The following is a 576,716-nucleotide window of genomic DNA, read 5'->3' as shown; positions in this document are numbered from 1 at the left end:
TTTCATTTAAGGTTTAGGAAAGGATGTTTTCTACCAAAAAACAATACAATTTATCATCTGCCAAGGCAGAATTTTTAATGCTATCATGGTTCTTTTACAAAAGCACTAGTATTTGGAACATGTGCAACTATGAGTTTATTCTCTACTTATTTTTGTTTTACTTTATTTTTTTATTAGTTTCTTTATTTTCACTTCAAATTTTGTCCCCTTTCCTCATTTCTCCTCCAAATCCCCCCATCGTATCCCCCCTCACCCTGCTCACTAACCCACCGACTCTCATTTCCCTGTCCTGGCATTTCTCTACACTGGGTCATCTAGCCTTCACAAGACCAAGGGTCTTTTGTCTCATTGATGTCTCACAAGGTCATCCTCTGCTGCATATGCAACTGGAGCTTTGAGTTCCTCTATGTGTACTCTTTGGTTGGTCATTTAGTCCCTGGGAGTTCTGAGGGTATCGGTTGGTTCGTAGTGTTGTTCCTCCTATGAGGCTGCAAACCCCTTCAGCTCCTTGGGTCTTCTTTCTAAATCCTCCACTGGGGACCCTGTGTTCAATACAATGGATGTATGTGAACATCAACTTCTGTAACTGTCAGGCACTGGCAGAGACTCTCAGGAAAGAGCTATTTTCAGGCTCTTTGGCAAATGGATGGAACTAGAAAACATCATCCTGAGTGAGGCAACCCAATCACAAAAGAACACACATGGTATGCACTCACTGATAAGTGGACATTAGCCCAGAGTTTCAGAATACCCACGATATAGTTCACAGACCACATGAAACTCAAGAAGACGGAAGACCACAGTGTTGTTGGTCCTTCTTCGAAAGGGGATCAAAATACCCATGGGAGGATATACAGAAACAAAATGTGGAACAGAAACTGAAGGAAAGACCATCCAGTGACTGTCACACCTGGGGATTCATCCCATATGCAGTTCCCAAACCCAGACACTATTCTATACTTATAGAAACGTTTTTGTTCTTTTAAATTCCATATCCTCTTAAATTTTTCTTTTTATGATTAATTTCTATCCCTTGAAGACAAAGTTTATCTGTCTTGATAAGTTTCTCAATGCCCCACATAAAATAAAATCTTAAGTAACTGTATGTCTATCTTTTATTTGATGGAAAGGTTTAAAGGGTGCATAAATATAGCTAGACTGACTTGGAAAAGGATTTTGTTTGGCAGTGGTTGTGCACACCTCTAATCCCAGTACTTAGGTGGCAGAGGTAGGTCATCATTTGTGAGTCTGAGCCCAGCCTGTTCTTCTGAGCAAGTTCCAGGACAGCCAGAGATACACAGAGAAACATGTTGCATAATAATAATAATAATAATAATAATAATAATAGTAATAATAATAATAATTAATCAAAGAAACAATAATTTTTTTAAAAAGGATTTTTGTAAGGAGTCCTTTCTACACAATGGAAAGCAACTGCAAAAGCAAATTTTGGATTACTTAATTGTCCATAGTTTATCTTCCTATCTCAACAAGAGCTGAGGATGGGAGTCAGTATGTTAAGACTATGTCAAGTGCTAAAGATGAAAGAAATGGAAAACCAGAAATAAATCACATTGAGTTGTGAAGGACTTGATTATTTCAAATATGTACATATGAGTTGATAACATTGGGTAGGAGGCCTCATACTTTGGCAGACCAATGTCTGGGGATAGACAGTGACTTTTTTCTCTAATATTTATTTTCTATTGTTTTTCTTTTTATTTATTTTTCTTTTTGAGATTATAATATAACGATATTTCTTCCTTGGCTTTCTTCTCTCCAAATCCTCCCATATTCTTTGCTCCACTCTCTGTAAATTTGGAACCTCTTCATTCATTAATTGTTATTGTACATGTGTATACATATATATTTCTAAATATAACCTGCTCAGTCTGTAAAACGTTACTTCTATGCATGTTTTCAGAATTGATCATTTTGCACTGGACAGTCAATTGCCAATTTTTTGCCTAGGGAAAATCATCTCTCCCACTCCCAAAATTCCTTAGTTGCCTATTGGGTTGTGGTCTCATGAATATTTTCCATACACTTTGGCATGTCCATTGATGCCATTCACATTCAGAACTTGTTTGGTTATTCATGTTGATGATCTTTTATGTGTATGGCTTCTGACATTACTAGGAGATACAATCTGACAACTAATTCCCTGATCATCTGGCTGTTATACATTTTGCCCCTTTAAAAAGCTTTCTGAAATGTTCTGAAATAATCTATAATTTTTCTGAAATGTTCCTTGAGCTTTAGATAAAAGAGTGTTTTGAGGATATATTCATTGGGACTGGCCTCTACAACTCTGCAATAATATTGGGTGTGGTTTTTTGTAGTGTTTTCTGGTTGTTAGGAAGAATGTTCCTTACACTTATCTTCAATGTTCACAACCGTGACTTCTTTTTCTTGTACTAAAGAAAATACTTTGAAAATATTTTTTGAATACAGTGTATACACTGATTACACTTCCCATTCTCCCAACTGCTCCCAGATCCTCCCTGCCTCACTCTTTCATTAGAAAGCACATATTTAAAATAATAATAAACAACAACAATAATAAAAATAACATAAAATAAAACAAAACCAGAGTGGGACAAAACAGTAAACAGAAAAAAGAAATGACAAAAAAAAACACAAGAAATACATATTGAAATAGAGATAAACATATTTGCGTATACAAAATTTTGTAACAACCATAATCCATAATATGTAAGCAGAAAAACCTGTAAGAAAAAAAAAGCCCAGTGTGAGCCAAATAAGCTCTAAAATTGCCATTGAGTTTGTTTTGTATTGTCATCTAATGATTGGCATGGGTTTGCCCTTCAGTGTGGTTATTATACCTGGTGAGATTTCATTGGAGAAAACTAATTTTTCTTTTGTGGGTGGTTATTAGTTGGAGACAACTTCTGAGTTAGGGATGAACACTTTTGTTTACTTCCCCTGTCATAGCTAAGACCTCATATGATTTACTCCTGTGCAGGCTATGTGGATGGTGCCACAACTGTGACATCGTGAACATCATTGCAGCAGATTACTCAGATAAAGATGGAAAAACAAGCTGAAAACAGACGTGATCCTTTTCGAACAGGCAGTTTTATAATCTTCTATTTCATGCAAAGCAAATACAGGGTCATCCTAGTGTTTTGACTGAAAAGCTCCCATCTGAGTTGGACATTGAAGAAGAAATTGGATTGGATATGTATAACAAGCATAATAAGTATAACATACTAAGAAAAATTGCCAATATTTCTTCCCATATTCTTTTTTTTTCTGATTTTTAGTTTTTTCCAGCAATTAAACATCCAGTACACAGAGAGGTCAGTGTTCCTCTACCAGAAGTGAAAGTATAACGTAAAAACAAAATTCTAGGCCTTTAGGCCCAGGCTTGGGAATGTGACCTCTGTGATTTAATGCTCCAAGGTATGCTAATCATAAAACAGATAGCGGCATTCCTCCACCCACCTGCTTCCTGGGTTCAAAGAGTGTTCATTCAAAGAATCTGCTATTGTTAGGGGCTCTTAGAAACTGTCTTGAGAGAGAACCTGAACAATTACCAGGTATTCCTTGTGACTTTTGTGACTTTGCACTTCCTTGGGACTCTTAACTGGTATCTTTGGCATTTTCCAACAACACCCTTTCCACTTCCTTGAGTTGTGGTTTCTTCCTTTAAATACCCCCTTACCCAGCTACTTAGGGCGCCATGGTCCTCTACCCCTGCATGGTATATGACCATAGGCCCGAGAGCACTCTTGAATAAAAGTCCTCTTGCAGTTTGCAGCAAGACCGTTTCTTGTAAGTGATTTGGAGTGTCGCCTCTCCTGAGTCAGAACGTGGGGGAGTCCTCACGTTGTGAGTCTTTCAGAAGGTAAAGGTAAAATTCTTAAGTAGGGGAGAATAAATAGGCTAATTTGCCCCGGTGGGGTCTTCTTTCCTGTCAGTTCTTCTTGAGGCAGAGGAGGGAAAGAGTGTCAGTGAATGGTAAGAATTTGTCTTAACGATATATTTCAGATTGCTGTATAATAATAAAATATTTACTTAACAAAGGCTAAGTTATTTTTGCTACTGTAGCCGACTTGCCTGCTGTGATCCTCTGAGGCCAGAAACTGCAGTTTTTGGCACTTAGTACCTCTTCCTAAAACAGCAAAGGATTAAATAAGTAGCCTTTGTACTATCTCAGCAGGAACTCTCTATGGATCCTACACCCCTAAATGGATAGCCTTGACTAGTCTCCATGGGAAAGGATGTGCCTAGTACTGCAGCAACTGGATGTGTGGGGTGACAGGGATGGATTTAGGGGGTGGAGAGGTAGGACTAGAAGTGTGTGTGTGTGTGTGTGTGTGTGTGAGAGAGAGAGAGAGAGAGAGAGAGAGACGGGGGGGGGGTGACACCCAGACAAGGGCTTCCCCTTGTAAGGGAAAAAGGGTGAGGATGGTCCTGGAAGAAGTGGAAGGACTCACATTGGGTTGTAAAACAGGTAAATAGATAAAACAGCAAAAACAAGACTATAGTTGTAAGCATTTAACCACAATTTTTCTTTCAGCTTTTTTTCGAGGCCTGATTACTTATTTGATAGCCCTATCTATCTATCTATCTATCTATCTATCTATCTATCTATCTATCTATTTACTAGACCTTCTGGACCTGTCAGTGAGTACAGACATCATTTCTTGGCAACCTGTTCCTGCCATATTTCTTTGGTTTATTTAATTCTCATGGCCAAAGTTTATATTTTCTCAGTGCATTGATACTTCAGTGTAATAATACATCAGCATTTGTGTTGTTGGACATGTCCAATAACAAGAACCCAAATCTTGGATGCTTTGGTCCTGAACTTTTTTCTTTGTTTAGGAGTTTCCTGAAAATTTTTATGACATCATTTTCTTTAGAGAAATTGAAAATTTTTAGATACTGAAGACTCTTTTGGGCCCCAAATGTAGGAATATCCTTTTTTTTTAAACTCATCTATCTATCTAACTATCATCTATCTATCTATCTATCTATCTATCTATCTATCTATCTATCTATCTATCTATCTATCTATCTACCTACCTACCTAATCTATCAATCCATAAACCAAGTTAAGAACACTCAAGTTGTCATCCACAGTACATCCATAATTAGAATTGCATATCCTTTCTCCTGTTCTTGATCTGTATCAAGAACACCCTGTACTCAAAAATAGGTGTACTCTGCCACAGGTCAATCACCATACCTTGATTCTTGAAAAAAAACGTGTATTTTTCATTCCCACCACAAATCTGTAACATATAAAACTTCCATGCCCCACCCAGAGAATCAACAGCTACTTCTGTGACCATGGGCTTCTCAAAGAAAGTATGAAGCTTGTGTTTGTTTTCTATTTCAATAGGTTTCTGATAGGAGGTACCTAAAAAGATATTCAGCTTCAACCTACCACACAACCCATTCACTATCTAGAAAGCACTACAAAAATTTGTTCTTTAGGATTTAAAAAAATATATTTCTTTTTGAGATAATAAGATAATTATTTATTTTATTGAGATAATAACATCATATACCCTCCTTGCTTTTATTCAAATTAATGTCCTCTTTATTTATTAGCTGTTGTTATATGTGTATGTGCAAAATTTTTATGACATCATTTTCTTTAGAGAAATTGAAAATTTTTAGATACTGAAGACTCTTTTGGGCCCCAAATGTAGGAATATTATACATACACATATAACATTATATAAATATATGGATATTATTTATACTTATACATAACCTGTTCAGTCTATAAAATAATACTTGTCCCAGGAATAAGAGTCTGATGTGACCTGTCACTTCTTCCTCTATAGCACTCAGCTATTCGCTTTTTTCATTGTCATGTATTTGCCTTACACATAGTATGTAGCAAGCAGTGCTCCCACTTTATTCTAATAGAATAAGTAGATGATCATTTCTTCTTAACTTCCCCTAATTTTTCAGCTTTTAAACTGAGAACTCCTATGACATGGGCAAATGAGAGCAATTAATTATTCCAGAGATAATTTTATAAAAATATTTTCAAGCCAGGATGTTAAAATACCAGTATGGTTAAGGACTAAATGCATATGACCTTTAATCATGGCTTTGTGACTCTTCTGGATATTTTCAGGGGATCTTACTAACAACATAAAACCTCCATTTATAATTTAAAAATGTGTTATTTTTTGTGGGGAGCGGTTGTGGTGGCAGTCCCAAAGGCGCCAGGGACTGCAGCTAAGTCGTATGACATGCACCTGACTTCCTCATACATCTGAATATAAGCCACAAACATCGTGAGAGCTGCGCAGGTGTACCAGGTTACTGGCGAAGCCATTTTGGTGGAGATATGCCCCTGCTGCCCTGATTAGCTGAAGCTGCGTGCCTGGTGAGGTGATGTGGCATGCTGTGCGTGGATGAGAACTGATAGTATATAAGAGTGAGAGGCCCAGGGCTCAGAGTCTTTCGCCTACACAGTCAATGCGCAGCCCAATAAACATGTTGCAGAAGGATCCTGCTGTGGCGTCTTACTTGCTGGCGAGTCAGGCGTCCCACAATTTTTACTTTCTAGTTTTGTTTTATGTGTTCGGGTATTTTTTTTTATTAGGTAATTTCCTCAATTACATTTCCAATGCTATCCAAAAAGTCCCCAATACACTCCCCCGCCCCAGTCCCCCACCCACCCACCCCCACCCCTTGGCCCTGGCATTCCCTTGTACTGGGGCATATAAAGTTGGCAAGTCCAATGGGCCTCTCTTTCCAGTGATGGCCTACTAGGCCATCTTTTGATACAAATGCAGCTAGAGACAAGAGCTCTGGGGTACTGGTTAGTTCATAATAATGATCCACCTATGGGGTTGCAGTTCCCTTTAGCTCCTTGGGTACTTTCTCTAACTCCTCCATTGGGGGCCCTGTGATCCATCCAATAGCTGACTGTGAGCATCCACTTCTGTATTTGCTAGGCCCCGGGATTGTCTCACCACAGACAGATATATCTGGGTCCTTTCAGCAAAATCTTGCTAGTGTATGCAATGGTATCAGCGTTTGGAAGCTGATTATGGGATGGATCCCTGGATATGGCAGTCTTTAGATGGTTCATCCTTTCTTCACAGCTCCAAACTTTATCTCTGTAATTCTTTCCATGGGTGTTTTGTTCCCAATTCCAAGAAGGGGCACAGTGTCCACAATTTGGTCTTCGTTCTTCTTGAGTTTCATGTGTTTAACAAATTGTATCTTATATCTTGGGTATCCTAAGTTTTTGGGCTAATATCCACTTATCAGTGAGTACATATTGTGTGAGTTCCTTTGTGAATATGTTACCTCACTCAGAATGATGCCCTCCAGATCCATCCATTTGCCTAGGAATTTCATAAATTCATTCCTTTTAATAGCTGAGTAGTACTCCATTGTGTAATTGTACCACATTTTCTGTATCCATTCCTCTGTTGAGGGGCATCTGGGTTCTTTCCAGCTTCTGGCTATTATAAATAAGGCTGCTATGAACATAGTGGAGCATGTGTCCTTCCTACCGGTTGGAACATCTTCTGGATATATGCCCAGGAGAGGTATTGCTGGATCCTCTGGTAGTATTATGTCCAATTTTCTGAGGAACCGCCAAACTGATTTCCAGAGTGGTTGTACCAGCTTGCAATCCCACCAACAATGAAGGAGTGTTCCTCTTTCTCCACATCTTCGCCAGCATCTGCTGTCACCTGAATTTTTGATCTTAGCCATTCTGACTAGTGTGAGGTGGAATTTCAGGGTTGTTTTGAGTTGCATTTCCCTGATGATTAAGGATGTTGAACATTTTTTCAGGTGCTTCTCTGCCATTCGGTATTCCTCAGGTGAGTATTCTTTGTTCATTTCTGAGCCCCATTTTTTAATGGGGTTATTTGATTTTCTGGAGTCCACCTTCTTGAGTTCTTTATATATATTGGATATTAGTCCCCTATCTGATTCGGGATAGGTAAAGATCCTTTCCCAATCTGTTGGTGGTCTTTTTGTCTTATTGACGGTGTCTTTTGCCTTGCAGAAGCTTTGCAGTTTCATGAGGTCCCATTTGTCAATTCTCCATCTTACAGCACAAGCCATTGCTGTTCTATTCAGGAATTTTTCCCCTGTGCCCATATCTTCAAGGCTTTTCCCCACTTTCTCCTCTATAAGTTTCAGTGTCTCTGGTTTTATGTGAAGTTCCTTGTTCCACTTAGATTTGACCTTAGTACAAGGAGATAGGAATGGATCGATTCGCCTTCTTCTACAGAATAACAAGTTGTGCCAGCACCATTTGTTTAAAATGCTGTCTTTCTTCCACTGGATGGATTTAGCTCCCTTGTCAAAGATCAAGTGACCATAGGTGTGTGGGTTCATTTCTGGGTCTTCAATTCTATTCCATTGGTCTACTTGTCTGTCACTATACCAGTACCATGCAGTTTTTATCACAATTGCTCTGTAGTAAAGCTTTAGGTCAGGCATGGTAATTCCACCAGAGGTTCTTTTATCCTTGAGAAGAGTTTTTTCTATCCTAGGTTTTTTGTTATTCCAGATGAATTTGCAGATTGCTCTTTCTAATTCCTTGAAGAATTGAGTTGGAATTTTGATGGGGATTGCATTGAATCTGTAGATTGCTTTTGGCAAGATAGCCATTTTCATAATGTTGATCCTGCCAATCGATGAGCATGGGAGATCTTTCCATCTTCTGAGATCTTCTTTAATTTATTTCTTCAGAGACTTGAAGTTTTTATCACACAGATCTTTCACTTTCTTAGTCAGAGTCACGCCTAGGTATTTTATATTATTTATGACTATTGAGAATGGTGTTTTTTCCCTAATTTCTTTCTCAGCCTGTTTATTCTTTGTGTAAAGAAAGGCCATTGATTTGTTTGAGTTAATTTTATAAGAATCTACTTTACCGAAGCTGTTTATCAGATTGAGGGATTCTCTGGTGGAATTTTTAGGGTCACTTATATATACTATCATATCATCTGCAAAAAGTGATATTTTGACTTCATCTTTTCCAATTTGTATCCCCTTGATCTCCTTTTGTTGTCGAAAAGCTCTGGCTAGGACTTCAAGTACAATGTTGAATAGGTATGGAGAGAGTGAACAGCCTTGTCTAGTCCCTGATTTTAGTAGGATTGTTTCAAGTTTCTCACCATTTACTTTGATGCTGGCTACTTGTTTGCTGTAGATTGCTTTTATCATGGTTAGGTATGGGCTTTGAATTCCTGATCTTTCCAAGTCTTTTACCATGAATGGGTGTTGGATCTTGTTGAATGCTTTTTCCTCATCTAACGAGATGATCATGTCGTACTTGTCTTTGAGTTTGTTTATATAATGGATTATGTTGATGGATTTCCATATATTAAACCATCCCTGCATCCCTGGAATAAAACTTACTTGATCAGGATGGAGGATTGCTTTAATGTGTTCTTGGATTTGGTTAGCAAGAATTTTATTGAGTATTTTTGCATCAATATTCGTAAGGGAAATTGGTCTGAATTTCTCTATCTTTGTTGGATCTTTCTGTAGTTTAGGTATCAGAGTAATTGTGGCTTCATAGAATGAGTTGGGTAGAGTTCCTTCTACTTCTATTTTGTGGAATAGTTTGTGCAGAAGTGGAATTTGGTCTTCTTGAAGGTCTGGTAGAACTCTGCACTAAACCCATCTGGTCCTGGGCTTTTTTTTTTTTGTTGGGAGACTATTAATGACTGCTTCTATATCTTTAGGGGATATGGGACTGTTTAGATTGTTAACTTGATCCTGATTTAACTTTGGTAACTGGTATCTGTCTAGAAATTTGTCCATTTCGTCCAGGTTTTCCAGTTTTTTTGAGTATAGCCTTTTCTAAAAGGATCTGATGGTGTTTTGGATTTCTTCAGGATCTGTTGTTATGTCTCCCTTTTCATTTCTGATTTTGTTAATTAGGATGTTGTCCCTGTGAAATCTAATGAGTCTAGCTAAGGGTTTATCTATCTTGTTGATTTTCTCAAAGAACCAACTCCTCATTTGGTTAATTCTTTGAATAGTTTTTCTTGTTTCTACTTGGTTGATTTCACCCCTGAGTTTGATTATTTCCTGCCATCTACTCCTCTTGGTTGAATTTTCTTCCTTCTTTTTCTAGAGCTTTTAGATGTGTTGTCAAGCTGCTAATGTGTGCTCTCTCTAGTTTCTTTTTGGAGGCACTCAGAGCTATGAGTTTCCCTCTTAGAAATGCTTTCATTGTGTCCCATAGGTTTGGGTATGTTGTTGCTTCATTTTCATTAAACTCTAAAAAGTCTTTAATTTCTTTCTTTATTCCATCCTTGACCAAGGTGTCATTGAGCAGAGTGTTGTTCAGTTTCCACGTGAATGTTGGCTTTCCATTATTTATGTTGTTCTTGAAGATCAGCCATAGTCCATGGTGGTCTGATAGGATGCATGGGAAAATTTCAATATTTTTGTATCTGTTGAGGCCTGTTTTGTGACTAATTATATGGTCAATTTTGGAGAAGGTCCCGTGAGGTGCTGAGAAGAAGGAATATCCTTTTGTTTTAGGATAAAATGTTCTGTAGATATCTGTTAAGTCCATTTGTTTCATAACTTCTGTTAGTTTCACTGTGTCCCTGTTTTGTTTCTGTTTTCACGATCTGTCTATTGATGAAAGTGGTGTGTTGAATTCTCCCACTATTATTGTGTGAGGTGCAATGTGTTCTTTGAGCTTTACGAAAGTTTCTTAATGAATGTGGCTTCCCTTGCATTTGGGGCACAGATATTCAGAATTGAGAGTTCCTCTTGGAGGATCTTACCTTTGATTAGTATGAAGTGTCCCTACTTGTCTTTTTTGATAACTTTGGGTTGGAAGTCGATTTTATTAGATATCAGAATGGCTACTCCAGCTTGTTTCTTCATACCATTTGCTTGGAAAATTGTTTTCCAGCCTTTCACTCTGAGGTAGTGTCTGTCTTTTTCACTTAGTTGGGTTTCCTGTAAGCAGCAGAATGTTGGGTCCTGTTTGTGTAGCCAGTCTGTTAGTCTATGTCTTTTTATTTGGGACATTGATATTAAGAGATATTAAGGAAAAGTAATTGATGCTTCCTTTTATTTTTGTTGTTAGAGTTGGCATTCTGTTCTTGTGGCAGTCTTCCTTTTGGTTCGTTGAGGGATTACTTTCTTGCTTTTTCTAGGGCGTGCTTTCGTTCCTTGTATTGGTTTTTTTTTTTTTTTCTGTTATTATTCTTTGAAGGGCTGGATTCGTGGAAAGATAATGTGTGAATTTGGTTTTGTCGTGGAATACTTTGGTTTCTCCATCTATGGTAATTGAGAATTTGGCTGGGTATAGTAGCCTGGGCTGGCATTTGTGTTCTTAGTGTCTGTATGACATCTGTCCAGGTTCTTCTGGCTTTCATAGTCTCTGGTGAAAAGTCTGGTGTAATTCTGATAGGCCTGCCTTTATATGTTACTTGACCTTTCTCCCTTGCTGCTTTTAATATTCTCTCTTTATTTAGTGCATTTGTTGTTCTGATTATTATGTGTTGGGAGGAATTTCTTTTCTGGTCCAATCTATTTGGAATTCTGTAGGCTTCTTGTATGATCATGGGCATGTCTGTCTTTAGGTTTGGGAAGTTTTCTTCTATTATTTTGTTGAAGATCTTTGCTGGCCCTTTAAGTTGAAAATCTTCATCCTCATCAACTCCTATTATCTGTAGGCTTGGTCTTCTCATTGTGTCCTGTATTTCCTGGATGTTTTGCATTAGGATCCTTTTTCATTTTGTATTTTCTTTGATTGTTGTGCCGATGTTCTCTATGGAGTCTTCTGCACCTGAGATTCTCATTTCCATCTCTTGTATTCTGTTGCTGATGCTTGCATATATGGTTCCAGATTTATTTCCTAGGGTTTCTATCTCCAGCGTTGCCTCACTTTGGGTTTTCTTTATTGTGTCTACTTCCCTTTTTCGGTCTAGTATTGTTTTGTTCATTTCCATCACCTGTTTGGATGTGTTTTCCTGTTTTTCTTTAAGGATTTCTACCTGTTTGGTTGTGTTTTCCTGTTTTTCTTTAAGGACCTGTAACTCTTTAGAAGTGCTCTCCTGTATTTCTTTAAGTGAGTTATTAAAGTCCTTCTTGATGTCCTCTACCATCATCATGAGATATGCTTTTAAATCTGGGTCTAGATTTTCGGTTGTGTTGGGGTGCCCAGGACTAGGTGCGGTGGGAGTGCTGCTTTCTGATGATGGTGAGTGGTCTTGATTTGTGTTAATAGGATTCTTACATTTGCCTCCTTTCACCATCTGGTAATCTCTGAAGCTAGCTGTTATAGTTGTCTTTGGTTAGAGCTTGTTCCTCAGGTGACTCTGTTAGCCTCTATCAGCAGACCTGGGAGGCTAGCTCTCTCCTTAGTTTCAGTGGTCAGAGTATTCTCTGCAGGCAAGCTCTCTTCTTGCAGGTAAGGTGCCCAGATATCTGGTGTTTGAACCTGCCTCCTTGTCGAAGTTGTGTTCCACTCACCAGAAATCTTAGGATCCCGTGGGGAATCCTGTGTGGGTTCTTGCGGGTGTTTGGGGACTCCACTGGCAAGGTACCCTGGTGCTCGAGTTGACTTGTGTACTTTCTAATCTAGTCAAGTTGATAATTGAGATTAATCATGGTGTGCCCATTTCTAGATGCTTGTCCCTGGTGTAATGAAAGTTGTGCTGATTCTATAATTAAGACCATGTTCTTAGGAAATTTCAGGTGCCCCCAAGCTACCCAGCAATTACATTCATGTTTTCCTTCCTGTTTTAGAAATTCCTCAAGAAAGTAGGTGAGACAAGAGTCTTTTGTGACTATTCTTGTTGTTTTGGTATTTTTTTGTGTAGAGGTAAAACCAAAGGCTTTTTGGGCCCTCTTTTAGAAATACTGTTGAAGCCAGGTTGTGGTGGTGCACATCTTTAATCCCAGCACTTGGGAGGCAGAGGAAGGCATATTTCTGAATTTGAGGCCAGTCTGGTCTACAGACTGAGTTCCAGGATAGCCAGGGCTACACAGAGAAACCCTGTCTCAAAAACAAACAAACAAACAAAAAACAAAAAACAAAAAAAAACAAAAAACGAAAAAAAAAAAAAAAACAAAAAACCCCAAAAAAACAAAAAACCAAAAAACCAACAAAAACAAAGGGAAAAAAAGAGAGAAAAAACAAAAAACAAAAAACAAAAAACAAAGAAATACCATTGGATGCTCTTTCCATTCTCATCTGTCAATTTCCAGAGACTTCATTATGGTTCGATTTAACAACAGAAATTAAGAAAATTTTAATCTTAAATGTAATAACTACCTGTTATGATTAGCTAAAATTATGACAGTGACCCCACAGAGCAGAAATAGTTCCGATTAAGCACAACATCTTCTTTCTTAATACTTGCAAGCTAATCAAAATTAGCCTCTACATCAATAATTTTGCCATGTCAGGTCATTGCATTGGAACCTTTGAGATTCCAAGTCAGTCTCAGGACTCCAAGTTCAAGGAAAGATGCCTTATTCAGAAACAAAGCACTGTTAGTCACTTGTTCATTGTTCATGTACAATCATAAGAAAGATGATCTGGGTTAATTAGAAAATGACATTCAGTTTGTCACAAGGTATCTTTTATTTAGAAAAGAAAAAGCACGTGCTTTGTAGCATACGACATATGTAAAAACCTACTTTTCAAATAGAATTGCCTTGGATGCAGAGTTAGGTATGTGCAAAAGCAGAATTGTTTTGCTTTATAAATTTTAGGGTAGAATGCTTCACTGACCATCTCTCCAAGTTCCAGAGATCCTCATTATGGTAAACGTATTTCAATTCCCTAGGCTGGTCTAAGGAGTAGGAGCTTGGCTTTTTGATTTGAATTGGGTTTCAGAACTTTTACAGAATGTCATGGAGCAGGTCTAAGCAACATCTTGAGCAAAATATACAGGCAACATTGTTGATCTGAAGAATTTTGGGGGTAGTCACAAAAACTGATCAAAGAAGTCTGGGGTGAGTTTGAAAGTTGTAGAAAAATCAGGGTATAGAGGAATTTTAATTCAACAACATGGATGCTCTCATAAGGAGTTACATGTAAAGATATTTTCTAGCTAGAATGCAGACACATTTCGGATTATACTATGATCTGGCTGGAATACAGACATGCCCTTAGTTCACACCTTTAATCCTTAACATTAAAGGTAAGCTTAGGTTATAAAAGGATAGAACCATGATTGAAAATAATGTTTAATTGAGGGGCAGACAAAGCAATGATTCAGAGAAAGATTTGACAGAGGGTCAGAGATAGGAGGCACACAACTCAGTGGAATATGCAGAGGAAGAGAGGCTACTTAAGACTAGTGAAAGAGAATTTAAAAAGTATGTAGTAGGGGATAGTTGGTATGTGGGGCGTGGTGGGCAGTTGGTGGTGGGTGCAGATGGCAGTTTTACTGGGTCAGTTTGACAGAACCAGGTTAAAGAGAAAACAAGCTAGGTGAAGGTGAAGACAGAAATAGAGAGAGAATGGGAAGAATCTAGAAGATTAAAACATATTGCCTAAGTTAGTATGAGGCAGAACAATTCAGTCAGAAGCCAAGAAAAGCCAGGTTGAATCATTCATCTTGGAATATTAGATTGTATGGAGGCGAGAAGTGTTCAGGTCTAGGCCTCAAGATAGTTTAAATGGAGATTGAAGTGCTCTGGGTTTGCACAAAGCCCAAGAACCAAAGAACAAGGAATGAGTACAGCTCTCTGGGTTTGGCTCTCATCTCATCACTTCATTTGAGGAAATAAAAGTGAACCTCAGGGTGTGAGGTTGCAGTCAGAGATTGAACAGATCAATTTTTGTCAGGATTGTTTTTTCACACTGCTTTTTTTCTTCAGTAAGTACTCACAGGCAATTTTTTTTTATTTCTGTGAGTTAGTGGGTCTAAAATGTGGTCAAGACCCCCTAATATGTTCAAAGTGGAAACTTTGAACAGTCTCATTAAATTTCTGGGTCCTAATACCAAAAAGGGTAAGGAACATTACCCATTCTTTTCTATGATTCCTGTTGGAATTGTCATCTGACTCTGTGGTTATGGAAACTCCTCTTGTGAGCCAGAGGAACATGGCATTGTGTCCATTCTTCCCCTGCTCCCTATTTCATGGAATGCAGTTTCCATCTGGCTGTGTGATGAGTGCTGAGGCAACATGCATATTCCTCTTGAAATTTTTCATATTGTCTTGAAACTGGATCTGCTTTAATTCTTTATGTATTTTATTCACCTGAATTAAACAAATTCACTCATTCATGTTAATGAATTTATAATGCAGAGGATTCTGAAAGATAAAACCTGTTAAATGTTATCAGAAGCCAGAATCTTTATTATGATCTTAACCAGCAAACTAATCTGTTAGTCATTAGTCCCCCAAATTTAGAATACTTAAAAATGATAATTTATATAATGGATATGCTCAGTCTTCATTTGTGTCATAAACAGGAACCTCCTGCATATTTACTAGGCTTCAGGTTATTTATTCTAAGTGGTAATTGGGAGGGTACCACATTTTAATATAATAGCTTCTTCTTTATCATTGCATCGCATCCTCAATAGCAAAGTTCATGTCAGTTATACTGAATTTCAACCTATCTGATATTTAAAAGAAGAAGGAATATCACTTCAGGGGCATAAAGCAATAGCTTGGTAAGGTAGATAAGGATACAGAGTGAAGAGTCTAGTAGAATCCAGGACAACCTGAGGACATGATAAGCCTCAGGAAGGTAAGAGAGGGAACATGAGGAACAAACATGGAAGATCTAGAACAAATATCAGTGGCTGAGTACACATAGCCTTATAATAGTAGTTCATATATGACTGTAATTATTCCTTATTCTACTGATCCATTATCTTCTTTTTCTTTTGGACTACACTAGAAATATGTGTGAAGGATATTTGTCTCTGTCAAATGTACCTTGCTCATTCTTGTTCAAACTGTTAGCCATTCTCCACTCATCTTTTTTGTCTTTCCAATGAAAGTCAGATTTAGAGTAGTCAGATTAATTTTAGAATCATCCACACTCAATCTCCAATATTCCATTCTCCCTTGTAATTAAAAACCTGTGTATCATTGAAGCCAGAATGATGAGATTCTGACACTTGTACCTTGTGGAAGCAAATCATTTTTCATTCCTATGGGTGTTGTATCCTTTACTTAAAAGGGTCTATCTTACAGTGTCTATCCCCAGAGGTTAAGCTTCAGCCAGTTCAAGAAATATCTCTCTCCATCAAACAGTATTAGGCTTAGAAAAAGGGAATACAAAGTAACAGCAACAAAACTGATGATACCAATTTGAATGTACTTTCAGATAAACAATTCATATCCTTTCTTATTATATGTTTGTACCATGCAAAGTTCTTATGATCGTGTGAACCCAGGCTTTGACTCTAAAACTTCTAACAGAAAATAAACTAGGGTAACCAGAATGTGCTTTTAAAAAATAAGAAGTATACTTATGTACACCATCAATACTAATTCATTTTATTTTGACTGTAATTAATTTAGGATCAGATTATACTAAGTGCTTTAACGCTTGAAACTTAAACAGTACCATGTCATCATGTTGCTATGACACAACTTATCACCTGAGTTATTTTCTGGTTTTTCAGTGTAGTTATAATTACTAATGTAGCCTCCCTCAGCCTTGAAGCAGGCTGATTCAGACTCTGCTGCCACTGAATATGAGATCACCTGGGGTGTAACCTTCCGACTTAGATGGCTATATTTTTATGTTCACTATCACTGATCTTCTCCGAGACTCTGATACCTGCTGAGAGACCCTTGAGACATTCCGGAGACCAGTCCTATCCTGCATGCCGCCTAAAGGCTGGCTCCAGGCACCAAGAATTGATTGGCGGGGGGGGGGGGTGATAGGCCTCCCCCTTTTATAAGCACAGTCTCTTAGTAAACTCGCGGGCCTTGATCAGAGAAAAAAATTTGTCTTGGCCTCATTCTTTTCTCACCGTCTAGTCTCTTTTAGCCCCAGCCTGCCTTTCAGGAGTATCGGGGTCATGTAAGCCACAGGCGGCTTACATTTACAGATTGGTGCCACAAACACGGAACTGAAAATGGTGGAGTAAACTGAGGGACCACTGTCTTATGTGGAGCTCCAGGAGAAGGGAAGAACAAGAAGATGGTATCGGGCACAGTGAGCAACAGGTATTTAATGCTAGCGCTGGCTTTAAACTTCATTTTTTCAAGTGTTGCTGGAGGTGCGTTAGGATACAGGCTAAGTTGGGACAGTGCTCTAGAAAATTCCAAACAGGCAATTGTCCGCAGCCTTCAAGAGCTGCTTCAGGCGAGAGGAGTAGGGTTTAAAGAACAATTGTTAGAAAAAATTTCAGGTAGGATAGATTCTTGCTGCCCATGGTTCCGAGAAGAAAAAACTTTAGATAAGAGAACCTGGGACAGAGTTGGAGAAGCTTTGAAAAACACCCAGACAGATAATTTCACCCTTTGCCTCTGGGCGCTCGTAAAAGATGCTATTGAAAAGGAGATCTCAAAGATGTCAGATAGTACCCAGACAGAGCTTGAAGAATCTCAGGAAGAGTGCCTGTCAGAGAGGACTTTCTCAGAAAGGGGCCCTCTCAACCCTAAATTAGAAAGATTTAGAGACTCTGATGATGAGCTAACTTTAGACAAGGAAGATCATTCAGAAAGAGGAGCCGCCAAATATTTTGATAAGGATTAGCCTCCTCGCAAACCTCCCGCTCCCCCTGTGGCCTCCACTATAGGAGATGCTACTCAAATGACATGCAACTAAGTAAATTAGAGTTTGAAATTAAGTTGAAGAAATTGGCTAATGAGCTTCAGGAGCTAAAAGGGGTGTCAGATACAGGGAAGAACAACTCCTCTGAGATGTACCAATCTCCCATAGAAAGAGCTGTGCGTCAGGCTCATGGAGAAGGGCAAGATACATCAGAAGTGCTAGCCTTTCCTGTAGTTGAGATAATTGACCAGCAAAATAATAGAGTCAGACAATACCAGACTTTGGATTTCAAGGTGATAAAGGAGTTAAAAACAGCTGTTGCACAATATGGCCCTACAGCTCCTTTTACACAAGCATTATTGGATATTGTCATGGAGTCACACTTAACCCCCCAAGATTGGAAGACTATGTAAGGCTACTCGGTAAGGAGGAGATTTCTTACTTTGGGATTCTGAATGGCAAGAAGCCAGTAAGAAAACTGCCACTTTAAGTGCTCAGACAGGTAATCCAGACTGGGATATTAACATGCTTTTAGGAGAAGTTCAATATGAAGGCAATGCTAATCAGGTTTTCCTGTTGGAGTGTAAGCACAGGTTGCTATGGCTGCCCGCTGCGCTTGGAAACCATTACCAGATAAAGATGATCTTGGTTGAAGTTTAGCCAGCATTTGGCAGGGTCCTGATGAGTTTTACCAGGACTTTGTGGATAGGCTATTAATAGCAGCCAGTAGAATTCTTGGAGACTCTGACATGGGAAGCCCTTTCATTATGCAATTGGCTTATGAGAATGCTAACACAGTGTGTCCTGCCGCTATCCAACCGCACAAAAGACAGACAGATTTAGCAGCATATATCTGTCTTTGTGCAGAAATTGGGCCGTCATACAATCAGGGTTTGGCTTTTGCCGCCACTTTGCAAGGAACCACTGTACAAGCAATGCTTTCACAGAAACGAGGGAATCATGCATGTTTTAAGTGTGGAAGTTTGGGTCATTTTAAAAATGACTGTCCTAAGAATAGAGGTGCTGAGAGTGGGTAAGCAGGCCATGTTCCAGGAGTTTGTCCTTGATGCAGGAAGGACAACTATTGGGCTAGGGTGTGTAAATCCACTTCAGACATTCTGGGCCATCTGTTGCCAGGAAACGAGAGGAGGGGCCAGCCCCAGGCCCCGAAATACCCACAGCAAGCAGCTTATGGGGCCATGAAGCTGCTGTCCAGCCAAAGAAATCCATTTTTGAACTTGTTAGGGCAACCCCAGGAAGTGCAGGATTGGACCTCTGTTCTGCCACCCACACAGTATTAACCACAGAAATGGGAGTTCAAACTCTGCCTACAGGAGTTTTTGGACCTCTACCTCCAGAAACTTGTGGATTTCTTTTAGGACGAAGCAGTTCTATTATAAAAGGTCTGCAGTTTTATCCAGGTGTTATAGATAATGATTATGAGGGAAAATTAAAATCATGGCTGCTTCCCCTCATGGTGTTATAATTGTGGCTGCTAATCAAAGAACTGCTCAACTTGTCTTAGTTCCTTTGCATCCACTACCGTCCAGATTTGTTAAGAATAAGAGAGGACAGAGTGGCTTTGGTTCCTCTGATGTGTATTGGGTTCAATCTATTACTAATCAGAGACCTAACCTTAAATTGACAATTGAAGGAAAAGGCTTTGAAGGATTAATAGATACTGGAGCTGATGTAACAATTATTAGAGGACAAAATTGGCCTTCAACTTGGCCTTTGTCTGATATGCTTACTCACCTTCAAGGAATTGGTTATGCCAATAACCCAAAAAAAAAAAGCTCCAAATTGCTAACCTGGAGAGATGAGGAAGGCAATTCAGGACAAATTAAGCCATATGTTATGTCAGATTTGCCTATTACCCTATGGGGAAGAGATCTCTTGTCACAGATGGGCATTATATTGTACAGTCCTAATGAGGCAGTGGCCGAGCAGATGCTCAGACAAGAATTTTTGCCAGGTCAGGGACTAGGAAAGAAAGGACAAGGTATTAAGACTTTTGAAGGTCCTAAACCTCACTCTAACACAAGAGGCTTAGGGTATTTTCAGTAGTGGCCACTATCTTGCCTGCATCCCATGCTGATAAAATTCAATGGCTTAATGATATTCTGGTGTGGGTTGATCAGTGGTCTTTACCTAAAGAGAAAATAGAAGCTATCTCTTTGCTAGTGCAGGAGCAATTAGAGGCAGGACATTTAGTAGAATCTCAGTCTCCTTGGAATACTCCAATTTTTGTTATCAAGAAAAAAATCTGGTAAAGGGAGATTGCTACAAGATCTGCCACTGAATATGAGATCATCTGGGGTGTAGCCTTCCGACTTAGATGGGTATGTTGTTATGTCAACTACCACTGCCCTTCCCCAGTCTCTGATACCTGCTGAGACCCTTGAAACATTCAGGAGACACATCCTATCCTGCATATCACCTACAGGCTAGCTCCAGGCACCAAGAATGGATTGGTGGGGGATGGGCCTTCCCCCTTTATAAGCACAGTCTCTTAGTAAACTTGTGGGCCTTGATCAGAGAAAAAATTTGTCTTGACTTCATTCTTTTCTCACCATCTAGTCTCTTTCAACCCCAGCCTGCCTTTCAGGAGTACCCAGTTCATGTAAGCAGCAGGTGGCTTACAGTTAGATTCTAACATTGAGTAAACATTAAAAAATAGAAGTGTTTGTGTTATTACTTGTCCAGCTCTATCATTGCCACCTACCAGGTCATATCCTCTGATTCTTCTGTCTGATTTTACCAGTATGTTCATGTAACTCTCAGGGTTCACTTTAAACTTAACGTACCTCTATCGATTTCCCTTTTTAAGTCCTTTGGCCTTCATGGAAACCAATAGGACTTTGCACCCAGGTACTTGATGACTCTTTCTGCTAAAAGGATCTGATTTTTTCATTCTTAAGACAGTTGTTTACATTGCCTTTACTACCACTTTTCTTAACTTCTAGTCTCTGTCCAGCATGTTGTAGCAAAGCATCCCTTCCTGATTGTCCCTGAAGAGGTAAAAGAGATGATACCAACGATGGGGCATCCAGTCAATCCACAAATGACTAAATTATACTTTTGGAACAATTTTCAGAACTGTCACTGGAGGCTGAGATACAGACAGTATTCTTCTGCCACTCATGGAGAATCACTTGCAGCTTACTTCAAACATATTTTGTTTCCAGAGATTTGGGGGAATCAAATCCATACTCCAAACTGTATACTACATAATCTTATCTAAATGCAAACCTATTTATTTCTTCACATTGCATAAATCCTTGCAAATTCTCTCTAAGGATTCTAAAGTAAATGTCAAGTACTCTTCTCCTTTTCTCCTTTTCAGCTTTTAGGCAAGGTTTGAGGTAACCCACACTATCTTAGTATTCCTTAGGTAGCCAAGACTGGCCTTGGATTCTTATTCATGCCTTTACAACCTCCTGACTGGGTGCCATGTGTCTAGCTGGAGTTTTTAAGATTGATTTACAAGCCCCTGGACCATTGAGTTAGTGTTTTTCTTTCAAATTCCCATTTACTCTGTATTTTGTTTTCTGATACTCTTGTTTCTTTACTTCAGGGGATAAGAATATTTAAACTTGAATTTTAGTTCAACCTTTTTGTTTTGAATTGTTCTAGCAAAATACTTGAGAATGGGTAATTTGCAAGGAAGAAAAATTTGTTCCTTACAGTGCTGGAGGCTGAATTTAACATCCGGGGCTGTTAAATCTGTATCAGGTGAGGCTTTTCTTGCTGCATCCTTATATTCTGGGAAAAAAATCTCATGGCAAGACAATGAATACAAACAGTAGAGTAAACCTGCAGCCTAAAGTACTTATATAACTAACATTAACTCATTCACTTGAGTGTGTGTGTGTGTGTGTGTGTGTGTGTGCTGGTGGTGTTAGACTCATTTGGAGGTACGTGGAGTCTTAGGACTCATGTTCTAACATCTCCCATTGGCACCATGTCTTGACATTGTTACAGTGGGAGTTAAGTTTTCCATATGGGCTTTTGGAGGGACATATTCCAACTGCAGCAGCCAAGGCTTGAGATGTACTTATTTTTTTCAGTCACCAGCATAAAGTATATATTCTGATAATTGTCTGTTTATCTCTTGTTAATCATTTGTTAGTGGAAGTTGGCCCATCTAAGAACTGAGAAAGGTAGAGAGAAAGTTATTATTTCTTTGCTATTAATGTGGCTGTTACATAGTCACTATGTTAGTGACTAAAGCAGAATAAATGAGAAAGTATAAAATATGTGACTTTCAGATAAACAACATGCATCCTTTCTTAGTTTAACTTTTTCTCATGCAATATTATTGGGGTTATAAGAGCCTAGGCTTTGATTTTTGAAAATTGTAACAGAATTACCTTAGCTTAACCATGGATAACAAACCTAAAAATCATTATTACTCTTAAATTTATGTCTATGAGTAAAAGTACTCTGTATTTCTAATATTACCTATAATTTATTTAGCACGTGTGTAATACATTGTAAGAATTTGTATCATGATAACGTGGCAATGCCTTTGCTAAAATGATAGAACAAAGTGTTTGGTTTTGGGCCCCTGGACAAGAGACTGATGTGCATATTTTATATATCAAAGCAGACCTGGACTCTTTACATATATTATTATATAACAATAATATAACTGGTAGGTTTAGATATAGAATGAGCTCTCCAGACAGGCAAAATAATACAGACATAGCATAGAGATATGACAAAATAACCTGAATAATTGGGTCAACAAGCCGTGACATAGTGTAGAAGAAATGTACCCTAAAAAACTGGCATTTGGAGAATATTTCCAGTTGGTGGGACTGATTGATTGAAGTTTAGGAGATGAGACATTGCTAAAGGAAGTATATCATTGGATGCAGCCTTTGAGACTTTAAAGATCTTGCTATGTCCTGCTTGTTCTTCTTTATGCTTGCAATTCAAGATAAACGCTGTCAGCTTTCTGCTCATACTGCCTTGCATGATTTCCACTCCCATGCTGCTACCACCATCATGAACTCTAGCTTTCTGAAACTCTAAGTCAAAACAAACTCTTTCTTCTATAAGGTGCTTTGATCATGGTGTTTTGTCATGCAACAGAAAAGTAAATGTTAGTCTCAGAAACTAGTTCAAGGCTGAGGTGCTTATTTAACATCTCAAACAGAACCTGGCCTCCAGGTTCTTCAAGCATTCCCCAGTCCCTACCTGTTTACTGGGTATGGCTGGAATACCCTGCTCTCTACCCTGAGCTCTCCAGCCCAGGGGCTGGGCTGCCCTTTCCCAAGAGCATCTTCCTTATGTAATCCAGGTATTTTACTTACCCACTCTTTTTGCTCCTTTATCATCCTGACTGCTACACCTGATTTCCTTTTCTCCTCTGTTCCTCCCCCTCTCCTCATATGGTTCAGGATAATGCCACTCTGGACTCCCCCACATGTTTCTGCCTCTGTTTCTGCTCTACCACACACCTATAATAGACTTTATTCTTTACCATACCAAAGAGAAGTAATGCCTTTTCTTTTTTTCTTCTTTCTCTTTCATTTTTTCGTTCATCTGGTACAGAAACCTGGATTTCAAACTTAACACTTAGAATTGTGTGTCTGCCAAAAATAATGATCAAATTGACGCAACACTACCTGCACAATGGTACTGGATACTTATTTTGTTTGGGTGCAAAATACATGGGAAATGATGAGAATAGTTAGTAAGATTAAGATTCTGATGCAAATGTAGTCACAGGCACAGGCATTATATTCCAAAATATCATTCAACTCATACATAATACAGGAACTAAAAGCAAAAAACTTAGTGCAAATCTTTCTTTGGAGAAAAAGTCATATGAACACACAAGATTCCAGCAGTTTAGAGAGCAGCCATCATCCTATCTGGTAGCATTGTGGTCAATTAGTATTGATGATTTTATTGAGTATGCTTATTTATGGAACTCTGGCATACCTGTCTTGAAAAGACACTGGGTAATTATGTCATTGTCTCTTTCCTGGATTTTCCTGTGTGCTTTCTTTGCATGGGTATCTTAATATCATTCCTCAATAAGTCAGTAAAGACGCAAATACTAAATTAGTTCATGAGATGTTTACATGTCTTTGAAGTACCAGTATCCTGCAGAGTGTTAGGAGTGAAAACATAGAATAGCTGCTTTTATCATGCTGATAAGAAGAACATTGCAACAGATTGTTTTAATATCAGAATGAAGGACATCCTGAATACAATGGAGTCCTATAGCCACTCAGCTGACAGTCATACTATTCCACCTATCCCAGAATAAGAACTGATGACAACAAGGTAGCTGCCACTGGTGGTCCATGGATTTGAATGGGAGATATGTAGGTCTTGACTGTTTACATCCGGACCTTTAGAATGGCTCCTCCCAACAGTTAAAGAAAAGCATCTCAGCACATGTGTTCTTATGCTGATTATTATTCAGATTGAATTTTGCCATAAAATTGTATGCTAAGTATTTGTAATTTTTACCTTCATTTCAAAATCAGTTTTTCCATGTATAAACTACTTACAGAATGCACAAAGAGGGAAAGCAGATGTGAATAAAATTTAGAAGGTGAAAAAGTATACTTCAAGTATTAAAAGTAAATTAGGTGTATTACTTTCATTCCTAGGTCAACTTCATGTAATTCAGACAATTTCTACAATAAATGTGTCGATCATAATATCTGTCAAAGTGTAGTTTTTGCAATAAAATTCATTAATTCTAAATATTCTGTTTCCAAGTGTATTTTGATATATACTGGTGGTCCTGTTAAACAATTGATATTTTTCTTCATTCAAGTGAGTGCATGTGCTAGTGTTGAATAAAAAATATATTTTCTCATCTTGAGAAAGGACCCAAGAATCTGAAGATGTTTGCAGCCCCATATGAAGAACAACTATATGAACCAAACAGTACCCCCAGAGGTTCCAGTGACTAAACCACCAACAAAAGAGTATAAATATAGGGACTCATGGCTCCAGCAGCATATGTAGCAGAGGATGGCATTGTGGGACATCAATGAGAGGAGAGGCCCTTGGTCCTGTGAAGGCTCGATGCCCAGTGTACTGGAATGCCAGGACAGGGAAGCACGAGTGGGTGGGTTAGTGAGCGGGGTGGGCTAGGGGGATTTTCAGAAGCAAAATGAGGACAGGGGATAACATATGAAATATAAATAAAATATCTAATAAAAAAAGAGAAAGGAAAAAAATGTCTCTTTTTCTCTAAAGGGCATTGAACTCATTATGGCACAACATGTTCAAAGAAGTTTTGGGTTTTGACACAGATTTAATGTAAATGAAGAGTATCAGTCCTTTCTTTTTTTTTATTAAGTATTTTCCTCATTTACACTTCCAGAGCTATCCAAAAAGTCCCCAACACACCCCCCACACACTCCCCTAACCACCCACTCCCACTTTTTGGCCCTGGCGTTCCTCTGTACTGGGGCATATAAAGTTTGCAAGTCCAATGGGCCTATCTTTCCAGTGATGGCCGACTAGGCCATCTTTTGATACATATGCAGCTAGAGTCAAGAGCTCTGGGATACTGGTTAGTTCATAAGGTTGTTCCACCTATAGGTTTGCAGATCCCTTTAGCTCCTTGGGTAATTTCTCTAGCTCCTCCATTGGGGGCCCTGTGATCCATCCAATAGCTGACTGTGAGCATCCACTTCTGTGTTTGCTAGGCCCCGGCATAGTCTCACAAGAGACAGCTATATCTGGGTCTTTTCAGCAAAATCTTGCTAGTGGCTCTTCCGGCCGCACCAGCACCTGGGTAGCTAGAGCGCAGGGTCGGCTGACACCCGCCAGCTACCCAGGACCCCTGCCACAGGTTTTTGAGACTGCTGGTGAGTGGAACACAGCTTCTGCTCCAGTCCAATCATGCGGGACCTGAGACTGCTTTGGTTGGGGAGGCGGAAATCCGGCCTACGTAGGGCCACAAGCCTCTCCGGTCAGAAAAGCACCAGGGTAGCTAGGGCACAGGGTCGGCTGACACTCACCAGCTACCCACAACACCCGCCACAGGATCTTAAGACTTCTGGTGAGTGGAACACAGCTTCTGCTCCAATCCAATTGGCCTGGGGCCTGAGATTGCATTAGTTAGGGAAGCAGAAAACCGGCCTGAGTAGGACGATAGGCCTCTTCCGGCCGGACCAGCACCTGGGTAGCTAGAGTGCAGGGTCGGCTGACACCCGCCAGCTACCCACGACTCCCGCCACAGGATTTTGAGACTGCTGGTGAGTGGAACACAGCTTCTGCTCCAATCTTTAAACAGTGACAATGAAAACAACTAACCCCAGAGATTACCAGATGGCGAAAGGTAAACGTAATAATCTTACTAACAGAAACCAAGACCACTCACCATCATCAGAACCCAGCACTCCCACTTCGCCCAGTCCAGGGCACCCCAACACACCGGAAAAGCTAGACACGGATATAAAAGCATATCTCGGATGATGGTAGAGGACTTCAAGAAGGACTTTAATAATACACTTAAAGAAATACAGGAGAACAGTGCTAAACAGGTAGAAGACATTAAAGAGGAAGCACAAAAATCCCTTAAAGAATTGCAGGAGAACACTGCTAAAGAATTACAAATCCTTAAAGAAAAACAGGATAACATAATCAAACAGGTAGAAGTCCTTAATGAAAAACAGGAAAACACATCCAAACAGATGATGGAAATGAACAAAACCATACTAGACCTAAAAAGGGAAGTAGACACAATAAAGAAAACCCAAAATGAGGCAACACTGGAGATAGAAACCCTAGGAAAGAAATCAGGAACCATAGATACCAGCATCAGCAACAGAATACAAGAGATGGAAGAGAGAATCTCAGGTGCAGAAGATTCCATAGAGAACATCGGCACAACAATCAAGGAAAATGTAAAATGCAAAAAGATCCTAACTCAAAATATCCAAGAAATACAGGACACAATGAGAAGACCAAACCTACGGATAATAGGAGTGGATGAGAATGAAGATTTTCAACTCAAAGGACCAGCAAACATCTTCAACAAAATTATAGAAGAAAACTTCCCAAATCTAAAGAAAGAGATGCCCATGAACATACAAGAAGCCTACAGAACTCAAAATAGACTGGACCAGAAAAGAAATACCTCCCGACACATAATAATCAGAACAACAAATGCTCTAAATAAAGACAGAATACTAAAAGCAGTAAGAGAAAAAGGCCAAGTAACATATAAAGGCAAGCCTATCAGAATTACACCAAATTTCTCACCAGAGACTATGAAAGCCAGAAGACCCTGGACGGATGTTATACAGACACTAAAAGAACACAAACTCCAGCCCAGGCTACTATGCCCAGCCAAACTCTCAATTAACATAGATGGAGAAACCAAAGTATTCCACGACAAAACCAAATTCACACATTATCTCTCCACGAATCCAGCCCTTCAAAGGATAATAACAGAAAAAAACCAATACAAGGACAGGAACCACGCCCTAGAAACAACAAGAAGGTAATCCCTCAACAAACCTAAAAGAAGACAGCCACAAGAACAGAATGCCAACTTTAATAACAAAAATAACAGGAAACAACAATTACTTTTCCTTAATATCTCTTAATATCAATGGACTCAACTCCCCGATAAAAAGACATAGACTAACAAACTGGCTACACAAACAAGACCCAACATTTTGCTGCTTACAGGAAACTCATCTCAGAGAAAAAGATAGACACTACCTCAGAATGAAAGGCTGGAAAACAATTTTCCAAGCAAATGGTATGAAGAAACAAGCTGGAGTAGCCATTCTAATATCTGATAAGATTGACTTCCAACCCAAAGTCATTAAAAAAGACAGGGAGGGACACTTCATACTCATCAAAGGTAAAATCCTCCAAGAGGAACTAACAATCCTGAATATCTATGCTCCAAATACAAAGGCAGCCACATTCATTAAAGAAACTTTAGTAAATCTCAAAGCACATATTGCACCTCATACAATAATAGTGGGAGACTTCAACACACCACTTTCACCAATGGACAGATCATGGAAACAGAAACTAAACAGGGACACAGTGAAACTAATAGAAATTATGAATCAAATGGATCTGGCAGATATCTACAGAACATTCTATCCTAAAACAAAAGGATATACCTTCTTCTCAGCACCTCATGGTACCTTCTCCAAAATTGACCACATAATTGGTCACAAAACAGGCCTCAACAGATACAAAAATATTGAAATTGTCCCATGCATCCTATCAGATCACCATGGACTAAGGCTGATCTTCAATAACAAAATAAATAATAGAAAGCCAACCTTCACGTGGGAACTGAACAACACTCTTCTCAATGATACCTTGGTCAAGGAAGGAATAAAGAAAGAAATTAAGGACTTTTTAGAGTTCAATGAAAATGAAGCCACAACATACCCAAACTTATGGGACGCAAAGAAAGCATTTCTAAGAGGAAGACTCATAGCTCTGAGTGCCTCCAAAAGGAACCTAGAGAGAGCACACATTAGCAGCTTGACAACACACATAAAAGCACTAGAACAAAAGGAAGCAAATTCACCCAAGAGGAGTAGATGGCAGGAAATAATCAAACTCAGGGGTGAAATCAACCAAGTGGAAACTAGAAGAACTATTCAAAGAATCAAACAATCAAGGAGCTGGTTCTTTGAGAAAATCAACAAGATAGATAAACCCTTAGCCAGACTCACTAGAGGGCACAGGGAAAGCATCCTAATTAACAAAATCAGAAATGAAAAAGGAGACATAACAACAGATCCTGAAGACATCCAAAACACCATCAGATCCTTCTACCAAAGGCTATACTCAACAAAACTGGAGAACCTGGATGAAATGGAGAAGTTCTTAGACAGATACCAGGTACCAAAGTTGAATCAAGATCAGGTTAATGATCTAAAAAGCCCTATATCCCCCAAAGAAATAGAAGCAATCATTAATAGTCTCCCAACCAAAAAAAGCCCAGGACCAGATGGGTTTAGTGCAGAGTTCTATCAGACCTTCAAAGAAGATCTAATCCCAGTTCTTCACAAACTATTCCACAAAATAGAAACAGAAAGTACTCTACCCAACTCATTCTATGAAGCCACAGTTACTCTGATACCTAAACCACAAAAAGACCCAACAAAGATAGAAAACTTCAGACCAATATCCCTTATGAATATTGATGCAAAAATCCTCAATAAAGTTCTTGCTAACCGAATCCAAGAACACATCAAAACAATCATCCATCCTGACCAAGTAGGTTTCATCCCAGGGATGCAGGGATGGTTCAATATACGGAAATCCATCAACGTAATCCAGTATATAAACAAACTCAAAGACAAAAACCACATGGTCATCTCGTTAGATGGGGAAAAAGCATTTGACAAGATCCAACACCCATTCATGATAAAAGTCTTGGAAAGATCAGGAATTCAAGGCCCATACCTAAACATGATAAAAGCAATCTACAGCAAACCAGTAGCCAACATCAAAGTAAATGGTGAGAAGCTTGAAGCAATCCCTCTAAAATCAGGGACTAGACAAGGCTGTCCACTTTCTCCATACCTATTCAACATTGTACTTGAAGTCCTAGCCAGAGCAATTCGACAACAAAAGGAGATCAAAGGGATACAAATTGGAAAAGATGTAGTCAAAATATCAGTTTTTGCAGATGATATGATAGTATATATAAGTAGCCCTAAAAATTCCACCAGAGAACTCCTAAGCCTGATAAACAGCTTCGTGAAGTAGCTGGATATAAAATTAACTCAAACAAATCAATGGCCTTTCTCTACACAAAGAATAAACAGGTTGAGAAAGAAATTAGGGAAACAACACCCTTCTCAATAGTCACAAATAATATAAAATATCTTGGCGTGACTCTAACTAAGGAAGTGAAAGATCTGTATAATAAAAACTTCAAGTCTCTGAAGAAAGAAATTATAGAAGATCTCAGAAGATGGAAAGATCTCCCATGCTCATGGATTGGCAGGAACAACATTGTAAAAATGGCTATCTTGCCAAAAGCAATCTACAGATTCAATGCATTCCCCATCAAAATTCTGAATCAATTCTTCAATGAATTAGAAAGTGCAATCTGTAAATTCATCTGGAATAAAAAAAACCTAGGATAGCAAAAACTCTTCTCAAGGATAAAAGAACCTCTGGTGGAATCACCATGCCGGACCTAAAGCTTTACTACAGAGCAATTGTGATAAAAACTGCATGGTACTGGTATAGTGACAGACAAATAGACCAATGGAATAGAATTGAAGACCCAGAAATGAACCCACACACCTACAGTCACTTGATCTTCGACAAGGGAGCTAAAAACATCCAGTGGAAGAAAGACAGCATTTTCAACAAATGGTGCTGGCACAACAGGTTGTTAACATGTAGAAGAATGCAAATCGATCCATTCCTATCTCCTTGTACTAAGGTCAAGTCTAAGTGGATCAAGGAACTTCACATAAAACCAGAGACACTGAAACTTATAGAGGAGAAAGTGGGGAAAAGCCTTGAAGATATGGGCAAAGGGGAAAAATTCTTGAATAGAACAGTAATGGCTTGTGCTGTAAGATCCTGAATTGACAAGTGGGACCTCATGAAACTGCAAAGCTTCTGCAAGGCTAAAGACACCATCAATAAGACAAAAAAAAAAAAACACCAACAGATTGGGAAAGGATCTTCACCTATCCTAAATCTGATAAGGGACTAATATCCAATATATATAAAGAACTCAAGAAGGTGGACTCCAGAAAGTCAAATAACACCATTAAAAAATGGGGCTCAGATCTGAACAAAGAATTCTCACCTGAGGAATACCGAATGGCAGAGAAGCACCTGAAAAAATGCTCAACATCCTTAATCATCAGGGAAATGCAAATCAAAACAACCATGAGATTCCACCTCACACCAGTCAGAATGGCTAAGATCAAAAATTCAGGTGACAGCAGATGCTGGCAAGGATGTGGAGAAAGAGGAACACTCCTCCATTGTTGGTGGGATTGCAAGCTTGTACAACCACTCTGGAAATCAGTCTGGCGGTTCCTCAGAAAATTGGACATAGTACTACCGGAGGATCCAGCAATACCTCTCCTGGGCATATATCCAGAAGATGTCCCAACCGGTAAAAAGGACACATGCTCCACTATGTTCATAGCAGCCCTATTTATAATAGCCAGAAGCTGGAAAGAACCCAGATGTCCCTCAACAGAGGAATGGATACAGAAATTATGGTACATTTACACAATGGAGTACTACTCAGCTATTAAAAAGAATGAATTTATGAAATTCCTAGCCAAATGGATGGACCTGGAGGGCATCATCTTGAGTGAAGTAACACAATCACAAAAGAACTCACACAATATGTAGTCACTGATAAGTGGATATTAGCCCAAAACTTAGGATACCCAAGATATAAGATACAATTTACTAAAAGCATGAAACTCAAGAAGAATGAAGACCAAAGTGTGGACACTGTGCCCCTTCTTAGAATTGGGAACAAAACACCCAGGGAAGGAGTTACAGAGACAAAGTTCGTAGCTGTGATGAAAGGATGGACCATTTAGAGACTGCCGTATCCAGGGATCCATCCCATAAGCAGCTTCTAAACGCTGACACCATTGCATACACTAGCAAAATTTTGCTGAAAGGACCCAAATATAGCTGTCTCTTGTGAGACGATGCCGGGGCCTAGCAAACACAGGAGTGGATGTTCACAGTCAGCTATTGGATGTATCACAGGGCTCCCAATGGAGAAGCTAGAGAAAGTACCCAAGGAGCTAAAGGGATCTGCAACCCTATTGTCAGAACAACATGATGTACTAACCAGAACCCCGGAGCTCTTGTCTCTAGCTGCATATGTATCGGAAGATGGCCTAGTCGGCCATCACTGGAAAGAGAGGCTCATTGGACTTGCAAACTTTATATGCCCCAATATAGGGGAATGCCAGGGCCAAAAGAATGGGAATGGGTGTGTAGGGAAGTGGGGGGGGCGGTTTGGGGGACTTTTGGGATAGCATTGGAAATGTAACTGAGGAAAATATGTAATAAAAATATTAAAAATTAAAAAAAATTAAAAAAAAATCTTGCTAGTGTATGCAATGGTGTCAGCGTTTGGAAGCTGATTATGGGATGGATGCCAGGATATGGCAGTCTTTAGATGGTCCATTCTTTGGTCACAGCTCCAAGCTTTCTCTCTGTAACTCTTTCCATGGGTGTTTTGTTTCCAATTCTAAGAAGGGGCACAGTGTGCACACTTTGGTCTTCGTTCTTCTTGAGTTTCACGATTTAAAAAATTGTATCTTATATCTTGGGTGTCCTAAGTTTTTGGGCTAATATCCACATATCAGTGAGTACATATTGTGTGAGTTCCTTTATGATTGTGTTACCTCACTCAGGATGATGCCCTCCAGGTCCATCCATTTGCCTAGGAATTTCATAAATTCATTCTTTTTAATAGCTGAGTAGTACTCCATTGTGTAAATGTACCACACTTTCTGTATCTATTCCTCTGTTGAGGGGCATCTGGTTTTTTCCAGCTTCTGGCTATTGTAAATAAGGCTGCTATGAACATAGGGGAGCATGTATCCTTCTTACAAGTTGGAACATCTTCTGGATATATGCCCAGGAGAGGTATTGCTGGATCCTCTGCTAGTACTATGTCCAATTTTCTGAGGAACCGCCAGACTGATTTCCAGAGTGGTTGTACAAGCTTGCAATCCCACCAACAATGAAGGAGTGTTCCTCTTTCTCCACATCCTTGCCAGCATCTGCTGTCACCTGAATTTTTGATCTTAGCCATTCTGACTGGTGTGAGGTTGAATCTCAGGGTTGTTTTGAGTTGAATTTCCCTGATGATTAAGGATGTTGAACTTTTTTTCAGGTGCTTTTCTGCCATTTGGTATTCCTCAGGTGAGAATACTTTGTTCAGATCTGAGCCCCATTTTTTAATGGGGTTATTTGATTTTATGGAGTCCACCTTCTTGAGTTCTTTATATATATTGGATATTAGTCCCCTATCTGATTTAGGATAGGTAAAGATCCTTTCCCAATCAGTTGGTGGACTTTTGTCTTATTGACAGTGTCTTTTGCCTTGCAGAAGCTTTGCAACTTTATGAGGTCCCATTTATCGATTCTCGATCTTACAGCACAAGCCTTTGCTGTTCTATTCAGGAATTTTTCCCCTGTGCCCATATCTTCAAGGCTTTTCCCCACTTTCTCCTCTATAAGTTTAAGTGTCTCTGGTTTTATGTGGAGTTCCTTAATCCACTTAGATTTGACCTTAGTACAAGGACATAGGAATGGATCAATTTGCCTTTTTCTACATGATAACTGCCAGTTGTGCCAGCACCATTTGGTGAAAATGCTGTTTTTTTGCACTGGAGGGTTTTTGCTCCCTTGTTAAAGATCAAGTGACCATAGGTGTGTGGGTTTTTCTCAGGGTCTTCAATTCTGTTCCATTGGTCTACTTGTCTGTCGTTATACCAGTACCATGCAGTTTTTATCACAATTGCTCTGTAGTACAGCTTTTGGTCAGGCATGGTGATTCTACCAGAGGTTCTTTTACCCTTGAGAAGAGTTTTTGCTATCCTAGGTTTTTTGTTATTCCAGATGAATTTGCAGATTGCACTTTCTAATTCGTTGAAGAATTGAGTTGGAATTTTGATGGGGATTGCATTGAATCTGTTGATTGCTTTTGGTAAGATAGCCATTTTTACAATGTTGATCCTACCAATCGATGAGCATGGGAGATCTTTCCATCTTCTGAGATCTTCTATAATTTCTTTCTTCAGAGACTTGAAGTTCTTGTCATACAGATCTTTCATTTCCTTAGTTAGAGTCACGCCTAGGTATTTTATATTGTTTGTGACTATTGATAAGGGTGTTGTTTCCCTAATTTCTTTCTCAGCCTGTTTATCCTTTGTGTACAGAAAGGCCATTGACTTGCTTGAGTTAATTTTATATCCAGGTACTTCACTGAAGCTGTTTATCAGGCTTAGGATTTCTCTGGTGGAATTATTAGGATCACTTATATATACTATAATATCATCTGCAAAGAGTGATATTTTGACTTCTTTTCCAATTTGTATCCCCTCGATCTCCTTTTGTTGTCTAGTTGATCTGGCTAGGACTTCAAATACAATGTTGAATAGGTAGGGAGAGAGTGGACAGCCTTATTTAGTCCCTGATTTTAGTTGTATTTCTTCCAGCTTCTCACCATTTACTTTGATGTTGGCTACTGGTTTGCTGTAGATTGCTTTTATCATTGTTAGGTATGGGCCTTGAATTCCTGATCTTTCCAAGATTTTTATCATGAATGGTTTTTGGATTTTGTCAAAGATTTTCTCAGCATCTAACGAGATGATCATGTGGTTTTTGTCTTTAAGTTTGTTTATATACAGGATTATGTTGGTGGATTTCCGTATATTGAACCATTCTTGCATCCCTGGAATTAAACCTACTTGGTCAGGATGGGTGATGGTTTTGATGTGTTCTGGGATTCGGTTAGCGAGAACTTTATTAAGGATTTTTGCATCGACATTCATAAGGGAAATTGGTCTGAAGTTCTCTATCTTTGTTGGGTCTTTTTGTGGTTTAGGTATCAGAGTAATTGTGGCTTCATAGAATGAGTTGGGTAGAGTACCTTCTCTTTCTATTTTGTGGAATAGTTTGTGAAGAACTGGGATTAGATCTTCTTTGAAGGTCTGATAGAACTCTGCACTAAACCCATCTGGTCCTGGGCTTTTTTTGGTTTGGAGACTATTAATGACTGCTTCCATTTCTTTAGGGGATATGGGACTGTTTAGATCATTAACCTGATCTTGATTTAACTTTGGTACCTGGTATCTGTCTAGAAACTTGTCCATTTTGTCCAGGTTCTCCAGTTTTTTTGACTATAGCCTTTGGTAGAAGGATCTGATGGTGTTTTGGATTTCTTCAGGATCTGTTGTTATATCTCCCTTTTCATTTCTGATTTTGTTAATTAGAATACTTTCCCTGTGCCCTCTAGTGAGTCTGGCTAAGGGTTTATCTATCTTGTTGATTTTCTCAAAGAACCAGCTCCTCGATTGGTTGATTCTTTGAATAGTTCTTCTAGTTTCCACTTGGTTGATTTCACCCCTGAGTTTGATTATTTCCTGTCGTCTCCTCCTCTTTGGTGAATTTGCTTCCTTTTTTTCTAGAGGTTTTAGATGTGTTGTCACGCTGCTAATGTGTGCTCTCTCTAGATTCTTTTTGGAGGCACTCAGAGCTATCAGTTTCCCTCTTAGAAATGCTTTCATTGTGTCCCATAAGTTTGGGAATGTTGTGGCTTCATTTTCATTAAACTCCAAGAAGTCCTTAATTTCTTTCTTTATTCCTTCCTTGACCAAGTTATCATTGAGAAGAGTGTTGTTTAGTTTCCACGTGTGTGTTGGCTTTCTATTATTTATTTTTGTTAATGAAGATCAGCCTTAGTTCATGGTGATCTGATAGGATGCATGGGAAAATTTCAATATTTTTGTATCTGTTGAGTCCTGTTTTGTGACCAATTATGTGGTCAATTTGGAGAAGGTACCATGAGGTGCTGAGAAGAAGGTATATCCTTTTGTTTTAGGATAAAATGTTCTGTAGATATCTGTCAGATCCATTTGTTTCATAACCTCTGTTAGTTTCACTGTGTCCCTGTTTAGTTTCTGCTTCCATGATCTGTCTATTGGTGAAAGTGGTGTGTTGAAGTCTCCCACTATTATTGTGTGAGGTGCAATGTATGCTTTGAGCTTTACTAAAATATCTTTAATGAATGTGGCTGCCCTTGTATTTGGAGCATAGATATTCAGAGTTGATAATTCCTCCTGGAGGATTTTACCTTTGATGAGTATGAAGTGCCCTTCCTTGTCTTTTTTGATGACTTCCTGTTGGAAGTCGATTTTATTAGATATTAGGATGGCTGTACCAGCTTGTTTCTTCCTACCATTTTCTTGAAAAATTGTTTTCCAGACTTTCATTCTGAGGTATTGTCCATCTTTTTCTCTGAGATGAGTTTCCTGTAAGCAGCAAAATGTTGGGTCCGGTTTGTCTAGCCAGTCTGTTACTCTATGTCTTTTTATTGGGGAGTTGATTCCATTGATATTTACAGATATTAAGGAAAAGTAATTTTTGCTTCCTTTTATTTTTGTTGTTAGAGTTGGCATTCTGTTCTTGTGGCTGTCTTCTTTTCGGTTTGTTGAGAGACTACCTTCTTGCTTTTTCTAGGACGTTGTTTCAGCCCTTGTATTGTTTTTTTTTTTTTTTTTTTCTGTTAATATCCTTTGAAGGGCTGGATTCATGGAAAGATAATGTGTGAATTTGTTTTTGTCATGGAATACTTTGGTTTCTCCATCTATTGTAATTGAGAGTTTGGCTGGTTATAGTAGCCTGGGCTGGAATTTGTGTTCTCTTAGTTTCTGTATAACATCTGTCCAGGCGCTTCTGGCTTTCATAGTCTCTGGTGAAAAATCTGGTGTAATTCTGATAGGCTTGACTTTATATGTTACTTGACCTTTCTCCCTTACTACTTTTAATATTCTCTTTTTATTTAGTGCATTTGTTATTCTGATTATTATGTGTTGGGAGGAATTTCTTTTCCGGTCCAGTCTATTTGGAGTTCTGTAGGCTTCTTGTATGATCATGGGCATGTCTTTCTTTAGGTTTGGGAAATTTTCTTCTATAATTTTGTTGAAGATCTTTGCTGGCCCTTCATGTTGAAAATCTTGGAGGAGGTCCAAACACCAGATATCTGTGCATGTTCCCTGTAAGTGAAGAGCTTTCCTGCAGAGTGTGCTCTGACCACTGAAACTCAGAGGAGAGAGCTTGTCTCCCAGGTCTGCTGGTAGAGGCTAACAGAATCACCAGAAGAACGATCTCTAAACAGAGACAGTATAACAACTAACTCCAGAGATTACCAGATGGCAAAAGGTAAATGTAATAATCTTACTAACAGAAACCAAGACCACTCACCATCATCAGAACCCAGCACTCCCACTTCGCCCAGTCCAGGGCACCCCAACACACCGGAAAAGCTAGACCCGGATATAAAAGCATATCTCATGATGATGGTAGAGGACATCAAGAAGGACTTTAATAACACACTTAAAGAAATACAGGAGAACACTGCTAAACAGGTTAGAAGACATTAAAGAGGAAGCACAAAAATCCCTTAAAGAATTTCAGGAGAACACTGCTAAACAGGTAGAAGACATTAAATAGGAAGCACAAAATTCCCTTAAAGAATTGCAGGAAAACCACATCAAACAGGTGATGGAATTGAATAAAACCATCCAAGACCTAAAAAGGGAAGTAGACACAATAAAGAAAACCCAAATTGAAGCAACGCTGGAGATAGAAACCCTAGTAAAGAAATCTGGAACTATAGAAGCGAGCATCAGCAACAGAATACAAGAGATGGAAGAGAGAATCTCAGGTGCAGAAGACTCCATAGAGAACATCGGCACAACAATCAAAGAAAATACAAAATCCAAAAAGATCCTAACTCAAAACATCCAGGAAATCCAGGACACAATGAGAAGACCAAACCTACAGATAATAGGAGTAGATGAGAATGAAGATTTTCAACTCAAAGGACCGGCAAATATCTTCAACAAAATTATAGAAGAAAACTTCCCAAACCTAAAGAAAGAGATGCCCATGAACATACAAGAAGCCTACAGAACTCCAACCAGACTGTACCAGAAAAGAAATTCCTCCCAAATTCCTGGGTGAATATAGATGAGCTGTGTGTCCAGGGTTCTTATTGAAGTTTGCAAATCTGTCTTCTGTAAAGTGAAAAAATGCACTGGTTATAGTAAAAGACTTATAACATCAGTAAATATAGTGTGACTCTTGGGTTACATGGCCAAATACTTCTCTGAATCACAGTCTTCATAAGTAAAATCAGGAAAGCAATACTAAATTTACTGTACTTTAATGTTAATCAACTTTTTATTATGACAAAATACTTGAGAAAAATTATTTTAAATTTTCTGGATAAGAGATTTTGGAATAAAGCTTCACTGATAGAAGCTGATTGGCTGAGTCGACTTTCAATGATTATGGAAGGGTTAGAATTCTGAGTCCAGAGAATAATTACAAATCATCTCTGGCTATGTTTTTCCCCTTAACTGACAAGTTATCATCTATGTCTGTGTCTGCCTAACATTCCCGTGAATATAACTAAATCCTTTGAAGTACATGAACCGAATCCCCTAGCTTCCATAGATCTGAAAGCTAAGCTGTCCTCATTAGCATCAGAGGCTTAAAGCAGGTTTCCCCACTTTGCTGTGACATGTCTATCAGTGTATCCAGAAATGTGTTTGGAAACTATTCTGCTTTATGAATTTCTTTGTTCTGTTACTATAAAATCCTCATGAAACTGTTAACATATTAGAATACAGAACTTAGGCTAACCTAAATCTCTCAAACATATTCACTAAACTTGGCACAAGGATAAACTCTCTCACCCATTGAGGGGAGAACTGCATTTTTGTGTTGACAGCTGAGTTGCATATGTTTATCTATATCATCACTAGGCTTCCTTTTTTATTGTGCCATGGTGAAGTAGTATTAGTTTTGGTATTTACTACTGACTAAAATTTTTGTAGAAAAGGTAGAATTGACAAGCTTAGCTTTCTGTCAAATCAGTACCAAAGCACATATGATTTTTTTCTACCTGATTTGTTTATAAGAAGATAAAGAGAGGGGATATGTTCTAAGAATGTGTGGTGAGGTGTGGGGGAAGGGGTGCCTCTGTGGGCCCATGCTCCTGAGGAACCAGCCACAAAATTATGTTGTATAGAATAGAGTTTATTTAGGGCATGGGGGGGGGCAGTTAATAGGGTATTAGAGGCAGAGAGAGAGAGAGAGAGAGAGAGAGAGAGAGAGAGAGAGAGAGAGAGAGAGAGAGGAAAAAGAAGAGGGGGAGGAGGAGAAGGAGGAGGAAGGGGAGAAGGAGGAAGAGGAGGAGGAGGAGGATGCAAGGAGTAGAGGTCAGCTATGAGCATGTGGAGAGAGAGGAGGGAAGGGATGAGAGGACAGAGCAAGAGCAAGAGAGAGGCAAGCGAGTGAGGAGGGGGCAAGCAACTTCTTTTATAGTGGGTCAGGCCTACCTGGCTGTTGCCAGGTAACTATGGGGTGGAGCATACCTGACTATTGCCAGATAACTGTGGGGCAAAGCTTAGACAGAATGCTAACATCCCCCTGTTTTGCTTTAATTAAAAAAATTAGGACGAGGTGATGATGAAGCAGGAATAAGGTCATAGTGATCTTTGACTACTTCCTGTTGACTTCAGGGCAATGTGTCTCTAGGAAACCTAGAAGAATGGGTATGGAAATGTTTGTCTAGTCTTAGAGATGACTGTTTCCTTTTTGTTCAGAGACTATGGAAACATCTGTGGATAGGCCAGAAGGAATGAGGCAAGTAGAAGTGTCTGAGTATGTGAGAGAAGATTAGAGCATCTGTGGGCTACTTCTCTGGAGCTCTCTTGGATATAGTAAATATCTGGACTTGATGAGATGCTGAAATACACGTACATATATTAAAGGTAGAAAATAAGATTGTTTGGGAGAAAGAAATTTTTTTCCTTAGATGTATATTTGAAACCCAGAGGAAGTCCACCCTCTGGAGTAGGTAGTAAGTGGGAACTTTAGGCAGATGTACTTATATGGATGGAGCCTATTTGTTCCGTGAGAGGTAGATCTGAGTGGGTTTTCTGTAGCTTATAAGTGTATAAAAGAGATAACAGCATGAGTTAATAACATGGACAATCCTTAATATAAGCCTTTTGTAGAACAGAAGGAACAAGAATTTGTGAATATAAAGTTGCATCATGTAGTGGATTGTTAATTAGGGTTAGGCACATTTATAGGAATTCAAATAATGTTAGGACACTGGCACAGGAAGAAGAGAAAATATGAAGCATTTAATTGACAGAAACTGAGTTTGGGTAAGGAAGTAATAGATTATATCTGTGAAAGCTTACATTCTGAACTAGTTGCCAGAAACTGAGTTTTAGGTCTGTTTTCTAGTTGTCAAGCTACAGTTACCTTAGCTGTCAATGTAGTCAGAAATCTGAGGACAAATAAGTTATAATCTAGCAGTCATATATTATTTAAAAATTGACAGAGTCCACTAGTGAACAGTTTCCTATGGTCTCTGTGGCCTTTATGGCAACTTGGGTGAAGTTAGCCTGGATTTTGAGCCCAGAAGACACAGGGCTTTTCCTCTGTGGAATGGATAGATGTGACATGAAAAATGAGTTACTTTGATATAGATAAATCATTTGAATCTGAGGGTATCCAGTTTTGTCCACTGAGGTTTTTAGAGGTTATAATATTACAATCTAGGCAGCCTCTTGAATCTGTGTCTCTATCTTCTGAGACCTCATGGGATAAACTGTTAGATTTCAGGAGATTCTGTCTGTCATAAACTTAAATGTATTAATAATTAGCAGATTTCTGACAAGACTGAGAGATATATCGATTGATTATATCTGAATAGAGCACACCATAATTTAATGGCAGTAGAAAATTCATAATTTGTCAAGACATAGTATAAAAAAAAATTTGCATTAGCAGAGAAACATTTGACTTTGCATTAACTAGAGAAGCACTTGGCTTAGAGTTGGTGTGGACCAGAATAAGAGAGCAGGTAGCAGTGGCTTGAGATCATGGTGACAGAAAGTAAGTTTGGCCAGGCTTGTGACACAAACTGTGCAGACAGACAAGCCCTGGGAATGCCTAGGGACAAGTGTACATGTGTATGTGTGCAATTGAGGCACCAGGTATGCGCTTGTACAGGGATGGGATGGAACAGGTTTTGGAGTCTGTGGTGGGCAGGGAAAAGTAAGCTCCCAAAGTAGCATGTTCCATATCCCTGCAATGTACATGCTATTCTTGTCCAAAGGGGACAAGGTGAAAGCTCTTTTTCTTGGGCTGCAGTGTACAGCCGAGCAGGACATCCAAAAGCAACCACTATAGTGCTCTGAGTGGTAAAAGAAGGCAGTGGCAACAGTGACAGCGGCAGATATGAGAGGGCAGGGCCAAAGCTTCTTTTCCTAGGACTGTGAGCCAAGGAGTTATGCAGGGCCCAGTGGTAGCATTGGGGGGTACAGTGCAGGAGCCCTTTGAAAGAAAGAGCACACAACTATAGGGACTGCAGATGGCTATGTGCACAAGCGGGAAAGCAACTCTCACAGACAGAGTCCCTGGCAGGATGCAACGGGCTGGGTCGGACCCACTTTTCCCACTGTGAGCCAGGAGCAGAGCTAACAAGCAAATGCGAGATGGGGTAGGGCAGTAGAGTCCCTGGTAGGAGGAGGGGCCAAACCTGCTTTTCAGGTGGCTAAAGGAGGAGAACCAGTAGCTGCAGTGGCCATAGCAGGAGGGAGCAAATGAGGGAGGAGGAGGGGAAAGCCTGCACTATGGATCACCAGGTTAGTAGCCATGTACAGATATTGCTTCCTACTTACCGTGAAAGAATCCCAGTAAGAAGGGACCAAGAATCCCAGTAAATGGGGGCAAGGTGGCATAGACAGACCCATAGGTGAGAGAATGAGGTTATTAACTGCCCCTACCAGCTTTCTAAGGGCATCATCAATAACAAGAGAGACAGGCACAGGCCAGACCACCAGGTCATCAAATGATAGGCTGGGGCTACACTCAGAGCCAATGCCCCTGAGCTATAGAGAGCAGTTCACCTGGGCCCAGGAATTTCTCAGCAGCAAGAAAGAAACTGTCTCAAAGGAGAGAGAAAAATCTCATCCAAGGAAAAATGTTCTAGAATGAGGGTCAATGTAAAGACTGAATGTCTCCATGTTTAAGGGCAGCACAGGGGTAGCTCCAAATTCAAGAACTCTCTTCTGGGATGATTTGGATGCTTACTCCCCCCAGTGGGATTCGGGGGTGGGGGCTTACCAGTTCTCTGAAGTTTGAGCTAGTGAGAATTGAATCTCCATGTGATAGCAAGGGGATTGCAAACCTGCAGAGATTCCAAAGCTTAGTCATGAAACCATATGATGTATTTATAAAAAGATAAAGAGAGGGGGTTATGTTCTATGGAGGTATGATCGGGTATGGGGGAGGGGTGTACCTCAGTGAGCACATGCTGAGGCATCCCTTCCCCCTAAGGGAATAGCCACACTATGTTATAGTATAGAATATAGTTTATTCAAGGCATGGGGAGGAGAGTTAAGAGGGTAGTAGAGGCATATATATATATATATATATATATATATATATATATATGTGTGTGTGTGTCTGTGTGTCTGTGTCTGTGTGTGTGTGTGTGTGTGTGTGTGTGTGTGCATGTGTGTGTATAATAGAGAAAAGAATGATAGAGTAGTAGAGGTTGTCCTTGAGCATGTGAGTGGAGAAGGGACAAGAGGACAGAGCAAGAGAGCAAGAGAGGATCAAGAGAATGAGGAGGGGGCAAGCAGCACTTTTTATAGTGAGTGAGGTCTACCTTGCCAGGTAACTGTGGGATGAAGCTTAGAGAGAATGCTAACACCACCTACCTCTTTACCTCTTTATTTCTGTCTATTTATGTATGTATCTATCTGTCTGTCTATCTATCTGTCTGTCTGTCTGTATATCTATCCATCCATCTATCTTCTTTTAGTCTATCTGTCTGCCTGTCTGCCTGTAATGTAGGTAGTTTCCTGTAAGGAATTGGATTACCAAATCATGAAGATTAAGAAATCCAAGACCAGCAATCATTAAACAAGCCAAGGAGTTCAAATGTCAGTCTAAGTCCAATAAGGAAAACAGTTGTCCTACATTAAAGAAATCAAGCAGAGAAAACATGTTTTTACTTTGGTCCAGATCTATAATTTCAGGACCCAGGGGATGAGGCAGAAGGACTATGCTGTGTGTTTGAAGTCAGACTGGGCTAAATAGTAAATTCAAGGACTACAAGCCTGCAAAACAAGATCATGTCTTCCAAACTAGTATTACCAACACAACAAGTACCACCACCAATGAATTCTTTCTTACTTAACATTTTATTCTATGCAGGCCACCAAATATATGGATGGGACCCAAATGGGATACATAGCACTCTTTTTTCAGTCTATGAATTAATAAATTAATCTTATAAAAATAATATACTAGATTAAGACTCATGGTATAAAGTTCTAATGTTTTTGATTATGGACAGTCAGGGTCTAAAGAGGACCTACCTGACTGTGTTCTGATTCTACTTTTATACAATGGTCAGGGCAATATGTTCTAACTCACCAATATCTTTCTAAGACCAAGTGATATATTCATAGCTTATGCACAGATCAAATTTTTATTTTACAAAATATTCTAATAAAGTATGATGTTAGTTTTCAAAGTTGTTTCTACAATCTAGAATTGCCTGGAAAAATTATCAGTTGAAGTATTATCTTAGTAAGACCTATAGCCAGGTTTGTGGGTAATTATTTGCATTACTTGTTGTGAGCAGCAGCCGATCTTAGGCTGGGATCTGAAGTATACAGGGATGAAGAAAGCTCACTGAGGGCTAGGAGAGACGGCTCAGCAGCTAACAGCATGTACTTCCCCTATATAGCCCCCAAGCTTGGTTCCCAGCCAAAAATTAATTGAATTAATTGCTGATCATCCTATCTCTTCCATTGAAGTACTAAGGTTATAGGTTTTTGTCCCCAAGTTGACCTTGATATTTGCAGGAAATACAAAGGATGTGTCAAAATTTATTTATTGGTCAATGGCATTTTTGTTTCTGCATGTTGTCCAAAATTTCCTAGTTCATTTACACACCTAAATTCTTTTTAAAAATGTATTAACTACATCTATTTCTGCACTCCTTATTTTGATCCACTTATTGATATATGTCATCTTTTGTGACTCTCACACAACTTTGTTTAAGCTAACTTCCTAGTGAGTGTTGAACTTTGGTACTCTAGGTTCTTCCAACTTGATCTTCAGAATGATTTTGGCCTAGAATTCATCTGCCTTTTCAGTACTATACAGAATCAGCTTCTTACCATCTAAAAATTCTTCCCAGACATTTTATTGAAATTGTATTAAATATACAAAAATTAGGAAATTATGTCAAATGTTTTAACTCAAGAAACTGAATTTGGGGACATGGAGTAAGTTGGAGGGAGGGGATAGACAAAGAGTATGTCAAGAGAAGGAGCTAGTGGCCCTTGTGGGATATCTAGGGAAGATATATCCAACAGAGTTGAAAATATGGCACTGTTTATACCAGTGTCCCCTCTTGATCTTACACTAAGGGCTGCTCCATCCATAAAAGATGTTTATCTTAAAAGCACATTTTGTCTTAGGAGTCTATTTAGAATGGTGTAGGGACTTGCAAGTATATTATAGTGGAATATTTCTCCTATCAATTGTGTGGTAGGACTTTACATATAGCCAGTTAAGACCATTGTTCCTGCTCTGACACTGGGAATGGTCTTTTCAATGGTAATATGAGGTGCCAACTCCTTATCCCCAGAGTATGGGAGACAAAGATGGAAGACCTTTCATCTGCCTGAATCCAGGTTACTCTATTCTTAGGAATCTTATCCCATTCTTTCCTCTCTTACTCAGATTTCTTACCTACTAGCTTTGGTATTGCAAAACATTTTATTCTTAATGGGGTAAAATTATTCCATCCAGATACAGATCAAATCCTATTACAGCTTTCCTTTCCTCCTGGACAAAGCTGAACTTTCTCAGTGTTGCCTGTAAAACTGTGTGAGTCCCCTTGCTATCACCTCCAGCTTACTTTGCCTTTAATGACATCCTGAGATCTGGTGAACTGATTTTCTTCTCTCTAAATTTATAGGATTATAGAAAGTGTGACCCATGGGGATCTCATGGTGTCTGTGCTATTACTGCAGAGTATTTTAAAACTGTGCTTTAAAAATAAAGGATTTTTTTGCATCCTTTCCCATAATATGTTTTCTACAGGTAAGGTCAAGTACATATTTTGTGATATACACTTAGAAGCAAGCAATGATAATACTGTAAAGATGATTTTTTTTTTTGCTTTGAGGATGAATGATTATATGAGTGAATTAATACATCACTATATTTGCTTTCAGGACAGTATATATTCATTATTTATACAGATTTTTACTGCACTCCAGATCTTTAGATGCTTTTCAGACTGTTGCCAAATAAGCATACACACAAAGAAATTATAAGTTCAACATTTTAATAGAACAAGGCAACATATTTCAGGAATCCTGTTATTTTACATGACACCAAAAGAGTAATAATATATCGACGGCTTATCTGGTCATTCACATAATGACCCTAGTTTGTTCTTGTCAAAGTGACCTTGTAGTAGTATCTGCAACCAGAGTACTGCAACCAGTACTGTAACCAGAGCAGCAACTGCAGAGAAGTTGAAGGCCCAGTTCTCATAAAGAATAGATGATACATAAATTGGAAGCAAGCATATGTGGCACCCATCATAAAAGATTACCAGATCTGAATTAATTATGTGATAATTGTGATCTGGTAAACTGCCCATTTGGGCAGTGACGATCACTGGTAGCATAAGATTCTTATAATACTGTTGCTTAGAAACAAGTTGGGAAGTAACATGATCAATGGCTTCATGTAGAAATGGTTTCAGTAGAATGAATACTTGATTATTTTAGATATCAAGGACTAAGACTTGCAGGCATAAGATGTTTTGAAATACTCTGTACTCCTAGACATGCCATCATATATACATGGATGACACCTTGGAAATATTTGACATATAACTGCAAGCTTTCTATTTTACTTAGGGGGTGGAAAGAGTTGAGCTTTGATGTGACTAAAGAATAGTTTTGACTCTCATCTACATTATCTGCTTCATGTGAACTGTACTGAAGTGCTTACATAACAACTCTTGGTGTATTTGTTTATAATATAGGACAAAGAATCAATTGTCTTCTGCTATGCTGCTTAGAAGAAAACATTGAACGAGCTTAGGAGACTTGGTTCCTAATGTGAGTGGCATGCAGTATTAGGTTTTGTGGAAATGATTACATAACAAAATTCTGACTCCATATGTAGATGAATCTTATGGATATGTTTATAACCTGAAGAAATTTTTAGAAACTGATAGAAATGTTAGAAAGCAGGTTCTAGCTGTAGCCATGTAGTCATGGGAGCTCGACCATGCAGGATTTACCTTTCCACTTCTATTGGTTTCTGTGCCTGACTTCCTCTGCTACCAAAGAATGAGTTGCACTGTTCTATGTGATCACCTCAGGCCACAGCAATAGAATCATTTCACCACTGACTGACACCTCTAAAACCGCAAGCTAAACAAAATCATCCCTCCCTTCAATTTGTTTCTGTTAGGTATGTGTCTCAGCAAGAAAATTCTGACTGACACAATCAGGCTTCTTTTGCTGTTACTCAATTATTTCAAGCTCAAGGGTCAATATAAAATGTGACATAAAAGTCGTGAAGGCTTGGTTAGTTATTAACATTTTGGAACATTTCTGATTCATTCCTGAGAGCTGGTTTTAATAGGGAAATAGATGTGGTAGCTTCTGAAGAAGGAAGGGCATTGCTTTGAGTGTGAGTAGCATGATTATAACCATCAGATGACCACAGATGCAGAAAATCCAGGCTGGTTTCACCTAAAGAAATATGTAGAACTCTTATAAACACTACCATTTGTTGCTGTTATTTGTACATCATTTTCATAAACCATGTGGAAAATAGGCAAATAATTTTGAACCATCAATAAGTCATGCTAAGTTTGATACAGAAAATAGGATAAAGCTAAAAATGTCCACTATGTCCCATCAGAGCCATTTTCTATTAGATATTTTCTTTATTTACATTTCAAATGTTATTCCCTTTCCAAATTTCCCCTCCAAAAATCTATCTCTTCCTCCTTTCTCCTGCTCACCAACCACCCACTCTTCCTGGCTCTGGCATTCCCCTACACTGGACTATAGAGCCTTCACTGGACCAAAGGCTTCTCCTCCTACTGATGACTGACAAGGCTACAAATGTGGCTGGAGCCATGGGTCCTCCATGTGTGCTCTTTGGTTGGTGGTTTAGTCCTTGGGAGCTCTGAGGGTACTGGTTAGTTCATATTGTTGTTCTTTCTATGGGGTTGCAAACTTCTTCAGCTTCTTGGGTCCTTTCTCTAGCTCCTCCATTGGGGACCTTATGCTCAGTCCAAGAGTTAGCCTAGAGCATCCACATCTGTATTTGTCAGACACTGGTAGAGTCTCTTAGGAGACAGCTACATCAGGCTCCTGTCAGCAAGCACTTTCTGGCATCCACAATAGTGTCTGGTTTTGGTGTCTGTATAGGGATGGATCCGTAGGTGAGGCAGCCTCTGAATGGTCATTCCTTCAGTCTCTGCCATACTTTGTGTGTAACCCCATCCATGGGTACTTTGTTTCTCCTTCTAAGGATCAAAATATCCACATTTTGGTATTCCTTCTTCTTGAGTTTCATATGGTTTGTGAATTTTATCTTGGGAATTCTGAGCTTCTAGGCTAATATCCACTTATTCATGAATATATATCATGTGTGTCCTTTTGTGATTGATTTAAGTTAATCAGGATGATATCCTCCAGATCCATCCATTTACCTAAGAATTTCATAAGTTCATTGTTTGTAATAGCTGAGTAGTACTCCATTGTGTAAATGTACCACATTTTCTGTATCCATTCCTCTGTTGAGGGGCATCTGGGTTCTTTCCAGCTTCTTGCTATTATAAATAAGGCTGCTATGAACATAGTGGAGGATGTGTCCTTACTACATATTGGAGAATCTTCTGGATATATGCCCAGGAGTGGTCCTTAATGGTGGGCCCTCGGGTAGTGCTATATCCAATGTTCTGAGGAACCATCAAACTGATTTTCAAGGTGACTGTACCAGCTTGCAATTCCTTAAGCAAAGGAGGAGTGTTCCACTTTCTCCACATCCTCAGCAGCATCTGCTGTCACCTGAGTTTTTGATCTTAGCCATTCTGACAGGTGTGACGTGGAATCTCAGGGTTGTTTTGATTTGCATTTCCCTGAAGACTAAGGATGTTGAACATTTTTTCCAGGTTCTTCTCAGCCATTCTGTATTCCTTAGTTAAGAATTTTTTTGTTTGTGTACCCATTTTTAATAGGGTTATTTGGTTCTCTGGAATCTAACTTCTTGAATTCTTTGTATATATTGGATATTAGCCCTCTATCAGAAGTAGGGTTTGTAGAGATATTTTTCAATCTTTTCATTGCCTTTTTTTTTCTTTTTGAAAGTGTCCTTTGATTTATAGAAGCTATGCAAATTTATGAGATCTCATTTATCAATTCTTGATCTTATAGCACAAGGCATAGCTGTTCTGTTCAGGAATTTTATCCCTGTGCCCATATGTTCAAAGCTCTTCCCCACTTTCGACTCAGTATGTTTCAGTGTCTCTGGTTTTATGTGGAGGTCCTTGATCCACTTCGATTTGAGCTTTCTACAAGGAGATAAGAATGGATCGATTTACATTCTTCTACATGTTAACCCCCAGTTGAGTCAGCACCATTTGTTGAAAATTCTGTCTTTTTTCCACTGGAAGGTTTTAGCTCCTTTGTCAAAGATCAAGTGATCATAGGTGTGTGAATTCATTTCTGGGTCTTCAGTTTTATTCCATTGATCTACCTGTCTGTCACTGTAACAATACCATGCAGTATTTATCACAATTACTCTGTAGTACAGCTTGAGGTCCTGGATGGTGATTCCACCAGAAGTTCTTTTATTTTTGAGAATAGTTTTTGCTATCCTAGGTTTTTTGTTATTCTAGGTGAATTTGCAGATTGCTCTTTCTAACTCAGTGAATAATTGAGTTGGAATTTTGATGGGGATTGCATTGAATCTGTAGATTGCTTTTGGCAAGATAGCTGTTTTTACTATATTAATCCTGCCAATCCATGAGCACGGGAGGTTTTTCCATCTTCTGAGATCTTCTTCAATTTCTTTCTTCAGAGATTTGAAGTTCTTATCATACAGATCTTTCTCTTGCTTAATTAGAGTCACACCAAGGTATTTTGTATTATTTTTGACTATTGTGAATGGTGTTGTTCCCTAATTTCTTTCTCTGTGCCCGTTTATCCTTTGAGTATAGGAAGATTATTTATTTGTTTGTGTTAATTTTATATCCAGCTACCTTGCTGAAGTTCTTTATCATGTTTAGGAGTTCTGTGGTGGAAATTTTGTGGTCATGTAAGGATACTATCGTATCATCCACAAATAAGGATATTTCAACTTCTTCCTTTCCAGTTTGTATTTTTTTTATTTTGCCTAATTGCTCTGATTAGGACTTCAAGTACTATATTGAATAGGTAGGGAGAAAGTGGGCAGCATTGTTTAGTGTCTGATTTTAGTGGGATTGCTTCAAGCTTCTCTCTGTTTAGTTTGAATTTGGCTACTGGTTTGCTGTGGATTGCTTTTATTATGTTTAGGTATGGGTTTTGCATTCCTGATCTTTCCAAGACTTTTATCATGAAGGGGTGTTGGATTTGTCAAATGCTTTCTCAGCATCTAACGAAATGATCGTGTGGCTTTTGTCTCTGAATTTGTTTATATAGTGGATTATATTGATGGATATCTGTATATTAAAACATCCCTGCATCCTTGGAATGAACCTTACTTGATCATGGTGGATGATCGTTTTGATTTGTTCTTGAATTCGATTAAGGAGAATTTTATTGATTATTTTTGCATAGATATTCATAAGGGAAATTGGTCTGAAGTTCTCTTTCTTTGTTGGGTCTTTATGTGATTTAGGTATCAGAGTAATTGTAGTTTCATAGAATGAATTGGGTAGAATACCTTCTGTTTCTATTAGTGGAAGAGATTGAGGAAAATTGGAATTAGGTCTTCTTTGAAGGTCTGATAGAACTCTGCACTAAACCAATCTGAACCTGGCCTTTTTTGGTTGGGAGACTATTGATGACTACTTCTATTTCTTTAGGGGGTATGGGACTATTTAGGTCATTCATATTATCCCTATCTAATTTTGGTACCTGGTATCTGTCTAGAAATCTGCCCATGTCATCCATGTTTTCCAGTTTTGTTGAGTATAGGCTTTTGTAGTAGGATTTGATGATGCTTTGGATTTCCTCAGGTTCTGTTGTTATGTCTCCCTTTTCATTTCTGATTTTGTTAATTAGGATACTGTCCCTGTGCCCTCTAGTTAGTCTGGATAAGGGTTTAATCTATCTTGATCATTTTTCTCAAAGAATCAGCTCCTGGTTTGGTTGATTCTTTGAGTAGTTCTTTTTTGTTTTCACTTGGTTGATTTCAGCCCAGAGTTTGATAATATCTTGCTGTCTACTCCTGTTGGGTGAATTTGCTTCCATTTGTTCTAGAGCTTTAGGTATGCAGGCAAGCTGCTAGTGTATGCTCTCTCTAGTTTCTTTTTGGAGGCAATCAGAGCTATGAGATTTCCTTTTGGACTGCTTTCATTGTGTCCCATTAGTTTGGATATGTTGTGGCTTCTTTTTCATTAAACTCTAAAAAGTGTTTAACTTCTTTCTTTATTTCCTCCTTAACCAAGATATCATTGAGTAGAGTGCTATTCAGCTTCCATGTGAATGTTGGCTTTCTATTATTTATGTTGTTATTGAAGATCAGCCTTAATCCCTGGTGGTCTGATAGGATGCATGGGACAATTTGAATATTTTTGTATCTGTTGAGGCCTTTTTTGTGACCAATTATATGGTTGATTTTGGAGAAGGTACCATGACGTGCTAAGAAGGTCTATCCTTTTGTTTTAGGAAAAATTATTCTGTAGATATCTGTTAAATCCATTTGTTTCATAGTTCCTGTTAGTTTCAATGTGTCTCTGTTTAGTTTCTATATTTCCAGAATCTGTCTATTGATGAGAGTGGGGTGTTGAAGTCTCCCACAATTTTTGTGAGAGATAGAATATGTGTGTTAAGCTTTACTATAGTTTTGTTTTAATGAATGTGGCTGCCTTTGCATTTGGAGCATAGATATTCAAGACTGAGTATTCTTTTTGGAAGATTTTACCTTTGATGAGTATGACATGCTCTTCCTTGTCATTTTTTTTTTTGATAATTTTGGGTTGGAAGTCGATTATTTTTGGATATTAGAATGCTACTCCAGCTTGTTTCTTTGGACCATTTGTTTGGTAAATTGTTTTCCAGTCTTTTACTCTGAGGTATTGTATATCTTTTTCCTTGATGTGGGTTTCCTGTTAGCAGCAAAATGTTGGGCCCTGTTTATGTAGTCAGTCTGTTAACCTATGTCTTTTCATTGGGGAATTGAGTCCATTGTTATTAAGAGATATTAAGGAAAAGTAATTGTTGTTTCCTGTTATTTTTGTTAATAGACTTGGGAATCTGGACTAGTGACTATCTTCTTTTAGGTTTGTTGTGAAGAATTACATTTTCTTTTCCCCCGAGACAGGGTTTCTCTGTGTAGCCCCGGCTGTCCTGGAACTCACTTTGTAGACCAGGCTGGCCTTGAACTCAGAAAATTGCCTACCTCTGCCTCCCAAGTGCTGGGATACGGGTGTGAGCCTAGCTAATTTCTTATTTTTTCTAGGGCATAATTTCTATCCTATTGTTGGTGTTTTCCCTTTATTATCTCTTGAAGGGCTGGACTGGTGGGAAGATATTTTGTGCATTTGGTTTTTTATTCGAATTCTTTGGTTTCTACATCTATGGTAAATGAGTTTTCCTGGGTATAGCAGTCTGGGCTAGTAGTAGTCCATTTGTGTTCGCTTAGGGTCTGTATAACATCTGTCCAGGGTCTTCTGGCTTTCATAGTCGCTGGTGAGAAGTCTGGTGTAATTCTAATAGGTCTGCCTTTATATGTTACTTGACCTTTTCCCCTTACTGCTTTTAATATTCTATCTTTATTTAGTGCATTTGCTGTTCTGATTATTATGTGTCAGGAGGAATTTCTTTTCTGGTCCAGTCTATTTGGAGTTCTGTAGGCTTCTTGTATGTTCACGGTCATCTTTCTTTAGTTTAGTGAAGTTTTCTTCTATAATTTTTTTTCAAGATATTTACTGGCCCTTTAAGTTGAATTTCTTCATTCGCATTTATACCTATTATTCTTAGGTTTGGTCTTCTCATTGTGTCCTGGGCTTCTTGGATGTTTTGAGTTAGGATCTTTTTGTATTTTTCATTTTCTTTGATTGTTGTGTCCATATTTTCTATGGAGTCTTCTGCACCTGAGATTCTCTCTTGCATCTCTTGTATTCTGTTGCTGATGCTCACATCCATGTTTCCTGATTTCTTTCTTAGAATTTCTATCTCCAGAGTTGTCTCACTTTGTGTTTTCTTTTTGTTCCCATTTCCATTTTTAGATCTTGGATGGTTTTGTTCAATTCCATTACCTTTTTGTTTGTGTTTTCCTGTAATTCCTTCAGGGATTTTTGTGTTTCTTCTTTAAGGACTTTTACCTGTTTAACAGTGTTTTCCTGTAATTCTTTAAAGAATTTATGTGCTTCCTCTTTAAGGACTTGGACCTGTTTAGCAGTGTTCTCCTGTAATTCTCTAAGTGAGTTATTAATGTCTTTCTTAAAACCTTCTACCAGCATCATGAGATAATGATTTTAAATCTGAATCTTGCTTTTCCGGTGTGTTGGGGTATGCAGAACAACTTGTGGTGGGAGTGCTGGGTTCGGATGATGCTGAGTGGTCTTTGTTTTTGTTAGTAAGATTCTTATGTTTGCCTTTTGCCATCTGGTAATCTCTGGTGTTAGTTGTTATAGCTGTCACTGTCTGGAGCTTGTTCCTCCTGTGATTCTGTTAGACTTTGTCAGCACTCCTGGGAGTCCAACTCTCTCTTGATTCTCACTGGTCAGAGCACTCACTGTAGGCAAGTTCTCCTCTTGCAGGGAAGTTTCACAGAGGTCTGGAGATCACTTCTGCTTCCTGGATGAAGATCAAGGCCCCAAGGGACCCTGCGCAAGAAGCTATGCTGCTTCTGCAGCCTGAGCATTCTCTTATGCAGATTGGTCTCTGAGGGTAGTCTATGTCTTTTTAATGGGGAATTGAGTCTATTGATATTAAGGGATATTAAGTTAAAGTAATTTTTTCTTTCTAATATTTTTGTTCTTAGAGTTGGAATTCTGTTCATGTGACTATCTTCTTTTAATTTGTTGAAAGATTACTTTCTTGCTTTTGTAGGATATAGTTTTCCTCATTATGATAAAGTTTTCCCTTTATTATCCTTTGAAGGGCTGGATTGGTGGAAACATATTGTGAGAATTTGGTTTTTAAATGGAATACTTTGGTTTCTACATCATGGTAATTGAGAGTTTTGCTGGGTATAGTAGTCTAGGCTGGCATTTGTGTTCTTTTAGGGTCTGTATAACTTCTGTCCAGGATCTTCTGGCTTTCATAGATACTGGTGAGAAGTCTGGTGTAATTCTAACAGGTCTCCCTTTATATGTTACTTGACCTTTTTTCCTTTACTGCTTTTAATATTCTATATTTAGTGCATTTGTTGTTCTGATTATTATATATCAGGAGGAATTTGTTTTCTAGTCCAGTCTATTTGGAGTTTTGTAGGCTTCCTGTGTGTTCATGGGGGTCTCTTTCTTTAGGTTAGGGAAGTTTTCTTTTATAATTTTTTGAAGATATTTACTGGCCCTTTAAGTTGAAAATCTTCACTCTCTTCTATACCTATTATCATTAGTTGGTATTCTCATTGTGTCCTGGATTTCCTGCATGTTTTAGGTTTGGATCCTTTTGTATTTTCTTTGATTGTTGTGTCAATGTTTTCTCTGGTATCTTCTGTACCTTGAATTCTCTCTTCTAGCTCTTGTATTCTGTTTGTGATGCTTCCATCCATGACATAAGATCTCTTTCCTAGGTTTTCTATTTACAGAGTTGTCTCGCTTTGTGATTTCTATATTGTTCTTATTTCCACTCTTATTTATTTTTATTTTACTTTTAAAATTTTTTATTAGATATTTTCTTTATATATATTTCAAATGCTATCCCGAAAGTATACTGGCCCTTTAAGTTGAATTTCTTCATTCGCATTTATACCTATTATTCTTAGGTTTGGTCTTCTTATTGTGTCCTGGGCTTCTTGGATGTTTTGAGTTAGGATCTTTTTGTATTTTTCATTTTCTTTGATTGTTGTGTCCATATTTTATATGGAGTCTTCTGCACCTGAGATTCTCTCTTGCATCTCTTGTATTCTGTTGCTGATGCTCACATCCATGTTAGGTACTGGATCTGGTGTGATGGGGAATCCAGTACCTATGTGGAAAGTACCCTATGCCCTGCCTCTGCCCTGCTCCCCTACCAACCCACTCCCAATTCTTGGCCCTGGCATTCCCCTTTATTGGGGCATATAAAGTTTGCAATACCAAATTTTATTGGGCCTCTCTTCCCAGTGATGGCCAACTTGGCCATCTTCTGCTACATATGCAGCTAGAGATATGATCTCTGTGGTTACAGGTTAGTTTATATTGTTGTTCCACCTATAGGGTTGCAGACCCCTTTAGTTCCTTGGGTGCTTTCTTTAGCTTCTCCATTGGGGGCCCAGTGTTCCATCTTATAGATGAATGTGAGCACCCACTTCTGTATTTGCCAGGCATTGGCATAGCTGCATATGAGACAGCTATAACAGGGTCCCTTCACCAAAATCTTTCTGGCATTGTGCAATAGTGTCTGGGTTTAGTGGCTGACTATGGAATAGATTCCCAGGTGGGAAAGTCTCTGGATAGTCCATCCTTTTGTCTTAGCTCCAAACTTTGTCTCTCTATCTCCTTTCGTGGGTATTTTGTTCCCTATTCTAAGGAGGAATGAAGTATCCACTCATTGGTCTTCTCTCTTCTTGATTTTCTTGTGTTTTGCAAATTGTGTCTTGGGTATTCTATGTTTCTGGGCTAAGATCCACTTATCAGTGAGTGCATATCTAATGATTTTTTTTTGTGATTGGGTTACCTCACTAAGGATGATATCCTCCAGATACATCCATTTGTCCAAGAATTTCATAAATCCATTGTTTTTAATTGCTGAGTAGTACTCCATTGTGTACATGTACCACATTTTCTGTATCCATTCTTCAGTTGAGGGACATCTGGGTTCTTTCCAGCTTCTAGCTATTATAAATAAGGCTGCTTTGAACATAGTGGAGCAGGTGCTCTTATTACCAGTTGGAACTTCTTCTGGGTATATGCCCAGGAGAGGTATTGCTGGATCTTTCGGTAGTACTACGTCCATTTTTTCTGAGGAACCTCCAGACTGACTTCCAGAGTGGTTGTACAAGGTTGCAATCTCACCAGCAGTGGAGGAGTGCTCCTCTTTCTCCACATCCTCACAAGCATCTTCTGTCAAATGAATTTTTGATCTTAGCCATTCTGACTAGTGTGAGGTGGAATCTCGGGGTTGTTTTGATTTGCATTTCCCTGATGATTAAGGATGTTGAACACTTTGTCAGTTGCTTCTCAGCCATTTGGTATTCCTCAGTTGAGAATTGTTTGTTTAGCTCTGAGCCCCATTTTTAATGCGGTTATTTGAATTTCTGGAGTCCAGCTTCTTGAGCTCTTTGTATATATTTGGTATTAGTCCCCTATAAGATTTAGGATAGGTAAAACCCTTTCCCAATTTGTTGGTGGCCTTTTTGTCTTATTGAGAGTGTCTTTTGCCTTACAGAAGCTTTGCAATTTTATGAGGTCCCATTTGTCAATCCTTGATCTTACAGTGCAAGCCATTGCTATTCTGTTCAGGAATTTTCCCCCTGTGCCCATATCTTCGAGGATTTTCCCTAATTTCTCCTCTATTAATTTCATTGTCTCTGGTCTTATGTGGATATTTCCATTCTTATATTCTGTATGGCTGTGTTTAATTCCTTCACCCGTTTTGCTATGTTTTCCTGTAATTCTTTAAGGGATTTTTTGTTTCCTCTTTAAGGGCTTTTACCTGTTTACATGTGTTCTCCTGTATTTCTTTAAGGGAGTTATTTATGTCCTTCTTAAAAGACATCATCATCATGAGAAGTGACGTAGATTCATATCTTGCTTTTCTGGTGTGATTGGGAATCCAGGTTTGCTATGGTGGGAGAATTGGGTTCTGATGATGTCAAGTAACCTTGGTTTCTGTTGCTTCTGTTCTTACTCCTCTCTCCCACCATCTAATTATCTCAACAGCTCCTTCCCCTCACTGTATCTGATTGGAAACTCTCCTTACTGTAGTCCCAGTTGAGTCAGACCTCCTTAGAGTCCAGCTTTCTCTGTGATCCTGTGATTCTGTGATTGGTTATCCTGAGATTCTGACTGTCTTAGAATTCCTGGGAGTCAAGCTACCTCTGTGACCCTGAGATCCTGGTATGACCAAGCTCTTGGGATCCTGGGATCCTGGGACCCTAAAATCCTGGGTGTGCTAGAGTGCCTGGGAGTGGTACCTCCTCCTGGGGCTGTGGGAATGTCTCCTTTGTTTGTGCCCATGGTAGATTGGCACCAACTAGAGGAACCCTAGCCACTGGTTGTGCGGGTTTCCTGAGTCCCTGGATCCTGCTGTTCCCAGTCAATGGTAGTGTTGGAACAGATATTGTGTTCTAGTCACCAGAAATCTTAAGATCTTGGGTGTGCTACAGTGCCTGGGAGTGGAGAATCCTCTGGGGACTGTGGGATAGCCCACTGAATTTGCACTCAATATAGACTGGTGTCTTAAAGTTTTCTATGTTCAAGCTAGGCCCTGTGTGACATACATTCTCCTACTTTAGCTTGTGGATCAAGGTGTAGAATGCTCAGCTCTGTCTCCAGAACCATGCTTCTATGTTTCCTATTATGACAATAATGAACTAAACCTCTGAAACTATAATCCAGCCCCAATTAAATGTTTTCTTTTATAACACTTGTATGGTCATTATGCCTCTTCAAAGTAGAAGAAACCCTAACTAAGACAGAGACTATCATTGTTTTCTGAGCTAAAAAATTCTGATTTCCATGAGGAATATGACTTTCTTAGCACATAGGATAAGAGAACTTGTTCAGTGCTTACAAAACGTCCCCCAGTTTCTTGAAAACCTGCATAGACATCATAATGTTATTACCTCTTGCAGAAACTAAGTCAAGATTCAGAAAGGTTATTGAAATTTATTATTTTTTATTAATCAACATTTATGAATAGCCTATATTTATCTAGACAGAATGAAACAGCTGTGACTTAAACAGTGTTTCAATTCATGTCACTATGTTTTTCATTTGCAAAGTCAAATATCACTACTCCCTTTGAAATTATTTTATGAATTATTTATCTATTTATTTTAGAATATGTATTTACATATACCATATTTCATCTTATGGAATCTCTGTTCCATGAGGTGTTACTTTTTCTATGATATTTCTCTCCCTTCTTGTTCATATCTACTAGAATGTATTTTTAAAAACACTTGTGAAGTTATTCAATACCTGCCTACATATTTTGCTAATTTCATGCCCTTTGAGTATCATAATGAAGAATTTCGTACATCTCTGTTTATCCCCCATCCTTTCTTCTTCTTCTTCTTCTTCTTCTTCTTCTTCTTCTTCTTCTTCTTCTTCTTCTTCTTCTTCTTCTTCTTCTTCTTCTTCTTCTTCTTCTTCTTCTTCCTCCTCCTCCTCCTCCTCCTCCTCCTCCTCCTCCTCCTCCTCCTCCTCCTCCTCCTCCTCCTCCTCCTCCTCCTTCTTCTTCTTCTTCTTCTTCTTCTTCTTCTTCTTCTTCTTCTTCTTCTTTTTAATATTTTTATTAGGTATTTTCCTATATTAAATTTCCAATGTTATCCCAAAAGTCCCCCATACCCTACCCCCCAATCCCCTACCCACCCACTCCCACTTTTTGGCCCTGGCATTCCCCTGTACTGGGGCATATAAAGATTGCATGTCCAATGAGCCTGTCTTTCCAGTGACGGCCGATTAGGCCATCTTTGATACATATGCAGCTAGAGTCAGGAGCTCTGGGGTACTGGTTAGTTCATAATGTTGTTAGACCTATAGGGTTGCAGATCCCTTTATCTCCTTGGATACTTTCTCTAGCTCCTCCATAGCTCCTGTGATCCACCCAATAGCTGACTGTGAGCATCCACTTCTGTATTTGCTAGGCCCCGGCATAGTCTCACAAGAGACAGCTATGTCAGGGTCCTTTCAGCAAAATCTTGCTAGTGTATGCAATGGTGTCAGGATTTGGAGGCAGATTATGGGATGGATCCCTGGATATGGCAGTCTCTAGATGATCCATCCTTTTGACTCAGCTCCAAACTTTGTCTCTGTAACTCCTTCCAGGGGTGTTTTGTTCCCAATTCTAAGAAGGGGCAAAGTGTCCACACTTGGTCTACGTTCTTCTTCAGTTTCATGTGTTTTGCAAATTGAATCATATCTCAGGTATACTAAGTTTCTGGGCTAATATCCACTTATCAGTTAGTATATATAATTTGAGTTCTTTTGTGATTGTGTTACCTCACTCAAGATGATGCCCTCCAGGTCCAACCATTTGCCTAGGAATTTCATAAATTCATTCTTTTTAATAGCTGAGTAGTACTCCATTGTGTAAATGTACCACATTTTTTTTGTATCCATTCCTCTGTTGAGGGGCATCTGGGTTTTTTTTCCAGCTTCTTGCTATTATAAATAAGGCTACTGTGAACATAATGGAGCATGTGTCCTTCTTACCAGTTGGAATATCTTCTGGATATATGCCCAGGAGAGGTATTGCATCATCCTCCGGTAGTGCTATGTCCAATTTTCTGAGGAACCACCAGACTGATTTCCAGAGTGGTTGTACAAGCTTGCAATCCCACCAACAATGAAGGAGTGTTCCTCTTTCTCCACATCCTCGCCAGCATCTGCTGTCACCTGAATCTTTGACCTTAGCCATTCTGACTCGTGTGAGATGGAATCTCAGGGTTGTTTTCATTTGCATTTCTCTGATGATTAAGGATGCTGAACATTTATTCAGTTGCTTCTCAGCCATTTGGTATTCCTCAGGTGAGAATTTTTTGATTAGCTCTGAGCCCCATTTTTAATGGGGTTATTTGATTTTCTGGAGTCCACGTTGTTGAGTTCTTTATATATATTGGATATTAGTCCCCTATCTGATTTAGGATAGGTAAAGATCCTTTCCCAATCTGTTGGTGGGCTTTTTGTCTTATTGACTGTGTCTTTTGCCTTACAGAAGCTTTGCAGTTTCCTGAGGTCCCATTTGTCAATTCTCGATCTTAAGCACAAGCCTGTTCTATTCAGGAGTTTTTCCCCTGTGCCCATATCTTCGATGCTTTTCACCACTTTCTACTCTATATGTTTCAGTGTCTCTGGTTTTATGTGGAATTCCTTGATCCACTTAGATTTGACTTTAGTATGAGGAGATAGGAATGGATCAATTATCATTCTTCTACATGATAACAGCCAGTTGTGCCAGCACCATTTGTTGAAAATGCTGTCTTTTTTCCACTGGATGGTATTAGCTCCCTTGTCAAAGACCAAGTGACCATAGGTGTGTGGGTTCATTTCTGGGTCTTCAATTCTATTCCATTGGTCTACTCGTCTGTCAATATACCAGTACCATGCAGTTTTTATCACAATTGCTCTGCAGTAAAGATTTAGGTCAAGCATGGTGATTCAACCAGAGGTTCTTTTATCGTTGAGAAGAGTTTTTGCTATCCTAGGTTTTTGTTGTTTCAGATGAATTTGCAGATTGCTCTTTCTAATTTGTTGAAGAATTATGTTGGAATTTTGATAGGGATTGCATTGAATCTGTAGATTGCTTTTGGCAAGATAGCCATTTTTACAATGTTGATCCTGCCAATCAATAAGCATGGGAGATCTTTCCATCTTCTGAGATCTTCTTTAATTTCTTTCTTCAGAGACTTGAAGTTTTTATTGTACAGATCTTTCACTTCCTTAGAGTCACTCCAAGGTATTTTATATTGTTTGTGACATTGAGAAGGGTGTTGTTTCCCTAATTTCTTTCTCAGCCTGTTTATTCTTTGTTTAGAGAAAGGCCATTGACTTGTTTGAGTTAATTTTATATCCAGTTACTTCATTGAAGCTGTTTATCAGGTTTAGGACTTCTCTGGTAGAATTTTAGGGTCACTTATATATACTATCATATCATCTGCAAAAAGTGATATTTTGACTTCTTCTTTTCCAATTTGTATTCCCTTGATCTCCTTTTGTTGTTGAATTGCTCTGGCTAGGACTTCAAGTACAATGTTGAATAGGTAGGGAGAAAGTGGGCAGCTTTGTCTAGTCCCTGAATTTAGTGGGATTGCTTCCAGCTTCTCACCATTTACTTTGATGTTGGCTACTGGTTTGCTGTAGATTGCTTTTATCATGTTTAGGTTTGGTCCTTGAATTCCTGATCTTTCCAAGACTTTTATCATGAATGGATGTTGGATTTTTTCGAATGCTTTCTCCATGTCTAAGGAGATGATCATGTGGTTTTTGTCTTTGAGTTTGTTTATATAATGGATTACGTTTATGGATTTCCATATAGTAAACCATCCCTGCATCTCTGGAATAAAACCTACTTGGTCAGGATGGATGACTGTTTTAATGTGTTCTTGGATTCAGTTAGCGAGAATTTTATTGAGTATTTTTGCATCAATATTTATAAGGGAAATTGGTTTGAAGTTCTCTATCTTTGTTGGATCTTTCTGTGGTGTAGGTATCAGAGTAATTCTGGCTTCATAGAATGAGTTTGGCAGAGTACCTTCTACTTAAATTTTGTGGAATAGTTTGTGAAGAACTGAAATTAGATCTTCTTTGAAGGTCTGATAGAACTCTGTACTAAACCCATCTGGTTTGGGGCTTTTTTTGGTTGAGAGACTATTAATGACTGTTTCTATTTCTTTAGGGGATCTGGGACTGTTTAGATTGTTAACTTGATCATGATTTAACTTTGGTACCCGGTATCTTTCTAGAAATTTGTCCATTTTGTTCAGGTTTTCCAGGTTTGTTGAGTATAACCTTTTGTAGAAGGATCTGATGGTGTTTTGGATTTCTTCAGGATCTGTTGTTATGTTTGCCTTTTCATTTCTGATTTTGTTAATTAGGATGTTGTCCCTGTGCCCTCTAGTGAGTCTGGCTAAGGGTTTATCTATCTTGTTAATTTTCTCAAAGAACCAGCTCCTCATTAGGTTGATTCTTTCAATAGTTCTTCTTGTTTCCACTTGGTTGATTTTTCCCCTGAGTTTGATTATTTCCTGCTGTCTACTCCTCTTGGGTGAATTTGCTTCCCTTTTTCTAGAGCTTTTAGGTGTTTTGTAAATCTGCTAGTGTGTGCTCTCTCTAGTTTCTTTTTGGAGGCACTCAGCACTATGAGTTACCCTCTTAGAAATGCTTTTATTGTGTCCCATAAGTTTGGGTATTTTGTGGCTTAATTTTCATTAAACTCTAAAAAGTCTTTAATTTCTTTCTTTATTCCTTCCTTGACCAAGGTATCATTGAGAAGTGTGTTGTTTATTTTGTATGTGAATGTTGGCTTTCCATTATTTATGTTGTTATTGAAGATCAGCCTTAGTCCATGGCGGTTTGATAGGATGCATGGGACAATTTCAATATGTTTGTATCTTTTGAGGCATGTTTTGTGAACAATTATATCATCAATTTTGGAGAAGGTCCTGTGAGATGCTGAGAAGAAGCTATATCCTTTTGTTTAAGGATAAAATGTTCTGTAGATATCTGTTAAGTCCATTTGTTTCATAAGTTCTGTTAGTTTCACTGTGTCGCTGTTTAGTCTCCGTTTCCATGTTCTGTCCATTGATGAAAGTGTTGTATTGAAGTCTCCCACTATTATTGTGTGAGGTGCAATGTGTGCTTTGAGCTTTCCTAAAGTTTCTTTAATGAATGTGGCTGCCCTTGCATTTGGAGCATAGATATTCAGAATTGAAAGTTCCTCTTGGAAGATTTTACCTTTGATGAGTATGAAGTGTCCCTCCTTTTCTTTTTTGATAACTTTGGTTTGGAAGTTGATTTTATTCGATATCAGAATGGCTACTCCAGCTTGTTTCTTCGAACCATTTGCTTGGAAAATTATTTTTCAGCCTTTTACTCTGAGGTAGTGTCTACCTTTTTCCCTGAGATGGGTTTCCTGTAAGCAGCAAAATGTTGAGTCCTGTTTGCGTAGCCAGTCTGTTAGTCTATGTCTTTTTATTGGGGAATTGAGTCCATTGATATTAAGAGATATTATGGAAAAATAATTGCTGCTTCCTATTATTTTTGTTGTTAGAGTTGGCATTCTGTTCTTGTGGCTGTCTTCTTTTTGGTTTGTTGAAGGATTACTTTCTTGCTTTTTCTAGGGCGTGGTTTCTGTCCATGTATTTTTTTTTTCTGTTATTATACTTTGAAGGGCTGGATTTGTGGAAAGATAATGTGTGAATTTCATTTTGCCGTGAAATACTTTGGTTTCTCCATCTATGGTAGTTGAGAGTTTGGCTGGGTATAGTAGCCTGGGCTGGCATTGTGTTCACTTAATATATGTATAGCATCTGTCAAGGCTCTTCTGGCTTTCATAGTCTGTAGTGAAAAGTCTGTGTAATTCTGATAGGCCTGCCTTTATATGTTACTTGTCCTTTCTCCCTTACTGCTTTTAATATTCTCTCTTTATTTAGTGCATTTTTTGTTCTGATTATTATGTGTTGGGAGGAATTTCTTTTCTGGTCCAGTCTGGTTGGAGTTCTGTAGGCTTCTTGTATGTTCATGGGCATGTCTTTCTGTAGGTTTGGGAAGTTTTCTTCTATAATTTCGTTGAAGATATTTGCTGGCCCTGAGTTGAAAATCATCATTCTCATCTACTCCTATTACCTATAGCTTTGGTCTTCTTATTGTGTCCTGGATTTTCTGGATGTTTTGAATTAGGATCTTTTTGCATTTTTCATTTTCTTTGATTGTTGTGCTGATGTTCTCTAAGGAATCTTCTGGACCTGAGATTCTCTCTTCCATCTCTTGTATTCTGTTGCTGATGCTTGCATATATGGTTCCAGATTACTTTCCTAGGGTTTCTATCTCCAGTGTTGCCTCACTTTGGGTTTTCTTTATTGTGTCTACTTCCCTTTTTAGGTCTAGTATGGTTTTATTCAATTCCATCACCCGTTTGGTCGTGTTTTCCTGCAATTCTTTAAGGGATTTTTGTATTTCCTCTTTGAGGTCTTCTCCTTGTTTAGCTGTGTTCTCCTGTATTTCTTTAAGTGAGTTATTAAAGTCTTTCTTGAAGTCCTCTACCATCATCATGAGATATGCTTTTAAATCCGAGTCTATCTTTTCGCTGTGTTGGGGTGCCCAGGTCTGAGTGGGGTGGGAGTGCTGCATTCTGATGATGGTGAGTGGTCTTGGTTTCTGTTAGTAAAATTCTTACGTTTGTCTTTCGCCATCTGGTAATCTCTGGAGTTAGTTCTTATAGTTGTCTCTGGTTAGAGCTTGTTCCTCAGGTGATTCTGTTAGCTTCTATCAGCAGACCTGGGAGACTAGCTCTCTCCTTAGTTTCAGTGGTCAGTGTACTCTCTGCAGGCAAGCTCTCCTCTTGCAGGGAAGGTACCCAGGTATCTGGTGTTCAAACCTGCCTCCTGGCAGAAGTTGTGTTCCACTCACCAGAGGTCTTAAGATCCCATGGAGGGTCCTGTGTGGACCTTGTTGGTGCCCGTACCGCAGTGCTGGCATGGACCGTAAGGGACTTGTGACCCTGATCAGACAGGGTTTTCTACTTCCCTAATTAATGCAGTCTCAGGTCCCGCGTGATTGGATTGGAGCAGATGCTGTGTTCCACTCACCAGAGGTCCTTAGATCCCGAGGAGGGTCTTACGGGGACCTTGTGGGTGTCCAGAGATTCCGGGCCCAAGGTACCCAGGTGTTGGCGGGGTCTGGAAGGTGTCCTTTCTTCTTATAACCTCTCCTTTCATGTCTCATCAAAACTAATACAATGCTTTATCTTTATCTATATTTCAACAATTTGTTCCCTGCTAATCTGTGCTGGTTGAGCCATTTGAAAGCCTTTCACAATGTGTCTCATGGCCATTTTTGCCTCACTAGTTATCTCACTTCCATAATCAACTCTTCAAAACTCAACAAATTTCTCCCTCTTCTTTGATTTACATGTTTTCATCTTTTGTTTGCTCGTTTGCTTATATTTCTTTAATATGTATTCACTCTGTGCCTCTGTCTCTTTCATTAATGTCCTGGGGAGTCTACTGTATCTTGATGCCCTAAGTATATCAATTATCATTGCATCATAGTAAAGAGAAGAACAAAACAACCATTGGCTCAAACACAGAAAAAAAGTGACTAAGTAAAGGGCAAACTGGTAGGACAAGAAAGTATCAGTTGAGAATCTAATAAGAGTAGATTCTCATAAGAACAACAAGATTGGAGGACACAACTGGATAGAGGGGTAGGAGAAAATATAAGGGAGTATTCAAATATAATGAGCCCCACAGAAACATAAATACATAAAACAAATTCAAGGGGATATGTTGCTGGACAGAGAATCGCAAAATATATGAGGATCCCTAAATACAGCCTTTTCCCAATGATTTTATCAGAATCCCCAGCAGTATTTCAGCATAGACTAAAATATACAATGAATTAGAAAGCTCCAGTGGCTCATTATAGTAAAAACAAAGGGGTGGGGGTGGGGGCATAATGCAGACAATAAGTTATTTTCTTCCTATCTCAATAAGTAAGCCCACATTTTCATTTTTTAATTAATCGTTGGAAATTCATTTACTTCTCAAATGATATCTCCTTCTCATTTACCCCTCCACAAATTCCCCCATACCACATATACCCTCTTCCCCCTCCCCTTTGCCTGTTTGAAGGTCCTCCCACAACCATCCACCCACTCCTACCTCACCATTCCAACATCTCCCTACACTGGGGCATCAAACCTCTACAGGACCAAGGGCTGGCTCTCCCATTGGTGTCAGACAAGGCCATCCTCTGCTATACATGTATCTGGTTCTGGGTTTTGTTGTTGTTGGTGGTGGGTTTTTTGTTTTTGTTTGTTTGTTTGTTTGTTTGTTGTTTTTGTTTTGTTTCTCTGAGACAGGGTTTCTCTGTATAGCCCTGGCTGTCCTGGAAATTACTTTGTAGACCAGGCTGGCCTCAAACTCAGAAATCCGCCTGCCTCTACCTCCCAAGTGCTGGGATTAAAGGTGTGCACCACCACCACCTGTCTCCTATGGGGTTGTGATGATCTTCTTCCACTCCTCCAGTCCTTCCACCAGCTCCCTGGCCAGGATCCCTGAGCTCAGTATGATGGTTGGCTCCAAGCATTAATATCTGTATTGGTCAGTTGCTGTCAGAACCTCCAAAGGAACATCCACACCAGGTTCCTGTCAGTCAGTGCCTCTTGGCAACAGCAACTGTGTCAGGGTGTGGTGTCTATAGACATCAAACCCAACCGTTGCTGTGGTCAAAAGGAGCTTGGTGACAATAACCTAGTGTGGCAGTTACTTGGGAGATTCTGCCAGTAATTGATCAATGCAGATGTGGATTTTTTGAGCCAACCATCAGACTGAACTCAGGGAATCTGGTAGAGGAGCTGGTAGAAGGACTGGAGGAGCAGATGGGGATTACAACCCCATAGAAAGAACAACATAGGTTGGCCTGATTATCCAGTTCTCCCAGAGTCTAGATGGCCAACCAATGAGTCTACCTGGAGGAATCCATGTTTCCAAATACATATGTGGCAGAGGATGTCCTTACCTGACAGCAATGGGAGGGGAGGCCCTTGGTCCTGGGGAGGTTTGATGTCGAAGAGTAGGGGGATGCAAGAGTGATGGGGCTGTAAGAGTATGGATGGGTGGGGGAGCACCCTCATACAGGCATCTTTCACTTGCTTGATCAGAGTCACACCAAAATATTTTATATTATTTGTGACTATTGTGAAGGTTATTATTTCTCTAGTTTCTTTCTCAGCCCTTTTATCCTTTGAGTAGAGGAAGGTTACTGATTTATTTGAGTTTATTTTATACTCAGCCACTTTGCTAAAGTTGTCTATCAGCTGTAGGAGCTCTTTGTTAGCACTTTTGAAATTGCTTATATATACTACCATATCATCAGCAAATAGTAATATCTTGACTTCTTCCTTCCCTATTTGTATACTGTTGACCTCCTTTTGTTTTCTAATTGCTCTGGTTAGAACTTCCAGTATTATACTGAATAGTTAGGGAGAGAGTGGGTATCCTTGTCTTTTCTCTGATTTTAATGGGATTGCTTTAAGTTCCTCTTCATTTAGTTTGATATTGAATATTGCTTTGCTATATATTGCTTTTACTATGTTTACATATGGACCGTGAATCCCTAATTTCTCCAATACTTTTAACATGAAGGGGTGTTGTATTTTGTCAAAGACCTTTTCATTCAGTATCTAATAAAATAATCATGTGTGTTTTTTTTTCTTTGAATTTGTTTATATAGTGGATTACATTGATTATTTCCTTATATTGAACTGCACCTGCATTCCTGGAATGAAATCTACTTGATCATGGTGAATGATCCTTTTGACATGGTCTCAGATTCAGTTTGCAAGAATTTTATTGAGTATTTTTCTATTGATATTCATAAGGGAAATTGGTCTGATGTTTCCTTTTTTGTTGAGTTTTTCTGTGTTTCAAGTATCACTGTAACCATTGCTTCATAGAACAATTTGATAGTGTTCTTTTTGTTTTTATTTTGTCAAATAGTTTGAGAAGAATTGGGATTAGGTGTATTTTGAAGGTTTGTTAGAATTCTACACTTAAACTATTTGGCCCTGGGCTTTTTTTTTTTTTTTTTTTTTTTGCCTGGGAGACTTTTAATGACTGCTTATAATTCTTTAGGGATTATAGAACTGTTTAGATGCCTTATCTGATCCTGATTTAACTTTGGTACCTGATATCTGCCTAGAAAATCATCCATCTCATATAAAATTTCCAGTTTTTTTGTGTATAGGCTTTTGTATTAGGATCTGATGATTTTTTAAAAATTTCTTCAGTTTATGTTGTTATGTTTCCCTTTTCATTTCTGATTTTGTTAATTTGGGTATTGTCTTTGTGCTTTCTGGTTAGTCTGGCTAAGAGTTTACCTATCTTGTTTATTTTCTCAAAGAAACATTTCCTGGTTTTGTTGATTCTTTGTCTAGTTCTCTTTGTTTGTACATTGACATTTTATCCCCGAGTTTGATTATTTCCTGCCATCTAATCTTCTTTGGTATATTTGCTTCTTTTTGTCCTTGTGCTTTCAGATGTGCTGTTAAGCTGCTAGTGTATGATCTCTCAAATTTCTTTATGGTGGCACTCAGGGCAATGAGTTTTCCTCTTAGCACTGCTTTCATTTCTTCCCACAACTTTTTGTATGTTGTGCCTTCATTTTCATTAAATTCTAAAATGTCTCTAATTTCTTTCTTTTAATTTTCTTTCTTTATATTTCCCTGACCAAGTTACCATTGAATAAATAGTTGTTCAGCTTCCACGTGTATGTGGGCTTTGTGGTTTTTGTTGTTGTTATTGAAGACCAGACTTATTCCATGGTGGTCTGATAGAATTCATGAGATTAATTCAATGTACTTATAGATATTAAGGTTTGTTTTATGTCTAAGTATATGGCCAAACTTGAGAAACTACCATGAGGTGCTGAGAAAAAGGTATATTCTTTTATTTTAGGGTGTAGATATCTATTATATACATTTGGCTTATAACTTCTACTAGGTTCACTGTGCCTCTGTTTAGTTTCTGTTTCCATGATCTGTCCATTTTTGAGAGTGGGGTGTGGGAGTCTCCTACTATTATTGTGTGATTTTCAATGTGTGCTTTGAGCTTTAGTAATGCTTCTTTTATAAATGCTGCTGCCCTCATATTGGGGGCTTAGCTGTTCAGAATGGAAAGTTCATCTTGGTGTATTTTCCTTTTATGAGTATATAGTGCCATTCCCCATCATTTTGGTAACTTTTGGTTGAAAGTCTACTTTATTGGATACTGGGTACTCCAGCTTGTTTCTTGACCTTGGAAAAAAATTCCAGCGTTTTACTTTGAAATAATGTCTGTCTTTGTCCCTGAGATGTATTTACTGTATGCAGCAAAATGCTAGATCCTGTTTACATATCCAGTCTTTTAATCTATGTCTTTTTATTGCATAATTGAGTCTATTGATGTTGAAAGATATTAGGGACCAATGATTGTTGCTTCCAGTTAATTTTGTTCTTAGAGGTGAATTATATTTGTGTGTTTCTCTTCTTTTGGTTTGGTGTGAGAAAACTAATTTCTTGCTTTTCCTTGTTTTTTTTTTTTTTTTTCCATCTATGGTATTTGAGAATTTAGCTAAGAACAGTATGCCGAGCTGGCATTTGTGCTCCCTTAGGGTCTGTATGACATCTGCCCAAGATCTTCTGCCTTTTAGAATCTCTGTTGAGAAGTCTGGTGTAATTCTATTAGGTCTGCCTTTATATTTATCTTGACCTTTTTCCCTTACCACTTTTAATATTCTTTTCTTTTCTTTCTTTCTTTCTTTCTTTCTTTCTTTCTTTCTTTCTTTCTTTCTTTCTTTCTTTCTTTCTTTCTTTCTTTCTTTCTTTCTTTCTTCTTCCTTCCTTCCTTCCTTCCTTCCTTCCTTCCTTCCTTCCTGTCTTCCTGTCTTCCTGTCTTTCTCTCTTCTTCTTCTTCTTCTTCTTCTTCTTCTTCTTCTTCTTCTTCTTCTTCTTCTTCTTCTTCTTCCTTCCTTCCTTCCTTCCTTCCTTCCTTCCTTCCTTCCTTCCTTCCTTCCTTCCTTCCTTCCTTCCTCCTTTCCTTCCTTGTTGTTCTGGAAATTTGTTGTTTTAGTTATTATGTGATGACAGAAATTTCTTTTCAAGTCCCATCTGGTTTGTGTTCTGTAGGCTTTTTGTTATGTTTATGGGCATCTCTTTCTTTAGTTTAGGGAAATTTTCTTCTAAAATTTTGTTGAAGATGTTTGCTGGCCCTTAGCGTTGGGAATCTTCCCTCTTCTCTATAGCTATTATTCTTAGGTTTGGTCTTTTCATTTTGTCCAAAATTTCTTGAGTGTTGTAAGCTAGGAGCTTTTTGCTTTTTGTGTTTTCCTTGATGACTGTGTCAGTTTCATCTATGGTATCTTCTACACCTGGGATTCTCTTTTCTATCTCTTGTATTTTTTTTTTTTTTTGTGATGCTTGCATCTGTGACTCCTGCTCTCTTTCCTAGGTTTTCTATCTTCAGGGTTGTCTCCCTTTCTGTTTTCTTTAATGTTTCTACTTACAGTTTTAGATCTTGGAAAGTTTTGTTCAATTTCTTCACCTGTTTGATTGTGTTTTTGTGTACTTCTTTGAGAGATTTATGCATTTTTTCTTTAAAAGCTTCCATTTGTTTTCCTATGTATTTATTTAAGGCAGTTATTTATGTCCTTCTTAAAGTCTTCTATCATCTTCATGAGTTGAGAATTTAAATCTGAATCTTGCTTTTCAGGTGTATTGGGGTATCCAGGGCTTGCCATGGTGGGATAACTGGGTTCTGGTGTTGCCAAGTAGTATTGATTTCTGTTGTGTATGTTCTTGTGCTTGTCTGTCACCATATGATTATCTTTCATGTTAACTGGCCTCCCAGTCTCTGTGTGAAGCCTCTATCTACTGTAAGCCTGTGATCCCGTGATCCTGGATGTTTCAAAACACCTGTGAGGTCAAGCTGCAATGGGTGGAATGGGACTGAATGGGTGGAAATTCAGAGCACAGATTCCACTCCCAGCACAGGTGCAAACTATCATCTCTTGTTCTCTCTCCATATATAATAATATATAATAGTTTTATCAGTAGCACTTAAATAAAATGTACTGCTGTAGTAACAAACTAGGTGTAAGGTTTTGTTATCTTAATGAAACTTATCTAAATTGTTTGACTGTGTATATTCTACACAGTCAAACAATTTAGGTTTAATAGAAAACCTATAGAATAAGTATATATTTTATTCCACTAGAATATACACAGTCAAACAATTTAGATAAGTTTCATTAAGACAGCAAAACCTTACACCTAGTTTGTTACTGCAGCAGTACATTTTATTTAAGTGCTACTGATAAAACTATTATATAGAGGGCATTATTACTTCCTTCTAGGCAGAAATTAAATCTGCAAAATACTAAGCTCAACTTTTTCATTTTTTTATTGGAACATGAAACCTGAATGGTTTCGGAGTGTTACATGTTCATTAGATATGCAAATTTTAAGTGGTCATTGAGTCAGTAAATTCAAGAACTGTGAAAAAATTGTACGGGTGTGTTCAGCGGCAACTAGGCCAAGTTAAAGAAAATGATTGTGAACTGTTTGAAGGAAAATACACTCTCTGTAAGTCATATGAGGAAATAAAAGCTTTTAGTTTTGAAGAAATGTTGGCTAAAATTACTGAAAATCAGGAAAGTAGTTCTTTTGCAAGAAAGGGGTGCCTTTCCTCATATGATTAGCTAAATAAAATTACCTAGTGGTGAAGTTTAGGAATGAAATTCTAAATTTTGATTACAATTAATGTTATTTATTTTGAGATTGTGAGTGAAATGTTTTCAAATTGTTTGAGGAAATTGAAAATAGCTTTTGAGAAAATGGTTTGGGAGTCATATTTGAGGAGCTGCTTTATAAACAGCAAAGATGGAAATATAAGCCAGGAAGACTAGTGTACACATTCTAGACAACATACAACAATTGTTCTGGGAACATCCTTCAATTTCAAATCTTACTTTGTTTGAATTAACAAAACAGAATTTTGGTTCTCTTTCCAGAGATAATGAGTGGATTTCCTTTGTCATCATGTAGGCAAACAAAGATATCAGATTTATAGAAGCCTGTTTTGCTGGAAGAAATGTTATTTGATATGCAAAATTATATATATATATATATATATATATATATATATATATATATATATATATATGTAATTATATGTGTGTATGTGCACTTGTGTATATGCTTTTGCATGGCTGTCATGTTCAAGTAGAAGCCAGAAGTCATCATCATGTATTTTTACCTATTCCTGCCCATCTTAATTTTTGGAGAGAAGTTCTCTTAAAATCCAACGTGATCAGGCCTGAAATTATATACACATAAGCCACACTAAATAGACATGGCCAGTTGTATTATATATTTTTGCACATATGAAATAATAAGAATAAATATGAGTCCATCAATTTGCATGGGGGTAGGGGTATATGGCAGGAGTTCTCAAGAAGGAGATATGGAGGGGGTTGGAGGGATGACAGGGAATGGAGAAAATATTATAATTATTTTTTAATTTTAAAGAAATTTCAGTCTAAGAAAGAAAGAAATGAGAAGCTAAGAATGGATTTTTTTTAAAGAACTCCAAAACAATGACCTGGATTTTTCCATTTTTGTTTTTACTGGCTGACACTTAGTCCAGGCTTCCAAATGTGTTTGCCAACAGCACTGCCACTCACAATCTTTATTTAGATGGTGCGTATATCCCCACTCAGGTCCTAATACATGTGCAGTAATTATTTCACCCACTAAGGCAACTCTTCATTTCTCATACATATATTCTTAAATAAATAAAGCTTGATTTCTAGAATGCATCTAAGAATCAAGAATTTACATTCTTTATATTAATCAAGAACATTTTTTGAAACTGTTTGAATAGTCTAAGACATTTATTTAACATTAGGGATAACTGAGTAAGACAAGCAGTATCTTTTTACATTCAACAGACTATTCAGGCATGGCATACTACCACAGACTGCCAGATACCACCTCAAGATTAACTTGTATCCAAAAACAAAGAGACTTTATTCAAGCTAGAGCTCAGACCCTCCAACTCTTCCAGCACAGTGGATGGTGTGGAAGGTCCTGAGCTGATATAGGCCTTACCTATTTATCCTGGTTGTTATAGCAGGGTACAGAGCTTTCCAACTTAGTAGTTACATGATTGGTTGACATTTGGTTGGTGCACTTCTATTCACTAGTAATAATTTCAGGTTGTTATTGTCAATGCTTGATACCTTAATCAATGTACTTTAAGGCTTTCCCCCTTAACAACTAAGTGGTTATTGCTAGGGATAGGGTGGCTTTGGATAATTGTGATTGTTTACAGGATGTCAGGGTTCCTAGAAAAAATTTGGGGTTTTTCCAGTTCATTCAGAAAATGGAGCTAATCACAAAATGGAGTGAAAGCAAAATGGAGTTGTAATGTTAAGCTGGGCCCTTCTCTTACAAAATAACTTTCTGTACTTATTTCAAACATCCTCAATTTTTAGTTATCCCCCTTAATATGTCTTCCTTTGCTTTATCAATGGTGGTTTTGAGCATGCATATCCTCCCACATGTTTGAATACTTGATCCCCAGTATTGTGGATCTCTTTGGGACTCTTCCTCTTTCTGGTATGTAAAGGGCCTTGAGAAGACATAACTGTATTTGTGTGTGTGTGTGTGTGTGTGTGTGTGTGTGTGTGTGTGTGTGTGTGTGTGTGTGTGTTGTAAACTATAGGACATGTCTCCCTAAAATCTGTATGTTGAAACTTTAACCTGCAGATATATGAAACTAGATTTTAAGGTCTCAAGAAAGTTTTTAAGTAATATGTGGACAGTGACCATGATGGGCCTTACAAAAAGAGAAAGAAAGCCAGGTAAGATGTAAAGTAAAGCAAAGCCCCTACCTGAACTTAACCCTGCTGTTTCTTGTCAAATTGACCACATAATTCCCAGGTTCCAGAGCTGTGAGATGACATATACCTCATTTAATCTACCCAAACTAAGACTACATACCACATCCATGCACACCAGAATTCCTAAGAATTTCTCTAAAGAAGATTTGTGATTTAATAAATTTCACAAATGTACAAAAAGCAGTTGTTGAGAGTTTACTTATTTGCACATCTAAAGTGTAGACTTTATCATTCTAGGCAATTAATTGTATTTAATGTACTTTTAACTTTAATTTTAGTCTCATGACAAAACGGCAATAGTGCAGACTAAATAACAGGGAGAGAACAAAACCAAACAGAGAGAGGAATCAAATGTTGCTATTAGCATAAAAGGAGAAAATAAAAATAAGATTGTCAGAAGAATGGTTTCCTAGTGAAAATGGGTAGTCTTTCTGGAGCTGGCTAAAAAGCTTCATCAGGCATCCAGAGTTTGGGGCTACAGCTCAGAGTCAGGCTGAGGATTAAAAGCAGGAACCATTAACAGAATGAATAACACTACCCAGTAGAAAATTAGAAAAATAAAAGAGTTAGAAAAATTGGTAAGCAAAAAAAAAAAAAAAAAAAACCAAGAAAATAGAAAACAAATTATAAGAAAAGCAAAACAGTAAAACGCATTAAAGCATGCAAAGAATGTTACTATAAAAAGCAAGATGCAATAAAGCATTTAGGCATAAATGAAATATGAAGAATGGTACCTGAGTCATGTGCATCAGGGAGTGCCTACAGAGATCTAGGGACATGGCCCAAGTGAGCATTGCTGACTTGGAGAGAATGCTGAAGTGAACAGCCAAGTTTTGCCTTAGAAGCAAAGAAAGGTGAGCTAGTGAAGCAGTGAAATATCATGGAAACATGGAACACATCAGTGGCTGTGACATCATTTCAGAGATAAAGTGATGATTTTGTAAGGCAGGAAGCAGTGGTGTTGTGTCTTTCCAGGAACAACAAAATACCAGCAAGGAGCTGATCCCGATGTAACCACATTAGGGACTCTTTATTACAAGCTTGAGTTTTGGTCTACTCCCCACCGACCCATAGAAACCCTCATTGGGAGCAGGTTAGCACATGTCTAGCCTGGCAAGCATCTAATATAATGGTTGCTGTATGCCCACAGGTGGGTGTTCTGAAACAAGACCATGAAAAATCACAAATGGTCTGGAAGTACATCTGAAACCATCAGACTAATTTTTGATTAACTGTTGCTAGGAAGTAGCTAGGGAGTAACTCGGAGGTATGGGCCAAGGACAGGCTGTGGGGTTCTTCCTGATACTTGGGTGTAGCTTGGGTTCAGGTGCAGGTCAAGTTCTCAGGCTTTGTTTTTATTTTTTTTTTTAAGATGGAGGCCAGTTGCATGATAGAGTAGGTTTGGCCTCTCTTTTGATGAAGAATAAGAAGGAAAAAAATATTTCAAAGATTCCATTAGATAAAAATGAGGAAATGGGAAAGACAGCCAGTGGGTATTCTGAAATTGGCAGGAGGATGGAAGCAGGTGTGTGAACACAGAATTCCCTGAGATGAATGCAGCCTATGACTATTACTATTCATTGTTTCTCTCTGCATTCAGATGGCCAGTCCCTTGCTGAGGCTAGAAGGATTATAGCCTTTTATGGAATCGGGTTTTGAAAAAATAAAATAGGGCACTCCTCTCTCCCTCTCGCACTGAACTTTGGGAAAGCTCTCAAAGTAAAATACAGTTCACCTTGACATGACAAAACATTATAATACAATGAAAGTAAAGTGGACCATAGTGCAGATTTTTAGTGTTTATCTTGTCTTCCTTGTTGCCTCTGGAGCGTTACACATGCTTGGCTTTATTTGTCTAGCATGGGAGGACCAGTCAAAACCACATGTCTAGAATGGCTGTACTGGGAATGGACAAGCAGAAAGCAAACATGTTAGTTGGAGCAGAGGTCTTTGGTCTTGACAAATTTGTAGTAATATTCTGTGTTTATAATGCTTGAGGTTCCGTGACTGTCTCCTGTTGCTGTTCTCAGCTCCTTCCTGTAAGGGAAAGAAATGGGTCTCTGCAAGTCTCCCAAAGTCCTAGCAGATGTTAAGGTTGATAGGGACCCCTAGAAGAGTTGCAGGTTTATGTGTCCCACTGCAAGGAATTTGCCAGAAACACAGAGTTGCACCAGAAGCAGGCATAGTCTCTTTTAAAAATGAATATTTTTATTAATTTGTTGGGAGTATCCTACATTGCAATTTTCTCATCTTTGTCTCCCACCCCTACTTTAATCACCCTACTCCCAACTTAATCTTTTTTTTTTTTTTGGAAAAAAATTGAATCAAATTTATGCTGGAAGGGGCACAGATTGAAAGTGCATTTTACTCTAGGAAATATGTGCTTATTATCTAAGACTAAGAAATACAGTTTGTATTCTTAGAACCCGGGCAAAGTCAGGTAAATATGAAAGTTGTCTGTAGTCCCAGAACATTGGAGATAAGACAGAGGAAACTGTGATCTCATGGTTCATTGTGAGATTGTTCCTCAATCAATAAAGATGACAGTAGTGAAAAGGGACACCTAATGTTAACTTTGGTCCTCAACATATATTTGTACACATGAGCACAAACACAGTTTTCCCATAAATGTATAAACACATACATAAATATTCATATGCACAATAGCACATACTACCCACTAGCAAAAAAAAAAAAAAAAAAGTAAGAAAGAGTACATTTGTAAGTGTGGTAGAGGGAAGCAGGTCACAACAAAGGAAGGCCATAATAGCTCATTAGCCCTACTGTTCAAATGAGTTGGGACTTTTTAAGTCACTATTGTAAGGTGGCTTTTTAGCTCATTTTCATATACATGTGTTATATATCTCATTAGTACCCATAAATGTTATGTAGAGGTAGCATTTTAGTACTAGAGTGAGACATTGCTTATTCTAGGACAGTCTGACATGGTCCTGGGTCAATGCCAATGCTAGTTTTATTACAAGGTTAGAGGGGAGTATGTGTGTTTTAGTCCAGTCTTTCCCTTTCTCAGCTTTTTTTCTCTGCATGCTAATTGTTTAAGGATTTGCACAAAGCCTAGATACATCCCACCTTCTTCCCTGTTCTCCTGTTCTCAATAACTAGATAAAAGGAAATGTAAATATACATTCATACTACATACTAGATCTAGGTAAGTTTTTGTGCTTATTTCAAGATATTCCAAAGACTTAATGTACTAACCATTCTGTCTTTAATACAATCTTATGAACCAGGCATCATTATTTGCTTTTACTTGTAAATAAGAAGAAACAGAAATGAAAATCACAACTAATTTGGCTAAGGTTATGGCAAGGCAGAGTAAGGATCTAAACCCAACAATTCTCTTTCCTGTTAAAATGAGAAATAAATGAGAAAACTTGAGGATTTGGTAGTTTTTATAGAGAAACCAACATTCAGGATCAGAAGTGAATGGGCACAAGGGGACTTTCTATTGCGGCAAGCAATAGAAATCTTTGAAAGTGTCCTAAAAAAATCATCATGAGTGATTTATCAGTGCAGTCAAGTTATACTGTGTGAAAGTCAATAAACCTATGATGAATGTTTAATTTTGAATTAAGGCCCTATTGCAAAGTCATGTGTTTAATAGCTCTGAACAAATGTGGCTTCTTACTACGGAGCAACAGCTGTATGTTACTAGAAAGTCACAGCCTTACATATGGGGGCAGGTGTCAGCTGCTAAAGACAGACCTACCTTTATATCCAGCAAAGTGTTCCATTGGTTTCATTTAGTAAGTTGGAAAATAGAAACAATGCCAGTTGGGGAGAAAATAAAATAAGGACCAGAAATGTCTACAGGTTTAGTACTATGGAAGAAAAGGAAAGCCTCCAAAGAAAAGAGTGTGGATGTGTCTGTCTTCTCTTCACCCTTCATGACATTCTGGAGAGACTCACCTCCATTTTGATGAACTATCCCTTTCATATCAAGACTTTGTTTTGATGTATCTCCTCTTTCATACATGATGAAGATTTATTTTGGAAAGAATTTAGTTTCAGCCCTTTTTATGAAGATTTTATGATTATCTTCAGTCTGAATAAAACCTCATGAATATTTCATCTGTACCACTGTGAAACATTTTACAGGTTCTTCATCTATAGCCTTTGTACAAGAGGCACACATAGAGGGGTAAGTGTTGGTGGCCATTTTGACTTTCCCATTATATTGACAAGGGTCAGTCATTCAGTCCTATGGTTTTCACTCTATTCCATGCCGTCACAATATTACAGGATTTTACTTTTAATTTGTCCTATATTTGAGTGACTTTTGAATGAAGTGTCACATGTTTGAATGAGGCCTTAGGGCCCCATTGAATCGAGGGACCACCTACAGATTCTGAGTTAATTTCGTCCTTTTTTTCCCAATGCAATGACCTTGACTCAGTATGACCTTGACTCAGTATGACTGTACTTATGGGATGTAGGTGTTTACAGACTGGGAATTGGAAACATTTTTATTGCATGTTTTCCTTCTTTCTTTAACAATAAACTCTCTCAGAGAAGGCTTGCTTTGAGCTGTGTATGCCCACTCACATCTTCTTTATCTTGTCAACAGATTACACGGGTAGGATGGAAGTTCTCCAGGCAGGATTCTTCACATCCTGTTGCTAAGGCAACTGTGCTCTAACTCCCCATGTTCTAAGACTGAGATAGCAGCAGACTAGCAACTACAGAAAGGCTGACACCCACCTGTGCCTTACTATCTTGGGACAGAAGAACTGTGCTTGAGTTGTCTTGTAAAGTTATTTGTGACTCTGTGATGCTATTCATTATATACAATTCTGTGAATAAATGTGCTTCATCAAATAGCTGCTAGAAGATTCTAGAGAGTTCAAGAACATATATTCAAGAACATTTTATCATTATGGTGCACATTAATATGGGACCCTAATTCGACCATTTAATGAACATATAGTCTTGAACAATAAATATATTCCTTCTGAGCCTTACTTTTCTCTTTGAAGAAAATGGAGTAACTGAATCATTTCTCAAATGAAAAGACTTAATGTACCTGCAAAGTCAGTTCATAACTGATACTATTGTCAAAATGACAGTTCTAATTGATTTAAGTCCCATGAAATAAGATGTTTAAGGCCAAGGATCATACTTGCAAGGCATGTAATGCAGCTCGTTCATTAACAGTTACTAATGCAAATATGTGATTTATCCAGAGACACTATCATTGCCTCTTAAAGAGCCAGGCTTAGCAGGGCTCACGGTGAAGACCAAAGTCATCACTACATTTTTGCTATCCTCAGAGAACCCTGGAAGAAGTCTCTAGTTTTGCCTTTTTGGTCATACTTATAGTGAATTTGTCATTTTAAAAAGGATGTTAGTGTTTGTTTTAAATTTTATCATTATGATGCACACTAAGATTTTATCCAGTTAGATTATGGATAAGCCACAATTTATGAATAGTCTTTGAGTAACACATACATCTCTGTTTACCACAATTGTGGGATAACGAAAGAAAGGAAGAAAGAAAGAAAGAAAGAAAGAAAGAAAGAAAGAGAGAGAGAGAGAGAGAGAGAGAGAGAGAGAGGGAGGGAGGGAGGGAGGGAGGGAGGGAGGGAGGGAGGAAGGAAGGAAGGAAGGAAGGAAGGAAGGAAGGAAGGAAGGAAGGAAGGAAGGAAGGATATGACATAGCTCAGTCATTTTATGTCCTTTCCTTTTTACTTCTTTTCTTTCTTTTTCTTTTCTTTCTTTCTTTCTTTTTTAATCCATCTGGCAGTGAAACCATTGGAGTGGCATAAATGAATTTTCTCCCAAGGAAATTCACCTCTCTAAACAAAGCTGTTGATCTTTTTGTCCTAAGATATGTACAGATAATTTGTTGCTGCTGGGTTTTATCACCACCAAATTTGATTGTAGTCTTCTTGTTCAGTGGCTTCTTTCCTCCACATTACCTAATCATTAATTTCTCCTTACCTACTCAGTGTCTTCACTCTGGATCCCATGATATGCAGACCATCTGCCATGTGGACATCTCCATGCTAAGCCCCATCACATGGGCAATTCTACTTAGTAAGACACTTGTTCCTCTTCTTTTATTGGACCCTTCCCTGTTCCAAAAACCTTTCCCCTTTCACCTCTCTAGCGATTTTCTCTTCTACTGCTCTAGTCACTAGTTTCTCTTCCTCTACTAGATAAATGTCACTATGGTGTTCTTTTCTTTGCCTATTTTTACCACAAAAGCCTCACTCACCAGTGTGTCACAAGCTTCCTTTCACCCTTTTACATGGAAAGGAATGCTTCTTCTTTGTTATTTAGGCATTTCTCTCTGGTAAATCTTTTAGTCTGATTGGAGATGCCCTGGATTGAAATTTTTGTTACCATGACAGCTCCTCTATTCTTTCCTGTTCCATTCAGTTTCTTCCTGGGTCTTCCTCACCTTCCACTATGGTCCACAGCTTCTCTATAGGCTCCTGAGTCGGCACTTGTTTCTTTGCTTCGTTCCTCTTGGAGATACCTACTCTATCTTTCCTTAAGCTCTCCCGAGCCTGTACATTGCTGAGTTTCTTACTTCCTCCTAAGAACTGCCTGTTAAGTTCTGCAGCTTCTTGAAGCCCTTCTGAGACTCACCTTCTGTCTCCCAGGTCCCTTCCAGAAGTCCTGCAGCTTCTACATTAAATCATGCATAAAACTGTGATATTCTAAAGTATCTTCTATGATATTTGAACCCTCTGTCAGCTGGAGTTCCTGCTTGATTCTCCTTATTCCTTATGGCTACACTGTTCTGTTTGGTCTCTAAACTGCCTAAATCTTGCTATGGTGGAGTTCTTTTACAATTACTTTCAAGTTTTCTCTCTGAACTCAATTCCCAGCATCACAGATTTATTTTATTTTATTTTATTTTATTTTATTTATTTTATTATTTTGCAACAGGGTTTCTGCATGTAGCCCTAGAGGCTTTCTTAAACACTTACTGTCTTAGTGAAAGTGGCTTGGTCTCTGTATATCTCAATGGACATTGATAGTGCACTCTAAATTCTCACAGATTATTATAACTTCTACTACAAGCAAATAAGTACAGAGTCTATCACTAAAATTTTATAACTTTCTATGTTTAAATCTCTTATCTCTATGATTTCTTTGTGCCCTACTCTGAAGAAATATTTTTAAACTATTGTGTAAATAGTATTAATCTCACAATTTATTGGATGTGGTTAAATAATCTGCAAAGTAACAAAATGTGGCTTAAAATTTATAAAAGTCATCATGTACTAAAATGAAAATAGATCCATATTTATGAACTTGCACAAAGCTCAAGTCCAAGTGGATCAAGGACCTCAGCATATAACCAAATACACTGAATCTAACAGAAGAGAACTTGGAAAAGAGTCTCAAACTCATTGGCATGGGGGGGGGGGATTTTTCCAAACAAAACTCCAATGGCTCAGGCTCTAAGATCAATAATTGATAAATGGGACCTCATGAAACTGAAAAGCTTCTGTAAAGGCAAAGGACATAGTCAATAGGACAAATCTGCAACCTACAGATTGGAAAAAAAAATCTTCACTAACCAGATCCAATAAAGAATTCAAGAAGCTAACAGTCAAAAAACCAACCAACCAACCAACCAAACCCAAACAACCCAATCAAAAATGGGGTATAGAACTAAACTGAGAATTCACAACAGAGGGATCTCAAAAGGCTGAGAAGCATCCAAAGAAATATTCAAAGTCCTTAGTAATCAGGGAAATGCAAATCAAATTGACCCTGAGATTCCACTTTACCCCAATCACAATGCCTTAGATCAAAAATTCAGGAGACAGCATATGTTGCTAAGGATGTGAGAAAGAGGTACACTACTCCATTGTTGGTGGGATTGCAAACTGGCACAACCACTCTGTAAATCAATCTGGAGATTTCTCAGAAAGTTGGAAAATGCCACTCTTACCCAAGAGTTACACAAAAGTTGCCCCACCATGCCACAGGAGCATGTGTTCTACTACATTCATAGCAGCCTTGTTTGTGATAGCCAGAAGCTGGAAAGAACCCAAATACAGAAAATGTGGTTTGTTTACACAATGGAATACTACTCAGCTATTAAGGATGAAGACATCCTGAGTTTTGCAGGCAAATAGATAGAACTAGAAAATATCATTGTAAGTGAGGTAATACACATATTAGTGAGTACATACTCAAAAGGACATGCATGGTATGTACTGACTAATAAGTGGGTATTAGCAAAAAAGGTAGAGAATACCCAGGATACTGTCCAAAAAACTCTAAAAGGTTAACAAGCTGAAGAGAACAAGTGAGGATGTCTCAATTCCACTTGGGAGGGAGAAGAACACAATCACAGGAGGGGGAAGGGAGAGAGGTTCCTGGGGGAGAAAGGGGTCAGGAAGGGGAAATGGTGAACATGATCAGGTGAGGTGGGAGGTGGGGTAGGAGGACCCTCCAGAATGTACCTAAGAGGTGAGAGACTCTCAGGAGTCAAAGGGAGAGACCTTAGATAAAATGCCCAACAGTGGGGGAGAAGGAACTTGTAGAGGTCACCTTCAATGTAAAGACAGGGCATCAAGTGAGGGATAGGGTTGCCATTCCACAGTCAAAAATTCTGAAACATATTTGTTTCTGTCTAAAAGAACTGCAGGGACAGAAATGGAGAGGAGCCTGAGGAAAAGGAGGTCCAGCAACAGGTCCAAAGTGGGATCCAGCTCAAGGGCTGACATTATTACTGAGGCTATGGAGCAATCACTAAAAGGGACCTATCATTACTGCCCTCCATAAGACCCAACAAGCAGCTGAAAGAGTCAGATGCAGATATTTGCAGCCAACCAGTGGACAGAAGCTGGTGACCCCTGTGGTTAAACTAGGGTAAAGCTGGAAGAAGATAAGGAGGAGGGCAACCATGTAGGAAGAACATCAGTTTCAATTAACTTGGACCCCTGAGATCTCTCAGACACTGGCTCACCAACTAAGCAGCATACATCAGCTGATATGAGGCCCCCAACACATATACAGCAGAGGACTCTTGGGTCTTTGTTCAGTCACAGAAGATGCACCTAACCCTCAAGAGACTGGAGACCCCAGGGAGTGGGAAGGTAAGATGGGGTGGTGGGATAGGGGGTTGGGACATCCTCATGGAGACAGGGCAAGGGGAGGAGGTATGGAATTTGAAACAGTCAGAGGGTAGAGCAGGCATGGGGCCATAAAATCTGGAGTGTAAAAAATTTTTTTAAATGCAATTTTGATAGTCAATCACTTTATAAATGATTAAATCCTTTAATGTGTTCAGAAATACATTTGTATTCATGCAATTAATTATAGGAATAAGCCTTAATAAGCATTCTATATACATTTTTAAAGTAGGTAACTAGAAGAAAGTAAAGCTTGTTTATTTAGATATACTTTAGATAGACATGTATGTGGTTTTCAAACACTTGAGGAATCTTCAGAATATGGCATTAAAATGCTCAATTAAATAGGCTGTCTTAACAGCAATGGCTTGTGCTGTAAGATCGAGAATTGACAAATGGGACCTCATAAAATTGCAAAGCTTCTGTAAGGCAAAGACACTGTCAATAAGACAAAAAGGCCACCTACAGATTGGGAAAAGGTCTTTACCAATCCTAAATCTTATACGAGATTAATATCCAATACATATAAAGAACTCAAGAAATTGGACTCCAGAAAACCAAATAACCCTATTAAAAATGGGGTACAGAGCTAAACAAAGAATTCTTAATTGAGGAATATGGAACGGCTGAGAAGCACCTGAAAAAAAATGTTCAACATCCTTAATCATCAAGGAAATGCAAATCAAAAACAACCCTGAGATTCCACCTCACACCAGTCAGAATGGCTAAGATAAAAAAATTCAGGGCCACCCCTGACTATCTTGGGTGCTAACACAGTGGGCCCTAGCTCACCCAGGATCTTGGGATCACTGGTGAGTGGAACACAACATCGACTGCAAAAATACTAAGAGGGTCTTGTGCTAGCAGGAACAGAGACAAAGGACACCTGCCAGACCAGTGGCTGGGGTTCATTCAGATCAGGGCCACCCTCATGCCATCATGAGTGCGAACTAGCTCACCCAGGATCTTGGGATCACTGGTGAGTGGAACACAACATCGACTCCAAAAAAATACTAAGAGGGTCTTGTGCTAGCAGGAAAAGGGACAAAGGACACCTGCCAGAACAGTGGCTGGGGTTCATTCAGATCAGGGCCACCCTCATGCCATCATGAGAGCGAACTAACTCAACCAGGATCTTGGGATCACTGGTAAGTGGAACACAACATCTGTTCCCAAACATCCTGGATGTTCTTGTGCCAGCAGGAACAGGAACAAAGGAAACCCTCCAACCAGTGGCTGGGGTTTGTTCCCACTGGCACCAGCCCTGCACCATCTTGGGTGCGAACTCGCTGGAGGATCCCAAGGTCCCCAGAGGACTCTCCACACTGCAGGCACCCCAGCACACCCAGGATCTTGAGCTCACTGGTGAGTGGAACACAACATCTGTTCCAAAAACTGCCAGAGGGTCTTATGCCAGAAGGAACAGGGACAAAGGAAACCCAATGACCAGTGGCTGGGGTTCATTCTGGTTGGCGCCACCGCTGCACCATCTTGGGCATGAACTCAGTGGGCCCTAGATCAACCAGGATCTGGGGATCACTGGTGAGTTGAACGCAACATGTGTTCCATAAATCCCAGAGGGTCTAGTGCTAGCAAGAACAAAGGAAAAAGGCACGCCCTAGCACACCCAGAGTCTTGGGATCACTGAGTGCAGTCTACAGAGGACAGCACATCGGCAGACGAAGCAACAGAGCTTCTTGGACAGGGCTCCTTCGGCCTTAATCCTCAGCCAGGAGGCTGGCTGAGACCCAGACCCCTGGGCACCTTCCTTTCCAGAGGAGAGACAGTCTCCAGGGAGGGCTCTGATCCCAGGACTCAGGAGGTGGATCTGAGCTCCAGACTTCTGTATACCTTCTGTGCAAGAGGAGAGCTTGCCTGCAGAGAGTACTCAGACCACTGGGACTCAGGAGGGAGTTGGACTTCCAGGAGTGTACCAGAGTCTAAAGAATCAAAGGAGAAATAAACTCCAGCCAGAGACAGCTAGAAAATCTAACACCAGAGATTACCAGATGTTGAAAGGCAAATGAAAGAATCTTACTAACAGAAACCAAGAACACTGGGCATCATCAGAACCCAGTACGCCAACCACAGCGAGTCCTGGATACCCCAACACTCCTGAAAAGCCAGATTCAGATTTAAAATCATATCTCATGATGGTGGTAGAGGATTTTAAGAAGGACATTAATAACTCTTTTAAAGAAATACAGGAGAACACTGCAAAACAGGTAGAAGTCCTTAAAGAACTACAGGAAAACACTGCTAATCAGGTAGAAGTGCTTAAACAGGAAAAGACAATAATCCCTTAAAGAAATACAGGAAAGATGTCCTGGGTCCCTCAGAGACCAGCCTACGCAGGTGAGAGTGTAAACTGCAGAAGCAACACAGCTTCTGGGACAGAACCCCATTTTGGGCTCCAGACATCCGGGCACCTTCCCTGCTAGAGCAGAGAGAGGTGTCTGCCTTGTAGGGCTCTGACTGCCTGAGCAGGTGAGGGAGCCATCTTGTGTTCCAGGTCCCTCAGAGACCAGTCTGTGCAGGTAAGCATGCAGACTGCAGGGGTAACACATCTTCTGGGACAGGCCCTGTTTCAGGCCTTCATCTTCAGCCAGGAGACAGGTCTGAACGCCAGACATCTGTGCACCTTCCCTGCAAGAGGAGAGCTTGCGCACAGAGAGTACTCTGGCCAATGAGACTCAGGAGAGAGCTGGACTCCCAAGACTGCTGACAGAGTCTAACAGACTCACAGGAGGAAAAAGCTCCAACCAGAGACAACTATAACAACTAAAGCCAGAGATTTTTGGCCAGAGATGGCGAAAGGCAAATGTAAGAATCTTACAGAAACCACGATCACTCACCATCATCAGAACCCAGCACCCCGACCTCAGCCAGTCCTAGAAACCTCAACACACCAGAAAAGCAAGACTCAGATTTAAAATCATATCTCATGATGCTGGTAGAAGACTTTAAGAAGGGCATTAATAACTCACTTAATGAAATACAGAACACTATTAAAGAGGCATAAGTCCTTAAAGAACTACAGGAAAACACAACCAAACAGGTGACAGAATTGAACAAAACCATTCAAGATCTAAAAACGGAAGTAGAAACAATAAAGAAAACCCAAAGTGAGACAACTCTGGAGATAGAAATCCTAGGAAAGAAATCTGGAACCATAGATGCGAGCATCAGTAATGGAATACAAGAGATGGAAGAGAGAATCTCAGATGCAGAAGATTCCATAGAGAGCATGGGCACAACAATCAAAGAAAATGCAAAAGGCAAGAAGATCCTAACTCAAAACACCCAGGAAATCCAGGACACAATAAGAAGACCAAGCCTACATATAATAGGAGTAGAAGAGAATGAAGGTTTTCAACTTAAAGGGCCAGCAAATATCTTCAAAATTATAAAAGAAAACTTCCCATACCTAAAGAGAGAGATGCCCATGAACATACAGGAAGCCTACAGAATTCCAAATAGACTGGCCCAAAAAAGAAATACCTCCCAACACATAATAATCAGAACAACAAATGCACTAAATAAAGACAGAATATTCAAAGCAGTAAGGGAAAAATGTCAAGTAACATATAAAGGCAGTCCTATTAGAAATACACCAGGTTTCTCACCAGAGACTATGAAAGCCAGAAGATCCTGGAGAGATATTATGCAGACCCTAAGAGAACACAAATGCCAGCCCAGGCAAAACTCTCAATTGTCATAGATGGAGAAACCAAAGTATTCCATGAAAAAAAAAAAACAAATTCACAAAATATCTTTCCAGAAATCCAGCCTTTCAAAGGATAATAAAGGGAATACACCAGCACAAGGATGGAAACTACACCCTAGAAAAAGCAAGAAAGCAGACCTTCAAAAAAACTAAAAGAAGACAGCTGCAAGAACAGAATCCCAATTCTAACAACAAAAATAACAGGAAGCAACAATTACTTTTCCTTAATATCTCTTAATATCAATGGACTCAATTCCCCTATAAAAAGACATAGACTAACAGACTGGCTACACAAACAGGACCCAACAGTCTGCTGTTTACAGGAAACCCACTTCAGGGACAAAGACAGATACTACCTCAGAGTAAAGGCTGGGAAAAACTTTTCCAAGCAAATGGTCCAAAGAAACAAGCTGGAGTAGCTATTCAAATATTGAATAAAATCTACTTCCAACCCAAAGTCATCAAAAAAGATAAGGAGGGGCACTTCATACTCATCATACTCATCTAAGGTAAAATCTTCCAAGAGGAACTCTCAATTCTGAATATCTATACTCCAAATGCAAGCACATCGACATTCATTAAAGAAACAATGGTAAAGGTCAAAGCACACATTGCACCTCACACATTAATAGTGGGAGACTTCAACACTCCACTTTCATCAATGAACAGGTCCTGGAAACAGAGCCTAAACAAAGGTACATTGAAACTAACAGAAGCTATGAAACAAATGGATTTAACAGATATCTATAGAACATTTTATCCTAAAACAAAAAGATATACCATCTTCTCAGCACTTTGTGGCACCTTCTCCAAATTGTCCTTATAAGTGGTCACAAAATAGATCCCAACAGATACAAAAATATTGAAATTAACCCATTCATCTTATCAGATCACCAAAGACTAAGGCTGATCTTCAATAACAACATAAATAAGAGAAAACCAACATTGATGTGGAAGCTGAACAACACTCTACTCAATGATACCTTGGCCAAGGAAGAAATAAAGAAAGAGACTAAAGACTTTTTAAGAGTTTAATGAAGGCCTCAGCATCGGCGGGAGACATCTTGGATCCAGGACTCTGCCAAAAGTAGTTTGCACAGGAGAGAGTGTGGACTACAGAAGCTAACAGCTTCTGGGACAGGCAGTAGTCACAGCGCTTCTGAGGCAGCCCCCTTTTCGGGCTCCAGACATCTAGGCAACTTCCCGGCCAGAGGATAGGTGTCTGCCTGGCCCGGGAGGGCTTTGCAGGAGCACCAGAGGGAGCCATCTTTGTTCCTGGATCCCTCTGACACTAGTCTGTGCAGGTGAGAGTGTGGACTATGGAAGCTAACAGATTCTGGGACAGGTACTGTTTTGGTCCTTCACCTTCGGCCAGGAGGGAAGTCCAAATGTCAGATATCTGTGTACCTTCCCTGTAAGAGGAGAGCTTGCCTGCAGAGAGTGCTCTGACCACTAAACCTCAGAGGAGAGAGCTATTCTTCTAGGTCTGCTGATAGAGACTAACAGAATCACGAGAGGAACAATCTCTAACCAGAGACAACTATAACAACTAACTCCAGAGATTACCAGATGGCGAAAGGTAAACGTAAGACTCTTATTAACAGAAACCAAGACCACTCACCATCATCAGAACCCAGCACACCCACATCAGCCAGCCCTGCATACCGCAACACACACGAAAAGTGAGACCCGGATTAAAAGCATATCCCAAGATGATGGTAGAGGACAACAAGAAGGACTTTAATAACTCATGTAAACAAATACAGGAAAACACTGCTAAACAAGGAGAAGACTTTAAAGAGGAAGCACAAAAATCCCTTAAAGAATTGCAGGAAAACACAACCAAATAGGTGACGGAATTGAATAAAACCACCCAAGACCTAAAAAGGGAAGTAGACACAATAAAGAAAACCCAAAGTGAGACAACTCTGGAGATAGAAACCCTAGGAAAGAAATCTGGAACCATAGATGTGAGCATCAGCAACAGAATACAAGAGATGGAAGAGAGAATCTCAGGTGCAGAAGATTCCATAGAGAATATCGGCATGACAATCAAAGAAAATACAAAATGCAAAAAGATCCAAACTCAAAACATCCAGGATATCTAGGACACAATGAGAGGACCAAACCTACGGATAATAGGAGTCAATAAGAATGAAGATTTTCAACTCAAAGGGCGAGGAAATATCTTCAACAAAATTATAGAAGAAAACTTCCCAAACCTAAAGAAAGAGATGCCCATGAAAATACAAGAAGCCTACAGAAGTCCAAATAGACTGGACCAGAAAAGAAATTCCTCCTGACACATAATAATCAGAACAACATATGCACTAAATAAAGATAGATTATTAAAAGCAGTAGGGAAAAAAGGTCAAGTAACATATAAAGGCAAGCCTATTAGAATTACACCAGACTTTTCACCAGAGACTATGAAAGCCAGAAGAGCCTGGACAGGTGTTATACAGACACTGAGAGAACACAGATGCCAGCCCAGGCTACTATACCCAGCCAAACTCTCAATTAACATAGATGGAGAAATTAAAGTATTCCACGACAAAACCAAATTCACACATTATCTTTCCACGAATCCCACCCTTCAAAGGATAATAACCAAAAACAAAAAAACAAAAACAAAAAAACAAAAACAAACAAACAAACAAACAAAAAACCAATACAGGGACGGAAACCACGTGCTAGAAAAAGCAAGAAGGTAATCCCTCCACAAACCTAAAAGAAGACAGCCACAAGAACAGAATGCCAACTTTAACAACAACAAAAAATAGGAAGCAGCAATTACTTTTCCTTAATACCTCTTAATATCAATGGAATCAACTCCCCAATAAAAAGACATAGATTAACAGACTGGCTACACAAACAGGACCCAACATTTTGCTGCTGACAGGAAACTCATCTCAAGGAAAAAGATAGACACTACCTCAGAATGAAAGGCTGGAAAATAATTTTCCAAGCAAATGGTCTGAAGAAACACGCTGGAGTAGCCATTCTAATATCTAATAAAATTGACTTCCACCCAAAGTCATCAAAAAAGACAAGGAGGGGCACTTCATACTCATGAAAGATAAAATCTTCCAAGACGAATGCTCAATTCTGAATATCTATGCTCCAAATACAAGGGCAGACACATTCATTAAAGAAACTTTAGTAATGCTCAAAGCACACATTGCACCTCACACAATAATAGTGGGAGACTTCAACGCACCACTTTCACCAATGGACAGATCATGGAAACAGAAACTAAACAGGGACACAGTAAAACTAACAGAAGTTATGAAACAAATGGATCTAACAGATATCTATAGAACATATTATCCTAAAACAAAAGGATATACCTTCTTCTCAGCACCTCATGGTACCTTCTCTAAAATTGACCACATAATTGGTCACAAAACAAGCATCCATAGATACAAAAATATTGAAAATTTCCCATGTATTTTATCAGATCACCATGGACTAAGGCTGATTTCAATAACAAAATAAATAATAGAAAGCCAACATTCATGTGGATACTGAACAACACTCTTCTCAATGATACCTTGGTCAAGGAAGGAATAAAGAAAGAAATTAAGGACTTTTTGGAGTTTAATGAAAATGAAGCCAGAATTTCATTTTCAAACTTATGGGGCACAATGAAAGCAATTCTAAGAGGAAATTTCATAGCTCTGAGTGCCCCCCAAAAGAAACTAGAGAGAGTACACTTTAGCAGCTTGACAACACATCTAAAATCTCTTGAAAAAAAGGAAGCAAATTCACCCAAGAGGAGTACACGGCAGGAAATAATCAAACTCAGGGGCGAAATCAACCAAGTGGAAACAAGAACTATTGAAAGAATCAACCAAAGGAGGAGCTGGTACTTTGAGAAAATCAACAAGATAGATAAACCCTTAGCCAGACTCACTAAAGGGCACAGGGAAAGCATCCTAATTAACAAAATCAGTAATGAAAAGGGAAACATAACAACAGATCCTGAAGAAATCCAAAGCACCATCAGATCCTTCTACAAAAGGCTATACTCAACAAAAGTGGAGAACCTGGATGAAATGGACAAGTTCATAGACAGATACCAGTTACCAAATTAAAATCAAGATCAGGTTAATGATCTAAACAGTCCTATATCCCCTAAAAGAAAAGAAGCAGTCATTAATAGTCTCCCAACCAAAAAAAGCCCAGGACCAAATGGGTTTAGAGCAGAGTTCTACCAGACCTTCAAGAAAGATCTAAACCCAGTTCTTCACAAACAATTCAACAAAATAAAAACAGAAGGTTCTCTACCCAACTCATTCTATGAAGCCACAATTATTCTGATACCTAAACCACAAAAAGATCCAAATTCAGACCAATTTCCCTTATGAATATCGATACAAAAATACTCAATAAAATTCTTGCTAACTGAATCCAAGAACACATCAAAACAATCATCCATCCTGACCAAGTAGGTTTCATCCCAGGGATACAGGGATGGTTCAATATATGGAAATCCATCACCATAATCCAGTATGTAAATAAACTCAAAGACAAAAACCACATGATCATCTCCTTAGTCATGGAGAAAGCATTTAACAAAATCCAACACCCATTCATGATAAAAGTCTTGGAAAGATCAAGAATTCAAGGACCAAACCTAAACATGATAAAAGCAATCTACAGCAAACCAGTAGCCAACATCAAAGTAAATGGTGAGAAGCTGGATGCAATCCCACTAAAATCAGGGACTAGACAAAGCTGCCCACTTTCTCCCTACCTATTCAACATTGTACTTGAAGTCCTAGCCAGAGCAATTCGACAACAAAAGGAGATCAAGGGGATACAAATTGGAAAAGATGTAGTCAAAATATCACTTTTTGCAGATGATATGATAGTATATATAAGTGACCCTAAAAATTCCACCAGAGAACTCCTAAACCTGGGAAGAAGTCAAAATATCACTTCTTGCAGATGATATGATTGTATATATAAGTGACTCTAAAAATTCCACCAGAGAACGTCTAAGCCTGATAAACATCTTCATTGAAGTAGCTGGATATAAAATTAACTCAAATAAGTCAATGGCCTTTCTCTACACAAATAATATACAGGCTGAGAAAGAAATTACGGAAACAACATCTTTCTCAATAGTCTCAAATAATATAAAATACCTTGGCTTGACTCTAACTAAGGAAGTGAAAGATCTATATGATAAAAACTTCAAGTCTCTGAAGAAAGAAATTAAAGAAGATCTCAGAAGATGGAAAGATCCCCCATGCTAATGGATTGGCAGGATCAATATAGTAAAAATGGCTATCTTGCCAAAAGCAATCTACAGATTCAATGCAATCCCCATCAAAATTCCAAATCAATTCTTCAACGAATTAGAAACGGCAATCTGCAAATTCATCTGGAATAACAAAAAACCTAGGATAGCAAAAACTCTTCTCAAGGATAAAAGAACATCTGGTAGAATCACCATGCCTGACCTAAAGCTTTACTACAGAGCAATTCTGATAAAAACTGCATGGTACTGGTATAGTGACAGACAAGTAGACAAACAGAATAGAATTGAAGACCCAGAAATGAACCCACACACCTATGGTCACTTGATCTTTGACAAGGGAGCTAAATCCATCCAGTGGAAGAAAGACAGCATTTTCAACAAATGGCGCTGGCACACTGGCGGTTATCATGTAGAAGAAGGCAAATTGATCCATTCCTATCTCCTTATACTAAGGTCAAATCTAAGTGAGTAAGGAACTCCAAATAAAACCGTAGACACTGAAACTTATAGAGGAGAAAGTAGGGAAAAGCCTCGAAGATATGGGACCCAGATAGATCTTTCTCTTGTGAGACTATGCCATGTGTCTAGCAAACACAGAAGTGGATGTTCACAGCCAGCTACTGGATGGATCACAGAGCCCCCAATGGAGGAGCTAGAGAAAATACCTAAGGAGCTAAAGGGATCTGCAATCCTATAGGTGGAACAACAATATGAACTAACCATCCCCCACACACACACACACAAACCTCCCTGAGCTCGTTCTCTAGCTGCATATGAATCAGAAGATGGCCTAGTCGGCCATCGGTGGAAATAGAGTCCCATTGGTGTGCAAACTTTATATGCCTCAGTACAGGGGAACGACAGGGCCAAGAAGTGGGAGTGGGTGGGGGAGCATGTGGGAGACTTTTTGGACAGCATTGGGAATGTGAATGAAATAAATACCTAATTAAAAAAAAAGAGTTTAATGAAAATGAAGCCACAACATATCCAAACTTCTGTGACACAATGAAGCAGTTGTAAGAAGAAAACTCATAGCTCTTAGTGCCTCAAAAAAGAAACTAGAGAAAGCATACACTAACCTCTTGACAGCACAACTAAAATCTCTAGAACAAAAGGATGCAAATTCAACCAACAGAAGTAGATGGCAGGAAATAATCAAACTTAGGACTGAGATCACCCAAGTAGAAACCAAAAGAACTATTTAAAGAATCAACCAAACCAGGAGATGGTTCTTTGAGAAAATCAACAAGATAGATAAACCCATAGCCAGTCTAAATAGAGAGCACAGGTACAGTATCCTAATTAACAAAATCAAAAATGAAAGGTAGACATAATAACAGAACCTGAGGATTTTCAAAACATCATCAGATCCTACTACAAAAAACTATACTGAACAAAACTGGAAAACCTGAATGAAATGGACAAATTTCTAGACAGATACCAGGTACCAAATTTAAATCATGATCATATTAATGACCTAAACAGTCCTATATTCCCTAAAGAAATAAAATCAGTCATTAATAGTCTCACCACCAAAAAAAGCCCTGGACCAGATGGGTTTAATACAGAGTTCTATCAGACCTTCAAAGAAGACCTAATTCCAACTCTCCTCAAACTATTCCACAAAATAGAAACAGAAGGTACTCTACCTAATTCATTATATGAAGCCACAGTTACTCTGATACCTAAACCACGCATAGGTCCCACAAGGAAAGAGAATTTCAGAACAATTTCCCTTATGAATATCGATGCAAAAATACTCAATAAAATTCTTACTAACTGAATCCAAGAACACATCAAAACAATCATCCATCATGATCAAGTAGGCTTCATTCCAAGGATGTAGGTATGTTTTAATATAGGGAAATCCATCAAGGAAATTCACTATATAAACAAACTCAAAGACAAAACCACATGATCATTTCATTAGATGCTGAGAAAGCATTTGACAAAATCCAACATCCAGTCATGACAGAAGTCTTGGAAAGATCAGAAATTCAAGGCCCATAATAAAAGCAATATACAGCAAAGCAGTAGCCAACATCAAACTAAATGGAGAGAAGTGTGGAAAGCCGTGCAGCGAGCAATTGCTGTGGAGAGCCATGCGCATGCCGCGAGCAATCACCATTATAAGATGGCGCTGGCCTCCGCTGTGACTAACTAGTAAACAAGCCTTGTGCGCAAGTGCGAGAGTGAACTCACTCCTAGTCACTGCCCATTCTCGGGGTGTAATAGTGGTGTGATGGGCGAGCAACGAATCAAGAGCTGTCACGCCACATCAGGTGCTGAAACGTCATGGCTGAGTGCTATATAAGGGACTCCATTTTCTGGGGTCGGGATCTTCTGAGAAGTAAGCAATAAAGCTTTGCCGCAGAAGATTCCGGTTGTCCTGAGTGTGTTCTTGCCTGCGGGGACAAAAGCTCGGGATAGAGAAGCTTAAAGAAATCCCACTAAGATCAGGGACTAGACAAGGCTGACCAATTTCTCCCTATCTATTCAATATAGTACTCGTATTCCTTGCCAGAGCAATTAGACAACAAAAAGAGGTCAAGAGGATATAAATTGGAAAGGAAGAATTCAAAATATCACTATTTGCAGGTGATATGATAGTGTATATAAGTGATCCTAAAAATTCCACTAGAGAACTCCTAAACCTGATAAACAGCTTCAGTGAAGTAGCTTGATATGAAGTTAACTCAAACAAATCAGCAGCCTTTCTATACAGAAAGGATAAACAGGCTGAGATCAAAATTAGGGAAACAACACCCTTCACAATAGTCACAAATAATATAAATTACCTTGGTTTGACTCTAAGGAAGTGAAAGATCCGTATGGTAAGAACTTCAAGTCTCTGAAGAAAGAAATCAAAGATTTCAGAAAATGGAAAGATCTCTCATGCTCATGGATTGGCAGGATCAATATAATAAAAATGGCTATCTTGCTGGAAGTAACCTACAGATTCAATTCTGTAGCAAAAACTATCCTCAATGATAAAAAACCTCTGGTGGAATCACCATGCCTGACCTTAAGCTGTAATACAGAGCAATTGTGAAAAAAATAAAAAACAACAAACAAACAAAACAAAACAAAACAAAAAAACTGCATTGTACTGCTACAGTGACAGGTAGACCAATGGAACAGAACTTGAAGACCCAGATATGAACCTATACACATTTGGTCTCTTGATCTTTAACAAGGGAGCTAAAACCACCCATTGGAAAAATGATAGCATTTTCAACAAATTGTGCTGGTACAATTGGCGGTTATCATGTATAAGAATTCAAATTTAACGATTCTTATCTCCTTGTACTGAGCTCAAGTCTAAGTGGATTAAGAACTCCACATAAAACCAGAGACACCAAAACTATGCCCCAAATTCCTACTTTGCAGGAAAATCTGTCAAATATACTGTGCCCTACTGATCACAGAGGAACCTTGGTTAATTGTTGAGGTAGCCAGTACGTTTCTGTCATCTTATTAGGCTTGAAAGCTGTTTGGTCTGCAGTTCCTGCTTACTCAGAAGAAATTTATTCTTCTCAGGTCTCTGGTGCATTTGTAGGTAGGCCAATGACTAGTTTATCAGCAGCAACCATGTCTTCAACTGCCTTTTCAGTTTTCCTTATGTGTAAAAGTCAGGCCTCAAGTTCCATATTCCTAGAACTGCTATTAATAGGTCTAGGCACAGTTTATCTCCTTATCAGACTCAGAAAACATGTTTCACAGTAATTTTTACTATTCCTTTATCTAAAGGAACTCAATTTTAGTGACTGCTCCCAGTAATCAACCAACTGATTCTCATGGTGAATAATTAGATAGGAAAAATTATAAAGTGTATTAAGATCTGAAAATACAGAAGTTTAAGATGTGAAGATCTAAGGAAGTGTTTTACGTCAAAGGAGATATTTTAAGGTTGGTAAATGCAAAATTGAAGGATGCAAAAATCTTAAATAGTGATAAGAAAATGATTTAAGTTACAAAAATGAAATGAATGCTTCAAATTTCTTCTCCTTGCCATGCTACTGTTGTATTAAGATTTCAAAAGTTCAGAGATTTAATATTAATCAATGAAGTTCTCAGGTTCTATTAGTCTAACTCTGATAAAGCCTTCTTGCCGCAGACCCTCTTGGGTCCCTTGTCTTCATAGGGCGGGTCTCTGGGTACAGATGGGCAAGGAGTCAGCGATAATGACAAACATGCACACAGGAGACTGTGTAGAATCTGAATATATTGTCACAAAGTGAACACCAGTCTTATATAATACAGAAAATAAAGGGGGTAGGAAGTTGCAGCAGGCAAAGTACGTTGAAGTTACCTGACACAAAACAAAGGAATGACTTCAAAAGGACTTACAAGAACCAGGTAAATGTTTACAGTAAAGATAAAGCAGTCCTGCCTAGGGTTAGCTTAATGACAGCTAAGGATTTCACACACTAGTCACAATTTGTGCTACTCTTTTGAGCCTTATGAAAGCTAGCACCAGGAGGTTCTGCTCTAGCAGACCTTCTCATGAATAATGCAATACTACAACCCCCCTATTTCCTAGGCCCTGATAAATTCTTGTATGAGTGTAACTTTTAAGTACCTGTGGAGAATCTCCATTTGTCAGAAGAATTCACCAACTTGCTTCTAATATGCAATGTAGCCTGCTATACCTGGCTGTAGTGAAGATCCCTGTCTCAGTGGGATTCCCTTACTTTTACATGGCACACCCACCTATTCACTAGGCCATTGTGTTTGGGTAATACTGGCTACTGTCCTAAGTAATCACTCTGCAGACTAGCCCTGAGCTATTCTATCTCTGTTCTTTATAATGCCTAATTAATTTCACTGTTGCTTCTAAGCTCCTCGGCTTCAAGCATTTTCTAGGACATTTGAACACTGGCGAAGGCTTAGCTATGTCAGAATTCAATCTTAAAAGGCACTTATAATAAGATAATACTAAAAGAGAGCACATGGATCCATACACCAGACTGATGTGGGGATAGGGTATGAGTATACGGGTTATGATAACACCAAAGTTCCAGGAGGTGAGTTTCCGTGAAACTCTTTGTCTCGTAAGTGCTCCCAGGCCTCTCAGTCTGCCAAGCAAACTTCACTGGAGTGTGCGTAGCACCTTTTAATATGCAATCCACTATTATCAGAATTTCAATGTCAAGAATTTTAGGTTTACATAAAGATAAGTTTTCTTCCTAAACTCCTTAACTGTATCTTCTGGCCCTAATCCCTGTATCTATATCTATGTCTATGCCTTAATCTAGATCTAGGTCTAAGTCTAGGCCTATATCCATTTCTCTCTCTCTCTCTCTCTCTCTCTCTCTCTCTCTCTCTCTCTCTCTCTCTCTCTCTCTCTCTCCCCTATGTCCTGTATGTCTTCCTGTCTACAGTCCACTTGCTACCTCTATCCCTGTCCCAGGTATTCACACCTCCAGTTTCCTCCCTTAGCACTAGATCTGTTGCATAACATAATTTTTATTTTTCAGCAGTAACTCTTGGATTGGGCAAACCATAGATACTCCTCACCACATTTTATTTCATAACACTGTCAGTCAACAACTTTTATTTCCCATTTGATTATCCCTGAGGGTGGGATCTTTCCCCATACCCCTGGTTTTTTAACTCTCCTCCCCCAACTACCAGAACCATGGGCCTAAAAGTTTCAAATGTGGGACCATGAAAGGCAGCCTGTTTTGGTTGTGGGAAGTTTGCTCCGGAGACACAGTAGAAAACTCTACAAGGGATGGCACAGTGAGCCACATTCCCAGACATAGTTGCCTGATACCACAGAGTCCTCAACTCCATAATCCTGCGACTATAAGTCATGCAGACAATGTTCCATGCTCCTGGCATTCTGGCTAGACTTCACCCTCACAGTTACTTGACAATAACCAGGTATGCTCCTCCCCACAGTTACCTGGCAATAAGATAGCCCAACCCACTATTGAAGGAGCTGCTTGACCCCTCCTTGCTCTCTTAAGCTCTTACCTCTCATTCTTATCTCTAGCTCTCCTTCTCCTCCACCCTTCTCTCCACATGGCCATGGATGACATTTTCTTTTCTATCTTTTCTCTTTTTCTGTGCCTTTATTCAATAAAGCTCTAAAACCATAGACCATCTCTGCTCATGAAGACCCATTGTACTTGAAAAATGGAATAGGTTTTCCCTTAAAGAGTCACCTCTAACCTCCCACCAGTAGGCTTTCCTGTGCTCTAGCCAAAGACTGGACCAAAGACTCTCTCCCATGTGGGAAACACCCAGCACCCCCTCTCTCCCTGCTCTCTCCTCTCTTTGGTCCCGGGGATGACCAAGCTGCCCCCAGAGCCCCCACTTCCATGACGTACAGCAATGTCTGGGGTGTCTGAGACTGAGAATCTGTTATCTCTGGCTTCTGTGAGGTCCAGAGACCTTGGGCTGCTCCCTGTTCACTCCATCCCCCATCGGACTGGGGTCCGTGGCTTCACACAGCCAGACACCCATCCAGAGCCACATGGAGAGCCCACAGCAGTCCTCCACATACACCCACCCAAAGCACCAGAACTCTGGAGGGACACAGGTTCTCTCCAACCCCTTTATTCCCCAACATCTCCTGCCGACACAGCCTGATTAAAATGTTTTTCCTAGACTCCTTAACTACATATTCTCTCTTTAGTCACCTGTCCCAGCACATTTAAAATCAACAGAAGCATCAGATAGCCACAACAACCTGCCAGCCTCATATGTTTCCTCAAAATCCCAAGACAACTTCAAAGTAGCTAGCCTCAGGATGTTGAGCCTTACAGACTACTCCAATAAGGCCTGAACTTCCCTAGAAGATTGCATAGCCCCTTACCATTTATTATCAGCAGAAATTCTGGGATGTTAAATCTCAAAGCCTAGGACAAATAGTTAAGGGGCCTATTTAATATAATAAAGGAAACCTACCCTCCAGGCTCTCCCAGTATTCCTCAGTCCCTACCTGTTATAGGTATGGCCTTAACAAGCCCTATATACTGTGACTGAAGTAAAAATGAAAGGAAGGCTTCCACATCCTCAAGTAGATATTTGTTCTAATTTTCTCCTTGCATCTTTTCCACCATTTAGCCAGTCAACAGTTTTATTTCAAGTTTAGTATGAATTGATTATAGGATCCCGCTAAAAGTATTATAAGATTGTTTTGCAACACTTTTGGTAATTATACACATTATAAACAAGGTCTTCATTATAAACAAGGTCAGTCTTCTTCTTAAATTAATATTTGTTTCTATTAATGCTATTATAACATAAAAATAAAAACCATGAAAAAGTTCACAGTTGCAAAATATCAATAAAAACAATGTACCATATTATATCTGAACTTTTCTGAATCTATCAGTCTACTGAAAGTTGTCCACTTCTGCAAAATATGGAATAAGTTCTTGCAAGCAGAATAAGCTCCATATTCATCTCCTGAATATGAAGGGCAGAGACCATTGTAATTTCATCCAACTTAATGTCTAGTACAGCATCATATATGCACAAACAAACACTTTAAAAAATAGTCTGAATGGCCTCAGTACTCCTCTTATTTCTTGACACAATTGCTTGCAGCTTAGTTTTAAAGCATATTCTTAACAAGTATTCAGTTGATAGGAGCTAAAGGGGTCTGCAACCCTATAGGAGGAACAAAAATATGAACTAACCAGTAACCCCCAGAGCTTGTGTCTCTAGTTGCATATGTAGCAGAAGATGGCCTAATAGGCCATCAGTGGGAGGAGAGGCCCTTGGTCTTGTGAAGATTTTATGCCCCAGTACAAGGGAATGCCAGGGCCAGGAAGCAGGAGTGGGTGAGTTGGGGAACAGGGCAGGGGGAGGGTATAGGGGACATTGTGGATAGCATTTGAAATGTAAATGAAAATATCTAATAAAAACGAAGCCCCAATTAAAATACATTAATTGAGCAAAATAATTAAATAATTACTTCAATAAATATTAAGACAGCCATTTCTTCATTAATAATTTGTGATTGCCTATATGTATCAATAGCAAAAGAATCCAAAAGGAAATAAAGATTCTTGTTAATTATTCTTCAATATCTGTAGATTTAGAGATGGGATTCCACTGATACCTTACAAACAATGAATATTTTTAATGCTAATAGTGAGGCATTCGATTATAATTTTAAAAATGCAGTGAGAAAGTTTGTGTTTAGAAAACACATGTATACTCTTAAATAACTTAACAGCTGGGATTATATTTAGCTTTCCATTTTCTTCTTGTAGTATTCAATACAGAGTTACATTTTGTTGCTGCTAGTAAATTCGCAGGTCATCAGTCATCAACCTTAGGATGCTTCATCAAATCTGGAATGTTTTATTAAATGTTTCAGCACCATCCTGGAACTTTTCCTTTTATTTACCCAAAATGACTCAGTATTATTGTTTTTTTTTAATATAAACTCATATGCAGAATCTCTTGAAACTGAATGTCCCATGGCAAAGAAAAGAACACCAATTGTTCCCTCTGCCTATAATCCAGTCAGAGCCAAAATCACAGTCGTGTTTGAAATAAGTTGACACAGACTTGCCTGCAAAGAACAAATTGTTTTGTGGGCTAAAAGAACTTCTTTGAATAAGAATACCACATAGGTTTCACTTTCCTATGACATGATTTTTTTTTCATTTTAATAGATGTTTTGTCAGTAAGAGATGTTCTATATAATTATAGAACATAGAACCCAATTGGGTAGTAAACATAAATATTTCTGGGTTTCCAGATACACCCCTTCCTAGCATTTGATAAACACGTATAACATACCTTTTAAAGATGGATGGTTGCAAGAAGTCTGGTCTAAAACAAATTCATATTTCACATAATGAGGAGCTCTTACTATAAGTATAATTTCTTTCTTGGTGTCCTTGGGTAATATTTCAGATCTTCTTTAGCTAAGAACTGTTATCTGTTGAAAACTCTGAGGCAAGTAGTAAATGAAAACAGAGAGTTCCTTATAAATGTAAGATGTAAAGTCATCCATGCTGAGTAAGCATGAGATACAGCTTTAAGGACAAGAACATCTCTTGTGTCTGTGAATTTCTCTTCTTCCAGGATGCCATGAATTGAACAGCTCTCTACATCCATTCCTGTATACCATGCATGATGCACTGCTTCATCTCAGGCTCAGAAACATATAACAGCCTACAACTGGAATAAATAGTCCTTCCTACTTTCAGTTCTTTCAAGGATTTGTCACAGTCATGAATTATTAAGAGCAAAATTAAAGAGAAACCTGGAGAAGCAGACAGAGTGTTTCTCCTTTTGTTTTGCTCTGAAGTGGGAACATCCTGGACATCCTCAGCAAGTATGTTTGAGGTCTATCTATTTCTAAAGATAGAAGGACACAGAGAAGAATTTAAATGTACCAATTCATGCCAAGTCCTTCTCAGATACCAATTTATTACCATTAAACACTTTCATCTTTTAAGCCTACTTCTGCATAAGAGTATACAGATGTTCTTGTAAAATGAACATTATGTTTATTTGTAGTCTTTCTTTTTAGACTTCTTTTTTATTGTTGTTAAAGTAGACCTCAGTCATGAACCTTGTGATAAGAAAATGTGCCTGTGCTCTGCCCTGAAGTAGAATGCATGGCTTTCCATAGGCAAATACTTTTGGGAAGCATCAATGATGTTTGTATCCTAGAACACTACAAGGCATGGGATAAGTATTTGGAAATTATGAAATAAATGTTAAAGCTATGGACTTGCCTTATTCAAGGATTTTCCTAGGGTTGATCACTCACTCGCTGTAAAGAGGGAGAAAGAGAAAGAGAAAGGAAGAGGGAGGAAAGAAGGAGAGTAGGAGAAAGGTAAAGGACAGAAAGAGAGGACTGCTACAGAGCAAGAGAAAAACAGAGGGAGAAAGAGAGAGAAAGAGAGAGGGAGGAAATCTAGTTGGCAAAACTGATGAAGCACAGATATGCTTATGATGGATTTTTTCTCTTACAATTTATTATTATATGATGTTACATCAAATTTCTACATGGCAAGTAATTTGTGAATAGTGTCTTTTGTTTGTTTTGTGTGTGTGTGTGTGTGTTTTCCTTTACTTCCCATACCACAAATAAGTTTGCATGTGGGGATAAATGGAATAAGAGGATAGTGTCTTTGAAAGAGCAAACACTTGGGAGAGGAGGGAGTAGAAGGACAGGTACCCAATGGCTCAAACCGCTGAAGAAGCAAATTTCAGTTGTATGTTTAAATGCAGCTTGGCACTTTATCTAGCAATTTTGAAAAATAGTTCTATAGATAGATGTAACCTCCCATAAGCCTGAAGCAGGCTGAGCCAGGCTTGACTTTGTTGCCACTAAGGAGATCACCTGGGGTGGAGCCTGCCTCCCTGGATCACTCTATTGTTTTGCCACTGCTGCTGCTGCTACCTGCTGCCGAACTGTTCTGGAGCCTACATGTGGTCACCTGTAGCTGGGCTTCAAGGATGATTTGGCAGGGATGGGCTTTCCCCTCTCCTTTATAAAGCATATCCGCCATTAAAAATTTGAACCTTGAGCAGACTAGTTGTCTTGGTTCGATTATTTCTCAACCCACCTAGATCACCTCTTTTCTTCCAGATTCCAAAATGCCTTCCAGGCTCGAACCCGGACATGAGAGCCGCAGGCGGGCCTCAACAGATAAATAAACTATTTTTCAGAATTAAGATATTATACAGTCTGTTCTGCTCAAGAGAATAAACTCTACTTATCTCCTAATGACTTGAAATGTTGCTAATCTAACTGAGGGGTTAAATTTTGCCATCATTTAAAATTACTGTTGGGACATCAGTAGTCATATGAGGCTCATAGTTGCTATGTTCATCATGGTGGAGAAAGATCCATGGTATCCAACTGTGTATGTCCATAGTTGTAGAGAACATGAGGCCAAGAGGGTGAAATTCCACTTTGCTAGATGGTGACAGAGTTCCAAAAGGCTGATTTTGAGTTCTACAGAGTTCATAGTTCTTGGAATGAATATCCTGCCACATGGTAAAATTGTTTTTCTTTTACAAGCAGAAAGTAAAATAAATCTTTTCCTATCACTTAGTAGCAAGCCATGATACAAATCTCCAAAGAGAGTATAATAAATCAAGGGTTCTCAGGAATGAACTAAGCAAGAGAAAACAATAAAAGTTTGCGATGTTCAGTATAGGAAGCAAATGCTTGGTCTTCTATTGTCAAAAGTAGTACTGACATTTATGAACTTAATCCTAACCTTCGGGTCAGTTAAGAAAAATAAGAGGAGTTTGTTATTGCTAAACTTCAGAACTGTGGAATCAAGGTCAAATGAAGCGCTGCACTCTTAGCTGATACAGAATAAACTTTCTGCAGAGGAAAAGGCCAGATACTGTGGACACCACACTTGGAGAGGTTGGTGGGAAGAAATTCAAACAGCAATTTGGGATGGAGACAAGAAGTAGCAAGGGAAAAATAATTAAGTCCAAGTATTAGTATATCAATTGGAAAAATATAAGAAATAAAACATAGACTTTCATGTTTGTTTTTTATTCTTTTTAAAAATTAGATATTTTCTTTTTTTACATTTCAAATGCTATCCCAAAAGTCCCCTATACCCTGCACCCTGCCCTGCTCCTCAACCTACCCACTCCCACTTCCTGGCCCTGGCATTCCCCTGTACTCAGACATATGATCTTTGCAAGACCAAGGGCCTCTCCTCCCATTGATGACCGACTAGGCCATCCTCTGCTACATATGCAACTACAGACACAGTTCTGGGGGGTACTGGTTAGTTCATAGTGTTGATATTCCTATAGGGTTGCAGATCCCTTTAGCTCCTTGGTTACTTTCTCTAGATCCTTCATTAGGGGCCCTGTGTTCCATTCAATGATGACTGTGAGCATCCACTTCTGTATTTGCCAGGCACTGGCATAGCCTCTCTAGAGAGAACTATATCAGGGTCCTGTCAGCTAATTCTTGCTTGGCATATGCAATAGTGTCTGGGTTTGGTGGTTGTATATGGGATGGATCTCTGGGTGGGGCAATCTCTGGATGGTCCTTTCTTCCGTCTCAGCTCCGAACTTTGTCTCTGTAAAATGGGTATTTTGTTCTCCATTCTAAGAAGGGATGAAGTATTCACACTTTGGTTTTCCTTCTTCTTGAGTTTCATGTGTTTTGCAAATTGTATCTTGGGTAGTCTAAGTTTCTGGGTTAATATCCTCTTATCAGTGAGTGCATATCATGTGTGTTCTTTTGTGATTGGGTTACCTCACTCAGGATGATATCTTCCAGATCCATCCATTTGCCTAAGAATTTCATAAATTCCTTGTTTTGTGTGTGTGTGTGTGAATATGCTACTGGAAAATGGGGGTTCTCATTAGTCTAGACTGGCAGGAGTGAAAATAAATATACTATTGAAAAGAAACATGGCCCCAATTAGCCAGGAATCTTTTTAGTGTTTCTGTTTTGACCTGGCTGGTTAGGTTTTAGAAGGATATCATAAGAAATAATTATAACCATGCAATGAAGCTGCTGAAGGCAGTCCACTGAGTCAGCAATTGCTACAACGTTAATTATAATGGATGCAAATTACAACTGAATGTCTATCAATAGAGAATTGGTTAATTAAATTATGTTACCTCCATACAAAAATCATATTATGTAATAATTGTTTGAATGTAGGGAAATTCCTATCAACCCAAAAGAGACTGAAGTATAATTTTTACATCTAAAGAATTTCTATATCTTCATATTGAGTATATTTTAAATTGTTCTTAATGCATTTATGCAATGCATTTGTAAAAGCATTTACAAAAATTTTCATTTTTTTATTTTTTAATTTATGTATTCTTTCTCTTTGAGGTTCTTTAATAGATATTTTTCTTTATATACATTTAAAATGCTATCCGGGCATTTGAAATGTAAGTGAAGAAAATACCTAATTAAAAAAAAAAAAAAAGAATAGTGAGGCTGTGAGATTTTGAGAAAGGCACTGTAAAGAGACTGTTTCCTCTGGCACATTAGTCTGCAGAGTAAATAGCACCCTATATGGTTAGCTGGTGTGTCTGTTCACAAGGAGAAAACAAACACACCACTGAAGATTCAACAGGGATTTGATATGGACGAGATCATGAGAATGTCTATAGGTCATTACCTACATTCTACAGCTGGAATAGTGGTTCACTCCCAAAACATGATAACAGAAGCAGAGGTTGGGGCTAATGGTGTAGCACCTATGTTAATGTTTTTCAAAACATGTGTGGTTTCCTCTTACTATTCTTGTGAAGTTAGGCGTAAAAAGAGAAAATGAATGCTTGGTTTCTATTTATTGGATTCTCATGGATCTTCCACTCCATTTTCCCACATGGATTTTTGACTAACACAAGAAAGTTCTTTTTCCAGTGCCCTTTTACTTATGGGAAGTAATTATCCAAGTCTCAATGAAAGACCCTCCTCTCCTATATACTATGTAAATGTATACTATATACTATACATTTTTAAAAAACCCCTATATGGTTCTGTTTTTGTTGTTGTTATTTTAAATTAAATAAAATTATAAACACACAAAAAATGCTATCCCAAAAGTTCCCTATATCCTCCTTCCACCCTGCTCCCCTACCCACCCACTCAGGCTTCTTGGCTCTGGCATTCACCTGTACTGGGGCATATAAAGTTTGCAATACCAAGGGGCCTCTCTTCCCAGGGATGGTCAACTAGGACATCTTCTGCTACATATGCAGCTAGAGATACAAGTTCTGGGGGTACTGGTCAGTTCATATTGTTGTTCCACCTATAGGGCTGCAGACCCCTTCAGCTCCTTGGGTGCTTTTTCTAGCTTCTCCATTGGGGGCCCAGTGTTCCATCTTATAGATGACTGCGAGCATCCATTTCTGTATTTGCAAGGCACTGCCATAGCCCCATATGAGACACCTATAACAGGGTCCCTTCAGTAAAATCTTGCTGGCATATGCAATAGCGTCTGGGTTTGGTGGCTGATTATGGGATGGATCCCCGGGTAGGGAAGTATCTGGATAGTCCATCCTTTCATCTTAGCTCCAAACTTTGTCTCTGTAACTCCTTTTCAAGGGTATTTTGTTCCCTATTCTAAGGAGGAATGAAGTATCCACCCATTGGTCTTCCCTCTTCTTGATTTTCTTGTATTTTGCAAATTGTATCTTGGGTGTTCTATGTTTTTGTGCTAATATCCGCTTATCAGTGAATGCATATCTAATGACTTCTTTTGTGATTAGGTTACCTCACTAAGGATGATATCCTCCAGATATATCCATTTGTCAAAGAATTACATGAATCTATTGTTTTTAATAGCTGAGTAGTACTCCATTGTGTAAATGTACCACAATTTCTGTATCCATTTTTCTGTTGAGGGTCAGCTGGGTTCTTTCCAGCTTCTGGCTATTATAAATAAGGCTGCTATGAACATAGTGGAGCAGGTGTTCTTATTACCAGTTGGAACTTCTTATGGGTATATGCCCAGGAGAGGTACTGCTGGATCTTCTGGTAGTGTTATGTCCAATTTTCTGAGGAACCTCCAGACTGACTTCCAGAGTGGTTGTACAAGCTTGCAATCCCACCAGCAGTGGAGGAATGTTCCTCTTTCTCCACATCCTCACCAGCATCTGCTGTCAACTGAATTTTTGATCTTAGCCATTCTGACTGGTGTGAGGTGGAACCTTAGAGTTGTTTTGAGTTGCATTTCCCTGATGATTAAGGATATTGAACATTTTCTCAGGCGCTTCTCAGCCATTCGGTATTCCTCAACTGAGAATTCTTTGTTTAGCTCTGGACCCCATTTTTAATGGGGTTAATTTGAGTTTCTGGAATCCAGCTTCTTGAGCTCTTTGTATATATTGGGTATTAGTCCTTTATCAGATTTAGGATTGGTAAAAACCCTTTCCCAATCTGTTGGTGGCCTTTTTGTCTTATTGACAGTGTCTTTTGCCTTACAGAAGCTTTGCAATTTTATGAGGTTGCATTTGTCAATTCTTGATCTTACAGTGCAAGCCATTGCTCTTCTGTTTAGGAATTTTTCCCTTTGCCCACATCTTTGAGGCTTTTACCTACTTTCTCCTGTATTAATTTCAGTGTCTCTGGTCTTATGTGGAGGTCTTTGATCCACTTAGACTTGAGTTTTGTACAAGGAGATAAGAATGGATCCTTTCCCATTCTTCTACATGATAACCACCAGTTGTGCCAGCACCATTTGTTGAAAATGCTGTCTTTTTTCCACTGGATGGTTTTAGCTCCCTTTTCAAAGTTCAAGTGACCATAGCTGTTTGGATTCATTTCTGGGTCTTCAATTCTAATCCATTGATCTAAGTGTTTGTCACTGTACCAGTACCATGCAGTTTTTATCACAATTGCTCTGTAGTACAGCTTAATGTCAGGCATGGTGATTCCACCAGAGGTTCTTTTATTATTGAGAATAGTTTTTGCTATCCTAGGTTTTTTATTTTTCCAGATGAATATGAAAATTTCCCTATCTATCTCAGTGAAGATGAGTTGGAATTTTAATGGGGATTGCATTGAATCTTTTGGCAGGATAGCCATTTTTACTATATTAATCCTGCCAATCCATAAGCATGGGAGATATTTCCATCTTCTAAGATCTTCACTTTCTTTCTTCAGAGACTTGAAGTTCTTTTTTTTTTTTTTTTTTGGTTTTTTCGAGACAGGTTCTTATCATACAGATCTTTCACTTCCTTAAGTGTTGCGCCCACCTTGGCCGGCAAGGAAGACACGACATGGTCAGATTCTTCTTAACAGCCTTTATTGCAGGAATGCCTCAATGCTGCTATGGGGGACCCTAGGTACCCAGGGAGCACTGCTTATATGCACCCCAGCACTGGAGAAGGCTCTGTGACCCCCTGGGATTGGTCAGTCTGCCAGCACCTAGTATGCATGCACCTGCTCGGGAGGGGTTGGTGCCAGATTCAGGCTAGCACCTGCCCAGTGGTGTTGTTTACCACAAAGGCACACCAGAAACCAGCATCATCCTAGAGTTGGCTTCCTACATCTCCCTCTTTTTTGTTTAATAAAATGAGGCTGGTCTAGGCCTGGGCAAATCTGTCCATTGGCCAGGGCTCCTGTCTAAGGTCGATTCTCTAGCATCACAGCCTTACCTGTCATAAGGTTACCCTATCACCTCCAGGTCCCTTGTCTTAGGTTGGTCTGTGCACGAGGAAAGTTGCCTGTCTCTGGATACCATGGATCTATGTGACTATAACTCCCAAATGACCTAGGGCGAACTCTTAATTTTTTAAAGAGGCCAGCCAAATATTGGGAGATGTGCCATCTTCAATTGCCAACAAACCTTGGTAGACCACTTCTTTATGCTGAGGATGCTCTCTTTTTAGTCGACACAATAGCCAGATGCAGAAGACACACCCCAGGAGGACCACTGCTCTCCAGGCCAACATTTCTGCCCACTCCTTAAAAAAGTAGAAGGCATTGGTGTTCCAGGAGGTAAAGTCTCCCAGGGTGACAGGGTCAAGTCGAGTGCTGTTGAGTTTGGCAATCTGGAGGAGCAACTTTCTGGACAGCTGCTCTGCCTTGGCTGGCCAATTTCCTTTAAGAAGCAATTTTCTTGTCAGCCTTTCTGGTATCCAAATCAGATGTTCTTTATCCTGTGGGAAAACACAAACAGCTCCCCTAGATCTCGAAATAACGGGATCTGGGCCATACCATTTACCAGTTAAGACATCCCTCCACTTTACATCATGTTGAATTACAGGGGAGGTCATGGCATGCCTGTCTGCAGCCGAGCGACCATGATTATCCAAAATTAAAATTTTTAATGTAAATAAAGCTAAAGATAATTTTTCTTTGGGTGCTTGTCCGTAGGCAATTCCCTCTTTTTGTTTTTGTAACAGTTCTTTCAAGGTGCAATGTGCTCTTTCCACAGTACCTTGGCCTTGTGGGTTATAGGGAAGGCTGGTGGTATGACTAACTTGCATAGTTTCGCAGAAGACTTGGAAGGATGTTGATGTATATGCAGGTCCATTATCAGTTTTTAAATTAGCTGGTTTTCCCCAAGCTACCCATGTGTCTAAGCAATGGCTAATAACATTGTGGGTTTTTTCACCAGACATAGGGGAGGCATACATGATACCTGAACAGGTGTCAATAGAAACATGGACATATTTTAGTTTTCCAAAAGCTGGAACATGTGTAACATCCATTTGCCATATTTTTAGAGAGATCAATCCACAAGGGTTAATCCCAACATGGGGAGGGTGATGAAACTACACACATTGTGGGCATTGCAATACAACAGTTTGGGCTGAGGCCCGGGAAATATTAAATATTTGCTGCATGTGGCAATGGGGACATGATACAATTGATGAAAACCTTTTGCAAGCTCTAATGGAGTAACATGAAAAATGAATTCCATATGAGTACTTGCTTCTACCAGGGCATTCCTTTCAGTCATAGGGCCTGGCAGAGTAAAGTGAGCCCGAATATGCTGAATAAAAAATTTACTTTTCCTATTCCAAATCAAGTTTTGTAATTCTAACAAAATGGCACATACAGGGCTGGTAGATTTGATGGGTCCTGCAACTTCCAATGCTTTTACTGCATTCACTACATATGCTGAATCAGACACTAAATTAAAGGAAATTTCAAACCTCTTAAATACTTCTAATACAATTTTACATTCAACTAGTTGTGGGGTGCCAGGATCATATTGAAGTAAAACAGGGTTTTGAGAATTAACCACATAAGTGCCAACACCTGTTTTAGAACCATCCAATGAACCTGGTATGGGTTTAGGTGCTGTAATCTTTGGGAAAAAAATCACTGGATGTTCAGTAAAAAATTGTAATAAAGGATCTTTTTTTTTTGGGGTTTTGGTTTTCTTTTTCTTTTTTTTTTAATTTTTAATATTTTTATTACATATTTTCCTCAATTACATTTCCAATGCTATCCCAAAAGTCCCCCATAGCGCCCCCCACTTCCCTACCCACCCATTCCCATTCTTTTGGCCCTGGCATTCCCCTATATTGGGGCATATAAAGTTTGCAAGTCCAATGGGCCTCTCTTTCCATTGATGGCCGACTAGGCCATCTTTCGATACATATGCAGCTAGAGACAAGAGCTCCGGGGTTCTGGTTAGTACATCATGTTGTTCCAACAATAGGGTTGCAGATCCCTTTAGCTCCTTCGGTACTTTCTCTAGCTTCTCCATTGGGAGCCCTGTGATACATCCAATAGCTGACTGTGAACATCCACTCCTGTGTTTGCTAGGCCCCGGCATCGTCTCACAAGAGACAGCTATATTTGGGTCCTTTCAGCAAAATCTTGCTAGTGTATGCAATGGTGTCAGCGTTTAGAAGCTGCTTATGGGATGAATCCCTGGATACGGCAGTCTCTAAATAGTCCATCCTTTCATCACAGCTACGAACTTTGTCTCTGTAACTCCTTCCCTGGGTGTTTTGTTCCCAATTCTAAGAAGGTGCACAGTGTCCACACTTTGGTCTTCATTCTTCTTGAGTTTCATGCGTTTATCAAATTGTATCTTCTATCTTGGGTATCCTAAGTTTTGGGCTAATATCCACTTATCAGTGAATACATATTGTGTGAGTTCTTTTGTGATTGTGTTACTTCACTCAAGATGATGCCCTCCAGGTCCATCCATTTGGCTAGGAATTTCATAAATTCATTCTTTTTAATAGCTGAGTAGTACTCCATTGTGTAAATGTACCATAATTTCTGTATCCATTCCTCTGTTGAGGGACATCTGGGTTCTTTCCAGCTTCTGGCTATTATAAATAGGGCTGCTATGAACATAGTGGAGCATGTGTCCTTTTTACCGGTTGGGACATCTTCTGGATATATGCCCAGGAGAGGTATTGCTGGATCCTCCGGTAGTACTATGTCCAATTTTCTGAGGAACCGCCAGACTGATTTCCAGAGTGGTTGTACAAGCTTGCAATCCCACCAACAATGGAGGAGTGTTCCTCTTTCTCCACATCCTCGCCAGCATCTGCTGTCACCTGAATTTTTGATCTTAGCCATTCTGACTGGTGTGAGGTGGAATCTCATGGTTGTTTTGATTTGCATTTCCCTGATGATTAAGGATGTTGGATCTTTGGGATAATGATTATCTACTTCCCCATCATAACTACAACACAACAGAGCCCATTCATCAACTAAAGGGCTCAGGGTCTGTATTTGGTTAGCACTATATGATGTAACAATTTTTGGAGGAGGGGCTCCAAAATGTTGAATGCATGACTTAATGCCCAAGATTGCTAAATGGGCTACAGCGGTGGGATAATATTCAAGAGTTTTATTAGGAGACACATGAGGATAAATCCAAAATAGTGGACCTGATTGCCACAATACTCCGGTCGGTGGGCGAAACATCTTCAGGACACACAAATGTATGTCCTCTCCTTCTTTCCATCTACATAATTTACCGTTTTCTAAGCACCTCTCTACCTTTCTTAAAGCAACTCGGGCTTCAGGAGTGAGAGCACGGGGGGATGACAATTGAGGGTCACCATTCAGCATATCAAAGAGTGGAGTTAATTCAGAATTGGGTAGCCTCATATATGGGCGTATCCAATTTATATCACCTAACAATTTCTGGAAGTCATTTAATGTTTTTAAATGATCTTTGCGCAATTCTACCTTTTGAGGTGTGATGTGGAGTAATTCGGGTGCCCAAGAATTCTCCAAATTTTCCCATTTGAACTTTATCAGGTGCTACAAACAATCGTTTCTTTTCTAATTATTTTACTAACTCTATATAAGCTTTATCTAAATTTTCTTTATTATTAGAAGCAAAGAGGATATCATCCATATAATGCACTATCCTCTAAGATCATGTAAAAGCCTCCATTTACCTGATTTTTCTTGATTACCAATATAGGGGTATTCCATGGTGACTGGGAGGGTTTAATATGTCCTAATTCCAATTGTTCCCTTACTAATTCTCTGGCTGCTGCCAATTTTTCAGAGGAAAGAGGCCATTGAGGAACCCATACAGGCTCCTCCCAGGGAGCACTGCTTATATACACCCCAGCACCGAGAAGGCTCCATGGCTCCCTGGGATTAGTCAGTCTGCCAGCACCTAGTTTGCATGCACCCACTCCGGAGGGGTTGGCTCCAGATTCGGGCTAGCACCTGTGCAGTGGTTGTTTACCACAAAGGCACACCAGAAACCAGAGCCATCCTAGAGTTGGCTTCCTACACCCTAGTTAGTGTCACACCAAGATATTTTATACTATTTGTGACTATTGTGAAGGGCGTTTTTTCCCTAATTTCTTTCTCAGTCCGTTTATCCTTTGTGTAGAGAAAGGCAATTGATTTATTTGAGTTAATTTTATATCCAGCGACTGCAATGAAGCTGTTTATCAGGTTTAGGAGTTCTCTGGTGGAATTTTTGGGGTCACATATATATACTATCATATCATCTGCAAATAGGGATATTTTGATTTCTTCCTTTCCAATTTGTATCCCATTGATGTCCTTTTGTTGTTGAATCCCTCTGGCTAGAACTTTAAGTACTATATTGAATAAGTTTGCTGTAGATTGCTTTTATCATGTTTAGGTATGGGCCTTGAGTTCCTGATCTTTCCAAGACTTTTAACATGAATGGGTGTTGGATCTTGTCAAATGCTTTCTCCGCATCTAATGAGATGATCTTGTGGTTTTTGTCTTTGAGTTTGTTTATATAATGAATTACTATGATGGATTTCTGTATATTAAACCATCCCTGCATCCCTAGAATAAAACCTACTTGGTCAGGATGGATGATTGTTTTCATGTGTTCTTGGATTCAGTTAGCGAGAATTTTATTGAGTATTTTTGCATCGATATTCATAAGGGAAATTGGTCTGAAGTTCTCTATCTTTGTTGGATCTTTTTGTGGTTTAGGTATCAGAGTAATTGTGGCTTCATAGAATGAGTTTGGTAGAGTACCTTCTACTTCTATTTTGTGGAATAGTTTGTGAAGAACTGGAATTATATCTTCTTTGAAGGTCTGATAGAACTCTGCACTAACCCCATCTGGTCCTGGGCTTTTTTTTTTTTTTTTTGGTTGGGAGACTATTAATGACTGCTTCTATTTCTTTAGGGGATGTGGAACTGTTTAGATCGTTAACTTGATCCTGGTTTAACTTTGGTACCTGGTATCTGTCTAGAAATTTGTCCATTTCGTCCAGGTTTTCCAGTTTTTTTGACTATAGCCTTTTGTAGAAGGATCTGTTGGAGTGTTGTGTTTCTTCTGGATTTGTTGTTATGTCTCCCTTTTAATTTCTGATTTTGTTAATTAGGATGCTGTCCCTGTGCTGAGAACTTCATTCTCATCTACTCCTATTATCCATAGGTTTGGTCTTCTCATTGTGTCCTGGATTTCCTGGATGTTTTGAGTTAGGATCCTTTTGCATTTTGTATTTTCTTTGATTGTTGTGCTGATGTTCTCTATGGAATCTTCTGCACCTGAGATTCTCTCTTCCATCTCTTTTATTCTGTTGCTGATGCTTGCATCTATGGTTCCAGATTTCTTTCCTAGGTTTTCTATCTACAGAGTTGCCTCACTTTGTGTTTTCTTTATTGTGTCTATTTCCCTTTTTAGGTCTTGGATGGTTTTATTCAATTCCATAACCTGTTTGGTCGTGTTTTCTTGCAATACTTTAAGGGATTTTTGTGCTTCCTTTTTAAGGTCTTCTACCTTTTTAGCAGTGTTCTCCTGTATTTTTTTAAGTGAGTTATTAAAGTCCTTCTTGATGTCCTCTACCATCATCATGAGATATGCTTTTAAGTTCTGGTCTAGTTTTTCGAAAGTGTTGGGGTGCCCAGGTCTGGGTGGGGTGGGAGTGCTGAGTTCTGATGATGGTGAGTGGTCTTGGTTTCTGTTAGTAAGATTCTTATGTTTGCCTTTCGCCATCTGGTAATCTCTGGAGTTAGTTGTTATAGTTGTCTCTGGTTAGATCTTGTTCCTCAAGTGTTTATGTTAGCCTCTATCAGCAGACATGGGAGACTACCTCTCTCCTGAGTTTCAGTGTTCAGAGTACTCTCTGCAGGTAGGCTCTCCTCTTGCAGGGAAGGTGCCCAGATATCTGGTGTTCGAACATGCCTCCTGGCAGAAGTTGTGATCCACTCACAGAGGTCTTAAGATCCTGTGGAGGGTCCTGTGTATACCTTACAGGTGTCCGCAGACTCCTCGTCCAACGTACCCCTGAGCTGTCATGGATTGGAATGGACTTGTGCCCCTGATCAGGCCAGGTTATCTGCTTCCCTAATTAATGCAGTCTCAGGTCCCATGTGATTGGATTGGAGCAGCAGCTGTGTTCCACTCATCAGAGATCTTAACATCCTGTGGCGGGTCTTGTCGGTAGCTTGCGGGTGTCAACTGAGTCATGCCGTCGACAGTCTTTTTTTATGAGCCAATTTTTTATTATAACCAACCATAAGTCTTCATTTGTGCCATGTGAGGGATGACACAAAGAATCTTTACCTTTTTTGTTTGATTCTCTTGAATTTAGATCTTCAGGAGGTCTTGCTCTATCAAATCTGATCCATATAACTCTGGAAGGTATGTAAAGTCTATTAACCTTTTCTAAATACACAAAGACAAAGCCTTCCTCCCAAATCAGCACGTCCTTTACCCAGTAACCAGGAAAACTTTTAGCTTGTCCTCTCTCCCAGAGGAATAATAAAACAACCACAAATCTCACACCCATTTTGATAATTAAAGCAATTCAAAACAAATGCAGTAAACTAAACAAATATCGTATCTGTTGTAGATTGCCCTCAGGCTAATTTGATGTTAATTCCGTTCTTCTGTGAGTTGTTGAGAACAAGGAATGCTTCAGCACTCAGGTTATTTCCCATAAACCTACTTCCCACCTTAATTTGTAAAATAAAGGAGCGCTGATGATTGGGCAGAGAACAGGGAAGGTTGAGTGGAAGTTGGGTTAAGAGAAGAGGGAGAAAATTGAAGTGGGGGATCACCCAGAGGAGAAGGAGGAAGAAGAAAATATGAAGCAGAAGCACATGGCCTGGAGAATCCACAAGTTATAAGGATAGATGTGGAAGATGGTAGTATAGTGGTTGAGCTGCCCAATCTAGGCACATAACATGTACGCATATTAATTGAGTTGTGTTTTCATTGCCAGGGCATATTTGGGTTGGAGATTTACCACAACAGTATGTGCCTATACTTAGGCATTTCTAATCTGTCATGCCAGGGTAAACCCAAAATTCCCATGGGGCCCACGTTAGAAAGAATGTGAGTATCCTGCAGACTTTAATATACCATCTTTAAAGTAAATAAACTTCCACTAATATCTGCTTATTGGAAGCAGGCAATTTCTACCTATTATGCTTTCTGCCTGGAGACACAGACTTTTATTAATACCTGCTTATTAGCAGGCAGTTATCACTCCTCTCTACCTGGAGCCAGTCAGTGTTTTTTCCTAATTGAAAAGAAGCCTGTAAGTCCTCTAATTATTATTCATCTAGGAAAAAATCAAAAACATATGTTTATAAGAACATAATCAAGTTAATTAAATAATCAAAACATCAGCTCATGCTATTTTTAGCCATTTGAATGAAGCAGAAATGAACTGACTTTTTCTTGCAGGAGAGAAAAAATAATGTACATTTCCCTGAAGTTACTAGTAAAGTTATTTTTTTCAACTATGAACCTCTTTTCTAAACTAGCATAACTAGTCTGTTTGTAGAACTATTGTTTTTGTCCAGTTTTCTGCATAGCCACATTGTCAACAACCAGATAGGGAAGCTGATACAACCAGATAGGGAAGTTTTCATTTCTCCTTCATAGCTATTTCTTCTAAATATTTGTGCAAAATGGGGGAGAAACTGCCTGAAGCTCTCTTTTGTCCTAGTATATGCAGACAGATGACATATGATATTTTAGTCGATGAAATGAACAATGTCTTATATTCTCTCATTTGCTAATCTAGTCCACTGTTGCTGTCTTTAGTATGTATAAGAATACTGTAAGTGAAGCACCATGATAAAGTCCTTACAGGATACCTTTCTCAGAACACATTTCCACCATGAAATCACACAAACTGATAATAAACACACACACAAAAAAACATTAAACATGTTGTACTGGCTGGTTTTGTGTGTCAACTTGACACAAGCTGGAGTTATCACAAGGAAAGGAGCTTCAGTTGAGAAAATGCCTCCATGAGATCCAGCTGTAAGGCATTTTCTCAATTAGTGATCAAGGGGGGAGGGTCCCTTGTGGGTGGTACCATCTCTGGGCTGGTAGTCTTGGGATCTATAAGAGAGCAGGCTGTGCAAGCCAGGGGAGGCAAGCCAGTAAAGAACATCCCTCCATGGCTTCTGCATCAGCTCCTGCTTCCTGACCTGCTTGAGTTCCAGTCCTGCATCCTTTGGTGATCAACAGCAATGTGGAAAGTGTAAGCTGAATAAACCCTTTCCTCCCCAATTTGCTTCTTGGTCATGATGTTTTTTCCAGGAATAGAAACCCTGACTAAGACACAAGTGTTCCAAAAAATAAGAACAGGACAAGGAAATGAAGCATCATCAAAATTTCACATAAACCATTTTGGATAGACTGTCAGTGTTTTCATATATCACAATTTGATAAATAAAAGATTATGATGAATTAATGTATAGAATTTAGTGTACAAAATGCATATATTCATCATGATCTTTGAAAGAGCAAATCAAATCAATACTCAGTGGATAATAGATAACACTAACAATTACCTAGGTACTTTAAATAGATAATTCTTCAACTTGCCATTCTGTAGAAAATTATACTTTAGAATATCTCAAAATTCCTATGACTATCAGAAATTATTTAACTAGAATTATTTTAGTTACTGAATAAAAGACATTTGACAACTCACAAAGTACCTCTCATCGAGCAGAGAATAAATGGGAAGTAACATTTAGAAAACAGGTTGGAGAGGCCCATTGGACTTGCAAACTTTATATCCCCCAGTACAGGGGAATGCCAGGGCCAAAAAGTGGGAGTGGGTGGGTAGGGTGGTGGTGGTGAGAGGGTATGGGGGACTTTTGGGATAGCATTGGAAATGTAAATGAGTTAAATACCTAATTAAAAAAATACATTTCTTTAAAATTAAAAAATAAAAAATAAAAACAAAACAGGTTGGTAACCTCCAGAGTTCTGTGTGAAATATTTCCAAGACTTAACACATGGCCTGACCTAGGCACTCTGCAATTTAAGGCTCATTTCCTCATCAACAAAATAAGAGAAATATTATTGCTGAACATTGAAGGCATTCATTTTCATGAACTTCTTGTCTTCTCGTCCTTTAAGCCATTTCTGAGCTAGGTCTGGCCTTGGTTTATATCTCATAGCATTTCAGTTCAGAAAGACAATTTTCATGAGATTTAAGATAGATGCATTCTTAATATTGACTAAATGAAAGGACAGAAAACTATAAATTTGAATATATGTGCTTAAATTCTAACTTCTGATTTAATACTTTTAATTTTAACTCTCCTATTCTCAAATAAGATACTTATTTTTTTAAAGTTATTTATTAGTGAATGTTGTTTTTAATTCATATATAATACTTCTTACTGGTACTCATTAATAAATTTTAAAGTCCAGTGGCATTAAACTGCCATGTTGGTTTGGTTTAGATAGTTGCTGAGTTAATGCATTTACTTCACTGAATATTTTCTCACAAAATGGTCTAGTTTAAAAATATGGAGTTGTCTGACATTATTCCTGATGCTATGTTGTGCTTGCAGACAGGAGGTTAACATGGTTATCCTCTGAGAGGCCCTACCAGCACCTAACAGAGATAGATGCAGATACTTGCAGCCAACCATTGGACTGAGATTGGGAACTCTTTGAAAGAGTTAGGGAAAGGATTGAAGAAGCTGAAGAGGATGACAACCCTATAGGAAAACCAACAATGTCAACTAACTCAGACTCCAGAGAGGTCCCAGTGACTGAGCCACAAACCATGAGTATACACAGGCCAGCCTGAGGCCTCTGGCACAAATGCATCAGAGGTCTGCCTGGTCAGGTCTTAGTGGGAGAAGATATACTTAATACTCTAGAGACTTTAGGATCCAGGGAAGGGGGGGGAGGAGGGGGAAAGTACCCTCTCAGAGGCAAGGGGAAAAGGAATAGGATGCAGAACTGTGGGGCAGAGGACCAATGGGTGGGGAAACAACAACTGAAATGTAATAAATAAATAAATAAATACAAACAAACATTGACCAAGTCTTTCAGCCCACAACTTGGCCTGGGACAGAGCTGGCACTCCAGACTTCTTCCTACATCCAGAGGCAGCATGACTCTCAGGATTTCTGACACAACTAAGGCTCAAAGGTGAGACACCCCCCATCACAACACATGGCCTAAGTGGGACCCCCACAGGGCCCATCAGAGGTGGACCCTATACAACCTGCCCTTCCAGAGAAACATCCTCTTCTAGTTCACAACTTGGCCTGGGGCAGAACTTGTGCTCCAAACCCTCTCCCACACCACTGTGGGGAGCAGATGTGGCAGCAGTCCCAAGAAGGCGCTAGGGACTGCAGCTAAGTCGTATGACTTGCACCTGACTTCCTCATATAAACCACAAACATCGTGAGAGCTGCACAGGTGTACCAGGTTACTGGCGAAGCCATTTTGGTGGAGATATGCCCCTGCTGCCCTCATTAGCTGAAGCTGTGTACCTGGTGAGGTGATGTGGCCTGCTGTGAGTGGATGGGAACTGATAGTATATAAGAGTGAGAGGCCCAGGGCTTGGGGTCTTTTGCCTACACAGTCAATGCTCTCCCAATAAACGTGTGCAGAAGGATTCTATTGTGGTGTCTTTCTTGCTGGCGAGTCAGGCGTCCCACACACCACAAGATATCTTGACTTCTAGGAGCTCTTTCACAACCAGACTCCAGGCTCACAGGAGTACAGGATCCAGTCAGAGTCATCAAAGCCAGTTAACATGTGAAATAGCCAGACGGCAAGATGATGCAAGCACAAAAACATAAGCAAAAAAAATCTGTGCCACTTGGCACCATCAGAACCTAGTACTCTCACCACAGCAAGCGCTGGATACCCCAACCTACCTGAAAACCATGTTGTTGACATAAAATCCTATCTTGTGAAGATAATAGATTCCTTCAAGGAGGATATAAATAACTCACTGAGAGAAATACAGGAAAATCCAGGTAAATAGGTAGAAGCCCTTAAGGAGGAAACAAAGAAATCCCTTAAAGAAATACAGGGGCTGGAGAGATGACTCAATGGTTAAGAGCACTGACTACTCTTCTGAAGGTCCTGAGTTCAAATTCTAGTAACCACATGGTGGCTCACAACCATCTGTAAAGAGATCTGATGCTCTCTAAAGGTGTGCCTAATGACAGCTACAGTTTACTTTAATATAATCAATCAATCAATCAATCAATCAATCAATCTTTGGGCCGGAGTGAGCAGAGGTCCTGAGTTCAATTCCCAGCAACCACATGATGGCTCACAACCATCTGTACAGCTACAGTGTACTCATATGCATTAAATAAATACATAAATAAATAAATATTAAAAAAAAAAAAGAAATACAGGAAAACACACAGTGGTGAAGGAACTGTACAAGACCTGAAAATGAAAGTAGAAACAATAAAGAAATCACAAATGGAGGCAAGCCTGAAAATTGAAAACCGAGGGAAAAGGTCAGGAGCAAGCATCAACAACAGAATACAAGAGATAGAAGAGAGAATCTCAGGTGCAGAAGATAGCGTAGAAGATATTGACAAAATAGTTAAAGAAAATACAAAGAATAAAAATATTCCTAACCCAAAACATCCAGGAAATCTACAAAATTATCTTCTTATAAGATGCCGAAAAAGCCTTTGACAAACTTAAACACCCTTTCATGTTAATAGAATTGTAATTAAAAAAGATCAGGAATTCAAAGCACATACCTAAACATAATAAAAGCAATACACAGCAAACCAACAGCCAACACCAAATTAAGTGGAGAGAAACTTGAAGCAATCCCACTAAAATCAGGGACACGGCTGCCTACTCTCTTGCTATCTACTTAGTATAGTACTTGAAGTTCTAGCTGGAGCAAGTAGACAACAACAGAAAATGGTCTGTGGAGAGCCATTTTGGGGTGCTGCTTGGCAGGAGTCTGACATTGGCCATGACTAGGAAGTAAGCTCAGGCAGGAATCTGACATTAGAGCATGACAAAGAAGTAAGTTCAGGCAGGGACCTGACATTGGCCAAGGACAAGGAAATAAGAATCTGATTGTAAGGTAGAACAAAGAAGTAGGTTTAGATATCTTGATCATCCATAGAAACAGCTATCACCGGAGTGATCATGGGGCTTTGCATTTATTGTCTTGCTTGTTCCTTGACTGTTGTCTTTTTAGTTCCTTATTGTACTGCTCGCCCTTAATACTTGCATGTAATTAAAACAGTATAAAAATAGATTGGGAAAATTAAATTTGCCTTCAGTCTCAGAATAGACTGGGGTCATGCTACAATGTTGTTTAACTGTCTTTTTTCTTTTTAATCCTCACTCCCATGCTGGAGAACCCATTGATTAACTGAGTGGGCTTGGTCAAAGGTCAAAGGGATACAAATTTGAAAGGAAGAAGTCAAAGTATCACTATTTGCAGATGATGTGGTAGTATATATAGGCAACCTCAAAAATTCTACCAGAGAATTCCTACCCCTGATAAACAAGTTCAGCAAAGTAGATGGATATAAAATTAACTCAAATGAATTTGGACCCTCTCTCTATACAAAGCATAAATGGCATGAAAAAGAAATAAAAGAAATGACACTGTTCAGAATAGTCACAAATAATATAAAGTATCTTGGCATAACTCTAACCAAACAAGTGAAATATCTGTAAGCAAAAGAGGGAAAAAGTTCAAGTCTCTGAACAAAAAAATCAAAGAAGACCTCATAAGATGGTTAGATCTTTCATGCTCATGGATTAGTAGAATTAACATAGTGAAAATGGCCAGCTTACCAATAGCACTCAATGGATTCTATGCATTAACATAAAAATTCCAACTCAGTTCTTCACAGAGATAAAAAGAGCAATTCTCAACTTAATCTGGAATAACAACAAACCCAGGATAAGCAAAAACAATTCTCATCAATAAAAGACCTCCCAGGATGTACTACAAAGCTATAGTGACAAAAACAACATGGTATTGGTACAGAGAAAGACAGGTGGATCAATAGAATAGAATTGAAATCTCAGAAGTAAACCCACACAACCATGTGTTGTGGGAAATATTAAAAAATGAACCTGCTAACTCTCAGCAGGGCCAAGCCATGCTCCTGCACTCCTGCCACCCACCGCCAACAACTCTCTAGAGCTAGCCCCTGCACCATGTGATCTCATTCACTTGGTCTCTAGGCCTGCTAACTCACCAGCCCTGTGAAGCCACATGGCTCCTAAAAGGACATCTCTCAGATGCCCTTCCTCTCACTTTCATAAAATGCCACACACACATGTGGTTAGGCATCTCAACACCCAATTAACCAGTAGAATCAAGATTAATAATGCTTAATTAGCCAATCATATATATGTATCAATAATAACACAATTTAACAGATGACAATACAATAATTTCAGAGCCAAATGATAATGATAAAGCTTTAACCCAATTATTCTAACCTTTTATAATACCATGTAAGCATCCATTCTAGTTCTGTCTCTCCTCCTGAGACCTCTCTCTCTCTTCCTCAACTCCTCACTCTGCATCCCTTCTCCTGTCCAATCACAAGCCTCCCACTGCCCTAATGTGATCGGACAGGGAAAATCCTGCAACACCTATGGACATTAAATCTTTGACAAAGACACCAAAAAACATACAGTTGGAAAATGAAAGCATCTCCAATAAATGGTACTGGTCTAACTGGCAGTTGGTACATATAAAAATGAAAATAGATCCATATTTATCACTTTGCAAAAAGCTCAACTCCAAGTGAATCAAGGACTTCAACATAAAACCTGATACACTGAATCTAATAGAAAAGAACGTGGGAAAGAGCCTCCAACTCATTGACATAGGGGAAATTTTTCTGAACAGAACACCAATGGCTCAGACTCTAAGATCAAGAACTGATAAATGGCACCTCATAAAATTGAAAAGCTTCTGTAAGGCAAAAGATACCATCAATAGGCCAAATTGGCAACTGACAGATTGGGAAAACAAACTTCACTAACCCTACATCTGTCAGAGGACTAATGTCCAAAATATATAAAGAACTCAATAAGTGAACCTCCAAAACCCAAAAATCCCCATTAAAAGATGGAGTCCAGAGCTAAATAGAGAATTTACAACAGAAAAATTTCAAATGGCTGTATCTGATAATTATTCTATACATTTTGGCTTAATATCCACTTATCAATGAGTATATACCATGTATGTACTTTGGGTATGAGTTACCTCACTCAGGATGATATTTTATAGTTCCATCTATTTGCATGCAAAACTCATGATGTCCTCATTTTTAATAGCTTGATAGTATTCTCTTTTATAAATGAACATTTTCTGTATCTATCCTTTGGTTGACAGATATTTGGGTTGTTTCCAGCTTCTGGTTATTATACAGAAAGCTATATAGGAACATAGTGGATCACTAAATTAAATAGAACAAAAAGTGGTGAATAGTTTCTGAAAGACAAAGACGACTGAAAATTAGACAAAATGGCACCCTTCAGATTTGGAAAAGAACTTCACCAATACTTCATTCTACAGAAGGGCTAATATTAAAATATATAAATAACTCAAGATGTTAGACATCAAATAACCCAACAAAACAAATAGCCCAATTATAAAATGGGGACACAGAGCTAAATAGAATTCTCAACAGAGGAATCTCTAATGGCTGAGAAACACTTAAGGAAATGTTCCAAGTCCTTAGTTATCAGAAAAATGAAAATCAAAATGTCCCTGAGAATCAACCTTACACCCATCAAAATGACTAAGATAAAAAACTCAAGCTACAGCATTTGCTGGAAAGGATATATAGCAAGATGAACACCCTTCCATTGCTGGTGGGAGTGTGAAATTGCACAACTACTTGGGAAAACAATTTCACAATTTCTCAGAAAATTGGGAATAGTTCTACCTCAGTACCCAGCTATATCTTTCCTGGGTGTAAACCCAAAACATTCTCCAACATACCACAAAGACATGTTTTCCACTATGTTCATAGCTGCTTTATTGGTAATAACCAGAAACTGGAAACAACTCAGATGTGCTTCAACGGAAGAATGGTTTAAAAAAAGGGAGGGATTCATTTACACAATGGAATAGTACTCAACTGAGTAGTATTAAAAACAAAGACATCATGAAAATTTCAAACAAATGGATGGAACAAAAAAATATCATCTTATGTCAGGTAACCCAGACCCAAAAAGCATGCAGGGTATGTACTCACTTATAAGTGGATATTACCTAAAACATAAAAGATATCCATACTACAATCCACCGAGCCAAGGAAGAAAAATAGTAAGGAGGGCACAAGGAAGGATACTTGAATTTCACTCAGAAGGGTAAATAAAATACTCATTGAAGTTGGATTTAGTGAGGGAAATATATGAGAGAGATGACGCAGAGGAGGATGTAGCAGAGGGATCAGGTATAAGGAGAGCCTGGGTTTGGAGAGTGAATAGAAATGGATGGGGATTGGGGAGTGGGGTTCCATCTTTAGGACATGACAGAGACTTTGGATATGGGAGGCTCCAGGGAGTCTTTGATGGTGACTCTAACCAGATTCCTTGAAGTATGGCATATAGAGCCTTAAGTGGAAGAACTGTAGCAAGGAAGGACACCATTCCACCCACAAAACTTTAGAACCTAAATTTGTCTGGCCTACAAGAAGTGTAGGAAGGATAAAACAGAATCTGAGATAGTGGCAATTTAATTACTGTCTCAACTTGAGGTATATCCCATGGGTTGGAACCAGTCCCTGATGCTATTAATGATACTCTGTTATGCTTGTCATCAGTAGCCTAACATTAACTGTTCCCTGAGAGCCTCTACCCAGCATCTGACCTAAAGATCTGCCAATACCCACAGACAAATGTCAGAAGGAGCTCAGAGTGTCTCATGGAAGAGTTGAGGGAAGAGAGACTCAAAGGTATAGCAACTCCAACTGAAAAATATGAACTAATATGGATTCTTAGGGTCTCCCAGAGACTGAAATGCCAACCACAGAACATACAAGGTCTGAACCTAGACTCCCATACACAGATGTAGCAGATATGCAGCTTGGTCTTCAGTTGGTTCCCACAAACACTGGAGAGCAGGCTTACCCTAACTTTTACCTGGCTGTGGACCCTGTTCCCCTAACTGGACTGCCTTGTCAAGCCTTGGTGGGAAAGACTGTTTGTAGTCCTGCAGTGACTTGAAGTGTCAGGGTGGTTTGGTACCTCCTGATTTTCAGAGGTAAAAGGGAGGAGGTTGAGACTTTGTGAAGGCAGACTGAGAGAAGAGAGGGGGACTGTGACTGGGATACAAAATGAATACATAAATTAGTGAAGGAAAGCATTTTGTACTGATAAAATTGGATAGCAGGTATCTGCTTGTAGGAAAATCAAAATAGTTCCATATTTATCACCTTACACAAAACTCAAGCCTAAGTGGATCAAAGACCTCAATATAAAACCACTGAACTTCATAGAAGATGTGGGGATTAGCCTTGGACATATTTGCATAACAAACAACTTTGTGAACAGAACACAGGTACTGCACACATTAAAATTGACAAATAGGACTTCATGAAACTGAAAAGCTTCTGTATGGAAATGTTCTGTCAATATGAGAAAATGGAAGCCTATGGAATGAGATTTTTATGAACTCCACGTTTGGTAGAGATCTAATATCCAACTATATAAAGAACTCAAGAAACTAGAGAGTAAAAATCCCAAATAATCCAATTCAAAACTTAGGTGTATATATTTAAACAGAGAATTCTTATTAGAAGAATCTCAAATAGCTGAAAAATATTTTAAAAATGTTCAACATTGTTAACTATTAGCAAAATGCAAATAAAACTATTGTGAGATTTCATCTTACATCTGTCATAAAAGCTAAGATAACACAAGTGAGACAGAGCATGCTTATGAGGGTGTGGAGCAAAGAAAACTCTCCTCTATTGCTGATGGAAGTGCAAACTTGTGCAACTCTATGGAAATCAGTATTGTAGTTCCTCACTAAATTGGGAATTAGTCTACCTCAATAATGCTTTTATGCATATACCAAAAATATATTCCATTCTACCACAAGGACCCTTGCTCATCCAGGTTCATTGGGGGGTTCATTCATTATAGCCAGAAACTGTAAACAACATCGATGTTGTTCAGCTGAAGGATGGATAAAAAATATGTAGTACATTTATACAGTGAAGTATTACTCAGCTGTTAAAAAATGAAATCATGAAATTGCATAGCAAGCAAATGGAAGCAACTAGAAAATGCAATACTGAGTGAGATCCAGAAAGACACATATGGTTTGTATTCACTCATAAGTGGATATTAGCTGTTAGATAAATCATAATCAAGCTATCATCCACAGACCCTAAGAAGTTAGGTAAAGAAGGTTGTTGACGTTTGATCTTGATGTGTATTGTAAAAGTGAGGACCTCCAATATGACAGAATCTGCACATAGATGCAAGTGAACCTATGTGACCTTACCCCAAATGTATTTCAGATTGGTAAATAAAGATGCCAATAGCTAATGGAGAGACATAGCTGGGGTTTACAATTTTCAGGCTTGAGGTCAGATGAGAACCACAAAGGGGAGAAGAGAGTGAAAACGGAAGGGAGGAGAAGCCACCATGGGTTAGGTTAATCATGAAAATGTAGCCCTGAGGCCTGGCCAATTAAGAGTTACGAGCAGCCCAGATGAAATGTAGTAAATAATAACTTGGACTTATTGATAAGAAAGTAGACTCTAATAGCATAGAGTATAGATATCTGCCCAGCTCTAGTGCTGGTTAAAACTTATTGTAAATATAAAGGTTATGTGTGCCTTTTATCCAGGAACTGAATGATCAAGAAACTCCGGATCACGATTAAATAATTCCTACAACAAAGGATGGTTACATGAACACTCCTAAAGCTAGACATTATACACAGAGATTCTCTAAATTGAAGTTCTCTATCAGGTCCCTTGCATGGGAGACCACGGAATATTTCCTAAGGAGGAAGGAGTGGAGATGTAAGATTCAGAGAGGAATTCAGAACATCAGGAGAACATGGCCCACCAAATCTACTACTAATCAGGGGTCAGACTGGATCACAGAGATTGAAGACTAACCTATGGGCCTGTTGCACCTGCTGTACCAGGCCCTCTGTGTATATATTATGGCTATTAGCTTCTTGTTTTTGTGGGATTCCTAACAGTGGGAGTAGGTGTGTCTCTGACTCCTTTGCATGCTCTTGAGACTTTTCCTCTTACTGGGTTGCCTTTTCAAGCCTTGATATTAGGGCTTCCACTTTGTTTTATTGCATCTTGTTTTGTCCTGCTTATCTGTTGTCTCTTGGATGGCTATTCTTTTCTGAAAAGGAAATGTAGAGAGAGTGGATTTGGTGGAGGGGAAAGATTAAGGGGACCTGGAGTGGAGAGAAGGTAATTTGAGGTTGGGAGGTACTGTATGAAAGAAGAAACTATTTCCAATAACAAATAGAAATAATTTAAAGTGGAGTTAATTTATTGCGTGATAAGGGATTTAAACAATGTGTACTTAGAGTCTGTCGATGTTTTTCTCCTTATGCCCATTTTTCATCTGCTCTTTATAAACTTATGTGATTTAATGTGTTTATAAAAAATCTAAAATTATGAAATGAGAGTAAATATTTGATAATTACCAAAAACTTACTGGGATTTCTGCCTTAAAAATGAAACTATAATATTGAGAACTAAATCTTCATATGTATGAAGCATCAAGAAAATCTTGAGTGACAAGTTTTTGTTAATTACAATTTTCAGAGACAGCTGCTGTATCTCACAAACATTTCACAATGCTATGTAGTAAGAAAACTCTTGATTTTTTTATTGAACAATCAAAGAAGACCAATAAATAATATGCAAGTGAGCCTGGAAACCCATGAGAGCACAAATATACCAGTCAGCTTTCAGTGATCATAAAATGATCACATTTGGTCTAAAGCCAATCCTCTGCCACAAGACTCCATACCTAAATAGCAACAGGAAAGAGCAAGACACCCAGGAGTGTAGACAGGCATGTGACCACAGGTAGAACTACCACTACTTCTCAAAAGAACCTTCCCAGAACCCTCAGGACACAAGAACTGAGGAGCTGCCTGGGACAGGAGTCTTCCAGTTTCCCTCTGTACCCAGAGCTGTTCCTGTACCACGGATCTACACACAAATACTACTAGGAGAGAGGTGACCTCACAGGAGTGCCTACACACCTACAAGCACAGGTAAGACCAACACTTCTCTTTAAACTCCTGGCCCAAGAGGGACCCTCCCAGAGCCACCAGGACACAGGAACCAAGAATCAGCTGGGAACAGGATCCTTCTGGTTTCTATCTGAACCCCAGAGATTACGCTGTATCACAGCTCTCCATACCTAAATTTCTCCTGGAGAGAACTGATCTCCAAGAAGTGCAGACACACAAGTTTGCAGGACAGACAAGCCACAGTCAGAGACAGCAAGGAAGGTAAGCTAACACCTGAGATAACCAGATGGCAAAAGGCAATCACAAGAACATAAGCCACAGAAACCAAGCCTACTTGGCATCATCAGAACCCAGTTCTCCCACCACAATGAGGCCTGGTTACCCCAAAACACCAGAAAAGCAAGACTGATGAAAAATCACATCTCACGGTGATGATAGAGGACATTATTAGGATGAAATACAAGAGAACACAAGTAAACTGGTAGAAGACCTGAAAAGGGAAACAAAAAATCCCTTAAAGAATTACAGGACAACATAATCAAACAGGTGAAGGAACTGAACCAAAGCATCCAGGATCTAAAAATGGAAACAGAGACAATAAAGAAATCATAAAGGGTGAGAACACTGGAGATAGAAGACCTAGGAAAGAGATCAGGAGTCATAGATGCAAGCATCACCAACAGAATAGAAGAGATAGAAGAGAGAAGCTCAGGTGCAGAAGATACCATAGAAAATATTGACACAACAGTGAAAGAATATGCAAAATGCAAAAAGCTGCTAACACAAAACATCCAGGAAATCCAGGACACAATAAGAAGACCAAATCTAAGGATAATAGATATAGAAGAGAGTGAAGATTCCCAACTTAAAGGGATAGCAAATATCTTCAATGAAATTATAGACGAAAACTTCCCTAACCTAAAGAAAGTCATGCCCATGAACATACAAGAAACCTACAGAACTCCAAATAGATTGGACCAGAAAACAAATTCCTTTAGTGGCCACATGCTACGTCCACTCCAGTGCAGTCTGCTTTGTAGGCCTAAGGGCCTGAAAGCAGTCAGGAGGTGAAGAGTTTCAAGGAAGCTTTGTCTCTTGGAACCTTGGCATTTCCATATCCTGTATACTCAAACCCTGTCCCTGCAACAGTCTGTTGTATGCTCTCTTTCAGTATTGTTTCATTATAAGTGCCTTTAAGGACTGATTTTTGACTCCACCAGTGTTCCAATGGTTCCTAGAAAATCCTTGAAGCCAACATTGAGCTTGGAATTCAGTAAGCATGTTACCTATTTAGTAACATTCAAATTCACTTCTAGTAGAGACACTGAAACTAATTAGGCATTACAAGGAACGGAGCTAGAAAAGCTCAGGGCTAGTCTACATAGTGATTACTTAGGACAATAGCCAAGTCACACCCAAACACAGGAATACACAATGGCCTAGCAAATAGGTGGGTTGTCTCATGAAAGATTTAGTGGAAGGGAATTCCCCTGGTTCAGGTTTCTTCACTAGGCCCAGAGGAATAGCATAATCAGGTATTTACTAAAGAACCCCTGGTGGTGGGTTTAACAATAAACTAACTAGCATTGCATCAGAGCATTCACCTGGCTCTGGTGTTTAGCTGAACTTTTAAATTAAGTGGTAAATGTGGCCTGGTTCCCACCATCTTTTGATGTATGCATTCCTTTTGTTTTGTGTCACTTTAACTTGGCAGATGTGTTCGCCTTTTTTTTTTCTGTATTAAAAGTCTGATATTCGTTTGACAAAAATACATTCAGATCTAACACACTCTCTCATGTCGTGTCTGTTTGTCACCCCCTTCTCTCTGACTCCTTGCCCACCTGCAACCAGAAACTCATTCCCCACAGATAGGAGACCCAATAGAGGTTAGACTGTGGCAGTCACATAATAATAAAAATCATAATAAAAAATCAAAACACCAAGTGCACTAAACAAAGAAATATTAAAAGCAGTAAGGGGAAAAGTTCAAGTAATATATAGAGGCAGGCCTAAGAGAATGACATCAGACTTCTCACCAAAGACGAAAAGCTAGAAGATCCTGGGTAGATCTCATTCAACCCCAAAGGGAACACAAATGCTAGCCCAGACTACTATACCTGGAAAAACTCTCAATTACTATAGATCAAGAAATCAATATATTCCATGGCAACACCAAATTTACACAATATCTTTACATAAATCAAGCCCTACAAAGGATAATAGATGGAAAATGCCAATGCAAGGAGGGAAACTATACCCTAGAAAAAGCAAAAAAAAAAAAAAAAAAAAGTAATCTTCTTTCAAATAACCTGAAAGATTACCACACAAACATTAAAATAGGATAAAAATATCAGGAAGCAACGATCACTATTCCTTAATATCTCCTACCATTGAAAGACCCACAACGTGAGGACTCCCTCACGTTCTGACTCAGGAGAGGCGACACCCCAAAATCACCCACAAGAAACGGTCTTGCTGCAACTGCAAGAGGATTTTTATTTGAGAGCGTTCTCGGGCCCATGGTCATACACCACGCAGGGGTAGAGGACCATGGCGCCCTGAGTAGCTGAGTAAGGGGGTATTTAAAGGAAGAAACCACAATTCATGGAGGTGGGGAGGGCGTTGTTGGAAAATACCAAAAATACCAGTTAAGAGTCACAAGGAAGTATAAAGTCACAAGTGTCAGGTTATCTCTCAAGACAGTTTCTAAGAGCCCCTAACAATCTAAGAGCCCCTAAAGATAGCACATTTGCATTGCAGGTTCCAGTAATGGTCAGGGTGCCATTCTTTGAATTGAACCCAGGAAGCGGGTAGGTGGAGGAATGTCACTATCTGTTTTATGACCAGTACCTGGAGCACTAAGCCACAAAGGCTACACTCCCAAGCCTGGGCCCAAAAGCCTCGAATTTTGTTTTTACTTTGCTATACTTTTTTAATACTTCTTCATTCCCCACTTCTTCTAGTTAATAGTTCTAATCTTAGAACTAGACACTATCTTCTTCCTGACATAGTTGATCCTTTAGGGCATGGTACTGTTATCTCAAAACTAAAAGCCACACTGCATTAATTCTTGTTTTAATAAAGGTGACTTGCCTATTTAACACACATGGACCTATAATGAAAAGCAGAAGCAAAATCAAAAGGGGTCTCATAAAGGTAGATAGTAGGGTGGTCAAGAGTACAAGATAAGGGCCTTTCCACCAGAGTCTCAAGGTTTTCTGCGTAGTACCTTGAGCCTAGAGAACAAAGGCTGGGAAAGCAGCATGTCGCAGTCGCAACTGGGGCGAGTCAAAAGGAATCCCATGTCAATCTCATTTTGTAGCTGTGTAGACCGCCCGCTGGCTCCCGGGCTATTTTTCTAGCCTCTAACAGAATTCTCTCTCGCTCTTCGGTTGTTAAGAGCATCTGCAACAGCTGTTGACAATCATCTCAAGTAGGCTGATGAGAAAACATAAGGAACTCTACCAACCCTGTGAGGCATTGGGGATCCTGAGAAAGGGGGTGGTTAGTTTTCCAGTTATAAATACCAGCAGAGGAAAATGACCAGTACTGAAGGGTTAAAGTTTGGGCGGGTCCACCAGAGTCCGCCCGGACTCTGTGCTCTGCAGTTCCATGTACCCGCAGCGGTCCGCCTCTCGACACCCCGAGGGGTTTAGGGTTCCCTCGGCAGCTGGGGTTGAGGCTGTGGATAAGGGGAAGGTTGTGGACTAGGCCACTCAGGAGGCTTCATAGGGAGCCGAATTGGCTGGTGGCTGCGATTTGGGAGAAACCTTTAATTTCTCTTGTAACATAAGAGTACAACCACAATTTTGAGAAACAAAACCCAATTTTAACAGTGAAAACAATCTATTTTTTCTTTAAAAATGAACTCTAAAAACATTACTTGCTACAAATTTTGGCTGCCTGTTCCTGCACACAAACACAAGAAGGTGTAGTCGCCAATATTTCAAAAAGACACTACCCTAAATCTTATCTTTTATAAATCGGATTTCTAGGATAAGAATTACATAGAATATTACTCAATTTAGGCGTATCTTTAGAGACCTGTTCCCATGGATTGTCTCATGCTGCATGTTGTAGTTCTAAATTACTCTAACCCAGAGTTAACAGTTTTAAGTCAACTTTTTGTTACCAATGTTACAAATGTTTAATCATAACTAATAACTTGTGAGCCACTAATCTATAACCAAGACATATAAAACATATTTATACTTTTGAAACTATTTAGAAACAAAAATGAAATGGCTGCATACATTTGCTCATTTAATACCAAACAAAATTCTTAATTTTTCTAGCTGTAATTTCAAGAGAGGAGCACCTTGTCACCTGATGAATCTAATTATCACAAGCACAGAGATTTTTGTAGAACTTGAGAAGCTGCTGGTCCCTATAAGAGCAGCATTTATAATCAGCTCCTAGCAGGACTTCTCTAGCCACACTAGATTCCTAACTACAGGTGCAGGGCTCCAAAGACCAATTAAAACTGTTTATTTTATTTTATTTTTTACCAAATTATCCCCAGATAGTCGGAGAGTACTGCTTTTCTCAAAACCCATTCTCTCACATCTCAGGTGTAAACTATCTCTAGTCAGGGTATAAAGCACCTATGAGAATTACCTTTGTTTTTCTAGATTTTTACATAGCTCTAAACACATACACAAAAACACATAAAACAGAAACCAACAGATCCAGACACATTCGACCCTTTTTTGTCCTCCACAAGCAGGCAAAAGAATTAGACGATTTTGGAGGGGGAAGCTTCAGCTTCAACAGAACTCGGTCCCTCTGACCGATCCGGAGATGGCCAGGCGTCCCTGGCTCTCCTTACCTCCCAGGGCGTCCCCCGGGGCCACAGCCTGTGGTCCTCCTAGCACGTCTGCCGACCACAGTCCTCCGGTCCTTATGGCCCAAAAGGACAGCTGCAAATACCGACCGCGCGCGCGCATTTCAGACCCCATCACCCCATCGTCTACAAACACCAGCATCCATTTCTACCTAGACGACCAAAACCAGAGAAGCACACTTGTTCCTCACTCTGCCAGGTGTAAAACCAAGGCACGAGGTGGGACTCGAACCCACGATCTCGCAACCCGAAAACCAAGACACAAATTTAATAAACTCAGATGGATCCGAACTCAGACTTCGCCATGCTTCAGAAACATAGGACAAGACACAAACAACCCAACACAACAAGCACATGTTCCAATGTTCGTTTCAGAAAACAGACACTCAAAACAGAGACACTGGCCGGCACACACACAAGAGGGGATCCCCATACCTCCAAGTCGGTTCTCGGGTGTGAGGGGTGGTCGCGTTTCCCGGCCAACGCACCAAATGAAAGACCCACAACGTGAGGACTCCCTCACGTTCTGACTCAGGAGAGGCGACACCCCAAAATCACCCACAAGAAACGGTCTTGCTGCAACTGCAAGAGGATTTTTATTCGAGAGCGTTCTCGGGCCCATGGTCATACACCACGCAGGGGTAGAGGACCATGGCGCCCTGAGTAGCTGAGTAAGGGGGTATTTAAAGGAAGAAACCACAATTCATGGAGGTGGGGAGGGCGTTGTTGGAAAATACCAAAAATACCAGTTAAGAGTCACAAGGAAGTATAAAGTCACAAGTGTCAGGTTATCTCTCAAGACAGTTTCTAAGAGCCCCTAACAATCTAAGAGCCCCTAAAGATAGCACATTTGCATTGCAGGTTCCAGTAATGGTCAGGGTGCCATTCTTTGAATTGAACCCAGGAAGCGGGTAGGTGGAGGAATGTCGCTATCTGTTTTATGACCAGTACCTGGAGCACTAAGCCACAAAGGCTACACTCCCAAGCCTGGGCCCAAAAGCCTCGAATTTTGTTTTTACTTTGCTATACTTTTTTAATACTTCTTCACCATCAATGGACTCAATTCCCTAATAAAAAGACTGTATACATAACAGACAATATAAATAAACAGGACCCAGAATTTTACTTCATACAGGAAGTGTAACTCAGTGTCAAAGACAAGTACTATCTTAGAGTAAAGTGCTGGAAAGTAATTTTCCAAGCAAATCCTCCCAAGGAAAAAGTTGGTGTAGCCATTCTAATATTGGATAAAATTGACTTTCAACCAAGAGCCATCAAAAAAGATAAGGAAGGACAATTCATAATCATCAAAGGAAAAATCTACCAAAGGAAAAACTCTCAATTCTGAACATCTATTCTCCAAATGAAAGGGCATCCACATTAATAAAATGAACTTTATTAAAACTCAAAACACACATTGCACCTCACACAATAACTGTGAGGAACTTCAACACCCCACTATCATCAATGGAGAGATCAGGGAAACACAAACTAAACAGAGATACAGTGAAACTAACTGAAGTTTTGGACCAAATGGACTTAAAAAAATACCTATAAAGTTTTTCATACTATATCAAAAGAATATATCTTCTTCTTAGCACCTCATGATATCTTCTCCAAAACTGACCATATAATAGGTCACAAAACAGACCTCAACAGATATAAAAAGTTTGAAATAATCGCATGCCTCCTATGGATTAAGGCTTGTCTTTAATAGCAACAAAAACAGAAAGGTGACATACACATGGAAGGTGAACAATGCTATACTCAATGATAACTTGGTCAAGGAAGACATAAAGAAAGAAGTTAAAGACGTTTTAGAATTTGATGAAAATGAAAGTACATCACACCAAAACTTATAAGACACAATGAAAGCAGTGCTAAGAGGAAAACTCATAGTTCTCAATGCTCCCAAAAAATAAACTGAAGAAAGCATACACTAGTAGTCTAACAGCAAACCTGAAAGCTCTAGAACAAAAGGAAGCAAATACACCCAGGAGGAGTAGATGGCAAGAAATAAACTCAGGGCTGAAATCAACAAGTAGAAACAAATATAACTGTACAAAGAAGGAAAAAAATGCAGGCGGTGGCTATTTGAGAAAATTAACAAGATATATAAACCTTTAGCCAGACTAACAAAAGTGCACAGAGACAGTATCCAAATTAACAAAATCAGAAATGAAAAGGGAGCTATAACAACAGAAGCTGAGGAAATTCAAAAAAATCATCAGATCCTCCTATAAAACCGTATACTCAACACAACTGGAAAATCTGGACAATTTTCTAAACAGATATCACATACCAAGTTAAAGGATTAGATAAACCATCTAAACAGTCACATAACCCCTAAAGAAATAAAAGCAGTCATTAAAAGTCTCTCAACCAAAAAAGAAAAAAGAAAAGAAAAGAAAAGAAAAGAAAAGAAAAGAAAAGAAAAGAAAAGAAAAGAAAAATGAAAACAAAAACAAAAATGTCTAACTCAATTCTTCACAGAATTAGAAAGAGCAATTCTCAAATTCATCTGGAATAACAAAAACCCAGGAATGGGAGAACTATTCTCAACAATAAAAGAACTTCTGGAGGAATCAGCATCCCAGAATAAAGATAATAACTCCATGGTAGTGGTGCAGTAAAAGACAGATATATCAATGAAAGAGAATTGAAGACCGAGAAATGAACTCACACAACTTTGGTCACGAGGGAGATAAAACTATCCAGTGGGAGGGAAAAAACAGCATTTTCAAAAAATGGTACTTGTTTGACTGTTGGTTAGCATGCAAAAGAATGTAAATCTATCCATTCCTATCTCCTTGTACAAATTTCAAGTCCAAGTGGAACAAAGACCTCCACATAAAACCAGATACTAGGCCCCTTGTCTTGCCAACTTTATATATCCCAGTACAGGGGAACACCAGGACCAAGAAGTGGGAGTGGTTGGGTAGGGGAGCAGAGCAGGGTGCGGGGAGGGTGTAAGGGAATTTCAGGATAGCATTTGAAATGTAAATGAAGAAAATACCTAATAAAAAATTAGAAAAAGTAAAAAAATAAATAAAACAGATACAAGGAAACCAATAGAAGAGAAAATGGGGAAGAGCCTGGAGCACATGGACACAGGGTAAAATTTCTTGAACAGAATAGCAATAGACTATATTCTAAGATCACAGTCAGTATGACTAAGATTTATTTTTTAAAAGACCATAAATCTTGTCAATGATGTATAAAACAGAGAACTCTCATGCACTGTTGGTGGGGTACAAGGTGATATACCTAGTGTTAAAATCAATGACTTAGTTCTTCAGAACATAAGAAATACATTAATTACAGGATTCAATAATACCAGGCTTGGCACTCCTGGTTAAAAATTCTATGTTCTTTTTTTTTTTTTTTTTTTTTTTTTTTATTAAAGAGACACATACATGCTTAACTCTTTATTCACCATAGCTAAACCATAGAAATAGCCTAAATGTCTGTCAACTAAAAGATAATGAAGATATGGTACTTATATATAATGGAATTTTATTCATCTGTAAAGATACACAAAACTAATTTGAAAGAAAGTGTATGGAGCTGGAAGCAATATATGAAAAAAATTGTTACATGCATGGTCTAGAGGATTGAATCTCTAGATTTGCATGTTTACTTCAGTGCTCTTGCAGAACCAGAAAGGGGCCATTAATGCAAATTCAGTTAAAGATTTTAAGAGATGGGGTGGAGTGGGATGTAATGGAATAGAGATCATTGAAGAAGCAAAAGGGAAATGACCCGTCCAGCAGGTCCAGTTATTCGAGGGTCTCGAGGGGACCTCCTCCTAAGAACCAAATGGGGGGTAGAGAGAGACGAGGGCCTTGTGCGAATAACGACACGGAAACCGTTCTAGAATGCATCAAAGCCCCAAATGTATTGAGAAAGGCCCAAGGCTTAAATGCACAAGCAAAAGAGGAAGTACGGATACTTATCAGTGGGAGGGGTGGGGCAATACAAGCAAAAGGAAAAGTACTTATGGGAGGGGAGGCAATAGAAATTCTTTCTTTTGGCAGCTACACGGGGAAGCAGGAACTTGGCGGTATCAGGGTGTGGTCAGGACATTGGCAATGACTTAGGGCTGGAACATCCCGTGGTTGTTCTTGGAATCCATGTGCCGCTGGCCTGCTTTTGACCCCTTTTTCTTCTCGGGGGGAGAGGACCAATTTAGAGATCAAGAGTTGTCTTAATAGCTCCCAACATCTCCCCTGTTTTAATATTTTTATAAAGGCATATTGTATAATAAATTTGTAGCCAAGTTTTTAACGATCACCTAAAAGTCTGTTTGCTCACTGGGTGATTCTCTTAAAACCACGAAGAACACAAGGACAAGTCATCTATGAGGCTTGAATTAATGGTCCCAGTCTGTTGGATATAACCTGGGCCAGCCAAGGGATTTAGGAACGAAGCAAGCTCTGTGGGTAGAGGTAGAGGTCTGATCCCCAGTGTGCAATGTTAGGGGCCATGTACAGGATTGACTCTTAGGTCCACAGACTTCTACCCAGAGTAACCCTGACCTGCTCCCGTGCCATTTTTTTTTTCTGGGGGAAGGACCCTAGGGCACTCAACCTTTATGCAATCAGACATGCCTCTCAGAGACTGTCTAACAGCTTCCAGACTAATCTCTGTGCAGTACTTAGTCTTACAACTCTCACGGGCGATGGCTTCAAGTTCCAATTTTTCAATGTGTCTAGCCTGGGATGACTGTTTCCAATGTGGCGAGAATGTATATTACCATGTCGGAAGCACAGACTATGGCAATCTATAAATGATTTGTGGCATGAGACTGCTGGCCGAATTTAGGGGGAGGGGAATTATCTTACTCAAGAATTTTATGGAAATTGAGTCTCTCTCCCTGAGAAGAGGGTGATGAAGCGGTATCCACGTCTGCCTCTTCTCCAGTAACCTGTGAAAGAACCTAGTGGGGAAACCCCCACTCAATTCCCGTTTGGAGCGCACCCAAGAATCACAAACAGATGGCCAACTTGATGTAAGAACACGAGGTAGTTTAATGACGGAGCTCCGGGCCGACACATATCTCCCCGCAGGAGACAGGGGTGTCGACCACATGGTGGAGCCATAATGGCGGAACTCTGGGTCGAAACGTATCTCAAAACGCAGGAGACAGTGGATTCAACCACAAGGCTTGGAAGCTAGGGGTTTTTATAGAAAAGGGGTGGGGCTGGGGGAGGAATTGGCACGGTTTCACATGATTGAAACTTTTAAACATCAACAGACTATCAGAAGGGCGGGAGATAGGGAAGCACCAGGCCAGTGAGGACATGTAACAACAGGCCTGCCCGGGCATGTCCTGGCCTGTTCTGCTATGTTCTCAGCCCCAGGTTTCAAAGCTCACAAACAACTCTTTGGGCTATTTGACATACATTACATGAATCACAGGTCTCAAGTTTTATTTCCTTTCACCTGCTTGTTATCGCCAATGTCCAGCTGATGGTAATAAACTGAAACAAATGCGCTTGAAAGAGATGAATCAATTTGAGATTTAAAAAATCGGGTCAATTTCTGAAATGCCCAAGGACCGAAGGAAATCAATAGTAGGAGTCCCAATAGGGGCCCTAAAAGGGAGGGCAACAAGGTTGAAAGTCAGGGGGAGGTTGAAAACCAGTTTTGGTAGTCCACCTTTCCCCTAGGCCATTGTAAATACATGTGTATGGGTATAACTCAGCTATCTATAGTTCTTAAGTATCCATTCTGGTTCCTCTTTAGGTCTTAAACTTCCTTTTTCCTAGGTGATGGTAAATTTCTGTGTAAGGCAGTGACCTAGCTTTTATTCAAAGTGATAGTGTAATGCCAGAGGCAATTCTGAATGTCACTGAATAGGCAACACTTTCCCTGAATTCCAAGCCCATGGTCAGCTCAAGGACTTTCTAGGATGCTATATCCTGTCTTGTGCTAAGACTACTACTTCTAAGACATGCTTTGCCTCTAAATTTTTATCTATATAATATGTTGCTCTGACAAAGCTATGGAAATATTCCTATGCTTATCATTAACAAAATTCACAGTATGCAGCTGTTGAACTAAGGCTGTGGTAGATACCTTTTCAAAGTTTGCATTCCCAGATTTTTAAACCAAGGATCATTTCCTAACTCTAATAGGCAGTAAAACATAAGCAGGTCTCTAACAAAAACATTAATTGACAAGAATTTCAATGAATATAAAAAGACTTGCCAAGATTGGCTATCTTAACTCTTAAAATTATCTAACAATAAGCATATAGGTAAGGTACAAACTTTCATAGCTATAAGGAGCTGGCCTGAATGGCCAAAAACAGTGTCTCTGACGAAAGCATCTTGTACATTCTCTGTACCAGTCTTTTTGTCTCCCGAGTCAGCTTTTTTAGTTGTTTTTATTTTAAGTTGGCACCAGGTTGGTACTCCTTGCTGTAGCCCATGGTGGAGATAGGAAGTTTCTTCATCTGTTTCTAAGTGGCTGCTCTCTGATTTCTCCTCTTTTGTGCACTCAACACAGCTTTCTGGTCACCACTGTCAGGGCACTCACAGGTCACAGGTCAGCCTGTCACATTGGAAGCTAGCATGCTTTTGTAGCATTCTGTGGAAGAAACAGAAACATTCCCTCTTCCCCCCATATTAAGTATCTGAACAGAATCATGGCATGTGCCAATAAGTGGATCCTTTTTATCTGCCCTAGACACTATTATATCCAATTTTTCCAAAAACAAAAATGTGATCCAAATAATGTGCATGGGGATATAATTCCCCTCCTTCTTTGTTTTTAAAGAAGGTATGGTTTTTAAAGTTTTATAATACCTTGTCTTTGAGAATTATGAAATATCTCAGTAACATGTGTAACATTAAATTGTTGACAAAACATCTCAAATCTTTGACTGTAATAGCTAGTTTTAATTTGATTTAGAACACCAAGTAAGTAAAAAAAAAAAAATCAACACAGGCAATGACTAACTATACTTTTAGTTGCTTTTCTCGTTAAAGTAGTTGTAATTAGAAAGACTAAAAAGGTATCAATAGTCATATGTGCATATTTTATTTTTCTAAAATTAAAAATGAGTATCAATTTGCAATAATTGATTAAGTATAAGTTCTCGAGAATTAACACCAATGTGTGGAACAGGTAGAAACTGAGGACACTGAGAGCAAATCTATACAATATGACATGCACATTTATTTATTTATTTTAAGTACAAAATTATTATTTTAAGCCATTAGTATTTTGATGATGTAAAGAATGAGATTATATGTCCAATTATTTTTGTGTAAGATCTATAATCTACCTGGGATATAAATCTAGCGTGGCATTGTCTTAAGAGGTCTTTTTTAAGGCAATTTTTAACATTTTAAAACACCATCTATAGCACATAAAATTATCTGTGCTGAAGCAGGCAGAAACTCAAAAGAATAAACATGTGATCTAATTTACATATACTTTTTCCCATAGAAGGGTTGTTTTTAAATACAGTAAATGGGATTCACGCATGTATGAATTTATGGAAGATACAAAGGCATGCATAAAAGAATTTTTTAAATTTTTTTAGGATGAGTATCAATTTTATTTAAAGTAATGGTATGTAAAAGGTCAAATATCAATAGTTTGCAATAACCAATTGCTGTTTGGAACAAGGAATTCTTAATTAACACCACAGCAGCTTTATAATAGGATGTTAAAACTTTAAGGTGAAGAAGAATAATTTTACATTAATGTTTTTTCTTGCCAAAGAATAGCTGTGGACACATTTAATAACAATAACTAGAATATGTAGCTAATATTTGATTACCACCAATTACAATCGATACCAATAGATTATAGAAGTTTCCTCTACTTTCTGTTAAAGCCTTTTTGGTTCTCACTACTTAATTTGAATCTCACTTGATAGCACCTAACAAAGGCCTAGGTTCTCCTGTGGTGAGTTTAAGGTGAGGTCTTTAGCCAATTAACATCTCTTGGAAGCTTTTGAAAATAAAATTTTGAAGCAAATTTGTACTACATTTTTTTTAGTATAACTAAAACCCTAAATATTAAAAATATTGCCTCTGAATCTTATGGAGCAACAATTATTCCCCAGAACTTCAAACTTCTCTTTAGAGGCATTAGCTAATAGAATACTTTTTACTTAGGAAACAATATACACTGAAAGATTTAAACTTTGTTCTTGTATTGAAGCAGACAATAAAAATTTCGTACATATTGTAAAGCTATGTTAGCCATACCTACAGGCAAAATTATCTAGTGATCACCAGTTCATTAAAAGCAAAACTCTTTGAATTTAAGCATTATTTTAAACATCTGAATAGATTTGCAACAAAGCTAAAAAGAAATTGTCTTGAACACAGGGGAAACTTTCTCAGGCACTGTTTGCAAGATAAAAGAAGGTTACAAGCTTCTCTGGGGCTGCCTTGAGCCCTGTATTAACTCAAACATAAAATATTTTTCAATCTGAACATTTTGGTCTTGTAATAAGGACCGATTCTAGAGAAACAATTTAACTGTCTATGTCTCTAATTTTTGATACTCTTTCTTAAAGATGATTACTCTTATAATTATCTTAATTACAATATACAGGTGAATTAAAGATCTTAAATTTGAAATCAAACTGTAAGCTGCAGTCAATGGAACACTGGCAATTTTAACCATAATTTTTAAGTTTCCGTTGCAATATTAGAATATATCTACAACTTTTGGAAAGCAAGACCCAATTTTAAACAATTTAATATTTTTTTAAATCAATACTAGAAACATCACTATCATGTTATGAAGTTTGGCTGTTAATTTATGAATGCATGACAGTGCAAATTTTAATGTTCTATTAAAGAGACATTGTTTTAAAATCTTATCTCTATAAGTCTACTTTTTAGGATAAGAATTATATAAAATACTATCTCAATTTAGGAGTATCTTTAGAGGACTAGTTTTCGGGGCTGGTTTATGCCAGGTGCTTTTGTTTGAAAATGACTCTAGCCCTGAGCTATTACTAAAGCTAATTTTGTAACCAGTGTTACACCTTTTCAATCATATCCAAATAACTTATAAGCCAATTCTCTATGACCAAGATATACAGATCATATTTATACCTTTAAGACCAGTCAAAAACCAAATGAAGTGGCTACATGAATCTTATAAATTTAGATCAATTAAAGAATTTTACTTTTTATAGCTATAATTATAAGATGAAAACACACTTTGTCATTTGCTAAACACAATAATCACAAAATTGCAGAGAATTTTTTAGGAAAAAACAACTATCAGCTTATTTGCCTTAGAACTAAGAGTTTGCAGATTCTAAGTTTTTCAGCAGGACCTCTCTTGCTGTGCTTGATTTTTGGCTAAAGTGAGGGACCTTTCAGTCTCAGTTGTGCAAACTGAGAGTGATTCAGCAGGTAAAGTTTTAACCAGGTTTTTTTTTTTTTAACATGAAACATAAAACAGCCAGTCATTCACACAACGAAACAATCATTCAGACAACGAAACAAAAACATACATGAATTGACACGTGATTGGTGCACCAACCATAGACTATAGAAAGAGGGTAGAGAGCTTCTCCTGTAGGGGCCAGAGAGAATAAAACAGGGCGTCCCCCAATTTCTCTCTGTCCCTGGGAGAGTTCTAAAAATCATTTTTTTTATTCCTTCCTTTTCCTTTCTTGCTTGTAAGAGGCAGTTTGTCAAAACAAGATTGAAATCCAAAATTTTCTAACAGCTTCTGGCAAGTATCCAAAACTTTTAATTTATTTAATCTGAGGGCAAATTTTTGAGAAAACACACAATCTCTATACATTAAATGTCTCATATAGCCTAAAAGTTTACCATGCTAAATCTTTTTTGAAGCCATTATCAGTCTACACTTAGTCAAATATTTTATAGCCATCTGCAAGAACTCTCTCTATTTTCTGCAACCAACAAAAACACCATTGACAGCCGGGCGTGGTGGCGCACGCCTTTAATCCCAGCACTCGGGAGGCAGAGGCAGGTGGATTTCTGAGTTCAAGGCCAGCCTGGTCTACAAAGTGAGCTCCAGGACAGCCAGGGCTACACAGAGAAACCCTGTCTCGAAAAACCAAAAAAAAAAAAAAAACCAAAAAAAAAAAAACAAAACAAAAAAAAAAAAACACCATTGACAAAATGAATTATATATGTTTTAGGAAATGATTTCTTAAGTTCCAATAAAACCCAATCCATGAATTTTTTGACACAATATAGGATTGGGGAATTGTAAATAAGGTAACAGTAAGAATTGAGCTATATTTTGACCTTTATGAAGTCTCTTTAAAACCCATTTTTATTTACTCTAGTGTTATTGCAAATCTCTAGCAAGGGCCTCGGCGGAAGCATGTCTGGGCCCAACACACAACTTTTTACCCCAGAGAGTTCTGTCAAGATAAGCTGAACTGACTCGAAGGGAAGCTGCCTAGCATCTGAAAGCAGGGTAAAATTTTCAAATAAGGCTATGTCCTCATAAAAGGGCGGGGAAGCAGAAAAGCACATTCAACAATCTTCAAATTCTGACGCATTATCTCTTTGTGTCTTATCTAACAAGGCTAAAGCAGAAGCATTCAATGTAGACCACAGTAAATCAGTGGAAGAGGGGGGCCTCCCCGCAAGGAGAGTGGGCTGAAAGAGGGTCTTAGCATGCCCTGGGGCAGGAACAGGGGGGCAGGTACCTGTAAGTCCTATGGATGCTTTATGATTGTTAGGGATGGTTTTAAGAAGCTGAGCCTTAAAGGTCAGGCCATTGTCATAGTTATCTTGATACAATCTTAGGCCCCAGGTGAGAGGGCAAGAACTTTCCTAAGCCTCTAAGTTCCTCCCTTTAGCAGTAAATTTTTTTTTTTTTTTTTTTTTTTTTTTTTTGGTTTTTCGAAGCAGTAAATTTTATGATCAGTGGATTACACCATCCCTTCGTGGGCTGTAAGGGCCAGGCTGCAGGCCAATGTGTTGAGGAAATTACTGTCGCATCTGCCCCGGTATCCAGGAGCCCTTGAAACTGTTTGCCCTCTAGAAACAAAGTCAGCATGGGCAGTGAATTGGTTATTTCCTGTGCCCAGTAGACTTCTGAGGATCCCGGGGAGGATGGTCTTTGCTCCTCTTTCGTATAAGGGAAATGGCCGAATAGTGGGAGTGGTAGGGCTTGGGCTATGTGCTCTCCAGGCCTAAGGGTAAGTGGTCTTGCATGGCGGTGACTAAGATTTTTATCTCCCCATGGTAGAGGTGTCAACCACTGTAGGAATCACTTTTAGGCCTTGTAAAAGTCTGGACACTCGGCTGATGACGAGAAAAAAGTCTTTTGGGGAGGGGGCCCAAATTCACCTGTGTTAACTGCTGTTAATTGAGGCATATAATGATCAGGGGTGCCCCAGGCGGCATCTGCACCCAATGTGAGGACACAGATGTCTACTTCTAACTCAGGACAATGGGGCTCGGCACCAATCTTGGAGCTGGAGTTAGAACAGCCCCAATGGCCAGGTTAATAGACTTAGAAACTTGTTGAGAAAACACATCTACCTCATTACAAGGCCTGATCATACCATTCATATCTAAACTCTTGGTTTTACCTCTCAGGACAGCCCTACATGCCGAATTGGTGTTTTCAAGAGCAAGTTGTCGGACTAACAGACCCTCACTTTTCTCAGGTCCTAAAATTCTCTCAGCTGCTTCCTGTAATCTGGCAATGAACTGTGCATGGGACTCTTGGGGCCCTTGTATAATCTTGGTTAGGGGCGTAGTTAGCGCCCCTGCTGTAGGGACAGCGTGCCAAGTTCTCAGGGCTGCTTGTGCCATCTGGGCGAGGAAACCAGGGGAGAGCCCTAATTGTTTTATGTCTGCAGCAAAATTGCCTTTACCACAGATTTTTATCAGCAGTCCAGGAGGCTGTCTTTCACAAACTCTGACTTTCAAGTTAAATATTGGCTTGTGAGGACAGACTGAACAACTTTATTCCATTCATTGGGTATCAAGTAGCCTTCTCTTGCTAAACCTTCTAATGTTGATATTGTGCACGGGCATCGATAATCAATGACCACCGATTTGCCTGTGGCTTAGTTTCGCTTTTGCGAGAAGGCAATTGGGAGTTTTCTAAAAAATCTTTAGTAAGGGCTAGGAGGTGAGCACCTTCTCCACCCTCTTTTGCCTGTTTAAGGAGATCTCTGATGATTCCCCAATTGCTAAAAAGGACTCGGGGACATATTCTTCTTGTTTTATCAAAGCATTAATATATTTGCCTACTTTATTCTAAGTTAAAGGGTGTATTTTAGAACCATTTAATACCAGCCATGGACATCTCTCGTCCACAAAACAAAAATATTTTGTTAAATCTCTTATTTTAAACTCTTATCCCTCTCTCCTTAAGAGAACCCTTCATCTCTTGACCTAAATTCCCCATGGTTAATGGGACAACAACTGAATGCCTAGGCTTTCCTCCCGACGTCCTTCTGCGACACTCGAGTGAAGTGGCGGGGTACTGTCCCACTGTCTCACTGTCTGCGCGGTACCTCTTTAATCCGTTGTCCAAAGGGCTGTCGTACCTCATGTCCCACATCGGGCGCCACTTGACCCGTCCAGCAGGTCCAGTTATTCGAGGGTCTCGAGGGGACCTCCTCCTAAGAACCAAATGGGGGGTAGAGAGAGACAAGGAATAACGACACGGAAACCGTTCTGGAATGCATCAAAGCCCCAAATGTATTGAGAAAGGCCCAAGGCTTAAATGCACAAGCAAAAGGGGAAGTACAGATACTTATCAGTGGGAGGGGTGGGGCAATACAAGCAAAAGGAAAAGTACTTATGGGAGGGGGGGCAATAGAAATTCTTTCTTTTGGCAGCTAAACGGGGAAGCAGGAACTTGGCGGTATCAGGGTGTGGTCAGGACATTGGCAATGACTTAGGGCTGGAACATCCCGTGGTTGTTCTTGGAATCCATGTGCCGCTGGCCCGCTTTTGACCCCTTTTTCTTCTCGGGGGGAGAGGCCCTATTTAGAGATCAAGAGTTGTCGTAATAGCTCCCAACAAGGAAATATTGAGCTGGATGGTTTAAGTGGCAAAAATGGGAAGGCAAAACAGAGCAGGGTCCTAAGGGTAGGATAACTAAGTCTAAGGATGTTTGAAAAAATATATTTAAATGTATAACTACACACATGCCTGTATTTAGAAGATATTAAATCAACATAAGTTTATAGTATTCTTTTCATTTAAAAGAAATACATAGGAAGTGGAAAATTTTGACAAAGAAAAGAAAATTCTTTTAATTTTTTTCGCTTTCTTTTTCTTTTTCTTTCTTTCTTTTTTTTCTTTATTATTTATTTATTTTGTTTTTGTTTTTTGAGACAGTGTTTCTATGTATAGCCCTGGCTGTCCTGGAACTCACTTTGTAGACCAGGCTGGCCTCGAACTCAGAAATCTGCCTGCCTCTGCCTCTCGAGTGCTGGGATTAAAGGTATTCCACCACTGCCCAGCAAAAAGGAAATTCTTATAATTCCTGCTGTGCATTTTGTTTTAAAATGTTTGCATTTTCATACAATCTTTTCCCTTTTTATCCTTACATTTTACTTATACCGGGGCCTATATTTTTCTATTTTTCTATATTACAAGGAAATCAATCAGAATTTCTTGTCATTGACCTGACATTCTTATCACTTATCATTGTGTGTGTGTGTGTATGTGAGAGAGAGAGAGAGAGAGACAGACAGACAGACAGACAGACAGACAGACAGACAGAGAAACAAAAAGACAGAGTCAGACAGAGACAGAGACAAAGACAGAGAGAAAGACAGACAGAGACAAAGAAAAAGAGAAAGACTCTCACAGTGTAGCCTTGGCTGGCTGGAGTAGTCTGGCCTTGAACTCATAGAGGTCCACCTCCATCTGCCTTCTTGCTCTCATACAACTAAAAAAAAATCAAACAAAGGTGGAATGTGCTCAATATTATGTCAATTCCACCCACCATACACACTCACACACACACACATTGTGTAAAATTCTTGAAAAATGTACTGTAAACACTTAATCGAAGTGGGATTAAATGAGTAATTTGACAGCTACTAACATTGTAGTCACTCATTCATGTGTGGATACAAGGACACATATATGGTAGCTCATTTGATAACCACCTTTATGCTTTCAGATAGCTCTGGTCAGATCACACTCACAAACACCTAAGGGATTTCGATTTCACAAGAGGTGGTCAAAAAGAGCCTATCCATCATGCCAGAAAGGAAAGGGGAGCAGACAGACAGGCAATATGAAAGAATTCTCAACTGGAGTCCTCTTTGGGTTCAGTTGCTTTTTTTCTGATTTTCTCTCTCTTTTGGAAAAGAGTTGGAAGTGTGACATTTTAAAGTCAGTTTTTATAGAAACAAATGTCAGGAGAGGTGACTCATCCTATTACCTCTAAAAATAAACCAGGTTGTCAAAGAAATCAAAATTTTGCCCTTAAGTTTAGCCAGATAGAGTCTTCATGCTGTGGGCTGCACAGCTGCCAGAGGTAATCCCAGAAGTTAAAGGCACTATGACTGGGGGAGCTGAAAATAAGAAGTAGAAGGAATTTTTTGGGTTTACTTTATTTAACTGCAAAGTGGTCCTCAGGAAATGTACTATATTAAAAATGGGAGAAACTATTTTCCTGTTTCAAATAAGGATGAAGACAGGCCTCCTAGGGGAATTCTTTCTATAGTTCAGATTTTAAATGAAAAAAAAATTTTAAGTGTCATAGAGAGTGCTATGAACAGCCACAATCATCTGAGTTTGGAGCTGTGAGAGCTCCATTACCATCAGATACTCAGATTCCCTGTGTATGTCCATGTGGGCCATCAAGAACACTGCAATGTCAAATGGAAATGAAAACTTATCTTTGATTTCAGCCCTGGGATAGAAAAAGTTTGACTTCTTTTTATATTGTTTCTTTGTAGCCCTCTCTCCCATCTCAAAATGTGTACACATGGCTTTTCTGTATAAGTCTACATACTGCAACTCAGAATGGTATGCTTAAGTATAAAGAGGAATTTTCTCTCTATCACCCTACCATTCCACTGCTGCACTGAATCCTAAGGGGCAAGTACAACGGAATTGACTTTTGGGAATATTCTGTCTAACATATTCTACCTGTGGGCAAGCACAAAGTAGAAATTGTTACAACTAGCTTTAATTGTCCACTTGACACAACCTAAAATCACCTGGGGAATAAAGTTTCACTCAAGATACATTTATATTGGCATGTCGGTATGTTTGTGGAGACTTGTCTTAATCAAATAAACGAATATATAAATCATCATCTCCTAGGCAGGGTGTCCTAAACTATGCATGTGTAGAGAGTACAACAAACAAGAAAACATACATGTGTTTACTTCTGTTTGCTCTCTGCTGTGGCTATGATGTGATTTCCATAAAAAGATAAAAGATAACCTGGAATTGTAAATTATAAATCACTTTCTCACCTAAGTTGCTTTTTTGTGAGGGTGTTTGATCAGAACAACAGAACAGAAGCCTATGAAAAAGATATATACTGTTTTATTTTTAAAACTTTTTTACAATGTTCTAGGCTTGGGTTTGATCCAAAGCCAATGTGAAAAGCCCAGATGTGAAAGAACAAAGTAGCAATACCAACATAGAGGAAGAACAAACCAATGAACCTGGGAGCTTCCTTTCCAGCCAGCTGACACTATTTGGCAATTTTCAGGTCATTGTGAGACCTTTTTACAAATAAGGTAGACAGTGCTGAAAAATAACTGGAAGGTTGTCCTTTGTGCTCTTGAGACATGTTCACACAGGTAAACATATAGCTGTAAGCACACATACATACACACATAAGTCTCAGTTTATTTTCATATTGCTGCAACATAATACTATTGTAAATGCAATTTAAGAGAGAAAGGATTTATTTTAGTTCACAGTCCAAGATATAGTCAATCATGGCAGGGAAGTCAAGGCTTTACTAGCTTGAAACAAATGGACACATTATGTCCAGTATCTGAAGAGGAGAACAATGAATGTACATATGCTATTACTCAGCTTCTAATCTCCATCTTAGAAATCCCATGAACCTCTGACCAAGGAATGACTCTACGCTAATTAAATATCTGTTAACTGCCATCAGAAAGGCATCTATAATATGTACTCCTTTATAAGTGATTATTAACTGTAAAGTACAGGATAACTGTGCTACAATCTACAAACACAAAAAAGCTAAGTCACAAGGTAGACCCAAGGGAGGATGCTTAACTCTCATCCAGAAGGGAAATAAAATAAACATTTTAGGTGGAGGATATGTGGGAAGTAGATGGGGCATGGAGAGGAAATGGGGGGAGGATCAGGTATGGAGAGAGGAATAGGAGAGATAATGGAAATCAGTAAGTGTGAGCATCTATATGACAAGACGTGTAAAGGGAGAAGCTCTTGGGAGTCTATGGGGGTGAACCTAGCAGAGACTTTTTTTAAAATTAGATATTTTCTTCATTTACAATTCAAATACTTTCCCAAAAGTCCCCTATAACCTCCCCCTGCCCTGTTCTCCAACCCACCCATTCCTGCTTCCTGACCCTGGCATTCCCCTGTAATGGGGCATATAATCTTCACAAGACCAAGGGCCATTCCTCCCAATGATGGCCAAGGAGGCCATCTTCTGCTATATATCCAGCTAGAGACAGGAGCTCTGGCGGTACTGGTTAGTTTATATTGTTGTTCCTCCTATAGGGTTACAGAGCCCTTCAGCTCCTTGGGTGCTTTCTTTAGATCCTCTATTGGGGGCCCTGTGTTCCATCCAATAGATGACTGTGAGCATCCACCTCTGTATTTGCCAGGCACTGGCATAGCCTCACAAGAGACAGCTATATCAGGGTCCTGTCAGCAAAATCTTGCTGGCATATGCAAGAGTGTCTGGATTGGTGGTTGTTTATGAGATGGATCCCTGGGTGGGGCAGTCTCTGGATGGTCCTTCCTTCTGTCTCAGCTCCAAACTTTGACTCTGTAACTCCTCCAATGGGTATTTTGTTCCCTATTCTAAGGAGGAATGAAGTATCCACACTTTGGTCTTCCTTCTTCTTGAGTTTCATGTGTTTTACAAATTGTATCTTGGGTGTTCTAAATTTCTGGGCTAACATTCACTTGTCAGTGAGTGCATACCATTTGAGTTCTTTTGTGATTGACTTACCACACTCAGGATGATATCCTCCAGATCCATCCATTTGCCTAAGAATTTCATAAATCTATTGTTTTTAATTAGCGGAGTAGTATTCCATTGTGTAAATGTATCACAATTTCTCTATCCATTCCTGTGTTGAGGGACATCTGGTATTTTTCCAGCTTCTGGATATTATAAATAAGGCTGCTATGAACATAGTGGATCATGTGTCCTTATTAAAAGTTAGAACATCTTCAGGGTATATGCCCAGGAGAGGTATTGCTTGATCTTCTGGTGGTACTATGTCTTATTTTCTGAGGAACCACTAGACTGATTTCCAGAGTGGTTGTACCAGCTTGCAATCCCACCAACAATGGAGGAGTGTTCCTCTTTCTCCATATCCTCTCCAGGATCTGCTGTCTCCTGAATTTTTGATCTTAGCCATTCTGACTGGTGTGAGGAAGAATCTCAGGGTTATTTTGATTTGCATTTTCCTGATGATTAAGGATGTTTAACATTTTTCCAGGTGCTTCTCCCCTGGCTGAGAGTTCAAACAGTGGGGATATGTAACCTGAAGTTTCTATCTCCTGTAGCCAGGTAGGACTTCCAGGAGAGGAAAGGGTGGAAAATCTATCCATAAAACATTTGACCCAAAGTTAGCCTTGCCTACAACACATGCAGGAATAAATATAGAGATTGAGGGAATGACCAATCAATGACTGGCTGGACCAGAGACCTATGGAAGAGAGCCAACCCTTTTTGCTATTAATGATATTCTGCTATGCTTGCAGATAGGAACCTAGCATAATTGTCTCCTGAGAGGCTTTATTCAGCAGCAGATGGAAACAAATGAAGAGACCCATAGCCAAACAACAGGCAGATTTTGGAAGATGCTTATAGAAGACGAGGATAGAATTGAATGAGTTGGAAGGGTCCAGGACACTACAAGAAGACCTATGGAGTCAACTAACCTAGGTCCCTGAGGGCTCACAGAGACTGGGCCACCATCAAAAATGCTTACATGGACTGTTCCTTGTCTACCTACTAATATGCAACAGATATACAGCTGGGTCTTCATGTGGGTTCCCCAATCATTGTAGCAAGGAATGTCTATGACTCGGTTGCCTTCCTTTGGATCCCTTCCCCCTAGATGGGTGTCCCTCTCTGGCCTCAGTGGGAGGACAAGCTTATTCTTGCTGTACTATTATGTGCTAGGGTGAGTTGAACCCCATAGGGGGTTCTTCCTCTTCTCTGAGGAAAAGAAGAACGGGGAATGTGGGGAGGGGAGATGTAAGGGTGAGACCTGGAGGAGAGAAAAGAGAGGGATGTGGTTGGGATATAAAGTGAATAAGTTAATTAATTAATTGACAAAAACAGATTTCTATGTGTTTGCAAAGGACTTGAGTTTGGTTCTCTGCACTCACATTTGAGTAGTAAACAACTGTCCATAATTCCAAGATCCAAAATACCTTCTTCTGGTCTCCATGGACACTGTACTCTATAGGGTTCAAATAGCTCAAATATTTTGATCTATCTTTTTTGATCCATGGATCAAATTTTTCAAAAATCAAAAATGGTTAACAGTGCCTGTCATACAAAAGAGTGAAGACCTGAAATCTCCAACAACCACAATAAAGTCCTGCATTCTCATGCTTATCTGTAGCTCTAGAACTCAGAAGCTGGAACAATTTAGGCTCAGGAGCTTTCTGGCCATCTGGTCTACTCAAAATAGTGAGCTTTTAGTTCAGTAACAGACTATATCTTAAAAGGAATAAGACATAGAAAAATACAGGAAGTATCCACTATCCTCCTCTGGCTTCCTGTACACCCATATGTATGTAACATATCCAAACACACACAGAGAATCCTGTGTGCACTATCTAGTAGAATTTGAGAGATAATGTTTTAATTTGGGTTTTACAAGAACATATTTTTAAAAAATGATTGAATATATTTCTATGCGCCATACTGTCAAGTTGTGATGTTGAAGTAACATGAAACTCACAGAATATTATTATAGAAAATTTGGTGCAAGCTAACCTCATGCCTAGCATTCAAGTTCACAGACCACACAGTGAACAGACCGAAACAACAAAAACAATCAATCAGTTAATCAAACAAACAAATACACAACTTTGTCTTTGTTTTAAAAGATACTTTAGTGTTGTGTCCGGCCAGCAGATCACAGCCTGGGTTCTAGCCTGGAAAGGCATTTTGGAAACCTGGAAGAGAAGAGAGGCTAGGCGGCGAGAGAAAGAATTGCAGCTAAGATCAAAGCTCAATTTTACTTTTTTCAGACACTCAGTTATAAAGGAAGTGGGAGGGAACCCGATTTCCCGCCAAACAATCTCGGGATCCAGTAGCAGGATGAACACGTGTGTGCCTCCAAGCAGCAAAGCGACAAGGTCCAGCAGTGGGCGTGGCAGAACGAATGAGCAGGAATCTCCACCCTTGAGCAAGCAGGTTCCAGGCTTGGGGAAGGGAAACCACACTTTAGCAGGCAAAATAATATGAAAAAATACTTTAAAATAATCTGATCTTGTTGATTTTATTTCAAATTCTTAATTCCTTAGAAACAGAAACAAGCATTAGAAGAATAGTACCCAGATTCTTTCACAGAACATTTGATTTATACAATTCATTTCTCTTCACTTATTCAGCATACTTTATATGATCATCAAACCACCTTATCAATAGCCTTCTTCAAGGAAAGGACTTCTTTTAGTGAGAAACAAATGATTAGCAGACAGGATTATCTCTCAGAGGAAAATAAGTGCTACTACTCTCAGATGGAGGCGATTTTATATGTTGTAGGATCCTAAATAACTCCTTTTGTCCCAAGTTATGTTTTACTTCAGTTTTTTTATTCTATCTAAATTTTTCCAACAAGAGATTCATTATAGATGACAATTCCGTGTGAAAGAAGAAACAATTCTAGTTTTCTGAAACTTTTCATTGTCCATGCATTTTAAGGTTTCGTTCAAACTTTTTTCTTTTCCTATTCTTTTTTTTTCTTTTGCTGATGGAGCTGAATTGTGGTGAAAGTTGTTATAATGAATGGTGGAAGACAAGGGGAACAGAAAGAAAGAGATATTTATAATAATATTAGCTGCCAATCCTCCCTAAAACAGAGAATTTTTTCTTTTCTTTTCTTTTTAATTAGATGTTTTCTTTATTTACATTTCAAATGTTATCCCCTTTCCTGAGTTTCCCCTCCAAAAATCCCCTAATCTGCCCCCCCCCCCCCAGATCTTAATCCTGCTAGGGATAAAAATGTGCCCAGAGAACTACATAGAAAATAAACAAAAAAAGCCTGAACAGAGAATTTGCTTCACAGCCAATAGCGAAATTCTAGCTCTGTAAGAGAAATGAACAGAGTAAAGAACAATAAAGGAAGTTAACCTCAAATTCTCCTGTGTTCCTTCACATCCACAGACAAGTAATTAGACTGAATTTCATAGTGTTTATCTTAGTAGTCCAGTAATGCTTCATGTTAGAATATCCTGAACAAGGATCCTAGGATTGGTTTTTATTTGTTTTAAACAGACGGTATCAGTGTACAGCCAAGTTTACTACCATGGCTTATATCAAATAACATAGAAGGCTGATAAAAGACTAATGTGTTCCACTTCTAGACTTTCTAATTCATTAGGCCTGGCTGCTGTGGACCCTGAGAACTGTCATTTTGAACAATCTGCAAGTGTGGAAATCATTACACAGTATCATGTCATGTTATATGACTGTTCATCTTAAGTGCCAATAGTGAAATGTTAAGGTTTGGTCTATTCTATGTATTATAATTCTAAATTCTGTACCCACAGGTCTAGAGTTCTAATGAATTCTCATGTTTACAAGCTTTTGTTGTGCAAACCTTGACCCCTAATTAAAAAATATAGGTTAAATACAATTGGCTACAGCCAATTACTGGAGGGATTAGGAGTAGGTAAGATTTGAGTTACCTGGTTTGGGTGTAGAAGGAAGAAAAAGAAAAAGAGATAAGTAGAAGAGAAGAAGCCACCATGAGAGGAGAGTGCCATGATCACATGGCCAGGAGAAAAATCAAGAAATTGGGGTACACTGCTGTGGATTAGGGATTACCCCCTTGTAATTGCCAAAGCAAAATAAAAGAACCATAGTCTGTCTTATTTAGTAGTAAGCTAGTGATAAGCTGCTACAGTGAACTATATTGTTTCCTTGGAATTTCTTATTTTTGTGTACCTTGAATAATGAATAAGAATATTTCTTAGATTTATCTTTTGTGCTGACATCAAAGTGATAACCAAATATCTATTAAAGATGGAATGGAGAAAGTATTTTGCCATATTCACTGGGTCAAGTCATAGCACCCATATCACACAACTCACAATCACTGTTAACTCCATCTCCAATGAATCTGGGACTCCCTTCATATGTCTTCTGATACTGCATTGTTGCAGTGAGACTTTTTTGCTATATTGCTTTAGCTCCTTGTGGATCACATGTGTGTATCCACCCAGCAGCTATGTTTGGTATCATGGATGAAACACACACACAAACACACACACACACCACACACTAACTCACTTTTAAAATGCATAGGCTAACTCAAAGGCTAGGCACTCCTAAATCTTCTCTTGCTATTCCAGGTCCAGTTGGGGATGCAGCCAGTGGCCACTTGTTTGTATTATCACATTGCTATTTAGCCTTATTTCCTGTCACTCTGGCATTACATCCTTCTTATCAGAATCATATTGCTCTGTGCCCTACTGGAGAAACTCTCAGTGTCCCTCTCAGTATCTATCCCTCCTTATTGGCTGTTGGCATCTTTATTGATAGATCTAAAACTTTCTTTTCTGGTCCAGTCTATTTGGAGTTCTGTAGGCTTCGTGTATGTTCATGGGCATCTCTTTCTTTAGGTTTGGGAAGGGTTTTTTCTACAATTTTGTTGAAGATATTTGCTGGCCCTTTGAGTTGAAAATCTTCATTCTCATCTACTCCTATTATCTGTAGGTTTGGTCTTCTCATTGTGTACTGGATTTCCTGGATGTTTTGAGTTAGGATCTTTTTGCATTTTGTATTTTCTTTAATTGTTGTGCCAATGTTCTCTATGGAATCTTCTACACCTGAGATTCTGTATTCCATCTCTTGTATTCTGTTGCTGATGCTTGCATCTATGGTTCCAGACTTCCCTTTTTAGGTCTTGGATGGTTTTATTCAATTCCATCACCTGTTTCTTTGTGTTTTCCTGCAATTCTTTAAGGTATTTTTGTGCTTTCTCTTTAAGGTCTTCTACCTGTTTAGCAGTGTTCTCCTGTATTTCTTTAAGTGAATATTAAAGTCCTTCTTGATGTCCTCTACCATCATCATGAGATATGCTTTTAAATCCGGGTCTATCTTTTCGGGTGTGTTGGGGTGCCCAGGTCTGGGTGGGGTGGGAGTGCTGCAATCTGATGATGGTGAGTGGTCTTGGTTTCTGTTAGTAAGATTCTTATGTTTGCCTTTCACCATCTGGTAATCTCTGGATTTAGTTGTTATAGTTGTCTCCAGTTAGAGCTTGTCCCTCAGGTGATTATGTTAGCCTCTATCATTAGACCTGGGAGACTAGCTCTCTCCTAAGTTTCAGTGGTCAGAGTACTCTCTGCAGGCAAGCTCTCCTCTTGCAGGGAAGGTGACCAGATATCTGGAGTTCGAACCTGCCTCCTGGAAGCAGTTGTGTTTCACTCACCGGAGGTCCTAAGATCCCTTGCAGAGTCCTGTGGGGAACTTGGGGATGTCTGCAGGCTCCACGTCCAATGTGCATCGGTGCTGGTACTGACCTGAAGGGAGGTTTTTAATGCTACAGGAAGAACAACAGTATCAAGCAACCAGATGCCCCCATTCCCCAGAACTCTCAGGGATTGAACCACCAATCAAAGAGCACACATTGCTCCATCTGCATGTGTAGCAGAGGATGGCCTTGTACATCAACGAGAGGGGAGGTCCTTGGTCCTGTGAAGGCTAGATTCTCCACTTTAGATTAATGCCAGGGCAGGGCAGCAGGAGTGGGTGGATGGGTGGATGGGTGGATGGGTGGATGGGTGGATGGGTGGATGGGTGGATGGGTGGATGGGTGGATGGGTGGATGGGTGGATGGGTGGATGGGTGGATGGGTGGATGGGTGGATGGGTGGATGGGTGGATGGGTGGATGGGTGGATGGGTGGATGGGTGGATGTACTTCCCCATGGAAGCAGAGTGGGGGGTTGGGTGGTAGCGTGTTTTCTGGTTTTGGAAACTGGGAAGTTGAATACCATTTGAGATATAAATAAAGAAAATATCCAATTTAAAAAATCCCAAGTATCTGGGACTTTGGGAAAATGTTAGTTATTTCCAAGCTATACCAAACCACTGGTGGTGTAAAGTCTTTGGCTTTTCTCCCTATAATGTTCCAGTTAGTTAAATCATTTATCTAATTACACATTTCCAGTGCCCCACCCCCAAAATCTCACACTAACAAATTTATTCATAGAAACAATGTCCACAAAGTCATGTCAAGACTCCCAAGTACAATGGTTAAATATTTAATTTTGCCAACTGTGTTTTATATTTCTGATTCTTATATTTTTTTGTCATTTCTTTGTTTTGAGACAAGAATAATGCCCACTGTGCACTGCAAGTGGTGCTTCTCCATTCTCAGCTGCTTGCGGGATCACATAAGAGTGCTACCACATTCTCTTTAACATCTCTTTTAAATCTGAATACTTCTCTACCTCTCACACCCCTCACCCTGCCCCCAGGCAGTGATTCTTCCTGTAACAGCCCTAAACTCTACTTGTAGACTAGGATGTACTCAAACTCACAGCCATATGAGAAAAAAAATTGAAAGGCACCAGAGAAAGTTATAAGAGTACAGGCATAAAGAGAAATTAAAGTTTGACTGAGATTCCTCTTTTTTATTTTTATTAGATATATTCTTTATATACATTTCAAATGCTATCCAGAAAGTTCCCTATACTCTCCCTCCACCCTGCTCCCCTACCAACCCACTCCTGCTTCTTGGCCATGGCATTCCCCAGTACTGGTGCATATAAAGTTTGCAATACCAAAGGGCCTCTCTTCCCAGTGAAGGCCAAATAGGCCATCTTCTGCTACATATGCAGCTAGAGATACGAGCTCTAGGGGTACTGGTTAGTTCATATTTTTGTTCCACCTATAGAGTTGCAGACCCCTTCAGCTCCTTGTGTGCTTTCTCTAGATTCTCAATTGGGGACCCTGTGTTCCATCTTATAGATGACTGTGAGCATCCAATTCTGTATTTGCCAGGCACTGGCATAGCCTCATACAAGACAGCTATAACAGAACTGTGCACTAAACCCATCTGGTCCTGGGCTTTTTTTGGTTGGGAGACTATTAATGACTGCTTCTATTTCATTAGGGGAAATGGAACTGTTTAGATCGTTAATCTGATCCTGATTTGTGACCAATTATATAGTCAATTTTGGAGGAGGTACCATGTGGAGCTGAGAAGGTATAGCCTTTTCTTTTAGGATAAAATGTTCTGTAGATATCAGTTAAATCCCTTTGTTTCATATCTTCTGATAGTGTCAATGTGTCTCTGTTTAGTTTCTGTTTCCACAATCTGTCTATTGGTGAGAGTGGGGTGTTGAAGTCTCCCGCTATTATTGTGTGAGTTGCAATGTGTGCTTTGAGCTTACTAAAGTTTCTTTAATGAATGTGGCTGCCCTTGTGTTTGGAGCATAGATATTCACAACGGAGAGTTCATCTTGGTAGATTTTACCTTTGATGAGTATGAAGTGCCCCTCCTTGCCTTTTTTGATAACTTTTGTTTGGAAGTCAATTTTATTCGATATTAGAATGACTACTCTAGCTTGTTTCTTTGGACCATTTGCTTGGAAAATTGTTTTCAAGTCTTTCACTCTGAGGTTGTGTCTGTCCTTTTCCCTGAGGTGGGTTTTATGTAAGCAACAAAATGTTGGGTACTGTTTCTGTAGCCAGTCTACTAGTCTATGTCTTTTTATTGGGGAATTGAGTCCATTGATGTTAAGAGAAATTAAAGAAAAGTTATTGTTGATTCCTGTTATTTTTGTTTTTAAAATTGGGATTCTGTTCTTGCAGCTGTCTTCTTTTAAGATTGTTGAAGGATTACTTTCTTGCTTTTTCTAGGGTGTAGTTTCTGTCCTTGTGTTCGTGTTTTCCCTTTATTATCCTTTGAAGGGCTGGATTCCTGGAAAGATGTTATGTGAATTTGGTTTTATCATGGAATATTTTGGTTTCTCCACCTCTGTTAATTGAGAGTTTTGTTGGGTATAGTAGCCTGGGCTGGCATTTGTTTTCTCTTAGGGTCTGCATAACATCTGTCCAGGATCTTCTGGCTCTCATAGTCTCTGGTGAGATGTCTGATGTAATTCTAATAGGCCTGCCTTTATATGTTAATTGATCATTTTCCTTACTGCTTTTAATATTCTATCTTTATTTAATGCATTTGTTGTTCTGATTATTATGTGTCGGGAAGAATTTGTTTTCTGGTTCAGTCTATTTGGAGTTCTGTAGGCTTCTTGTATGTTCATGGTTATCTCTTTCTTTAGGTTTGGGAAGTTTTCTTCTATAATTTTGTTGAAGATATTTGCTGGTTCTTTAAGTTGAAAATCTTCATTCTCATCTACTCCTATTATTCGTAGGCTTGGTCTTCTCATTGTGTCCTGGATTTCCTGGATGTTTTGAGTTAGGATCTTCTTGCCTTTTATATTTTTTTTTATTGTTGTGCCCATGTTCTCCATGGAATCTTCTGCACCTGAGATTTTCTCTTCCATCTCTTGTATTCTGTTGCTGATGCTCGCATCTATGGTTCCAGATTTCTTTCCTAGGGTTTCTATCTCCAGCGTTGTCTCACTTTGTGTTTTCTTTACTGTTTCTACTTCCCTTTTTAGGTCTTGGATGTTTTTTTTTTTCCAATTCTATCACCTGTTTGGTTGTGTTTTCCTGTATTTCTTTAAGGACTTCTACCTCTTGAGCAGTGTTCTCTTGTATTTCTTTAAGTGAGTGATTAATGTCCTTCTTGATGTCTTCTACCAGCATTATGAGATATGATTTTAAATCCGAGTCTTGATTTTTGGGTATGTTGGGGTATCTTGGACTGGCTGAGGTGGGAGTGCTGGGTTCTGATGATGGTGAGTGGTCTTGGTTTCTGTGAGTAAGATTTTTACATTTGCCTTTCACCATCTGGTAATCTCTGGATTTAGTTGTTATAGTTGTATTTGGATGGAGCTTGTTCCTCCTGTCATTCTGTTAGCCTCTGTCAGCAGACCTGGGAGTTTAGCTCTCTCCTGAGTCTCAGAAGTTGAGTACTCTGTGCAGGCAAAGCTCTCCTCTTACAGCGAAGGTGCACAGATATCTGGCGTTTGGACCTGCCTCCTGGCTGAAGATGAAGGCCTGAAACAGGACCTGTCCCAGAAGCTGTGTAGCTTTTGTAGTCTGCACTCTCACCTGTTCAGACTAGTCTCTGAGGGACCTGGGACCCAAGATGGCTCCCCCAGGTGCTCTGGCAGAACCCTCCCAGGCAGACACCTCTCCTCTGGTGGGGAAGGAGCCCAGATGTCTGGAGCCTCAAACAGGGTCTGTCCCAGAAGCTGTGTCACTTCTGCCTGTCCCAGAAGCTGTGTAGCTTCTGCACTCTGCACTCTCATCTGCGCCTACTTGACTGAGATTCTTCTAATTCAAACCCTCTATGTAAGCAAATCAATCGTACATATAAAAATAACAATAAATATCTCTCTCCCTCTCTCACATATGTGTGTGTGTGTGTGTGTGTGTGTGTGTGTGTGTATTTCTCTATGGGAAAATGAAAACTTACATTGATTTTGGAAATGACCGTTGTCATTGTAACTTGAAATATAGCTTTTACTTAAATTTTATGACTTAGAAGGCACACAACAAAAGGATTCCATTTTGAACTTCTGCACCCAGGACCATCCAGGTTGGAACTGTTTTAAGTAATTCATACTTGTAGTGAAAGTTGTGCAAGGTAGCTGTCCACAACCTTCCCTACATGGATTTTCTGATCACTACTTGCCTTGTATAGGAATGATAGCTTACATTGATGCAGATACTGGAAGCAGATGATAGATATCCTAGAACTGGTGTTACAGAGGATTAGGATCTCAGCATGGGTACTGGATACTGAACTGCAGCCTTCTATAAGAGTACTAAATTCCCTTAGCTACTGAGTCACCTCTCCAGCCTCAAAAATGTTTTAATTTTAATTTAATAATATTTCTAAGGTAAAAGTATTTCCTCAAAAAGTTTCTGATAACATGGATAGAAATTAAATAAAGCTTTCATAAGGTGTTCCAATTATAAAATTCAATTGAGATATTTAAGAAGAAAATACTCATAGTTTTAAACTAATCACTCATCAATAAAACATCATGTTAGAACACTGAGAAACACAAAGAAAACAATAAAGAAAGGAAAAACAGTCTCTTTTTGACATGTTTCTCTAAGACTTTGCATATATTTGCAAGCCAATTTGTTTCTTTGTTTATTGTTTGTTTTAAACCCCAATATAATACTTAGTGAATTTTTATATGTAAAATAGGTATTGTATTTGGTTCTAATCCTTACAAGAGATATTTTTTAGGAATCATATATTTTGATCTACATTTAATTCTGAAGATACTTACAAGAAGAACTTAGAGAAGGGACAAACTAGTTTTTACAATTTTACTTTTTCTTGGTTGTAATAGAATCTGAGAATTTTCGGAAGTATTTTATGAATGCCCTTATGTTTGGGGCATAGATGCTTGGAATTAAAATATCATCTTTGTGGATATTTTCTTTGATGAATATGAAGTATCTTTTCACCATCTTTTTTTGATCACGTGTAGTTGAAACTTTATTAGATATTAGAATGGCTACTCCAACTTGTTTCTTGGGTCCAATTGCTTGAAAAACCCCTTTCCTCTGAGATAGTGTCTATCTTTGTTGTTGATGGATGTTTCTTGTATGCAGCAGTAAAATGGATGTGGCTTACATATCTAGTCTGATAGCCTATATCTTTATTTATACTATGCTTTCCCCATACGTACATACTTAGAATAAAATTTAATTTCCAAATTAGGTAATGTGAAACACCACTAGTTGAAGATAGACCATAGTAAATTCAGCATAAACTTTTAAAATATTGACATTATTTATGTTTTATGAAGTACATTGCGTGCCCCAGCACAAATGGATGTCAAAGGATGACTTGCAGGAGTCTGTTCTTTTCTACTGTGTAAGCTCAGGGGAGCTCAGTTTGTCAGTCCTATCTGAATGTTCTTTTAACCCCTAAGCTGTCTGGCTGTGTTAAAATCTTTCCTTTTCTTATTAAGCCATTTTACTTAAAATCTGTATGACTTCTTTTTTAGTGTATTCAATTTTAAGCCACATTGATTTGTGGTAACATATGGGCTGTGATTTTATAATAGGGCATCCAATTATAAAAATCAAGGGTTGAGTGCCTGTTGAACATGTAGTATATATAGGATGGAAATGATGGACAAAGGGAAGATTCTTATTGGGGGTGGGATGAAGCAAGACACAGATTCTACCACAACACTGAGAACAGTATGAACTTTCAATGCATGATTTCTTTCTGGAATTTTCCACATTACTTTTTCTTATAATAGTTGTCCAAGTGGGACTGAAACCATAGATAGTGAATCCAAAGAACAGAAGGGGCTGCTGTAATAGACCTTAGAGGGCAATCTAAGAAAATGTAGACAATATTAAAATTTAATATATTTGATACTACAGATAAACCTGGTAATGGGAAGGTGATGTGTAAATAAAGTTGAAGGATAAACTTTAGGCTATCCTTGCCTAAATTGGGTATGGGAAAAATAGCTAGCCAAGTATGTTCAAAAAAGGTAGTTAACAATGTGAAAGCTTTGTTATAAGAAGCATAGAGTAGGAATAAAGCCAAAGGGGAAAAAAATCAGGGCAGAACAAAACTAATCTTGTTGCAAAATACTATTGAGAGAACAGACATGAAGAAATGAAGAAGCTACTATCTAATGTAATGCCATATAAAGGAATACATACCTAGGAAGGTAACTGTGTCTACTGTGGGCTAATAACTCCCCGGAATGAGATATGTCTAGAATGAATTCCAGCTATGTCTTAGGTAATGAGTATGATTTTATGAATAGAATACTAGAAATCATGTAACAGTCTTCCACTTCCTGGGGAGCAATTATTTGAAGTATTCATTATAGGTTCTAGTTTTCTAGTACAAACTTCACATCTTTGGAAAGGGTTGTATATACATACATACATACATACATATACATATATATATATGTCTGGTTTTGTTTTTATGTGTTTCCTTATTTGCATGATCTACATCTCAATTGTTGGTATCAGGAACTGGCTTTACTGATTCAGACCACCTCTGAACCCAGTGATGACAGTAACATCACCCATAGGCAACAGGGAATCACACATCTGTTGCCACTTGGCTCACTTCCTACCTTTGCCTGTGAGTGGTTTCATCACAACCTAAAAGGCAGACCCTCCTGACCTCTGCTCTCTCTTTTCCCCTTTTCTTCACTGCCACTTTTTGACCCCTTCCCTCACAATAAACTTCTGTCACATGGAACTGCATTGGCCTGGTGTGATCTGACCAGACATGAGCCATGATTCTAACACAACATTGGGTGACTTCCCTTCTTGAAAGCAGTTCCTAACACCTCAGGCTCTTGCATCAGTTCAAAAAGTTCTGGGCCTAGGTTGAAACACTTCTGGGATTCACCTTAGCCCATAGATGTTCACATGAAAACCTGAACATCTAGCCTGGCTGTACATTTGTAACTCATTGCTGAACTCAGAATTCTGGTACAAATACTTCAATAACATCCGTGTTGCCTAGTGCTTCATTGTCCTTGAATATACCTTCAGGCTCCCCACTGGGATGTTTCCTGGAAAATCTCAAGTCTCTGACATTAACACCTATCTTGAGGGCATCAAAAACTCTGCAGTAAGGTCTGGATTAAGTACCCATTAGACAATGGCTCCAAAAGGCCACTTAATGGCACATTGCACCCAATTATTTTAGGGGATCTTCATATATACTGCCAGCAGTCTGGTAAATGGAAAGAAGTTCCCTATGCCCAAGCATTTACCTATCTTTGATTCAACCCCTCCCTGTGTTCTTCTTGTTCCCCAACTAAACTTCTTTTAGTCATGAAACCTCCACCAGATCATGCTACAACTCTCGATCCAGCTATCAAACCCCCTTCTTTCTTCCACAGACCTGTTTCCATGTCTCTGAAAACCCAAACCACAGCCTTCTCACCAGGATACCCCAGAGCCTCTTTGCTCAACCTCTCCAGACCCCTTCCTTCCTCCTGTGCCAGCTGTAGGTCACTCCAATCACCCTACATAGGCACCTAGCTTCACCCTTCCCATTACCAGCTCCAAGGTCACAGACAAACCCCCAATTTCTTCTCTCCTAGGGACACCTGACCCAGCATAGACCCTTTCTTTAAGGGCTGTACCTCTCATCATTCATTTTTGGTAGTGCTGACATATCCTGTCCCCTTATTGGGAAGAGATTTCTAGCTAAGTTAGGAGACTCTATCTTCTTTGCTCTCCTCATTTGTCTAAACCCAAGCTTGCCAGCAGCTCCCCTCCTCCTTTTTCTAGCCAGGCAACCTACTAACACTAAAATGTTATTTCATTTTCCAACCTCTCAAGTAGACCCCTGAGTCTAGGATGTCCAGAACTGTTCTGTTGCTAAACATCATTCTCCTCTTGTCATCTAATTACTGGATTCTACAAGGTACATAACCCCATCTCTCTCCAGGGCCTCAGGAGACTTAAACCTATCATTTCTGATCTCTTAAGAAAAAACAAACAAACAAACAAACAAAAAAAAACCTCCTTCACCACACCTCTTCCCTCTTTAACACATATAATACCAGTTAAGAAACCTAACAGAACCTATTGCCTGGTTCAGGACCTCAGGCACATTAATTCTGTTGTGGTTCCCCTTCTATCCTTTGGTGGCTGACACACACTTCTTCCAACTATTCCATTGCGGACATCCCATTTCTCAGTCTTAGATCTCAAGAATGCATTTTTATTTATCCCTCTAGATGCCTAGTCACAGAACATATTTGCTTTTACCTGGACAGATCCAGACACATACTTCTCTACCCAATTTATCTGGCCTGTTCTACCTCAGGGATTCCAGGACAGCCCACATCTATTTGGCCAGGCCCTGAATTCTGACTTACTGTCTCTGTCTCTCCCTAAATCTATGATCGTACATTACATAGACGACAAAAGGAAGAGATTTTATTATTCCTAGGAAAAGCTTTTTATATGTTCCTGGGTTCCTCCTTTCCCCTCTTTCTCATCACTTATATGAAACAGAGTTAGGGCCCACCAAACAACCTCTTCTCAAACCTGTTATCAAGTCCTTTCAAAGGCTCCAACAGGCTCTCCTTAAGGTCCCAACCTTACATCCCCCTGACCTCACTTGTCATTTTTCCCCCTACATAAATGAAAAAGAGGGATTTACCCTTGGAATCTTAGATCACCAACTGGTGCAACTCTTTTGCATCTGTAGCATACTTGTCATAAATACTAGATCTAATCATCCAGGGATGTTCACCTTGTATTCATACCTAAGTAGCCACTGGACTCCTTATTGAGATTCAAAAAAACAAACCTTGGGGTCACCTAGAACTATCTTCTCTTCTCACAACCTGTCATAGCTCCAAACTTACAAAGGCTTACAAACTCTACCTCCCTCCAGGGTTCTTTCTCTTCAGGTAGCACCAATAGAAGACTCTACACTAACCTTCCAATCATGCCTGATTCTGAATATTTCCAGTCTTCTTCTTTGACCAAATACTAACCACTCCCTATCTCACTCCTGCACTGAAATTTTAGATGAACTATTACCTCATCCTTCACACATACAGAAGGGTACATGCCTCAGGTCATCTATAACTGGTATACACAGAGGTTGTGGAGGCACACACCACCTATCAATAGGCTGATCTAATAGACCTTACCTGTGTCATTCAACTGGCACAGAGAGAATCCCTCACATCTACACAGATTCTAAATATGCCTTCTATATCTTCCTGTCCACATCATTATCTGAAAGAAGTGTGGGTTACTTATGACTAAAAGAGGATTATTAACTAATGCAAACCAAATTATGGTCATGCTAAAGGCCTCCCATTTCCCCACAGCTATTGGGATTGTCCACTGTAGATTCCACCAGACAGATGACTCTATTGTCTCCAAGAGAAACAACCAAGCTGATGAGGCAGCTTGGCCTTTAGGATCCTAGACTTGTCTCACCCTTCCCAGGACATTCTTATACTGTGACACGCATCCCAACTTTCACCCCTTGACACTCATCAAACTTTGTCCTATCTTCACCAACTCTTTCATCCTAACAGCCAAGCATTGTCTTATTTTTTAAGAGTCACCTACAGCCTACTCCTGAGGACTTAAGTTTTTAAAAATCTATCACTGCCTCTTGCAAAATCTGTCAGAAGTCAGACTCCAACTCCAGGTATCATAGCAGCCCTTTTCCTACCCATCAGGCTAGAGTGTCTCTTCCTGGAACCGACTGGCAACTTGACTTTACCAACATGCCCACTGTCAAACATGCCAAGTACCTCCTGGTCTTGGTGGACAACTTTTCCTGGTGGATGGAGGCATTTTCCACAATTAACAAAAGGGCTCAGAGATCATCCCCCAATTTGGTGTCCCAGCCTCCCTCCAGTCAGACAATGGTCCTGAATTTAGTTTCCAAATTTCTCAAATTCTATCTAAGGCCCTTGACATCTGGCACTTTTTATATTCCTCCCCACTCTCTATCTTCAGGTAAGGTAGAAAGAACCAACAGCTCCTTAAAAATCACTATTTTTAAGCTGTCACAGGAACTTCATCTCAATTGGGTAAAACTTCTACCTTTGGCTCTTTTCAGTCTATGATCTCTCCCTAAGCAATCTCTCCTCATCTCACCTTTTGAATACATATATGAACATCCAGTCCAAACTACTGGTCTTTCACCTAAATGTTCTCCCCTCCCAGACCATCTACTCACACCATTACTTTACCACCTCCTCTCTCTCCTATAGAACTTTGCTGACCAACATCTACCTCAGCCACACACTGTCCCCTGTCCACAGGCTGTCAACATTGAAGACCAAGTACTTTTACCCCCTACAGACTGTTGACCCTCACACTCTCTCCTAAATGGCAGGGCTCTTTTAAGGTAATTCTCTTGACACCTACAGCTGTTAAACTCAAGGGTCTATCACATTGGGTTCACCTGTCTCACCTCAAAGCTTTCATCCCTTCACTTAAAAATTCTTCATACACATTGACCCTAACAGGACAGAAGTCCAAGACCACCCGCCTTGTCTCCAGTCCCAGAAAATGAGACTCTACTCTGACATCTGTGCTCAACCCCACTGGATTATACATGGGCTTCTCGTCCTCCCCATCCTGCATTTCCAATGAGGGTAGCCCTTACATCTGGAGATTTGAGGTTCAACAAACCCCCACAGATAACAAATAGTCTTTCCACATAGGCTCAGGAAAATGCTCCATAGCCAGATGCCAGGAACCTGTCCAAATTGCTATCTTCTCTGTATCTGTTACCCCATCTAAATATTATACTCTCTTTACTTGTTCCTCTTTGACCAGATAAAAGGTGATTGTAAAACATGGTCAGACAAATATGGAGGCTGCCTTTACTGGTCTTGTCAGATACATATGCTAGGATCACTGACCAATAACTTCTTCTATTAATAATGCAAGACACTCTTTTTCTACATACAAGACCCATGAAATCCCAGATGGGAAACAGGAGTTGTTGAGAATCTCTAACATAAAAATCAAGCTGGGCTCCTAATAAATACTATCTGCCTAGAGAGAAAATACTTCTCAATTGCCCAAACTCTAGGTATTGGAAAAGTAGGGAAGTAATCAAACCCTCCTCTGAGGTCCTTACCTCCTTGACATCTCCCCACCCCTGCTTAAATGGCACTAACTTGTCATTTTACCTTTTGCTTCAGACCTTGACCTTAATGTCACTTAAACTGGTTGATTTAAGGATTGTTGGGTCTGCATACCCCTGGAACGAACTCACAATTGCCACTTACAGACTTTCCTCTGTCCCTCTTCCTGGCATGGCAAACTGTGTTTTTTGTTTTTTGTTTTGGTTTTTTGTTTTGTTTGTTTTGTTTTCATTTTTGTTTTGTTTTTGTTTTTTTGTTTTTTGAGACAGAGTTTCTCTGGCTGTCCTGGAACTCACTTTGTAGACCAGGGTGGCCTCGAACTCAGAAATCTGCCTGCCTCTGCCTCCCAAATGCTGGGATTAAAGGCATGCGCCACCACCGCCAGGCCATGGCAAACTGTTTTAAGACCTCCAGGACATGTACTGTAGGAATGCTAAGCTCCCTAGACCGAAATAGAACCACAACACTTGATACCTCATCTCTTTCACAATGCCCTACAGTCCAAAAGACATCAATTCTTTATGGCACTCAGGTATATCATTGCCTACACCCCAGATGGTCAGGAGTTTGCACATCAGTACCCCTTTTCACTGAACTAGGAGTAATCCAGGGAAACAAGCTCCTGCCAATCCTAGTTGTAGATATGATAGATGCCCACCATAACAGGGTACTTCAGGTCATGCCACTCTTGGTTGCTATGGGAATAGCCATAGGTGCTGGTGCTGGAATTGCAGGGATAACAACTTCCATAACCTATTATGATAAGTTCACTTCCAAGCTTGACATTGATTTTCAAAAAATGTCTGAGATGATGCTTACAATCCAGAAACAGTTAAATTCTTTGGCATCTGTGCTGCTTCAGCACAAATGGAGGCTAGATATATTTATTGCTAAAGAAGGTGGTCTTTGCCTACTCTTCCAAGAAGAATACTGTTTCAAAGCCAACCAATCCATAATAATGAGAAATAAAATTCAGGAGATACAATCAGACATGCAGAATTTCAAAGAACATGAGGCCTCCAATTCCTGAATTCTCGAAAACCCTATATGGAATTTTGTAATGCATTTTCTAGTCATCTTTCTGGTGTTACTATTTATTCTTTGCCCCATCAATCTTGTTTCTACATTCCTTCAATGACAAATACAAAAAAAAAATTCTAACCAAACTATTAATCAGTTCCTGTTACAGGATTATTGTCTTCTGCCTACAGAGGAGCCACTGACCACAGAGGAGCCTGATGTGAATGTCTACCAAGTGGCCCCTGATGTCAGCTACACATCGAAATTGACTACACCCCTAGACAGCAGGAAGCAGGTTAAGAGACATAATGCCCTTATTCCCCTTTCACCATTGGCTTCCCCCTCCCGCTTTTTTTCTTCTCTTTATAGTAAGAAAATGGGAGTTATCAACATAACTATCAGAAACTGGCTTTATGGTTTCAGATCACCTCCAAACCTAGTGATGACAGTGACATCATCCACAAGAGACAGCGACCCTGTAACTGTTGCTACGGCAATCACCATTAATTCCCAGAATCCACTTGGCTCAACTCCCACCTTTACTTCCTAGCAGTTATATCACAAACCAAATAAAAGGCAGACCTTTCTGACCTCTGCCATCTCTTTTTCCCTTTGTCTTTACCGCCACCTCTTGACCCCTTTCCCCACAAGAAACCTCTCTCAAGTGGAACTGCATTGGCCTGGTGTGGTCTGCTCAGACACGAGCTGCAAATCTAACACAAGATCCATGGCAATGACTTGATTTATACAATCAAGCCTTGTTTCTGGTGTTTGACTAAAAATCTTGATACTGTTTTGAATGGTGTGATAAAAATTTGTGCCATGTTCCATCTACTCACAGTGTGAATCTTCCCTTTGTCCAGCATTCCCATGCTGGCCCCCTGCTCTCATCTCACTTCTATGATCACAGCATCCAAGCCACTAGGGAATAAAAGGTGTGGATGTAACTGATACATTGTTATCTATGTCTTCAGTTACACTTGGTACTTTAAGCCTAGAATTTTTGCCTTTTAGGAAGATAATTCCCCATCTCTTGTTTGTTCTGAGTGTTAAACACAGTGTGTACTTTCACTTGTTATATGAAATTCTAAAGTCCTGTGACCCCAGTCATTAGTATATCCACTAGTGACATAGATAAGTTTAGTTTTTCCTTAGTGTTTTGGCTTAGGGTTTTTTTGGGGGTTTTTTTTTTGTTTGTTTGTTTGTTTTTTTGTTTTTCGAGACAGGGTTTCTCTGTGTAGCCTTGGCTGTCCTGGAACTCACTTTGTAGACCAGGCTGGCCTCGAACTCAGAAATCCGCCTGCCTCTGGCCAGATGAAGTCTAAATCATAAAATGATTTTAAAGAATTTTCTTCCCACCTTTATTTTAGAAGTTAATAAGTTAACATATTGAATAGTGGTATTTTATATAACTCTTACTTTTTTATTTAGTTTTTTTCTCCATATAGGAAAAAGGAAAGTCCTCGCCCTTTATATTCCTGGATTCACATGATATTTCTATAATATCATGTGCAGAGTAGTTCAGCTCTGCAATCATAAAGAGGAACCTTGATGAAAGGAGACACAGAGAAACTAACACAGTCTTCCAGAAACTCAAAGGCCAGATTGTGCTGCTACTTCCCCATCTGCCCTCAGGTCACAACCTCACTCCTGTATCAAATATACTATAGTCTATCTCTGTCCATTTGAAACAAAAAGATGCCTTTTGTGCAATTTTAAATTAGAACTTTTAATATATCCTCTTGTTCGGTTCATAATAATGTTTTCATTCTTTATTGGTTTTATTGAGATTTATCTCTTATGGCTTACAATATCAAAGGAAGAGTTAAGTAGAGCTGGAAAGCCCTCACTACACTCTAGGTTAAAACATTTTCTCCTCCTGTCCATCACATCACTTAGGAGTCACTGTCTTTTGGTTTCCCTGCAGGCTTCACATTAGAGAAAAGACAAGAAAGAATCTAGGTTCAGCCCAATTTTCATTGAGCAATGAATTCTTGGAGTCTGACCCTGTGCATTTTACTTTAGCCATATTTAAGCACAGTACAATTTTGAGTAAATATATTCAGATAACAATTAATTAACTACCCCGTGAGTACAACAATCCTTAAGACATGTTTACATTGAAGATCTATATGAAATAATTTAAAGTATTATAAGAAGTCCTCTTGGAAACAATCCCCGAGATAAGAGTTGGGGAGGATGACTGAGGTAAGTGTAATGCCTGGCACTAAGAAAACAGACATCACTTAGGCTCTTGCAAAGTATAAATAATATCTCTCACGACATAGATTTTGGCCTAAAAATGATACTTAAGGTTTTATGGGGAAGAAGGGTATGGGATAAAAAACCATAATATTCTGGATAGCAAAGAATTAGCAGGTTGTAAACTACATTTCCCCAATCACTGTAGGACAACAGGTTAAGCATCTCTTTCTTTTGAAAGAAGGTGGAGTTAAAATTTTCCTGACATGTCTAGTGCTTATCTGAGTGCACAAGCATTTCTTGCTCTTCCTGTGTGTGTGTGTGTGTGTGTGTGTGTGTGTGTGTGTGTGTGTGTGTGTTTGCTTGAGTTAGATGCCAGCCTGAACTATACAATGAGTTCCAGTACAGCAAGTTCCAGTACATTAAGACCCTCATTTCCCTGCAAAATGCAATCAAGCCAACAAAAAACCTAGAAAGAATTCAGAGATCTTTACTGAAGTTCCTACAAAGAATTATACATTCACTAGAATTCTGTATCATCTGGCAGAAACCTGAAGTATTCCAGTTTAAACTGCAATGTAAATAATTTCTTTTCTTTATTTTTTTCACTCCATCTTCTATTCCCCCCAACCCCTGTCCACCCTCAGACTGTTCCACATCCCATACCTCCTCCCCACCCCTGGATATCTCCATGTGGATATCTCCACCTGACCTTAAACCCTCCAATTTCTTGATGGTTAGGCGCATCATCTCAGAATGGACACAGACCCAGAAGTCCTCTACTATATGTGTGTTGGAGGCCTCATATCAGGCTGGTATACACAGCCTGTTTGGTGGTCCAGTGTTTGAGAGATCTCAGGGGTCCATATTAAATGAGATTGCTGCTCCTCCTCCTACAGGATTGCCCTTCTCCTCAATTTCTTTCAGCCTTCTCTAATTCAACAACAGGTATCAGTTGCTTCTATCCATTGGTTGGGTGCAAATATCTTCATCTGACTCTTTCATCTGCTTGTTGGGTCTTCCAGAGTGCAGTCATGCTAGGTCGCCCCAACCTCTGATCTCCTGATTTTCATTCTTTCTTCAGGCCCTCAGGACGGTAGTCATTTTCCCTCAACCAATACAAGATCAGGTTCCCCTCCACTACCTACCCCACCCCTGTCCACATTCCCTCTCAAGTCCTGCCCTCCCTCTCCACTTGTGATTTCTTTCTTCTTCCTCTCAAGTGAGACTGAGGCGTCCTCACTTGGGCACTTCAGCTTGTTGATCTTTTTGAGTTCTGTGGACTGTATCTTGGGTATTTTGTACCATTTTTCCCCTAACCTTTACTTATTACTGAGTACATACCATGCATGTCTTTTTTAAAAATGTTTTATTAGATATTTTCTTCATTTACATTTCAAATACTATCCCAAAAAATCCCCTATACCCTCCCCCAACACTGCTCCCCTACCCACTCACTCTCACTTTTGGCCCTGGCATTCCCCTGTACTGGGGCATATAAAGTTTACAAGACTAAGGGGCCTCTCTTCCCAATGATGACCGACTAGACCATCTTCTGCTACATATGCAGTTAGAGACAGGAGCTTTAGGGGTACTGATTAGTTCATATTGTTGTTCCACCTGTAGGGTTGCAGACCCCTTCAGCTCCTTAGGTACTTTCTCTAGCTCCTCCACTGGGGACGCTGTGTTCCATCCTATAGATGACTGTGAGCATCCACTTCTATATTTGCCAGCATGAATGTCCTTTTGAGTCTGAGTTACCTCACTCAGGATATTTTCTAATTCCATCCATTTGCCAGGAAAACTCAGAATGCCCTACTTCTTAATAGCCTAGTAGTATTCCATTGTGAAAATGAACCACATTTTCTGTATCCATTCTTCTGTCAGGGGCCATCTGAGATGTTTCCAGCTTCTGGCTATCACAAATAAGGCCACTATGAAAATAGTCCCTGTGGCATGGTGGAGGCTTTTTGGGGTACATTCCTAAGCGTCTTCAGGTAAATCTACTTCCCTGAAGGTCTTCAGGTAAATCTATTTCTAATTTTTCTGAGGAACCTTCAGATTGATTTCCAGAGTGTTTGTACCAGTTTGCAATCCTACCAGCAAAGGAGGAGTGTTTCTCTTTTCCCATAGTCTCACTAACATGTGTTGTAACCTGTGGTTTTTATCTTAGCCATTTTGATTGGTGTAAAGAGACCGTTTTGATTTGCATTTCTCTGATCACTAAGAACTTTGAATATTTCTTTTGGTGTTTCTCAGTCATTCAAGATTCCTCAGTTGTGAAATCTCAGTTTAGTTTTATACCCCATTTATTGATTGGGTTTTTTGCTTTTTGGAGATTTACTTTTTGAGATCTTTATATATTTTGGATATTAGCCCTGATTAGGACGTGGGGTTAGTGAAGTTTTTTTTTAAGATTTATTTATTGATTATATGTAAGTACACTGTAGCTGTCTTCAGACACTCCAGAAGAGGGAGTCAGATCTCATTAAGGATGGTTGTGAGCCACCATGTGGTTGCTGGGATTTAAACTGTGGACCTTCGGAAGAGCAGATGGATGCTCTTACCCAAGGAGCCATCTCACCAGTCCCGAAGATTTTTTTTTCCCAATCTGTCGGTTGCTGACTTGGCTTATTGACTATGTCCTTTTTCTTACAGAAGGTTTCAATTCTCATTAGGTCCCATTTATCAATTAAAGCATGAGCCACTGGAGTTCAGTTTAGGAAATTTCCTCCTGTGTCAATGAGTTCAAGGATCTATCCCATATTGTTTTCTATTAGAATCAGTGTACCTGGTTTGATGTTGAGGTTATGTTGAGGTTCTCTCTCACTCTGTCTCCTTTTTTCTCATTTTATTTATTTATTTTCATTTTTTATAGAATTTTTTCTTTTTTTTTCTTTTTTTCTTTCTTTTTTTTGTTAGCTTCACTGGAAATACTTTCATTTAAGATGCCAAAGTAAACATAAGTGAATGTAAGCTTTAACATGGTATTCAGTTAGGCACCAACTTGCTGAAATCATTGACTTCATTTAGTAGGAAAATTGGGCTAAATCATGAGAGCCTCTTGGCAGCCATGTTAAAATTATTCCATTCAATGAAGAAGGACTGTTTTCTTTTTTTTTTTTTCTTTTTTTTTAATTAGGTATTTTCTTCATTTACATTTCCAATGCTATCCCAAAAGTCCCCCATACCCACCGCCCCCTCTCCCCTATCCACCCACTCGCACATTTTGGCCCTGGCGTTACCCTGTACATGGGCATATAAAGTTTGCAAGTCCAATGGGCCTCTCTTTCCAGTGATGGCCAACTAGGCCATCTTTTGATACATATGCAGCTAGAGACAAGAGCTCTGGGGTACTGGTTAGTTCATAATGTTGTTCCACCTACAGGGTTGCAGTTCCCTTTAGATCCTTCGGTACTTTCACTAGCTCCTCCATTGGGGGCCCTGTGATCCATCCAATAGCTGACTGTGAGCATCCACTTCTGTGTTTGCTAGGCTCCAGCATAGTCTCATAAAAGACAGCTACATCTGGGTCCTGTCAGCAAAATCTTGCTAGTGTATGCAATGGTGTCAGCGTTTGGAAGCTGGTTATGGAATGGATCCCTGAGTATGGCAAGCACTAGATGGTCCATCCTTTCATTACAGCTCCAAATTTTGTCTCTGTAACTCCTTCCATGGGTGTTTTGTTCCCAATTCTAAGAAGGGGCACAGTGTCCACACTTTGGTCTTCGTTCTTCTTGAGTTTCATGCATTTAGCAAATTGTATCTTATATCTTGGGTATCCTAAGTTTTGGGCTAATATCCACTTATCAGTGAGTACATATTGTCTGAATTCCTTTCTGATTGGGTTACCTCACTCAGGATGATGCCCTCCAGGTCCATCCATTTGCCTAGGAATTTCATAAATTCATTTTTTTTAATAGCTGAGAAGTATTCCATTGTGTAAATATACCACAATTTCTGTATCCATTCTTCTGTTGAGGGGCATCTGGGTTCTTTCCAGCTTCTGGCTATTATAAATAAGGCTGCTATGAACATAGTGGAGCATGTGTCCTTCTTACCAGATGGGACATCTTCTAGATATATGCCCAGGAGAGGTGTTGCGGGATCCTCCCGAAGTATTATGTCCAATTTTCTGAGGAACCGCCAGACTGATTTTCAGACTGGTTGTAAAAGCTTCCAATCCCACAGACAATGGAGGAGTGATCCTCTTTCTCCACATCCTCACCAGCATCTGCTGTCACCTGATTTTTTGATCTTAGACATTCTGACTGGTGTGAGGTGGAATCGCAGGGTTGTGTTGATTTGCATTAGCACTGATGATTAAGGATGTTGAACATTTTTTCAGGTACTTCTCTGCCATTCGGAATTCCTCAGGTGAGAGTTCTTTGTTCAGCTTTGAGTCCCATTTTTTAATGGGGTTATTTGATTTTCTGGAGTCCACCTTCTTGAGTTCTTTATATATATTGGATATTAGTCCCCTATCCAATTTGGAATAGGTAAAGATCCTTTCCCAATCTGTTGGTGGTCTATTTATCATTGACAGTGTCGTTTGACGTGCAGAAGCTTTGCAATTTTATGAGGTCCTATTTATCGATTCTCAATTCATTGCTGTTCTATTCAGGAATTTTTCCCCTGTACACAGATCTTCAAGGCTTTTCCCTGCGTTCTCCTCTATAAGTTTCAGTGTCTCTGGTTTTATGTGGAGTACCTTAATCCACTTAGATTTGACCTTAGTACAAAGAGATAGAAATGGATCAATTCGCAATCTTCTACATGATAACCGCCAGTTGTGACAGCACCATTTGTTGAAAATGCTGTCTTTTTTCCACTGGATGGTATTAGCTCCCTTGTCAAAGATCAGGTGACCATAGGTGTATGGGTTCATCTCTGGGTCTTCAATTCTGTTCCATTGGTCTACTTGTCTGTCACTATACCAGTACCATGCAGTTTTTATCACAATTGCTCTGTAGTACAGCTTTAGGTCAGGCATGGTGATTCCACCAGAGGTTCTTTTATCCTTGAGAAGACTTTTTGCTATCCTATTTTTTTTTTTTTTTTTTTTTGGTATTCCAGATGAATTTGCAGATTGCTCTTTCTAATTCGTTGAAGAATTGAGTTGCAATTTTGATGGGGATTGCATTGAATCTGTAGATTGTTTTTGGCACGATAGCCATTTTTACTATATTGTTCCTGCCAATCCATGAGCATGGGAGATCTTTCCATCTTCTGAGATCTTCTTTAATTTCTTTTTTCAGAGACTTGAAGTTCTTATCATACAGATCTTTCACCTCCTTAGTTAGAGTCACACAAAGGTATTTTATATTATTTGTGACTATTGAGAAGGGTGTTGTTTCCCTAATTTCATTCTCAGTCTGTTTATCCTTTGTGTACAGAAAGGTCATTGACTTGTTTCAGTTAATTTTATATCCAGTTACTTCATTGAAGCTGTTTATCAGGCTTAGGAGTTCTCTGGTGGAATTTTTAGGGTCACTTATGTATACTATCATATCATCTGCAAAAAGTGATATTTTGACTTCTTTCTTTCCAATTTGTATCTGCTTGATCTCCTTTTGTTGTCTAATTGCTCTGGCTAGGACTTTGAGTACAATGTTGAATAGGTAGGGAGAGAGTGGAGAGCCTTGTCTACTCCCTGATTTTAGTGGAATTGCTTCCAGCTTCTCACCATTTACTTTGATGTTGGCTACTGGTTTGCTGTAGATTGCTTTTATCATGTTTAGGTATGGGCCTTGAATTCCTGATCTTTCCAAGACTTTTATCATGAATGGGTGTTGGATTTTGTCAAATGCTTTCTCAGCATCTAACAAGATGATCATGTGGTTTTTTTCTTTGAGTTTGTTTATATACTGGATTATGTTGATGGATTTCCGTATATTGAACCATCTCTGCATCCCTGGGATAAAACCTATTTGGTCAGGATGGATGATTATTTTGATGTGCTCTTGGATTCGGTTAGCAAGAACTTTATTGAGGATTTTTGCATCGATATTCATAAGGGAAATTGTTCTGAAGTTCTCTTTGTTGGGTCTTTTTGTTGTTTAGGTATCAGAGTAATTGTGGCTTCATAGAATGAGTTGGGTAGAGTACCTTCTGTTTCTATTTTGTTGAATAGTTTGTGAAGAACTGGGGTGAGATCTTCTTTGAAGGTCTGATAGAACTCTGCACTAATCCCATCTGGTCCTGGACTTTTTTGGTTGGGAGACTATTAATGACTGCTTCTATTTCTTTAGGGGATATAGGACTGTTTAGATCATTAACCTGATCTTGATTTAACTTTGGTACCTGGTATATGTCTAAAAACTTGTCCATTTCATCCAAGTTCTCCAGTTTTGTTGAGTATATCCTTTTGTAGAAGGATCTGATGGTGTTTTGTATTTCTTCAGGATCTGTTGTTATATCTCCCATTTCATTTCTGATTTTGTTAATTAGGATGCTGTCCCTGTGCCCTCTAGTGAGTCTGGCTAAGGGTTTATCTATCTTGTTGATTTTCTCAAAGAACCAGCTCCTCATTTGGTTGATTCTTTGAATAGTTCTTCTTGTTTCCACTTGGTTGATTTCGCCCCTGAGTTTGATTATTTCCTGCCGTCTACTCCTCTTGGGTGAATTTGCTTCCTTTTTTTCTAGTGCTTTTAGGTGTGTTGTCAAGCTGCTAGTGTGTGCTCTCTCTAGTTTCTTTTTGGAGGCACTCAGAGCTATGAGTTTTCCTCTTAGAAATGCTTTCATTGTGTCCCATAAGTTTGGGTATGTTGTGGCTTCATTTTCATTGAACTCTAAAAAGTCCTTAATTTCTTTCTTTATTCCTTCCTTGACCAAGGTATCATTGAGAAGAGTGATTTTCAGTTTCCATGTGAATGTTGCCTTTCTATTATTTATTTTGTTATTGAAGATCAGCCTTAGTCCATGGTGATCTTATAGGATGGATGGGACAATTTCAATATTTTTTATCTGTTGAGGCTTGTTTTGTGACCAATTATGTTTTCAATTTTGGAGAAGGTACCATGAGGTGCTGAGAAGAAGGTATGTCCTTTTGTTTTAGGATAAAATGTTCTGTATATTTCTGTCAGATCCATTTGTTTCATAACTTCTGCTAGTTTCACTGTGTCCCTGTTTAGTTTCTGTTTCCATGATCTGTCCACTGGTGACAGTGGTGTTTTGAAGTCTCCCACTATTATTGTGTGAGATGCAATGTGTGCTTTGATCTTTACTAAATTTACTTTAACGAATGTGGCTGCCCTTTTATTTGGAGCATAGATATTCAGAATTGATAGTTCCTCTTGGAGGATTTTACCTTTGATGAGTATGAAGTGCCCCTCCTTTTCTTTTTTGATGACTTTGGGTTGGAATTTGATTTTATTTGATATTAGAATGGCTACTCCAGCTTGTTTCTTCATACCATTTGCTTGGAAAATTGTTTTCCAGCCTTTCATTCTGAGGTAGTGTCTATCTTTTTCCTTGAGATGAGTTTCCTGTAAGCAGCAAAATGTTGGGTCCTGTTTGTGTAACCAGTTTGTTAGTCTATGTCTTTTTATTGGGGAGGTGAGTCTGTTGATATTTAGAGATATTAAGGAAAAGTAATTGTTGCATCCTATTATTTTTGTTGTTAAAGTTGGCATTTTGTTCTTGTGGCTGTCTTCTTTTAGGTTTGTTGAGGGATTACCTTCTTGCTTTTTCTAGGGCGTGGTTCCCGTCCTTGTACTAGTTTTTTTTTTTTTTTCCTGTTATTATCCTTTGAAGTGCTGGATTCCTGGAAAGATAATGCGTGAATTTGGTTTTGTCGTGGAATACTTGGTTTCTCCATCTATGGTAATTGCGAATTTGGCTGGGTATAGTAGCCTGGGCTGGCATTTGAGTTCTCTTAGTGTCTGTATAACATCTGTCCAGGCTCTTCTGGCTTTCATAGTCTCTGCTAAAATATCTGGTGTAATTCTGATAGGCTTGCCTTTATATGATACTTGACCTTTTTCCCTTACTGCTTCTAGTATTCTATCTTTATTTAGTGCATTTTTTTTTCTTTTTCGTTTTTTTTTTTTTTTTTTCCCCGAGACAGGGTTTCTCTGTGTAGCCCTGGCTGTCCTGGAACTCACTTTGTAGACCAGGCTGGCCACGAACTCAGAAGTTTGCCTGCCTGTGCCTCCCAAGTGCTGGGATTAAAGGCATGCGCCACCACCGCCTGGCTATTTAGTGCATTTGTTGTTCTGATTATTATGTGTTGGGAGGAATTTCTTTTCTGGTCCAGTCTATTTGGAGTTCTGTAGCCTTCTTGTATGTTCATGGGCATCTCTTTCTTTAGATTTGGGAAGTTTTCTTCTATAATTTTGTTGAAGATATTTGCCGGTCCTTTGAGTTGAAATCTTTATTCTCATCCACTCCTATTATCCGTAGATTTGGTCTTCTCATTGTATACTGGATTTCCTGAATGTTTTGAGTTAGGATCCTTTTGCATTTTCCTTTTTTTTTTTCTTTTCTTTTTTTTTTTTTTTTTTTTTTTGATTGTTGTGCCGATGTTCTCTATGGAATCTTCTGCACATGAGATTCTCTCTTCCATCTCTTGTATTCTGTTGCTGATGCTCACATCTATGGTTCCAGATTTCTTTTCGAGAGTTTCTATCTCCAGCGTTGCCTCACTTTGGGTTTTCTTTATTGTGTCTATTTCCCTTTTTAGGTCTTGGATGGTTTTATTCACTTCCATCACCTGTTTGGTTTTGTTTTCATGCAATTCTTTAAGGGTTTTTTGTGCTTCCTCTTTAATTTCTTCTACCTGTTTAGCAGTGTTCTCCTGTATTTCTTTAAGTGAGTTATTAAAGACCTTCTTGATGTCCTCTACCATCATCATGATATATGCTTTTAAATCCGGGTCTAGCTTTTCGGGTGTGTTGGGGTGCCCTGGACTGGGCGAAGTGGGTGTTCTGGGTTCTAATGATGGTGAGTGGTCTTGGTTTCTGTTAATAAGATTCTTACGTTTACCTTTCGCCATCTGGTAATCTCTGAAGTTAGTTGTTATAGTTGTCTCTGTTTAGAGATTGTTCCTCTGGTGATTCTGTTACCCTCTATCAGCAGACCTGGGAGACTAGATCTCTCCTCTGAGTTTCAGTGGTCAGAGCATTCTCTGCAGGCCAGCTCTCCTCTTAAAGGGAAGGTGCACAGTTATCTGGTGTTTGGACCTCCTCCTGGCCGAAGATGAAGGCCCAAAACAGGAGCTTTCCCAGCAGCTTGTTGCTTTGGCCTGTCACTGAAGCTGTTAGTTTCAGTAGTCCACACTCTTTCCGCTGATTCCTGGAACCAAAATGACTCCTGTGGATCCTGAGGCTAAGGCCTCAGGCCGGGCAGACACCTGACCTCAGGCCGGGAAGAATGCCAGATGTCTGAAGCCAGAAAATGGCACTACCTCAGAAGCTCTGTGGCTCTGGCCTGTCCCAGAAGCTGTTACCTTCTGTGGTCCACACTCTCACCTGTGCAGACAACTTTCTGCAGAGTCCTTGAACCAAGATGGCTCCCCCGGATCCTGAGGCAAAAGCCTACCTCCCGGGTTGGGCAGACACCTGTACTCTGGCTGGGAAGGTGGCCGGATGTCTCTCTTTCTTTATTTCTTATATGTTGCTTCTTGTTAATTTTGGTGTTAGAGTTGGAATTCTGCTCACGTGGCTATCTTCTTTTAGGTTTGTTGAACGATTACTTTCTTGCTTTTTCAAGGACGTTGTTTTCCCCCTTGTGTTGGAGTTTTCCCTTTATTATCCTTTGCAGGGCTGAATTTGTGGAAATTTATGTAAATTTGGTTGTGTCATGGAATACCTTGGTTTCTCCATCTATGGTAATTGAGAGTTTTGTTGGGCTGGTATTTGTGGTCTCTTAGGGTCTGTATGACATCTGCTCCTGGATTTCATAGTCTCTGGTGAGAAGTCTGGTGTAATTCTGATAGGTCTGTCTTTACATGTCACTTGACATTTTTCCCTTACTGCTTTTAATATTCTTTCTTTCCTTTGTGCATTTGGTGATTTGATTATTATGTGACAGGAGGAATTTCTTTTCTGTTCCAAACAATTGGAATTCTTTGGGCTTCTTGTATGTTCATGAGCATCTCTTCTTTAGGTTAAGGAAGTTATCTTTTATAATTTTGTTGAAGATATTTACTGGTCCTTTAAGTTGAAAATCTTTACTCTCTTCCATGCCTATTATTCTTAGGTTTGGTCTTATCATTGTGACCTAGATTTCCTTGATGTTTTTGGGTTGGAATCTTTTTGCATTTTGCAATTCTTTGATTGTTGTGTCAATCGTTTCTATGGAATCTTCTGCACCTGAGCTTCTATCTTCTATTTCTCATATTCTGTTGGTGATGCTTGCTTTTATGTTTCCTGACTTCTTTCCTAGGTTTTCTATCTATAGAGTTGTCTCTCTTTGTGAGTTCTTTATTGTTTCTACTTCCATTTTTAGATTCTAGATGGTTTTTTTCAATTCCTTCACCTGTTTTGATATGTTTTCCTATAATTCTTTAAGGGATTTTTGTGTTTCCCCTTTAAGGGTTTCTACCATTTTACCTGTGTTCTCTTGTATTTCTTTAATGGTGTTATTTATATCCTTCTTAAAGTCCTCCATCATCATCATGAGGAAAGACTGTAGATCCATTTCTTGCTTTTCTGCTGTGAAGGTGTATCCAGGACTTGCTATGGTGGGAGAATTGGGTTCATATGTTGCCAAGAAACCTTGGTTTCTGTTGCTTCTGTTCTTATACTTGCCTTCTGCCTTCTGATTATTACAAGTGCTCTGTGCTGTCTCTATATCTGATTGATGCCTGTCCTTCCTGTAATTCTGGTTTAGTCAGAACTCCTCAGAATCCAGCTTTCCTTGTGATCCTGTGATTCCAGGATCCTGTGTTCCTGAGATTCTGAATGTGTCAGAGTTCCTGGGAGTCAAGCTTCCTCTGAGACCTTGAGATCCTGGTGTGACCAATCTCCTGGCATCCTGGGATCCTGAGATCCTGGAATTCTAAGATTGTGGAAGTTTTAGAACGCCTGGGAGTGGTACCTCCTCAGGGGGCTGCAGAGCTGTCTGCCAAGTTTACAGTCAAGGTAGTCCAGGGCTGGCAACAGGAATGAACCTGAGCCACTGGTTGGGCTGTGTATTAATTAGGGTTTTAATGCTGTCAACAGGCACCATTATCAAGGAAAGTCTTACAAAAAACAACATTTAATTGGGGCTGGCTTACAGGTTCAAAGGTTCAGTCCATTATCATCAAGGTGGGAGCATGCCAGCATCCAGGCAGGCATGGCACAGGCAGAGCTGAGAGTTCTCCATCTTCATCCAAAGGCTGCTAGTGGAAGACTGACTTCCAGGCAACTGGGGTGAGAGTCTTAAGCCCACACCCACAGTGACACACCTACTCCAACCAGGTCACACCTATTCCAACAAGGCCACACCTCCAAATGGTGCCACTCCCTGGCCCAAGAATATACAAACCATCACATTCCAATCCCTGGCCCTCATAGATTTGTTCAAAAACACGAGTCTATGGGGGCCATAGTTAAACATAGCATCATCCAAAGGCATTTAGTCCAACTTTCAAAGTCCTCATAGTCTATAGCAGTCTCAACAATGTTAAAAGTTCAAAGTTCAAAGGCTCTTCTGAGAGTCATCCAACTAATTAACTGTAATCTCCAAAGCAAGGCAGGAAACTAGCTGGGCAAACTCCAAACTCTGCATCTCCATTGTTGAGGCCAGCCAGTGGCTTGCATGTTTGGGTTCGAGCCTGGAAGGAATCTTGGAATCTGGAAGAAAGGAGGGAACCTAGGCGGTGTGAGAAAGGATGGAGCTAAGTCAAGAGATTCTGATCAAAGCTCAATGTTAATATTCAGAAACACGGAGTTATAAGGAGGGGGGAGGGGCCCATTCCCGCCAAATCATCTTCAGAGTCCAGCAGCAGGTGACCACGTGAATACTCTGGAACAGCTAGGTGGCAGGTAGTAGCAGTGGGAGTGGCAGAAAGATAGGGTGGCAGGCTCCACCCCCAATGATCTCCTGGTGATAACAGTCAAGCCTGATCAGCCAGATTTCAGGCTGGGGGGAGGGAGGTTACATCTTCTTCCTGTTGTTAATATAAAAAAGAAAGGCTGCACTGAGGCATAAAGTTTATTTATGTTCTACAGTTCTGCCTGAATTCTCAGGGTCTAATGAAGAAACCTGTCTCAGTGGGATTCTCTAACTTTTCTCACCATAAACCCTTATTTGGTTAAGACTGTCCTTTCTGTCCTAGTAAACATTTTGCAGACTAGCCCAGAGCTGTTGGCTCTGTCTTTTGCAATGTTAATTGTGTTACTGAATAGGTAACTTCCTTGCTGAATTTCTACTGGATTCCAAGTTGTCAGCTTCACAGTCTTTCTAGGACATTGGAACTTTGGGGAAGACTTAACTATATCAGGATACAATTTTAAAAAGCACTATAATAAGATAATACTAAAGGAGAGAACGTGGATCCTCCTTAACAGCCTTGGGTGACAGGCAGGGAACAGAGAGGAAGGGAGTGATGACCAGCTCTTAGTACAAGGCCATTTGGCTTGTTAGGGTGGGAGACTGTGAAGGGCTTATCTTTTCACAGTATGCTCTCTAACCTCTCCCCCCCCCTCTTTGAATTAAATTTAATAAGGTCACACTTAACTAAGGTGATCAAATGATCTTCTCATCCTTGGATGAGGGGCAATTAACCATGGCTGGGGGAGCATTGACCCGATTCCTCCCGTGGGTGTTGTCATGACCCACAATTATGGCTCTTGGTATCTGTCTTAGTCAGGGTTTTTATTCCTGCACAAACATCATGACCAAGAAGCAAGTTGGGGAGGAAAGGGTTTATTCTGCTTACACTTCCATGCTGCTGTTTATCACCAAAGAAAATCAGGACTGGAACTCAAGCAGGTCAGGAAGCAGGAGCTGATGCAGAGACCATGAAGGGATGCTCTTTATTAGCTTGCCTCCCCTGGCTTGCTCAGCCTGCTCTGTTATAGAACCAAGACTACCAGCTCAGCGATGGTCCCATCCACAAGGGGCCTTTCTCCCTTGATCACTAATTGAGAAAATGCCTTACAGTTGGATCTCATGGAGGCATTTCCTCAACTGAAGCTCTTTTCTCTGTGATAACTCCAGCTGTGTCAAGTTGACACAAAACTAGCCAGTACAATTGACCCCTTGTCAACTTGACACATAAACACATCACTAGTAAGCTTCAACCCTTACATTAATATTCATCCCCAAGGTCTAAATAACTTTAAATGTCCCACAGTCCTTAGATATTCTTAAAATTTCAATCTCTTTAAAATGTCCATCTCTTTTAAAATCCAAAGTCTTTTTACAATTAAAAGTCTCTTAACTGTGGGCTCCACTAAAATAGTTTCTTCCTTCAAGGGGGAAAATATCAGGGCACAGTCACAATCAAAAGCAAAAATCAATCTCCAACCATCCAATGTCTGGGATCCAACTCACGATCTTCTGGGCTCCTCCAAGAGCTTGGGTCACTTCTCCAGCCATGCTCTTTGTAGCACACACATTGTCCTCTAGGCTCCAGATGTCTGTACTCCACTGCTGCTGCTCTTACTGCTGCTGCTCTTGGCGGTCATCTCATGGTACTGGCATCTTCAAAACACTGCATGACCCCTTCAGTCCTGGACTATCAATTGCAACTGAGGCTGCACCTTCACCAATGGCCTTCCATAGCCTCTCAGAGTGCCGAGCCTCAGCTGTTCTGCGTGACCCCTTCATGCCTTCAAAACCAGTTCCACCTGGATGACCCTTACACATTACCAAGTCCCGATGCAGCAGGAGTACAACCTTGGCTATCTCTGGAACACAGCCTCTTTGTGCTTTCAGAAAACACTTCCCAGAAGATGTCACCTCAACGATGCTGGTCTTTTCTTTTTTCTTTTTTTTTTTTTTTTTTTTTTTGGTTTTTTGAGACAGGGTTTCTCTGTGTAGCTCTGGCTGTCCTGGCACTCACTTTGTAGACCAGGCTGGCCTCAAACTCAGAAATCCGCCTGCCTCTGCCTCCCGAGTGCTGGGATTAGAGGCGTGCGCCACCACGCCCGGCTGGTCTTTTCTTAATCACCAATAATTTCTTAGTTCCAGCTAACCAGCATCAATTGTCTCAGTACAATAGTCTCAGTAATGCAAAGTTTTTGCTTTAGTAGTTCTGGTATCTTGTTCATCACAGCTGATTCTTCAGCTCCAGCTAACCAGAAGTACAGAATCTTCACAATCAAAACAGCAATGGCCCTGAAAGGAGTCTTTAATTTTCCCTCTGAAATTTCACAAACCAGACCTCCATCTTCTGCATTGTTTTCAACATTATCTTCCAAACTCCTATACAACATCTGACAGAGTTCTTAAAAACGAATGGATCTTCAAGCCCAAAGTTCCAAAGTCCTTCCACAGTCCTCCACAAACATGGTCAGGTTGTCACAGGAATACCCCACTCCTGGTACCAATTTGTCTTAGTCAGGGTTTCTATTCCTGCACAAACATCATGACCAAGAAGCAAGTTAGGGAGGAAAGGTTTTATTTGGCTTACACTTCCATGCTGCTGTTTATCACCAAAGGAAGTCAGGACTGGAACTCAAGCAGGTCAGGAAGCAGGAGCTGATGCAGAGACCATGGAGGGATGTTCTTTATTGGCTTGCCTCCCCTGGCTTGCTCAGCCTGCTCTGTTATAGAACCAAGACTACCAGCCCAGCGATGGTCCCATCCACAAGGGGCCTTTCCCCCTTGATCACTAATTGAGAAAATGCCTTACAGTTGGATCTCATGGAGGCATTTCTTCAACTGAAGCTCTTTTCTCTGTGATAACTCCAGCTGTGTCAAGCTGACACAAAACTAGCCAGTACAGTATCTTTTGGGGAGGGGAGGCAGAGCCTTAGAAAGATTCTTTTGTTTGTAACTGGAACTAGATACCAACCTCCATCAAAACCGGTGTGTCTCTCTGGGAACTCAGAAATGGTCAAGTTGGACCTTCCCCCGCAGTGCTTAGCCTCGAACCCACGCTGGTGCCCATACTGGATTTGTATTATCATGAACCAGCATGCACAGTTCTGAGTCCTGTGCAGCTCCTAAGGGAGAATTGTCAACCTCAGATTCAGCAAGGCCTCTATAAGAATTATGCCACTTGTAGCACCACAATTTGTGGCTCTAGGCTATGTTAGGAGCTGGAGGTCACCCTCCTCATCCTTAATATCTCCACAGCCTGAGGAACCAAGGGGACCTTGCATTTGCAGCAAGGGTGGAAAACTGGAGACCAGCTAAGAGACTAAGCCCATCTTATCAGAATAAAACCAACATTCTTCTAATATCTGAAATTTCTGCCTTTCTAGCTCTAATAGCAAATCTTAATCCCAAATCAGACCAAAAGCCACAATATGTGCTGGAATGCTTTTAGAATGAAAATTATTAGCTGCCACCTGCATGCTCTTGGGGCAGGGATGTATGTGCCCGCTGCAGTCAGGCTGAAGGTGTTGATTGACCTGCTTGAAAAACAAAATCCAGACTGTAAAAGGTAACTGTAAAAGGTACAAAGCTTCTTTGGGGGAAGTCCAGGTACTTTATTCAGTTTCAAATTAGCAAGGCTCAAGCTCAGTCTCTGGCCTCCTAGTGGGCTGGCTGGCTCTGAGAATTGCAGGAAGACCACAGCTTCTCTTGGAGCCTGTTCTCCCAACTGACTTTTTGGCTAAAGAGGATTTTTAGCCATCATCAGAGTAATAAATACTAGAAGATTCAGGATCTATGTCCAGTTGACGAATTAATCTCTCGGGCAGCCATCGCACTCCATCTTCTTCTTTGTGAAAAAACACAGACCGAACCCCTTCCCCAGATTAGAACCTGATCTGGACCCTTCCAATCATTAGTTAGTGGGTTCCTCCACTTTACCATGGCATAAGAATTAGAAGCAACTGGATGTCAGTGGTGATCTGTTGTAGACTGACCTTTAATATCAGTTTGTAAAAAATTTAGAACAAATAAAGCAAAGGCAAGATGTGCCTTTGGTGACTTTGGGGGATATAACTGCCCCTGTTTTGTCTTAAAAATCCAGAGACTCTCTGGAAGTGGAGGCTGTGCTCCGAATTAACTTTGCTAGGTAATTAAGAATTTTAGCTATCTACAATAGGAATCTCTAATATTGGACTTAATAGTAGATCAGTCCAAAATTGAGTTAGAATAACTGGTCACATTGAAGAAAAGAGAAAAATTATTATGACTCTATTAAATGACTAATCTTACTAAGTCAGAATATACAGTCTCTGATGTTCTTTTTGCCATAAAGTTAAAAGGCTTGAAGTTAGTCCAAACTGGAAAAATGGCAAGCAAGGATGGCTCAAAAACATATACTCAATTTAGCTTCCTTGTAACTTCAGTTAGGGCACTGAGTCAACTCACCTGCCACCCTGTCACACGAATTAACCATCATGCTTTTATAGCATTCTGTGGAGAGAACCTATGTTTTTCCCTTCCCTAATAAGGCAGCTGTTTAGGATCAAACCATATTCCAATAAGTAGATCCTTCTAAGATACTATAAAGCATTATTAAATTCTTTGACATCTAAATTTCAAAATTCTAAAATAAAAGTATGATTTAAATAGTGTGCACAGGAATGCACTAAATAATATGCATGGGGATATAATTTCCCCCTTCTTTGTCTTTTAAGAAGTTAAAGCTTTAAAGTTTCACAATATCTTGTCCTTAGAATTAATAACTTGTTGACAAAACATCTCAAATACTTGACGGTATTTAAGTAACAAGGGCAGTGACTAATTGCACTTTCAATTGTTTCTCTTAAGGAGCGGTTGTAACTAGAAAGCTTGAAAAGTTATTAATAGTCACATGTGCATAATTTATTTATTAACTAGAAATAAGAGTATTTATTTGCAGCAATTTATTAAGTATAAGCCCTCAAGAATTAACACTATTATATGGAAACAAGTCGTAACTGAGGACACTAAGAAGAAAGACTTATACATGCACAATTTTCAAGAATACTAAAATATTATCTTAAACCATAACTGTTTTGAATATACAAAGAACGAGATTATTTATCAAATCTATCTTATATGGTAAGACCTATAGACTGCCTGAGATATAAATCAAGCATGGCATTGCTTTAAGATTGTCAAGGCAATCTAGAATAATTTATTAAATGTCTAAAAACTGCCTTCTTAAAAGGACAGCATTTTTTATATGAGTTGTATATGCATAAGCAATTGTAAATTTGAGAATTAATAGTATCTGAGGGATGAACAATCTTAAGCAATTGTGAGCTCTGAGCTATAACATTGACTATTAATATACAAACTAAGGTTTGATTGTTCAGCAATTTAAAACCCCATCTACAGCACACAACTAAATTATCTGTGCTGAAACAGGAGGAAACTCAAAGAATAAGTGTGAGGAGCGGGTGTGGCCGCAGCCCCAAGATGACGCCAGGGACTGCTGCCAAGTCTTATGACTGGCACCTGACTTCCTCATATCCCTCAAGATAGCCATGTACCTTGAGCTGCATTGCGCAGATGCACCACGACATAAGATTAGATGATGTGACAAATGTAGTCCTGAGCCAATGAACTGTGCCTATGTGGACTGGGGTGATGGGGAGTGGACTAGAGGGTATAAAAGGGTGATGGCCAAGAGAGGTGGGGGCATCTTTTTCCTGCACATTGTTAAGTTACTGAATGAACTGCCTTGAGAAGGACATCAATTTCGTTGCTTCTTTTCTGCTGGGCAGAGACGGTAGTGACAAGTGGTGGCCCGTACGGGACGTGATGAGTCCAGAACTCTCGGCAGTCAGGGTAAGCTCCCAGGTAAGTGGGACGATTCAAGTTCTCGGTTAGAGACTATTAGGTTCCTGGATTAGTGACTATTGAGGTTCTCGAGTGAGACAATTAAAGTTACACCAGGCACTATGGGAAACACAATATCTGTTCGTCAGGCCTTGAAAGACCTCCTAAAGGTGGAAGGAATTGGGCTGATAAAGGAAACCCTAGAAAATTTTCTGAAAGTGGTATATCAGGTGGCCCCATAGTTCCCAGTCTCTGGTCACCTTACCCGACCGATCCAGGAGAGGTTAGGAAAAGATTTGAAGTTTGCAGAGGAACGGGGAATCCTCGAAAAAGGGATTCTACCGGTATGGAAGTTAGTTTGCAACTGTATAAATGACAAGAAAGATGTGGAGCTGAGCTGCAGAAGGGGAATGAGGCTTTGAACCAAGTAAGAGAGAAGAGATCACAGAAGTCTGATGCCGAAAGCAGTTCTAGTGAAGGGGACATGTCCAAAGATGACTTGGAAAGCATAGCAGACAGTTTAGAAAAAGTGAAAGTAAAAATGCAGCCATCAGTTCCGGGGCTGGGGCCACCACGTTATGCTCCCGAAGGCACCACAGGGCGTAGTTTGCATCCCGAAGCATGGCGAGAGCTAAGTGCTCACTTCTTCCCAGTTTTCTAGGATGCTCAAGGAGCTCAATTCCATGAGCCACTAGATTGGAAGGTAATTCAAAGACTGGCGGAAGGGGTTTGAGCCTACAGGGTCAGTGCTGTTTTCAGTATTGCTCAACTTGAATCTCTGAGTCGCTATTGTCTAACTCCCAGCAATTGGCAGAATCTGGCACGAGGCTGTCTTTCCCCTGGACAGTATCTTGCCTGGAAAGCATTCTTTATAGAATATTTAGGTGAACAGGCCACTCAAACGCAAGTGCAGGACAAGCGGCCTGGGATCAGGATATGTTATTAGGTCAAGGAAGATTTGCCACTGCACAGATTAACTGCCCTATACACGTTTATGAACAAATTAATAAAATAGGAGCTAAGGCTTGGAAGTCCCTTCCTAACAGGGGAGAGGTTAGTGGTAATTTAACAAAAATCCTTCAAGGACCCACGGAGCCATTTGCAGACTTTGTGGCCAGGGTGGTAGAAGCGGCAGGGAGGGTGTTTGGAGATCCTGATACTGCGATGCCATTAATGAAACAGCTGATTTTTGAACAATGTACAAAGGAATGTAGACAAGCCATTAACCCATATAAACATAAGGGGCTTAAGGTATGGATGAAGATCTATAGAGAGCTAGGAGGCCCATTAACTAATGCAGGGCTGGCTGCTGCAGTTGTGCAGGTCTCCCAAGGAAAGAATGGGTGCAGGAATACAGGCTGTTTCAAATGCGGGCAACCTGGTCATATAAGGCAACAATGCCCGCAACAGACTGGAACAAGAGGCCAGAGGCCTCGGGTACCTGGACTTTGTCCAAGATGTAAAAAGGGAAATCATTGGGCCCATGAGTGTCGCTAGGTGAAGGATATTCATGTGCAGCCAATCAAGCATGGCAGCACTCGGCCAAAAAACGGGAGACTGGGCCCCCGACCTCAGGGCCCTCAAATATATGGGGCAGTCACAGAGGGATGGCCCAATTTGAGATCGTCAATGCAGTGGAACAACCCAGGAGAGCCATAAGAGGAAGCACAGGGCTCAACCTCAGTTCTGCCACCCAACTTGTATTAACCCCCCATATAGGGGTCTAGCTGGTGGATTCAGATTTTAAAGGCCCTCTACCAGCAGATACAGTAGGGTTGATCTTAGGAAGAAGCTCTGTAACAATGCAGGGCCTCATAGTCCATCCTGGAGTCATAGATTCAGATTTTACAGGACGAGTCAAGATCATGGTCTCTTCACCTAGGGGCATAGTAGCCATCTCCCCCGGAGATCACATAGCTCAGTTGCATTTATTACCTAGTTGTCATTCTCAGTTCGCAGCTAAGGTGGAAGAAAGAGGGGACAAGGGATTTGGCTCTACTGGCACTTCTGCCATTTTTTGCTCCCTAGATTTCGATGAAAGACCTTTATTGCAGCTTATAATAGAGGGAAAATCTATTTCTGGGCTGTTGGAAACTGGCGCAGATCACAGTGTCATCAGCGTCAAGGATTGGCCCTCTGGTTGGCCATGTCAGCGATCAGAGCAAACCCTGAGAGGACTTGGATATTCTCAGATGCCAGAAATGAGTTCTCGCCATATAAGTTGGCATGACGAGGAAGGGCACTCAGGGCATTTCCAGCCCTATGTTCTGCCCGTCCCTATCTCATTATGGGGGGCATGATTTGATGAAAAAGATGGGTTTTAAACTGACCAATAAAGGACCATATAGCACCCAAGCCCAGCAAATGAAGTTGCATTCGCGATATAAGCCTGGTAAAGGTTTGGGTCGCTATTTACAAGGTAGACTATCCCTGAGACCGGTTGAGAGGAAGAATGACCGAGCTGGTTTGCATTTTTCCTAGGGGCCACTGAGGGAGCGCTACTCATTACTTGGAAGACTGAGGAACCAGGTTTCTCAGTGGCCACTACCCTCAGAGAAATTAACAGCATCACAAGAGCTGGTTAGGGAACAGTTGAACCTAGGCCATATCAGACCCTCTACTTCCCCCTGGAATACCCCGATTTTTATTATCAAGAAAAAGTAAGGGAAATGGAGGTTATTACATGATTTGAGAGAAATTAATAAACAAATGGTAATTATGGGACCTGTACAGAGGGGATTACCCCTTCCTTCTGCCTTACCTAGAAATTGGCCTTTAATTATTTTAGATATTAAGGATTTTTTTTCCATTCCATTGCATCCCCAGGATGCAGTCAGATTTGCTTTTACAGTGCCCTCTATTAATCATGTTGAGCCCGATGAGAGATTTGAATGGGTTGTTTTGCCTCAAGGTATGGCTAATAGCCCCACCATGTATCAACTTTATGTAGATTCTGCTCTTAAAGGGGTAAGAGATAAATTTTCTAGGTTGAAGTGTTATCACTATATGGATGATATTCTTCTTGCTGTACCCACAGAGGAGATGTTGGAACATGCATATAGTGTAGTGATCCAAAAATTAAAAAAAAAGCAATTGGTTGTAGCCCCAGAAAAGGCTCAGAAAACAAAAGTGGTGAATTATTTAGGAACTAAAATTTTTGATAATCAAGTATCTCCCCAGGAAATTCAGGCTCAGATGGATAATTTGAGGACATTGAATGATTTTCAAAAGCTACTGGGGGATATACAGTGGGGACTTCCCTATTTGGGCCTAACCAATAAACAATTACAACCATTATATGATATTTTACTGAGAGATATAGAATTAAATTCTCCCCAGCAGCTTACTGATTCTGCCCGCATAGTGTTAAGTTTGGTCAAAAAGGGTATTCAAACAGCAGCATTAAAGAGAAAAGATCTGTTCAGTCCCATTATTTTGTTCATTCTGCCCTTGAAGACAGAGCCTACTAGAGTCCTCTGTCAGGGAGCCCTTTGCTAGGGATACATCCCAAGATTTCATCTGCAAAAATCTTGTCTTATTACCCTGCCTTGGTAACACAATTGACCTTGATTGGCCTACAACAATGTATTCAATATTTTGGCAGTACCGCTCAGGAATTGATTGTTCCATATAATATGAAGCAAATAGAAGTATTATCAGCTACTGTTGATGATTGGACAATTTTTTTGTTTGTTTGTTTTGTTTTGCGAGACAGGGTTTCTCTGTATAGCCCTGGCTGTCCTGGAACTCACTCTGTAGACCAGGCTGGCCTCGAACTCAGAAATCCACCCGCCTCTGCCTCCTGAGTGCTGGGATTAAAGGCGTGTGCCACCACGCCCAGCTGGACAATTTTGAGATGGAGCTTTATATGGAAGATGGATAATCATTTCCCTAAGGATCCCATTTTGCAGCTTATTAAATCTCATCCAGTTGTTTTTCCATGAATTACTTCTCGAGTGCCATTGCCTGATATCCCTTTAATTTTTACAGATGGGTCTAAGACAGGCTGCAGAGCATATTTGGTCCATGGCTCCATGCCAGTAACTTTACAGTTTCCTGCTGCTTCTCCCCAAGTTATTGAGTTGCAGATTGTTATAAAAGTTTTTGAATTGTATTCTGAATCTTTTAATTTAATTTCAGATAGTCAGTATGTGGTTAATTCGTTAGCAGTGCTGGAAGTGGTGGGGAAGGTGAATTTTCAATCCACTATAGGGGATTTGTTAAATAAATTGCATTCCTTAATTTAAAATAGAAGTTCTCCAATTTTTGTCGAACACATTCAAGCTCATACAGGTTTGCCTGGCCCTTTAGCAGAGGGCAATGATTTGGTTGATAAAGCTTCTAGAGCTACTTCGACCTTTTTGATTCAAACACCTGTAGAACTGGCTCATGAATTTCATTCAGTTTCATGTGAATTCTAAAACACTTTCTTCTCGATTTCATATTACTAGAGCAGAAGCAATGGATATTGTTATGGCTTGCAAAGCCTGTGCCCCCCTATTGCCTCAGGTGAGTGTGGGAGTAAACCCTCGTGACCTGCTTCCCCTCCACATTTGGCAAATGGATGTGACTCATTTTTCAGGATTTGGTAAACTGCAATTTGTTCATGTTTCTGTAGATACAGCCTCTGGGGTGTTGTTTGCCTCCCTGCATACAGGTGAAAATGCACACCATGTCATTGCCCATTGCTTTGAGGCATGGGGTGCATGGGGTCAGCCCAGAGAGCTTAAGACTGATAATGGACCTGCTTATACTTCAGCTTCTTTTGTTTTCTTTTGTAAAATGATGGGTGTCCGATTTGTGCATGGTATACCCTACAATCCTCAGGGCCAGGGCATCATTGAAAGAGCCCATTGCACTCTGAAAGAGTGTCTAATAAAACAGAAAGGGGGAGTAGCCTCTGGCGCTACTCCTAGGGAGAGATTAGCCAGTGCTCTCTTTACCTTGATGTTTTTGAATAAAGATAAAAATGATTTGACTGCTGTGGAACGGTTTGCCAATCCCAAGGCATCCTACAAAGGCACAGTCAAGTGGAAGGATGTTCTGAGTGGATGATGGCATGGGCCCGATCCTGTGTTGGTCTGGGCAAGAGGGTCTGTTTGTGTGTTTCCACAGGATCATCACCAGCTGCTGTGGGTTCCAGAGCGATTGACAAGGGTAGTTCAAGATGGACGGAGGTGCCCTGATGAAGCTGCTCCTGGGGGTGATAATGCTGCCTGCAGTGATGACTGAAGATCTATGATGGTGAAGCATATCAGTGTTTCCCAAAACCACTGCCATTGACCCATTCAGCTCAAGTTTTTCCTCGCTTTTTTACTTCTAATGCATCTTTGCAGTGACCCTTTTGCCTGGAGATAAAGATATAGTGGCGGTTAAGGAACCCTTAAAGTTAGAACTGAGAGGATTATTGTGTTTTCAAGTAATATATAATATTTCTCAAGATAGTGCTTGTGTGCAAATGTATAATCAATCAACTGCTTGGTTTGATAAACCTTATAATAGTTCCACTAGAGCCAATGCCACCTGGATTCAAGGGGTTTGCCCTGCTAGTATCCCCAGAGGTAATTATTCTATTCCTCCTCAGCTGTGATGGGCCCTCTTTTGTAGGGGTATTCGAGATTCACTGCCCCCATGGACTGGCTGCCAGTCCAGAAAAGCTGCGTGGGTCATGAAAAAATATTTTACCCTTTCCCCTTATATTAGAACCAGTCATAATCAAACGTTTTCAGGGTTTAATTGGACATATCAAAATCCAGCCCAGAGAGGGGCAAGCAAACCCTTTAATGTTTGGCTGTTGTGTGGGATAAATTGGAAGCTGTACAGATCGTTCTCCTTTGAGTATGTTGATGGGTGGGGCATGGGGAAATGCTAGCTTTTATTGAAATGGATCTGTCTTATTTGAGTCTTCTGTTATTCAATTTGCTTATGGGAAGAATGTCTTCTTTAAAGCCACGCCTGTATGCGTTTGGCCTCCTTTTGTATTTTTAGTTTATAATGGTAGTTATTTTGATGATGTTGTAGAATGTAAGGAGGATAGTTGTTTTTATAGTATGTGTTAGAATGCTTCTATGTTTTCTTTACCTATTGTGACCAGAATGCCTAGATTTGTACCATGGCCCATGCAGGCCCCTTCAGTTATGACCTTGTTTAGACCCAAAAGAGATTTTGGGATAGTCCATATCAATTCCACTCAGGTAGAGTTATCCATGGCTGAAGGACTTGCAAATTGGATTGCCACCGCTATGTCACACCTAAAGGAATGGGCCAGTATTGGTGGATTGGCACTGTGCTGCGTGCTCATCAGTGTCCTGGCTTTTTGGTGCATCTGCCACATGCAACATCACCATTGCAGGGCCCAAGCTCTGTTGATACAAGCCTTTGCAGCTGTGGAGATGGGACAATCTCCTCAAGTGTGGATTGGCATGCTAGAGAAGTAGTCAATGAAGGGTAAGACTCCCTGGACGTGTTACCAACCTAAGACAGGGATCAGACCACTGCTGTCTGTCTCCTGATAACCAGCAAGGAGCATTGTTGCAGGGGCCAACCTAAGACAGGCATTCTCTCTGCCACTTTAAAGAATAAGGGGGAGATGGGAGGAGCAGGTGTGCCCAAGGCCCCAAGATGGCACTCGGGACTGCTGCCAAGTCTTATGACTGGCACCTGACTTCCTCATATCCTTCAAGATAGCCATGTACCTTGAGCTGCATTGCGCAGATGCACCATGACATAAGATCAGATGATGTGACAAATGTAGTCCTGAGCCAATGAACTGTGCCTACGTGGACTGGGGTGATGGGGAGTGGACTAGAGGGTATAAAAGGGGTATGGCCAAGAGAGGTGGGGACATCTTTTTCCTGCACATTGTTAAGTTCCTGAATAAACTGCCTTGAGAAGGACATTGGTTTCGTTGCTTCTTTTCTGCTGGTCGGAGACAGTAGCGACCAATAAGGATGTAATCTAATTCACATCTACTTATTTCTCATAGAGGGATTGTCTTTAAACACAATAATTGGGTTGGATGCATGCATGAAATTATAGAAGATACAAAAGCATGCATAAAAACAATTTTTAACTTATCTTTGGATTATTGTCAATCATATTTAAAATACGTATGTAATATCTCAATTATTAATATTCTGTAATAACCAAATTAATTGTTGTATTGAACAAGGAACAGACACTTAGTCAGGTTTTAAGACACAGTTTTTGTTATAGGTTTTCTAAAATACACGAATATATTTTACAATTCTTTATTAGTACCACCGTGGTTCTGATAGGATGTTGAAACTGTGTTTTGAGGTGAAAGCCACCTCAGCCTTGTTTACCCTTGGCCTTCCTCTCAGGCAGAAGAGGCTGAAGGCAGCCCAATCTGTTGTAGGCCAGAAAACCCAAGAGCCTGCCCCACAGCAGACAGCAGCTAGCTGGCTCCATGTGGGCCAACGATCGGCTGGGAGGATGAGAAAAATGACTTTGAGATAATGTTTTTTTCTTGCCAATGAATTGTTGTGGGCACATTTAATAAACAATAACTAAAATAGGCCGCTAAGATTTAATTATTGATTATAATTGGTAACAATTATAAAAGCTTTCTTTAATTTCTGTAAGTTAATTTGTGTTCTTTGCCAATTTATTAGTGTCTCACTTAATAGCACCTTACAAAGGCTTAAGTTCTCTTATGGTGAGTTTAAGGTGAGGTCTTAGCCAATTAACATCTCTTGGAAGCCTTTGAAAATAAAATTTTGAAGCAAATCAATTTTTCCTTCTATAATTTTCCAGACCACGACTTTCTAGTATAATTTAAAACCTACATAGTAAAAGATTTTGCCTCTGAATCTTAAGGAATCTTCCTTGAAGGCAGGGAGAGGTAAGGTTGGTGATCATGGGAAGTTCCTCAGTCACGTTTTGTGAAACAAAGGACATTTTGTGCCAGCTTCCCCGAGGTTGCTCTGGACTTGCATTAACTCGAACATAAGAAAAAATTTTCCAACTCAAGCATTATGGCTTTCCCATAATGAGGACCGAATTTTTGAACTACTAAGTTTCTTAGTAATATAGGATTGTAACTATAACCTTGGGAAATCAAAACTCAATTTCAAAACAATTTATCACTTTAAGAATCAATATTAAAACTTCACTACAACTTTGCAAAATTTGGCTTGCTATACCACGTGCTTGAAAAGACTCTTGAGTTGCCAATCTTAAGGCTAACCCTCTGTTACCAATGTAACAATTATTTAATCTTAACCAATAACTTATGACCTGATTGTGAAAACACGCAGAGCACATTACCAATAAAAAAAAAATGAAACCGTTACACTTAGACCAATCAGAGAATATTAATTTTTCTAACTACAATCATAAAATAAAAAGCACTTTATCATTAGCTAAACGCAATAATCATGAATGCAGAGAATTTTCTTAGGACAAACCATCTGTCAGCTTTTTCTGCCCCAAAACCATGAGGCTGTAGACTCTCTTTTTTCCTTTAAAGAACAGTTTTTTCCAGCAGGGGCCCTCCTGCCTTGTGCCTGTTCCTTGGCTAAAGCGTGTGTCCACTCTCGGCTTTGCTAAACCACCAGATAAAGTTTTAGCCATCTTTATTTTCTAACATGAAACACAGAACATTCAGTCATTAAGACAACTAGACACAAACACACATGGATTGACACGTGAAAGAACTGGTGTACCAGACATTAGACAAGACCTTAGATAAAAATACAAAGAGGGCAGAGAACTTCTGCTGTAAGGTCCAGAGAGAACAAAGCAGGGCACCCCTAAAACTTCTCTCTGCTTTTGGGACATTTTCCTCCTGCCTGATGCAGATTCTGACTGTGGCCATCTGCCTGATTATTAAATCTCTTTTAGTAAACCCTTTCTTATCTCACACCTAAAAAAGCAGCTTCTGGAAGCTTCGGCTAACTGCCTGTTACGTTCCTAGATCCTGATAATCTCACTGCTGAATTGTAAGGAGCCGCCCTCACATTCGCCATTACAAGATGGCGCTGATGGCACTGGCACCCGTGTAATCAAACCATCTGTGCATGCGCCGGGGTAGTTTCCCACCCCATGTGCTCTGCCTTCCCCTTGACGACAACTTTGGCCGATGGGCTGCAGCCAATCAGGGAGCGACACGTCCGAGGCGGAGGGAGGACAGTCCTCCATAAAAGGGACGGGTTTCCGCCATTCTGGGGATCTCTCTATCTCTCTCTCTGGCGCTCTCTTCTCCACTGGCTCCTGAAGGGGTAAGCAATAAAGCTTATGCCGCAGAAGATTCCGGTTGCCCTGAGCGTGTTCTTACCAGGGGGAACAAAAGCGCGGGCAATACTGAATCTAACTGAATCTAGCGTGCAGGGTTAGTACTGCTCCAGTTTAGCCCGTACCAACCTTCTCCAGTACGAATTTTCTTTAATTATTTTCTTCTTCTATGGAGATCCAAACCAGTAGTGCTTCTTCTAAATGTCCTCTGCCTTTCTCAAGTCCCACATGGGACGCCATTTTGTTGAGGCCGGCCAGTGGCTCACATGTCCTGGTTCGAGCCTGGAAGGCATCTTGGAATCTGGAAGAAAAGAGGGAACCTTGGCAGTGCGAGAAAGGATGAAGCTAAGTCAAGAGATTCTGATCATAGCTCAACTTTAATATTCAGAAACACAAAATCTCTTGGGCCAGGTCAACACAGTTCAAATTACTCCCAGCAACAAAGTCTTCCATATTCCTACTAGGATGTCCCATTAAGCCCCATTTAAAGCATTCCACTGAGTTGCAAATCCAAAGACCAAAAAATCCACATTCTTTCAAATAAAAGCATGGTCAGGCCTATCACAACAATACCCCACTTCTGGTACCAACTTTTGTATTAGTTCGGGTTTTACTGCTGTGAACAGACACCATTACCATGGAAAGTCTTACAAAAAACAACATTTAATTGGGGCTGGCTTACAGGTTCGAAGGTTCAGTCAATTATCATCAAGGTGGGAGCATGGCAGCATCCAGGCAGGCATGGCACAGGCAGAGCTGAGAGTTCTCCATCTTCATCCAAAGGCTGCTAGTGGAAGACTGACTTCCAGGCAACTGGGGTGAGAGTCTTAAGCCCACACCCACAGTGACACACCTACTCCAACCAGGTCACACCTATTCCAACAAGGCCACACCTCCAAATGGTACCACTCCCTGGTCCAAAAATATACAAACAAAAATAAAAAGAATATATACAGGCTGGGTTTCTTTGTCCATGAATCCTGCTGGTCCCAGTCACGCCTGGTGGTGTTGGAACAGATGTTGTGTTCTACTCACCAGCGATCCTAATATTCTGGGTGTGCTAGAGTTCCTGGGGGTGGAGAGTCCTCTAGGTTCCATGGGACTGTCTACCAAGTTTGTGACCAATGTAGCCTGGAACTGGCACCTTGTTCAGGTTCTTGATCCACTTGGACTTGAGCTTTGTGCATGGTGACAAATATGGGTATATTCTCATTTTTCTACCTACAGATAGCCAGTTAGAACAGTGCCATTTATTGAAGATGCTTTCTTTTTTCCCAGTGTATATTTTTGACATCTCTATCAAAGATCAAGTGTTCATAAGTGTGTAGATTTGTTTCTGGGTCTTCAGTTCTATTCCATTGATAACCATGTTCATCTCTGTTCCAATACCATCCAGGGTTTTTTGTTTTGTTTTGTTTTGTTTTGTTTTGTTTTGTTTTGTTTTGGTTTGGTTTGGTTTGGTTTGGTTTGGTTTGGTTTGGGTTTTGTTTTGTTTTTGTTTTTGTTTTTATTTTTGATCACTAGTGCTCTGTAGTAAACCTTAAGGTCAGGGATAGTGATTTCCCCAGTCATTCTTTCGTTGTTAAGAATTGTTTTAGCTATTCTGGATTGTTTGCCTTTCCAGATGAATTTGAGAATTGTTCTTTCCATATCTCTGAAGAATTGTGTTGGAATTCTGATGAGGATTGAATTGAATCCATAGATGGACAGTTTCACTATGTTAATTTTGCCAATCCATGAGCATGAGAGATCTTTCCATTTTCTGAGATCTTTTTTCTTTAGAGACTTGAAGTTATTATCATGCAGGTCTTCCACTTGTTTGGTTAGAGTTGCCCCAAGATATTTTATAATATTTGTGGCTAGCGTGAAGGCAGTTGTTTCCCCAATTTCCTTCTCAGACTGTTTATCCTTTGTATAAAGGAAGGCTACTGATTTATTTGAGTGAATTTTATATCCAGCCACTTTGCTGAGTTGTTTTTCAGCTGGAGACATTCTCTGGTAGAATTTTTGGGTTGCTTATGTATACTATCATATCAACTGCAAATAGTGATACCTTTATCTCTTCTTTGCTAATTTGCATCCCCTTGATCTCTTTTTGTTGTCTTATTGTTCTAACTAGCACTTCAAGTACTATATTGAATAGATATGAGGAGAATGGGCATCCTTTTCTTGTCCCTGATTTCAGCGGGATTGCTTCAAGTATGACTCCATTTAATTTTATATTGGCTGTTGGTTTGCCACAAAATGCTTTATGTTTAGGTAAGGGCTTCAATTCCTGGTCTCTCTAGTACTTTTAACATGAAGGGGTGTGTATTTTGTCAAATGCTTTTTCTGCATCTAAGGAGAAGATCATGTGTTTTTTTTCTAATTTGTTTATATAGTGGATTATGTTAATTAATTATCACATATTAAACCTCCCTTGCATCCCTGTGATGATTACTTCATCGTTGGTTTTGATGTGTTCTTGGGTTTGGTTTGAAAGAATTTTATTGAGTATTTTTTCATTGTTATTCATAAGTGAGTTTGGTCTGAACTTCTGTTTTTGTTGGATCCTTTTGTGGTTTATCAGTGTAATTGTAACATCATAGAATGAGTAAGGTAGTGTTCCTTCTCTTTCTATATTACAGATTATTTTGAGGAAAGTTGGTGTCATGTCTTCTTTGAAGGTCTGGAAGAATTCTGCACTAAATCTCTGAGTTTTTGGTTGGGAGGTTTTTCATGACTTCCGCAATTTACTTTTGAGATATGGGCTTGTTTAGATAGTTTACCTTCTCTTGATTTAACATTGGCATGTGGTTTCTGTCTAGAAAACCATCCATTTCATCTAGATTTTCCAGTTTTGTTGAGTATAGGCTTTTATACTTGGATATGAAGATTTTTTGAATTTATGTTTTTATGTCTCCATTTATGTTTTTATGTCTCCATTTCCTTTTCTGATTTTGTTAATTTGGATTTGGCTATTGGCCCTTCAGTTAGTTTGGCTATGAGTTTATATATTTTCTTTTTCTTTCTTTTTTTTTTTTCTTTTTTAACTTTTTCCAATTTTTTACTAGGTATTTTCTTCATTTACATTTCATATGCTATCCCGAAAGTCACCTATACCCTCCCCCCACCCTGCTCCCCTACCTACCCACTCACACTTCTTAGCCCTGGCTTTCCCCTGTACTGGGGCATTTAATGATTGCAAGACCAAGGGGCGTCTCTTCCCAATGATGGATGACTAGGCCATCTTCTACTCAATATGCATCTAGAGACAAGAGCTCTGGGGGTACTGATTAGTTCATATTGTTGTTCCACCTATAGGGTATTTTCTCTAGCTCCCCTATTGGGGGCCCAGTGTTACATCCAATAGTTGACTGTGAGCATCCACATCTGTGTTTGCCAAGCACTGGAACAGCCTCACAAGAGACAACTATATCAGGGTCCTTTAAGCAAAATCTTGCTGGTGTATGCAATACTGTCTCCTTTTGGTGGCTTATTATGGGATGGATCCCCGGGTGGGGCAGTCTCTGGATGGTCCATCCTTTTTTCTCACCTCCAAACTTTGTCTCTGTAACTCCTTCCATATGTATTTTGTTCCAAATTCTAAGAATAGGCGAAGTATCCACACTTTGGTTTTCCTTCTTCTTGAGTGTCATGTGTTTTGCAAATTTTATCTTGGGTATTCTAAGTTTCTGAGTTAATATCCAATTAACTATGAGTGTATATAATGTGAGTTCTTTTGTGATTGGGGTACCTCACTCAGGATGATACCCTCCAGATCCATCCATTTGCCTAGGAATTTCATGAATTCATTGTTTTTAATAGCTGAGTAGTACTCCAGTGTAAATGTACCACATTTTCTGTATCCATTCCTCTATTGAGGAACATCTGGTTTCTTTCCAGCTTCTGGATATTATAAATAATGCTGCTATGAACATATAAGCATATGTTCTTATGACCAGTTGGAACATCTTCTGTATATATGCCAAGGAGAGGGATTACTGATATGTCCAATTTTCTGAGGAACTACCAGACTGATTTTCAGAGTGGTTGTAAAAACTTGCAATCCCACCAAAAATGGAGGAGTGTTCCTCTTTCTCCACATCCTCCCCAACATCTGCTGTCACCTGAATTTTTTAACTTAGCCATTCTGAGTGTTGTGAGGTGGAATCTCAGGGTTGTTTGATTTGCATTTCCCTGATGATTAAGGATGTTGAACATTTTTCAGGTGCTTCTCAGCCATTTGTTATTCCTCAGTTGAGAATTTGAATTTTTATCTCTGTGCCCCATTTTTTAATGGGGTTATTTGAATTTCTGGAGTCCATCTTGTTGACCTCTTTAAATATATGTTGGGTATTAGTCCCCTATCAGATTTAGGATTGATAAAGATCCTTTCCAAATTTGTTGGTGGTCTTTTTGTCCTACTGACAGTGTCTTTTGCCTTACAGAAGCTTTGCAATTTTATGAGTTCACATTTGTTAATTCTTGATCTTACAGCACAAGCCATTGCTGTTCTGTTCAGGAATTTTTTTCTGTGCCCATTTCTTTGAGGCTTTTCCCTACTTTTTCCTCTTTAAGTTGCAGTGTCTCTAGATTTATGTGTAGTTCCTTGATCCACTTAGACTTGACCTTAGTACAAAGAGATGAGAGTGGGTCAATTCCCATTCTTCTACATGATAACAGCCACTTGTGCCAGCACCATTTGTTGAAAATGCTATCTTTTTTCCATTGGATGGTTTTAGCTCCCTTGTCAAAGATCAAGTGACCATAGGTGTTCGGGTTCATTTCTGGGTCTTCAATTCCATTCTGTTGTTCTACTTGTCTGTCGCTATACCAGTACCATGCAGTTTTTATCACAATTGCTCTGTAATACAGCTTTAGGTCAGGCATGGTGATTCCACCAGAGATTGTTTTATCATTGACAAGAGTTTTTGCTATCCTAGGTTTTTTGTTATCCCAGATGACTTTGCAAATTGGCCTTTCTAATTCTTTGAAGAATTTAGTTGGAATTTTGATGGGGATTGCATTGAATCTGTAGATAGCTTTTGGCAAGATAGCCATTTTTACTATATTAATCCTGCCAATCCATGAGCATGGGAGATCTTTCCATCTTCTGAGATCTTTGATTTCTTTTTACATTGACTTGAAATTCTTAACATACAGATCTTTCACTTCCTTAGTTACAGTCACACCAAGGCATTTTATATTATTTTTGACTATTGTGAAGGGTGTTGTTTCCCTAATTTCTTTCTCAGCCATTGATTTTTTTGGAGTTAATTTTATATTCAGCTACTTCACTGAAGCTTTTTATCAGGTTTAGTAGTTCTCTGGTGGAATTTTTAGGGTCACTTATATATACTAGCATTTCACCTGAAAATCATAATATTTTGACTTCTTCCTTTCCAATTTGCATCCTCTTGATCTGTTTTGTTCTCTAATTCTCTGGCTGGGACTTTTAGTACTGTATTCAATAGGTAGGCAGAAAGTGGGCAGCCTTGTCTAGTCCCTGATTTTAGTGGGATTGTTTCCAGCTTCTCTCCATTTACTTTGATATTGGCTACTGGTGTACTGTATATTGCTTGTATTATGTTTAGGTATGGGCTTTGAATTTCTGATCTTTCCAAGACCTTTATCATGAAGGGGTGTTGGATTTTGTCAAATGCTTTCTCAGCATCTAATGAGAAGATCATGTGGTTTTTGTCTTTGAGTTTGTTTATATAGTAGATTACATTGATGGATTTCCGCATATTAAACCATCCCTGCATCCCTGGAATGTAGCCTACTTGGTCATGATGGGTGTTCATTTTGATGTATTCTTGGATTCTGTTTGTGAGGATTTTATTGAGTATTTTTGCATCGATATTCATAAGAGAAATTGGTCTGAAGTTCTATATCTTTGTTGGGTATTTATATGGTTTAGGTATCAGAGTAATTGTGGTTTCGTAGAATGAATTTGGTAAAGTACCTTCTGTTTCTATTTTGTGGAATAGTTTGAGAAGGACTGGAATTCAGTCGTCTTTGAGGGTATGATAAAACTCTGCACTAAACCCATCTGGTCCTGGGCTTTTTTTTTTTTTTTTGGTTGGGAGATTATTAATAACTGCTTCTATTTCTTTAGGGGATATATGACTGCTTAGGTCATTAATCTGATCTAGATTTAACTTTGGTACCTGGTATCTATCTAGAAATTTGTCCATTTCATCCAGGTTTTCCACTTTTGTTGAGTATAGTCTTTTGTCGTAGGATCTGATGGTATTTTGTATGTCCTCAGGATCTGTTGTTATGTCTTGCCACAGACCCTCTGGGCCCCTGTGCCTGCATAGAAACGGGTCTCTAGAGTAGGTTGGCAAAGCTTAGGTGGAGTGACAGACAGAGACACACACACAAGTGAGGTGTTGAATCTGAATGTAATTTTCTGGTAGAGCTTAGACTAATTATATTACAGCGAATATCAAAAATTGCAAATCATAACAGATATGGTACATTGAAGTTTTCCAGAGGAAAGTGACTTCAAGAATAATTTGGAGTGACTTCAAAAATAATTTGTAGGAACCAGATAAATGTTTAGAGATTAGTATCCCTCCAGATGCAAGAGGAGTAACTTCAAAAGGAATATGTTTACACTAGAGATTAGCACCTGCCTCAGATCAGCCCTGCGCCAGGCAAGAGTTTTACACTTTAGTGTTCATTGCTCCAGGGGGGGGGTTAACTCTTGACAGACCTCAAGAGTAATGTAGTGTCACTGACCCCGAAATTCTCTAGGCCTTGTTAATTCCTATCTATGTCTGAAGAACTCCCATTTATCAGGATAGTATATTAATTTGCTCTTGGCATGGTGGCTGTGTTTTATTGTTTTATTGTAGTGCTTAATTAGTTACTGAATAGGTTAAGCTCCGTGCTGCTATCTGGGATCTTGGAACACTGGAGAAGGCTTTAGCTATGTTAGAATTCAATCTTAAAAGGCATTACAATAAGGTAATACTAAATAGAGAGCACGTTGATCCATACACTAGACTAACGCGGGAGTGGAAAATTAATTTTATGGGTTAGGGGAAATGACAAACCCCAGGAGGGAATTTCCGTGGAACTCTTTTCCTCGTGGGCAGCTTCTAGGCTTTCGCCTGTCAAACTGACCTAACTGGAGAGCTGGCTTTCGTCAGACCCCAGGAGGAGAGCCTCCTTGAAATTCTTTTCCTCGTGAACAGCTTTTAGGCATTTCTGCCTGACAGGCTGACTCCACTGGAGTGCCGTGGCAATATCTTCCTTTTCATTTCTGATTTTGTTAATTAGGATGCTGTCCCTGTGCCCTCTAGTGTGCCCTCTAGCTAAAGGTTTATCTACCTTGTTGATTTTTCTCAATGAACCAGTTCCTGGTTTGGTTGATTCTTTGAATAGTTCTTTTTGTTTCCACTTGGTTGATTTCTGCCCTGATTTTTATTATTACCTGCCATCAACTCTTCTTTGGTGAATTTGCTTCCTTTTGTTCCATAGTTTTTATATGTACTGTCAAGCTGCTAGTGTATGCTCTGTCTAGTTTCTTTTTGGAGACACTCAGAGCTAAGAGTTTTCCACTTAGGAATGCTTTCATTGTGTCCCATATATTTGGGTATGTTGTGGCTTCATTTTCACTAAACTCCAAAAAGTCTTTAATTTCTTTCTTAATTTATTCCTTGGCAATGGTATCAGTGAGGAGAGTGTTGTTCCACTCCTAAGTGAATGTTGGCTTTGAATTATTTATTTTTTATTGAAGATCAGCCTTAGTCCATGGTGATCTGGTAGGTTCATGGGTCAATTTCAATATTTTTGTATCTGTTGAGTCCTGCTTTGTGACCAATTTTATGGTCCATTTTTGAGAAGGTACCATGAGGTGCTGAGAAGAAAGTATAGCCTTTTGTTTTAGGATAAAATTTTCTGTGGATATCTGTTAAATCCATTTCTTTCATAACTTCTCTTAGTTACACTGTTTCTCTGTTTCCAGTCTGTCCATTGATAAGAGTGGGGTGTTGAAGTCTCCCACTATTATTCTGTGAAGAGCAATGTGTGCTTTGAGCTTCACTTAAGTTTCTTTAATGAATGTGCCTGTTGTTGCATTTGGAGCATTGATATTCAGAACTGAGAGTTCATCTTGGAAGATTTTCACTTCGATGTGTATAAAGTGCCCCTCCTTGTCTTTTTTGATAACTTTGGGTTGGATGTCAATTTTATTCGATATTTGAATGGCTACTCCAGCTTGTTTCTCCAGACCATTTGCTTGGAAAATTGTTTTCTAGCCTTTCACTCTGTGGTAGTGTTTGTCTTTTTCCCTGAGGTAGGTTTCCTGTAAGGAGCAAAATGTTGGGTCCTGTTTGTGTAGCCAGTCTGTTTTTCTATGTCTTTTTATTGAGGAGTTGAGTCCGTTGATATTAAGAGATATTCAGGAAAATTAATTGTTGCTTCCTGTTATTTTTGTTGTTAGAGTTGGGATTCTGTTTTTGTGCCTGTCTTTTTTTAGGTTTGTTGAAGGATTACTTTCTTGTTTTTTCTAGGGCGTAGTTTCTGACCTTGTATTTGTGTTTTCCCATTATTATCCTTTAAAGGGCTCAATTCGTGGAAATTTGGTTTTGTCATGGAATACTTTGGCTTCTCCATCTATGGTAATTGAGAATTTAGCTGGGTATAATAACATGGGCTGGCATTTGTGTTCTCTTAAGGTCTGTATTACGTCTACCCAGGATCTTCTGGCTTTCATAGTCTCTGGTTAGAAGTCTGGTATAATTTGAATAGGTCTGCCTTCATATGTTACTTGACCTTTTTCCCTTACTGCTTTTAATATTCTCTCTTTATTTAGTGCATTTGTTTTTCTGATTGTTATGTGTCAGGGGGGATTTCTTTTCTTGTCCAGTCTATTTGGAGTTCTGTAGGCTTCTTGTATGTTCATTGTCATCTTTTTCTTTAGGTTGGGGAAGTTTCTTTCTATAATTTTGTTGAAGATATTTACTGGCCCTTTAAGTTGAAAATCTTCATTCTCATTTATACCTATTAAACTTAGATTTGGTCTTCTTATTGTGTCCTGGATTTCCTGGATGTTTTGAGTTAGGATCTTTTTGCATTTTCTTTGATTGTTGTGCCCATGTTTTCTATTGAGTGCTCTTCACCTGAGGTCTCTCTTCCACCTCTTGTACACTTTTGCTGATGCTTGCAATTATGGTTCCTGATTTCTTTCCTAGGATTTCTATCTCCAGAGTTGTCTCCCATCGTGATTTCTTTATTGTTTCTATTTTTCCATTTTAGATCTTGGGTGGTTTTGTTCAATTGCATCACCTGTTTGGTAGTGTTTTCCTTTAACTCTCTAAAGGATTTTTGTGTTTCCTCTTTAAGGGCTTTTCGCTGTTTTCCTGTATTTTCTTCTGAAAGTTCTCCATCATCATCATGAGAAGTGACTTTAGATCCATGTCTTGCTTTTCTGGCTTATGGTGTATCCAGGAATTGTTATGGTGGGAGAGTTGGTTCTGATGATGCCAAGTAACCTTGGTTTCTGTTCCTTCGGTTCTTACACTTGCCTCCTGCCATTTGATTTCTCAAGAGATTGCTGCCCTTAATATATCTGATTGGAGCCTGTTCTTCCTATAACCCATGTTGATTCAGCACTCCTCAGAGTCCAGCTTTCTCTGTGATCCTTTAATTTTGGGCTCCTGTGAACCTGAGATTCTTGGCAGTCAAGCTTCCTCCGAGACCCTGAAATACTGGTGTGGCCCAGCTCCTGTTATCCTGGAATCTTGTTATCCTAAGATTCTAGGTGTGTTACAGTGCCAGGAAGTGGTGTCTCCTTTGAGGACCATGGAGCTGTCTGGCCTGTCAAAACCAAGGTAAACCAGTACTGATCAACAAGAACCCAAGCCTCTGGTCAGTAAGGGCTCTGATGTCCTTGTTCCTGCTGTCACAGGCCTGTCACAATTGGATTGGAACTAATGTTGAGTTCTACTCACCAGTGATTCTAAGATCGCATGGAGAGTCCTCTAGGGACTGTGGGGATGTCTGCCTACTTCATGCCCTAGGTGACCCAGAGCTGGCACCAACCGGAAGGGACTTATACCCCTGGTCAGGCCAGTTTTCTGCTTTCTTACTGCTGTCTCAGGTCCCGTACGATTGGATTGGAATCGATGCTGTGTTAAACTCACCAGTAATCCTAAGATCTCCTGGAGAATCCTCTGGAGACTGTGGGGAGTGTCCACAGATTTCATGCCTAAGGAGACCCGGTGTTGGTGCCGACTGGAAGGGACTTGCCATTTTCTTGATTTTCTCAAAGAACCAGCTTCTGGTTTTGTTGATTCTTTATATTGTTTCCTGTGTTTCTTTTTGGTTGATTTCAGCCCTGAGTTTGACTATTTCCTGCCTTCTACTCCTCATGTGTGAGTTTATCTCTTTTTATTGTAGAGCTCTCAGGTGTTCTGTTAAATTATTAGTGTAAGATTGCTCCAGTTTTTTACTAGGGCACTTAGTGCTATGAACTTTCTTCTTATTACTACTTTCATTGTGTCCAATAAGCTTGGATATGATATGTCAATCTTTTCCAGGAAGTATTTAAGTTGTTTATTTCTCCCATGACCAAATTATCATTGACTAGAGAGTTGTTCAGTTTCCACATGTATGTGTGCTTTCTGCAGGCTTTGCTGTTCTTAAAGACCAGCCTTAGTACATGGTGACCCGATAGGATGCATGGTATTATTTCCATCTTCTTTTATCTGTTGAGGGTTGTTTTGTGACCAATTATATGGTTGATTTTGGAGAAGGTACCATGAGGTCCTGAGCAGAAGTTGTAGTCTTTTGTTTTAGGGTGAAATGTTTAGCATATATCTGTTAAATCAATTTGTTTCATAACCTCTCTTAGTTTCACTGTGTCTTTGTGTAGTTTCTGTTTCAATGACCTGTACATTCGTGTTGAAGTCTCCCATATTATTACGTGGGATTCAATGTGTGGTTTGGGCTTTAGTAAATTTTCTTTTATGAATGTGGGTGCTCTTGCATTTGGAGCATAGATGTTCAGAATTGAGACTTTCTCTTGGTGGATTTTCACCTTGATGAATATGAAGTGTCCTTCTTAATAATGCTTGATAACTTTTGGTTGAAATTCTAATTTATTGGCTATTAAGATGGCAAGTCCTGTTTGTTTCTTGGGGCCATGTGCTTGGAAGACATGTTTCCAACTCTGAGATAGTGTCTGTCTTTGTTATTGAAGTGTATTTCTTGTATGTAGCGAAATACTGCATCATGTTTGTGTATCCAGGTTGTTTGCTTATGTCCTTTTATAGGTGAGTTGAGTCCATTTATATTCAGAGGTATTAAAGAGAGATGACTGTTCTTCCTTCCACCCAGTCCTTTCTGCTGGTGCAGACTCTTGGCTGGTCTGGTACAGTGAAGTCACCATATCCTGATCCATCCCAGAGAACCTGATGCACTCAGAGTTTTTGAGGATTCACTGTACTCAGAGTAGATGAGGATCAGCTGCACTTAGAGCAGTTGGACAACAAATTGGCTGCTCCACTGACGACCCAAAAGTCTGAACGTCTCCCAGGAGATCTACTGCAGCCAGGGCAACAGATCAGCAGCTTCTCTGCTACTTTGAAGAGCCACTAGTTGGAAGGCCCACAAGTGGCCTGCTACAGCCAAGGCTGCAGGCCTACTAGGAGACCTGAAGCAACCCTAGGACAAAAGAGGTAGACTACAGACAATCACCCAGACCAACAAACACCAGGGATATCCATATGGCAAAATGCAAGGGCAAGACCATAAGAAACAGAAGCCAATATAGTTGGTAATCATCAGAACCCAACTCACCCTCCACAGCAAGTCCTGAATACAACACACCTGAAAATCAGAAAGCTGACATAAAATCCTTTCTCATGAAGATAATAGAGTCCTTTAAAGAGGATTTCAATACATCACTGAAAGAAGTACAGGAAAACACGGGTAAACAGGTAAAGGAATTGAATAAAGCAACCAAGACTTAAAAGTGGAAGTAGAAACAATAAAGAAAACACAAATGGATGTAAACCTGGAAATGGAAAATCTAGGAAAGTGGTCAGGAATTACAGATGTAAGTATCACCAACAGAATACATCTCTTGATAGAATTCTATCTCTTGATAGAAGAGAGAATCTCAAGTATAGAAGATATAGTAGAAGAGCTTGACACAACTGTCAAAGAAAATTCAAAACACACAAAAAACCTCCTAACCCAAAGCATCCAAGGAATTCAGGACACAATTAAAAACCAAATCTAAGAATAATCAGAATAGAGGAGAGTGAATATTCCCAGCTCAAAGGACCTCAATATGTCTTCAACAAAATCATAGAAGAACACTTCCCAACCTAAAGAAAGAGATGGACATAAAGGTACAAAAAGCTTATAGAACGCCAAATAAATGGGACTAGAAAAGAAAACCCTCTTGTCACATAACAATCAGAATACTAAATTTACAGAGATTTCCAAGCCTTGACGGAAGGGGGTGGTAAAAACATTATCATTCAGGACTTAGTGAACCAACATCGTTAAACTCCTTACTAGTAACAGAGACAAATTACATTTCTTTGACTAAGTCAGTCCAATAGACAGATTCCTCCTACCCCAAGCTTTTGCTAATTCTATTGATTACCTCCACAAATAATTTGATTCTAAACTCTGGTATGTGTTTTCGTAACACTGGTGAAACTCCAGATTTCTAGTTGTTTCCAATTGTTGTCAGTACTCTATAGGAGTGGGATCAGGTGCTTTCTTGCAAGTCTAATTGTTGCAGTGGATAGCCATAATTTTTAAGTTTAAAAGGCATAAAACTAACTTCACTAATATATCTTATTTCAATATACTTAAACTATATAATTTCAACCTATAAACCAATAAAACTAGTTTCATGTGATAGATATCCCATTTATTCTGATGTTTTTGAATTTCAGATGGTTATGTCTCTGTGCTGGATTATCTCAGTGCTAGGAAAACTCTGTTTTAAGTATTACCTTCTGGCTTAAAGCTAATATCTATTCCAAATCAGGAAATTTGTTCAGCTACAGCAGTGAAAGTGAAATAGCTTCGATGTAGCCAGTGTCTCACCCTCTCAAGAGATCAGGTTGAGATTTAATGGTAGTGGAGAGAAAACTATCTGTGAGTTTCCTTTAGAACCAAATGAGGAAAGAGCATGGAGGGAAGATCTGGGGTCGGTCCAGACTGAAAACAAGGGTTTGAGAAGGAAGCTTTTGTGGGTGTGTGGGAGGGAGAGACATTACTCAAATTTGAAGACAAATATATATTAAAGATGAAGGAAAGAAGGAAGGAAGGAAGGAAGGAAGGAAGGAAGGAAGGAAGGAAGGAAGGAAGGAAGGAAGGAAGGAAGGAAGGAAGGGTATGAAAGAAATAAGGAGGGATAGGTTAGATGGAGGAAGTGGAAGAAAGTGGAAGTGGAAAAAAGAAAGTGGGAAAGTGGAAGATCAAAGGGAAGGAAGGAAGAAAGGAAGGAGTAAGCTTTCCTTGGATTTTTCTGTAATTCACAAAGACACACATTCTTTTTTTTTTTAATATTTTTATTACATATTTTCCTAAATTACGTTTCCAATGCTATCCCAAAAGTCCCCCATAGCGCCCCCCACTTCCCTACACACCCATTCCCATTCTTTTGGCCCTGGCATTCCCCTAAATTGGGGCATATAAAGTTTGCAAGTCCAATGGGCCTCTCTTTCCATTGATGGCTGACTAGGCCATCTTTCGATACATATGCAGCTAGAGACAAGAGCTCCGGGGTTCTGGTTAGTACATCATGTTGTTCCAACAATAGGGTTGCAGATCCCTTTAGCTCCTTGGGTACCTTCTCTAGCTTCTCCATTGGGAGCCCTGTGATACATCCAATAGCTGACTGTGAACATCCACTCCTGTGTTTGCTAGGCCCCAGCATCGTCTCACAAGAGACAGCTATATTTGGGTCCTTTCAGCAAAATCTTGCTAGTGTATGCAATGGTGTCAGCGTTTAGAAGTTGATTATGGGATGGATCCCTGGATACGGCAGTCTCTAAATGGTCCATCCTTTCATCACCGCTACGAACTTTGTCTCTGTAACTCATTCCCTGGGTGTTTTGTTCCCAATTCTAAGAAGGTGTACAGTGTCCACACTTTGGTCTTCATTCTTCTTGAGTTTCATGCGTTTAGCAAATTGTATCTTAAATCTTGGGTATCCTAAGTTTTGGGCTAATATCCACTTATCAGTGAATACATATTGTGTGAGTTCTTTTGTGATTGTGTTACTTCACTCAAGATGATGCCCTCCAGGTTCATCCATTTGGCTAGGAATTTCATAAATTCATTCTTTTTAATAGCTGAGTAGTACTCCATTGTGTAAATGTACCACATTTTCTGTATCCATTCCTCTGTTGAGGGACATCTGGGTTCTTTCCAGCTTCTGGCTATTATAAATAGGGCTGCTATGAACATAGTGGAACATGTGTCCTTTTTACCGGTTGGGACATCTTCTGGATATATGCCCAGGAGAGGTATTGCTGGATCCTCCGGTAGTACTATGTCCAATTTTCTGAGGAACCGCCAGACTGATTACCAGAGTGGTTGTACAAGCTTGCAATCCCACCAACAATGGAGGAGTGTTCCCCTTTCTCCACATCCTCGCCAGCAACTGCTGTCACCTGAATTTTTGATCTTAGCCATTCTGACTGGTGTGAGGTGGAATCTCAGGGTTGTTTTGATTTGCATTTCCCTGATGATTAAGGATGTTGAACATTTTTTCAGGTGTTTCTCTGCCATTCGGTATTCCTCAGGTGAGAATTCTTTGTTCAGTTCTGAGCCCCATTTTTTAATGGGGTTATTTGATTTTCTGGAGTCCACCTTCTTGAGTTCTTTATATATATTGGATATTAGTCCCTTATCTGATTTAGGATAGGTGAAGATCCTTTCCCAATCTGTTGGTGGTTTTTTTGTCTTATTGATGGTGTCTTTAGCCTTGCAGAAGCTTTGTAGTTTCATGAGGTCCCACTTGTCAATTCTCGATCTTACAGCACAAGCCATTACTGTTCTATTCAGGAATTTTTCCCCTGTGCCCATATCTTCAAGGCTTTTCCCCACTTTCTCCTATATGAGTTTCAGTGTCTCTGGTTTTATGTGAAGTTCCTTGATCCACTTAGACTTGACCTTAGTACAAGGAGATAGGAATGGATCGATTCGCATTCTTCTACATGTTAACAACCAGTTGTGCCAGCACCATTTGTTGAAAATGCTGTCTTTCTTCCAAAGGATGTTTTTAGCTCCCTTGTCGAAGATCAAGTGACCATAGGTGTGTGGGTTCATTTCTGGGTCTTCAATTCTATTCCATTGGTCTATTTGTCTGTCACTATACCAGTACCATGCAGTTTTTATCACAATTGCTCTGTAGTAGAGCTTTAGGTCCGGCATGGTGATTCCACCAGAGGTTCTTTTATCCTTGAGAAGAGTTTTTGCTATCCTAGGTTTTTTGTTATTCCAGATGAATTTGCAGATTGCACTTTCTAATTCGTTGAAGAATTCATTTGGAATTTTGATGGGGATTGCATTGAATCTGTAGATTGCTTTTGGCAAGATAGCCATTTTTACAATGTTGATCCTGCCAATCCATGAGCATGGGAGATCTTTCCATCTTCTGAGATCTTCTATAATTTCTTTCTTCAGAGACTTGAAGTTTTTATCATAAAGATCTTTCACTTCCTTAGTTAGAGTCACGCCAAGATATTTTATATTATTTTTGACTATTGAGAAGGGTGTTGTTTCCCTAATTTCTTTCTCAGCCTGTTTATTCTTTGTGTAGAGAAAGGCCATTGATTTGTTTGAGTTAATTTTATATCCAGCTACTTCACCGAAGCTGTTTATCAGGCTTAGGAGTTCTCTGGTGGAATTTTTAGGGTCACTTATATATACTATCATATCATCTGCAAAAAGTGATATTTTGACTTCATCTTTTCCAATTTTTATCCCTTTGATCTCCTTTGGTTGTCGAATTGCTCTGGCTAGGACTTCAAGTACAATGTTGAATAGGTATGGAGAAAGTGGACAGCCTTGTCTAGTCCCTGATTTTAGAGGGATTGCTTCAAGCTTCTCACCATTTACTTTGATGTTGGCTACTGGTTTGCTGTAGATTGCTTTTATCATGTTTAGGTATGGGCCTTGAATTCCTGATCTTTCCAAGACTTTTATCATGAATGGGTGTTGGATCTTGTCAAATGCTTTTTCCGCATCTAACGAGATGACCATGTGGTTTTTGTCTTTGAGTTTGTTTATATACTGGATTACGTTGATGGATTTCCGTATATTGAACCATCCCTGCATCCCTGGGATGAAACCTACTTGGTCAGGATGGATGATTGTTTTGATGTGTTCTTGGATTCGGTTAGCAAGAATTTTATTGAGGATTTTTGCATCAATATTCATAAGGGATATTGGTCTGAAGTTTTCTATCTTTGTTGGGTCTTTTTGTGGTTTAGGTATCAGAGTAATTGTGGCTTCATAGAATGAGTTGGGTAGAGTACCTTCTGTTTCTATTTTGTGGAATAGTTTGTGAAGAACTGGGATTAGATCTTCTTTGAAGGTCTGATAGAACTCTGCACTAAACCCATCTGGTCCTGGGCTTTTTTTGGTTGGGAGACTATTAATGACTGCTTCTATTTCTTTGGGGGATATAGGGCTGTTTAGATCATTAACCTGATCTTGATTCAACTTTGGTACCTGGTATCTGTCTAGGAACTTCTCCATTTCATCCAGGTTCTCCAGTTTTGTTGAGTATAGCCTTTGGTAGAAGGATCTGATGTTGTTTTGGATGTCTTCAGGATCTGTTGTTATGTCTCCTTTTTCATTTCTGATTTTGTTAATTAGGATGCTTTCTCTGTGCCCTCTAGTGAGTCTGGCTAAGGGTTTATCTATCTTGTTGATTTTCTCAAAGAACCAGCTCCTTGATTGGTTGATTCTTTGAATAGTTTTTCTTGTTTCCACTTGGTTGATTTCACCCCTGAGTTTGATTATTTCCTGCCGTCTACTCCTCTTGGGTGAATTTGCTTCCTTTTGTTCTAGTGCTTTTAGGTGTGTTGTCAAGCTGCTAATGTGTGCTCTTTCTAGTTTCCTTTTGGAGGCACTCAGAGCTATGAGTTTTCCTCTTAGAAATGCTTTCATTGCGTCCCATAAGTTTGGGTATGTTGTGGCTTCATTTTCATTGAACTCTAAAAAGTCCTTAATTTCTTTCTTTATTCCTTCCTTGACCAAGGTATCATTGAGAAGAGTGTTGTTCAGTTTCCACGTGAAGGTTGGCTTTCTATTATTTATTTTGTTATTGAAGATCAGCTTTAGTCCATGGTGATCTGATAGGATGCATGGGACAATTTCAATGTTTTTGTATCTGTTGAATCCTGTTTTGTGCACAATTACGTGGTCAATTTTGGAGAAGGTACCATGAGGTGCTGAGAAGAAGGTGTATCCTTTTGTTTTAGGGTAAAATGTTCTGTAGATATCTGCCAGATCCATTTGATCCATAACTTCTGTTAGTTTCACTGTGTCCCTGTTTAGTTTCTGTTTCCATGATCTGTCCATTGGTGAAAGTGGTGTGTTGAAGTCTCCCACTATTATTGTATGAGGTGCAATGTGTGCTTTGAGATTTACTAAAGTTTCTTTAATGAATGAGGCTGCCTTTGTATTTGGAGCATAGATATTCAGGATTGATAGTTCCTCTTGGAGGATTTTACCTTTGATGAGTATGAAGTGCCCCTCCCTGTCTTTTTTGATGACTTTGGGTTGGAAGTCAATCTTATCTGATATTAGAATGGCTACTCCAGCTTGTTTCTTCAGACCATTTGCTTGGAAAATTGTTTTCCAGCCTTTCATTCTGAGGTAGTGTCTATCTTTTTCTCTGAGATGAGTTTCTTGTAAGCAGCAAAATGTTGGGTCTTGTTTGTGTAGCCAGTTTGTTAGTCTATGTCTTTTTATCGGGGAGTTGAGTCCATTGATATTAAGACATATTAAGGAAAAGTAATTGTTGTTTCCTGTTATTTTTGTTGTTAAAGTTGGCATTCTGTTCTTGTGGCTGTCTTCTTTTAGGTTTGTTGAGGGATTACCTTCTTGTTGTTTCTAGGGCGTGGTTCCTGTCCTTGTATTGGTTTTTTTCTGTTATTATCCTTTGAAGGGCTGGATTCGTGGAGAGATAATGTGTGAATTTGGTTTTGTCGTGGAATACTTTGGTTTCTCCATCTATGTTAATTGAGAGTTTGGCTGGGTATAGTAGCCTGGGCTGGAATTTGTGTTCTTTTAGTGTCTGTATAACATCTGTCCAGGATCTTCTGGCTTTCATAGTCTCTGGTGAAAAATCTGGTGTAATTCTGATAGGCTTGCCTTTATATGTTACTTGGCCTTTTTCTCTTACTGCTTTTAGTATTCTATCTTTATTTAGTGCATTTGTTGTTCTGATTATTATGTGTCGGGAGGTATTTCTTTTCTGGTCCAGCCTATTTGGAGTTCTGTAGGCTTCTTGTATGTTCATGGGCATCTCTTTCTTTAGATTTGGGAAGTTTTCTTCTATAATTTTGTTGAAGATGTTTGCTGGTCCTTTGAGTTGAAAATCTTCATTCTCATCCACTCCTATTATCCGTAGGTTTGGTCTTCTCATTGTGTCCTGTATTTCCTGGATGTTTTGAGTTAGGATCTTTTTGCATTTTCCATTTTCCTTGATTGTTGTGCCCATGTTCTCTATGGAATCTTCTGCACCTGAGATTCTCTCTTCCATCTCTTGTATTCTGTTGCTGATGCTTGCATCTATGGTTCCAGATTTCTTTCCTAGGGTTTCTATCTCCAGTGTTGCCTCATTTTGGGTTTTCTTTATTGTGTCTACTTCCCTTTTTAGGTCTAGTATGGTTTTGTTTCATCTGATTGGATGTGTTTTCCTGTTTCTCTTTAAGGACTTCTACCAGTTTGGTTGTGTTTTCCTGTTTTTCTTTAAGGACTTGTAACTCTTTAGCCATGTTCTCCTGTAGTTCTTTAAAGTCCTTCTTGATGTCCTCTACCATCATCATGAGATATGCTTTTAAATCCAGGTCTAGTTTTTCAGGTGTGTTGGGGTGCCCTGGACTGGGCGAAGTGGGAGTGCTGGGTCCTGATGATGGTGAGTGGTCTTGGTTTCTGTTAGTAAGATTCTTACCTTTACCTCTCGCCATCTGGTAATCTCTGGAGTTGTTATAGTTGTCTCTGTTCAGAGGTTGTTCTTCTGGGGATTCTGAGTATCCTCTGTCAGCAGACCTGGGAGACAGGCTCTCTCCTCTGAGTTTCAGTGGTTAGAGCACTCCCTGCTGACAAGCTTTCCTCTTAAAGGGAAGGTGTACAGATATCTGGGGTTTGGACCTCCTCCTGGCTGAAGAAGAAGGCGGAAAACAGGACCTTTCCCAGATGCTGTGTTGCTTTGGCAGGTCACAGAAGCTGTAGGCTTCTGTGGTACACACTCTCAGCTGTGCAGACTAAGTTTCTAAGTTCAGTGGAGTCCTGGATCCAAGATGTGCTCCCTGCTCCTGAGGCAGAGGGCTCCTGAGGCAGAGGGCTCCTGTGCAGGGCAGACCACTGTCTTCCAGCTAGGAGGGTGCCGGATGTCTGTGGCCCCAAAAGGGTGCTGCCTCAGCGGCTCTGTGGCTCCCGCCTGTCCCAGAAGCTGTCTGCCTCTGTGGTCCTCACTCTAACCTGTAGACTAAGTTCGGCGGAGTCCCGGAGCCAAGATGGCGCTCTCTGCAGGGCAGGTCTCTGTCCTCCGGCTGGGAGGGTGCCGGAGGTCTGCGGCCCCAAAAGGGTGCTGCCTCAGCGGCTCTGTGGCTCCCGCCTGTCCCAGAAGCTGTCTGCCTCTGTGGTCCCCACTCTGACCTGTACAGACTAAGTTCGGCGGAGTCCCGGAGCCAAGCTCCGACTGGGAGGGTGCTGGATGTCTGCGGCCCCAAAAGGGTGCTGCCTCAGCGGCTCTGTGGCTCCCGCCTGTCCCAGAAGCTGTCTGCCTCTGTGGTCCTCACTCTAACCTGTAGACTAAGTTCGGCGGAGTCCCGGAGCCAAGATCAAGACACACATTCTTATACCTAAAACCTCCTCCTGGAAAAGTTTTGACTAAGAGAGTAAGGAGGCACTTCAGCAGGCCTCAAGACAAGAGGTCATAAGGTAATGAGTAGTGGGTAGTTTGATTTTAAAAAAGCTGGTCAACTGTCCTGGAAGACTAGTATTAAATTTTGTTCTTTAAAATCCATTTTTATAGATTACAATGATATTCTGAATATCAAAGGGTCAGTTACACCTGACTAAAAATAGCATTTGCTTAGGGAGATGCACAATTTACTGAGAAGATAACACAGAACTGAATGGATAAGTCATGTAATAACAGCTAGAATGGATACCTGCTGTGGGAAATTTATGACGTACATTTTGCCTCAATTTGTTATCACTGTTAAAAACCAAGTTTTATTCTCTACAAGCTCATATGTAGAAGTCATAATTCACATTGTGACTGTATTTGGAGATAAGATTATTTTAAGGACATAATGTTAAACAATGTCATGGAGTGGAATCTCATATAAACAAGGCTATCTATAATCATTATAACTGCCATCCTTAAAAGAAGAGAAATAAGCTAGTTTCTCTTGATATGCAAAAGGTCGTGTGACAACATCATGAAAACTATGAACTGTCTAGAAGCCAAGATGGCCTTCACCAGAAACCCATTTTACTATGATCTTGATCTTGGAAATTTAGTCTACAAAAGTATTAATAGATCAGTTTCTTTTATACAAATCATAGTCTGTGGAATTCTCTACTGACACTCAGAACTAAGAAAATTGTAAACTCAAAATCATATTTCTTTAACAATAAGTATAATTAGAGTAGGATAAACAAAACATATGGATCAAGCCAATGTTGCTGGCTACTCACTGGTGTGTTCTGAACCCAGAGTGATACAATAGCAGTTTCCCCAAAGACTTGCTCCAAACAACCTCAAAATTGGTTGTTGAATCAGGTACTCCATTTTTCTTCAAATGATCCCCATCATACAGGAGAAAAGAAAGCCAGAAATATCAGATATTGTTAGGGTTAACTCAATGGCAGTTCAGATCAAAGCTAAATTCATAAAAATGTGGAAACTGTATGAAGAGTGTAGAAGAAATTACTGTCACATTGATTTGCATTTTTTCAGTCAAGACTAAGGTCACTTCTTTTGACAGTGGAGAAGCAAAACACTGTGTTTCTATTTATACAATGACATCCACACTTCTAATATTTGTTAATCATATCTTATATACTAACAAATACATTAAGTAGGAAATAAAGAAAGCGAGCAAGATTTGTGGTTGAATAAGTTGAAGTGCATACATGTTATATAATTATTTCAGAATTCCTGGCTCTCAGATGTTAGTGAATTTAAAAAATGACACTATTCTGGACAATCACAGTGCTGCAAGGCTGTTGATCTTAGACTCCTTGAAATACAAATGATAAGTAATTTTTGCCTCACATGTAAAATATAAGTTGCTGAAATTGGTTAACCATTCTAAGCCTTTTATTAGAGTGCTTTATAATGACCTATAGTAAGAAGACTGGCCATATATAGAAACTTCTACAGCATAGAAAACTATGCAACTTAAGTAAGACACAGATGGCTAGGAGGCTAGAATCATCTTGGTTTAAAAAGTCCTTGAACAAAATAATTATAAGTTTTCCATTACTTTTAAATGTTACTTCTCTGAAATTTTGAGGAATAGAAATTCAAATATATTCTGTGTTGCTCCATGAAAAGCTATTATTTCGAATAAGGAAACCCATATGTCCTAATTTAAACATGTCAAATGTTCCTTTGCATGTGTTTTAGTCAGGGTTTTCTGGAGTCACAGAACTTATGGATAGTCTCATTATAGTAAAGAAATTTATTGATGGCTTACAGACTGCAGCCCAACTCCCAACAATGGTCAGTAGCAGCTGTGAATGGAAGTCCAAGGATCTAGCAGTTGCTCAGTCCCACACAGCAAGCAGGTGAAGGAGAAAGAGCCTTCCTTCTTCCTTATATAATCTCCAGCAGAAGGTGTCGCCCAGAATAAAGGTGTATGCCACCACATCTTTAATCCCAGATGAACTTGAATTCAGAGATCTTCTGGAATCTATAGCCACTGTGCCTCAAGATCTCCATATCAAGATCCATGTCAGAAACTTCTATCTCCCAAGCTCCAGATTAGGGTCACTGGTGAGCCTTCCAATTCTGGATTGTAGTTCATCCCACATATAGTCAAGTTGACAACCAGGAATAGCCACTACAATCCACCCCTTGTCAACTTGACACAAATAATATTTCATATTCACATGAAACAATAACAAGGTCGTGAATATGCCTAACATGATATAACTATTCCTCGTACAATCACAAATGCATTTGGAAATTTACAATGGGGCAATGTTCCTTGGGAACATCATTTTAGTGCCTCAACTTAAATACCAATTGATGTTAAAGAAACTGGAAGAAAGACAAATGTATTTGTTAGCAAAATAAGACAGAAGCATTCATATTACCTTATAATCCTCATTTCTGCAAGCGGATACATGGCCTTAATTGGTATCTATAACTATCTTCCTCTACTACCCATTCTGTATTTCCTTCACCCTCAGCAAGCACCTCAGCAGGTCTTGGCTCTTTTCCTGGAGGATGGACCCATACCTTCATTCCTGATGGGTCTTTGTCCTTTGTCATCCAGCTTGGATTAGGCTGTTGTAATTTCCCATTGACTTTAATCACAGGACATGGTAGTACTAAGGGATGCCCTATGGGATCTCCTGCCCTCCAGACATAATCTTGCTTACCTCCATTGTGGAGAGGTAATCCAATTTCCCCCATGGTAATCTGAATCTATCACCCCTCCTAACACTGATATTCCTTTCTTAGCCTGTTGGTTTAAGGTCATTAGTAGCCCAAAATGACCAGGGGGAAGTCTGAGCTTCCAGTCCAATGGAACGTTTATTGTAGCTCCTGGTAGGAGCACACCCTACTCTGGAACCAAAACTTCTAGGCCAGCAGAACCTAGAGATATGGGGACAGGAAGCAAAAATTTTTCTAGAGGGTCACTAGAAATGATAGTGATTGGAACTATTCCCTGTTCCACCCATTGATTTCTGGACCCATGGATCCTGGCTATGGGGAAAACTGTACCATATATTGAATGCTGATTCAAAGCATATGCAGCCTTCTGAAGAACTCTGCCCCAGCCCTCCATGCTGTTGCCACCTAATTGGCACTGTAACTGTGTCTTCAAAAGGCTATTCTATCTTTCTATCAGAACAGGTGCTTCAGGATGATGGGGAACATGGTAAGACCAGTGAATTCCATGATTGTGGGCCCACTGTCACACTTCTCTGGCTGTGAAATGATTTCCTTGGTCAGAAGCAATACTGTGTGGAATACCATGACAATAGATAAGGCATTCTGTGAATCTATGGATGGTGGTTTTAGCAGAGGCATTTCATGCAGGAAAGGCAAATTCATAACCAGAATAAGTATCTACTCCAGTACGAACAAAATGCTGTCCTGTCCACAGAGGACGTGGTTCAATGTAGTCAACCTGCCACCAGGTTGCTGGCTGGTCACCTAGAGGAATGATGCCATATCTGGGACTCAGTGTTGGTTTCTGCTGTTGGCAGATCTGGCATTCAGCAGCAGCTGTAGCTAGGTCAGCCTTGGTGAGTAGAAGTCTATATTGCTGAGCCCAAGCATAACCTCCATCTCGACCACCATGGCCACTTTGTTCATGTGCTCATTGAGCAATGACAGGGATGGCTGGGGAGAGAGGCTGACTGTCCACAGAATGGGTCATTTTATCCACTTGATTATTGAACTCCTCCTCAGCTGAAGTCACCTTTTGATGAGCATTTACATTGGACATAAATATCTTCACATCCTTTGCCCATTTGGAGAGATCTATCCATAACTCTTCCCCAGATGTCTTTCTCGCCAATTTTCCAATTGTAATCTTTCCAAGTCCCTGACCATCCAAGACAATCCATTGGCTACAGCCCATGAGTCAGTGAATAATCATACACCTGGCCATTTCTTCTTACAAACAAACTGTAATACTATGTGTACTGCCCAACGTTGTGCCCACTGTGAAGATTTCCCTTCACCCGTGTCTTTTAGGGTTGTCCCGGAAAGGGGTTGTAATGCTGCAGCTGTCCACTCTGCCTGCATAACGTGCAGAGTCATCAGGTCCTAGTCTTCTCCTCTTCAGTCAATTAATCATAGGAAAAACCCTATGAGGCTATAGGCACATGCTTGGCAGCAGATTGCATTGTAACAGGAGTAGAAACCACAGGCATTTGAGCAACTTCTAAATGTAACTTGCTTGTGCCTTCAGGAACTGTTCTGGCCTGATCACATATATACCACTTCCATTTGATAATGTGCATGTCCTACTTTATGACTTGTAGGGTCTGATAGTACCCAGTTCAGGTTGCATAGTAACTTGGTGTCCTATTGTCAAATGTTCAGTTTCTACTAAGGCCCAATAGCAGGCCAAGCTGCTTTTCAAAGGGAGGATAGTCTGCAGATGATGGTAGAACTTTGCTCCAAAATCCCAAAGGTCTCTTCTGTGATTCACCTACAGGTGCCTGTCAGAGGCTCCAAACAGCATCTCTGTCAGCCACCAACACTGCAAGTATCATCAGGTCTGTTGGATCATATGGTCCAAGTAGTAGAGCAGCCTGCACAGCAGCCTGGACCTGTTGAAGGGCCTTCTCCTGTTCCAGACCCCAGACAAAGCTAGCAGCTTTCTGAGTCACTTGGTAAAAAGGCCTAAGTAACACATCCAAGTGAGGGATGTGCTGTCTCTAGAATCCAAATAGACCCACTAAATGTTGTGCTTCTTTCTTGGTTGTAGGAGGAGTCAGGTACAATAACTTATCTTTTACCTTAGAAGAAATATATCTGCAAGCCACACACCTCAGTACTCCTAAGAATTTCACTGAGGTAGATTGTCCTTGAATTTTGGTTGGATTTATTTCCCATCCTCTGATATGCATGTGTTACCAATGAGTCCAAAGTGGTTGCTACTTCCTGCTCATTTGGTCCAATCAGCATAATGTCATCAATATAGTGTACCAATGTGATATTTTGTGGAAGAGTCAAATGATCAAGATCCCTTCTAACTAAGTTATGACACAGGGCAGGAGAGTTAATATATCCTTGAGGCAAAACTGTGAAGGTATACTGCTGGCCTTGCCAACTGTAAGCAAATTGCTTCTGGTGGTCCTTACGGAGAGGTACTGAGAAGAAGGCATTTGCCAGATCAATAGCTACATACCAGGTGCCAGGAGATGTGTTAATTTGCTCAAGTAACAAAACTACATCTGGTATAGCAGCTGCAATTGGAGTTACCACCTGATTTAGTTTTTGATAGTCAACTGTCATTCTCCATGATCCAGCTGCCCTCTGCACTGGCCAGATAGGAGAGTTAAAGGGAGATGTGGTGGGAACCACCACCCCTGCATCTTTCAAGTCCTTGATAGTGGCAGTAACTTCTGCAATTCCTCCAGGAATATTTTACTGTTTTTGATTCACTAATTTCTTTGACAGAGGCAACTCTAAAGGCTTCCATTTAGCTTTTCCAACGATAATAGCCCTGACTCCACAGTTCAGGGAACCAATATGAGAATTCTGCTGATTTCTGAGTATATCTATTCCAATTATACATTCTGAAACTGGAAAAATGACCACAGGATGTGTTCAGGGACCTACTGGACCTACTTTAAGTAGGACATCAGTCAAAACTCCATTAATCACCTGTCCTCCATAAGCCCCTACTGGAGGGCCACAATGTTTCTTGGGATCTCCTGGGATCAGTATCAACTCAGAACCAGTATCCAATAGACCCCGGAAAGTCTGATTCTTTCCTTTCCCCCAGTGTACTGTTACCCTTGTAAAAGGCTGTAGGTCCCTCTGGGGAAGAACTGGAGAAAGGGTAACAGCAAAACTTTTAGGTGTCTTATCAAGATCATTCCTCAGGGAAACTTGGCCACCCCTTCATTCAAGGGGTTCTGGATCTTCAAACTGGCTCAAATCTGGAAATTGATTGACTGGCTGAGATTGCCTTTCACCACGATCTAATGGAGCCTTTCTTTCATTTGTTTGAGAATTTTTCTGCTTATACAGATCAAACAGATATGCAGTAGGATTCCTATTTCATGCCTGGAAACATCATGATTGATTAGCCAGTACCAAAGTTCCAAATGAGTCATGCCATTAAAAATTTCACCTCTCCTGTGCTGACCATTATGGGGTATGTTATTATAAACATTGTTTTGTCTACGTTGTCCATTATAATAACTATGATCACCTTGTCTCTAGCAATTCAATGCTGCCACCTGACCCTTGTTACCTCGGGGCCCAATTAAATCCATTGAATTTATTTCATCTAATTGAGCAGCAGCATCTCCTACCCTAAGGTCTGGCACAAGGAAAAGGGCAAGAATAAAACTTTTCAAATGTGCTGGTGCCCTTCTCTCCAGTTTGCGTCTTATAGGGCTGGTGAAGGGCATATCTTCTGGACCTTCCCATTGTGGAGGATTAGGTTCTACACAATGTACCCACTCTAGCATTGCAATTTCTCTAAGCTTTAAAATCCCTTCATCAACACTAAGCCAAGGGATATCAGGCATTTCCAATTCCTTTTCAGTAGGCCATCTTTGATAAATACTTCAGCCAACCATTCAAGCAAACTTTTGACACCTTTTTTGGCACTTTTTATTAGATATTTTCTTCATTTACATTTCAAATGCTATTCCCAAAGTCCCCTATACCCTCCCCCCACCCTATTCCCCAAACCACTCACTCCTGCTTCCTGGCCCTGGCATTCCCTGTACTAGGGCATATGATTTTCGAAAGACTAAGGGCCTCTCCTCCAATTGATGGCCAACTAGGTCATCCTCTGCTACATCCTCTGCTAGAGACATAGCTCTGTGTGATACTGGTTAGTTCATATTTTTGTTCCTCCAATAGGGTTGCAAAACCCTTTAGCACCTTGGGTACTTTCTCTAGCTCCTCCATTGGGGGACCTGTGTTCCATTCAATAGATGACTGTGAGCACCTTTTTAAACTATGCAAGCTTCCACATTAAACTTATAATCTCCAATCAGAGAGCCCATGTCAATAAACTCAGCCTTCTCTAGTTTTATGTTCCTTCCACCATTATCCCATACCGTTAAAATCCATTCCCACACATATTTGCCAGGTTTCTGCTTGAATGGATTAGCAAACTCATTAAGCTCCTTAGTAATGTATCGAATTATCTCATGGACTACAGTTTCTACCTCCCATCTAGGGGCATGTTTTTCCTTGCGTCTGGTTATAGGTCTACAAGAAACTATTCGTGGGCCTTGAGAAACATCAGTATTGCCTTGTCTGGCATTTTCTTCAGTGAAAGTCACTGCTGGTTTATCACACTCTGCAGAATTCATTTCCTCATGTGAAGAAGGCATTATTTCAAGGGGTGGGGCTGAGGATTTTACTTCCTCAGGTGGGGCAAACCCTTGAGAATCTGAAGATTCAAAATTCTCATCTTCAACAGGGTCTTCCCACACATCCCCATCCCAAGTTATAGGAATTTATTGATGACTTACAGTCTGCAGTCCCACTCCCAACAAAGGTCAGTAGCAGCTGTGAATGGAAGTTCAAGGATCTAGCAGTTGCTCAGTCCCACATGGTAAGCAAGTGAAGGAGAGAGAGCCTTCCTTTTTCCAAAGTCCTTATATAGTCTCCAGCAGACGGTGTAGCCCAGATTAAAGGTGTGTGCCACCACATCTTTAATCCCAGATGAACTTGAACTCCGAGATCTCCTTGTCTCAATCTTCTGGAAACTATAACCACTATGACTCAAGATCTCCATACCAAGATACAGGTCAGAAACTTCTATCTCCAAGTCTCCAGATTAGAGTCACTAGTGAGCCTTCCAATTCTGGATTGTAGTTCATTCCAGATATAGTCAAGTTGACAATCAGGAATAGCCACTACAGCATGATTTTGTGATTTAGGAACTAGGCCTTATCACCAGACCTGCTTTAGCTCAAATCCTGTTTTAGACACTTGACAAGGTTACTGAATTTCTATAACCTCCACAGCACTAATACACATTGGGGAGGATTCTTCTGTAACCCCAAGCATGTTCCCTGAAAAATTGAGAGACTGTGGGTTTCAAAGGTTTGGTTATGCCACAAAAATCAAGAATCTAGATAAGCATAGTGAGATGTTAAGTTTCAATTTCAATTATAATCAATATAATTTTCATTTTTTTTTACTTTTTTGGTGGTTTTATTTATTTACATTTCAAATGTTATTCCCCTTCCCATTTTTCCCTCCACAAGCCCTCTATCCTCTTACCCCCACCACTGCCTTAATGAGGGTGCTCCCCTACCCACTCACCAACTCCCATCTCAGTGCCCTCGAATTGCCCTATGCTGATTCATCAAGCCTCCACAGTAACAAGGGACTCCCCTCCCATTCATGCCAGAAAAGGCAAGAAATCGCTACATATCGAGATGGAGCCATGGGTCCCCCCATGTGCACTCTGTGGTTGGTGGATTAATCTCTAGGGGCTTTGAAGGGGCTGGTTTGCTGATATTGTCCATCCTATGGGGTTGAAAAACCACTTCAACTCCTTCTGTTCTTGCCCTAACTCCTCCTTTGGGGTCCCCATGCTCAATACAATGTTTGGCTGCATGCATCCACATCTGCATTGGTCAGGCTCTGGCAGAGTCTTTTAGGGGAAAGCTATACTAGGATCCTGTCAGCAAGCTCTTTTTAGCATCAACAGTAGTGGTTTGGTGTCTTAAGAAGGGATGGATTCCTAGACAGGGCAGTCTCTGGATGTCCTTTCTTTCAGACTGCTTCATTCTTTATTCCTGCATTTCCTTTTGACAGGAGGAATTCTGCATTACTATTTTTGAGGTCGGTGGGTAGCCTGAGCCCTCAACCAGGGACCATGCTTATCCATTGGATAAGTATATCTTTACAGTTTCTACCTCACCATTGTTCGATATTTTGTCTAATGTTCTTTCTGTGGGTCCTGGGAAAGCCTTGGGTCCCTGGCATCTGGGACTTTTTAGTGGATACTCTCAGTTTTACTACTGCAAAACAGTTCCCTTCAAATTTCTTTTTTTTTTAAATATTTTTTAATTAGGTATTTTCTTCATTTACGTTTCAAATGCTATCCCCAAAGTCCCCCAGACCCTCCTCCCCCACTCCCCTACCCACCCCTTCCCACTTCTTGGCTCTGACGTTACCCCTTACTGAGGCATATAAAGTTTGCAAGACCAAGGGGCCTGTCTTCCCAATGATGTCTGACTAGGCCATTTTCTGATTCATATGCATCTAGAGACATGAGCTCCAGGGGTACTGGTTAGTTCATATTGTTGTTCCACCTATAGGGTTGCAGACCCCTTTAGCTCCTTGGGTACATTCTCTAGCTCCTCCATTGGGGGCCCTGTGTTCCATCCAATAGATGACTATGAGCATCCACTTCTGTGTTTGCCAGGCACCAGCATAGCCTTACAAGAGACAGCTATATCAGGGTCCTTTCAGCAAAATCTTGCTGGAGTATGCAATGGTGTCTTTGTTTGGAGGCTGATTATGGGATGGATTCTCGGGTGTGGCAGTCTCTAGATGGTCCATCCTTTCGTCTCAGCTCCAAACTTTGTCTCTGTAAGTCCTTCCATGTGTGTTTTGTTCCCAATTCTTAGAAGGGGCGAAGTGTCCACACTTTGGTCTTCGTTATTCTTATGTTTCATGTGTTTTGCAAATGTGGCACATTTACACAATGAAGTACTACTCAGCTATTAAAAAGAATGAATTTATGAAATTTCTAGGCAAATGGATGGACCTGGAGGGCATCATCCTGAGTGAGGTAACCTAATCACAAAAGAACTCACATGATATGTACTCACTGATAAGTGGATATTAGCCCAGAAACTTCGAATACCCAAGATACAAGATACAATTTGCAAAACATGCAACTCAATAAGAATGAAGACCAAAGTGTGGACACTTTGCCCCTTCTTAGAATTGGGAACAAAACACCTTTCAAATTTCTGATCCTCTGAAATTCTCCCCCATCTTCTCCCATATCTGAACCAGCCCCTTTTTTCCTCCCTCTCCTTTCTCACTCACAGATCCCTCTCTTCCTCTACCTCCTGAGATTATATTCTTCCCCCTTCTGAATAGGACAATCAACACTTTGGTGTGGTCTTCCTTATACTTGGGTTTCATATGGTCTGTAAGTTGTATTGTGGATATTCCAAGCTTTTATTTTTTACTTTTTTAGATAAGACCCCCTTATCAGTGAGTGTATACCATGTGTCCTGTACCCCATTTTTAATAGGGTTATTTGGTTCCCTGGCATCTAACTTCTTGAGTTCTTTGTATATTTTAGATGTTAGTGCTCTAACAGATATAAGGTTGGTAAAGATCTTTTCCCAATTTGTTGGTTGCCATTTTGTACTATGAACAATGATTTTTACCTTACAGAAGCTTTCCAATTTTATGAGGTCCCATTAGTCAATTGTTAATCTTAGAGTATAAGCCATTGGTGTTCTCTTCCAGAATTTTTCCACTGTGGCTATGTGTTCGAGGTTCTTTTCCACTTTCTTTTTTATTAGATTCATCATTTCTGGATTAATGTGGAGGTCCTTGATCCATTTGGACTTGAGCTTTATACAAGAAAATAAGAATGGATTAATTTGCATTTTACTATTTGCTGACCACCGATTGAACCAGTACCATTTTTTGAAAATGTGATCTTATTTTCACTGGATGGTTTTGGCTTGCTTTTCAAAGATCAAGTGACCATAGGAGTGTGGGTTCATTTCTGGGTCTTTAATTCAATTCTATTGATCTACCTGCGTGTCTCTATACCAATACCATGCTGCTTTTATCACTATTGCTCTGTAATATAGCTTGAGGTCAGGTATGGTGATTCCCCCCAGAAATTCTTTTATTGTTGAGAATGATTTTTGCTATCCTGGATTTTTTGTTATTACAGATATATTTGAGAATTTCTGTTTCTATCTCTGTGAAGAATTGAGTTGGAATTTTGATGGGGATTGCATTGAATTTGTAGATTGATTCTTGAAAGATGGCCATTTTTACTATGTTAGTACTGCCAATCCATGAGCATGGGATATTGTTCCAACTTCTGAGATCTTCTTCTATTTCTTTCTTCAGGGACTTGAAGTTCTTACTGTACAAATTTTTCACTTCCTTGTTTAGAGTCACACCAACATATTTTATATTACTTGTGACTGTTGTGAAGGGTGTTATTTGCCTAATTTATTTCTCAGCCAGTTTACACTTTGAGTATAATATTTTATATCCAGCCACCTTGCTGAAGTTGATATCAGCTGTAGTTTTCTCCTGGATTTCTTTGGGTCACGTATATATAATATCATACCATCTGAAAATCATATCTTCACTTCTTCCTTTCCAATTTGTATCCCATTGATCTCCTTTTGTTGTCTAATTATTCTGGCTCAAACTTTGGTTACTATATTGAATACATACTATATTGAATAGGGGGAGATTTGGCAGCCTTGTCTGGTCACTGATTTTAGTAGGATTGCTTCAAATTTCTCTCCATTTACTTTGATGTTGATATTGGTTTGTTGTATATTGCTTTTACTATGTTTAAGTATGAAACTTAAATTTCTGATCTCTAGTACTTTTAACATAAAGAGGTGTTGTATTTTGTCAAATTGTTTTTCAGTATCTAATGAGATGATCATGTCAATTTTTTCTTTGAGTTTGTTTATGTAGCATATTACGTTGAAGGATTTTCATATATTAAAACTTCCCTACATCCCTAAGGATAAAGCCTACTTGATTAGGGTAGATGATCATTTTGATGTGTTCTTTGATTCGGTTTGCAAAAATTTTATTGAGTATTTTTGCATCAATATTTATAAGGGAAATTGGTCTGTAGTTCTGTATCTTTGTTTGGTCTTTTGGTGGTTTGGTTATCAGTGTAATGTACTTTGGGTAGTGTTCCTTCTGTTTCTATTTAATGGAATAGTTTTAGAAATATTGGTATTAGGTCTTCTTTGAAGGTCTGATAAATTTCTGCACTAAAGCCATCTGATTCTGGGCTTTTTGGGGGGAGGGGTGTTGGGAGACTTTTAATGAGTGCTTGAATTTCATTAGGGTATGCAATGTTTTAGGTGGTTTATTTGATCCTGATTTAACTTTGGTACCATGTATCTGTTTAGAAAAAATTCCATTTCATCCAGATTTTCCAGTTTTTCTGAGTATAGGCTTTTGTAGTAGGATCTGATGATTTTTTTGAATTTCAGTTTCTGTTGTTAATGTCTCCCTTTTCATTCCTGATTTTGTTAATTTGGATACTGTCTCTGTGTCCTCTTATTGGACTGGCTAAGAGTTTATCTATCTTGTTGATTTTCTCAAAGAACAAGCTCCTGCTTTGGTTGATTCTTTGATAGTTCTCTTTGTTTCTACTTGGTTGATTTCAGCCCTGAGTTTGATTATTTCCTGCCATCTACTTCTATTGGGTGTTTTTGCTTCTTTTTGTTCTAGCACTTTCAGATATGATGTTAGTCTATCATGTATCTGCTCTGTACAATTTCTTTGTGGATGCACTCAGAGCTATGCTTTTCCTTCTTAGCATTAATTTCATTATCTCCCATAAATATGGCGATGTTGTAACTTCATTTTTGTTAATTTCTAAAAAGTCTTTAATTTCTTTCTTTATTTCTTCCTTGATCTGGTTATCATAGAGTAGAGATTTGTTGAGCTCTCATGTGTTTGTGGACTATCTGCTGTTTTTATTGTTGTTAAAGACCAGCCTTAGTCTGTAAATATCTGATAGGATGCATAGGATTATCTGAATCTTCATGTATCAGACTTGTTTTGTGAAGAAATATTGGGTCAATTTTGTAGAATGTACAATTAGGTGCTGAGAAAAAGGTATATTCTTTTGTTTTAGGGTTTATGTTCTGTAGATATCTATTAAATCCATTTGGTTCCTAACTTCTGTTAGTTTCACTGTGTCTCTGTTTAGTTTCTTTTTCACTGATTTTTTTCCATTGGTGAGAATTGGGTGTTAAAGTCTCTTATTATTATTGCGTGAGGTTCAATGTGTGCTTTGAACTCTAGTAATGTTACTTTTACAAATGTGGGTGCCCTTGCATTTGGGGCATAGATGATCATAATTGAGAGTTCCTCTTGGTGTATTTTTTCCTATGAGGAGTACATAGTGTCCTTCCCGATCTTTTTGATAACTTTTGGTTGAAAGTCTATTTTATTGGATACTAGAATTGTTACTTCTGCTTGTGTCTTGGGACCATTTGCATGGAACTTTTGTTTCAGCATTTTAGTTAGAAGGAGTTGCTGTCTTTGTAATTAAGAATTTTTCCATATGCAACAAAATGCTAGGTTCAGTTTACACATCAAGACCGTTAGTCTGTGTCTTTTCATTGGGGAATTGAGTCCATTGATACTGAGAGATATTAAGAACCAATGATTGTTGTTTCCTGTTATTTTTGTTGTTAGAGGTAGAATTATGTTTGTGTGGTTCTCTTCTTTTGGGTTTGTTGTGAAAACATCAGCTTCTTGTTTTTTCTTGCCTGCAGTTTCACTCCTTGTGTTTGATTTTTTTTTTTCTATTATCTTCTGTACGTCAGGATTGGGGGTAAGATATTGTTTACATTTTGTTTTGTCTCAGAATATCATGGTTTCTCGCTCTATGGTAATTGAGAGTTTTGCTGGGCATAGAAATTTGAGCTGGCATTTTTTGTTCCCTGAGGGTCTTTATGGCATCTGGCCAAAATCTTCTGGTTTTAGAATCTTTGTTGATAAGTCTGATGCCATTCTGTTAGGTCTTGCTTTATATGTTACTTGACTTTTTTCCCTTACAGCTTTTAATATTCTTTGTTTTCCCTGTGCATTTGTTGTTTTGATTACTATGTGATGGGAAGATTTTCTTTTCTAGTCCAATCTATTTGATGTTATTTAGGTTTCTTGTACATTTATGGCCATCTCTTTCTTTAGATTGGGGAGGTTTTCTTCTATGATTTTGTTGAAGATGTTTTCTGGTCTTTGAGCTGGGAGTCTCCACTCTCTTCTATACCTATTGTTCTTAGGTTTGTTAGTTTCCTTTTGTCCTGGATTTCTTGAATGTTTTGAGTTAGAAGCCTTTAGCTTTTTGTATTTTCTTTGACTGCTGTGTCAGAGTCTTCTATGGTATTTTCTATGCCTGAGGTTCTCTCTTCTATTTCTTGTATTCTGTTATTGATACTCGTATTTGTGACTCGAGATTTCTTTCCTAGGTTTTCCATCTCCAGGGATGTTTCCATATCCATTTTTAGATCCTGAATGCTTTTGTTCAATTCCTTCACCTGTATGATTTAGTTTTCCTTTATTTCTTTAAGAGATTTATTTGTTTCCTATTTAAGGGATTACTTGTTTTTCTGCAGTTCTTTAAAGAAGTTATTTATGCCCTTCTTAAATTCCACTATCTTCATCACAAAATTGGATTTTAGATGTAAATCTTGCTTTTTAGGTGTGTTGAGGTATCCAGGGCTTGGTGTGGTATGAGGGTTGGTTTCTTTTTTTTTTTTTTTTTTAATATATTTTATTACATAGTTTTCTCAATTACATTTCCAATGCTATCCCAAAAATCCCACATACCCTGCCCCCTCTCCCCCATTTCCCTACCCACCCATTCCCATTTTTTTTTTTTTTTTTGGCCCTGGCGTTCCCCTATACTGGGGCATATAAAGTTTGTGTGTCCAATGGGCTTCTCTTTCCAGTGATGGCCGACTAGGCCATCTTTTGATACATATGCAGCTAGAGTCAAGAGCTCCGGGGTACTGGTTAGTTCATAATGTTGTACCACCTATAGGGTTGCAGGTCCCTTTAGCTCCTTGGGTACTTTCTCCAGCTCCTCCATTGGGAGCCCTGTGATCCATCCACTAGCTGACTGTGATCATCCACTTCTGTGTTTGCTAGGCCCCGGCATCGTCTCACAAGAGACAGCTATATTAGGGTCCTTTCAGCAAAATCTTGCTAGTGTATGCAATGGTGTCAGCGTTTGGAAGCTGATTATAGGATGGATTCCTGGGTATGGCAGTCTCTAGATGGTCCATCCTTTCGTCACAGCTCCAATCTTTGTTTCTGTAACTCCTTCCATGGATGTTTTGATCCCAATTCTAAGAAGGGGTACAGTGACCCCACTTTGGTCTTCATTCTTATTGAGTTTCATGTGCTTAGCAGATTGTATCATATATCTTGGGTATCCTAAGTTTTGGGCTAATATCCACTTATCAGTGAGTACATATTGTGTGAGTTCCTTTGTGATTGTGTTACCTCACTCAGGATGATGCCCTCCAGGTCCATCCATTTGCCTAGGAATTTCATAAATTCATTCTTTTTAATAGCTGAGTAGTACTCCATTGTGTAAATGTACCACATTTTCTGTATCCATTCCTCTGTTGAGAGGCATCTGGGTGGAGAGATGGCTCAGCGGTTAAGAACACCGACTGCTCTTCTGAAGGTCCTGAGTTCAAATCCCAGCAACCACGTGGTGGCTCACAACTATCTGTAATGAGGGTTGGTTTCTGATATTTTAAAGTAGCATTGTTTTTTGTTGCTTATGGTCTTGTGCTTGCCTCTTGACATCTATTTATCTCTAGTTATAACTGCCCTTTTTTGTCTCTGACTGGATCCTGTTGTTCCTGTTGGCCTTGTTGTGTCAGAACTCCTGGGACTCAAGCTGTCTCTGTGATCTTGTGATTCTGAGATCTTGTGATCCTGGATATGTCAGAACTCCTGGGAGTTGCACTTGTTCTGGATGTTGTAGGAGTTTGTGGGGAAACAGCACCCTTGGTCTGATCTGGGCACTGGTACAAAGCAACCATCATCCCATGCCTCTGGTTGGGCACGGATTTCTGGATCTCCGAATCCCTGAATCCCTGAGGTCCTGCTTACTACAGGTATTGGGGCAGATATTGTGGCCTTACCTGTGATCCTGGGTGTCTCAATATAATTTTTTCAACGTCTAGTCTGAAATTTGTATGCCTTCAAGGAAATATTATTTTAAAAATGTCTAGGAAGAAAAAATTAGATATAGAAAAGCTTCTACTAACTGTGAGTACACTTAAACTACAGTGGGTTTGTGTAATGTTAATACTTATTACACATATTGAGTGGATTTGAAATTGGAATCATGATGATTTTCTCTGTGCAATTTTCATTTTGACATTAGGTAAATCTAGGTCTCATCCCTAGAATTTCTTTCCTCATTCTATAGCTTGATGCAAGACACTTTAAAGTGACAGAAACAAAAATATATTGAGTATTTAACCACACACTACTACATCTCTAATTCATAATGAATCCATGAAATAAGAATTGTAAAGGCATTTTAAGGAATTAATTGAGGCAAAATAGGGAAGCAAATAAATACATACTTGTTCAACATAGGTTAGATTAGAGCACAGGCCTGAGATTCTGAGTCCTAATCCATTCACCTAGAGCTGTTCATAAGCTTATCTGTGAATGCAGCAAGGTTAAAGAAACTTACTTTGATGAATTTTGTAAAGACTGTTGACAGTTAATACTATTTTAACATAATGCCCTGTAACCATTAGTGGTTTTTAAGTTGTTTTTAGATGTAAAACATTGTTGTTGCATTTTTTAAAAGAAAAGCAAAACACTGATAATTTAGAATCATAATCTAGTCACTGCTGTTCATTTTCCCTAGCAGAAAAACATGATGTAGATGAAATCTCTAAAAAAAGAAAAAAATCCAAACAACAAAACCCATTAAGAATGCCATGTGGAGCCGGGCGTGGTGGCGCACGCCTTTAATCCCAGCACTCGGGAGGCAGAGGCAGGCGGATTTCTGAGTTCGAGGCCAGTCTGGTCTACAAAGTGAGTGCCAGGACAGCCAGGGCTATACAGAGAAACCCTGTCTCAAAAAAAAAAAAAAAAAAAAAAAAAAGAATGCCATGTGGTTGAACCACTTGGATTTCTATAAGGAATGTAAAAATTCATCACACATTTACAAATAATAGGCATTATTTCAGACTTGAATGTTTCCAAATGTCTCAACTGATAATCTCTCTGTGCAAAATGTAGACTGATAGTTCAGGGAGATAGTTTAATCTAGAGAAGGGAATCACATCCTTCTAATATGTCTTTCTATTTAATAAAAATATTAAATATTGTCACAATATTTTCTTGAATTCTTCCATTCTGTCTACATGATCTCCACTCTTATTTTACTCTTCATCTTTGCCAGTTCCATTCTGGGTATATGAAGTCTTGAAAGAGTTCATAAATCAGAAAAAAATACAAGGTGATGAAAATTTAAGCACATGAAATCATGCCAAGCAATATACAACTTGTTGTACATATTTTAAGTGCTGTTGATATGGCTGTTAAAGGCTGTGGTTGCTTGACATATAAAATAGGGAAGTAGCTAAACTGAAGTATTTCACTTTTTACCAAATAAATAGATGATAATAGATTGGTCTAGATAGATATAGATAGATAGATGATAGGTAGATAGATAGATAGATAGATAGATAGATAGATAGATAGATAGATAGATAGAGGTACACACACACATATATGCATATATATATATGTATATATATATATATATATATATATATAGAGAGAGAGAGAGAGAGAGAGAGATGTTAGACACATGAAATAGGGGTTTTTTTGAAGTATATCAACATTAATCAACTAAAACAAAAGTCAAGAATACAGTTCAATTTACAAAACTTTAAAAAATGAAATATGTAGGTATAAATTTAACAGAACATGTTTAAAAACTTTTCTTAAGGTTTTTCTTGCTGCAACAAATGATATAACAAAAAAGCAAGTTGCGGAGAAAAGGATTTATATCAATCTTCATCATAAAGGAAATCAGTGCAGGAATTCAAACATGGCAGGAACCTGGAGGTAGGAGTTGATACAGAGACCATGGATGGGTTATACTTGCTGCCTATGGCTTGCTTAGTCTTCTTTCTTATAGAACCCAGGATCACCAGCTCAAGGTTGGCCACATTCACAATAATTTGAACCCTCCCCTATAAATCAGTAGTTAAGACAATGTCTTATAGCTGTATCTTGTGGACATAGTTTCTCAGTTTAGGCTTCTTGCTTTGGATAGCTCTAGCTTGTGTCAACTTGGCATAAGACTAGCTAGCACAGACATTTAAAATAGAAACTAAAATTTATTGAATAAAATATCACAGGTTTTGCCTCAAATATAGAAACTTATGATAAAAAAATATTTCATAAAAGGGAGAGGAGAGAAACATTAAGGATATAGAGAAATGGGAAGGATAAATAGTGATAGACAGAGTGTTACCAGAATACATTATATGCAATTATGTAAATTCTTTAATGAACACATCTCCTTGTACAATAATATATGTTAATTATAAATAATAAAGTAAAACAATTTAGCATAACCTGATGTAAGTTCAGATGGACACAAATTGGAGATTTTCATTGTGCATAACTGAGGAATATTGCACTGTCCCTTTGTACCATTTGGTTAAACATCATAGTCTCTTTCTTTCTAATATTATCCTCCCTAAAATTTAGCCTTTTCTTGATATTCCTGTCTCTTTGCTTCTCTGATATACTCTCCTCATTCTGAGGATTTATGTCCCCATGGACTAGTCTCTCTTGTCTGTTAAGTGTTACATTCCTCTGCTTAATTATCTTAGTATACAGTGTATTTCTGTCTTAGGGATCTTCTAAAGTATCAACTCAAATGTCTCTTCCCTTATTTTTGTTTTGATTTTGACCTTTTATTTTCCAAGGTGTATGCTTTATCCTCCATTCATAGAGATTATATCAGGCTTGTGGGCATAGCTTAAGTTTTTACTTATCATTCTGAACTCAGCTCAATAATCATTTCCTCATAATTTCTTCTTTGCTACATCACCAATCTCATTATTCACATTTATAATTATACATTCAATTGTGCATGTGTCTTTCTTCTTTTCATGATTTACATACTTCTCTCATATGAGAATACATTTGTATTACAGTTATAACAGAACTCAGAATAGTTCCTTTCAAGGAGTTTATGTTTGGTAAATATTGAGCAAGTGATGGGTAAATGAACATATCTGTCAAGTATTATTAAACATGTTCTGCAATGAAAGATGAAGAAAAATGGGGTTAATTTTAAGGTAGAAATAATCCTAAAAGAACAGACCAGTGTTCCTTTGTAAGTGCTGAAAAATGTGAGTAAGAGAACATATGATGGTCAGCTCTGTAATTACAAGGAATCTTTGGCTAAGGTAGGTTTTTTTTAAACAACAAATAAATACAAGCTAAGAAGGTTATGATGGAAAGTAAATGATATAAAGTATATAACGTTGAATTCAGTTCACTGAGAGAAATATCTATTTTCATTTGGGAAAGTTTAGAAAAGAACTTGCATCTTACTAAAAAAATTTCAGACACAACCTTGAAAATACGCTCTCACATGTTCAGAAGCCCAGACATTTGAGCTTCAGGGTGATTTCCTGGCATTTAATGGAGTTCAGCATGTGAGGCTACTGTAATGATGTATGATTGATTCTGGTTCCCTACTGAAGAAGTGTGAGTGGGTATTCCATTCTCCTCTTATCAGTGAGTTGTAATTAATTGTAAGTGACTTGCTGTAATATTAATTTTTTCAAATCCTGTTTTTAATGATGGTTCTTAAACACTTTAACTTTCCTTGTAACCCACCATCCACCAGAGGTAAAGTATAAGAAAGAATATAGGAGAAATGGACCTGTTTAGAAAGATTCTTTGGAGCAACTCCTGTCTGTGTTGTCTGGAAATCAGCAGTTTAGTTCACAGGTTAGCAGGCAGCAGCACTTCAATTCACTTGCAAATACCTCATGGATGCACCAGCAGTCCAGTTAGGTAGAGTCAGGTTAGCAACAGCAGTGACATGACTTCGCAGAGATAGCCAGGCTTCAGCCTCAGCTCTAGTCAGCAGGAGGGACCAATAAGAACACTTGGAGAAGTTCTCAGTTGTTTTATAACACTCTCAGCCTCTATCTTCATGTATGCATCATAATTTGTAGCAGGTAATGTTGACACTTCTCACACTCTTACAATAGTACTAATAAGGTCAGGATCCCCTTATCCTAATGAGGAGTCTTGATAATGACATGCCCCACCCATAGTCCCAAATAAGAATCCATTCTCCAGTCATACAAAAGCAGCTGTTACCAAAGATCTGTGTTACCAATGACCATGATCTTCTTTCCAGAGAACACACAGAAACGCCTGTAAATGAGTGATGAGGATAAGGGAAAAACTGAACCTTTACAAGCTCTGTCTAAAATTCTAACACCTTCTCACTTAATGTATACTACTCCAGAATATCTTCCCTAGATCCAGTTAATAATTTAAAAGTAACATGAAGTAGCTTTAATATTAAGACATATTTTTCATATTTTCCTAAGTAAGATGCTATCAATCACACACAGCTATCTTCATAACTGATTTAAGAGACGTGGGATCTAGTCATCAACCTGAAATACTGGCTTCTTCTCACATTTTCCATTCCTTCAGTTTCTTCTGTGTTAGTTTCCTCTTTTTAATGCTCCCCCTTAAACTTCATATGTAGTTCCTCCCTTCCTATAACATGATAATAACATTTCTATGTAAGTGAACTTTTACAAACTGACAAACCAGGCTCATTCACCCTGGTTTTTCCTCTCAAGATTAACAGAGAAACTCTGTCACATTTGATATAATGGGAAGTCTAGATGTTTGATATGGATTTTGCATAATTTCCTTTGCATATCAGAGTTGAGGGTAGAGTGAGATGATGTGTAGAATGAAACAAAAAAATTAAATCAGTTATATATTTAATTGAGAATTAGATTCCTATATCTGTAAAATTAAGTAGAAGCCTTAACAACTTCTTTCCACTATGCATATCAGATAAATGAAATATTGAGGTTAGAATTTAAAGATGGCCAATATTTTTTTGTGGTTTAGACTTTGAAAAAAGATTTACCTACTCTAGTATTTAAAGATGGAAAGAAAGCTCTTTGTTTTGAAATAGACTGAAAAAGAAACAGGACATGTGGTTTTATGAGAGATCCATAGGAATTCACATTCAGATACAATAGTTTACTAAACACAGACCTGGTGTCAACTAACATTTTAAAATGTTAAGTCATTACTTTTTTGATGTAAGAATATCAGATATATTACATGATACACAAAGGAACTACTAATTTCTAAAATAAAATAAAAATTTATAAAAAGCTTAATCTTTTCTTTAAAAAGAGATTCAAGCCAGTTCTACATAAAGGAAGTGGGAGAGAAAAATAAGTTTCCTTCAATGGAAATCTTGAGTAGAAAAGGAGCAGTTCTTATATTGGAGCATGTGGTAGTGATTATTGACTGTCAACTTGACAGTCTAGAATCATTTAGAGGACAAATGTCTGGACTTATCAGTTTAGGAATGTCTAGATTGACTATGTTGAAGAAGAGTTCCCCATGGTTCTAAGCAATCACTAGGTTGTGCATGAAAGGATGATTACAATTTAACCATGGCTTATCTACTGATACTCACATTGAACCTCAATCTGCAGTAAGTAATGTTGAATCTATAGAAACTTACCTGGTGTTTATGGATAGCACTAGTTGTACATGATTAGGATTTGCTCTTAATAATGTTCTTGGGTAGTTTCCAGCATTGAAACCTATCTCATCACTGGACTAGAGTCCTTGAATCACTCTGCTAACAAGAAGGTTATCATTAGTGGTGTGTCCTCCAAAAATATGAGCTAAAATAAAACTCCTTAATTTTGTCAGTTTGTGGTAACTGTGGTCTTAGTGACAGTTATTGGCTTAGATGGGGAAAACAATGTAATAAAGGTAATCTGACTCTATATTACTCCACAGCTAGAGCAAAGGCTCATTAGGTTTTTAGTGTTTGGTAGGAATGTTCTTCGTGTAGTGTAGCTGCCATGTGAAGTCCTGCATGGTGCTGACATTTATCTCTGAAAGAGGTGCTTCTGCCTTCCCTTTCAACAAAGCAACTGTTCGCTACCAATTGAATGAATTATGCCTTTTCTATATGACAAGCAGAACAAGTGAGACTGTAGTAATTACCACAGGAATTATTTGCTTTTGTAACAGAATTAGGGACAATTATATCCTAAAAATAATGGGAAATTAACCAGAACTAAGACACTGTCTTCAGCTGTACCATCGGCCTTGTAAATACCATTCTGTGTGTGAGCCTATGAGCACACCAGTCAGTCATTTTTTGTCTCATTTTTAATCTCTTATTCAGTCACATCCTCAGTTACTCATAATATGGATAATAACTGTTTAAAAGAAGAGTCTGTAGACTTTTTTTGTTCATATAATTTATTGATTTAAATACTTGATATGTAACAGTTTGAACTTTTAAGGTAAATAATGCATGGTTTAAGCAGCTCTGTAATGAGTCATGTAAATATAACACGCAAGTTTTATTTCCACTTTGTTTTAGAAGAATCCCAGGTGCCCATAAATCATTTTTCCATGTACAAACTCACCTCGTTCTGTGGTCTGCACGTAACAATGACTACTGCTTCATGAAAGAGAATATATACATTGTGCATAACTTAGGATAATTACAAGTAAAATAAGCAAATAGGTAAAAAGTCATGCTACATAAAAAACAAAGAAATATGGTGTTTATATTTTTAAAAATATTTCCACCCATTTACAGGTATTATTTTTAAAATTCTAGTGAAATGAGGCATATTTGATCATTTTAATCGTATTTTTCTCAAAACCTGTACTACTAGGTAAAAGAAAATATTTTTAGAAATAATTTGAACCACAAAATGAAACTTTTAAAAAATGGCACAGGATTAACAGATGCATTAATTAAAAATAAAAAAAATGAAAAAAAATAGCTTGGCCTTTCAAAATATATGTAACTAACCATGCCTTAAATATATTTACGTGGTATTATTTGATGATATTATAGTCTATGTTTGGGATAACTACATTTATTTTTAAAAGAAAGGATCACAAAGTATAATCTGTTAGTAAAATAGCATATATATAATATTATTCACAACAAGTCAAGCCAAAATGTAGACTCATCAGATTCAAGAAATAGACCAAACTAAGTTAAAATAACTCAGTTATTTACTTAAGTAAAAACTACCTCATGCAGAGGACACTATTGAAAGCCTAGCACATCATAATTATGTCTTTATATTAGCATGAGGAACCTAGTCATTCCTAAACCATGCTAAATGTTTGCTGTGTTGATCTTATGCACTTGAAAGAGCAGGGTAAGTTTGAGATTTAAAGTAGTGCTTGGGAATTGGGACCCTTTGGTACAATGTCACAGTTAACTCACAATTAAACAGTCTGAATTCAGGTAGGTTCATTTTGGAAGGAGGAATGATATGTATTTCTGAATGCACTTAATTGGCTTGCTTTCAAAGCATAATTAGAAAGGTTAGTCAGTTGATTACTGAAGGTATAGTGTAGGTGTCAGAAGCTATTACAATAATTGTACATTTTCAAAGACAAACTTTAAAGAATATTTTCTTTTTTTTTTTCTAAGGGAAACAAATTGTTCATTCAATTTAAATTAAAAGAAAGAAAGAAAGAGAAAGAAGGAAAGAAGGAAATAAAGAAGGAAAGAGAGAAAGAACAGACATAAAGAAGGAAGGAAAGAAGGAAGGAAGGAAGGAAGGAAGGAAGGAAGGAAGGAAGGAAGGAAGGAAGGAAGGAAGGAAGGAAGGAAGGAAGAAAGAAACATTTCTTTTCATGGACTATTTTCCTACCAATTCTTCTGAATTTTCTCACATCCTGCCCAGCTGTAACAGCAGGACTAGATTTCCTAATAAAGTAGTGGTTGCTCTAAAGTCTGTGGCCAGTAACATGTACATTTTGGACAATGGAATCTTAGAAATTGATCTTCAGTAGGAAATAAAAACCACATAGAGACAAAAAAGGTGCTTAGGCTCACAGATTAATTTCTCCTTTGCATTATCTATATTTTTCCCATTTAAAAATCACTTTAAAATTATTTCTATAAGTAAATAAAATTGATAAGGATATTTAAAGTTTATTTTAATTAAAGTTATTCATTTATTTACCTGATTAAGTCATAAGATTGGCTATACTTAATTAGGAAAATCATAAGAAAACACAAACAGTGTTCACTTAAGTTTCAATTTAGATGGTAAATATGCACCTATCTCAGAAATTAAGAGTAAAGAATGGGATATATAGAAGATGACAAAGAAATGTGTTGCTGTTTGGGGGGGTATTTATTTGTTTGGAACTTATATACTTCTTCGTTTCTTTGATATGAATTTAAGACTTCTGACACATAACAAAGAATATAATTAAAAATCAGAACTGAAAAGTAAAAGGTTGCATTGAGGAGGGTAGTTCCCAGACGGGGCACTTATTACATCCCCAGGTCAGAAATACCATGTATACAAGGTTGATTTTGAAAATATATCTTTCTAAATAGAAAAAATAATAATACTCATATAGCACTAGAGAATACAAAGAAAGGATTCTATGGATGTTTGAATATAATATTTATACAGTGACATAACATATAAGACAACATTTCAATTGAAGAAAATTAAAATGATTAGATGTATTTCCTAGAATTCCATTTTTGCCTTCTTTTTTAGTACACTTAAGATATTTGAATTACTTTCTGTTATGAATCAAATACTTTGCTAGACATTATCTAATTTTCCCTGAAAAATAAATGGCTTTGGATTGAGATATATAAATCCTTTGCTATAACAATATGAAATATCAAAATTAGGACTTTTTATTTCATACCATGGAAATTCATTAATTCTAGCAAATAAGTCAAAGCTGTGCTTAAAAAGTTACATGTAAATGTGTTAAAATATTAAAAGGATAGAGCTAAAAAACATGGAGAATGCTACTTATTGCTTCCTCAGCAGGGTAGATATAAATTCTATGTTGAATATTGTCAGACACTTCAAGATCTAGAAACACTATAACAGAACTATCTGACTCACATAACAGTACCCAAGAAGTTTGGTAGTGTATCCCTTACATCTAACAGTCCAGTAAAGTCAACTTGCATTTCATGTACCTATGATTCTAAAAGCAGATTTGAGAAAAGGCTTTTCTATCTCAATCTTTAGCAGTGTGATTCTCAAATCTAATGAAAAATTAGAGATTAAGCTAGAAGTGGATTTTCTAAATGAAGACTTGCAGGGGCAATGGGCAGGAGCTTTAAAATGTTGGTTCTGATACTTCCCAGGAGAGAGCAAAGAAGTTTGCATAGATCCACTTTCTCTTCTATGACAAAGCCCTCAGCAGTCAAGATCCAAATTCACAGTCAATTCTCTTTTCAAATGATCTCTACTATGTTCTAAATTTTACCTCCTTACCTCACAGGTCTATAATATTCAGTCATGTAAATGTGAAAAAGAAAAGCCTCAGCTCAAAGAGTAAAACAATATTGCCATGCACTTTATAAGAGCTGTTAAGAAATAGAGACAGAAAAGACAGAATAAAGTGAAATAGGAAAGAATAGAAGGACTGGAGTTAGAAAGGAGAGAGGGGCATACAGGAGTTTAAAGTGCCAATGTATTTAAAGACCTGACTAGTTTGCCCTACATAGTCTCTTTGTACACAATGCATTCATTAGACTTTTATTGAGACTTATTTAGAAATGATACCAGATCTACCATATTTAAGATGCAACTGCAGCTCATACAGATGATATTTGAATTCCTACTTGGTTTCTCATTAGCATAAAGGTAATACTACAGCTTAACTTGTCACATAGAAAATACTGATTGAAGACATAGTACTAAATTTTCCAAACAGAAGCAAATTCTGCTTTGGTAGATATATATGATGATTTTTTTTTGTCATTGTTCCTTTAAATAGTCATTCTAATTAACAGTTTTATTAAGTTTCTTATTTGTTTTCTAAAGCTTTGGCATGCTGCATTTTATTTGGTGTACCTATCATTCAGTATTATTTCATCACGGTTTGTTGAATACAAACACTATGATTTAAAAAAAATCTTTAATGACATATCCATATCAATATCTTTAGCTTTCTCTTAGGTTAACAAAGATGGACTGCAGACATAATTTTCATCTAAGTAAATAACATCTTCCCATTGTAAGTAAAAGCTTCCCTATAGGGAAGCTATAACGGGGACTTTTTCTTACTCTTTCTTTCCCTCCAGCTGACTCCATCTAAATATTTCTTATCTGCTCATAAATTAGAAAAACTGTTATGGTCAGATAATAATTTGTATTTCATAGACAGTAAAGATTTTTTTAAGGATCAAAAGAATAAGCAAGAGGTAACCATTATTTCAGGTCAGGAAGTTACACAAGAAATGAATTTTGCAAGTGATGCTGACACATCTGAAATTAATAAAAATAATAGGCCTGATAATCATGGCTGCTATCTACTCATCATTATCCTTACACAAATGTTCAAGACTGTTTCTAAAGCTCCCACAGAATTGCTTTAGATAATTCTAAATTCCTCCAGACCACTGGGGCACTTTATTAGATGCCTTAACATGAAGGAGTCTGAGCACACTACCTTTGGCTTTTAATATCGAGCTCTGTAATAGTTTAATATTTTAAGCATGAGAATATTGTTCAACAAGAGAAATATGGTTCAATGCCACCATTTACAATTCTTATTTATAACAACCTTGTTTAGTAACATAGAAAACTTGGAAAAAATAACAAGCACTGAACTATAATTAATTCATGATTAAATGATATCACCAGAGGTTAAAACCTGAAGGACTAAGCCACAGAATTAGTTTCTCATTGCTAAAGCTCTTGATGCATTTTATGGAATACGTTTTGAAACCCTATCAACTTTGAAGTTTATATACAAGTGAACTGACACAGTATAATAATTGATTTTTTTAAGACTAGTGATTCTAGTTAAAAATAGGAGGGAACTTACTTCTCCTAAATGCATTCTGCATGAAATAGTCAGTTACAAGTAAGTGAGAAATCTCTGAGTGATAATGACTGAGTATCCATCTGCTTTCAATATTAGAAGGCAGAGAGAACACCTTCATTTCTCCCCTAATCACTATCAAATGGTCTTGGGTTCTCTTCTTATCTCTAGCTCTCTGGGGCTTCCTAGAAGAGAAGGGCAGTCTTGAGTAAACTTAGGCCATTTTTTCTCTCAGAAGCTGAGTACTTGCTTTGTTAGTAGAGTGCAAATTTAGAAAATATGAAGTATTGAATAACCTCAAAAAATGATGGTAGAAGCTTTTAGGACATAAAATGTTTTCCAGACTTTGTGATTCAATTTCACAATAATAAAAACATATCATTCCTATTTCAGCAGTTGGGGGAGTGTAAAGTACAAAATCATTTTGTTAGTGAATGTCATGTCAACCAAACATGTGTGAAGAAAGATGAATATGCTGTGTTTAATGTCCTCTGCTCACTGACTATCTGTCCTGTGCTAATTTCAGCGGGCTTCTCTGGAACCTAAGGCAGAGCCAGTGTTTGACCCTCTGTTTTGTAGATCCGGATGTCCTGGCACTTCCACTTGCCTTTGTCACTATAACCCAGAATCATTTTATCTACCACCTTCAGAGACTTGGTATTTATGGCTCTGTGAACTTCTAATTGAAGTTTTACTGAGCCTTACAGCTACTGCTACCCTGACACTACCTCATCAGAGGACTGGGAATGGCTAGTTTGGAATTTTTTCTCTCAAACCAAACAAAACAAAATGACCAAAACAACAAAGCAAACAAAAACACAAAAGTAACACATAGCAAAAGGGTTATCTAGCATTCATTAAATCAAATGAGTATACTATAGAAACTCCATACTCCTTAAGATCCCCTCTCTTCTAACATTCTCTATTACTTTAGAAATCTCTTTGCTCTTTTATCTTAAATCTTTCAGGAGCTTATAAAGCCAAGACTCACATATATTTTATCAAAGTTCACTTTCTCAATCAGCTCTTTGAACTTACACTCTAATTCCATCTTTGTTGCTTGCTGTAATAAACTACAGAGATCCAAAAATTTGAGCAACTTTACAAATAGTACATAAATGTCTTTGAGAGCAATAGAAATTGTTGTAATATAGATAGTTGTAAATTATAGCAGACATACTCTGATGTAAACACATTAGCTACATGTCCACAAATTAGTGAGTTTTGAGATTGATTTGTGAACTATTTGATCAGTTTTTAAATATGATTTATCCCTTGCTGTTCATTTTGTTCTGAAACAACAAATAACTTTAAAAATTCCAAACCACCTGTATTATTGCTAGTGGAAACCATGTCTCCATTTCTCCAAAGGCTTGGTGAAATGCACACATGTGCATTATATATGGCATCACTACCATGGCTTAAAATATTGCTTAAAAGATTGTTATAAGTATTGCTAAGAAATTGCTTTGAGAGAAATATGCAATATACATAATGAAATGAGGCATTAAGCATTGACTTTGCATCTTTTTATAACATAGATCACAGCATTCTGAAGGTAGGCTGTCATTTCAATACTTACTTATGTCCTAAACTTATTTTCTGTTACTTCAGTGGTGAAGGCCAGCAAGTGTACTGCACAGCTTTACCAGTAACCAAGAATATAGCTACTATGCCTAATAATACTGAGCAATATTTATCCCTCATGGTAATCAGTGTTGACTTCTACCACTAAGAAGTTGGAAGATTCATGTTCTGAAAGCATACTAAGCATTTGAAACCAAAGCTAAAACTAAAATTTATGATAAGAAACCCAGAGTGCTTAAATATTCAAAATTAAATAAAATAATATATTGCTATCTTAGTCAACTTGTATTCCCTTTGAGTCACTGAGATTGCAAGCCTGTTATTCCATAATCTCCACATCTGGCTGTATGCAGTGTTAATGAGGGTGGTTTCCTAAACTCATTCTGGGTCCTACCTCTGTCATCTGCCGAAGGATATTTCCAGTAATTCCAATTCTTAAAACTTCCTAGGTTATTATTATGCAGCCAGTGAAATACTTTTAAGCAGAACAAGTAAACATTAAACTAGGAAACTTGGAGGAAAGCAATGAAGTACTTGACTGAAAATATTTTAGGGCTATACAACATATCAGAACAAAGACAAACTACTTCCACACATTCTCAAGTCCTTTTCAAATGACCTTTTACAACCAATAACCACATGCAAGTGTGCACATGTGCACACACACGAGATTCATTACTTGATAAGACAGGATGTGGTCAGTTTTTTTTCAATGAAAAGAAAGGGAGAACAAAGATGGTAGAACACTAGTAGTAGTTAGTTTTTTTGAATCAAGTGTGATGAAGGACTATTGCATACTATCTCAACAGTCTCTAATGATTATGTTAATTCATATACAGTATCAGAAGTTGATTTTCATTCACCACTGTGAGGATTGTGATCTGAGGCAACATATAAGGACATTTTATTTTCTTAACATAAATTTTCTTTCATCATGTTTACATAACTTATATGTGTATTAAATCTGGTTCAGAAGTAAAGAAGAAATGATGTTTTTGAAGGCTGGGCTTGAGAGGTTGAGATAATATCTGTTGAGCACACAGAGGGTGAGGAAGGGATAAACAATGTCTTGCTCAAAAAAAAAAAAAAAAGTACAGAAACCTTTGTCACTATGTTATACATGTACAACACCCATTTCAGCCAGTGGCAAACTGAAGAAACTGTCAGTGTTGATGGCCATAATCTCCAAGTTCATATTAACACTGCACACCTGTAGACCCACCTTTCAGTCAGCAGAAACACTGTTCTGTCCTGAACAGAGTTGAAAGGTTTTGTAAATGGCTTTGCCTTTTGTTTCTGTTTACTTTTGCTTTATTGGTAGAACTCACTGGAAAATTTTACATGTTTTAAAGCATTGCTGCAATTGAGAATTAGATTTTGTTTAACTCATTAATATCTTTTTTCTTTCCTTAAAGAGACACAAACTTTCACACTTCTGAACATGTATCTCTATCCTAATGTCATGGTCATTAAACAAGAGAGAAAAGTTTGCGACTGTAAGAACTAATGTGTGCTGGATCCACTGACTAACTCTCCAGTTTTATATATCAGAGTTGGTGTGAGAAACATGGGTCACAGCTTACTGGTCTCCACATAAAATATGGAATTGGAAGAGATACCCCAATTAGTCTAAAATACAACAGGAGATATACATACAGAGGTAGATTTTAGAAAGTTGGGTCATAGATCACCTTCACAAGATGACAAATCTGAAAGTCCCAACCATGTTTCTCAGACAGGGTACTTTTTCTTTGTGGACACCATTGCCTATTTACTAAAGTCCATAAGATGACTTCTATACAAATATATGAAGATTATACCTATGCTAGATTATTGACTTATTTGAAGATGACAATGTTCTCCTCATCAAATGATATTTCTGTCAGTGGTAAATGTTAGTAATAATGTCTAGTTGCAAAGTTCCTTTCCTAAATTAACTACCTGATCCAATATTCAGAAAGGGAAGTTATTCATGCCATGTTAGATTTGAAGTCATTCATTTTACAGTGAGCTAAACATATTACACCAATTTGCAATCACTTGGTTTCTATGGATACTTTCCTAGATTCCTTTCAACCTGACACACTAAAAGGTATACCGTTCCTACATGTTGTTAAATATATGAAAGTAATAGAGAGCTAGTAATCAATAGAATCAAAATACTGTCATATATTTGCGGCCAAGTTTTCTAAGATAGAACATATGAACTCTGCTTTGTAGAAAATAAAATGGAAATATAAAATCCATAGTTTCTCCCTTCTACAAATACAGACAGTGGAACTTTTTTTTTTTTTTTTGAGTGCCTTACAAGCACATAAAGCAAAAAAGAATGTAACTATGATAGTCATTTGAAACAGTCTGGAAAACTTATAAGAGATTATATTACTTCCTCAGACTGTCTTCAGAAATATAGATTATAGTGATTGAAGAATATAATTTCCTGTTAGGGATATATAATAAATTTATGCAATGTTCTTTAAAATGTCATTTTTGACAGTGTAACGGCTCTTTCCTAACTATGTAAAATAATGTAACCAAATACAGAATGTATTTGTGATGCTTTTAAAACTGAGAATAAATGAGCAAATTCTCCTCTTGAGCTTTATTTAATTGTTTATTTAGTAATAGTTTAATCACTGAATAATAGAGTGGATTTCAAATATTAGGTTTTAAAAGATATGAGTGTGTGGGTGTGTGTGTACATTTTTCATAAATTTTCTTAAATACAGAGAATATATTGCACGGTTCCTGGGAAATATTCTTTCAACCTTATGGTTATGGAACATGTTTATTGAGTGTAAAATAATTGAATATATATCATAATAAACATAGTTACTGCACATAATAGATATAAATGACTATGGTGAACATGGCTGTTTCCCCCCGTTCTTCAATAGTAAGAGACTGTCAGCTTTCATCAGGCATTTTCATCAGTAGTAGAATATGACTACTTTGTGTTTTCAGCTTACTCTATCTACTCTCCCTACACTCCTCATCCTTCTCTACTATGAAGGAGGTAAGCTAATATTCAAGTTTCTTGAAATTTATTTGTTATTATTCTATTGAGGATACATTGCTCTCAGGCTACAAAGCTTCACAGGCATACTCTGGCCCTTTATCTCTATGGTGTAAAAAACAGAACTATGCTTGGCAAAAAGGAGACAGGTAACAGCATAGAACCTGGAAAATATATATCTTGCTTTCTCCATGTAAAGCATGTTAAATTAGTATCTCAATTATACCAGGGTGAGAATACAGCTAAAGTTAGAAAAAGATCATGAATAGAACAAGTGCTTTGCCTAATTTAAATGTTGCCAAGTCACATAGAAAACAATGATTAACAATCACAGACGACTTTGGGAATCAACATATAGCAATATCTTAGAATGTTTAATGCAGGCCCAAATTCCTGAAAAAAAGTATATATTGTGTCCAGTAAAGATACCTACCATACTGGATACTTGAATAAGAAGAAAAGGTCCATCCTATTATTTCAAAACAGCAAATGCTTCCAGATCACTAAACTCCTTAGACATTTAGGTTTTATATGTGGCTCCAAATATGAAAATTCTTGCATACTGTGCACTCTTAATTTCAGTGTGAGCCTGTAAAGAGTATTTTCATGCAGTGTTGGCTATTGATAGCAGTCCTTAATTTAGTAGAGCATGCAATGGAATGCTATCTATGTATATATGGTGTTCGTGGAATCTGGAGGTTCAGGCTACACCAGTATTCATGAGGCAATTTGATACTTTAGAGCCTGTATCAATAAAACCTCCAAAGAATATACATTTTAGAATCCAAAAGGCATGAAATAGAGCTTTTCTTTACTTTGTTTTTAGGCAATAGGAAACACCATTCTTGGCAAAATTGCCTGACAGATATTTGTCAGTAACTCTGATATCAGAATTTGCTTTGGAGTGTGACAGTCAGTTCTTTGAAGGCATAGGTCAGAGACAGGAAGGGCAGCTACTAATACATCATTTTGAGAGATAATATTGATTATGGAGTCACTTAAGATTGCATACACCATTACATTGGTAAGTTTTTATGTAAAAAAGGGCCTAGTTTTGCAAAGTGTTTTGTTTTAACTTGCATGTGTTTAGATAAAAAAAAATCTTTTCTGAATCTTAGTTACAGGTTTATTTTCTACTAGAAAATTCCATTTTCTCTGGATCCAAGCTACATGAAATAAATCTAAAAGGTATGTTTACTAAGCAAACACGTGTTTCCTCAACAGCTGATATCCTTAGTTATACACATTCCCAGTTCAAGCACTAATTGCTCTAAGTAAGTGAAACTGTATTAGATCAGTAGGTTAGCATTATCAAATCTACCCACAAAGCCCCCACACATTCTGAATATTTAATCATGTGTGGGAAATGCAATTATCTAGGAGAAGATATAGTTATAGATATATAAAAATAGGTAACATCCCTAAAATATTTTGCTGATTTACAGTTCTTCTGCTTGGAAGTTTAATCACACTGCCATAATATATGTATGAGATGTCTATTCAGGAAAAGAAAATTAGAGAATATTCCTTACCTATCAGTTCACTAAATGTAGGAATATATATTTAAAACTGGCTTTCAAAAGTGGTATAAATGTATAGGGAGAGATACCTGCATGGCTGACAAACAAGAAACCATAGGCTCTATTGGTTACTTCTGATTGCCTGTACTTGTAAATAAAATATCCATTAGCAGAAATACTCATATGGATGGAAACATTTTACTTTTCCCCCCACACCATCCAGCTTTTTGTTTTTAGTTGACATCAGTCATTCACCATTTCAAGGATTATTGCCTGACGTTAACACAAAACCTACTATATGTTCTTACAGAGCATTGGAAGAGAAATAGTTTCTTCCTCTCCTCATGAGGACCCATGTTCTGGGCTTGTGCTTTTTGGAGGAGTCTTTGATCTGCAGCAAGTCTCAGAGGCTTGTTTCCCGGAGGAACATTGTGCCAATATTGTAGGAAACCTTTTTTATTCTCGATGAAGATAGGGATGGCTTTGGTGGCTTTGGGTCAGTCCTTAACTCCAGGAAATAGCAGACCCCAGGAATTTCCTTTGGAAAGTTGTCTGGAAGTTCTTCTCGAGAACGAGGAATAAATGTGAAACTGTCTTCTCGTTTTAGTAATCTAAGGAGAAATGTAAACAATGTGAATAAAACAGCAGAAGAAGAGGGACTACATGAACAGAAATTCTAAGGGCTTAGGTAGCTGTTCTTTAACTATACTCGAGCTAATAATCTATGTCTTTGAACATGTGATTGTCACATGACTTCAAATATTAGAAAGTGCTATGACATGGAAGAGATTGCTTCATGTTATAACAATTGTATAAATGCTCAATATGACATTTGAAATATGTCATCAAGTCTGTTTTTTCTAAATAGCATTTTCTGAAAAATATAAGTTCAAATTTAATTTTTCCAAAATAAAAGCCTAAGAGAATTGTAAAATGTGGGGCCTTATTTCAAATGTGTAGGACCTAGTTTGTCTGTTTTGAAAACTTGTCTAAGTTCTAGAATTTTTTATATATATATTTTATGGATTCTGAGTATGCATTGAGTATGTGTCTTGTGTATTGGATATGTAAACAAGTTCTATCAAAGTAATGACTCAAAGTATCCATGATATTTGGTAACAAATTTCTAGCAACACATGGTTTCTAATCAAATATAGTCAAATATCTTGGTTCATGTTTTTCTGTCTCATTTAGAGACTTCTTTTCAGAATAATAACACTAGACTAGATTTATTCTTTAAATTTATTAAATTCCATGTAAAGTTATGCTTGATATTCATATATGAAAACACCAGCCAGCAGCTCAATTTAATTCAACAATTCATAAATAATGGGATATTGTCCAACTCCCTGTCCAAATTCCCATGAACACAAGCTAGGCAATTTACAGTTTTGTCTATAGAAATAAAAGTGGAAAGATAAATAATAAGGAACAGAAAACCCTCCAGAAACAATTAGAAATAAAGTATAGTGAAAACCCTCCAGAAACAATTAGAAATAAAATATAGTGAAACAGAATAGATATTGTAAATAAAAAACAAAACAAAAAACAAACAAACAAACAAAAGCCCACGTAATACCAAAATAAATGAAAGAAATCCCAGAAGAAAAAATGAGAAAAGAGAGAGAGCCATATTGGATTTGATATTTAGAAGTAACTTTAAGAGGAATCATGCAGTGGGTGCGGAGGGTGAAAGTCAGAAACAACATTTTGAGCGAAACAAATGAGTTTCAGGCCATTTGATGGACATACATTGACAAGGAAAGTTAGGGTGAAAGTCATATATTAGGATACATTTTGAAATCATAAACGAAGAGTTTAGATTTTTTTACAAGATATTATAGAAGTAAAAGTCATCATTCTTTCCATAAAGATTACCCATCTTCATAAATCAGTTTAGTGCTAACTGCAGCTCCATAGTATCATGCAGGATATGCTAGGGAAAAAGAATCATGTTCAAATGTCCCTACCAGGTAAAATTATTATCTAAAAATGACAGTAATACTAATTATTATTACATTGGGAGCAGCCTAAATGTCATGATCCATAATTACAGGATTTTGCTTGTGAAATGATAAAAGAGCACTTTAATTATGAATTAAAATATAACATAATGGTTTTATACATTCAAAAAGAAAGGCTCATTCTAATATTTTAAAATTCTATAAAGTGCCTGTCCTATTTGATTCATACATATGAATCCTAAAGATGAACATACTCCTGTCTGTTAAGTTTATGGAGAGTGGAAGTGAGTTCAGAAGTAGAGCCATGTGCTTAAGAAAGCAGCAGGGGGAGTAGGGACACAGGCCTCATCCGGCCGGATCAGCACCGGGGTAGCGGGAGAGCAGGGTTGCCTGACACCCACCAGCTACCCACGACCCCCGCCGCAGGATTTTGGGACTGCTGGTGAGTGGAACACAGCTTCTGCTCCAGTCCAATCACGCGGGACCTGAGACTGCTCTGGTTGGGGAGAGAGAAATCCGGCCTACATAGGGCCACAACCCTCCTCCGGTCAGAAGAGCACCAGGGCAGCTGGGGCGCAGGGTCGACTGACACTCGCCAGCTACCCACAACACCCGCCACAGGATCTTAAGACTTCTGGTGAGTGGAGCACAGCTTCTGCTCCAATCCAATTGCTCGGGACCTGGGACTGCATTAGTTAGGGAAGCAGAAACCGGCCTGAGTAGGGCCACAGGCCTCATCTGGACGGATCAGCGCCGGGGTAGCGGGAGCGCAGGGTTGCCTGACACCCGCCAGCTACCCACGACCCCCGCCGCAGGATTTTGGGACTGCTGGTGAGTGGAACACAGCTTCTGCTCCAGTCCAATCACGTGGGACCTGAGACTGCTCTGGTTGGGGAGAGAGAAATCCGGCCTACATAGGGCCACAACCCTCTTCCGGTCAGAAAAGCACCGGGGCAGCTGGGGCGCAGGGTCGGCTGACACTTGCCAGCTACCCACAACACCCGCCACAGGATCTTAAGACTTCGGGTAGTGGAGCACAGCTTCTGCTCCAATCCAATTGCGCGGGACCTGAGACTGCATTAGTTAGGGAAGCAGAAACCGGCCTGAGTAGGGCCACAGGCCTCATCCGGCCGGATCAGCGCCGGGGTAGCGGGAGAGCAGGGTTGCCTGACACCCGCCAGCTACCCACGACCCCTGCCACAGGATTTTGGGACTGCTGGTGAGTGGAACACAGCTTCTGCTCCAATCTTTAAACAGTGACAACGATAACAACTAACCCCAGAGATTACCAGATGGCGAAAGGTAAACGTAATAATCTTACTAACAGAAACCAAGACCACTCACCATCATCAGAACCCAGCACCCCCACTTCGCCCAGTCCAGGGCACCCCAACACACCGGAAAAGCTAGACACGGATTTAAAAGCATATCTCCTGATGATGATAGAGGACTTCAAGAAGGACTTTAATAACACACTTAAAGAAATGCAGGAGAACACTGATAAACAGGCAGAAGACAATAAAGAGGAAGCACAAAAATCCCTTAAAGAATTGCAGGAGAACACTGCTAAAGAGTTACAAATCCTTAAAGAAAAACAGGATAACATAATCAAACAGGTAGAAGTCCTTACAGAAAAATAGGAAAACACATCCAAACAGATGATGGAAATGAACAAAACCATACTAGACCTAAAAAGGGAAGTAGACACAATAAAGAAAACCCAAAATGAGGCAACACTGGAGATAGAAACCCTAGGAAAGAAATCTGGAACCATAGATACCAGCATCAGCAACAGAATACAAGAGATGGAAGAGAGAATCTCAGGTGCAGAAGATTCCATTGAGAACATCGGCACAACAATCAAGGAAAATGTAAAATGCAAAAAGATCCTAACTCAAAACATCCAAGAAATACAGGACACAATGAGAAGACCAAACCTACGGATAATAGGAGTGGATGAGAATGAAGATTTTCAACTCAAAGGACCAGCAAACATCTTCAACAAAATTATAGAAGAAAACTTCCCAAATCTAAAGAAAGAGATGCCCATGAACATACAAGAAGCCTACAGAACTCCAAATAGACTGGACCAGAAAAGAAATACCTCCCGACACATTATAATCAGAACAACAAATGCTCTAAATAAAGATAGAATACTAAAAGCAGTAAGAGAAAAAGGCCAAGTAACATATAAAGGCAAGCCTATCAGAATTACACCAGATTTTTCACCAGAGACTATGAAAGCCAGAAGATCCTGGACGGATGTTATACAGACACTAAAAGAACACAAATTCCAGCCCAGGCTACTATACCCAGCCAAACTCTCAATTAACATAGATGGAGAAACCAAAGTATTCCACGACAAAACCAAATTCACACATTATCTCTCCACGAATCCAGCCCTTCAAAGGGTAATAACAGAAAAAAACCAATACAAGGACAGGAACCACGCCCTAGAAACAACAAGAAGGTAATCCCTCAACAAACCTAAAAGAAGACAGCCACAAGAACAAAATGCCAACTTTAACAACAATAATAACAGGAAACAACAATTACTTTTCCTTAATATCTCTTAATATCAATGGACTCAACTCCCCGATAAAAAGACATAGACTAACAAACTGGCTACACAAACAAGACCCAACATTTTGCTGCTTACAGGAAACTCATCTCAGAGAAAAGGATAGACACTACCTCAGAATGAAAGGCTGGAAAACAATTTTCCAAGCAAATGGCATGAAGAAACAAGCTGGAGTAGCCATTCTAATATCTGATAAGATTGACTTCCAACCCAAAGTCATTAAAAAAGACAGGGAGGGACACTTCATACTCATCAAAGGTAAAATCCTCCAAGAGGAACTATCAATCCTGAATATCTATGCTCCAAATACAAAGGCAGCCACATTCATTAAAGAAACTTTAGTAAATCTCAAAGCACACATTGCACCTCATACAATAATAGTGGGAGACTTCAACACACCACTTTCACCAATGGACAGATCATGGAAACAGAAACTAAACAGGGACACAGTGAAACTAAGAGAAATTATTAATCAAATGGATCTGGCAGATATCTACAGAACATTCTATCCTAAAACAAAAGGATATACCTTCTTCTCAGCACCTCATGGTACCTTCTCCAAAATTGACCACATAATTGGTCACAAAGCAGGCCTCAACAGATACAAAAATATTGAAATTGTCCCATGCATCCTATCAGATCACCATGGACTAAGGCTGATCTTCAATAACAAAATAAATAATAGAAAGCCAACCTTCACGTGGAAACTGAACAACACTCTTCTCAATGATACCTTGGTCAAGGAAGGAATAAAGAAAGAAATTAAGGACTTTTTAGAGTTCAATGAAAATGAAGCCACAACATACCCAAACTTATGGGACGCAATGAAAGCATTTCTAAGAGGAAAACTCATAGCTCTGAGTGCCTCCAAAAGGAAACTAGAGAGAGCACACATTAGCAGATTGACAACACACCTAAAAGCACTAGAACAAAAGGAAGCAAATTCACCCAAGAGGAGTAGACGGCAGGAAATAATCAAACTCAGGGGTGAAATCAACCAAGTGGAAACAAGAAAAACTATTCAAAGAATCAACCAATGAAGGAGCTGGTTCTTTGAGAAAATCAACAAGATAGATAAACCCTTAGCCAGACTCACTAGAGGGCACAGGGAAAGCATCCTAATTAACAAAATCAGAAATGAAAAAGGAGACATAACAACAGATCCTGAAGACATCCAAAACACCATCAGATCCTTCTACCAAAGGCTATACTCAACAAAACTGGAGAACCTGGATGAAATGGAGAAGTTCCTAGACAGATACCAGGTACCAAAGTTGAATCAAGATCAGGTTAATGATCTAAACAGCCCTATATCCCCCAAAGAAATAGAAGCAGTCATTAATAGTCTCCCAACTAAAAAAAGCCCAGGACCAGATGGGTTTAGTGCAGAGTTCTATCAGACCTTCAAAGAAGATCTAATCCCAGTTCTTCACAAACTATTCCACAAAATAGAAACAGAAGGTACTCTACCCAACTCATTCTATGAAGCCACAATTACTCTGATACCTAAACCACAAAAAGACCCAACAAAGATAGAAAACTTCAGACCAATATCCCTTATGAATATTGATGCAAAAATCCTCAATAAAGTTCTTGCTAACCGAATCCAAGAACACATCAAAACAATCATCCATCCTGACCAAGTAGGCTTCATCCCAGGGATGCAGGGATGGTTCAATATACGGAAATCCATCAACGTAATCCAGTATATAAACAAACTCAAAGACAAAAACCACATGGTCATCTCGTTAGATGCGGAAAAAGCATTTGACAAGATCCAACACCCATTCATGATAAAAGTCTTGGAAAGATCAGGAATTCAAGGCCCATACCTAAACATGATAAAAGCAATCTACAGCAAACCAGTAGCCAACATCAAAGTAAATGGTGAGAAGCTTGAAGCAATCCCTCTAAAATCAGGGACTAGACAAGGCTGTCCACTTTCTCCATACCTATTCAACATTGTACTTGAAGTCCTAGCCAGAGCAATTCGACAACCAAAGGAGATCAAAGGGATACAAATTGGAAAAGATGAAGTCAAAATATCACTTTTTGCAGATGATAGTATATATAAGGGACCCTAAAAATTCCACCAGAGAACTCCTAAGCCTGATAAACAGCTTCGGTGAAGTAGCTGGATATAAAATTAACTCAAACAAATCAATGGCCTTTCTCTACACAAAGAATAAACAGGCTGAGAAAGAAATTAGGGAAACAACACCCTTCTCAATAGTCACAAATAATATAAAATATCTTGGTGTGACTCTAACTAAGGAAGTGAAAGATCTGTATAATAAAAACTTCAAGTCTCTGAAGAAAGAAATTATAGAAGATCTCAGAAGATGGAAAGATCTCCCATGCTCATGGATTGGCAGGATCAACATTGTAAAAATGGCTATCTTGCCAAAAGCAATCTACAGATTCAATGCCATCCCCATCAAAATTCCAAATCAATTCTTCAACGAATTAGAAAGTGCAATCTGCAAATTCATCTGGAATAACAAAAAACCTAGGATAGCAAAAACTCTTCTCAAGGATAAAAGAACCTCTGGTGGAATCACCATGCCGGACCTAAAGCTCTACTACAGAGCAATTGTGATAAAAACTGCATGGTACTGGTATAGTGACAGACAAATAGACCAATGGAATAGAATTGAAGACCCAGAAATGAACCCACACACCTATGGTCACTTGATCTTCGACAAGGGAGCTAAAAACATCCAGTGGAAGAAAGACAGCATTTTCAACAAATGGTGCTGGCACAACTGGTTGTTAACATGTAGAAGAATGTGAATCGATCCATTCCTATCTCCTTGTACTAAGGTCAAGTCTAAGTGGATCAAGGAACTTCACATAAAACCAGAGACACTGAAACTTATAGAGGAGAAAGTGGGGAAAAGCCTTGAAGATATGGGCACAGGGGAAAAATTCCTGAATAGAACAGTAATGGCTTGTGCTGTAAGATCGAGAATTGACAAGTGGGACCTCATGAAACTGCAAAGCTTCTGCAAGGCTAAAGACACCATCAATAAGACAAAAAAAAACACCAACAGATTGGGAAAGGATCTTCACCTATCCTAAATCAGATAAGGGACTAATATCCAATATATATAAAGAACTCAAGAAGGTGGACTCCAGAAAGTCAAATAACCCCATTAAAAAATGGGGCTCAGAACTGAACAAAGAATTCTCACCTGAGGAATACCGAATGGCAGAGAAACACCTGAAAAAATGTTCAACATCCTTAATCATCAGGGAAATGCAAATCAAAACAACCCTGAGATTCCACCTCACACCAGTCAGAATGGCTAAGATCAAAAATTCAGGTGACAGCAGATGCTGGCGAGGATGTGGAGAAAGAGGAACACTCCTCCATTGTTGGTGGGATTGCAAGCTTGTACAACCACTCTGGAAATCAGTCTGGCGGTTCCTCAGAAAATTGGACATAGTACTACCGGAGGATCCAGCAATACCTCTCCTGGGCATATATCCAGAAGCTGTCCCAACCGGTAAAAAGGACACATGCTCCACTATGTTCATAGCAGCCCTATTTATAATAGCCAGAAGCTGGAAAGAACCCAGATGTCCCTCAACAGAGGAATGGATACAGAAATTATGGTACATTTACACAATGGAGTACTACTCAGCTATTAAAAAGAATGAATTTATGAAATTCCTAGCCAAATGGATGGACCTGGAGGGCATCATCTTGAGTGAGGTAACACAATCACAAAGGAACTCACACAATATGTATTCACTGATAAGTGGATATTAGCCCAAAACTTAGGATACCCAAGATATAAGATACAATTTGCTAAACGAATGAAACTCAAGACGAATGAAGACCAAAGTGTGGACACTGTGCCCCTTCTTAGAATTGGGAACAAAACACCCATGGAAGGAGTTACAGAGACAAAGTTTGGAGCTGTGATGAAAGGATGGACCATCTAGAGACTGCCGTATCCAGGGATCCATCCCATAATCAGCTTCTAAACGCTGACAGCATTGCATACACTAGCAAGATTTTGCTGAAAGGACCCAAATATAGCTGTCTCTTGTGAGACGATGCCGGGGCCTAGCAAACACAGGAGTGGATGTTCACAGTCAGCTATTGGATGTATCACAGGGCTCCCAATGGAGAAGCTAGAGAAAGTACCCAAGGAGCTAAAGGGATCTGCAACCCTATTGTTGGAACAACATGATGTACTAACCAGAACCCCGGAGCTCTTGTCTCTAGCTGCATATGTATCGAAAGATGGCCTAGTCGGCCATCAATGGAAAGAGAGGCCCATTGGACTTGCAAACTTTATATGCCCCAATATAGGGGAATGCCAGGGCCAAAAGAATGGGAATGGGTGGGTAGGGAAGTGGGGGGCGCTATGGGGGACTTTTGGGATAGCATTGGAAATGTAATTGAGGAAAATATGTAATAAAAATATTAAAAATCAAAAAAAAAAAAAAAAGAAAGCAGCAGGGCCAGTGTGGCCTGCTAAGTATAAGTAAAGATGAGTTGGATTGAAGCTGACAAGGTGAACTTGTAAGAAAGATGATTCTCCACAACATTACAGTAAAACTGAGATACGGTGCAGGCATTGTTGACAGTCAGACACTGCTTGTTTGCTTAGTTTGCATTTGCATAGATGTTCACTTACATACAATAATGTCTAATCAGTTACTTCAGAAATAACACATTTAAAAATCCTGAATTAATTATCTAGTTTAGAGTGAATTCCCAAATGATTTTATTAAGCTCAAGTAGAGCAGGCATTGGTTTTATGGTATGTCTACCAGGAACATGAATCAGTCTATACTGATGTTCTGCTTATAACAAAGATGCCTCTGAACATAGGAAAGTGAGGATACTGTGGGTAAGTTAATAGAATTAAGAGAAAAATAGTAATAGAAATAGAAGCAATTTATAGAAATATATGATACAATGTATCTGTCATTCAAATAAATCATAAGTATGCAAGATTAAGAAAGATAAAGTATGTGAATTTTAGAATAATAATCAAAAACTACATAAAGTACACTACCACCAACTGAAATATTCAATCAAAAACTCTGTCCTTTCCAAATGTACTATAAGCCCCAAATCAACAATTAGGGTTTGTGACTGCTTCTTTACATTGCCTATAGTTTGCCTCATCACGCTCTTTGCACTTTGCTATAATTTATATTTTCTGATAATGGAGAACAAAAACAGGTTATCTATGAAACTACTTATAAGATACAAAAAAAGAGAGGGCAACAGCTGTTCCAGATATGAGGACTTTTACATTATTCACTGGATTTTCTTTGGGAAGCAATTCTTGAGGACAACACATTGCTCTCTTGACATTTTAAATACAAATCATATACTATGCTAGAAATCATAGAGACAGCAGCTTTTGGGGATTTTATTCGTGTCCAAGTAAACAACTTGTTATCAATAAGTGATCACAGTTTTAAATTTTGATAATGAAAATCTTGGCACATAGAGTTAACCTGATTCAATCTCCCATGAGAGCCAGGACTTAAGTCTTGGAGTGACTCCCAACACAACATTCTTGATGACTTACTAGGGTATCTGTGGAAGGGGTCAGCAATGTTTCACTCAGTGTGCCTCGCTACGTTATTTCTCATGCTACTAAATAAATGATCAAATATGTGTACAGGAATTAGGAATTTAAACAAATCATGCAAAAAACTCTAATTCACCTTGAAATACTAGACCCACATGCCTAGAACAGATTCTGAACTACTTCCTAACAATCCATTTCTTCAGCACATCAAGATTGATAGGGAAACATATATTCTACATAAATCTAAAGAAATCCCAGATGTTTGATGGACAAAAGGAAACTTTCAGAAACACATTTAATAAGTATTTGCAAACTGAACACATTCTGATTTATATGCATATCACTGTTCCTCCTATCAAGAGTTTTGCTTGCATTTTTTAAGATTTTTGGAATCCATTGCTGTTTTAGATCAGGATATAATACCAAGACAGCTCCCTCAGTACTGAAGAAATGAATCTGGTCTCTTCCTCTCTGAGATCTGACTTTCATGCTTTCTCCCATAATTGGCCCAAGTTTTGCTCTATTGTGTATCCTCTTTTTAGAACAGGCTTTGAAGCTTATACTGATGTAAATGGTCTGAAAGAAATTTACACTTTAACACAAGTTTCAGGGTATTAGTTTTGTATTTTTAAATTTATTTTATTAGCATTTTCTTTACTTACATTTCAAATGTTATCGCCTTTCCTAGTTTCTCCTCCAAAAACTCTCTATTCCCTCCCTCCTCCCCCTACTTACCAACCCACCCACCCCCACTTCCTGGCCCAGGCATTTCCCTATCCTGGGGCATAGAACCTTCACAGGACCAAGGGCCTCTCTTCCCATTGATGACCAACTAGGCCATCCTCTTCTACATGCTAAACAACCTCTTATCATGTAGTTATTATTTTTAAAAAAGGGATAGACTCATAATGAGGATTCTTAAGAATCCCATTATTGTATATTCTACCTTCTTCAAATTGTAAGTAGCATACATAGCTTACAGATTGAATGTCCATAGGGGAGAGGCAAGAATTTAGTCTTCATTCCACTATGCATTTTCCCTCAACTGTATCTTTTTATTTACTTGTTAATTAAGGAAAACATTGTGACTCATTGCTATGTACACATCTCATAATGCTTTAAGACCATGGACTCAATAAAATTGAATAACTGGCATTCTCAAGACTTCAAACTTAGAATTATCTAGTTTTCAGAGCAGCGAGATCATCAGGAAGCTAGTTATCAGAAGGTTGTATCTGCTTTCTATGAATCAATATCTGGTTACCTCTGATTCTATCATGAGATAGAAGCCAACTTAGAGGGCATTGGAAGGAACTTTGATTGTTGTTGTTGTTGTTGAGACTATCTTTCTGTATAACAGTTATCTCATTGGGTGGTTTAACCCCATGGACAAAACATGAATCTAGTTATAAATTCTAAATGAGGCCAATGATTATATGGATATCCCCAAAGTGTAAACTTTTAAAATGTTCACATAAAATTAGAAAAAATAATTAATGTATTTCAACAAATAGAAAAAAATCTGTGCAACATACAAAGCTGGGTCTTTTCTTCTACCATCTCACTAAAGGTTTTTAGGGAATGTGGATATTAAGGAATAAACCAGTGGCCCTACTCATGCTAAACAACTTCTGTCATTGAGTTATATGTCATATGCCTAGGGTTTGTGAGATAGAATCTTACTGGGCAGCCCAGGGTGGGCTTGAATTTTCATCCTTGTACCTCTATTTTCAAGTGATCGGCTATCAGCCAGCAGCACCGTGCTTGGCCATAAGAGTGGATTTAAAGCCCAAGCAGGAGTCAGTAGAATTGGCATAACTGAAGACTAGAAAGAAGATTTGGATTGTGATTTTTTTGTAGCCGTTAAGTGAAATATATCTGCTTCATTCTACTTTCTACTTGATTCGTTTGATTAGACATTAAATTCTTTTAGAAAAATTATTTCTCTTCAATATTTAACTGTTCAGAATTGGATGTTACACTCTTTATTAATCCAGTAAGTGTGAGATTGATCCTAGATTCTCTCATCTTTATTTTCTGTTTCTATATCATGAAGATTAATAACCATGTGTCTCTAGGAACAGTTTTACTACAATGGCCACTAGTGAAAGTTTATGAATCTTTTTACACAGCAGGATACACTTTTGTTTGTTCTTTCATTTATTTCTTAATCTTTATTCTTTGTTTTGGTTTTGTGGGGTTCAACTTAGTCAGGTGTTAGATTAGGTAAATTGGTTCTCCAATTTATTTTTCTTCCTTTACAATTAAACTATTTTCTGGAAGATTGCTTCCATCACTATGTGTTGGAAAATTCCACATACCATATTTTATTTTCTAGGTAATTAATCTTATATGATTATTTCATTCTTAATTATGCTGTATTTTTACTCTCTTAAACCTATGAGCATATTAATCATAATAATCATTCTCTTATAAAATTTGTTATATGTATATTGCTCATTTCTTTTCTTTTCTTGTTGCTTGCATGTGTCTGTGTAGCCCTGGCTGACCTGGAACTCACTCTGTAGACCATGTTGGTCTCAAACTCAGAGGTCTGCCTGCCTCTGTCTCCCAAGTGCTAACAGTATTAAGGTAGACCCCATGCCCAGAAGTAGATGCCCAATACAAAATGAACTCAGTGGTATTTTTATAATCTACCTGTCTCATATTGCCTTGTTTGGGCTGTCTTACTGATCTTTGGCCTGTATATTATGATATTTTTTGTGGGACCATGAAAGGCAGCCTGTTTTTTTCTGCTTGAGTGAGATTTATTCTGGAGACCCAGTAGATACTCTATAAGGGACTGACCAGTGAGACACATTGCCAGACATAGGTGCCTGACACCATGGAGCCTCCAACTCCATAATCCTGTGACTATAAGTCAGGCAGACATTGTTCCAAGCTCCTGGCATTTTGGCTAGACTTCATGCTCAAAGTTATCTGATAATAGCCAGGTATGCTCCTTCCCACAGTTACCTGGCAACAACAAGATATCTGAGCCCACTATAAAAGGAGCTGTTCAGCTCCTTCTCACTTTCTTAAGCTCTTACCTCTCATTCTTACTACTAGCTCTCCTTCTCCCCTCTCTCCTCTCCTCTCTCCATGTGGCCATGGTTGGCCTCTCTCCTGCCTTCTCTCTTTCTCTCTACCTCTCTACAATAAAGCTTTAAAACCATAGACTGTCTCTGATCATCAAGGCTTGAATGATGGGATAGGCTTTCCGTAAAGAGCCATGTCTAACCTCCTGCCTGAAGGCCTTCCTATGCTCCAGCCACAGACCTGACCAAGGGCTCTCACCCATGTGGGAACCACCCAGTGTTCCCCTCTCCCGATGCTCTCTTCTACCTTCTGCCCTGAGGCTGACCAAGCTGCCCCTGGGGCCCCCATTTTATTCTCAGCTCTTTTGTGACATACAGCAGCATCTGGGATGCCCAATACTGAGAACTTCTCATCTCTGGACTGCTCTCTCTTCACCCCCAACTCCTCCCGCTCCCCCCAGCTGATTGCAGTTCCCTGTTCCCTGGCTTCTCACAGCCAGCCGCCCCTGCATCTGCCCTCCCAGTGCACTGGAACTCTGGAGGGATGTGGGTTCTCTCCAACCCCTTTTATTCCCCGATGCCTGCTGCCCTGCAATTAGTATTTGTGTGTGTGTGTGTGTGTGTGTGTGTGTGTGTGTGTGTGTGTGTGTAACCTCCCCCAGCCTTGAAGCAGGCTGATTCAGACCTCACTGGCCCTGAGTATGAGACCACCTGGGGTGGAACCTTCTGACTTAGATGGCTTTATTGTTCTGTCACCTGCCAAGGCTCTTCTCCAAGACACTACTACCTGCTGAGAGGCCCGTGAGATTTTCTGGAGACAGCATCTGGCAGATCACCTACAGGCTGGTGACAGGCACCAAGAGTGGATTGGCTGGGGATGGGCCTCTCCTCTTTATAAGCACAGACTCTAAGTAAACGTTGGGGCCTTGAACAGAAATGTGTCTTGGCCTCCATTATTTCTCTCACCATTTTCTTCCATACAGCTCCGGCCTCCCACTCAGGAACCCAGTTAGTGTGGCCTAGGTGGTGCCCGAACAGTGACCTGAGTAGGGTGGATCAACCGAGAAAACACTGTCTTGGTAGAGCTCTACAAGAAAGATTAAGAAGAAGATATATCCGGTACAGTGAGCAACACTTTGTAATCATGCTAGTGCTGGCTTTAAACTTCACCCTTTCGAAATTGTTGCAGTAGTGCAAAGGGATACAGGCTAGACTGAGTCAGCATTGGCCCAGCACTGATATCAGCTAGGGGTTGACAGTGGAAAATGGGAGGGAAAAAGAAAACAGGCATTTGTTCGAAGTCAAGAACTGCATCAGGCAAGAGGAGTTGGGCTTAAAATAATAAAATAAAATAAAAATAGTAAAATTAAAAAAAGAAAAACACACACATAGGGAGAGAAAGAGATCAAGAGAGAAAGAAAATGGATTGCAGAACTCTCCCAGGGACACAGGGGAAATCTGGAGACGTCCGGCCTTCTCTCTGGTTCCTACAGGAGACACTCTTGGTTACATCAAGTTCTCTACCTTCTCTGTGTTGTTTGTGTTTGGTGCACCAACATATGTCCATGTGTCAATTCATGTCTGTCTTTGTTTTGTTGTATGGATGACTGTTGTTTTATGTTTCATGTTGAAAAAGAAAAATGGTTAAAACTTTATCTGCTGGCTTTCCATCTCTTGATAAATCAGTTTACACAGGGAAGGCTGATTTAATTTGCCCTGCATGTAGCCAGGAATGACGCACAGCAGGGAAGCTCCTGGTGAATAACTGTTTTGTTTTTTTTTTTAAGGAGTCTGCAGCTTCTTAGTTCTAAGGCAAATAAGCTGATAGTTGGGTTTTTTTCCTAGAAAATTCTCTACAATTGGGTTCAGTAATTGGCAAAGTGCTTTTTATCTTAAAATTATAACTATAAAAAGTAAAATTCTTTAATTGTTCTAAATTTATAAGATTCGTGGTGCCACTTAAGTTGGTTTTTGACTGGTCTTAAAGGTATAAATATGCTCTGTATGTCTTGGTCATAAAATATTGGTTTATAAATTATTGGGTATGATCAAAAAGGTGTAACATTGGTTACAAGAAAGTTAGCTTTAAATTGGTAACTCAGGATTGGAGTAATTTTAAATAACAACACGTGGCAAAAACCAGCCCAGAAAACTAGGCCTCTAGGATACTTATAAATTGAGATAATATTTTATGTAATTCTTATCCTAGAAAGTAGACTTAAAACAACGTCTCTTTAATGAAGCATTAAAATTTGCACTGTCATGCATTCATATGTATAAATTTGCAGCCAAACTTCGTAACATGATATTGATGTTTCTAGTATTGATTTTAAAGATGATAAATTGTTTAAAATTGGGTTTTGCTCACCAAAAGTTATATATATATTCTTAAGTTGCTTTAGAAAACTTAAATTATAGTTAATATTGCCAATGTTCTATTGACTGCAGCTTGCAGTTTGATTGCAAATTTATGATCTTTAATTCACCTATGTATTGTAATTAGGATAATTACAAGAGTAATCATCTGATGAGAGCACTAATAAAGCTCTCTGTGGCCATACAGCCATGCAAAACTCAGAGCAGCCTTAGCAGGGCTTGTGTGGCTTTCTTTTGTTTGGCAAACAGTGCCTAGGGAAGTTCTTGCCTGCCTTCAGGGGAATTTCTTTTTAGAAAAAAAAATTGTTACAGATCTATCCAGATGTTGTTCTAAATAATGCTTAAATTCAGAATTTATAAAAGGTCAATCAGGGTGTAGAATTTATCAAGACATTACAATCTGGCTTGCCTACTTTATATAAAATTATTATAGATTGAAAAGTTTGTTTTTTTCTTTGCATTCTGATAATTGTAAATGGTTTGCTTCTAGTGAACTGGTGATCACTGGAAAATGTTGCCTCTAGGTATGGCTAATATAGCTTTACATTACGTAAGAAAAATTTTATTGTCTCTGCTTCTATACAAGAAGCAAAGAGTTTGAATCTTTCAGGGTGGAAAGTATCTTATTAGCTAATGCCTCTAAAAGGAAGTTTACTTCAAGTTTTTGCTCTTACACAATGAGCTTTAAAATTCTGGGGAGTAGCTGTTGCTCCAGAAAAGATTCAGAGGCAACATCTTTATAATATTTAGGGTTTTAGTTATACTAGAAAATTGTGGTACAGAAAATCTAAGAAAGAAAAATTGGTTTGCTTCAAATTTTTATTTTCAAAAGCTTCCAGGAGATATTTATTGGCTAAGATCTCACCTTAAGGTCTCAAAGTGACTTACACCTTTGTTGGATGTTACCTCTAGAAACACAAATTAACTAGTAAAGACCAAAAGACTTTGCAGAAAATAAAGGAAGCTTTTATAATTGTTATCAATTATAATCAATGGTAATTAAATACTAGCTGCTTATTTTAGTTATGGTTATTAAATTTGCCCACAGCAATTCTTTGACAAGAGAAAACATTAATGTAAAATCGTCTTTCTTCACCTCAAAGTAAAGTTTTAGCATCCTATTATAAGGCTGCTGTGGTGCTACATAAGAATTGTAAGATAAATTCATATATTTTAGAAAAACTATAACAAAAAATCATGTCTTAAAAACCTGACATGGTGTCTGTTCCTTGTTCCAAACAGCAATTAAATTGGTTATTGCAGAATATTGATATTTGGCCTATTGCATACCATCATTTTAAATAAAATTGATAATCACTATCCTAAAGATAACTTAAAAATTGTTTTTATTTATGCTTTTGTATCTCCTGTAAATTTATGCATGCATGCATCCCATTTACTGTATTTAAAAACAGCCCTTCTATGGGAAAAAGTATATGTGAATTGGATCACATGTTTATTCCTTTGAGTTTCCTCCTGCTTCAACACAAATAATTAAATTGTGTACTATAGACGGTGTCGTAAAATGTTGAATAATCAAGCTTTAATTTGTATATTAATAGTCAATATATATCTCAGAGCTTACAATTGCTTAAAATTGTTTGCCCCTCAGATACTATAAATTCTCAAATTTGCAATTGTTTATGCATATACAACTCATAAGAAAAAATGCTGTTCTTTTAAGAAGACTGGTTTTGGACATTTAAAAATTTGTCCTAGATTGCCTGGACAAGACCTCTTAAAGCAATGCCCTGCTAGATTTATATCCCAGCCAGATTACAGGCCTTACACAAAAATAATTGGCCATATAATCTCATTCTTTACATCATCAAAATAGTAATTGCTTAAGATAATATTTTGGTATTTTTGGAAAATGTGCATGTCAAATTGTGTTCTTAGTGTCCTCAGTTTCTACCTGTTTCCACATAATGGTGTTAGTTCTTGGGGACTTATACTTAATCACTTGCTGCAAATGGATACTCTTATTTCTGATTAATAAATAAATAAATAAATAAATAAATAAATAAATAAATAATTCACATGTGGCCATTAATACCTTTTCAAGCTTTCTAGTTACAACTGCTCTACAAAATAAACAACTAAAAGTGTACTTAGATATTACCTATGTTAAAAAATTTTTTTTATATACTTGGTGTTCCAAATCAGATTAAAACAGATAATGGAACTGGTTTTATAGCCAGTATTTGAGATGTTTTCTCAACAATTTAATGTTACTCATGTTACTGAGACTTTTTATAATTCTCAAAGACAAGGTATTGTGGGACTTTAAAAACTATCTTCTTAAAAAACAAAAAAGGGGAGGAATTATATCCCCATGCACATTATTTAAATCACATTTTTATTTTTAAAATTTGGATGTCAAAGAACTTACTAAATGCCTTATAGTATCTTAAAAGTAGACATAATCATGTCTAGGTGAGATGAAACGGATCTACTTCTTGGCATATGGCTTGATCCTGAACAGCTACCCTATATGGGGGAGAGGGAAAGCTTGTGTTTTCTCCATGGAATGCTGCAGAAGCATGACAACTGACAGAATGATTCATGCGACAGGCTGACCTGTGAGTTCACTGAGTGCCCTGACAGTGGTGACAAGAAAGCTTATTTGGGTATATGTTTTTGACCCACCTTTGCTTGCCTTTGGCCCATATTGGACAAGCTAAGCTGCCTTGCTTCAAGCTTTTTAACCTTATGGGACAGAGAACATTAGAGGCCGTGGAATCTGACTTAAAAAAATAGTCATAAGTAGGAGTTATAATGATTCTTCTCTTTCCTTTAACGTGACCAGTTATTCTAACTCAATCTTGGACTGGTCTAGTAATAATTCCAATATTAGAGATTCCTATTATGAAGATAGCTAAAAATCTTTATCAGCTAGCAAAGTTAACTTGGAGCTTATCTTATTTACATGAGAAACAGCCTTTCTGTTGATTCTCAAAGCCACCTCTCCTACACCAGGATGCCAGAGTTTGAGCTTGATCATTGCTAATTTGCAACTGAATAGAGTACCTGGACTTCCCCAAAGAAGCTTTTATCTTGTTGGTTTTTTCAACTGTCTAGACTTTGTTTTTCAAGCAGATCAGTCAATGCCCTACAGCCTGTCTGCAGCAAACATGCAGCCTCTCCTCCAGCAAGCGCAGGTGGCAGAAATTCATCTCTATGAAGAAGCATATTGAGTATATATTGTGGCTTTGGTCTGATTTGGGAATAAGTTGTACTATGAAGGCCAGTTAGCCAATGACGGGTAACCAGATTTCTGAAATATATCAATCAAAGACAGAGGTATATGCCAAGAGGCCGTGGTTTATTAATAATACACCACAGAGCCATGTTTGTGCAAAATAAACACAAACAAGCTTCATATATTCTCCTTGACGGATAAGAATAGTTCATGGAAAAATCTGAGTCCCCAAGACAGGTGCGGCCGCCAGCCACCATAATTCCCAGGCAGGACTATGGAGCATAAATAAATTTTATGCCCCAGTCCAGCTAGTTTGTATTATATATTTAGGGAGGAATTGTAGCCTCCCCCAACTTTGAAGCAGGCTGATTCAGACCTCACTGCCCCTGAGTATGAGACCACCTGGGGTGGAACCTTCTGACTTAGATGACTCTATTGTTCTGTCACCTGCCAAAGCTCTTCTCCAAGACACTACTACTTGCTGAGAGGACCTTGAGATTTTCTGGAGACAGCATCTGGCAGATCACCTACAGGCTGGTGACTGGCACCAAGAGTGGATTGGCTGGGGATGGGCCTCTTCTCTTTATAAGCACAGATTCTTAGTGAACTTTGGGGTCTTGAACAGAAATGTGTCTTGGCCTCCATTATTTCTCTCTCTGTTTCCTTCCGTACAGCTCCAGCCTCCCATTCAGGAACCCAGTTAGTGTGGCCACAGGCAGTTAAATGTGTGTATGTGTGTGTGTGTGTGTCTCTGTGTGTGTCTGTGTGTGTCTTGTGTCTTCAGAAAATTTATGAATTAGTTTTTGTAGTGGTCATTTCTTGCTAGTTTGGTTTGACCCCTCTCTTTCATGTCAAAGCACTGAAAACAATGAACAGTATCTTTGCAACTTTCTTTCTATTCAAGTGTTCTGTGGTAATGAACCAGCCACAGGCAGCTCAGATAGAAGCCAACTCCAAAACAGGGACTTTGATATATTCAAGATCTAACACCAAAGTGGTGTTGATATTACTGATTCAGTCCTAAACTGTGAGCCTCATTAGCAGAAAGTTACAGTCGACTTAAATGGTATGAAAGTTGAAACTTTGGAAGTGAAACTATGTTCACACTGCTGTACTCTCAAACCTCTCCTGATACCTTTCAGCAAGAGCTATGAGAGAGCAGCCTATGGGTGTGATCCTTGTCTTGGTAACCATAAAATTACAGCAGCATTGTTGAGATCATACCACTTCTCTCTCAAGGACTTTGTGGGGCACCCAGTGACTCCCTCCCAGCCTGCCACAGCTGAAGGACCTTATGGATAAGATAGGTTGAGTCAGCACCCAAAATATTCTCATGAGAGAAGATAACCCAAAGGAATCCTGCAGCAGCAGTTCTGCTGGACCAGATGTTCCCTACATGGGGAGATATCAATTTAATCTTTATATTAACATAGTATCATAAGAAATGTTTGTGCGAGTAAATCCAAACATAGTCACAAGACAAATTACAAATGACCAATGCCTCTCAGGACTTGTACTTTTGGCAGCATTGGAGAATTTTACCTCAACTTTCCTGATTTTTCAATAAAAAATTATACTCCAGGAAAGGATAAGGATAAACCCAAATGTTCACTCTGTTGTTTTCTGGGAATCTTTTCCCTAAGGAATTCATTTGAAGTCATCATGACATTCAGCACGATTCAGAGACTAAGTACTAAACAGATTTTTTGGTGGGCATATAAGGAGAAGAGCCCCACCCAGGTGACAAATTTCCAAGACCACTGGCTTCTTCCTCACTCTCCTAACTTTTGACAAAAGCCATGCAGCTTAAAACAAAGGCTTTAATAGATTTTTTTTTCTACCAACTGCAGGCCCCCTGATGATGGGCTGGCTCCACAAGTTCAAGGTCTATTCAGGATGTGAAACACCACAGTTCTGGGTTAATCAACTATCCCATCTTTCTTCAAACTGAACAGCCTAAATTATGAAAAGTCTTCCAAGAGTTTAAAATCCTCAGCCCTCAAGACGAGACTGGATTTTTCTGCTTTTCAGGCTGCCCTCTGCTGTGCAAAAGAATGTCTTCTTCTCTGTGTGATTGCTGCACCAATGTGGTTTTTTACTCCCAATTTTTCAATTGCTGATCTGTTGTGCTTGAGGTTTCTCCTAGCCATTACCCTTACAGATTTTTCTCTGTCTTTATATTTTAACTGGAAAAACCCCAAACTCAATCTAGGTTCATAGACTGTATAATTATATTTTAAGAGTGTTGTGGAAAGTGACAGTTTTTAAAATGGAAGACTTAACAGGGAGAGGGCATCTTGGGTGTTTCTAAGTCTTCGGGAGACCCCAAGATTTTCTTTTTTCTACCTGAGTACAAGAGAAGAAACAATACTTTGTGAATTTTCTTTGTTTTTGGGGGGGGGGGGTTGTTTTTGTTGTTGTTGTTGTTTATTTTTGGTTTTTGCTTCACTATTATAAGATCCTGTGCAATTTGAGGATAAGGTCAAAGAAATTTTACATATCTAGTCAGCCAGACAACTTGAAATCCTTCAAAATGAATGTTATTTCCTGGAAACAACATTCCTGGACACACAAAAAAAGTAAAAATGCATCTCACCATGAAATAAACCATAAGAAGAAAAGTTATATTCAATTAAAAACAGTTACTAGCCTGCTTAATTGTTTGGCAGAAATGTTTTAAAGTTGCCAATTTGTGGATTCTAAATCTCATAGTAATGTGTAAATTAAAACAAGATTATCTTCTTAGATGTTTACTGAAAACTATAAAGGAGGAAGTATGAGGCATTTCTGTCTCCTGTACCTCATTCCCTTCTGTTGCAGTTAAGCTGGGAGGTAACAAGGCTTGAATCCAGAGTCCAGTTTGCATCCTGGTATGGAGAGCACTCAGCTGGCCATACTTTCACATTCATGGCAACACTAATGCCTCTCATCTTAGACTGTGGGATGTAAATAAGGATGGATAACTTATTGCCTTCTTTGGATACTGCCAATTTGAACTTTAACAGTACATTATCTTTATATGCCTCAAATTCAAAGAGATTTAAAATGTAAAACACTCATTTAAAAGTTTTGCACACCAACAGATAAAACTTTAAAAAGATGTGAAAATGAAAGATTGGACAAGATAGCTAATTAGCCTTTGTAAATGAAATGACTGTTTTATGTTTTTTTTTTCATTCTATAATCAAATATCTGTCTTTAAACCAGTCTATCATTACACTAGACTGTCTGTATAAAGGGCAAAGGAATGGATGAATAAAGAAAACATAAATTTTTAACATTTAACACCCCCCCCCATATCGTTAGTTTTCAATTTCTGGGTCCAAAATGATCTAAGGAATTCTGTTGTTTTCCGCATTCCCAAATCAACCAAAACTAAAGCATAGATTAAAAAAAAACCCAAACAAACAAACAAACAAACAAACAAAAAACCCCCCCAAACCACACATAACCATAAACAAAATGGAACTAAGTCATCCTGAGTAAATATGTGGAGGTTAAAAAATACAAAGGCCATAACCCACTTAAAGAAAAATGTTCCATATACATTCTTATAATGTGGTATTTCTCACAAATAATTTTAGAGAAAGAAAAGCTAGAGTAAGATATGAGAAAATGACATCACAAGATCTGAAAACCTCATCTCTGGTGTGTTCTAGAGTTTTCTAACACTCACACAGGTGAGAAAGTAGCAAGTCAAATAATTGTGTTCATTAAGTAACTCACTACTTTTGATTTAAAAAGAGAGAGGTTTCATGTTTACCTCTTTCAGAATTTATTTGTGGTTCTAACATTATTGAAGCTTGAGAATGTACAAACTACTTAAAGGGTGCTACATAAAGTAATAAGATCAAACATGTTGAAACTACACCTGCAGATGTGAAGAATTCGCAAGATTTGTAAAAAACTAACTTTATCCAATATTATGAAAACTTACCTCACAATGGTTCCCCCTTGTAATGGGTGACAAAGCACCAGTCTCTTATATTTCACCAAAAAATTGAGTTAAATCAAACGAACTTTGAGAGTGCAGAAACATTGTATAATATATAATTGTGACCTCTCATAGTTATCAATAGGAAAGGTTAAATTAGGAACAATAGCAATTTTTTTTCCTTTTTTTTTTTTAATTTGAAAGAATAATTTTTTTTATTACATATTTTCCTCAATTACATTTCCAATACTATCCCAAAAGTCCCCCATAGCGCCCCCCACTTCCCTACCCACCCATTCCCATTCTTTTGGCCCTGGCATTCCCCTATATTGGGGCATATAAAGTTTGCAAGTCCAATGGGCCTCTCTTTCCATTGATGGCCGACTAGGCCATCTTTCGATACATATGCAGCTAGAGACAAGAGCTCCAGGGTTCTGGTTAGTACATTATGTTGTTCCAACAATAGGGTTGCAGATCCCTTTAGCTCCTTGGGTACTTTCTCTAGCTTCTCCATTGGGAGCCCTGTGATACATCCAATAGCTGACTGTGAACATCCACTCCTGTGTTTGCTAGGCCCCTGCATAGTCTCACAAGAGACAGCTATCTTTGGGTCCTTTCAGCAAAATCTTGCTAGTGTATGCAATGGTGTCAGCGTTTAGAAGCTGATTATGGGACGGATCCCTGGATACAGCAGTCTCTAAATGGTCCAACCTTTCATCACAGCTATGAACTTTGTCTCTGTAACTCCTTCCCTGGGTGTTTTGTTCCCAATTCTAAGAAGGTGCACAGTGTCCACACTTTGGTCTTCATTCTTCTTGAGTTTCATGCGTTTATCAAATTGTATCTTATATCTTGGGTATCCTAAGTTTTGGGCTAATATCCACTTATCAATGAATACATATTGTGTGAGTTCTTTTGTGATTGTGTTACTTCACTCAAGATGATGCCCTCCAGGTCCATCCATTTGGCTAGGAATTTCATAAATTCATTCTTTTTAATAGCTGAGTAGTACTCCATTGTGTAAATGTACCACATTTTCTGTATCTATTCCTCTGTTGAGGGACATCTGGGTTCTTTCCAGGTTTTGGCTATTATATATAAGGCTGCTATGAACATATTGGAGCATGTGTCCTTATTACCAGTGGGAACATCTTCTGGATATATGCCTAGGAGAGGTATTGCAGGATCCTCTGGTAGTACTATGTCCAATTTTCTGAGGAACCGCCAGACTGATTTCCAGAGTGGTTGTACAAGCTTGCAATCCCACCAACAATGGAGGAGTGTTCCTCTTTCTCCACATCCTCGCCAGCATCTGCTGTCACCTGAATTTTTGATCTTAGCCATTCTGACTGGTGTGAGGTGGAATCTCAGGGTTGTTTTGATTTGCATTTCCCTGATGATTAAGGATGTTGAACATTTTTTCAGGTGCTTCTCTGCCATTCGGTATTCCTCAGGTGAGAATTCTTTGTTCAGTTCTGAGCCCCATTTTTTAATGGGGTTATTTGACTTTCTGGAGTCCACCTTCTTGAGTTCTTTATATATATTGGATATTAGTCCCTTATCTGATTTAGGATAGGTGAAGATCCTTTCCCAATCTGTTGGTGGTTTTTTTGTCTTATTGATGGTGTCTTTAGCCTTGCAGAAGCTTTGCAGTTTCATGAGGTCCCACTTGTCAATTCTCGATCTTACAGCACAAGCCATTACTGTTCTATTCAGGAATTTTTCCCCTGTGCCCATATCTTCAAGGCTTTTCCCCACTTTCTCCTCTATAAGTTTCAGTGTCTCTGGTTTTATGTGAAGTTCCTTGATCCACTTAGACTTGACCTTAGTACAAGGAGATAGGAATGGATCGATTCGCATTCTTCTACATGTTAACAACCAGTTGTGCCAGCACCATTTGTTGAAAATGCTGTCTTTCTTCCACTGGATGTTTTTAGCTCCCTTGTCAAAGATCAAGTGACCATAGGTGTGTGGGTTCATTTCTGGGTCTTCAATTCTATTCCATTGGTCTATTTGTCTGTCACTATACCAGTACCATGCAGTTTTTATCACAATTGCTCTGTAGTAGAGCTTTAGGTCCGGCATGGTGATTCCACCAGAGGTTCTTTTATCCTTGAGAAGAGTTTTTGCTATCCTAGGTTTTTTGTTATTCCAGATGAATTTGCAGATTGCACTTTCTAATTCGTTGAAGAATTGATTTGGAATTTTGATGGGGATTGCATTGAATCTGTAGATTGCTTTTGGCAAGATAGCCATTTTTACAATGTTGATCCTGCCAATCCATGAGCATGGGAGATCTTTCCATCTTCTGAGATCTTCTATAATTTCTTTCTTCAGAGACTTGAAGTTTTTATTATACAGATCTTTCACTTCCTTAGTTAGAGTCACGCCAAGATATTTTATATTATTTGTGACTATTGAGAAGGGTGTTGTTTCCCTAATTTCTTTCTCAGCCTGTTTATTCTTTGTGTAGAGAAAGGCCATTGATTTGTTTGAGTTAATTTTATATCCAGCTACTTCACCGAAGCTGTTTATCAGGCTTAGGAGTTCTCTGGTGGAATTTTTAGGGTCCCTTATATATACTATCATATCATCTGCAAAAAGTGATATTTTGACTTCATCTTTTCCAATTTGTATCCATTTGATCTCCTTTTGTTGTCGAATTGCTCTGGCTAGGACTTCAAGTACAATGTTGAATAGGTATGGAGAAAGTGGACAGCCTTGTCTAGTCCCTGATTTTAGAGGGATTGCTTCAAGCTTCTCACCATTTACTTTGATGTTGGCTACTGGTTTGCTGTAGATTGCTTTTATCATGTTTAGGTATGGGCCTTGAATTCCTGATCTTTCCAAGACTTTTATCATGAATGGGTGTTGGATCTTGTCAAATGCTTTTTCCGCATCTAACGAGATGACCATGTGGTTTTTGTCTTTGAGTTTGTTTATATACTGGATTACGTTGATGGATTTCCGTATATTGAACCATCCCTGCATCCCTGGGATGAAACCTACTTGGTCAGGATGGATGATTGTTTTGATGTGTTCTTGGATTCGGTTAGCAAGAACTTTATTGAGGATTTTTGCATCAATATTCATAAGGGATATTGGTCTGAAGTTTTCTATCTTTGTTGGGTCTTTTTGTGGTTTAGGTATCAGAGTAATTGTGGCTTCATAGAATGAGTTGGGTAGAGTACCTTCTGTTTCTATTTTGTGGAATAGTTTGTGAAGAACTGGGATTAGATCTTTGAAGGTCTGATAGAACTCTGCACTAAACCCATCTGGTCCTGGGCTTTTTTTAGTTGGGAGACTATTAATGACTGCTTCTATTTCTTTGGGGGATATAGGGCTGTTTAGATCATTAACCTGATCTTGATTCAACTTTGGTACCTGGTATCTGTCTAGGAACTTCTCCATTTCATCCAGGTTCTCCAGTTTTGTTGAGTATAGCCTTTGGTAGAAGGATCTGATGGTGTTTTGGATGTCTTCAGGATCTGTTGTTATGTCTCCTTTTTCATTTCTGATTTTGTTAATTAGGATGCTTTCCCTGTGCCCTCTAGTGAGTCTGGCTAAGGGTTTATCTATCTTGTTGATTTTCTCAAAGAACCAGCTCCTTGATTGGTTGATTCTTTGAATAGTTTTTCTTGTTTCCACTTGGTTGATTTCACCCCTGAGTTTGATTATTTCCTGCCGTCTACTCCTCTTGGGTGAATTTGCTTCCTTTTGTTCTAGTGCTTTTAGGTGTGTTGTCAAGCTGCTAATGTGTGCTCTCTCTAGTTTCCTTTTGGAGGCACTCAGAGCTATGAGTTTTCCTCTTAGAAATGCTTTCATTGCGTCCCATAAGTTTGGGTATGTTGTGGCTTCATTTTCATTGAACTCTAAAAAGTCCTTAATTTCTTTCTTTATTCCTTCCTTGACCAAGGTATCATTGAGAAGAGTGTTGTTCAGTTTCCACGTGAAGGTTGGCTTTCTATTATTTATTCTGTTATTGAAGATTAGCCTTAGTCCATGGTGATCTGATAGGATGCATGGGACAATTTCAATATTTTTATATCTGTTGAGGCCTGCTTTGTGACCAATTATGTGGTCAATTTTGGAGAAGGTACCATGAGGTGCTGAGAAGAAGGTATATCCTTTTGTTTTAGGATAGAATGTTCTGTAGATATCTGCCAGATCCATTTGATTCATAATTTCTCTTAGTTTCACTGTGTCCCTGTTTAGTTTCTGTTTCCATGATCTGTCCATTGGTGAAAGTGGTGTGTTGAAGTCTCCCACTATTATTGTATGAGGTGCAATGTGTGCTTTGAGCTTTACTAAAGTTTCTTTAATGAATGTGGCTGCCTTTGTATTTGGAGCATAGATATTCAGGATTGATAGTTCCTCTTGGAGGATTTTACCTTTGATGAGTATGAAGTGTCCCTCCCTGTCTTTTTTAATGACTTTGGGTTGGAAGTCAATCTTATCAGATATTAGAATGGCTACTCCAGCTTGTTTCTTCATGCCATTTGCTTGGAAAATTGTTTTCCAGCCTTTCATTCTGAGGTAGTGTCTATCCTTTTCTCTGAGATGAGTTTCCTGTAAGCAGCAAAATGTTGGGTCTTGTTTGTGTAGCCAGTTTGTTAGTCTATGTCTTTTTATCGGGGAGTTGAGTCCATTGATATTAAGAGATATTAAGGAAAAGTAATTGTTGTTTCCTGTTATTTTTGTTGTTAAAGTTGGCATTTTGTTCTTGTGGCTGTCTTCTTTTAGGTTTGTTGAGGGATTACCTTCTTGTTGTTTCTAGGGCGTGGTTCCTGTCCTTGTATTGGTTTTTTTCTGTTATTACCCTTTGAAGGGCTGGATTCGTGGAGAGATAATGTGTGAATTTGGTTTTGTCGTGGAATACTTTGGTTTCTCCATCTATGTTAATTGAGAGTTTGGCTGGGTATAGTAGCCTGGGCTGGAATTTGTGTTCTTTTAGTGTCTGTATAACATCTGTCCAGGATCTTCTGGCTTTCATAGTCTCTGGTGAAAAATCTGGTGTAATTCTGATAGGCTTGCCTTTATATGTTACTTGGCCTTTTTCTCTTACTGCTTTTAGTATTCTATCTTTATTTAGAGCATTTGTTGCTCTGATTATTATGTGTCGGGAGGTATTTCTTTTCTGGTCCAGTCTATTTGGAGTTCTGTAGGCTTCTTGTATGTTCATGGGCATCTCTTTCTTTAGATTTGGGAAGTTTTCTTCTATAATTTTGTTGAAGATGTTTGCTGGTCCTTTGAGTTGAAAATCTTCATTCTCATCCACTCCTATTATCCGTAGGTTTGGTCTTCTCATTGCGTCCTGTATTTCTTGGATGTTTTGAGTTAGGATCTTTTTGCATTTTACATTTTCCTTGATTGTTGTGCCGATGTTCTCTATGGAATCTTCTGCACCTGAGATTCTCTCTTCCATCTCTTGTATTCTGTTGCTGATGCTTGTATCTATGGTTCCAGATTTCTTTCCTAGGGTTTCTATCTCCAGTGTTGCCTCATTTTGGGTTTTCTTTATTGTATCTACTTCCCTTTTTAGGTCTAGTATGGTTTTGTTCATTTCCATCATCTGTTTGGATGTGTTTTCCTGTTTTTCTGTAAGGACTTCTACCTGTTTGATTATGTTATCGTGTTTTTCTTTAAGGATTTGTAACTCTTTAGCAGTGTTCTCCTGAAATTCTTTGAGGGATTTTTGTGCTTCCTCTTTATTGTCTTCTGCCTGTTTAGCAGTGTTCTCCTGCATTTCTTTAAGTGTGTTATTAACCTCCTTCTTGAAGTCCTTTATCATCATCAGGAGATATGCTTTTAAATCCGTGTCTAACTTTTCCGGTGTGTTGGGGTGCCCTGGACTGGGCGAAGTGGGGGTGCTGGGTTCTAATGATGGTGGGTGGTCTTGGTTTCTGTTAGTAAGATTATTACGTTTACCTTTCGCCATCTGGTAATCTCTGGGGTTAGTTGTTATCGTTGTCACTGTTTAAAGATTGGAGCAGAAGCTGTGTTCCACTCACCAGCAGTCTCTAAATCCTGCGGCGGGGGTCGTGGGTAGCTGACGGTACCCCGGTGCTGGTCCAGCCGGAAGAGGCCTGTGGTCCTACTCAGGCCGTTTTTCTGCTTCCCTAACTAATGCAGTCTCTGGTCCCGCGTGCAATTGGATTGGAGCAGAAGCTGTATTCCACTCTCCAGAAGACTTAAGATCCTGTGGTGGGTGTTGTGGGTAGCTGGTGAGTGTCAGCCGACCCTGCGCCCCAGCTGCCCAGGTGCTTTTCTGACCGGAAGAGGGTTGTGGCCCTATGTAGGCCGGATTTCTCTCTCCCCAACCAGAGCAGTCTCAGGTCCCGCGTGACTGGACTGGAGCAGAAGCTGTGTTCCACTCACCAGCAGTCCCAAAATCCTGCGGCGGGGGTCGTGGGTAGCTGGCGGGTGTCAGGCAACCCTGTGCTCCCGCTACCCCGGTGCTGATCCTGCTGAATGAGGCCTGTGGCCCTACTCAGGCCGGTTTCTGCTTCCCTAACTAATGCAGTCTCAGGTCCCGCGCAATTGGATTGGAGCAGAAGCTGTGTTCCACTCACCAGCAGTCCCAAAATCCTGCGGCGGGGGTCGTGGGTAGCTGGCGGGTGTCAGGCAACCCTGCGCTCCTGCTACCCCGGCACTGATCCGGCTGGATGAGGCCTGTGGCCCTACTCAGGCCGGTTTCTGCTTCCCTAACTAATGCAGTCTCAGGTCCCGCGTGATTGGATTGGAGCAGAAGCTGTTTTCCACTCACCAGCAGTCCCAAAATCCTGCGGCGGGGGTCGTGGGTAGCTGGCGGGTGTCAGGCAACCCTGTGCTCCTGCTACCCCGGCGCTGATCCAGCTGGATGAGGCCTGTGGCCCTACTCAGGCCGGTTTCTGCTTCCCTAACTAATGCAGTCTCAGGTCCCGCGTGATTGGATTGGAGCAGAAGCTGTTTTCCACTCACTAGCAGTCCCAAAATCCTGCGGCGGGGGTCGTGGGTAGCTGGCGGGTGTCAGGCAACCCTGCTCTCCTGCTACCCCGGCACTGATCCGGCCGGATCAGCAATTTTTTAAGACTAAAGATGAGTTCTGAAGAATGCTGTATTTTATTAAATATTAAAATATACATTCATATAGTATGAATCGCAATAGATTAGTTTTGGAATATCTACTTAATATGACATAATAAAAATAATTCTATATGATGTTATATACAATTTGTCATTGTTTCTAAGAGATAGTTTGCAGACATAAAAATAAGGAGAAATATGAAAGGATACAGATACTTGATTTCATATTAAAAATTTTTATTAAGAACTTTATTTAATTAGGTATTTATTTCATTTACATTTCCAATGCTATCCCAAAAGTCCCCCACACCCTCCCACACCCACTCCCCCAGACACCCACTCCCACTTCTTGGCCCTGGCTTTCCCCAATACTGAGGCATAAGAAAGTTTGCACAATCAATGGGCCTCTCTTTCCACTGATGGCTGACTAGGCCATCTTCTGACACATATGCAGCTAGAGACACGAGCTCCGGGGGTACTGGTTAGTTCATATTGTTGTTCCACCTATAGGGTTGCAAATCCCTTTAGCTCCTTGGTTACTTTCTCTAGCTCCTCCATTAGGGGCCCTGTGATCCATCCAATAGCTGACTGTGAGCATCCACTTATGTGTTTGCAAGGCCCCAGCATAGTCTCACAAGAGACAGTTATATCTGGATCCTTTCAGCAAAATCTTGCTAGTGTATTAAATGGTGTCGGCTTCTGGAAGCTGATTATGGGATGGATCCCCGGATATGGCAGTCTCTAGATGGTTCATCCTTTCGTCTCAGCTCCAAACTTTGTCTCTCTAACTCCTTCCATTGGTGTTTTGTTCCCAATTCTAAGAAGGAAGTATCCATACTATGATGTTCGTTCTTCTTGAGTTTCATGTGTTTAGCAAATTGTATCTTATATCTTGGGTATTCTAAGTTTCTGGGCTAATATCCACTTATCAGTGAGTACATATTGTGTGAGTTCCTTTGTGATTGTGTTACCTCAATCAGGATGATGCCCTCCAACTCCATCCATTTGCCTAGGAATTTCATAAATTCATTCTTTTTAATAGCTGAGTAGTACTCAATTGTGTGAATGTACCACATTTTCTGTATCTATTCCTCTGTTGAGGGACATCTGGGTTCTTTCCAGGTTTTGGCTATTATATATAAGGCTGCTATGAACATATTGGAGCATGTGTCCTTATTACCAGTGGGAACATCTTCTGGATATATGCCTAGGAGAGGTATTGCAGGATCCTCTGGTAGTAATATGACCAATTTTCTGAGGCACCATCAGACTGACTTCCAGAGTGGTTGAACAAGCATGCAATCCCACCAACAATGGAGGAGTGTATCTCTTTCTCCACATCCTTGCCAGCATCTGCTGTCATCTGAATTTTTCATCTTAGCCATTCTGACTGGTGTGAGGTGGAATCTCAGGGTTGTTTTGATTTGCATTTCCCTGATGATAAAGGATGATGAACATTTTTTCAGGTACTTCTCAGCCATTCCATATTCCTCAGGTGAGAATTTTTTGTTTAGCTCTGAGCCCCATTTTTAATGGGGTTATTTGATTTTCTGGAGTCCACCTTCTTGAGTTCTTTATATATATTGGATATTAGTCCTCTATCTGATTTAGGATAGGTAAAGATCCTTTCCTAATCTGTTGGTGGCCTTTTTGTCTTATTGACGGTGTCTTTTGCCTTGCAGAAGCTTTGCAATTTCAAGAAGTACCATTTGTCGATTCTTGATCTTATAACACAAGCCATTGTTGCTCTATTCAGGAATTTTTCCCCTGTGCTCATATCTTCGAGGCTTTTCCCCACTTTCTCCTCTATAAGTTTCACTGTCTCTGGTTTTATGTGGAGTTCCTTGATCCACGTAGGTTTGACCTGAGTACAAGGAGATAGGAATGGATCAATTTGCATTCTTCTACATTATAACCACCAGTTGTGCCAGCACCATTTGTTGAAAATGCTGTGTTTTTTCCACTGGAAGGTTTTAGCTCCCTTGTCAAAGATTAAGTGGCCATAGGGGTGTAGGTTCATTTCTGGGTCTTCAATTCTATTTGATTGGTCTACTTGTCTGTTGCTATACCAGTACCATGCAGTTTTTATCACAATTCCTCTGTAGTGTAAATTTAGGTCAGGCATGGTGATTCCACTGGAGGGTTTTTTTCCTTGAGCAGAGTTTTTGCTATCCTAGGTTTTTTGTTATTCCAGATGAATATGCAGATTGTCCTTTTTAATTCATTGAAGAATTGAGTTGGAATTTTGATGGGAATTGCATTGAATCTGTAGATTGCTTTTGGCAAGATAGCCATTTTTACTATATTGATTCTGCTGATCCATGAGCATGGGAGATCTTTCCATCTTCTGAGATCTTTTTTAATTTCTTTCTTAAGAGACTTGAAGTTCTCATCATACAGATCTTTCACTTCCTTAGTGAGAGTCACACCAAAGTATTTCATATTATTTGTGACTATTGAGAAGGGTATTGTTTACCTAATTTCTTTCTCAGCCTGTTTATCCTTTGTGTAGAGAAAGGTCATTGACTTGTTTGAGTTAATTTTATAGCCAGCTGCTTCACCGAAGCTGTTTATCAGGTTTAGGAGTTCTTTGGTGGAATTTTTAAGGTCACTTATATATACTATCATATCATCTGCAAAAAGTGATATTTTGACTTCTTCCTTTCCAATTTGTATCCCCTTGATCTCCTTTTGTTGTCGAATTGCTCTGGCTAGGACTTCAAGTACAATGTTGAATAGGTAGGGAGAAAGTAGGCAACTTAGTCTAGTCCCTGATCTTAGTGGGATTGCTTCCAGCTTCTCACCATTTACTTCGATGTTGGCTACTGGTTTGCTGTAGATTGCTTTTATCATGTTTAGGAATGGGCCTTGAATTCCTGATCTTTCCAAAACTTTTATCATGAATGGGTGTTGGATTTTGTCAAATGCTTTCTCCGCATCTAACGAGATGTTCATGTGGTTTTTGTCTTTGAGTTTGTTTATATAGTGGATTATGTTGTTGGAGTTCCATATATTGAACCATCCCCGCATCCCTGTGATGAAACCTACTTGGTCAGGATGGATGGTTGTTTTGATGTGTTCTTGGATTCGGTTAACAAGAACTTTACTGAGGATTTTTGCATCGATATTTATAAGGGAAATTGGTCTGAAATTCTCTATCTTTGTAGGGTCTTTTTGTGGTTTAGGTATCAGAGTAATTGTGGCTTCATAGAATGAGTTGGGTAGAGTACATTCTGCTTCTATTTTGCGGAATAGTTTGTGAAGAACTGGGATTAGATCTTCTTTAAAGGTCTGATAGAACTCTGCACTAAACCCATCTGGTCCTGGACATTTTTTGGTTGGGAGGCTATTAATGACTGCTTCTATTTCTTTAGGGGATATAGGACTTTTTAGATCATTAACCTGATCTTGATTTAACTTTGGTACCTGGTATCTGTCTAGAAACTTGTCCATTTCATCCAGATTCTCCAGTTTTTTGAGTATAGCCTTTTGTAGAAGGATCTGATGGTGTTTTGGATTTTTTCAGGATCTGTTGTTATGTCTCCCTTTTCATTTCTGATTTTGTTAATTAGGATGCTTTCCCTGTGCCCTCTAGTGAGTCTGGCTAAGGGTTTATCTATCTTGTTGATTTTCTCAAAGAACCAGCTCCTCATTTGGTTGATCCCTTGAATAGTTATTGGTTCCACTTGGTTGATTTTGCCCCTGAGTTTGATTATTTCCTGCTGTCTACTCCTCTTGGGTGAATTTGCTTCCTTTTGTTCTAGAGCTTTTAGGTGTGTTGTCAAGCTGCTAGTGTGTGCTCTCTCTAGTTTCTTTTTGGAGGCACTCAGAGGTATGAGTTTTCCTCTTAGAAATAAGAAATGCTTTCATTGTGTCCCATAAGTTTGGATATGTTGTGGCTTCATTTTCATTAAACTCTAAAAAGTTCTTAATTTCTTTCTTTATTCCTTCCTTGAACAAGGTATCATTGAGAAGAGTGTTGTTCAGTTTCCACGTGAATGTTGGCTTTCTATTATTTATTTTGTTATTGAAGATCAGCCTTACTCCATGGTGATCTAATAGGATGGATGGGACAATTTCAATATTTTTGGATCTGTTGAGGCTTGTTTTGTGACCAATTATGTGGTCAATTTTGGAAAAGGTACCATGAGGTGCTGAGAAGAAGGTATATCCTTTTGTCTTAGGATAAAATGTTCTGTAGATGTGTGTTATATCCATTCGTTTCATAAGTTCTGTTAGCTTCACTGTGTCCCTATTCAGTTTCTGTTTCCATGACCTGTCCATTGGTAAAAGTGGTGTGTTGAAGTCTCCCACTATTATTGTGTGAGGTACAATGTGTGCTTTGAACTTTACTAAAGTGTCTTTATTGAATGTGGCTTCCCTTGTATTTGGAGCATAGATATTCAGAATTGAGAGTTCCTTTTGGAAGATTTTATCTTTGATAAGTATGAAGTGCCCCTCCTTGTCTCTTTTTATGACTTAGGGTTGGAAGTCGATTTTATTAGATATTAGAACGGCTACTTCAGCTTGTTTCTTAAGATCATTTGCTTGGAAAATTGTTTTCCAGCCTTTCATTCTGAGGTAATGTCTGTCTTTTTCCCTGAGATGGGTTTCCTCTAAGCAGCAAAATATCGGGTTCTGTTTGTGTAGCCAATCTGTTAGTCTATGTCTTTTTATTGGAGAGTTGAGTCCATTGATATTAAGAAATATTAAGGAAAAGTAATTGATGCTTCCTATTATTTTTTGATGTTAAATTTGGCATTCTGTTCTGTGGCTGTCTTCTTTTAGGTTTGTTGAAGGATTACTTTCTTGCTTTTTCTAGGACATGGTTTCTGTCCTTGTATTGGTTTTTTTCTGTTATTATCCTTTGAAGGGTTGGATTCGTGGAAAGATAATGTGTAAATTTGATTCTGTCATGGAATACTTTGGTTTCTCCATCTATGGTAATTGAAAGTTTGGCTGGGTATAGTAGTCTGGGCTGGCATTTGTGTTCTCTTAGTGTCTGTATAACATCTGTCCAGGCTCTTCTGGCTTTCATAGTCTCTGGTGAAAAATCTGGAATAATGCTGATAGGCTTGCCTTTATATGTTACTTGACCTTTTTCCCTTACTGCTTTTAATATTCCATCTTTATTTAGTGCATTTGTTGTTTTGGTTATTATGTGTCAGGAGCAATTTCTTTCCTGGTTCAGTCTATTTGCTTCTTGTATGTTCATGGGCATCTCTTTCTTTAGGTTTGGGGACTTTTCTTTTCTAATTTTGTTGAAGATATTTGCTGGCCCTTTGAGTTGAAAATCTTCATTCTCATCTACTCCTATTATCCGTAGGTTTGGTCTTCTCATTGTGTCCTGGATTTCCTGGATGTTTTGAGTTAGGATCTTTTTGCGTTTTACATTTTCCTTGATTGCTGTGCCGATGTTCTCTAAGGAATCTTCTGCACCCGAGATTCTCTCTTCCATCTCGTGTATTCTGTTGCTGATGCTCGCATCTATGGTTCCAGATTTCTTTCCTAGGGTTTCTATCTCCAGTGTTGCCTCACTTTGGGTTTTCTTTATTGTGTCTACTTCTCTTTTTAGGTCTAATATGGTTTTGTTCATTTCCATCACCTGTTTGGATGTGTTTTCCTGTTTTTCTATAAGGACTTGCAACTCTTTAGCAGTGTTCTCCTGTATTTCTTTAAGCGAGTTATTAAAGACTTTCTTGATGTCTTCTACCATCATCGTGAGATATGCCTTTAAATCTAGCTCTAGGTTTTCGGGTGTGTTGGGGTGCCCTGGACTGACTGAGGTTGGAGTGCTGGGTTCTGATGATGGTGAGTGGTGTTGGTTTCTGTTAGTAAGATTCTTACGTCTACCTTTCACCATGTGGTACACTCTGGAGTCAGTTATTCTCTACCAGCAGACCTGGGAGACTAGCTCTCTCCCGAGTTTCAGTGGTCAGCGCACTCTTAGCAGGCAGGTTCTCCTCTTTCAGGGAAGGTGCACAGATATGTGGCATTCAGACTTTCCTCTGGCAGAAGATGAAGGCCCCAAACAGGATCTTTCCCAAAAGCTGTTAGCTTCTGTAGTTCATACTCTCACCTGTACAGAGTAGTCTCGGTGGAGTCCGGGAACCAAGATGTCTCCCGCAGATTCTCAGGCAAAGCTCTCCCAGGACAGGCGGATACCTCTCCTCTGGTAGGGAAGGTGCCCAGATGTCTGGAGCCCAAAAAGGGGGCTGCCTTAGAAGCTCTGTGTCTCCAGCCTGTCCCAGAAGCTGTTAGCTTCTGTAGTCTACACTCTCATCTGTCAAAGTAAGAACTTTAAAAGAGAAAATAATTTCTAACACATTGCTATGGACTAGGTAAATAGATATAGGTTCCCAGAGCAATCCTAGTGTTGAATAGGTACCACAGCCTGTCAGTAAATTTGTTCATCTTTTATTCCCACTAGCATGATCTCAGCTTATGACCTTAAGTCTGTAACTTCTCTTGTCAATTAATTATAGTAGTCCCTTCCTACCTATTGTTCAATATCACTTGATATTTTTGTGTTTCTAAGTTAAAGAAAACCCTTTTGTGCATTTCTGATATTATGCAATATTTTCTAAGTCATCTAATATAAAAAATAAATGTTCAGTCTCTCCAAAAATGAAAAATATAACTTTTGAGTATGTATTTTAATTTTGATTTTAGACTTATATACATGTTGGTAAGGTAGTATAGAGGGTCCTCCTATATATTTTACTCAGTTTACCCTTATAAGTGAAGGACTATCATCTAAACGAATAAATTATTTTTTATATTATAAATCAAATAAAAAACTATTAAGATTCACCTGTCTTTCCACTGATTGCTGTTTTTTTTTTATTTTTCAGTATTTTGTAAAAACAAAACAAAAATCAAAATGTGCCAAATACATCATCGTGATGAAGAGAAAACAGAAACTCAGAACAAATGGCTAACTGAGGTGCGCATATGCATATCAAAGTGTATGTTCCAGGCTTACATGAAGCTCTTCTTTGCTTTTCTCATCATGCCCCCATTCTAAATTTTTCCAGTTCATAGCTTTCCAGTCCCAGCTTCTCATTCCTATATAACCCTGCTGTTTCAGTCATGTGCTACCTTGGCTTTCTCCTGGTCTCTCCTTTTGGCTTTCTCTCTCTTGTCTTTCTCTCTTGGTCTGTACTTTTCTCTTGACCGATTCTTGCCCCATTCTCTTTTATCTTTCTCTTGCTCCTCTTTGGTCTTCCTCACTCACACCAATTCATGTACCCTATCCTCTCATGTCCAGGTTTAATCTGGTGGTCATGTTTAGTCTAATACATTTTCCCCTTGCTCTGTAGTTTTCCAGATGCCACTGAATAGACTCTTCCTCATACCTATAATATAAGCTTTGCACTTAAACATACCCTGGAATAGTAATATCTTCATCTCATACAAAATCATTTGACTTTGTAAATTACCCAGGTTCATAAACACAAAATAAAGTCAGCCTCATAGTCTCTTTTTTTTTTTTGGCCATTCTTTTCTTTAGTCTATTAATAGTTGTTGGACATGTTGAAAATGGTCATGAGGTTATATAAAAGAAATCCCAGGAAAATTCACTTGTGCATATATATGGAAAATGTTTTAGGAAACTTCAAAATATATTATCCAAGACTCACTGGAAGCTTTCCAGTTGAGGACATTTTTCCTCAACCTGAATAGTTTTTTTGTTTGTTTGTTTGTTTGTTCGGTTTTGGTTTTGGTTTCTTTTTTTTTTTTAACTTTTGTTCTGCCTTAGATTTCTAAGGTGTATTTTATTTGAAATTTTTGCACAGCCATTAACTGTTTAAACTTTACTTTGCTATTTGGATTTTGAATCAAAATATGAACATGTAAACCTTTTAATTTATTGGGGACAAGAAAGTCGATCAGTAGATAGTGATTGTCTCCCAAGTACAAGCAACCAAGTTTGGATCTCGGCATGAAGGAGAAAAGGAAGAAGAAGAAGAAGAAGAAGAAGAAGAAGAAGAAGAAGAAGAAGAAGAAGAAGAAGAAGAAGAAGAAGGAGGAGGAGGAGGAGGAGGAGGAGGAGGAGGAGGAGGAGGAGGAGGAGGAGGAGGAGGAGTGGAAGGGGAAGGGGAGGAGGAGGTAGAGGAGGGGAAGGGGAGGAGGAGGAGGAGGAGGAGGAGGAGTGGAAGGGGAAGGGGAGGAGGAGGTAGAGGAGGGGAAGGGGAGGAGGAAGAGGAGGAGGAAGATAGTAGTAGTAATAGCAGTAGTAGTCTGGATACAATAGCATAGCACACATATTTATTCCCAGAGCCAAGAAGGTCAAAACAGGAGGATCCTTAGACACTTCCATTATCAGTAAGTTTATTCTAACCCAAAGACAAAAATGAAATGAAATCATATAGGAATTAATGGATTGCTAGCTCTGTCTGGGGTCATTGCTATCTTGGCCAAATTATCAAGTTCATTTCCCCCATTAGAATTTCCATAAGAAGTCAATATACACATTATTTAATATAGTTAAACATTTGCAAAACATGAGAATAGGATGAAGGAGTAAGATGATATTCTTCCTAATGGGAAAAGCATTCAATAATATGTCTGTCAGGTTCCAAATAATCAGAGAATAATTTATGAGCACCACAGTAAATCCCAAATGATTAAGTTTTGAAATAGGTATTCATTTTAAAGTTGAGAAAACGTTTGCCCAAGGAAACTTCCTTGCTAAGTTTTACATAGACATCAAGTTTTAGAGCCAAGATGCTCACTGAGGCATTTAGCTCTGAGCTCAGAAACTTATACACTGACTTCTATGACCCATGGACAGTGCTATAGGTAAGACAGAATTGAGGAAGTAGCTTAGTTTTAATAGAAAAAAAGAAGTCATTCACACAGGAGGGAAATGAAGTCACCCAGACACTCTATGAAGCCTAAATATTGACAAGTTGTTGTGATGGTTTTTGTATGCTCAGTCCAGAGAGTGGCATTATTAGAAGTTATGGCCCTGTTGGAATAGGTGTGGCCTTGTTGGAGTAGGTCTGACACTGTGAGTGTAGGCTTTATGACCATTACCATTCTAGCTGCCCAGAAGCCAGTATTCTGCTAACAGCTTTCAGTTGAAGATGTAGAACTCTTCAGCTGTACCATGGCTGCCTGAATGCTACCATGTTTCTGCCTGATGATAATTGACTTAACCTCTGAACCTGTAAGCCAGCCCCAATTAAATGTTGTCCTTATACGAGTTGCCTTGGTTATGGTGTCTGTTCACAGCATTAAAACCCTAACTAAGACAGTTATTAAATGAGAAAAAAAAGAATGCTTAAAAATTAAGGAAAATTTCATATTAAAGCAATTAAAGAGTCTCTACATTTTTAAATTGCATAAAGAAAACAATTCTGTTCAGAATAATCAGTTAATTATTTATGATAATGGAAGGTATACAGAAGCCATCAATATATAAGCAGCTATTTGTGATTTCCAGATGTCTAGACAATTATTTATAATATATATTTTTTCTGTAGATAAGAATGATGGGGAGCAAAGATGAGTGCAAATATATTTATATTAAAAAACAAAACCGTCCAACAAAGACAAAGATAAAACTCAGTAATTTTTAATGTCAACATGTAAAGCTAGCAATAAAAGGCTATAGGCACAAAGGAAATGACCCTCAACATTCCTGTAGGAGATGACTCACCAATGTCAAATAAAGTGAGAATGCAAATCAAAGGTTGAGCTCTGACTTCAAATGTTTGTTCCCATATTCCATCAGTGATTTAAAGATTACAAATCTGATAGTCCTCAGAAGAAGGAACCCTTCCCAGATGCAATTATCAGATCATATGACATATAAAGCACTTTGACTTTTTAAATGATTAGGGAAACAATACCATGAGGAACACAAGTTTTAAGAACTAAAAAAATAGAAAATAAACTGTGCTCAATAAAGGAGAAACACTCTTTTATAATATAAATATCACATTTCACATATCATATGAGAGCTTAATAATAAGTTAGAACTATACAGCTTAGGCTGGATAGATTCTAAAAATATGAAATTTTGCTAAAAGAAGCCAAATTTATTGATAAAATACTATAGTAAAATACCACTTATGTATATTAAACCACACAAAAATTGTTGCTTGAAGAATATTTATCTTTAGAAAATTAATATATAAAAATTGGATTCTGAAATACACCAAAATTATTTGAATGTTTACCAGAGTTAAAGGGAGGGGTAATTTCAAATTAAATATTTTATTACCTTTTATTTTAAAAATAAGTAAAATAAACATGATATTAAGCTAGTGGTTCAATTATGTTCTTCAGAGCCTCCATTACGGACACCCGAAACACAAAGACAGCTGTGGTTAGGGTGCACAAACTCTCTCTGGACAGTGTTTTCAATGCACTGCTTTTGTAACTGAAGTTTCTGAGAAGATATAGATCTACATGGAAAAATTTCAGTAAATTTCCCCTACCTTATCCACTGGATGATTATAATAAATGTATATGTTGATTTCTGCTAAATACATTCCAAACATCCAATTTGCTCATGTCAAGTAATATTAGATGCCCAGAATTATAATAGAAAAACTTTTAAATTTTTAAAAAATTGTCTCTAAAAATATGCCTATATCCCTAGTCTCTTTTTGACTTATATTTAACTTTCAATACCCACTAGCATTCATTTCTGGGAGTCTAGAAGTATGTGTCATTCATTTCAAAGGCTAAATTTCCTCTATTAAGATATGGAATGAACAATTTTTAAATCATTATTTTTCAGTTTTCTGATTTTTTAAATAGTCATATCAACCAAAAATTTCAGTGGTTATTCATTTTTACTTAAGAGTTTTCCAGAGGATATTTAAGTCATCAGAATATTGGCCCTAATTAAAAAGCTTATGTGTCAATGGCTAGCATAAAGCCAAAGCCTCAGTCAGACAAGATGAAAAATTTTCAAACTCGACTTTCTAACTTATTCTGAAGTGAACCATGCTATTAAACATTTATCCTTTTGCTCAACGAGTGTTGTTAGAGTACTTTATATGTCTCAACATTATCAAAATTCTGGGTCTATAATGATAAGCTGAACCAAAAACAGTCTCTGCCAGCATAGAATTTAAAGTCTACTATGGAAGGTGACATACTATGGAAGGCACAAAATAAGTGTGGTTTCAGGAGAAAAAAATGTGTAGCACTGTCAAAAATAACCTTAAGATGAATAGAGTTCAGATTTTATAATGTGTATTCTGTTCCAGGGTTCTTACTTGTATTCCTAATTCAATGATGAGAACCAATGGCTATGTTTTCTTATTCCTTCCATTTTTGCAAACAATGAGAAACATTTTAAATACATTAGATTTTATAGTCCAATGCAGACTGAAGACCTTAAATATTTGCTCTAATGTTTTTTCAGCAGTTACACCACAAAGGGACAAAGACTGTGAAAAATGACATACCTACGTAACTTTCAGTCACCTCAGATTTTCTTACCCACTTTCTTGGAGTGTGAATAACAGTTTATGTTACAGCCACTCTATCTCAGACTGAAAACTACTCATAATCTTTTGAATAGTGACACAATCAAGAAAAGGGACAGAGACTCACAAATGACAAAGTATAATATCATGTGAATGAAGATGCCGAGAGGGAGAAATCAGAGAACACTTACTGGTAAGTAGTTGGGCTGACATTGATACGCCGAGGATGACTTCCAGATTCAAATTTGCTTGCCAGAGTGACATTGTTTCCAAAAAGACAATATCGTGGCATTCGTACTCCGACCACACCAGCCAGCACAGAGCCTGAGTGAATGCCTATCCGCATCTAAAAAAGGAAAAAGAAACTAAGAATACATAATTGTTCCTATTTGACATGTAATTACTTTTTAAGATTTATTTTTAAATTTTTATGTACATGTTTGTTCAGAGTCCAGATTTTTTGGAGCTTAAGTTAAAGATAGTTGTGAGGCAGGGTGCTGGATATCGAACCAGACCTCTGTAGGAATGGTGGTCTTAAGTGTTGAGTCATCTCTCCAATCCTGCCATGAAATAACAACAAAAAACAAAACTGAGTTTAGGCCATCATTCTGGGTCTAATATCTGGCTTATTACAATGTTCAATGAATATGGGCATTTTAGAATAAAAAATAGATTAACTATAAGAACAAAATATATAGTCTTTAAAAATAATTTTACTTTTAACTATGTATATTTATATTTTGTATGCAGGTATCTGTGTCTGTGTATATGTGTCTTTGTATGTGTGTGTGTAGATGAGTACATTCACATGAATGTAGGTGTTCAGAAAGTACAAAGAATATGTTGAGTCCCTGAAGCTGGAGTTAGAGGTAGTTTGAACTGCCTGATATGAGTGCAGGGAACTGAAATCTGGTCTCATGCTTCCATGGCAGTATTCTCTTTTAAATGCTGAGCCATCTCTCTAGGCACACATGTTTTAAATATATATATATATATATATATATATATATATATATAGAGAGAGAGAGAGAGAGAGAGAGAGAGAGAGATTATTTTTTTACACTCCATATTTTATTCCCCCAAATCTACCCTCCAACTTTTCCACATCCCTTACCTCTTCCCCGTTGCAATCCTAGAGTCACAACTCTGACCCATAACTGTTCCTGTCTGAAAGAATTACAGGGATGGAAATGGAGAAGATCCTGAGGAAAAAAAGGTTCAGTGACAGCCCAAAGTGGGATTCAGCTCAAAGGGAGGTCCCAAGGTCCAACACTATTACTGCGGCTATGTAGCCCTCACATAGAGGGGTGACTGCCTTCCAAAACACCCAACAAGCACCAGAAAGAATCAGATGCAGATATTTGCAACCAACCAATGGACAGAAGTAGCTGACCCCTGTTGTTGAATTAGGGAAGGCTGAAAGAAATTGAGGAGAAGGGTGATCCTGTAGGAGGACCAGCAGTCTCAATTAATCTGGACCCCTGAGATCTGGCACACACGTTTTAATTTTCAATTCCATTAATGATTTTGAGATTTCCCCCACTTGGGCATTAGATGGTGCTCGTGATCATTTTACCAAGCAGGGTGGCTCTTTTGTATGAACAATAAGTCCCTCAACAGGAGACATGTCTAAGAGATTTGACTCAATAATGCTTAAGAGTACATTTTGGGAAAATAAAACAAAACAAAACAAAAAAACAAAGTAGCCATAAAAAAATCACTGGTTTGTGTGAAAAATTCAAGCCATTATGAAACTACAAATAAAGCACTAAGCAATCCATAAGTTCCAAGGTCCCAATGGTGTGCCTCAAGATGTTCTCAGACACAGAGGATAAATGCTTGTGTTGCATCCATGGCACTTGTCAGCTTTTAAAAAGAGTCCCATCAACATTACATTTAAGTTCTAAATCATTTTGCATGCCTACATGTAACAATGGGTTTTACATTTTTTAAATCCCCTTTTAAGTTTTAAATTATTTTGTGTGCCTACATTTAGCAATGGGTTTCACTTTTTTCCAAAGATTCTTAACATGTTTATAGGATGAATAAATGAATTTTTGAGCAGAAGAATGAATGAAAGGAGTTCCGGTCCTAGCCAAAAATATCATTTTCTCCTTCATCTAAATATAAATTGTATTATATTTTTGACTAGACATCCCATATTCACCCATCTTTGAATCACTCATCAATATTTGTAAATTAAAACCGAGAAGCACTTTTAACAATATATCTTGAATATATGCATTATATCCAACCCAATTTTGACTTGCCGAACTCTTGCAATTTGCAAAACAAACAAACAAACAAACAAAACCTTCACCCTAGATCTCATAAAATTCTATATTTACATTCTCTCAAATATGGCTAGAACATGCCAATTAACAGCTCCCAAAGGAAAAGAACAGTTTGGCAAGAGCCCTATATAATTATTCAGAATGCAAAATTGTACTTAATACTAGGTCAGTCCAGTTCTCATGAAGCCTGTAGTATAAAATAAGATAGCATCAGTAGATTTTTGTGAATCACTACACCCCTGGTGATAGTGTCTGAACAGGTCCTGTAGATAAAAACAAGTTGCATGAAGAAGTTGTCTACATGCCTATGGTTTCTACTTTGGTTATAATGCCAACGTGCACCATATTTTCATGGAATGCACTCTATGATAGGCTGACTGAGAAAGAGAAGATTGAAGCCTGTTTTACTAATTGTTCTTCACATTACACAGGTACCAACCAGAAGTGGCTGCAGCAATACCCCTTTGTGGGATAACCCCAAATGACACCAGTAAACAAATATCCTCACAATGTGCAGAACTTCAGATAGTATACACAGCCATACATTTTGTTTGGAAGAAGAAATGGTTAAATTTGCAATTGTTCACTGACTCGTGGGCTGTAGCCAGTGGACTGGCTGTTTAGTCAGTGATAAGATGTCAGAGACCAACCCGTGAGAAAGTGATCCCTTCGAAATCTCCTTAACAAGTCAAAGGGCCTTATGCTAAGAGCTGGTTGCCACCCTTTTCCTCTTTATTCCCTTCCTAACACCTAAGGCTGTAAAATTTGAATAACAGTCCCCTCTTCCCTATCTCTTCCTGAGTTCCCAAAACATCCAAGGACATGAGCTTTGCCTGAGCCCAGCTTGACTCCCAAGGCTGTTGAGGGGGATCAAGGTTCCAGAGATAAGATGCAAAGTACCTGCTGCTTGGCGCCCAACTTCAGCCCCCAAGTCAGCAGTTGTCCTTGTTCTTTGTATAACTCTCCCTCGACCCCTCCCCTATTTCCCGCGATGTATGCTTTAAAAAGAAAGCACCTCAGCTTAATAAACGAGACCTTGATAGGTTCAATCTACTTGGTCCTCCGGCTCTCTTTCTTTTCCTCCGATTTCCTTCCAGGTTCGCGGTCCCCCTCGCACCCACGAATAACTGAATCCCGCGGGACGGGATAATAAGTAAAAGCATGATTGGAATATTGGTGAGAATGAAATCTCTTAAAGATGTATGTGGATATATCTCTAAACGGGCAAAGTATGTGAAGATATTTGTGTCCTGAGAAGTTTAATAAACAAGTGGACATGATGCCCCATTATGTGGACGTCAGCCTTTTTAGCAAACCATTCCTTTCTTTTGTTCCATGGACCCATGAACAAAGTAGCCATAGAGGCAGAGATGGGGGTTATGCATTGACTTGGCAACATAGACTTGCACTCACCAAAGCTGATCTGGTTACATCTGCTGGTTATCTGGCAACATCAGAGATCAAAAATGAGCCCTAAGTATGGCATGGTTTCTGAGGAGATCAAGCAGCAACATGGTAGGAGGATGACTACATTGAACCACTTCCTCTATGGTAATTACAATACTTTGTCCTTACTAGAGTATACTCATTCTGGTTATGGATCTGCCTTTCCTGAGTGTAATGTTTCTGCCAAAGCCATCATACATGAACTTACCTAATGTCTTATCCACAGTAATGTTATTCCACACAGTATTGGTTCTAATATTGGAACTAACTTCACAGTTAGAAAACTGAGACATTGGACCCATGGATATCATGAAACAGCTTGCCTGAGAGAGGGATAGAATGGGCTTCTGAAGTCACAATCAGAGTGACAAATAGGTGGCTGCACCTTAAAGGAGTGCAGCAAGATTCTCAAGAAGATAGTATATGATTTGAATCAGGATCCAATAGGTATAGTTTATCCCATAGACAGAATCCCTGGATGCAGGAATTAAGAGGTGAGAAAGAGAATAGTTCCACTCACCATCACTCCTAGTGACCCACTAGAAAAAGTCATTGTGAAACTAGAACAACTGATCCAAGCAGGGGAACAAAGAACACAGATCCTTAAGCAATGAAAGTATGGATCACTCCTCCAGGGAATGAGCCAAGGCCTGCTAAGGTGCTTTTTGAGGGAGGAGGAAACACAGAATGGGAAATATAGGTATAAACATCAGCTAAGACTGTGTGACCATTGCAGAAAGAAGGATTATAAGTGACTAGAGGGTATCTGTTGTGCAAAGAATGTGCTTGGACAGATATTTATGTTTTTTCCCTCAATTTCTTTATCATGAGATGTAACATCAATTAAAACAATATCAGGGTTATCATATTTAAGTTCAAAATACAAAAAGAATGGCACTCAAGGAACATTGTTGCCTATTCTAAATTCATAATGTACTTGTGGTTGTAATAGGGATAGTCATGTCATGTTAGGCATAGTTATGACCTGGTTAAATATATAGTATGTTTGCAATTGTTTCTGGCATAATTATACTATAGTAACTGTAATTATAATAATGTTATTGTTTCATTTGGAAATTAAACATGTTAATGTGTATCATTAAGGTGATATAATTTTATGTCAACTTGACAAGTATTGGACTTGTGATGGCTATTCTTAGTTGTCAATTTGATTACATCTGGAATTATCTAAAATTCAAAAATGGCTGGGCATACCTGCTGTTGATTTCCTGCTTAAGTAGATCCTTTGAAGTAGGAAGATAGATTTCTAATATGTATCTTTGAGATGGAAAGACACATTTCTAATCTGGGATAAAGTTTCTCCTGTAAGGCTATATAAAGGACATTGAAGAGGGCAGCTCTCTCTCTTTGCTTGTCCATGCTAGCAAATCCATTTCCTTCATTGACATTAAATTATACTTCTTTGAGATTTCAATGTATACTGAAGACCAGGTGAAAACTTGTGTTCAGCCTTCTGGACTGAATAAATACTGGATTTTGGACCTTGTACACATAGGCATTCATTATTTGATCTGCTGAACAACAGTCTGTAGTCATTCAAATTAATTAATGTATATATATGTATATACACACATACATATGTAATTATACATATATATTTGTGTATGTCAAATTCTCAACATTTCATGAGAAATGTAAATATCCCTAGTACAAATAGTGTTCAGTATTTTTCTCATCTGATGTTTATGGACTGTACTCTTCATGTACTGTCTCTTCTATATAGTTGTGATCTTCTGGGCAAACAAAGATAACAACTGCTTTACTCATTTTTCTACGAAGATATATTAGGTAATTTTTAACACAGTAGTTTCCAGTTACTTACACTAAATATACTTTTAAACCATTTAAAAATATTTGAATATACATATTCTAAATAAGAAATTTAAAAATTATTTTGTACTTATCAAACATTCCTCTTTAAAAGGGAGTATCATGAACAAATAATTTAATAAAGTATATTTTCCAGACATGTCTCTAAAGTAGTCTCCATTACATTCTTGCTATTCTACTAACTCTACCAAGTCAAAATCATCTGCAGAATAACTTCTTTTGACCTGAAGAGAGGAAACAAGCTAACTCAGGTGCAATAATAGTATAGGGCCACTGAACTTGCACCATGGAATCATGTGAGCAGATTGCTTGCATTTGTTTCAGAACTGGACACTGGGACCTGGAACACAACAGAGAGTGTCCAGGACAGAGAGTGGATCCTAGTTATGCCAGCAGTCTTGACACAGCTATGGCATAATGAATTTGCCATCACCAGAATTCATTCTGAACACTCAAGAGACCAAACCCTCCTATTTTTCAGGCCAAAAGGAATAAAAATCATGTCAGATTTGTTATTTTGGGTTCCTTTTAATGTAGTCACATAGGCACACCTATAAAATTGATTTATTTATTACAACTTAATTACAAGAAATTCCTTCTGACCTAATTATCACTATCCTGCTCAGCCCTATCTCACTCCCTGGTGTCACCTGCCTAATGTGTTGAAAAATCTGGCAAGACAGAGAAGTGCCTTTAATGTCCTTGTGTTCCTGGTCACCAGGAGTCTATATTCTCCACATTAAAATTTGTTTTGATTTAGCTAAGAGTAGCATCAAAATATAACTCAAGCTATGGGCAAGTATCACTTTATAACATAGAGAAACATTCTTGAATATGTAATTATGTGTTTGTCACAATACTAATAAAAAGAATGCTCCCTTCAATAGGAGGTGATAATATTTCATGACTTCGTAGACAAACAGACATTGTAAAATCTGCTTCATAATATTAAGAGCTAGTTGATTTGTTCATGCTTAATTAAATATCTGAATCCTTGGTAACCATTATACTGGCAGCAGTAGACTTAGTATTCCTTTGTTTTTCTTATAAATACACCTACACAGAAAAGTATAAACTTAGTAATTGGGGGACATTGAAAATATTTTATGCATCATGATTGCTTTATTTTCAGTACATACATGGTAGACTACACATATTGCAGCATGATAGGTGCTTTTGAAATCATTCTTAGAGCCATTGAGGATTTGGATTTTTCTATGTCTACCTGGTCTAACATTGCAGATTTTCACAATGCTGGGGTGGGGGCAGAGCCAATTAATAAATTTTTATGTAGTAGGGATGCAAGTAAACCTTAAGTAGTGCATAAATAAATCATATTTTTGTTGTATAAATATTGAATCATCTATAGAACCAAAATATTTTGTAAAAATGATTAATTATCAGTAGAGTAGAGAAATATCTGAAATGAAGTTAAACAAGAAAGACAAACTAAATGTGGTATTATTGATAATTATAACAGGAAAGTGACTGATTAAAGAAAGATGTAGGCAGTAGACTGAGAGGTTTAAGTGACTAACTAGATCAAGTACAAAAAAAAAAAGTGTTATGAAGAAAGATGCCCCAAACTCTGCTGTAGTTTGTTGGGTGTCATGAATTAGAGTGAGAGAGTCAAAAGAGAAAGAAGCAGTACATAGGTAGGCTGAGAGTGGTAGGAAAATTAATCTTGAATGAAAGATATAGATTGGTTTTGGTTCTAGAAACCATGGCTACTATGGTAGATCTATTAAAGAGTATGTAGTTTTCAAGAAAATAAAGAGCTGGATGGATAACTTTAGAACAGAAATAATTAAGATAAACAGACATAGATGATAGATAGATAGATAGATAGATAGATAGATAGATAGATAGATAGATAGATAGATAGATGAAAGAAGAGGAACCCATAATGGATCAATTGTTGAAATTTTATCAGACAACCTTGGAGTTTAAGTCAGAGGAAAATGGAGCATAGATAGTGGTGTATAAGAAGAGAAGCAGGAGGTATAGAAAAGCAGAGACAATGTTGATAGGCTGTCAGGACCAGAGTTTTGTTCTAGTCAGAGACTGGCTCAGATAAAGGAAATAAGGATGTTGTTATTTAGAACAAATATATATCATTAACCTAAACATCATGGCAGGAGACCAAGCTCAAGAGCTATTCTGTGAAAGCCAACCAGTCTTGATAGCTCCCTACTCTGCCTCTATGCCAGGCTCACTGGCTGTCAACCATAATCCAGCTTTTGGCATTTTCCCACAACTACAAGATAAGAACATGCTGCAATGGCATGTGTTCAACAGATGACATTAATTTCTTGATCTTGGAAGGAAAACCACATATATTTTTAATTTCTTGAGACTCTGATGATTTTCCTGATTCAATGAGTTCAGTGAATTACAAAGAATTCAACAAAAGGGAAAAATGTATAATCACTTATGCAGAAAAAATCACAGATTTCTTTTTTAAATAAAGTAAAATCAAGTTTCAGAAAGTCAGCTCTGTTTGTTGAAATGATGTACAAAGTGTCCTATCAACCATGTCCTAGGGGAATTTTCCCAAGAATTAATTTCCTCACCTATACCCATAGGTTCTTTAGTCTGAGGTGGTTTGCTTTTCTTGCATTCCTACCTTATGTATCCCTAGTTTGTTTCTGCTTTAGACCTCCAGTCCACAGCTCCAGATGGTTCTTTATACAACATTCTTTGGCACAGGTTTCTCCTCAAAGTTCTTTACTTAGAAAAAAATAATCATCCAGATGCTTTTGCAATAAATTCAGTTCTTAAAATTCCAAATCCTCACAGATGTCCTGGTCCATCTGATGTTCCTCCCACAATTATAGACTGCTATTTCTAATGAACCATGTGCCTTGTTTTCTAATTTACTAAGAGATTTCACATTTCTGGACTATTTTATATACTATGACTTTTGCTTCTACTTTTCTCTCTACTTTAAAATTCTTCACAGTTCCTGGCTCAGTCTACTAACCTTCAGTAGGCACCTCCTATGTTTTCTATTAGAATTCATTCCTGATTTAATGTTTCTCTACTCCCAGCATTGTCTTCTCATAGATTATTATCCTCTGTTATTTGACTTCATGTGTGTGAACATGTGTGTTTGTGAGTGTGCATGTATATGTGTGAGTATATATATATATATATATATATATATATATATATATATACATATATATATGTGTGTGTGTGTGTGTGTGTGTGTGTGTGTGCTTATGAGTTTATGTGTGTGTGTGTGTGTGTGTGTGTGTATTTAAACAGAGTATATAGGGAGTGGTAGACTCTGAAATTCTGTTGAAAAACAATAAGTTGGGCACTTATTCACAAATCTAAAAAAGCCCCTGAGGAATTCTAAATCCACAATGCCACAGCCTGAAATAACTTCACCAAAGAAAATCTTGTGATCTGGAGTATTGGGAGGAGAGAAAGGGTTGATATTGGATTATATAGTGAGTAAATAAATAAATTTAATAAAAGCATTATTATTTAGACTACAGGAGGCAGATATTTCATTTATTTTTCCATTATTCTCTTGAATAATATGAAACTAAACAGAGACACATGGACACTAGCAGAAGTTATGAAACAAATGGATTTAACAGATATCTACATAACATTTTATCCTAAAACAAAAGGATATACCTTCTTCTCAGCAATTCATGGTACCTCCTCCAAAATTAACCATATAATTGGTCGCAAAACATGCCTCAACAGATACAAAAATATTGAAATTATCACATGCATCCTATCAGACCACAGACTAAGGCTCCTCTTAAATAACAGAATATATAATAGAAATCTAACATTCATCTGTAAACTGAACAACACTCTCCTCAATGATACATTGTTCAAGGAAGAAATAAAGAAAGAAATTAAAGACTTTTTAGAGTTCAATGAAAAGGAAGCCACAACACACCCAAAGTGATGGGACACAATGAAAGCAACCTAAGAGGAAAAGTCATAGCCCTGAGTGCCTGCAAAAAGAAACTAGAGAGAGAATACACTAGCAACTTGACAGAACACCTAGAAGCTCTAGAAGGAAAGCAAGCAAATTCACCCAAGAGGAGTAGATGGCAGGAACTAATCTGTGGCCTCCCTTCCCCCAGCCTGGAACCTGCCTGCTCAAGGGTGGAGCTACCGGCTCATTCGTCCTGCCACGCCTACCTACTGCTGGAACCTGCCTTTGCTGCCTGGAGGCACACACGTGTTCGTCCTGCTACTGGACCCTGAGTTACTTGGCGGGAAGTTGGGTTCCCTCCCCCTTCCTTTATAACTGAGTGTCTGGAATTAGTAAAATTGAGCCTTGAACAAAATGTATGTTGTCTTAGCTCCATTCTTTTCTTCCGCCCCATCTAGATTCCTCTCTTTTCAGAGAACTGCCATTTTCAGTTGAACCGTTCGTGTTGTGGACTGCGGGCAGGCCGCAACAGTTGGCGCCCGAACAGGGACCTGAAGAATGGCAGAGGGATGCTAAGAGAAACGACTGCTGTGTGGAGCTCCACAAAAAAGGAAAGGATCTTCGTATCGGAGGAGCATCGGAGCAACGGACAGGTACACATGCTAGCGCTAGCCTAAAAAATTTCAGTTTTGTAAAGTGTTGCTGAGGATGCGGTAAGATACGAATCAAGTTTGAATCAGTGCTGACCCAACACTGTTTCTGCTTGGGGTCAGTAGTTCATTAATTGGAACTAGATACGGAGACAGGCGGTGTGCTGCAGTTTTTTAGAAAACTGCTTAGGTGGAAGAAAGAAGGGTTCAAAGTCATGGATCAGGCGGTTGTTTTTAGTTTTCAGGAGTTGCTTAAGGAAAAAGGAGTAAGGCTTGAAGTACAATTAGTAAAAAATTTTTTAGATAAGATAGATAGCTGTTGTCCATGGTTCAAAAAAAAAGAAACGATAGATTGTGGAACCTGGGAGAAAGTTGGTGAGGCCCTGAAGCGAGTTAGAGTTTGAGATTAAGCTTCAGAGGCTGAGTCTCTTTAGATATTTCTAGTTTAGATAATGATAAATGTGGTTCCTATCCTAAATAGTAAAATTTAAGATAAGATATAAAACAATGCCTCTTTATTAAAGCGTTAAAGCTTGCTTTAATAGGTATTCATAGGTATTAATTAATATCCAAACTTCGTAATATGATAGTAATGCTTCTAATATTGATTTTAACAGTGATAAATTGTTTTAAACATAGGTTTTGCTTTCCCAAAGTTGTAGGTATTATCCTAACCTTGCACAAAAACTTAAAAATTATGGTTAAAACTGCCATTGTTCCATTGACTGCAGCTTGCAGTTTGATTGCAAATTTAAGATTAATGCTCAGATTAAAAAGTATTTTACCTTTGAGTCAATACAGGGCTCTGGGCAGTCCCAGAGCGGCTTGTGGCCCTTTCTTTTGTTTTGCAAACAATGCCTAAAAAAGTTTTTCCCTGTGTTCAAGAAAATTTCTTTTTAACAGTGTTACAGATCTATTCAGATGTTTAAAATAATGCTTAAATTCAAAGATTTTTGCTTCTAATAAACTGGTAATCACTAGAAAATTTTGCCTCTACGTATGGCTAATATAGCTTTACATTATGTAAGAAAAATGTTTATTGTTTCTGCTTCTTTACAAGAAGCCAAAAGTTTTAATCTGTCAGTATATATTGTTTCCTAAGTGGAAAGTATTTTATTAACTAATGCTTCTCAAGGAAAGTTTACCTTAAATCCTTGCTTGTTATTTTTCCAGTTTAGACTAGCTTCTAGCCTTTTAACTTTATGGCAATAGTACATCAGAGACTGTATATTCAGACTTAGTAAAATTAGTCATTTAATAGAGTCATAATGATTTTTCACTCTTCTTCAGTGTGACCAGCCATTCTAACTCAATCTTAGACTGGTCTAATATTCAGTTCAATTATTAGAGATTCCTATATTCTAAATTACCTAGCAAAGTTAATTCAGAGCACTTCCCCCAAGGTCACCAAAGGCTCATCTTGCCTTCACCTTATTTGTCCTAAACTTTTTGCAAACTGACATTAAAGGTCAGTCTGCAGCGGAATACCACTGGCACCCAGTTACTTCTAATTCTTATGCATTGGTAAAGTGGAAGGATGCCCTGACTAATAAATGGAAGGGTCCAGATCCAGTTCTAATCTGGGAAAGAGGCTCGGTTTGTGTTTTTTCACGAGATGAAGATGAAGCACGGTGGCTACCAGAGAGATTAATTCGTCAGGTAAACACAGATTCTGTCTCTTCTCGTAAGTATCATTCTAAAGACTAAAATTCCTCTTGAGCTGGGAGTAGAAGCTCTCAAAAAACACTGTTTTCCTCTGAGCCAATTCCCCTACAAGAGGCCGGAGATTAACTTTAGCTTTACAATTTGCATCTAAATAAAGTACCTTGACTTCTCCTAACAGAAAATTTACATTGCTACACTCTCATTGTTTAGAATTCTTCCTTCTCTCAAGCAGGTCAATCTACATTCTCCAGTTCTCCGCCCCTAAGAGCAAACAGGTGGTACTGCTAATCTCCCTTCCAAGGACATCCCAGCATGTGGCTTTTCAGTCTAAGATAAGATTTAGATTTACCAGGAGAGCTAGGGAAGTAGAAATTTCATATATATTTACAGAGATTAGTTCTTATTTTGATAGAGATGGGCTTAGTCCCTTAGCTGGCCTCTGGCTTTTCATCCTTGCTGTTACTGCAAGGTGTCCTTAGTTCCTCAGGCTATTGGGAATAACAGAGATGAAGAGGAAAGACTTTCAGCTCCTATTTTAACCAAAATTAATGGTGTTAATACTGACATAATTCTTGTCTAGGCCTTGCTAAATCTGAGGTTGACAAGTCTCACATAGAGACCGCGTAATAACTCAGAATTGCGCTACTGATTCATAATCATATGAATACAGTATGGGTACCGCTTGGCGCAGGAGATTACTGCGGAGGGAAGGTCCAGTTTGACCGTTTCTGAGTTCCCTGTGCGACACACCTGATTTGTAAGAGGTTGGTATCTGACTCCTGCTAAAAACCAAAAATACTTAAGGCTCTGCCTCCCCTCCCCAAAAGATACCAAGAGCCACAGATGTGAGTTGTTACAATGCTCACGGGAGGAATCAGGTCAATGTCCACCCAAGTCAAGGTTAAAGGCCCACTCATCTATGGATGAAAAGAATCATTTGATCACCTCTGTTAAGCATTGCCTATTTTAACTTAATTAATAGGGGGGAGAGAGGTTGGAGACCTTGCTGTCGTAAGGGCAAGCCCTTCACTGCCTCCCACCCAAAAAATAAAAAAGCCAATTGGCCTTGTACTAGGAGCCAGCCAGTCTTACCCCCTTCTCCCTGTTCCCCTGCCTGTCACCCAAAATTGCGGATAATTATCAGCTCAGTGTTATTCTAAAATTGTTTAGTTAAACTCATCCAGGGTTCCAACGCCCTACTTAAAATGCAAACAGGTAGCTACCTATTCAGCACTAATTAGCATTATAAAGTCAGAGCCTACAGCCCAGCGCTGCTATTCCATCAGTGTTTTAAAGACAGTCTTAGCCAGATACAGTTTACCATTAGAAAAGTTAGGGAATCCCACGGAAACAGGTTTTTTTCTTTAGCCCTAAAAAACTCAGGCAGAACTATTGAACATAGATAATTTTTCTGCCTCAGGCCACCCCCTTTTTTATTTTTGTTTTGTTATCTAATGGGGGGAAATGTGGCCTCCCTTCCCCCAGCCTGGAACCTGCCTGCTCAAGGGTGGAGCTACCGGCTCATTCGTCCTGCCACGCCTACCTACTGCTGGAACCTGCCTTTGCTGCCTGGAGGCACACACGTGTTCGTCCTGCTACTGGACCCTGAGTTACTTGGCGGGAAGTTGGGTTCCCTCCCCCTTCCTTTATAACTGAGTGTCTGGAATTAGTAAAATTGAGCCTTGAACAAAATGTATGTTGTCTTGGCTCCATTCTTTTCTTCCGCCCCGTCTAGATTCCTCTCTTTTCAGAGAACTGCCATTTTCAGTTGAACCGTTCGTGTTGTGGACTGCGGGCAGGCCGCAACACTAATCAAACTCAGGGCTGAAATTAAACAAGTGGAAACAAACAAACAAACAAACAAAAAAAAACTATTCAAAGAATTAGCCAAATCAGGAACTGGTTCTTTGAGAAAATCAACAAGATAAATAAACACTTAGCCAGACTAACTAGAGGGTACAGGGAGAGTCTCATAATTAGCATAATCAGAAATGAAAAAGGAGACATAACAACAGAACCTAAGGAAATCCAAAACCTCATCATATCATACTACAAGAGGCTATACTCAATAAAACGTGAAAACCTGGATGAAATGAACAATTTTCTAGACAGATACCAAGTACCAAAATTAAATCAGGATCAGATTAACGATCTAAACAGTCTCATTTCCCCTAAAGAAATAGAAGCAGTCATTAATCCTCTCCCAACCAAAAAAAGCCCAGGACCAGATGGGTTTAGTGCAGAGTTCTATCAGACCTTCAGAGAAGACCTAATCCTAATTCTCCTCAAACTATTCCACAAAAGAGAAACAGAAGGTACTCTACCCAATTAATTCTATGCAGCCACACTTACTCTGATACCTAAACTACACAAAGATCCAACAAAGTTAGAGAAATTCAGACCAGTTTCCATTATGAATATTGATACAAAAATATTCAATATAATTCCTGCTAACCAAATCCAAGAACATGATCCATAATGATCATCCATTGTGACCAAGTAGGATTCATTCCAGGGATGCAGAGATGGTTTAACATATGGAAATCAATCAATGTAATTCACTATTTAATAAACTCAAACACAAAAACCACATGATCATCTCATTAGATTCTGAGAAAGCATTTGACAAAATCCACAACCCATCCATGATAAAAGTCTTGGAAAGTTCAGGAATTCAAGGCCCATACCTAAACATAATAAAACATATATATATATATATATATATATATATATATATATATATATATAGAGAGAGAGAGAGAGAGAGAGAGAGAGAGAGAACTCAAGAAGGTGGACTCCAGAAAACCAAATAACCCCATTAAAAAATGGGGCTCAGAGCTAAACAAAGAATTCTCACCTGTGGAATACTGAATGGCTGAGAAGCACCTGAAAAAATGTTCAGCCTTCTTAATCATCAGAGAAATGCAAATCAAAACAACCCTGAGATGCCATCTCATACCAGTCAGAATGGCTAAGATCAAAAATTCAGGTGACAGCAGATGCTGGTGAGGATGTGGAAAAAGAGGGACACTCCTCCATTGTTGGTGGAATTGCAAGCTTATACAACTACCCTGGAAATCATTCTGGCGGTTCCTCAGAAAATTGGACATAGTACTACCAGAGGATCCCGCAATACCTCTTCTGGGCATATATCCAGAAGATGTTCCAACTGGTAAAAAGGACACATGCTCCACTATGTTCATAGCAGCCTTATTTATAATAGCCAGAAGCTGGAAAGAACCCAAATGCCCCTCAACAGAGGAATGGATACAAAAAAATGTGGTACATTTACACAATGGAGTACTACTTAGCTATTAAAAAGAATGAATTTATGAAATTCCTAGGCAAATGGATCGACCTGGAGGGCATCATCCTGAGTGAGGTAACACAATCACAAAAGAACTCAAATGATATGTACTCACTGATAAGTGGATATTAGCCCAGAAACTTAGTATACCCGAGATATAAGATACAATTTGCAAAACACATGAAACTGAAGAAGAATGAAAACCAAAGTGTGCACACTTTGCCCCTTCTTAGAAATGGGAACAAAACACCCATGGAAGGAGTTACAGAGACAAAGTTTGGAGCTGAGACAAAAGGATAGACCATCTAGAGACTGTCATATCCAGGGATCCATCCCATAATCAGCCTCCAAATGATGACACCATTGCATACACTAGCAAGAGTTTGCTGAAAGGACCTTGATATAGCTGTCTCTTGTGAGACTAGCCCGGGGCCTAGCAAACACATAAGTGGATGCTCACAGTCAGCTATTGTATGGATCACAGGGCCCCCAATGGAGGAGCTAGAGAAAATATCCAAGGAGCTAACGATATCTGCCATTCTGTAGGTGCAACAACATTATAAACTAACCAGTATCCCGGAGCTCTTGACTCTAGCTGCATATGTATCAAAAGATGGCCTAATCGGCCATCACTGGAAGGAGAGGCCCATTAGACATGCAAACTTTATATGCCCCAGTACAGGGGAACGCCAGGGCCAAAAAGTGGGAATGGGTGGGTAGGGAAGTGAGGAGGAGGATATGGGGGACTTTTGGGAGAGCACTGGAAATGTAATTGAGGAAAATACCTAATTTAAAAATAAAGAACTTCAAGTCTCTGAAGAAAGAAATTGAAGATCTTAGAAGATGGAAAGATCTCCCGTGCTCATGGATTGGCAGAATTTATATCGTCAAAATGGCTATCCTGCCAAAAGCAATCTACGGATTCAATGCAATCCCCCATCAAATTTCTATCTCAATTCTTCACAGAATTATAAAGGGCAATTTGCAAATTCATCTGGAATAACAAAAAACCTAGGATAGCAAAAACTATTCTCAACAATAAAAGAACCTCTGGTGGAATCGCCATGCCTGATCTCAAGCTGTACTCCAGAACAATTGTGATAAAAACTGCATGGTACTGGTACAGTTACAAACAGGTAGATCAATGGAATAGAATTGAAGACTCAGAAATGAACTTGCTCAACTATGGTCACTTGATCTTTGACAAGGGAGTTAAAACCATCCAATGGAAAAAAGGCAGGATTTTCTACAAATGTTGCTGGCACAACTGGTGGTTATCATGTAGAAGAATGGGATTTGATCCATTCTTATCTCCTTGTACAAAGGTTAGTTTCAGTGGATCAAAGAACTCTAAAGAAAACCAGAGACACTAAAATTTATAGAGTAGAAAGTGGGGAAAAGCCTCAAAGATATGGGCACAGGGGAAAAATTCCTAAAGGAAACAGCAATGGCTTGTGCTGTAAGATCAAGAATGGACAATTCGAACTGGTTGGTGGTGGCACACACCTTTAATCCCAGCCCTTGGGTGGCAGACACAGGCAGATTTCTGAGTTCGAGGCCAGCCTGGTCTACAAAGTGAGTTCCAGGACAGCCAGGGTTATACAGAGAAAGCCTGTCTAGAAAAAAAATGGTCAAACAGGACCTCATAAAATTGAAAAGCTTCTGTAAGGTAAAAGATACTGTTAATAAGACAAAAAGGCCACCAACGGATTGTGAAAGGATTTCTACCAATCCTAAATCAGATAGGGGACTAATATCCAATATATACAAAGAGCTCAAGAAGCTGAACTCCAGAAACTCAAATAACCCCATTAAAAATGGGGTACAGAGCTAAACAAAGAATTGTCAACTGAAGAATACTGATGTGCTGCGCAGCACCTGAAAAAATGTTCAACATCCTTAATCATCAGGAAAATGCAAATCAAAACAACCCTGAGATTCTTCCTCACACATGTCAGAATGGCTAAGATAAAAATTCAGGTGATTGCAGATGCTGGCGAGGATGTGGAGAAAGAGAAACACTCCTCCATTGCTGGTGGGATTACAAGCTTGTACAACCACTCTGAAAATCAGTCTGGAGGGTCCTCAGAAAATTGGACATAGTACTACAGGAAGATCCAGCAATACCTCTCCTGGGCATATACCCAGAAGATGTTCCAACTGGTAATAAGGACATGTGCTCCACGATGTTCATAGCAGTCTTATTTATAATAGCCAGAAGCTGGAAAGATCCAAGATATCACTCAACAGAGGAATGAATACAGAAAATGTGGTGCATTTACACAATGGAGTACTACTCAGCTATTAAAAACAATGAATTTATGAAATTCTTAGGCAAATGGATGTATCTAGAGGATATCATCCTGAGTGAGGTAACCCAATCACAAAAGAACTCACTCGATATGCACTCACTGATAAGTGGACATTAGTCCAGAAACGTAGAATACCGAAGATACTATTTGCAAAACACAAGAAAATCAAGAAGAAGGAAAAACAACGTGTGCATACTTCATTCCTTCTTAGAATAGTAAAATATCCATGGAAGGAGTTATAGAGACAAAGTTTGGAGCTGAGATGAAAAGATGGATCATCCAGAGACTGCTCCACCTTGGGGTCCATTCCATAATTAGCCACTAAATGCAGACACTATTGCATATGCCAGCAAGATTTTGCTTAAAGGACCTTGATATAGCTGTCTCCTGTGAGGGTATGCTAGTTCCTGGCAAATACAAAATGGATGCTCACAGTTATCTATAGGATGGAACATAGGGCCCCCAATGGAGGAGCTAGAGAAAGTACCCAAGGAGCTGAAAGGGTCTGCAACCTTATAGGTGGAACAACAATATGAACTAAGCAGTACCCCCAGAGCTCGTGTCTGTTGCTGCATATGTAGCAGAACATGGCTTAGTCGGCCATCATTGGGAAGAGAGGCCTCTTGGTCTTTCAAACTTTATATGCCCCAATACAGGAGAATGCCAGGTCCAAGAATTGGGAGTTGGTGAGTAGGGTAGCAGGGTGGGGGGAGGGTATAGTGGACTTTCGGGATAGCCTTTGAAATGTAAATGAAAAACATATCTAATAAAAAATTGAAAAGAAAATTGTTAAAGGACAACTTTACTCCATTTTTCTTTTTAGTTCAACAAGTTTAGACTTTGATCATATCCTTAGCCAGAGATCAACTTGGTTATTTGTTTGTGTTTGTTTGTTCTTCCTCAATATTTTTTATAAATTACTCAATGAGAATTGTTTTCATTGTTCATAGAATTGACTGGCAATGCAATGTTTCATGGTATGTTAACTGTCTGACCACAAAACCATAACAGATCTAACCATAAACCCGTAACATGTGTTTGAGACACTCCACATTAAGCCTGGGATCCCTGATGACAAGGAAGAAAAAACTGCCATGGGTACTGTGTTTCAGAGCATGACTCAATGGCCTCTTGTGGGCTCCAGTATGAGTACAGAGAGGCCAGGCCCTAAGGCCTTCTTCTTTGGTGCAAGCAACCCGTGATGTCATTTCTGCAATTATTCTTAGTACCTACTATTTACTTTATCTATTTACTATTATTCCTTTTTTTCTTCCTTCCTTGATTAAACCGGTATTTAGTGACCTGGCAAGATCTAGTAGAAGCCTGTTTGGTATTCAAAAATTAGATGTTGCCAATACTATTAAAGTGAAAGCTGTTCATGAATTCAAGAGAAATGTATGTTAGTCACTCAGTGAAAATGAAAGTAAACTAAAGCCACAGGCAGAGATGAGTAATTCTGCACCTGTTCCCCCAGTCTTATTCTCAATACCGCATGATAAAAATAAGATATTTTTGTTCTAAAATTTAGGATGTTATAATATGTAGATATTTCTCAGAAAGTTATCTTTGGGTTCCTTGGGTTTAGGGATGATGGTGGCAGCTCTCTAGGAATTCTCAATACAGTTAAATAATAATGTTTTTGTAGACAGGCAGATGGGGTTCAAAAATTATAAACACTGCAGGGTCAGTAGTATCTCTTCATGTTTGCACTTTTATGAAATTATAGTGTCTTTACATATGTCTGAAAGATACTACTTTGTAACCACAATACTGCTGCCCCTGACTTCACCAGAGACGGGTGGTCAGGAGATTCAAAACATTGTGCTTGCTATAAAATTTTTATGTTTGAGATTGTATAGTCTCCTTTTTTCTGTTCTAAATCTGTACTTCTCTGTGTCACAAGAAAATGTTGGCACAGGAAAATAGAGAAGCATTTACACCCCCCTATGAATTTTGTAACCACATTTCCTTGTATGACTTCAATAAAAGATTGAGGCTGAGTCAAGTCTAGGTGAGCACCCTGTCTCTGGAGTTCAAGGACTCACATGCCAATACACAAACCTGTCAGCATTGTATCTCAATTGTGTTTTCTTATCTGCTTACCAGGCATCCCTAGTCCTTGATGACCCCCAACTCTTGTTGAGGCTGGACACTGGCAAACATGTACCTTTCCTATGGTCATAAAATAACTATTAAATTCTATTCTTTTAATCACTTGCTCATTTATTATGAGAATGTCTTTTTTGTTTCTAGGCTGGGCTGCTTTAAATCTCCTATTTATCAGGAGAGTATAAGCATAGGTAGGCCTTTTTTCCCCCCCCCCCCCTCATTACAAGAACAACAACAAAAAGAACGAGACAGAATCCAAGTCACAGAAACAGGTAGATCACTAGTTCTTAACTTGTGGGTCATGAGCCTTATACAGGGGTTATGTGAGAGCATTAGAAAATACAGATACTTGCATTACTATTGATAACAGTAGCAAATTTACAATTGTGAAATATCAATGAAAATAATCTTATAGTTGGGGTCACCACAATATGAAGAATTTTATTTAAGTGTTAAAGCATTAGGAAGGCTGAGAGCAACTGATATAGATGGTGAACAGGAATTTACCAACCTAAGCACAGTTATGTGAGACATTTACTATATATTATCACTTTCAACTACTCTTAAATAGTTAAAACTGACAATGTAATTTTATGATTACCAAAAAACAATCATACTGCATGTATTTATTTCTTTCTTTAAAAATCTATTCAAGCTCTTCCGGTCAGACCAGCACCGGGGTAGCTAGGGCGCAGGGTCTGTTGACACTCACCAGCTACCCACAACACCCGCCACAGGATCTTAAGACTTCTGGTGAGTGGAACACAGCTTCTGCTCCAATCCAATTGCGCGCGGGACCTGAGACTGCATTAGTTAGGGAAGCAGAAAACCGGCCTGAGTAGGGCCACAAGCCTTTTCGGGTCTGACCAGCACCTGGGTAGCTAGAGCGCAGGGTCTGCTGACACCCGCCAGCTACCTACGACACCCAACACAGGATTTTGAGACTTCTGGTGAGTGGTACACAGCTTCTGCTCCAGTCCAATCGCGCGGGACCTGAGACTGCTTTGGTTGGGGAGGCAGAAATCTGGCCTGAGTAGGGCCACAAGCCTCTTCCGGTCAGACCAGCACCGGGATAGCTAGGGCGCAGGGTCGGCTGACACCTGACACTCGCCAGCTACCCACAACACCCGCCACAGGATCTTAAGACTTCTGGTGAGTGGAACACAGCTTCTGCTCCAATCCAATTGTGAGCAGGACCTGAGATTGCATTAGTTAGGGAAGCAGAAAACCTGCCTGAGTAGGGCCACAAGGCTCTTCCGGTCTGAACAGCACCGGAGTAGCTAGAGCGCAGGGTCTGCTGACACCCACCAGCTACCCACGACACCTGCCACAGGATTTTGAGACTTCTGGTGAGTGGAACAAAGAGTCTGCTTCAATCTTTAAACAGTGACAACAATAACAACTAATCCCAGAGATTACCAGATGGCGAAAGGTAAACGTAAGAATCTTACTAACAGAAACCAAGACCACTCACCATCATCAGAACCCAGCACTCCCACTTCGCCCAGTCCAGGGCACCCCAACACACCAGAAAAGCTAGACCCGGATCTAAAAGCATATCTCATGATGATGGTAGAGGACATCAAGAAGGACTTTAATAACACACTTAAAGAAATTCAAAAGAACACCGGTAAACAGCCTCGAAGATATGGGTACAGGGGAAAAATTCCTGAATAGAACAGCAAAGGCTTATGCTGTAAGATCGAGAATTGATAAATGGGACCTCATAAAGTTGCAAAGCTTCTGCAAGGCAAAAGACACCGTCAATAAGACAAAAAGACCACCAACAGATTGGAAAAGGATCTTTACCTATCCTAAATCAGATAGGGGACTAATATCCAATATATATAAGGAACCCAAGAAGGTGGACTCCAGAACATCAAATAACCCCGTTAAAAAATGGGGCTCAGAACTGAACAAAGAATTCTCACCTGAGGAATACCGAATGGCAGAGAAGCACCTGAAAAAATGTTCAACATCCTTAATCATCAGGGAAATGCAAATCAAAACAGCCCTGAGATTCCACGTCACACCAGTCAGAATGGCTAAGATCAAAAATTCAGGTGACAGCAGATGCTGGCGAGGATGTGGAGAAAGAGGAACACTCCTTTATTGTTGGTGGGATTGCAAGCTGGTACAACCACTCTGGAAATCAGTTTGGCAGTTCCTCAGAAAATTGGACATAATACTACTAGAGGATCCAGAAATACCTCTCCTGGGCATATATCCTGAAGATGTTCCAACCGGTAAGAAGGACACATGCTCCACTATGTTCATAGCAGCCTTATTTATAATAGCCAGAAGCTGGAAAGAACCCAGATGCCCCTCAACAGAGGAATGAATACAGAAAATGTGGTACATTTACACAATGGAGTACTACTCAGCTATTAAAAGGAATGAATTTATGAAATTCCTAGGCAAATGGATGGATCTGGAGGGCATCATTCTGAGTGAGGTAACATATTCACAAAGGAACTCACACAATATGTACTCACTGATAAGTGGATATTAGCCCAAAAACTTAGGATACCCAAGATATAAGATACAATTTGTTAAACACATGAAACTCAAGAAGAACGAAGACCAAAGTGTGGACACTATGCCCCTTCTTGGAATTGGGAACAAAACACCCATGGAAAGAGTTACAGAGATAAAGTTTGGAGCTGTGAAGAAAGGATGGACCATCTAAAGTCTGCCATATCCAGGGATCCATCCCATAATCAGCTTCCAAATGCTGACACCATTGCTTACACTAGCAAGATTTTGCTGAAAGGACCCAGATATAGGTGTCTCTTGTGAGACAATGCCGGGGCCTAGCAAACACAGAAGTGGATACTCACAGTCAGCTATTGGATGGATCACAGGGCCCCCAATGGAGGAGCTAGAGAAAGTACCCAAGGAGCTAAAGGGAACTGCAACCCCATAGGTGGATCATTATTATGAACTAACCAGTACCCCAGAGCTCTTGTCTCTAGCTGCATTTGTATCAAAAGATGGCCTAGTAGGCCATCACTGGAAAGAGAGGCCCATTGGACTTGCCAACTTTATATGTCCCAGTCCAGGGGAATGCCAGGGCCAAGGGGTGGGGGTGTGTGGGTGGGGGACTGGGTGGGGGGGAGTGTATTGGTGCCTTTTTGGATAGCATTGGAAATGTAATTGAGGAAATTACCTAATAAAAAAAATCTATTCAAATATGCATTCACCAAAAGACAGTGTGAATAATTACTTTTGTGGACCAACATAAACAGTCTTTAAATGTTGAACAAATGAATGAATCAGTTTCACCAATCACAAAAATCCTCCTTCCCTTTCCTACTTTACATAAAAACAATACTGCGATTTTTATTCAAAATAAATTTGATCAATTTATTTATTCATTGAATATTTATGGAGTTCCTAATGTGACATGGCAGACACTGCAAAGATTCCTCCATCTTGTATTCTTGCTGAAGCCATTTAAGTTTTAACTGGAATTTGATCTCCTTGGTGAGGAATCTTATGGGGAATTATCCAACTCTATATTCTAAGAACTCAAGTCAAGATTCCTGAGATAACTTATTTAACTTCTGTTAAATTACTTGCTTCTGTGAAACTTTCCAGTACTTACATGCAGCTATGGAGTAAGATGCCAGGATGTGGTTTCTGCCTTCAAAAACAACACACAATGGACTTGGTGAAACACTTAGGACCCAAATGCCTGTGAGTCATCCCAGCCAACTAGATTAAATACTTTTAATAGGTTATAAACTGTGTCTTAATCGTCATCTCTGATTGGATCCTTTTAACACTAATAGATGCTAATGTTCTAGATTTTGGTGGTACAACATAGGATAGCGACGGAGATGCACTTAGTAACTAAGAAAAATCCCATTCTGTCACAAACTTATGTATTTGTTTAAAAGAAAGTCATGTTCTTAAAACCTTGGTAGAAATGCAGTTCCCCCATTCCTAGGAGGGGTTGGAATTGGAAGAAGGAACTGTGACTTTTTTTTTCTGTCCATAAAAAGTAAACCAATCGCTCCTTCTCCATTTCAGAAGGTTTTTCCAATCTTCGCAGTGTTTCCAGCCTCTGGGTGAAAACTGAATGACTCAGTTTTATTTATATATCTGTGAGCAGAATGTATGACTCTGAAATGAACAATTCCACCAGAAAACAGAGAGGGATATTTAATAGATTTTACTTTTGTCAAAGGGACTTGTGTCTTAGCTATGAAATACAATAACCATGGTGAGGTTGCTTGAATAAAAATGGCCTCCATAGTGCCATAGGGAGTGGCACTAATAGGAGGTGTGGCCTTGTTGCAATATCTGTGACCTTGGGGGAAGTATATCTCTGGGGATGGGGTTTGAGTTTTCAAATGATTAAGCCAGGCCCAGTGTCACTCTGTTTCCTAATGCGTGATTACCCAGATCTAGAACTCTCAACTACCTCTCCAGCTCCATGTCTACCTCCATGCTGCCATGCTTCCCATCATGAAGATACTCAGATAAACCTCTAAACAATAAGCCATCCCCAATTTAAAAACAATTTTAACAGTTGCAGTTGAGAAGAGTTATCTCTTCACAGCACTATAAAACATGACTAAAACCCTAAAAAGAATTGATTTTTTTGGAATTCAGGAAAATTTCATTAGAAGCCACTTCCTACCAGGATACCAGACAGCTTACATTTTGGGAAAAACAAAAAAACAAAAAACAAAAAACAAAAAACAAAAAACAAAAAACAAAAAACAAAAAACAAAAAACAAAAAACAAAAAACAAAATACAAAACACAAAACAAAACAAAACAGTAGGGAAAAAGACTACTTCAAAGGAAAAAATGCTCTTCAAATGAAAGAAAGGTGTTTTACATGCCAGTAGTGTCACATTATGTGTTATTTATATAACATTTATATAACATATAGTGTTAATTATGCTAGGATAGGAGGAGGGAAAACAGCTTGATGGCTCCATTATTTGTAATAATTCCCCTTCCATATGTACTTTGAGATCCAGAACAGGGATTTTTGAGTCTTTTTTTTTCTTTCTTTCTTTTTATTACGTATTTTCCTCAATGACATTTCCAATGCTCTCCTAAAAGTCCCCCATACCCTCCCCCCCCCACTTCCCTACCCACCCATTCCCATTTTTGGCCCTGGCATTCCCCTGTACTGGGGCATATAAAGTTTGTGTGTCCAATGGGCCTAGACATTTCAGTCAATTCCCCCTCAGTCACCCCTGTACCCTAGGGCTGTACATCCCATAAACAATCACCAAACCCAGACACTTTTGTGGATGCCAGGAAGTGCTTACTGACAGGAACCTGATATAGCTGTCTCCTGTCCAAGCCTGACAAATACAGATGCTCCAGCCACTGGACTGAGCACAGGGTCCCCAATGGGGTCCTTAATGGAGGAATTAGAGAAAGGACTGAAGAAGCTGAAAGGGTTTGCAACCCCACAGGAAGAACAACAGAACCAACCAGCCCCCCCCCCTCCTAGAGCTCCCAGGAGCTAAACCACCAACCAAAGAGTCCACATGGAGGGACCCATGGCTCCAGCTGCATATGAGTATGCAGCTGAGTATGGCCTTTTCTGGTATCAATGGGAGGAGGGGTCCTTGGTCCTTTGCCTGCTTGATGTCCCAGTGAAGGGGAATGCCAGGGTGGGGAGTCATGAGAGGGTAGGTGTTTGAGGGAATACCCTCATAGAAGCAGGGGGAGGAGGGATGGGATAGGGGGTTTCCAGAGGAAAACAGGGAAATGGGATAACATTTAAAATGTAAATATAGAAAATATCTGATTAAAAAATAAAATCCACATTCTTTTGTTCTTTGACAATATCATACATTTATATAGTGCCTGTTGATTACCCTCTTCTTCCCACACTCTTTTATCCCTCCATTACCTGGTTAGCTCCATCATCCCTACCAGACCCTTTCCTAGATCACTTCTTAATTGAAGTAAATAATAATTTAGATCAACACACACTTTAAAAAGAAACATATTGGAAGAAAACATCAACTTTATTTTAAAAAACATTAATTTCCCTGATAACTAGTACAAAATTACCTCTGGAAATCTAGGTCCTGAGAGAGAGATAGCATGAGATAGAAATTAGGAACTTGGCATTTTCACAGACTATTCTGTTGCAACTCTGAAAAGTTTTCTGTTACAGTTATTTTCCAATGAAGTAGTTTACAGACTGCCAAATGTATTTCCAATAAAGTTCTCCAAAGGAATTACTATTTTATAAGTCAATTTTTAAAACTGATGTTTTTGAACTGAAAGCTTTAGTGGATTTCAAGGGACTGGATAGAGATTACTTTAGGGTAATATTTTTTATAACTATAAGATGATTTTTTAAGTCTACTAAAATGACAGAAAAGATTACTAAGACAGCAAGAGACCAAATCTTACTATCTTCTTTTGTGTCATGCATGAGGAAACAGTTTTAGTGGGCACATAGAGACACTGAGTGAGAAAGTTCTCAGGGCTAGGAGAGGGCACAGGGCCAAGAGAATGAATAGACTTGGCCACAGGATGCCCAAGCATGAGATAACCTAGAGTCCTTCATCTCAGAAAATACCATACCCCTTTGAAAACAAACCCAGTATTCCTCCTGGAAGACTGGTCATACACTGACTGCATAGAACATTAGGAACAAAAGGGAATAATAAACTTACAATGTCAATACTGTTGGAAATCCCACTAGATCTTCCTATAGCTCAAATAGGTAGCCTTTACCTTTTCCTCCAAGAGTAATGTTGCTTATATAACAAAAACAAAATCCACTAACACAAGGCAGCAGGAAGCAGTCTAAAGACGATTGTGCCTCCATTCCTACCTCATCAGCCACCCCATCCCTATTTCCTCACCATGTAAAATAAATAAGAGGGAGGAATTTTGAAAAACTGAGAACCACACTCTTTCTTGAATGAGGTGCTTCCTCTAGCAGTCTACCTTCAGTAACTCAGAGTCAGAGAGACTATGTCATTACTTGTTTTCAATTCTGATACATTTCCGCTGTCCGTGTCACATATTCTTCCTATGCATTCTACCATTCAGGAAAGTCTATGCTTTTACAGCTTTCTCCTCCATTCTCATTCAGTGTATATCCCTCCCCTCCCAAATAAATCTCTTGTGTTAGGGCTGTTGCAGTGTATGACTTTGTGGCATTCCTTGGACACATCTGCCAAGGTACTTTTGATTGTGGAACCCTAACACTTTTTTCCCACAGATGATTGCTACACAAATAAAATTGAGTTCTAGTTTTGCCTATAACACGTGTAAACATTGGGTAATCAATCTGTTCTTCCCTGAGGATGACTATTTTTCTCCCTCTCTCAGTATTTCTTAGTTGTCTGTTGTTCTTTCTTGAAGGTTGAGGCCTCTCAGTGTTTTTTTCCTTTCACTTTGGGGTATCATTGTTCAGGTCATATTTAGGCAGCCATGGCTGTGAGACTTCATTGTTATATCTCCTTTAACATTTCTGGTAGACACAATCTCAGAGCAAGTTTTCTGTTCCTCTGAATACTACAATCTTCCCACCACCTCTTTTGCAACTATTCCTGAGCTTTATGTAAAGGGGCTGCATTGTAGCTGGACTGTACTCCACAACTCTGCACAATCAGTTGCAGTTTTCTGTAATGATCTCTATCTGCAAAACCATTTATGTATGGTGAGTTTACTAAGCAAATACACAGATATAACATCATCTGAAAAGATGGGGGCTGTCAATATTAATCTAATTAATTGTCTCAGTAGACCAGTATTTTTGGAAAAGATATTAGAGGAGAGTTTAGGAATAGAGCTGCTAATGTTCAACTGTGTGTTATTGTGGATGACAGCATGCATGCTACATGTACAGCTCAATTTGTCATTTTTATTATATTTATTGGTGATGAATAAAATGTTACAGAAGAAGTGCCCTCTTCAGTGACATTAGAAGACATAACTGAATTAAAAAAGTCAAAAATAAGTGTTAAGGTAATTTTTTTACAATGTATCTGATAGAAATAAAAATGGTACCCAGATTATGTAAAGCAAAAGAGGACTGCAAAGTCAACTAATTATGAAACTGTATTCCAAAGTTCATGTTTAATGAAGTGCACAATTCATCAAGAAATTTCAAACATAAAAATAGATAATGTCATGAATATTGTTTCCAATACTATAAATTTTATAATGGTCTGTCTTAGTCAGGGTTCTCTTCAATTCCAAATGGAAGGCCCTGAAAACATATGTACAAGTGATATGAACTGAGCAGTTTTTATTTATGTACTTAGGAATATAAACACATATGCAGACATACATATACATACATGTGTAACAACAATTAAGGAAAAAGAAGTCTTGAATTTGAAAGAGAGAAAGGAGAAAAGGAGGGTACATAGGAGGGGTTGGAGGGATGAAAGGAAAGGGGAAAATGATATGATTATAATGTCAAAAATAAAAAATAATTAAAAGTGGTTTGATATTTTGCTACTAATTGTGATACCACACAACTAGATTTTACAATAGAATCTGATTTGTACCATTTAAAACATAATTTGTAACATTACATAGATTGAGCAACTTGTATTTACATAGTTAGAAGTACACACAGATATGTATATAACAACACCTAATGAAACTGGCCATGAATTTGAAAGAAACCAAGGAGAGGTTATATTTAGAAGGAGAGAAGAAAAGGTGGACAATTATACAATTATATTATAATCTCAATTTTTAAAAAAATTAATATCATTAAAAAGAAAATATAGAACTTCAAAAAAGAAAATGAATAACCAATTTAAACCTGATGTTGCTTTTATGTCTTTGAATGTCTTTTTAATTACAGAAGGAGATATATTTTAAAGCAAAATTTGTGATGACACTTTTTTTCTATGGGCTTGCTTACATACAGCTTGCTTTGCCAAATGTGCTGTACACACTCACACACACACACACACACACAGAGAGAGAGAGAGAGAGAGAGAGAGAGAGAGAGAGAGAGAGAGAGAGAGAGAGAAGACATTTGTGGGTTTTCTTGAGGTTTCTTATTTTCAGAGATCAACTTACCCAAATCCCTGTTGAACTGGATCTAAAATCACCCACATCTTCTTACCTGTGACCTTTCTTGAGGTATTAACAGTTTTTATTTGCAAATATATTTTTGAATTACAAAAATTAGTTTTGACCTGATATTTTTTATCCACTCAGTAGCCTCACTTGTCCTGTCTTTCTCTGGTCTTCCTAGTTCCTTCTCTGCTGTTATGCCACTCCACATACATATTTTCTACATGACTGAAAACATAATACTTGTGTTTTCTGCCTCTGTTTAGAGCCTTGCCCCACATCATACAATCCTCCTTCTACTTTCTAGATACTTGTATTTTGGGGATGGCTTGCATGCATGCATGTGGGTGTGTGCATGCATGTGTGTGTGTGTGTGTGTGTGTGTGTGGTGCATGTGGTGTGTGTGTGTGTGTGTGTGTGTGTGAGAGAGAGAGAGAGAGAGAGAGAGAGAGAGAGAGAGAGAGAGAGAGAGTTTAAGTTTTGAAATCTTTATGAACTCTAGCTATTAATCTCATGGTGATGAGAATTCTCTCCCATTCTGTAGTTTATTTCTTCATTCAGATGTGTTTCCTTGTTTTAGAAACCAGGCATTGGCACTGGGCTGCCCTCACCTATTGGTCACTGTAAGGTGGTGGGTGTACCAGGTATGCTGGATAAAAAGTCGTGGTCTCTCTCTCTCTCTCTCTCTCTCTCTCTCTCTCTCTCTCTCTCTCTCTCTCTCTCTCTCTCTCTTCCTCCCTTCCCCTCCCCCTCCTTCTCATTTCCCTGTCTGTCTCTCTTTCTGTTCCTCATCCTCTGTCTTACTCTTTCTCGTCTGTCTCTCTGCCAGTCGGTCTCTATCTCTCCCTCATATCTCTCTCTCTTCAGAGAAAGCCCTTCATACTCCTCCCTCCCCCCAATAAACAGTTATCCTCATTCTGTTGTGTGACATAATTTCTTAGCAGCACATCTTCCTATGGGCCCACTAAAGGTGCCACACAGCCTCACCATTTCATTTTATCACCTTTGCTCTATAAAAGTTTTCTACTTTTATGCAATCCAATCAATGAATACTTGCTTGAATTTTCTGAGCTTCTGGAGTCCAGTACACTCCAAGGTGTCAAATCAGTACTGCCTTCCTATCCACTGAATTGGTCACAATGAGTTTTTTTTCCATAGCTCAAACATCCCATAGATATACCTGGCAGGATTAATATAGTAAAAATGACTATCCTGACAAAAGCAATCTACAGATTCAATGTAATCCCCATCAAAATTCCAACTCAATTCTTCACTGAGTTAGAAAGGGCAATTTGCAAATCATCTGGAATAATAAAAAAAACTAGGATCGCAAAAACTATTCTCAACAATAAAAGAACCTCTGGTGGAATCACCATGCCTGACCTCAACCTGTACTACAGAGCAATTGTGATAAAAACTGCATCATACTGATACAGACAGAGAGGTAGATCAATGGAAGGAATTGAAGACCCAGAAATAAACCCACACACCTATGGTCACTTGATCTTTGACAAGGGAGCTAAAACCATCCAGTGGATAAAAGAGCATTTTTTACAAATGGTGCTGGCACAACTGGGGGTTAGCATGTAGAAGAATGCGAATTGATTCATTCCTATCTCCTTGTATTAAGGTCAAATCTAAGTGGATTAAGGAACTCCACATAAAACCAGAGACACTGAAACTTACAGAGGGGAAAGTGGAGAAAAGCCTTGAAGATTTGGGCACTGGTGAAAAATTCCTAAATAGTACAACAATGGCTTGTGCTAAAAGATCGAGAATCGACAAGTGGAACCTCATAAATTGCAAAGCTTCTGTAAGGCAAAAGACACTGTCAATAAGACAAAAAGGCCACCAACAGATTGGGAAAGTATCTTTACCTATCCTAATTAAGATAGGGGACTAATATCCAATATATATCAAGAACTCAAGAAGGTGGACTCCGGAAAATCAACTAACCCCATTAAAAAATGGGACTCAGAACTGAACAAAGAATTCTCACCTGAGGAATACCGAATGGCTGAGAAGCACCTGAAAAAAAAAATGTTCAGCCTTCTTAATCATCAGGAAAATACAAATCAAAACGACCCTGAGATGCCATCTCACACCAGTCAGAATGGCTAAGATCAAAAATTCAGGTAACAGCAGATGCTGACAAGGATGTGGAGAAAGAGGTACACTCCTCCATTGTTGGTGGGATTGCAAGCTTGTACCAATCTGGAAATCAGTCTGGCTGTTCCTCAGAAAAGTGGACATACTACTACCAGAGGATCCTGCAATACCCCTCCTAGGCATATATCCAGAAGATGTTCCAACTGTTAAGAAAGACACATGCTACAGTATGTTCATAGCAGCCTTATTTATAAAAGCCAGAAGCTGAAAAGATGCCCCTCAACAGAGGAATGGATACAGAAAATGTGGTACATTCACACAATGGAGTACTACTCAGCTATTAAAAAGAATGAATTTATGAAATTTCTAGGCAAATGGATGGACCTGGAGGACATCATCCTGAGTGAGATAACCCAATCACAAAAGAACTCACATGCTTTGTACTCACTAATAAGTGGATATTAGTCCAGAAATTTAGAATACCCTAGATATAAGATACAGTTTGCGAAACACATGAAACTGAAGAAGAACGAAGACTAAAGTGTGGATACATTGCCCCTTCTTAGAATTGGGAACAAAACACCCATGGAAGGAATTACAGAGACAAAGTTTGGAGCTGAGACAAAAGGGTGGACCATCTAGAGACTGCCACATCCGGGGATTCATCCCATTATCATCCCCCAAATGCTGACACCATTGCATACACAAGCAAGATTTTGCTGAAAGGACCCTGATATAGCTGTCTCTTGTGAGACTATGCTGGGGCCTAGCAAACACAGAAGTGGATGCTCACAGTCAGGTATTGGATGGATCACAGGGCCCCCAATGGAGGAGCTAGAGAAAGTACCAAGATCCCTTTAGCAAGGGATCTGCAACCCTATAGGTGGGACAAGAATATGAACTAATCAGTACCCCCCCACCCCCGGAGCTTGTGTCTCTAGCTGCATATGTATCAGAAGATGGCCTAGTTGGCCATCAGTGGAAAGAGAGGCCCATTGGTTGTGCAAACTTTATTGCCTCAGTACAGGGGATTGCCAGGGCCAAGAAGTGGGAGTGGGTGGGTAGGGGAGTGGAGGGGATGGTATGGCGGACTTTTGGGATAGCATTGGAAATGTAAATGAGGAAAATACCTAATAAAAAATTTTTTAAAAAAAGAAATAGGTTGAAATAGCATTATTATAAGCAAAAATTTCTATTTAAGTACCTTAAAAGTATTTTAACTAATGAACTCATGTGAGAGATATCTGGCTCAGAGCACTAATCTTTTGCCTGTCCTTTGGTTCTTGGAACACATTTGAAGTTATTTCAGTCTTCTGTTCAGTGAGAGACCAAAGAAGAGCAAAAAAGTTGTATGGGATAAAATTTAGTTTGGTGTACAGTATACTAATAAAGAGTTTCCAACACTTTCATAATATTTACATTTGGTGATACTATAATTAAGTAGTTAAATGTTTTTAAGTACAAAATAAAATTGGTTCTCTATTTCTCACTATTTATAAAAAACCAACAGCAATGAGATTAAAGATTTAAATATATAAAACTATTAAAAGAAGATTTATGGGAAATACTGTAGGACATTGGAAGGGGTTTTTGTACAAATCTTCAAAGCAAAGGCAAATAGAGACAAATAGGATTATGCCAAACTAAAGTGCTTCTGTATATAACAATTATCAGAATAGAGAGAAAATTCTCAAAAAGAAAAAAAAAAAAGAAAAGTTGTCATTTTGAAGAACTCAGCTTTGATAAATGATCCTCACCTGTATAATTTGGGCGTTACAGGTCTTAGGTATTTTTAAATTATTTTTAAATTACATTCATTTATTTATAATCATGCTTGCTCCATGACACACATGTGGAGGTCAAAAGATAATTTCCTTGAGTGAGTTCTTTCTTTCTAGTGTTTGTGTCCCAGGAATAAATCTCAGGCTGTCAGACTTTGCAACAAGCACCTTTACCTGCCAAACCATCTTGCTGATTGCATTTTCTTAGATATTTTTGGAGGACATGCTTAAGAAAAATAATGAACTGGCAAGATTCTTCATTATGAGTTATAATAAGCATATTTGGGGGCTGTTGGAAAACAATGTAAAAACACACATTAAATTAAAAGATCTTGCAAGAATTTTCCTAATCTGAAAATAATATCTATAATATTAAATGGTGACAGAACTAATTTCATGGGCTATAAACAACATCTACATATACATATACATCACCAGAAATCGTATTTTGATATCAGAATGTATAATTGATTTTTCTTTGTCTTTAGCCTCCTGCTTAGTTAAGAATTATTACATGTATATTAAATAAAAGATTGTGCCAGTAATTTAGTGTGTATGTGGTGTGTGTGTGTGTGTGTGTGTGTGTGTGTGTGTATGTATGTGTTTGTGTGTTTGTTTGTCTGATGTGTCTCTATATGTGCATGTCAAAGGCAGAGATCAATCTTGGCTGTTGTTCCACAGGTGCTTTCCACTTTTTATTTGAGACAGTGTTCCTCACTAGACCTCACAATTCAAATAACTATCATGGAGTTTCCTTGTTTAAAGATGAGGTGGAGTTTAGCAAAGGCTATAATGGGAGGTCATGAAGTGGCTAGTAAATTGCACTATCATAATGTGAGAATACTTCTATGGTGTTTGTTTTTATTATCTTTATTTGTATTAATTTTAACATTACTAGGTTGAAAAATGGTGCATTGTGGAAATTATATAAGAGAGGAATGTTTGTTGTTTCAATTGAGAAAATAATTCCCAGAAAACGTAGATGTGTTAAAATACAACATAAGAAGGCACCAAAAAAGGAACAAATGGGACCCTAGTTATAATACTTTCTTCCACAATATGTTGTGCAAATCATAGCCTTTCAAGGGTCAAAGAATGCTCTACAGGGGCTGTGAATGTAGCTCACTTGCAGAGCAGTTGCCCAAAATGAAAAACCCCAGTGTTCTATAGCCAGAAATGAAAATAATGGTGTTTAATGAAATGATAATTGGGAAGTTATAGATTTAAAATTTAAATTTCTTGAACTTAAGCCTTTAGAACCTTTAAAATCCTAACAAGAATTTGTCACAGGATAGACAATTGTTCCATCATCTTAGAGATGACCACTAAGGATAAATGAGGTTGTCATTGTGGTTATTGTATGAAAATATCCTTCACAATTGGCAATTGCCTAAACAGTTACCCTGAAGGTGCTTATTTCTAAAACTTTAAGCCTAGATGTGGAAAGTCCAACAGCAGATACCATCCCCATAGTATGATTTTACCCTCTATCCATCCCTTTAGTGTTTAATTTTAGTAATTAGAGATAATCAAATATAGTTGGAATCTTCTGAGAACCAGATATAGTTTTATGCTCATGTGCATGGATGTATGCTGCCTTTTCTGGGAGACAGAGTGCCTGGGAAAAGTTCACAAGCTGGTGTTGTAACAAAGATTGCCAAAGCTCTGCCTGCACTCCCAGAGGCATGCCTGGAATGTGAAACCTTTCCAAAAAATTCCCTACCTGTCTGGTCCCTCCACACTCAGCCCAGATGTGGTGAGCTGTGCTCTGTCCCCTTTGTATCTCATGTTCCACCTGAAATCTCTTCCTGTATTCATAGAGGCCTGCTGGCAAAAGGGACATATGAGATACCCTTCAGGCACCATTCCCTATCTTCCAGGTTCCCCTGGGGCAAGACCAGAAGATGTGCAATGTTCCCGGCCTCTGAGCTGTTTTTAGGCCCTGCCTGAATTCCTGGAGGCCTGCTGGCCCCAGGCCTTTTACCTGCCAGGACCCTGCAGGAGCAAACTGAAATCTGTCCCACCATTTTCTAGCCTACAACTCTGCCTGCTTTGCCAGAGGCCTCCCAGCCACTGGGACAACCCAGTAAAACCCCTCCACCAGGTACATCCACCATATCCAGTCCACCCAGCAGCAGGAAACTGCACCTGCTTCCCTATATTGTGATTTCTGGCCCACAACCCTGTCTGCAGTCCTGGAGGCCTGCCTGACTCATGGACAACCAGGTAGCAAAAGTCCAGTATAAGAACACAAGCAACAAGATCCAGGGACAACCCCAGACATGCTAACCCAGTCAAACACAAGAAAATGATCTTAAATCTAATCTTAGGAACATGATAGTGGCTTTTTAAGAGGAAATTAATAAATCCTTTAAAGTTATATAGGAAATACAATAAAACTTGTCAAGGAAATCAATAAAATTGCTCAAGACCTGAAAACAAAAATAGAAGAAATAAAGGAAACACGAACAGAGAAAATTCTAGAGGTAGAAAATCTAAGGAAGAGAACAGTAACTACAGATGTAAGCATCATCAACAGAATACAAGAGAAGGAAGAGAGAATCTCAGGCATAGAAGATATGATAGAAGAAATCAATATATCATTTAAAGAAAATATTAAATCTAAAAAGTATATGACACAAAACACCCAGGATATCTGGGATGCTATGAAAAGACCAAATTTAAGAATAATAGGAATAGAAAAAAGGAGAAGATACCAGCTCAAAGGCCCAGAATGTATTTTCAACAAAATCAAAGAAGAAAATTTAACCAGCTCTCCAAAAGAGATGCCTATATGCATACAAATAGCTTAGAGAATGCCAAATAGATTTGAGCAGAAAAGAAAAATTTCCCACAACATAGTAATCAAAACACTAACTGTACACAGCAAAAAAGAGAAGATTAAAAGCTTCAAGGAAAAAAGGCCAAGTAATATATAAAGGCACACCTATCAGAATTAAACCAAACTTCTCAACAGAGATCCTAAAGGCCAGTCAGGCCTGCATAGATGTCTTGAACTCTCTAAGAGACTATAGACTGCTATAGCCAGCATATCTTTCAATCACCATAGATGGATAAAACAAGATATTGATGACAAAACCAAATTTAAACAATATCTATGCATAAACCCAGCCCTAAAGAAGATACTAGAAAGAAACTCCAGAGTAAGGAGTTTAACTGAACCCAAGAAAACACAAGAAATAAATAATTCCACACAATAAATAAATAAATAAATAAATAAATAAAAGAAGGGAAGCCCGCACACTCATACTTGGTCACAAAGCAAGTCTTTACAGATACAAGAAAACTGAAATAACCTCCTGTAATTTATTACATTGAATCACACATTAAAGCTAGATATTTAACAATAACAGAAACAAGAGAAAGCCTACAAACTCATAAAACTGAACAACTCTCTACTCAATGACCATTGACTGGGTAAAGGAAGAAATAAAGAAATTAAAGTTATTATAGAACTCAGTGAAAATGAAGGCATAGCATACTCAACTTATGGGCCACAATGAGAGCAGTGCTAAAAGGAATGTTCATAGAACTAATTGCGTTCATAAAGAAACTGAAGAGATCTGATAGTAGCAAACTAACAGCAAACATTAAAGCTCTAGAACAAAAAGGAGCAAACACGCCCAAGAGTAAATGTCAGGAAATTATCAAGTTCATGTCTAAACTTAATAAATTAGAAATAAATAGAATAATACAAAGAATCAAGGAAACAAATATTTGGTTCCTTGAGGAAATCAACCAGATAGAAAAATCCTTAGCCAAACTAATGAAAGGCAGAGAGAAAATATTCAAATTAACAAAACCCTAAATGAAAAGGAGGACACAACAACAGACAGCAAAGAAATCCATAGAACTATTAGGTCTTACTTCAAAAACCTGTACTCCACAAAATGGGAAAATCTAAACAAAATATACAATTTTCTTGATAGATACCACTTACCAAAGTCAAATCAGGATCAGATAAACAACTTACATAAGCCTATAACCCCTAAGGAAATAGAAGCAGTCATTAAAATCTCCCAACCAAAAAAAAGTCAGATGGTTTTATAGGAGAATTCTACCAGACACTCAAAGAAGAGCTAATAGGAAACTACTCCACAAAATAGAAACAGAAGGAACATTGCCAAACTCTTTCTATGTGGCCACAGTCACACTTATGTCTAAACCACACAAAGACTCAATAAAAAAAAACGAATTTAAGACCAATTTCCATTATAAACATTGAAGCAAAAATAATATAATGCTTGCAAACTGAATCCAGGAACATGTCAAAAGCATGAAAAAGTAGGCTTCATCTCAGGAATGCAGGGATGATTGAGTATACAAAAATCCATCAATGTAATCCACCATATAAACAAACTGAAAAAAAAAAGGCACATTATAATCTCATTAGGTGTTGAAAATGCCTTTGACAAAATCCAATACTCTTCCATAATAAAAGTCTTAGAGATCAGGGATACAAGGTGCATAATGACCAACAACAAATTAAATGGAGGGAGACTTAAAGTAATTTCAGTATAATCAAGGAAAAGATGAGGCTGCCCTCTTTCTCAGTATATATTCACTATATTACTTAAAGTTTTAGCTAGAGAAATAAGACAACTGAAGGATATAAAGGGGATAGAAATTGAAAAGAAGTCAAAGTATCGGTATTCAATTGATGATATGATAGTATAGATAAGTGACCCCCGAAGTTGCACTAGAGAACTCTGACAGCTAATAAACACATTCAGCTAAGTGACTGGATACAAAATTAACTCCAAAAAAATCAGTAGCTCTAGTATATAAAAACAATCTGTGCCCAGAGTTGACAATGAGCTACAGCTCTCCATAACTTACAAATCCTGACCAGAGAGAGCTGGTATCCCAGGGGTGCTGACACACCAAAGATCTCAGGAGCACAGGCCCACAGGAGGGACAAGCTACAGTCAGATACAGTAAGACCAGCAACCACCAGAGATAACCAGATGGTGAAAGGCAAGCACAAGAACATAAGCAACAGAAACCAAGGATAATTGACATCATCACAACCCAGTTCTCCCACCAGGATACCTCAACACACCTGAAAAGCAAGATTCTGATTAAAAATCACATCTCATGATGATGATAGAGGACTTTAAAAGGACAAAAATAACTCGCAGAAATACAGGAGAACACAAGTAAATGAGTAGAAGCCCTTAAAGAGGAAACACATAAGAAATACAGGAAAGCACAATCAAACTGGTGAAGGAATTAAACAAGGCCATCCAGGATCTACAAATGTAAATAGAAACAAAAAAGAAATCACAAAGGGAAACAACACTGGAAGAAAAAGATCAGGAGTCATAGATGCAAGCATCACAAACAGAATATAAGAGATAGAAGAAAGATTCTTAGGCATGGAAGATTCCATAAAAGACATTGACACAGTCAAAGCAAATAGAAAAAGCAAAAAGTTCTAACTCACAACTTTCAAAGAAAATTCAGGAAACCACAAAATGAGCAAACCTAAGAGTAATACGTATAGAAGAGAGTAAAGATTCCCAACACAAAGGGCCAAACATCTTCAACAAAATTATATAAGAAAACTTCCCTAACCCAAAGAAAGAGATGCCCATAAACAAACAAGAAACCTACAGAACATCAAACAGATGGGAACAGAATAGAAATTCCTCCTATCACATAATAATCAAAACACCAAATGCATAGAACAAAGAAAGAATATTGAAAGCAATAAGGAAAAAATGGTAAAGTAACATATAAATTGAGACCTGCCAGAGTTAGATCAGGATTCTCATGAAATACTCTAAAAGAGAGAAGATTTTGGGCAGATGTCATACAGACCCTAAGAGAACAGAATGCCAGCCCAGGCTATGACACCCAGCAAAACTCTTTATTACCATAGACGGAGAAACCAAGATATTACATGACAAAACCAAATTTAAAAAATATCTTTTCAACAATCCAGCCCTACAGAGAATAATGGAAGGAAAATTCCAACACAAGGAGGGGAAATACACCCAAGAAAAAGCAAGCAAATCATCTCACAACAAACCCTGAAGAAGAGTCACATAAGCATAATTCCACTTCTAACTACAAAAATAAAAGGGAGCAACAATCAGTGGTCTTAATATCCCTAAATATAAATGTATTCAATTCCCCAATAAAAAGACATATACTAACATGCTGGATATATAAGCAGAATGCAGAGTTTTGCTACATACAGGAAACACCCCAGTGACAATGACAGCATCTAAATCAAAGTAAAAGGCTATAAAATTTTTTTCTATAAAATTCTCCCAAGAAACAAGATGAAGTAGGAATTCTAGTATCCAATAAAATCAACTTTCAACCAAAAGTTATCAAAAAAGATAGGGAAGGATACTACATGCTCATCAAAGGAAAAATCCACCAAGATGAGCTCTCAATTCTAAATAACTATGCCTCAAATGAAGGGCACCCAAATTTATAGAAGAAAAATTACTGGAGCTCAAAGCACACACTGAATCTCACACAATAATAGTAGGAGATTTTAACATTCTACTCTAACCAATGGACATATCATGGAAACAGATAATAAAGAAACACAATGAAACTAAGAGAAGTTATGAACCAAATAGACTAAACAGATATCTACAGAGTATTTCACCCTAAAACAAAAAAGTATACCTTCTACTCAGTACCTCATGGTACCTTCTCCAAAATTGACCATATAGCCACACACAAGACCATCCTCGATGGGCAGTGGTGGTGCAAGCACTTCCCAGCATTTGGAAGGCAGACGCAGGTGGATTTCTGAGTTCAATGCCAGCCTGGTCTATAGAGTGAGCTCCAGGACAGCCAGGGCTACACAAGAAAAAAACCTGTCTCGAAAAAAAAAACAAGAAAAAAAAAAAAAAACAAGAACAAAAACAAAGAAAGAAACAAACAAACAAATCCATCCATAACAATAAAAGAAGATTGAAATAATCTCATGCATCCTATCAGATCACCACAGACTAAGACTGGTCTTCAACAACAACAAAAACAGCAAAAAGCCCACATACACATGAAAGCTGAAAAAAAATCTACTCAATGATAGAGTTCCTTGGTCAGGGAAGAAACAAAAAAAGAAATTAAAGACTTTTAGAATTTATTGAAAATGAAGGTACAACATTCCCAAACTTATAGGACACAAGGAAAGTAGTGCTAAGAGGAAAACTCATAGTGCTGAGTGCCTCCATAGAGAAACTGGAGAGAGCACACACCAGCAGCTTAGCACATCTGAAAGTGCTTGAGCAAACAGAAGCAAAAACATCTAAGAGTAGAGGGCAGAAAATAATCAAACTCAGGGCTCAAATCAACCAAGTAGAAACAAAGAAAAGTATACAAAGAATAGACAAAACCAGGAGTTGGTTTAACCAAAGGGCACAGAGACTGGATCCAAATTAACAAAATCGGAAATGAAACGGGAAATTTAACAACAGAAATTGAAGAGATTTTAAAAAAAAATCATCAAATCCTACTACAAAAGCCTATACTCAACAAAACTGGAAAATCTGGATAAAATGGACGATTTTCTAGACACATAACAGCTATCAAAGTTAAATCAGTATCAGATAAGCCATCTAAACAGTCTCATATCTAAACAGTCTCATAACAGGTGAGGAAACAGAAGCAGTCAAAAGACTTCCAACCAAAAAAAGAAAAAAAATTCCAGGGATCAGATGATCTTAATGCAAAATTCTACCAGAACATCACAGAAGACCTAACACAAATACTCTTTAAACTTTTCCACGAAATAGAAACAAAGGAAACATGACCCATTACATTCTATGAAGAAACAGTTGCACTGATACCTAAACCACACAAAGACCCAAAAAGGAAAGAGAACTTCAGGCCAATTTCCCTCATGAATATTGGTGCAAAAATACTCAATAAAATTCTTGCCAACCAAATCCAAGAACACATCAAAATGATCATTCACCATGATCAAGTAGGCTTCATCCCAGTGATGCAGGGATGGTTCAATATATAGAAATCCATCAACATAATCCACTATATAAACAAACTCAAAGAAAAAAACCACAAGATCATATCATTAGATGCTGACAAAGCCATTGACAAAATACAACACTCCTAAATGCTAAAAGTATTGAAGAGAAAAGGAATTTAAGATCCATACCTAAATATAATAAAAGCAATATACAGCAAGCCAGATACGATGAATCTAATAGAATAGAAAGTGGGAAAGAACCTTGAACACATTGGCACAAGGGAATATTTCCTGAACAGAACACCAAACACTTATGCTTCAAGATCAAGAATTGACAAATGGGACCTCATAAAATTAAAAAGCTTCTGTAAGGTGAAAAACACTGTCAATAGGACAAAAAGGCAAGTCACAAGTACGGAAAAGAATTTTTTCTTTCAATTTTTTCTTAGATATTTTCTTCATTTACATTTCAAATGCTATCCCAAACGTCCCCTATTACCCCCCCACCACCACCACTACCAATTCTGGCCCAGGCATTCCCCTGAACTGGGGCATATAAAGTTTGCAAAAACCAAGGGGCCTCTCTTCCCAGTGAAGGCCAAATAGGCCATCTTCTGCTACATATGCAGCTAGAGACAAGAGCTCTGGGGGTACTGGTTAGTTCATATTGTTGTTCCACCTATAAGGTTGCAGATCCCTTCAGCTCCTTGGGTACTTTCTCTAGCTCCTCCATTAGGGGCCCTGTGTTCCATCCTATAGATGACTGTGAGCATCCACTTCTGTGTTTGCCAGGCACTGGCATAGCCTCAAAAGAGACAGCTATATCAGGGTCCTTTCAGCAAAATCTTGCTGGCATATGCAATAGTGTCTGCATTTGGTGGCTGATTATGGAATAGATCCCCGGGTGGGGCAGTGTCTGAATGGTCCATCCTTTCCTCTCAGCTCCAAATGTTGTCACTGTAACTCCGGGGTGAAGTATCCACATTTTGGTTTTCCTTCTTCTTGAGTTTCATGTGTTTTGCAAATTGTATCTTGGGTATTCTAAGTTTCTTAGTTAATATCCACATATCAGTGAGTCCATATCATGTGAGTTCTTTTGTGATTGGGTTACCTCACTCAGGATGATACCCTCCAGATAAATCCATCTGCGGAGGAATTTCATAAATTCATTCTTTTTAATAACTGAGTAGTATTCCAATGTGTAAATGTACCACATTTTCTGTATCCATTCCTGAGCTGAGGGACATCTGGGTTCTTTCCAGCTTCTGGCTATTATAAATAAGGCTGTTATGAACATAATGGAGCATGTGTTCTTAGTTAGCAGTTTGAACATATTCCGGATATATGCCCAGGAGAGGTATTGCTGGATAATCTGGTAGTTCTATGTCCATTTTTTCATATTTCTAATGATTTAATATTTTCCTATAAAATAATGTAATATCAATAAAACAGAAACAATTTTAGAAATCTAGATTCTTCAATATTTACAGAAATATTTCAGAATGATTATCGTTCAATATATAATAATGAGAGGATTTTCTTTTCTTTTATTGTTGAGAATAGTTTTTGCTATCCTAGGTTTTTTGTTATTCCAGATGAATTTGCAAATTGCCCTTTCTAACTCTATGAAAAATTGAGTTGGAATTTTGATGGGGATTGATTGAGTCTGTAGATAGATTTTGGCAGGATAGCCATTTTTACTACATTACTCCTGCCCATCTATGAGCATGGTAGATCTTTCCATCTTCTGAGATCTTCTTTGATTTCTTTCTTCAGAGACTTGAACTTCTTATCATACAGATCTTTCACTTCCTTAGTTAGAATCACACCAACGTATTTTATATTATTTGGGACTATTGTGAAGGGTGTTGTTTCCCCAATTTCCTTCTCAGTCTGTTTATCCTTTGTGTAGAGAAAGGCCACTGATTTGTTTGAGTTAATTTTATATACAGCTACTGCACTGAAGCTGTTTATCAGATTTAAGACTTCTCTGGTAGAATTTTTAGGGTAACTTATATATACTATCATATCATCTACAAATAGTGATATTTTGACTTCTTCCTTTCTAATTTATATTCCCTTGATCTTCTTTTGTTTTCTAATTGCTCTGGCTAGGACTTCAAGTACTATGTTGAATAGGTAGGGAGAAAATGGGCGGCCTTGTCTAGTCCCTGATTTTAGTGGGATTGCTTCGAGTTTCTCTTCTTAGTTTGATGTTGGCTACTTGTTTGCTGTATATTGCTTTTATTATGTTTAGGTATGGGTCTTAAATTCCTGAACTTTCCAAGACTTTTATCATGAATGGGTGGTGGATTTTGTCAAATGCTTTCTCAGCATCTAATGAGATAAGGATGTCATTTTTATCTTTGAGTTTGTTAAATAGTGGATTCCATTGATGGATTTTCATATATTAAACCATTCCTGGACCCTGGGATGAAGCCTACTTGATCATGATGGATGATTGTTTTGATGTGTTCTTGGATTCAGTTTGCGAGGATTTTTTTTTTTTTGAGTATTTTGCAATGATGTTCATAAGGGAAATTGGTCTGAAGTTCTCTTTCTTTGTTGGGTCTTTATGTGGTTTAGTATCCGAGTAATTGTGCCTTCATAGAATGAATTGGGTAGAGTACTTTCTGTTTCTATTTTGTTGAATAGTTTCAGGAGAATTAGAATTGGGTCTTTAACGGTCTGATAGAACTCTGCACTAAACCAATTTGGTCCTGGGCATTTTTTTGGTTGGTATACTATTAAAGACTGCTTCTATTTCTTTAGGGGATATGGGACTGTTTAGACCATTAATCTGATCCTGACTTGGTACCTGGTATCTGTATAGAAAATTGTTAATTCCATCCAGGTTTCCCAGTTTTTTGTTTTGTTTTGTTTTGTTTTGTTCTGTTTTGTTCTGTTTTGTTTTGTTTTGACAGGATCTGATGATGATTTGAATGTCCTCAAGTTATGTTGTTGTGTCTCCATTTTCATCTCGGATTTTTAAAATTAGGATACTGTCCCTGTGCCCTCTAGTTATTCTGGCTAGGGTTTATCTATCTTATTGATTTTCTCAAAGAACCAGCTCCTGGTTTTGTTGATTCTTTAATAGTTCTTTTTCTTTCCACTTGTTTGATTTCAGCCCTAAGTTTGATATTTCCTGCAGTCTACTCCTCTTGGGTGAATTTGCTTCCATTAGTTCTAGTGCTTTCAGGTGTGCTGTCAAGCTGCTAGTGTGTGCTCTCTCTAGTTTCTTTTTGGCAGCCCCCAGAGCTTTGAGTTTTCCTCTTCGGACTGCTTTCATTGTGTCCCATCACTATGGGTATGTTGTGGATTCATTTTCATTAAATTCTAAAAAGTGTTTAATCTCGCTTCTTTATTTTTTCCTTAACAAAGGTATCATTTAGGAGAGTGTTATTCAGCTTCCATGAGAATGTTGGCATTCTATTATTTATATTGTTATTGAAGATCAGCCTTAGTCCATGGTGATCTGATAGGATGTATGGGACAATTTCAATATTTTTGTATCTGTGGAGGCCTGCTATGTGTCCAATTATATGGTCAGTTTTGGAGAAAGTATCATGCCGTGCTGAGAAGAAGGTATATCCTTTTGTTTTAGGATAAAATGTTATGTAGATATCTGTTAAATCCATTTGTTTCATAACTTCTGTTAGTGTCCATGTGTCTCTGTTTAGTTTCTGTTTCCAGGATCTGTCCATTGACGAGATTGGGGTTTTGAAGTCTCCCACTATTATTGTGTGAGGTGCAATGTGTGCTTTGAGCTTTACTAAAGTTCCTGTAATGAATGTGGCTGCCCTTGCATTTAGAGAATAGATATTCAGAATTCAGAGTTCATCTTGGAGGATTTTACCATTGATGAGTATGAAGTACACCTCCTTGTGTTTTTTGATAACTGGGTTGGAAGTTGATTTTATTCCATATTAGAATGGTTACTTCAGCTTGTTTCTTTGGAATATTTGCTTGGAAAATTGTTTTCCAGCCTTTTACTCTGAGGTAGTATCTGTCTTTGTCCCTGAGGTGGGTTTCCTGCCTGCAGCAAAATGTTGAATACTGTTTACATAGCCAGTCTGTTAGTCTGTCTTTTTATTGGGGAATTGAGTCCATTGATATTAAGAGATATTAAGGAAAAGTAATTATTGCTTCCTGTTATTTTTGTAGTTAGAGTTGGGGATTTGTTCTTGCGACTGTCTTCTAAGTTTATTGAAGGATTATTTTCTTGCTTTTTCTAGAGTGTAATTTCTGTCCTTGTGTTGTAGTTTTCCATTTATTATCCTTTGAAGGGTTGGATTCGTGGAAAGATATTGTGTGAATTTGGTTTTGTCATGGAATACCTTGGTTTCTCCATTTATGGTATTGAGAGTTTTGCTGGGTATAGTAGCCTGGGCTGGCATTTGTTTTCTATTAGGGTCTATATAACATCTGTCCAGGACCTTCAGGCTTTCATAATCTCTGGTGAGAAGTCTGGTGTAATTCTAATAGGTTTGCATTTATATGTTACTTAACCTTTTTGCTTTATTGCTTTCAATATTCTGTCTTTATTTCGTGCATTTGTTGTTCTGATTATTATGTGTTGATAGGAATTTATTTTCTGGTCCAGTCTATTTGGGGTCCTGTTGGCCTCTTGTATGTTCATGGACATCTCTTTCTTTAGGTGGGGGAAGTTTTCTTGTATAATTTTGTTGAAGATATTGACTGGCCCTTTAAATTGAAATTCTTCATTCTCATCTACTCTTATTATCCATAAATTTGGTCTTCTCACTGTGTCCTGGATTTTCTGGACGTTTTGAGTTAGAATCTTTTTGGATTTTGCATTTTCTTTGATTGTTGTGTCCATGATTTCTATGGAATCTTCTGCACCTGATATTCTCTCTTCCATCACTTCTATTTTGTTGCTGATGCTTGCATCTATGGTTCCTGATTTCTTTCGTAGGGTTTCTATCTCCAGAGTTGTCTCTCTAGTGTGTTCTTATTGCTTCTACTTCCATTTTTAGATCTTTGATGGTTTTGTTCAATTCCATAACCTGCTTGGTTGTGTTTTCCTGTAATTTTTTAAGGGATTTTTTTGTGTTTCCTCTTTAAGGACTTCTACTTGTTTAGCAGTGTTTTCCTATAATTCTTTAAGGGCCTCTACCTGTTTCGCAGGGTTTTCCTGTATTTCTTTAAGTGAGTTATTAATCCCCTTCTTAGAATCTTCTACTACCATCATGAGATATGATTTTAAATCTGAGTCTTGCTTTTCGGGTGTGTCGAGGGATCCAGGACCTGCTGTGCTGGACATACTGGGTTCTGAGGATGCCCAGTGGTCTTGGTTTCTTTTCTTTTCCTTTTTAAAATTTTATTCGATATTTTCTTTATTTATATTTCAAATGCTATCCTGAAGGTTCCCTATACCCTACCCCTGCCCTGCTCCCCTACCCACCTACTCCCACTTCTTGGCCCTGGCGTTCCCCTGTACTGGGGCATATATATTTTGCAAGACCTAGGGGCCTGTCTTCCCAATGATGGCTGACTAGGCCATCTTCTTCTAAATATGCAGCTAGAGACACAAGCTCTGGGGGTACTGGTTAGTTCATATTGTTGTTCCACCTATAAGATTGTAGACCCCTTCAGGCACTTGGGTACTTTCTCTAGCTCCTCCACTGGAGGCCCTGTGTTCGATCCTATAGATGACTGTGAGCATCCAGTATTTGTATTTCCATTCTGTATTTGCCAGCCACTGGCATAACCTCACATGAGACAGGGTCCCTTCAGCAAAATCTCGCTCACATATGCAATAGTGTTTGGGTTTGGTGGCTGATTATGGGATGGATCCACTCTTATGCTTGCTTTTCACCATCTGTTAATTTCTGGCGTTAGATGGCCTAGCTCTCTCTGTCTGGAGCTTGTTCCTCCTGTGATTCTGTTACCCTCTTTAAGCACTCCTGGGAGTCCAACTCTCACCTGAGTCCCAGTGGTCATAGCACTCTCTGCAAGCAAGCTCTCCTCTTGAAGGGAAGGTGTCCAGAAGTCTGGAGTTCTGATACACTTCCCAAGTCCTGGGGTCAGAGCCCTCCCTTGGAAGCCTACTCTCCTCTGGCAATGAAAGTGCCCTTCTGTCTAGGTCTCAGCTCTGCCTCCTGGCTGAGGATGAAGGCCCAAAGGGACCTTGTCCAAGAAGCTCTGTTGCTTCTGCCACCCATGTGTTCTTAAGGGATCCCAAGGTCCTGTGTGTGCTAGGGGCCCTGCGGCATGGAGAGTCCTCTGGGGACCTTGGACCCTCTGTTGTGTTCACAGAGAAGATGGTGTGCAGCTGGCCCTGACCAGAACGAATTGCCACCTCTAGTTGTATGGGGTTCCTTTGTCCCTGTTCCTGCTGGCACAAGACCCTCAGAGTTTCTTTGGAACTGATGTTGCTTTCCACTCACCAGTAATGGTGTACTAGGGGCCCTGTGGCGTGGAGAGTCCTCTCTGGACCTTTGGAGGCTCCACATGGTTCACAGTAGGGAAAAGATCTTACAACCCTACATATGATAGAGGGCTGTCTAAGTTAAGGTTTTATTGCTGTGAGCAGACACAATCACCAAAGCAAGTCTTATAAAGCAATATTAAACATCCTTAGTCATCAAGGAAATGCAAATCAAATGACAGTGATATTCCATGTTAGACCAGTCAGAATGCCTTAGATCAAAACTCAAGCATGAACTCATTCTGTTGAGGATGAGGAGCAATGGGAACACTCCTCCATTTCTGGCGATAATGCAAACATATATAACTACCTTGGAAATCAGTTTCAGAAATCAGTCTCAGAAAATTGAGAATAGTTCTGCCTCAAGACACAGCAATACCAATCCTGGGGATATACACTAAAGATGCTCTGTAATATGACAAAGACACTTGCTCAACTATGTTTATAGAATCTTTATTCCTAATAGCCAGAAACTCGAAACAATTTAGATGCCCCTCAACTAAAATGTGGATAAAGAAAATGTGGTGCATTTACAAAATGGAATATTACTCAGCCATTAAAAACAAGGACATCATGAAATTTGTGGGCAAATGGATGCAACTTAAAACAGTCGTCTGGAGTGAGGAAATCCAGATTCAGAGAGATAAACATGGTAAGTACTCATATATAATTGGATATTAGCCATAAGGTGCAGAATAATCATACTACAACCCACAGACCCAAAGAAGCTATGTAACAAGGAGAGCCCAAAGGAGGCTTGAATCTTACTGAGAAGGGGAAATAAAATAGACATTGGGTGTGTATGGAGATGAGAAACTGCTTGGGAGAGGTGGGGTGGAGGAGAATAGAAGGGAATCAAGTGTGGGGAGGACAGAAGGAGAGAGAACTGGGAGACAGAACTGGAATTCATGTTTGAACATCTCAGTGACAAGCTAGTAACCTTTGCCAGTGGAAACTACCAGGAATCCATGAGGGTGACTCTAGCCAAGACTCCTAGCAACATTTTGAATCTGAAACAGCCACCTGCTGTAACCAGGTAAGAGTTCCAAAGGAGAGATGGGGATGCCAACCGAACCATAAAACAGTAGACCCTCTATTTTCCCTGCCTAAAAGGTGTGCTTGGATAAAGAGGGAGCAGCAATTGGAATAGCCAACAAATGACTGGCCTACTTGAGATCCATGCCCTGATTGAGATCTCATTCCTGATACTATTAACAATATTCTGCCATACTTGAAGACATGAGCATAACTGTTATCTTAAAGGCTTCACCCAGCAGTGGATGGAAACAGATGCAGAGGCTCATAGCCAAACATTAAGTAAAGCTTGCAGAAGATGGGGAGAATGGATTGAAGGAGCCAGAGAGGTCAAGAACACAAGAAAAAAACAGACTCAAATAACCTTGGATCATCAGAGCTCACTGAAACTTAACCAGCAACTAGAGTGCATACATGGGATGGACCTAAGCCCTCTACACATATATAACCAATATGCAGATTGGTCTTCATGTCGGAATCCTAATATCAGGAAGAAGGTCTGTCTCTGGTTTTGTTGCTTGCCTTTGGGTCTTTTTCCTAATTGGACTGTGTTGTTCATTGAGGAATAGAAGAAGATTCACCTAGTCCTAATGTTACTTGATATGCCAAGGCTAGGAGTAACATGAGAGGCTTCCCCATCTCTGAAGAGAATGGGATTGGGGATGGTGTAGATGAGGAAAGAGGGTGGGACTGCAAGTAGTGGAGGGAAGGGATGGAAGGTAAGTAGGTAAATACGTAAGCAAGTAAGTAAGTAAATAAATAAATGTACACTTTTTAAAAGGCATGAAGATATAGATTCTCAAAATGAAGTACCCTAGGAAAAGTTACTGCTTATGGGAAGGTTGGTTCTGTTCATGTATAGTGTCCTTAATGAGTCACATGTTACCATAGAATTTCTGGCTCATTTCACAGCTGTGACATAATTATTCACACAATCTGACAGTAGGAAGTCAGGCAGTCAGGTTTGAAAACAGCTTTCAGGAGTCTCAAAAATCTTAAACTTCCATTTCTTCCAAAGAAAAACAGAGATAGAAAAGAATAAAGTAGCTGCTGCTGCTTCTTCTTCTTCTTCTTCTTCTTCTTCTTCTTCTTCTTCTTCTTCTTCTTCTTCTTCTTCTTCTTCTTCTTCTTCTTCTTCTTCTTTGTTTTGTATCACTTGAGTTGCAGGAAAAGGTGAATGGTTAAAGTATTATGATACACCTTCAGAGCAAAAAAAAAAAAATGTTGGCAATTTTCTCTGTTTAAAAGGAAGTTATCTACTTTTAGGAGACTGAAAGAGACTTCTAATGAAAAGAGCAAATAAGCTTAAAAACAAGGGTCAAACAATAAAGAAGAAACAAATATAAAGTACACAGCACCCTTAGGTAACACATCCTTCCTTTCTACCTCCAGAGAGACACATCTGCGTGGAATGCCCAGACACCCACCCTATCTCCTTACACTCTAGAGAGGACACACAGAAACAAAGTAGTGGTGAACACAGGAGAAGCAACATCTTGTTATTGAGATTTTCTGTGTTCCTGACATCCTGTTCTTTGTAGCAGCACATGTTATTTACCCATTTGCCTGAGATAATGACAGTAACCCAGAAAAGTAGGCTATTACCCAAAAAACAATCTTTTCCAAGTCCTTCATTATCCACTATTTTTCTGAATTCAAGTTAATCACATCCTCCTTCTTTCTGTAGTTTTCCATCTTTGTAGACCCTGTGATTTTAATTATATTAATATGCTATCACTTACTATCTTAGGCAAAATAATTCCATTGTGTTTGATTTATTGTTTTCCAAACCATGGTTTTAAAATTACTTTAGGGACTTAGGAACAGTGACATTTGATTAAATAGAAAATGGCAGAATAGAGCAGAATAGCACAGTACAGTATGGAAGAGTTAATATAAAATTGTATTGCTCACGAAAACCTGTTTCATGAAATTTGTCATGGCATGCAGGAGAATCACAAATAATTTATAATCTTACCATTGTTGGTAAGAACAAAATATTTGAAATCTATCATTTTAGGTGACCTGATATTTTTTTAACCTGATATTCTTATCTTGTTATATGTCTCATGTCCTCAGTATTTTTTCAACTGCCGTGATTCCTATCCCACAGTCAGAACTCATAGACAGTTCTAGAAGGTTTTGCATTTGCTTTGTAGTTAGGCCCCTTTTCAAGTTTCATTCTATCTATGTATCTACATATCTATGTATCTACATACCTGTCAATCCATCTATCATCTATTGGTTTGTTTGTTTGTTGGTTGGTTGGTTGGTTTTGAGGTTTCTCTGTGTAGCTCTGTCTGACCCGGAACTCACACTGTAGACTAGGCTGGGTTTGAAATCAGAGATCCATCTGACTCTGCCTCCTGAGTGCTGGCATCAAAGGCATGCGCCAAGACCACCTGGGCAGTTTTATTTTGATTGAAAAATAAAAATTATACTTTATCTCATAGTGAAATTTCAATGTTTATTTCAAAACATGTATACATTATAGAGTGGCAAAAGAAGATTAATTAGTGTATCATTTATTTATTTTTTTCACATTTATTTCAAAATATAAATGCATTATTATTATTATTCTCGTTATTATTATTTCTAGACGCATGCGTCTGTGATTTAATTCTGGTCTATTTCTCCTATCTGAATGAAACTATTTACACATCGCCCATCTGAATGCTACAAGGAGAAGACTGTCTCCTAAAGTGGGTGGAGCTTGAGCACTAGGAGCCCTCAAAACCCTCTTACACAGTGATATACTTCCACCAGCAAGTCCACACTTCCTAGTAGTAGCACTTCCCAAGGGCCAAGCATATTCAAACCACAACAGGCTTACAAAGGAGATGTTCTCCAGATTTCTTGTTCAGTGTTTGATCTGTCCAAAATTGATCAATCTAATTATTGAAAAATGATTGTATCTTGAGTCAATGACAGTTCATTGAAGAAGTATTGAAAGCCTATTGTAAAATATACTCGCAGGATACACCCTTTCTCACCCTCTCCCACTTTGCCTGCCTCTCTGCTTCCTAGATACTATGTGGTTTGCAGATATGTTTGAACCAAGGTGAATTCATCACAGGCATAAATTAAGCAATGGTTACGTTCTGAGACCTCTGAAACCAAGAGTCAAAATAGATCATTCCTCTATTAAGCTAATTTTTCCTCTTCAGATACCCATCACAGTTATGGGAAAATGACAAAAAAAAAAAAAAAAAACAAAAAAAACAGAGAGCAGACATTCTTCAGAGGACTTTGGACAAAGGACTCTCAATTATGTCTAAAACATGTTTATCTGACTTTATTACAGAACCATATCAGAGCTGCAAGAATGTAGAGAAAAAGGATTATTTACAAGTGGTGATTTTATAAATTTATTGTTTGTAAAAGTACAAAGTTAAGTCCTCATTTTGGATAAATGTGTGGAAACTTTGAAAATATACTGCCATATGATCCATTGATTGGAACTAAAATCAGTGTGTTATAGAAACAGCAACCACATGACCACTGTCCACATAACCAAGATACCATCCATGTATTTTTACATTTATTGTGTGTACACTAATCATACAAAGCATGATGTTTAATCTATCCTTGAAAGAATTAATGACATTCGTGTGGAATAGAGGACAGCCAATGTACATATGTTACTTCCTATCTTTCTCTAGATAAAAAACTAAGTGGCATTCTCTATGATTTTTGCTTGTTTGTTTATTTTATGTGAAACTGTCAACAAAATGAAATTCACTTGCTCACAACTTGAACATGAACAAGTGTTGTCCCTGTTTCTCTATCTCAGACTTCACTTTCCTGATTGATCCTAATATCATTTTATAAATACAGTAACTACAGCCACTGCTTACTATGGATTATGGAAATAATTCCCACCAGAATATTAGATAAACATCTAACACTAAGTTTACTGATAACAATCTAGCAAGATAGTAAATACTTTCATAAGTTTTAATAAAACTTAGGTGGTAAAGATACTCTCTTGTTATAAGAAAATGCAGTTTCCATGCAATTTTAATAAAAACACAGATATTATACTATAAATTAAACAAGTTATATACTATAAGTGGATGCTAGATCAGAATAAAATATTTAGTTTTTACCACATTCAATCCATTACAAACTGTGTGGTTTTAGCACCTGAGTGAATGCAGAACTTTTTCAACACTTTATTTTAAATAAGTTCTTAATCAGAAATATGGTTTTCCCTTTTCTCCTATGTATTTCTTTCTATTCTTGTACAAAAAAAAAAAAATCCTTAAACTGCCCTTGAGTTACAATAGAAATAATGTCAATGGGTCCCAGTTGCCAGTCAAAGTGACAGCTATGAAATAAATCAGCCTATTTGCTAATGGATGAATTTTTACCTCTGTAATATAATCACTGGGGTGAATCTTAAATGCAAAGTTGACTCTTGGTTAAGTCTCTCTAATGTTACTATGTATATACCTCCATTTAATGGTAAACTCTTAATAGGATATTATTTTGTTCTTTAAAATATAAATCTAGACTTACTTCTGATGAAGTTTAGACTTTTCACTAAAAAGGGTTGAAAATGACCACTGAGTGGCAAAAATATCTAATTATTCAACCTTTGCTAACTCTCTTCATGCAAGGTACTAAAGTGCATCCAAATGGAAAGGAAAGACGAAGTCTATTTCTCAGTCTTGTCAGCTGAGGCAGTAAACAAAGTGAGAGTTTCTGGTAGTATCATGGGATGCAAACTTGTTGATGTTTTACTGAACCAAACTCTCATGGAGTTTTCCTGAGATTTCTTTTTTGAGTACTCAGGCTATAACCTGGTTTCTATGTCTGAGTACTGACATGGGAAATACTATTCTGTAACCAAGGATCTTTAACTGATGTTACTAACAGATCATATGTAGATACCAGAACAACTTTTCTTAACAATATTAAAGAGGACATGTGATGTTTGGAGAAAGTATAACTCACTGATAAGTGGATATTAGCCCAAAAACTTAGGATAGCCAAGATATAAGATACAATTTGCTAAACGCATGAAACTGAAGAAGAACGAAGACCAAAGTGTGGACACTGTGCCCCTTCTTAGAATTGGGAACAAAACACCCATGGAAGGAGTTACAGAGACAAAGTTTGGAGCTGTGACGAAAGGATGGACCATCTAGAGACTGCCATATCCAGGGATCCATCCCATAATCAGCTTCCAAACACTGACACCATAGCATACACTAGCAAGATTTTTCTGAAAGGACCCAGATATAGCTGTCTCTTGTGAGACTATGCCGGGGCTTAGCAAAAACAGAAGTGGATGCTCACAGTCAGCTATTGGATGGATCACAGGGCCCCCAATGGAGGAACTAGAGAGTGTACCCAAGGAGCTAAAGGGGTCTGCAACCCTATAGGTGGAACAACATTCTGAACTAACCAGTACCCCCCAGAGTTTGTGTCTCTAGCTGCATATGTATCAAAAGATGGCCTAGTCGGCCATCACTGGAAAGAGAGGCCCATTGGACTTGCAAACTTTATATGTCCCAGTACAGGGGAACACCAGGGCCAAAAAGTGGGAGTGGGTGGGTGGGAGGGTATGGGGAACTTTTGGGATAGCATTGGAAATGAGAATGAGGAAAATACCTAATAAAAAATATATTTAAAAAAATAGGACTCTATGGACAGTAAGGCATAGTTGCATAGCTAGCTTCACAATGTTTCATTGGTCTCACATCTTCACTTTGCTTTATTGAGAGAGGCGTGGCAGATAACTTCTACTGGCAGAGTGTTTCTGGTTGACTCATGCCAATTCAGGGAGGCCTGGCAGTTTCTGACACTACTGCTGATTCATGTTTGGTATCCTGACACTACTTAACTGGACAGCTGGTATCCTGACAACGGAGACTGGAATCATACCAAAGAACTACTTCAAAACAGGCCTAAATCCTGTTGTCCTATTTACCATTTTTCTTCCCAACTTTTGGGTAGTGGGCTAGAATTGGGACGGGGGTGAAACATTTGAGAACCCTTACTAAAAGTAGGTTTTTTAAAAATCTAAGCCTACAAATAAGATATCCATAATAGGAGCTAATCAGTTTAATTAAAGTTAGCCTATGAAAAGTTGTTGTCTTTTGTAATGTTATGCATTCCTCTTCAGAAAATCACATCTTCTATTCTGACTTGATTTCTATGTCTGAGAACTAATATGGATAATACTATTCTGTAACCAGGGATTTCTAATTGATGTTATTAACAGTCATATGGAGAAACCAGAAGGAATTTTCCTAATAATATTAAAGTGTAAATATACTTAAAAATTATTTATTTATTTTTATTTTCTGTACATTGGTGTTTTGACTGCATATATGTCTGTGATAAAGGGTTGGTCCCCTGGAACAGGAGTTATAGACAGTTGTAAGCTACTATGTATGTATTAGGAATTAAACCTGGGACTTCTTGTAAGAGTAGTCTTAAACACTGAGCTATCTCTCCAGCTCCCTATAAACTTATATTTTTAAAGCTTAAAATACAAAATCACTGCTATATTTCAAATATGATACCACAATTCATGTGTGGTGGTACATGCCTTTAATCTCACCACTCAGGAGGCAGCAGTAGGTAGATCTTTATTAGTCAAGGCCAATGCAAGAAAAGAAAGAGAAACAACAAGGAACTTGTTTATGGAATTAAACTGTAGAATACATTTCCATTTAGAACCTGTTATCAAGCAAAATATTTTAATTTTGAGATGGAAACTATGTATTAATTAAGAATTTTAAGTGAATAAGGATGTATCAAGATAAAATTTTCCTTTGTCTAAATTAGCATTCTATAATAGCATATAGATTTTAAGTTTACAGATATTAATGAATTAAATCCACTACAGAATGCAAAAATGGACATGATATTATATTATACCTTAAGATATTTGAGGTCTAGTAGTTAAAACACTAAAAGTGGCACAATTTATATGTTCAATGTGAAGTATATTTACATATGTACATATATATATATAGGCATTAAAATGTCAGTTTGTAACATATTTCAACATGCAATGACTATATGCAATAATAATTAACACTACTCTTAAAGGGGTTGTGAAATTTATTTATGATGTATAACAGATATTAAAATGTAAGTTTGATAGAAGTTCAGAATCACCTAATGAAGTAAATAATCGCTATTAAAAAGAACGAACTATTGAAGATAAGTTCACATGATGTTACTTGGATTAAGAAAGAAAATAGTGAAGAAAAACTAAATAATTCCTGAAACAAGACAAACATAATGAAACAAAACAATAATATAGCTAAAACTAGGTGCCAGGAATATGAATAATGGCAATAGTCTGGTATGTTTATGTAATTGTAAGTAGGAAAGTTCATTTAATAGAATATGTACTTGAAACATACTAAAATCACCAACAGTAGGGAGCCAGGTAAATGGCTGGATGCTGTTCTTGTTTAATCATATTTGGGGAAGCAAAATGTAACATAGTTACATTTAGATAGGGAAACTTTCTAATAACTTGGCAGTTTGTATTATAATAATATAAACTTTACTGCCAAGGTGAGGCTATTTAAAGTAAAAGTTTAAAAGGGTAAATAGATGATACTTTTGAAAAAAGAAAAATTTTGTGAAAGATATGGAAGAAAACTTATATCATTCACATTAATGCTTTTTCCAGTTTATTTAAGTTGTAAAGAGAGGTGTTACTGAGAATAAAAGTAGCAAAGTTATAAGGCAAAGCCTGAAAAATATTCACAACCACCACAGTTCTGGAAGAGTAAAACAAGGTCCGGTCAGGTTTATGGTCCAGTTAATTTTAGAAGTTATACATTCTTAGTAGACATTTAACTACCATAATTGTGCATTTTTTCCCAGTAGCATACATAAGTTCCAAAGAATCCAAACATTAAAAAAAAAAAAAAAAAAAGCAAGCAGGAGCAGTGCTGAGATAGAGTGTGGTTCCACGGGTTCTTGGCAACTTTGTGTAACATGTAGGAGTGTACACTACCTGTCTCCTTACTCAAATTTCAACTGTTGAAATTCCAGTTCTTGAAATCTTGCAATGTAACTCTGACTGGAATAGGATCAATTCAGATGGAACTATTTATATGAAATCACAATAGAACAGTAATTTTAATTCTTTTTTTATTGTGGCTGATGAAATGTTTTTATTTCTTTTTTTTTTAATTTATTTTTTTATTAGGTATTTTCCTCGTTTACATTTTCAATGCTATCCCAAAAGTCCCCCATATCCACCCCTCAATCCCCTACTCACCCACTCCCCCTTTTTGGCCCTGGGGTTCCCCTGTACTGGGACATATAAAGTTTGCAAGTCCAATGGGCCTCTCTTTCCAGTGATGGCCGACTAGGCCATTTTTGATACATGTGCAGCTAGAGACACAAACTCTGGGGGGTACTGGTTAGTTCAGAATGTTGTTCCACCTATAGGGTTGTAGTTCCCTTTAGCTCCTTGGGTACTTTCTCTAGCTCCTCCATTGGGGGCCCTGTGATCCATCCAATAGCTGACTATGAGCATCCACTTCTGTGTTTGCTAGGCCCCGGCATAGTCTCACAAGAGACAGCTATATCTGGGTCCTTTCAGCAAAATCTTGCTATTGTATGCAATGGTGTCAGCGTTTGGAAGCTGATTATGGGATGGATCCCTGCATATGGCAATCACTAGATGGTCCATCCTTTCGTCACAGCTCCAAATTTTGTCTCTGTAACTCCTTCCATGGGTGTTTTGTTCCCATTTCTAAGAAGGGGCAAAGTGTCCACACTTTGGTCTTCGTTCTTCTTGAATTTCATGCGTTTAGCAAATTGTATCTTATATCTTGGGTATCCTAAGTTTCTGGGCTAATATCCACTTATCAGTGAGTACATATTGTGCGAGTTCCTTTGTGATTGGGTTACCTCACTCAGGATGATGCCCTCAAGGTCCATTCATTTGCCTAGGAATTTCATAAATTCATTTTTTTAATAGTTGAGTAGTACTCCATTGTGTAAATGTACCACATTTTCTGTATCCATTCCTCTGTTGAGGGGCATCTGTGTTCTTTCCAACTTCTGGCTATTATAAATAAGGCTGCTATGAACATAGTGGAGCATGTGTCCTTCTTACCGGTTGGGACATCTTCTGGATATATGCCCAGGAGAGGTATTGTGGGATCCTCCGGTAGTACTAAGTCCAATTTTCTGAGGAACCGCCAGACTGATTTCCAGAGTAGTTGTACAAGCTTGCAATCCCACCAACAATGGAGGAGTGTTCCTCTTTCTCCACATCCTCGCCAGCATCTGCTGTCACCTGAATTTTTGATCTTAGCTATTCTGACTAGAGTGAAGTGGAATCTCAGGGTTGTTTTGATTTGCATTTCCCTGATGATTAAGGATGTTGAACATTTTTTCAGGTGCTTCTCAGCCATTCGGTATTCCTCAGGTGAGAATTCTTTGTTCAGCTCTGAGCCCCATTTTTTAATGGGGTTATTTGATTTTCTGGAGTCCACCTTCTTGAGATCACCATTCCAGACCTAAAGCTGTACTACAGAGCAATTGTGAAAAAAACTGCATGGTATTGGTATAGTGACAGACAAGTAGACCAATAGAACAAAATTGAAGACCCAGAGATGAACCCACACACCTATGGTCACTTGATCTTTGACAAGGGAGCTAAAACCATCCAGTGGAAAAAAGACAGCATTTTCAACAAATGGTGCTGGCACAACTGGCGGTTATCATGTAGAAAAATGCGAATTGATCCATTTCTATCTCCTTGTACTAAGGTCAAATCTAAGTGGATTAAGGAACTCCACATAAAACCAGAGACACTGAAGCTTATAGAGGAGAAAGTAGGGAAAAGCCTCGAAGATATGGGTACAGGGGAAAAATTCCTGAACAGAACAGCACTGGCTTGTGCTGTAAGATCCAGAATCGATAAATGGGACCTCATAAAATTGCAAAGCTTCTGCAAGGCAAAAGACACCGTCAATAAGATAAAAAGGCCATCAACAGATTGGGAAAGGATCTTTACCTATCCCAAATTGGATAGGGGACTAACATCCAATATATATAAAGTAATTTTAATTCTTGATAGCCTGCTTAGCCATTACAACTCTTACAAATAGTAGGCACACATACAGGGAAAATGACATTACTATTGTGGTGATGCTGACCAAACGACAGAACTAGAAAGTCTAGAACAATCATTTCCAATAATCTCTAAAGAAAGCACGCTCATGCCATCTCCTTGCTTTCAGACTTGCAGCCACCATTTTTATGAGACAGTGAAGAGCTTTCAACATCACAGTAATCCAGGTGACTAGCAGAACAAGAAAAGCAGAAGATCAAGGAGTAATAATTAAAGAAATTCCAGAACGCATTCAGATGACTGGCTTTGAGTGGTTTTCTGGGAGGTGGTACTTCATGGATTCACAGCAATTTACTAAAATTAAAATGACATTTGTATAAGCATGGATTTTTTCACTGGTCACATTTTATCCCATTAGAATATATTAAGACTTATGAATAGTATTTATAACTTGACATTCAGAGAGGACACACAAAACTGTATTATGCTAAGTAATGTTATTGACATGAATAAATAACAGATAGAGAAAAATCACTTCTGTAGATGTACCATAATCTTAATCGACTTAGTATTTTTGTTTTGTTTTCTGCTTTTTGCTTTTGTTTTTTGAAACAAAATTACACAGGGCAGACAACCCTTTAATTGTCTATGTTGCTGAGAATGACCTTGAACTTCTAGTGTACTTCTATCTACCTCATGAGGGAATCACACAGACTACAGGTATGCATCAGAACACTGCATTTATGCACTTATAAGGATGAAATTCAGGGCTTTCTGTATGCTAAGAAAGCTCTCTAACAACAGACCTACATCCTTATCACACCACTATTTTCAAAGTCCATTATTATTTTCTCAGATATAAGGGAAAACAGGCATGGCAATCCTGAACGTACTTATTTTTGTTTCCTTCTACCCATTTCAAGGCTAACCAGAGCCTAGCAATACAAATAACAAAGATCAAAAGAAGGAATTCATTAGCAGCTTTGTCCAAAGGGCTAAATATACATGATAAGTGGTTTGTAGGTGGTATAAGCAATACAATTTCTCTGAGGAACACATTAATAGTTTCGAGGAAAATTAAAATGAAACAGCTAAAGTGGTAACTCTAAGAACAGAACAATAATTCTTGATGTTTAAAATACCTGTGTTCCAAGATATAGATATCTGTATTAGTTTACATGAGGTATTGAACAGAAAATGAATATACTTTTGTGTTTCGGTCAAATGTTCTATAAATATTTTTTAGGTCAATTTGCTTCCATAACTTCAGTTAGCTCTAGGATTTCTTTGTTTTTGTCTGAATGGTATACCTGTTTGTGAGAGTAGTCTTCAACTATCAGTGAGAGTCAAATACTGCAATAGTATTGTTTCTTTTTCTTCTTTTCAAACTTGGGTGCCTTTGTGTTTGAGGTATAGATGTTAAGAATTAAAGTTCCATCTTGGTAATTTTTCCTTTGATGAGTATATAGTGTTCTTCCCTATCTCTTCTGATTAGTTTTGGTTTGAAATACATTTTGTTAGACATTAAAATAGCTACACTAGCTTGTTTCTTAGGTCCATTTGCTTGATATATTTTTTCCAACCTTTACCTTGATTTTGATGTGTGTTCTTGGATGCAGCAAATGGATAGGTTGTATTTTCATATGATGAATTGGGGGAAAGTGAGTTGGGGAAAAATTTTGTGGTCCATTGGGGATGAAGATCTTAGAGAAAAGAGAGGAGGAAATTTATTTTCTACAGGACTGGGAATGAGACTGAGGTATTGGATCTAGGGGAGCAGAAATCCTTCAGGTGTGCATCAACCTGTTTGTTTCCCTTGCAGGAGCAACCTTTCAGTTAACAGGGCATGCCTGATTGGGTTGAGGACTGAGACAAAGGAATGAGATTGGGGAGGAAAGACAGAAAGGGAAGCTCTATGGGAACCACAAGAGATAGGAATGGAGGGCAAGCAGAGAAGGCTGTCATAGATGTTCTTCTGGAAAGCTGGGCATAAGACTAGTAGATTGGATCTAGGCTAACAGGTGAAGAGAAGGTCAGTAGTCAGTCTCCCAGGTTTTCTGTTAGACATGTCCTGTAGGTTAGCAAGACATGCCTACTGGCATATGAGGCTGAAATATAGTGAGTGAGTTGGGGGAGAGTGGTTGGATGGGCATCATCTATGGGATCCACAAGAGACATGGGCAGTGGAATGGGGGTGGAGCATGTATATACAGAAGGACTATAGCCTTCTGTGGCATAGGTAGATATCAAAATCCTGTATTTAAATATTTTTCTTTATTATTCTTTATTGCCTAAAAATTATTATTCTATATACTAAAAAATTATTATTCTTTATTGCCTAAAAAGGTGTCCTCCAAATAGTACAACTTAAGAAAGGTTTTTATTGCTAGTTATACACAAATGAATTAGCTGAACTACTATTCAATTGTCCTTTTGTGAATTAATTTTGGTTCCACTTTGGATAAATTAATCTACCAGGAAAGAAACAAGAGTTTTGGTCCCTGTTCCATATAGCTAGAATATTGAATTCACCATCAAATTTCAACCATGCCCATGGGTTTTACAAGCAGTAGCAAATCAGAAATCTGAGGAATTTGGGTATAGAATTTGGCTTGAAATGGCCATGTGAACAATGCCATCATTGGATAGAAATATTTGCCTGAGGCAGCAATGAACATTAGTATAGAAATTTACTGGAACACACTGATAGTTTTTCCAACTTAAACAGGCATTAGTTATTTTTTATCAGATGTCTAAAGACATAAACAGTCCTTAAAAATCAATGTTAAAAAGCAAAGTTTCATCCAAATTATTTACTTACTGATATGTCATGCTTATGCCTCTTATAGATTGTGCACCTTGAAAATCTGGTATGACCTTTAATCTACAGGTTATGCATTTTTCTACTAACAAGTTAAAGGGAAAACAAAAAAATATTGATAATCTTTATTGTCATTTTGAATAGAATCAGAAAGACATTCTACGATACCATCCATTGGACAGTTGTCCTGGACTGAATAAAAAGGAGAAAGCAAACAGCACCAGCATTCATTTTTCTGTACTTCATGACTATGGCCACAACCTGAACCTCTGGCTTATAGATTTGATACTATGCCTTCTACACTATCGTGGACACTTTCCTATAGAATTGCAAACCAAAATAAATGCCTTTCTCTATAACTTGCTTCTTGTGAAATATTTGGTTACAGCAAAAAGAATATAGTACAATATCTCCCACTGCAGGAATATGAGCACTACAATATATCATAATTTCAAAATATTGACACAGTATCAATTCTATCTCATTATACTTTTGATAGCAAAGTTGTTCATTTTTTCTCACATATTAAAGGCAAAAAATGCATACAAACATGTTTCAAATTTTCAAAAGGACACAATTCAGATTTTGTAATTTTAGAAAAAGAATCATATGAGAAATATAAGAGCTATGCAATGCAGTACACCACTAATTAATACAGGTACTTAAGCCAAATTACTCACTTAAACATTTAGAAAATGTTGTGGCAAAAAAATGTGACTATATTGGTATTCAAACCAAAGCACAGGAAAGGTACTAAAAGGCCCCCCAAAAGATGTAATGTTAGTTTAAAAAAATAAAGTACTCTGAAAAAGATATAATGATCATCAATATAAAAGCAACTTAACAAAATTCTTTATTTTTATAGTCAATGGCAAATTCAATTTTATTGAATATATATGTACGTACACACGTACACACACACACACACACACACAACGTTACCAGTGTTGGGGTAAAAGTCATTGTTTTCTAGACTAAACACTTTCAAGTCAGCTTAATCTATTTCCAAGTCATCTGATCTATTTTCAATACCTATTATTAAACTCATTTTGATTTATTACAATTCCAATTGAATTTGTCTGGAAGCTAATTGGTGCCAATTACTTTCTATTTATATTTCACAGTCATTACTTGTGAATCAGAAAGCTCACTTGTAGAAATTTCTGTCGAAGTTTTGTTTTGTGGTCATGGTTGTAAAAAACAACTCTTTTTCATGACCAAAATATTTTATATAATGATATTGTCAAAAGATTTGATGCTTCTAGTATGTCATATGTTGAAAACTGTTTTGTCTGTGATTTTATAGGAATTATCTGCTGCTCATTAATTACTAATTTATCATATAAGTGAAACATTATGCTGCTTCACTTAAAATGTTTAAGTCACTTTAATTTTAAGAACCTGCAAAAGTGAGAAGTAAGTGTGATCTACAAGAATTTACAGTAATGTAAATTCTACAGATAATAAACTAAATAAATAATTAACAGTAATCCATGGACACATTAAGGCAATATAAAGAAATGTAAAACTGCACAGATAAAAATTAAAAATGTATACTTCTAAACTGACCAATATGAATAGTTTTCTGTCTTGACTTTTAATAGTACAAGTTTTATGAGTAGTTTTTTATCAATTGCTAAAAAATTAGTACCATTTTAATGAAATTCATTAAAGAAAATAAAAGTATAGCAAAGAAAAGGTACTTTAAGAAGCCTAGTATAGTGTTACTAATGGGAGTAGCAAACACAGAATGAACGACACACACAGACTAAAGGGAAGAGATTGATCTGAAGCCTGTGGCAGGAAACATATGTAAAGGTAGAAGAAACAGAATGTGTTTTGTTGTTGTTTGTTTGTTTCTTTCTTTCTTTCCATGTCTGCATTGTTAAAACAAATGAATATGGGATATCCATTATTTGGCACAGCTTTTCCATCAACTAATTAATTAAACAAAACAAGTTGAATGGAATACTGGAGCTTGAACATTTGTGTGGCTGATTCAATTTTTATCCCAACATAATATTTCAATTTACTATTTGGAAATGTCATACAATGCATCCGGAGCACACTCACTTTCCATTACTCCCCCTTCCCCCATGGAATACATCACATACAATTTATGTTGTCCATACACTCATTGGAGCATGGTTAAACTCCCGTTTTTCAGCCCCTTAAAGATAAGTGGCTCATTTTCCATGCCTCTATCAAAAGCTGACAACTGTGAAGAGCCAACGACTGTGAAGAAATTTAGTGTTTTTTTAACTGAATAGAATTAAGTGACCAGATGTTTTAGTATTGTGTAGATAGGATTTTAAATTACCAGCCCAAAACTGGAAAATAAAGGAAATGGCAGATTAGTATTTGGCAAACAAGCAGTTTGGTCTATAACTCAATTTTACACTTTTGCATATTAGAGAAATCCAGTAAATGCTTGCTAAGTGACTGATTAAAATATCTTTCAAGCTTTGTTTGTGGTTATTGTAAATACTGAAGTTATACAGAAGTACTCTGGAATGGTGGATAATGTTGTCCCTAGAAGTACAGCTTAATAAATGAAAATTAGAGTGGCAGCAGCTTGCTATCTCTCTATGAGTTATTGAGCACAGAGTCCTCTGAGACCCCAAACCAATGTCATCACTATACTTGGTTGTCTCTAAGAACTAGATAGGTTAACATTCCACATATTCTGGTTATTTGATAGAGAAATCAATCTGGAATTGAGGTAGAAGCTTTTATTTTTTACACCACATCTAGGAAATATATATCCATGAACATAATAGTCATGTTTGTTATAGGGGTAGTCAACTACTTTCTGATTAGAATTGAAATTGGCTACATAGGAAGTTACTCATATCTGATACTATAAAGCTGGTCAAAAGCCTATATGTCTAGGGAGATCTTACACCATAGTGGGAAAGCATCTATGGTTCTTTTGTTAAATAGATATGATGTGCTCATCAAGTTTTCTTCTAAGTCATTATGTTTATCACTAACAAGATGTTGCTATCAACTTTTGTTAAAGAAACTTGTCTTTGCAAATGAAAGACAGTAACTGCAGAGATAACTGAATAACTGTGGGGCAATGGGATATGCACAGTCAACCTGATCCCCTGTTGAGCAAAGGTCTGGAACCCAGGTGACCTGATGGGTGGTGACTTCCACCTGCATGGAACAGCAGGTGTTTACCCATGCCTCCTAGGTCCCTAGCTCCTGTCATGTAGCTACAACCTCCCACAGTCTTCTACCCCCCCCCAACCCTGCAGAAATGTATGTGGCCATCAGTCACTTAGAAACAGTACCAAGCCTTCCCACATGCAAATAAGGTTTCCCCAAACCTCTCAGTCCAAACCAATGAGAAGTACCTGTTGTGAGACCCTTACCCACCCCCAAACTGTATATAAGAATCCTATCTGGAAGGATTAAAAGTGTTCGAGAACTACTCTGTCGTCCGAGCCTTCTATCCAAAGAACTGTAACGTTTGGGAAGAGGTCTACTCTCCCAATAAGCCTCCTGAAGCTCCACTGCACTCCTCACTGGCTAGTCGGCTTTAGTCAGTCCAGCCCATCCAGACTCAGTTCAGCGTAGTAACCGTAGTAACCGCAGTAGCTGCAGTAACAGAGTAACCTGGAGGCATGGCAGAGATGGAGGTGGTGCCAACTGCAGCAGCAGAAGGAGTGGAAGTAACCACCTCTCCCTGCCCACACTCACATCCCTTCACCAGAACTCTCGCACCAGGCCAGTCCAGAGATCTCCATGGAAAGCCTCTGGTACACAGGGTCTCATGTCAGTGGTCAAATTAATGATAATAAGTGATTGTTGAGGTCTTAACAATGAATAGGACATCATCCCAGCCATCTCCCAAGATTCAGAGAATGTAGTAAGAGAACACACAGAAAGATTGTAAGATTTGGAGGATGAAACAGACTACTATTGAATGTTGTCTCCAGGATGTGACATCCACATTGAACTCTGGAATCCACAGCAGCTGTTATTACCTAAACAATATCTACATAGGATTAAGCCCATCACCATCCTATCATGAAGAGTTCAGAAACTTAAAAGGTCCATGTCTCTCTGAGAATTTACAAGTTAATGGATTTGAAGAGAGGGAGAGAAATTATCTTCAGTGGTGTAAATACTGGTGTGGTTGTCATGCTGTTATAAATAACATTTCATGGGATTATCAACTTCACTGCTCCACTGAAGACCCTACAGTCTAAAGGCCTCTCAGGAATTCTGCTGCATGCAGGGCAACAGGTGAGGGACTCTCCCAATCAACTGTAGCAGCTGGGACCCTTGAGGAGCACAGCAAATTTGGGACCCATTCGGCCCCAGAAATCCAACCCCATTTCTGATCTGTGCCTTCCACTGGAGCAGATCATCAGACTGACAGTTCCTCTGAAGAACCCTGCAGTCTTGAGTCCTCCCAGGAGAACAGATGAACTCAGGGCAACAGCTTGACTGCTTCTCTGAGACTCCAAAAGCCTGGAGGCTAACCAGGAGGCCTACTACAGCCAGGGGCACGGGCCTCCTGGGAGACCTACAACAACCCAGGGACACAGGAGACAGGCTCCAGAAAGAGACACCCAGGCAGCCAGCTAACACCAGAGATAACCAGATGGGAAAGGAAGGGACAAGACCATAAGCAAGAGAAGCCAATATATTTCAACATCATCAGAACCCAGTTCTCCCAACACAGCAAGCCTTGAATACACCTGAAAACCACGTTGTTTCTCATGAAGACATTAAGTCCTTTAAGGAGAGTTCAAATAACTCACTTAAAGAAATACAGAAAGTACAGGTAAACAAGTAAGAAACCCTTAAAGAAAAAACAAATAAATCCTTTAAACAAATGCAGGAAAACACAATAAAATAGGTGAATAAATAGAACAAAACAGTTCAAGATCCAAAAATAGAAGTAGAAGCAATAAATAAAAAACAAATGAAGGGAACATTGGAAATGGAAAACATTGGAAAGAGATCATGAACTACAGATGCAAGCATCAGCACCAGAATACAAGAGATAGAAGAGAGAATCTCACGCATAGAAGATACCCTAGAAGATATGGACACAATGGTCAAATTAAAAAGAAATTCAAAACATAAAAAACACCTAACCCAAAACATCAGGGAACTCCAGGAAAAAATTAAAAGACCAAATCTAAGCATAATAAGAATCAAAGAGAGCAAATATTTTCAGCAAAAAGGGCCCAAAAAATGTCTTCAACAAAATCATAGAAGAAAACTTCTGCAACCTAAAGAAAGAGTTGAGCATAAATGTAAAAGAAGCTGACAGAATATCAAATAAATTAGACCAGAAAAGAAAATTGTCCTTTCACATAATAATCAAAAGACTAAATGAACAGAAGAAAAAAAAAAAGAAAATTAAAAGCTGTAAGGGAAAAAGACCAAGTAATATATGAAGCAGAGTTCTCAGAAATACACCAGACTTCTCAACAAGAGATCCTAGAAGTCAGAAGAGCCTACAGAGAGGTCATGCAGTCCCTAAGTGAGCACAAATGCCAGCCCAGTTTACTATACACAGCAAAACTCTCAGCATAGATGGAAAAACCAAAATATTCCAGGACAAAACCAAATTTAAACAATGTCTATCTACTAATCAAGCCCTATAGAGAATTCTAGAAGGAAAGCTCCAACACACGGAAGGTATCTACAAGAAAGGAAAGAAAATTAGTCATTTCACAACAAAACTACATACACATAGCAGCACCTACAAATATAAAACTTAACAGGGAATACAATCAACTGTTTTTTACATCTCTCAATATAAGCAGACTCAGTTCCCCCCCAAAAAACACTTAAGCTAACAGACTAGAAATGCAAAGAAGATCCAGCATATTAGTGCACATAAAAAAAACACACAAGCAACACATCATAGTAAAAGCCTGGGAAATGTCTTCCAAGCCAGAAGTCCAAAAGCAAGCTGGAGTTGCCATCCTAATATTCAATAAAATATACTTTCAACCGAAAGTTATCAAGTGAGATGGGGAAGGACACATAATATTCATCAAAGAAAAAAGCCATTAAGAGAAAGTCTGAATTATGAACATCTATGCCCCAAATGCAAGGGTGCCCACATTCATAAAAAACTTTAGTAACACTCAAAACACTCATTTAACTCTGCAAAGTAATAGTGGGAAACTTCAACATCCCATCAATGGACAGGTCTTTGAAATAAAAACTAAACAGAGACACAGTGAAACTAATGGAGGTTATGAACCAAAAAGATTTAACAGATATATACAGAATATTTAACCCTAAAACAAAGGATTATACCTTCTTCTCAGCACCTTATGGAACCTTCTCCAAAACTGACCATATAACCAGACACAAAAGAAGCCTCAAATGATAGAAAAGTACAGAAATAATCCAATGCATCCTATCAGATCCATACACACTAAGGCTACACTTCAACAAGAACAAAAACAAAAAACCAACATATCCATGAAAACTGAACTCTCTCCTCAATGATAACTTGGTCAGGGAAGAAATTAACAACTTCCTGGAATTCAATAAAAATGATGAGATAGCATACCCAAACTTATGGGACACAATAAAATCAGTGCCCCTACGCTAGCAACTTAACAACACACCTGAAAGCCCCAAAACAAAACTAACAAACAGCAAAGAGGAGTAAATGGCAGGAAATAGTCAAACTCAGGGCAGAAATCAACCAAATATAAACAAAGAGAATTATACAAAGAATCAACAAAATGAAAAGCTGGTTCTTTGAGAAAAATCAACAACAGAAAATGAAGAAATTCTAAAAATCATCAGATCCCACTACAAAAGCCTATACTCAACAAAACTGGAAAAATCTAGATGAAATAGATGATTTTTCTATACAGATACTACATACCAAAGTTACACCAAGAGTAGGTAAACAATCCAATATTCACTAAGGAAATAGAAGAACTCATTAAAATCCTCCTAACCAGAAAAAGCCCAGGGTCAGACGACTTTAGTGCAGAATTCTGCCAAGCATTCAAAGAAGGGCAAATAACACTTCTTAAACTATTCCATAAAATAAAAACAGAACAAACCTTACCTAATTCATTCTATGAAGCCACAATTACTCTGATACCCAAACCACACAGACTCAACAAAGAAAGAGAACTTCAGAGCAATTTCACTTATAAATATACCCAATAAAATTCTAGGAAGCTGAATCCAAGAATACATCAACAGAATCATTCACTACAATCAAATAGGCTTCATCCCAGGATGCAAGGTTGGTTAATATGCAAAAATAAATTATATAAGCAAACTGAAAGAAAAGAATCACATCATCATCATAGTAGGTGCTGAAAAAGCATTTGATAAAGTACAATATTCCATCATGTTAAAAGAATTGGAGAGACTGGGAACTCAAGGCCCATATCTAAATATAATAAAAGCATTATGCAACAAGCCAATAGCCAATATCAAAACAAATGAAGAGATTCTTGAAACAATCCCACTAAAATCATGGACAACATAAGGCTGCCCACTCTTCCTGTATCTATACCATATAGTACTCAAACTTCTAGCCAGAGCAATAAGACAACAAAAGGAGATCAAGGGGATACACATTGAAAAAAAGGAAGTAAGATTATCTAAAATACTGGAAACAATTCTTAACAATAAAAGCATATGGAGGAATCGTCGTTCCTGACCTCAAGATATACTACACAGCAATAGTGATAAAAACTGCATAATATTGGTACAAAGAAAGACAGGTTGATAAATGGAACAGAATTGAAGACCCAGAAATAAATCTATTCACTTATAGACACTTAATTTTTGACAAAAATGCCAAATGTACACAATAGACAAAAAAAGCATCTTCAATATATGGTTTTGGTCTAACTTGCATTAGGTATGTATTTCTAAAAATGAAAATAGATCCATAGTTGTCACCTTGTACAAAGCTTAAGTCCAAGGACCTCCACATAAAACTAGGTACACTGAATCTAAAAAAAAAAAAGTGGGTAAGTGCCTCGAACTCATTGGCATGGAGTGGGGATGAGAGAATTTTCTAAACAGAACTCCAATGGCTCAGGCTCTAAGATCAAGAATTGATAAATGGGACTCATAATACTAGAAAGCTTAAGTAAGGTAAAGGTCACTATCAATAGGACCTATCAGCAACCTATAGATTGGGAAAGAGTCTTTACTAATGCCACATCCATAGTAGGCTAATATACAAAATAAAAATAACTAAAGAAACTAACCTAAAAACAAACAAACAAAAAACAACCAAATCAAAAATGGGATGTAGAGCTAACAGAATTCACAACAGGAGCTGGTCAGAGCCCCTGGATTCATATAAAGCAGAGAACTCCCTGGTCTGGCCTGAGTGGAAGAAAACCCAAGACACTCAAGAAAAGCCTTGAGGGCCAAGGCAGTGGGGAGGCCTGGAATGGTAGAGGGACATCTTCTGGAGACAGGGTGAAAAAGTGAATGTGATGAGGAACTGTGGAAGGACAGACCAAGGAGTAAGTACTGGACGGTAAAAGAATAAAATTAATTAAAAACAAAGCAACGACCCACCACTTTAAGAATTTTAAATGGAAAAGTTATTTGGGTGCTTAATTTGACAGTACCCAAGAATTAGAAACATACACATTTGTGAACATTCTCTTCCCTAGTAAACTAGTGGTTAACAAACTTTTCTAAAAGTTATTTCTTGAATTCAAGCATTTTTCTGAGTATGATGTATCTATTTGTCAATGATATGTGGTAATAGCAATTCTGTTACTATTCACTGGATTTTGGCAGTAATGCAATCAGATTAACTCAGTCACTCTTGTAGACTGCCTGTATGTTGCAGGGAGCCATTTATTTGTACAAAATATTAATACTACTAATAAATTGCATTACCCAAATGGTAAGTCTGTTGCTGTTTTTATGTTTCTTTGGTATATGTTTCTAAGAAGCAAACTCTACAACACACACACACACACACACACAAATCACAAGTCACAAAACTCTGAGGTCCAGAGCCTCATGAGGAACACTGGACCCTTTTTTATTATTGCTTTGGCTAGATCTCAGATTTTTATCTTCCCAATCATTTTAATGTAGTAATTTATGCACTGATATTAAGGTCTTCTCCTTGGTCAACTCCTTGCACTGTTTCTACAGTTCATGGTAAATTTTATCCCACATACTTTTCCTGTTTTGAACACTCTAGCATATGAATTAACATTAATCATTCCCTGTCCTGTCTAGACTTACTAAATATAAGAAGTAGAATTCAGAAGGGAATTTCTGAATACCAACCACCCTTCCCCAGAAAAAGGTTCATTAAAAGGAGTATTTATTTTTACATCAGCTTGTTGAGGTTACCTGAATTGCTTTTCCATCAGGAGTCAGAACTTCTTCTGAAAGCTCCATCATCTTTAAGGCCATCAGAGCAATGGGCTTTGCATGGCATAGGCTTTTCCTGTGCAGTCCTGATGCCACACAGTATGCGTCCCCTATTGTTTCCACCTGCAGTAATCAGACAAATCAAATGCAAACATATAATGAGACAGAAAATAAATGATTAGTGATCTGCAGTCACAAATGATGCTGAAAAAAATGTCAAGGAAGTATCAATAAGTTAACCAATTGAGTGTAATCACAACTGAGTGTAATCACAGTTGAGTTTGCAAACAGACAAATCAAATACTGACAATCTCACTCCATTGTTGCTCATTATCACTATAGATGATCATTGAAATTAGGAATGTCTGTAATATGAATATTCCTCCAAAACCTGAGTTGTCAATATTTTACCTAGATGGTATTCAAATGATAACCTTTTCAAGAGACATCATTATGTATTCTTGAAACATTTGGTAGTCCTTTGGAAAGCTTTTGTTCCTTATCTTCAATTTTCCTACCTTCTCAATTGCCTGAGACTTGTACATTGCAAGCATCTGTAATTTGATGTCAAGTCTGCTTTCACTAATTCTTAATAATTATAATACTAAAAATTATTAAATTTATTCTCCATGTCATTAATCATTTAAGCATTTTATATAATTAATGAAATAAACCAACATGAGAAATCATTATATTTTATTTAAAAAATGAGAAATAGATGATCAAAAACAGTAACAACTATATAATAAAATAAATAAATATCATTCCCTGTTAAGGTATTCTTCTGGCTCTAATCTAATCAGATTTTAGGCTGCATTCTAATTAGATGTTGCTATTTATTTGTATTTGTTTATATGTTTATTTATTTAAAAATATTTATTCAATATTAAATGCCTAATACATCCAAAACTTTGTTGTGACGTCATCAACAGTCCTTCCTACTGGAATTACATGTAGACTTCTGAGTCCTTGCATCAAATCTAAAGATTCAAAATCAGGCCATAGAACAGTATGTACTGTGATCCAATGAGCTTACTCCCAAGCCCTGATCCTTTCTATTTTTACATATCTTAAAAATTTTGATTGGCTCCCAGCTATTATGTACTTTGAAATTAATTTGTGTTTTTTTTTTTTTTTTTTTTTTTACAAATCAAAATTGAAAGGTAGTAATTTATTCATATGAATTACCTGGCTTTCCAGCCAGTTTGAACATTTATCTTCTTGATTCACAACTTCTTAGAATTTCTGTCATCATTAACTTGATTAGCATTTTCACCAAATTTCCAGAAAAATATAAACGTTTCTAAACATGCATTTCTATAATTTGTACAAGATTTTATAACCCATAAAGACAGTTTGGGGATCTTTTGCGCAGACCTGGCAGAGGGTGCCAAGGTCCTCAGAGGACTCTCCATGCAGCAGGACCCTTAGCACACCCAGGACCTTGGGATCACTGGTGACTGGAACACAGCATCAGTTCCAAAGAATCCCAAAGGGTCCTGTGCCAGAAGGAATATGGACAAATGATCCCACCCGATCAGAGGCTGGGATTCTTTCCGGTTGGGGCCAGCCACGTGCCATCTTCAGTGCAAACCTGGCAGAGGGTTCAAGGTCCCCAGAGGACTCTCCACTTGGCAGGTCCCCTAGCACACCCAAGACCTTGGGATCACTTTAGAGCAGGTGGGCAGCAGAAGCAACAGAGCTTCTTGGACAGGGTCCCTTTGGGCCTTCACCCTCAGCCAGGAGGCTGAGCTCAGACCAGACCCAAGGGCACCTTCTTTCCCAGAGGAGAGTCTACCTCGAGAGAGGTCTCTGACCCCAGGACTCAGGAGGTGAAACAGAGCTCCAGACTTCTGGACACCTTCCCTGCAAGAGGAGAGCTTGCCTGCAGAGAGTGCTCTGACCACTGGGACTCAGGTGAGAGTTGGACTCCCAGGAGTGCTGACAGAGGCTAACAGAATCATAGGAGGAACAAGCTCCAGCCAGAGACAGCTAGAATACCTAACACCAGAGATTTCCAGATGGCAAAATGCAAACTTAAGAATATTACTAACAGAAACCAAGACCACTGGGCAACATCAGAACCCAGTACACCCACCACAGCAAGTCCTGGATTCCCCAACACACCTAAAAAGCAAGACTCCGATTTAAAATCATATCTCATGATGGTGGTAGAGGATTTTAAGAAGGGCTTTAATAACTCACTTAAAGAAATACAGGAGAACAGTGCTAAACAGGTGGAAGCCCTTAAAGAATTACAGGAAAACACTGATAAGTAGAAGTACTTAAAGAGGAAACACAAAAATCCCTTAAAGAATTACAGGAAAACACAACAAAGCAGGTTATGGAATTGAACAAAACCATCAAAGATCTAAAAATGGAAGTAAAAACAATAAAGAAAACCCAAAGGGAGACAACTGTGAGGATAGAAATCCTGGGAAAGAAATCAGGAACCATAGATGTGAGCATCAGCAACAGAATACAAGAGATGGAAGAGAGAATCTAAGGTACAAAAGATTCCATAGAAAACATGAACACAACACAAGTCCTTTACGGTTGGCACCAGCACCAGCTCACATTGGGCATGAATTGGTGGACATTCCCACAGTCCGCAGAGGACTCTCCACATGATCTTAGGATCAGTGGAACACAACATCTGTTCGAAACCAATTGTAATGGCCCTGTGACAGCAGGAACAAAAACTAGAGCCCTGCCTGACCAGAGGCTCAGGTTCCTTCTGATCAATACTGGTTTACCTTGGTTTAGAATAAAGCAGACAGCTCCATGGTCCTCAAAGGAGACACCACTTCCAGGCACTGTAACATGGGCAAGATCTTAGGATAGCAGGATCCCAGGATAACAGGAGATTGGTCCCACCAGGATTTCAGGGTCTCAGAGGAAGCTTGACTGCCAAGAACTCTGACACACCCAGAATCTCAGGTTCACAGGAGCCAAAAATCAAAGGATCATAGAGAGAGCTGAACTCTGACGAGTTCAGAATCAACTGGAATTATAGGAAGGACAGGTTCCAATCAGCTATATTGAGGGCAGCAAGCACAAGATAATCAGATGGAAGGAGGCAAGCTTAAGAACATAAGTAACAGAAACCAAGGTTACTTGGCATCATCAGAACCAAATTCTCCCACCATAGCAAGTCCTGGATACACCATCACACGAGAAAAGCAAGACATGGATCTAAAGTTACTTCTCATGATGATGATGGAGGACTTTAAAAAGGAAATACAGGAAAACACAGATAAACAGCTAGAAGCCCTTAAAGAGAAGGCACAAAAATCCCTTAGAGAGTTACAGGAAAACACTACCAAACAGGTGATGGAATTGAACAAAACTATCCAAGATCTAAAAATGGAAGTAGAAACAATAAAGAAATCACAATGGGAGAAAGCTCAGGAGATAGAAAACCTAGGAAAGAAATCAGGAACCACAGATGTGAGGATCATCAACAGAATGCAAGAGATGGAAGAGAGAATCTCAGATAAAGAAGATTCCATAGAAAACATCGAAACAACAATCAAAGAAAATGCAAAAATGCAAAAAGATTCTAAATGAAAACATCCAGGAAATCCAGGACACAATGAGAAGACCAAACCTACAGATAATAGGAGTAGATGAGTATGAAGATTTTCAACTTAAAGGGCCAGCAAATATCTTCAACAAAGTTATAGAAGAAAACTTTCCAAACCTAAAGAAAGAGATGCACATGAACATACAAGAAGCCTACAGAACTCCAAATAGACTGGACCAGAAAAGAAATTCCTTCCAACACAAAATAATCAGAACAACAAATGCACTAAATAAAGTTAGATTATTAAAAGCAGTAAGCGAAAAAGGTCAAGAAACATATAAAAGCAGACCTACTAGAATTACACCAGACTTCTCACCAGAGACTATGAAAGCCCGATGATCCTGGATAGATGTTATACAGAACCTAAGAAAACACAAATGCCAGCCAAGGCTACTACACCTAGAAAAACTCTGAATTACCATAGATGGAGAAACCAAAGTATTCCATAACAAAACCAAATTCACACAATATCTTTCCACAAATCCAGCCATTAAAAAGATAATAACTGGAAAACTCCAATACAAGGACAGAAATTATGCCCTAGAAAAAACAAGAAAGTAATCCTTCAACACACCTAAAAGAAGGCAGCCACAGGAACAGAATCACAACTCTAAGAACAAATATAACAAGAAGCAACAATTACTTTTTCTTAATATCTATAATGACAATGGATTCAATCCCCCCTCCAAAAAAAGACATAGACTAACAGACTGGAAACACAACCAGGCCAGAACATTTTGCTGCTCACAGGAAACCCACCACAGGGATAAAGACAGACAGTACCTCAGAGTGAAAGTCTGGAAAACACTTTTCCAAGCAAATGGTCCGAAAAAAACAAGCTGGAGTAGCATTCTAAAAATCAATAAAGTCAACTTCCAACCAAAGTTATCAAAAAAGAAAAGGAGGGGCACTTCATACTCAAAGGTAAGATCTTCCAAGATGAACACTCAATTCTGAATATCTATGCTCCAAATGCAAGGGCAGCCACACTCATTAAAGAAACGTTAGTAAAGTTCAAAGCACACACTGCGCCTCACACAATAATAGTGGGAGAGTTCAACATCCCATTCTTACCAATGGACAGATTCTGGAAAAAGAAACTAGAGACACAGAGAAACTAACAGAAGTTATGAAACAAATGCATTCAACAGATATCTACAAAACATTTTATCCCAAAACAAAAGGTTATAATTTCTTCTCAGCACCTCATGGTATGTTCTCCAAAACTGAACATATAGTTGGTCACAAAACACGTCTCAATAGATAGGAAAATATTGAAATTGTCCCATGCATCTTATCATATCACCATGGACTAAGGCTGAACTTCAATAACAACATAAACAAAGAAAGCCAACATTCACATGGAAGCAGAACACTCTACTCAATGATATTCTCAAGGAAGAAATAAAGAAAGAAATTAAAGACTTTTTTAGACTTTAATGAAAAAAAAACACAAAATACCCAAATTTATGGGACAGAATGAAAGCAGTCCTAAGCAGAAAACACAGAGCTCTGAGTGCCTCCTAAAAGAAACCAGAAAGAGCATACACAAGCAGCTTGACAGCACGCCTAAAAGCTCTAGAATAAAAGGAAGCAAATTCACCCAAGAGGAGTAGACTGCAGGAAATAATCAAACTCATGGTAGAAATCAACCAAGTGGAAACAAAAAGAACTATTCAAAGAATCAACCCAACCAGGATCTGGTTCTTTGATAGAATCAACAAGATAGATAATCCCTTAGCCAGACTAACTAGAGGGCACTGGGACAGCATCCTAACTAACAAAATCAGAAATGAAAAGGGAGACAGAACAACAGAACTTGAGGAAATCCAAATACCATTAGATCCTTCTACAAAAGGCTATACTCAACAAAACTGGAAAACCTGGATGAAATGGACAAATTTATAGACAGATACTAGATATCAAAGTTAAATCATGATCAGATTAATAACCTAAACAGTCCTATACCCCTAAAGAAATAGAAGCAATCATTAAGAGTCTCCCAACCAAAAAAAAAAAAAAAAGGGCCAGGACCTGATGGGTTTAGTCTTCCTGCCCAGAGCATAGGAGGACTCTGGCCGGACATGGGCCATCTTCTAATCCCTCCTCTTTCTTTCCCCAGGCCCCTTTTTAGTTCCCACACAAAGGGGTATATATTGGAAAGGGGGAAGTCAAGATATCACTATTTGTAGATTATATAATATTATACACAAGCAAACCCAAAAATTCCATCAGAGAATTACTACAGCTAATAAAGAACTTCCGCAAATTGGCTGCATATAAAATATGCCTCAGTACAGGGGAACGCAAGGGCCAAGAGGTGGGAGTGGGTGGGTGGGGGAGTTGGTGTGGGAGGGTGGGGGGGACTTTTGGGATAGCACTGGAAATATAAATGAAATAAATACCCAATAATAATAATAATCCCTTAAAAATTAACTCAAACAAATCAGTATCCTTGCTCTACTCCATGGATCAATGGTCTGAGACAGTAATTAGGGAAGCTACACCCTTCAAAATAGTCACAAGTAATATAAAATATATTGGTGTGACACTAACCAAGCAAGTGAAAGATCTGTATAACAACAACTTTAAGTTTCTGAAGAAAGAAATAGAAGAAGCCATCAGAAGATGGAAACATCTCCCATGGTCATGGATCAATAGGATTAACATAGTAAAAATGGCCATGTTACCAAAAGCAATCTACAGATTCAATGCAATACCCATTAAAATTCCAAAAGAATTATTTAAAGAGGTAGAAAAGCAATTCTCAAATTCATGTGAAATTACAAAAATTAATCAATAAGTCAATCAATCAACCAATCAATCCAGGAGAGTGAAAAACATTCTCAACAATAAAAGTATTTCTGGGGGAATCCCTATTCCAGACCTAAAGCTGTACTACAAAGCAATAGTGATAAAAAATGGTATTGGTACAGAGACAGATAGGTAGATCAACAAAATAGAATTGAAGACCCACCAATAAATCCAAACACCTATGCTAACTTGATTTTTGACAAAGAAGCCAAAACTATCCAATGAAAAAGGACAACATTTTCAACAAATGTTACTGGTTCTACTGGTGGTCAGCATGTAGAAGAGTGCAAATCTACCCATTCTTATCTCCTTGTACAATGCTCAAGTCCAAGTGTATCAAGGTCCTCCACATAAAACTAGATATACTGAATCAAATAGAAGAGAAAGCGGGAAAGAACCTTGAATATATTGGCATAGGGAATAATTTCCTGAACAGAACACTAATAGCTCATGCTATAAGATCAACAATTGACATATTGGGATTCATAAATTTTTAAAAAAAATCTATAAGGCAAAGGACACTGTCAATAGGACAAAATCATGAGCCACAGATTCAGAAAACATCTTTACCACCCCTACATCTGGTAGAGGGCTAGTACCCAAAATATACAAAGAACTTAAGAAGTTACACTCCAGAGAACAAGAAAGATATCCCTATTAAAAATGGGGTGAAGAGCTAAACAAAAAAATTTACCTGAGTTATCTGGAATAACTAAGAAGCACTTAAAGAAATTTATGGGCAGGTGTGGGGAGGGAGATGGAGATGGCTAAATGGCAATGAGAATGAATGTAAATCTGGGATGAGGCATCTTCAGGAAAAATGGAGAACTGGGATAGGAGAAGTGCCCAAGAATCATCAGAGGTGTTTTTAGCTGTGACTCAAATCATTAGGGATACCTGGTAGACTGCCTTATGTGGCCAGGCAGAAACTCTGGAGAAGCAATAGGAATACCATCCCTCCCATAAAACTTTAAACCCAAAATGTGTTCTCTCCATAAGAAATTCAGGGATTGAGGATGAGCATATACTGAGGGAATAGTCAACCAATAGCAAGTCCAACTTGAAACTGATCTCATGGACAGTACAAGTACCAACACTGAACACTACTAATGGTACTGAATACTATTAATGGCTTGCACACAGAAGTCTATCATGGCAGTCCTCTGAGACCCTCCACTCACCAACTGACTCATAGAGATACAGACCCCCTCAACCAAACAGTGGATGGAGCTTGGGCACTCTTAGGGAGAATAGAAAGGATTGCAATCCCTAAAGGGATAGGAACTCTACCAGAATGTTGGGAGCGACCCTGTTTGAATGTTAACTGCCTTGTCAGCTGTAAGTGCTTACTTACAAAGTCTTGGCCTTAGTGGAAAAATACTAGCTTAGTTGAGATTTCTGTGGGGAAAAGTTGAGGCCTCTATGGGAAAGTACTATCCCCAGTTAAGAACAAATATCTATAGATCTTGTGGGCAGGTATCTAGCAACCCATTCTGTTCCGTTTCTCCTGCTGAACATTTTACCTAGCCAAAATCCTGCTTTTTGGGAACAGGTGCGTTCTCCCAGAAACAAAGTGAATATGTGTCCTCCCCCTCCCCATACCCTACTTCTCTGGGCATAAAACCTGCCTGGGAATAATAAAAAATTTGACAGCTTGATCAATCACACTTGCTGTCTGTCCTCGTGTTTCTCGCCCTTCATTCCCTCCACAGGTGGTTCTTCAGACCCTGTTCGACTGTCCTGGAGGCAGGCCGGGACACAAGAAGACCAAGAGAATCAACTAGCCTGGACCATTGGGGCTCCCAGAGACTGAAACACCAACCCAAGACATACTCTAACTGGACCTAGGCCTCCCTGCACCTATGTAGTGTATGTGTACCTTGGTCTTTATTTGGTTCCTGAACAACTGGAGCAGGGGTTATCCCAAAAGCTGTTGCCTATAAGGGGTTTGTGTTCTATCTGGGCTGCCTTTTCTGATTTCAGTTGGAGAGGATGCACCTAGCTTCATAGATACCTGAAGTTTCAGGAAGAGGGAAAACGCAGGATGGGCTCACCTGCTCAAAGAAGAAGGAAAGGTAAGATGAGAGAAGGAATTTGGAAGAGTGTGGTGGGTGAGGGGGAGAGTGAAGAGAATGTAAAGTTGTTTAGTAATAAATAATTAAATGAATAAATAAATATGAACAATAAGAAGAAAAAGAGACATGTTCAACATCCTTAGTCATCAGGGAAATGCAAATCAAAATGACCCCAAGGTAGTACTATGTCGAATTTTCTGAGGAACTGCCAAACTGATTAAGCTAAACAAAGAAACCTCAACTGAGGAACACCAAATGGCTGAGAATCATCTAAAGAAATGACCATCATCCTTAGTCATCAGGGAAATGCAAATCAAAACAACCCTGAGATTTTTATCTCATACCAGTCAGAATGGCTAAAAACACAAACTCAGGTGACAGCAGATGCTGCCAAGAAGGTGGAGAAAGAAGAACACTCCTCCATTGCATTTGGGATTGCAAGCTGGTACAAATACTCTAGAAATCAGTTTGGTGGTTCCTCAGAAAATTGGACATAGTACTACCTGAGGACCCAGCTACACCACTCCTGGGCATATATCCAGAATATGCTCCAACATGTAATAAGGACACATGCTCCACTATGTTCATAGCAGCCTTATTTATAATAGCTGGAAGCTGGAAACAACTCAGATGTCCCTCAACAGAGAAATGGATACAGAAAATGTGGTACATTTCCACAATGGAGTACTGCTCAGCTTTTAAAAACAATGACTTCATGAAATTTTTAGGAAAATGGATGGAACTAGAAAATATCCTGAGTGAAGTAACCCAGTCTCAGAAGAACACACATGGTATGCATACACTGATAAGTGGATATTAGGCCAAAGCTCAGAACACCCAAGGTACAATTCACAGACCACAGGAAGAAGGAACAAAATACCCATGGGAGAAGATTGACAAAGACAAAGTTTGGAACAGAAATTGAAGGAAAGGTAATCCACCTTGGGATCGATTCCATATACAGTTAACAAACCCAGACACTGTCAGAAACCATAATGGGACAAGCAAGTAACTAGCAGATGATCATCCTGAAGTGACAGGTGAGCCCTCATTAAGCAAGGCTGTGAGGGGCTCATTTTAGAAAAGATTCCTGCTATTAATATATTTTTTCTGTTATTACTAAGCATATATAACTATCACTAAGTAGTAGCACAACCCTTTGGCGCAGATCTCTGCAGATCCAAGAGGATGTACTATCTTGTAGTGATGCTATATAGACAGATAGATGACTTAAGTCTTAATGATGATCCTATAAGAATTCCTAAAATTATAGCTGTGATTATTAAGTTCTTTTATAATGGGACTGCTATTTGGTCCTTTTCTGATACTCAAGGCTGCAATGAGAACTCTGCCAGTCTCTCAAGGGTTACCAGTTAATTGCTCTTAGATAGTAACTAGACTTTCTCCTACTCAGAGCACATTCCAAGAGGTTGTAAAACAATTAACCAAAGGTCATAAAAAGGGACAGAACAGGTCCCATGGTAAGGACAATGTAGGTTTAGTCTTATTAAAAGACTTTTTTCTTACAAACATGGTTTGATTCATTTAGCATTAAAAAGGTGAAAGCCTTTTCTTTCCCTATGTAATAAAGATTGGAGCACATTTTTCATTCAGAATGAAAGACTTGAGTTCTTTCTGCAGTGGTGCTTGGTCTTTTGCTCCATATGCATATGTAAGTATGTATGTGTGTGTAATTATGTAATTGTGAGAATGTATACATGTGTGTGTGTGTGTGTTTGTGTGTGTGTGTATGTGTGTGTGTGTGTGTAAGTGTGAGAATGCATGTGAGCTGGGACCAGTTGGGTTTGAATGAAAATGAATAAATGAGCATGAATGAAGCTGAATATGAATTTATGTGAGATTATGCATATTTGCTTATGTAAAAGTTTTTCCTTCTGCAAGTGTTATTCTCTTCTCCTGGTTCAATAGAAGTTTATTGCTTCAAACTTCCCCCTAGTCAAACAAGCAAGAGGCACCAGGACAATAGGGAAAAGTCTCTAGCAATTAATACTTTACTTAATCTCCTGCTGTTTTAGGATGAGGTTCTAAGTGCCAGAGACTGCAGTTTCTGGCCTCAGAGGATCACAGAAGGCAGGTCAGCTACAAGAGCATAGTAACTTAGACGTAGATAAGTAAACCTTTTATTATACAGTAGCCTTAAATTTCTCTTACCCTCCACCTATGTTCTTCACCCTCAAGTGCCCCAAGAAGAACAGACAAGAAAGAAGAAACAACACACACTGGGGCTGGCCCCTGGCAAGACACTATTGTGGATGCCAACAAGTGCTTTCTGACAGTAGCCTGATAAAGCTGTCTCCTGAAAGGCTCTGTCAGTCCCTGACAAATACAGAAATGGAGTCTCACAGCCATCCATTAGACTGACCATAGGGTCCCCAACGGAAGGACCCAAGGAACTGAAGGGTTTAGCAGCCCCATAGGAGGAAAAAAAAAATGAACCAAGCAGATGCCCCCCTCACAGTTCCCAAGGACTAAAACAACATCCAAAAAGCACACAAGGAGGGACACAAGGCTTCAGCAGCATATGTAGCAGAGGATGGCCTTTTGGGACATCAATGAGAGAAGAGGCCCTTGGTCCTGTATAGGCTTTATGCCCCAGTGTAGGGGAATGTCAGGACAGGGAAGCAGGAGTGGGTGGGTTAGTGAGCAGGAGGAGGGGGAATGGAATGGGAGGGGGTTGGAGGGCAAACTAGGAAAGGGGATAAAATTTGAAATGTAAATAAAGAAAATATATAATGAAAAACAAACAAACAAAAAAACAAAAAAAAACAAAAAACAAAACCCAGAGATTCTACCAGAATGGCTAAGAACAAAAACTCATGTGACAGCAGATGCTGGCATGGATGTGAAGAAAGAGGAACACTCCTCCATTGCTGGTGGGATTGCAAGCTGGTAAAAACACTTTGGAAATCAATCTGGTGGTTCTTCAGAAAACTGGAAATAGTTCATTCTACAGATCCAGCTATACTACTACTGGACATATACCCAAAAGATCAGCCTCATTTATAATTGCCAGAAGCTTGAAACAATCCAGATGCCCCTAAAAGGAAGAATAGGTACAGAAATATGGTACACTTAAACAATGGAGTACTACTCAGCTATTAACATTGACTTCATGAAATTTGCAGGGAGATGGATGGAACTAGAAAATATCATCCTGAGCAAGATAACCCAGACACAAAAAAGTACATGTTATGTACTCACTGATAGATAAATGGATATTAGCCCAAAAGTTGAAAGTACCCAAGATACAATCCTGTAACTATATGAAGATTAAGAAGAAGGAATATCAAAGGGTAGATTGGGAACAAAATAATCACAGAAGGTAGAGGGAAGGAGGGATCTGGGAAGGAGAGCAGAGGGGGAGGAAAAATATGGGGCTGAGTCAGTCAATGGAAGGAACAGGGGAGAATACAGATTGTCAGGAAATTGAATAGAAACATGGAGCAGTGGGGGATGGGGAAGTGGGGGTAGCCACTAGCAAGTCCCAGACTCCAAGGAAGCAAGAGGCTCCTAGGACTCAATGGCATGACTTTACCCAAAATACCAAACAAAGAGTAGATACAACCTGTAGTGATAACCTCCAGTAGATAGGCATGGACCCCAGTTGAGGGATGGGGCCACCAACACATCTCAAAAATTTTTACCAAGAAGTGTTCCCTGTCCAAAGGAAAGACAGGGACAAAAAATGGAACAGAGACTGAAGGAAAGGCCACCCAGAGATGACCCCACCTACAGATTCTTCCCATCTGCAGACACCAAACTCCCACACTATTGCTGATGCTAAGAAGCACTTGCTGATAGGAGCCTGGTATGGCTATTCACTGAGAGGTTCTACCAGCACTCAACTAATACAGATGCAGATACTCACAGCCAGCCATCAGACTGAGCCGAGGACCACAATGGAAGAATTAGGGGAAGAACTGAAGTAACTTAAGGGGATTGCAACCCCATAAGAAGATCAGTATCAACTAACTGGATTATCCAGAGCTCCCAAGGAATTATACACCAACATAAGAATATATGGAGAGAGCCATGGCTACAGATACATATGTAGCAGAGGATGGTCTTATCTGACGTCAATAGGAGGGAGGCCGTTGGTCCTGTGGAGGCTTGAAGTTCCAGCATAGGGGATCCTAGATTGGTGAGGCAGAGTTAGTGGTTGGAGAAGTACCCTCATAGAAAGAAAGGGGGGAAGAGGAGATGGGATATGGGGTTTGAGGAGAGCTCACTTGGAAGGGGGATATCATTTGAAATGTAAATGAATAAAATGATTAATGAAATATAAAGAGAATAAAATCTACATTTACATAGACTTACATTGCTCTAGATATAAAGTGTCATAGAAACATTTTTTTTATTTTTATATGAGATATTTTCTTTATTTACATTTCAAATGTCATCCCATTCCCTAGCTTCCCATCCAAAACCCCCTATCTCCTCCTCCTGCTCATCAACCCACCCATTCCCACTTCTTGGCATTGGAATTCCCATATACTGGGGCATAGAACCTTCACAGGACCAAGGACCTCTCCTCCCATTGATGATGGACTAGGCCATTTCCTGCTACATATGCAGCTAGAGCCATGAGTCCCACCATTCGTTTTCTTTGGTTGATGATTTAGTCCCTGGGAGCTCTGGAGATACTAATTAGTTCATATTGTTATTCCTCCTATGGGGCTGCAAACCCCTTCAGGACCTTGGGTCCTTTCTCTAGGTCCTTCATTGGGGGCCCTGTGCTCAGTCCAATGGATGACTGTGAGCAGCCACTTCTGTATTTGCCAGGCACCCGCAGAGCCTCTCAGAAGAGGGCTATATCAGGCTCCTGTCAGCAAGCTCTTGTTGGCATCCACAATAGTGTCTGGGTTTGGTAGTTGTTTATGGGATGGATCCCCAGGTGAGGCAGTCTCTGGATGATCATTCCTTCAGTCTCTGCTCCGAACTTTGTCTCTGCAACTCCTTCCATGGATATTTTGTTCCCACTTCTAAGAAGGATAGAAGTATCCACACTTTGGTCTTTCTCTTCTTGAGTTTTATGTGTTTTGCAAGTTGTAACTTGTGTACTCTGAGTTTCTGGGCTAATATCCACTTATCAGTGAGTGCATATGATGTGTGCTCTTTTGTGATGGCGTTACCTCACTTAGTATGCTATCCTCCAGATCCATCCATTTGTCTAAGAATTTCATAAATTCATTGTTTTTCATAGCTGTGTAGTACTCCATTGTGTAAATGTACCACGTTTTCTGTATTCATTCCTCTGTTGAGGGACATCTGGGTTCTTTCCAGCTTCTGGCTATTATAAATAATGCTGAAAAGAACATAATGGAGCATGTGTCTTATTTCCTATTGGAGAATTTTCTGGGTATATACCCAGGCATGGATACATTTCTGAGAGCTGTGAGTCCAATTCTTTTAATATCACTTACAAGAGTTTATTCACACTCCCATTGACTAACAATCTATTTGTTCTGTACACGTTAATGGTTAAGAATTATCTTGGGGTGTATGCCACCTCCATTGAGCAGGCAAGTTCACAAGTGTGTGTATGTGCTTATATCCAGACTCCACCAATATTGGATACTGATTTAACAACATATCCATGCCCTCTAGCTCAGTACCAAGCTGGCTAGTAATTTTTACTAAATGCTCTCAATTGTAATCATTTCTAACACCTACTGAATAGTAATGTCTAATGATACCAATATAAGTGTTTCAAATGTAAAACTCAGGACTATATTTAACAATCTATTTAGGTTCAGTTAGCTATATTTTCACATGCTGCAAGACATTTTAAAAATGATTTAAGAAAAATCATGATATAAGCTAAAAAATACTGTAACATCCCTTCAGCGGTTTGTCTTGTCTAAAGGAGAAGGGCACTCCAATATAGATCTCCTCCAAAGCTTTCCTCTGTCTTCCAGTCTCTTCACAACAAAATCAAACTTTTCCAGATTTTTCAGAATCACAGATTGCAACAACTAGGTCAAACATATCCATAAGCATAAGTGTATACACACATAGAGGTACACACATGTGCACACTCAGGCACATATGTATTTGCACACTCACATGCACTCTCATGCTCACACATGCATACAGGCATATGCACATATTTACACATGCTAATGCACAGCTCAAGTGCTATGAAAACTGTGGGACAGTATACAGTCAATGATCCAAACTTCATTGAACTCCATTAAATACATCCAAGTAAATTACATATAATGATTTAGGGATTTGAAAGGAAATAATTATTAACTAAGAGCTGACTTATCAGTCAGCTGCATCAAAAACATCCTTTCTGTTCTTTAAAGCAATAAATCTAATTACAGTTATTTTGGTTGATGTTTCTGACCCAAATACTGCCTTTAATGGTATCTTTACAGTATTTACTAGATATAGCAGGCTAAAGGAGGTTATGGGTATAAATAGGACAGTAATTTGGCCTAGGAACTATTCCCAAGTGTTTGCTATGTATTCCAAATGACTGCCTATGACAGAGAGAGATCTTTTCCTGATAAAATTTCAGTTAGTATATCTACCTCCAGATCCATACTAGGAATCTCAATTGTGTAGAATATATTCATGCCAGAGTACAGATTTCTAATTGTAAAGATCAGTGAATACTGAATCATGTTAGAGAAAAAAATATATGTGCTATTCAGTGAAATTTTGTTTTCAATTTTAAGTTTGATATGGGAGATTCAACTTTTCTGATGTTCATTATCAGCTCTATACAATTTTCCAGGACTAGATGCCAATTTCCAGTCTCACTAACCACTATCACTATTATTTACTACATGTTCCTATCAGAATGAACAGCATGATGTTCTTTGAAAACTCTCTTTACCTTCTACTACTGTGTCTGTAGGAAAACTATTGTTCTGGCTCATCATTCTGTACAAAAGAAATCTCAAGGAGAAAATAGGACAAGGCAAAGTCCTCATAAACAGGCTGGACAAGGACATCAAATAGGAGGAAGTGTCTTAAGAAGGAGATGAAGTGGTCTGCATCCCCATAGAAGGAACAACAATATGAACTAACAGGTATCCCCAGAGCTCCCAGTAGCTATACCACCAAGCAAAGAGTACACATGATGGGACTCTTAGCTCTAGCTGCATATGTAGCAGAGGATGGCCTAGTAGGCCATCAATGGAAGGAGATACCCTTGGTCCTGTGAGGGCTCTATGCCTCAGTGAAGGTGAATGCCAGGGCCAGGAAGTGGGAGTGGGTTGGTTGGTGAGCAGGGGGAGAGGAGAGAGGATAGGGGGTTTTCAGAGGGGAAACCAGAAAAGGGGATAACATTTGAAATGTAAGTAAAGAGAGAAAATATTTAATAATAACAATAATAATAATAATAATAATAAAAACAGGCAAAAGAGCAAGAAATACACCCATCCCCACTTTTAGGAGTTCCATGCTCTAGTATAGTAGTTATAAGTAGGATATATCTTAGTCATAAAAGAAGACAATACAGGCAGCATTAAGAAGTACTTTAATGTGAAATGTTCCCAATAGGCCCAGGTTTGAGTACTCGTTCCTTGTATGGTGCTTCTTTTGAGGAAAGTTATAAATGTCTAGACAGTAGATTCTTGCTGGAGAAAGGACAACACTCTGAGTGGACCTGGAAGCTTTATAGTCTGGCCTTATTTCCTTTTTCCTTCTCTCTGATTCTTGGTTGACCATGCAATGTGACACGCTGGTCTCATGTTTCTATTTTCATACCTTCCCTGCCATGATAAATGTATTTTCATGAAAATATCAGCTGAAATAAATTCTTTCTTACACTGCACTGGGTAAATAATGTGTTGCAGCAATGTACAAAGTAAATACAACAGAACTTACTTTTCCTAATAGTTACTGTTCCATGTTTCTAAATGAAATATTGTCTTGTCAACTCTAATTTTCCTAGCAGGATGCCTAAACAAAATACTGAAGTGACTCTGCTATCTGCATAAGTGGTGACTTAGAAATGTTTCTGTCATTAAATAGACAATGCTGGATACATTCTCTACGCTCTAGTACATCCAAGTTCTGCTATCAATATCTGTGATCGGAGTGATGTCAATAAGGTCAGTATCAATTGTCCACTAAAATCCATTTCCAATCCTACATATTAAGTTCTTTGTTAGAAAGCAAACCTATTTGTTACTCTGTTTCATGAAAATTTAAAAGCATGCCACTGCCTTTGCTCAGGAGCTGCCAACCCACTCTGACCCCTCCCGGCTTTCTATTGCTTCATCCAGCTTAGCCCAGGATTGATAGCAACCATCCCCCATCTGGGCTTCTCTCCCTACCCAACTTTACTCCACATATGAAAAACACTCAAACAGCTTTACTACTTTAGAATTTGCCTGCTAGCACAATTCCTAAGCTCAAATGCATGCCTTTAACAATGCATTATCTGATCTTCCTTCTGAGTCCAGCAGAGGACACTAAGGGCTCCAGAGTGCTCTCCACAAAGCAGGACCTCGGGATCACCTCTGGATCACTGGTGAGTGGAACACAACAACAGCTCCAAAGAATCACGGAAGGTCTTGTGCCAGCAGGAACAAGGACAAAGAAACCCCGCCCCACCAGAGGCTGGGATCCATTCAGTTTGGGGCCAGCACCGCCATCTTCTGCATGAACCCGGCCTAGAGCATCTAGGGCACCAGAGGACTATCCATGCCACAGGACCCCTAGCACACCCAGGTCCTCCTGATCACCTGAGAGCACATGGGCGATAGAAGCAACAGAGCTTCTTGGTCAGGGTACAGTCCAGCCTTCATGCCTCAGCCAAGATGGCACATTCCTTGCCAGAGGAGAGTCGGCCTACAGGGAGAGTTCTGACCCCAGAATTCAGGAGGGTATCAGAGCTCCAGACTGCTGTACACCTGCCCTGTAAGAGGAGAGCTTGCCTGCAGAGAGAGCTCTGACCACTGGAACTCAGGTGAGAGTTGGACTCCCAGGAGTGCTGACAGAGGATAAAAGAATCACAGGAGGATCAAGCTCCATTCAGACACAGCTTGAACATTGACACCAGAGATTTCCAGATGGCAAAAGGCAAACTTAAGAATCTTACTAACAGAAACCAAGACCACTGGGCAACATCAAAATCCAGTACACCCACCACAACGAGTCCTGGATACCCCAACACACCCGAAAAGAAAGATGCTGATTTAAAATCATATCTCATGACGGTGATAGACGATTTTAACAAGGGCATTGATAACTCATTAAAGAAATACAGGAGAACACTGTTAAACAGGTAGAAGCCCTTAAAGGGGAAGCACAAAAGTCCTTCAAGGAATTACTGGAGAACACTGCTAAACAGGTAGAAGTCATTAAAGAACTACAGGCATACACTGCTAAACAGGTAGAAGAAACACAAAAATCCCTTAAAGAATTCCAGGAAAACACAACCAAACAGGCAAAGGAATTGACCATAACCATCCAAGATCGAGAAATGGAAGTAGAAACAATGAAGAAAACCCAAAGGGAGACAACTCTGGAGATAGAAACCCAAGGAAAGAAATCAGGATGTGAACATCAGGAAGAGAATACAAGAGATGGAAGAGAGAATCTCAGGTGAAGAAGATTCCATAGGGAACATGGACACAACGATCAAAGAAAATGCAAAATGCAAAAAGATCCTAATTCAAAACATCCAGGAAATCCAGTACACAATGAGAAGAACAAACCTATGGATAATAGGAGTATATGAGAATGAAGATTTTCCACTTAAAGGGCCAGCAAATATCTTCAACAAAACTATAGAAGAAAACTTTCTGAACCTAAAGATAGAGATGCCCATGAACATACAAGACTAGAGAACTCCAAATAGACAGTACCGGAAAAGAAATTCCTCCTGACACATAATAATCAGAACAACAAATGCACTAAATTAAGATAGAATATTAAAAGCAATAAGGGAAAAGGGTCAAATAACATATAAAGGCAGGCCTATTAGAATTACTCCACACTTTGCACCAGAGAATATGAAAGCCAGAAGATTCTGGAGAGATATTATGCACACCCAAAGAGAACAGAAATGTCAGCCCAGGCTACTATACCCAGCAAAACTCTCAATTACCATAGATGGAGAAACCAAAGTATTCCATGACAAAACCAAATTCACACAATATCTTTCCACGAATCCAGCCCTTCAATGGATAATAAAGGGAAAACACCAACACAAAGATGGAAATTACACCCTAGAAAAAGCAAGAAAGTAATCCTTTAACAAAATTCAAAGAAGACAGCCACAAGAACAGGTTCCCAATTTTAACAACAAAAAATGACAGGAAACACCAATTACTGTTCTTTGATTTCTCTTAACATCAATGGAATCAATTCCCAAATAAAAAGACATACACTAATAAACTGGTTATACAAACAGGACCCAACATTTTGCAGCTTACAGCAAGCCCATCTCAGGGATAAAGACAGACACCACCTCAGAGTAAAAGGCTAGAAAACAAATTTCCAAGCAAATGGTCCAAAGAAAGGAGCTGGAGTAGTCATTTTAATATCGAATAAAATTGATTTCCAACCCAAAGTTACAAAAAAAAAAAAAAAAAAAAAAAGACAATGAGGGTCACTTCATAGTCATCAAGGTAAAAATCTACCAAGATGAACTTTCTATTCTAAATAACTATGGTCCAATTGCAAGGGCAGCCACATTCATTAAGGAAATTTTAGTAAAGCTCAAAGCACACATTGAACTGCACGCAATAATAGTGGGAGACTACAGCACCCCACTCTCACCAATGAACAGATCCTGGAAACAGAAAATAAACGTAGACACACGGACCCTAACAGCAGTTATGAAACAAACGGATTTAACAGATATCTACAGAACATTTTATCCTAAAACAAAAGGATATACCTTCTTCTGAGCACCTCATGGTACCTCCTCCAAAATTGGCCATATAATTGGTCACAAAACAGGCCTCAACAGATACAAAAATATTGAAATTATCCTATGCATCCTATCAGATCACCACAGATTAAGGCTGATCTTCAATAACAGTATAAATAATAGAAAGTCAACATTCACGTGGAAAATGAACAACGCTCTACTCAATGATACCTTGATCAAGGAAGAAATAAAGAAAGAAATTAAAGACTATTTAGACTTTAATGAAAATGAAGCCATAACATACCCAAACTTATGGGACACAATGAAAGCAGTCCTAAGAGGAAAACACATTGCCCTGAGTGCCTCCAAAAAGAAACTAGACACAGCATACCCTGGAAGTCTGACAGCAGACAAAAATCTCTAGAACAAAAGGAAGCAAATTCACCCAAGAGGAGTAGACTGCAGGAAATATCAAACTTAGGGCTGAAATCAACCAAGTGGTAACAAAAAGAACTATTCAAAGAATCAACCAGACCAGGAGCTGGTTCTGTGAGAAAATCAACAAGATAGATAAACCCTTAGCCAGACTAACTAGAGGGCACAGGACAGTATCCTAATTAACAAAATCAGAAATGAAAAAGGAGACATAATAACAGAACCTGAGGAAATCCAAAACATCATCAGATCCTACTACAAAAGGCTATACTCAACAAAACTGGAAAACCTGGATGAAATGGACAACTTCCTAGACAGATACCAGGTACCAAAGTTAAATGAGGATCAGATTAATGATCTTAACAGTCCCATTTACCCTAAAGAAATAGAAGCAATCATTAATAGTCTTCCAATGAAAAAAAGTCCAGGACCAGATGGGTTTAGTGCAGATTTCTATCAGACCTTCAAAAAAGACATAATTCCAACTCTACTAAAACTTTTCCACAAAATAAAAATAGAAGGTACTCTACCCAATTCATTCTATGAAGCCACAATTACACTGATACCTAAACCACACAAAGATCCAACCAAGAAAGAGAACTTCAGACCAATTTCCCTTATGAATATCGATGCAAAAATACTCAATAAAATCCTTCAAACTGAATCCAAGAACACATCAAAATGAATATCCATCATGACCAAGTAGGCTTCATCCCAGGGATGCGGGGATGCTTGAATATACTGAAATCCATCAATGTAATCCACTATTTAACAAACTCAAAGACAAAGATCACATGATCATCTCGTTAGATGCTGAGAAAGAATTTGAAAAAAATCCAACATCCCTTCATGATAAAAGTCATGGAACTATCAGGAATTCAAGGCCCATACCTAAACATAATAAAAGCAATATACAGCAAACCAGTAGCCAACATCAAAGTAAATGATGAGAAGCTGGAAGCAATCCCACTAAAATCAGGGACAAGACAAGGCCACCCACTTTCTCCCTACCTATTCAATACAGTACTGGAAGTCCTAGCCAGAGCAATTCGACAACAAAAGGAGATCAAGGGGATACAAAATAGAAAGGAAGAAGTCAAAATATCACTGTTTGCACATGATATGATACTATATATAGGTGACCCTAAAAATTCCACCCGAGAACTCCTAAACCTTATAAACAGCTTCAGCGCAGTAGCTGGATATAAAATTAACTCAAACAAATCAGTGGTCTTTACACAAAGGATAAACAGGATGAGAAAGAAATTAGGGAAACAACACCCTTCACAATTGTAATTAATAATATAAAATACCTTGGTGTGACTCTAAGGAAGTGAAAGATCTGTATGATAAGAACTTCGAGTCTCTGAAGAAATTGACGACGATTTCAGAAGATGGAAAGATCTCCCATGCTCATGGATTGGCAGCATTAATATAGTAGAAATGGCTATCCTGCCGAAAGCAATGTACAGATTCAATGCAATCCCAATCAAAATTCCAACTCAATTCTTCACTGAGTTAGAAAGGGCAATTTGCAAATTTATTTGGAAAAACAAAAAATCTAGGATAGTAAAAACTATTCTCAAAAATAAAAATCTATGGGGGAATCACCATGCCTGACCTCAAGCAGTACTACAGAGCAATTGTGATAAATCTGCATAGTACTGGTACAGAACCAGACAGGTAGATCAATGGAATAGAATTGAAGACCGAGAAATGAACCCATACCTATGGTCACTTGAATTTTGACAAGGGAGCTAAAACCATCCAGTGGAAAAAAATACAGTATTTTCAACAAATGGTGCAGGCACAACTGGCGTTTATCATGTAGAAGAATGAGAATTGATCCATTCTTATCTCCTTGCAGAAAGCTGAAGTGTAAGTGGATCAAACAACTCCACATAAAACCTGAAACACTTAAATTTAAAGAGGAGAAAGTGGGGAAAACCCTCCAAGATATGGGCACAGGGGAAAAATTCCTAAACAGAACTGCAATTGCCTGTGCTGTAAGATCAAGAATCGACAAATGGGACCTCATAAAACTGCAAAGCTTCTGTAGGGCAAAAGACACTGTCAATAAGACAAAAAGGCCACAAACAGATTGGGAAAGAATTTTTACCAATCTGATAGGGGACTAATATACAATATATATAAAGAGCTCAAGAAGCTGAACTCCAGAAATTCAAATAACCCCATTAAAAATGAGGTATACAACTAAACAAAGAGTTCTTAACTGAGGAATACCAAAGGGCTGAGAAGTGCTGGAAAAATGTTCAACATCTTTAATCATCAGGGAAATGCAAATCAAAACAACCCCGAGATTCCACCTCACACCAGTCAGAATGGCTAGGATCAAAAATTCAGGTGACAGCAGATGCTTGCGAGGATGTGGAGAAAGAGGAACACTCCTCCATTGCTGGTGGGACTGCAAGCTGGTACAAACACTCTGGAAATCAGTCTGGCACTTCCTCAGAAAACTGGACATAGTACTACTGCTAAATTCAACAATACCTCTCCTGGGCATATACCAAGAAGATGTTCAAACTGGTAATAAGGACACATGCTCCATTATGTTCATAACTGCCTTATTTATAAGAGCCATAATCTGGAAAGAACCCAGATGTCCCTCAACAGAAGATTGGATATAGAAAATGTGGTACATTTACACAATGGAGTACTACTCAGCTATTAAAAACAATAAATTTATGAAATGCTTGGGCAAATGGATGTATCTGGAGGATATCATCCTTAGTGAGGTAGCCCAATCACAAAAGAAGTCATGTTATATGCACTCACTGATAAGTGGATATTAGCCCAGAAACCTAGAATACCAAGATACAACTTCCAAAACACAAGAAAATCAAGAAGGAAGACCAACGTGTGGATACTTCATTCCTTCCTTGAATACGGAATAAAATATCTATGGAAGGCGTTACAGAGACAACGTTTGGAGCTAAGACGAAATGATGGACCATCCTGAGACTGTCCCACTCGGGGGTCCATCCCATAATCAGTCACCAAATGCAGACACTATTGCATACGCCAGCAAGATTTTGCTGAAAGGATCCTAATATAGCTGTATCCTGTGAAGCTTTACCTGTGCCTGGCAAATACAGAAGTGGATGCTCACAGTCATCTATAGTATGTAGCACAGGGCCCCCAATATAGGAGCTAGGGAAAATACCCAAGAGCTAGAGGGGTCTGCAACTCTATAGGTGGAACAACGATATGAACTAACCAGTACCCCCAGAGCTAATGTCTCTAGCTGCATATGTAGCAGAAGATGGCCTAGTTGGCCATCATTGTGAAGAGACGGCCTTGGTCTAGCAAACTTTATATGCCCCAGTACAGGGGAACGCCAGGGCCAAGAAGTGGGAGTGAGTGGGTAGGTGAGCAGGGCGCGGGGGAGGGCATAGGGGACTTTTGGGATAGCATTTGAAATGTAAATGAGGAAAATATCTAATAAAAAAAAAAATGTATTACTTCATCTCTCCTGTCCTAAGCTTAATCAGCTTGAACCTGCCAACCTCCTAGGCCACTCACTGGTAGTAGCTGTTGCTGGGATCCTCGAGATCTTAAATGATAACTGTGTGCTACTTGGTCCAAACCTGACCGAAAAACCCTGCTCTTTCCCTACTTCTCTATATTTCTTCTGAGACCCAAGAACTATCTGAACCTTCTGTCCAGCAATTGGTTCCAGGCCTTCTTTATTGACTAAATCAAGTGCCAGTTAGGAAACTGGACCTTAGTATCAGTACCTCCTCCTACATTACTGCTTTTATAACTCTAAAAGGACTTCACCTCATTAATAAAATCAAAGTAAAATCTTTAAAATGCCCAAGATTTTCACATAGTACAATATATACTGACTTCTGCATCTGCATGTCTACCTACTGGATTCCATCATTCCTTGTGAGTCTTTTTTTTTTTTTTTCCTCTTCTCATTTAGAATCCAATTCCACTGCTTAGAATACGCTCTTTTATCACTCTTCTAGCTTGTTAATGTCTAGGAAGCCTTTTTTGTCTTCCTTATCTCGAGTGTGTGTTTGCCAAAGGCAAACTGGTAATTTTTAAAGCACTGTGGAACTTTGAAACTGACAAAATAATTCACATATCAATGTAGTTATTGGAACAGAAGGTTTATTTGTGACTTCCACCTCACCTCCAATCACATGGAAATTAGTGCTTTTTAAATCATAGCACCATGCTCAAATGTATGTTTCCATAACATTTGGTAGCATCCATGGGCATCTGCTCTCTTATTAAAAGAAGTTAGAAATACTTTTACAAATATCCAGAAACTCTTCTAACTTGCTGGCAAGAAACTGCTACTCCCTGTCTAGTCGAGTAGTAGCAAATGTAAATGACAGTACTGACTAAGGTTATTGGAAAAGTAAGTATAAGTCTTTAACCATCTTCAATTTCAAAAGTTTCTCCACTGATAATAAAAGCACAAAATATGTAACTCCCAGGAGACCATAAGTGTGACTTTGATTTCATTTAGGGAAGCAGAATATAAAAACATATGTATTTATAAAACTCCAGCAATAAATTAAGTAATTTGAAAAGTCCTCTGGTTTATCAGAAACAAAGAAAAAGAAAGCATTTTAGTCCTGATGTAAAGTCTGAGTCTAGCTGAACCAATACATCCATAAGGTTATGGTTCATTCCACAAAGGCTGGCCTAGATCCAGCGGACAGACACATTTAGCAGCTCCACACTGTTAAGGGTAAAACAATTATTTTTTTGATAGAAGTTCTGTAGACTTAGAATTTTGTGTGAGAAAAGCCTGTTTTCTATCTTATAAATGAGGTTATAAATGAAAGCATTTAATTTTCCTATATAGTGCCTTATCAAAAATGCACATTTGGTTTCTCCAAATGTGTCTTATGAAGCATGGATGATTTTCACCAACATATTTTACTGGCTCTCATCTTTTCTAAAATATAAATAAACAGACTTAGAAGTGTGATTTGGCAAAATTGCTTGGTGGGTATTGTTTCCTACCAAGACTGACAGCCAGATTTCAATTTTTGGTACGAATTTGATAAGCAGAAAAAAAAATCACTGTCCCTACCAGGTCCCTCCCTCCCTCAAAAACAGACAACCTCAGGAAATAGGAGGTTAGGGGGACCCTCCAGAATGCTCCAGAGACCTGGGAGGTAAGAGACTCTCAGTAATCAAAGAGAGGGATCTTAGATGAAATGCCCTCCATTGGGGAGATGAAACTTATAGAGCCCACCTTCAGCAGGAAAACAGGGCATCAAGTGAGGGATGGGGCTGCCATCCCATAGTAACATCTCTGACCCATAATTGTTCCTATCTGAAAGAATTACAGGGATGGAAACAGAGAAGAGCCTGAGGAAAAGAAGGTCCCGTGACAGGCCCTAACTGGGATCCAGCTCAAGGGGAGGTCCTGAGGCCTGACACTATCACTGAGGCTATGGAGCACTCACAGATGTGACTTATCATGACTGCCCTCCGAAAGACCCGACAAGCATCTAAAAGAGTCAGATGCTGATATTTTTACCCAACCAATAGACAGAAGCAGCTGACCCCAGTTGCTGAATTGGGGAAGGCTGAAAGAAGCTGATGAGAAAGGCAATCCTCTAGGAGGACCAGCCATCTCAATTAATCTGGACCCCCAAGATCTCTCAAACATTGGACCACCAAATAGAGAGCATACACTAGCTGATATGAGGCCTCCAACACACATACAGTAGAGGACTTCCTGGTCTGTGTTCATTCAGAGATGATGCACTAAACCCTCAAGGGACTGGAGGCCCAACGGAGTAGAGAGGTCAGGTAGAATGGGGGGTGGAGACATCCATGTGTAGACACAGGGTGTGGGATGTGTGGAGCTGTAGAAGGGTGGATGGGGGTGAGGAATGGAATGTGGAGTGTAACAAATAAATTAAAAAAAAAAAAAGAAAAAATCAATTCCTCAATTTGTTCTCTGACTTCCAATGTGTACCATGGCACACACATGAAAAAACACACACATAATAAATACACAGACAAACAAACAAACACATGCAGTTTTCTATGAAATTTCTATGAAAAACACATGATAACTTTCTATGAGAAATGTTTTACTATGGACATTTATTTATCTCTACTTCTGAATTCTGTGTTTACATATTGATGTGAATGTGTGTCTCAAAATTCATATTTGAAAAAAATAAAATCTTTTTTCCATTTCATTTTTTTATTAGATATTTTCTTCATTACATTTCAAATGCTATCCCAAAAGTCCCCTATACCATCCCTCCAACCTGCTCCCCAACCCACGAACTCCTGCTTCCTGGCCCTGGAATTCCCTGTACTTGGGCATATGATCTTCACAAGACGAGGGGCCTCTCCTCCCATGGATGGCCGACTGAGCCATTCTCTGCCACAAATGCAATTAGAGACACAGTTCTGGGGGGTACTACTTAGTTCATATTGTTGATCCTCCTATACGGTGCAGACCCCTTTAGGTCCTTGGGTGTTTTCTCTAGCTCCTTCTTGAGAGGCCCTGTGTTCCATCCAATAGATGACTGTGAACATCCACTTCTGTATTTACCAGGCACTGGCATAACCTCACAAGAAAGCTATATCAAGGTCCTGTCAACAAAATCTTTTTGGCATATGCAATAGTGTCTGGGTTTGGTGATTTATATGGGATGGGTCTGTGTGTGGGGTAGTCTCAAGATGGTTTTTCCTTCCTTCATAGCTCCAAACTTTGTTTCTGTAACTCCTTCCATGGGTACTTTGTTCCTCATTCTAAGAAGGAATGAAGTATCCACACTTTGATCTTCCTTCTTCTTGAGTTTCATGTGTTTTTTAAATTGTGTCTTGGATCCTCTAAGTTTTTGGGCTAACATACGCTTATCAGTGAGTACACCTCATGTGAGTATTTTTATGGTTGGGCTACCTCAATCAGGATGATATCCTCCACATCCACCCATTTACCTAAGAATTTCATGAATCCATTGTTTTTAATTGCTAAGTAGTATTCCAATGTATAAATGTACCACATTCATCTGTTGAGGGACATCTGGGTTCTTTCCCACTTCTAGCTATTATAAACAAGGCTGCTAGGAACATAGAAGTGCATGTGTCCTTATTATAAGTTGGAATATCTTCTGGTTTATGCCCAAAAGAGGAATGGCGTGATCTTCCAGTAGTACTATGTCCAATTTTCTGAGGAACCACCGGACTGATTTCCAGAGTGGTTGTACCAGCTTGCAATCCCACCAACATGGGAGGAGTGTCCCTCTTTCTCCAAATCCTACCCAGCATCTGCTGTCACCTGAATTTTTGATCTTAGCCATTCTGACTGGCGTGAGGTGTAATGTCAGTGTTGCTTTGATTTGTATTTCCCTGATGATTGAAGATGTTGAACATTTTTTCAGGTGCTTCTCAGCCATTCAGTATTCCTCAGTTCAGAATTGTTTGTTTAGCTCTGTGTCCCATTTTTAATATGGTTATTTGATTTTTCTGGAGTCCATCTTCTTGAGTTATTTATATATATTGGATATTAGTCCCCTATCAGATTTAGGATTGGTAAAGAACCTTTCCCAATCTGTTGGTGACCTTTTTGTCTTATTCAGAATGTCTTTTGCCTTACAGAAGCTTTGCAATTTTATGAGGGCCCATTTGTCAATTCTCGATCTAACACCACAAGCCATTGCTGCTCTGCTCAGGAATATTTCCCCAGTGCCCATGTCTTTGAGGCTTTTCCCCACTTCCTCCTCTATAAGTTTCAGTGTCTCTGGTTTTATGTGGAGTTCTTTAATCCACTTAGACTTGACCTTAGTACAAGGAGATAAGAATGGATCAATTTGCATTCTTCTACATGATAACCACCAGTTGCGTAAGAACCATTTGTTAAAAATGCTATTTTTTCCACTGGATGGTTTTAGCGCTCTTTTCAAAGATCAAGTGACATAATTGTGTGGGTTCATTTCTGGGTCTTCAATTCTATTCCATTGATTTACCTGTTTGTCACTGTACCAGGACCATGCAGTTTTTATCACAATTGTTCTGTAGTACAGCTTTAGGTCAGGCATGGTAATTCCAACAGAGGTTCTTTTATCATTGAGAAGAATTTTTGCTATCCTTGGTTTTTTTTTTTATTCCAGATGAATTTACAAATTGCCCTTTCTAATTCATCGAATTGAGTTGGAATTTTGATGGGGACTACATTGAATCTGTAGATTGTTTTCTGCAATATAGCCATTTTTACAATATTGATCCTGCCAATTCATGAGCATTGGAGATCTATCCATCTTATGAGATCTTTGATTTTTTTCTTCAGAGACTTGAAGTTCGTATCATACAGATCTTTCACTTCCTTAGTTAGAGTCACACCAAGATATTATATATTATGTGTGACTATTGTGAAGGATGTTGTTTTCCTAATTTGTTTCTCAGCCTGGTTAACATTTCTGTGTAGAGAAAGGCTATTGATTTGTTTGAGTTAATTTTATACCCACCTACTGCACTGAAGCTGTTCATCAGGTTTAGGAGTTCTCTGTTGGAATTTCTAGGAACAGTTATATATACTATCATATCATCTGCAAATATGATATTTTTACGTCTTCCTTTCCAGTTTGTATCCCCTTGACCTCCTTTTGTTCTGTAATCCTCTGTCTAGAACTTCTAGTACTATATTGAATAGGTAAGGGGAAAGTGAGCAGCCTTGTCTAGTCCCCGATTTTATTGGGATTGCTTCCAGTTTCTCTCCATTTACTTTGATGTTGGCTACTGGTTTGCTGTAGGTTGCTTTTAAGGTATGGGTCTTGGATTCCTAAACTTTCCAAGACTTTTATCATAAATGTGTGTTGGATTTTTTAAATGCTTTCTCAGCATCTAATGAGATGATCATGTGGTTTTTGTCTTTGAGTTTGTTTATAAAGTGTGTTACATTGATGGATTTCCATATATTAAACCATCTCTGTATCCCTAGAATGAAACCTACTTGATCATGATCGATGACTGTTTTGATGTATTCTTGGATTCAATTAGTGAGAATTATATTGAGTATTTTTGTATCGATATTCATAAGGGATATTGGTCTGAAGTTCTCTATCTTTGTTGGGTCTTTATGTGGTTTAGGTATCACAGTAATTGTGGCTTCCTAGAATGAATTGGATAAAGTAACTTCGGTATCTATTTTGTGGAATAATTTGAGGAGAACTGGAATTAGGTCTTCTTTGAAGGTCTGATAGAATTCTGCACTAAACCCATCTGGTCCTGGGGTTTTTTCCTTGGGAGACTATTAATGACTGCTTCTATTTCTTTAGGTGATATAGGACTGTTTAGGTCATTAATCTGATCCTGATTTAACTTTGGTACTTAGTATCTGTCTAGAAATTTGTTCAATCATCCAGGTTTTCCACTTTTGTTGAGTATAGCCTTTTGTAGCAGGATCTGATGGTGTTTTGGATTTCTTCAGGCTCTGTTGTTATGTCTTGCTTTTCATTTCTGATTTTCTTAATTAGTATAAGGTCTCTGTGCCCTCTAGTGAGTCTGCCTAATGGTTTGTCTATCTTGTTGATTTTCTCAAAGTACCAGCTCCTGGTTTGGTAGATTCTTTGAATAGTTCTTTTTGTTTCCACTTGGTTGATTTCAGCCATAAGTATATTTCCTGCACTGTACTCCTCCTGGGTGAATTTGCTTCCTTTTCTTCTAGAATTTTTTAGGTGTTTTGTCAAGCTGCTAGTGTATGCTCTCTCTAGTTTATTTATTTATTTCTTTATTTATTTTGGAAACACTCAGAGCTATCAGTTTTCCTCTTAGGAAAGCTTTCATTGTGTCCCATAAGTTTGGGTATGTTGTGGCTTCATTTTCATTAAATTCTAAAAAGTCTTTAATTTTTTTCTTTATTTCTTCCTTTCTCAAGTTATCATTGAGTAGAGTGTTCTTAAGCTTCCACTTGAATATTGGCTTTCTATTATTTATGTTGTTATTTAAGGTCAGTCTTACTCCATTGTGATCTGATAGGATGCATGGGATAATTTCAATATTTTTCTATCTTTTGAGGCATGTTTTGTGGAGAAGGTGCCATGAGAATCTGAGAAGAAGGTATAACCTTTTGTTTTAGGATAAACTGTTCTCTAGATATCTGTTAAATCCATTTCTTTCATAACTTCTGTTAGTTTCAATGTGTCTGTTTAGTTTCTGTTTCTGGCATCTGTCCATTGATGAGAGTGGGGTGTTGAAGTCTCCCACTATTATTGTGTGAGGTGCAATATGTGCTTTGATCTTTACTATAGTTTCTTTAATGAATGTGGATGCCCTTGCAGTTGGTGTATAGATATTCAGAATTCAGACTTCATCTTGGAAGATTTTACCTTTGATGGTTATGAAGTGCCCCTCCTTGTCTTTTTTTGTAACTTTGGGTTGGCAGTCAATTTTATTCGATATTAGAATGGCTACTCCAGCTTGTTGCTTAGTACCATTTGCTTTGAAATTTGTTTTCCAGTCTTTACCCTGAGGTAGTGTCTGTCTTTTTCCCTAAGGTGGGTTTCCTGTAAGCTGCAAAAAGTTGGGTCCTGTTTATATACCCAGTCTGTTAGTCTATGTCATTTTATTCAGAAATTGAGTCCATTGATATTAAGAGATATTAAGGAAATGTAATTGTTGCTTCCTGGGTTTTTTTGTTGTTAGAGTTGGGATTCTGTTCCTGAGGCTGTCTTCTTTTTGGTATGTTGAAGGATTACTTTCTTGCTTTTTCTATGGCATAGTTTCCATCTTTGTATTGGTGTTTTCCATTTATATCCTTTGAAGGCCTGCATTCATGGAAAGATACTGTGTGAATTTGATTTTGTCATGTCATACTTTGGTTTCTCTTTCTATGGTAATTGAGAGTTTTGCTGGGTGTAGTAGCCTCGGCTGGCATTTGTGTTCTCTTAGGATACGCATAATATCTCTCCAGGATCTTCTGGGTTTCATAGTCTCTGGTGAGATGTCAAGTGTAATTCTAATAGGTCTGCCTTTATATGTCACTTGACCTTTTTCCCTTACTGCTTTTAATACATTTAGTGCATTTGTTGTTCTGGTTATTATGTGTCAGGAGGAATTTCTTTTCTGGTCCAGTCTATTTGGAGTTCTGTAGGCTTCTTGCATGTTCATGGGCATCTCTTTCTTTAGGTTAGGGAAGTTTTCTTCTATAATTTTGTTGAAGATATTTTGCTGGCCCTTTAAGTTGAAAATCTTCATTTCTCATCTATATCTACTCTCCTTAGGTTTGATTTTCTCATTGTATCCTGGATTTCCTGGATGTTTTGGGTAAGGATCATTTTGCATTTTGCATTTTCTTTGATTGTTGTGTCCATGTTCTCTATGGAATCTTCTGCATCATTCTCTCTTCCATATCTTGTATTCTGTTGTTGATGCTCGCATCTGTGGTTCCTGATTACTTTCCTAGGGTTTCTATCTCCAGAGTTGTCTCCTTTTGGGTTGTCTTTATTGTTTCTACTTCCATTTTTAGATCTTGGATGCTTTTGTTCAAATCCATCACCTGTTTGGTTCTGTTTTCCTGTAGTTGTCTAAGGTATTTTTTTGTTACCTCTTTAAGGTCTTCTACCTGTTTAGCAGTGTTTTCCTGTATCTCTTTAAGTGAGTTATGAATGCCCTTCTTAAAATCCTCTACCACCATCCTGAGATATGATTTTAGATACAAATCTTGCTTTTTGGGTGTGTTGGGACTTGCTGTGGTCATGTATTGGGTTCTGATGATGTCCAGTGTTCTTGGTTTCTGATAGTAAGATTCATTTGTTTGCCTTTCGCTATCTGGTAATCTCTGTTGTTACATTTCGTAGCTTTCTCTGGCTGGAGCTTGTTCCTCCTGTGATTCTTTAGCCTCTCTCAGCACTCCTGGGAGAACAACTCTCTCTGTGGTCAGTACATTCTCTCCAGGCAAGCTCTCCTCTTGCAATGAAGGTGCAGAGAATTCTGGAGCTCAGATCCCCTCCTGATTCCTGGTGTTTGAGCTCTCCCTGGTGTCTGACTCTCCTTTGGCAGGAAAGGTGTTCAGTGGTCTGTGTCTCAGCTCTGTCTCCTGGCAATGCTTTCAAGATCCCTGGTGTGCTATGGTGCCTTCAGTGAGGAGAGTCCTCTGGAGACCTTTGAGCCCTCAGTTGAGATCGAACTGAAGATGGTACAGGGGTGGTGTGGTCCAGAACAAACCCCAACTTCTGGTCCAGCAGGCATCCTTTGTCCCTGTTCTGCTAGCACAAGATCCTCTGGGTTTTTTGGAACTGATGTTGTATTCCACTCACCAGTGATCTCCCAGTCCTGGCAGGACTCCTGGAGAGTTCTCTGGGGCCCTCCACTGAGATCGCTCTGGAGATGGTGCTGGGCATTTTTTGTACTTCTATCACGTCTAGTGTTCCAAATAGATTTAAAAAACTGGTTGAAAGCATATTACTTTTAGCATCAGAAGATATGTATATTTATGGGGCATTTAACTGTTATAAAGTATTTTGATGACTTAAAAATTTTCAACATCGAGTTGTATATTTTAAAATAAATATTATTTGTTTAATAATAATAGAAAAATCTTCCATTGTAGTGCCACTCTCCAAAGTTCCCCTCATCCTGCCTATTCTAATATCTCTATTGACAGACAATAATTTAAGTAAATTAGAATTACCAGCCTTTTATTGTTTGCTTTCAACACATTATCAAATCTCACATTGTACATTATTGATGTTGCCTTTTGCTGACTCTATCTGTCTAGGTAATTACAAAGGGATAGAAAACATAATGTCTGTTTTCTCCAAATTTCCTGGATCTGCTCCAGTATTCACACACCTCTAAAAATCTTGTCAACTGGCTGGGCAGTGGTAGCCATGCCTTTAATCCCAGCACTTGGGTGGCAGAGGCCAACCTGGTCCACAGAGTGAGTTCCAGGACAGCCAGGGCTGTACAGAAAAACCATGTCTTGAAAAACCAAAATACCAAAAAGAACCAAAGGACCAAAAAACAAAAAACAAAAACAAAAAAAAAAAACAAAACAAAACAAAAAACAATAAAAAGAAAAAAAAATTTGTCATCCAAGCCCATGCAAAACCTTTAGTTATCTCATGGCTTAAAATGTGCTCTATGAAACACATAGCTTCTTCCCATACCTCACCCTTTATAAAACTGTGAATTATTTTAGCAGAATCTCCTTAACATGGCCTACATTTACTGAATTCTTCCACTTCAATTATAATTCATCACTGCTTCTCTGTAATGATAGTGAAACACTAAAAGGTAAGCTTGCCAGGCCCATGTATAAAGACTGGGTATTACTGTGTCAACTTGGAGTGTATCTTTGAGATAACTCTCTCTACATTGTTTTCTATTATTGTTCCACCTTATCTCCTTTGTAATATAAACGTGTCGCATATTTTTCTCTTCAAACTTCCTATTCAAGATTTACCTATACTTTAAAGCTAACAACTGTCTTACATTTTGTAAATCATCAGGGTTGTTTAATAATGGTCTTTGGGACATAATATTTTTCAGTAGTAGTTAAAATATGCATATGATTTAAGTTATAAATATCCAACTCTTCAAAGCACAGAGTAGTAATTACTCTAGGGTATACAACAGCATAGTGAAAATATGCTTAAAAATAAACGTGAATGGTTTTGTGATAGAAAATAGGAAGGTCAGACTTAGAATTTCTTATTTATATTCTTTCTAATATATTTCTCACAATGGACTTCTTTTTACTATTAATTTCACTATCCCCTTAAAAATAATGTGTGTACATGTGTGTTTGCATGTGTGCGTGCATATAGTGCATTCACTTGCATGCACAAGTACTTATGAATGCCATATGTTAACTTCAAGCATCTTCCTTTGCCATTCTCTGCCATAATATTTTGAGAACGACGTTCTCACTGAACCTAGAGCTTCCTGCTTTTGATGGTCAATTTATGCCAGCAAAACAGCTCACCAGAATCCAACTGTCTCTGCTCTCCCAGCACCAAGGTTACAAGTGCATTCCACTCTGACTGTATATTTTGAGGGTGCTGAGGACCTGGAGTCAGTAACATCAGCACATATTGTGTCTGAATTGGCAAAATGTAATTCTTTTTAAGCAAAATGAACAGCGAAAGCTGACCCATCTACTTATTGCTGATACACATATCCCAAGTATTGAATATGTTAAAAAACTAATAGCCCTAGAATTGTATAAGTTCATACATCATTATTTAAATTTAAGAAGCAAGTTTGCTTGAGGAAAATTTGTTATTTGTATTATTTTTGTTTACATACATACATACACACACACACACACGCACACACACAGGAGAGGTAGACAGTGAAGCTAAGGATTACATCAAGAAAATCATTTTGCAAGTTAAAACTTGCTGGTAATGTGTCCTAAGTTTAATAACATACAAATAAATATGAAGATCACATCATATTTTAACAGCTTTATTTTCCAAGATGTCTATGAAAGCTCATTATATTTTTAGACTTTGGATTTGCTAACCCCAGAAGGCATCACATTTCTTCTTATACTTCTTTTCAAAGCCTCACTTATATCGTATTTAAACTATAGACTAAACAAAGTGAATCTATACATCTATCTTTTCCACTAAATTATATAATTTTAAAATTAAAAAATGTAAGCTGGAGGAGGCGAACACTGAAACTCATTGAGACTAATGATCCCAATAAAATGCAAGATGAAGTATGAAGGAAGAGTGTATAGGTAAACTTATTCTGATTTCTTCTCTTTCAGGAAATGTCAGTGCACAAGAACCACAGGATTAGGGTGTCCCTCTAGCTTAGAACCACACACTGGGCTACATTTTTTTTTCATTTTTTTCTTTCCTTTTCTTTCTTTCTTACTTTCTTTCTTTCTTTTTTAGTATTTTGATTGACATGTTTATTGGCATGATTATATTGCTTAATCAAAGTACGCATATATGGTGTCATAACATGAACTATATTTATATTAATAGATAGAAGTAGTGCTTGATGAAAACTTTTTATGACCCTGGGCTACTTTTATTACAAATTATGCAAAAATAAATTACAGAGAGGTTAAAGACAATTTGTAAAACCTCTTATTTTATATATCTTAGTCATTCTCTACTCAGAATACTTACCCCTCAGAGAGGAAGTAAGCATCTGCTGCGTGTTCTATATAATCATTCTATATAGTCTCCTTTTTTCAGGGAGGCACATCTTAATATGAATACCTCATGAATCATAATCGGAGGGGGAAAATAAGCACATAAGTTCTATCCCAATCTGTTTCCATGTGGCTTATACCATGAAGAGGTTCAGCTGCTCAAATTTTCTATGATTATATTAAAACCCTGCCATTCACCATTTGCTTAAATTAAGTGTCTCTGCTGACCTTCATGTAAAAATCCACGGACTCTGTCATTACATAATCTGTGTAAAAATCCTTGCAAACTGTTTATCTACTAAGTAGGTAGAGGATTGACCTTCTTGAAATATGGCTGTAGCTTTTACAAGAAGTTCCTACAGAGTCTGCCAAAACACAAATAAAAAATGGTGATTCTTACACAGTTGTGATGTACCCTCATTCAAAGCTAAGAATATTAAGATTCTGACTGAGAACATTGACCATATAGGAAAGAGTGAGAATACTTGCATATATTCTTTTAGAAGTAGAGGATCTCACTATATTGATGTTGTGAAGAAGCTCAAAGGTAAATAATATAAACCATATTTTAATATCATTTGTTATGTCCTTTTCTCCATAAAAATAAATTCTTTATATTGTAGTCTCACTCTCTAAGCAAAAGCTAATTATATTTTCACATTTGCTTAGTATTGTGGGTTAATTATTTACTAATTTTGAATAGAAAGCAGTTGTGCAGAACTATTTTTCTTAAACTGCAATATCAGAATTGCTGAAGTCAATACTTTAAGATGAAATAATGAACTTTTGCTAAGATACTAGAAAGATGTATATTCTATATAAAGATTTATCTATCTCTCCATATGTGTGGCAAGTATCTCATGATAATGTATATATATGTATGTATATATATATATATATATATATATATATATATATATAATTCGTCATCAAGTTCAAGTTAGTATGCATTCTTGTGAGTTGAGAATTTGTTATTAAAGTACATATATATAATTAGCTCATCTCCATTACCTTGTAAATATCCAAAAGGCCACACTGGTGATCAAATCTTGTGTAGAGTTCATTGAGCATGCTGATCACCTGCATGGGAGTACACTGAGCACATATGGCTGTAAAGCCCACAATGTCAGAGAAAAGCATGGTGACATCATCAAACTTTCTGGCCTGTACTTGCTGCCCTTGCCACAACTGCTGGGCTACATCACCAGGGAAAATGGAATACAGCAGATCCACTGTCTTCTTTTTTTCTTCTTCCAGGGCCTGGTGAGTTCTTTCTAATGTGGCCTTTAATTTATCCATCCTCTTCTTCAAGCCATCCTGGGCCTTGGCTTGCTCTCCAACTAAAATGACATCTCGGGTGGCATCATGAATAGGGATGTCTGAGAGATGCAGTCCTCGGCCCATCAGTTCATCCAACTTGTCCACACATGGAGATCCCAAAAACAAAATGGCACTTGATTCTGGGACATGGATCATTTGTCCTTTGATTTCCATCACCTGTGAAAAGGACATGGAAATTTGATCAGTCCTCATCACAAGCAAGAAGAAAAAAAATTATGTAATGCTTGATGGCTAAGAGAAACAAAATTGTTTCTTCACTGTATGAATTATTGTTTTCACACTAGGAAATATTCAATGTATTCAAAGCCATTATATACTTTATGGATCAGAATAGAAATAACTGTTTTCCATCTTATTTTAAAGACAATGATAAAATATAAAATGAGACCATTGAGAAAATTACACAGGAAAACATTTTTATTCAAGATTGAGAATTATTCCCAGGTGTATTGTTGAACTGGCTTATGAACCAACTCATACCACTTCAGCTTAATAGTGACAGAATCAGGATGAACTGACTTGTCAAAATACCTGTACTTAAGTGTCATTAAAATAACACCCCCTTCAAAAATTAAATCTTGGAGTTCAAGATAAATCATAAAAAATATTTAGTGTTAGGTACATAATTTATCCACCTGCTACACAGTACTTGGAAAAAGTAGCAGTCAACATGATGACAAGATTAGTGGGCCCTTCAGTAAGCTGAAAAGTAAAGAAGTTAAACCACAAATCTGTCATTAAGCCATTGTTAGCAGAAAGTGCGTATTCATAAAGCAAAACATACTCCACAGACATAAATTAGAATAGAACTTTAGTCAGTGAAGAATGTAAAGTGACCTTCTTCCCGGTTCTTTCTGCTGAGGCATATTGCTAGTTGGTCTACTCCCCTGAAGACACCATATCCTGAGATATCCCAGAAGATCCACTGCACTCAGAGCAGTCAGGCAACTGAGACCACAGCCTGAGGCATCCCAGGAAATATGTTGCACACAGGGAAACTAAGCAACTGATCACCAGCTTGTCTGCTCCCCTAAAGACACCACAGCTTAAAGGCATCCTAGGACCTCCTCTGTACACAGAGCAACTGGGCAACAGACAACACAGTCTGAAGACCTCCTTGAGGTTTGGTGGCATACAGAACAACTTACCCAACAGACTGAAAGTCTCCCAGTAGTTCTGATACACACAGAGAAAAAGAAACAACAGTCCATAGCTGCCCCACCCTACCCCCTACCCCTCCCCACCCTCAAAGAACATCTTTCCACAAGACAACAGATTGACTGCTCCTCAGTATGAAGGCCTCCCAGGAGATCTACTGTAGCCATGGTATAAGATCAGCAGCTTCTCTGCCCCTCTGAAGAGACACCAATAGGAAGGTCCCACAGGTGGTCTGCTACAGCCAGGACCTCAGGCCTATCAGAAGACCTGAAGCAACCCAGGGACAAAAGAGGCAGACTCCAGACAGTCACCCAGACCATCAAACATGAGGTATAACCAGATGGCTAGAGGCAAGCACAAGACCATAAACAATGGAAGCCAATATATGAGGCATCATCTGAACCCAGTTCTCCCACCATAACATGCCCTGAATATACAAAGACACCTTGAAATCAGGAAGCTGACCTAAAATCCCATGCCATCAAGTAAGTCCTTTAAGAGAATGTAAATAATGCACAGAAAGAGATACAAAAAAAACAAACCAAAAAAAAACAAAAACAAAAACAAAAAACAAAACAAAAAACAACATAAAAAAAACAGGTAAACAGGTAGAAGCCCTTAAAGAGTAAACAAATAAATCCCTTAAAGAAATATGGAAATCACAATGAAAAAGGTGGAGAAATTGAATAAAGCAGTCCAAGATGTAAAAGTGGAAGTAGAAACAATAAAGTAAACACAAATGGATCCCACTTTGGGCCTGTCACTGGAACTTCTTTATCTCAGTCCCCTCACCATTTCCATCCCTGTAATTCTTTTAGACAGAAAAAATTATGTGTCAGAGATGTGACTATGAGATGGCAACCCCATCCCTCACTTGATATCCTGTCTTACTACTGGAGGTGGGGACTATAATTGCCCTCTCCCTACTGTCAGGCCTAACACTATTACTATGGAAGCTATGGAATGCTCACAAAAAGGAATCTGTCATGACTGCCCTCTGAAAGATCCAACAAGCAGCTGAGTTAGATGCAGTTAATTGCACCCAACCAATACAGAAGCAGCTGACTCCTGTTTTTGAATTAGAGATGACTGAAAGAAGCTGAGAAGGATGGTGAGCCTGTAGGAAGACCAGCAGTTTCAATTAATTTGAACCCCTGAGATCTCTCAAACACTGGACCACCAACAGACAGCATACACCAGCTGATATGAGGCCCCCAACACACATACAGTAGAGGAATTCCAGGTCTGTGTTCATTCAGATTTGAAGGACCTAACTGTCAAGAGACTGGAGGCCTCAGTGAGTTTAGAAGTCAGGTGGGGTGTGTGTGTGTGGGTCGGGGGGTGAGGGCATCCATGTGGAGATGGGATGGGTGGAGAGGAGGTGTGGAATGTGGTGCAGTCTGATGGTGGATGGGGAGGGGCAGGGAGTAGAATATGGAGTGTAAAAAATGAATTACAAATAACATTAAATTAAAAAAAAGAAAACAAAAATGGAGGCAAACCTAGAAATGGAAAAACTAGGAAAGAGGTCAGGAATTACAGATGTAAATATCACCAACAGATTACAAGAGATAGAAGAAAGAATCTATGGTAGGGAAGATATCATAGGAGAGATGGACACAACTGTCAAAGAAAATTCAAAACCTAAAATACTCCTAACCCAAAGCATCTAGGAAATTCAGAACACAATGAAACGACCAAATCTAAGAATAATTAGAATAGAGAACGAAGATTCTGAGTTCAAAGGACCTAAAAATGTCTTCAATAAAAACATAAGAAGAAACTTCCCCAACCTAAAGAAAGAGATGTCCATAAAGGTACAAAAAGCCTATAGAACACCAAATAAATGAGAATAGAAAAGAAAATCTGTTCCTCACATACTAATCAAAACACTAGCTGCACAGAACAAACAAAAAATATTAAAAGCTGTAGGGGAAAAGGGCCAAGTAAAATATATATAAAAAAAAAAAAGAAAGAAAACACACAAGCACACATTGCACCTCACACAATAATAGTGGCAGACTTAAACACTCCACTCTCAACAATGGATAGATCATAGAAACAGAAACTACACAGGGACACAGTGAAACTAACAGAACTTATGAGCCAAATGTATTTAACAGATATCTATAGAACATTTTTTTCTAAAACAAAAGGATATACCTTCTTCTCAACACCTCATAGTACCTTCTCCAAAACTGACCACATAATTTGTCACAAAACTGGCCTCATCAGATACAAAAATATTGAAATAATCTATGTATCCTATGAGAACACCACACACTAAGGCTGATATTCAATAACAACAAAAATAACAGAAAACCAACATTCACGTGGAATCTGAACAACAATCTACTCAATGATATCTTGGTCAAGGAAGAAATAATAAAAGAAATTAAAGACTTTTTAGAGTTTAAGGAAAATGAAGCCACAACATACCCAAACTTATGGGATACAATGAAAGCATTTCTAAGAGAAAAACTCATACCTCTGAATGTCTCCAAGAAGAAACTAGAGAAAGCATAAACAAGCAGCTTGACAGAACACCTAAAAGCTATAGAACAAAAGGAAGCAAATTCACCCAAGAGGAGTCGACTGCAGGAAATAAACTTATGGCTGAAATCAACCAAGTGGAAACAAAAAGAACTATTCAAAGACTCAATGAAACAAGGAGGTGGTTCTTTGTGAAAATTAACAAGATAGATTAAACCTTTAGCCATACTAACTAGAGGGCAAAGGGACAGTATCCTAATTAACAAAATCAGACATGAAAAGGGAGACATAACAACAGAACCTGAGGAAACCCAAAACATTATCAGATCCTACTGCAATCTTACTAAATCAGGGACTAGACAGGCTGCCCAGTTTTTCTCTACCTCTTCAGTATAGTACTTGAAGTCCTAGCCAGATCAATTAGACAAAAAAAGGAGATCAAGGGAATACAAATTGGAAAGGAAGAAGTCAAAATATCATTATTTGCAGATGATATTATAGTATATATAAGTGAACCTAAATTTTTCACCAGAGAACTCTTAAACATGATAAACAACTTCAGTGTAGTAGCTTGATATAAAATTAACTCAAACAAATCAGTTGCCTTTCTCTACACAAAGGATAAACAGGATGAGAAAGAAATTACACAAACAAAACCCTTCACAATAGTCACAAAAAATATAAAATACTACCTTGGTGTGACACTAAGGAAGTGAAAGGTATATATGATAAGAATTTCAAGTCTCTGAAGAAAAATCAAAGAAGATCTCAGAAGATGGAAAGATCGCCCATGCTCATGGATTGGCAGGATTAATGTAGTAAAAATGGCCATCCATCTAGCCTAAAGCAATCTACAGAATCAATGCAATCTCTTCAAAATTCCAACTTAATTCTTCGATGAACTAGAAATGGTAATTTGCAAATTCATCTGGAATAACAAAAACCTAAGATAGCAAAAGCTATTCTCAACAATAAAAGTACCTCTGGTGGAAACACCATCCTTGACCTCAAGCTGTATGTACTACAGAGCAATTGTGATTAAAAACTGCATAGTACTGGTACAGTGACAGACAGGTAGATCCAAGAAATAGAACTGAAGACCCAGAAATAATCCACACACCTATGGTCACTTGATCTTTGACAAAGGAGCTAAAACCATCCAGTAGAAAAAAGACAACATTTTCATCAAATGTTTCCGGATCTATCCGGATCTGCCGATCCGGCAGTTATCATGTAGAGGAATGTGAATTGTCCATTCTTAGCTCCTTGTACAAAGCTCAAATCTAAGTGGATCAAGGAACGCCACATACAGCCAGAGACACTGAAACTTATAAAGAAATTGGGGAACAGCCTCAAAGATATGGGCACAAGGAAAATTTTCTGAACAGAACAGCAATGGCTGTTATAAATGGGACCTCATATAATTACAAAGCTTCTGTAAGGCAAAAGACACTGTCAATAAGTCAAAAAGGCCACACCAGATTGGGAAAAGATCTTTACCAGTCCTAAATCTGATAACGGACTAATATCCAATATATATTAAGAACTCAAGAAGATGGACTCCAGAAAACCAAATATCTATTAAAACATGAAAGAATTCTTAACTATGGAATAATGAATGGCTGAGAAGATCCTTAAAAAAGTGTTCAACATCCTTAACCACCAGGGAAATGCAAATCAAAAGAACCCTGAGATTCCACCTCACACCAGTCAGAATGGCTAAGATCAAAAACACAGGTGACAGCAGATGCTGGCAAGAAGTTGGAGAAAGAGGAACACTCCTGTGGTGCTGGTGGGATTGCAAGCTTGCAAAGCACTCTGGGAATCAGTTTAGTGGTTCCTCAGAAAATTGGACATCGTACTATGGGAAGATCCAGCAATACCTCTCCTTGGCATATACCCAGAATATGTTCCAACTTGTAATGAGGACACATGCTTCACTATGTTCATAGCAGCCTTATTTATAATAGCCAGAAGCTGGAAAGAATCCAGATGTCCCTCAACAGAGGAATGAATACAGAAAATGTGGTCCATTTATACAATGAATTACTACTCAGCCATTAAAAACAATGAATTTATGAAATTCTTACGCAAATGGATGGATCTGGAGGCTAGCATACTATGTGAGGTAACCCAATCACAAAAGAACAAACATGATATGCACTCACTTATAAGTGTATATTAGCCCAGAAACTTAGGATACCCTAGATACAATTTGCAAAACACATGAAACTCAAGAAGAAGGAAGACCAAAGTGTGGAAATCTCATTCCTTCTTAGAGGGAGGAAACAAATACTCATGGGAGGAGTTACAGAGACAAAGTTCTGAGCTGAGCCTGAAGGAAGGACCATCCGGAGACTGGCCTTCTCAGGGATCCATCCCACAAACAACCACCAAACCCAGACACTATTGTATATGCCAGCAATATAGTGCTGACAGGACCCTGATATAGTGCCTGGCAAATACAGAAGTGGATGCTCACAGTCACCTATTGGATTGAACACAGGGTCCCTAGTGAAGGAGCTAGAGAAAGTACCCAAGGAGCTGAAAGGGTCTGTAGCCCTATAGAAGGAACAACAATATGAACTAACCAGTACCCCCAGAGCTCGTGTCTATAGCTGGTAAGAAGTTGGAGAAAGAGAAACACTCATGTTTGATTGATTAGAAGTCTGCCATCAATGTGTGGAGAGTCCCTTGGCCATGCAAAGATTCTATGCCCCAGTATAGGGGAATTCCAGGGCCAGGAATTGAGAGTTGGTGGGTTGGGGAGCAGGTGGAGTGGGGAGAGTATAGGGGAAAGGGGGTAGCATTTGAAATGTAAATGAAGAAAACAGCTAATAAAAAAATTCAAAAAAAAAAGACTCAAGAAAAAAGACTTCTCTTTAGAAAGATAAACTGTGTATTATGATCGGCCCATCTGTTTATACAAATAATATATTCATTTAGTATATAAGACAGAGTGTAATTTTTTTAATATAAAAAGAAGCCTATTTGTACAGTTTGTAACCCTAGTCATTCTGGAAAGATTTGGCAGAAAATATGATCAAAACAAACTGTACAAAATTCTCAGAGAATTAATAAATATATATAACAATTTTTTTATAAGTGACTAATTGTTAATTTTTCAAAATCTCTAACTTCTACAGTCCTTGTGAGAAAAAAAAAATATTCACTATCTATATCATAGGACAGTTACACAGGAGACAGAAACAAAACAAATAGATTTCTTTTAAAATAATTTTTGTTGTTGAATTCTTATCTTAACTAATGCAGAAATTCACTTGTAACATTTGTGTCACTGTCATAAATATATTTCACCAGTTGGAAAACAATACAAATTATTCTTCCTAAGTTATTTTGTCAAGTGAATGTTCTTAAACTGGGTATTTGCATTTACAAATTTAGTAATTAAAAAAATTCCTCTATAAACTACATTTCTTCTACAAAGTAACCAGAGTCATAAACTTGGGGCCTGGTGAGATGGCTCAGTGGGTAAGAGCACCTGACTGCTCTTCCGAAGGTCCAGAGTTCAAATCCCAGCAACCACATGGTGGCTCACAACCACCCGTAATGAGATCTGATGCCCTCTTCTGGTGCGTCTGAAGACAAAGACAGCTACAGTGTACTTACATATAATGGATAAATAAATCTTAAAAAAAAAAAAAAAAAGAAAACTTTCTCAAATATAAAATTTTATTATATGTCTAATAATGTTAGAGATCTATGAGATAATAGCCATTACAAAAAATAAGAACTTCGCAAAATCTATAAAATTTCAGAAACTAGAAAACATAAAAAGGGATTATTTCATACTGAATTGCAATAAAATTGAAACGTCATTAAATTGGGAATTTTAGCTTGGTTCAGTCCAGTTATTCAAGTTTTTAAACTCTAGGTTTCAATATGGTTAAAATAGATATGTAGGTAATGAGTCTGATGAGGATGGTGTATATAACTAATACATCTTTTGAGTACATGCTTTTTACCGATGCACAACACTGAGAAAGCTTAATAATTGGTGATAAAGAGAGACAGGGCAATGGACCATGCCACCTGTCAGAAGAATTAGTAAGATAGTAGCAAGTTCAGAACCCCAGGAAATCTCATAACTGAGAATGGCAGGAATTTGAACTAGTTCCTCACCTGGTTCCTGTCCTGGAGCATGTGACCACAACACCCTACCAAGAGGATCATAACAAATGGTCACATACTATAGAACCTAGAGTTCTCCATGCTAATGAAGTATCTGGATAGGTCTCAAGTGTTTAGCCAATGAGCATCCCTTCCTGAGTATCCCGTCCTACAAAAGGTTTTAATCTCTGGTTCACCCTAAGTATGCACATGCATCTTCATCCACTGTGAATAAAATAGTTGGGACAAGCAAGTACTGTCTCCTTTATCAAAGAATGTCGGGTCGGAGAAAGGAGTAGACCTTCATTATATAGATCTGCACATAAGTCTCCCATAGAAGTCTCACCTTACTCCTGGCACTCACTCAGAGCTAAGCACTAGATTCTGCCCTGCCCCTCTCCCCCAACTCCTGCTCATTGCAGGCTCTCTGCCTCTTTCTCAACTCTTCCTCAAGGTTCACAGTAGCTACTGGATGCACAGGAATTTGAAAACCACAACATCCATTCCAGCCTCCCCCACCCCCAGCCATCTCACCTGGAGAAACATGGGCTGGGACCTCATCCTAGACTATATGATGCCCCCCCTGAGCAGCATGTTTGCAGCTTGGCATCCCAGCAGTGAGTTGGAAACACAGACCGACAGGAGAACAATTACAATTTTAAATATAATTAATAATTTAAGTATAAGTATAATCTATGCTTATAATAAATATGCAAATAATATAAATAGTAAAACGAATTAATATTTTAAAACATTCCCAACAAGCAGCTAAAAGAACAATAATTGTTATTGATATTGATAGAATATTTATTCTCTTTATTATCTATTCATATTCTGGATGTGGTTTTGATTGTTTAGATCTCTGAGATAAAATTAATGAGGCTCAAAAAGTTATATATCATTGGATCTTTAAGATCAGGCAGGAGTGGTTTCTGTTCTTAAAGACTAATGATAACTTCCAAGACACTAGCTTTGTTGAAAAAAATTAGAATACACAAAGTGTCTGAGCAGAGAACCTTCTATTCTGTATTAAGTTTCTTTCTCTCATCTACTAACACCCTCACCATTTGGCCTGGCTAAGGACACAAGAAAAGATTAACTTGACACTAGAGGATTCAGCAAGAAGCACCCATTACATAAGCTGAAATGTCCTTCTTTCACTTAAAGATACCAAACACTGGATGGGCAAAATGTATTCAATATTCTCTAGCATCATTACCAAGGACAAATTGGAACAAAGAAGGATGATATTATGAAAGGAGATAAAAACTGCACAAGACATATTCGAAAAGTTGGCATGTGACTGAAATTACAACCCATCAAAGCCATCCAGGCAGACTATAGTGAAAATATGGAAATATAAACTGATATAAGAACCAGGAAATCACAAACGTGAAAGGAAAACGACAATCAACCTATGCCAACACTAAACTGAGTCAGATACAGGGATTACTTACTAAGAATTTTCAAGCAGTTCAGGAGTCAGAAAGAATAGAAGACAACAAAAGAATACAGCCCACTGAATCAACTAAATGGGCTCACATAGTCTCATAGTAACTGAAATAGAAAGCACAGGACCTGAATGGAAATGCATCAGGTCTTTTGCATATATGTTATGGTATTTTTGTGGGACTCCTAACAGTGGGAGTGAGTGTGTCTGTCTCTCTTTTGCCTGGAGTTGAAACTCTTTTCTTCCTCTTGGGGTGTCTTATCTAACCTCCACATGAGGGCATTTGTCTTATCCCATTATATCTTGTTTTGTTATGTTTGGTTGTTATCTCTGGGAGGCCAGCTCCTTTCTGAAGGAAAATAGATAGGGAGTAGATCTGAGGGAGAGGGGAGGTGTGGAGTATCTGGGAAGAGTCGAGGGAGGGCAAACTGTGTTTGAGATGTATTAAAAAGGAATCTATTTTCAAAGAAAAAGGAGATTTTTAAAACTGAAGCTATTGAGAGAGCTCAGCTGTTACAAATAATTGCTGTTGTTACAGAGGAAAGATATGTTTCCTAGAACCCACATGATTGATTGGAAGAACCTGTCACTAAAGATCTTAAGGACCTGACATTGTCTTCAGACTTTTGCAGACACCAGAATCAAACATGAGACATATAGTGTATACACATCAGGGAAAAAAAATTAACAAAATTAAAGAATTTTTACAGAGAATTTTAAAGACAACAGTAATGTGCTTCTGCAGGCAATTACAAAATGTTTTTACAAACAAATTTTTAAAATGTCTAGAAAATCTCAGTAAAGCAATAAAAAATACAATTTAAGCCACTGGAAATTATAGAATCGAAAAATTAAAATAATATAAATAGGAAATTCCCTGGGAGTGGTCAAAATAGAATGGAGATGACAGGGAAATTTACTCAGTCTAAAGAAATGAGAGGAAACAGATTTTTTCTGGTTTTTATTTTTAATCCTAGTATCCTTCTTCATATTTCTGGTGTCATTCCTAAAATATAAGGAGTAGGACCTATTTCATTTTATATAGAATGTTGAACCTCATTCCTGAAGAATATCTGAAATTTTTTAGGAAAAGGATATGACATTTCGGTGACCATGTTCCTCTCACATGGGAAGGTACTCGTAAGGAAAACATCTCCTTAAAAGGAACTCCTAAACCATGTTTGAAAACACACTAAATAACAGCAGCATTTAATCTTTTAGACTTTGCTTTTAGACAAAGCAAAACATTGCTTTGCCCATGCTTTGTGGAATACATGGATATAAACACGTTTAGCCTCAAGTGCCAATTTAGATTTCCATTTTTACAGCAGACATAAAATGAAGCCCATGATGAGTGGGATGTTGCTTATATAATTTCTAAAAAATCTAATAGAAGACCAGCGAACATCTCCACAAATTTGCTTTCATACTGTATGTACTTTTAGATTAGGAATATGTACAGGCCTCAGAGAAAGATATTATACCTGATAAATCCAATAGTATATATGGGTTATCAATATTTATTCATATTCATCTTCAATCTGATATTCTTCATGGGTATCAAAGTTGAAATGTTACTGTGACCAGAAGCTCGGAAAAAGCTAATTTTATGCCTTCCGTCTGACAGTTCTCTGTGACTCATAGTCCCTAATTACTTTTTCTTCAGTGTATTTACAGCATGCTTTTTCTGTCTGATAACCAGTGTTTATCAGACAGCCTATGGTCAAAGCACTGTGAAAAATAGATTATATTATTTTGTTACTCCTTTTTAATCTTATTGCTGTATCAAATATATTTTTCCTTTATTTTTTTTAAAGTAAAGAAGACAGTTTACTCAGGGCATGGGGTGTGGCGTTGAGAGGGTAGTAGAGACTGAAAAAGGCACAGAGAGTAGAGGCCAGCCATGAGCACATGGAGGGTAAAAAGGGAGGGGAATGGGGAGAGAGAGGATAAGGGACAAGAGAATAGAGGAGGAGTAAGAAGGAAAGAGCTCAAACATATTTTCAATAAACTATGTTTTACTCAGAAAATTGGACATAGAACTACCTGAGGACCCAGCAATACCACTCCTGGGCATTTACCCAGAAGGTGCTCCAACAAGTAATAAGGACACATGATCCACTTTGTTCATAGCAGCTACATTTATAATAACCAGAAGCTGGAAACAACCCAGATGTCCTTTAACAGAGAAATGGATACAGAAAATGTAGTATGCTTACACAATGTACCACAATGTACAATTACTACTCAGCTATTAAAAACCATGACTTCATGAAATTTACAAGCAAATGGATGGAACTTGAAAATATCATCCAGAGTGAGGTAACCCAGTCACAAAAGAACATGCATGGCATGTACTCACTGATATGTAAATATAAGCCCAAAAATTCACCCAAGATTCAATTCATAGACCATATGAAGCCCAAAAAGAAGGAAGACCAAAGTGTGGATGCTTCAATGCTTCTTAGAAGAGGGAACAAAATACTCATAGGAAGAAATATGGAGAAAAAGTGTGGAGCAAAGACTGAAGGAAAGGCCTTCCAGAGACTGCCTCACCTGGGGATTCATCCCATATACAGTTGCCAAACCCGGATACTATTAAAGATGCAGGAAAGTGCTTGCTGACAAGAGCCTGGCTGTCTCCTGAGAGGCTCTGCCAGAGCCTGACAAGTACAAAGATGAAATGAAATGAAAGATGCAGATGCTTGCAGGCAACCATTGGACTGAGTGCAGGGTCCTGGATGGAGGAGTTGGAGAAGGAACTTAAGAGGCTGAGGTGGTTTGCAGTCCTATTTGGTGAGTAACAGTGTCAACTGGTCAGACCCACCAGAGCTCCCAGGGACTGGACAAACAACCAAAAAGTACACATGAAGGGACTCAGGTCTCTGGCATCATATATAATAGAGAATGGACTTGGAATGGCAGGGCAGGAAGGTGGAAGTGGGTAGGTAGGTGGCAGAGCACCCTCATACAGGCAGGGGGAGGCAGGGAAGGGATAGGGTGTTTCCAGAGGAGAGACCTGGAAAGGGGATAACATTTGAAATGTAAATAAAGAAAATACCCCCCAAAACCTTACCAAACAAAAGTGGGAGTAGTTATCTTTAAAAATAAATGCAATAGAATATGAATGAAAGGGGTTCATTATATTGTAATGGTTAGCTGTGGAACACCATGAAAAAGGAGATCAAGGGAATACAAATTGGAAAGGAAGAAGTCAAAATATCACTTTTTGCAGATGATATGATAGTATGTATAAGTGATCCTAAAAATTCCACCAGAGAACTCCTAAACGTGATAAACAACTTCAATGAAGTAGATGGATATAAAATTAACTCAAACAAGTCAATGGCCTTTCTGTACACAAAGGATAAACAGGCTGAGAAAGAAATTAGGGAAACAACACCCTTCTCAATAGTCACAAATAATATAAAATACCTTGGCGTGACTTTAACTAAGGAAGTGAAAGATCTGTATGATAAGAAATTCAAGTCTCTGAACAAAGAAATTAAAGAAGATCTCAGAAGATGGAAAGATCTCCCATACTCATGATTGGCAGGATCAATATAGTAAAAATGGCTATCTTGCCAAAAGCAATCTACAGGTTCAATGCAATCGCCATCAAAATTCCAACTCAATTCTTCAACGAATTAGAAAGGGCAATCAGCAGATTCATCAGGAATAACAAAAAAACCTAGGATAGCAAAAACTCCTCTCAAGGATAAAAGAACCTCTGGTGGAATCACCATGCCTGACCTAAAGCTTTACTACAGAGCAATTGTGATAAAAACTGCATGGTACTAGTATAGTGACAGACAAGTAGACCAATGGAATAGAATTGAAGACCCAGAGATGAACCCACACACCTATGGTCACTTGATCTTTGACAAGGGAGCTAAAACCATCCAGTGGAAAAAAGACAGCACTTTCAACAAATGATGCTGGCACAACTGGTGGTTATCATGTAGAAGAATGCGAATTAATCCATTCCTATCTCCTTGTACTAAGGTCAAATCTAAGTGGATTAAGGAACTCCACATAAAACCAGAGACACTGAAACTTATAGAGGAGAAAGTAGGGAAATGCCTCGAAGATATGGGTACAGAGGAAAAATTCCTGAATAGAACAGCAATGGCTTGTGCTGTAAGATCGAGAATCGATAAATGGGACCTCATAAAGTTGCAAAGCTTCTGCAAGGCAAAAGACACCATCAATAAGACAAAAAGACCACCAACAGATTGGGAAAGGATCTTTACCTATCCTAAATCAGATAGGGGACTAATATCCAATATATATAAAGAACTCAAGAAGGTAGACTCCAAAAATCAAATAACCCCATTAAAAAATGGGGCTCAGAGCTGAACAAAGAATTCTCACCTGAGGAATACCGAATGGTAGAGAAGCACCTGAAAAAATGTTCAACATCCTTTATCATCAGGGAAATGCAAATCAAAACAACCCCGTGATTCCACCTCACACCAGTCAGAATGGCTAAGATCAAAAATTCAGGTGACAGCAGATGCTGGCAAGGATGTGGAGAAAGAGGAACACTCCTCCATTGTTGGTGGGATTGCAAGCTTGTACAACCACTCTGGAAATCAGTCTGGCCATTCCTCAGAAAATTGGACATAGTACTACTGGAGGATCCTACAATACCTTTCCTGGGCATATATCCAGAAGATGTTCCAACCGGTAAGAAGGGCGCATGCTCCACTATGTTCATAGCAGCCTTATTTATAATAGCCAGAAGCTGGAAAGAACCCAGATATCCCTCAACAGAGGAATGGATACAGAAAATGTGGTACATTTACACAATGGAGTACTACTCAGCTATTAAAAAACAATGAATTTATGAAATTCCTAGGCAAATGGATGGACCTGGAGGGCATCATCCTGAGTGAGGTAACCCAATCACAAAGGAACTCACACAATATGTACTCACTGATAAGTGGATATTCGCCCAGAAACTTAGGATACCCAAGATATAAGATACAATTTGCTAAACGCATGAAACTCAAGAAGAACAAAGACCAAAATGTGGACACTTTGCCCCTTCTTAGAATTGGGAACAGAACACCCATGGAAGGAGTTACAGAGACAAAGTTTGGAGCTGTGACGAAAGGATGGACCATCTAGAGACTGCCATACCTGGGGATCCATCCCATAATCAGCCTCCAAACAATGACACCATTGCATACACTAGCAAGATTTTTCTGAAAGGACCCTGATATAGCTGTCTCTTGTGAGACTATGCCAGGGCCTAGCAAACACAGAAGTGGATGCTCACAGTCAGTTATTGGATGGATCACAGGGCCCAAATGAAGGAGCTACAGAAAGTTCCCAAGGAGCTAAAGGGATCTGCAACCCTATAGGTGGAACAACATTATGAACTAACCAGTACCCCGGAGCTCTTGACTCTAGCTGCATATGTATCAAAAGATGGCCTAGTCAGCCATCACTGGAAAGAGAGGCCCATTGGACTTGCAAACTTTATATGCCCCAGTACAGGGAAACGCCAGGGCCAAAAAGTGGGAGTGGGTGGGTAGGGGAGTGGGGGGGAGGGTATGCGGGCCTTTTGGGATAGCATTGGAAATGTAAATGAGGAAAATACCTAATAAAAAAAATTAAAAAAGAAAGAAAGAAACACAGCCAATACTTGGTGCTTAAAATGATTTGGGAATAGAAGTGGACTAAAATGTTGATTTTAAAAAGTTACTCTATTGTTCAAATAAACTATTGAACTCAAGTAATTACCAGATGAAGAGATCAGCACACAGGATACCTTCACAAAGTAATAACAAAAAGGGGGGAGGGAAGCAGAGCATACTGGGTCACCTCTAATTCCAACTTTAAATTTTGAGTCAGGAATTGCAGATGTTCAAAGTAGATTATATAATAGATTCTGACTTGGAGCACAAAACAGTAAAATTCATCTTGCTGACAATCACAATCTAAAACTTTAGTATCTGAACTAAAGGGATCAATACAATCAAATCATATAAAATGTAGATGACAAATTTATAAGAGATCACACACACACACACAAAAAGAATCTATACAGTGTTGTGGATATCCCGGGGGCTGATTATATTTGATGTTAATTCCGTTCTCCTGTGAGTGGTTGTGAACAAGGAATGAGTCATCACTCAGGTGATTTCCTGTAAACCAGCTTCCCACCTTAATTTGTAAAATGAAGGAGAATTGATGATTGGGCAGATAAAAGGGAAGGTGAAGTGGAAGGGGAGGCTAGAGAAGAAGGAGAAAATAGAAGAGGGAGAGGATGCAGAGGAGGAAGAAGAAGAGTGGAGCAGAAGCACATGGCCTGGAGAAAGCACAAGTTCTAAGGGGTCTCATAGATGGAGAAGATGGTAGTGCAGCAGTAGATCTGCCCAACCTAGGCACACAGCACATATTCATATTAATTGAGTTGTGTTTTCATTGCTGAGGCAGGGCATATTTAGGTTGAAGAGATTTACCAAGACAATACAGAAGAAAGGATGCTAAAGAAATCCAAAAATAGCTGTTTAGTAGCAATTGTACTCTAAGAAAAATAAGCTACAAATATAATTCTTGACATAAGTAGAAAAAATTGATGACAACTTTATACTTTGGATATATGTTCAGAGATAATTGTGGAAGGTTAGTAATGGAATTGTGACTGTGGGATAATCTTTGTTCTTAAAAATACAAAGTGAGGGTCAAGAAATGGAATAGAAACATGTAGCAAAGGGGGATGGGGAACTGGGGGTATCCACTAAAAAGTCCCATACTCCAGGGAAGTGAAAGGCTCCCAGGACACAATGGTGATGACTTTAGCTGAGAAATCCAACAAAGAGGAAATAAAACCTGTAGTGACACCTCCAATAGATAGGCACAGCCCCCACTTCAGGGATGGGGCCACTCATACATATCAAAACTTTTTTTTTAAAGATTTATTTATTTATTTATTATATATTTATTTATTATATGTAAGTGCGGGGATTTGAACTCTGGACCTTCAGAGGAGCAGTCGGGTGCTCTTACCCACTGAGCCATCTCACGAGCCCATATCAAAACTTTTAACCCAGAAATGTCCCTGTTCAAAGGAAAGACAGGGACAAAAATTGGCACACAGACTGAAAGAAAAGCTATCTAGAGATTGCCCCACCTAGTGATCCATCCCATCTGCAGACACCAAACCCCCATACTACTGCTGATACTAATAAATGCTTGTTGACATGAGCATCATATGGTTGTTCTCTGAGACGTTCTACCAGTGACTGACCAACACATATGCAGATACTCAAAGCCAACCATCAGATGGAGCCCAGGGACCCCAATTGAAGAGGTAGGGCAAGGACTGTAGGAGCTTAAGGGGATACGAAGAACAGTATCAACTAACTGGACAACCCAGAGCTAACAGTGACTAAACTACAAACCAAAGAGTATACATGGAGGGAAGCATGGCTCCAGATTCATTTGTAGTAGAGGACAGCCCTTATCTGACATCAATGGGAAAAGAGCCCTTTGGTCCTATGGAGGCTTAATGCCCAGCATAGGGGGATGGTAGAGTGATGAGGTGGGAGTGGGTAAGTGGGTGGAAGAGCACCCTCATAGAAGGAAAGGGAAAGGAGAAAAAGAAGATGGGATGCAGGGTTTGAGGAGGGGCAATTGGAAGGGGGATGTCATTTGAAATGTAAATGAATAAAATGATTAATAAAAGAAAAAAGAAAAGAAAAAATACAAACTTAAACTTTAGACCTAAGTGTAGAATTTGATTTCAAATAGTAAAGTTTTAGTAATTGCAGAAAATTTGAAGATACATTTTGCTAGTTTGCAACTTCTTTATGGTCTTAAATGAGCATATTTCAAACAAATTGACACCTATGTGAGAGCCCACACATGAAAGTGGGAAGCAGGACTCAAGCTTGAGGGCAGAACAGCAAAACTACTGATTTAAAAAATAAAAACTAAGCAGTTACAATATGTGTTTTAAGATATAAAGGACTTGCCAGTGTCTCTTACTTTAAAAGAAAATGGAGATAAATATGGAATTTTTTGGGCTGGTGATGTAGTTCAGTTGATAAAATGCTTACTTGGCCATAAAAAATTGTGTGTTTAATCACTACCAACTCATAAATGGTTGGGATATCACAAGCCACAGGTGAAGTTAAATGTCCCATGCAGGGGGAAGATTATTTGGTTTTACTGGTGAGATAGTCTTTCAACTGAAAGACATTGATGGAGGACGACATGAAACTGTTCTCCTCTGGCTGCTGTACATGCTCATACTTAAACACACATGTGAACATCTCAATACACATTACACATAAAACGTACTTATATCACATACATATGGAAAAATAAAAATATAGTTATTAGGGGAAATACCATGGTTTCTCAAAGATGTTTCTAAAAGTGAACATCTTAAATCTAAACCTCCAAATTGGGAATACTAAAACTGAGAATTTGAGCAAAAAATGGATGCTGAGAATGGGATTTCACACATGGCCCCAAGTGACAAGTCCTACTTCACTTCAGTCATAATAAAAATACATATAAATCTGCCTCCACACTACATTTATAAGGCATTAGATCATAAATGATTTTTTATATTTGCATTAATTTCATTTTCTCGTGTCCAACGTCTTGACACAAAATAGTTATTTACAACGTTCAATTTAAAAAAACATATAGTTCAATTACAAAGAAAGAATGAAAGAAAGAATGAACAAAGGGTAGGAAGGAAGGAAGAGATAGAGGGAGAAAGGAAGGAAGGATGACAGGGAAAGAAAGAAAGAAAGAAAGAAAGAAAGAAAGAAAGAAAGAAAGAAAGAAAGAAAGAAAGAAAGAAGGAAAGGAGAAAGAAAGGAAGGAAGGAAGGAAGGAAGGAAGGAAGGAAGGAAGGAAGGAAGGAAGGAAGGAAGGAAGGAAGGAAGGAAGGAAGGAAGGAAGAAAAAAGAGGAAGAAAGAAACAGAGAGGAGAACAAAGGAACAAAGAAACAAGGTAAGAAAGGAAATTTTCCAATCTGTTCTGCTTTCTCCATGACTACCAAAACCAGGGTTCCCTGGGCTGCAGGCAAACCAATGCTGTACATGGAGCAGTCTTCTCTCTGTCTTGGAGATGGCAAATAACAGACATCTATGTTGGAAAAAAAAATCTCATAATACATTAAATAAATATACTATTTTCTGTTGAGCTACACACAGTGCTATCTTGAGCACTATGCAGCCCACAGAATACAGTTTGGGAATGTCTTATATGTACATATTCCCAACTGAAATATCTACAATCAAAAAAACCTCTCTTTTCTCATATTATTATATATGATTATGATACAGTACTTATAAGAAATAAGTAAGAGATCATAAACAACATAAAGCAATTTAGCTAAAGAAAATATTGAATGTAGTAGTTACCACTGTATTAATACTAACATTTATTAATATATAATATTATTAGTAGTAATTTTACTATTGTAGTTATTGCTGTTTAGGACAGCTAAACATTGTACATAAATCACTACAGTACAAGGTAAAATAAATGGAAGTAAAAGAGACCTGGAGACCAAAAGGTGAAGCTATTTAACTTGATTGAATTAATGGAAGGTTTGTGACCAACCATCTATAGAATTTTGATACATTTTCATGGTAAAAAAAAATATATATATATAACCTTGAATCAACAGAGAAATGGGCCTATAATTTGCCAAAGGCAGTATAGACTATTTCTCTTACTTTTAAATAAATGTGCGTAATTTTTATGGGATATGTAAGGGAAAATGAGATAAAATAATACTTTTAGTGTTCAGAAATAAGAAATATTTCTAAAGTTCTAAGCTTGTATACAAGATCTGTACATGAGTAAGCTATGCAAATCCCAGAATGTATGGTAGAGAAGGCCAAGGTATTATTGTTAACCAATGACTGCTAGGTATGAAAAAATAAGTTTTTCCCTTCCAGCCTGTGCCTTCTGCCCAGATCACCAGCTTAGCTGTTCTTTTAAAGAAACCAGGGTCCAAAGAACTCCCAGAAGAACACCTACATTCAGGGCAACAGCTTGACTGCTCCACTGAAGACACAACAGTCTGAAGTGCCTCACAGGAGGGTCTGCTATAGCCAGGGCCATAGGACTCCCAGGAGAACTGCAACAACCCTGGGACATAGGAAGGCTCTAGACAGACACACCCAGACCAGATAACACCAGAGATAATCAGATGGCAAAAGGGAAACATAAGACCATAAATAACAGAAGTCAATCTACTTTGGCATCATCAGTTCTTCCACCACAGCAAGCCCTGGATATACAAACACACCTAAAAATCAGAAAGCTGAAATAACATCCTATCTTATGAAGTTAATAGAATCCTTTAAGGAGGATATAAATAACTCATTGAAAAAAATACAGGAAAACACAGGTAAACAGGTAGAATCTCTTAAAGAGGAAACAAATAGATCCCTCAAAGAAATACAGGAAAACACAATCAAAAAAAGTAAAGGGATTGAACAAAGATTTCCAAAACCTAAGTAGAAGTAGAAACAATTAAAAAAAAAAAAAAAGCAGAAATGGAGGCAATCCTGGAAATGTAAAATGTAAAACCTAGGAAAGAAGTCAGAAATTATATATGCAAGACCACGAATAGAATTCAAGAGATAGAAGAGAAAATCTGAGATATAGAAGATGCCTTAAAATATATTGACACAATGGTCAAAGAAAATTCATGACATAAAATGCTTCTAACATCCAGGAATCCAAGACACAGTTAAAAAAGCAAATCTAAGAATAATAGGAATAGAGGAGAGTAAAGATTCCCAGCTCAAAGAATCTGAAATTTTCTTCAACAAAATCATACAGGAAAATGTTCTCAACCTAAAAAAAATGTATGGCCATAAATGTACAAGAAGCCTATAGAACACCAAACAGATTGGACCAGAAAAGAAAATCCTGTCACATAATAATCAAAATACTAAACACACAGAACAAAGAAAGAATATTAAAAGCTGTAAGGGAAAAAGGCCAAGTAACATATAAAGGCAAACCAAAGAGAAATAAACAGAACTTCTTAGAGAAACCTTAAAAGACAGAAGAACCTGGACAGAGGTCATGCAGACACTAAGAGAACACAAATGCCAGACCAGGCTACTATACCCATCAAAACTTTCAATCCACATAGATGGAGAAACCAAAATATTCCAGAAAAAAAACAAATCCTACCAATCCAAACCTACAGAGGATAGTAGAAGGAAATTTCCAACACAAGGAGGGTGCTTAAACCAAAGGGCAGGGGGGAATTAACCATTTCACAATAAAGCCAAAAGAAGAGAATCACAGACATTAATACTACCTACAACAACAGGAAATTAACAATCAGTTAGTTGTCTTTAATATCTCGCAGCATAAATGATTCCTCAATAAAAAGACAGAAGCTAACAGACTGTATAAGCAAACAGGATCCAGCATTTTGCTGCATACAAGAAACATGCATCAATAACAAAGACAGACACTACCTGGGGAAAAAAAGTCTTCCAAGCAAATGGGCCCAAGAAACAATCAGCAGTTCCGATACTAATGTCCAATAAAATACACTTTCAATGAAAAGTTATGAAGTCAGATGGTGAAGGACAGTTCTCCTTCATCAGAGAAAAATATCCACAAAGAGAAAGTCTTAATTCTGAACATCTATATCCTAAATGCAAGGGCAACCACATTGATAAGGGAAACTTTACTAAAGCTCAAAACACCTATTGAACCCCACAAAACAATAGTGGGAGACTTTGACACCCCAATCTCATTAATGGACAGGTCATTGAAAAAGACACCATGAAACTAATAAAGGATTGGAAGCAAATGATGTAACAGATGTTTACAGAACATTTCTACCTAAAACAAAGGAATATACCTTCTTCTCAGCAGCTCATGGTATCTACTCCAAAACTGACCATTTGATGAGACACAAAGCAAGCTGGAACTAGAACAAGAATTGAAACAATCCCATGCATCCTATCAGATCACCATGGACCAAGGAAATAATACAAAAACAATACAACAACAAAAACAATAGAAAACCAATATAACCATGGAAGCTTAAAAACGCTTTACTCCATAATAATTCTATGAAGCCATAATTACTCTCATACGTAAACCACACAAAGATCCAACAAAGAAAGTGAACTTCAGAACAATTTCCCTCATGAATATCAATGCAAAAATACTCAAAAAAATCTTCGCAAACCGAATCCAAGAACACATCAAAACGATCATCCATCATAACGAAGTAGGCCTCATCCCAGGAATGCACGGATAGATTAATATACACAAATCCATCAACATAATCCCCTATATAAACAAACTCAAATACAAAAACCACATGAACATCTCGTTAGATGCTGAGAAAGAATTTGACAAAATCCAACACCCCCTAATGATAAAAGTTTTGGAAAGATCAGGAGTTCAAGGCTCATACCTAAACATAATAAAACCAATCTACAGCAAACCAGTAGCCACCATCAAACTAAATGGAGAGAAACTGGAAGCAATCCCATTAAAATGAGGGAGTAGACAAGGTTGCCCGCTTTCTACCTACCTATTCAATATAGTACTTGAAGTTCTAGTCAGAGCAATTCGACAATAAAAGGACATCAAAAGTATAAAATTGGAAAGGAAGAAGTCAAAATATCACTATTTGCAGATGATATGATAATATATATAAGTGACCCCAAAAATTCCACCAGAGAACTCCTAAACCTGATAAACAGCATCAGTGAAGTGGCTGTATATAAAATTAACTCAAGTAAATCAATGGCCTTTCTCTACACAAAGTATAAACGGACTGAGAAAGAAAATAGGAAAACAAAACACTTCACAATACTCCCAAATAATATAAAATACCTTGGCGTGACTCTAACTAAGGAAGTGAAAGATCTGTATGATAAGAACTTCAAGTCTCTGAAGATAGAATTGAAGAAGATCTCAGAAGATGGAAAGATCTCCCATGTTCATGGATTAGCAGGATTAATATAGTAAAAATTTCTATCCTGTCAAAAGCAATCTGCAGAATCAATGCAATCCCATCAAAATTCCAACTCAATACTTCACTGAGATTAAAAGGGCAATTTGCAAATTCATCTGGAAAAATAAAAAAACCTAAGATAGCAAAAACTAGTCTCATCAATAAAAGAACCTCTGGTGGAATCACCATTCCTGACATTAAGCTGTACTAAAGAGCAATTGTGATAAAACCTGCATGGTACTATTACAATGACAGACAGGTAGATCAATGGAATAGAATTGAAGACCCAGAGATGAACCCACACACCTATGGTCACTTGATCTTTGATAAGGGAGCTAAAACCATCCAGTGGAAAAAAAGACAGCAACAAATGATGCTGGCACAACTGGCGGTTATCATGCAGAAGAATGCGAATTGATCCATTCTTATATCCTTGTACAATGCTCAAGTCTAAGTGGATCAATGTTCTCCACATAAGACAAGAGACATTGAAATTAATAGAGGAGAAAGTAGGGGAAAGCCTTGAAGATATGGGCACAGGGGAAAAATTCCTAAACAGAAGATCGATGGCTTGTTCTGTAAGATCAAGAATTGACAAATGAGACCTAATAAAATTGCAAAACTTCTATAAGGCAAAAGACACTGTCAATAAACCAAAAAGGCCACCAAAAGATTGGGAAAGGATTTTCACCAGTCCTAAATCTGATAGGGGACTAATATCCAATATATACAAAGAGGTCAAAAAGCGACTCCAAAAATTCAAATAACCCCATTAAAAAATGGGGTTTAGAGCTAAACAAAGAATTCTAAACTGAGAAATACCAAATGGCTGAGAAGCACCTGAAAAATATTCAACATCCTTAATCATCAGGGAAATGCAATAAAAACAACCTTGAGATTCCACCTCACACCAGTCAGAATGGCTAAGATCAAAAATTCAGGTGACAGCAGATGCTGGCGAGGATGTGGAGAAAGAGCAACACTCCTCCACTGCTGGTGGGATTGCAAACTTGTACAACCAATCTGGAAGTCAGTCTGGAGGTTCCTCAGAAAATTGGACATAATACTACAGGAAGATCCAGCAATATCTCTCCTGGGCATATACCCAGAAGTTCCAACTGGCAATAAGAACAGATGCTCCACTATGTTCATTGCAGCCTTATTTATAATAGCCAAAAGCTGGAAAGAACCCAGATGTCCCTCAACAGAAGAATGGATACAGAAAATGTGGTACATTTACACAATGGGATACTACTCAGTTATTAAAAACAATGGATTTATGAAATTCTTGGACAAATGGATGTATCTGGAGGATATCATCCTGAGTGAGGTAACCCAATCACAAAAGAAATCATTAGATATGCACTCACTGATAAGTGGATATTAGCCCAGAAACACAGAGCACCCAAGATATTTGCAAAACATAAGAAAATCAAGAAAAGGGAAGACCAATGGGTGGATACTTCATTCCTTCATAGAATAGAGAACAAAATACCCATGAAAAGAGTTACAGAGACAAAGTTTGGTGCTAAGATGAAAGGATAGACTATCCAGAGACTACCCCACCTGGGGATCCATCCCATAATCAGCCACCAAACCCAGACACTTTTGCATATGCCAGAAAGATTTTGCGGAACGGACCCTGTTATAGCTGTCTCATATGAATCTATGCCAATGCCTGGCAAATACAGAAGTGGATGCTCATAGTCATCTAAAATGGAACAGAGGGCACCCAATGGAGAAGCTAGAGAAAGCACCCAAGGAGCTGAAGGGGTCTGCAACCCTATAAGTGGAACAATATGAACTAACCAGTACCCCGAGCTCATATCTCTAGCTGCATTTGTAGAAGAAGATGGCCTAGTCGGCCATCACAGGGAAGAAAGGCACCTTGGTATTGCAAACTTTATATGCTCCAGTACATGGGAATGCCAGTGCCAAGAAGTAGGAGTGGGTGGGTAGGGGAGCAGGGCAGAGAGAGTGTGTAGGGAACTTTCGGGATAGCATTTTAAGTGTATATAAAGAAAAATAAATAAATATTAAAAAAAGAAATAAAGTAAATGAAGCCTTCCTGGAATTTAATGAAAATGTTGCAATACCATACCCAAACTTATGGGTCACAATGACAGCAGTACTAAAAGGAAATTTCATAGCACAAAGTGCCCTGGTAAAGAAACTGGAGAAATGTTACACTAACAACTTAACTGCACACTTGAGAGCTCTAGAACAAAAAGAAGAAAACTCACCCAAGAGGAGTTAAAGGCAGGAAAAAGTCAAACTCAGGGCCAAATCAACCAAATGGAAACAAAGAAAACAATACAAAGAATCAGCAAAACCAAAAGCTGGCTCTTTGTCGAGATAGATAAGTGCCTTGTCAGACTAAGTAAAGTGTCAAGAGGCAGTATCCAAATTAATTAAATCAGAAATGAAAAGGGAGACATAACAACAGAAACAGGAAATTCAAAAAATCATCAGATTCTACTATAAAAGCCTATACTCAACAAAATTGGAAAATCTGGATGAAATCGATGGTTTTCTGGACAGATGCCATATACCAAAGTTAAATCAAAAGCAGGTAATCTATCTTAACAGGCCCAGACCACACAAGGAAATAAAAGTCATTAAATACCTCCCAAACAAAAAAGCCCAGAGCCAGGTGGATTTAGTGCAGAATTCTACCAGACTTTCACAGAAGACCTGATACCAATTTTCCACAAACTATTCCATGAAATAGAAACAGAAAATGTGGTTCATTGACACAGTGGAATACTATTCAGCTATTAAGAATGAGGACATCATGTAGAAGAATGCGAATTGATCCATTCTTATCTCCTTGTAATAAGGGCAAGTCTAAGTGGATCAAGGAACTCCACATAAAACCAGAGACACTGAATCTTATAGAGGAGAGAGTGGTGGGACACCTCGAAGATAGGGGCACAGGGGAAAAAATTCCTGAATAGAAGAGCTATCCCAAAAGGCCCCTATGCCCTCCCCCTGCCCTGCTCCCCTACCCACTCACTCCCACTTCTTGACTCTGATATTCCCCTGTACTGGGACGGATAAAGTTTGCAGTACCAAGGGGCCTCTCTTCCCAATGATAACCGAGTAGGCTATCTTCTGATACATATGCAGCTAGAGACAGGAGGTCTGGGGGAACTGGTTAGTTCATATTGCTGTTCCACCTATAGGGTTGAAGACCCCTTCAGCTCTTGGGTACTTTCTCTAGCTCCTACATTGGGGGCCCTGTGTTCCATCTTATAGCTGACTGTGAGCATCCACTTTTGTATTTGCCAGGCACTGGCAAACCCTCACAGGAGGCAGTTTTATCAGGGTCCTTTCAGCAAAATCTTGCTGGCGTATGCAATAGTCTCTGCATTTGGTGACTGATTATGGGATGTACCCCTGAGTGGGGCAGTCCCTGGATGGTCAAAGGGAGGGATCTTAAATGAAAACAGAACAGTAGGGACAGGGAACTTAAAGAATCTACCTCCAGCAGAAAGCCAGGGCATTAAGTGGAGAGATGGGGTTGCCATCCCACTGTCTAAAACTCTGACCCAGAATTGTTCCTGTGAAAAAAACTGCAGGGATAAAAATGGAGAAAAGACTGATGGAAAGGTGGTCCAGTGACTGGCTCAACTTGGGAACTATCTCAAGGGGAGGCTCTAAGGCCTTATACTATTACTGACTCAATGGAGTGCTTATACAAAGGAACCTAGAGTGGCTGTCCCCAAGAGGCCCAGCAAGCTGCTCACTCAGACAGAAGCAGATACCTACACCCAACCAATGGACTGAAGTTGGGGACCCCAACGGTTGAATTAGTAGAAGGCTGAAAGAAACTGAGGAAGGTAACCTATAGGAAGACCAGCAGTCTCAACTAACCTGTACCCCTGAGATCTCTCAGACACTGAGCCACCAACCAGGCAGCATACAAGAACTGGTCTGAGGCCCCAAACATATATAGCAGAAGACTGCCTGCTCTATCCTCAGTGAGAGAAGACCGCCCCCCCATAACTCTCAAGAGACTTGAGTGCCCAGGGAGCGGGTAGGTCTGGTGGGGCAGAGGAGTATAGGGTGGGGACATCCTCTTAAAGACAACAGGGAGGAGGAATGAGATGAGGAACTATGGGAGTACAAACCAGGAAAGGGGTAATGACTAGACTGTAAAAAGAAAAAAAAATGCAATAATAAAAATAAATTAAAAATTGTGAAAAGCCTTTACTACAATCTCCTGCAGCAATGGCTTCTGCCATGCTTTTTCTTCTATAATGGATGACAAACCTCTGAAAAAAAGTTAGCCAAAAATAAATGTTTCTTCTGTAAATTTTAACAAGCATTTTGTTACAATGATGAGACAGGTACTTAATCAGGTGTATTAAGCATGATTTATAAATAAGTACAAATATTGTATTCTAAGTTTCTTCATGTCGAGGTGGAAAATATGACAGAAATTTTATAGAATTAAACTAAAATCAGTGTCCCAGAAACATCTCTCTTAGAGTCAGCTGGCACTTTCTCCGAGCATTGTGAGGTTACACGGAGAAAGACTTTGTGGGTCACTACCCATGGGATTCTTTATATGAATGTCAGCTCCATGGAAACAAACCTTAGAGTATCTGTCGGTGGTTCATGTTTCTATGAAGAAATGTTAATTTTCGACTTCTTTTCAAGTTTACCACAGACCATTTAACCTAAAAAGAATCTATTTCATAAATGTCTACAACAATGATAGATGTGAATGATGTGAAAGATACCGAATCACAACCAAAGATGTCTTTCTAACTGAATATGCATTGTTGGTAAATCAGTTTAAAGACAATCAATAAAGGGCTACACAAATGGTTCAGCCTCTAAGAGCATTTCTATTCTTCCAGCAGGCCTTTAATCAATTCCCATCACTGATATGGCAGCTTGCAATATCAGATGCATATGCATACATGCCAGCAAAACATACACACATAAAACTTTAATTTTTTAAAAAAGTTTTATATGATTAACTATGTGTGATGGTGTGAATAAGAAGCCCTCTTATAATCTTCTAAATTTGAATGTTTTGCCCTCAGGGATTGGCATTGTTTGGGAGAGATTAGAAGATGTGTCCTTGCTGAAGTCTGTGTGATCTTGTTGAAGGAAGTGTGTCACCAAAGGTGGATTTTGAGGTTTAAAACCGAAGGCAGGATCAGTGGCTTTCTCTCTTCCTATGGATCCAGATTTAGAATCCTTAGGTACTTTTCCAGAACCATGTCTCCCAGCATGCCATCATACTATATGCCATGATAACAATGGACTAATCTCTGAAATTATAAACCAGCCTCAGTTAAATACTTTCCTTTATAAGAGTTGCCATGGTCATGGTGTCTCTTTATAGCAATAGCATAGTGAATAAAAAAGAAGTTAGTCGCAAGGAGCAGAGAATAGCCATAATAGGCCTGACCATGATGCTTGAGGATACAATGTGATGGATTTTAGGATTCTGTGTTAGGAAAGCAATTGATTGCTTTAAGTGGAGTTTAAGAGCCCACTCTAGTAGGAAGAATGGTGCTGAGAGCTACATAGATTATGACAACACAGCTCAAGAAGTTTCAAAGGAAAAATGTTTAGTAAGTGGCCTAGAGACTGTTCTTATTATATTTTGGTGAAAAATATGGCTGCCTTCTCCCCTGGTCAAAAAATAAAAATAAAATAAAATTAAATTAAACAAAACAAAACAAATCAGGCTGAGGCTAAATTTAAGATTTTTTTTCCAATGACTGTGTTGTCTGGTAATTATTGGTCACTCTTATACAGATCTATTATTAAAAGAATCAGCCTGAGGAAGGAAAAATAAAAATGTGCAGTTTGAAGAGAAGAGAAACACCAAAAGTATAATAGAACTAAGTCTAGTGCTCAAGGAGATAAAAATTTAAAGAAGTCTAGTGCTAAATGGAATAAATAGAGTGGTGACCTCAGGGCAAGAACACAACTGCTAAGCTTCCAACTTGTGAAAAGGAACTAAAGAAAAGATTAAACAGTGAAGGAAATGAACAGTTGATGCTGATTGATTTGAACAAAGGGTCATGTATCAGCCCCAGCAGTAAAAATTTTACAACTTTAGCCATGTGGTTCTGGCTTTAATGCCAAAAATACAAGAAAGGGGCTAAAACAGACGATGGCCTAGTTGGCCATCATAGGGAAGAGAGGCCCCTTGGTCTTGCAAACTTTGTATGCCCCAATACAGGGGAAAGCCAGGGCCAAGAAGTGGGAGTGGGTGGGTAGGGGAGCAGGGCAGGGGGAGGGTATAGGGTATAGCATTTGAAATGTAAGTGAAGAAAATATATAATAAAAATTGAAGAAAAAAAAAAGGGGGGGAGAGAGCTAAAAAAAAGCCACAGAGGCTAGGCATATGTTGGAGTGTCCCTTCCTAGAGCACCAGAGAGACCATTGGCTGAAGCTGTGAAGTTTGGATTGCCTTGGAGACCCAAAAATTTGGGAGATGCTAGAATCATTGGATACCTGCCAAAAAAGAGCTGCACAGAGGGTGCGGAACCATTCCAAAAGAAGAAGTATGTACCATCAAGAAAGCTGAAAGGAGTTGGAGCACCATCATGGAGATGCAGACTTTGAAATTGGCTCTGCTGATTTTAGATTTTGTTTTGGGCCACTATATGCTCAGGATTCTCTTTGTTCTCACTTTTTGATTGTAAGATACATATCAAATGCTACTGCATATTGGAATTCTGTGAACTGCTTTTATATTCAGATTTTGTAGGGTGTTACAGTAAGAGGTTGTCTTAAGTCTCAAAAGAAACTCTAAATTTTGGAACTGTAAAATGTTGGACTGTGGTAGACTATGAGGACATTTGAAGTTGAAATGAATGCATTTTTTGCATTATGACATATTTGTAAGCCTATGGGGACCAGGGAGTGAATTGTGGCAGGTTGAATAAGAGTGGCCCCCAAAAGATTCATATCTTTGAAAGCTTAGCCATCAGGGAGTAGCACTACTTGAGAGGGAGTAGGAAGTGTACCTTATTGGAGTAAATGTGGTCTCACTGGTGTAAATATGTCACTGGCAGTGGGTTTTGAGGTTTCAAGGGACCAAGCAAAGCCCAGTGGCTTTCCTTCTTCTTACCACCTGCAGAAGAACTATATGTAGAACTCTCAGGTACTTTTTCAGTACTATGTCTGCCTGCATGTCACCATGTTCACTACCAAGATGACAACAGAGTAAATCTCTGAAAATGTAATTAAATAAGCAGTTAAATAAATGTTTTCTTTTACAAAATTCTCATGGTTGTGTTGTCTCTTCACAGTAGTCAATCACTGATTGAAGTACAGGGTTATCCATTTTTAAATGTGGAAAGAAAATGAGGACAGGGAAGTTGAACTTAAATAAAGATTAAAATAGGAAAGTTTCCACCCTTACACATGTATAACTCATACAGGAGGATTAAGAGTATTATAACTTAGGGGTGGGAGTGGGGCATCCACATGGAGAAATGGTGGGGTAGGGAGTAGGTGTGGGATGTGAAGCAGACCAAGGGTGGATGGGGGTGCAGGAAATGGAATGTAGAGTGTAAAAAATAAATTAAAAATAAAATTTAAAATAAAGAATATAAGTTAGAGTTGAAGATGCTGGTTTTATTTCATTAATGTCTCATGAAATCACTCATGAGCATGTTCATTTCAGTCCTACACTTAACCAGAGACTAAAAAGACAAAATGATAATGATCACAGTTTATAGAAAGCATTTTAATGCTGCAAATGTTTTAGCATGCTGTAGCTTAACTGCTGGCTTTGTTGTAACAGCAGCTGAGAGTTCATTGCTGTTTAATGCATAACCCCATTATTTAATGATAGACTTCAGTGTGGGGTGTGGTAATAGAGTCTTTAAAATAAAGAAATAAAATAAAATAAAAGGAGCACTTAAAATGGCACTTTCTTATGAAGGCTCACTAAAGAAGCATAAGCTCCAGTCACATGCAGTAATGGATCAAGGATCTATTTTATGAGGAAATGACTCATATGAAGGTCAAATTAACAAGAAGCACATAATTTTTTAGTCAGATTTTCTTTCCTCCTTGCATATTAAAAAAAAAACTATGTACAGTGTATTTGGTGACATACTAAATCAAAAGTTTATCTACTGTTCAAGAGCTATGCCATTAACTATGTAATTATCAACTGGGAACAACTATACCCTCACAAATTCCCCATTCTGGCAAATATAAGCGAATGAGCAAGAATGTACATGTAAGGTAGAGCAGACTACTATCTCATTCTAATTAACAATCCTGCTATCACATTATTTTTAACCATCACTGACAAGTTTAAATGATAATTGCATTCTCTCCATGAGCACAGTTCCTTATTATTTGAATTGGCAGGGGGCCCTGACATTTGAGTCATCATTTCACTATGTCTATTTATTATCTGGATACACAAATGAAATAGAAATCCAAGCATAGTGAAATTTGTGAGGAAAAGTCGGATGCAGTAACTTTAAATTGTATATTTTTTCTTAAATCTATAGAAGATATGAATTGACATTTATAATATGTTCTCATTCAGGCAAATTTTTAAAAGCTAGCTTTAATTTAAAGGCCAAAACTACTTTAAATTTTATAGCCAAATATTGAACTTTTATAAAAACAAAACTGACAGTTTCTATATTATCTAAATATAAAAAAATATCTATAGGTTTCAAGTAACTCCATATGTAGACCAAAATACACATTTACTAAGTATCCTCCATTCTGAAAAGGCCTCAGAATGTACAGAGCTTTTCAAATACAAGTTAAATGTTAACAAAATATCTTTCTGTGATCACTAGTATTACTAGGAACAAAATATAATATCTAAATATCTGAAATATTTAAATGTGCAAAGGTGGAACTCATGTCTATCTCCAAGTAATTTCAAATCATAGGACTTGTATGACAAAAATATTATGATGAATCTTCTAGATCACTTCATTTAGTCACTTGAAATAAATCTACATATTTCTATCTTTCTCAAATGCTTTGTTTAAAATTCTTCCATCAAACTACAAAATTACAAAACTAGTCAGCAATAAACACTATTACAAAAATCTTTAGCTATGGTTTCCAGAAGCCATTTCTTCTTTGATATATCATTGCAGACACTTCAGACCATTCAGGGTAAATTATTCACTTGCTCAAATTTTTTTTGTTGGTTATACCAACTTCCTCCATGTACATTCTAAAAATCAGTGAGTTCCCCAAGTAACTTAGAATCCTGAGCAATAGCCCAAAATAGCTCTGTTTACCATGACAGAAAAATAGACTGAAAAAACCTTATTGGAAACTAAATTAGTATACATTCAAACATCCACATTAAAAATTAACATGATTTTTCCTATGGATTACTAAAGTATACGATCAAAAAGGTAAAACGTACAACTGATATTTCTTATATTTCATATTGCATTACTGTCAGCTTTTTTAAGAAAAGAATGTATCTGAGAGACAAATGTTTGCTGGAACTCAACTACTTTCAGTTTTATCTCTAGTATCTTTTCATTGGCTACTTACAGTTTTATGGCCAAGATTTCCAAATGAAAACTCAAAAGATAAAAATCTACACTAAAATACAATTCATTATGTTCTCTCAAGTAGTGAAGTTGTTTTTTTTTAAAAAAAAAGTCTCAATTTGAATACTAATATTTAATTAGTCCATGTCCAACTTAGAGAGTATATATTTTTTCTTTTCTTTAGCACATATACATGACATAAAAGGAGTGTTCAGAGACTGTGAAATTTCAAAGAGATCATAATCATGATAAAGCATATTTTTCTCTTTGTTTGCTTAAAGATAAGGCAGATAACCCCACAATGTTGAAATTTCTCTCACAGTTTGAGTCAGACCATAGAAATATACATAAGTTGATAATGTTGGAATTTTACTGAGTCCTATCATTTTGTAATTCTTGTGGCTAGTTTAAATAAGTGTCTTCTTTTTATGTTGTGAAATAAATTAGCAAATAAAGCAGACACTATGTAACATGCCTGGGAATATAGCCAACTCTTTCTACGTACATCCAGGGACCAGTAATCTTCTAAATGGTGCTTAAAACATTCTTGACTAAATAATAGCAACTACAACCCATATATAATTTATTGAAATAACTATTCATTTCACTAGAACCCATTACCCATCTGGAATACATGGTTATTTACCTTATCTTCATTCTCAGTACCAGAAGCTTCGGGCTTGGTCCTTATAACAAATGGAGTGGACAATCGTAGCAAGACTCTATCGAAGGTGGCATTAATCATTGGAGAGACGATCTCAAAACAGTCCTCAAACTTCAGCGCTCTGTGAGTGTCATATCGAAGTTGTTTCCGTAGGCCCTCCCCAAGCTGAAGGACCACCATGTTGGAGTCAAACATCAAATGGAAGGGGAAGGCTCTGCAGAAGGTGTTGATGCTGATTCTGAGGTCTGCAGGAACTTGGGAAGTACCTTGTGGAACGTCCTTTGTGATCTGAGTAGTTTCACATTCTTTGATAAGGAAAGTAAGACAGCTACAATTGCTTGGGTTTGAACCATCAAAGCAGAGTTTCTCATTTTCAATTTGTTCAACTTCCACATTTAAGTGATAGATTCTCTTTCCTGCAGCCTTAATCATTCCCAGCATTGCAAAACCCACCGTATGGTGAGGATGGAAGTAATGGAGCATGAGAGTACCTTCAGGAAGCTCTTTGCATAGGAAAGATGATGACTCTAGAGTGGCCTGTTTCCCAAAAGAAGTCCTAATGTGTTCTAACAACGCATCAAAGCCATTGAAGAAGTCCTGCAATGTGCTGCCCACAGCTCGAAGGACTCTTTCATTCTCATCAAAGCATATCTTAAAGAATTCCTCACCAAATCTTTCTTGAATTTCTTGGAACTGCAGTCCTAGAGGTAAAGGAGAAATGTTAGTTACGTAAACTATATGTTATTAGCTACATATCTTTCAAAACACCTAAAGAGGCAGCAATAATGAGATGGAAAGATGGCTTAGTGGTTACGATAATACAATATTCCCAGAGAAGACTTCTGTTGACTCCCAACATCTACATAAAGTGGTTCTGAACAGGCTCTACGTCCAGGCCCACAAAAAAATCGTACTCAGACTTTATGTCCCCATTCCTACACAGAGGCACATACATACACATAAATAAAAATAAAAACATACTCTTTAAAGTGACAATAAGTAAGTGAAACAAAAGAGATATTATTTTCCTGAGTCCCCAAATTTCCCACATAGGTTAAATATTTTTCCACTGAGTGGTTTTAGCTCCTTTGTCAAAGATGAAGTGACCATAGGTGTGTGGGTTCATTTGTGGGTCTTCTATTTTATTTCATTGATCTAACTGCCTGTCTCTGTATCAATACCATACAGTGCTTATCACTATTGTTCTGTAATATAGTTTGAAGTCAGCGATGGTGATTCCTCCAGAAGATCTTTTATTGATGAGAATAGTTTTTGCTATCCTGGATTTTTTGAACACAGATGTAGTTCAACAGAGGAATGGATACAGAAAATGTGGTACATTTACACAATGAAATACTACTCAGCTACTGAAAACAATGACTTCATGAAATTCTTAGGCAAATGGATGGACCTGGAGAATATCATCCTAAGTGACCCAATCATAAAAGAACACACATGGTATGCATTCACAGGTAAGTGGATATTAGCCCAAATGCTCGGAAAACCTAAGATACAATTCGCCAGACAATATGAAGCTCAAGAAGAAGGAAAAACAAAGTGTAAATGTTTCAGTCCTGCTTACTTCTAAGCAGGGAAACAAAATACTCACGGGAGCAAATATGGAGACAAAATGTGGAACAGAGACTGAAGGAAAGGCCATTCAAAGACAGCCCCACCTGGGAATCCACCCATGTATAGTTACCAAACTCAGACACTATTGTCAATGGCAACAAGTGCTTGGTGACAGGAGCCTGATATAGCTGTCTCCTGAGAGTCGCTGCTAGTGCCTGACAAAAACAGAGGTTTGTAGCCAACCATTGGACTGAGCACAAGGTCCCCAGTGGAGGACCCAGAGAAAGGATTGGAGGAGCTGAAGGAATTTGTAACCCCATAGGAAGAACAACAATATCAACCAACCAGACCCCATCCCCCCCAGAGCTCCCAAGGACCAAACCACCAACCAAAGAGTACACATGGAGGGACCCATGGCTCTAGCTGAATATGTAGCAGAGGATGGACTTGTTGGTTATCAATGGGAGGAGAAGCCCTTGGTCCTATGAAAGCTTGATGCCCCATTGTAGGGGAATGCCAGGGTGGAGAGGCAGGAGTGTGTGGGAGGATAGGGGGAAACCCTCATAGAAACAGGGGAAGGGGAGATGAGATAGAGTTTTTTTTTTTTGGGGGGGGGGGGATGGAACCAGGAAATGGGATAACATTTGACATGTAAATAAAGAAATCAACCAACAAATAAAAGACAAAAATATTTTGGCTTATTATATATTTATGTATGTATTTATTTATTTGTATTAAATTACTTATCTTTATTTAAACTTGATAGGTCATATATATCAAGAGATTTATCCATCCCTTTTAGGTTTTTCAATTTGGTAGTCTTTCTTTTTTAATTATTCACTTTACATCCCTCTCACCACCCCTCTTCACAGTCACCCCTCACACAATCCTTCCCTACATTACCCTTTCGTTACTCCTCTGAATGGGTGAGGAACATCCCCCCTACATTGGTATCATCCATTTGCATATCAAGTTCTCTTTGAGGCTAGGCACAAACTCTCCCAGAAGCCAGACAAGGCAGCCCAGCCAGAAGAATATATCCCACATACAGGCAGCTTTTGGGATAGTTCACACTCTAGCTGTTCAGGATCCACATATAGACCAAGTTGCACTTATGCTACATATATGTATCAAGGCCTAGATCCAGCTCATGTATTTTCTTTGGTAGGTGGTTCAATCTTTGAGCATCCGAATTTAAATTAGAGATTTTCCATGTAATTGGCATGCATCTAAGATGTTAAGGAAAAACTCATGGTTTGTTATTGCTGTTTGTTTTTTGTTGTGTGTGTGAGCATGTTTGTTTGCTTTTACCTTTAAGAAGACTCTATTCTATAGCCTAATATTAGGTTTGGAGCAAAAGTGTGTAGAAAGCATAGATATTTCCAAATATTTTCACTGTCCCCTACATACACACATGCATTACATGGATGCCTTTAGCATATGTCTACAATGGAAGGAGGTTGCACATTATGCAATGAAGTTACGCTGACAAAATGTTATCAGAAAAAAGTCACAATTTACATTAAAATTCAGTCTTGATGATAGGCTTTTACATTGAATAACATGTTACCATTATAATATCATCAGAATATTTCATTATCCCAAACTCCACTATTTTCTCTTTAGTCTTCTCATTCTTCTCCCTTACTCCCAGAATGGGATCTTTTTAAATAGAAATAATCTAGAAATTAATATTCTCTTTAATACCTCATTATTTAAGCAACACAAATGATTTTTTCTTAATGATTTTACTAATCATTAGAGGAAATACAGACACATATACAAAACTAGACATTCATTAATTGGAGATAAACTATAGTGCATGTATTGGGAATACATCAAGCTATCTACTGAAAACAGAATTTTTATCATAGCATAACAGGGTGAACCATGCAAATTAGATAGACTTCATTAAAATGTATATAAAATTGTAGAGCTTGAAATAATCGGTACTCTTTCAACCACCAGAATGAAAGAAGCCATGAGTAGCAGGAATCTGAGCAGAAAAAAAAAAATCAAGGTATTTGTTTTCTTATACATACTCATTCCCAGTTGTCTTTGAAAAAGAAACTCTACCTTACAGAAATGCATTATGGGGTAATGAGAGGCACAGTGTGACCCTTTCTTCAGGATGGTCTTAGGGAAAATATAGATGAAAGGTATTATTCAAAGAGGAATGAACTCATGCTACAGCCTCTCCTTTAACTTGATTGAAATAAAGACCTAGAGTTTACATATCATTTCTTCTATAAGTTATCCATTGTATAAGGAAGTTCTGAAATCAAACAAGATTGAGAAAAAGAACATTTTTTAAGGAAGAAAAGGTTTATTTTGGCTCATAGTTTGAAGGTTCTGTCCGTCATGACAGGGACATAGGGATATCAACAGCAGGAACTGAAGAGTGTTGAATGTTGGTGTCAGATTCCCTTCTCCTTTTTTGTTTAGTCTAAGGCAAAACACATTGAATAGTGACACCCACATTCAAAGTAGATCATCCCACCTTAATTAACCTATTCCTGTACTCAAAGGGAAGTCCATAGGCTGGTTTCCTAAGTGATTTTAGATTTTTTCAACTCAACAATCAATATTGTTACAATTCTTCAGTTTGAATTTTTCTTTTGTAGCTAGTTTTTAGGTTTCCTGTACACTTACTCACTATGAGAGACAATGTATGTGAATCAATATATATCAAAGAATAAATCACTTAAAAGTTTAAGATAGACTCAGGAATATGCTTATACATTATTTGGTTGACTATAATTCCAATTCTTCTGTTGTATTTCCCTTTTAGAAAGATCCAGAAGAATCACCCTTCTAAAAATATACATCCTTTTTTAACACTCTATTTGAGTGCAGAGAAATTTAAGTAGTCGATGGCTTAATTTACTGTCCTTGGGATTAATGAGCCTTGGGTTGTTCCTTTCCTCCAGAAGAGAGATAGTCAACAACATTATTTTTACAATTCATTCTAAACACGTCAAATACTTTAGACTTTCTATAGTCTCATCATTGTGAAAAACAAATTAGGAAGTCAGTTTGACAAAAAGCATCCTTGAAATTATAGTGAAATAAAAGTAAATTTAAAAATCTAATTATAAAAGTTTCTGTGTTTAAAAGAAAAGTATAGAACAAAACAAAACTGATAACAATAGTATTGATCTGCTCAACTCCCTGCTCAATTGGTGATATTCATTGAAATTTCACATCTTCTCTAAGATATCTTCCAGAAATGCTTTTATAATTACACAAGCCCCTGTACACTGGTTTGTCCTCATTTTGCTTAATCATTCTTAGTGGTATCTCTTTTAATGTGATATTATTTATCATTTCTTCCTCTTATCCCTCTTCTGTGTTATGGCATATCAAAATATACTTGGCATATATAATAACTATATGTCTGAAAATCAATTCCGATTTCCTTCATGAATATGTCTTCCTAAATTCAATGTCTTATGAAACATGAGAGATGGATCCACTTCGCCCTCAGATACTACTGAGATGCTGCTAAAATATGATTAACACATTTTGATGTAACAGGACCCAACATTTTTCTGCTTACAGGAAACCCACCTCAGGGAAAAAGACAGACACTACCTCAGAGTGAAAGTCTGGAAAACAATTTTCCAAGCAAATGCTCCAAAGAAACAAGCAGGAGTCGTGTTCTAATATCCAAAAAAAAATGACTTCCAACCGAAAATTATCAAAAAAGAGAAGGAGGGGCACTTGATACACATCAAACGTAAAATCAACCCAGATGAACTCTCAGTTCTGAATATGTATGCTCCAAATGCAAGAGAAGCCACATTCATTAAAGAAACTTTAGTAAAGCTCAAAGCACACATTGCACCTCACACAATAATAATGGGAGACTTCAACACCCCACTCTCACCAATGGACAGATCCTGGAAACAGAAACTGAACAGAGACACATGGACACTAACAAAAGTTATGAAACAAATGGATTTAATAGATATCTACAGAATATTTTATCCTAAAACAAAAGGATGTACTTTCTTCTCACTGCCACATGGTACCTGCTCCAAAATTGACAATATAACGGGTCAAAAAACAGGCATCCACAGATACAAAAATATTGAAATCCTATCAGAATACCACGGACTAAGGCTGATCTTCAATACCAACATAAATAATAGAAAGCCAACATTCATGAGGAAACTGAACAACACTCTACTCAATGATTCCTTGGTCAAGGATGAAATAAAAAAAGAAATTAAAGACTTTTTAGAGTTTAATGAAAATGAAGCCACAACATACCCAAAGATATGGGAAACAATGAAAGCAGTACTAAGAGGAAAACTCATAGCCCTGAGTGCCTCCAAAAAGAAACTAGAGAGAGCATACACTAGGAGCTTGACAGCACACCTAGAAGCTGTAGAACTAAAGGAAGCAAATTCACCCAAGAGGAATACACAGCAGGAAATAATCAAACTCAGGGCAGATATCAACAAAGTGGAAACAAAAAGAACTATACAAAGAATCAAACAAACAAGGAGCTGGTTCTTTGAGAAAATCAAAAAATAGATAAACCCTTAGCATGACTAACTAGAGGGCACAGGGACAATATCCTAATTAACAAAATCATAAATGAAAAAGAAGACATAACAAGAGACCCTGAGGAAATCCACAACATCATCAGATCCTATTACAAAAGGCTATACTCAACAAAACTGGAAAACCTGGAAGAAATGGACAACTTCCTAGACAGATACCAGGTACCAAAGTTAAATCAGGATCGGATTAATGATTTAAACAGTCCAATTTCCCCTAAAGAATTAGAAGCAGTCATCAATAATCTCCTGCCAATAAAAGCCCAGGACGGGTTGGGATTAGTGCAGAGTTCTATCAGACCTTCAAAGAAGACCTAATTCCAACTCTCCTCAAACTATTCCACAAAATAGAAACAGAAGGTACTCCACTCAATTCATTCTATGAAGCCACAATTACTCTCATACGTAAACCACACAAAGATCCAACAAAGAAAGAAAATTTCAGAACAATTTCCCTCATGAATATCGATGCAAAAATACTCAAAAAATCTTCGCAAACAGAATCCAAGAACACATCAAAGCGATCATCCATCATGATCAAGTAGGTTCATCCCAGGGATGCAGGGATAGTTTAATAACTGGAAATCCATCAAAGTAATCCACTATATAAACAAACTCAAATACAAAAACCACATGAACATTTAATTAGATGCTGAAAAATCATTTGAAAAAATCCAACACCCATTCATGATAAAAGTCTTGGAAAGTTCAGGAATTCAAGGCTCATACCTAAACATAATAAAAATAATCTACAGCATACCAGTAGCCAACATCAATCTAAATGGAGAGAAACTCAAAGCAATCCCACGAAAATCAAGAAATTGACAAGGCTGCCCACGTTCTCCCTACATATTCAATATAGTACTTGAAGTCCTAGCCAGAGCAATTCAACAAGAAAAGGAGAGCAAGGAGATACAAATTGGAAAGGAAGAAGTCAAAATACCACTATTTGCAGATGATATGATAGTATATATAAGTGACCCTAAAAATTCCACCAGAGAACTCCTAAATCTGATAAACAGCTTCAGTGCAGTCAATATAGTACTTGAAGTCCTAGCCAGAGCAAATCAACAAGAAAAAGGAGATCAAGGAGATACAAATTGGAAAGGAAGAAGTCAAAATACCACTATTTGCAGATGATATGATAGTATATATAAGTGACCCTAAAAATTCCACCAGAGAACTCCTAAATCTGATAAACAGCTTCAGTGCAGTAGCTGAATATAAAATTAACTCAAACAAATCAATGGCCTTTCTCTACACAAAGGATAAACGAGCTGAGAAAGAAATTAGGGAAAGAACACCCTTCACAATAGTCACAAGTAATATAAAATACCTTGGTGTGACTCTAACTAAGGAAGTGAAAGATCTGTATGATAAGAAATTCAAGTCTCTGAAGAAAGAAATTGAAGAAGATTTCAGACGATGGAAAGATCTCCCATGCTCATGAATTGGCAGGATTAATGTAGTCAAAATGGCTATCCTGCCAAAAGCAATCTACAGATTCAATGCAATCGCCATCAAAATTCCAACTCAATTCTTCACTGAGTTAGAAAGGGCAATTTGCAAATTCATCTGGAGTAAAAAAAAAACAAAAACTAGGATAGCAAAAACTGTTCTCAACAATAAAAGAACCTCTGGTGGAATCACCATGCCTGATATTAAGCTTTACTACAGAACAATTGTGATAAAAACTGCATGGTACTAGTACAGTGACAGACAGGTATATCAATGGAATAGAATTGAAGACCCAGAAATGAATTCACACACCTATGATCACTTGATCTATGACAAGGGAACTAAAATCATCCAGCGCAAAAAAGACAGCATTTTCAACAAATTGTGCTGGCACAACTGATGGTTATCATGTAGAAGAATGCATATTGATCCATTCTTATCTTCTTGTACAAAGCTCAAGTCTAAGTGGATCAAAAACTGCCGCATAAATCCAGAGACACTGAAATTAATAGAGGAGAAAGTGGGGGAAAGCCTTGAAGATATGGGCACAGGGGGAAAATTCCTAAACAGAAGAGCAATGTCTTGTGCTATAAGATCAAGAATTAACAAATGGGACCTCATAAAATTGCAAAGCTTATGTAAGGCTAAAGATACTGTCAATAAGACAAAAAGGCCCCTAACAGATTGGGAAAGGATTTTTATCAATCCTAAATCTGATAGGGGACTAACATTCAATATATACAAAGAGCTCAAGAAGTTGGACTCCAGAAAATCAAATAACCCTATTAAAAAATGGAGTACAGAGCTAAACAAAAAGTTCTCAACTGAGGAATTCCGAATGGGGTAAGAGCTTGTGTCTACATCTCAGACATGCCACTCTGCCTTGAATCTAGGTATTCCCTGCATGTGCTGCCACAATCTCTATGACTTCATATGTATATCAGTGCTTCTATGCCAGTTGTCTTGGACTCATACATTTCCTGTTTCCTCTGCTACATAGCTCCTTTATCACTGTGGAGAGAGGTGTGATGAATAATTCAATGTAGGCCTGAACATTGCAAAACTACTCACTATGATCAATTGTAGGTCTTTATATTATTTTCCATCTAGTACAAGAGAAAGTTTCCCTGATGAAAGCCAAGCTAGGCACTGATCTATATATATAGCAGAACATCATTAGGAGTCATTGTATTACAACATTCCTTTAGTACATCAGTAACATATGGTTTTCTCTAAAATTAAAAAATGGGGTACAGAGCTAAACAAAGAATTCTCAACTGAGGAATACCGAATGGCTGAGAAGCACCTGAAAAAATATTAAATATCCTTAATCATCAGGGAAATGAAAATTAAAAAAAACCTTGAGATTCCACCTCACACCAATCAGAATGGCTAAGATCAAAAATTCAGGTGACAGCAGATGTTGGCGAAGATGTGGAGAAAGAGGAACACTCCTCCATTGCTGGTGGGATTGCAAACTTGTGCAACCACTCTGGAAATCAGTCTGGTGGTTCTTCAAAAAATTGGACATAGTACTACCCGAAGATCCAGCAATACCTCTCCTGGGCATATACCCAGAAGGTGGTACAACTGGTAATAAGAACACATGCTCCACTATGTTCATAGCAGCCCTATTTATAAGAGCCAGAAGCTGGAAAGGATCCAACAGAGTAATGGATACAGAAAATGTGGTACATTTCCACAATGGAGTACTACTCAGCTATTAAAAACAATGAATTTTTGAAATTCTTGGGCAAATGGAGGATATCATCCTTAGTGAGGTAACCCAATCACAAAAGAAGTTGTGAGATATGAACTCACTGATAAGTGGATATTAGCCCAGAAACTGAGAATACCCAAGATACAATTTGCAAAGCACAAGAAAATCAAGAAGGAAGACCAATGTGTGGATACTTCATTCCTCCTTAGAATAGGGAACAAAATACCCATGAAAGCAGTTACAGAGACAAAGTTTGCATCTAAGATGAAAGGATGGACTATCCAGACACTACCCTACCCGGAGATCCATCCCATAATCAGCCACCAAACCCAGACACTATTGCATATGCCAGCAAGATTTTGCCGAAGAGACCCTGATATAGCTGTCTCTTTTGAGGCTATGCCAGTGCCTGGCAAACACAGAAGTGGATGCTCACAGTCAGCTATAGGATGGAACACAGGGACCCCAATGGAGAAGCTAGAGAAAGCACCCAAGGAGCTGAAGGGTCCTGCAACCCTATAGGTGGAACAACAATATGAACTAACCAGTACCCCCCACCCCCACCCCAGAGATAGTGTCTCTAGCTGCATATGTAGCAGAAGATGGTCTAGTCAGCCAGCATTGGGAAGAGAGGCCCCTGGTATTGCAAACTTTATATATCCCAGTACAGGGGAATGCCAGGGCCAAGAAGTGGGAGTGAGTGTGTAGGGGAGCAGGGTGGAGGGATGGTATAGGGAACTTTTGGGATAGCATTTGAAATGTAAATAAGGAAAATATCTTTAAAAAAAGACATTTTGATGTTAATTCTTTAAGTTCTCATCATGCATAGACCTATTGTTCTATTTTCTCTAAATAAAAAAAAAATGTCTTTAAGGATAAAGCATTTTGATGTACTACTTGGCAGCTGATGGAAATCATCTTGCTGCTTTTAATACTGTAAGGAAAGGCATATCAGTCAAGTAGCAAACTGGGTTACATCAGCATAAGGAACATCTCACAGATTCCTTGAGAAAACTACACAATAACCATGACTGTTTTCCTTAACATCTTAAGATATAGCTTCCTCTAGGACTGTCCAAATAAGATCACAGGATATACACGGAGGCTGTTAGAGCTCATTGATTTAGTGATCTATGCTGCCCCTTCTGCTGATACAATATTAGGACCAGTACAGGGCTTCTTCTAATATTTTATTTTTTTTATTATTAGATATTTTCTTCATTTACATTTCAAATGCTATCCCCTTTCCTAGTTTCCTCTCTGAAAGTCCCCTATACCCTCCCACAGTCCAGCTGCCCAACCTACCCTCTCTGGAATTCTCCTGTACTTGGGCATATAATCTTCACAATACCAAGGGCCTCTACTCCCATTGATGGCCTAGTAGGTTATCCTCTGCTACATATGCAACTCTAGACACAAGCTCTGGGGGGTACTGGTTAGTTCATATGTTGTTTCTCCTAAAGGGTTGCAGACCCCTTTAGCTCCTGGGGTACTTTCTCTAGCTCCTTCATTGGGGGCCCTTTTAAAGTTACATTCAGTAACTTTAAAAAGGAAGCAAAATGCAGGCAATTTTGACAGACACAGTAGAGGAGTGGTGGAAGCAACTGTTGAGCAATTGAACAGTTGGCAAGTCACACTATGACAGTGGCAAAGCAGCAGTATAAAAGACAGCTGAAGAAGATTCAGATGAACAGTTGGAGAGAGGTGAATAAGGACAGGAGACAGCAAACAAGGATGAAAAGTTGAGGTAAAAGAAGGATAAAAACACTTAAGGATTCAGAGAAGAGAAATGAGGCCTTGGTCTCCCAAAGAGTTCAGGGTACTGTCTAGTATTTAGGACCAAGAGTCACAGAATTGTGGCACCAGCTGGTGTGAAAAGTTGAGAAATTTAGACTTCCTAGGCAAACACCAGAGCTATATGGCTAAGGGTTGAAAATTACCACTGCCTGCATCAGGAATATTACCACAGTTAGTGTCACCTGCTGCCCTTGCCTCCTCACTGCTTCAGGTTTCTACTGGCAAACACAAAGAGAATGAAAGCTTTCTGAGGCTAGCATTTAAAGTTTCTTCGATACTCATAATTTCAATCCAGACAGAGCAAAACCTGGCCAGCAGATAGTACCTACATCATTATTACTATGAATAACTAAAAAATTAAGTCCAAAGTACAATAATGCATGCATTATTGGTTGTATTCTTTATTATCATGAAATGTTCTGGTGATAAAATTCTCATAAAAATCTAAATTCAGAATAAGCATTCCTGTAATCTGGTCATCTTTCATATTTACTTCCAAAAATATCCCATGGATTCCTTCTAGACTTTAAAAAAACATACGGTCCAAGGAATTTAGATCTTTGAACAAAGAGCAAAAAATTTAGTTCTTCTAACTGGCATTGATGATCATAGCAATGAAATTGTCCCCATTAAGTGGAATACAGATATAAAGATAATACAGTATGCTCACCAATCTTGTCTTGATAGTATTACATCTCAAATATTTACCCAAATGATAACCAGTAAGGAAACATACTAGAGTAAACCAAATTAAAACTATGCTGTGTGCAGGACTTTATCTAACAAGAAATCCTTGATGCTTTAAAAAGTACCTCAGCACCTGCAAGTACAATAATTATCAGTTTTTAAATGACTTCACTTGGGCATACTGCATACTTCTAAAGTTAACTGAGCTGCTTTGAATAGTATACTGTGTAGGATAATTTTCTCTGAAGCACTGTATTTAATTAATTGTTAGATTTTAATCCCGATAATTATTAAACTGAACAAGATCGAGAAAGAACTCTTAAAGTGAAAATTTAAAAATAATAATTAGTTCATGTCTGCATGCATGCTATGAATCAGTAATGAAGACGCTGTTTTATCTTCATCTAAAACTCCGATAGCATGGAGAAGGTAGTTCAGCCCAGAGAAGTACTGCAGTTCTCAATCGGAACATTTCACCTGTGATTGAAGAAAACTCTTACTTGCAGTAAACCACTTGAAACATATATACAAAACTTATCTTCACAAGATATCACAAGATCCTGTGAGAGCTTGACATTTGGGGTTGTAAGAATATATTCCATCAAGAAACAGAATTATAATGAAATTGCTCTTATTAATGGGTAAATGGAAAGACACAATTATAAAAAACACTAATTCACCTCTTTAAAAAAATGACTTATCTAGATGCTGGCATTCCTTAACTGTAAATGGAGTAGACTGTATTCCCTTGTGTCATGAGCCTGTTGTCTCTGCTTGTTAAGTCGTTCCAAATTACTTGGAAATATTTTGAAGACAAAATGTTTTACTTTTTGATCCATTCATATCTACCATAAGCAAAATCTCTGGCCCATGAAGAATTCCTTCCTTCCTTCCTTCCTTCCTTCCTTCCTTCCTTCCTTCCTTCCTTCCTTCCTTTCTTCCTTCATGCCTTTCTTCCCTTGTTTTTCATAGCATTCAACTTTGTAGCAAAGCATTATCAATCTTTTCAGGTTTCTGTTGTATTATATCTAAGGGTGGCAAGATCCATACACATTTTCTTGTCTCTCATGAGGCCCTGCAGATTACTACATTACATTGTGATTAGATTATCACAGATACATACACAACTACCTTAGGTGGTACAGAAAATTATTCCCTACTTCTCTTGAGGGACTGATTGATGAAATGAGGTGTTGAAAAGGGCAAAGGGGGGAGGAAAGCATCGTCCTCCTTCAGCAGATTAACTGTAATAAAATAAAAAAAGTAGTGAAGATGAAAAAGCTGAGCAAGGTCAAATAAGAGCAGAAATTGGATGGAATAGAAGTCGACAAGCAGAAGTGAAGGGTATGTGGTTAATTAATCAACAGTGGAAGAATCAGACTTGAAAATGGTGAGTCCAGAATTAAGGATACCAGTCAAAGAGATGATGAGATTAAAATAGGAATACCCAAAAACACATTAAAATATTTGAGAAAAGAAGTCACAAAAACGAAGCAGTTATATGCATATGCTCAATTACTTGGCAACACCATTAAAAATATACCTTTAAGAAGAGTTTGTCCAAACAATATTTTCTAACAGAAACAAAAGATTAGTAATAAGCATTTGCAAATAATGAAAGTTGTGACAAGAAAATGTTTCCATTAGCCTCTTTATTACTAAATGGCCTTAGATCATAACAAATAAGTGTCCAGTATAGAAACTGTCCACCAGTTTCTTAACTGACTGTTCTGCATATTCCCAATCACTGACTAATCCATGCTTCATATACCCTTCATAAATCATAAATTTATCATCACTTATGTGCTTAAGGATTTCTAATGACTATCTGTTGCCTTTAAAGTAGAGTCCAAACTCAGAGTGTCATATGACCTACTTTGGTCTACTCTCATTTCCTTAAGTCTCATATGTGACACTTATTAAAAGTCCTCAACAATCTCTCCTGTTTAATGGGTTCCTGAACATGCTGGATTCATGTCACATTCATTTTGTTTGAATAGAATTCTCTTACCCTACCTCCCTGCTAAATTGATTACCTGCTTTCTCTCATTTTATGTTTTACATCTGCATTCCTCCAGAATAGTTTTGGGAATGTATCAAGAGTTAGACAGATTCCTGTATTTGCTAGGCTCCCAGATTACGTAATGGACATTGGCGTCTTAGAATGTATCACAATGTTTGCTGGTTTGGCCACTCCATCAAACAGACCTAACTAACTTGAAGATAAAAGATAAAAGATTCTTTTCCTGTTTACCACTTTTTTATTCCTTCATCTAAGAGAACATGCAAAACAACAAACAAATCCAACTATCTCTATCTGCTTTCAATGATGGGCACTGGACACCCAAGGATGATAAAGACAGAAACAGTTTGGTTTCTTAAGCTTATATTATAGATAACACTATAATTCTATACATCAGCCAACAACTTGGACATAAATAGGGCAAAGAATGATAGGGCAGTAAGATGATTCACAGAGTTAAAATGAATGTCACCAAGCCCGAAAACAGTTTTCAGCTTCACACATGTGTGAAAATATATACGCAAATATACACAAAGATAAATACAGTAATATATAAAATAAAAAAGCAAAAGAATTAACAGAGATAAAAGTTAAATAAGAAAGTAGATAGGTAAGAAACTGGATTATTCCAGGACAAAGGAAAGTTTTATTCATAGATCATGGGAGAGAAACAGGAAAGCTTTTGAGAAACTAAATGAAAATTATTCTTGTAATCTTAATTCATGGTACAATATTTTGTCTAGAGTAATATTTTAATGAAAAGAGAAAAAAGAAAACAGATAATTAATAGGAAAATAAATAGTTATATGCAGCTGACAATATGTTCATGTGCAACAAACATCATGTATGATGTATGCATAATGTATGTAGTAGATATGTACTCCTTCAAGTGTATACAAATGCTGTTTTTTTTATGCCCTTTATGTTCTCTGGCATGGTTTTCACACAAAGCAGACAAATTATAAATTACTGATTTATTAGATATGAGTACTTCTAGTTGATTATTTTATTTATTTATGTATTGTTTATTTATGTATTTGTTTGTTTGTTTATTAGCAAATAGGCACTGGTGTTTGTTGAATAGACTCACAGATACACATGTAAACCCAGCTGTTCATAAGTGCTCTATTCTGGCCATCTGTCAGTTGACAAAATGCTCATCACATCCTCAGGCCTCCTTTTCCAGACCAATGGCACACTGAGGTGAAAGACAACAAACCAGAAATGCAGCCATGTGTTGTACAAAAATTAAAAACAAAGAGCAAAACCAAAAACCAGGTGGCAGATAAATACTATTTACAAAGGTATACAGCATGGGATGTAGCTCAACACTGTATCCATACCTGCCCCACACTTTTGGACTGTCTGCTACATTATAAACATATGACAGTAGCTTGTGGACTTTGCAACCCACTGATGGTTATTCTTGTAATTTTCCAATACTTTTACCTACTTTTCTAGAAGTTGAGGAAGGCAACACTAAGCAAGTACATGGATTCAACCCTTCTGTTCCTAATTGTCTCTGTTCAGACTAGTAGCATCCAGAAAGCATAATTTGTACATGGAGCATTCTCAGAGGCCTTACTTAAAGTTGTTAGTCACTTTTTATGCCTCTTTGATTGATGCTAGTGAAGATTACTACTCTGTTTTGTTTTGTTTGGTTTTTCCCTTCCAACTGTAAATGAAATCTAGGGGGCCATTTTCTTGTCCAATTTCCACAAGAGGAAAGTTTAGCAGTAACAGCTATGGTATGATAAAGAATAAAATTCATGATAATCATTTTTCTTGCAAATTCCTTATTAAACCAAGTAACAAGTACGTGTTATTAGCCAAATAGAATCAATTTTAAAGAAAACTGAAAATGAATATATTTGCATGTGTCTATAGTGGGGTTATTACTGTGATTATAACTGGTTCATAAGCAAGTGACTCGCATACTTTATTTTTTAGATTTAAAAGATGCAGTCATGTGGTTATGTCCATATTTGCTTTCATGAACATGAAGAACACATCTTTCATCACAATGCTGTGATATGCACTAGAACTTCCCTGGTAACTCAGTGCAATACCCCTTGAATCACAGTGGTCCTCCAGTCATCCTTCCTTTGTTTCAATTCCTCCAGTGATGAGCAACTTATGAAACTTGCTCCTCCAAGTGCAATGCCTTCAGAAATTACAAAACTCCTCCAGCTTTCATCTGAGGTAAAATCTAGTCCTATAAATTCAGTGGACTAGCTGTGTTATATATTCTGTGGCAACTGTAACAAATCTGCCTCCTCTCTTTACTGACATCCTTTAAGTGTCCTGAAACAGCTCAAATGACCTCTTTTGTTTTCTAGTCTTAGATTTTAAAAGAACAAATTCGAAATTTATTAAAAGCAACACTAAATAAATGCTTAACCTTAAGTTAAAATAGATAAAGCATAGCAACAATAGAAAAGTGGAAAAGAAAAACAAAACGGTGTTTGTGTGATTGGAAGGACACTAGAATTGTGACTCAGCAAGAAATCAGAGAGTAGTACAGATATAAATAGAAAATCTATTTTTAGATCAGGGGGCTTTTGTGGGTATAGAACCTTTTGTGTCCATGTATTTTAGCTTGTGAAACAGCTCTGGGTTTTGTCTACAGCTGGCGTAAGCTCCTGCCCCACAAAAGAAAATCTGAAGTGAAACCAAGCTAGATTGTAGATAAAGATTTGAACTACAAAGCTTCACTTCTTTGTGTTTGTCAGTAATTCTGGAAAGTTCAACTTAACTTCCCACTCATCTCAAGTTTGTAAAAAGAAATGCTCTAGCAAGGCCAGCTCAGGTAAGTACATGTGTTACTTCTTATGAAAAAACGAAAGATGACTCAGACAGCAAATCTCAGATCCATGAAGGACTGACCAGGCTCTGGCCTTGAAACATAATGAGGTTTGCCTGCTTGGATCATTGATCCTAAGGTTCAACTTTCTACTTGTAAATTTCCATCTCAGCATCTGTTTCCCAGGGAACCAGAGCTGTAACATCATAAACATTTCCCTGGGCTAAATTATATCTGTACATATAATTCTCATTTAAACATTTTTTTTTACATTCTCCAAGCTAATGTGTCATCTGTTAATTGACCAGTCCATACCATTGAGCTGCTTCTTGATGCCAATAATACGTTATAAATAGAAAAGTCATTCAGCAAACATCATCAGGCCATTATTTGAATTTTCATCTTCCTTTATTGAATTATTTCTTTTAAAATAGCTCAGTCACAGGCCATTATTAAGATAAAGTTTATTTTTAAATCTAGTAATATGAAAGTTCTCTAGCTTATTTTATCAAAAACAAAAATCCCATGGTAAGATACGTCAACAGAATCCTAAAGAATTCAGATACATTATTTTTAAGATTATTATATGTTTCATATTTTGGTTTTGGAGAAATACCACACAGAGAAAATATAATGGTTTATAGTTTCTGTTCACAAAGCATTCTGCTGTAGTTGGCTCCGTTAAAAATACTTATGCAATGCCATTCTCTATGATACAACAACATTTGTTTAACGAATAAGTGAATATTCAATTATCTTTAGATTTCATTTTTAATCTGTCCAAATGGCCTTACTAATACATAAATGTAAATAAAATGCATAATGTAATAATGTGAGCTGGTTATAGATATAATCTTTTAGCTCCAAGTTCTTACTTAAGCCTTTCCAAGAAAAATCAAAGTTATGGCAACAGTGGTAGTACATTATGGGTACATTAGATTGCTTTACACATCTTAGAAAGGAAATGATTAAAATCAAGAATTAAGTCAGGGAAAAGTAAAGTAAGAGCCCATTTGGAACCAATCTGAAAACAATACACCAAGTGTGGTAGTTAATATTGTCAACTTTGTAGGACATAGAATCACCTAGAAGATAAACCATGGGGCATGTCTGTGAGGGGATTTCTAGACTGGATTAATTCACCAGGTCCATCCCAACTGTAGGAAGCACAACTCTCTCTGCGGAATTGCTGGACTGAGTTAAATGGAGAAAGGGAGCTGAGTACAGATAAACTATATCCCCAAAGAGTGAGTCAAATAAACCTTTCTTTCTTGAGTCTGATTTTTGTCACAGGAAAAAGAAATGTAACAAATATACTGCATTTGTAACTGTCTAATCAGTACTCACATCACAAATTCATGGCCAGGAATGCTAGAGATGAGGAGAAGATATGAATAAAAATACAACCCTTTAAGTTTGGTGACAAGTGAGAAAGGAATGGGGATGTGAGTGTAGATATGAGTGCTTTCCCTTTTGATAAAAGGCAAAAAAAAAAAAAAAAAAAGCATTTCCTGTTCTTATTTCACACAAAAATTCACAAGAAACATTTCTCAAATCAAATTAGTCTCCCTGGTGTCTCACTTGCTTCTGCTCATTCACTCATATTTCCCTCTTTTGGGGTGGCCAAGCTAGAGCTGAGGAAAAAAGCAGCCTCTTTGAGAAAGAGTAAGCAGGAAATATTAAAAACAGAAGGAAGAATAGAGAGAATACAGTGACACTTAGTTTAATCATATAGGTAAGATTGAAGCTAGCAGACCTGAAAAATAATGTAAAACAACACAGTGCCCTAATTTGGAGATACACTTGTCTCCATGAATTTTATCATTTCCATTACACACTTTTTATACTTAAGTATATTGGATTTTTACTGTGCTTAGCAAATATATTCAGTTTTTAAAAGATACTGAATTCATTGTGGCATTGTAGCATGTACTTTAAAAAAATTTTAAATCATTGTATTTGCTTAAAATGATAGCCTCTTGCTAATTACTCCTCCACCTATCCCCCTATTACATGCCCCCTTGCCTCTCCCCTTTGCCTCTATGAGGATGCTTCCCCACCCATTCACTCACTCCTGCCTCACCCCCTAGCATTTCCCTACCCTGGAGCATCAAGCCTCCCTGCCCTCCCATGGATGTCAGATAAGACCATTCTCTGCTACATATGTATCTGAAGTCCTGGCTGCCTCCATGTATACTCTTTGGTTGGTGGTTTAGTCCCTGGGATCTCTGAACACCCTTTAATCCTAAAGAAATCAAAAGGTTGTATGAACAGAGATTTTTGCAAGATTGCAAAGCAAACAGAAGTGCATTACCCAAAAGGTCAGCTTAATCTAGTACTCAGAAAGAAGATATTGCAGAGCTGAGTATCCTGAATTCGCACACATTGACATACTCTGTGTTGTTTCCAAAAATATTTCTTTGGTGTGAAACAGAAAAAGCCACAAGGAAGAGTGAAAATTGTCAGACATGGTGGCTCACACCTGTAACCACATCTGATTGAGAAGCTGAGCCAGGAGGGCTGTCATAAATTCAAGGTCACCTGGGTTTATACATATTGAGTTTCAGACAAGCTTGGACTACATAGTGAAACACTTTTTTTTTTTTATGTAATTAAAAATCAAGCTGTCCTGTCTCATCTCAGTTTTCTGTTAGACATTTCCAAGAAGATGTCAAAGGGCAACATAGTTTGAATTTTTTCAATTCAGTAACACTAAAATAGTTAACCCCTGTGACCTAGAAGACAAATATTTTAGATGTCTTTCTATTGCCTTGTAACCCTAGAAACTTCCTCCACCATTTAACAAAAAATGTAGTTTCCAAAAGATCATGAGCACAAATCCCAATATAGCAAGAAAATTGTGAGTAGGGGCATAGGGATAACAACAGTCAGGAAGGGCATAGGGATAACAACAGTCAGGAAGGTAACGGTGGAAACTCAGAAGATTACACTTACATTTGCTTAGAAGAGCAAGTTTTAAGTATAAAAAAATTCACTTAAGCTCTGTAGTTTCTATATAGTAACTGTTTAAAAACTTAACAGATAAAAAAAAAAATTAACAGATCCATGACTGGAATTGGCTCTATGATTAAAAACTTATTCACAAAGTCATTGTTTTAAAAAACTAAGTAGTTGTCCACTGTGTAAATGTACAACATTTTCTGTATCCATTAATCTCTTGAGGGAAATATGGGTTGTTTCCTACTTTTGGCTGTTATAAATATGGCTGGTATGAACATAGGGGAGCATGTGTCCTTACTACATGTTGAAGAATCTTCTGGGCATGTGCCCAGGAGTGTTATAGCTGGGTACTCAGGTAAATACTATGTCCAATTTTCTGAGGAACCACAAAACTGATTTCCAGAGTGGTTGTTCTAGCTTGCAATCCCACCAGCAATTGAGAAGTGTTCCTATTTCTCCACATCCTCATCATCATCTGCTGTCCCCTGAGTTTTTGTTTTTTAGCCATCTGTGTGAGGTGGAATCTCAGGGTTATTTTGATTTGGATTTCCCGATGACTAAGGATGTTGAAAATTTCTTTAGGTGCTTCTCAGCCACTTACTCAGTTGAGAATTCTCTGTTTAGCTCTGTTCCCCATTTTTAATAGGGTTATTTGTTTCTCTGGAGTCTAACTTCTTGAGTTCCTTGTATATATGGGATATTAGCCCTCTATCGGATGTAGGATTAGTAAAGCTATTATCCCAATCTGCCGATTGCCATTTTGTCCTATTAACGGTGTCCTTTGCCTTACAAAAGCTTTGCAATTTTATGAGGTTCCATTTGTTGATTATTTATCTTAGAGCACCAGCCATTGGTGTTCTGCTCAGGAAATTTTACCCTGTGCCCATGCTTTTGAGGCTTTTCCCCACTTTTTCTTCTGTTAAATTCAGTTTATCTGGTATTTTGTTGAGGTCCTTCATCTACTTGCACTTGAGCTTTCTGCAGGGAGATAAGAATGACTCAATTTATATTCTTCTACATGCAGACTGCCAGTAGAAACACCACTATTTGTTGAAATTTCTCCTTTTTCCACTAGATGGTTTTACCTTCTTTGTCAAAGATCAAGTGATCATAGCTGTGTGGGTTCATTCCTTGGTCTTCAATTCTATTCTGTTGATGTACCTGCCTGTTACTGTACCAATACCATACAATTATGATCACTACTCCTCTGTAGTACAGCTTGAGGTCAGGGATGGTGATTCCCCCCAGACATTCTTTTGTTGTTGAGAAAAGTTTTCAATATCCTGGGTTTTTTCTTATTCCAAATGAATTTGAGAATTGCTCTATGAAGAATTGAGTTGGCATTTTGATGGGGATTGCATTTAATCTACAGATTGCTTTTTGCAAGATGGCCATTTTTACTGTATTAATTCTGCCAATCCACAAGCATGGGAGATCTTTCCATCTTCTGAGGTTTTCTTCAATTTCTGTCTTCAGAGACTAGAAGGTCCTGTAAATCTTTCACTTGTTTGGTTTGAGTCACACCACAATTTTTATTGTTTGTGACTATTGTGAAAGGTGTCGTTTCCCTAATTTCTTCCTCAGCCTGTTTATCCTTTGAGTATAGTAAAGCTACTGATTTGTTTAATTTAATTTTATATCTGGCCACTTTTCTGAAATTGTTTATCTGGTTTAGGAGTTCTTTGGTGGAATTTTTGGGTCACTTAAGTATATTATTGTATCATCTGCAAATAGTTATCTTTGTACTTTTTCCATTCCAATTTGTATCACTTTGACCTCTTTGTTGTCTAATTGCTCTGACTAGGACTTCGAGTACTATATTTAATATGTAGAGAGAAAATGGGCAGCCTTGCCTAGTCCCTGATTTTAGTGGGATACCTTCAAGTTTCTCTCCATTTAGTTTGATGTTAGCTACTGGTTTGCTGTATATTGCATATATTAAGTATTGAATTCCTAATCATTCCAAGACTTTTAACATGAAGGGATGTTGAATTTTTTCAAATGCTTTTTCAGCATCTAATGAGATGATCATGTGGTTTGTTTCTTTGAGTTTGTTATGTAATTGATTATGTTGTTGGATTTCTGTATATTGAACCATCCATAGCATCCTTGGGATGAAGCCTACTTGATCATGGTGAATGATGTTTTTGATGTGATCAGTTTGTGAGAATTTTATTGAGTATTTTTGAATTGATATTCATAAGGGGAATTTTTGTGAAGTTCTCTCTTGGCTAGGTTTTTGTGTGGTTTAGGTATATGTATAACTGTGGCTTCATAGAAAGAATTAGCAGTCAAATGGATAGATTTAGAAAATATCATCCTGAGATAACTTTTCTGATTACAAAAGAAAACACATGGTATATATTCATTGATAAGTGGATATTAGGCGAAGAGTGTGGAATACCCACAATAACAACTCAGAGACCATATGAAGCTCAAGGGGAAGGACAACCAAAGCATGGATGTTTCAGTTCTACTTAGAAGGGGGGAAAATATAATTAAGGGAAGTAGAGTATCACTTGGTAGGAAGAAAGAAAGGGGGAAGGAAAAAAGAGGGGCAGAATCAAGTATGGGAAGAGATGGAGGGTATGTACACAGGGTTAGAAAATTGAACAGATGAGTCAGGCAATGGGGGTATGGGGATCTGGGGGTAGCTACCAGAAAGTTCCAGGAGCCAGGAAAGCAAGAGCCTCCTAGAACACTACTGGGATGACATTAACTGAAATACCCCACAAGTGGGAAGGGAGAACCTGTTGAGTCCATATCCAGATTTTAGGCAGGCTCCCCATCCCCTGGTTGAGGGATAGGGACTCCCACCCATCTCTAAAATTTTAACCCAGAATTGCTCCTGTCTAAAGGAAATACAGGGACAAAAGGGGGAACAGAGACTAAAGGAAAGGCCATCCAGAGACTATCCAACCTGGGGATCCATCCTGCATGCAAGCACCAAACTGAGACACTATTTTGGATGCCAAGAAGTACTTGCTGACAGAAGCCTGATACAGCTAGCTCCTGAGAGACCGGGGCAGATCCTGAGGAATACATATGCAGGGGCTAACAGCTAATTATCAGACTGAGCACAGGGACTCAGTGGAGGAGTTAGGAGAAGGACTAAAGGAGCTGAAGGGACCTTATCCCACATTAGTGGGCAGAGAGACCATTGGTCCAGTGAAGGTTGAGAAATGCTAGGGTGGTCAGGCAAGAGTGGGTGTGTTGGTGGGCTAGCACCCTCTCAGAAGCAGAGTAAGTGGGGGAGGGGGGATCAAATAGGGGGTTTCCAGAGGGAAAACCTGGAAAGAGGATAACATTTGAAATGTAAACAGATAAAATATCTAAAAAACTTTTTAAAGTTGGGCGGTGGTGGCACACGCCTTAAATATCATCACTTGGGAGTCAGAGGCAGGCAGATTTCTGAGTTCAAGGCCAGTCTGTTCTACAAAGTGAGTTCCAGGACAGCCAGGGTTTTACAGAGAAACCCTGTCTGGAAATAAAAAAAATTTAAGGTAATTCTATGAGATAAGTACTGTCACAATCTTCTACCTCTTATGTGTATTTGACATGAATTATTTTCTTTCATCGTAACAAACTAAAATCTTGTTTCCAGAGGAGAAAAGATATTTTTATGAGCTTCTTAAAGCTTCTAAAATATATATAAGGAAATTAAACCTTTCCCATATGTTGAAACTTGTACCTTCATTAAAGATAGCTTTTGGATCTGATAGTCTATGTGAAAGAGTATAGTCTGAAATAAAAGTATAGTAGACTATACTGATACAATATCAGGCAACATGTTTTCAGCATTTTTTTTGCAAGATGCAACTGCTATAGGCTTCATAAAATTTAAAATGAATTTGGAAAAGAGGATATAAATATACAAAAGTCATAATAAACACAAAATACTTGAAATTATCACTTGCTTTATTATCAGTGTGAATCCATATCCCTTTACTTAGATAAAAGCTAAATTTCTTTTTAAATGCCACATGTAAATGATTAGTTGTTCTTTGAATACTGGCAAATTATAGTATTTTTCTTATTTATTTATTTATTTATTTATTTATTTATTTATTTATTTATATTGGACAATTTCTTTATTTACATTTCCAATGTTATCCCATTTCCTAGATTCCCCTCCAAAAATCTGCTATCGCCAACCCCCTCCTCTTGCTACCCAAACCACCAACTCCCATCATGGTCCTGGCATTCCCCTATACTGGGGCATAGAACCTTCACAGGACCTAGGACCTCTTCTCCCATTGATGACCTACTAGGCCATCCTCTGCTACATATACAGCTAGAATCACAAGTTCCACAATGTGTTTGCTTTGGTTGATGATATAGTTCCAAGAAGCTCTAGGGATACTGGTTAGTTCATATTGATGTTCCTCCAATGAGGTTTCAGACCCCTTCAGTTCACTGGGTACTTTCTCTAGTAATTCATTGGGGACCTTGTACTTCGTCCAATGGATGGCTGGGAGAATCCACTTCTGTATTTGCCAGGCACTGCCAGAGCCTCCCAAGATACAGCAATATCAGGCTCTTGTCAGCAGGCTCTTGTTGGTATCTCCCTTATCTCTAGGTTTGGTGGTTGTTTATGGGATGGATCTTCAGGTGGGGCATTCTCTGGATGGTCATTCCTTCAGGCTCTGATCTGAACTTTATCTCTGTAACACCTTCCATGAGTATGTTGTTCCCCTTTCTAAAGAGGATTCTGAGCTTCTGGGCTAATAACCACTTATCAGTGGTACATATTATGTGTGTTCTTCTGTGACTGGGTTACCTCACTCAAGATGATATCCTCCAGATCCATTCATTTGTCTAAGAATTTCATAAATTCATTGTGTAATAGCTACATAGTACTCCATTGTGTAAATGTACCACATTTTCTATAACCACTCCTCTTTTGAGGGACATCTGAGTTCTTTCCACCTCCTGGCTATTATTAATAGGGCTGCTATGAACATAGTGGAGCATGTGTCCTTATTACCAGTTGGAACATCCTCTGTATAAATGCCCAGGAGAGGTATTGCTGGATCTTCTGATAGTACTATGTCAAATTTTCTGGGGAAGCGCCAGACTGATTTCAAGAGTGGTTGTACCAGCTTGCAGTTCCACCAGTAATGGAGGTGTTCCTCTTTCTCCACATCCTCAACAGCATCTGCTGTCACCTGAGTTTTTGATCTTAGCCATTCTAACTGGTGGTGGGAGGTGGAATTTCAGGGTTGTTTTGTTTTGCATTTCCCTGATGATTAAGGATTTTGAACATTGTTTTAGGTGCTTCTCAGGCAATCGGTATTCCTCAGTTGAGAATTCATTGTTTAGCTCTGCACCCCACTTTTAGTAGGTTTGTTTAGTTTTCTGGGATCGAACTTCTTAAGTTCTTTATGTATCATTGATATTAGCCCCCTATTGGATTTAGGATTGGTAAAGGTCTTCACCCAATCTGTTGGTTGCCTTTGGTCTTATTGACAGTGTCCTTTACCATACAGAAACTTTGCAATTCTATGAGTTCCCATTTGCTGATTCTTGACCTTACAGCACAGCCATTGCTGTTGTATTCAGGAATCTTTCCCCTGTGCACATATATTCAAGACTCTTCCCCACTTTCTCCTCTATAAGTTTACGTGTCTCTGGTTTTATGTGGAGTTCTTTGATTCACTTAGACTTGAGCTTTGTGCAAGGAGGTGAGAATGGATCCATTTCCATTCTTCTATATCCTAACCAACAGTTGAGCCAGGACCATTTCTTGAAGATGCTGTCTGCTTTCCACTGGATGGTTTTAGCTCCTTTGACATAGATCAGGTGGTCATAGGTGTGTGGGATCATTTCTGGGTCTTCAATTCTTTTCCATTGATTTACCTGTCTGTCACTATACCAAGACCATGCAGTTTTTATCACAATTGCTCTGTAGTACAGTGTGTGCTCGGGGATTGTGATTCCATCAGAGGTTCTTTTATTTTTGAGTAAAGTTTTTGCTATCCTGGGATTTTTTGTTACTCCAGATGAATTTGCCAATTGCCCTTTCAATCTCAGTGAAGAATTGAGTTGGAATTTTGATAGGGATAGCACTGAATCTGTAGATTACTTCCAGCAAGGTAGCCATTTTTACTATATTGATCCTACCAATCCATGAGCATGGGAGATCTTTCCATCTTCTGAGCTCTTCATTGATTTCTTTCTTCAGAAATTTGAAAATCTTGTCATATAGACCTTTCACTTCCTTAGTTAGAGTCACACCAAGGTATTTGATATTATTTGTGACTATTTTGAAGGGTGTTATTTCAGTAATTTTTTTTTCAGCGTGTTTCTCCTTTGTGTAGAGAAAGGCCACTGATTTGTTTGAGTTAATTATAAATCCAGCTCCTTCACTGAAGTTGTTTTTCAGGTTTAGGAGTTCTCTGGTGGAATTTTTAGGGTCACTTGTATATATTGTATATCATATTATCTGCAAATAGTGATATTTTAACGTCTGCCTTTCCAAATTGTATTTCTTTGATCTCCTTTTCTTGTCTAATTGCTCTGGCTAAGATTTCAAGTACTATACTGAATAAGTAGGGAAAGAGTAGACAGGCTTGTCTAGTCCCTCATTTTAGTGGGATTGATTCCAGTTTCTCACCATTTAGTTTGATGTGGGCTACAGGTTTACTGTATATGGCTTTTATTATGTTTAGGTATGGTACTTGAATTCCTGATCTTTCCAAGACTTTTATCATAAAGGGGTTTTGGACTTTTTCAAATGTTTTCTCAGAATCTAATGAGATGATCATGTGGCTTTTGTCTTTGAGTTTTTTTTTATATAAAGAATTACATTGGTGGATTTCCATATATTGAACCATCCTTGCATCCCTGGGATGAAGCCTACTTGATCATGATGGATAATCGTTTGATGTGTTCTTGGATTTGGTTTGTGAGAATTTATTGGGTATGTTTGCATAGATATTCATAAGGGAAATCAGTCTGATGTTTTCTTTCATTGTTGGGTCTTTGTGTGGTTTAGGTATCAGAGTAATTGTGGCATCGCTGAATAAATTGGATAGAGTACCTTCAGTTTCTATTTTATGGAATAGTTTGAGGAGTATTGGAATTAGTCTTCTTTTACTGTCTGATAGAACTCTACACTAATCCCATCTGGCCCTGGGCTTTTATTTGGGGGGGGGGACTATTAATGACTGTTTTTATTTCTTTAGGGGATATGGGACTGTTTATATCTTTAATCTGACCCTAATTTAAATTTGGTACCTGGTATGTCTCTAGAAAATTGTCCATTTTAGACAGGTTTTCCAGTTTTTTTGAGTATAGGCTTTTGTAGTAGGATCTGATGATATTTTGGATTTCCTCACATTCTGTAGTTATATCTCCCTTTTCATTTCTGATTTTTTTCATTAAGATACTGTCCCTGTGGCCTCTAGTTAGTCTGGCTAGGGGTTTATCTATCTTGTTGATTTTCTCTTTTTTTATATATATACTTTTTATCAGGTATTTTCCTCATGTACATTTCCAATGCTATCCCAAAAGTCCCCCGTACCCTCCCACTCCCACTTTTTGGCCCTGGCATTCCCCTGTACTGGGTCATATAAAGTTTACAAGTCCAATGGGCCTCTCTTTCCAGTGATGGCCGACTAGGCCATCTTTTGATACATATGCAGCAATAGTCAAGAGCTCCGGGGTACTGGTTAGTTCATAATGTTGTTCTACCTATAGGGTTGCAGATCCCTTTAGCTCCTTGGGTACTTTCTCTAGCTCCTACATTGGGGGCCCTGTGATCCATCCAATAGCTGACTGTGAGCATCCATTTCTGTGTTTGCTAGGCCCCTGCATAGTCTCACAAGAGACAGCTATATCTGACAGCTATATATATTTTCTCAAAGAACTAGTTCCTCATTTGGCTGAGATGTTTGTTTTGTTTTTATTTCCACTTGGTTGATTTCAGCCCTGAGTGATTATTTCATGCCATCTACTACTCTTGGGTGAATTTGCCTGCTTTTGTTCTAGAGCTTTTAGGTGTGCTGTTAAGTGCTAGTGTATGCTCATGCCAGCTACTTTTTGGAGGCACTCATAGCTATGAGTTTCCCTCTTAGGACTGCCTTCATTGTGTCCCATTAGTTTCGGTATGTTGTGGCTTCATTATCACTAAACTCTTTTTTTAAAAAGTCTTTAATTTCTTTCTTTATTTCTTCCTTGACCAAGTTATCATTGAGTAGAGTTCAGCTTCCACATGAATGTGGGGTTTCTATTCTTTATGTTTTTATTGGAGTGGTGATCTCATAGGGTGAGATTATTTCAATATTATTGTATCTACTGAGGTGTGTTAGGTGATGGTCAATTTTGGAGAAGTTACCATTAGGTGCTGAGAAGAAGATATATCCCTTTAATGTACTATAGATATCTGTAAAGTCCATTTGTTTCATAAATTCTGTTAGTTTCAATGTGTCTCTGTTTAGTTTCTGTTTCCTGTGTCTGTCCATTGATGAAACTGGGCACTTGAAGTCCTTTACTATTATTGTGTGAGGTGTAATGTGTGCTTTGAGTTTTAGCAAAGTTTCTTTAATGCATGTGGATGCCCTCACATTTGGATTACAGATGTTCAGAATCGAGAGTTCATCTTGGTAAATTTTAGCTTTGATGAGTAAGATGTGTCCCTCCTTATCTTTTTTGAGAACTTTAGGCTGAAAGTCAATTTTACTCGATATTAGGATAGCTACTCCTTGTTTCTTGGGAAAATTTACTTGGAAAAGTGTTTTCCATCCTTTTACTGTAAGGTAGTGTGTGTCAATGTCCCTGAGGTGAGTTTCCTGTTTGCAGCTATAAGTTGGGTCCTGTTTATGTAACCAGTCTGTTAGTTTATGTCTTTTTAATGGGGAATTGAGTCCATTGATATTAAGAGATATTAAGGAAAAGTCATTGTTGTTTCCTGTGTTTTTGTTGTTGTTCTAGTTGTTATCAGTATTGTTGTTGTTATAGTTGGAATTCTGTTCATGTGGCTATCTTTTTTAGGTTTGTTGAAAGATTATTTTCTTGCATTTTCTCAAGCTTAGTTTCCCTTATGGTATTGAAGATTTTCTTTTATTATCCTTTGAAAGGCTGGATTTGTGGGAAGATATTGTGTAAATTTGGTTTTGTCATGGAATACCTTAGTTTCTCCATCTATAGTAATTGAGAGTTTTGCTGGGTATAGTAGCCTGGGCTGGCATTTGTGTGCTCGTTGGGTCTGTTTGACATCTGCCTAAGATCTTCTGGTTTTCATAGTCTCTGGGGAGAAGTCAGGTGTAATTCTGATAGTTCTGCCTTTACATATTACTTGACCTTTTCCCCTTACTCTTTTTAATATTCTTTCTTTGTTTTGTGCATTAGGTGCTTTAATTATTATGTGACAAGAGGAATTTCTTTTCTGGTCCAAACTATTTGGAGTTCTGTAGGATTCTTGTGTGTTCATGGACATCTCTTTCTTTTGGTTGGAGAAGTTTTCTTCTATAATTTTGTTGAAGATATTTACTGGCCCTTTCAGTTGCAAATCTTCCTTCTTGTCTATACCTATTATCCGTAGGTTTGGTCTTCTCATTGTATCCTGGATTTCCTGGATGCTTTGTTTTAAGATCTTTTTGTGTTTTGCATTTTCTTTGATAGTTTTGTCAATGTTTTCTATGGTATCTTCTGCACCTGAGAATCTCTCTTCTATCTCTTGTATTCTGTTGGTTATGATTGCATCCTTGGCTCCTGACATCTTTTCTAGGTTTTCTGTTTTCAGAGTGGTCTCCCTTTGTGATTTATTTATTGTTTCTACTTCCATTTTTAGATCCTGTATTTTTTGTTCAATTTTTTTCACCTGATTGGATGTGTTCTCTTGTATTTCTTTAAGGGAGTACTTTATTTCCTTCTTAAAGTCCTCCATTATTATCGTAAAAAGTGACTTTAGATCCATATCTTGCTTTTCTGGTGTGATGGTGTATCCAGGACTTGCTAAGTTGGGAGAATTTGGTTCTGATGATGCCAAGTAACCTTGGTTTCTGTTGCTTCTATTCTTATACTTGCCTCCTGCCATCTGATTATCTCAAGTGCTTGCTGCCCTAAATATATCTGATTAGAGCTGATCCTTCCTGTTATTCTGGTTGATTCAGGACTCCTTAGAGTCCATCTTTCTCTGTGATCCTGTGAATCTGAGATCCTGTGAACCTGAGATTCTGGGTGTGTCTGAGTTCTTGGCATTCAAGCTTCCTCTGATACCCTGAGATCCTCGTGGGACCAAGTTCCTGGGATGCTGGGATCTTAGAATCCTAAGATCCTGGTCATGTTACAGCACCTGGAAGTGATGTCTCATCTCAGGACCATGGGGCTGTCTGCTGTGTTCTGTTCAAAACCAACCAGCACCGACCAGAAGGGAACCCAAGCCTCTTGTCATACATAAGCTACTGTGGACTTGCATCTGCTGTCACAGGCCCCTCACGATTTTTTTGTTGTAGATGTTGTGTTCCACTTACCACTAATCTTAAGATCCTGGGCATGCTAGAATACGTGTGTTGTAGAGTGTTCTCTGGGGACCATGGGACTGTCTGCAGAGTTCGTGCCGAACGTGAACCAGAGCTCTCGCTGACAAGACAGGACCCAAGCTCCTAGTCAAGTGGGCTTCCAGCATCCCTGCCTCTGGTGGCACAGGCCCATCATGAGTGTTTTGCATTCCACCGACGAGTGATCCTCTGGGGACCACGGGACCATCTAAATTATACCATTTTTAAAAATCTTTTCACCAGTGCTGCTTTCTCTGGAAGATTAGGATAATGTAAAATGTTTTACAATCTGTTAAAAATTTTTATAAGATATTCTAATGTTTCTTAATTGTTTTCTATAATTTCCCTCAAAGATACAAAGTTATTTTTCTCCCATTGCCCAAAATTGCATAGAGAAAACAGTATCTTTGTTGTGTAGCTTTTGCTTTACTAATGGTCTTGGAAAAAACCTATCCCATTTTTACCCTCATGAAAATGCAACTCTGTTGTAATATAGCACATTTAGATTGCAGGTTAGCTTGATTTATCTTTTGTATAGCTTCTTGAGTCCTCCTGGCTTGTAGACATTTCCAACATAGCTTAATTCATCTTGTCTTCAGTAAAATTTTGTGGTTTTAACCATATTTATTACAGATTTCAGTATTTTCTAAAATCAAAATTTAAAGGAAATATTGCTTTCCATGCCTCTTACCACCTTCGCCTATGTGTTTCTTCAAATTTACATTCAACCTGTGAAGTATTTGAGACTTATTAGGAATTCTGATAGGTAAATGAGTGTAGATCCTCAAAAGAAATCAAGGAATTTGCTTGGTCAGCCACATTTGTGACCAATTTGTTTCTGTCTTCTGCCTCCATATTTTTCAGTCAAGCACATCAAACATGCATCATTATTTTATTCCTGATATTGGCTAGAATCCACTCTGCAAATATGAGGAAATGGTTACATGATTTTTAAAATCCATAATGATTATTTTAATCCAATTTACAGAATCCACATGATAACATTTTGAAAAGTATATTTCAATTGTAAAGCATGATGAAATTATTTTAATTACTTACCTATCATATTTAAACATCAATTCTAACATAAAATAATTTGATTGCGTAAACACTAATTTCTAATTTAATAATCATTATGATCTGCTTGGTATAAATGAGAAAGAGTAGAATTACAACTAAGAGGCATATAAAGTAAAATCCTGAAGGGCCCTTAATCATGATTTTAAAGCCAGCTGTGATCCTCAACAGGGACATAGGCGGTTTCACCTTCCTATGCTTCCTGCTCATTTTCTCGTGTATTTCTATAATGAATGGTATACATTTTCATTCTGACATGCTAACAGACTCTCCTTACATCTTTATTACCATTGCTGTGTGTGGGTATTCTGTCAGGAATGAAAAGTGACCATGAATTGAATTCCTATTTCATTTCAAGCCTATCTCTATCTGAAGAACATGTGAATATAGCACATTTTCAGCTTTGGTGCAATCTTGTAACATTCACTACACGTGTGTGTGTGTGTGTGTGTGTGTGTTTGTGTGTGTGTGTGTTGTCTTTTTAATTAAATTGTGGGTTTCATTAAGACACAGTATGAATTTCTTTTCATTTTCATAAACAAAATAGCTAACATAGGGAGGACACATCTTGAAACACAAGTCTCATAGGAATCCCTCTATGGTTTATTTGGTTTCTTGTTATCAGACAAATCATTAGGGCAGGCAGTGGCCTCAGGCAGAATAGAGCTGTTAACTTCCTGTTAATCTCCTTGCCAACCAGGGAGCAGATAATGTGATTGGAAGAGCCTGGGACTAGATATGCCCTCCCAAATCTATTCCTTGAGACATATTCCTCTATAATCTACAACCATCTTACCTCTTGAAGTTTCCAAAACTTCGAAATGTACTACCACCCACTGTGTATCAGCCTTTCTGTGGGTTATCATTTAGTTGCAGATGTTTTATACCAAAACCACAAGAGACACAAACTAAAGATTACTCACAGCAATACTCCTGTATTAGCCATTTTGACATTACAGGATATTTGGTTACCATATTAACATTTTAAAGTGAAAAAATGGATGTCTATACTTTAAGGTTGAGAAAAATGGAGAATTAAATTTTAGAAATGTTTTACAATGTTCTGTGTTAGCAGCAACACAATCTACTGATATTGGTATATAGAATCAGCTCTATGAGGAACATATCCCATGCAAAAACTGGAAATGTAAGTATAAGCTCTCAGCATTTTTTGGCTTTCATAGAAATACTATTGGCAGTTGAGTTGATAGCTACATTGTACTTGATAGCTATTTATCTATTGATTTTTAATCTTGACTTGATTTTATGTGTATAGATTTTTTTGCCAACAAGTACATTTGTACCACATATGCACCTTGTACCCTAGAGGCATGAAATGGAAATTTGATCCATTGAAACTAGATCTCCAGATGGTTCTGATCTATCTTATAAATGACATGGATATTGAACCCAGGTTCTCTGCAAGACGTGATAGTGTCTATAACTGATGTCTCAGTCCTCCAACAGCATTTTATTTAGACAAATGAACATTTCTCCTAATAAACTCAAGAGGTTCTTTGTCCTGGCTGCTGTTTTGTGCTGGATACTAAAGATATAATGATAAACAAGCCATATGTTGGTAATAAGCTTCCATCGGACTTCAATGCATTGTGGGAACTCTCACACTAGAAGAGTTGTGTATTTATTTCATTTCTGTGTACCAAATGCTTAGAGTGAACAAGGCCTCACAACAAAGTTTTTATATATGTGATCATACATGATTTTCACCCACATACCAACAAGGTCAAATCCCTCTATTGACCTCAAAGTTAAAAATTTTGAAGTATGAATATTCTGTATGGATTCATTAAATAGAGAACAGCTTGTTCTTTAAAAAGAAAAGCAGGAAGATACAAGTGACAGGATCATACTGGGACAAGAAGGATCTCTAAATTTTCATGTGGGGCAGGTTCTGGAGATTGGAGTGGCAAGTCTTCAACACAATGTCTGTATTCCTTCTATCATCTTTGAAGCATTTATGCATTACATTTTTATCTTAAATAGAATATTTCTGGCAGAGTTCCCTGGCAACATGTAGAAAAGACATGCTAGAAGGCTCCAGTACTGAATTGTGGAAATATCTATAGGGGTTTTGTTGCAGTAGATATTTTTCTTGATAGGAATAGAAATCTCACTCTAAGTTGTCTTCTTGGAACATTTCAAGATATGAGATATTGAATTCAGGTGAACATGAAAATAATAGGAAACTCATGAAGAAACTTTAATATTAAGTGAAGGTGATGTTTATGTCCTTTCCTAGCTTTTCCATGGTGACTCATATGATCCAACATGTCCTGAGTGAGCTGAGATGTATTGTAGTTGATATTCTGACCTGCTACTTTATTCTGACTTTAGTAAATAATGCACATACTGAATAGACTATAAAGAAGGAGAGTCGGCTCTACACTCTTTACATGATTCTGAACATAGCATTTCATAGGAAAAAAAGAAACTTCACTAAAGATATAAATAGGCCAGGTGTGGTGGATCTCACTTTGATCCCAGTAGTCAAATGGAAGAATCACAAAAATCTCTGTGAGTTGATGGCAGTGAGGCAGGAATTGGTGGGTTGGTGGGGGAGAACCCTCATAGAAGCAGGGTTAGAGGGAGTGGGATAGGGAGTTGGCAGAGGCGAATCTGGGACAGGGGATAACATTTGAAATGTAAATAAATAAAATAAAAATTAAAAAAATAATTTTTTGAAAAGAAATAAAGAACTCATACACGGGGCATTTGCCTAGCATTGTGGCACGTTCTATGCAAAGATTCCACTTAACTCGTTGTATATCTGGAGGTAAAAAGAGCTGAACATTACTAATGATGACAGCAGTTCTGAAGTTAAATGCAGCATTGTCTAATGATAGATGGTAGGCTATAAAGAATAACTTTCATGGTATTTAAAATGTCAGGAAAGCAATAAAAAAAATCAAAATATACAGAGGGGAATATATCAATGATTGATGAGGCTTTTGAATCAGGCAACGTATTGGGAAAACCTAAAATTATCATAATATAGCAGTAAAAGGATATTTTTTTTAAAGAAATGTATGTGTCACACTGATTCTGTCAAATACTGCATTATCACGGAAATAGGTAAATTAAGCATTAGAAGTAATTAGTTGTACTTTTATATTTTCATGGATACACTGTATTTTCTATGTAGACAAAAACAATTTCTACAACACAGAGAAGCTGACTGTCCAGGCTGATACCAACTGCTGTGTAGTACTCAATGAATGGGCTTGGATAATGTTCACAGAGAAAATCTACATGTTCTATACTACAAAACCTGGGTGCAAGTGAGAGTATGGAAACAAAGAATAAACTTCATAGGATAATTTCTAATCTGGACACTGAGTATAGAATTTTATTGATAATACTAAGAAAACCAAAGTCTTTCCAATTATAAGGAGACATCAAAATGTCTTTATTGAACGTAGTGTTTGACATATTAGTTTAATTAAATTTAGCATTTTTGTTGATGTTTTAACTGGGACTCCAGCCTAGTAACACCAAGAAAAATATCTTATAACATACAGGATTATTTAAATACAATTTAACTTCATGCAACAAATTTCATACTTACATTATTAGTGTAATTTTTAACTTAGAGGGAAATTGGAAAATAGCAAAAACTTAAAATTTCAAATTATTTTACCAATTAATTTATAATATGCTCTTTTTTATTGTCTTTCCTGTCATCCCCCTTCTTTCGATCTCATGCATACATGTACACACTACAAATAGACACACACATCATACATCCCATTTGAAAAACCAGATATCATATCGCTTACCCCTAACTCTTTTGTTGTTTTTTTAAAGTAAATGACCTTGTAAGCCTCATTGTATATTTATCTTTTGTTGACTATCTCAATAATTTACTTTATAGGTAATTATTTTCTAATCCAAGCACCAGTTCAAGCATATTTCTCATTTGTTTCTTTTTTACTCTGGAGTATTTTCTCTTTAAGACCATTTCTTTAACCTTTCAAATCATGATTCTCAGCATTCTACATAGGATTTGAAATCAGGAAATAACTTTATGGCTAGAATTATCATTGGCAAAAGGGAATATAGTTCATTGATAGGTCTTTGTCTATCATGTCAGTGGCTCTGGTTTCAACTTTTAATATTGACAAGAACAGACAGAAGTTATTGAAATATTTCTTTTTTTTTAATATTTTTATTAGGTATTTTCCTCATTTACATTTCCAATGCTATCCAAAAAGTCCCCAATACACTCTGCCCCCACTCCACTACCCACCCACTCCCAATTTTTAGCCCTGGCGTTCCCATGTACTGGGACATATAAAGTTTGCAAGTCCAATGGGCCACTATTTACAGTGATGGCTGATTAAGCCATCTTTTGATACATATTCAGCAAGAGTCAAGATCTCTGGGATACTGGTTAGTTCATAATGTTGTTCCACCTATGGGGTTGCAGATCCCATTAGCTCCTTGAGTACTTCTCTAGCTCCTCCATTTGGGGCCCTGTGATCCATCCAATAGCTGACTGTGAGTATCCACTTCTGTATTTGCTAGGCCCCGGCACTGTCTCACAAGAGACAGCTATATCTGGGTCCTTCAGCAAATTTTTGCTTGTGTTTGCAATGGTGTCAGCATTTGGAAGCTGATTATGGCATGGATCCCTGGATATGGCAGTCTTTAGATGGTCCATCCTTTCATCACAGCTCCAAACTTTATCTCTGTAACTCTTTCCATGGGTGTTTTGTTCCGAATTCTGAGAAGGGGCACAGTGTCCACACTTTGGTCTTCGTTCTTCTTGAGTTTCATGCGTTTAACAAATTGTATCTAATATCTTGGGTATCCTAAGTTTTTGGGCTAATATCCACTTATCAGTGAGTACATATTGTGTGAGTTCCTTTCTGATTGTGTTACCTCACTCAAGATGATGCCCTCCAGGTCCATCCATTTGCCTAGGAATTTCACAAATTCATTCCTTTTAATAGCTGAGTAGTACTCCGTTGTGTAAATGTACCACATTTTCTGTATCCATTCTTCTGTTGAGGGGCATCTGGGTTCTTTCCAGCTTCTGGCTATTATAAATAAGGCTGCTATGAACATAGTAGAGCATGTGTCCTTCTTACCGGTTGGAACATCTTCTGGATATATGCCCAGGAGAGGTATTGCTGGATCCTCTGGTAGTATTATATCCAATTTTCTGAGGAACCGCCAAACTGATTTTCAGAGTGGTTGTACAAACTTGCAATCCCACCAACAATGGAGGAGTGGTCCTCTTTGTCCACATCCTCTCCAGCATCTGCTGTCACCTGAATTTTTGATCTTAGCCATTCTGACTGGTGTGAGGTGGAATCCCAGGGTTGTTTTGATTTGCATTTCACTGATGATTAAGGATGTTGAACATTTTTTCAGGTGCTTCTCTGCCATTCGGTATTCCTCAGGTGAGAATTCTTTGTTTAGCTCTGAGCCCCATTTTTTAATGGGGTTATTTGATTTTCTGGAGTCAACCTTCTTGAGTTCTTTATATATATTGGATATTAGTCCCCTATCCGATTTGGGATAGGTAAAGATCCTTTCCCAATCTGTTGGTGGTCTTTTTGTCTTATTGATGGTGTCTTTTGCCTTGCAGAAGCTTTGCAACTTTATGAGGTCCCATTTATCGATTCTCGATCTTACAGCACAAGCCATTGCTGTTCTATTCAGGAATTTTTCCTCTGTACCCATATCTTCGAGGCATTTCCCTACTTTCTCCTCTATAAGTTTCAGTGTCTCTGGTTTTATGTGGAGTTCCTTAAACCACTTAGATTTGACCTTGGTACAAGGAGTTAGGGATGGATCAATTCGCAATCTTCTACATGATAACTGCCAGTTGTGCCAGCACCATTTGTTGAAAATGCTGTCTTTTTTCCACTTGATGGTTTTTGCTCCCTTGTCAAAGATCAAGTGACCATAGTTGTGTGGGTTCATCTCAGGGTCTTCAATTCTGTTCTATTGATCTACTTGTCTGTTTTTATACCAGTACCATGCAGCTTTTATCACAATTACTCTGTAGTACAGTTTTAGGTCAGGCATGGTGATTCCACCAGAGGTTCTTTTATCCTTGAGAAGAGTTTTTTCTATCCTAGGTTTTTTGTTGTTCCAGATAAATTTGCAGATTGCCCTTTCTAATTCCTTGAAGAATTGACTTGGAATTTTGATGGGGATGTCATTGAATCTATAGATTGCTTTGGGCAAGATAGCCATTTTCACAATGTTGATCGTGCCAATACATGAGCATGGGAGATCTTTCCATCTTCTGAGATCTTCTTTAATTTCTTTTTTCATAGACTTGAAGTTCTTGACATAGAGATCTTTCACTTCCTTAATTAGAGTCACGCCAAGGTATTTTATATTATTTGTGACTATTGAGAAGGGTGTTGTTTCCCTAATTTCTTTCTCATCCTGTTTATCCTTTGTGTACAGAAAGGCCATTGACTTGCTTGACTTAATTTTATATCCAGCTACTTCATTGAAGCTGTTTATCAGGCTTAGGAGTTCTCCGGTGGAATTTTTAGGGTCACTTATATATACTATCATACCATCTGCAAAAAAAGTGATATTTTGACTTCTTCTTTTCTAATTTGTATCCCCTTGATCTCCTTTTGTTGTCTAATTGCTCTGGCTAGGAAATCAAGTACAAGGTTGAATAGGTAGAGAGAGAGTGGACAGCCTTGTCTAGTCCCTGATTTTAGTGGAATTTCGTCCAGCTTCTCACCATTTACTTTGATGTTGGCTACTGGTTTGCTATAGATTGCTTTTATCATGGTTAGGTATGGGCCTTGAATTCCTGATCTTTCCAAGACTTTTATCATGAATGAGTGTTGGATTTTGTCAAATGCTTTCTCAGCATCTAACGAGATGATCATGTGGTTTTTGTCTTTGACTTTTTTTATATACTGGATTACTTTGATGGATTTCCGCATATTGAACCATCCTTTCATCCCTGGGATGAAACCTACTTGGTCAGGTGGATGACGGTTTTGATGTGTTCTTGGATTCGGTGAGCGAGAACTTTATTGAGGATTTTTGCATCGATATTCATATGGGAAATTGGTCTAAAATTCTCTATCTTTGTTGGGTCTTTTTGTGGTTTAGGTATCAGAGTAATTGTGGCTTAATAGAATGAGTTGGGTAGAGTACCTTCTGTTTCTATTTGTGGAATAGTTTGTGAAGAACTGGAATTAGATCTTCTTTGAAGGTCTGATAGAACTCTGCACTAAACCCATCTGGTCCTGGGCTTTTTTTGGTTGGGAGGCTATTAATGACTGCTTCTATTTCTTTAGGGGATATGGGACTGTTTAGATCATTAACCTGATCTTGATTTCACTTTGGTACCTGGTATCTGTCTAGAAACTTGTCCATTTCATCCAGGTTCTCCAGTTTTGTTGAGTATAGCCTTTTGTAGAAGGATCTGATGGTGTTTTGGATGTCTTCAGGATCTGCTGTTATGTGTCCCTTTTCTTTTCTGATTTTGTTAATTAGAATGCTTTCCCTGTGCCCTCTAGTGAGTCTGGCTAAGGGTTTATCTATCTTGTTGATTTTCTCAAAGAACCAGCTCCTTGATTGTTTGATTCCTTGAATAGTTCTTCTTGTTTCCACTAGGTTGATTTCGCCCCTGAGTTTGATTATTTCCTGCCGTCTACTCCTCTTGGGTGAATTTGCTTCCTTTTGTTCTAGAGCTTTTAGGTGTGTTGTCAAGTTGCTAATGTGTGCTCTCTCTAGTTTCTTTTTGGAGGCACTCAGAGATATGAGTTTTCCTCTTAAAAATGCTTTCATTGTGTCCCATAAGTTTGGGTATGTTGTGGCTTCATTTTCATTAAACTCCAAAAAGTCCTTAATTTCTTTCTTTATTCCTTCCTTGACCAAGGTATCATTGAGAAGAGTGTTGTTTAGTTTCCACGAGTGTGATGGCTTTCTATTATTTATTTTGTTATTGAAGATCAGCCTTAGTCCATGGTGATCTGATAGGATGCATGGGACAATTTCAATATTTTTGTATATGTTGAGGCTTGTTTTGTGACCAATTATGTGGTCAATTTTGGAGAAGGTACCATGAGGTGCTGAGAAGAAGGTATATCCTTTTGTTTTAGGACAAAATGTTCTGTAGACATCTGTCATTTCCATTTGTTTCATAACTTCTGTTAGTTTCACTGTTTCCGTGTTCAGTTTCTGTTTCCATGATCTGTCCATTGGTGAAAGTGGTATGTTGAAGTCTCCCACTATTATTGTATGAGGTGCAATGTGTGCTTTTAGCTTTACTAAAGTATCTTTAATGAATGTGGCTGCCCTTGTATTTGGAGTATAGATATTCAGAATTGATAGTTCCTCTTGGAGGATTTTATCTTTGATGAGTATGAAGTGCCCTTACTTGTCTTTTTTGATGACTTTGGGTTGGAAGTCGAATTTATTAGATATTAGAATGTCTACTACAGCTTGTTTTTTCCTACCATTTGCTTGGAAAATTGTTTTCCAGCCTTTCATTCTGAGGTAGTGTGTATCTTTTTCTCTGAGATGAGTTTCCTGTAGGCAGCAAAATGTTGGGTCTTATTTGTGTAGCTAGTCTGTTAGTCTATGTCTTTTTATTGGGGAGTTGAGTCCATTGATATTAAGAGATATTAAGGAAAAGTAATTGCTGCTTCCTTTTATTTTTGTAGTTAGAGTTGGCATTCTGTTCTTGTGGCTGTCTTCTTTTAGGTTTGTTGAGGGATTACCTTCTTGCTTTTTCTAGGACATGGTTTTCTTCCTTGTATTTGTTGTTTTCTGTTATTATCCTTTGAAGGGCTGGATTCGTGGAAAGATAATGTGTGAATTTGGTTTTGTTGTGGAATACTTTGGTTTCTCCAGCTATGGTAATTGAGAGTTTGGCTGGGTATAGTAGCCTGGGCTGGAATTTGTGTTCTCTTAGTTTCTGTATAATATCTGTCCGGGCTCTTCTGTCTTTCATAGTCTCTGGTGAAAAATCTCGTGTAATTCTGATAGGCTTGCCTTTATATGTTACTTGGCCTTTTTCCCTTACTGCTTTTAGTATTCTATCTTTATTTAGTGCATTTGTTGTTGTGATTATTATGTGTCAGGAGGAATTTCTTTTCTGGTCCAGTCTATTTGGAGTTCTGTAGGCTTCTTGTATGTTCATGGGCATCTCTTTCTTTAGGTTTGGGAAGTTTTCTTCTATAATTTTGTTGAAAATATTTGCCGGTCCTTTGAGTTGAAAATCTTCATTCTGATCTACTCCTATTATCTTTAGGTTTGGTCTTCTCATTGTGTCCTGGATTTCCTGGATGTTTTGAGTTAGGATCTTTTTCGATTTTGTATTTTCTTTGATTGTTGTGCCGATGTTCTCTATGTAGTCTTCTGCACCTGAGATTCTCTCTTCCATCTCTTGTATTCTGTTGCTGATGCTCGCATCTATGGTTCCAGATTTCTTTCCTAGGGTTTCTATCTCCAGCGTCGCCTCAATTTGGGTTTTCTTTATTGTGTCTACTTCCCTTTTTAGGTCTTGGATGATTTTATTCAATTCTATCACCTGTTTGGTCTGGTTTTCCTGCAATTCTTTAAGGGATTTTTGTGCTTCCTCTTTAATGTCTTCTACCTGTTTAGCAGTGTTCTCCTGTATTTCTTTAAGTGTGTTATTAAAGTCCTTCTTGGTGTCCTCTACCATCATCATGAGATATGCTTTTAGATCCGGGTCTAGCTTTTCTGGTGTGTTGGGGTGCCCTGGACTGGGCGAACTGGGAGTGCTGGGATCTGATGATGGTGAGTGGTCTTGGTTTCTGTTAGTAAGATTCTTACAGCCGGGCGTGGTGGCGCACGCCTTTAATCCCAGCACTCGGGAGGCAGAGGCAGGCGGATTTCTGAGTTCAAGGCCAGCCTGGTCTACAAAGTGAGTTCCAGGACAGCCAGGGCTATACAGAGAAACCCTGTCTCGAAAAACCAAAAAAAAAAAAAAAAAGATTCTTACATTTACCTTTCGCCATTTGGTAATCTCTGGAGTCAGTTGTTATAGTTGTCTCTGTTTAGAGATTGTTCCTCTGGTGATTCTGTTAACCTCTATCAGCAGACCTGGGAGACAGGCTCTCTCCTCTGAGTTTCAGTGGTCAGTGCACTCTCTGTAGGCAAGCTCTCCTCTTACAGGGAAGGTGCACAGATATCTGGTGTTTGGACCTCCTCCTGGCCGAAGATGAAGGCCCCAAAACAGGACCTTTCCCAGAAGCTGTGTTGCTTTGGCAGGTCACAGAAGCTGTCAGCTTGTGTGGTGCACACTCTCATCTGTGCAGACTATGTTCGGTGGAGTCCCCGAACCAAGATGGCTTCCACTGCTCCTGAGGTAAAGGGCTCCCAGTCCGGGCAGACACCTGTCCTCTAGCCAGCAGGGTGGCCGGATCACCTGAAGTCTTAAGATCCCGTGGCTAGTGTTGTGAGTAACTGGTGGGCGTCAGCCGACTCTGCGCCCTAGCTACCCCTGTGTTGGTCGGACTGGAAGGGGCTTGTGCCCCTACTCTGGCCGGGTTTTCGGCTTCCCTAACTAATGCAGTCTCAGGTCCCTCGCGATTGGATTGGATCAGATACTGTGTTCCACTCACCAGAAGTCTTAAGATCCCGTGGCAGGTGTTGTGGGTAGCTGGCGGGTGTCAGCCAACTCTGCGCCCTAGCTACCGGAAGGCGAAATATTTCTAATTAAAAGCAGTGTCTGGAGTAAAACAGTGTACAGACAGTAGAGTGCATATATATATATATATATATATATATATATATATATATATATATATGTACAGAGTTTGGGAGATTGGCTTAACAAACACATATAGTGCTTTTAATGTGACACAATTTTTTCTAGACAGAAATAGGGTTTTTTTAAGTGACAGGTTAAAAAGCAGTGCATTATTTTTTGAAGTTTAAAAAACTATATTCTAAGTCTTCATTCAGTATTCATTAGCTAAGTGAATTGGAATAAGTGACATTCTTAACATTAACCATTTTATCTATAAAAGTAGAACATCAATACTTAGTTCTATAATCCAACAAGAAATAATTAATACCTGTAAATAATAATGAATTCATACCTATAAAACGTTCCTTGCAAATAGGAATGTAGCTCATACTTCCTTGCACGTGTGAGTTGCTTAAATGAAACAACATTGATTCTCATTAACACACTAATGAGATTTCAATCCTTTCCACTCTTTTGTGTCAGTGTCAGTGTCCTTAGAAGCCATCACTCTGAAATTACCTTATTTGTAATTTTGTGTTACTTCCAATATCTACCTTCACATTTTCTATCTATTTTTCTTCCTATTCATAATTGTCAACTAGTGCTGAAGCTGAAAACAGAAACTACTCAAAAAGATTGCACTGGTGGAAACAGTCCTTGACACCTAACTGTTCGTGTAACATTGCACGCATTTTCCCATAGACCACTGAGATTCAACTATAAATTTCAGTGGTCATTTAAATATTCATATTAAAGAAATTTTATAGATTTGTAGCAAACTTGAGTCTACTTATTACTCAATTTTCTATATAAAATAATCTTAAATATGCCACTAAGGCATTTGGCTAATAATGAATTATAAAGCAAAGTTTTAAATGTTTGGTTAATTTCTTTTGCTGCTTTTAATAAAGTATAAGATAGGCAATAAGAATAATGCAAAAAGAAAGGGCATTTTACTCACTTTTATTACTTATGTGTTTTTATGTCTGTATGAGCACATGACTGTAAATGCCTAGAAAGGCCAGAAGCTGACCTTGAATGAACTGGAGATATAATTAGAAGTGGTTTTGAGCATTCTTATAAGGATGTTGGGAAACAAACTCAGGTCCTGTAAAAGAACAGTATACAGTCCTAACCATTGAGCCACTTCTCTAGACTCAAGGTTTTTTTTTAACATAAATGAAAAAATAGCCTGAAGTACAGAATTGAATTTAAAGAATGAAAGAAGTGTCAGAATGCTGTGTAAAGTCAATAGAACTGAAATCAAATAAAAGAACAGTTGAAAAAATGAAAGAAACTTGATATAGCCAATCAAAAAACTGTCAAGACTATGGAGTAACTCATATCAATCAAGGACACCTGTCACAGAAGTTCTCTGCTGCGATTCTTGAATACCACTTGCAAGATCCTAAACAAGCTCAGAGCTCAATGAAAGCTCAAACAAGTAGATACATCTCTTCTCTCTGACTAGAGCAAACTATATTGCCACTTTATTTAATCCTAGACTAAATGTTTCCTCTGGTGGCAGATAAAATTTATGATTTTAGAAGTACAAGTTGACAGAAAAATTTTTACCTAAGGCTCTCATGTGAAAAGCTGGCAGTAATCCAGCATTTTTCTAATGTCATGTGTGACCATGTATTTTTGATGTTGGTTTGAATGTGAACCATTGCAGATATGTGTGAGGTATGATATAATGTAAAAAAGGTGAAGTATATTAGATAGATAGAGGGGGGGGACTAGATATGTCTATACAGACAGAAAATCACACATACAAACTTGTACACACACCCATACAGATACAGATACATTATTTAATGAGACATAAGCATCATCAAAAAAGTTTGTAAAGTATAGAAGAAGAAAAAGAAAGAAACAAGATGATGTGAGGAGGTTAGATATGATGAGTGAGAGGCAGGGAATGGAGGGAGAAGACAGGGAAGGAAGGGGTAAGAGGGAGTGTATTGAAAAGTCACAGTCCTTGTTTTGGATTCAAAAGCATAACAAAGTCCTAGATAGAAAGAGAAGTAAATTATAGAACAAAAAAAAGTAGAGTGCAAAGTAACAAACTACTGTCACGTGATTAAACTAGTCTCCAGTTTCCCAACAATAGAAACAGAACAAATTCACCATCTTTGGAAGAGAATTTTTAGCCTTTGAGCCAAGGTGTCAGGTCATGAAGTCTCAAAAGAACCATGTAGGGAACTTAGCTTTAAAATCATTGCTGTGACACAAGTAATCAGAAAACTGATTACTATGACGACAGGCCACTTTTGTTAATGACCTGGATGATGCTATTATACAATTACTTGTAGTATATGAAATACATTGCCATAGAATCTGAAATAAAGATAATTATGATTGATTGATTTTCCAATAAATAATGCAATTTTATTGCCCTAGGAAATGGCAAATGAATAAATTTATAACAATTAATTATAATTAATATGTTGAGTTGCATGTTCCACTAACTCTCTCATCTCTTCTATCTTCCAACAGTGTTCTATACTGGCAATTATGTATTATTTGGATATTAATTCAATATCTTCTTTTAGAGAAATCACATTAAGGAGGCTGCAGAGATGGCTCAACAGCTATGAGCACTGGCTGTTCTTCAAAAAAGAGATCTTAACTTCAGGATCATGAGAATGGCATTCTATAAAGCAACAAAACAACAGTTTTTGGATCCACTCTATTCTTACATTAACTTTTCTATTAATTTTAAGAATTAAAATCTGTAGGGGGCTCAAAATGAAGTTATGCTGCTAATGCAAATGGAGAAATAAGGAATACACAAAATCAATAGAACCATAGGTCAGAAGCTATAGAGTTAATCAGTAAATACCATCAAATAAAAACAACAAAGGCTTAGAAGAAGAAAAGAAGCAGCCAGCCCCACCATCTTTCACATGAACCCAGCCAAGGGCGCCAAGGGCCCCAGAGGACTCTCTCCACACCACAGTACTCCTAGAACACCCAGGACCTTGGGATCATGGGTGAGTGGAAAGCAACTTCAACTCCAAATAATCAAGGAAAGTCTTGTGCCAGCAGGAACAGGGACAAAGGAACCCTGCCTGACCAAAGGCTAGGATCCATTCAGGTCGGAGCCAGCCCTTGCATCTTCCTCCTGAACTTGGTGGAGGATGCCAAGAGCCCCAGAGGACTCTTCACACAGCAGGTCCTCATGATCACCTCAGGATCACTGGTGAGTGGAATCCAACATCAGCTTCAAAGAATCCCAGAGTGTCCTGTGCCAGCAGGAACAGGGACAAAGGAACCCCACCCAAACAGAGGCTGGGATTTTTTCTTGCTGGGGCCAGCCCCACCATCTTCCACGTGAACCAAGCGGAGGGGGTCTAGGGCCCCAGAGGACATTCAAGGACACAGGACCCCTAGTACACCCAGGACCTCAGAATCACGGAAGAGCACGGGAAGATAGAAGCAACAAAACTTCTTGGACAGGGTCCATTGGGGCCTTCATCTTAAGCCAAAAGACAGAGCTGAGACCTAGACCTCTGAGCACCTTCCTTACCAGAGGAGAGTCATCCTACAGGGAGGGCTCTGAACCCAGGACTCAGGAGGTGGATCAGAGCTCCAGATTTCTGGACACCTGCCCTGCAAGAGGAGAGCTTGCCTACAAAGAGTACTCTGAACACTGGAACTCAGGTGAGAGTTGGACTCCCAGAAGTGCTGTCCAAGGCTAACAGAATCACAGGAGGATTAAGCTCCAACCAGAGACAGCAAGAACATTAACACCAGAGATTAGCAGAGGGCAAAAGGAAAACATAAGAAACTTACTAACAGAAACCAAGACCACTGGGCATCATCAGAACCAAGTATGCCCACCACAATGAGTCCTGGATATCCCAACACAACTGAAAAGCAGGAATCGGATTTAAAATCATATCTCATGATGGTGGTGGAAGATTTTAAGAAGGGCATTAATAACTCACTTAAAGCAATACATGAAAACACTGCTAAACAGGTAGAAGCCGTTAAAGAAAAAGCACAAGACTCCCTCAAGGAATTACAGGAAAAGACTGCTAAACAGGTAGAAAACCATAAGGAGGTAACACAAATATCCCTTAGAGAACTACAGGAAAACACAACCAAACAGGTGATGGAATTGAACAAAAACATCCAAGATCTAAAAATGGAAGTAGAAACAATGAAGAAAACCCAAATGGAGAAAACTGTGGTGATAGAAACCATAGGAAAGAAATCAGGAAACATAGATGTGAGCATCAGCAACAGAATACAAGAGATGGAAGAGAGAATCTCAGGTGAAGAAGATTCCATAGAGAACATGGACACAACAGTCAAAGAAAATGCAAAATGCAAAAAGATCCTAACTCAAAATATCCAGGAAATCCAGGACACAATGAGAAGACCAAACCTACCGATAAAAGGAGTAGGTGAGAATGAAGATTTTCAACTTAAAGGGCCAGCAAATATCTTCAAAAAATTATAGAAGAAAACTTTCCAAACCTAAAGAAAGAAATGCCCATGTACATACAAGAAGCCTACAGAACTCCAAATAGACTGGACCAGAAAAGAAATTCCTCCCAAAACATAATAATCAGAACAACAAATGCACTAAATAAAGACAGAATATTAAAAGCAGTAAGGGGAAAATGTCAAGTAACATATAAAGGCAGACCTATTAGAATCACTCCAGACTTCTCAACGGAGACTATGAAAGCCAAGCCAGAAAATCATGGACAGATGTTACAAAGACAATAAGAGAACACAAAGACCAGCCCAGGCTACTATACCCAAAAAACCTCTCAGTTACCATAGATGGAGGAACCAAAGTATTTCATGAGAAATTAAAATTCACACAATATCTTTCCACAAATACAGCCCTTGAAAGGATAATAAAGGGAAAACACCAACACAAAGATGGAAACTACACCCTAGAAATAGCAAGAAAGTCATCCTTCAACAAACCTAAAAGAAGACAGCCACAAGAACAGAACCCCAACTTTAACAACAAAAATAACAGGAAGCAACCACTACTTTGCTTTAATCTATCTTAAAGTCAATGGACTCAATTCCCCAATAAAAAGACATAGACTAAAAGACTGGCTACACAAACATGACCCAACATTTTGAAGCTTACAGAAAACCCACCTCAGAAACAAAGATAGACACTACATCAAAGTAAAAGGCTGGAAAACAATTTTCCAAGCAAATGGTCTGAAGAAACAAGCTGGAGTAGCCATACTACCATCAAATAAAATTGACTTCCAACCCAAAGTTATCAAAAAACAAAGAGGGGCACTGCATACACATCAAAGGTAAAATCTACCAAGATGAGCCGGGCGTGGTGGCGCACGCCTTTAATCCCAGCACTTGGGAGGCAGAGGCAGGCGGATTTCTGAGTTCGAGGCCAGCCTGGTCTACAGAGGGAGTTCCAGGACAGCCAGGGCGATACAGAGAAACCCTGTCTCGAAAAACTAAAAAAAAAAAAAAAAAAAAATCTACCAAGATGAACTCTCAATTCTAAATATCAATGCTCCAAATACAAGGGCAGCCACATGCATTAAAGAAACTTTAGTAAAGCTCAAAACACACATTGCACCTCACACAATAATATTGGGAGACTTCAACACCCCATTCTCACCAATGGACAGATCCAGGAACCAGAAATTGAACAGAGACACATGGACACTAACAGAAGTTATGAAACAAATGGATTTAATTGATAGCTACAGAACATTTTATCCTAAAACAAAAGGAAATAACTTCTTCTCAGCACCTCATGGCACCTCTTCCAAAATTGACCATGTAATTGGTCAATTCCCCTCCTTCCCTCCTCCCCTTCCTCTCTCCCCTCCTTCCTTCCCTCCCTCCATCCCTTCACTTCCTACTTCCTTCCCTCCCTCCTTCCCTTCCTCCTTCCATCCCTCCTTCCATTCCTCCTTCCTTCCCTCCCTCCCTTCCCTTCCTCCCCTCCCTCCTTCCGCTCCTCCTTCCTTCCCAACCTCCCTTTCCCTCCCTTCCCTGCCCTCCATCTTTCCTTCCTCCCTTCACTCTTTCCTTGCTTCCTTCCTTCCTTCCTTCCTTCCTTCCTTCCTCCCTTCCCCTCCTTCCCTCCCTTCCTCCCCTTCTTCCTTTTTTTCCTTCCCTCCAGCCTTCCCACACTCCTTCCCTTCCCCTCTTTCCTCCACTCCCTTCCCTTCTTTCCTCCCCTCCCTCCTTCCCTTCCTTCCCTCCCTCCTTCCCTTCCCCTCTTTCCTCCCTTCCCTTCCTTCCTCCCTCCCCTCCCTTCCTTCCCTTCCCCTCCTCCCTTCCCTTCCTTCCCTCCCTTCCTCAAAAAACAGGCCTCAACAGAAACAAAAATATTGAAATTATTCCATGCAACCTATCAGATCACCACACACTAAGGCATAAATAATGGAAAGCCAACATTCACGAGGAAACTGAACAACACTCTACTAATGATAACTTGGTCAAGGAAGAAATAAAGAAAGAGATTAAAGACTTTTTAGGGTTTAATGAAAATGAAGCCACAGCATACCCAAACTTAAGGGACACAATGAAAGCAGTCCTAAGCCCTTTTGGCTCTCCGGTCAGCACCATGGCAGTCGGCAAGAACAAGCAGGAAAGGTGGCAAGAAGGGAGCTAAGAAGAAAGTGGTCGATCTATTTTCCAAGAAAGACTGGTACGATGTGAAAGCTCCAGCCATGTTCAATATTAGAAACATCGAGAAGACACTAGTCATGAGGACTCAAGGAACCAAAATTGCCTCTGATGGCCTCAAGGGTCGTGTGTTTGAAGTGAGCCTTGCTGATCTACAGAATGATGAAGTTGCTTTTAGAAAATTCAAGCTAATCACTGAGGATGTTCAGGGCAAAAACTGTCTGACTAACTTCCATGGTATGGATCTTACCCGTGACAAAATAAATGTGCTCCATGGTCAAGAAGTGGCAGACCATGATTGAAGCTCACGTTGATGTCAAGACAACCGATGGGTAGTTGCTCCGACTTTTCTGTATTGGCTTCACTAAGAAACACAACAACCAGATAAGAAAGACATCCTATGCGCAGCACCAGCAAGTCTACCAGATCAGGAAGAAGATGATGGAAATCATGGCCCAAGAGGTGCAGACCAGTAACTTGAAGGAAGTGGTTAATAAACTGATTCCAGACAGCATTGGGAAAGACATAGAAAAGGCTTGCCAGTCCATTTATCTTCTTCATGATGTCTTTGTTAGGAAAGTAGAAATGCTGAAGAAACCCAAGTTTGAATTGGGCAAGCTCATGGAGCTGCATGGGGAAGGCGGAAGCTCTGGCAAAGCAGCTGGAGACGAGAAGGGTGCCAAGGTTGAGCCAGATGATGGATATGAACCACCAGTCCAAGAATCAGTGTAAATCCAGATTTTTAATAGTGACAAATAAAAAGTCCTATTTGTGGAAAAAAAAAAAAAAAGAAAGAAAGAAAGCAGTCCTAAGAGGAAAACTCATTGCCTTGAGTGCCTCCAAAAAGAAACTGGAGAGAGCATAAACTAGCAGTCTGACAGCACACCTAGAAGCTATAGAACAAAAGAAAGCAAATTTACCCAAGAGGCGTAGACAGCAGGAAGTAAATAAACTCAACACTGAAATCAACCAAGTGGAAAAAAAAAAGAATTTTTCAAAAAATTAACCAAACCAGGAACTGATTCTTTGAGAAAAACAAGATAGATTAACCCTTAGCCAAACTAACTACAGGGCACAGGGACCGTATCCTAATTAACAAAATCAGAAATGAAAAAGGAGACATAACAACAGATTCTGAGGAAATCCAAAAGACAGTCAGATACTACTACAAAAGGCTATACTTAACAAAACTGGAAAATATGAATGAAATGGACAACTTCTTGGACAAATACCAGATACCAAAGTTAAATCAGGATAGATTAACAATCCTAACAGTCCCATTTGCCCTAAAGAAATAGAGGCAGTCATTAATAGTATCCCAGCCAAAAAAAGCCCAGGAGCAGATGGGTTTAGAGCAGAGTTCTATCAGACCTTCAAAGAAGGCCTAATTCAAACTCTTCTCAAACTATTCCACAAAATAGAAACAGAAGGTACTCTACCCAATTCATTCTATAAAGCCACAATTACTCTGATACCTAAACCACACAAAGATCCAATAAAGAAAGAGAAATTCAGACCAATTTTCCTTACGAATATCGGTGCAAAAATAATCAACAAAATCCTAGCAAACTAAATCCAAGAACATATCAAAACGATCATCCATCATGATCAAGTAGGCTTTATCCCAGGGATGCAGGGATAGTTTAATATATGGAAATCCAGCAACATAATCCACTATATAAACAAACTCAAATACAAAAACCACATGATCATCTCATTAGATTCTGAGAAAGCATTTGACAAAATCCAAAAACCCCTCATGATAACAAAAGGATATCAAGAGCATAGAAATTGGAAAGGAAGAAGTCAAAATATCACTATTTGCAGATGATAGTATATATAATTGTCACAAAAGTTCCACCAGAGAACTCCTAAACCTGATAAACAGCTTCAATGCAGTACATGGATATAAAATTATCTCAAACATATCAGTGGCTTTGCTCTACGTAAAGAATAAACAGGCTGAGAAAGAAATTAGGGAAATAAAACCCTTCACAATAGTCACAAATAATATAAAATAACTTGGTGTGACTCTAACTAAGGAAGTGAAAGATCTGTATGACAAAAACTTTAAGTGTCTGAAGATAGAAACTGAAGAAGATCTCAGAAGATGGAAAGATGTCCCATACTCGTGGATTGGAAGGATTAATGTCGTAAAAATGCTATCCTGCCAAAAGCAGTCTAATCCCAACTCAATTCTTCACTGAGTTAAAAAGGGCAATTTGCAAATTCAATCTGGAATAATAAAAAACTTAGGATAGCAAAAACCATTCTCAACAATAAAAGAACCTCTAGGGGAATCACCATGCCTGACCTAAAGCTGTACTCCACAGCAATTGTGATTAAAAACTGCATGGTACTGGTACAGCGACAGACAGGTAGATCTATGGAATAGAATTGAAGACCCAGAAATGAACTCACACATCTATGGTCACTTGATCGTTGACAAGGCAGCTAAAAAAAAAAAAAATCAGGGGGAAAAAAGATAGCATTTTCAACAAATGCTGCTGTCACAACTGGGGGTTATCATGTAGAAATATAAGAATTGATCCATTCTTATCTCCTAGTACTAAGGTCAAATATGAGTGGATCAAGGAACTCCACATGAAACGAGATACACTGAAATTTATAGAGAAGAAAGTAGGGGAAAACCTCAAAGTTATGGGCACAGGAGAAAAAATCCTGAACAGAACACCAATGGCTTCTGCTGTAAGATCAAGAATCGACAAATGGGATATAATAAAATTGCAAAGCTTCTATAAGGCAAAAGACATTGTCAATAAGAGGAAAAGGCCACCAACAGATTGGGAAAGGATTATTACCAATCCTAAATCTGATAGGGGACTAATATCCAATATACAAAAAGAGCTCAAGAAGCTGAACTCCAGAAATTAAAATAACCACGTTATAAAATGGGATACAGAGCTAAACTAAGAATTCTCAACCTAGGAATACCGAAGGGCTGAGAAGCACTTGAAAAAAAGTTCAACGTCCTGAATCATCTTGGAAATGCAAATCAAAACAACCCTGAGATTCTAACTCACACCAGTCATTATGGCTAAGATCAAAAATTCAGGTGACAGGAGATGCCGGTGAGGATGTGGAGAAAAAGAAACATTCCTCCATTGTTGGTGGGATTGTAAGCTTGAACAACTACTCTGGAAATCAGTCTGGAGGTTCCTCAGAAAATTGGACAGGATGATCCAGCAATACCTCTCCTGAGCATATACCCAGAAGATGTTCCAACTGGTAATAAGGACACATGCTCCACTATGTTCATAGCAGCCTTATTTATAATAGCCAGAAGCTGGAAAGAACCCAGATGTCCCTCAACAGAGGAATGCATACAGAGAATGTGGTACAATTACATAATGGAGTACTACTCAGCTATTAAAAACAATGAATTTATGAAATTCTTGGGCAAATGGATGAATCTGGAGGATAGCATCCTGAGTAGGGAAACCTAATCACAAAAGAACTCACTTCATATGCACTCACTGATAAGTGGATATTAGCCCTGAAACTTAAAATACCGAAGATACAATTTGCAAAACACATGAAACTCAAGAAGAAGGAAGACCAAAGTGTGGACACATCGCCCCTTCTTAGAATTGGGAAGAAAACACCTTTGGAAGGAATTACAGAGACAAAGTTTGGAGCTGAGACGAAAGGCTGGACCATCTAGAGACTGCCCCACCGGGAGATCTATCCCATAATCAGCCTCCAAACTCAGACACCATTGCACACACTAGCAAGATTTTGCTGAAAGGACCCTGATAGAGTTGTCTCTCGTGAGGTTATACCAGTGCTTGGCAAACACAGAAGTGGATGCTCACAGTCAGCTATTGGATGGATCACAGGGCCCCCAATGGAGGAACTAGAGAAAGCACCTAAGGAGCTGAAGGGGTCTGCAGCCCTATAGGTGGAACAACAATATGGACTAACCAGTACTCCCAGTGCTCATGTCTCTAGCTGCCTAGGTAGCAGAAGATGGCCTAATCGGCCATCATAGGAAGGAGGGGCCCCTTGGTCTTGCAAACTTTATATGCCTCAGTACAGGGGAACACCAGGGCCAAGAAGTGGGAGTGGCTGGGTAGGGGAGTGGGGGCAGAGGGTATGGGGGGTTTTTTGGATAGCATTTGAAATGTAAATGAAGAGAATTCCTAATAAAAATTGGTAAAAAATAACAGGAGGTATTAATTACTTTTCCTTAATATCTCTTAATATAAATGAGCTCAATTCCCCAATAAAAAAGACATAGACTAATAGACTGGCTACACAAAGACAACCAAACACTTTGCTGTATAATGGAAACAAACCTCAGAGACAAAGACAGACACTACCTCAGAATAAGAGGCTAGAAAACAATTTTTCCAAGCAAATGGTCCAAAGAAACGAGCTGGAGTAGCCATTCTAATATCGAATAAAATCAACTTCTAACTGGAAGTTATCAAAAAAGACAAAGAGTGACACATCATACTCATCATAGGTAAAATATTCGAAGATGAAATCTCTGAATATCTATGCTCGAAATGCAAGGGCAGCCACATTCATTAAAGAAACTTTAGTAAAGCTCAAAGCACACATTGCACCTCATACAATAACAGTGGGAGACTTCAACACCCCACTCTCATCATTGGACAGATCCTGGAAACAGAAAAACAGAGACACATTGAAGCTAACATAAGTTATGAAAGAAATTATTTAACAGATATCTACTGAATAATTTATCCTAAAATAAAAGAATATACCTTCTTCTCAGCACCTCATGATACCTCCTCCAAAATTGACCATATCAATTTTGACCTGGTCACAAAACAGGCCTCAACAGATGCAAAAATATTGAAATAATCCCATTCATCCTATCATATCACCATGGGATAAGGATGATCTTCAATAACAACATAAATAATAGAAAGCCAACATTCACATGGAAGCTGAATAACACAATAGTCAATGATACCTTGGTCAAGGAAGAAATAAAGAAAGAGATTAAAGACATTTTAGAGTTTAATGAAGATTAAGCCACAACATACCCAAACTTATGAGACACAATGAAAGCAGTCATAAGAGGAAAACTCATAGCTCCAAGTGCTGCCAAAAAGGAACTAAACAGAGCATACACTAGCACCTTGACAGAACACCTAAAAGCTCTAGAACAAAAAGAAGCAAATTCCCCCAAGAGGAGTAGAAGATAGAAAATAATCAAACTCATGGCTGAAATGAACCAAAATGAAACAAAAAGAACTATACAAAGAATCAACCAAACCAGGAGCTGGTTCTGTGAGAAAAACTATAAGAAAGATAAACCCTTATCCACACTAACTAGAGGGCAGAGCAACAGTATCCTAAGTAACATAATCAGGAATGAAAAGGGAGACATAACAAAGGAACCTGAGGAAATCCAAAACATCACCAGATCCTACTACAAAAGGCTATACTCAACAAAATAGGAAAACCTCGATGATATGGACAATTTCCTAGACAGATGAGAAGGTACCAAAATTAAATCAAGTTCAGATTAATGACTTAACATTCCCATATCCCCTAAAGAAATAGAAGCAGTCATTAATAGTCTCCCAACCAAAAAAAGCCCAGGACCAGATGGGTTTAGTGCAGAATTCTATCAGACCTTCAAAAAAAAAAACCTAATTCCAATTCTCCTCACTATTCCACAAAATAGAAACAGAAGATAATCTACCCAATTCATTCTATGAAGCCACAATTACTCTGATACCTAAACCACAGAAAGACCCAACAAAGAAAGAGAACATCAGACCAGTTTCCCTTATGAACATCGAAGCAAAAATACTCAATTCAATCCTTGCAAATTGAATCCAAGAACACATCAAAATGATCATCCTTCAGGATCAAGTAGGCTTCATACCAGGGATGCAGGGATGATTCAATATATGGAAATACATCAATGTAATCCACTATATAAACAAACTCAAAGTTGAAAACCATATGATCATTTGATTAGATGCTGAGAAAGAATTTGACAAAATCCAACATCCCTTCATGATAAAAGTCTTGGAAAGATCAGGAATTCAATACCTAAACATAATAAAACATACCTAAACCTAATAAAACCAATATAGAGCAAACCAGTAGCTGTCAGAGACCATCCCATGAGAAAGTGAGCCCTTCACAATCTCCCTAACAGGCCAAATGGCCTCGTGCTAAGAGCTGGTAATCACCCCCTTCCTCCCTATTCCCTTCCTGGCACCTGAGGCTGTAAAAGTTGAATTATAGTCCCCTCTTCCCTTGAATTCCCATGTAATTCAAGGACATGAGTTACGCCTGAGTCCAGCCTGACACCCAAGGCTGTCAAGGAGGATCTATGTTCCAGAGATAAGATGCAGAGTGCCCGCTGCCTGGTGCCTGACTTCGGCCCCCATGTCAGCAGATGCCCACTTCTTTGTTCTTTGCATAATTCTCCCTCGACCCCTCCCCTATTCCCCACGATGTATGCTTTAAAAAGAAGGCACCTCAGCATAATAAACGAGACCTTGATAGGTACCATCTTCTTGGTCTCCTGTTTCTCTTTTTCTTCCTCCCATTTCCTTCCAAGATTGTGGTTCCCCTCGCACCCACGAATAACTGAATCCCACGGGATGGGGTAAGTGGCACCCGATGTGAGGGCAAGGTCCAGATCATAATGCCTACTGGTGGAAGTTCCAGAGAAGTTAGTCACGACCCCAAGAATTTAGAGGTAGTGAAGGACCTCTTCCGCCGCTCATAGAAGAGCAAGAAGTCCTTGGTGAGTTGAGTCATCTCCACTTCAGGTTATGGGAAATAAGCTATCTAAAGAGACAGCCTTCATCAAAGGCTTAAAGATAGCTCTCAGGGAAAGAGGAGAACGAGTTAAATAGAAAGATTTGATAAACTGTTTTCATTTTCATAGACCAGGCATGTCCATGGTTTATTATAGATGAAGCAGAGATACACTGTAAAAAAAATGAGGAAAGGTAGGTAGAGATTTAAATGATAAACTAGCTAATGAGGGTCCTGATGTGGTCCCTATAATTGTCTTTTCTTATTGAGGAGTAACTATCAGAAGCAGCCTCTGTGCCTCCTCTCCCTTCTCTGGCAGAATTCCCAGAAGAAGGAGATAAAAAATTAGAGTCTGAACATGAGAGAGAGAAAATAAGTTTCAGAAAAGCAGTTATCTGTTTGGGACCTTTTAGCAAAAAAAAAAGGGGGGGTATGAAAATAAGCTATTTCAGAGCTCTTCTAGGGACAGAAGGAAAATGGAAGACGTCCTGCTTCCTCTCTGGCTCCTATGGAGATATTCTTAGCTCTGGTTAGGATATCTGGGACCCTTTGAGACATCAAGTTCTATTCCCTGTCTGTCTATTATCTGGTTTTGGTGCACCAAATTGTCCATATGTCTGTCTATTTATGTTTGCTTTTCTTTTGTTGTTTGAATGATTGTTGTTCTGTGCTTCATGTTGAAAAAAATGGTTAAAACTTTATCTGCTGGCTGTCCATCCTTTGATTCAGTTTAACTTGTTTAAAAATCAGTCTCAGTTTGCACAGCAGAAACTGGCAAGTTATGCTGCACTGTGACTGGGAATCAAGTACAGCTGAAAAGGCCCTGCTGGGATCCGATTGCAAATGGAGCTCTTACAGGGGCAGGCAGCCTTTTGCTTGTAACAGAAAGTTAGCTTAAAATTGGGAACTCAGGGTTGGAGTCATTCTAAACAAAATGCAGAATGAACGAACCCAGGAAAACAGGTCTTTAAGGAAACTTCAAAATAAGGAAAAACTTTGGGCTTGTGTGGCACTTCTTTTGTTTCACAAACCGTGACTAGAAAAATTCATGGGACTTCAGCTCTCCCTCCCTTTCTTTTAACTGAAAGAGCCTTGTTACAGACCTAGCCAGATGTTGTTGTAAATAAAGTTTAAATTCAAAGTTTATAAAAGGTCAATCAGGCTGTGGAATTTATCAGGACATTGTGATTTGACTTGCCTACTTTATATAAAGTTATAGTGTACAGAGTTTGCTTATATGTCTAAGTGTCTGTTCCTTGTTCCAAACAGCCATTAACTTGGTTATTACAGAATATTGATGTTTGATCTATTGTATACCATCATTTTAAATAAAATTGATAGTCATTATCTTAAGATAAGTTAAACAATTGTTTTTATTCACACTCCTATATCTTCTATAAAATCATGCATGCATGCATCCCATTTTCTGTGTTTAAAAAACAACCATTCTATGGGAGGAAAGTATATGTGAATTGGATCACACCTTATTCTTTTGAGTTTTCTCCTGTTTCAGTACAGATAATTAAATTGTGTGCTGTAGATGGTGTTTTAAAATGTTAAACAATCAAACTTTAAGTTGTATATTAATAGTCAATATCTCAGAGCTTACAACTGCTTAAAATTGTTCATCCCTCAGATGCCATTAATTCTCAAGCTTGCAATTGCTTATACAACTTATAAGAAAAAATACTGTTCCTTTAAGAAGACTGTTTTTCACAATATGTATTCACTGATAAGTGGATATTAGCCCAAAACTTAGGATACCCAAGATATAAGATACAATTTGCTAAACGCATGAAACTCAAGAAGAATGAAGACCAAAATGTGGACACTGTGCCCCTTCTTAGAATTGGGAACAAAACACCCAGGGAAGGAGTTACAAAGTTCGGAGCTGTGATGAAAGGATGGACCATCTAAAGACTGCCGTATCCAGGGATCCATCCCATAATCAGCTTCTAAACGCTGACACCATTGCATACACTAGCAAGATTTTGCTGAAAGGACCCAAAGATAGCTGTCTCTTGTGAGACTATGCAGGGGCCTAGCAAACACAGGAGTGGATGCTCACAGTCAGCTATTGGATGTATCACAGGGCTCCCAATGGAGAAGCTAGAGAAAGTACCCAAGGAGCTAAAGGGATCTGCAACCCTATAGTTGGAACAACATGATGAACTAACCAGTACCCCGGAGCTCTTGTCTCTAGCTGCATATGTATCGAAAGATGGCCTAGTCGGCCATCACTGGAAAGAGAGGCCCATTGGACACACAAACTTTATATGCCCCAGTACAGGGGAACGCCAGGGCCAAAAAAATTAAAAAAATTTAAAAAAAAATGGGAATGGGTGGGTAGGGAAATGGGGGAGAGGGTGGAGGGTATGGGAGACTTTTGGGATAGCATTGGAAATGTAATTGAGGAAAATACGTAATGAAATATATTTAAAAAAAAAAGAAGACTGTTTTTGGGCAGTTAAGAAATTGATCTGGATTGCCTGGAAAAAAACGCCAGGATTTGCTTTTGTGTTATAGAGGTTTATATAAAGCTATAACTGATAAAGATTACAGATAGCTCCTGAAAAAATACAAACTCAGGATCCTTGTAATTATTTGGGTTTTAGACTTACTAATCAAGTTGTTTTTCCCTAGAAGATAGTTATTCGTGGAGACAACTTAAGGACTTTCTCTTATTTCTGATTAATAAATAAATAAATTATACACATGTGACTATAATAACTTTTCAAACATTCTAGTTACAGTCTCTCTTCAAGAAAAACAATTGAAAGTGTAATTAGTCATTGTCCATGTTATATTAAAACTGATTATAACAGCCAAGTATTTATGTGGTTTTGTCAACAACTTAATAATTCTCAAAGACAAGGTATTATAGAACTTTAAAAACTCTATCTTCTTAAAAACAAAAAAAGGGGAGAAATTATACCCCTGTGCACATTATTTAAATCATACTTTTATTTTAAAGAGTTTTGAAATTTAGATGTCAAAGAACTTAATAAATGCCTCATAGTATCCTAAAACTAGACATAATTATGTCTAAGAGAGATGAAATGGGCTTCTTCTTCTTCCTTTTGCTTCCTCCTCCTCCTCCTCCTTCCTCTCCTCCTCCTCCTCTTCATACTGACTTAAAAAATCAAAATAGGGTGCTGTCTCCAGGAGCACTTATACTAAAATTAAAACAATGCAGGGAAGATGCCATGATCCCTGCACAAGGATGGAATGAAATCTGTGAAGCATTCCATATTTCAAAAATAAATAAGGAGGACAGTGGTCCACCCTGCACAGGAGCGCCATCTTGGCTCCAGGACTCCGCTAGGAACTTCAGGTGAGAGTGTGCACCACAGAGGCAGACAGCTTCTGGGGCAGGCGGGAGCCACAGAGCTGCTGAGGCAGCACCCTTTTGGGGCCGCAGACATCCGGCACCCTCCCAGCCAGAAGACAGTCGTCCGCCCTGCACGGGAGCGCCATCTTGGTTCCGGGAATCCGCCGAACTTAGGAACTTAGTCTGCACAGGTAAGAGCGAGCACCACAGAGGCAGACAGCTTCTGGGACAGGCAGGAGCCACAGAGCCGCTGAGGCAGCACCCTTTAGGGCCGCAGACATCCGGCACCCTCCCAGCCGGAGGACAGTGGTCCGCCCTGCACGGAAGCGCCATCTTGGATCCGGGACTCCACCGAACTTAGGAACTTAGTCTGCACAGGTGAGAGTGTGCACCACAGAGGCAGACAGCTTCTGGGACAGGTGGGAGCCACAGAGCTGCTGAGGCAGCACCCTTTTGGGACCGCAGACATCCAGCACCCTCCCAGTCGGAAGACAGTGGTCTGCCCTGCACAGGAGCCCTCTGCTTCAGGAGCAGGGAGTGCCATCTTGGATCCAGGACTCTGCCGAACTTAGGAACTTAGTCTGCACAGGTGAGAGTGTGCACCACAGAAGCTGACAGCTTCTGTGACCTGCCAAAGCAACACAGCATCTGGGAAAGGCCCTGTTTTGGGCCTTCTTCTTCGGTCAGGAGGAGGTCCAAACACCAGATATCTGTACACCTTCCCTTTAAGAGGAGAGCTTGTCAGCAGAGAGTGCTCTAACCACTGAAACTCAGAGGAGAGAGCCTGTCTCCCAGGTCTGCTGATAGACGGTAATCAGAATCACCAGAAGAACAATCTCTAAACAGAGACAACTATAACAACTCCAGAGATTACCAGATGATGAAAGGTAAACGTAAGAATCTTACTAACAGAAACCAAGACCACACACCATCATCAGAACCCAGCACTCCCACTTCACCCAGTCCAGGGCACCCCAACACACCTGAAAAGCTAGACCTGGATTTAAAAGCATATCTCATGATGATGGTAGAGGACATCAAGAAGGACTTTAATAACTCACTTAAAGAATTACAGGAGAACATGGCTAAAGAGTTACAAGTCCTTAAAGAAAAACAGGATAACACAATCAAACAGGTAGAAGTCCTTAAAGAAAAACAGGAAAACACATCCAAACAGAAGATGGAAATGAACAAAACCATACTAGACCTAAAAAGGGAAGTAGACACAATAAAGAAATTCCAAAATGAGGCAACACTGGAGATAGAAACCCTAGGAAAGAAATCTGAAACCATAGATGCGAACATCAGCAACAGAATACAAGAGATGGAAGAGAGAATCTCAGGTGCAGAAGATTCCATAGAGAACCTCGGAACAACAATCAAGGAAAATGGAAAATGCAAAAAGATCCTAACTCAAAACATCCAGGAAATACAGGACACAATGAGAAGACCAAACCTACAGATAATAGGAGTGGATGAGAATGAAGATTTTCAACTCAAAGGACCAGCAAACATCTTCAACAAAATTATAGAAGAAAACTTCCCAAATCTAAAGAAAGAGATGCCCATGAACATACAAGAAGCCTACAGAACTCCAAATAGACTGGACCAGAAAAGAAATACCTCCCGACACATATTAATCAGAACAACAACTGCACTAAATAAAGATAGAATACTAAAAGCAGTAAGAGAAAAAGGCCAAGTAACATATAAAGGCAAGCCTATCAGAATTACACCAGATTTTTCACCAGAGACTATGAAAGCCAGAAGAACCTGGACAGATGTTATACAGACACTAAAAGAACACAAATTCCAGCCCAGGCTACTATACCCTGCCAAACTCTCAATTAACATAGATGGAGAAACCAAAGTATTCCATGACAAAACCAAGTTCACACATTATCTCTCCACGAACACAGCCCTTCAAAGGATAATAACAGAAAAAAACCAATACAAGGAAGGGAACCACGCCCTAGAAACAACAAGACGGTAATCCCTCAACAAACCCAAAAGAAGACAGCCACAAGAACAGAATGCCAACTTTAACAACAAAAATAACAGGAAACAACAATTACTTTTCCTTAATATCTCTTAATATCAATGGACTCAACTCCCCGATAAAAAGACATAGACTAACAAACTGGCTACACAAACAAGACCCAACATTTTGCTGCTTAAAGGAAACTCATCTCAGAGAAAAAGATAGACACTACCTCAGAATGAAAGGCTGGAAAACAATTTTCCAAGCAAATGGTAGGAAGAAACAAGCTGGAGTAGCCATTCTAATATCTGATAAGATTGACTTCCAACCCAAAGTCATCAAAAAAGACAGGGAGGGGGACTTCATACTCATCAAAGGTAAAATCCTCCAAGAGGAACAATCAATCCTGAATATCTATGCTCCAAATACAAAGGCAGCCACATTCATTAAAGAAACTTTAGTAAATCTCAAAGCCCACATTGCACCTCATACAATAATAGTGGGAGACTTCAACACACCACTTTCACCAATGGACAGATCATGGAAACAGAAACTGAACAGGGAAACAGTGAAACTAAGAGAAGTTATGAAACAAATGGAAATGACAGATGTCTACAGAACATTTTGTCCTAAAACAAAAGGATATACCTTCTTCTCAGCACCTCATGGTACCTTCTCCAAAATTGACCACATAATTGGTCACAAAACAGGCCTCAACAGATACAAAAATATTGACATTGTCCCATGCATCCTATCAGATCACCATGGACTAAGGCTGATCTTCAATAACAAAATAAATAATAGAAAGCCAACATTCACATGGAAACTGAACAACACTCTTCTCAATGATACCTTGGTCAAGGAAGGAATAAAGAAAGAAATTAAGGACTTTTTAGAGTTCAATGAAAATGAAGCCACAACATACCCAAACTTATGGGACACAATGAAAGCATTTCTAAGACGAAAACTCATATCTCTGAGTGCCTCCAAAAAGAAACTAGAGAGAGCACACATTAGCAGCTTGACAACACACCTAAAAGCACTAGAACAAAAGGAAGCAAATTCACCCAAGAGGAGTAGACGGCAGGAAATAATCAAACTCAGGGGCGAAATCAACCAAGTGGAAACAAGAAGAACTATTCAAAGAATCAAAAAATCAAGGAGCTGGTTCTTTGAGAAAATCAACAAGATAGATAAACCCTTAGCCAGACTCACTAGAGGGCACAGGGAAAGCATTCTAATTAACAAAATCAGAAATGAAAAAGGAGACATAACAACAGATCCTGAAGACATCCAAAACACCATCAGATCCTTCTACCAAAGGCTATACTCAATAAAACTGGAGAACCTGGATGAAATGGAGAAGTTCCTAGACAGATACCAGGTACCAAAGTTGAATCAAGATCAGGTTAATGATCTAAACAGCCCTATATCCCCCAAAGAAATAGAAGCAGTCATTAATAGTCTCCCAACCAAAAAAAGCACAGGACCAGATGGGTTTAGTGCAGAGTTCTATCAGACCTTCAAAGAAGATCTAATCCCAGTTCTTCACAAACTATTCCACAAAATAGAAACAGAAGGTACTCTACCCAACTCATTCTATGAAGCCACAATTACTCTGATACCTAAACCACAAAAAGACCCAACAAAGATAGAAAACTTCAGACCAATATCCCTTATGAATATTGATGCAAAAATCCTCAATAAAGTTCTTGCTAACCGAATTCAAGAACACATCAAAACAATCATCCATCCTGACCAAGTAGGTTTCATCCCAGGGATGCAGGGATGGTTCAATATACGGAAATCCATCAACATAATCCAGTATATAAACAAACTCAAAGACAAAAACCACATGATCATCTCGTTAGATGCGGAAAAAGCATTTGACAAGATCCAACACCCATTCACGATAAAAGTCTTGGAAAGATCAGGAATTCAAGACCCATACCTAAATATGATAAAAGCAATCTACAGCAAACCAGTAGCCAACATCAAAGTAAATGGTGAGAAGCTTGAAGCAATCCCTGTAAAATCAGGGACTAGACAAGGCTGTCCACTTTCTCCATACCTATTCAACATTGTACTTGAAGTCCTATCCAGAGCAATTCGACAACAAAAGGAGATCAAGGGGATACAAATTGGAAAAGATGAAGTCAAAATATCACTTTTTGCAGATGATATGATAGTATATATAAGTGACCCTAAAAATTCCACCAGAGAACTCCTAAACCTGATAAAAAGCTTCGGTGAAGTAGCTGGATATAAAATTAACTCAAACAAATCAATGGCCTTTCTCTACACAAAGAATAAACAGGCTGAGAAAGAAATTAGGGAAACAACACCCTTCTCAATAGTCACAAATAATATAAAATATCTTGGCATGACTCTAACTAAGGAAGTGAAAGATCTGTATAATAAAAACTTCAAGTCTCTGAAGAAAGAAATTATAGAAGATCTCAGAAGATGGAAAGATCTCCCATGCTCATGGATTGGCAGGATCAACATTGTAAAAATGGCTATCTTGCCAAAAGCAATCTACAGATTCAATGCAATCCCCATCAAAATTCCAACTCAATTCTTCAATGAATTAGAAAGTGCAATCTGCAAATTCATCTGGAATAACAAAAAACCTAGGATAGCAAAAACTCTTCTCAAGGATAAAAGAACCTCTGGTGAATCACCATGCCGGACCTAAAGCTTTACTACAGAGCAATTGTGATAAAAACTGCGTGGTACTGGTATAGTGACAGACAAGTAGACCAATGGAATAGAATTGAAGACCCAGAAATGAACCCACACACCTACGGTCACTTGATCTTCGTCAAGGGAGCTAAAACCATCCAGTGGAAGAAAGACAGCATTTTCAACAAATGGTGCTGGCACAACTGGTTGTTATCATGTAGAAGAATGCGAATCGATCCATTCCTATCTCCTTGTACTAAGGTCAAGTCTAAGTGGATCAAGGAACTTCACATAAAACCAGAGACACTGAAACTTATAGAGGAGAAAGTGGGGAAAAGCCTTGAAGATATAGGCACAGGGGAAAAATTCTTGAATAGAACAGCAATGGCTTGTGCTGTAAGATCGAGAATTGACAAGTGGGACCTCATGAAACTGCAAAGCTTCTGCAAGGCAAAAGACACCATCAATAAGACAAAAAAACCACCAACAGATTGGGAAAGGATCTTTACCTATCCTAAATCAGATAAGGGACTAATATCCAATATATATAAAGAACTCTAGAAGGTGGACCCAGAAAGTCAAATAACCCCATTAAAAAATGGGGCTCAGAACTGAACAAAGAATTCTCACCTGAGGAATACAGAATTGTCAGAGAAGCACCTGAAAAAATGTTCAACATCCTTAATCATCAGGGAAATGCAAATCAAAACGACCCTGAGATTCCACCTCACACCAGTCAGAATGGCTAAGATCAAAAATTCAGGTGACAGCAGATGCTGGCGAGGATGTGGAGAAAGAGGAACACTCCTCCATTGTTGGTGGGATTGCAAGCTTGTACAACCACTCTGGAAATCAGTCTGGTGGTTCCTCAGAAAATTGGACATAGTACTACTGGAGGATCCAGCAATACCTCTCCTGGGCATATATCCAGAAGATGTCCCAACCGGTAAGAAGGACACATGCTCCACTATGTTCATAGCAGCCCTATTTATAATAGCCAGAAGCTGGAAAGAACCCAGATGTCCCTCAACAGAGGAATGGATACAGAAATTATGGTACATTTACACAATGGAGTACTACTCAGCTATTAAAAAGAATGAATTTATGAAATTTCTAGCCAAATGGATGGACCTGGAGGGCATCATCCTGAGTGAGGTAACACAATCACAAAGGAACTCACACAATATGTATTCACTGATAAGTGGATATTAGCCCAAAACTTAGGATACCCAAGATATAAGACACAATTTGCTAAACGCATGAAACTCAAGAAGAATGAAGACCAAAGTGTGGTCAATATGCCCCTTCTTAGAATTGGGAACAAAACACCCATGGAAGGAGTTACAGAGACAAAGTTTCGAGCTGTGATGAAATGATGGACCATCTAGAGACTGCCATATCCAGGGATCCATCCCATAATCAGCTTCCAAACGCTGACACCATTGCATACACTAGCAAGATTTTGCTGAAAGGACCCAAATATAGCTGTCTCTTGTGAGACTATGCCAGGGCCTAGCAAACACAGGAGTGGATGCTCACAGTCAGCTATTGGATGTATCACAGGGCTCCCAATGGAGAAGCTAGAGAAAGTACCCCAGGAGCTAAAGGGATCTGCAACCCTATAGTTGGAAAAACATGATGAACTAACCAGTACCCCGGAGCTCTTGTCTCTAGCTGCATATGTATCAAAAGATGGCCTAGTGGGCCATCACTGGAAAGAGAGGCCCATTGGACTTGCAAACTTTATATGCCCCAATATAGGGGAATGCCAGGGTCAAAAGAATGGGAATCGGTGGGTAGGGAAGTGGGGGGCGGTATGGGGGACTTTTGGGATAGCATTGGAAATGTAATTGAGGAAAATATGTAATAAAAAATATTAATAAAAAAAATAAAAAAATAAAAAAATAATTTAAAAATTAAAAAAAAAAGAGAGATGAAACGAATCCACTTATTGACACATGGCATGGTCCTGAATAGAAAGTTAACATGGGGAAAAGGGGGCGGTGTTTCTGGGTTTTTTTCCACAGAATGCTGCAGAAGCATGCTAGCTTCCAGAATGATACATGTGACAGATGACCTGTGAGTTCATGAGTACCCTGGCAGTGATGACAAGAAAGCTGTGTTGAGTACACAGAGAAAGAGAACTCCAGGAGAGCAGCCACTTGCAAACAAGATGAAGAAACTTCTTATTTCTGCCATGGACTACAGCAAGGAGAGGTGACCTGGTGTCAATTTGAGGACAACTATAAATGATGACCCGTGAGGCAGAAGGACTGCTACAGTGTATTTAACAAGATTTCATCAGAGACACTGTTTTTGGCCATTCAGGCCAACTCCCCTATAGCTGTGACAGATTTTGTACCTTACCTATATGCTATACTGTTAGATAATTTTAAGAGTTAAGATCACCAATCTTGACAAGTCTTTTCATATTCATTGTAATTGTTGTCAATTAACTAATTGTGTAGATCCTAATTTAGATAAGGAGTTTGCTATTATGATTTTGTTAAAGAGACCTGCTTATGTTTTGCGGCATGTTAGAGTTAGAAAATGATCCTTGTTTTAAAAATCCGGGAATGCAAACTTGGAAAAGGTTAAATGAGCAATTTTAAGATTTATTGCTTTAATTGCAATTTTAACTTCAATATCTACCACAGTGTTAGATCAACAGCTGCATACTGCTCACTTTGTTAATGATATGCATAAGAATATTTCCATAGCCTTGTCAGAGCAATTTATTGTAGATAAAAAATTGAAGGCAATGTTTAATATCCTAGAAATAGTGGTCTCAACAATAAAGCAGGATATAACAAATATTAAGGCTACAAAGAGAAATTTCAGGTATTAGAAGAATGTTGTTTTTATTCTGATAAGACCGGCTTAGTTCAAGATAGCATAGACAAAGTTAGAGCTAGTTTAGAAGAGAGAGAAAACACAACAGAGAGAAACAAAAATATTGGTATAAAAATTGATTTTCTACTTCTCCTTGGGTCACCACCTTACTTCCCAGCCTTTTGGGACCTTTCGTAGGTATTTTACTGCTTTTATCTTTTGGCCCCTGGGCCTTTAAAAGATTAACCAGTTTTGTTAAGTCACAGATTGAAGCTGCTTTAAGCAAGCCGGTTCCATTTCACTACCATCAACTGGACATCCAAGACTCAGACGAAGATGTTCCTCCCACCGATGCAGAAAAAGTCTGGTCTCCAGTTTTCCACCCTTGCTGCAAATACAGGGTCTCCTTGGTTCCTCAGGCTTTGAAGACAATAAGGACGAGAAAGGGTGACCTCCAGCTCCTACTATAGCTTGAGAGCCACAAATTGTGGTGTTACAATTGGCATAATTCTGGTAGAGGCCTTACTGAGCCTGAGGTTGACAATTCTCTTACGGGAGCTGCACAGAACTCAGAACTGTGCATGCTGGTTCATGATAATACGAATCCAGTATGGGCCCAGCATGGGTGCAAACTAAGTATTGCAGGGGAAAGTCCATATAGACCATTTCTGAGTTCCCTGAGAGACAAACCCAGTTTGGACGGAGGTTGGAATCTAGTTTCAGTTGCAAGTGAAGAATTTTTCTAAGGCTCTGCCTCCCCTCCCCAAAAGATAGCAAGAGCCACAAGTGTGGGTCTGTGACAGCACCCATGGGAGGAATCGGGTCAATGTCCCCCCAGCCATGGTAATGCCAGATCATCCAAGGATGAGAAGATTATTTGATCACCTCAGTTAAGTGTGGCCTTATTAAATCTAATTCAGAAGGGGGAGATGTCAGAGACCATCCCATGAGAAACTGAGCCCTTCACAATCTCCCTAACAGGCCAAATGGCCTCATGCTAAGAGCTTGTTATCACCCCCTTCCTCCCTATTCCCTTCCTGGCACCTGAGGCTGTAAAAGTTGAATTATAGTCCCCTCTTCCCTATCTCTTCCTGAATTCCCATGCAATCCAAGGACATGAGTTACGCCTGAGCCCAGCCTGACACACAAGGCTGTCAAGGAGGATCTATGTTCCAGAGATAAGATGCAGAGTGTCCGCTGCCTGGCGCCTGATTTCAGCCCCCATGTCAGCAGATGCCCACTTCTTTGTTCTTTGTATAATTCTCCCTCGACCCTCCCCTATTGCCCGCGATGTACACTTTAAAAAGAAGGCACATCAGCATAATAAACGAGACCTTGATAGGTACCATCTTCTTGGTCTCCTGTTTCTCTTTTTCTTCCTCCCATTTCCTTCCGGGATTGCAGTCCCCCTTGCACCCACAAATAACTGAATCCCGCTGGACAGGGTAAGTAGCCAACATCAAACTAAAAGGAGAGAAACTTGAAGCAATCCCACTAAGATCGGGGACTAGACAAGGCTGCCTGCTTTCTCAATACCTATTCAATATAGTACTTGAAGTCCTAGCCAGAGCAATTTGACAACAAAAGGATATCAAGTGGATACAAATTGGAAAGGAAGAAGTCAAAATGCCCCTAACATAATAAAACATACCTAAACATAATAAACCAATCTACACCAAACCAGTAGCCAACATCAAACTAAAAGGAGAGAAACTTGAAGCAATCCCACTAAGATTGGGGACTAGACAAGGCTGCCTGTTTTCTCAATACCTATTCAATATAGTACTTTAAGTCCTAGCCAGAGCAATTTGACAACAAAAGGATGTCAGGCAGATACAAATTGGAAAGGAAGAAGTCAAAATGCCATTATTTTCAGATAATATGATAGTATATATAAGGAACCCTAAAAATTCCACCAGAGAACTCCTAAACTTGATAAACAGCTTCATTGAAGTAGCTGGATATATAATTAATTCAAACAAATCAGTGGACTATCTCTACACAAAGGATAAACAGGCTGAGAAATAAATTAGGGAAACAACACCCTTCACAATAGCCACAAATAATATAAAATACCTTGGTGTGACTCTAACTAAGGAAGTGAATGATCTGTATGATAAGAACTTCAAGTCTCTGAAGAAAGAAATCAAAGAAGATCTCAAAAGATGGAAAGATCCCACATGCTCATGGACTGTCACGATTAATATGGTAAAAATGGCTATCTTGCCAAAAGCAATCTACAGATTCAATACAATCGCCATCAAAATTCCAACTCAATTCTTCACTGAGTTAGAAAGGGCAATTTGCAAATTCATCAGGAATAACAAAAAACCTAGGATTGCAAAAACTATTCTGAACCATAAAAGATTATCTGATGGAATCAGCATCATTGGCCTAAAGCTGTACTACAGAACAATTTTGATAAAAACTTCATGGTAATGGTACATTGACAGTCAGGTACACCACTGGATTAGAATTGAAGACCAAAAAATGAACCCACACACTTATGGACACTTGATATTTGACAAAGATGTTAAACTATACAGTGGAAAAAAGACAGCATTTTCAAAAAATGTTGCTGGCTCTACTGGCGGTTAGTATGTAGAAGAATGAGAATTGATCCATTCTTATCCTCTTGCACTAAGCTCACATCTAAGTGGATCAAGGAACTCCAAATAAAACCAGAGACACTAAAACTTATAGAGGAGAAAGTGGGGGAAAGCCTCAAAGATATGGGCACAGGGGGAAATTCCTGAACAGAACACCAGTGGCTTGTGCTGTAAGATCAAGAATCGACAAATGGGACCTAATAAAATTGCAAAGCTTCTGTAAGGCAAAAGACACTGTCAATAAGACAAAAAGGCCTCCAATTGGGAATCCTAAATCAGATAGGGGACTAATAGGCAATATATATAAAGAACTCAAGAAGGTGGACTCCAGAAAATCAAATAACCCTGTTTAAAAATGGGGTACAGAGCTAAACAAAGAATTCACAACTGAGGAATACCAAAGGGCTGAGAAGCACTTGAAACTATGTTCACCATCCTTAATCATCAGGGAAATGCAAATCAAAACAACCCTGAGATTCCACCTCACACCAGTTCAGAATGGCTAAGATCAAAAATTCAGGTGACAGCAGATGCTGGTGAGGATGTGGAGGAAGAGGAACACTCCTCCATTGTCGGTGTGATTGCAAGCTGGCACAACCACTCTGGAAATCAGTCTGGTGGTTCCTCAGAAAATTGGACATAGTACTACGGGAAGATCCATCAATTCCTCTCCAGGGCATATATCCAGAAGATGTTCCAACTTGTAATAAGGACGCGTGCTCCACTATGTTCATAGCAGCCTTATTTATAGTAGCCAGAAGTTGGAAAGAACCCAGATGTCACTTAATAGAGGAATGGATACAGAAAATGTGGTACATTTACACAATGGAGTACTACTCAGCTATTAAAAACAATGAATTTATGAAATTCTTAGGCAAATGGATGTACCTGGAGGGCATCATCCTGAGTGAGGTAACCCAATCATAAAAGAACTCACATGATATGCACTCACTGATAATTAGATATTAGCCAGGAAACTTAGAATACCCAAGATACAATTTGCAAAACACATGAAACTCAAGAAGAAGGAAGACCAAAGAGTGGATACTTCATCCCTCCTTAGAATGTAGAACAAAATACCCATGTAAGGAATTGCAGAGACAGACTCTGGAGATGAGATGGAAGAAACAACCATGCTGAGACTGCCCCATCTGGGGATCCATACCATAATCAACCACCAAATGCAGACACAATTGCATATGCCAGCAATATTTTGCCAACAGGACCCTGATATAGCTTACTCTTGAGAGGCTATGCCAGTGCTTGGCACATACGGAAGTAGATGCTGAGAATCATCTATTGGATGAAACACACGGCCCCCAATTGAGAAGCTAGGGAAATTACCCAAGGTGCTGAAGAGGTCTGTAACCCTATAGGAACAATGATATGAATTAACCAGTACCCCATGAGCTCATGTCTCTAGCTGCATATGTAGCAGAAGATGCCCTAATTGTCTATCATTGGGAGGAGAGGCCCTTGGTCTTGCAAAGATTATATGCCCCAATACAGGGGAGATTATATGCCCCAGGGCCAGGAAGCGGGAGTGGGTAGGTTGGAGAGCAGGGTGGGGGGAGGGTATAAGGGACTTTTGGGATGCCATTTGAATTATAAATGAAGAAAATATCTAATAAAATAATTGAAAAAAGAGAGAGAAATAAAAGAAAAAGGCCAGCCCAGGCTACTATACCCAGCAAAATTCTCAATTATCATATATGTAGAAACCTAGGTACTACAAGACAAAACCATTTAAACAATATCTTTCCACTAATTCAGCCCTACAGAGGATAATAGGAGGAAAGTCCAACACAAGAAAAGAGACTACACCCAAGAAAAACACCAGAAATTAATCTTTTTACAACAAAACCAAAAAGAAGAGAAACACACAAACATAATTCCACCTCTAACAATGAAAATAACAGAGAGTAATAATCATTGGTCTCTAATATCTCTCAACATCAATGGACTCAATTCTCCAATAAAAATACATAGGTTAACACACTGCAAATGTAAACAGGACCCAGCATTTTGCTATAAACAGGAAATACAACTTCAGTGAAAAAGATAGCAACTACCTCAAAGTAAAAGGCTAGAAAAAATTTTCCAAGTATATAGTCCCAAGAAACAAGTAGGAGTAGCCATTCTAACACCCAATAAATAGATTTTCAAACAAAATTTATCAAAAAAGTTGGGGACTGACACTACATACTCAAAAAAGAAAAAATTCCTCAATATGAACTCTCAGTTCTGAACATCTATGCCTCAAATGCAAGGGCAAACAATGAATCTCACACTATAATAGTAGGAGATTTCAATGCCCCACTCTCACCAATGGAAAGATCATTAAAAGAGAACCTAAACACAAACATAGTGAAACTAATGAGCCAAACAGATTTAAAAAATATAGAGAGAACACTTCACCATAAAACAAAAAAAAAACTTACCTCCTTCTTAGTATGTCATGATACTTCTCAAAAATTGGCCATATAATCAGACAGACAACAAACCCAAACAGATACAAGAATATTGAATTAATCCCATGTATTCTACTGTTCCTCCAGAGACTAAGGTAATCTTCAGTAACAACAAAAACAACTGAAAACCCACATAAACATGGAAGCTGAACAACTCTCTACTCAATGATAAGTTGGTCAGGAAGGAAAGAAAGAAATTAAAGACATTTTAGAATTTAATGAAAGTGAATGCACAATTTATCCAACTTGTGGGACACACACACACAATGAAAGCAGTGCTAAGAGGAAAATGCATAGCCCTGAGTGCCTGCATAAAGAAATTGGAGGGCTGGAGAGGTGGCTCAGTGGTTAAGAGCACTGTCTGCTCTTCCAGAGGTCCTGAGTTCAATTCCCAGCAACCACATGGAGGCTCACAACCATCTGTAATTAGATCTGATGCCCTCTTCTGGTGTGTCAGCAACAAGATGCTCATACAACATTAAATAAATAAATATTTTAAAAAAAGAAAGAAATTGGAGAGATCAAAGCTCGAGAACAAAAAGAAACAAATACATCCAAGATGAATAGATTGCAAGAAATAACTAAATTGGGCCAAATCAAACAAGTAGAAACAAAGAGAACTATACAAAGAATCAACAAAACTAGGAGCTGGTTCATTGATAAAATCAACAAGATAGATAAACCCAAGATAGATAAAATAACTAGAGGGCACAGAGACAGTATCCAAATTAACAAAATCAAGAATAAAAAGAGACATAACAAGAGAAACTAAGGCAATTCAAAAAATAAATAGATCCTGCTTCAAAAGTCTATATTCAAAAAAACTGGAGAATCTAGATGAAATGGATGATATTTCTAGACAGATACCAGGTACCAAAGTTAAATCACTATCAGAAAAACCATCCAAACAGTCCTATAACTCCTAAGGAAAGAGCACCAGTCATTAGAAGTCTCCCAACCAAAAAGAGCTCAGAGTATGATGACTTGAGTGCACAGTTCTATCAGCCTTTCAAAGAAGACCTAATAAGAATATGTCTCAAACTACTCTACAAAGTAGAAACAGAAGGAACATTACCCAACTCTGTCTATGAAGCCACAGTTACACTGATACCTAAACCACAAAAAAAGACCCAACAAAGAAAGAGAACATCAGACCAATTTCCCTTATGAACATTAATGCAAAAATACTCAACAAAATGCTCGCAAACTGAATCCAAGAACACATGTATACAGGGGAAATTTTCCTGAACAGAACAATAATGGCTCATACTCTAAGACCACCAATCAATAAATAGGATCTTATAAAGTTGAAAAGTTTCTGTAAGGCAAAGGACACTGTCAATACGACATTACAGCAATCCACATATTGGGAAAAAATCTTTACCAACCCTACATCTGACACAGAGCTAATATCCAAAATATACAAAGGACTAAAAAAGTTAAACTCCAGAGAACCAAATAACCCTATTAAAAAATGGAGTACAGAGATAAACAGAAAATTTTCAACTGAGGAAAACTGAATGGCTAAGAAGCACTTAAGGAAATGTTCAACATCCTTAGTCATCAGAGAAATGCAAATCCAAATGACCCCTAGATTCTACCTAACACCAGTCAGAATGGCTAAGATGAAAAACTCAGGTGACAGCAGATGCTGGCAAGGATGTGGACAAAGAGGAACACTCCTCCATTGCTGGTGGAATGGCAAGCTGGTAAACTCACTTGAGAAATCAACATGGCAGTTTTTGAGATAATTGGAAATAGTTCTACCTGAAGACCCAGCTATACCACTACTGGGCATATACCCAAACGATACTCTAATATTTAACAAGGACACAGGATCCACTATGTTTATAACAGCCTTATTTATAATATCCAGAAGCTGGAAACAGAAGAACTGATACAGAAAATGTGATACCTTTACACAATAGAGTGCTTGCTACTCAGCTATTAAAAAGAATGACTTTATTAAATTCGCAGGCAAATGGATTGAACTAGAAAATATCATCCTGAGTAAGGTAAACCAGACACAAAAGAACACACATGGCTTGTGCTCACTGATAAATGGATACTAGCTCCAAAGCTCACAATGCCCATGATACAACCCACAGACAATATGGAGCTTAGGAGGAAGGAAGACAGGGTGTGGATGCTTCAGTCCTGCATTGTGGGCAAACTAGAATGATTGTTAGAGATGGATGGAGGGGTAATGTAGAAGGAAGAAAAGAGGGGTAGAAAATAAGGAGGGCAGGATCAAGTACTGAAAGGGATGGGAGAGTAGTACAGAGGGTCAGGAAATTGGATAAAAATATGTATGTAGCAGAAGGGATGAAGAACTGGGTATAGTCACTGGAGGGTCCCAGATGCCAGGGAAATGCGAGGCTCCCAGGATCCAATGGGGATGACTTTAGCTGAAATGTGCAGAGAAGGAGAGATAGTACCTGTAGAGACCATCTCCTATGATTAGGCATGGCCCCTCCCTTCAAGGAATGGGGCTACACACCCATCTCAGAGTTTTTAACCCAGAAATGTTTCTGTCCAAAGGAAGAACAGGGGCAACAAACAGAGCAAAGACTGAAGGAAGAGCCATCTGGGTACTGCCACAGCTGAGGAGCCATCCTGTTTGCAGACACCAAACTTGACACTGTTGCTGTTGCCAAGAGGTGCTTGCTGACAGGAACCTGGTGTGGCTATTCCTTGGGCAGTTGTGCCAGTATCTGACCAATGCAGATATGGATGCTTGGAGTCAACCATCAGACTGAGCTTAGAGACCCCAGTGGGGAGCTGTTAGAAGGACTGTAGGAGCAGAGGGGGACTTAAAATCCCATAGGAAGAACAACATCAGCTGGCTGGACCATCCAGTGCTCCCAACAGAAATGCTATAACACCAATCAAGGAGTATACAGGGAGGGATCCATGACTCTTGATACATATGTAGAAGAGGATGCCCTTGTCTGATATCAATGGGAAAAGAGGCCCTTGGTTTTGTGGAGGTTTGACACGCCAGCATATGGGGGATGCTGGATTTGTGGGGCAGGAGAGGGTAGGTAGGTAGGGAAGCACCCTCATAGAGGGCAAGGGGAGGGATGAGAGGGAGGTTGTGGGATGGAGAGGAGATTGTGGAGGGGTATCTGGGTAGTGGGATATCATTTGAGATGTAAACAAATAAAATGATTAATAAAAATGAGAATATCATAACTAAACTGATATTTCACTCATTATAGCAAAGAGCACAAGATAACTTCTCATCTCACTGTTTTAATTCTCTACACTCATTCTATCTCTGTCCTTTTATTGCTAGCTAAATCCAAGACACCCACAGTACCAAGTGGCAACATGTTCAAAACAAACACAGCACAGGCCCTTATGATTTCACTACACCACTAAACCAGCACAATTTCTCATAAAATACAAAATGTCCTGTTTTATAGGAGTACAAGCATATTTTTACAATTAATGCAAACTAAAATTAGGCTTTGCATATCACTGCTTTAAAAATATTCATGTTTTTCAGACAACTAAAATTAGATTACCTTAGCATGCAACAGGCATTGGAATTAAAATAATGCAACAATTTAACACTCAAAGTCATAAGCAGAGAGGACATCATTCATATCTATCTTCTCTTGCATAAGGCCTCTTGGGAGGACTCTACTGTGTTGTCACAATGATTATTAGGAGTCTAACATGAAGTGAACAGAAATCAATTTGCAAACTATGTGACAGAAACTAGACACAAGTTGTTACTAAATAAAAGAAAACAATCTTATCTGTGAGCAGTTATTCCCCACTTTGGGACAGGGCTAAAACCAGGCAACTGTTTTCTAGGCCTTCAATGCAGGAAGAGATGGAATCTACAAACAGTGAAGGCATTGCTGGTCCTCCAATATGCTATACATTCCTATCTGCAGCAAAAAGAAAAATGTGGATTTCAAAAAGAATTGAACTATGTTCACTTCAAATGAAGAAAGCAAAAGAAAATTAAATGAAAAAAGGTTGAATAACTTCTATAAGAATTTAGGGCCAAACAGAGTTCAGCTGTGATATCAGCTATGCAAAGTACTCTTATACAACAAGGCCTTCATACTTTTCTAAAATCCATTTCAATTAAAGAACAGAGTGCATGGTTCCACTCATAACAGTGCATTTACGCATGTTGGGAGTATCCAAAATCCTGCAGGTAAATAGTGTCATCTTCAAGATGCACAGTCCCTGTGCCTAAGCCCAAGTATGGCACCCAGTGGATGACAAGCTTCACTGATATGCTACAACACAGACATCCAAGAAATAAGAAAGGATAAGCTTGAGAAGAAAGAAAGATCATACAGGTCAGGTGAAGGTAAGCACCAGGGAAGTATGGATTATATCAGGCTAATACTAATATCATATAAATATTTTAAAACATTCCTCGGCAATGTAAGATTTTTTTTGAGTTTACAAGTAAAGAACTTGTTTGTAATTCACATAAAAACATTTTGATGGGTGTAAAAAATCAAATACTTTCTTAGTCTACTATTACCATACTCTCCAAACATAAGAGAAAATGAAACACTCATATCTTTACTTTCCCTCCCCCTCATATTCTCTGTCAATCATATAAAAAATGTATAGTTAATATACCGAGTACATTAGCAGTACACTGAAGAATTCCTGAGACATCTTCAATTTCCTCTTTGTTGGAATGGTCTGCATAGGAGCATCTTTTAGAGATATTGTGGAAATTCTTTTCTGCATCCCTATAACTAAAAAGAAAATAAAATTAGCATACAAAAGAATATTTGAAAGCATTTGCAAATGCACTTATGTCTACATCAAGTACATAGAGTCTATGCTTTCTGGATAACCACCTTTAAAATAAGTGATTCTTTAAACATAATTCTGTCATAAGCCACCAGTCCCACTAATATTCACAGTACAGGGTGATATCCACAGGCAACTGTTAATTAGCAAGCTCTGGGAGGTATAGTAAAATGCATATGTTATGAAGGAAAAGGGGGAGATAATGAGAAGAGAGGTTTAAGTAGGGGGAGGGATGGAGGATTGGGCAGAAGACAGGGTAGGGAGGGGAATAATTAATAATAGGCATGTTTGAAAAGGCCAAATGCACATCTACTAGGTATAAACTTTCTAACAGCTTGGAAAAAAAAGTAAGAGTAGAACAATGATATGAAGTGGGAAGGAAACTTTAGGTGAAAAGTGGGATTAGAATGTAGAACAGAGGTGGGAGTTAGTGGAGGTATAACTAATACTAAAGATATTTTTAAAAAACATATGGAAACCTACTGTTTATGAGATTTTAAAATATTCAGAGTTCCATATAAAAGAATTTATCTGGAGTTGCCCTAAACAGGAAATAATGCTCCTCCCCAAAGCCAAATTTTGCCAAATAAAAGCCTAGTACCAGATGTGTAAACGTTCTACATCAAGGTTCATGTAAGTGGTGTTCTGGACATCACCCAAAGACACATATTAAAGCCATTGTATAACCCTTGGTAACCCTCTATAAACTCATTTTCTTAACACATGGTAAAATCGGGTTGGTACTGACCAGGAAGCTTCTGCCATTCTCACCACCTGCCATAGTACCAGAAGATGCAATCCAGGCTGCTTGGAGAAGTCATCAAGAGCTGTGAACCCTGAAAGCCATAGTAACAACCAACATGGCAAGATATATCCATGTATACAGTAGTGTCATGGATGTTATAGGATAACCAACTTCTTTTTTTATTTATTCTCATGCTGCATGAGAGGAAAGGAATGCTTGGTAGTGAAAATATGGCTAAGACCTCAGAAAAATCATAGGACCCACAAGGTGAATCTATTATTTTGCTGAATGGAAGGATTCCCAAACTGACATTTATGTCTATATTTCTATACTCATGGAATAGTAAAACTCCAAAAACATGTTAGAAAAGTGTCTTCTTTCAGTGGAAATGTTCAACTGGTCAAAGCATAGAGAATACTTGTCAGTTGAACAATGGGGCATCTATACCACCAACTCAAGAACGTACGGAATCATTGAACATTTGTAATGACCAGAGATCTTCTAGATATGACAGGACTAATGAACTCAAAGAGCATCTCCTTAACAGACCTATACAGGACCAAATCAAATAGCACTTCAGCATGAAGGAGGAGGAGCTCAAGAACCCCCATTCCTAGCTGAGGAGTTATTGGTAGTTGATGGCTTCTGGATAGAGGTCAGTTTCTTTAAAGGAGGGAGGAACCTTTGATGAAATGCCCTACAGTCGGGAGAGGGGGCTTATAAAGCCCACCTTCAGCAGGAAGGCAGGACATCAAGTGAGGGATGGGGTTGCCATCCCACAGTCACACCTCTTACCCATAATTGTTTCTGTCTGAATGAATTACAGGGATGGAAATGGAGAGGAGCCTGAGGAAAAGAATGTCCAGTGACAGGCCCAAAGTGGGATAAAGCTCAAGGGGAGGTCCCAAGGCTTGACACTATTACTGAGGCTATAGAACACTCACAAAAAGGGACCTAGTATGACCGCACTCCAGAATGCCCAACAAGCAGCTGAGTCAGATGCAGTTATTTGCACCAACCAATGGACAGAAGCAGTTGACCCCTGTTGTTGAGTTAGGGAAGGCTGAAAGAAGCTAATGAGAAGGGCAACTCTGTAGGAGGACCAGCCATCTCAATTAATCTGGACCCCTGAGACCTCTCAAACACTGGACCACCAAACAGGCAGCATATACCAGCTGATATGAGGCCCCCAACACACATACAGTAGAGGACTTCCATGTCTGTCTTCATTCAGAGATGAGACACCTAAACCTCAAGAGACTGGAGGCCTCAGGGAATTAAGAGATCAGGTGGGGTAGGGTTTGGGGCATCCATGTGGAGATGGGGTAGGGTGGGGAGGAGGTGTGGGATGTGGAGCAGTCAGATGGGGATGGGCAGGGATTGGAATATGGAGTGTAAAATATGAATTACAAATAAATTTAAAACAAAAATAAAAGGACGATAAGAGTTTGACCATTACAAACCAAACCATTGCAGCACAAAGAAAATACTAACAAGGTATAGTGACAATATCCATTGTTTCTAATGCTAATTGATTTAATATAACAAGCTAGATTAATTACAAAAGTAAATTTTAGTTTTTTGCTAATTGCCAAACTGCTTTTTACTACAGTCAATTGAGAATAAGTTTAGGCTTATTTATTTGGAGTTTTCTGACTGAAAAATTCTTTCACTGGAATATCACTTAATCATGACATCTAATTTGGGGGTTATTAACATAACCATTACATTTTATTAAAATATCTCTGTACTGGCAAGGTCTTCATTTCTTACTTTTTTATATGAAGTATTACTAATGCACACAATTTTCAAATCCATTTTAAGAAATAGGGACCAACAGAGAAATCAGGCAGCATGTGACCCTGGCTAAAACAAGACCTGTCCTTGAAGATGATTGCAGCCAAACTCTATGTAAAGACTCAAATCCCCATTCAAAGCCTCTATTTGGTACTGGCAATCCTTCAATAGAAGAAAAACAAAATTATAAGATTCAGTCTTACAAATGGAAAATAAGAACATAAGAAAGAGAGAAAGTGTGAGAAAAACAAAAAAGAGAATATTATTTTTCATTTAAAAGAAAACACAAATAAACCAAAGTATTTTTTTACTATAAAGTACTCTTATTAATCCTAGCCTACATGTTAACAAACAGACACCATAAAGTTAGCTTCAAGAGCACACTAACTTACAAGTGTTTCCATCAATAGTCAAAATCCATTTTTACTCACCCAATGACTTGGTGTTCATAATACTGCAATGTCCTCTTGAGAGTCATGTGTATCGTCTGAGGCTACAGTATGATAACAAGAGTGAAAACACATTATCAGTGCATCAGTATGGTTTCTGAGCACAGGCAGATTCACTTTATAAATGTTGCTGCAGTATTAGTGCATTTTCCATCTGGTCATTTGTATTCCCCGGAGGAGCTAAATGATCCAGTCAGCAATTGCCCAGTTTCCCACTGTTGAGTACAATGGTCTTTTCTGCCCCCTACTCAAATATTTTGATGAACTATTTATTAATGAGTATTAAATAAAATACTCAATTGCTGTAATGAAAGGTTCAGGAGCAATAGGAAAAGGCATTACTAGAATGTGACTTGCATTTATTCCCAGGCACTGTGTATAATCCATGTGAGATAATGACTAGCTGAAAATTCACACCTTTATTTTTTCTTTCCTGTTTTAATGAGACTTTCAAAGGGAATCTGGAAGTAACGGTAAATTGAATTTAAAATTTCAGCTCTATAATTATGTGTTTTAAGCTTAATGTTCTTTTCTTTTTGTCTTAGTTTTATATCTAGAAGAACTCATAGGATGGCTGGGATAAGATGGGAAGCAGTGTCCCAGATTCCATTAGCAATACTTCAAGTCAGCCTAACTTCCTGTGTGCCTCAAGAAATGCCAAGCAGAGGATTGTTCTCCTATCTCATGGACAGGCGACTAGTGCTTTGGGTTGCTCCCTCATGGCTTCAAATGACAAGTCTGTAGCTCATGAATGAATTATGTAATCTTCTCTCACAATGGCAGGTTAAGATACTTTATTAATCCTAGGTCAAGGAATTATTGTCAGATTTATCTAAACAGAAGGGTCCCAAATTTTGAAAATCTACATATACAAGTAAATCGGATACTAGTATCTAAGAACATTAGTTTTACTAGGATGTTATGATAACTAATTTTTCAATGAGACATTGGTATCATACCATCAACACAAAGGCTGAGAGATCACAGTGGAAGAGGAAATAGAAAGATTATAGGGGTCAGAAGTAGTGAAATAATATTTTTCATCACAGGGCTGTTACACACATGAACATAAAGCAGCTATGTTTGCCTGCACAAAACCTACAGCAGATTGAGTCAGCCAAAACCCCCAAATTTATTGTGAGTCCCACCCTTATCTGAGGAGTTTTTGGCAACTGGTAGCTGCTGGTAGAGAAAAAAACATCAGCATTCTTCAGGGATGTGGCTCCTGACAACCTAACAATGCTCCAGTAGATAAACTTATAACACTCATAAACATACAGGCAGGAGACTTAAATGGACTTAGTGAAGTTCTATTCTTTGATTTTTGTTTGTTTGTTTGTTTGTTTGTTGGAAGTATATAATGCCATGAAGGAACTGGGGGGAGAAATGGGGAAAAGATTACATGATAAAGGGGAGATTTGATCAAACATATTATATGCATATATGAAATTCTCAATTTCTGTTGACTATAATTCTCAAAATATTTCTGTTTACTATAGTCCAACAGAAATAAAGCCATCAAATGCTTAGCAAAATGTTGATACATTATACCAAGGATAAATTTTAGAAAATATGTCAGTAACATATGTTCTTACATATTTAAGTACCATTACAATTTGGTAATGTCAGCAACCACTACTAATGAATTCTACAGAGCAAGCATCTGTGAGAAGGTCATCTGTAGAGAATTCCAGTGCTAAGCTGGTGGCCTCAGAAACAATCAGTTCATGATTCTAATTCTTCAGAGTGAATCTTAAAGCATATAAAGAAGACACAAGAGACCTGTTAATCTTTACTTCAACCCAACCCACATTAGCACTATATAAAACATCAAGAATAAATTTGGTAATCTACCTTCAACCCTTTCATACCTCCATTGATTAGAAATGTTTGCTTTAAAGGCAGAACCAAGTTTATGTAATAAAATAAAACAGGGAACACACTTTAACATACAAGAGTATGTATGTCTAGGTCAGAGTATCATTTCATTGTAGAAATTTAAGGCTTTGGATGTAGTCTTTACCTAGACAAAGTCAAGGCATGAATTAATGTTAGAAAAAAATCAGACTCTATATATTCAAAATTGTCCCTACTTTCCCTTCTCTGATGGAATTTTGTTTGTCATAACCTGTGCAGGGCCTGTGTATGTTTCCACAGTTTCTGTGAATTCATTTGTGTGTCTGCCCTGTTGTACTTGAAAGGCACTTTTTCCTTGGAGTCATCTATCACCTCTGAGTCTTACAATTTTTCTGCCTCCTCTTCTGCACAGATTCTTTCACTTATACTAAGTTGAAAGATAAAGAAGATATCAAACGAGTACAGAGGTCTTTACTAATCAGGGAAGAATCAAAGCGGAATAAATAGAATGTACCTAGGAAAGAAAAAATACTCCTGAACCAAGAAATCATGAGGCATTTTGAGAAATCTAAAGAGTAGAGTAGCAAGGACTGCTTCAGTGCTCATGAAAAGATGTTCTCACAACTAAGCCCCCTGAGAGGTCTCTGGCACAGAGCCTGCAATTACCACAATGATCTCATTTGTCCAAAAGAATAATTATTTCCTACATTAGAAATTTTTACATCATTTAAAGAAACATGTTTGCGAAAGAGTTTGTGCTGGTTAAAAAGCTGATTTTTGTTCTTGTGTAAAGCGATTATGTCCACCGTTGGTAGAAGTCAGGATTTTAGTTTACAAATACATTGGATGAAATCGTTCCTGGGGTACAAGCAAAAATCCTCTAGCTTGGTAAACTTATTCACTTGTTCTTTCTTAACACAACCTAGTGGTTACATTACAGTGGCCTGAACCATGTACAGGGTGGCTGGTTGCAAGACATCTCCCAAATGGAGCCAAGGACAACTTCAACACCATCCTGACCCCTTAAAATGATTCAGAAGTATGGATTCACTTCTGTTTTCAGATATCACTTCATGACCTCAACCTAATGCTTTACCAGTGAGAGACATCTTCACATAGTCTTCCTGTCTTGAATAAGAATCATGAAATGAAAGACTAAAAATATATTCCCAATGGGAGAGACTACTTTTTCATCATGTCTTTACCATGGTGAGATTGAGGAACGAACTCACTGGGTTAAGCGCTTACCAAGCAATGCATGGTGGCACACCCCAATTATGGAGGAGGCACTGAGACAGGAGGATTGTCAGTGGCCAATTAGTTTGGCTGAACAAGGAAGCTACCGATACAGAGACAAACCCTGTCTCAAATAAATAAAATAGTGAGAATTGGAGAAAGACAACTGACTCTGACTACTGGCCTCTAAACATATGCTCATATGCCTGTACAACACACACACATGTCTGAACTACAAATGCATACACACGTATATGACTGTACAACACACACATCCCTACACTATACACATAAACACCTATGTCTGTACCACACACACAAACAAAATTGCTTGCAACTAATATACAGACATAAACATACAAACTTGAATCACACACACATACACATACACCCATGACTGTACCACACAGACATATAGAACACATAGATTCCTGCACTACACAATGGAGAGAGGGGGAGAGACAGACAGACAGACAGACAGACAGACAGAGACAGAGACACAGAGAGAGAAATTTTTAAAACACTCTTACCTAAATGTTCATGTGTGCTAATGATGCAAGTCAGCATAGAAAATGGGGGAAAGCCCCATTCTTCTAACATATTTTTCTTTACCATTAAGAATAAATTTAAAAACATAATTTTTAGTTTATACTTTGGCTTTAATGTCAAACAGTTCAAAATCAAAATCTGATTTATTAGTTATATCTACTCCAGCAGTTTAATTAAACCAACCAAGTATCAAACACCAAATGATATGAGGCCCCCAACACATATACAGCAGAGAACGTCTGGGAATGGGTTCAGTCAGATAAGATCCACCTAACTCTCAAGAGATTGAAGGTCCCAGGGAGTGGAGAGGTTTGGTGGGGTGGAGGGTAGGGCGTAGAGATACCCTTGGAGAGATGGGAGTAAGGAGGTATGGGATGTGGAACAGTCAGAGGGAGGACTGGGAGGGAGATCAATTCTGGAGTGTAAAAAAAAAATTACATAAAATTGGAAAAAATATATAAAATAAGAGTTTTCATATGAATATATATTTTATGGGAAATAGCTGAAATAAAACAATATGTCTGGCACATAGTAAATTGATAATAAATGGTAGTCATTGCTTGTGCCAAAGAGAAAAACATGTTCTTGATCTCCACAGTTCCAAAATCTCTTGGAGAACAAAAGTGTGTGTGTGTGTGTCTGTGTGTGTGTGTGTATGTATATAGGTGCGCGTGCACGCACTCGTGTGTTTGTGTGTGTGTGGGGGGGGGGGGGGGTAACTAATGCAATATATTGAAAAAGTATTACCAAGTAAATAGATAGTAGATATAATAGAGCTTTCTCTGCTATATAATCATGAGAAGCTAGTAGAAAAGAAAAATAAGAAAATGACAACATAATTTATAACTTGTGAGAGACCAAACCGTGGGAAAGTAAGTCCCGCAGTTACTCTCACCCTAAAGATCCAGCTGACCCTTTGAAGGGAATTACGTCACCCCCTCCTTCATTGTCTCCACCTGGCACCTGGGACTGCCAGCTTCACTCCCTCTTTCACTTAGCACCTAGAACTGCTTAGATTAAGGCAGCTTCACCTACTCCTCCATGTCTCCGTTTGGTGCCTGGGACTGTTTATGGCACTCCAAGATAGCTACAAGGTGTTTGATGGCATCCTGGGACTCTTAGGTCAGGGCTGGCATTCCAAGATAAACAGCAGAATGTTTGAAGGCCTCCCGGGTCAGTTTTAGGGCCGACATTCCAAGATAAGCTGCAAGAAGCCTGCAATCAGCATCCGCCCCAGATATCCATTTCTTTCTCTGTGCTTTACTATACCCCCTCGACCCCTCCCTATTTTCTCTCATCGTGTGCTTATAACCAGGCTCCTAGCCTCCATTACACAGACCTTGACAACTCTTTGCTTGGTCTCGCTTCCCTTTCTCCGCTCATTTCGCGTTCAGGCCCTGGTCCTTCTCGACCCACGGAATAACTAAGTCCTGCTGGACGGGACAATAACTATTTCCATTTGCTCAGTTCAGTGAAATGGTGACTCAGGGAGTTCTTAACATTAAAACTGAAGCTATGGCTAAAGCCAGATCTACAAATAGATGCACTTTGAAAGAGCATAGCTAAGATCAAGACCTGTGGTAGAGATGCTTTCAACTAATAAGAAACACTCATGAACTCTCTTTGCTTGATGCAATGAATGTATAAGAAGTGAGTTTAGAATTCTGCTTATTTTACAGGTAAAAGATCTAGAAAAATACAAATGAAAAGGGAGATTGGAAAAAGGTTACTCCTTGAAAATACATTCAGAATGCTTTGATTTTTCTTTGCTTCCTTCTAATATGATAGTAGCCTTCTATTGTTTCAACTCCACATAAAGGAATGTGGAGAAGGCAGACATATATTCTGGAGCTCAAGCAGAGGATATCCAGAGGCTTCCACTTGTGACAAAAGAACATCTTCATCATTAGACTTGTGCACAACATTACTCCACCTTGCCTGCAATGCCTAACTCCACACACCAAACCTTATGTTTGTAAAGGTTCACAAGATCCAAGTAGACAGTTGTGAAACGGAAACAACAGAGCCAGAGATACTAGCTTTGAATAATGAGAAAGGATGGTGCCAACAGCTGGCCCTTACATACTCGGACAGTTCCTGCTCAGGATTCCATGCCAGATGGTACAGGGAACAGGCTGAAGGAAGAGTTAGGGTGGGTGTTTGTGTACATAACTATGTCTCTCTCTCTCTCTCTCTCTCTCTCTCTCTCTCTCTCTCTCTCACTCTCTCTCTCTCTCTCTCTCTGTATACTAAATTGCAAACTCTCTAGTTTTGTGCTTTTCAACTGTGTGCCCACCTCTAGGGAACTTTGTTAAAAAATGCCAATGACTGAATGTTACCCCTACAATTTCCTGTTCATCTTGTCTGGGGAAAACCAGCTTTCTCTAATGTGTCATCAAGAGTGATATATTCGTTTCGCCGGGCGTGGTGGCGCACGCCTTTAATCCCAGCACTCGGGAGGCAGAGGCAGGCGGATTTCTGAGTTCGAGGCCAGCCTGTGAGGAACAAGACCAATATGTAAATCCTATCCCAAAAGGTCAGTGGTAGGAAGAGTTATTTCTTTATTTAAACATCAAGAAAAAAATGTCGGAGAAACACTCAGTTGCTAAATTCAAGGACTGTCACTAGTGAATTAAAAGCTAACATATTTTTATATTGACAAAAGTTATGCTGCTGGAAGCATAAATATAAAATTTAGGGGACTGTTTCTTTGTAATTAATTCCATACATATGAGAGCTCAGTTTTGTGCTTATATGAACATAAGTTACAACTGTTGATACAATTACTCTGTTTTATGACAGGTGCTGCACTTTCAGTCAGTCCATCACATTTATTAACTCCTTCAATCTTTACATCATTATCCTAAGGTATGTGTTGCTATTTTCCTCATTTAAAACATGTTAAAACCAAAACACAGGTATTTCAAGTTTCTCTGTGTCATAGGGGTAAAAAGAGGCAAAGCCATGGTTAAAATCCATAGAATCTGGCTGCAGGATTCAAGAACATAGCCTTCAACCTCTACTGCACTGTCTTAGTTAGAGTTTAATGCTATGAAGAGACAGTATGACCACTACACCTGTTATAACAGAAATCATTTCTTTTGAGCTTACAGTTTCCCAAGTTTATTCCACTATTGTCATAGTAGGAAGCATGGCAGCATGCAGGGAGACATGGTGCTGGAAACGGAGCTCAGAGTTTTTCATCGTGATTTGCAGATAACAGGAGACTATTTACCACAATGAACATAGTTTAAGCACATGAGGCCTCAAAGCCTACTCTTACAGTGACACTTTACCTTTAAGAAAGACTACTCCAAGGCTTCGTTCGCCTCCTAATAATGACACTCCTTATGGGCTAAGCACTTTAGAGTATGAGTTTTCATACTTGCTGATCTGCAAGTATTGCTGTACTCTAATGAAATAGACAAGTGTTCTTATTATCACCTGAAGAGAGCCAAAATTGAAATGTTCAACCATGCAAGATTAATCAGAAAAAAATGCATACTTCTATTTCCACATGGAGAACATTTCTCATTTCCTCTCCTAAGAAAATGTCTTCAGTAAGAAACTATTTACTAATGTTTAATATCAACATAAAATTAAGGAAGCACATGCAACCAAGTTATTTGTAGTTTTTCTTTGGACTGCATATCTTTGTTTTAATCAAACTGTATTTTAAAAAAATTAAGAAGCAAAAGCAAAACATTGAAGCCTTCTCTCTTCAATGCTTATCCACATTCTCTCTCCTTTAAGCCTTCTCTCATCCCTTAGCTTACTCTTTCTTCATCTTCAGGATGCTCAGTGTCTTCCTCTTGCTTCTGATAAGCCAAATTCCACCATCTTAGTCCAATTCCCATAAACTGGTAACACCACAACCATTCACTAGGTATTCTTTCCCTTTTTATCTTTAAATTTTTAAATCTAAGATAGCTCAATCAGTAACTAGCAAGGATAAGGACATGAATTCGGTCCCCAAGCTAGTTGTAGTAGTGCACATTTATAATCACACAATCGCAGGCAGCGATAGAAAGAGACCTAAAATTCACTGGCAAGTCAGCCTAACCTACTAGGCAATGAGAGAACCTAGCCCTCTGCACACACACACACACACACACACACACACACACACACACTCAAATATATGAAAGGAGAGCTGGGAATGATGGCTAAGCAATAATTAAGAGCACTTTGTGCTTTTGCAAAGGACCAGGACTTATTTCCCAGCAGCCAACAAGCACCTGTAATTCCAGTTCCAGTGGATCTGATGCTATATGCTGTACTTCATGGGCATGGTATGCATGTGGTACACATACATAAATGCAGGCAAAACACTCATACACATAAAATACAAATAAATAGAAAATATAAATATAATGAATAGTATCCAAGGAATGAAATTTGAGGTTGCCTTCTTGCCTCAGAAGGCTTGCGTACACGTATTACATATTCATATGCACCCTAATGCTTAAACACACACACAGACACACACACACACACACACACACACACACACTTGAATTCCTTTAGTGTCATTGTACTGGCCTGTATTCTGTGTCAACTTGGCACAATTTGGAATTATCACAGAGAAAAAAAAGGAACTTCAGTTGAGGAAATGCCTCCATTAGATACAGCTGTAAGGAAGAGAAGAACAAACAGTCATCTCCAAATCACAAGGGAGGTACTTGCTTCAAAGTACAAAATCCCTTTGCTCATTAAGGCATCAACACCAAATTAAATGAAATAAAGTACTCAAAACTGCTTTTATTTTATGCCAATAGATGCCAATGGATCAAATTATCTGCCTGACATTATTAATAAAACTAGTCAAGACAAGTAACCTCAAACAACCCATTCACTTCTCATGAGAGATATGGCTATAGACATCACTAGCCTTGCTAAATATACAATGATGTTCATCTTCCCAGCCATACACTGAAGTTATTGCACATAAACAAAAGAAGAAAAGTAGACTGCAAATTAATAATAAAACCTTTAGATAAAAAAATCTATGTTTCCAAATCCAGCTATGCTACTAGCCTTTCTTGCAAAATTAGAAAAAGTATCAACTTTTCCATACAAGAAATACTTCAGAGAAGCTTATAGTTCTCAAGTACAACATTGCATAGTGAAGCACACAAAAGCAGAGTCAAAATACTGGCAATCAAGCACCTTCTCTGAAGGACAGAAACATTTCAGGAAAATGGAATGGCACATCAAATGACCAGAACTATTCATTTTTTAAACTGTGAAGTATTTTTGGATAATATATACAAAACTGGTAAGCAAAGTAAAAGAAAAACATTAATTAAAATTAAAGCAATATTATAATACACTTGAAGTTCTAGACAGACTTGTAGAAGACCATCTGCAAGATTTCATCCAATATCTAGGCCATTCTCCTTACGTACCTTTGAAAGATTCCACAAGAAGATATAATTAAGGTTAATATAATACTAATTGACATATGAAAATTCACAGTGACAACCTTTGTTATATTAAACATGCTCTAATTAACAAAGCACAGCTGGTACCTCATTCTTATTTTTAATTAGATTTTTTTTAATTTGCATTTCAAATGTTATCCCCTTTCCTAGTTTCCCCTCTGAAAATCCTATCCCCTCCCCGCTCCCCCTGCTCCTCAACCCACTCACTCCCATTTCCTGGCCCTAGCATTTTCCTATACTGGGCTTAGAACCTTCACAGGACCAAGTGCATCTCCTTTCATTGATGACCAACTAGGCCATCCTCTGCTACATATGCAGCTAGAGACATGAGTCCCAACGTGATTCCTTTGATTAGTGTTTTAGACCCAGGGAGCTCCGTAAGTACTGGTTATTTAATATTGTAGTTCCTTCTATGCAGCTGCAAAACTCTTCAGCTCCTTGGGTAATTTCTCTAGCTCCTTCATTGGAAACCTTGTGCTCCATCCAATGGATGACTGTGAGCACCCAATTCTCTACTTGCCAGGCACTGGAAGAGCCTCTCAGGAGAGACCTTTATCAGGCTTCTGTCAGGAAAATCTTGTTGGCATCTGCAATAGTGTCTGGGATTGGTGGTTATATGTGGGATATATCCACAGGTGGGGCAGTCTCTGGATGGTCATTCCTTCAGTCTCTGCTCTGAACTTTGTCTCTGTAACTCCTTCAATGGGTACTTTGTTGCACCTTCTAAGAAGGATCGAAGTATTCGCACTTTGGTCTTCCTTCTTCTTGAGCTTAATATATTTTGCGAATTGTATCTTAAGTATTTTGAGTTTCTGGGCTAATATCCACGTACCAGTGAGTACACATAGTGTGTGTTCTTTTGTGATTGAGTTACCTGACACAGGAGGATATCTTCCAGATCCATCCATTTGTCTAAGAATTTCATAAATTCATTGTTTTTAATAGCTGAGTAGTACTCCATTGTATAAATGTACCACATTTTCTGTATCCATTCCTCTGTTGATGGACATCTGGGTTTTTTAAAACTTCTGGCCATTATAAATAAGGCTGTTATGAATATAGTGCATGTGTTCTTATTACAAGTTGTAACATCTTCTGGGTATATGCCCAGTAAAGGAACTGATGAATCTTCCGGTAGTAGTATGTCCAATTGGTTGTATCAGCTTGCAATCCAACCAGCAATGGAGGGGTGTTCCTCTTTCTCCACATCCTCACCAGCATCTGCTGTCACCTGAGTTTTTAATCTTAGCCATTCTGACTGGTGGTGTGAGGTGGAATCTCAGGATTGTTTTGATTCGCATTTCCCTGATGATTAAGGATGTTGAACATTGTTTTAGGTGCTTCTCAGCCATTCGGTATTTCCCTAATTAGAATTCTTTGTTCAGCTCTTTACCCCATCTTTAATAGAGTTAGTTGATTTTCTGGAGTCCAACATCTTGAGTTCTTTATATATATTAGATATTAGCCCCATATCAAATTTAGGAATGGTAAAGATCTTTTCCAAATTGGTTGATTGCCATTTTGTCTTATTGACAGTGTCCTTGGCCTTAGAGAAGCTTTGTAATTTTATGAGGTCCCATTTGTCGATTCTTGATCTTATGGCACAAGCCATTGCTGTTCCATTCAAGAATTTTTCCCCTGTGCCCATATCATCGAAGCTTTTCTTAACCTTCTCCTCTATAAGTTTCAGTGTCTCTGGTTTAATGTGGAGTTACTTGATCGACTCAGACTTGAACTTTGTACAAAGAGATAAGAATGGATCAATTCACATTCATGATAACCGCCAGTTGAGCCAGCACCATTTGTTGAAAATGCTCTTTTTTCCACTGGATGGTTTTAGCTCCCTAGTTAAAGATCAAGTGACCAGAAATGTGTAGGTTCATTTCTGGGTCTTTAAATCTATTCCGTGGATCTACCTGTCTATCAATGGTCCAGTACCACACAGTTTTTTATCACAACTGCAGTGTAGTACAGCTTGAGGCCAGGGATGGTGATTCCACCTGAAGTTATTTTATTGTTGAGAAGTTTCTGCTATCCTAGGTTTTCTGTTATTCCAGATGAATTTGCAAATTGCCCTTTCTAACTCTGTGAAGAATTGAGTTGGAATTTTGATGGGTATTGCATTGAATCTGTAGATTGCTTTTTGGCAAGATGGCCAGTTTTACTATATTAATCCTGCTAATCCATGAGCATGGGAGACAGTAAATGACTTCACTTTGGTAACCATCAGGAAATGCTTCATGATAGCTAAATAAAATATTTCTTACATTTGGAAGCCATGGAAATATCAAATTGTGTTCCCACTCTTACAACATAAAACTCTACTGACTCCACATAACTAGGAAGAGAAAACCCCAATAAGATCCTGAAGGAGATATGGAGTAGTGTTAACTATCATCTTGATGATCCAAACATATAGTCAACATGGTTGTTAAGCAGATGTTAGGAATATGATAGCCATGTCACCAGTGTCTATAATACACTGGACCTCTAAATTAAAAGGGAATCATAGTTGTCTAAGAAAAAAATATACCAACTTAAGAATATTAACAGTGAATCAAATGAAAAGTGTCACTATTGTAGTGTAACTTCAAATGATTAAAACACATATTAATATACCTATTACTCAGTTCATCAAGAATACTCCCTACTCATTCCTTCAAATACAATATATAATAGTTTAATGTTATTATACAAATGAACATAATTAGAGTAAGTGTGTTAAGAGAATTAATATTCTATTTTTTATTAGATATTTTCTTCATTGATATTTCAAATGCTATCCCAAAAGTCCCCTATACCCTCCCCCCGCCCTGCTCCCCTACACACTCACTCCCACTTCTTGACCCTGGTGTTCCCCTGTACTGGAGCATATAAAGTTTGCTAGGCCAAGGGTCCTCTCTTCCCAATATGATGGCTGACTAGAACATCTTCTGCTACATATACAGCTAGAGACACGAGCTCTGAGGGTAATGGTAATATTGTTGTTCCACCTATAGTGCTGCAGACCCCTTCAGCTCTTGGCTACTTCCTCTAGCTCCTATATTGGGGGCCCTGTGTTCCATCCTATAGATGACTGTGAGCAGCCACTTCTGTATTTACCAGGCTGACAAAGCCTCGCAGGAAACAGCTATATCAGGGTCCCTTCAGCAAAATCTTGCTGGCATATGCAACAGTGTCTGAGTTTGGTGGCTGAATGTGTGATGGACCCCCTGGTGGGGCATTCTCTGAATGGTCCATTTTTTCATCTTGTCTCCAAACTTTGTCTCTGCAGCTCCTCCCATGAATATTTTATTTGGTATTCTAGGGAGGAATGAAGTATCCATAAGTTGGTCTTCCTTCTTGATTTTCTTGTGTTTTAGAAGTTGTATCTTGGGTATTCTAGGTTTCTGGGCAACTATCCACTTATCAGGGAATGCATATCAAGTGACTTTTGTGATTGGGTTACCTCACTCAGGATGATATCCTCCAGATACATCCATTTGCCAAATAATTTTATAAATTAATTGTTTTTAATAGCTGAGTAGTACTCTATTGTGTAAATGTACCACATTTTCTGTATCCATTCCTCTGTTGAGGGATATCTGGGTTTTTTCCAGCTTTTTGCTGTTACAAATAAGGCTGCTATGAACATAGTGGAGCATGTGCCCTCATTACCAGATGGAACACATTCTGGGAATATGCCCAGAAGAGGTATTGCTGGATCTTCTGGTAGTACTATGTCCAGTTTTCTGAGGAACTGCCAGACTGATTTCCAGAGTGGTTGTACCAGCTTGTAATCCCACCATCAATGGAAGAGTGTTTCTCTTTCTCAACATCCTCACCAGCATCTGCTGTCAACTAAATTTTTGATCTTAGCCATTCTGACTGGTGTGAGGTGGAATCTCAGGGTTGTTTTGATTTGCATTTCACTGATGATTAAGGATGGTGAACATTTTTTCAAGTGCTTCTCAGCCCTTTGGTATTCCTCAGTTGAGAATACATTGTTTAGCGCTATACCCCATTTTTCATGGGTTATTTGAATTTCTGGAGTTCAGCTTCTTGAGCTCTTTGTATATATTAGATATTAGTCTCCTATCAGATTTAGGATCAGTAAAAATTCTTTCCCAATCTGTTAGTGGCCTTTTTGACTTATTAACAGTATCTTTTGCCCTACAGAAGCTTTGAAATATATCAGTTCCCATTTGTCAATTCTTTCTTTTTTTTTAAGATTTATTTATTTACTTATTTATTACATGTAATACACTGTAGCTGTCTTCAGACGCACCAGAAGAGGGCATCAGATCTCATTACGGGTGGTTGTGAGTCACCATATGGTTGCTGGGATTTGAACTTCTGACCTTCGGAAGAGCAGTCGGGTGCTCTTACCCACTGAGCCATCTCTCCAGCCCCTTGTCAATTCTTGATCTTACAGCACAGGCCATTGATGTTCTATTTAGGAATTTTTCCCCTGTGCCATATCTTCGTAGGTTTTCCCCACTTTCTCCTCTATAAATTTAAGTGTCTCTGGTTTTATGTGGAGTTCTTTGATTCACGTAGACTTGAGCTTTGTACAAGGAGATAAGAATGCATCAATTCTCATTCTTCTACATGATAACCACCAGTTGTGCCAGCACCATTTGTTGAAAATGCTGTCTTTTTTCCACTGGATGGTTTTAGCTCCCTTATCAAAGATCAAGTGACCATAGGTGTGTGGGTTCATTTCTGGGTCTTCAATTGTATTCGACTGATCTACCTGTCTGTAGCTGTACCAGGACCATGCAGTTTCCATCACAATTGCTCTGTAGTACAGCTTGAGGTCAGGCATGGTGATTCCAGCAGAGGTTGTTTTATTGTTGAGAACACGTTTTGCTATCCTAGGTTTTTTGTTATTCCAGATGAATGTGCAAATTGCCCTTTCTAAGTCAGTGAAGAACTGAATTGGAATTTTCCTAGGGATTGCATTGAATCTGTAGATTGCTTTTGGCAGGATAGCCATTTTTACTATCTTAATCCTGCCAATCCATAAGCATGGGAGATCTTTCCATCTTCTGGGATCTTCTTCAATTTCTTTCTTCAGAGACTTAAAGTTCTTGTCATACAGATCTTTCACTTCTTTAATTAGAGTCACACCAAGGTATTTTATATTACTTGTGACTATTTTGAAGGGTGTTTTTTTTCCCTAATTTCTTTCTCACCCTGTTTATCCTTTGTGTAGAGAAAGACTACAGATATGTTTGAGTTAATTTTATATCCAGCTACTGCACTGAAGCTGTTCATCAAGTTTAGGAGTTCTCTGGTGGAATTTTTGGGGTCACTTATATGTACTATCATATCATCTGCAAAGAGTGATAATTTGACTTCTTCCTTTCCAATTTGTATCCCCTTGATCTCCTTTTGTTGTTGAATTGCTCTGGCTAGGACTTCAATTACTATACTGAATAGGTAGGGAGAAAGTGGGCAGCCTTGTCTAGTCCCTGATTTTAGTGGAATTGCTTCCAGCTTCTCACCATTTACTTTGATGTTGGCTACTGGCTTGCTGTCAATTGCCTTTATTATGTTTTTAGGTATGTGCCTTGAATTCCTGATCTTTCAATGACTTTTATCATGAAGGGGTGTTAGATTTTGTCAAATGCTTTCTCAGTATCTAATAAGATGATCATGTGACTTTTGTCTTTGAGTTTGTTTATATAGTGGATTACGTTGATGGATTTCCATATATTAAACCATCCCTGCATGCCTGGGATGAAGCCTACTTGGTCGTGATGATCATTTTGATGTGTTCTTGGATTCGGTTTGCAAAGAATTTTTGGAACAATATTCATAAGAAAAATTGGTTTGAAGTTCTCTTTCTTTGTTGGATCTCTGTGTGGTTTAGGTATCAGAGTAATTGTGGCTTCATAAAATGAATTGGGTAGAGTACCTTCTGTTTCTATTTTGTGAAATAGTTTGAGGAGAGTTGGAATTAGGTCTTCTTTGAAGGTCTGATAGAACGCTGCACTAAACCCATCATCTTGTCCTGGGCTTTTTTTTTTTTTTTTTTTTTTTGGTTGGGAGACTATTAATGACTGCTTCTATTTCTTTACCAGAGATGGGACTGTTAAGATCATTAATCTGATCCTGATTTAACTTTGGTACCTGGTATCTGTCTAGGAAGTTGTCCATTTCATCCAGGTTTTCCTATTTTGTTGAGTATAGCCGTTTGTAGTAGGATCTGATGATATTTTGGATTTCCTCATGATATTTTGTTATGTCTCCATTTTCATTTCTGATTTTGTTAATTAGGATACTGTCCCTGTGCCATGTACTTAGTTTGGCTAAGGGTTTATCTATCTTGTTGATTTTCTCATAGAATCAGCTCCTGGTTTGGTTGATTCTTTGAATAGTTCTTTCTGTTTCCACTTCGTTTATTTCAGCCCTAAGTTTGATTATTTCCTGCCATCTTGGGTGAATTTGCTTCCTTTCATTCTAGAGCTTCTAGGTGTGCTGTCAACTACTAGTGTATGCTCTCTCTTGTTACTTTTTGGAGGCTTTCATTGTGTACCATAAGTTTGGGTATGTTGTGGTTTCATTTTCAATAAACTCTAAAAAGTTTTTAATTTCTTTCTTTCTTTATTCCTTGAACAAAGTACCATTGAGTAGAGTGTTGTTCAGTTTCCACGTGAATGTTGGCTTTCTATTATTTATGCTGTTATTGAAGATCAGCCTTAGTCCGTAGTGATCTGATAGGCTGCATGGGATAATTTCAATATTTTTGTTTCTATTAAGGCCTGTTTTGTGACCAATTATATGGTCAATTTTGGAGTCAGTACCATGAGGTGCTGAGAAGAAGGTATAACCTTTTGTTTTAGGATAAAATGTTATGTAGAAATTTGTTAAATCCATTTGTTTCATAACTTCTGTTATTGTCCATGTGTCTCTGTTTAGTTTCTGTTACCAAAATCTGTCCATTGGTGAGAGTGGGGTGTTGAATTCTCCCACTATAATTGTGTGAGATGAAATGTGTGATTTGAGTTTTACTTAAATTTCTTTAATAAATGTGGCTGCCCTTGCATTTTGGAGCATAAATATTTAGAATTCAGAGTTCATCTTGATGGATTTTACCTTTGATGCATATGAAATGCCCCTCCTTGTCTTTTTTTATAACTTTGGGTTGGAAGTCAATTTTATTCGATATTAGAATGGCTATTCAAACTTGTTTCTTTGGACCATTTGATTGGAAATTTGTTTTCCAGCCTTTTGCTCTGAGGTAGTGTCTCTTTTTATCCCTTAGATAGGTTTCCTGTAAGCAGCAAAATGTTGGGTCCTGTTTTTTGGCCAGTCAATTAGTCTATGTCTTTTTATTGCTGAATTGAGTCCATGGATGTTAATAGAAATCAAAGGAAAGTAATTGGTGTTTCCTGTCATTTTGTTGTTAAAGTTGGGAATCTGTTCTTGTGGCTGTCTTCTTTTAGTTTTGTTAAAGGATTACTTTCTTGTTTTTTCTAGGGTGTAATTTCCATCTTTGTATTGGTGTTTTCCCTTGATTATTCTTTGAAGGGTTGGATTCGTGGAAAGCCATTGTGTGAATTTGGTTTTGTCATGGAATACTTTGGTTTCTCTATCTATGGTAATTGAGAGTTTTGCTGGGTATAGTAGCCTGGGCTGACATTTCCGTTCTCTTAGTGTTTGTATAACATCTGTTCAGGATCTTCTGGCTTTCATAGTCTCTGGTGAGAAGTCTGGAGTAATTCTAATAGGCCTGCTTTTATATGTTACTTGACCTTTTTCCCTTACTGCTTTTAATATTCTGTCTTTATTTAGTGCATTTGTTGTTCTGATTATTATGTGTAAGGAGGAATTTCATTTCTGGCACAGTCTATTTGGATTTTTGTAGGCTTCTTGTATGTTCATGGGCATCTCTTTCTCTAGGTATGGAAAGTTTTCTTTTATAATTTTGTTGAAGATATTTGCTGGCCCTTTAAGTTGAAAATCTTAAGTTGAAATTCTCATCTACTCCTATTATCCATAGGTTTGGTCTTCTCATTTTGTCCTGGATTTCCTGGATGTTTTAAGTTAGGATCTTTTTGCATTTTGCATTTTCTTTGATTGTTGTGTCCATGTTCCCTATGGAATCTTCTTCACCTGAGATTCTCTCTTCCATCTCTTGTATTCTGTTGCTGATGCTCACATCTATGGTTCCTGATTTCTTTCCTAGGGTTTCTTTCCAGAGTTGTCTCCCTTTGGATTTTCTTCATTGTTTCTACTTTCATTTTTAGATCTTGGATGGTTTGGTTCAATTCCATTGCCTGTTTGGTTGTGTTTTCCTGTAGTTCTTTAAGGGATTTTTGTGTTTCTTCTACCTGTTTAGCAGTGTTTGCCTGTAGTTCTTTAAGGACTTCTTCCTGTTTAGCAGTGTTCTCCTATATTTCTTTAAGTGAGTTATTAATGCCTTTCTTAAAATCTTCTACCACCATCATGAGATATGATTTTAAATCCACGTCTTGCTTTTTGGGTGTGTTGGGGTATCCAGGACTCGTTGTGGTGGGCATACTGGGTTCTGATGATGTCCAGTGTTCTTGGTTTCTTTTAGTAAGATTCTTACATTTGCCTTTCGCCATCTGAAAATCTCTGGTAATGTTCAAGCTGTCTCTGGCTGGAGCTTGATCCTCCTGTGATTCTTTTAGCCTCTGTCAGCACTCCTGGAAGTCCAACTCTCTCCTGAGTTTCAGTGGTCAGAGCACTCTCTGCAGGCAAGCTCTCCTCTTTCAGGGCAGGTATACAGCAATCTGGAGCTCTGATCCACCTCCTGAATTCTGGGGTTAGAACTCTCCCAGTAGGCCTACTCTCCTCTGGCAAGGACTGTGCCCAGGGGTCTGGATCTCAGCTCCACCTCCTGACTGAGGATGAAATCCTGACGGGACCTTGACCAAGAAACTCTGTGGCTTCTATCGCCCACATGCTCTCAGGTGATCAGGAGGTCCTGGGTGTACTAGGGGTCCTGGAGCATAGACGTCCCAGCCCGAGTTCATAAAGAAGATGGCAGGGCTGGCCTGACCTGAATGGATCCCAACCTCTGGTTGGGCAGGGTTACTTTGTCCTTGTTCCTGCTGGCGCAAGACCCTCCGAGATTCTTTGGAGCTGATGTTGCATTCCACTCACCCGTGATCCAGAGGTGATCCCGATGTCCTGCGGTGTGGAGAGCACTCTGGAGCCCTTAGTGGCCTCCACTGCGCTCAGAAGGTGAGGAGCCCACAACATCTACCCCAAAACCCCGACACTGGAAGTAACTGGGACCAGCAGGACCCAGGGACCCAGGAACCCCCACCCACACAGTGGCATGGATTCTTTCCAGTCTGCGCTGGTGCCCTGAGCAGACTTTAGGCACTACCTCTCCACCCACAACATTCAGAAGAAGCTGGACTCCCAGGCACTCTGACATGCCCAGGATCATAGAATCTCAGGAGCTTGGTCACACCAGGATTTCAGGATCCCAGAGGCAGCTTGACTCCCAAGAGTTCTGACACACCCACGATGTCAGGATTACATGATCCCATAATCACAGGATCACAAAGACAGCTGGACGCTGAGGAGTTCTGACACAACCAGGAACATAGGAGGGACAGACTCCAGTCAGAGACAAGGAAAGCAGGTACTACTAGGGATAACCAGATGGTGAGAGAAGCATAATAACAGAAGCAATAAACAACAGAAACCAAGGTTACTTGGCATCATGAGAACTCAGTTCTCCCACCACAGCAAGTCCTGAATATACCATCACATCAGAAAAGCAAGATTTGGATCTAAAATCACTTTTCATAATGATGATACAGAACTTTAAGAAGGAATTTAATAACTGCCTTAAAGAAAATACAGGAGAACATAGATGAGCAGGTAGAAGCCCAGAAAGAGGAAACACAAAAATCCCTTATAGAATTACAGGAAAACACAAGCAACAGGTGAAGGAATTGAATAAAATCATCTAATACCTAAAAATGGAAATAGAAAGAATAAAGAAATCACAAAGGGAGAAAACCCTGGAGATAGAAAAACTAGAAAAGAGATCAGGAGTCATATATGCAAGCATTACCAACAGAATACAGGGTATAGAAGGAGAATCTCAGGTGCAAAATAATACCATAGAAAACATTGACAAAACAGTCAAAGAAAACTCAAAAAACAAAAAGATCCTAACACAAAACATCCCTGAAATCCAGGAAACAATGAGAAGATCAAACCTAAGGATAATAGGTATAGAAGAGAGCGAAGATTCCCAAATTAAAGGGCCAGTAAATATTTTCAAAAAAAAATTATAGCAAAAAATTTCCCTAACCTAAATAGACTCCCGTAGACATATAAGAGGCCTACAAAACTCCAAATAGATTGGACCAGAAAATAAATTCCTCCCGTCAAATAATAGTAAAAACACCAAATTCACAAAAGAAAGAAAGAATACTAAAAAACTGTATATGCCTCAGTACAGGGGAACGCCAGGGCCAAGAAGTGGGAGTGGGTGGGTAGGGGAGTGGGTGGGGGAGTGGGTGGGGGACTTTTGGGATAGTTTTGGAAATGTAAGTGAAATAAATACCCAATTAAAAAAAATAGGGGAAAAAAAGAAAAGAAAATGATAGGGGAAGATTCTGGAAGGACCGATATACATAATGAAAATAGAAAATTTTACACATTAAAAATATTAAAAAAAAAAAAAAACAGTAAGGGAAAAAGTTCAAGTAACATACAAAGGCAAACCTATCAAAATTACAATGGACTTCTTACCAAGAACTGTAAAAGCCAGAAGATCCTGGACAGATGTCATACAGACACTAAGAGAACACAAATGCCAGCCCAGGCAAAACTGTACCCAGCAAAACTCTCAATTACCATAGATGGAGAAACCAAAATATTCCATGACAAGACAAAATTTACACAATATCTTTCCACAAATCCAGCCCTACATAGGATAATAGATGGAAAACACTAACACAGGGTGGGAAACTACACCCTAGAAAAAGTAAGAAAGTAATCTTTCAACAAACCCAAAAGAAGACAGCCACAAAAACATAATTCTACCTTTAACAACAAAAATAAAAAGAAAACAACAATCACTTTTCCTTAATACTTCTTTACAGCAATAGACTCAATTCTCCAATAAAAAGTCATAGAATAAAAAACTGGATATGTAAACATAACCCAGAATTTTTCTGCACACAGGACATGCACCTCAGTGACAAAGACACTACTTCAGAGGAAAAGGCTAGAAAAAAAAATGTCCCAAGCAAATGGTCCAAAGAAACAAGCTGGAGTAGCCACTGTAATATTGAATAAAATCATATTTCAACTAAAAGTTATCAAAAAGGATGAAGAAGAACAATTCACACTGGTAAAGGAAAAATCTACCAAGATTAACTCTCAATTCTGACAATCTATGCTCTACAAGCAAGGGTACCCACATTCATTTAAGAAACGTTACTAAAGCTCAAAGTACGTATTGCACCACACACAATAATAGTGGAAAACTTCAACACCCAACTTTCATCAATGGATAGATCACAGAAACAGAAATTAAACAGAGACACAGTAAAACTAACAGAAGTTATTAACCAAATGGATTTAAGAGATATCTGTAGAACATTTCATCCTAAAACAAAAGAATATACCTTCTTCTCAACACCTCATAATACTTTCTCCAAAATTGACCAAAAAATTGGTCAAAAGCAGGCCTCCACAGATACAAGAAGATTAAAACAATCCCATGCATCCTATAAGATCATGATGGATTAAGGCTAGTCTTGAATAACAACAGAAACAACAGAAATATTACATTAACATGGAAGTTTAACAGCACTCTACTCAACGATAACTTGGTCAAGGATGAAAGAAAGAAAAAGGAAGAAAGAAAGAAAGAAAGAAAGAAAGAAAGAAAGAAAGAAAGAAAGAAAGAAAGAAAGAAAGAAAGAAAGAGAGAGAGAAAAGAAAGAAAGAAAGAAAGAAAGAAAGAAAGAAAGAAAGAAAGAAAGAAAGGAAGGAAGGAAGGAAGGAAGGAAGGAAGGAAGGAAGGAAGGAAGGAAGGAAGGAAGGAAGAAAGAAAGAAAGAAAGAAAGAAAGAAAGAAAGAAAGAAAGAAAGAAAGAAAGAAAGAAAGACGTTAAAGACGTTTTAGAATTCAATGAAAATGAAGCCCCAACGTACCCAAACTTATGGGACACACTGAAAGAAGTACTAAGAGGAAAACTGATAGGTCTGAGTGCCTCCAAAAAGAAACTAGAGAGAGCATACATTGGTCACTTAACAGCACATATGAAAGCTCTCAAAGAAACAGAAGGAGTAGGAGGAATAATCCATCGCAGGGCTGAAATCAACCAAGTAGAAACAAAAACAACTATACAAAGAGTCAACAAAATGAGGAGCTGGTTCTTAGAGAAAATAAACAAGATAGATAAACCCTTAGCCAGACTAACCAAAGGAAACAGAAACAATGTCCAAATTAATAAAATCAGAAAGGAAAAGGGAAAAATGGAAACCAAGGGAACTGAGAAAAACATCAGATCCTACTACAAAACCCTACACTGAACCAAACTGGGAAATCTTGATGAAACTGACAATTTTCTAAACAGATACCAGTTGCCAAAGTTAAATCAGCTTCAGATAAACCATCTAAAATCTTCCATAACCCCTAAAGAAATAGAAGCAATCAATAAAAGTCTACCAACTCAAAAAAAAAAAAAAAAAACAAAAAAAAAACAAAAAAGAATCCTAGCAGACTTTCAAAGAAGACCTAATTACCAGTACTCTTCAAACTGTTCCACAAAACAAAAAACAGAAGGAAAAGTACCCAATTTGTTCTATGAAGCCATAATCACGTTTATACATAAACCACACAAAGACACAACAAAGAAAGAGAACTGCAGACAAGTTTTTCTTATGAATACTGATGCAAAAATACTCCATAAAATTCTCACAAACCAAATCCAAGACTTAAAGGAAAAAAAAACAAAAAACAAAAAACAAAAAAAACAAAAAACCACATGATCATTTCATTAGATGCTGACAAATCATTTTACAAAACTCAACATCCCTTCATGTTAAAAGTCTTGGAAAGATCAGGAATTCAAGCCCCATACCTAAACATAGTAAAAGCAACATACAGCAGACCAGTAACCAACATCAAACTAAATGGAGATAAACATGAAGCAATCCCACTAAAGTCAGGAACTAGACAAGGTTGCCCACTTTTTCCCTATCTATTCAATATAGTACTTGAAGTTCTAGCTAGAGCAATTACACAACAAAAGGAGGTCAAAGGATACAAATTGGAAAGGAAGAAGTAAAAATATCACTATTTACAGATGACATGATAGTGTACTTACGTGACCCCAAAAATTGCACCAGAGAACTCCTATACCTGATAAACAACTTCAGCAAAGTGGCTGGATATAAAATTAATGCAAACATATCAGTAGCCTTCCTCTACTCAAAGGATAAACAGACTGAGAAGGAGATTAGAGAAATGATACCCTTCACAATAGTCACAAATAATATTACATTCCTTGGTGTAACTCTAACCAAGAAAGTGAAAGATATTTATGACAAGAACTTCAAATATCTGAAGAAAGAAATCAAAGATCTCCGAAGATGGAAAAGTTCTCTCATGCTCGTGGATTGCCAGGATTAATATAGTAAAAATTGCCATTTTGAAAAAAGCAATCTACAGATTCAATGCAATCCCTATCAAAATTCCAACTCAATTCTTCAGAGTTAGAAAGAACAATTCTCAAATTCATTTGGAATTACAAAAAACCCCAGGTTAGCAAAAACTGTTCTCAACAATAAAAGAACTTCTGGAAGAATTACCATCCCTGATGTATTATAGAGCAACAGTGATAAAAACTGCATGTTATTGATTCAGAGACAAGCATGTAGATCAATGGAATAGAACTGAAGATCCAGAAATGAACCCATACACTTATGGTAATTTGATCTTTGACAAAGGTGCTAAACCCATCCAGCAGGAAAAAAAGGCAGCAGCATTAAGAAATGTTGCTGGTTCACCTGGAGGTTGGCATGTAGAAGAATGCAAATTGACCTATTCTTCTCTTCTTGTACAAAGATCAAATCCAAGTGGATCAAGGACCTCCACATAAAATCAGATACTATATATATATGTGGGGAAGAGCCTCTAACACATGAGCACAAGGGAAATTCTCCTGAACAGAACACCAGTGGCTTATGCTCTGAGATCAAGAATCAACAAGTGGGACCTCATAAAATTGCAAAGCTTCTGAAAGGGAAAGGACACTGTCAATAGAACAAAATTGAAACCAACAGATTGGGAAAAGATCTCTACCAATCTTACATCTAATAGAGGCTGAATATCAAGGAGTTAGCCTCCAGAGGACCAAATAACACTATTTAAAAATGGGGTACAGAGCTAAACAAAGAATTCTCAACTCAGGAATACTGAATGGCCAATAAGCACCTAAAGAAATTTTCAACATCTTTAGACGCAAGGATACGCAAATCAAGACCCTGAGATTTCACCTCAGACAAGACAGAATAGCTAAGATCAAAAACTCAGGTGACAGAAGATGCTGATAAGAATGTGGAGAAAGAGGAGCACTCTTCCATTGCTTTTAAGATTCCAAACTTGTAAAAATCACTTTGGAAATCAGTCTGGCAATTCCTCAGAAAATTGGACATAGTACTACCTGAAGACCCAGCTTTGTCACTTCTGGGCATATACCCAAAAGATGCTCCAAAATATAACAAGGACACATGCTCCACTATCTTCACATCTTATTTGTGATAGCCAGAAGCTGGCAAGAACTCAGATGTCCTTCAACAGAGGAATGGATACAGAATATGTGGTACATTTATACTATTAAAAACAATGCACTCATGAAATTCTTAAGACAAATGGATGGAGCTAGAAAATACTATCCTGAGTGATGCAACCCAATCACAAAAAAACACACAGGGTATGCACTCACTGATAAGTTCTTCTTAACCCAAAAGCTTGAAATACCCAAGATACAATTCACAGATCACCTGAAGCTCAATTAGGAAGACCAAAGTGTGGGTGCGTCTCTCCTTCTTAGGAAGGGGCACAAAATAATCAAACACGGAGACAAAATATGGAGCAGAAACTGAAGGAAAGGCCATCCAAAGACTGCCCCACCTGGGGATCCAACCCATATACAGTCATCAAACCTAGACACTATTGTGGATGCCAAGAAGTGCATGCTGACAGTAGCCTGATATAGCTGTCTCCTGAGAGGCTCTCCCAGAGTCTGACAAATAATGACATGCATGTTCGCAACCAACCACTGGACTGAGCACAGTCCATTTGAGTCCCCAGTGGAGGAGTTAGAGGAAGGACTGAAGGAGCTGAAAGGGTTTGCAACCCCATAGGAAGAACAACAATATCAACCAACAGACCCCCACAGAACTCCCAGGGACTAAACCAAAAACCAAGGAGTACACATGGAGGGAACCATGGTTCCAGCTTTATATGTAGCAGATGATGGCTTTGTCAGGCATCAATGGGAGCAGAGGCCCTTAGTCCTGTGAAGGCTTGATGCCCCATAGTGGCATTTGAGGAGGGGGAGGCAAGAGTGGGTAGGTGGGTGCGTGGGTGGGGGAACACCCTCATAGAAGCACGAGAGGGGGGATGGGATAGAAGTTTTCAGGGGGTGGAACTGGGAAAGGGCATAACATTTGAAATATAATAAAGAAAATATCGAATAAAATAATTTTAAAAAGTGAAAAACTTTGAACAACTTGTACTAAAATGATCTTTCTGTCTTGTCTAATGTAATTTTCATTATACTTAATAGTTACATTAATAATTATACTTTGCATTATTAATGTAGCTATTGAAGGGTAAATATCACAGCACTATAATTGAAATAAGTGGATATCTGTGTCAGCTTGGTGTTTGTGATCTACTTTACCTTGATTTTACTTAATAGTAAAGATTACTAGATTGACAAAGAAATTTACATTTACAAGTTAAGTTAATATTTGATACCCTTTATCTTTTTTCACCTTTGATAGTTTTAATAGGTAATTGATACAATCTAGAATCTCTAGAAAATAAATTTACAATGGGGGATTCTTCAAATCAGGTTAGACTCTGGGGGTTGCAGTGGGGAGATACATAATGTACATTAATTGATCTTTGAAGAACTCGTGTACCCGGAGTGGCATTATTCTCTATGTGAGGGATCTCTGCGTATTAACTTTACAGAAGGGGGTGAGCACTAGCAAGTCTGAATGCAATGTCTCTTTCTTTTTTTTTTTTTTTAAGATTTATTTATTTATTATATGTAAGTACACTGTAGTTGTCTTCAGACACTCCAGAAGAGGGCGCCAGATCTCGTTACGGATGGTTGTGAGCCACCATGTGGTTGCTGGGATCCGAACTCTGGACCTTCAGAAGAGCAGTCGGGTGCTCTTACCCACTGAGCCATCTCACCAGCCCGCAATGTCTCTTTCAAAACATGACTACTTGCTTCAAATTCCTGCCTTTAGTTTCCCATAATGATAGATTCTGACCTGGGTCTGTACACTGAAATCCCTTTCTACTGTAAAGTTCTTGTCATTGTATTGTACTGCAGCAACAGAAATGAAACCAGGGTAAACATAACCTTAAGTGTGCAGCTACTAAAGGAAAGGAGAATGCAAGCAAGAAACATTCATAATGCCAGCCACTAATGAGTCTCCTCCATTGTCCCTCAGGCAAGAGCAGTTAGGTTTGACTTGCTATACATCCACTTTGAGAAAGAATTTTATTTAAAACAAAAAAAAAAAAAGGCAATTTTTCTTTGAGATACATTCATAATGACAGTAAGTTTGCACAAGAGAGAAAAAAAAAAGAGATACTTTATAACTTAATGATACAGAAAGGCCCACAAAGCATTTATTGATATTTGCACCAGGGAGAAACAATAAATCTCTTTTCTCCAGAATTCACACCACAAACTCCCTTATAGCTGTCTGAAGCTTCCAATGGAATTGTAACTGTCTGGAGCTAAGATTTACTGTTTCAGTCTCTGCCTGTCAACCCAATCTCAGCATTATCACTCTCTAAAACAAATGCTTTGGGGGAGCAAGAACCTTTTTGTTGTTGGTTGTGTTGTTTTGTTTTTATAAGAAACAAGGGAGTTTTTCATTACTTGTGGAAATTTTTTAAAAGCTAGAAAGTAAATTTGCTTTCCACAAATTCAAATTAAATGACATTGCTCCACTCAGAATCTAGTAGCAGAACCTTTTTTGTTTGTTTGTTTGTTTGTTTGTTGTCCCTATATAACTAATAGTACATAGACTCACAGTGTTAGGTTTTCAAAAACACTGTAAAAGTAAATCAGGGTTTTATCTGTAAATAAATGACAGAGTTACAATCTGTAGGCATCTGTGTCCTTTTCTTTCTTGGAAATAAAAACCCTCAATAATCAAAAATTCCAAATATTTGATTTTTAAAAATCAACAAATAAAAGCACTCATAAACAAGCAAGCAAATCTCATTTTTAAAAAATGAAGTTAAAAGAAAGCTTTGTGAATGAATTTATGAAATTCCTAGGCAAATGGATGGACCTGGAGGGCATCATCCTGAGTGAGGTAACCCAATCACAAAAGAACACACATGATATGTACTCACTGATATGTGGATATTAGCCCAGAAACTTAAGATACCCAAGATACAAGATACAATTTGCAAAACACATGAAACTCAAGAAGAACGAAGACCAAAGTGTGGGCACTTTGCCCCTTCTTAGAATTGGGAACAAAATACCCATGGAAGGAGTTACAAAGTTTGGAGCTAAGACAAAAGGATGGACCATCGAGAGACTGCCACACCCGGAGATCCATCCCATAATCAGCCTCCAACCGCTAACACCATTGCATACGCCAGCAAGATTTTGCTGAAAGGACCCTGATATAGCTGTCTCTTGTGAGGCTATGCCGGTGCCTGGCAAACACAAAAGTGGATGCTCACAGTCAGCTATTGAATGGAACACAGGGCCCCCAATGGAGGAGCTAGAGAAAGTACCCAAGAAGGTAAAGAGGTCTGCAACCCTATAGGTGGAACAATATGAACTAACCAGTACCCCGGAGCTCTTGACTCTAGCTGAATATGTAGCAGAAGATGGCCTAGTCGGCCATCATTGGGAAGAGAGGCCCCTTGGTCTTGCAAACTTTATATGCCTCAGTTACAGGGGAACACCAGGGCCAAGAAGTAGGAGTGGGTGGAGAGGGGAGGGGGGAGGGGGGACTTTTGGGATAGCATTTGGAATGTAAATGAACAAAATACCTAATAAAAATAAAAAAATAAAAATAAAAAAAAGAAAGCGTTGTGAGACAATCTGATCAACAGGCAAATATACAAAATACATTTTGTTCAAGTCGATAGCTGCTACTAAATGAGGGCTGTAGGCTTCTTGCCAGTTGCTCTTTGGATTTCTTGTTGAGATCATGTGAGACATTTCAAATTCTTGGCCCAAGAAATATCAGTAACAAATATGTATTTAATGATACAATATTTTGTATATAAAAAATTCATTCTTTTCCACTACTATATCATGAAATTTTACTGGTATAACATTATATGAGCATTCAAGGAACACACTCTTAAAATTCTGTAGGTAATTAAAGCCATTCTTTTATATATAAGTCAATAAATCTTGCAGTATGGCTCAAAACACAGTAAAGTAAGCATTTAATAAATATGTGATATAGAAAACATAACAAAACATAACAATTTCAATTATATATTCGCTGTTTACATTGAATTTCTATATTTTTTTGTTTCTAGGCTCTTATTGCTATGTTATTTGGCTCTTACATTCATGTGGTACTCTTAAACATAATTCTCTTCTCACTATACTTACCAGCTTAAAATATGCATTGGTTAAACTATGGTAAATAATAATACATGTAATAATAATAATAAAACATGGAACACAGAAATAGTCTTACTTGATAAAATTCAGCAAAATTAATGCAGAAAAAGAGAAAGTGAAAGTCAAAATGTTAAACTCAATTGTATGTACCCTGTTTGGCCTTGTTTTATCTTCTGTATCACTACCAAATAATATAAAAATTATTTAGTGTTTAACAGTATAAAAGTTATAATTCCTTGTCTCCTAAAATACTTCAAAAGATGTTTCCATTAGTGACCTTCGAACAGTACCAACAACACTACAAAAGACAGAGAAAGAAAGAAAGAAAGAAAGAAAGAAAGAAAGAAAGAAAGAAAGAAAGAAAGAAAGAAAGAAAGAAAGGAGGGAGGGAGGGAGGGAGGGAGGGAGGGAGGGAGGGAGGGAGGGAGGGAGGGAGGGAGGGAGGGAGGGAGGGAGGGAGGGAGGGAGGGAAGGAAGAAAGAAAGAAAGAAAGAAAGAAAGAAAGAAAGAAAGAAAGAAAGAAAGAAAGAAAGAAAGAAAGAAAGAAAGAAAGAAAGAAAGAAAGAAAGAAAGAAAAAGAAAAAATCAACAGAAAGAGTTCTAACTATAGGCAAAGTCTTTAAGGAGATAAGAACAGAATCTGGCCAGGCGTGGTGGCTCACGCCTTTAATCCCAGCACTCGGGAGGCAGAGGCAGGTGGATTTCTGAGTTCGAGGCCAGCCTGGTCTACAAAGTGAGCTCCTGGACAGCCAGAGCTATAAAAAGAAACCCTGTCTCGAAAAACCAAAAAAAAAAAAAAAAGAAAGAACAGAATCTGTGTGTGTGTGTGTGTGTGTGTGTGTGTGTGTGTATTTATAGTTACTTTTGCCTTTGTAGTGCTGTAGATTAGAAGCTAGGGCCTCGTGCACATTAGGCAAGTAATCTACCACTAAGCAATATTTTCAGCATAGCTTTAAAACTGAAAGCTTATAGACTAATATAAGCATGGGCCTACAATCAGTTTCTACCATGTGATGCTCAATATGTAATCTGTTTTGAAAAATAAGAGAAAAACTCAAACCAAAAACAACTGACAAAAAGCTCGGTATGTTGATTCATGCCTTCAATCACAGCACTCAAAATGAGGCAGGTGGATCTCTGTGTGTTTGAGAACAGCCTACCTATTGATTTTCAGGACAGGCAGAGCTACTTACTATTTGTTATAAAATTATTGAAAGATAAATAGTGGTATTTCAGACTTGATTGGCATGATTAAGAAATGCCAAAAGAACTAAAAATAACAGACACTTAAATTTTAATAGTTGCTAGATAGGCAAAATTCCTATCAAATAACTTAGTTGTCATGAAATAAATTGCATAAAAATGAAGCCAAAATCTAGTGACATTGTATTACACTTTTTTGTTGTTTGAGAATTCTGTACATGCATATAATAGGTTTTGATCAAATATACCCTCCATTTCTTCCCCAGAGATCCTATTCCTATTCTCCTCACCACTGTTCCCTCCCAGCATGTATAGCTGCTCTTGTTTTTAATCTACTTAGTTTAGGACTGGAAAGATGTTTCAACAATTAAAAGAATTGGCTGTCCTTGTACAGGATTCAAGTTCCCTTCCCAGTGTCTATATAGAGATTCAAAGCTATCTGTTACTCCAGTTTCAGGGGATCCAACTCACTCTGAACTCTGTGAGTATTGTATGCCACAGTGCACTTACATGCATGCAGACAAACATACACTTAACATAAAAATAAATAAATCATTGTTTATTAACTATATATTCCCACATAAATCTCATTTTATACTTTTTCAGATGCAGGATAAGCATTATTTTCTAATATTGAAGGCAGTTTTGTAAGTACCATTCTTTTTTGTGTGTGCCTATTTTTTTAAATCAGATATTTTATTTGTTTACATTTCAAATGTTATCCCCTTTCCTGGTTTCCTCTCTACAAACCTTCTATACCATCCCCCTCCCACCCTGCTTCCATGTGGATGCTCCCCCACTCATCCACCCACTCCCTCCTCACTGTGCTAACATTCCTCTACACTGGGATATCAAGCCTTCATAGAATCAAGGGTGTCCCCTCACATAGATGCCAGATTAAGGTCCCTTCAGCTCCTTTAGTCCTTCCCCTAACTCCTCCATTGGGGTCCCTGTGCTCAATTACTTTGAAAAGTAAACTGACCTTCTCCCACATGAAAATACATTTTGTTACAGCTTCTTTCATGGTTTTGTTTGTGTGGGTTCACTGTTCTTCAATTCTCTATTATTGATTTCTCACTTTCACTCAGAACTTGTGTATCTTCAAGATATTAGCTGTAACCTCCAAAGCCATTATCTTTAACCACTAGCTTTATTCAAACCTGTAATCCTGAATCTTCAATTTTCTCTTCATTGAGCAGTGTGATAAAGCTGGAAAATCAGTGATTCCAAGCCTTTAATTATCTCACAGTCGTCCACTATTCACATTATCCAAATACAAAATACACAAATCTAAACCTATCCTATCCACTCCACATCATACCTTCCTATTGAAAGTCTGAAAATTTCTGACAGCCATCCATTAGTTAAGAAGAGAGTTCAATGTAAGGAAACCTTATGCTGTAACTACGAACTGTAAGTGACTTATTGAACAAAACAACCATGTTTCTTTATATTTTTCAAGACTTTCTTCTAACTATAAAATAAATACTATACAATCAACTAGTTTCAAATTAGTTGCTAGATTATTCCATTTTGGTCTTTGGAAGGGAGCAAACAGAAACTCTAAGACTGAGTAATGAATGAGGAAATCCTAAATATCTACTAAATAACATTATTTATTAATGCACTAATATTAATTAACATTAATACTAATGCATTAGATTTACATCCAAAAAGGAAGACTAGAAAGTATTTTATGTTGTTGCAGTCCATCATATTTGGCACTCTCATCACTTCCCTATGACATAACCAAACCCTCCTATAAACTGCTCAGACTTCAAACGCGTCTGCTTCGTCCTTCTCTGAGCCATACATTTCCCTTCAACTTAAGCTTCAATTTTATTATCCATATTATGTAGTCACTCAAAAAATATGGAAAACTAATCCTATCTTTTTCCATTCCCTATCTTTAAACTAAAATTTCTAATGATACCATTTTTCCCCAAGGATTCTAGCTCTCCAATGCTATTATGATAGTTATTAATGATTATGAGATAATTCAATGAATTCATATCAGTTTGCACAATAGAATGCTTAATAGCATGGGATTACCACACTCCAAAATAATAATAAATAAAACCATAGGTTGATATTTCTTGCCTCTACCTTATAGCATTACATATATTTTTCAGAGATATGTTGTAAAAGAAAAGATGTGTGCATGTGTGTGTACCTATATGGATATACAAATAGAAAAATCACCTCTGCAAATGCTGTTAGGGTTTTTGAATGAATGATTCATAGGTATAAAACAATGAAGAATGAGAGCATGTTGATTCTTGGCTCACAGAAAACAAGCATATTGCAGTGGGTGGAAAAGAAGTCAATGGATTAATTACATGGTCAGATTGCTGAGGTAATACCGACAATTCTGTCTTCTCTCATGATACGTCAATTCTAAAGCTGTCTACAAATACTAAGCCAACATTGGATCACCATTTATTATGGAAAACTAAATCACGATTTTTCAATGATTGCTTTTCTAAAACTGTAGATATTAGCAACAAATTCTATTTTTGTAAAATTTTGGTAGGTTTGAGAAGTAGCTCCTATACAATGGGTATTTGAACCTCCTATTGCTTTAAATCAGTAGATGTAGTATTCAAGAAAGATATTAACCTCATTCAGAAATGGATTGCTGGTGGGATTGAAAACTGATATAACCACTATGGAAATCAATCTGGAGGTTCCTCAGAACACTAGAAATAGATCTATCTGAAGACCCAACTATACCACTCTTGGAAATATACTCAAAAGATGCCCCACAGACCACAGGGGCATATGTTCCACTATGTTCATAGCAGCCTTGTTTGTGATAGATAGCCAGAAGCTGGAAACAACCCAGATGTGCCATGACAGGAAGCATGGATACATAAAATGTGGTTCATTTACACAATTGAATACTACTCAGCTATTCAGAATGAAGACATCCTGAGTTTTTGCAGGCAAATGGATTGAACTAGAAAATATCATCCTGAGTGAAGTAACTCAAACCCAAAAGGACATGCACTAATAAGTGAATATTAGCAAATATATAGGGAGGAAGGGAGGGAGGGAGGGACCTGGGTGGGAAAGGAGGCAGAGAGTAGAAGAGAGGAACATGATCAGATATTGGGTGGGAGAAAAGGACTGAAGCCCTGAGGGCCAGTAGAAAGAATGGAAACAGGCTACCTCAGGAGGTAGGAGGAGGGGTGACCCTCCAGAATGTACCAGAGACCTGGAAAGTGAGAAACTCCCAGGACTCAAAGAGAGAGACCTTAGATGAAATGCCCTACAGTGGGGAGAGGGAACTGGTAGAGCCCACCTCCAGCAGAAAGACAGGGCATCAAGTGATGGAGGGGGTTGCCATTCCACAGTCAAAATTCTTATCCACAATTGATCCTGTATGAAAGCACTGCAGGGATAAAAACAGAGAAGAGCCTGAGGAAAAGAAGTTCCAGCAACAGACCCAAAGTGAGATCCAGCTCAGGGGAAGACCTCAAGGTCTGACACTATTACTGAGGCTATGGAGTGATCAAAAACGGGACCTATCATAACTGCCCTCCAAAAGATCCAATAAGCAGCTGAAAGAGTCAGATGCACATATTTACACTGAATCAATAGACAGAAGCTGTGTATCCCTGTGGTTGAATAAGGGGAGAACTAGAACAAGCTGAGGAGATGGACGACCCTGTAGGAGGACCAGCAGTCTCAATAAGCCTGGACCCTAGAAGAACTATCAGACACTGGATCACCAACCAGGCAGCATACACCTCCTGATATGAGCCCCCCAACACATATACAGTGGAGGACTGTCTGGTCTAGGTTCAGTCAGAGAAGATGCAGCTAACCCTCAAGAGAATGGAAGCCCCAGGGAGTGAAGAGGTCTGGTGGGGTAGGTGGTGGGAGGGTGGGAACATTCTCACAGAGACAGTTGGTAGAAATGAGGTATGGGATGGGAAACAGTCAGAGGATGGACCAGGAAGGGAATAAAATCTGGAGTGAAATAAAAAAGATAAATAAATTTTGAAAAAAAAAAAAGACTGCTGTTCATATCAAAATTGACTCCACAATAACCCTTTCTCTTTCCTCTACAATCTACAATCTTCCTGTACAATCCCATCCTTTTGGATGTGTATTCTTTCATTTTGATGAACAAGACTACTGAATACAAACACAAAATATCCTCAGGAAAATTTGTAAGATTTCAAAAATAATTAAAACTACAAAAGTAAACAGTCATTAGACATCATAGATAGATAGATGATAGCTAGATAGAATAAATAAATATTATAAATATAGTGAAAGAATATATATATAAACATATATATATATATATATGTATATATATATATATATAGCTTAGTGCTTAATGGAGATATGAATGGCAGTTTCTGCAAAAACAAAACAATATAATTAAAGAAAATAAGATCTGTGCATGCACCCATGTGCAGATTTCCACGTACCAAAACTCTTAAAATATAACTGGACTACTCAGGGAGTTCTCAGAGGAGAACATTATTCATATGTTCATATTAAAGGAATAATTTCTAGAATTGGTCTTCAACAAGTTAGTGTACAAAGTGTAGTGAGCAGAAATCAATTGTCTTTAGGCCATTAAATACAGCCACTTTTGACCATGCATTTTAGTGTGTCTATCAATCATCTTGAGTTTCATTCAGAATTCCCACAGACCTCTCTCTGAAACTTTAAAATTAGACTCTAAACCAGGATTTAAGAAATTGCATGGCAAAAGCTAATCCCAGTTATTCATTGTTTGATAACCTCTAGCTTAAATGAACAATTTCCTGATAGCAAATCTCAAATAAATCTTATTAAGGAAAGATTTCCTTCCTGACCTTTTTATAAGAATGTTCACTGTCTTTCAACTCCCCACAACAACACCAGTGAATCTCTAGACTTCGAAGATACTCCAATACCTTGATTCCTAAATCACTCCATGTTTGGAATTTTCAATTCTACAAGGTTCGCAGAACATATTTTGTATCTCCAGATATATACTGTTGTGATATTTGACAAGTACATGATATTATTTTCACCCCTAGCAGTATGATTTTGGCAACAGTACCTCACTTATTGGCAAACATTTCTCTCATTTGACAGAGAATTGTGTAGAATATGGAAGCAACCCAGACTGGTGGAGTGTCATTTCATTTACCTAAACTCTTAAAATTAAATGGACTACTCAAGAAGCTCTCAGAAGAGAACATCATTTCACATGTTTTTGTAACTATATTCTAATGTTTCTCTTCAAATAGCAGGTATAAGCAAAAATTGTTCAAGTTTACATTCTTGAGATTGGTTTTCACTCTTCAATTTTGGTTTAATAAAAGCAAAAATATGAAACACAATTAGACAATTAATGAAAATATCTATCCATTTCTTTACAGTATATTTTATTGAATACACACACACATATGGTACTAAGTTCTGTGCTCAACACTACAGAAAAGTATCAAAAAGTTGGAATTTAAATAAAGGCTTTGAATTATTAGTTAAATTTCTGCTCCTATGTCACACAAGAGCCTACAAATGAGTCAGTCAGCAGGTACCCCTTGGCATACACTCCCCTATGACTTAAATTTTCTTTTCCTCCATGATGTATGAAAAACTCCTAAATGAAAAATTATACTTTCCTGGTAACCCATGATGCACAATGTAGATATTTAGAGATACTGCATTTATTTTTCCATCATAATCAACAATATGTGTATTTTTATTTTATTTTCAGCTTTGTATAAGAGGACACAAAACAACAGACAAGGACACTGCAAAAGTAATAATGATATAGAGGTGAAATTAAATTAAGAACTTTTATGATGCCTCTCAGATTTCTTCAAGGTAGACAAACTGTACACTAAAACTGAATAAATAATTGCATCATCTCTTCATCAACTACGAATCGATGGTGTTTTTCCCATCGTTCAACTGTATCTTTAAAGTAGAAGCCTGCAACTGAGCCTTTAGCCATGGAACATAGCAACGTGCAGCCAAATACAAAGGATTTAAGCTGATCTTTATTGTATTATCTCCCACCCTCACATATACTGATTAGTTTGAAAGGATTGGATGAGTAATCTTTTAAATTCTCAACAAAATAAAAATAAGTAGTTTCACTTTTTATAATTTTAATTCATTTTCTGTGAAATATTCAAATTGTATCACACAAGATTGTCTTCCTATCAATGCATGACCCCTAAAGGTATTTTATGAATTTCCATACAGCAATTACTGATTTGATAGAAATGTTGGAAAGTGTGGGCCTGAGTACCAGAGGTTTTCCATGGAGATCTTTGTCCAGGCCTGGTGCGTGGGTTCCAGCGAAGGGAAGCCAAATGCAGGCAGGGAGATGAACTCGGTAACTCCAAGCTGCTCTGAACTGAGTTGGGTCGGGCTGGGCCGATGAGATTATCCAGTGAGGAGTGCAGCAGGACCTCAGGTGGCTCTTCAGGAGAGATTTCTTCCCAAGTGATACATAAAGCTCTTGGAACAAAAGACTCAGACGAAGGAGTAGCTCTTGTGCACCTTTAATTCCCTAAATGGATTTATATACAGTTTTGAGGGTGATTCAGGGTTCACCAGCAGGTACCTCTCATTGGCTTGGACTCTTTGGAGAAACCTTATTTGCATGTGGGAAGGCGTGATGTTGCCCCTACTTGACTGATAGACACATGCAACCCCTGTGAGGGCTGTGGGGGTGGTAACTTGGACAGGAGCCAGGGGTCCAGGACGCATGATCCCATGTAGTGGAAATTACCACCCACTGGGTGACACAGGGGTTCAAGACCTAAGCTTGACTGGAGATCAGGCTGTCTGTGCGTAGCCCATTGCCGCACAGGAAAGTATGATGATTTTATACGCTTATGTACACTTATGAGCCAAAGCTAGGAAGATCAAAAGGAGATGCAATTTTAAATTTTCAGACTAACCTTTTGGCTATATAAACAAAATAATGAGATTTTCACCTTTTCATTTTAAAGGAATTAATTCTATAAATTTTTCTAATAAGCAATACTAATAAAATGGAGAAAAAAGAAATTTTGACATTTTTCAAAGCATTTACACTTGATTGAAATTTATGGATCACACCTTGGAACCTCTTAGTGAGTTAATGAAGGTTTAAAAAATATACAAACATACAATAATATCTTGGGGTTTTACGGCTGTGAACTGATGCCATGACCAAGACAACTCTTTTAAGGAAAATATTTAATTGGAACTGGCTTACAGGTTTAGTGGTTCAATATCATCAATGGAGGAGCATGGCAGCATTCAGGCAGGCAGTGAAGGTGGATCTGAGAGTTCTACATCTTCACCTGAAGACTGCTAGAAGACTGACTTCCAGGAACCTAGGACGAGGGTATTAAAGCCCATGCCCACATTGATACTCTACCCCAACAAGGCCACACTTACTCCAACACGGCTACACCTCCTAACAGTGCCACTCCTGGGCAAAGCACATGCAAACCATCAAACATGCTAACACATTTCTCTAAGAAAATATATAAGTATGAATATATTCTATTAATTTTATGACTGTAGTCAATTTGCTTTTAATGTTTTACTGAATTGAACCAGAAAGTTTAAAGTACATAAATTATCAGATATCCTATTTTGCAAACAAATTTTGCACATTTTTCATATTGTTCACATTGTTTCTGAGGTTGGTTTTTAGGGATGATATGTGTCAGGGAGTTATTTTGTGTAGTATTAGGAGAAGCTAAATATATGCTTGTCTCTCTTTGCCTTTTCCTAGGTTTTTACTAATATAACTTTCTTTCCCCAAATAAGGAAACATTATTTGTTTTTCTGCCATATCTAGCATCTTTATTTTACATTTCACTTTCTTGGGATGATTTCTTTCTGTTATAAGTTTTCCTCTCTTGTTTTGTCATCTTTCCATTTATGTTACACTTCTTCCAGATATTCTTCAGAGATCTTCAAAGCTATCTGCAGTGGCTCAACAATGTACAGAACTCTGAAAAGAAACTACAACCTTGAATGGGTATTCCTTCATCTCTCCACTGACAGGCTGATGAGAACAAATCTAACCAATAAAATGAGTTATTAAATCCACTCTTGATACATAGATGACAGCAAGGCAATCAAAGTTCCTACGCTCCTTTCAATGCACATTCCTCAAATTAAGAACTAAAGGAAAAAAAAAAAAGTCCATAAAAGCTGAGTGGGAGCCATTCAGCATCTGCTTCCCTAATACAATACTTGCTACACACTGGAGTCTCAGTTACTGGTTAGATACAATAATTTTTGATGTTTACAACTTAAGAAAGTAATATAAATTTCTAAACAGTTTCCCAATGCAAATTGTATGTTCCATGTTTCATCTGCATGCTGATGATATGATTCAATAGAATTTTAGGCTAAAGAGGAACCTAAGCATAACACTTCCCACCCCAGAAGAGTCCCAAAAAGCTGAGAATGTGCCCAAATGTATGCAAGTGATTACTTGTTCAAAACAAAAAGAATCAAGATTCTTCAGTTTTGGATTGTTTTTTTTTCCAATTTTATCTACGCTATTTTCTTTGTATTATTTGTGCAATATAAAGCTCCCAACTTTCATACCCAACATCAGTGCACCTAGAAATAACTACGAAAATGTCAAAAACTTTGACTATTTAATATACTAGTGGTATATATTCATTTCCACTTTCCTTTACCATTCACTTATTCACAATAAGTGTAGCTACTCCTAAACTAAGTGATGATGGCCTTCAGATATTTTGACAATACTAACTTCAAATACCCCAACAATGGGTATTCTAGGTAGTTGTAGTTATTTTCAGTTGTTTCTCTTTTGTGATGGAATAGATAGCACACATTATATTTCCACAAATAATTCTCGTATTCTTTGTGCAATATCAGAGCTTAATATCCAGTTAGTATAGGAAACTAAAAATATACTGAAACTTTCCAAGGCAATGTCTGTGTTTGTCAAATAAAAGATGGGACTTAAAATGGAAACTGTATGCTTATGACACTAAGTCAACTGTTCAATGAGGATTCTTCTTTTTTTTGTTTTCCTGAAGCCTTCCTTATGCCCCCCCACCACCACCATCCAGGGATCCATCCCATATACAACCACCAAACCCAGACACTATTGCATATGCCAGCAAGATTTAGCTGACAGGACCCTGATATAGCTATCTCTTGAAAGCCTATGCCAGCGCCTGGCAAATACAGAAGTGGATGCTTACAGTCACCTATTGGATGGAACATAGGGCGCCCAATGAAGGAGCTAGAGAAAGTAACCAAGGAGCTAAAGGGGTCTGCAACCCTACAGGAGGACCAACAATATGAACTAACCAATACCCCCCAGAGCTGTGTCTCTAGTTGCATATGTAGCAGAGGATGGCCTCGTCAGCCATCAATGGGAAGAGAGGCCCTTGGTCTTGAGAAGATTATATGCCCCAGTACAGGGGAATGCCGGGTCCAGAAAGCAGGAATGGGTGTGTTGGGGAGTAGGGTTGGGGGAGGGTATAGGGGGCTTTGGGGATAGCATTGGAAATGTAAATGAAGAAAATATCTAGTAAAAAATAAGAAAAAACAAAGGTTATGCTCAATAAGTGAAAGAAAGAAAGAAAGAAAGAAAGAAAGAAAGAAAGAAAGAAAGAAAGAAAGAAAATGTTTGCATCTCACCTGTATGCTCTCAGCACCCACCTGACAGGCCTTTTCCAAAATAAAAGTTAATTGCAGCTTATAAAGAGCATAGACCTTCTGAATTGTTTAATATCACAATTTCTTTCAAATTTCTTGTTCTGAAAGCATTATCTGGGTACATGTTTTTCACATCAGTCACTAAACTAAACCATCAGAAATTATCTTGCCTTTCATTCTCACAGTAGATACATCAGTTATCACTTTATTTTCCCTAACCCTCAAGTGAGTAGTTGACAGTATTCTAAGCAAAATCATTATCAAAGACACTTTAGAAATGTGTAAATTTTGCTTCTCAAGCACAAGGAAAAAAATCTGGGTTACAAGGATTCTTTCCCAATGGGTCACTATATTTAGTTAGATCTTTATGTTAAAAACAAACCTGTTGAAAGACGTATTGATATGTTGCAAAAATGTTGTGTTGTGGACTGACACAAGCCTACATATACACAGCTACTGAATTCTTCTTATAAACAATTACTTGACAATTTGTAATGTTATATACTTCCCAGGCCTACGCCTTCTCTGGGACAAATTTACAGGAAAAATTGAAAAAAGATCAGCCAACCTGATCTTTCTAGATTATCTGTAGGAAGATGTGTTAAAGAGTAAAACACACCAGAAAGAAAGGAGACTGAAAATGTGCTTCAGTGATGAAAGAAACAATTCTCCAATAATACTGATAGCACAGTGATGTCTGTGGCATTGCCTAGACAATGCAGATCCCCAACATCTCACATTTCCCTAGGTCTCTTCTACAGTGAGAGCAAGGATGCTTTCAAAGGGAAAGCTAGGATATGCTAAACAAGATCAATATTCAGATACATTGAGGGAAGTTTAGAAAAAGTTAAAATCAAAGTAATAAGGGTTGCGGAGGGGGGAAATGCAGTGTTTAAAGGGAGTAAAGATTCTTGCTTCCAGTATCTGGATGGACCTCAAAGGTGGGTGCAAATTTGACATTTAGTCTCCTTGTCACTCTGTAATTGAGTGGACTTCTTCAAGCCCAAGTTCACCTAGTCAATAAATGATAAAACAAGAGGCCTGGAATTACAGAAAAAAACATACCAGCAAGAGTGGCAGATAATCCCAGCACTTGGGAGGCAGAGGCAGGCGGATTTCTGAGTTCGAGGCCAGCCTGGTCTACAAAGTGAGTTCCAGGACAGCCAGGGCTATACAGAGAAACCCTGTCTCGAAAAACCAAAAAAAAAAAAAAAAAAAAAAAAGAGTGGCAGAAATGTCTGAGGAGAAATGAGTAAGGGGTGGTATGTAAGAATGCCTAGAACCAGGGTGTACAAGAGGAACTGCTGATGCTGATACTAATAAACATCCTAGAATCAAAACAAGTTTGAAGAAAGTATATGAAGGCATTTATTCATTCAATAAACATAGGAGTGGGTTCCAATATAATGAAAGCATAAAAGAAAAAATAAAAACCGACTTGGGGGGAGGGGGCAGGACAGAAGTGTGGAGAATCTAAGGATGAGAAAGTGAAGGATGAGGTAAAGGTACAAGAGACTTTTTTACAAAGACACTAGGTTTGCCCTGAAAGGAAAAATGAGCCAATAAATTCATAACAAATAGGAAAACATCACAAAGGTTCTGTGGTGTGTGTGTGTGTGTGTGTGTGTGTGTGTGTGTGTGTGTGTGTGTGTGTGTGTAAAACAGCATTAGAGATCTGCACGTGAAAAGACAACTCAGAAAAGTATCTAACAGAGCTTTCCTAAAAGGGGTGGGGGGGATACAGCAGAGACTGCTGAGAGCCTGTGGAATTCAGAGATGCCCTAAAAGGTCACAAATAGGACCAAGAGAGTGTGGGAAATAGGGAAACTAAGAGCTTCCAGGGGCGGGGCGGGGGCCTCTTTGGAATGTTGGAAAGGAAATGCAGAACCAGAACACAGCCTGGGAAAGTTCTGAGCAGAAAGAAGAAGGGGGAGAAGGAAGAAAAGAAAGAAGAAAGGAAGAGAAAGAAAGAAAGAGAGAGGGAGAGAGAGAGAGAGGAAGGAAGGAAGGAAGGAAGGAAGGAAGGAAGGAAGGAAGGAAGGAAGGAAGGAAGGAAGGAAGGAAGGAAGGAAGGAAGGAAGAACAGAGGGAGGAGGGAGGGAGGGAGGGAGGGAGGGAGGGAGGGAGGGAGGGAGGGAGGGAGGGAGGGAGGGAGGGAGGGAAGGGAGAAATAAGGAAGGAAGGGAAGGGAGAAGAAAAGGGAAGAAAAGAAGGAAGGAGAAAGAAGATCGTGAGAGAGGAAAGAGAAGAGAACAGAAGAGAGAGAAGAGAAGCAAAAGTAGAAAAATAGAAAAACAGGTGGCCTGAAGGATCCCTGAGGCCATCAGAGAGGACAACTGTGTAGTTTGATTTAAGCCTGCAGTTGGGGAGCCAGACCTCGGAAAGAGTTGGGTATCATTATTTCCCAGTGTTCCCCTTCTGCCTAACCTAGAGGGCTGTGTCTCCTTAGGGACCACTAAGAACTCAGGGCCAAAGAGGGTGAGGCCGAGTCGCCCCCCAGCGGCTGGGAGCTCCCCCACGCTCCCCTGATAGCCTTGATTCAACTTTACCCATCCCTGTCCTCTACTGGAGCTTGGACCCCTCTTTTCCCAACTCACCAAGGGCGCCGTCAGGAGGCTGATGCTCTCGCCTAGTGAGTCCAGGTTGACCCTTCCGCGGCGTTGGGCTCTCTTGTATTCCGCGGCGACTGCAGCAGAGGCCCCGGCGGCAGAGGCAGCGGGGGCCGAAGTGGCAGCCTTAGCGGCCTCTCTAGAGCCAGGTGGCCCTGGCGGGCTCCGGCTGCCATTCCAGCAGAGCCTGGACAATGGGCACTCCCCTTCCTCCTCCGGGCTGGTCTCCAGGTAGTCAGAGCTCAAAGAGCTGAAGGACTCGGATGAAATCTTCCTTCGAGACATGCTGCTGGAGACACTATTGCAGCTGAGACAGCGGAAGCGGAGGTGGTGGGTGGTGGTGGTGGTGGTGGTGGTGGTGGTGGTGGTGGTGGTGGTGGTGGTGGCGGTGGTGGTGGTGGTGGTGGTGGTGGCGGTGGTGGTGGTGGAGGCGGGGACGCAGTGGCGTGGTGGGACCTGCTGTGGCAGGCAGCTTCAGGAGCGTCGGGGCCGCTTGGCGTTGCGCTCGGGCTCGCCCAGACGCGAGTCCCTGGGGCCGCTGAGCCCCTCCAGACAGCTGTTCATGGCGGGAACTTGGATTGCTGCGGCTCCTTGGGGCCCAGGCTCAGCAGTGGGGCTGGAGATGAGCTGGGGACCAGCCACTGCCGCCTCTGCAGCTGCTGCTCTACAGGCGCAGCCTCAGGGCCCGCCTGTGCGCATCGCTCCCGCTGCGGAGCTGGGGAATCAGGGATTGGGGTGCCGGAAGGTTCCTCCGCCTTGCGTCTAGATCGCCCGCGGCCGCGTCCTCCGCCCACTCCAGGAGCTGCGCCCCTCCCTCCTCCTTCCTTTTTACCCCTCCCTCCAGCGCTGCCTCGGCGGGCGTCACGTGTCCCCAGCATACTCATTGGAAGTCTTTTCCTCTTCTGTCGCCGTGTTTCAGGAGCAACTAGGACACTTTGCTGCTGTTTTTTCTGTTCCCTGCCATTGTGCCCTGATACCAGGGGGTGCGTACAGTAGTTTTCATAGAGCTAAAGGTCCCCAAAGCCCAAATGTCGGGTCCTTTGGCCCCTGAAAAAAACAAAAAACAAAAAACAACAACAACAAAAAAAAAAAAAAAAAAAAAAACAGATGGGCAGTGAACACGCCCAGGATTAGATGCTAGGTTGAGGACCATAGAACTGATCTCCCTCTGAAGAAAACTGACAGCCGGACCTGGAATATTGGGGTCGCTAAACACAGGCGCGCTTGCACGCAAGCGCGTACACACACACACACACACACACACACACACACACCACTTCAAATTCTAGTTTATTTTTGGTCACCCTAACTGCTCCAGGGGAGACACAGGCAAGGGGACGAAAGCTGGGACAGATTGTAGGGATGATTCCCCACCTCTAGCGAGGCAGCGTGGGCAGTGATGCTCACGTCTGCTCCCTGTTGCTTTATTTATGGGAGCTCGGCTGGAGGAGCCGCTCCCAGCTCCAGCTGTCCAAGCTCCAGTGCTGCACAGCTCCGCTTACCACCTGCACCAAGTTTGTCGGGTGGTGACAATGCCGGATCTATTCCTGTGCAGACTCCTCTCTTGGACCTGACCTTAAAGAGCCTGCAGGAGGTTCCTACGTCCCTCAACCACTAGGCTTCTTGTTCAGGTTATGCATTTGTGAAAACCAAGGGCAGAAGGTAGAAAGGGGTTCATACATCATACACCGAGCATTTCAGCATAGCAACTTCATTTTACACTTTGCTTCATTGCTACCAGTCGCAGTGGTGGCCCCAAGGCCCTTAGATAGCTCCAGAAAAGATTATTCTGAAATTTTAATAGACGATGGTAAGGAGGAAGAGGAAATTGCAGTATGCCAGAAAAGGAGTCCCAAGCTTAGCTTCCCAGTGAAAGCAACTGTGCACCTTCCTCTCCTTCCCCTGATCTTAGAAGGGTTTGGGCTTTAACTAGAAGGACACAAAAGCCACAGTGCTTTTATGCATACTTGCAAAGGGTTAATCTGGGTAAAGCAGATCAGCTTAACTGGGCAGAGCGCATTTAAAAACAAAAGAAAACCTCAGAATAATGATTGTTTCTCTACCCCAGTTTGCTTTTAACTAAATCTTCTTCATTGTTTAGGACAACCCATATAAATGTATTGACGTTTCCTTTTGTACTTTGTAAAAATCAGATCTTAAAGAGACATTACAAATATAAAATGACTGTGTACACTACTATTAACTTATTTAAATACATACTTATGTATATTATATATGTACTCCATACATATGTGCATACTCCTTCACAGCCTACAGAAAAAGATCTGAGCTGCATGATTTCATATTTTACCAGATTAAATTCAAGTCTGTGTTTTAAATTTATTATTAACATCATCATTAATATTATTTGGATTGTGTTGCATATTCATGGTTAAGTTCACCATGGCATCAAGTGAACCTATATGTTTGTGTTAAAAAATTAGATACTGGACTGGAAATATGGCTTAGCCATAAAAATTAGACATTAATTACTTGGTTTTGCAATTATAAAATTCTTATAGTTTCATTATTATTAATTCTTTGGGGATTTTATACTATATTTTTTGATCATGCTCAACCCTACACACAGGCTCTTCAATCCAACCACTCATATATCCATTTCCCCACCCTGTCCCAGCTTCCTGTACCTGTTTTAATGTTTTATGGGTTTCTGATGGGTTAATATTAGTGTTTTAGTTGAGATAGAATTATATCACTCTCTTCTTTTCCTTTTTCAAGCTCCTTCAAGCTAGTCTCCCTCAAACCCACGAAATCCATTTTGTACTATCCATATACTCATGGATGTGGATCCATTCGCTGGAGTATGGTGGGCATAACAGGGTCTGTATTGTTTTCTTAAAGAAAACCAATTCTCCCTCCCCTCAAAGCCATCAATATTCCATACCTCCTTAATTACACATAGGGATTTATGAGTCCTTCTATGTTAGAATGTTAATGGGTTTGATCTTGTGCAGGTCTTTTGCAGATAACCATAGGTTCTGTGACTTCATGAATATGGGGGATCTGTCACATTCAAAACATAGCACTCCCTGTCCTCTGCAACCACCCATTGGCTCTCATCCCTCACCAGAGCTATTTATTTGTATAGGCAATGGCAGGTAGCAAAGAAACTAACGACTAATTAAAGAGCAGAGAGTAAGTGTCAGTTGAATCCTCAGCCACAAGTGGGATCTCTCTCTCTCTCTCTCTCTCTCTCTCTCTCTCTCTCTCTCTCTCTCACACACACACACACACACAAATGCACAGAGCTGAGTTAAGTAGATTACAAGGTTGAAAACAGCCATGGCTACAGAGTTATACCATGTCACAGTCTTATTTTTTTAAGTATAGCCATCAATTCTACTAAAAAGTTTCATAGGTCCTCAGTTCTGTTACAATTGATGATTTTTTTTTTTTGAAAATTGCTTTTTCCAGCTTTTGGTTAATAATCGTACTGTTCATCTCAATTCAATTCCTATTTATTTTCTTTAGTAAAGATATTGTAATTGTCAAGTTCTTGAAATGACAGATTTTTACTGTTATTATTAAATATTCTAAGTAGCATTTGCCCTTCTTATTTCTTCAATTAACTATAATTGTACCCCTTCCAAAAAAAAGTTCTAAAACTAGTCTTAATCTTTTGAAAACATATAATGTAATCAAAATCACTAGGAAATTTTTATACATGCATGTCATTATTCTTCTCTATCCTCCCTGTTTGGGCTTCTGTAACCCTGGGAATTAAAAGAGAAAAAAAATCAGACCATTTCCTAGTCATTTAGGAATTGTGAACAACGAATATTTGAAACACTTGAAGGAGGATCACCCATCTTCCTGTTCACAGTGGAAGTTTATTTCCAGAAAAAAAATCTGAATCTATAGGACATTGTGTGTGTGTGTGTGTGTGTGTGTGTGTGTGTGTGTGTGTGTGTGTGCCATTTGAATCAAAGACTCTTACCAGAAGTCATTCAGATGAAGTGGTATCACAGTTTCGCATATAAATTGCCCTGTCTTGATCATAGTTTGCCCACTGACTTTTAAACCATAAACAAATGGAAGTCTAAATATAAGCAAGATACCACCAGCTTTGATTTCAAAGGTTTCTTTGTATTCCTGTTAAAGCGTAAAGTTTAAAACCTATCAATATGAAGAGCTTTGTTCTATATTTGAATTAACATTTTCAAAGAGAATTATAACCTACCTTCCATTTAGAAAATTTGCTCCAGAGGTAGTAAACATACTGCCACTATTTTAAATTAACAAACTCATATTGCAATTGAGTAATCTATGTTATTATTTCAGGAAGGAGAAAGCTGGGCAATTCATGCCCACAAACCTAGCTCCACTGATCTATCATACTTTAGTAAGGTCTTTAAATATTAGCCTAAAAGATAGCAGGTAAAAGTATCCAATATCAAGCCTGATCACATGACTTTGATCCTTAGGACCCATATGGTAGAAAGATCTATCTTGCACAAGCTGTGCTCTAATCTTTACATATATATCATTGGACTCAAGCACCCGTAGACACACAGAGACACATGCACATACACAATCAATCAATCAACCAAAAAATGTTTTAAAAGAAGACTTTAAATCTTTTATCCTGTTGTAAAAGAAAAATACAGAAATTTATATAATTTTTAAATTATATATTTACACATATTTGTAAATTTTGGGTACCTAGAAACTCGTTAAGATTGAAAAATTTTATGGGAAAAGACACTAGAAAGCAGATATACCATTTTAATCAAGATAAAATATAACTATTTAAAAACTCATTTAATTTGATTTTCATCTTTCCCTCAGAAGCAAAGAAAAATTGTACTTGGTGTATTGGTATAAGAAGCACAATCAGGATCTTCTGGCTTTCATAGTCTCTGGTGAAAAGTCTGGGGTAATTCTGATAGGCCTGCTTTTATATGTTACATGAAACTCAAGAAGAACAAAGACGAAAGTGTGGACACTTTGCTCCTTCTTAGAATTGGGAACAAAACACTCATGGAAGGAGTTACAGTGACAAAGATTGGAGCTGAGACGAAAGGATAGACCATCTAGAGACTGCCATCCCGGGGGGTCCATCCCATAATCAGCCCCCAAACGCTGACACCATTGCATACACTAGCAAGATTTTGCTGAAAGGACCATGATATAGCTGTCTCTTGCGAGGCTATGCTGGGGCCTAGCAAACACAGAAGTGGATGCTCACAGTCAGCTATTGGATGGATCACAGGGCCCCCAATGGAGGAGCTAGAGAAAGTATCCAATGAACTAAAGGGGTCTGCAACTCTATAGGTGGAACAACAATATGAACTAACCAGTACCCCCGGAGCTCGTGTCTCTGGCTGCATATGTATCAGAAGATGACCTAGTCGGCCATCAGTGGAAAGAGAGGCCCATTGGTCTTGCAAACTTTATATGCCTCAGTACAGTGGAACACCAGGGCCAAGAAGTGGGAGTTGGGGGAGGGGGGAGGTTGGGGGACTTAAGGGGTAGCATTGGAAATGTAAATGAAGAAAATACCTAATTAAAAAAAATTTTTTTAAAGTGTGAGTTATGCAACGAAAATTTCTATGAACAAAGTAACCATTTGGAAACTTTTTAAAAAATTAATAAAAAAAAAAGTATAGCGTTAAAATTCCTCTAGATTTTAGAAACAAACAAAAAAAAAAAGCACAATCAGTCCTGATTCTCAGATTTTTTTTTTTTACATTCAATGCTCAGAACTTTCGTAATCTTTTTAATCCATCTATGTCTCCAGCAAGAAACCCTGCAACATCTGCATAAATGTTCCCCGATACAGTGTTCTTCCCTAGTACCAGGAAACTCAGGAAAGCTTTCCCTACATTAAATTTGTGCATAAGTCTGGCAGCTCAAAGGAACATATGTGTTGTGTATAGCATGCTCTGTGTGAAATACAGTAGTCAATGAATTCTTAACTAGACCAAGATTTTCTGGATTTCTAGCCTGAAAACCCTGCATGCACATACGCATACCATTTCATTATGGCATAACCTTACGTCCTCATAGTCCTTTATTGTATTAGGATTTGCTTCTTTTATTCCTAGTTTCTTTGCGGACTTTTGCTGTCTTATCATGAGTAGGATATTATTCACCATAACATGGACATACTTGCGTTATAAGTAAAGAAAGTGATATCACTTCTTCCAGCTACACCTGTCAGGAATATGTTAGGGAGGGGCATAATGAATGCTTTTCTATGACAAAATATGCAAGAGCCCAGTCATATGCACATAACTACAATGACTCTAAGTTTATGAGTACATCACCATGTCATGTCTAGAAGACAGTGTTTCACTCCTCCCAAGTCTAGCAGGGGCCAGGAGTACCCTTTCAGTGAATGTCTGAACTATAAAAAGAGATAAATGCATTATTCCATAATTTGAAGCAAAATTAACTACTAAAAGTAGTGTCAAATGTGAGAATGATCTGATTATATCATCTGCAAATAGTCACATGAGAGATAATGTAGTCCATCACTCTATGGTTATATTACAACATTGAATCCTTTAGAGTTAAGGTACTAATTGCTGGAGCACAAAAAATAAAATTAAAAGAATGGGCTGGAATTCAAGTAGAGCACCAAATTCAACATTACACTAATAGTTTCAGAATGATAAATAGTGAATAGATGTTTTGATGCTACCAATAAAATTCAAAGACATCAGGAAAGATGTTATCTAAACATTGATTTTGGCACCTCTAGTAGACTACTCTTTATCTTAAATGGCTTTGTGCTGAACCATGTATAAAGGATGTCCAACTTTCCTTTTGAGATGGAGCCCTTCCATTCAGTATCTCAAGTAAGCTCTGTAGCCTGCTTTAATATGTGGGGCATTAGGCTAAGTAAAGACAGTCTAGTTTCCAGTTGAGCTGGGGTGTGGAACCCCAGGACCCAGTGGTGATAATTCACCTACGTAGGATGGAAGGAGTTCCCTCATGTCTCCTGGAACCCTGGTTCCTATAGAAGGTACCGTCCCCTCAGCTCCCACAAGAGAAGCTTGGTTAGTAGTCACATAGATAATGTCCCAAGCTTCTGACCTAAAGGCTAGACTCCTCCCCAGTTACCTAGCAACAGAAAAGATAGCAGCATATTTTAAGAGGGGCTGTTTGGCCCCTCCTCACTCTCTTGCTCCCTTGCTCTTACTCCTCTTACTCCTCTTACTCCCCTTACTCTCCTCTCTCCTCTCTCTTCCTCTCTCTCCCTCTTATTCTCTAGCCTTTCTTTTCTCTCTCGCCTTTTCCCCTTCTTCCCTCTTGGCCATGGCTGGTCTCTCTCTCTTTTACCTTCTCTCTTTCCCCCTGCCTTTCTATAATAAAGCTCTAAAACCATAGACTGTCTTTGTTCATCTGCACTTACTTTAGCCTGCCTGGGAACCTCTCTCCGTCAGCTCTCTCTCCCATAATCCCAGGGCACAGGGTGTCACCCTGGAGCCCCTTGGTTTCTGGGGCTGCCCCTTGTCCACCCCCACAGCCCCATGGAGTGGGTTCAGTGGCTTAGATGCCCACGGGGGTACTAGTGGAAAGTGTCTGGCAGCCCTCCCCGTGTCTACCTGCCCAGAGCATAGGTGGAACTCTGGTCGTTGGGCCTATCCTCCCTCCCCCTCTTTCCCCAGCCCCTTTTAGTTCCCACAATAATATTCTATCTTTCTAACTCTAAAGTGTGTACTCAGCATTCTTAGCTTTGCACACACTTCACTTTAGCTCATGTCTTTTGCGGCACTAAGTGTAGACTGCACTGATATAGTATTGTGCCTGATCTTGTGGTCTGATCTATTATTCTTACATGTCTAATAACCATAATATTTTATATATTGTTATACGTTAAATGAAAGTAGTCATAATTATATATTATATATGATTAGTATATATTTTTATTTTATTTATTTTACATCCCAACCACACTTTTTCCTCCCTCTTCTGTTCCCAGTCCCTTTCCCACCTCCTCTCTGACTCTCTATCCCATCTTTCTCTGTTTATTTTCAGAAAAGCGAAGGTCTCAGTGGATATCAACCAGCCATTTCAATATCAAGTTGTAGTAAGACTTTGTATCTCCTCATCTTTTAAGGCTAATAAGTCAATCCAGTGAAGAGAAGGGTCCCAAACTCAGGCAACAGAGTCAGAGACAAGAGACAGATCCTGCTCCTACTGTGAGGAGTCCAATCAAAAGATTAAGCTATACAACTATAATGTTTGTAAAGGGGCTAGGTGAGTCCCAAGCAGACTTTCTATTCAGTCTCTTTGAGTCCCTATGGGCACTGGTTATTTGATTCCTTGGAATTTCATGTGAAGTCCTTAACCCCTCTGGCTCTTAAAATCATTCCTTCCCCTCTCCTGACGAATTCCTCAAGCTCTGCTTAATGTTTGGCTGTGGGTCCCTGCATCTGTTTCCATGAGTGGCTGGGTGAAGTCTCTCTGATGACAACTGGGCTATTCACCTAAGTATAGCAGAATATCATTCAGAATCATTCCATTGACTTTTTCCCTGTTTGTGTTTGATTCTATCCTGGGTCTCTGAGCTATCCAGCCTCTGATTTCTGGCCTTCCAGGCAGGGTCAGGAGTAGTCTCCCTCTCATGGCATGAATCTCAAGCTGGACCAGTCATTGATTAGCTGTATCCATCCAGCTGCCAAGGAGAACTGGATATATCTGAAAGGGAGGCTGGGAATGAAATAGGAAGGGTGGGTGAGAGAAGAGTGAAGCCAAGACAAAGATCTCTGATCTTTGCTCAAACTTTAATTTTTAGCTCTGCATTTATATAGGGGAAACCTAAAGACTCATCCTTTGAATTGACTGAGTTCTCTTGCTTTCTTTCAGCTGAATTCTGATGCAAAACAAGCTCAGCAGCTCAGCTGGCAGTCTTCTTCTGCAGCAGGTGGGCAAGGCAGGAGTCTTCCAACAAGGTCAGAAGACTCCACCCAAGTCAGTGGAAGACTGACTGTGGCAAACAATTAAGGTCTAATTAGCGTGCTCAAGGCTGGGGGAAGGGCACAGTTAGCCACTCCCACAATTTCTGCTCTACCTTTACACTAGTATATCTCCGAAGCAGGACAAATCGTAGGTCAAAGGTTGTGTGACTGGATTGCTATCCCAATACCCATACTGGAAGTTTTGCCTGGTTTCAGAATATGGTTCTGTATCCCCACTACAAAGAGACTTAGCTAGTGTCATCTTCCTCAATTCCTGCTAAGTTTCCATTGCCCTGCCCCTCCAATTCCAGTTGTCTCTGCCAGTATTCTCTCCCTCAATCCTCCCCACACCTGATCCCTCCTGTTTCCACCTCCCATTCCTATCTAGTACTCTCTCCCAATTCACTTGAGATATCTATTTTGTTTCACCTTAACAGTGAGATCCACCAGTTACTCTTTTGGTCCTCCTTTGAGTCTGTGTATTGTAGCATAGGTATCCTGTACATTATGGCTAATATCCACTTACAACTGAGTACTTACCATGTTTTTCTTTCTGAATCTGGGTTACCTCACTCATAATGATATTTCCTAGTTTCATCCATTTGCTTACAAATATCAGGATGTTATTTTTAGTACTAGAGTAATACTCCATTTTTCAAGTGTACCACTTTTTCTTTACACATTCTTTGGTTTAGGGGCATCTGGGTTGTCTCCAGGATCTGGATACTATGAATAAAGCTGCTATGAGCATAGTTGAGCATATGTCCTTGTGATATGGTAGAACATCTTTGGGTGTTTACCCATGCATGATATAGCTGAGTCTTGAGGTAGATGAATCACCAATATTCTGAGTAATTGCCATATTGATTTCCAATGTGACTCTTCAAATTTGCACACCCAGCAATGGAGGAATGATCCCCTTACTCCACATCCTGACCAGCATGACTTGTGTCCTTGATCTTAAACATTCTAACAGGTATAAAATGAAATATCAGAGTTGGTTTTATTTGTATTTGTTTGATGGCTAAAGACATTGAAGATTTCTACAAGTGCTTTTCTGACATTGGAGATTCCACTCTTGAGAATTCTGTTTGGGTCTGTACCCAGTATTTTTACTGGTTGTTTTATTTATTTACATTTCAAATATTATCCCCCTTCCCATTTTCTACTCTGATAATGTCCTATCCCATCCCGCTCCCTGTGCTTCTGTAAGGGTGCTCACTCACCCCCCCACCCACCCACCCACTGCTGCCTCACCACACTATCATTCTCCTCCACTGGGTCATCAAGCCTACAGAGGACCAAGGGCGTCCCCTTCCATTGATGCCAGATAAGGCAATCCTCTCCTATAAGTGCAACTGGAGCCATGGGTCCCTCCATGTGTACTCTTTGGTTGGGGGTTTAGTCTCTGGGAACTGTGAGGGGTCTGACTGGTTGATATTGTTCTTCCTATGAGGTTGCAAACCCCTTCAGCTTCTTCATTCTTTCCCCTAATTCTTCCCTTCGGATTCTCTTGTTCAGTCCAATGGTTGGATACGAACATCCTCATCTGTATTGGTCAGGCTCTGGCAAAGCCTCTCAGGGGACAGCTATACGAGGCTCCTGTAAGCAAGTACTTCTTGGCATCATCAATAGTGTTTGGGTTTGGTGTCTGGATGGATCCCTAGGTGAGGCCGTCTCTGGATAGCCTTTCCTTCAGTCTCTGCTCCACTTTTTGTCCCTGCATTTCCTTTGAACAGAAATTCTGGCTTAATGTTTTTGAGATGGTTGGGTGGCACAATCCCTCAAAGAGGGGCTGTGTCTAACCTCTGGATATGGTCTCTACAGCTTCTCTCTCCCTTTTGTTGGGGATTTCAGCTAATGTCATCCTTGTTCGGTTCTGAGAGCTTCTTGCTTTCCTGGCATCTGAGACTTTCTAGTGGCTACCCCCAGTTCCCCATCCCCAACTGTTACACACCTCCCTTCAATTTTCTGATCCTCTGTATTTCTCCCCCATCTCCTCCCACGTCTAATCCTGCCCCCTTTTCTCCTTCCCCTCCTCTCTCCCTTCCAGGTACCGTCCCTTCTGGGTCCCTCCTTCCCTCTATGCCCTGTGATTATTTTGTTCCTCCTTCTAAGTAGGACTAAAGCATCCATACTTTGATACTTTTTTGATCTTCTTTCTTCTTGAGCTTCATATGATCTCTGAGTTGTATTATGGGTATTCCAAGTTTTTGGGCTAATATCCACTTATACCACGTGTACTGGCTAGTTTTGTGTGTCAACTTGACACAAGCTGGAGTTATCACAGAGAAAGGAGTTTCAGTTGGGAAAATGCCACCATGAGATCCAGCTGTAAGGCATTTTCTCAATTAGTGATCAAAGGGGAAAGGCCCCTTGTGGGTGGGGCCATCTCTGGGCTGGTAGTCTTGGGTTCTATAAGAAAGCAGACTGAGCAAGCCAGGGAAGCAAGCCAGTAAGGAACATCCCTTCATGGCCTCTGCATCAGCTCGTGCCTTTGAACCTGCTTGATTTCCAGTCCTGACATCGTTGGTGGTAAACAGCAATGTGGAAGTGTAATCCCAATAAACCCTTTCCTCCCCAACTGCTTCTTGGTCATGATGTTTGTGCAGGAATAGAAACCCTGACTAAGACACCATGTGTGTTCTTTTGTGACGAGGTGTTGAGGTCAGCCAGTGGCTCATATGTCCGGGTTCAAGCCTGGAAGGCATCTTGGAATCTGGAAGAAAAGAGGGAAACTAGGCTGTGCAAGAAAGATGGAGCTAAGACAAAATTCTGATCAAAGTTCAACTTTAATGTTGGCAAACATGCTTTATAAAGAAGAGGGGAGGCCCGTTCCCAGCCACGCAAAATTCCCTTGAAATAGACAGATCAGCCTTTTCGTGGGAACTCGCAAAGATCACAGTTCTGGTGCTAACTCCAGAAAAACTCAGAGAACGGGTTCGGCCTCAGGCAGGTTTGGCCTCAGGCAGGTAGTGGCACATCAAAGGAGAGTGATGAGAAGCAGCATAGCAGGTGGCTCCGCCTAAGTGGCAGATGGTATGAGGCCAGCCTAGCTAAGCTGGCAGAAGGTAAGTCCATCCATCTGCCTGCAAATTTCATGAAGTCCTTGTTTTTAATAGCTGAGTAGTATTCCATTGTGTAAAAAGTAGCACATCTATATCCATTCCCCTAGTAAGGGACACCTGGACTTATTCCAGCTTCTAGCTATTATAAATATGGCTGCTATGAACATAGGGGAGCATGTGTCCTGGTTATATGTTGGAGCATCTTTTGAGTATATGCCCAGGAGTGGTATAGCTTGTTCCTCAGCTATGTCCAGTTTTCTGAGGAACTACCAGACTGATATCTAGAGTTGTTGTACTATCCTGCACTCCCATCAGCAATAGAGGAGTGTTGTTTTTTCTCCACATCCTCACCAACATCTGCTGTAACCTGAGTTTTTGATCTTAGCCATTCTTACTGGTGTGGGGTGGAAGATCAGAGTTGTTTTGCTTTACATTTCCCTGATGACTAAAGATGGTGAGCATTTCTTTAGGTGCTTCTCAGCCATTTGAGATTCTTCAGTTGAGAATTCTTTGTTTAGATCTGTATCCCACTTTTAATAGGGTTATTTGGATCTCTGGAGTCTAAATTCTTGAGTTCTTTGTAACTATTGGATATTAGCTCTCTATCAGATGTAGGGTTGGTAAAGATCTTTTCTTAATCTGTAAGTTGCCATTTTTGTCCTATTAACAGTGTCCTTTGCTTTACAGAAACTTTTCCCCTATTTCCTCCCACACCTGATCCTGCCCCCTTTTTTTCTCCCCCTCCTCTCTCCATCCCAGGTCTCCTGCATCCCAGGTTTCTTCCTCCCTCTACCCTCTGTGATGGTTTTATTCCCTCTTGTAAGTAGGACTGAAACATCCACACTTTGGCCCTTTTTTCTTCTTGAGCTTCATATGATCTGTGAGTTGTATTGTGGATATTCTGATCCAATTTGTCTGTCGTTGACCTTAGAGTCTGAGCTATCAGTGCAGAATTCTATAGACCTTCAAAGAAGACCTAATATCAACACTCTTCAAACTATTTCACAAAATAGAAACATAAGGAACACAGCCTCATTCATTCTATCTGAAGCCACTGTTAGGTTACACTGATACCTAAACTGCACAAAGACCCAACAAAAAAAGAGAACTTCAGACAAATTTACCTTATGAATGTCAATGCAAAATTACTCAATAAAATTCTCACAAACTGAATCCAAGAGCACATCAAAGTGATCATTCACCATGATCAAGTAGTCTTCATTCTAGGGAAGCAGGGGTAGTTCAATATACAGAAATAGATTAATGTAAGTATATCAACAAACTCAAAGAAAAAAAACCCACATGATCATCTCATTAGATGCTGAAAAATCATTTGACAAACTTCAGGTTAAAAGTCTTGGAAAGATCAGGAATTCAAGGAACATACCTAAACATAATCAAAGCAATATACAGCAAACCAATAGCCAACATCAAACTAAATGGAGAGAAACTTGAAGCAAAAACAAGACACATACTAGTCTAGTTTATTGAAGAAATATAATTCCAAGTTCAAAGAGATAGTAATAGCTAGGAACAAGAAATGTTTGCCAATTTATATACTATAGATAAATTGTCTTCAAGAAAACTAAAGAAATCTACAGAACATGGTATTTAAAGATATTTTAAAGACTTTTTTTTTTTTACAGTGACACATGTCAGCTCTTGGCAGCATCCCCATTATACTTCAAAAAAAAAAAATGATGAGCATTGAAGAACCTCCATATGGAGTGTGCCGCATATTTTGCAAGCTAGCTACAGGGGAAGAAATGCACTTGCTTAAACTGCTGACAGTATGCTCTCCAAACTGAACAAACAGAATGCAAAAAAGTTGATTGCTAAGCTTTTCCAAGACTAGTTAAACAGTCCTTCATATTTTCTGTATCACAAAAGATCTATCAGATGTTCTAGGCCAGAATATATGTGCATGACATAGAGTACTACATATATTTTGCATGAAGGAATACAGTATTTTCATCTATACACACACACACACATATATATATATGTATACATATATATAATTCTATGTTATGTATGCAAGTATACAGTATCTGTACAATAATTTAGGGTACTTTTATACTAAAATCAAAAACTCAGGTATTATTTAGAAGAAAAGGTAGATTTCATCTGGGAAAAAGAAATAATTTTTCCAGGGCTGCTTTCAAATGCTTCATATTATGATTTTACTTGTTTCTGCACTTTACAATATCAGTAACTGCAAAATTAAAATTAGTTCACTCCCTGCTCTCATGGACTACACAAGTAGTCAACTGCTTACAATTTAGCCCCATCTTGTGGTAAGCTCCAAATTGTGATTACAAGCTTTCACTGTCCTATTATGTGCTCAAAACTGTCAGCATAAATGAATGTATATCTAGTTATACTTGCAAAGAAGATGCTAGGTTTGGAAAAAGGTGAAGAAACTGGGGGAATGGTTTCTATTTTCTAATCTGCACCACATAGACATTGAGAGGAATTTGTGAGGTACTTTGGCTTCTTTATTCACACAGATTTTCTGAAAATAAGCTGTTTTTTTTTTTTTCAGAAGACTAGTGCTAAATAAAATGTTTCTGTTTGCTTCATTTCTCTTCTGCTTCGGCAAACCAAATTTTCTTGCATCTAAAAGTTATCTTTGGCCTAGATCAGAAAACTCAAGCCTATTAGAACGGGGCTGTACTCTTCAACTTCACAGCAAGAGAACTTCTAAGCAGAAAACAGTTTATAAATCTATGAAGCCTCTACAGAACTTTATTCTGACATTATATTCCTTACTGACTTTGTTATGATATTTTCAACATAATATATAGAAATTTCATAATCAGTTTTATTTCCTTTGATCTTCTAAGGCTCTAACTATTAAAAGCCTTACCTATGTTGATTACTGCTATAGTTTTTTGTGTAAACGATGTATGTGCATAGATGTGTACAGTTGATCAAGAAAATTATATGGCTGTGTATTGTATGGTGGTGCATGCATATAATAATAGCAACACTCAGAAGAATATAAACTCATTGAGGATTACATAAAGAGACTGTCTCAAAAACAATTATATATATGTATGTATATATATATTTTTTAAAGATTTATTTATTTATTATATGTAAGTACACTGTAGCTGTCTTCAGATACTCAAGAAGAGAGAGTCAGATCTCATGACAGATGGTTGTGAGCCACCATGTCTTTGTTGGGATTTGAAATCCAGACCTTTGGAAGAGCAGTTGGGTGCTCTTACACACTGAGCCATCTCACCAGCCCCAATTATATATATTTTTAGATACATTTGATTTATTATATATTATATATATATTGATGAAGATATAAAATAAATATTAAACTGGCTATTAGAAATAAAATAAATCTATGAAACAAGTTGTTTTATTAAGGAGCTATGCTGATGATTGACAGCTAAATCATGAACCTAGAATTTGTTACTATTGTTTTCACTTCTTAGCACTGAAAATTATACAAGGGTAGAGATCTTTTTAAGCCCAGCTAGATTCCAATTAATATAAGTTGCATATAAATACACAATACATATAATTTACAAATCAATGCTCTCTTTTCATTGGATGATGAAATTAATTCTTCGTTTCTGTATTTAATCCTGTTAACACTGTTTGACAACTATCTGAACATACCTAAATAAACCCATTAGAAAAGGATTTTTGCCTTTTTAACCCTCCTCCCTTACCCTCTTCCCTTTTCCTTTGAGAAGAATTCACATTGGGTAGTATCCCACCCTGGGACAACTAGTCCCAGTAGGACTAGGAAAATCCTCTTTAACTAAATCAGGCAGTCCAGTTAGGGAAAAAGGGATCCAATTGCAGGAAACAGAAAGATAGACATCCCTTGCTACACTTGTTAGATAATGAAGACCTGGTTGCACATTTGCCATAAATGTGGAGGCACTCTAGGTCCACATCCTGCATGGTTGATAGTCCAGGCTTTGTGAGTACCCTTGGTGCCCAGTTAGTTGACTCTATAGTTCTTCTTATGGTGTCCTTGAGACCTCTGGTTTGCTCACTTTTATGCTGTTATTTTCTACAAGACTGCTCAAGTTCTTCCTGATGTTGGCTGTGGGTCTCTGCATCTGCCTCCATCCACTACTGGATGAAGCCTCTCAGGAAACAGTTATGCTAGGTTTCTGTCTACAATTATAGCACATTATGACTAACAGTGTCAGTTTGGCTCTCTCACATGGAATGGGTCTTGAGTTGGGACAATCATTGGTTGATTATTCTCTTAGTCTCTACTCCATCTTTATCCCTGAACAACTTATACCCAAGACCAATTTTGAGTTGAAGGTTTTGTGGGTGGATTGATGTCCCTTCTATTCCTCTAGAAGTCCTGCCTTGCTATGGGAGGTAGTCTCTTCAGTCTCTACATCCCCTTATAATACAATTCTCAGCTAAAGTCGCTCCCATAGACTCCCAGTATGCTCTCCGGTCCTAGGCTTCCAGGTAGTCACAAGAGACAGCCCCCATAGATTCTGTTCTCACTCACATCCCTCTCATGCCTCCACTCCCCATACCTGATTGCTCTCCCAATTCCACTCTTTTGCATCCTCTCCGAAACAGTTCCTTCTTTCCATCTACCCCCAGTGACTATTTAACTTCCCCTTCTGAATGAGATTCATGCACACTCCCTTGTGATCTCCTATTTACCCAGTTTATTTGGGGCTATGGACTATAACATGGTTATGTATAACCGCTTGTATTCTAATGCTAATTGGGTTCCACAAAACAGTTTACCATGAGAGGGTCGGCATGTAGGTCTGGGAACCTACCCAAGTTGGTTCTGATTGGTAAAGAAAGATGCCAGCAGCCAATATCTGAAGAGGAGAGTCAGAGGTGGGATTTAGGATTTCTTGGTTTGGGACTGCAAGAAGGAAGAAAAGATTCTCCATGCCTGAGGAGTGTGCAGGAGAGAGAAGCAGAGTCACAATGTAAAGGGGCTGAGAGATTGTAGTCCAGAAGACTGTTCAATGGGGTCAGGAGCAGCCAATGTGGAACATAAAAATTAGTAAGTAGAATTATTGGTAGGATATACATTCTAACAACATGGAAGTTAGACGGTTGCCCAGAAATTGTGCTGTTTAAGGCATATTAAAATATAAAAGGAACATGGGAGAGGATCCTTCTGGTTTCTGTCTGCACCTAGAGCTGCTCCTGTGCCACAGCACTCCGTACCCAAATACTACCAGGAGAGAACTGGTCTTCCAGGAGTGCTGACAAGACTGTGAGTACAGGTAAGATCACCATGTCTGCTCTGGGGAACTGCCTGCCCGGAACCTTCAGGACACAGGAATCTAGAAGCAGCCTAGGACTGGATCCTTCTGGTTTGATCTGCACCCCAGACCTAACACTGTGCCACAGCTCTCCATACCCAAATTCATCATGGAGAGAACTGGTCTTGCCAAGAGTACTGACACAGACTTACAGGCCCATAAGAGGGACAAGCTCCAGCCATAGACAGCAAGAACAAGTAACACCAGAGATAACCAGATGGTGAGAGGCAAGTGCAAGAACCTTACCAACAGATGCCAAGGCTACTTGTCAACATCAGAACCCAGTTCTCCCAACACAGCAAATCCTGAATGCCACCACTAACTGGAAAAGCAAGATTTAGATATAAAATCACATATCATGACACTGATAGAGGACTTTAAGAAGGAAATAAATAACTCCCTTAAAGAAATACAGGAGAACACAGATAAAAAGCTAGAAGCCCTTAAAGAGGAAACACAAAAATTCCTTAAAGAAGTACAAGAAAACACAATCAAACAGGCAAAGGAAGTGAGCAAAATCATCCAAGATCTAAAAATAGAATTAGAAACAATAAAGAAATCACAAAAGGAGACAACCCTGAAGATAGTAAAACTAGGGAAAAGATCAGTAATCACAGACACAAGTATCACCAACGGAATACAAGAGATAAAAGAGAGCAACTTAGATGTAGAAAACATTGAAACAACAGTCAAAGAAAATGCAAAAGGCAAAAATCTTCTAACCCAATACATCCAGGAAATCCAGGACACAATGAGAAGAACAAACATAAGGATAATAGGTATAGATGAGAATGAAGACTTTCAACTTAAAGGACCAATAAATATCTTCAACAAAGAAAGAAAACTTCCCTAACCTAAAGAAAGAGATGCCCATGAGCATACAAGAAGCCTACACAACTCCAAATAGACTGAAGCAGAAAAGTAATTCCTCCCGACACATAATAATCAGAACAACAAATGCACTGAATAAGGATAGAATATGAAAAGCAGTAAGGGATAAAGGTCAAATAACGTATAAAGGCAGACCCATTAGAATTATACCAGACTTCTCACCAGAGACTATGAAAGCCTAAAGATCCTGGATAGACGTTATACAGACCCTAAGAGAACACAAATACCAGCCCAGGCTACTATACATAGCAAAACTCTCAATTACCATAGATGAAAAATCCAAAGTATTCCATAACAAGACCAAATTCATGCAACACCTTTCTACGAATCCAGCCCTTCAAAAGATATAAATGGAAAACTCCAACACAAAGAGAGAAAATTGCCCTTTAAAAAGCAAGAAAGTAATCCTTCAACAAACATGAAAGAAGATAGCTGCAAGAACAGAATTCCAATTCTAAAAACAAAAATAACAATAAGTAACAATTGTTTTTCCTTAATATCTCTTAAAATCAATGGACTCAATTCCCCAATAAAAATACATAGACTAACAGACTGGCTATATAAACAGGACCCAACATATTGCTGCATACAGGAAACCCACCTAAGAGAAAAAGACAGACACTATCTCAGAGTAAAAGGCTGGAAAACAATTTTCCAAGCACACAGTCTGAAGAAAAAAAGCTGGAGTAGCCATTCTAATATCGAATAAAATCGACTTCCAACCCAAAGTTATCAAAAAAGACAAGGAGGGGCACTTCATAATCATCAAAGGTAAAATCTTCCAAGAGGAACTCTCAATTCTGAATATCTATGCTCCAAATGCAAGATCATCCACATGCATTAAAGAAATATTAGTAAAGCTCAAAGCACACATGGCACCACACACAGAAATAGGGGGAGACTTCAACACCCCATTCTCATCAATGGACCGATCCTGGAAACAGAAACTAAACAAAGACACAGTGAAACTAACAGAAGTTATGAAACAAATGGATTTAACTGATATCTACAAAACATTTTATTCTAAAACAAAAGGATATACCTTCCTCTCAGCACCTTGTGGTACCTTCTCAAAAATCAACCATCTAATTGGTCACAAAACAGTTCTCAGCAGATACAAAAATATTGAAATTATTCCATGCATCCTATCAGATCACCATAGACTAAGATCTTCAATAACAACATAAATAATAGAAAGCCAAAATACACGTGGAAGCTGAACAACACTCTACTCAATGATAACTTGGTCAAGAAAAAAATAAAGAAAGAAATTAAAGACTTTTTAGAGTTTAAAGAAAATGAGGCCAAAACGTACCCAAATTTATGGGACACAATAAAAGCAGTCCTAAGAGTAAAAGTAATAGCTCTGAATGCTACCAAAAAGGTACTAGAGAGAACATGTACTAGCAGCCTTACAACACTCCTAAAAGCTCTAGAGCAAAAGCAAGCAAATTCAACCAAGAGGAGTAAAAAGCAGGAAATAATCAAACTCAGGGTTTAAATCAACCAAGTAGAAACAAAAGAACTATACAAAGAACCAACCAGGAGCTGTTTTTTTTTTTTTTTTTTTTTTTTTGAGAAAATGAAGAAGATTGGTAAACCCTTAGCCAGACTAACTAGAGGGAACAGGGAGAGTATCCTAATTAACAAAATTAGAAGTGCAAAGGGAGACAAAACAACAGAATCTGAGGAAATCCAAAGCATCAACAGATCCTTTCACAAAAGGCTATACTCAACAAAATTGGAAAACCTGGATGTATTCGACAATTTTATAGAAAGATACCAGGTACCAAAGTTAAATCCATATCAGATTAATGATCTAAACAGCCCCATATCCCCTAAATAAATAGAAGCAGTCATTAATAGTCTCCCAACCAAAAAAAGCCCAGGACCAGATGGGTTTAGAGCAGAGCTCTATCAGACCTTCAAAGAAGACCTAATTCCAATTCTATTGAAACTATTTCACAAAATAGAAACAGAAGGTACTGTACCCAACTCATTCTACAAAGCCCCAATTACTCTGATACCTAAACCACACAAAGACCCAACAAAGAAAAAGTACTTCAGACCAATTTTCCTTATGAATATCGAGGCAAAAATACTCTATAAAATTCTCACAAAACAAATCCAAGAACATATCAAAACAATCATCCATCATGATCAAGTAGGCTTCATCACAAGGATGTAAGGATGGCTTAATATATGGAAATTGATCAACATAATCCACTATATATACAAACTCAAAGACAAATACCACATTATCATCTCCTTAGATACTGATAAAGCATTTAACAAAATCCAACACTCATACATGATAAAAGTCTTGGAAAGATCAGGAATTCAAGGCCCATACCTAAACATAATAAAAGCAATGTACAGCAAACCAGTAGCCAATATCAAACTAAATGGAGAGAAACTTGAAGCACTCCCACTAAAATCAGGGACTAGAAAAGGCTGCACACTTTCTCCCTATCTATTCAATTTAGTACTTGAAGTCCTAGACAGAGCAATTTGACAACAAAAGGAGATCAAGAGGATACAAATTGAAAAGGAAGAAGTCAAAATATCACTCTTTGCAGATGATAGTATATATAAGTGACCCTGAAAATTCCACAGAGAATTCCTAAACCTGATAAACAGCTTCAGTGAAGGAGCTGGATATAAAATTAACTCAAGCAAATCAATGGCCTTTCTCTACACAAATGATAAACAGGCTAAGAACGAAATTAGGGAAACAACATCCTTCACAATAGTCACAAATAATATAAAAATACCTTGGTGAGACTCTAGGGAAGTGAAATATCTGTATGATAAGAACTTCAAGTCTCTGAAGAAAGAAATCAAAGATTTCAGAAGATGCAAAGATCTCCCATGCTCGTGGATTGGCAAGATTAACATAGTCAAAATGGCTATCTGCCAAAAGAAATCTACAGATTCAATGCAATCCCCATCAAAATTCCAACTCAATTCTTCACTGAGTTAGAAAGGGCAATTTGCAAATTCATGTGAAAAAACAAAAACCTAGGATAGCAAAAACTATTCTTAACAATAAAAGAACCTCTGCTGGAATCACCATGTCTGACCTCAAGCTGTACTACAGAGCAATTGTGAAAAAAACAAACAAAACAAAACAAAACTGCATGGAACTGGTACAGCAACAGACAGGTAGATCAATGGAATAGAATTGAAGACCCAGAAATGGACCCCACACACATATGGTCATTTGATCTTTGACACGGGAGCTAAAACTATCCAGTGGAAAAAAGAAATCATTTTCAACAAATGGTGCTGGCACAACTGGTGGTTATCATGTACAAGAATGTGAATTGATCCATTCTTATCTCCTTGTATAAATCTCAAGTCTAAGTGGATCAAGGAACTCCACATAAAACCAGAGATTCTGAAACTTATAGAGGAGAAAGTGGGAAAAGCTTCGAAAGTATGGGCACAGGAGAAAAAATTCTGAACAGAAGAGCAATGGTTTGTGCTGTAAGATTGAGAATCAACAAATGGAACCTCATAAAATTGCAAAGCTTCTGTAAGGCAAAAGACACTGTCAATAAGTCAAAAAGGCCACCAACAGGTTGGGAAAGGATCTTTACCAAATCCTAAATCTGATAGGGGACTAATATCCAATATATACAAAGAACTCAAGAAGCTGGGCTCCAGAAAATCAAATAACCCCATTAAAAATTGGGGCTCAGAGCTAAACAAAGAATTCTCACCTGAGGAATACTGAATGGCTGAGAAGCACCTGAAAAAAAATGTTCAACATCCTTAATCATCAGTCAAATGCAAATCAAAACAACCCTGAGATTCTACCTCACACCCGTCAGAATGGCTAAGATCAAAAATTTAGGTGACAGCAGAAACTGGCAAGGTTGTGGAGAAAAAGGAATACTCCTCCATTGCTGGTGGGACTGCAAGCTGGTACAAACACTCTGGAAATCAATTTGGCAGTTCCCTAGAAAATTGGACATAGTGCTATCAGAATATTCAGCAATACCTCTCCTGGGCATATACCCAGAAGATGTTCCAACTTGCTTGCTCTACTATGTTCATAGCAGCCTTATTTATGATAGCCAGAAGCTGGAACGAACCCACATGTCCCTCAACAGAAGAATGGATACAGAAAATGTGGTACATTTACACAATGGAATACTACTCAGCCATTAAAACAATGAATTTATGATATTCTTAGGCAAATAGATGGATCTGGAAGATATCATCCTGAGTGCGGTAACCCAATCACAAAAGAACACATGGTATACACTCACTGATAAGTGGATATTAGCCCAGAAATCTAGAATACCCAAGATACAATTTGCCAAACACATGAAACTCAAGAAGGAGGAAGACCAAAGTGTGGATACTTTGTTCCTTCTTAGCATTGGGAACAAAATACCCATGGAGGGAGTTACAGAGACAAAGTTCGGAGCAGAGTCTGAAGGAAAGACCATCCAGAGACTGCCCCACTTGGGGATCCATCCCATAAAACCACCAAACCCAGAGACTAGGCAGATGCCAACAAGAGCCTGCTGACAGGAGCCTGATATAGCTGTTTCCTTCAAGGCTTTGCCAGTGCCTGGCAAATACAGAAGTGGATGCTCACAGTCATCCATTGGATGGATCACAAGGTCCCCAATGAAGGAGCCAGAGAAATACCCAAGGATCTGAAGGGGACTGAAGCCACATGGAAGGAACAACATTATGAACTAACCAGTACCCTCAGTGCTCTTTGGAACTATACTACCAATCAAAGAAAACACATGGTAGAACTTGTGGCTCTAGCTATATTTGTAGCAGAGGATGGCCTAGTCGGTCTTCAATGGGAGGAGAGGCCCTTGGTCCTGTAAAGGTTCTATGCCCCAATATAGGCGAATGCCAGGACCAGGAATGGGAGTGGGTGGGTTGGGGAGCAGTGGGATTGGAGTGGAGATATGGGATTTTTGGAGGGGAAACTAGGAAAGGGGATAATATTTGAAATGTAAATAAAGAAAATATCTAATAAAAAAGAATTTTATCCTCCCATACCTTGTACCTTTTCTCACATGTTAACTCCTCATATCGACAACAGTGCTGTGAAACTGATTGATGTGACTGAATCCTCATCTCCAGAAATTTTTCATCTGACAGAACTGAAACTGTCAAAGACACTAAACTGCAAATTTCTTTCTTCCTTTCCCCATTCAAACTATTTTTTAAAAAATATTTTATGGTAAGTATAATATTTGGGATTGCTGCTTGAGTGCAATGATATGATTGAGAAGGCAATGTTGAAGTAGGTACAAAATACTCATGGGAGGTAGAATGTTGAAGGGAATTGGGAGGAATAGAGGATGGTGAGGGGGAAAAGGGGCAGGGGCAGGTATGGGAGGAGATAGGAATGATATATAGAGGGTCAGGAAATTGAACAGATGCGTGTCACAATGGGAGATGGTGAACTGGGATAGCCACCAGAAAGTCTCAGATGCCAGGAAAGAAGAGGCTCCCAGGATCCAACAGGGATGATATTAGCTGAAATACCCAACAAAGGGGAGGGAGAACCTGTAGAGACATTATCTAGAGGTTAGGCAAGGCCCCCAGTTGGGGGATGGGGACACCCACTCATCTTCAAATTTTTAACCCAGAATTGCTCCTGACTAAAGGAATACAGGGACAAAGTGTGGGCCAGAGACTGAAGGAAAGGTCATACAGAGACTGCTACACCGGGGGATTCATCCCATATATAGACACCAAATACAGACACTATTGCAAATGTCAAACAATACTTGCTGATAGGAGCCTGATATAGTTGTCTCCTGAGAGGCTCTGCCCGAGCCTAAAACATACAGGTGTGGATGCTCGAAACCAACCATTGGGCTGAACACAGCGACCCCAATGGAGAAGTTAGGGAAAGGACTGAAGGAGCTGAAGGGGTTTGCAACACCATATGAAGAACAACAATATCAACCCACCAGACCCCTCAGAGTTCCCCAGGGCTAAACCACCAACCAAAGAGTACACATGGAGGGACCCATGGCTCCAGCTGCATATGTAGCAGAAGATAGCCTTATCTGGCATCAGTGGGAGGAGAGGCCCTTGTTCTTGTGAAGGCTTAATGCCCCAGTATATGGGAATGGCAGGGCTATGAGTTGGGCATGGATAGGTGGGTGGGGGAGTACCCTCATAGAAGCCAGAGGAGGTAGGATGGGATAGGAGGTTTGTGGAGAAAATACCAGGAAAAATTTATATACATTTTATAGATATATATTATAATCTATAAAATATAGATATTTTATACAATTTATATACATTTTAGAATTTATATACATTTGAAATGTATATAAATAAAATATACAATAAAATAAAAGAATTCTATGTTACTAGGGTCTAGCATATTTTTCAGGTAGGACAGAATATAAATTCAAATATAAATTCACTGGTTTGGTTCCCACATTTCTCTTTTGTGAGCCTTCAGAGTACCAAAGAGAACATAGGAGTGTAGAGGCATTTCAATCCAGTAACATGGCTGCTGTGGCATAGGATCACATCCAAAGCACTTCTATGTCCATGTGATACAGCTGGGATGACACCCCCTTTAATCCCTCTGGCTGGAATACAGATATGTCTTTAGTATACACTTTTAATCCCTAATAAGAAAGGTAAAGTTAATTTGTAGAAGGAAAGGAACATGTTTGAAAATGATATCTGAGGGGCAAAGTGAAGAATCAGAGAAAGATTTGACAGAATGAGTCAGAGATAGGATATGCCCAACTCACAGAAGAATAGCAGAGAAAACAAGGCTTCTTACGAGCAGCCATATTTGAAAGTGAGTCAGTTGGGAGACAGTGCAGTGAGTGCAGGGGACTTTAATTCATTTGTGGGCTCAGTGCAGGTCAGCAGAGGCAGCTAAAGCCAGAGAATAAGGAGGAGCTGGAAGATTAGAATAAATTGCCAGGGTTATTTTAATGCAAAGCAGAACAATTCAGTGAGAACCTGAGAAAAACCAGTTTGGGAAGCTGCAGTACCAGGAGGAAGCAAGGTGGGATATGCACCCACTCTGAGTGCTTAGAGAAGCACTAGCTTAGAGAAGTTTGAGCCAGAACAGCTATGTTAAAACAGTTCAAAAGAACTAGGAAAGGTAAGCCTATTCAGCAGGAAGCCTCCGTAAAGTACTTTTACATAGGAGTGAAGGTTCCATGTAGGTGCCAACTTGACTTCTCCATGTTCAATAAGTTTTGCCAATGTTATCCTAGGCAATGGCACCACACTGTCAGTTTGTGATCGTAAATTTATTCATAATAGCGGAATATCCCTCAACAGAAAACAAGTGGCTCATTTACAGAGTGATGTACTATTACTCGGATGTTAAAAAAAAATTACACCATGAAATTTTCAGGCAAGTAGATATAACTAGAAAAAAAATCATCCTGAGTGAGATATCCTAAACCCAGAAAGATAAATATGATGTGTAAACACTTAAAAGTGGAATATAAGCCATTAATTAAGTGATGACTAAGACTACAATACATAAACCCAGAGAGGATAGGAAAAGAGTAGAAGTCTGGGATCAAGAGGTGCAAAGGATGGATCTTCCTGAGTCAGGAAAATAAAATGAATTTAACAGTTGCGCTGAAGGCCCATAGGACAGGAAAGAGGAGATCATATGGGAGTGTTGTGTAGAGGAAGAGAGTACGGGAAAAAAGTTTTAATTGTGTGGCTTTGGAGGCAGCTGTGGAAACCTAGAGCAGTGGAAACTTCCTAGAATCTATGGAGGTGATCCTAATGAGCACTCCTAGAAATGGGGAATACAGAGTCTTCTTTTGGACATCTCTTGTGCCAGGTGAGGCTTCCAGTGGCAGGTTTGGGTTGCACTCAATTGAGTTGTTGGTCAAAATGGTCCTATGGTAATCCCCAAAACAACTTTTAAAAACAACAAAAACTTCACAATATCCAAAATACCGTATAGCCACATTTAAAAACTCCAAAGAATAAGGAATTGAAATGTATAGACTGTGAATCTACCTAAAGAAAGAAAACAATATTTGCATGGAAAGAAACAGAGACAATTATTATTCCAATGTTACCTCCTTCCAGCCTAGCTAGGCTGGCTCAGACCACCTGCCACTGAGGCAGAGCCACCTGCTGTGCTGCTTCTCAACCCTCTCCTTTGATATGCCATTACCTGCAACCTGCCTGAGGCCAAACCTGTTCTCCAAGATCTTCCAGAGTTAGCTGCGAACTGTGATCTTCACAAGTTCCTACTAAAAGGCTGATCTGACAACTTCAAAGGAACTTGCATGACTGGGAATGGGCCTCCCCTCTTTATAAAGCGCATTCACGGACATTAAAGTTGAACCTTGACCAGAATATTGTTTTGGTTCCATTGTTTCTCTCTCTACCCACCTAGATTCCCTCTTTTCTTTCAGTTCCAAGATACATCCCAGGCTCGAACACAGTCATGATAGCCGCAGGCCGGCCCCAACAAATTGGCATCCCACGCAGGGCCTGGGAATGGCAGAGGACATCTGGAAGGAACACTGCTGGTTTGGAGCTCCATAGAAGAAGAAAATAATTAAAGAAAATTCGTACCGGAACACGAGAAGCTGGAATAGCGCTAAAATTGTGTCTTAGGAACCTGAAAAAGTGTCTGTCCCTTGTTCCTAACAGCATTTAACTTGGTTATTACAGAATATTAATAACTGATCTATTGCATACCATCATTTTAAATAAGATTGACAGTATCCCAAAGATAAGTTAAAATTTGTTTTATGCATGCTTCTGTATCTTTTATAAATTCATGCATGCATGAATCCCATTTGTTATGTTTAAAAACAACCCCTCTATGGGAAATAAGTAGATGTGAATTAGATCACACATTTATTCTTTTGAGCTTCCCCCTGCTTCAGCACAGATAATTAAGTTGTGTGCTGTGGATGGTGTTTTAAAATGCTGAACAATCAAACCTTAATTTGTATATTAATAGTCAATATTATATCTCAGAGCTCACAATTGCTAAGATTGTTCATCCCTCGGATACTATTAATTCTCAAATTTACAATTGCTTATGCATATACAACTCATAAGAAAAAAATGCTGTCCTTTTAAGAAGGCTGTTTTTGGACATTTAATAAATTGTTCTGGATTGCCTAGACATCTTAAAGCAATGCCATGCTAGATTTACATCTCAGGCAGTCTATAGGTCTTACATATAAGATAGATTAGATATATAATCTCCTTCTTTATATATTCAAAACAGTTATGGTAATATACTTTAGTATTCTTGGAAATTGTGCATGTCAATTTCTTTGCTATTAGTGTCCTCAGTTACTACTTGTTTCCACATAATAGTGTTAATTCTTGAGGACTTATACTTAATAAATTGCTACAAATAAATGCTCTTATTTCTAAGTTAATAAATAAATAAATTATGCACATGTGACTATTAATAACTTTTCAAGCTTTCTAGTTACAACCGCTCTTTAAGAGAAACAATTGAAAGTGCAATTAGTCACTACCCATGTTACATTAAAACTGACTATAACAATCAAGTACTTGAGATGTTTTGTCACCAGCAATATTATAAATATTGTGCTCCCTGCTTTACATGAATGATCTTGTTTAATACTCAAGATAGTCCTATGCATTGGCATATTGGTGATCACCAGTACACAAATGAAGAATCTTAGGTTCAGCGAGTCTAGGAAATATGACCTGTGTCATTCAGCTATTTAAATAGTAGGAATGGATTTCAAAGTTTTATCTGTGGCTGTGAAAATGGCTCAGGGGATAATGTGCTTGCTATACAAGCATGAAGACCTGCACTCAATCTCCAGATCCCATGGGGAAATTTTGGGGAAAAATGGGTCAGCAATTAAGAGAACTCACTGATCCTTCAGAGGACTCTTAGAATCTACACTGAGCAACTCACACATGATTGTAATTCCA

General features: G+C 38.6%; 2 protein-coding genes, 1 non-coding gene and 1 pseudogene across 4 annotated transcripts; 3 read left to right on the top strand and 1 right to left on the bottom strand.

The window, feature by feature from the left end:
- Positions 1 to 245,860: 245,860 nt before the first annotated feature.
- Positions 245,861 to 548,947, bottom strand: Gucy1a2 (guanylate cyclase 1 soluble subunit alpha 2). Of its 2 annotated transcripts, XM_085844384.1 has the most exons (9): positions 548,598 to 548,709; positions 507,163 to 507,224; positions 504,938 to 505,025; positions 504,010 to 504,131; positions 428,144 to 428,862; positions 395,423 to 395,908; positions 359,490 to 359,633; positions 289,510 to 289,664; positions 245,861 to 248,752 (listed from the first exon to the last, which is right to left on the bottom strand). In XM_085844384.1, the coding sequence occupies exons 2-9, from the start codon at positions 507,179 to 507,181 to the stop codon at positions 248,545 to 248,547; spliced, it is 1,941 nt and encodes a 646-aa protein (XP_085700510.1). In that variant the 5' UTR covers positions 507,182 to 507,224; positions 548,598 to 548,709; the 3' UTR covers positions 245,861 to 248,544. The 2 variants fall into 2 exon arrangements, with proteins under 2 accessions (XP_085700510.1, XP_085700509.1); XM_085844383.1 differs by lacking the exon at positions 504,938 to 505,025 and having other exon boundaries at positions 548,598 to 548,947.
- LOC110301666 (small ribosomal subunit protein eS1 pseudogene) lies at positions 476,645 to 477,508 on the top strand (annotated as a pseudogene).
- LOC147001951 (U6 spliceosomal RNA) lies at positions 486,636 to 486,740 on the top strand. The gene has a single exon (XR_015044594.1). It is a non-coding gene; the product is annotated as a U6 spliceosomal RNA (small nuclear RNA).
- LOC147001950 (uncharacterized) lies at positions 548,893 to 556,719 on the top strand. Its single transcript, XM_085828229.1, has 4 exons — positions 548,893 to 548,955; positions 549,078 to 549,592; positions 551,349 to 551,450; positions 556,617 to 556,719. The coding sequence occupies exons 1-4, from the start codon at positions 548,893 to 548,895 to the stop codon at positions 556,717 to 556,719; spliced, it is 783 nt and encodes a 260-aa protein (XP_085684355.1).
- The last annotated feature ends 19,997 nt before the right edge of the window (positions 556,720 to 576,716 follow it).

The sequence above is a fragment of the Mus caroli genome, unplaced genomic scaffold, assembly GCF_978045245.1.
Source record: "Mus caroli unplaced genomic scaffold, Mus_caroli_1 scaffold_11, whole genome shotgun sequence".
Classification (NCBI taxonomy): Eukaryota; Metazoa; Chordata; class Mammalia; order Rodentia; family Muridae; genus Mus; species Mus caroli.
Note: the sequence above shows the minus strand (reverse complement) of the source record. Positions and strands in the feature narration are given on the sequence as shown.

Bases quoted from the DNA above. Each gene is read 5' to 3' on its own strand.
- LOC147001950 (XM_085828229.1), top strand. From the start codon at position 548,893: ATGCTGCTGGAGACACTATTGCAGCTGAGACAGCGGAAGCGGAGGTGG. The intron at 548,956-549,077 runs GTGGTGGTGGTG...CTGCTGTGGCAG, and splicing joins GGTGGTGGGTGGTGGTGGTG to GCAGCTTCAGGAGCGTCGGG. The intron at 551,451-556,616 runs GTCTGTATTGTT...GTTTATTTTCAG, and splicing joins AGTATGGTGGGCATAACAGG to AAAAGCGAAGGTCTCAGTGG.
- Gucy1a2 (XM_085844383.1), bottom strand. From the start codon at position 548,894: ATGTCTCGAAGGAAGATTTCATCCGAGTCCTTCAGCTCTTTGAGCTCT. The intron at 507,225-548,597 runs GTGAGTTGGGAA...ATCATACTGTAG, and splicing joins GCCTCCTGACGGCGCCCTTG to CCTCAGACGATACACATGAC. The intron at 289,665-359,489 runs GTAACCTCAACA...TTCCTTTTTTAG, and splicing joins CTGATGGAAAAGCAATTCAG to ATGCGGATAGGCATTCACTC.